At 40.0% G+C, this 520782-nt stretch overlaps 1 protein-coding gene across 3 annotated transcripts; it reads left to right on the forward strand.

The window, feature by feature from the left end:
- Nucleotides 1-86060: 86060 nt before the first annotated feature.
- On the forward strand, nt 86061-382278 carry RIPK1 (receptor interacting serine/threonine kinase 1). 3 transcript variants are annotated; one of them, XM_053714666.1, is made up of 12 exons: nt 86061-86164; nt 104096-104270; nt 136265-136418; nt 149203-149340; nt 178214-178454; nt 226988-227137; nt 228060-228136; nt 275173-275263; nt 298798-299421; nt 334877-334942; nt 351472-351609; nt 381886-382278. In XM_053714666.1, exons 2-12 carry the CDS (start codon nt 104119-104121, stop codon nt 382170-382172), a joined length of 2118 nt encoding a protein of 705 aa, XP_053570641.1. In that variant the 5' UTR covers nt 86061-86164; nt 104096-104118; the 3' UTR covers nt 382173-382278. The 3 variants fall into 3 exon arrangements, with proteins under 3 accessions (XP_053570641.1, XP_053570643.1, XP_053570642.1); XM_053714667.1 differs by having other exon boundaries at nt 86081-86164; nt 104074-104270; XM_053714668.1 differs by lacking the exon at nt 334877-334942.
- The last annotated feature ends 138504 nt before the right edge of the window (nt 382279-520782 follow it).

A 520782-nucleotide genomic window follows, 5' to 3' on the forward strand; every position in this document is an offset into this window, starting at 1 on the left:
CATTGAGGACACCTGGGATACTGGTACTCATGTTGGGCCAGTGAGCTGGGATACTGCAAACTTCCAGTCTGCCTTACTTAGCACAATTAGGTGCTGCTCCTTTTGTGAGTATTCATTTTATCTCATTATACCTTGATTTGTATCTACTATATCACACCAGGAGGCACTCTTGTCTTGTGATTGTTTTTCACAGCAAAAGTTGGTCTGGATCAAGTTTCATGACAAGGTGCTGACTCCCACTGGGTGTGGTCCATTTGGAAATCTCCATCTGTCCGATTTGAAAACCAAGATAAAACTCCTAAGGACTGACCATCTTGCGGATCCATCTATGAACTGACGATACTATCAGCTAAGATATAGAGGACTTTTGGTCCATTGTTTACTTTGGTCTATTTGTTATTAGACTCAATTGAGTATTTTTTTAAGTATTTATTTGTTGATATAGAATTTTGCACTTCAGAATATTTTTATATGTACATCTGTTCTTCTTGCGCTCCAACTGAATAGGAGTAATTTTTTCCCCTCACTGTAGTATAATTCCCCTCAACCTCCTTTAACAATGACAGTATGTGGTTATTAACCTGATAAGTAACAACTGATAGTTACAATTGATATCTGTTACAGTGTCAAGTGATGCAGTGTTTCTAACACAAGTAGGGCAGCAGACACCTCTTTTGCTGTCTTTTTAATGTGAATATAGCAATAAAAGTTACAATAGTTTATTTAATACTAAGGACTATTTTCTCATTGTGCATAGGTCTGGTATTTGGAATATGTAGAAATATGTATTTATGAATTTATGAATAAATAGAACATTTTCTTCTATGAGAAGAACATTGGAATGTGAAATATTAATATTTTTATGTCGGGTTAGTGCACTTGAGAAAATATGATTGGGTTTGCGCACAAGTAAGGGTGTTCTTGTTTTTCTCCATTTTTCACGCTCCTTTAACTTCTATGGGGAAGTAATTAAATGCGGTTGTGATATTGTAAATTTAGCTCATTGCATGTGTTGCGTTACTCTTAACTTGTAATATGCGCGCTGCCCAACGCACGCAGAAAATACTTCTAGCGGAGTTAGTGGGCAAGCGGGATAAATAGGGCTCCAATCGTAATCGAGCCCAAAAGGAGTTAACAGTTTTAGTCCCCCCAAATGTCTGTAATCTCAACTGTGGGCTGCAGAAAGTTTTCCTGGGGTCTAAAGAATCAATTGTCTACACAGAATATCAGAGCCATTATGTGCAGTAGATGAAAGTTGCTTATTATTGGCATTTCCTGGAACCAGAAATGGTGGAAATTATTATCATAATAATAACTAAGAAAATAGATATGAGGAACATAGATTCAGACGCCAATATAATCAAAATAGAAGATTCCCATATGAGAGAAGAGAAAGATACTATGAGAGACATAATTCCTACAGGGAATCGTATGTAAATAATACACATAGGGAGCCTTTTAGACCTAGAGTATATAGTTGGCGGAATAGTGGAAATAATACTCACAACTATGGAAGAGATTATACCAACCCTACAGAATGTACAGGAGGATAGACATAATCTAACAGAGGAAGAGAGGTCTTTTTTTAGAGGTGAGTCCCCTAAGGGAGGGCACTTCAAGAGAACTATTAAAGCAAGAAACGGAAGAAGCATTAGAAAAAAGATTAAGAACAAGAAAAAGAAGCTTAGAGGAAGAAAAAGGAGTAAGATCAGAAAAAGAAGCAAAACGCCAAAAGTGAATAAAACTAACTTAGGGGTGTTTAACATTGGTAAAACTATGTTAACAAAGGAAGAGGAGAAAGTTCTAGGATTAGGCATGTCTTTTGCCCCTACAAGGAGAATGAATAAGTTTGAGATCCACATTAATGTTAAACAATATGTCCGTAACTTAACCCTTAAGAGATTTTTTGTAAAGCACCCACTTGAAAGAAATGGTCCGCCAGTTCAGCAAGAATTTATACATACAAATTTAAAGAAAAAATCACATTTTTACCCAGTACATGCAAAATGAAGGAGATTGTAATAAAACCAGCTGATAAGGGTGGTGGTGTAGTCATTATGGATAATGATAACTACCTGCAGGAAGCTAAAATAATTTTGAATGATGAAAAAACATACAAGAGATTGCAGTTGGATCCTACAAATAAATGTACTAATGAGATGCTGTTTATTTTGGGGAGTGGTAGAGACATGGGAATTCTAAATGACAAAGAATACAATTTCCTGTGCCCTAGTTTCCCTAGAGTCCCAGTCTTCTATTTTCTCCCCAAGATTCATAAGGATCCAAGGAACCCACCTGGGAGACTGATCATCTCTGGTATAGGTTCCTTAACATCTAATCTTTCAAGATATGTTGATCAATTTCTGCAAAAATATGTGAAGAGTCTGGAATCTTATCTTTAAGACTCAACACATGTATTACAGGTCCTAAAGTCTAGAACCTGGGAAGAGAATATGATATTAGTAGCATGCGATGTCCCTTCCTTATGCGGAATCTGTTGGCGCTTTACAAATAACCGATAATAATAATAATAATAATACTGTGATAGATCATGCCTTGGGAGTAAAAGCTATTGAGAATTAAAAAAAAAAAAAATGATAAAGAATTAAAAGCAGAACAGAGGAAGTTTATACTTGAAAGCATACTATTTATTCTTGAACATATCTATTTCTTTCATGTAATTAGCAAGAGTCCATGAGCTAGTGACGTATGGGATATACATTCCTACCAGGAGGGGCAAAGTTTCCCAAACCTTAAAATGCCTATAAATACACCCCTCACCACACCCACAATTCAGTTTTTACAAACTTTGCCTCCGATGGAGGTGGTGAAGTAAGTTTGTGCTAGATTCTACGTTGATATGCGCTCCGCAGCAAGTTGGAGCCCGGTTTTCCTCTCAGCGTGCAGTGAATGTCAGAGGGATGTGAGGAGAGTATTGCCTATTTGAATGCAGTGATCTCCTTCTACGGGGTCTATTTCATAGGTTCTCTGTTATCGGTCGTAGAGATTCATCTCTTACCTCCCTTTTCAGATTGACGATATACTCTTATATATACCATTACCTCTGCTGATTCTCGTTTCAGTACTGGTTTGGCTTTCTACAAACATGTAGATGAGTGTCCTGGGGTAAGTAAATCTTATTTTCTGTGACACTCTAAGCTATGGTTGGGCACTTTGTTTATAAAGTTCTAAATATATGTATTCAAACATTTATTTGCCTTGACTCGGAATGTTCAACTTTCCTTATTTTTCAGACAGTCAGTTTCATATTTGGGATAATGCATTTGAATTTATCATTTTTTCTTACCTTCAAAAATTTGACTCTTTTTTTCCTGTGGGCTGTTAGGCTCGCGGGGGCTGAAAATGCTTCATTTTATTGCGTCATTCTTGGCGCGGACTTTTTTGGCGCAAAAATTCTTTTCCGTTTCCGGCGTCATACGTGTCGCCGGAAGTTGCGTCATTTTTTGACGTTATTTTGCGCCAAAAATGTCGGCGTTCCGGATGTGGCGTCATTTTTGGCGCCAAAAGCATTTAGGCGCCAAATAATGTGGGCGTCTTATTTGGCGCTAAAAAATAAGGGCGTCGCTTTTGTCTCCACATTATTTAAGTCTTATTTTTTCAGTGCTTCTGGTTGCTAGAAGCTTGTTCTTTGGCATTTTTTCCCATTCCTGAAACTGTCATTTAAGGAATTTGATCAATTTTGCTTTATATGTTGTTTTTTCTCTTACATATTGCAAGATGTCTCACGTTGCATCTGAGTCAGAAGATACTACAGGAAAATCGCTGTCTACTGCTGGAGCTACCAAGCTAAGTGTATCTGCTATAATTTTTGGTATCTGTTTCTCCAGCTGTTGTTTGTATTGCATGTCATGACAAACTTATTAATGCAGATAAAATTTCCTTTAGTACTGTTACATTACCTGTTGCTGTTCCGTCAACATCTAATTTTCAGAGTGTTCCTGATAAACATAAGAGATTTTATTTTTTAAATCCATTAAGAAGGCTATGTCTGTTATTTCTCCTTCTAGTTTACATAAAAGTCTTTTAAAACTTCTCTTTTTTCAGATGAATTTTTAAATGAACATCATCATTCTGATACTGATAATGGTTCTTCTGGTTCAGAGGTTTCTGTCTCAGAGGTTGATGCTGATAAATCTTTGTATTTGTTCAAGATGGAATTTATTCGTTCTTTATTTAAAGAAGTATTAATTGCATTAGAAATAGAGGATTCTGGTCCTCTTGATTCTAAATCTAAACGTTTAAATAAGGTTTTTAAATCTCCTGTAGTTATTCCAGAAGTGTTTAATCTCCCTGATGCTATTTCTGAAGTAATTTCCAGGGAATGGAATAATTTGGGTAATTCTTTTACTCCTTCTAAACGTTTAAGCAATTATATCCTGTGCCATCTGACAGATTAGAGTTTTTTTTTTGGGACAAAATCCCTAAGGTTATGGGGCTGTCTCTACTCCTGCTAAATGTGCTACTATTCCTACGGCAGATAGTAATTCATTTAAGGATCCTTTAGATAGGAAAATTGAATCCTTTCTAAGAAAAGCTTACTTATGTTCAGGTAATCTTCTTAGACTTGCTATATTTTTAGCGGATGTTGCTGCAGCTTCAACTTTTTGGTTAGAAGCTTTGGCGCAACAAGTAACAGATCATAATTTTATAGCATTATTATTATTCTATAACATGCTAATAATTTTATTGGTGATACCATCTTTTGATATCATTAGAGTTGATGTCAGGTATATGTCTCTAGCTATTTTAGCTAGAAAAGCTTTATGGATTAAACTTGGAATACTGATATATCTTCTAAGTCAACTTTGCTTTCCCTTTCTTTCCAGGGTAATAAATTATTATTTCAACTGTTTCTGGAAGGAAGGGAACTTTTTTTCCAAAGGATAAAAAATCTAAGGTAAATTTAGGTCTAATAATCATTTCGTTCCTTTCCTCACAATAAGGAACAAAAGCCTGATCCTTCATTCTCAGGAGCGGTATCAGTTTGGAAACTATTTCCAGTTTGGAATATATCCAAGCCTTTTAGAAAACCTATAGCCAGCTCCTAAGTACCCATGAAGGTGCGGACCTTATTCCAGCTCAGCTGGTATGGGGCAGATTACGTTTTCTTCAAAGAAATTTTGATCAATTCCGTTCTCAATTTCTGGTTTCAGAACATTGTTTCAGAAAGGTACAGAATTGGCTTCAGTTAAGGCCTCCTGCTAAGAGATTTTTTTTTTTTTTTCTTTCCCGTGTCCCAGTTAACACAGCAAAGGCTCAGCATTTCTGAAATGTGTTTCAGATCTAGAGTTGGCTGGAGTAATTATGTCAGTTCCAGTTCTGGAACAGGGGCTGGGGTTTTATTTTATCTCTTCATTGTACCAAAGAAGGTCAATTCCTTCAGACCAGTTCCGGATCTATCAATATTGAATCGTTATGTAAGGATACCAACATTCAAGATGGTTACTGTAGGACTGTCCTGCCTTTTGTTTAGCAAGGGCATTATATGTCTACAATAGATTTACAGGATGTGTATCTACATATTCCGATTCATCCAGATCACTTTTAGTGTCTGAGATTCTCTTTTTAGACAAGCATTACCAGTTTTGTGGCTCTACCGTTTGGCCTAGCCTCAGTTCCAAGAATTTTTTTCAAAGGTTCTCGGTGCCCTTCTTTCTGTAATCAGAGAACAGGGTTTTGGTATTTCCTTATTGGACAATATCTGGGTACTTGCTCAGTCTTCTCATTTTCGAAGAATCTCATACGAATCGACTTGTGTTGTTTCTTCAAGTTCATGGTTGGAGGATCAATTTACCAATCAGTTCATTGATTCCTCAGACAAGTGTAACCTTTTTAGGTTTCTAGAATAGATTCAGTGTCTATGACTCTGTCCTTGTCAGACAAGAGAAGTTTAACATTGATATCAGCTTGTCAAAACCTTCAGTCACAATCATTCCCTTTGGTAGCCTTATGCATGGAAATTTTAGGTCTTAGGACTGCCGCATCAGATGCGATCTCCTTTGCTCGTTTTCACATGCGACCTCTTCAGCTCTGTATGCTGAACCAATGGTGCAGGGATTACTCAAAGATATCTTAATTAATATCTTTAAACCGATTATACGACACACTCTGACATGGTGGGCAGATCACCATCGTTTAGTTCAGGGGGCTTCTTTGTTCTTCCGACCTGGACTATAATCTCAACAGATGCAAGTCTTACAGGTTGGGGAGCTGTGTGGGGGTATCTGACGGCACAAGGGGTTTGGGAATCTCAGGAGGTGAGATTTCCGATCAATATTTTGGAACTCCGTGCAATTTCAGAGCTCTTCAGTCTTGGCCTCTTCTGAAGAGAGAGTTGTTCATTTGTTTTCAGATAGACAATGTCACAACTGTGGCATACATCAATCATCAAGGAGGGACTCACAGTCCTCTGGCTATGAAAGAAGTATCTCGAATTTTGGTTTGGGCGGAATCCAGCTCCTGTCTAATCTCTGCGGTTCATATCCCAGGTATGGACAATTGGAAAGCGGATTATCTCAGTCGCCAAACGTTGCACCTGGGCGAATGGTCTTCACCCAGAGGTATTTCCTCAGATTGTTCAAATGTGGGAACTCTCAGAAATAGATCTGATGGCTTCTCATCTAAACAAGAAACTTCCCTGGTATCTGTCCGGATCCAGGGATCCTCGGGCGGAGGCAGTGGATGCATTATCTCTTCCTTACAAGTGTCATCCTGCCTATATCTTTCCGCCTCTAGTTCTTCTTCCAAGGGTATTTTCTAATATTCTAAAGGAATGCTCGTTTGTCCTGCTGGTAGCTCCAGCATGGCCTCACAGGTTTTGGTATGCGGATCTTGTCCGGATCGCCTCTTGCCAGCTGTGGACTCTTCCGTTAAGACCAGTCTTTCTGTCTCAAGGTTCTTTTTTCCATCAGGATCTCAAAACCTTAATTTTAAGGTGTGGAGTTTGAACGCTTGATTCTTGGTCAAAGAGGTTTCTCTGACTCTGTGATTGATACTATGTGACAGGCTCGTAAATCTGTATCTAGAGAGATATATTATAGAGTCTGGAAGACTTATATTTCTTCAGGATGGTTTAGATAAAGGTTTGTCCGCAAGTTTCTTGAAAGACAAATCTCTGCTCTTTCTGTTCTTTTTCACAGAAGGATTGCTAATCTTCCTGATATTCATTGTTTTGTACAAGCTTTGGTTCGTATAAAACCTGTCATTAAGTCAATTTCTCCTCTTTGGAGTTTGAATTTGGTTCTGGGGGCTCTTCAAGCTTCACCTTTTGAACCAATGCATTCTTTGGTCGTTATATTACTTTCTTGGAAAGTTTTGTTTCTTTTGGCCATCTCTTCTGCCAGAAGAGTCTCTGAATTATCTACTCTTTTTTGTGAGTCTCCTTTTCTGATTTTGCATCAGGATAAGGTGGTGCTGCGAACTTCTTTTGAATTTTTTACCTAAGGTTGTGAATTCTAACAACATTAGTAGAGAAATTGTGGTTCCTTCATTATGTCCTAATCCTATGAATTCTAAGGAGAAATCATTGCATTCTTTGGATGCTGTTAGAGCTTTGTAATATTATGTTGAAGCTACTAAGTCTTTCCGAAAGACTTCTAGTCTATTTGTCATCTTTTCCGGTTCTAGAAAAGACCAGAAAGCTTCTGCCATTTCTTTGGCATCTTGGTTGAAATCTTTATTTCATCATGCCTATGTTGAGTCGGGTAACACTCCGCCTCAAAGGATTACAGCTCATTCTACTAGGTCAGTTTCTACTTCCTGGGCGTTTAAGAATGAAGCTTCAGTTGATCAGATTTGCAAAACAGCAACTTGGTCCTCTTTGCATACTTTTTCTAAATTCTACCATTTTGATGTGTTTTCTTCTTCTGAAGCAGTTTTTGGTAGAAACGTACTTCAGGCAGTGGTTTCAGTTTGAATCTTCTGCTTATGTTTTTTCATTAAAATTTTATTCTGGGTGTGGATTATTTTCAGCAGGAATTGGCTGTCTTTATTTTATCCCTCCCTCTCTAGTGACTCTTGTGTGGAAAGATCCACATCTTGGGTAATCATTATCCCATACGTCACTAGCTCATGGACTCTTGCTAATTACATGAAAGAAAACATAATTTATGTAAGAACTTACCTGATAAATTCATTTCTTTCATATTAGCAAGAGTCCATGAGGCCCGCCCTTTTTTGTGGTGGTTTTGATTTTTTTGTATAAAGCACAATTATTCCAATTCCTTATTTTATATGCTTTCGCACTTTTTTCTTATCACCCCACTTCTTGGCTATTCGTTAAACTGAATTGTGGGTGTGGTGAGGGGTGTATTTATAGGCATTTTAAGGTTTGGGAAACTTTGCCCCTACTGGTAGAAATGTATATCCCATACGTCACTAGCTCATGGACTCTTGCTAATATGAAAGAAATGAATTTATCAGGTAAGTTCTTACATAAATTATGTTTTTTCTTTTGCTGGAGGTTATTACTTACAGAAGGAGGGTACAGCGATGGGCACGGGATTCGCACCAAGCTATGCCAATTTATTTATGGGGGATTGGGAACAAGATTTTTTATCCCAATCAGAGCTTGGTGCGAATCTCGTGCTCTTTAGAAGATACATCGATGATATCCTCATTGTCTGGAGGGGCACTGAGAGCAGCCTAGATGAGTTTTTTTCCTCTATGAATAGAAATAACAGGAATCTGAAATTCACATGTACATAGTAGGACTAAAATAACTTTCCTGGATTTGGAGATATAATTGACACTTGAGAATTTTAACTCTAAGACCTTCTTTAAACCTGTCAATTCAAATAATTATATCCATATGTCTAGTTGCCATCATAGAAAATGGAAGAACAACATTCCAATAAGACAGTGTCTTAGAGTTAAGAAGACCTGCTCCAAACTGGAGGATTATGAATCACAGGTAACTTTATTAGAACAGAGATTCTAAAGAGGATATGATAAAGAAGTAGTAACAGCTGCAATGGAGAGAGCAAGAGTAACAGATAAGGATTCATTACTACAATATAAAAGTAAGCCCTGTTCAAGGTTTGATGAATTTGCTGTCCCTTTTCTAACCGATTATAATGAGGAGTATAAAACTATCCAGAAAATTCTAAACAAACACTGGCACCTGGTCAAAAATGACCCCCTAATAGGAGATCTGGTACCTCCTTGCCCTAGGTGTGTTTTCAGGAAAACAAGAAATTTGTGATTGATGCTAGCCCCCAGTGAGTATAAAAGAAACAATAAAACCCTAAAAGATAGAGATCTTAGGGGTGAGGCTTTGAAGGTTTTTTTCCTGTGCATTTCATGTAAAGTCTGTAGACATAGTACGAAGGAGAAATCAATTATTATCCCCAATTCTGGTGAGGAGTTCACAATTAAAGACACTATCAGATGTTCACAAAAAGGGGTTGTATATATGGTACAGTGCACTTGCAATTTTGTTTATTTGGGGGAAACAACTAGATGACTAAAGGAACGCATCAGGGAACACTTATGGTGCATTGAAAAGGGAGATCAGGACACACACCTATACAAACATTTTAGAGAGACTCATGGGAATAATACTAAGGATTTTAAATATTGGGGTCTATGTATAGTCAGACCCGATTGGAGAGGTGGGGATCTAGAGAAAAAATTATTAAGAAATGAGGCCGAACTCATTTATAAATTTGACTCCATATATCCGGGGGGACTTAATTCAGAATTGGATTTATCACCATTTATTGATAAATGATACTCGGGATATTTTAAGAGCAATCAATGTTTAGGACTATAGAATTCTTATGTTTAAATACTTATATTATACATTCATCAATTGTATGTTTAACGCCCAATGGGCTGCTAGATAATTATTCTCTATGTGCCATTTTTTTTTTAAACAAATTTTTATATACCAGTAGTATGCCTATACCAGTTTGCCGCAAATGAACACACTACTAATATAATGAACATTCATAAAGAATACAAATCTGTTCTGAGATATTGAGGCAGAGAAATATCAGACAAACTGAAGGATACAATGTTAACCAATGAAAAGAGGCCTTTGCCTTTAAAAGCCAGAGGATCCGGTGAAACGCGTAGATGGACACTATCCTGTGTGGATTTTAATTGATTTTACTACATGTGAACATGTTTTGACTTTCAAACTAAGCCTATCTCTAATGTTGAAGGCTTACTTACTAAGGAATCCATTTGTATCCTTTCATTGGTTTACAATTTGCCTGATAATTGTCGGAAATAGACATCTGTAGCAATCAAGCTACATTGTATCAGTCTCCTTCTCTGTGTGCTGGTTGCACTAAGTGCTGATATACGAGATGTGAGGCAGGAGGACCCGGTGAGGAACATCTACATACTACTGATTTAGGAAGGGCTCGCCCTCCAGGGCTCCTACCCGTGCACTAAGGTTAGTATATTGAGGCTATATATTTTCTGGGAACCAGAGCACTAAGTAAATATTTGTTTCAAAGTATACTCCAGCTTACAGATGTGTCGAACATGCTAGCTAACAGATGTGGTAAATATACGGCTATATGCCAATGCTATAAAACATAACACTATCACTGACGGATTCACTTAGAATAAAAGGTTCTGATCCAGTGGCAAGGAACATTCACAATAATATATAAAAGCTGGAAGAAGTTTACGATTACAGCCACACTGTCATAAGACATTTTTTATAACACTCCTCTTTTTTAAGCGTGCTACTAGTATTTTTTGACTATTTGGGAGATGCCCCGTACTACACTAGAGACTCTTCTAGGTAATATCTCTGAGATAGCTGATTGTAGACAGGTTTTAAATATTGTGATGATTTATTGTGTTTTTTACTGTGGTGATTAACTGTGTTTTTTTATTCCCCTGAATACATATTCTTCTTTTTAAACATCTGAGTCGGTATGTTTATAGGATATATTGTTTTATTATCAACCTATAACACTTTTAAGCGAGATATAGCGCCCACTTCACTTCATTCATTATACTCTTATTTTCTGGAACCAACAAGGTCAATTATATCCCAAAGGCCAGACTGTATATACAGCTCTGTAAAAAATGAAGAGACAACTGCAAAATGATTAGTTTCTCTGGTTTTAATATTTATAGGCATGAGTTTATAGAAGAAAACAAATTTTTTAAATTTTACTCAAACTCCCAAATTCCAAATAAAATAATCAGGTAGATTACGAGTTGTGCGTTCGTGTTTTAACGCTGAAAAAATGGTAATTTCAGCGTTAAAACAGCAACACAGCCATTACATAGCTGTACCGCAAGCCTTTTAGCCTGTAACGCAACGTCAGTCCCGCACTTGAAAAGATTACGTTTCCCATAGCGCTGCCATTACGAGTTTTGCGGTGAGGCTAAAAAGCTTGCGTTACACCCTATAACGACAAGATCCGTACCGCCATCTGAGAGCAGTAGTTATGAGTTTTAATCAACAAAACTGTTACATAAAACTCATAACTAAAGTGTTACAAAGTACACTAACACCCATAAACTACCTATTAACCCCTAAACCGAGGCCCTCCCACTTCGCAAACACTATTTAAATATTAACCCCTAATCTGCCGTCCGCCCACATCTCCCCCACTATACTAAAGTTATTAATCCCTATTCCGCCGCTCCCGGACACCGCTGCCACTATAATAAACCTATAAACCCCTAAACCGAAAGCCCCCACATCGCAATAAACTAATTTAAACTAGTAACCCCTAAGCCTAACGCCCCCCTAACTTTATATTAAAATTACAATTTCCCTATCTTAAATTAAATTAAAACTTACCTGTCAAATTAAAAAAGCTAAGTTTAAACTAACAAATAAACTAATATAACTATTAAACTAAAATTAAACTAACTACCAATTAAAGAAAACTAAAATACACATTAAAAAAATCCTAACACTACTATAAAAATTACACAGTATCTAATTACAAAAAATAAAAAATACTAACTTACAAAAAATAACAAACACTAAATTACGAAAAATAACAAACGAAATTATCAAAAATAAAAAAGAATTACACCTAATCTAAAAGCCCTATAAAAATAAAAAGCCCACCCAAAATAAAAAAAAAACCCTAGCCTACAATAAACTACCAATAGCCATCAAAAGGGCCTTTTGTAGGGCATTGCCCTAAGTTAAAGAGCTCTTTTACCTGTAAAAAAAATACAAAGACCCCCCCAACAGTAAAACCTACCACCCAACCAACCCCCCAAAATAAAAAAACCTAACTCTAACAAAAACCTATGCTACCCATTGCCCTGAAAAGGGCATTTGTATGGGCATTTCCCTTAAAAGGGCATTTAGCTCTTTTGCATTGCACTGAAAAGGGCATTTAGCTCTTTATAGAAAAGCCCAAACCATAAACTAAAAAAAAAACACCCACAAAAGTTTCAAAAATCCTAACACTAACCCCCGAAGATTCACTTACAGTTTCTGAAGTCCGGACATCCAGGCGGAGAGAAGTCTTCATCCAGGCGGCAATGTCTTCATCCATCCAGGCTGCGTCTTCTATCCTCATCCATCCAGGCATTTCTTAAAAGAGCTAAATGCCCTTTTAAGGGCAAGAAAAATAGCTAAATGCCCTTTTAAGGGCAATACCTATACAAGTGCCCTTTTCAGGGCAATGGGTAGATTAGGTGTTTTTTAGATAGTTTTTTTTTTATTTTGAGGTGTGTTTTTTTTAAAAAAAAAATGGGTATTAGAATAGGAATAATTGTTATTATTTTGGATAATTCGTTTGTTATTTTGTGTAATGTTTTTTTTTCCGTTTTGGGGTGGGTTTTTCTTTTTAGAATAGCCATTTTTTATTTTTAATGGGCAGCAAAAGAGCTGAATGCCCTTTTAAGGGCAATGCCCAAAAATATGCCCTTTTCAGGGCAATGGGTAGATTAGGTTTTACTTTATTTTAATTTTCTGGGTTTGGGGGGGTGGGGGTTTGTATACTGTTAGGGGGTGTTTGTTTTTCTTTTGTAGAAAAAGAGTTGATTTCTTTAGGGCAATGCTCTACAAAAGGCCCTTTTAAGGGCCCTTGGTAGTTTATTATAGATTAGGGTTTTTTATTTTGGGATGTTTTTTTTTTTTAAAGGGTATTAAAATAGGAATAATTTTTATTGTTTTTGGATCATTTCTTTTGGGGGTTTTTGTAATGGTAGTTTTTTTATTTTTTTTATTTTAGTGTTTTTTTTTTTTTAGTTTTTTCTTTTATAATAATTTTTTTATTGAGGTTGTGCAAATAAAACATCATTTGAATAATACATAAGAAAACAGAAATTGCAGTGTTACAGTAGACATTGATAATCATGAAATCTACAAGGTGAATTGCGAAAAATATATATCTGGAACCTCCATGTTAAAAGATTTATTTGTATGTTTCCTCACTGGTCATAAAAGGCAACTCTTGTACCCATTGACACTTATAAGATATAGAGGAGGAAAGTTGGCATTTGTAATGGTCACTTTTGGACCTAGCATTTTAGTTAAACACAGTACTAGCTACTAATACATTAAATGTTACAATAATACATGAGGTGAGTATATAATACAATGATGAACTTAAAGTATAGTGACTAGCATATGATAACCACATGTGCTAACTATATAAAATTATTTGCAGAAACAAAGAAATTATGTGGCTATAACAATGAAACATTTTAGAACAAGCTAACAGCTAAGACTAGTATTCATACATTTCCTAACTTAGTAATGGGTCTCTCATGGACCCCAATGCATATAGATGTGTAATTATTTTTAGGAATGTGTAGAGGAGAGGCCTAGTTTTGCATCTATAAATGGTGCAGCATATAGATATTAACGGACCTAGATATCTGTAATATAACCAATAACAAAATAGATCTAACAGTGTTAAGATCAGACCCTTTTATTTTGGATCAGATGCAGTATAAGGCTATACAGTCAGTAATGAGATGAGTTAGGGAGTTAGGGATTCGCTGAGGAGGGGAGATAAACGTGACTATATCACAACTGTATATGAACTAAATAATTTCTACTTTAATACAAGTGTAAGTAACCATGCTTAACTTATGTGAGCAGTAATATATATGAGGAGGCAGCTATCAAGAGCCCAAGTGTCAGAATACAGTGAAATTATGTGTTTAGAAAATAAATGTCATCTGACACCAGTTTCAGGTCTATGCAGTGACTGTAGTCGGTAAAGTCAATTTATGCGCTTGCCAATCGAGATATCAGAGGAGTGATAGGAAAATACTTGGCAAAGTTGTATGTTGTGGCGCTCCTAAGGGACTCTTCCAGTTATGATCTATATTAAGGTGCCATTTTATATCCACAGGAACATGGTTTATCAAATACACCCAATGAAACAAGTTGGGAGCTACATTGTCTATGCGGGAGTAAGCTATATAGTATTAAGAAACATAGAACTCCTACATGAAAGCTGTGTACAGGCTGAAAGCTCATTATATAAAAAAAAACACTCAACCCTCCATTATGGAGATAAGTTAGTCAAGGAGAAAAAAAACACATATATAGTAGAAAATAAGTAAATATGGTATTCAATATAATGTAGTATCATCGCATAAATCAGACTGTGTAGTTTTCATCCGATACTCAGTTTCGGTGATGCCAGTCTAGCAAGTTAGTGATTATGCAGACAGTACTATGTAAAATAGCTCTAGGACTCTTAATATCCTGTTGTACACACTAAGGCCCCTAGTTATCAAGCCGTCAACCTCAAATATGCAGGAATTCCGCAGCGTATTTGTGGCGAGGCTGATTCGCCTTAGTTATCAAGCCCTAGACACCGGCAAAAGTAGAATTTTGTGACGTAAGCTTTGATCCGCCGGACTCAGTCCGACACAGATCGATTCTTACGTCACTCCAGATGTTCCGCACACAAGTTCGGCACTATCTGACTACTTTTGCTAGTTATGAAAAAACTAGCAGGTACGCTCGGCACTTTTCCGGCCCAGCGTACCTGGTTTTCCAGGATGATCTTCAGGGGGGTAGTGTTAGGTTTATTTAAAGGGGGTTTGGGTTAGATTAGGGGTATGTGGGTGGTGGATTTTAACGTTGGGGGGGGTTGTATTTTTCTTTTACAGGCAAAAGAGCTGTTTTCTTTGGGGCATGCCCCGCAAAAGGCCCTTTTAAGGGCTGGTAAGGTAAAAGAGCTTTGAACTTTTGTAATTTAGAATAGGGTAGGGCATTTTTTTATTTTGGGGGGCTTTGTTATTTTATTAGGGGGCTTAGATTAGGTGTAATTAGCTTAAAATTGTTGTAATATTTTTGAAATGTTTGTAACATATTTTTTATTTTTTGTAACTTAGCTTTTTTATTTTTTGTACTTTAGTTAGTTTATGTAATTGTATTTAATTGTAGTTATTTGTAGCTAATTTATTTAATTAATTTAATGATAGTGTAGTGTTAGGTTTAATTGTAACTTAGGTTAGGATTTATTTTACAGGTAATTTTGTATTTCTTTTAGCTAGGTAGTTATTAAATAGTTAATAACTATTTAATAACTATTCTAACTAGCTAAAATAAATACAAAGTTACCTGTAAAATAAACATAAATCCTAAAATAGCTACAATGTAATTATTAATTATATTGTAGCTATCTTAGGGTTTATTTTACAGGTAAGTATTTAGTTTTAAATAGAAATAATTTATTAAAATATAGTGTAGTGTAAGGTGTAATTGTAACTTAGGTTAGGATTTATTTTACAGGTAAATTTCTCTTTATTTTAGCTAGGTAAGCTATTAAATAGTTAATAACTATTTAATAGCTATTGTACCTAGTTAAAATAAATTGAAAGATGCCTGTAAAATAAAAATAAATCCTAAGATAGCTACAATATAATTATTATTTATATTGTAGCTATATTAGGGTTTATTTTATAGGTAAGTATTTAGTTTTAAATATGATTCATTTATTTAATAAGAGAAATATTATTTAGATTTATTTAATTAATATTTAAGTTAGAGGGGTGTTAGGTTTAGTGTTAGACTTAGGTTTAGGGGTTAATAAATTTATTACAGTGGCGGCGGTGTAGGGGGGGCAGGATAGGGGTTAATAAATTTATTATAGGTGGCGACGGTGTAGGGGGGGCAGGATAGGGGTTAGTAGGTATAATGTAGGTGGCGGCGGTGTCCGGGAGCGGCGGTTTAGGGGTTAATACATTTATAAGAGTTGCGGTGGGGTCTAGGAGTGGCGGTTTAGGGGTTACTAACTTTATTTAGTTGCGGGGGGCTCCGGGGGCGCCGGTATAGGGGGTTAACATATTTATTATAGTGGCGGCAGGTCCGGGAGCGGCGGTTTAGGGGTTAATCAGTTTATTATAGTTGCGGTGGGCTCCGGGAGCGGCGGTTTAGGGGGAAAACACTTTATTTAGTTGCGGCGGTGTAGGGGGGGACAGATTAGGGGTGTTTAGACTCGGGATACATGTTAGGGTGTTAAGTGAAGACAGCTCCCATAGGAATGAATGGGATGTCTGGCAGCAGCGAACATGAACTTTCGCTATGGTCAGACTCCCATTGATTCCTATGGGATCCGCCGCCTCCTAATTACACCTAATCTAAGCCCCCTAATAAAATAACAAAGCCCCCCAAAATAAAAAAATGCCCTACCCTATTCTAAATTACAAAAGTTCAAAGCTCTTTTACCTTACCAGCCCTTAAAAGGGCCTTTTGCGGGGCATGCCCCAAAGAAAACAGCTCTTTTGCCTGTAAAAGAAAAATACAACCCCCCCAACGTTAAAACCCACCACCCACATACCCCTAATCTAACCCAAACCCCCCTTAAATAAACCTAACACTACCCCCCTGAAGATCATCCTGGAAAACCAGGTATGCTGGGCCGGAAAAGTGCAGAGCGTACCTGCTAGTTTTTTGATAACTAGCAAAAGTAGTCAGATTGTGCCGAACTTGTGTGCGGAACATCTGGAGTGACGTAAGAATCGATCTGTGTCGGACTGAGTCCGGCGGATCGAAGCTTACGTCACAAAATTCTACTTTTGCCGGTGTCTAGGGCTTGATAACTAAGGCGAATCAGCCTCGCCACAAATACGCTGCGGAATTCCAGCGTATTTGAGGCTGACGGCTTGATAACTACCCCCCATAGTGTCCAGCAGAGGATAATTAACCACTCTGAATAAATCGTGGTGAAGTTAATCCAAAAAATATGTGTCCAAAAAGTGATTCCAAATAAAGCAAGTGTGTAGATAAATCAAATGAGTAGTGAGGGTAATTGTAGAAATATAAAAAACTCTGAAAAAAATCCAACTGGTGAAATGGTGTCCAAAAAATAAAAATATGAAAACATATAAAAAATGTATAAAAAATGTGTAGAACAAGAAAAAATCTGTGAAATGTCAATCACTGAGTGTCTGCACAAAAAACTGACGTGATGTGTAGAAAAACAAAGAGCGTTATTATTCCAATCAAACGTGTCTAAGTGTTAGAAGATAATGAGACATTTGTCTCCTTGGTGCAAAGGGTTCATTCACAAAACGGGGAAAAAAAAACAAAATGGGAATGTTCTTGTGGAAAGAAAAAATAGATCCAATGTGTAGCAAGTTCACAAATGTTAGATTCAATGAAATAAAGCTTACCAGTACAGGTCATTTCATTAGGGGGTTTAGATTAGGTGTAAGTAGCTTAAAATTGTTGTAATATTTTTTAAATGTTTGTAACTTATTTTTTTTATTTTTTGTAACTTAGCTTTTTTATTTTTTGTACTTTAGTTAGTTTATTTAATTGAATTTAATTGTAGTTATTTGTAGCTAATTTATTTAACTAATTTAATGATAGTGTAGTGTTAGGTTTAATTGTAACTTAGGTTAGGATTTATTTTACAGGTAATTTTGTATTTCTTTTAGCTAGGTAGTTATTAAATATTTAATAACTATTTAATAACTATTCTAACTAGCTAAAATAAATACATAGTTACCTGTAAAATAAATATAAATCCTAAAATAGCTACAATGTAATTATTAATTACATTGTAGCTATCTTAGGGTTTATTTTACAGGTAAGTATTTAGTTTTAAATAGGAATAATTAATTTAATGATAGGGTAGTGTTAGGTGTAATTGTAACTTAGGTTAGTTTTTATTTTACAGGTAAATTTCTCTTTATTTTAACTAGGTAGCTATTAAATAGTTATTAACTATTTAATAGCTATTGTACCTAGTTAAAATAAACTGAAATTTGCCTGTAAAATAAAAATAAATCCTAAGATAGCTACAATATAATTATTATTTATATTGTAGCTATATTAGGGTTTATTTTAAAGGTAAGTATTTAGTTTTAAATAGGATTAATTTAGTAATAAGAGAAATAATATTTAGATTTATTTAATTAATATTTAAGTTAGGGGGGTGTTAGGGTTAGTGTTAGACTTAGGTTTAGTGGTTAATAATTTTATTACAGTGGCAGCGGTGTGGGGGGGCAGGATAGGGGTTCATAAATTTATTATAGGTGGCGACGGTGTAGGGGGGCAGATTAGGGGTTAATAAGTTTAATATAGGTTGTGGCGGGGTCCGGGAGCGGCGGTTTAGGGGTTAAACTATTTATTTAGTTGCGGCGAGGTCCGGGATCCGCAGGATAGGGGTTAATAACTTTATTATAGGTGGTGGCGGTATAGGGGGGGCAGGATAGGGGTTACTAGGTATAATGTAGGTGGCGGCGGTGTCCGGGAACGGCGGTTTAGGGGTCAATACATTTTTAAGAGTTGTGGCGGGGTCTAGGAGCGGCAGTTTAGGGGTTAATAACTTTATTTAGTTGCAGGGGGCTCCGGGGGCGCCGGTATAGGGGGTAGAACAGTGTAGTTAGTGTGGGTGCTTAGTGACAGCTTATCAATAAAGCTGTCAAAAAGCCGAAGAGCAGCGAGATCGGATGAGTGATAACTCTCACAGTCCGCTGCTCATCGCCCCGTACTTGGTGCGCGGCTTTTTGACAGATTTTTTGATAACTTAGGCGAAATTTTTCAGGTCCGCGGCGGCGATGGTAGGCGAGCTTAGGCGGGCGTATTGGACCGGCGAAGGCAGGTAAAGTAGACACGTTGATAACTAGAGGCCAGAGTGTGAAATCTAAAAAAAATGTAATCCTATCATCCCATTTACTTACTTCTCTCTCACCTAGATAAGAATTTTGTGCTACAGCTGTAGCGCAGCTATTGCGAGTCATGTCGGTATAGCTATACCACAAGCATTTTAGCCTGTAACGCAACGTCCATTCCGCACTCAAAAAATTACGTTTTTGCGTGGGATTTTCATAGCGCCGGTATTACAGGTTGTGCGGTGAAGCTAAAAAGCTTGCGTTACATCCTATACAGACACGATCCGTACCGCCATCTGAGAGCAGTAGTTATGAGTTTTGCGCCACAAAAATGTTTCACAAAACTCATAACTAAACTGTTACAAAGTACACTAACACCCATAAACTACCTATTAACCTCTAAACCGCCACTCTCCACCATCGCAAATACTATATTAAACTTAATAACCCCTAATCTGCCACCCACCCACATTGCGACTATTAAATACATTTATTAACCCCTAATCTGCCGCTCCCGACATCGCTGCCACTATAATAAAGTTATTAACCCCTATTCCGCCGCTCTCTGACATCGCCGACACTATAATAAAGTTATTAACCCCTAAACCTCCTGCCTCCCACATCTCCGCAACTAAATAAACCTATTAACCCCTAAACCTCTGACCTCCCTCACCTCCGCCATTAAATAAACCTATTAACCCCTAAACCGTCATAGTGTTAGTTTTTTTAAATTTGTAATTTAGATTTTTTAATTGGTAGTATTTTTTATTTTATTAGAATAGTAAGGTTAGGTTAATTTATAGTTTAATGTTAGGTTTATTTTATTTCACAGGTAAGTTTTTATTTATTTAAATATAGTTATATTGAAATTTATTATTTAAAGTTAGAGGGGTGTTAGGTTTAGGGATCAATAGTTTAATTTAGTGTTTTGCGATGTGGGGGGCCGGTGGTTTAGGGGTTAATAGGTTTATTATAGTGTCCGCGATCTCGGGGAGCGGCGCAATAGGGGCTAATAGCTTTATTATAGTGGCGGGGATGTCGGGGAGCAGCGGAATAGGGGTTAATAACTTTTATTAGTGTCTGCGATTTAAGTGTCGGCGATGTCGGGGCAGCAGATTAGGGGTGTTTAGACTTAGGGTTTATGTTAGGGTGTTAGGTTTAAACTTAACTTTTTTCCCCCATAGACATCAATGGGATTGCATAAGTTACGAAGAATTTTCATTCTGCGATCACAGGTGTTTTTTTCTTACACTCTCTCCCCATTGATGTTTGTGATGAATCAAACCTTCTCAGCGTCACAATAGAGGGGTGTGGGCATGAAGGGGCTAATGGCACACAGCTCTGGTTCCCTTACCCTTGCAACTCTGCAAAAGGACCTTAAAAGGGATACCACATTAGACCCCAAATCTTGTCCACACTGCTCTAATTAACAATTTCCCTGCTGCCACCACCAAAACTTTTAAATTAAAGGGGAGTTTTGGGGAACCCCTAAAAACTCACACTATTTAACAATAGTAACTAGGTAACATGCCTTTAACCTTGTCTCAACAGGAGTGTGAATTTGGATATTAGAGCCCAAAAGACAGAATGAGATTTTCTATGTGTTTAATAACAAAAATATCAATACAGGTTACACAGTGCAAAATTATAAAGACATTCAAAATAACATACAATTGCAAAGCTACAATTCTTTAAAAAGAAAATGGGACATGAAAAGAATTACACACAATATCTAACTTATTACCAAGTTCCTTTAGATATGTGGAGAACTGCTGCTCATGATGTTGATGGCTTTGGTCCCCAGGGCAGTTCTGACCAAAAAGTCTTTCTGTTACATATCTAAACCAAACTTTTCTTTGTCTTGTCAAAGACAATGCCCGGGTTATAATTTACAACAAGGGCAACCAATGCAAACAAGTCTTAGCTCCCACTATTAGTCTCCAAGGGAGGAGCGTTCTGCATTCCTACACACAGTTACACTACTAAGGAGGGGGAGGGGAAGGAGGGGGGTCTCAGCTTACAGCTTTTCGCAAAGCAGTTTTCACACACAGGAAAAGACCATTCACATTAACCTTTTCCAGGCTGAGAACACAATACCACCTCTGCGGGGTAGCCAATCCAGGTATCAACTACTCCACATGATGGTATCATGACAGATGTCTTTGGGGCAAAGCATGCACAAGCACGTCAAAGCAGCCCTTGGCTTTTGTGCGGTATGGAGCTTAACGTCACCATATTGCACGCACAAGGAGGCTTTTCAGCCTTTTTGGCAGCGCTATGGAGGGTGAAATAACTCAACTTTTTGGCGTTAGTTTTGCACCCTGTTTAGCGCAAAACTCGTAATCTAGGTGTTAGTATTTTATTTTGCGAAAAGCAGGTAGGTGGGTTCAGGAGTGTGCACATGTCTGCAGCACTATATGGCAGCAGTCCAGGGTCGGCTCCAAGGGGGGGGCATTGGGGAGCAATGCCCACTCAAATGGAATGTTGTGCCCCCTCAAAAAATATTGATATGATCATACGCTTTAAAAAAGAATAAAAAAATAATGAATTGTTATGTAATGCTGCATGCTGCGGGCGGAGTTAGCTGCCGAACTGTGAGGTCGCATCACGCATCTGCAAGGAGCTCCGTGTCTTAACCTCTTATTTGGAATTGGAAGTTAATTAGAGACTTTTTGGACTTGTCTTCCCTAACCCTATTCATTTTACAAAACTATTTTGAGTTACTCATTTTCTTAAACAATAGACCATGATAAGAATATGATTGTATCATATAAATATAAGTCTATAAATGGCTACCGGCTTCTATCGATGACTCAAAAGTGCACTGTGATCTTAGACCGGGCCTAAGATCACAGTGCACTTTTGAGGCGTCGATAGAAGCCGGTAGCCATTTATAGACTTATATTTATATGATACAATCATATTCTTATAGGTTCACAGTACATAGGTTGTATTAAGTAGCCTGATGTCCGTTAGTTATTGCGAAACAGGTATAGCTAAATCTAATCTACAAAATTACTAGTACCTGAAAACCTAGTACCCTCACTGCTATTGCAAACAAAGGGGTTAATTGCATTGGGGGGTTTGGGGTGCATGGCTGTTTAGGGGACATTATTGAGATTTGAGAATGAGGGGTGAAATTTTTTTAAGGAGCTATTGCACTGGGGGTCTCAAGTTTAATGGCTCTGTTTTACTGCACTGAAAAGGATTTAGACTTCATTTTTTTTTGGAACGGTGTAAAAGCTATAACGGAACAGAACAGGCCTTTTATAAAGGAAATTGATTGAAAATACAATGGGATGTGTTAGAGACTCTTGAGAACAGTTTTATGAACAATAATCCTTGTGATGTAATATTTAATTAACCCTTTAAATACCAAAATAGTGTCTGGAAATAAACATAACAGTCCGGAACAGCACCTTCCCAGAAAACCAGATACACCAAATTCACAAGTCACACATGACTAAATGTAATAAGTGCAATCAGCCACAAACCATCCACAGAAACCACGTTCCAATGCCTGAGATACACTTTTTCATGAAAAGTGACGGAACACACCTTCCTAGCAATATATACAGACCAAATTCACCAGACACACATAACTAGATGTGATAAATGTAATCAACCACAAACCATCCACAGAAACCATGTTCCATTACCTGTTGCAGCCTGTAATACACTTTTTCATGAAAAGCGATGGAACAGCACTTTCCCAGCAAACCAGATATATCAAATTTACCAGTCACACATGACTAAATGTAATGAATGTAATCAGCCACAAACCATCCACAGAAACCACATTATTATATCTGTTCCGGCCTTTATTACGCCTTTTCATGAAAAGTGACGGAACCTTCCCAGCAAAATATACAGACGAAATTTACCAGCCACACATAACTAGATGTGATAAGTGTAATCAACCACAAACCACCCACAGAAACCACGTTCCAATACACATTGCGGCCGGTAATATGCTTTGTCATGAAAAGTTCCAATACCCGTTCCGGTCTGTAATACGCTTTTTCATGAAAAGTGACGGAACGGCACCTTCCAGCAAACCAGATACATCAAATTCACCAGTCAAGCATGACTAAATGTAATGAGTGTAATCAGCCACAAACCATCCACAGAAACCACATTATGATATCTGTTCCGGCCTGTAATACGCTTTTTTATGAAAAGTGACGGAACAGCACCTTCCCAGCAACATATACAGTTAAATTTACCAGCCATACATAAATAGATGTAAAAAGTGTAACCAGCCACAAACCATCCACAGAAGCCACATTATGAGATCTGTTCCAGCCTTTAATATGCTTTTTTCGTAAAAAGTGACGGAACGGCACCTTCCCAGCAACATATACAGACGAAATTTACCAGCCACACATAACTAGATGTGATAAGTGTAATCAACCACAAACCATCCACAGAAACCCCGTTCCAATACACATTGCGGCCGGTAATATGCTTTGTCATGAAAAGTGACGGAATGGCACCTTCCCAGTAAACCAGATACATCAAATTCACCAGTCAAGCATGACTAAATGTAATGAGTGTAATCAGCCACAAACCATCCACAGAAACCAAATTATGATATCTGTTCCGGTCTGTAATACACTTTTTCATAAAAAGTGACGGAACGGCACCTTCCCAGCAACATATACAGACAAAATTCACCAGTTATACATACCTAAATGTGATAAGTGTAATCAATCACAAACCATCCTCAGAAACCACGTTCCAATACCCGTTCTGGTCTGTAATACGCTTTTTCATGAAAAGTGACGGAACGGCACCTTCCAGCAAACCAGATACATCAAATTCACCAGTCAAGCATGACTAAATGTAATGTGTGTAATCAGCCACCACAGAAACCACATTATGATATCTGTTCCGGCCTGTAACGCAGTGATGTGCGGTGACTTCAGAGGCTGGTGAGGCAGTGTCTAGGAATCGGATACGCCTTCATTCTTTAGATATCCTTTGTTGAAGAAATAGCAATTGCACATGGGCGAGCCAATATCTATATGCAGCCACCATTCAGTATCTACTGAGCATATTTAGATATGATTTTCAACAAAGGATATCTGATTTTCTTCATTCTTTTGATATCCTTTGTTGAAAAGCATATCTAAATATTCTTAGAAGCTATTGAGCATATTTAGATATGAATTTCAACAAAGGATATCTGATTTTCTTCATTCTTTTGATATCCTTTGTTGAAAAGCATATCTAAATATGCTCAGTAGCTACTGAGCATATTTAGATATGATTTTCAACAAAGGATATCTTATTTTCTTCATTCTTTTGATATCCTTTGTTGAAAAGCATATCTATATATGCTTAGTAGCTACTGAGCATATTTAGATATGAATTACAACAAAGGATATCAAAAGAATGAAGAAAACCAGATATCCTTTGTTGAAATTCATATCTAAATAAGCTCAGTAGCTTCTAAGCATATTTAGATATGCTTTTCATCAAAGGATATCAAAAGAATGAAAAAAAATCAGATATTAGATGTAAATTTGAAAGTTATTTAAAATTGCATGCTCTTTCTAAATCATGAAAGAAAACATATGGGTTTCATCTCCCTTTCAATGGTGTCTTTGAAAACTGGTCAACTTAGTAAACATCTGTTTTTAGTCTAAAGGATTGTAACAGAAACTCTTGCCAGATAACAAAATGCTTGCTCTGATTATGAGATCTAGAAATCCAGGCCCATTAAAATATGTTTCAAACATACTTTTTTACTTCAATGCTGCAAATTATGCTTATAGATTCCTTCATTATTCAGTAAATATAAAAATGTTGTGAACCAGTGGCAGCTGGTGAACAGGTATAGGCACAGACAAAGGCTGTGGTGGACATTTTACAAAGTAAAGACCGTAGTGAAGGACAACAAGGTCACTATTTATACAAATGAAAAAATAAGAGTGCATGGTCTTACCTTCTCAGAGACAGCAATTTCTCCACTTTCTATGATGATAATGAAATTTTTCTGCAAGTCCCTTTGAAATTAAAATGTAAAATTAGGCATTTCAACTAAAGCATTGTTTCTCAACTGAAGTCCTCAAGTACCCCAAAAGACCAGGCTTTCATTATAGCCGAACCAGTGCTGCATTGGTGAAATAATCAGCTGATGGTTGATAGCAGGTTAGAAAACAATCCATCCATGGTATTACTGCTGCTAAGCTGAGCACTTCAATTGTGCACTGGTTCATCTATAATGAAAACCTGGTCTGTTGAGGCTACTTGAGGGTCACGGTTAAGAAACGTTGCACTAAAGCACCAGTTCAACTGCAATCTGTTGACCTTGAGAATAAAGCATTTTTTTAAAGTTTGATCATATATTGCAATACCAGAATATGGTATTGCAAATTAACTTTAAAGAAAAGAAAAAAACATTTTGTTATGTTTAAAATAGGTCTTTAATAACTTATATTATAAAACATCTAACAAATATTAACATATTAACAATCAAAACTTTTTTACTGTGACTGGTCTTGTTCATTTCCCTCATTTGTAGACAAGGTCAATCCTTCTATCTTTTTTAACAAAGTTTTCAATCACTTTATTAAGAAAATCTTCACAGTTCTTTTCATGCAACTGTACCAGTCTTTCTCTCTCAATAGCTTAAACAGCCAAAGAGGAAAGTCGTCCTTGACTGGTCCGATTCCTGATATGAGTTTTTATGCGCTTTAAAGCAGAGAAGGACCTCTCAACAGAGGCCGTTGTAGCTGGTATTGTGAGAACCAGCTTCAGTAATTTCACTGCCTCTGGAACAGTCTTCATGAGATCGTTGTTGGCCAAAAAGTTTAGTAGATCTGTAGGTGATTTGCAATCATTTCTCACCATTTCTGAACTATAACATCCAATTAGATCAGATTTTAATCGAACTAAGTCAAAGTATTTGCCATATCTTGCTAGGCTCTGCAGTTTTTGGTCATCAATATGTTTGGACATCTCAAGCAATTTAGTGCAATCGACCAAACAAAGGAATTCTAGCTCAGCAAAATGGTCAAACCGAGCTTTCATTTGAACGTTTACATTGTCCATAATGTTGTAAAACAACCTTCTCCTCACATCTTTTATTGGCTGTTTACTCCTTACATTGTCTGTCAGCCCCATTCTGATGCAATCCTCCTCAAATGTACCATACAAATTGTCAAACTCTTGTCTGTGATTTTCAAGAAATTTCATGGTATCAGCAATTCTCCGACAGCAGAATCCAACATCCATCACTTTACTCTGCAGCAATCGAAAGAGTGCGTCAGTTTGTATGAAAATGGCCTCATATGTCATAAGCAAGAAGCAGGTTGATGCTTTATTCAGAAATAAGTAATATCCTTCAGACATCATCAAGGTCTCATGATCCCAACCATCTGGATTTTCTCTGAGAAACAGGAACATAGCACGTATATCACTTTGATACATGTTGACCGTCTGCACTAGTCTGGAATTTGAACTCCATCTGGTGGGTGCTGCTCTCGGTAAACGTCTCTTCACCATATCGTCCAGTAGGTGGGTGCGCTTTGTCGATTTACTGAAAAACGTGGCCATTCCCTCAAGTGTAGAAAAAAATACTTTACACTCTTCTATAGATTTTGCTGAATTAGAGAGCACCAGGTTTAACTTGTGTGCATAACAATGAATAAAAGTTGCTTCAGGTACTTTTTCTTTAATCTTTGCTTGCACCCCATTAATAGCTGATGCCATCACAGAGGCTCCGTCGTAAGTCTGAGCTACCAGCTTTTCAAGACAATTATATTTCTCCAACACTCCCAATACATAGTCTGCAATAGCTGGTGCTCGTCTGTCAACCACTTCATCAAATCCTAAGAACGCCTCCTTCACAATTATCTCACTGTTCAGCTCACTTTTAGCCACATAACGCAAAATTACAGAGATTTGTGTTATGTTTGTAACATCGGTTGTCTCGTCTACTTCCACAGCAACAAAGGGGGCTGCATTAATCTCCTTTCTTATATCATCTCTCACTATATCAGCTACTGCTTCGATTAAGTCATTCTGGATTCTATTTGAACATCCAGAAAACACAGTGGATGTTTGCAAATGTCTTGCAAAAGTTGCATCTTTCCATGCAAACATATGCAATAGCTCCACATAGTTGCCACGATTAGAGGACTTTGCACCCTCCTCGTTACCACGGAATGCTATTTCCTGTTTGCCTAGATAGAAGGTTGCTTGAATAAGGTTTTTTAAAATCTCACGGTTTTCAGTCACTTTTGCATTGTGGTTGATGATATCTAATCTCCGCTGTTCATTTAAAGCAGTATCTATCCTTCTCGCTAATCCAAAGGTTTTCCAAGCAAATTGGTTTTGAATGTGACTGGTCGATTTCTCATGTTTGTTAGTGCCCCTTGATAGATTTTTTAAATCTCCAAATCCAGCATTTGTCCAAACATTATCTGTAGTGGAGAATAAAATACACGGAAAGCAGTATAGGCGATTCTTTGTAGCACAGCCACACAGCCATTCTTTCCTTTGATACCATTCAATTTGGAATGTACGTGTCATCGTTTTGTCTTTTTGAAGTAAGTCCTTCAGCTCAGGCATTGGTCTTCCTTTATTTATTACTTCTTTTTTTGCGGGAAAGTCCAATCTTGAGAAATTTCTAAGGTTGGATATAGTGTTTTCCATTTTCCAAAAATTAGAATACTGAACACCTGGAAACAAAGAAAAAAATGAGAGAAATCAGAAGGAGAGAACTAGAGTTAATCAAAGTAAATCTAAAAATAAACATATTGTGTAAAAAACAACAAACAACTTACTTGCTTTCTTGCATAATGAACATCTAGATATGCTCTGTGTAGTGTAGCCCTGTCCTTATTGCGATATGGGAGCTGATATCTTTTAAACTGCAGTCAGATTCTGAATAACTATCTACGCATGCGCAACAACTGGAACATCAAAACGAGGGCAAGGTCAAAAGGAATTTGAATAAACTACATTAAAAAAACACTAAAATGGATAAACATATGTAGACTGTCACATACGATAGCAGATGACATTGGTTAGTGGGAACTTACAGGTTTCAGTAGATACATTTTCACTAACGTCAAAACCACCCCCAAAATTTTTTTTTCCTTTACACATATCTCTGTCAGAATTACTAATTAAATTTTTTTTAAAATAACCTCATTATGGGGTAAAGAAAAGCACACAAACCTAGCTTTCAACCCTCAAAACTTTATTAATACCAAAGAAGATATCTGCCATTAAAGGTACAGTAAACAACTTGTTATTACAAGACATTTCTGTTTTGTTGCTAAAGAATAACATATTAGTTTAGTCTTAAAAAGACACAAAACACAGTCATCATGTATGCTCATGATTCAGACTAATCGAACAGAAATGCACTACTAGGAGCTAGCTGAACACATCAGGTGAGCAGTTTTGATTATGTGTTTAACCTCTCTGCAGGGTTTAATAGCAAATCCACAAAATAAATAAAATGTTTGAAGAGATTTGTCTGGTATTAAGTTTAAAGGGACATTTCATCCCAAAATTTTCTCCAATTTACATTGTTCCTAAGAATCCATTTTTCGACTATAGTGTATTAAACTGTTTAAAAGTAGCTCACTATTTTGCCCTTTGAAATAGCTGATTTCGCTTGTGGCTTACCAAACTATACTGACATATTTTATACTGGAGTCTCAGTTATTGAATAGCCAAAGCAAGCACAGCCAGCAGAAGAAATTAAACTCCCAGTGGGGTGCACTGCAGGTTAGTTCATTAATAAAAAGATTATAATTGTAACACCAGCCATGGTATTTTATGATAAGTGTTTTTAAAGAAAGTTAAGTTTGATAAACAATGTCTATAAAATACTTGAGAATTAGAGCATGGTTGTAGTTTATTCAAACTGTGTATTTTTTTGCGTTCATTGATAATGTAGCATAAAAAGAAAAAATAGCTTGTACTCTAATGAGAATGTTCACAGTTATAAAAAAATCAAAAGCTTATTAACACCAGGGAGTACAAAAATAAATTAATATGCAGGAGTCGGAGGAAATCATGTGTTGAATTTCTACTAATGATTCACATAATATTCATTTTATCCAGCTCTTTAGCCTTCACTTACTGCAATAAAAAGACACACACAATCAGACACAGTTACTCATTAGGCACTAATTTGATCCAGCTTCCAAAGTTTGGATTTCTATTAATAACTTTATGACAACATTGAGCCTGTAGACAGCTCTGTTTAAACACAGCATCAAAGCAGCCACCTACAACATCAATAAATTGATTTGGGGATTGCTAAAATAATATTTATAAGGAGTGCACTGAGCACTCATACATCCTCACCTGTCCTTTAACATAGTCTTGGGCACTCAGCTCACGACCTCAGTATAATATAATATTATGTGCCAGTGTGCTACTTATAAATTAGATGCGCCAGAATAAAATGTAGACTGCAATCTAAATGTGGCACAGTGCAGAGACACTCAGCTCGCCTCACCTCAGTTACTTGTTAATCAGTATAATATAATATTATGTGCTCACTGCTAAATACCCAAACAAAACATGAGGCCATCAGATAAAAAAAAATGCATAGTCTAAGATCCGGATGTGGCCATAAACAACTCAACCGCCTATAACACACAGAGTGGCACAGTGCGGACTCCAGAGAGACACTCAGCTCACGACCTCACCTCAGTACACTCTATTATTGCTGAAGCTGATGTTACTGTCCCTATGCATAAGATATACCAATTAACCAGTGGATAACTACATTGTATTATTCCAATCATTTTCTGAACATTATACATAATAATAAGTACAATATTATTCTGGGTTATTGATTTTGTCTCCCTGACGTTCAGCATAATATAGTGCTAATATTGCCTCTTGCTTTGCTCAGGCAGGTGTAGATTAATGTTACATAATAGTTGCAATAGATATAAAATCTAATTTGAATTAAACATTCTATTAGTTTTAAAGTAATTTTTTATTCTTTGATATTCTCAAGCAGCAGAATATAGGCAACCTGGCAATGTAATGTACAATACTAATAAAAAATTATCAAATTTTCTTCTCTCTTGCTATATTTTTTTGAAAAATAAGGCATCTAAGGAGACAGCCATTGTTTGGTTCAGCACCCTGGATAGCGCTTGCTTATTGGTGGGTGCATTTAGCCACAAATCAGCAAGTACAACCCAGGTATTGAACCAAAAATGTGCCGGCTACTAAACTTACATTCTTGCTTTTCAAATAAAGATAGAAAGAGAATGAAGAAAAAGTGATAATAGGAGACAATTAGAAAGTTATCTAAAATTGCATGCTCTATCTGAATCAAGAAAGAAACTAATGGGTACAGCGTCCCTTTAAGACCTTATATAAAATAAATATCAGTGGTATGAAATATGTAGGTAGAATGGTCAAAATTTAAATTACTTAATGGTGGATTACAACCCTGATAACTTTACTGAGATTTTGTATTCTCCATCTAGATTAATACATTTGAATGAAAAATAGTGAGGAGAAAATAGTCACAAAATTCTCTTTACATCTGACCAAAGACTAATACTTGACAATCCACAGTCAATAACACATTACAAAGTAATGTACTATATATAATATTTAAGTACTTATTTTTATTCAGTGTAATATGTTAAAGGGACAGTCTAGTATAAACTAAACTTTTATTATTCAGATAGGACTTTTAATTTTCATCAAATTTCCAATTTACTTTTATCATCAAATTTGCTTTTTTTTTATTGGTATTCTTAGTTTAAACTAAACATAGGTAGGCTCATATGCTAATTTCTAAGCCTTTGAGGGCTGCCTTTTATCACATGCTTTTTAAATCTGTTTTCAACACAAAGACAGAAAGTAAACGTAGGCCATATAGATAAAACTGTGTTCAGGCACAGGGGGTTATTTAAGATTTAGCACAAAACAATGCTAAATTTAAGACAATAGATAATAAACAGTCACAGTCATGTGATCAGGGGGAGGTAAAAAGTATATTAATATAACTGTATTGGTTATGCAAAACTGGGGAATGGGTAATAAAGGGATTATCTATCTTTTGAAACAATAACAATTCTATGGTAGACTGTCCCTTTAAATCAAAATCAGTGTAACAAAAACAATGACAGAGGGCTATTCTGTTCTGCTCTACCTTTGATGTGGACGTTTTTATTGTTTGTTAAGGTTTGACACCTGTGCACTGCAAAAGTGTGCCCTGACTTGTGTCACTGTCCAGTATCACAGGATTGTAAATTTTTGGTCAACAAATTTGGTATATTATTGCTGTCCCTGGGCTCTATTAACCTTAACCACAGTGGCAATTCTAAATCCTAAATCAATTACCTGTTTCATGATGCTAACACAAAAATGCTCATCCAGAGACAGAGTATATATTTATTGTTATATTATTAAATCTATATTATTCACAATGCCCAACCCATGATTCTTCTATGAGATATCAGACATGGATCTACTTTTTTGTGTGTGACTGTTGCAATGTAATTTGAAGCATGTGTGAGAAATATCAGGGAATATAAATAGGATTAGGCAGTAGGCACCAAAGTATGTTTTTTTCTTTTATTGAATTACTTTCATGCAAAAATAATTTTTAATTGAATTGACACAGTCAATTGGTGCCTAATGTCTAATCCTATTTATATTCCCTGATATTTCTCACACATGCTTCAAATTACATTGCAACAGTCACACACAAAAATGTAGATCCATGTCTGATATCTCATAGAAGAATCATGGGTTGGGCATTGTGAATATAGATTTAATAATAATAACAACCATTCACTCACTGTCTCACTCCTGTCCTGAGGCCACACACAAAAAATCAAGTGAACAGTCAAGTGTTTATGTTTTTAAAATTTCAAGCAGCCTTAATATTTTCATTTTAGTTTACTAATACGCAGCCAACCTCGCAACAAGCCAAGCCTGAGCTGACTAGTAAGCCTCCCTGGCCTGTAGCCATAAAGCCACCCGGTCCCACCCCACGTGGGTGATTGAACGTTACTCAGTCTCTCTCTTAATAATTTTAGTTACTGTTTTGACTCCGTCCTGAGTCCACTTTCCCTATTCCCTGAGGCCACTCAAAAAAATCAACCAAGTGAAGGTGACAGTCCAGTGACACAGTCCATAATAGCAAGCAAGGAAGCCACCTGGTCCCACGTTCAGATTCAGAACGTTTTACTATTACTATTTTTTTAGTAACTGTTTTTGTCAGTGCTATAAATTGGTGTGAAAAACACACATTATAGCACTAAGCACTGACAAAAACAGTTACTACAAAAATAGTAAGAGTAAAAGGTTTTGAGAATTATATCAATAGTAGTAACTTTAACTTACACAGAATGTCAAATTATCAATAAAGCCCTAATGTGGAATGTGGATTTTGTTCCCCAATATATCAGAATAATCAGACCTTCAAACGTTGTCAAGTATAATTCAACAGAACACAACACAGCATATAATTATACTCATTTGCATTGTCAGATGTGATTGTGCATTACATCACACATACATCACACAGCTTGCTAAGCCTTGGAAAGTACAATAGTTATACAGGAACACAACGCAGAATAAAGCTGCATGTTTAACCATTTGACTGCCTGAAATCTGCTGTGCAATACAAATAAAATGTGATTTATTATTCTGAAATTATGAAATATTCCTCTCCCCTTGATTAACCTTTTCACCCCCAAACTGACACAGTGACCCTATAGAAATTATCACATGATATGCTTGTCATTGCTGGCATTACTCACCGGAAAAACTTTAGTAAAGTTTGTCACAAAGCTGAGAGCTGCCTAGGGGCACCTTCAATTACAGGTACTTCTTGTCCTATTATATCGTTTACATATTGTCTCACATTTTGTGTGCAAAAAATATTATATATATATCAAAACAAAACTGCCAAGTGGAATTAATCATCATTACGTTTAAAGAAAGCTTTACAGGTGGCCCTCGTTTTACAACGGTTCAATTTACACCATTTCAGAATAACAACCTTTTTTTCCAGTCATGTGACTGCTATTGAAAAGCATTGAGAAGCAGTGCATTTATTAAAATAGCCATTAGGTGGGGCTGTCCGCTTGTGTTGCAGCAAAGCCAAGCAAGCTGAAATTAATCAGTTTAACTAGACCTGAGCTATCGAGCAGATTTCAAAGGAACAAGATCTTCCTGTCTATAACTCACTCCAGATTGGAATGCATAGAAAGAACTGTTTGCAGGAAAATGCAAGTGAAGTCTGTGTTGTGTGATTATTTTATTAGGTTTATAATGCTGTTTAGCAAATGTTTTTGTTCATTTAACTTAGTTTAATTATATATTTAGTGTTGTGTGATTATTTTATTAGGTTTATAATGCTGTCTAGCATTTAAAGTCTTCATTTCAAAGCTTTAAAAATAATGTATTAGGTATTACTTATGACAATTTTGAGAGGGGCCTGGAACCTATCTCCCTCACTTCCCATTGACTTACATTATAAACTGAATATAATGGGCCCAGAGCGGAGGCTACTGTTAAGCGATGCTACCCCCCTCGGTTTCTCCGAGGTACTGTGCCTTAGCCAGCCACACCGGCACATCTGCACAAACTTTACAAGTAAAACTATTAGGATAAGGGGGACCCCAAGGAAAAGAGGAGGTCAACAACCATGAAAGGGCAAGTAACATATTAAAATCAAAATGGCCACCAATGAAAGTGCAGGAGCGCAAAGCACTTTTAACATACAATGGCAAAAACTGGAAAAACTATTTCAGCGCCTCATTGACTCAGTACCGTCTGATCATTTGCTGAGATTATGTCTTGATACAAACACGGCAGTGACAAACTCTGATGAAGCTCCAGAAATCAATCCTCCCCCCATTACCTATCACCACAAGGTAATTCAGTACTCGGAGAGCAGCTTTACCACAGAGCACAACTCTACTCTAGGCGCAACTTTATCAGAATCTTCTCGGTGCCCCCCCCCCCCTTGGTGGGGGGGGCCACCGAGAAGACACACAAAAATCACAGATGAGCCTCCCGCCTGTAGGCATGAATCGGAAGAATGTGATCCAGATTGAGCACCGGCCTGCAACTTTTGAAAGCCCGGGTGGCAATACATCATCTGTAGATACTCAGAGAAGGTCACTAATAGGATCCGATACAGCAACACCGCTAACCCTGAAATGCCCTGGTAAATCTTTAAAACGGGGACACAATATAACCACTAAGACTTACTCGACTTCAAAAATAGAACCCGGTGGCTAGAGAGACATCCCTCAAAGGACATTAATGCTACCTGTATTTGAGCTGGTAAAGTTTGTTGACGGCTGGGTATTTTGCAATAGGTTCACACTGTAAATTATATCCCAGCACATATAACTTGGTACCTAGAATACCTAGGTTTAATATACCTCTCCTCATGTTATATATTTAAATATACATTCCAATGTATAGCCTTTTATACTATTCAACTGCCACATTGTTTGAACTAGGTAGCTTTCTTAATGCACTGTCTATAATAGTAATGTACGGGGACTTATGCAATAACGCTACCATTACCTCTGTATTTGGGTTTCGTGAGGGGGTTTATGGGGGGCCTCCAAAGAGATTTAACCACAAGGAATAAAGCGTAATTATGGCCTAACCACTATCACTTTCCCTGAGTACATTACTACTGTCTATACTCCAGTGAAGCTAGCAAAGATTGATGGAAAACTAGTTATTTTGTAATAAGTTTATGTGGTCAACTTTAACTCAGCAGAAATAACTTGCTAAATAGAACACCTAGGTTTATCTTACCTCTTTTCACATTATATATTTAATTATAGCACTGGTATATAGCCTTTTGTACTAATCATTTGCCATACTGCCTGAACTAAGCAGCTTTCTTGACACACTGCCTATAATAAAAAATAATGTTATATGAGGATTCACAGCAAAAGCATTTCATCTTTATTTGGGTTTCATGAGGGGGTTTGTGGGGAGCCCCCAAGGAGACAACCACAAGAACAATGAATTAAGTGCCATTATAGTTTAGTTTACTACCACTTTACCTGAGCATTTAGCTTATAGACTGAAGTCGCGTGGGAGATAAAAACAAAAATAAAAAAAATAAAAAAGAAGAAAGCCTCGCTTATTGCAGAGCAACTTCAACATTATAGGTAACCATGAAGGTAGCAAATTGATATTTTATTATATATAGTTTATATGAATATAATCTTTACATGGAAAGCGCAATTAAGTTTATATTAACATACCATTGAGGTTTACATTCATCAGGCCTTAAAAAACCTAAGGGGTAGTCTTTTTACCCTCTAATTATAATACACAGGTTTCCCCATGATGGCAACCGGAAGGTTAGGCTAAGGCCTCTAGTTAGTTTAACTAAAAGTGTTTGTTTTTGTGTACTTGTCTTGTTGTATAATCCCTACCCTTACCTAAGGTTCAACCACTAAGGGTCCAAGAGTGATCCATCCCACATTTAAAAGGGATTAAAAAGAGGACATTCTACTAATATACACATATATGTCTCTTGAATACTGATTCTATTAGCATCAAATGTATATTTTTGTGTATCCTCAAAAAAAAAAAATACTCTTTTGAATGGGACATAAAGTTTCAATAAGAAAAACCCTCAAAAGGGTCAAAAATATAGTTCAAGAATTCCAGATCCATTAACACCCATTATAAGCATTTGAAGTCAAAACCCAGGTGAGGATCAGTCTACACCTTAGTTGTCTTAAAGTCTTACCTTAGATTAAGCTGCAAATAGCCTCCTGCACCTTTACTATATCATGCAGCAGGAACGGTAAAAAAGTTATTTTAAGATTAATATTGTTTCTGGCCACTTTGAAATGGCTGCTAAGCTCCGACCACTGGGCTGCATATGGCGTCCAATCACAAAAGGCTCATTAGTTGGATTTAACAGAGCTTGGCAGCCATTTCAAAGTGGCCAGAAACAATATTCATTTTCAAGTTACTTTTTTTTTACTGTTCCTGCTGCATGGTATAAAAAAGGGCGCATGAGGTTATTTAGCAGCTTACTCTAAGGTAAGACTTTAAGATGACTAAGGTGTAGCCTGTCCCTTCAACTATGATAAGTTGAAGCTTAATTGGATCAAAAATTGGGTAGTGGATGAGTGGGAAATGGATTCTCATCCAATTTGATAAATATATTGGAAAACTTGAATTTTGGCCAGTGAATGAGAAAAAACAGACTGCTACTTCAAACAACATAAAACTGTTAAATCAACTTGAAGTTGTTAATTATTTGCTCATATATTTTATAGACTGTCTCTAAATGGCTTTTTTTAGCTTAGTATATTCAATCTGTGATTAGTTCAATTGTGAAATTCAAATGGACATTAAACTCAAAACATGTTTCCCCTTAAAATGTTCAATTATGCAAACTAAAGGAAAATCTTTACAATGCACTTTCGTTAATATTCATTATTTCAACTGCTTTTTCTGTCATTTGAAAAGGACCATTGTCCTCCTAAATAATGCACAGTGGTTTTGTGATATGTAGGAGCTCTTTTTATATATGTTGTGTATTGGCCACATTGAAGTAAGATAAACAATACTCAAAAGGCTGTTTAAGAAGTTTGTAACTGAATTGTAAAACAACAGTTCAAAATATGTTTAAAACATTTATTTTGCATGAAGATCTTTTGCAACTCAGAGATTAATTTCTGATTCACATTCAGCAAAAATATAACCTCCACGTCCCTTTAACAATTCTTTTGCATCTATATTTTTATTTAGCTCTACCTTTTTTTACTCAGTATTTTTTAACATTAAACTTCATAATGTATGAGGTGTATTGCCATAAAATATACTAAATGTGGGGTGTGTTATTGAAACTATTCCACAGTGGAATAGTTTCAATAACACACCCCACATTTAGTATATTTTATGGCAATACACCTCATACATTATGAAGTTTAATGTTAAAAAATACTGAGTAAAAAAAGGTAGAGCTAAATAAAAATATAGAATTACCTTGTGGTGATAGGTAATGGGGGGAGGATTGATTTCTGGAGCTTCATCAGAGTTTGTCACTGCCGTGTTTGTATCAAGACATAATCTCAGCAAATGATCAGACGGTACTGAGTCAATGAGGCGCTGAAATAGTTTTTCCAGTTTTTGCCATTGTATGTTAAAAGTGCTTTGCGCTCCTGCACTTTCATTGGTGGCCATTTTGATTTTAATATGTTACTTGCCCTTTCATGGTTGTTGACCTCCTCTTTTCCTTGGGGTCCCCCTTATCCTAATAGTTTTACTTGTAAAGTTTGTGCAGATGTGCCGGTGTGGCTGGCTAAGGCACAGTACCTCGGAGAAACCGAGGGGGGTAGCATCGCTTAACAGACACTTGCGGGCAATACTGAGATCGGATTGGCTGAGACGGCCAACTTGCTCCCGAGGCGAGCCTCCGGTGTGGGAGCATGGGCCGCATTGAGAGCACTGCTGCATTAGCAATGATTATCCTCTTGATGGCAGCAGCAGTCTCTCAGCGGCCCATAGTTCCCAATACATTTCATATTGCGCAATATAAGGATAGCTAGCCTCCAGTTTATTATTGCGCAATATGAATGTATGTATTTAATACATGTATTATAAAGTTTTTTTTGCACAATGCACATAACAAATTAAATAAATTTGGTGGAGGGGTGGGGGGGTAGGGGGGGGTCACCTGTTTATTAAAAAAATATATATTGAAAAAAAAAAAAAGGATTTTTTTTTTAATTTGTACAAAAAGGGTGTAATACATAGATTGGCCAGGGGAGGCACTGCCTCACCTGCCTCTTATGAGTGCACGTCACTGCTGTAACGCGCTTTTTTATGAAAAGTGACGGAACAGCACCTTCCCAGCAACATATACAGACAAAATTTACCAGCCACACATAAATAGATGTGATAAGTGTAATCAACCACAAACCATCCACAGAAACCAAGTTCCAATACCCGTTCCGGTCTGTAATACGCTTTTTCATGAAAAGTGATGGAACGGCACCTTCCAGCAAACCAGATACATCAAATTCACCAGTCAAGCATGACTAAATGTAATGAGGGTAATCAGCCACAAACCATCCACAGAAACCACAGTATGATATCTGTTCCGGCCTGTAATACGCTTTTTTATGAAAAGTGACGGAACAGCACCTTCCCAGCAACATATACAGATTAAATTCACCAGCCATACATAAATAGATGTAAAAAGTGTAATCAGCCACAAACCATCCACAGAAACCACATTATAAGATCTGTTCCAGCCTTTAATATGCTTTTTTCGTAAAAAGTGACGGAACGGCACCTTCCTAGCAACATATACAGATCAAATTCTCCAGCCACACATAACTAGATGTAATAGGTGTAATCAACCACAAACCATCCACAGAAACCATGTTCCAATACCTGTTCCGGACGGTAATATGATTTTTCATGAAAAGTGATGGAAAGGCACCTTCCCAGCAAACCAGATACATCAAATTCACCAGTCATGCATGACTAAACGTAATGAGTGTAATCAGCCACAAACCATCCACAGAAACCACATTATGATATCTGTTCCAGCCTGTAGTACGCTTTTTCATGAAAAGTGATGGAACGGCACCTTCCCAGCAAACCAGATACATCAAATTCACCAGTCACGCATGACTAAATGTGATTAGTGTAATCAATCACAAACCATCCACAGAAACCACATTATGATATCTGTTACGGCCTGTAATGTTTTTTTTTATTAAAAGTGGCGGAACAGCACCTTACTAGATGTGATAAGTGTAATCAACCACAAATGATCCACCGAAATCATGTGCCAATACCCGTTCCAGCCTGTAATATGCTTTTTCATGCAAAGTGATGGAACCTCAACTTCCCAGAAACCAAGATACACCAAATTCACCAGTCACACATGACTAAATGTAATAAGTGTTATCAACCATGAACCATACACAGAAACCATGTTACAATACCCATTCCGGCCAGTAATACGCTTTTTCATTCAAAGTGACCTTCCCAGCAAACCCGATACACCAGTGTGGTTGATTAGACTTATACCTAGCTATGTGTGGCTGGTGAATTTGGTCTGTATATGTTGCTGGGAAGGGGCTGTTCCATCACTTTTCATAATAAAGCGTATTAAAGGCCCGGAGCAGAAGGACTTCCTGTTGGAGGAGGGGCATGCAGGTAGCTGCAGGTAGCTGCAGGTGTCTTGGAAGCTCCGCGCCTCAATGTGAGGCCTAATCCACCACCAACATATGCTTTTCTTCCCTTGGCCGTTCATAGGCTTGGGTACTAGGATCTCGATCCTGCATGGGAAGTCTGGACTTCAGCCTAAGGGTGCACGTTGGCTGGTGCACACCATTTCTGCACGAGCTCACAGGTGTTGTAACAAGTAGCCCTTGGATAAGCGCTTAAAGTTTCCTGGGACTTAGTTATTTGCCAAGGTCCAGCGTATTGAGGGCCGCCAGATTGTCACGGCTATTTACCTGATACCTAACCATGACTGACTAGAGGTACCTGGACTTACCTATATTAGAGGGGTGATCAGCAGAAGCGGTACCATCGCTGTTCCTCGGACGAGTCAGCTGTATTGCGGAGCTTATTGAACAGAGTTTCGACTCATCGCTTACCTGGCTGGGTGTATTACACAAATAAGCGGCAGTCCCTCTGTTCCCTGGAGGAGTTGAAGGCAACGCTGTGCACGCTGAAAGAGGCGCGGCTCTCTAGCCCACCTGGATGGGCCAGCATCACAAGCGGTAGTGTCCCTCTCCCTGGATGAGAGGGAAACACCGCTGAGTACTCTGGAAGGAATCAGGGCCCTCTGGATGGGCGAATAACATAAGTGTATCCACCTTTTTCAGCGGGAGAAGCCGCAGGTATTACTGTGCACGCCGGACCTGGTCACCACATAGCTAAAGCTTCCCACTTCAAGCTTATACGCGATTGGATGAAATGCTCCTGGGACGACTAATCTGATCGCAGTACACATCGGCTCCGGCGGCTGGCGGACTGCCACGCCGTGGAGTGGTTTCTTTCCTGTTCAACAAAGCGGCAGATGAGGTTTCCGGTAACGGCGTCTGATCACGCTGTGACGTAGGTGCGCATGGAAGAGCAGAGGCGGCAGTGTACGACTGAGCACGCCAGCTACATGCGGAGAGGAGAGTGGTAAAAGCCCTTAGCAGCAATTTTAGAACTGCCGATTGCCACTACGCCTCGGGCTCTCACGGCCAGCATATATAGCAAACTCGGAGGCAAGAAGCAAGCAGCCTGGGACTGGCTGAAGCACGCACACCTACTCTCATCCACGGCCTCAAGATCTCTTGACAGGGGCAACCAGTCTGAGGTACAGCCGGAGTAATTCGGAAGGGAGGCCGCACAAGCTAGCTAACATCATAGCTTGGACCGGTAAAACTTAACATAGGCCTAATAATGTCTATTGGCCACAGACAGATCAGTTACTATATGCAACGCACTTAAGGAGTATAAGTGAACTTTCTGTTTTTTTGGATTAAGCAGTCTGGCATAGTTCCCCGGTATATGTATTCATAGCTATAGGTATATTAAGTCTGGCTGACCTGGGAGGGTGAAGACAGTCCAATGGGGCATAAGTAGCAAAGAAGTAAAGCGCTATAGTCCGACGGAGGCTAATAAGCTGCTAGATATGCCATCAATTCACAGAGTAAGTCCCTCTTAGAAGCTGCCAGTGAAGCTACCTGTCTTTGCCGGCTTTGTGTCAATTATCCTTCTCATATTGGTTACACACTGTGGAGAAGCAGGGCCAGTCGTCAGTCTGGAGGTATAGGGGGGGGGTGAAGAGAAGCAAACTTAAAGGGGGATATATGGAAAAGAGTATGCTGCACGCAATACCTCCCCTTTGGTGATATATCTTAGGTCGCAGTCCCTCACCCTATCCCCAGTGAAGCAGCCCTGGGTAAAATGGTAATCCACCTGGCATAGATCTGCATAGATCTGCGGTAGTTGAAGCTAAGAGAAGTGTCCTGGTCTGTTGGGAGGGTGAAGAAAACTCATTATCTGGCTCCTAGCATTAAAAATCTCTGGTCGTTTGTTGAAGGACAAAGTAAAATCAAGGGAACTGTGTTTTGGCCTGTATATTCCTGGCACAACGTTATATTATAAAATCTGAGTCTGGTGGACCTTGTGTGGTTGTATCTGAAAATCCTGAAGTCCCTCACAGACCTTTTACCTCACTGTTGTTTATAGTGAATGGACTTTTGTTCATAAGTACTTGAATGCTGATATATATATATGGTTATATTAAATATAAGGCAGATCTGTCTAGCTAGTTGATAATATAACAGTTCATTGTTTGTATGGCAAGCTGTTGTGGTGATTGAGGATAAGGGCTCCTCATCTAATATACACAAAATTGGTTCAGATTTCTTGTTTCTGGCACATGCACTAATTGCACTAACTGCATATAAGATAGAGTGAATCTCACCCATATATAACTTTTGCATTTTTTTTTCTTTTTTTTCTTTCTTTTTCTTCTTTTCTCGTCTTATCTTTCTTTTTCCTTTCCTATTGTAATATATTTTGTATGGTTTTTTGAATTGCACAAAGTCAAAAATCATTTTGGCTATTCTTATATATTTATCTTAGGTCATTTAGATCTTAGGGGAATATAGCTTATCCTAGGACACAAAAATCTCAGGGGTATATTATGGTATGTTGCACAGTTTAGAATATAGGAACTGGTGCAAAGAAAAAAGAGAGAAATGTGTGTATGCGCTAAACAGCTATGGGGATAGAAAATAAAATACAGATAATATATTATAAAAACACTTGATGTGGCATACAAATATTGTATAGGTGTATTATCTTAGCACCTGGGATAAATAAATAAATATCAAAGCAACTGAAATGAATAAAATATCAAAGCGATAAGGAAAAATTTATTTATCACATATAAAATAACACAAAAATAATATGACCGGTCATATATAGTATCAAAACACTACGCTAAAATTATGCTAAAAGTGGCTAAAAGAAGCTGAATATAGGTTGAGACCTCTAGGTCTGAAAAGATATTGGGATGGTTGCCCTATATAAAAGTGTAAATCCACCTGTGAAATACTGGCTCGTGTGAGATTATGTCACAGTGAAAGTTCCGTTTGGAGTAAGGTAGGTATGAAAAGTTCTGCCTAGAGTTGAAATAAATGTTAAGGCTCCGTAATAGGAATAAATTGGTGTAAAAACACCGTATGGAGATATTTGTAGTTCCGTTAGATGTTTCAAATCAAACAGGGGTTATTAGCAGTTTCTATAATGATCAATAAACCGTGTCTCCTTTGCGGAGTATAAGAATACCCTCTGACTACCACGCTGTTGGGCCGCTACACCTCTTTAGTGCCTACCTGCTCCTTCTCGAGCTGAATCCTCCGTTAAGGTCCGGCACAGGTGTCCAGCGCGGCTCACAACAGCTGGTGACGTCAGGAACGCTGGATGCGTGTCGAATGTAGGTCCGGTCAGGAAGAGAAACTCTGCGCAGAGTAATATTAGAACTGAGTAAAGTAGTCCCAACGAATCCTTTGCAATCCTTGCAGAAAGTAATGTATTATCACTTTGTGATTAATCATCTAGGTCCATCAACGCGTTTCACCACATAACATGGCTTTATCAAGATGGTTTAAGATGGTTCTGAGATCCTTTATAAACGTATAGTTCATCTGTGATTGGTCATGGTTTAATTGTTGAATTGATGATTCCTTAAGGGCATACCTTACTTAAGGTGGATTTACTTAAAGGTGGATTTACTTAAGGTGGATTACCTAAGTTATCATTTTGTATTATATAGAGCTATTTCCTTCTAACATTTGATACATTTTATCTGGAAAAACCATTGTATATAGACAACTTCTTATAGTAAAAAAGTATTTCGAAGAATTCATTCTTTTTACTCAATTAGTATATGTACAATCTATATGTATATATAATTAATAAAACAGCTAAATGTTTAGATGGGATTAATGTAATGTAAACCTAATGGTAATTTGTATGTGTACAATTTATAATAAAATCCTAAAAAAATCTTAAAAAATGTACAAAATTTAAAAAAATTTTATATTATCAATGCATGCATAATATAGGCTCGTCATTTATGCATATGTTATATAAAGCATATGAAATTGGGACTAATGTAATAAGAGCTTACATCCATATTTATTAGAACTTGTATTATTTCTTTTTTTCTATCAGTATTAACGTAAAGCTTGTGAGAGTTAAAAATTATACAACGTTATTGTTGTTAAACCGTTATTAACCCTAGATGTCAGTACTTGATAGTAGGTCCAATGATATCAAAGGTCCCATGAATATCTTTAAATTCCGGATCATGCGTGACCTATTAGTTAATAATATGTAATACTCGTGAATCTCATTTAAGTTTACTAAAATGCCATATATGTTAAGAGAACTGTGACAGTAAAACTAAGGTAATCAATGAGGGATCATAAAAAGTCATAAATTAAATAGTAGAATATATCTGGGAGGGTTTTTGATGTTTTTATGTACGAAGTGTAGTTCTATTAAGGGTATTGTTTGGCTTATGTACATGTGTATACAATATAGAATGTTGGATAGGTGGGGAGTTACAAGATTAACAGTCTAGAATAAATGGATTTAAATCTAGCTCCGAATTTAGTCCTTGTGGGAATAGTGTTTTTAATTCAAAAATAAGTTCTGCTTCTTTTCTAAGGAGTAGTTGATCAAAATTCCCTCCTCTCCATGGTTTTGCAATCTTGCAAATGCCCCAATATTTAAGATCTTTGGTGTTGTTATGGTGTACTGTCCTGAAGTGTTCATAAAGCCTGGTGTCTTGATCACCTTTTTTTATAAGATTGAGGTGTTCCCTAATTCAAGTTCGTAGAACTCTGGAGGTCTCTCCCAAATATTGTTTGCCACACGGACCTTAACGGAGGATTCAGCTCGAGAAGGAGCAGGTAGGCACTAAAGAGGTGTAGCGGCCCAACAGCGTGGTAGTCAAAGGGTATTCTTATACTCCGCAAAGGAGACACGGTTTATTGATCATTATAGAAACTGCTAATAACCCCTGTTTGATTTGAAACATCTAACGGAACTACAAATATCTCCATACAGTGTTTTTACACCAATTTATTCCTATTACGGAGCCTTAACATTTATTTCAACTCTAGGCAGAACTTTTCATACCTACCTTACTCCAAACTGAACTTTTACTGTGACATAATCTCACACGAGCCAGTATTTCACAGGTGGATTTACACTTTTATATAGGGCAACCATCCCAATATCTTTTCAGACCTAGAGGTCTCAACCTATATTCAGCTTCTTTTAGCCACTTTTAGCATAATTTTAGCGTAGTGTTTTGATACTATATATGACCGGTCATATTATTTTTGTGTTATTTTATATGTGATAAATAAATTTTACCTTATCGCTTTGATATTTTATTCATTTCAGTTGCTTTGATATTTATTTATTTATCCCAGGTGCTAAGATAATACACCTATACAATATTTGTATGCCACATCAAGTGTTTTTATAATATATTATCTGTATTTTATTTTCTATCCCCATAGCTGTTTAGCGCATACACACATTTCTCTCTTTTTTCTTTGCACCAGTTCCTTTATTATCTGCTTTATGGGAGCAGATTAGTGTGTATTGCAAGGGGCAGATTTGCGCACCATATACCCACCTCTTCTCATAGTACAGTTTAGAATATAGTCACGTTTTTTCATTTTTCGTAGTCAAAGTAGTCACACTTTAATGGTACACATATGGAGAAATTTGTACACACAGTGAAAGCTAAATCGCCAGTAATGGCTCCTAAAAAAGACAAAAAAAGCAAAGCCAGTGTTTTGCAGGATAGTATATTGGAAGAGGGCAGCAGTGCTAAAATGGACACAGATTCACAGGCATTGATAAAAGCTATATGCGTGGCATTGTCCCCACAATTTGACCAACTGCGCCAAGATGTACTTACACTTACAAATGAAATACATGAATTCAATAGCAGAATAGAAGCTGCTGAACTGCGCATCTCAGATATTGAGGACAGGTTGAATATAGTTGAACAAGACACAAGTCAGCACAAAACATCACTAGAAAAACTGCAGGACAAGGTCGATGACCTTGAGGATAGAGCCAGAAGGAATAACCTGAGACTGGTTGGGGTTCCAGAAACATCAGAATACAGTGACTTAAAAAAATTTATCGTAGAGAAATTACCCCTCCTGCTAGATTTACCAGACCCCACACGACAGATAGTGATCGAGAGAGTGCACAGAATAGGGCAGTTAAGAACTAAAGCTGATGGTGCGCAGGTACCAAGACAAGTGATAATGAAACTGTTAAATTTCCAAGATAAAGTAGATCTGTTGAATGCCTATCGCAAAAAGAAGGAAGTGTTTTTAGAAGGTGCTAAACTATTAATGTTTCAGGACTATTCGGTTGAAACAACAAATAGGCGGAAGGTCATGGCCCCTCTATGCACACGCATTATTAAAAAAGGTTTTGATGCATTTTTATTATATCCAGCCCGGATAAAGGTCCGTAAAAATAACACCTGGCTTATGTTAAATACATATCAAGAAGTTAACATGTTTTTAGAGGAGAATGCTTAAGAATTTGTGTTGGCTCTTTAAGAAGATGAAAGTACCAATTCTTATAACAGTGATGATGCATATAATTGATGATGTTTTTAAGTTTAAGTGTTGGGGGGGGTTCTTTTTGCTCCCTAGCCCCCCCCCCCCCCCATTTTTCTTTTCTTTTTGCTCCTTTATCTCCCCCCCATTTTTCTCTCTCCCTTTTTTTTTTTTTTTTTTTTTTTTCTTTCTCTTTTTTCTCCTTTCCCCCTTCTACCTCCACTCCTATCTCTTTCTTCCTTTTGCCTCCCTCTCATGCTTTTCCCCTGCCCCCCCCCCTCCTCCAATAGTGAAGTCGCAAGAGGTTTACGGGACATTTATTATATTATGGAGCATAAAGCTAAAAGAGACTTAAAGTTTTTAAATCATTAGAATGACAGAGATGGTAAACATTAATCTGGTATCCTGGAATATCAGAGGCATAACAAACCCAATCAAAAGAAAAAACAGAATTTATGTTTACCTGATAAATTACTTTCTCCAACGGTGTGTCCGGTCCACGGCGTCATCCTTACTTGTGGGATATTCTCCTCCCCAACAGGAAATGGCAAAGAGCCCAGCAAAGCTGGTCACATGATCCCTCCTAGGCTCCGCCTACCCCAGTCATTCGACCGACGTTAAGGAGGAATATTTGCATAGGAGAAACCATATGATACCGTGGTGACTGTAGTTAAAGAAAATAAATTATCAGACCTGATTAAAAAAAAAAAAAAAACCAGGGCGGGCCGTGGACCGGACACACCGTTGGAGAAAGTAATTTATCAGGTAAACATAAATTCTGTTTTCTCCAACATAGGTGTGTCCGGTCCACGGCGTCATCCTTACTTGTGGGAACCAATACCAAAGCTTTAGGACACGGATGAAGGGAGGGAGCAAATCAGGTCACCTAAATGGAAGGCACCACGGCTTGCAAAACCTTTCTCCCAAAAATAGCCTCAGAAGAAGCAAAAGTATCAAACTTGTAAAATTTGGTAAAAGTGTGCAGTGAAGACCAAGTCGCTGCCCTACATATCTGATCAACAGAAGCCTCGTTCTTGAAGGCCCATGTGGAAGCCACAGCCCTAGTGGAATGAGCTGTGATTCTTTCGGGAGGCTGCCGTCCGGCAGTCTCGTAAGCCAATCTGAAGATGCTTTTAATCCAAAAAGAGAGAGAGGTAGAAGTTGCTTTTTGACCTCTCCTTTTACCAGAATAAACAACAAACAAGGAAGATGTTTGTCTAAAATCCTTTGTAGCATCTAAATAGAATTTTAGAGCGCGAACAACATCCAAATTGTGCAACAAACGTTCCTTCTTTGAAACTGGTTTCGGACACAGAGAAGGAACGATAATCTCCTGGTTAATGTTTTTGTTAGAAACAACTTTTGGAAGAAAACCAGGTTTAGTACGTAAAACCACCTTATCTGCATGGAACACCAGATAAGGAGGAGAACACTGCAGAGCAGATAATTCTGAAACTCTTCTAGCAGAAGAAATTGCAACTAAAAACAAAACTTTCCAAGATAATAACTTAATATCAACGGAATGTAAGGGTTCAAACGGAACCCCCTGAAGAACTGAAAGAACTAAATTGAGACTCCAAGGAGGAGTCAAAGGTTTGTAAACAGGCTTAATTCTAACCAGAGCCTGAACAAAGGCTTGAACATCTGGCACAGCTGCCAGCTTTTTGTGAAGTAACACAGACAAGGCAGAAATCTGTCCCTTCAGGGAACTTGCAGATAATCCTTTTTCCAATCCTTCTTGAAGGAAGGATAGAATCTTAGGAATCTTAACCTTGTCCCAAGGGAATCCTTTAGATTCACACCAACAGATATATTTTTTCCAAATTTTGTGGTAAATCTTTCTAGTTACAGGCTTTCTGGCCTGAACAAGAGTATCGATAACAGAATCTGAGAACCCTCGCTTCGATAAGATCAAGCGTTCAATCTCCAAGCAGTCAGCTGGAGTAAAACCAGGTTCGGATGTTCGAACGGACCCTGAACAAGAAGGTCTCGTCTCAAAGGTAGCTTCCAAGGTGGAGCCGATGACATATTCACCAGATCTGCATACCAAGTCCTGCGTGGCCACGCAGGAGCTATCAAGATCACCGACGCCCTCTCCTGATTGATCCTGGCTACCAGCCTGGGGATGAGAGGGAACGGCGGGAACACATAAGCTAGTTTGAAGGTCCAAGGTGCTACTAGTGCATCCACTAGAGCCGCCTTGGGATCCCTGGATCTGGACCCGTAGCAAGGAACTTTGAAGTTCTGACGAGAGGCCATCAGATCCATGTCTGGAATGCCCCACAGCTGAGTGACTTGGGCAAAGATTTCCGGATGGAGTTCCCACTCCCCCGGATGCAATGTCTGACGACTCAGAAAATCCGCTTCCCAATTTTCCACTCCTGGGATGTGGATAGCGGACAGGTGGCAGGAGTGAGACTCCGCCCATAGAATGATTTTGGTCACTTCTTCCATCGCTAGGGAACTCCTTGTTCCCCCCTGATGGTTGATGTACGCAACAGTTGTCATGTTGTCTGATTGAAACCGTATGAACTTGGCCCTCGCTAGCTGAGGCCAAGCCTTGAGAGCATTGAATATCGCTCTCAGTTCCAGAATATTTATCGGTAGAAGAGATTCTTCCCGAGACCAAAGACCCTGAGCTTTCAGGGATCCCCAGACCGCGCCCCAGCCCATCAGACTGGCGTCGGTCGTGACAATGACCCACTCCGGTCTGCGGAATGTCATCCCTTGTGACAGGTTGTCCAGGGACAGCCACCAACGGAGTGAGTCTCTGGTCCTCTGATTTAATTGTATCTTCGGAGACAAGTCTGTATAATCCCCATTCCACTGACTGAGCATGCACAGCTGTAATGGTCTTAGATGAATGCGCGCAAAAGGAACTATGTCCATAGCCGCTACCATCAACCCGATCACTTCCATGCACTGAGCTATGGAAGGAAGAGGAACGGAATGAAGTATCCGACAAGAGTCTAGAAGCTTTGTTTTTCTGGCCTCTGTCAGAAATATCCTCATTTCTAAGGAGTCTATTATTGTTCCCAAGAAGGGAACCCTTGTTGACGGAGATAGAGAACTCTTTTCCACGTTCACTTTCCATCCGTGAGATCTGAGAAAGGCCAGGACGATGTCCGTGTAAGCCTTTGCTTGAGGAAGGGACGACGCTTGAATCAGAATGTTGTCCAAGTAAGGTACTACAGCAATGCCCCTTGGTCTTAGCACAGCTAGAAGGGACCCTAGTACCTTTGTGAAAATCCTTGGAGCAGTGGCTAATCCGAAAGGAAGCGCCACGAACTGGTAATGCTTGTCCAGGAATGCGAACCTTAGGAACCGATGATGTTCCTTGTGGATAGGAATATGTAGATACGCATCCTTTAAATCCACCGTGGTCATGAATTGACCTTCCTGGATGGAAGGAAGAATAGTTCGAATGGTTTCCATCTTGAACGATGGAACCTTGAGAAACTTGTTTAAGATCTTGAGATCTAAGATTGGTCTGAACGTTCCCTCTTTTTTGGGAACTATGAACAGATTGGAGTAGAACCCCATCCCTTGTTCTCTTAATGGAACAGGATGAATCACTCCCCTTTTTAACAGGTCTTCTACACAATGTAAGAATGCCTGTCTTTTTATGTGGTCTGAAGACAACTGAGACCTGTGGAACCTCCCCCTTGGGGGAAGTCCCTTGAATTCCAGAAGATAACCTTGGGAGACTATTTCTAGCGCCCAAGGATCCAGAACATCTCTTGCCCAAGCCTGAGCGAAGAGAGAGAGTCTGCCCCCCACCAGATCCGGTCCCGGATCGGGGGCCAACATTTCATGCTGTCTTGGTAGCAGTGGCAGGTTTCTTGGCCTGCTTTCCCTTGTTCCAGCCTTGCATTGGTCTCCAAGCTGGCTTGGCTTGAGAAGTATTACCCTCTTGCTTAGAGGACGTAGCACCTCGGGCTGGTCCGTTTCTACGAAAGGGACGAAAATTAGGTTTATTTTTTGCCTTGAAAGGCCGATCCTGAGGAAGGGCGTGGCCCTTACCCCCAGTGATATCAGAGATAATCTCTTTCAAGTCAGGGCCAAACAGCGTTTTCCCCTTGAAAGGAATGTTAAGTAGCTTGTTCTTGGAAGACGCATCAGCCGACCAAGATTTCAACCAAAGCGCTCTGCGCGCCACAATAGCAAACCCAGAATTCTTAGCCGCTAACCTAGCCAATTGCAAAGTGGCGTCTAGGGTGAAAGAATTAGCCAATTTGAGAGCATTGATTCTGTCCATAATCTCCTCATAAGGAGGAGAATCACTATCGACCGCCTTTATCAGCTCATCGAACCAGAAACATGCGGCTGTAGCGACAGGGACAATGCATGCAATTGGTTGTAGAAGGTAACCCTGCTGAACAAACATCTTTTTAAGCAAACCTTCTAATTTTTTATCCATAGGATCTTTGAAAGCACAACTATCCTCTATGGGTATAGTGGTGCGTTTGTTTAAAGTGGAAACCGCTCCCTCGACCTTGGGGACTGTCTGCCATAAGTCCTTTCTGGGGTCGACCAAAGGAAACAATTTTTTAAATATGGGGGGAGGGACGAAAGGAATACCGGGCCTTTCCCATTCTTTATTAACAATGTCCGCCACCCGCTTGGGTATAGGAAAAGCTTCTGGGAGCCCCGGCACCTCTAGGAACTTGTCCATTTTACATAGTTTCTCTGGGATGACCAACTTGTCACAATCATCCAGAGTGGATAATACCTCCTTAAGCAGAATGCGGAGATGTTCCAACTTAAATTTAAATGCAATCACATCAGGTTCAGCCTGTTGAGAAATGTTCCCTGAATCAGTAATTTCTCCCTCAGACAAAACCTCCCTGGCCCCATCAGACTGGGTTAGGGGCCCTTCAGAGATATTAGTATCAGCGTTGCCATGCTCTTCAGTATCTAAAACAGAGCAGCCGCGCTTACGCTGACAAGTGTTCATTTGGGCTAAAATGTTTTTGACAGAATTATCCATTACAGCCGTTAATTGTTGCATAGTAAGGAGTATTGGCGCGCTAGATGTACTAGGGGCCTCCTGAGTGGGCAAGACTCGTGTAGACGAAGGAGGGAATGATGCAGTACCATGCTTACTCCCCTCACTTGAGGAATCATCTTGGGCATCATTGTCATTATCACATAAATCACATTTATTTAAATGAATAGGAATTCTGGCTTCCCCACATTCAGAACACAGTCTATCTGGTAGTTCAGACATGTTAAACAGGCATAAACTTGATAACAAAGTACAAAAAACGTTTTAAAATAAAACCGTTACTGTCACTTTAAATTTTAAACTGAACACACTTTATTACTGCAATTGCGAAAAAACATGAAGGAATTGTGCAAAATTCACCAAATTTTCACCACAGTGTCTTAAAGCCTTAAAAGTATTGCACACCAAATTTGGAAGCTTTAACCCTTAAAATAACGGAACCGGAGCCGTTTTAAACTTTAACCCCTTTACAGTCCCTGGTATCTGCTTTGCTGAGACCCAACCAAGCCCAAAGGGGAATACGATACCAAATGACGCCTTCAGAAAGTCTTTTCTAAGTATCAGAGCTCCTCACACATGCGACTGCATGCCATGCCTCTCAAAAACAAGTGCGCCACACCGGCGCGAAAATGAGGCTCTGCTTATGCTTTGGGAAAGCCCCTAAGGAATAAGGTGTCTAATACAGTGCCTGCCGATATTCTTAAATCAAAATACCCAGATAAAATGATTCCTCAAGGCTAAATATGTGTTAATAATGAATCGATTTAGCCCAGAAAAGTCTACAGTCTTAATAAGCCCTTGTGAAGCCCTTATTTACGATCGTAATAAACATGGCTTACCGGATCCCATAGGGAAAATGACAGCTTCCAGCATTACATCGTCTTGTTAGAATGTGTCATACCTCAAGCAGCAAGAGACTGCATACTGTTCCCCCAACTGAAGTTAATTGCTCTCAACAGTCCTGTGTGGAACAGCCATGGATTTTAGTTACGGTTGCTAAAATCATTTTCCTCATACAAACAGAAATCTTCATCTCTTTTCTGTTTCAGAGTAAATAGTACATACCAGCACTATTTCAAAATAACAAACTCTTGATTGAATAATAAAAACTACAGTTAAACACTAAAAAACTCTAAGCCATCTCCGTGGAGATGTTGCCTGTACAACGGCAAAGAGAATGACTGGGGTAGGCGGAGCCTAGGAGGGATCATGTGACCAGCTTTGCTGGGCTCTTTGCCATTTCCTGTTGGGGAGGAGAATATCCCACAAGTAAGGATGACGCCGTGGACCGGACACACCTATGTTGGAGAAATGGTTATAAAAAATCTCAAAAAATTTAAATGCAATATAGCATTTTTACAGGAAACGTATGTAACCCAAAAGGAAGTAAATAAACTGAAAACAGATTGGGTGGGCGAAGTTATTGCTTCAGTCGGAACTACCAGAAAATGTGGGGTGGCTATTTTGCTACATAAAAACCTAAACTATAAGATTGCCCAGTTAGAAATAGATGCAGAGGGACGGTTCATTATTATGCAGATAAAGATAAAGGATCAAGTGTATATATTGTGCAATATTTATGGACCTAACAATCAAAGCCCAGATTTTTGGGAAAAAATAAAAACTAAATTGACACCATATATAGAAAGTAATCTGATAGTGGCAGGAGATTTCAACCTAGTCTCTCAACTTCCATTAGACAGATGGCCGATCAAAGTGAGAGATCTAGGTCGGGAGAAATGTAATATCACTCGTTTTCGAAAATTTAGAAACACGTTAAATCTGAAGGATGTGTGGAGGATTCAGAATCCAGAGTCAAAAGCGTATACATGCAAATCTAACACATATAAATCATTATCACGGATAGATTATATACTAATAAATGAAAGGCTTGTTGGGATTGCTGAGGCAGACATAAGTTCAATCATTATATCAGACCATGCCCCAATTTCTCTATCTTTATCGATAGGTTCTGCGAGTAGAAATAGCCCCACATACCTTTTCCCAAAATATTTATACTCTAATCTCAAATTTCAGAATTGGTTAATAGAGGCCTGGAAAAAGTATGAATGCTTGAATAAGAATTCAGTTAAAAGCCCTGAGACATACTGGGAAGCCTCAAAGGCAGTACTACGCGGTGAAATAAAGGCATATTTACATAAGTTATGGAAAAAACCCCAGCTCCGAGAGGGACAATTAACAAATCAGTTATCAAATGCATATAACACATATTTACATACAGCTTCACCATCTAATTGGCAGAACTATGCTAAAGCAAAAAAAGAAAGAGACATATTCCTCCAACAAAAAGCTGCCTACACGGTGGTTAGGTCTAATGCAAGGTTATATAAGTTTGGAGGAAAGATTGGTAAAAATTTAGCTAACTTAGTTAAACAAAATCGGGGTTCTAATTCCATATCTGCAATATCAGTTAATGGCAGTCGCTTAACACAGTCTAAGGACATAAGCAAAAACTTTTTAGAATATTATACCCAAATCTTTTTATCTAAGGAAATCAATGTGGATAATAAAAAAGCTTTTTGGGATACATGTAGGCTCCCGACATTGGATGAGGAAGCAAGCAAATCACTGTGCGAACCAATTAATAAAGATGAAGTCACTCAGGCAATTAAAAGTAGCAAGTTAAATAAGGCCTCAGGCCCGGACACTTTTCCGGCAGAATTTTACAAAATACTCACACAGCAAATAACGGAACCTTTATGTGATCTTTATAATGCATATTACCTGCAAGGACATCCTATCTCGGGTAATTTCAGTGCCTCCCTAATAGTGTTAATTTTAAAGAAGGGCAAGGATGCAGAAAAACTAGATTCATATCGCCCTATATCCCTGCTCAATGCCGATTATAAACTATTAACAAGTATCTTGGCAGCTAGATTACAAAAAATTCTGGATAAACTCATTCACCCAGACCAAACTGGTTTCTTAAAGGGCAGATCCCTATTTTCAAATCTAAGGAAACTATTATTAACAACAGAATATTATAACATTAGGAAGAAATCATATGAGGCTGATAGGGAAGACAAGGTTATCATTGCTCTCGATGCCGAAAAGGCTTTTGATTCCATTGGTTGGGATCACTTATTTACCACAGTGGAACAGTTTGGTATGAGAGGTGCCTTCCTGTCTTTTATACAAGCACTATATCAGAATCCAAAATCTGCCCTAATTGTGAATGGCAAGACTACAGAATGGTTTCAACTGGCGCGAGGCACTCGACAAGGGTGTCCGCTCTCTCCACTACTTTTCAATCTTTGCATTGAACCACTGGCTATAGTATTACGCAATACCATCAGGGGGATTAGACTTGGGGAGACAGACATTCAAATCTCCCTTTACGCAGATGATTTGCTTGTATTCCTCTCCAATACTAAGGAGAATATTCCTATATTACTGAGTTTATTGATGCGATATGGTTCATTCTCAGGTTATACAATAAATGATAATAAATCAGAGGTTTTGTGGCTAAATAAGACCAGAGACTCTCTGGGGGCTTTGCCCTTTAAGGAGGTTAAAATGATTAAATATCTAGGAATTAATGTCACAAACTGCCCGGAAGAGTGGTATCGAGCTAATATCGATGGCGTCATTAAAAAAATCCTAGAGGATATCTCCAGATGGACATCATTTACATTAACACTAGCCGCCAAAATAAATCTCATAAAAATGATCGCACTCCCCAAACTTCTGTATATAATGCAGAATATCCCACTGTTCCTACGTAAAGGAGATATAAACATGTTAAATTCGGCTTTTAGGAGATTTTTATGGGGAAAAACAAAGCATAAAATGTCTTTAAAAAGACTATCTCAACCCAAAGAAAACGCAGGCTTTGCCCTACCCTCAATATATAATTATAATTTGGCCTGCTTGATGAAGATAGTACCAGATTGGTTATTAGATATGGGTCAGCTAACGCCTCTGGATGTAGAAGCCGGCCTTCTTAAACCGTATAGCTTAAAAGCCCTAATACATATGAGGCAAAAAGATTGGCCTCCTTTACTTAAAGTGATGTACACTCTTAGAAATCCTATTATAGCCTGGCAAAAATTATGCATGGCGGTAGGTGTCAATTTCCAGTGTTCTAGATATCTACCAATTCAGAATAACCCACTCTTCCCCGCAGGTTCTGACACCGAAATTTTCAAGAGATGGAAGGTAGGGGGCTTAGTCTATTTTGCACAATGTATCGATGAAGATAGACAAGTTATTCATTCATTCGGCTCCTTAAAAGAAAAATATAACCTCCCTAACCGCGATATGTTCGGTTATTTTCAAATTAGGCATTTTCTCAATAATATAGCACTTGCAGATTTTTACATAAATTGGGAAATTCTAACTAAAGCTTTGTCACGCCGTCAGCTTGGCAGAGCTTCTATATCTCATTGGTATAATCTATTATTGAGTAAAGAAGGTGTCTATGCCATGGAACGGCTTCATGAGAGATGGTCATTAGACATCCCGCAATTGGAGCTTAAGACAATTCAAGAAAGTATTGATAGAGCTTGGTCAGCGACGCCTCTGTTATCTTGGCGTGAATCTCATCTTAGATTAATCAATAGGACATATATCACCCCAGAGAAGTTAGGGAAGTGGAATATTACGCAAAGATATGAATGTACACGCTGTCACTACCTGAACGCCAACCTGATCCACTGCATCTGGGCATGCCCCAAAGTTAAACAGTTTTGGGCAAAAGTCTCATTTTGGCTCTCAAAAATTCTAAAGATTAAAATTTCTCTGAAGATGGAGGAAATCATCTTTTTAAGGCATTACGATGAAAGGGCGGGAAACATAAAATTTGTTAATTTTACAATCTTAACCGCTAGAAATATTATTTTTTCCTCCTGGAAATCTAATAGAAGCCCTATGCTCACCTCCTTTCTGAACATGTTAGACTCCAAATTAATTTATGAACAATACGAGACGCAGATATCTTCTGAAAAAGAAATTGCCAAATTTTTCAGGAAATGGGGAGAATATATTCTCTCCAATACGCTGGAAGTTCAAAGAAGTCTCATCGCTCCCTTCAAACACTCTGAATGGATTCAGAATGCCGTATTGAGAGGGGAAATCAGTAGTGATGTAATCACTTAACTTTTGATGGTCCCGGCCTCCTGGAGAGGGGGGGGAGGGGGAATCCAAACTAATTTTCCTTCTAAAAAAAAAAAAATCCTTTTTTTTTTTTTTTTTTTTTTCTCTTCTTCTCCTTTCTCTTCTTTTTTCCTTTTCCCAGTCCTTGCTCTTCTTAGCTCTTTCTCTGTATTATTCCTTTTTCTATACAATATACCTGCTTTGGGTTATTGTTTGTACAAAAAGAAGAAAATGTTTTGAGGCACAGGTCTCTCAATCTCTACTCCAAGAAGTATTATTGGATTAGGTTGTAGAACTCTGTAAAAGCATCTTGTACTCTTTATTATTTATAAGTAGCTGTATATAATACTAATCACGAAATATGTTCGCCTTTCATTGTATTACCTGATCGACTTATGTCTGTAACCTGACCCTCTTTGCAATCTATAAATAAAAATTTTAAAAAAACAAAGCGGCAGATTTCCGCCTCAACAGTTAGTCCATAGCTTGGGAAAGTTAAGTGAGCAGAGTCGCTGCCGAGGCTTACGACTCCTGTGGCGAGGTATTGTATCTATATATGACTGTTTGCTCTCCGCTGGGTGCAGAAGAATATTTAAAACCACTATAACTGTGTGGCTTGCCTTGGTGGGTTATCTATTGCTGTGTGAGGAGCACAAGACTTTCTTGGAATTAATATACAAGCAGCTGTTTTTTTACTGACAGAGCAGGCTGCCGCGGTTGCGGTGAAGAAGTTTTACTGCCATCTGTTCTGATCAGTTTATTAAAGCGGCCGTTTGTGCTAGAATCTTAGCTTCCATTTATTGTTACATTCTGGCCTCCTAGCAGTCTGCCTGTACATAAGTTTTTCTCTATGCTGGTTTATGTTAGAAGGGTCCTGTACTCTTGCATGTTGAGACTGTTGGGAACAATATACAGGTATACCCCGCTCATACAGCGGGTTAGGGACCGGAGCCCCGCTGTAAAGTGAAAACCGACTTAAAGTGAGTCAATGCATTTTTTTACTTGTTTTTCACTTGCCAGTGTGTTTACAAGCTTAAAAACATGTTTGAAATAACATATATAGGTATGCAATAGTGCTAAGTTTAGTTTAATGACAACAAAAGACAGTACACTACTGTATTCAGTTATGCAGACAGTAGAAAGGGATACATATACTGTATACAGGTACTGTACAGTACAACATTGGCCAAAAAATACTGCTTATGAAGAACTAGACTTGTGTGTACGGTACAATTACTGTATGGATTTAACAAATAATCCTGTACAGTACTGTACCTTTAATTGTACAAAAAATACTGTAATGCTTATGAAGACCGGTATACTGTACTGGACTTACCAAATTACAGTATCTGGTACAGTACAATACTGTACTGCACAGTTTTAGCAACCCTAAAGTCTTTCCAACGTACTCTGTAAAACCGCATGCAATTTTTCTCCTTACTCCTTGTCTAAGTCCTAAGCTGTGCCGCGCTGAGAAACTACTTCCAGGTTTGCGGCGGCGACGTATTAGCGAAACGACGTAAAGCGAATCGACGTAAAGCGGGGTATACCTGTATATCTAAGGAATCCATCACTGATAATCCCCATGTGCTATACCCCAGCAGGTTGCTTTCATATAAGTTCCTACTTTGTATTATGCACTTGAAGAGCTCACTAATGATGATATTTATATGCTATATCTAATTTGTTATACACTGCCATCTTATTTTGCCTGTTTTGCTAAGTTTAAAACAACAATTTTTCTTGTGATTGTTTTTTCGAGTTGCTGGGTTGTATTTAACGCTGCTAAGTTTTATCTTAACTGAATTTAGTCACATATTACTATATGTTTTACATGAAATTCTCTCTATGAACCCTTCTGAAGTTTTCCCTGGGTCAATGTGAATATAGGCCATGGAGTTCTGTTAGGACATGTATGGCGTCTATTAGTGAATTTATAAAAATCAAGAATTATGCTAACATATTTCCCGAAATGCTCTTTGTTACAAAGTTCTTAATTACATGCAGGATTATACTTTAGATATGGTTTAGAACTAGGGAATATTGCTGAGAAAGGGTTACACTTTAGATAAAGTCAAGAATTAGGGAATACATTTAAATTAAAACAGTCACTTGGAATAGAAGTATAAGCACTTCATCACTTTGGAGCACATTCTGTTATATTCCCTTTTGAGTTAAAATAATATAACAGAAGCATAAGAACTTTAAGAGATATTTGTCCTAGGTTCGTTTCTTCTGTGGAGTTTGCTTTGATGCGGAACTATTATATATAATAGAGGTAAAAGTATCAAGGAAACACTACCACATAATCTTTTTCTTTTTTAGACTAGATAATAGTTAAAATAACACTAACTATAGATCCATTTGCACGATAGATAACACTTTGAGATAGTCTTGCTAGAGCAACACAAACATGAATTGCTGACACACAGATATCACAGGAAATACCTTCCTGTGTTGTTAGACGATTAATATTTATATAAATTTTATATTCCCACATCTAATAGAAACACATGGTTAGAGACTATTAAAGTAATTAGCAAGGCCTTGCACTTATTGCGGGGCTGTGGTGGGGGTCTTTCCCTCTTTTTTTTTTTCCCTTGACATATTGCAGTCTATCAAGGAATACGCCTGGTCCATGGACAGGTATTTGCATCAAAGGGGCTCTCCTTCCAATATGCCTCCTAAGTCGAAAGAAAAAAAAGGGAGTAGCAGGAATATGGATTCTAGCATAGTCTCCCCTCAAGATAAGGGGCTTTTTAACCCCCCTTCTAATAACATGGCAGAATTTGCAGCCGAAGTAGCTAAAATTTTGACGCCCCAATTTGACCTAATCAAAAAGGAGATCAGAAATGAGATATCTAATCTCACCATAGAAGTTAGGCAATTCTCATCTAGAATAGATGAAATCGAGAATAGAATCTTGGACCTGGAAGACAGGTTTAATGTATTAGATCCATCTATAGATACTTATGGTAAAACTATCACGTCTCTGCAAGCTAAGATCGAGGACCTGGAGGACCGCTCAAGGCGTAATAACTTAAAAGTGATTGGGCTTCCCGAAACTCCTGAGTTTCAAGATCTAATGACCTTTGTCTCTTCTACATTACCTCAGGCCTTGCAGATTCCAGCTCCTGCTACTCCCTTCCAGATTGAAAGAGTTCATAGGATAGGTCAGCGTCGTGAGCATAGTGAGACCCAGAGACCTAGACCTGTGATCTTTAAATTTGTGAACTTTCAGGATAAAATGCTGTATCTCCGACATTACAGGAAATGTAATCCTTTCTCTTTAGGCCAACATAAGCTGTTGATGTTTCAGGACTTTTCTTCTGAAACCATGGCGAAGAGAAGGGATATGTCTTTCTTTTATGGTAGACTCCAGAGGGAAAATTACAATATCAAGCTCCTGTATCCTGCAAAATTAGTGGTACTGAAGGAAGGCACTACACACACACTGAATAATGTTATGGAGGCTGAAGCTTTCTGTAGAGAATCTGGGGTACCCTAGTATGCATTATTTACTATTAGACAGGGGTTCCATGATTCTAAAGTCTGTGTATTGCTGTTTAGGTATTATAGAGGTGCCAGTTCTGAGAAATAAGAGTCAATATGTTTTTTTTATATTTTCTGAAGAGTATTGGAATTTGAGACAGAAATGGTATAAATGGGGTGTGTGTTTGTTTGCCTTTTTTTTTTTTTTTTCCCTTCTCTCTCGCCGTCTCTCCGGTCCCCTTTCCTCTCTCCACACCTAAGGGTTTGTCGCCCTCTCTTTTGGGCTCGCCTCCCCGACTGCCGAGATTGTATATATAATGAGTTTATTTGGGTATATATTTATGGACTTAAAGACAAATAGATTCTCTGGTTAGTAAATTCAACCTACTGTCTTGGAATATTGGTGGTATTAACTCCCCAATTAAAAGGAAAGCTATAATAAAATATCTGGGTAAATTTAACCCTGATATAGTTTTCTTACAGGAATTACATCTCAACGCTCTTGAAATCCCTAAATTGAAATCTAAATGGGTGGGTGAAGTTCTGGCGGCCCCTTTTACATCTAGGAAGAGGGGGGTGGCCATTTTAGTGAATCGGAAGTTGGAATATCAGATAATCAACACCGTAGCCGATCCTGAGGGCAGATTCTTAATCGTGGAATTGGAAATTAAACATATGAAATACATATTGTGTAATATATACGGTCCCAATCAAATTGATCGCAAATTTTGGTCTGTACTCTCAGTTAAACTACATAACTATATTGGGTCAAATTTAATTATCGGGGGAGATCTAAATTTGATGGCAGATCCCCTGCTAGATAGTTCAAATAAAAAGTCCTTAAAAAATAGGGATCGGAAATCCCGGACCTTTCAGAAATTATGCGCCCATCTGGGACTGGTTGACATATGGCGGGTTCAGAACCCGGATGCTCGAGACTATACTTGTGTATCTCAAGTCCAGCAGTCCTTTTCCAGGATCGATTATTTTTTAATTTCTGAATCCCTGCTTAACTGTAACTGGGTGTCCAGAATTGAGGATATTGTCATTTCCGATCACGCTGTGATCGGGTTGAGGTGTGATATGAACTGTGGATATCGAGGTAAGAATCATATATATTTTCCTAAGCATCTGAGCAACAATATCAAGTTTCAGAACCAATTACGTTTAAAATGGGATGAATACTATAATAATAATTACAGTTATATAGATAAGATCGAAGTGTTCTGGGAGGCTTCTAAGGCCGTTTTACGAGGGGAAATTAAATCCTACTCCCTACACTTGAAAAAAAATTGGAGCCTAGCAACTAGACAACTTGCTAATCGGGTTAAGAATGCATATAGAGCTTATATTATAAATCACACTAAAGTTTGTTGGGATGCATATGTGACCGCAAAAACTCTCCGTGACACGCATATTAAACAAAGTAGTGTTCAGGAAGAAATGAGAATGAGAGCAATATACGGAGGCTTTACAGGTAGATCGGCGAAATTCCTGGCCAGAATAACTAAATCTTCTCCCAGACATCCAATATCTGCTATTAAACAGGGAGATACGAGATATACCAAACATACTGACATTGAAAAAGTATTCTTTGACTTTTTTCAAGATCTATACAAAAGAGATTCTATTAACCCCGATAAGAAATTGGTATTTTGGGAAAAGATTAAGATCCCAAGGTTATCCTCTGAGGCCAGAGATGTGATCAACGCTTCTATCACTGAGGAGGAAATCACATTGGCAATTAAGAATGCGAAAACTAATAAAGCGGCGGGACCTGATGCCCTCCCCATTGAGTACTATAGGATTTTACAGACACAGGTGACTCCAATATTGAATAAACTATTTAATTTTTACTTTTCAAAGAACACCAATTGTTCCCCCTCTTTTACAACTGCGAATATCTCATTAATCCTAAAAAAGGGTAAAGACCCGGAATTGCCTAGCTCCTACAGACCGATCTCAGTCCTCAACACCGACTATAAGCTGCTCGCAGCTATAATAGCCTCTCGATTGAAACCATACATGGGTGATTTAATCCATGAGAATCAATCTGGTTTTATGTCGGGCCGGAATCCCGTAAGAAATACAAGGAAATTATTAATCCTGATCGAATCTTTTTGGATTAGATATAAGTCCTTTAGGGCACTTGAAACGGAAGATAAGGCTATTTTAACGATCGACGCGGAGAAAGCATTCGATCGCGTTGACTGGGACCACTTGTTCTCCGCGCTAGATCGGTTCGGATTCCCTGAATATTTTATTAATTATATTCGGCTAATCTATAGTATTCCTTCCTCGGCGGTCATCATAAATAATGCATCTACCCAACGCTTTGAGCTATTTAGAGGGACTAGACAAGGATGTCCTCTTTCCCCTTTCTTATTCAATCTGAGTGTAGAACCCCTTGCCATTCGATTAAGACAAGAACTGGATTTAAGATAAACATCTCAAAATCAGAATTAATGTGGCTATATAGAAATCCCCCTTATTATTGTAATCATCCCTTCCTTGAGGTCTCCCCGATTACTTATCTTGGTCTTTGTCTATCTAGAAATCCAGAAGAGTGGTACAAGATAAATTATAGGCCAAGCCTGGACTATTGTAGAAGGAAACTAGAGGAGTGGACCTCGTTGCCCATATCATTAACGGCTCGCGTGACTTTAATTAAATCAGTCCTCTTTCCAAAACTTCTTTATATTATGCAGAATATCCCGTGCTTTTTACATAAAAAAGATATTAACATATATAATAGGGCATGTTCCCAATTTTTATGGAATGGAAAGAGACCACGCATTGTGCCCCATAGACTTATGAATTCTAAGCTTTCAGCAGGCCTTGCTCTCCCTAATATTCAAACATATAATCTGGTCATTATAGCCAGATTTGCTTTAGACTGGTTGACCGGGAAAGACCAAATTTCCTCGGTTATCTGGGAAAATCAAATTGTGGCCCCGTTTAGCTTGAAGGCACTCTTACACTGCCCTCTCACTTCTCTGCCCTCTAATATATTTTATATGACCACCTTTAAGAACGTCATTGTGGCCTGGCAGAGGCTCTGTGCGGAAAACGATTGCTCCCCCTACATATCGCAATATTTAACTATATGTGGTAATCCCGAGTTTGGGTCCGGCCTTACCAATCAGATATTCAAAGTTTGGGCGTTAAAGGGTCTTCAAAATATGAGCCAACTACAGGACGCAGATGGACATCCGCTACTGTTTGAAGATATTGCAACACAATTTGACCTACATTCACGCGAATTCTACGCTTATCTCCAAGTTAGACACTATCTTCAAGAGCTGTGCTCAAAATACGGGAATAATTGGTCCCGGGGCGAGTTACAGGCCAAGATCTCCCTGTATGCGGCAGGAATCTATATAATTTCCCCACTATATCTTCTCATAAATCAGAAAGCGTCAAAAACGCAGGTGAATGATATGGTGGCAATGTGGGACACATACTTCCCAGATATAAACGAACAGACTATTACTGGGAGTTTCCAAATAATTCAACAAAGTTGGGTACCGACCTCTTGGAGAGAGTCACAGATAAAAATTGGCCTTAAAAGATATCTTACTCCTGCTGCTCTCTCCAAATGGTATAAATCAAGAGTTCTTTGTTCTAGATGTTCTTCATTAAGTGCAGATCTATTTCACTGTCTGTGGAGTTGCCCTAAAATCCACCAATATTGGAAGAAAATATCCTATTGGATGACGGTAACTCTGAAATTGGATCATAAATTATCTCCAATGGATGTTTTCTTTCTGGTGAAATTTCAGGGAATAACCAAGAATTACAATTTGATAAACACTATAATCCTAACGGCTCGTAATCTTATTTTTAAACTGTGGAAAGCTTCTTCCGCGCCCACAATGACACAATTTAAAAGTGCTATGATCAATCATTTTACAACTGAGCAATTCAACATTCCCTATCCACAAGATAAATATCTGCCTACATTCTTCAAAAAATGGGAAACATTTGTGAGATCTCTTCCCCTTGTACTTCAGAAAAAACTGATTAAACCTTTCAGAGACACGGAGTATGTTATGGTAAACATTCTAGTTGGCCACTTCCCTGGAGAGTGGATGACAGATGCTGGGTGAGGTGATCGGGTGGGGCGGGGAGATGAGAGAGTTGGATATTTTAGTAATTTTTTTTTTATTTTTTTTTATTTATTTTTTTTTTATTTTTTTTTGTGTTGTTTGTATGTCTGGGAGAGATATTAACTGTTAAAATAAGTAAAGGTGAAGAACGACCACAAATACGTCACAAGTGTAGTATGTTTTCTAGAATTGACATATATATGATAAATCTTGGCTGGTTTTCTAATTTCTGTATTATCTTTATTATGTCATTTACTAATGTAAGGGGGATTTTTGACCCTTACCTTGACACTGATTGTTATTGTTTAAATTTTATATGGAATAATTTATTCGTTGTGATGCACTATTTTATATTTGATTATTGTAATATATTTTCTTTACTATAAATAAAAGTTTAAAAAAAAAAAAAAAGGCCCGGAGCAGATATCATAATGTGGTTTCTGTGGATGGTTTGTGGCCGATTACACTTATTACATTTAGTCATGTGTGACTGGTGAATTTGATGTATCTGGTTTACTGGGAAGCTGCTGTTCCATCACTTTTCCTGAAAAAGCATATTACCAGTGTTGGAGCGAGAGGACTTCCTTTGGGGGAGGAGCGGTGCAGATTACCTGCACGGCGGCGTAGTGAGAGGACGCCGATCCATTATCTCCCCACTCGTAGCCGCTTACCCCGGGATCTCTGAAGGGATTACAATAGTGTGTGGCTCTCAGTAGGGCAGGTCCCGCTGGAGTTTGGAGCCCTTTAGAAGCCACTTTAGGCTAGCAAGTCCATCACTGTTTTCTTTTAACTTTCCCCAAGGTGATCCCCTGCAAATCGCTCATAGAGCGTTAAAAGTTGTTTCACACTTGCAGGAATTAAGAAGCATGACCTGCGGGGTGGAGGAAATTGCTTATCCGCAGTGGTGGACGGACAGGAGTCCGATAAAAGCAAGTACATTTTCAGTTACGTCTGTCTCAATATTAGGCATAATCCCCGGTTGTCCCTTAAGTAGGGCACGGTGGTTGTTATCTGGTGTGCTGTTATTGGTCCCATTGCTCTTTTGCAATCCAGGTGTATGACAGATTTTCCCTATATATATAAAAGTATTATAAGGACATTTTAAGTCTAAACAAGTTGGCTTGAAAGTGTGCTTTCCTGCACAAAATAAGTGATCCTGATTCTCTTTCTGGATGATATTTTGTGCCCTATCTGGATACATAATTTCAGAACTCTATGTCAATTGCTAATAACTTTAATTGTTACAATAAGAGCTACAATAATTATTTTTGCTGTTTGAGCTTTCAATCAAATCAAATGGAATGTATTGCTGCTATGTTTAGAGATTTTCTGGCTGAGTAGCATAATATATATCTGATTTTCGTATATATAGGCCTAAATTACCTGTTGGATTAACCCCTAGATAGATCTGCTAATTTTTAGAGGTGAAAAGATCTACATTCTGCTTTTTTCTATATTGGTGTGTTGCTGCTGAAGTCTAGATAAAACTGTGTATATTATTTATCTGTCTCCCAGATTGTTAGGGGACCATTCATTTAGGTGCAAGCATAAAGGGGTTATAATAAAGGGATTTGTCTCATATCAAAGGAATAAACGCTATAGACTAAAAGATATATATGGTTGCAGCTACCGGGGGGGGGGGGGGGTGTACACTTCAGAGACCATTTTTATATAATATTGGGCATATACTAGTATTCTTTACATAGGCCTAAATTACTTGTGATCAACCTACAGGTAGATCACTCGATTTTCCCTCTCGATTGGGAAGAGGTTCCACTATTGTTTCCACTTTATTTATTTGCACATTAAGAAGGGAAGGAAGTAGTTGAGATTAGCACTTATTTTTGCTAGAGTATCTGGGAGTGCTGGAGTGTGTATATGGATATATATGTGCATTTATCTATATATATTCTTGTTTCCATATGGGTCCATATATATTCATACTCATACTCCCCTAAATAAAAAATAAGGTGGGTTTTTTTATACGTGAGTTGTTTGGTTATTCACTTTTCACTCCATTTTTATGGATAAATTTATTACACAGGGTAAATCCTCATCACCTAGAATGCCTACTAAAGCTAAAGATAAAAAAGCTAAACTGCCCGATCCTAGCCTAGATATCACCGGTGATACGATGGCTAATGTAGTTGACACCCAGTTCCTGATTGTACAATTATCTGAATTATTCTCTCCCCAATTTGATATGATCAAAAAGGAGTTGGACACAATCTCCTCAGGAATTTCTGTTCTGTCGGCAGATGTTAGGCAGTTTTCAAATAGAATGCAAGAGGCGGAGAACAGAATCTCTGAATTAGAAGATCAAGTTAGTACCCAAGGAAATATTATTGCCAAACAAGATTCCAAAATTAATAATTTACAATTGCGTCTTGACGATCTTGAGGACCGTTCAAGACGCAATAACATCAGAATTGTTGGTCTCCCTGAATCTGCGGAATTTGATGATCTATTAAAGTTTACCTCCGTATTATTACCGCAGAGGCTGGGTTTCCCACAGTCAGTGTTACCAATCTCTATTGAAAGAGCACACAGAATTGGCCCTAAGAAATTTCTCTCTGAAGGCCCGGGTAGGAATAGAATGTGCATTTGTAAAGTACTCAATTTCCAGGACAAAATTGAAATAATGAAATTGTTTAAAAAGCAAACGGATTCACTTATACTTGGTAATAGTAAAATCTTGCTTTTTCAGGATTTCTCAGCTGAAACCGCACTGAGAAGGAGGACAATGGCACCCTACTGTACCCAAATTATAAATAAAGGAATAAACGCTCAGATGGTCTATCCAGCCAAAATAATAGTTGAGCACAGTGGGTCTCGATTGGTCTTCTCAAAGGTGGGAGAGGTGAAAGAATTTCTTAAGGATAAATGAGATATTTGTTGTTTTTTTTATGCTCGAGAAAGCATTCAGACAAAATGCAGTACAAAGTGATATATTTGGTCCCCCAGTGGGTTTTAAATTGCTTATTATTAAAGTTATCTCGGTTGTTTCTTAAGTTGCAATATGTGGCAAAGAATTTTTCTTGCTTACGTTATGAGATAGGGGTGTATCCCTCCTTCCCCTTTTTTCTTTTTTTTCCCATTGTCCCTGCTGTGACTTCAACCTCCCCCCACCCCCTTTTTTTTTTTTTTTTTTTTCCTTCCTTCCAGGATCCGTGGGTCGATTAGGTACGTTTTAGCTTATGGAGTTTAAAATAACATCTTGGAATGTAGGAGGGGATCTCCTCGCCCTCGAAACGCAAAATGATTTTAAAATTACTCGCCAAAGCTAAATCCGATATCTCTTTTCTTCAGGAGACCCATCTTAAAGAACAGAAAGCCAGTAAACTCAAGATCAAATGGGTGGGCAAGGTAATCGCATCCCCAACCAGAAGCAGGAAATGCGGTGTAGCTATACTGATAAATAAATCGCTAGATTATAAGATCTTACAGGTGGAGATGGATGCAGATGCTAGATTTATGATATTACATATCCTTATAAATAACACCAAATTTATTCTTTGTAATATTTATGGGCCAAATAAATTTAACTTGGAATTCTAGGAGAATATTAAGATCAAATTGTTTCCTTATATAAAAGAGAATTTGATAATCGGGGGTGATTTTAATATGACGCTATGCCCGGAATTGGATAGATTTTCCTGCAAAAATATTCCAGAGAATAAGAGAAGTTCAAAATACTTCACTAGGCTCTGTCATAAACTCCAGGTCAATGATATCTGGCGTAGGTTAAACCCTGATACGCAAAGTTTTACGTGCGAATCTAAAGCCCACAGAACATTCTCACGGATAGATCTATTTTTAATCTCTGAGTCACTTTAAATCTGTAAAATGGAGGTAGGAATTGGGGAGATCTTGATCTCGGACCATTCGATTATTTCTTTAGCTTTTTTTCTTCAGTATATTTTTAAACCAAAAGTACCTGGATTTTTTTATCCTCGATTTTTACATAATAATCCTAGATTTATGTTTTGGATAAGACAAAAATGGAAGGATTAATGTATGTTAAAACTGCATATCTTCATAAAATATAAATTTTCTGGGAGGTGGCTAAAGCAGTTCTCCGGGGGGATATTAAGGCTTATCTTGATGTCCGAAATAAGAAAAAACGGGCCCAGGACTTACAATTGACGAATCAGGTCCAAAATGCCTTTAAAAAATATCGTAGTGACCTTTCAATCCTTAATTGGAATAAATATATGAACCATAGGAAGAGATGCTTTCTTATTGCAAAAACATCAAGAAGAGGAGACGAAAATAAATTTATATTTCAGGAGCTTCCACTGTAGTTCTGCCAAAAATCTTGCCAGATTGGTTAAAGTTAGGAAAGAGAAGAATTTTATACTGGTAATACAATCTAGGGGTAATCGTTATACTGAGACGGATGAGATTTGTGGAATTTTTTTTTAAATATTATCAGCAATTATATGCTGAATGTGAGTTCAATCGAGGTAACCAGGCGAAGTTTTGGTCACAGATTATTCTACCTAAGATCCAGAAAGAGGAGCTAGATGTTCTTAATGCTCCTATTACAGTAGAGGAAATTGGTAAAGCCATAGAGCTGTCTAAACTTAACAAAGCAGCGGGTCTGGATGGGTTACCATCTGAATTTTATAAAAGTCTGGCCGAAGAAGTAATTCCAGTACTAGAAAGACTGTACAATAATTATTATGTATCGGTTAATTTAATTTCGACAATGTTTACAGCGGCTAATATTTCTTTGATTTTAAAAAAAGGTAAGAATCCGGAGGATCCAGCCTCTTATAGGCCTATTTCAGTTCTCAATGCTGACTATAAAATCTTAGCCTCTATTATAGCCCATAGACTAGTTTTTTGCTTAGATAGACTTATCCATCCTGATCAGGTGGGTTTCATGACAACGCGGAGCTCCTCCTGTTAGGAATTATTGTTAGCGTAAGTAGCGCCATCTTGTTCTTGGGCGCCATTTTGTCTTTGGCATCCATCTTGTCTGAATAATCTTTATTATAAGTAGTTTATTCTCTAGTGAGAAATATATTTTTGTTATTATTCTCTGCAAAGCTAGTTAACCTTGTAGATGTTCCTGGCAAGACGCCCGGAAGTCTGTTATCTAGGTAAGAGGCCCAAATGACCTTGCTGTAAGCTGAAATAGACGCACAGATGTACTTTCGCTGCTGTTATAAGAAATACTCCTCTTTCTCTCATATATTTTAATAATCTTCTTTTGTTCATGAAATATGGTATGATATGACGTGGTCATAACGTGTCATCAAGTTAACCCTGTATGCTGTACTTGCTGTCTATAAGACATGTTGTGTGTCTTTCAATAAACAGAACAGGTTTAGATCATTGCTGCGTGGTCTGAATTACTGTTCTCTGGACGTCCTTATCAAATAATCCTCATTTTCAGGTGGTACGATGGGCCCAATGCCTGACTGACACTCCCCCTCTGAAATCAACACCTTACTGTTTCTGGTGTCAGCTCGTGGGATTTACACGGGGTAAGTGGATGAGTGTTTTTTACTCTACTTTCCCTCTGTGAATCTGAACCTAAATTTAGTTGGTTTTATTTTTTGTAATAGGTGTTGGTAATATATGATAAAGGGTTAAAAGGGATTCCTGCAGTAAAGAAAGAAGCAGGGTTTGTGCGAAGGTTTGAGTCATTTCGGCACTTGTGATAAATCCCTCTAGACAGGTTAATAGTCCTGTGCTAGTTTAAGACAGGTATTGCAGTCCTGTGAAGCGCGCAAGATAAAAGTTGGCATGCACTTGACATGAGGGTCTTATATCCCCGTGCAAGGTGGCATCGCTTTGTGACAGTGAGTTTGAGTCTCACGTGTGTTGAAGTTGTCCATATCCATTCCTATAATAGAGTTTTGTTACCAACCTGGATCTGATATTTGATATTTGATGCTTTGCTTGCATGCTTTTAATTGCTGTGCTGTGCTGTTGTGACTTTGCATTTTAGCATTGCTGCTCTTATTTGCATGTGCAAACAGATGCGCACACACAGATCACATAGTCAGAGAACAAAAAAACTGTTACAGCAGCTCCGTTTGTAAAAACTCTTTCTCTCTTTGTTTGCAGTAATGAAAAGGAATTTTGTATATTTTTATGCGTCATATGTGATGTGTCATGTGTGTTATTACGTGTAAAAGAGTTGCTTAGATCAAAAAATAAAAAAATTAAAAAAAGAACGGAGGATGTTTTTATCCTGTTTGAAATGTGTTTTTCTCAATATGTGGGGAAATGGCCATTCTCTGCAAATTCGGACACTTTCAAATACATTTTAAATTTGGTGGAAAGTTAATCTTATTGTATTTATATATGTCTTTGGGAAAGGAAGGAAAAAGGGAGTGAATTTCTGGTATGCGGGATGAGATGAGCTTGTGTGTGTGTATCGCTGTACAAATGACCTTGCTGCATTTTTCTTTCTGTTTCTTAGCTAAGAAATCAGACGTTGTAAGGAGGTATTTTGTAGTGTTATTTTTATAACTGTATTTTAAAGTCAACAGCATGTTTTAAGTATGTGTGTTATTAATAGCAGTTTTAGTTTTAAGTGATAATTGTTGTATGCAAATAAAAAAAAAACTGTCCACCTGTTGCGGCATATAAATATATTGTTTTTGCAAGGGAACTAATTAAGGGATTTGTGAATGTGCGGATGATTGAGGACCTTTGGTCATGTTCGAGTAAATGAAAAAGATTAACATTGTATTTGCAAGATCTGTGCACAGCGTTAGTGGAAAAGATAAAATATGGTTATAGGCTGTATATCATTAAATTTATCTAAAAGTATTTGGGTCCTTTCTGTTGCGAGTAAATTAATATGCAGGTCATGATACAGTAAAGCAGTAGAATTTGTGTGGTAAATAATACAAGCAGTCTAAATCATGGTTAGGGTATACGTATGTAATTTACGTGATAAATGGTTAGTCCTTAAAGGGACAGTACACTGTAACATAGTTTTGATATTAATGTATTGTCAATGGCTTGTTATACAAGCTGAATAGTTTAAATGTAGGAGAAGTTGCATTTGCAAGTTTGTGCATATATGAAGTAAATTGCAATGGGTTGAATTTCGGATAATAAGTATATTTTATTGTGTTCCTTATCTTATGACCAGTTCACTCATGTGAAAGGAGTTCATGAGTAGCAATAGCACTGTATTAGCAGTTGGCAAAATATATTTTTGAGACCTTTCCTTGTATTATTCTTTTTAAATCTGCAGTTTAGATAGCAGATATTTACGCAGTGTAACTTAATTCTCTCTGTAATGCAAGCTGAACTGATAAGTTGTCTACAATCTTGGTGTTGCGATCTGTGAGACTAGTGGAGAAGAAAAAAAAAGAGGAGAGAAAATATTTAAAGGGATACAGGCAAACTGATATAAAATCTGAGATTTTAAGGAAATATTTACAAAGAAGACAATGAGGTTTACTGTAAGCCTAACACTAGTATATTTAACTGTGTCAGCAGTTTCAATTAAAGATCATTTTTAATTTGGGTAAAATGTCCCTTTAACTAGCCTGCACCCCACTGTGAGTGTGTTTTTATGCTGGTTATGCTTGCTTAGGCTATTTAATGAACATCAGTATACATTTTTATTATAAGTAAGGCCAATGGATCATTGGGAACAATTTAAAGGGAAAATTGTATTATTATTCTTTAGTAGAAAGCTTATTTTTTGTTATATACAATTGTTATATTTGGCTAGAGAGCTGCAGAATGGTGAATATCAAATTATAAACAAAGTTAAATCAAAAAATTGTGTTGTTATTAAAATTTTGGTTATGTAAAAGTATAGACTGGATTCTAGAGCTTTTCACAAATTATTTGTGCCACACCTGATTTATTTAACAGTGGATTTGCATGGTGCATGCGAGCAGGAGCTGAATAGAACAGTGGCTGTACCATTGTTATCTAATCTTTCCCAAAATAGGATACTTAGGTGTTTGTGTGTTCCTTTGTAAATTTATGGTTCAGGATTTTATTTGTAAATATGCAACTGGAGTTTATTCAGCATCTGCAGTGATTGCATCATTACTATGATCTTATAGTATTGTGCATAGTAGAATTTGCAAACAGGGTATAGATGGTTCTTTTAGGATTTTAATTATTTGTAGTGTTTTGCAAGTGCTGTGTTTCAGTGAATGTCAGTATATGTGTTGAATTTCAGGTTAATTGTGGTTGTTTAAAGTTTGTGTCGGCTGGTAATGTTTTGTTTTGTGGAATGGACAAGTGGTTTTAACTGTTTTCTAAGAGATTGTTATGTTTTTCTCTTTTGTGACTGCGTGTGGAAGCGTGCTGTATGAATGGCATATTGAGTAGTAAGGTGTATTTGATTTTGCTTGCTATTGAGAATAGTATTCTGCATGCATGAGTGGAGTGCATGATTTGTCTTTTAGTTTATTGTTATATTGTGTTATATTGCTATTGATGAGTATCTTTATGTGATTTGGGTGCTTATTATTTTTAGTAAGAAAGTGAACCTAAAATGTTTTTATTTTTCTATTTTGTTCTTAACCCAATATTTGTATTTACAGGCTGAGATCATGCAGCTGTATCCAGAGATTAAAGACGCTAACTGAATTATTTTTGAGTTTTCCATATTTAGGTAAAATCTGTACAGATAAAATTCCATAAGTGCACTTTTCAAAAGATTGAAGATTGAATGCAAGTAAACCTTTTAAAGAGAGACAAAAATGAAGATAAAAGACCTTTTGTCAAGCTTGTTTTAACCACCATACTGCAGTAAAAGGTGCTGAACTATCTTTGGATCCATTCTTTGCTTTGCATGCTGGTACCAGCCCCAGAACTGGACTCTGGGTAATCCATGACTGTTTCCTCTGATGTGTGTCATCAGAACATAAAGACTATCCTTCTCTGGACTGTGCCTTGCCGGTTGATATTGAGGACCTGTTATGCTGTTACAGAGTCAACCAATTAAATTTGGGGAGTATTGTTTTAACTTTTTTACTTATATTTCTTGTTTTGTATGCTCTTGTATTGGCGTTATTTTCTGTTGATCATATTAGTTATAAGAAGTCATATAGTTTTGTCTACAGAAAAGCATGCCTTTTTGGTATTAGTGCACATTGTAGTTTATGTACTTAAACAAAGTAACCCTTTAGATAAGCGTCACTCTAAACCTTGCAGTATTGTAACCTATTGAATGTCCCACTGAGTATAAAAAATATGTTTGCACCTTTATAGTTTAAAGAAAATGCTGCAATATATCAGAATATTTTAGACCCTTCACCCTATGGAACATAGTGAGGACACGTCTCAGATAGAAATTTATATTAATCATACAAAGAAATATTTGTTTAGGGGGTAGCATAATTATAGTTTAAGAAAGCAAATGTATTTTTTCCTTTTATTAATTGGTATGGTATCTGCAATTTGAATTTGGTAATTCCAGATGTTATCTTACCATAAAGATGTGTTTACCTTTAAGAGATTTTGTAGTTTTAAATAATGTTATGATTGTATTCTTTCCTCATACAGGAATGTGAGAGAATTTAGGTTGCATAAAATAATTAGTAAACTAGTAGTGTTTATATCAGATGAGATTGTTGACTATTAGGATCATAGTTGGAGAATTATAAACATTATAGATAGTAGCTGTGCAGAATAAAGCAACACTAGGTTCTTTTATTTTTAGTAGTTCAAAGTGACAGTGTAAAGAGGTTCATTTTTTTAAGAAAATATTTTTATTGACTGTTTTATTTTTTCATTTTTGCTACAGGGCAGGCCTTACCATAAGTTTTAGCATAGCCATTCAGCCTCTTGATTAGTATTCATGAAGTATCATTTAAATTGTATAGAGAAGCTGTAAATTATTCTCTGTAAAAGTATTAATGAATTTAGTTTATATTATATATCAACATTTTTTTTTTTTTAAATGACATAGGATGAGTTAAGCTAAAGGAATTGTGATGCTTACAAAAAAAGATGAAAGAAGTTTTATTTGGACATAATTGTGATTGTATTGGGGTGTGTACTCATCTTGTGCTGTTTTTGTTTCCTTCTCAGACTCCTTCTGAGACTCGAGTGTCTGCTTGCTATGGGGATCCACTGGCTACCTTGTCTACCCCATGAACAAACCATCAGATTTCCAGCATCTCCCTGCGGAAGAACACTGGATAAGCACCCCTACTGCAAATGAACTGTATTAAAGCAAAGTGTCTGAGGAAGGTGGAGCGCTCTAAGAGGACAAAGACTGTTCTTAAAGTGATCAGAGGCCACCTAGAGACATTTGTGCTGTTCCCATGTCATGCTTCATTGTGGAGAGTGTACAGAACAAAGAACTGTTGGACATATTATGGGGGTGCTAGCTATGCAGGTGGAGAAATAAAAGATGCAGCTTTGTTTGGGGGTAGATGGGGGGCTGGTTGGGTCTTTGTGCAGATAGACCGGTAGTTTTGGGGATGCTGGAAGGTAAACGGAGAGTATTGTAGAGGCCGCACCTATGTGCAGTGACAAATTGTGCCCTATTATCCTATAAAATTATACCACGACATGTGAATATTTTGCTCTATAGTATTCTCACATAGAGTCCTGTTACCGTAGTATTAAGCTTATACTGTTGTTAAAGGCTTTACTAATTTTCTGCGCCTGTCTATTTTTATGTTATTCTGTTAGAATAAAAGAGTGGTATGTTAGGAATTATTGTTAGCATAAGTAGCGCCATCTTGTTCTTGGGCGCCATTTTGTCTTTGGCATCCATCTTGTCTGAATAATCTTTATTATAAGTAGTTTATTCTCTAGTGAGAAATATATTTTTGTTATTATTCTCTGCAAAGCTAGTTAACCTTGTAGAAGTTCCTGGCAAGACGCCCGGAAGTCCGTTATCTAGGTAAGAGGCCCAAATGACCTTGCTGTAAGAGGCCCAAATGACCTTGCTGTAAGCTGAAATAGACGCACAGATGTACTTTCGCTGCTGTTATAAGAAATACTCCTCTTTCTCTCATATATTTTAATAAGCTTCTTTTGTTCATGAAATATGGTATGATATGACGTGGTCATAACGTGTCATCAAGTTAACCCTGTATGCTGTACTTGCTGTCTATAAGACATGTTGTGTGTCTTTCAATAAACAGAACAGGTTTAGATCACTGCTGCGTGGTCTGAATTACTGTTCTCTGGACGTCCTTATCAAATAATCCTCATTTTCAGGTGGTACGATGGGCCCAATGCCTGACTGACACTCCCCCTCTGAAACCAACACCTTACACCTCCAAAAATATACGAAAATTAATTACATTAGTTGATTATATCTGGAATTGTGACCAAGAAAGGAGTGACCTTAAAGATATAGCTGTTCTTACTTTAGATGCGGTCAAAGCTTTTGACAGCATTTCCTGGACACATCTTTTTTCAACATTGACTGAATTTGGTTTTGCAGATAATTTTTTCCATTTTATTCAAAAAATCTATCAGAATCCGGTCTCATTTCTCCTCATTAATGGCACGGTGACTTCTAAGATAACTCTTCAGAGAGGAACAAGACAGGGTTGCCCCCTCTCCCCACTTTTGTTTAACATCGTCCTTGAACCACTGGCAACTAAGTTGAGGGAGGTTCTTCCAGGGATTCCACTTGGTAGTTAAAGTCTAAAAATATTGCTTTATGCAGATGACATTTTATTATTTTGAATAAAACTGCAGATACAATCCCTAAGGTAACATACGTGCTATATTAATTTAGCTCTTTTGCAAGTTATAAAATCAATATGGAGAAGAGCAAACTTATGTGGCTAGGGAAACGATTCACAGAACAACCTAATACTATGTTTCGCATAGTCAATGCTATCAAATATCTTGGTCTAGAAATCCATAAAAACCCGAAACATTGGTATCAGGCAAATTTTGGATCGCTTTTTCAGAAGATCCAAGAGGATCTTGAGTTATGGGCTGCCTTCCCCTTATCCATTACAGCCTCTATCAATTTGATCAAAACATATTTTTCCCTAGAGTTCTATATCCTCTCCAAAACCTGCCGCTTATTATATTAAATAAAGATTTGAAGAATTTGGCATCATGGTTTTCCAAATTTATTTGGAAATCCAAAATACCCCGTATATCTCTCAATAGACTGTCTTAAAAATATACTGATGCTGGGTTAGCTTTTCCCAACATCAGATTATATAATTGGGCCTCGTTGATTAAACTTGCTATTGATTGGATTGCCCAGACTAACTTGGTCAATTCTTTTGATGTTGAATCATTTATGATTACCCCTGGGTCGCTGAAGGCCCTTTTACATTGTCCCCTGCATATCTTGCCTTTGAAAGTATCTACCCTTCAATCATTCAGGAATAAAATTTTGGTATGGCATAAGTTTTGTAAATTACTTAGAATTGATTTTTCCTTCTCCAAATTTCTGCCTATCAGGGGGAATCCTCTATTTTCACCCGGAATAGACCAAAAATGCTTTCAAGAATGGCAGCTTAAAGGTCTCCAATATGTCCATCAATTACTAAATAATGAATTTCAGGTACTTCCATGGGAAATCATTCTTGAATAGTTTTCTCTGCCAAGGACAAATCGGTTTTGCGTATTTTCAAATACGACACTTTATCGGTTCTCAAAAATGGCTGATGTCTAGTAGGTCCGATTGGTCCGAGGTAAAGATCTTTATCCAAAAATATATAGCTGGGGATGCATCGATTTCTTTAATTAATGATATTATGCTCCCCAAACAAGGTATATTAGAGGAGGATAAATTGATTAATTTCTGGCTACCGTATATTCCGACAATGGATCGAGAGAAGATATCTAATAGTCTCTCTGTAGTGGCCAGATACCCTGTTGCGGTCAACTGGAAAGAATCTCATCTCAAATTAATAAATAACTACTATATATCGCCAGCTAAACTGTTTAAATTTTATCCAAATTAAGTCTTTATGTGTAAACATTGTTCTTATATCAGGGCGGATCTTCCGCATATGTTATGGTCCTGTCCTAAAATACGTCAATTATGGCAGAAGGTCCAATTTTGGTTTAATAGAGTCTATGAAAGTACTATCTCTTTTTCTCTGGAAGATATAGTTTTACTATTCCCTTACCCCAGGGATTGTGCATGAATACGGATTTTAAATACTATTATATTAATAGTGAGATACAATATCTTCAAAAAATGGATAACGAAGAGCTCACCTAGTTTGACACAAGTCTTTAGGGATATTCAAGCTCAGATTATTTATGAATATTTCCATCTCCATCAGGTGTCTGAGAAAAGAATTAAAAAGTTATTGGTAGGATGGGCTCCTATTATTAAGACATATCCTTGCTGTCTACAAGGGCAGATTCTGTCTCCATTTGTAGCTTCTATGAGCTTTGCTGAAATGGTTTTACATCAGGTATTTTCATACACCTGGATAAGAAACAGTAGGGAAATTGAATAATCCAGGCTAAGACCCTTCTGTAAGGGTCAGGGTCTCTGTGGGGACTTTTCCAGCTTTCTTTTCCCTCCCCCCCCTTTTTTTTTTCCTCCCATGTTGTGTTGATATTATTTTTATGTATATAGGATGAAAATTAGCCAAGATTTTACAGCACTTATCAGGCAAATTAATAAAGGCTTGCAAGACAGGAACCTATATAAGGTGTTTTTTACCTGATTTATATGTTCTAAATATATGACTGTCCTGCGTGACATCAATTATTTTGATTTATGATTTCTTTGTGTTATGCTTGGCTATGCTTAATAAAGATATTTGAAAAAAAAAGAAAGAAAAAGCATATTACCGGCCAGAACGGGTATTGGAACGTGGTTGCTGTGGATAGTTTGTGATTGATTACCCTTATCACATCTAGTTATGTGGGGCTGGTGAATTTTGTTTGTCTATGTTGCTTGAAAGGTGATGTGCTGTCACTTTTCATGGAAAAGCATATTACAGGCCGCAACAGATATCATAATGTGGTTTCTGTGGATGGTTTGTGGCTGATTACACGTTTTATATTTAGACATGTGTGACTGGTGAATTTGGTTTGCTGGGTAGGTGCCATTCTGTCACTTTTCATGAAAAAGCGGGTATTGGAACATTGTTTCTGTGGATGGTTTGTGGTTTATTACACTTATCACATCTATTTATGTGTGGCTGGTAAATTTGGTCTGTATATGTTGCTGGTTTGTGGCTCATTACACTTTTTAAATTTAGTCATGCTTGACTGGTGAAGGTGCCGTTCCATCACTTTTCATGAAAAATTGTATTACAGACCGGAACGGGTTTTGGAACGTGGTTTCTGTGGATGGCTTGTGATTGATTACACTTATTACATCTAGTTATGTATGACTGGTGAATTTTGTCTGTATATGTTGCTGATAAGGTGCCATTCCGTCACTTTTCATGAAAAAGTGTATTACAGGCTGGAACAGATATCATTATGTGGTTTCTGTGGATGTTTTTTGGCTGATTACACTCATTGCATTTAGTCACGCGTGACTGGTGAATTTGATGTATCTGGTTTGCTGGGAAGGTGCTGTTTCATCACTTTTCATGAAAAAGCATATTACCGGCCGGACTGGGTATTGGAACGGGGTTTCTGTGGAAGGTCTGTGGTTGATTACACTTATTACATCTAGTTATGTGTGGCTGGTGAATTTGATCTGTATATGTTGCTGGGAAGGTGCCGTTCCATCACTTTTCATGAAAAAGCGTATTACCGTCCGGAACGGGTATTGGAACGTGGTTTCTGTGGATGGTTTGGGGTTGATAACACTTATTACATCTAGTTATATGTGGCTGGGGAATTTGATCTATATATGTTGCTAGGAAGGTGCCGTTCCGTCACTTTTCATGAAAAAGCGTATTACAGGCCGGAGCAGATATCATAATGTGGTTTCTGTGGATGGTTTGTGGCCGATTACATTTATTACATTTAGTCATGTGTGACTGGTGAATTTGGTGTATTTGGTTTGCTGGTAAGGTGCTGTTCCATCACTTTTCATGAAAAAGCATATTAAGGTGGTTTCTGTGGATAGTTTGTGATTGATTACCCTTATCACATCTAGTTATGTGGGGCTGGTGAATTTTGTTGAAAAGTGCTGGGCTGTCACTTTTCATGGAAAAGCATATTACAGGCCATAACAGATATCATAATGTGGTTTCTGTGGATGGTTTGTGGCTGATTACACGTTTTATATTTAGACATGTGTGACTGGTGAATTTGATGTATCTGTTTTGCTGGGAAGGTGCCGTTCCGTCACTTTCATGAAAAAGCGTTTTGCCGGAACGGGTATTGGAACATTGTTTCTGTGGATGGTTTGTGGTTTATTACACTTATCACATCTATTTATGTGCGGCTGGTAAATTTGGTCTGTATATGTTGCTGGTTTTTGGCTGATTACACTTTTTACATTTAGTCATGCTTGACTGGTGAATTTGATGTATCTGGTTTGCTGGTAAGGTGCTGTTCCGTCACTTTTATTGAAGAATTGTATTACAGACCGGAATCGGTTTTGGAACGTGGTTTCTGTGGATGGTTTGTGATTGATTACACTTATCACATCTAGTTATGTATGACTGGTGAATTTTGTCTGTATATGTTGCTGATAAGGTGCCATTCCGTCACTTTTCATGAAAAAGTGTATTACAGGCTGGAACAGATATCATTATGTGGTTTCTGTGGATGTTTTTTTGGCTGATAACACTCATTGCATTTAGTCATGTGTGACTGGTGAATTTGATGTATCTGGTTTGCTGGGAAGGTGCTGTTTCATCACTTTTCATGAAAAAGCGTATTACCGGCCAGAACGGGTATTGGAACGTGGTTTCTGTGGATGGTTTGTGGTTGATTACACTTATTACATCTAGTTATGTGTGGCTGGTGAATTTGATCTGTATATGTTGCTGGGAAGGTGCCGTTCCGTCAATTTTCACAAAAAAGCGTATTAAAGGCCAGAACAGATATTATAATGTGGTTTCTGTGGATGGTTGTGGCTGATTACACTCAGTACATTTAGTCATGTGTGACTGGTGAATTTGATGTATCTGGTTTACTGGGAAGGTGCCGTTCCATCACTTTTCATGCTAAAGCATATGACCGTCCGGAATGTGTATTGGAACGTGGTTTCTGTGGATGGTTTGTAGTTGATTACACTTATCAGATCTAGTTATGTGTGGCTGGTGAATTTGGTCTGTATATGTTGCTGGGAAGGTGCCGTTCCGTCACTTTTCATGAAAAGGCGTAATAAAGGCCGGAACAGATATAATAATGTGGTTTCTGTGGATGGTTTGTGGCTGATTACACTCATTACATTTAGTCATGTGTGACTGGTAAATTTCATATATCTGGTTTGCTCGGAAAGTGCTGTTCCATCACTTTTCATGAAAAAGTGTATTACAGGCTGCAACAGGTAATGGAACATGGTTTCTGTGGATGGTTTGTGGTTGATTACATTTATCACATCTAGTTATGTGTGTCTGGTGAATTTGGTCTGTATATATTGCTAGGAAGGTGTGTTCCGTCACTTTTCTCAGGCATTGGAATGTGGTTTCTGTGGATGGTTTGTGGCTGATTACACTCATTACATTTAGTCATGTGTGACTGGTGAATTTGATGTATCTGGTTTACTGGGAAGGTGCCGTTCCGTCACTTTTCATGCTAAAGCATATGACCGACCGGAATGTGTATTGGAACGTGGTTTCTGTGGATGGTTTGTGGTTGATTACACTTATTCAATCTAGTTATGTGTGGCTGGGGAATTTGATCTATATATGTTGCTAGGAAGGTGCCGTTCCGTCACTTTTCATGAAAAAGCGTATTACAGGCCGGAACAGATATCATGATTTGGTTTCTGTGGATGGTTTGTGGCTGATTACACTCATTGCATTTAGGCAGGCGTGACTGGTGAATTTGATGTATCTGGTTTGCTGGGAAGGTGCCGTTCCATCACTTTTCATGAAAAAGCGTATTACCAGCCGGAACGGGTATTGGAACGTGGTTTCTGTGGATGGTTTGTGGTTGATTACACTTATTACATCTAATTATGTGTGGCTGGTGAATTTGATCTGTATATGTTGCTGGGAAGGTGCCGTTCCGTCAATTTTTACAAAAAAAGCGTATTAAAGGCCGGAACAGATATTTTAATGTCGTTCTGTGGATGGTTCGTTGCTGATTACACTTATTACATTTAGTCACCTGTGACTTGTGAACTTGGTGTATCTGGTTTTCTGGGAAGGTGCTGTTCCGGGCTGTTATGTTTGGTTCCAGACACTATTTTTGTAGTTAAAGGGTTAATTAAATATTACATCACAAAGATTATTGTTCCTAAAACTGTTCTCAAGAGTCTCTAACACATCCCATGGTATTTTCAATCAATTTCCTTTATAAAAGGCCTGTTCCGTTCCGGCTTTTACACGGTTCCTCATTTGTTTACATGCGGCTAGATTTAGAGTTTTGTCGGTAAAGACCCATGTAGCTAACGCCGCTTTTTTCCCAACGCACCCTTAAGACAACGCTTGTATTTAGAGTTGTCTGAGGGGCTGCGTTAGGCTCCAAAAAGGGTGCATTGTGCCTAATGTACCGCCACTTCAACCCTCAATACCAGTGCTGCTTACGGTAGCGGTAAGCAGCTAAAACGTGCTTGTGCACGATTCCCCCATAGGAAACAATGGGGCAGTTTGGGCTGAAAAAAAACCTAACACCTGCAAAAAAGCAGCGTTCAGCTCCTAACGCAGCCCCATTGTTTCCTATGGGGAAACACTTTCTAAGCCTGCACCTAAGACCCTAACATGAACCCCGAGTCTAAACACCCCTAACCTTACACTTATTAACCCCTAATCTGACGCCCCCGCTATCGCTGACAACTGCATTATATTATTAACCCCTAATCTGCCGCTCCGTACACCGTCGCAACCTACATTATACCTATGTACCCCTAATCTGCTGCCCCTAACATCGCCGACCCCTATATTATATTTATTAACCCCCCCCCAGCGTCGCCGCTACCTTACCTACACTTATTAACCCCAAATCTGCCGACCGGACCTCGCCGCTATTCTAATAAAGTTATGAACCCCTAAACCGCCACACTCCCGCCTCGCAAACCCTATAATAAATAGTATTAACCCCTAATCTGCCCTCCCTAACATCGCCGCCACCTAACTTCAAGTATTAACCCCTAATCTGCCGACCGGACCTCGCCGCTACTATAATAAATGTATTAACCCCTAAAGCTAAGCCTAACCCTAACACCCCCTAAATTAAATATAATTTTAATCTAACGAAATAAATTAAATATTATTAACTAAAGTATTCCTATTTAAATCTAAATACTTACCTGTAAAATAAACCCTAATATAGCTACAATATAACGAATAATTATAATGTAGCTATTTTAGGATTTATATTTATTTTACAGGCAACTTTGTATTTATTTTAACTAGGTACAATAGCTATTAAATAGTTATTTACTATTTAATAGCTACCTAGTTAAAATAATTACAAAATTACCTGTAAGATAAATCCTAACCTAAGTTACAATTAAACCTAACACTACACTATCAATAAATAAATTAAATCAATTAACTACAAGTACCTACAATTACCTACAATTAAATAAACTAAACTAAATTACAAAAACAAACAAACACTAAATTACAAAAAATAAAAAAAGATTACAAGAATTTTAAGATAATTACACCTATTCTAAGCCCTCTAATAAAATAACAAAGCCCCCCAAAATAATAAAGGTCCCTACCCTATTCTAAATTAAAAAGTAACCAGCTCTTTTACCAGCCCTTAAAAGGGCTTTTTGCGGGGCATGCCCCAAAGTAAACAGCTCTTTTGCCTGTAAAAAAAAACACAATACCACCCCCCAACATTACAACCCACCACCCACATACCCCTACTCTAACCCAAACCCCCCTTAAATAAACCTAACACTACCCCCCTGAAGATCTCCCTACCTTGAGTCGTGTTCACCCAGCCGGGCACCGATGGACCAAAAGATGACATCCGGAGCGGCAGAAGTCTTCATTCTATCCGGGCAGAAGAGGACATCCGGACCGGCAGACATCTTCATCCAAGTGGCATCTTCTATCTTCATCAATCAGACGAGGAGCGGCTCCATCTTCAAGACCTCCGGCGCGGAACATCCTCTTCCTTCCGACGACTACCGACGAATGAAGGTTCCTTTAAGTGACGTCATCCAAGATGGCGTCCCTCGAATTCCGATTGGCTGATAGGATTCTATCAGCCAATCGGAATTAAGGTAGGAAAAAATCTGATTGGCTGATTGAATCAGCCAATCAGATTAAAGTTCAATCGGATTGGCTGATCCAATCAGCCAATCAGATTGAGCTCGCATTCTATTGGCTGATCGGAACAGCCAATAGAATGCAAGCTCAATCTGATTGGCTGATTGGATCAGCCAATCCGATTGAACTTGAATCTGATTGGCTGATTCAATCAGCCAATCAGATTTTTCCTACCTTAATTCCGATTGGCTGATAGAATCCTATCAGCCAATTGGAATTCGAGGGACGCCATCTTGGATGACGTCACTTAAAGGAACCTTCATTCATCGGTAGTCGTCGGAAGGAAGAGGATGTTCCGCGCCGGAGGTCTTGAAGATGAAGCCGCTCCTCGTCGGATGGATGAAGATAGAAGATGCCGCTTGGATGAAGATGTCTGCCGTTCCGGATGTCCTCTTCTGCCCGGATAGGATGAAGACTTCTGCCGCTCTGGATGTCCTCTTCTGCCCCATTGAATGAAGACTTCGGCCCGGTTGGGTGAAGACGACTCAAGGTAGGGAGATCTTCAGGGGGGTAGTGTTAGGTTTATTTAAGGGGGGTTTGGGTTAGAGTAGGGGTATGTGGGTGGTGGGTTGTAATGTTGGGGGGTGGTATTGTGGGGTTTTTTACAGGCAAAAGAGCTGTTTACTTTGGGGCATGCCCCGCAAAAAGCCCTTTTAAGGGCTGGTAAAAGAGCTGGTTACTTTTTAATTTAGAATAGGGTAGGGACCTTTATTATTTTGGGGGGCTTTGTTATTTTATTAGGGGGCTTATAGTAGGTGTAATTAGCTTAAAATTCTTGTAATCTTTTTTTATCTTTTGTAATTTAGTGGGGTTTTTTTTTGTAATTTAGTTTAGTTTATTTAATTGTAGGTAATTGTAGGTACTTGTAGTTAATTGATTTAATTTATTTATTGATAGTGTAGTGTTAGGTTTAATTGTAACTTAGGTTAGGATTTATTTTACAGGTAATTTTGTAATTATTTTAACTAGGTAGCTATTAAATAGTAAATAACTATTTAATAGCTATTGTACCTAGTTAAAATAAATACAAAGTTGCCTGTAAAATAAATATAAATCCTAAAATAGCTACAATATAATTATTTGTTATATTGTAGCTATATTAGGGTTTATTTTACAGGTAAGTATTTAGATTTAAATATGAATACTTTAGTTAATAATATTTAATTTATTTTGTTAGATTAAAATTATATTTAATCTAGGGGGGTGTTCGGGTTAGGGTTAGACTTAGCTTTAGGGGTTAATACATTTATTATAGTAGCGGCGAGGTCCAGTCGGCAGATTAGGGGTTAATACTTGAAATTAGGTGGCGGCGATGTTAGGGAGGGCAGATTAGGGGTTAATACTATTTATTATAGGGTTTGCGAGGCGGGAGTGCTGCGGTTTAGTGGTTAATAACTTTATTAGAGTAGCGGCGAGGTCCGGTCGGCAGATTTGGGGTTAATAAGTGTAGGTAAGGTAGCGGCGACGTGGGGGGGGGGCAGATTAGGGGTTAATAAATATAATATAGGGGTCGGCGATGTTAGGGGCAGCAGATTAGGGGTTCATAGGGATAATGTAGGTCGGCAGATTAGGGGTTAAAAATATTTACTATAGTGGCGGCGATGTGGGGGGATATCGGTTTAGGGGTACATAGGTAGTTTATGGGTGTTAGTGTACTTTAGAGCACAGTAGTTAAGAGCTTTATAAACCGGCATTAGCCCAGAAAGCTCTTAAAGGGACATGAAAGCCAATTTTTTTCTTTCGTGATTTAGAAAGAGCATGTCATTTTAAAAAACTTTCTAATTTGCTTATATTATCTAATTTGCTTCATTCTCTTGATATCACTTGCTTAAAAGCATATCTAGATATGCTCAGTAGCTGCTGATTGGTTGCTGCACCTAGAGGCCTTGTGTGATTGACTCACACATGTGCATTGCTATTTCTTCAACAAAGGATATCTAAAGAATTTAGCAAATTAGATAATAGAAGTAAATTGGAAAATTGTTTAAAACTACATGCTCTATCTGAATCACAAAAGAAAAAAATTGGGTTCAGTGTCCCTTTAGCTACCAACTTTTTTCTGCGGCTGGAGTCTTGTCGGTAGAGGGTCTACCGCTCACTTCAGCCAAGACTCTAAATACCAGCGTTAGGAAGATCTCATTGAAAAGATAGGATACACAATTGACGTAAGGGGATCTGCGGTATGGAAAAGTCGTGGCTGGAAAGTGAGCGTTAGACCCTTACCTACACCAGTGTTTTTCAACCAGTGTGCCGTGGCACACTAGTGTGCCGTGAGAGATCCTCAGGTGTGCCACGGCAGACTGACAACAGTGTGACATATTTTTTAAACTTTGCTTGTTTTTTACTCCCAGTGCAGGGGTAGTTTGTAGGAGGCATGGCATAACAACACAATACATACAGTATGTGTGTGTTTGTGTGTATGTGTATATATATATGCTGTATTAGGCTACAATGTGTGATTTTTTTTTAAATTTTGGGATGGTGGTGTGCCACAGGATTTTTTAATGTAAAAAAGTGTGCCACGGCAAAAAAAAGGTTAAAAATCACTGACCTACACGACTCCAAAACCAGCGTTAGGACCCCTTAACGCTGTTTTTGACGGCTAACGCAGAACTCTAAATCTAGCCGATGGTGATTTAGCACATATTCTCCAAATGTTAATAGTGGGGATAAGCCAGCCAGAAGCTACAGTTTGCTGCAGAATATGTAGGTCTGCTCTTATTTTGACTCTCATATGCAAACCTACCTACTAGATAAGTACCGTGAGAACAACTTCAGTTAGAAACTTTTTTACAAAAATGTATCTTTTTATCTGATGAAAGAATAAAAAATGTGTTTCATGCCGTCGTGATGTGTTGTTATAAAACTTTTATGTGCTTAATATCGGATATGACAAACGATCTGAAATACAAATACAGTAGTATTTCATGTAAAAGACCTGTATCTCTGCCCAAGTAGCACATTTTTCTTTACACTTCCTGCTATTCAGATGCAACATACGTTTTTCCATCCACTTTCAGTTCCGTATTAATGTGACAAACTCCAATCCCGCCCATGCCCTCAATGCATTTCAACAGCTGCTTAAGGTGGACTTATTGATGACTGGGCCCACTGAGTAGCTGCTATGTAGAAAGTAAATAAGCGACAGCGGGGAAGCCTGAGAGCAGAGGGCGTGCACTGCATATAGTTACAATGTATGACTCGCTATTACAGAGACAGAGAACCTCGTTATTACGCCACATACTGCAAATACGTGTATTTTGAGTCATTGCTGTTATTTATTCAGTTAAATTATAAAAATGAATTTGCATATGACCCACAAACATTTGATAACTGAAGGGCGGTGCGTGTACTTTATACCTCCTTTAGCAGGAACTAGGAGTATCTGTACTTCCAGACTGCTCCGGTCTCTCTCTTGGCAAATAAGGTTCCTATGTAGCGCAATGTAGGAGTAAACCCCTTGCTTTCCGGAGAGACCCCCATACACAGGTATGCTACAATTATGTAATACATATGCAACTATGTTACAAACTCTGACCAGATTCACTGGGATCTTTTGTGTTGTCTTAGGGAACTGATCTCGTAAGATTTAAATATTTATCGCCAGAATAATGAGCAAATGCGATTTATATAAATTTAGATTCAATAAAAAGCCATAAAAGTAATTATACAAACCAAATCTGAAAGTATTCTTTTTTTAAGGTAAACTTATTATAGTGATAAATCCCTTCAAATCTTAAAGATTTTTCTTGATAGATGTCATTGGAAACTTTTGGTGAATCTAAGTCAGTCCTGAAATTCATAAGGCAATACCTTAGAACAACAGACGGAAGTGAACTTTCTTCCTATTAGGCACTGAAGTGTTGGTTTTGTACTTTTCTCATCATATTTGAGGTTTGTGATATTAATAAAAGATATTGTTGTTCATACATTACCAGGAGAGAAACTAATAAAGTGAAACTGAAACTTGTTGAACGTTGTCTGTGGATGAGTAATGGTGAAAACATGAATCCACTCTGATGTGTTTGTAAGACATTCCATAAATAAAACAGTATTAATAAACAAACACATCAATTTGCATTGGTTTCAGATATACAGTATTAATATGCTTCATGATAAATTCTCTCTAATACGAGCTGCTAACTACTGTTATTGTATGTTACACTCAGCAGGTCATGGGTTTGCTGAAACTGGACCCTTCAATTTTTAATTCTTAGTGTTAGATTATAAAGTAGTCAGTTTCCTGTGTTTTTGAAAGTGAGCTGCAAAAGTTTACATTAGTATGTAAGCATTCTGTTCATAATATATTTTATTGTACACACAAGTAATTGTGCAATAATAAAATGTTCTAACATAGAGTGATTTTATTTGGTAGTTTTATCCTTATTTAAAGTGATTGTAAAGTTTAAAGAATTAAAGCCCAGTATCTAAAAATAATCTTAAAAACAGGGGCACTTTAATTCATTAAACTTTACAAAGACACTTTTAAAAAAAAAATAATTATAATTTCGGTAGGGTAAACATACAGTTGTTCCTCCGCCCGCATCTCCTTCTGTATTGAGCATATTGATGACAAATCCGGCTTCTTTCAATTGTTGCGTGCCCCCTTTGGTGCCCAGCTTGTGTGGCACGCAGTGATTGGAGGAAGCCGGATTTGTCATCGATATGTTTAATACAGAAGGAGATGTGGGAGGAGGAACAACTGTATGTTTACCGTAGTGAAATGGCAAGAAGCGTCTTTGTAAAGTTTAGTGAATTAAAGTGCTCCTGTTTTTAAGATTATTTTTATATTACAGGCTTTAAATCATTAAACTTTACCACTTTAAAGGGTTATTATAGTGAAAAAAATAAAACAAAAAACATGCTCTCATTTGTTAGAGCATGTCATTTTATCTCTATCAACCCTCCAATTGGTTTAAAGCACTGGTTTTAAAACCTTTTCTCAAGCCTTCACAACGGGGCAGATTTTCAGGATTACCTTGGATGAGAACAGCTAAAATAACCATGTTTACAGTTACTCATCAGCTGATTATTTCACCTGTGCTCCTGTTCAGATATCCTCAAAATTTGGCCTGTGAGGGAGGCCTGGGGACAGGTTTGAATACCAGGTGGTGTAAAGACATAGTTAAAGTACCACTTAGGATCAGACAGCTGATGGTCTCGAGCAGAAACTTCTGTTGAGCCAATCTATGCGCTGTGCAACTAGTGCTGCTGATTGGTTCAGCAGTAGACCATTAGTTCTCTGTGTCTACAGTGTGGTATTTTAACTATGTGTTTAACCCCGTTGTGGGGGTTGCCACTTAGCATTGCAGGGTCATTTGTGATAAAATTACATGCGCTTAAAGAATGAGAGCATGCATTTTTTCACTATAATGGCCTTTTAAAGGGATCTAAAAGAGCAGAATTAAACTACTGGGACCTAGCTTAAAACATCTGGTGAGTCAATGACAAGAGGCATATGTATGTAGCCACCAAATGCTAGCTGGCTCCCAATAGTGCATTGCTGCTTCTGAGGCCACTTAAAGGGACAGTATACGTAAAACATTTTAAATAAGAATTGCTCACAATTAAAGGGATAAGAAACCCCTTTTCTTTCATGATTCAGATAGAACATGCAATTGTAAACAACTTTGCAATTTACTTTTATTATCAAATTTGTTCTATTCGCTTGGTATTTTTTGCTGAAGGAGCAGCATTACTCTACTGGGAGTTTGTTGAGCTCATCTGGTGAGCCAATAACAAGAGGCTTATATGTGCAGCCACCAATCAGCAGTACATTGCTGCTCCTGAGCCTACCTAGGTATGTTTTTCAACAAAGAATACCTAGAGAGCAAAGCAAATTAGATGATAAAAGTAGACTGAAAAATTGTTTAAAATTGCATGCAATCGTGAACGTTTCGTTTTTCCTGTACCTTTAGTTTTGATTTAACTGTCCCTTTAACTAATACAATAAACCTCTAAAAAAAGTCTTTCTCTGTTCTCCTTGAATAAAAATGTCCGTTTATAAATGAAAAAAACCTCTGTGCCAGCCAGCATGGGTTTTTCTTTATAAACGGATGCGGGGGGATCTACCATTGGTGCAGCAGGTGCAGTGGCACCAGGGCTTAAGGGTTGGAGGGGGCCCATAACAGCCAGTTTATACCTAGGTGTATGCAGAATGTGTACAATCCTAATGCAGGGAAGCCTTTTATTAGTGCAAATAGCAGGTCCGTCTATCTATCCTCAAAATCATTATACAGAGCAGAATGTATTTTAATACTTTTGCTTTTTACTAAGTTACCTTTGGGGGGCCCAAAAAATATCTTACACCAGGGCCCTCTGTTGGGTTTGTTCGCTACTGAACGGAGGACATTTTGATTCCATAAAATAGAGAGAGCTTTATTTTTTATAAAGGAAAAAAGCTTATTTTATTAGTAACTTTTTCACAATGATGATTAAAAAAAATTGTTGGGGGCGGAGCCAGCGCTCTGCGAAGATGGCTGCACTCTTGTGAGCTCCGTGCTCCCTTCAGGGCTAAAAAATTATTAAGCACCTAACCAACGCAGGAAACTTTGCAAAAAATGCCTGCAACCTTGCAGACAACAACCAAAGACAATTTCTCCAGTTCCTGGTGACTATCATAAGCACGGCATTAACGTGTGAGTGTTCAAAGCTGCGGAGCGGGCCACGTGGGTCCCGACCTGCAGAATACCCATCGACAGATCTTTACCTACCCAATGCATGAAACGCATAGGTGCCGGAATATTGCGGATCGAAGCGGGGCCAATTCTACCCCTGAGAAGGAGACAGATATCGGTAGACAGCCGATCACCACCCGCTAAGGTATGACACTCACAGCTGCCATAGACGAACCACATCGTCATCCCACGCACTCTACAATGGCAGCAGATAATACACATTAATCTGCTGGTCAATCCTGGGACACTGCCCAAGCCGAGCTGTAGGTGAATGCTTAGAACAGGCCCGGACTGGCCATAGGGCATACCGGGCAAAATCCCGGTGGGCCGCTGAGCCTGTGGGCCGCTGGTTGAGTCTGTAACTAAGTGAAGTGACTGAGCTCAGGGGCGGACTGTGCCTTTCTGTTTCTTACATTACACTGCACTCTGCAGCACCTGCATTTCCTTATACAGCGCGGCCGTGAGCAGCAGGACATAGATACAGTGGTGGCCGGGAGACTGAGCAGCATCCTTAACTTACTCAGTTACTCACAGTCGGTCGCTCAGCTGTATAGGAATTAGGAAAGACAGGTGCTGCTATGTGTTTGAAATTTGAATCAGTGATCCGGCCGGGGGTGGGAACTAACAGGGGCCTCACATGACCGGCATGAACTCTCCCTCCCCGCTGACCTTCATCACTTCCTCCCAGTTAGTCCAGTGGCGCGCGCGGGAAGAGTGCGAGGGAAGCAGCGAGCTGAGCGAGGAAGGCAGCAGCAAGGCTGGGCTGGTAAGTCACAGTCCCAAAAAAGTGTCTGGTGAGGAATTGCTGATGTATGCCCTGTGCCGCCTGCGCCAAGACCAAGTAAGTCGTCCAGGGTGTTTGTTTAATACAATAATACAGATGTGTGGCGAGAGTACAAATATGGGTATATGGCGGTAGTCCACCTCCACCCCATTCACAGCTTGTGACGGTGAGCTCATAGCCCGGGGGATGGATGTCTAGGTGGATGGGAAGCTGGACAGCCTCTTAAGGATACAGCAGCCTTGCTGTGTGCAACTAGGAAGAAGGCTGCATAACCGCTGCATAACCAGTGTGTTATATTAAGCACTGCAGTCTATATATTGCATTTGCATGTCATTCATAGTTAGATATGGGCTATTGGGCTATATAAGTGACAAATGTTATAGTTGAACTTGTAAGAGAGAGTTTACATTCATAGGTAGTTAGAAACCTTCATATCACATGTTCAACAGATTCAACACACACTACTGCAGCGCCAGGTCTCTGTGCTTGAATTCTAGTAAGAGTTATGTGCACTAATTGGTTAGTTTATTGTCTTGTGTTTACTTTTTTTTCCCCATACCAACCTATATATTATACTTGTAATATTTGATATACGGCTAAATAGAGAATGGGGGGGGGGGGGGGAGTGGGCTGCTTTGCCTTAAAATGCCCGGGCCTATTTTTGGTCCCAGTCCGGCCCTGGCTTAGAACAGACTATATTAAACAAATTTTTCAACCGCATTTCCCCTACGCCATGGCTACATAACCACCCTCCTGCCTAATACCTTGGGTGAGTTTACCAATCAGCTCTGCGTATAGTGGCCATGTTTGAGTTTGAGGCCTGATCTTATCTGATAATAGGGATGGTGGTATAGGAGACTGGATATTAACACTATAGTACAACTGAGGGAGATTTATAGTTACCACCCTTCTTCCCTCCATATATAGATTGCCTCACTCTTTCATGAACATTTTTGCTCTGCTCAACATCCAAGAGAGAGAATAAATTTCTTTCAGCCCCACGCCCTATTCTGTTGCACATTCAAGCAGCGATCATGTCACCTAAGAAGGGAAGCAAGCTTGAAAAAGCCGCTAAGAAACAGGGCCAAACACCCTCTGTGAATAATTTTTTTAAATCTTTGGAAACCACTACCCCTGCCACTCCCAAAATTACAGCGTCTCACCCCAGGTCTCCCTCATCCTCCTCGGATTCTGAGCTGGAAAATCCGGAATCTGCTATCACAATCCCTAAAGCACTACTTGACTCACTTCCATCCAAAAAAGACTTTTCCTCCCTGGTTGGCCAAGTAAGACAGTGTATCAGAGAGGAGATTGCAGACATTAAAAAGGAAATATCTGAAGTCGGCCAGAGGGTGGAGAAACTAGAGAGTCATTCTGATCTAACTACTTCAAACATCGCTTTCCTAAGGGCTAAGATAGCACAGCAAGACACCAGCATGGCTCAAATGGAAAACAAGATAGATGACCTGGAGAACAGGAGTCGCAGGGGCAATGTAAGAATCCGGGGTATTCCTGAAACCGTTGCCCCCGCAGATCTTGAAGACTTCATCCAGGGCCTTTTCTCCTATCTACTGGATACAGGAGACGACTCCACAATAGCTCTAGATCGCTTCCATAGAGCTCTGCGAGGAAAGCCTTTGGGGGACCAGCCCCCTAGAGACGTTATCGTCAAAATTACCACATACTCCATCAAGGAGGAAATTATGAAGAGGGCAAGACAGAAACATCCTTTGAGGTTCAGATCAGTATCAATTCAGGTTTTTGAAGACCTGACGCACAGGACTTTATTAAAAAGGAGAGAACTCAGGCCCTTAACAACAAAGCTGCGGCAACTCAACGTTCCATATCGATGGGGCCACCCATTTCATCTGCAAATTTCATGGAAAGGCAAGAGGCTACTGTACAACTCACAGGACGACTTGGAACAGATCTGCAAATCCCTGGAAATTAATCTAACATCCCTGCGGGAGGATTTCAACCTTCCCGTGGCAACAACAGATCTGCTCCCTCCTCCGCTTCCACAAAGGGAGGAATGGCAGGAGGCCTCCTCCAGAAAACCCAGCAGAACCAGACCTGGTCCTTCGACAGCTGACTCGATGGGCTGATAGCCCCAGGATGGTAACTACTAGGAAAGTTGCTTCAGCCCTCAAGGGGGCTTTACTGTAGAACTCTCTGAGTTATAATTGCATTTCAACTGCTTTATATATGTGGACTTACTTTACATGTCTGATATGTCTTCAGATGGCAGGAGTGTCATTGCATGTTGGTGTAATATGGGGGCATGCTGAGTCTTGACTATAAATAATGTGTTAATAATGTTTTTTCGGTGCTCTCTCATACTGTGCCGTATCCCAAAGAGAAAGGGTCTTTTGTTTAATATTCTTTGGAGTGCGCTGTGTTCGGTAAAGCGCAGTTCTATCCCAGACCCTACTATAACATACAAAAGCATGCATTGCTGTTCATTTTATGTCATACTATTGGTGTTATATACCTTTAATTAACATGTTTAAGCCCATAAGGGGATTATCTCCTAATTTAGAAGATTTCCATCCTCTGCCACTTGTTCTACACCTGTTGTGTAATTTTTTTATACTTCTATACTATACTGTTACAGTTTGTTATTGATTTTTTTCTTATTGTATGTCCAGGGAAATTCAGTGTTTTCTAGTATTATTTACATGTCATGTGGAAGTTAACGTGCTTATTAGCTTATTCTATAGGATTGCATGGCTAGATCGTCTTTAGCATCACAACCTATCCAAATTATCACACAGAATGCAAGGGGTTTTAATAGCCCAAATAAGAGAGCTATGGCCATTCGGGATTTATGTAAGAGGGGTGGGCACATATTGCTATTGCAGGAAACTCATTTCAAAGCAAATACAATTCCCAAATATTTTTCCCCCCATTTCCCCCAACATTACCATAGTACTTGTCCCACTAAAAAGGTGAACGGAGTAAGCATTCTGATACATAGATCTATCCCATTTAAACTCCTCCAAGTAGATAAAGATAAAGAGGGCAGGTATTTAGGGATCACAGGTCTGATGTTCGGTAAGCCGATCACCATTGTAAACCTCTATGCTCCTAACGTTGGTCAAGATAAATTTTTCTCCCACATCTCCACTAAAATATCCGATCTTCAGAAGGGCCCGCTAGTAGTTACTGGAGATCTAAACACCCCCTTAGACCCCAAACTAGACTGCTCCAATCCCAACACTAAACCCAACCGGAAATTTTTACATTCAATTTGGCAGAACATTAAATCTCTAACTCTACACTACGCATGGAGGTATGCTTAGCCACAAATGAGGGATTACACCTTCTTCTCCCACCCACAAAAAAGCTACTCCAGAATCGACTACGTCCTGGTAGACCACATTGCCCTTTCCCTAGTCAAAGACATTAAAATAAAACATACATCCTGGTCCGACCATTCACTGGTAGAGTGTAAACTAGTATGGCCATCTATCCCGATAAAGCCTTTCTCCTGGAAATTAGATAATTCTTTACTTTCTGACCCACAGACAGTGGAAAAAATTAACAAACAGTTAGATCTCTACTTTTCTATCAATAACCTTCCTGACTCTAACACAGCTATGGTCTGGGAAGCCCATAAGGCTTTCATTAGGGGCGATTTTATCAAGATTAAGGCAACTAAGAAAAAGCAATCCTTAGAATCCTACACCAGGCTAGCACAGGAAGTCTCCGAAGCTGACTATCTTTTAAAACTACACCCAACAGACCAAACCCTACTTACCACCCTAATGGATAAGCGAAATAATCTTAATCAATTCTTGCAAATAGAGTCCCAAAAACAACAATTACATATAAAACAAAAATACTATGGGGAAGGGAATAAATCCGGGAAACTCTTGGCCAGGGCATTAAAGAAACAATCACTTCAATCATACATCCACTCTCTTACTTCACAGCACGGCTGGGTAATTGAGGATACTAAGACCATAGCCGACACTTTTAAGTCCTTTTATCATAAGCTTTACAATCTATTTCCGAATAAACCCTTGGAATCGCACAAGATCCTATGCGATGAATATCTCAAAGACATCCCACTCCCCGAACTAAGCACTACAGAGAGGGACTCACTGGTCGCACCAATCTCCAGTAAAGAGATCCTGGATGCTATAACAGACCTGAAGCCGGAGAAAGCCCCTGGCCCAGATGGTTTCTCTAATAGATACTACAAAACCTTTAAAGCCCAACTGACCCCACATCTCCTTACCCTGTTTAACAACATCCCCAACGACAATACGTTCCCGGACACTATGCTACAGGCTCACATTACCGTCCTCCCTAAACCAGGCAAACCCCCCACCTCCCCGGCAAACTTCAGACCCATCTCCTTGCTCAATGTCGACCTAAAATTGTATGCTAAAATACTAGCGAATAGGATAAACAATTTCTTACCAAATTTGATCCACCATGATCAAGTGGGGTTTGTGCCGTCTCGGGAGGCCAGGGACAACACGTGCAAGGTAGTACACCTCTTGGAATACACAAAAGTTAATATCCCTTCTGCATTTCTATCAACTGACGCTGAGAAAGCTTTTGATAGGCTGGACTGGACCTTTCTTCAGTCCACCCTGCAAAAGTTCGGCTTCCCCACTATTTTTATCAACAAAATTTTTGCCCTATATACATACCCCTCAGCCCAAGTCAGAGTTAATGGGACTCTATCTGATTATTTTGAAATTTGCAATGGAACCCGTCAAGGCTGCCCTCTTTCCCCTTTGCTGTTCGTGTTGTCCCTGGAGCCCCTGGCGGAGCGTATCCACAACAACCCGAATGTACTCGGCATTACATTACAAGGAGAGACCTACAAATTGGCAATGTTTGCCGATGATATCCTTATGACCTTGTCTTCTCCACGACAATCCCTGGCAGCGGTCCAAGATGAATTGGAAACATTCGATAGGGTCTCAAATTTCTCAATTAACCTGAATAAATCAGAACTCCTTCCTTTAAATATGCTGGAAGAAGAGCTTTCATTAATTAAACACCACTTCCCCTTCAAAATTCAAAACCATGCTTTAAAATATCTAGGGATTTTTCTTACACCCAAGTTAGATGACTTACGTAAATTAAATTATGGCAAACTCTTGGAAGAGTTCTCCCAATTGACCTCCTACTGGCTTCCAAAGAATATTTCCTGGTTGGGCAGAATTGCCGCAACGAAAATGACCCTTTTACCAAAGGCCCTTTATGTCCTTCAGGCCCTGCCCATCCCTGGCACCAACACTTACATCCGGAAACTGCAGGCAATAATAGATACATATATATGGCATCGAAGACCCCCAAGAATAGCAAAAAGCACCATGTATACCCATAGGGAATATGGGGGACTGGGAGTCCCTAACATCTACCTGTATAAACTTGCGACTTCACTGAGCAGAATAATTGATTGGTGTAGGCAAGGAGATAATTCCTACAAGAGCTGTGTCCAGCTGGAACAACAAATCTTAGGTGTCCCATGTTTGGGTGGCATCTGCTGGGCCCCCCAAAAACCCTGTACAAACACTATAGCCGCATATCCAATTCTCAAGGAGACTTGGTCAGACTGGACGCTGATAAGAAATAAATTTCACCTCATCTCCTCTCACTACTCTCCACTTTTAATATTACACCCGAATAGAGAATTATCAGTAGACGCTCCTAGAATCCCTACCATCAGTCCAAACCCAACTTCTCTGAGAAGCCACATGCCTATACATCTCTTAGTGACTAAAGGCCAGCTGTCCTCTAGAGAAATATTGCTGGAGAGAGACTTTACTCAATTACACTCCTGGTTGTATTACAATCAGGTAAGACATTTCCTTGTATCCCATAAGTCACAGAAAGACTTCTTTAGACCTCTCACAGTTTTTGAATCCCTTTGCTCATCACCAACCCCCCCTAAAAAAACAATTTCCCTAATGTATCGATGCCTTCTTAAGTCCTTTTATTCCACAAAACCGACCTACACGCTTAGCTGGGAGAAGGAACTTAACAAACGCTTCTCAGTTAAACAATGGTCATCCTGGTTTAAAGCCACGGCCAAGTCAGCCCATGGAGACTAATTTAAAGGTCACCACTAGATGGTACTTAACCCCGAGCAAACTGAAATATATGTTTACAAAAGCCAGTGATAGATGCTGGAGAGGCTGCGGACAAGTAGGCACTATGTGTCATATTTGGTGGGACTGCGCTGCGATAAAATCTTTCTGGGTTCAGATTCACGAAACAGCTTGCACCATAACTGGCATCCAAACAGAGCTTTCCCCAGAGGTGATTCTTTTTAATGCCACCTTCCCATCCCCTTGTAAAATCAGAAAACATCTCTACCAAATTTTAATAAATGCTGCCAAACGTCTCATTCCCTTACTCTGGAAAAAAACCCAAGTCCCAAACCTGAATCAATGGATCGAACAAGTAAAGAACACATTAATCTTGGAAAGATTCCATTATTTCAAGACAGGCCAGTTAGATTTCTTCCATGACATGAAATTCCTTTGGGAACAATATACTTTTGCAAACACGTAATATATCCCTCACTAGACTAGATGACAAGAGGGTATGATAGCTGGGAGGTAGAAGATAGAATTGCCCCTAGCTTGAAACCCCTATTGCATACATTTCCCTGATATGTTTTTGTTTATGTTTGAATTTTTGAATGCTAAATTATGCTGTTACTTCAGTGTTCAATTGCTTCTGCATCTCCCAGTATGTAATACCACCACCAATGCTTGTGGGAAACGATCTACTTCATCCCTCTTCACAGTTGGACTTTTACTTCCTGAACAGATCCTGGCTACTGAATGGTGGTTATTGGACATTTTTGCTATATATTATGTTTCTATATGTGAGATGCCACTATTGGGCGTGTTGTAACTTGCATTCCTGTTTTGTTTGACAAATCAAATTTGAAATAAAGAGAAATAAATATAAAAAAAAATGTTTACTGCCCCTTAAGTATGCTTATCAACAATAGATGCAAAACAATGAAGTGCATTTGATAACAGTTGTAAAATAAAAAGTCTTTTTAAAATTTACATGCTCTATGTGAACCATGATAGTTCATTTCGACTTTCATATCCCTTCAATACAATTTAAATTAAATAGTATTACAAAGTCATCATGTCCAGTTTATTTAAAGGGACACTAAACACTAAATACATTTCATGCATCTCCTTCTAGTAATGGGTGCTGCAATTTTGGAACCTAGGTTACACTGCAGGTATCTGAAGGAGAGTTGTTGCACATGTGTGAAAAGATCAGCACTGGCACATTGTGAGACTTCTGGTGGTTGATGTCACGTTGAGGAGCACGTGACGAGGAGCGCTTGCCAGCGCAAACACACCACCGCCTGAACAATTCCTAGGCCTAGCTTCTTACTGGCCTGGAAAAGACACACACTCTAAGGGGACACGCTAAGATCGTGCCGGAGTCTCTCAAGAAAAGAGCCGCAGGTTGAATCCTTCAGCAGTCCGTCACACGCTGACCTGAATATACGGGCACTACAAGGCCAGAGGTACAGGTCCTACGATCAGGAGAAGAGACTGCTCCAGGTTATACCGCAGTCCATGTTGAGATAGCCCCGTTCTTCTTGCGGAGGAGTCGGCAGTAAGAGGGTCAGTCTCTGGGGTAGGAGCGGCAGTACTGAGTAACCAGAGTTACTGGAGCATAGGAAGTCGGAGGGAAGTATCCTGACCCAGGTAGGACGGTACCTTTTTGAGAACGCAATGTGTATGCTGGATTAAACGTCTCACTGAGAGGGCAGGAAAATACAGGCATACTTAAAGCTCAAGTCAGTGCTCTTATAAATAACTGTAAGGTTGGCCGATCAGAGCAGAGTTTTTTGAGCTGACATATCAAGAAGCATTATAGTGGCTTTACAAGTACTTTCAGTCAAACAGTGGGGAAAAAGGAGTTTTAGAAAGAAGAAAGCAGGATGTGTTATTGAACTTCATTAGGGCCGTTGTGAATATGTCAAATAGACATGCACAACATGTTTCTTGCACGAAACGGATGGGATTGCTTTATGAAAAAAAGATAAACTGAAATCCACAGTTTTCAGGATACAAAGCTAAAAGTCATTTGATCTCATTTGGAGCCAGCCAAAGGGAAATCACACCTATAACCTAATTCCCTTTTTCTTGAAGAGACGGTATTATCAGGTAGCATTATTAAGTTGATGCAAGGATATCAAGTCTGCACAAGGCCTGAATAAAAGGAGGTTCCTGGGGAAAGGAAATATACTGCCATGCAAATATCTAAATCCATGGGAAGGACTGAAATTAATCTTTTGTCTCCTCTCTTCCTGGCAGGTGATTACAATATGGTATTCAATAATCTAGATAGATTACGAACTGTTAATGCGGATAGAGGGAATAAGATAATTAATAAGCCACTTAAGAAACTTTGTAGTGATTTAAAAGTTACTGATATTTGGCGACTATATAATCCTAATACAAGAGCATTAACTTGTGAATCCAAGAAATATAACTCATTTTCTAGACTAGACTTTTTCTTAATCTCAGATGCAGTCCTTGGGTTAAGTTCGGAAGCGGAGATAGGAGATTTTACTATATCAGACCATGCTATAATCTCACTTAAAGTGTATTGGGGGAAGGGACAAATGACATAACAAGAAGTTACAACTTCCCTAGATTCCTCTTGTCTAATCTTAAATTCAAGAATTGGCTCACTCACAAATGGCATATATATAAGAAAGATAATAAGTCATATATAAACAAAGAGGAAATCTTTTGGGACGCTGCTAAAGCGGTGTTAAGGGCAGATATCAGAATGTATTTCTTGAACTGGAGGAAAGAGGCCAATAGGAAAGAAGTTGAATGCTCAAGGTATTTAAAAAATAGATATAACGCATATATAAGTGTACCCAACAGAGAAAACTGGGATAGATATATGAAAGCAAGAGCAGGATGGGAAGTATTAGCAGAGCAGAAAAATATAATAAAAGAACTCAGATACAGAGCAAGATTCCATAGGTTTGGGGACAAAATTGGTAAACTCTTAGCGAATTGTGTCAGGATAAAGGAGAGACAAAATCTTATCAAAAAGAGTGTGATAAAAATATAATAGAACCTACAAGAATAAGGGAAGATTTTTTCAAATTTTTTAAAAATCTATACTCATCCACGGGGATAAATACGACAAATAAATCTTTATTCTGGCAGGGTACTTCTTTTCCTCATCTAAGTGCAGAAAGCTTACAATACCTAAATATTCCAATTTCTCTTACGGAGGTACTGCAAGCCATAGATAATATAAAGCAGCAGGTCCTGATCTACTACCGGGAGAATTTTATAAAATACTGAAAGAACAGATTGCTCCTATTTTGACGGCTCTTTTTCATAGCTACTTTACCAAAGGGAAAGTTCCATCAAGATACTTTGCTGAATCATTAGTAACATTGATCCATAAGAAAGGGAAAAACCTATAGACCCATATCACTACTTAATGCCGATTATAAAATATTAACAGGTATCTTAGCTAAGAGACTTAAAAAAGTTATTGATTCTTTAATAAGCATTGATCAAACAGGATTTATGCCCAATCGTAATCCATCAGCTAATCTACGAAAAGTTTTTCTGATTTTAGATGCATGCTGGAATATAACTAAAGATGAGAGAGAGAAATCGCTATTACAAAACTCTGCTATATTATCAATTGATGCACAAAAAGCATTCAATTCTATAATCTGGGATCATCTCTTTTTCACATTAGAAAGCTTCGGGATTAGGAATCAATTTCCAGAATGTATTAAATCTATATATAGTAAGGCTTCATCGGCCCTGTTATTAAATGGTATGAGTACAAAAAGCTTTGAACTAACAAAAGGGACACGTCAAGGTTGCCCAATCTCGCCTCTTCTCTTCAATTTAGCAATAGAGCCTCTAGCAATTAAACTTAGAAAGATATTGGAAGGAATATGCATAGGGAAACAGAAATTTAAATTACTATTATATGCAGATGATCTGCTATTACTTATTAAATATGCCAAATTAGAAATTTCAAGGGTATTCGATATAGTGCAAATATTTAGCTCTATTTCCGGTTATCAGATTAATGCGTTAAAGTCTGAATTATTTTGGATCTTTCAAGATTTCAAACGGGATATACAAACTCCATTTAAAGAAATACATACCCAATTTAAGTATTTAGGGATAAATATATGTAGTGACCCGAAACTCTGGTACAAAATCAATTATTATATTCCTATTATTAGTAAAGTAAAATATGATTTAGACAGCTGGTCAAGACTTCCGCTATCCCTTACTGCCAAAATCAATTTAATTAAAATGATAGTAATACCCAAATTTCTATATCGTATGCATAACATACCGGTTTTGATGGCAAAAAAAGATATTGAGGAGGTCCATAAAATGTTTAGATGTTTTATTTGGGGAAAAGGGCGTAGGAAAATTGCTCTGAATAAATTAATACAGGCGGAGTATATGGGAGGGCTCTCTTTCCCCTCCTTAGAGATATATTATAACATCTGCCTTGGAAAAGTGGCATTAGATTGCTTTACCCAGGGTAATTATATTGCATCTATAGTTGCTGAGAAATATATAGTGTCTCCATATTTTCTACAAGCACTCTTACATTGTCACCCAAGGGATCTACCAGCTAAAGTCAAAAAACATATGACTATATATATCATTATTAAAGCTTGGCATACCATATGTAGATTGTTAAAAATAGATCATTCGGTTTCAAAATGGCTACCAATTGTCGGGAACACCTTCTTTGTTGAAGGAGTCAATAATATAACTTTCAAAATCTGGGCTAATAAACGCTTAAAATACATCTATCAATTAAAAGACCCAGAAGGTTCTAATATTCTTTAATTTGAAGAGGTAAAACAACAATTTGATTTAACTAATTTGGATTTCTACGTGTAATTACAAACCAGACATTGGTATAATTCAATAATTAAGAGACCAAACTGTATATAGATACATGCTGGTATACAATCTGCAGGTAATATGAATAGACCGGTCCGGTCGCCAATGGCGACCTAAATTTCTTGAGGGCAAGTAAAATTTTTAAGTTACCAGCCCGAGCGGCGACCTGACATTTTAATTAGGATAAAAGAAGCAATAATAAAAAATGTCAAATTGCCTTTCACATATGCGCACACACGGGAAAGGAGGATAGAAAGGGGAGGTTCTTTCTGTTAAATGCATTCAAAGAACTCCCCTTATCTCCATGGCTCTTGGTATCTTCCTTGTCAGTTGATACTTCCCACCCCTAAAGTTGTCTGCGCGGGAAGACATCCTGCTAGAGCGGTGAGTGTTTCTTCTCTGTGTATGAATGTAGTATGGCTTAAAGTAACTATATAGTTATGGTAGGTAGCTTGCTCACGTACATTATGCTGACGTACTCCAGGGTCCTCTGCAGTACTTCAGCACAATGTACACGAGCAAGCTGCTTACCATAACAATATAGAGCAGTGCATAATATTTCTGTATGCTATTGATGCTCCAAAAACTGACTTTAACCAATTCGTAGAGAACATGCCATCTCCATGCACCCAGTTAAATCTGCTAGCGCGGCACTGGCAGTGCTAGTAGTTGAAAGGCAGCTGGGCAGAAAGGTGGAAAAGGTATTTTTAAAATGCTTGTTATGTCACTGTTCATTGTCCAGCTAAATCCAATACCGCTCACATATGCTGAAGTAAAAAAAAAAAAAGCGCAATTATATCTTTTTTTCCTTAGGGGGAAAAAAGTCAAGATGTACATACAGTATTACAAAGATAATATCCCTGTTTTTTTCTACCTAGTGATAGAAAAATATTTTCTAAAGATAAAGCCTTTTTATCAAGTCCCAAATATTAAGCAGCTTGCAGGGCATTCAAATTGGGACCTCTGTCTGCAATGCTTTGTGGGATTACAATAACACTATTTATATTGCCTTTTTACATAAGCTATATACACACTACATGCAGATACGCACGGGCGACTAAAGTTTCTTGCGGGCTGGTAAGTTTTGTCATTTACTTGCCCGGTGGGCGAGGGGAGTTTTTGGGTATTCATAGGCCCTGCAATCTGGTATACTTCTATATTCTGCTGGTATCCATTCAATAAAATATTGGCTTAAACTGATTCTAGAGCAGTCAGGAGAGGAGAATTTACAAAGGTTAGCCTTAAAATGGTTATCAGAGATACCAGATTTAGATAAAAAAGATATCACTAGAAGTATTCAGAAAGTGGAAAAAGCCACATTAGCATCAAGTTGGTGAGAAAGTCACTTTAAATTATTGAATGGGATATATGTAACACCTGCCACGTTAAATAAATGGTTACCCAATATGAGTCATGTTTGTTACCGATGTGCAAATATTAATGCTGATATAATTCATATGCTTTGGGCTTGTCCCAAAATACATCAATTCTGGGCGAGGACAAGCTATTGGCTAAGTAAAATATTACAGATTTAATTTAAGCTGGAAAAGAAACATATTTTTTTCTTGGTCGACTTTGATAGTCGCAGACAATGGAACGTAAGTTTAATTAATTGTACAATCTTAGTTGGACGCTACTTGATCTTTAAAAACTGGAAAAATAAAAAAAAAACGTCAATACATAACTTAATAAATTTAATGATGAAACAAGCGGTAATGGAACAATTTGACTGCTCTGTCGAATCTGAACAGCGCATTAAGAAATACTATAATAAATATAATAAAGGGTATAACTTCATAAAGACATATGATAAAACTACGCAAGTGCAGTTCTTAACCCCTTTTCTCACTTGTAAATATGTGGATCATCTACTCCAGAGGACTTAATATCTTTAATATACTAATATCTGCGAGGGGGAGAGGGAGGAGAGGGGGAGGGTGGAGAGAGAGGAAGTTAAAAAGATAAAATCTTTCCCTTTTTTTTTTATTTTTCGCTTTTTTCTTTTTTTCTTTTGTTGTCTACTTCTTCGATCTGATCTGTTCTGTTCAGGTTTTGATACTATTACCACGCCAAATTAAAAATTACAGTATTGTATAAATTACAGCAATGTGTGAGGTCTTTTTTTTAGGAATTAGGAAGATATGTCCTAGTTAATTATAGCTCGACTTTAAAGAGAGAAATAGATTATAGACAAAGATAAATTGTGGTCAAAGTTTATGTATACTTTCGAGTTATGCCATTCTAATTTTTTTGTTTAATTTACATATATGAAAATTTTATGTATAATCTATTTTTGTGATTTAGCCTTGATATAGCTCCAGAAGAGTCATTATTTAGAACTAGAATAAGACGAGAAAAAGTGTAGCAGGAGACTTGTACATAATTCTGAATCAAATGAGGTCATATCTCTGGTCAGGAACATGATAAATAAAAGTGAACTGGAATAAAGATCGACTCAAAATATTAGCTGATGTTAAAATGATTGGCTCATATTTGGAATGTTCTATATATGCTTTTTATTTTTTGTGCTTAATCTATAAATCTCAATAAAGGAAAAAAAAAAACACTGGCAGATTGCATCCCCAGAAGATCATTTTGGCCTTCTGTAGGCCTGGTCAGTAAGGTGCAGCCATATCCACAGAAGGCGGAAATGATCTTCTGGGGTTCTGCCTTTTTCCGTGTTCAGAGGAGGATTCCCTAGTGTTTCAGGGCTGGATCATTCTTTATGGGCAGGATCAGACTGATATACTTCAGGAAAGGTCTCCTCTGTGAAAGACACAATTGGGCTAAAATAGGCTGCTGCTCCCAGGTGGTGGCCTGCAAAAGAACAAGCTGCTGAGCCACCGTTTATTCCTGGTTGAGAGCTTCTCTCTCTATGAGATACAATTTAGTTATCAGCCCGGCATAGGTAGAAACAACAAGATTTGTCAAAAATCCACCTTAGAATTATCGTAAGAAGTATATAATAACTATGGGGCTTAATTAATTAAACCACTTTCATTTCAGGATTCTATTTCTCTTTTGCAAGGCAACACTGTTGTGAGTGAGAACATGTCTCTGGACGACATCCGTATGCACTCTGAAGATCTAATAGACAAAGAGCAGCTTGATTGCGGAGGATTCGGCACAGTGTCATTATGCTTTCATCGAAACCATGGTTTAGTTGTGCTGAAAACAGTATATACCGGACTGAAACATGAAATGTAAGTTTTATATATCATATGCGGGATAGAGTCACAATTTATTTTACACACCAGTAAGATATATTATTGGACTCAATTGTCTTTTCATCCGCTATAGTATTCTACAGATGATACTGCCATACAACGGCTTTTAGTTGCATATAACTTAATGCAAAGAAAGCCACCACACAAAAAGTATCTGCTACTCCAGCCTTCCAAGTCTCTAACTGATCATGACCCCCCACTACAGTTTAACTTTCAGGGACCATCAGGATCCTCACAGCAGTTAAAAGGACAGTGTATCGTATTGTTTTCTCCCATTTGAAAGTTTTTTTATTTCATGATTGCTACAGAACATATAAGTTTTAAACAACTTTCTAATTGACTTCTTTTATCAAATTTTCTTCATTCTTTTATTATCTTTTGTTGAATAGCAGTAATACTATCCATTTGGGAGACCACTTGATGGCAGCGCTATTTTCTGCCATTGAGTGCTCCAGACACCTACCTATACTTAAGCATCTCTTCAACAACAAAAATATCATGGGAACAAAGCAAATTTGATAATAACTTGTATGCTATGTCTGAAACACAAAAGAAAATTTGTGGGTTTCATATCTCTTTAATGTTTCCCAAATATCAATTTTTACTGCTCGAGTATATAACATTTTGTATAAACAGCTCTTTTACCTCAATTTTCTCATTTGAAATAGCTATCTTTGCTGTATGTATTTAAGTACTGGATACAAAAAAAACTATTTAAAGTAGGAGGTTTAGATAAAAAAAAATGCTCCTAGTGGGGGGCTGCGACAGAGAGGTACTGACATTTTAATTTTCCATTGTTCTCTATGTATTATTTCATATACACAAATAAACAATTTCAGGGTTTGAAACATTTCTTCAAAACCTAGGAGTCAAAAATATAGGGGCAGCCACAAGTGTATATATATATATATATATATATATATATGCTGTATGTATGTATATACAGTAACTCACGTAAGTGTGTACACTCCATCACATTTTTGTAAATATTTGATTATATATTTTCATGTGACAACACAAGAAATTACACTTTGCTGTAAAGTAGTGAGTGTACAGCCTGTATAACAGTGTAAATTTGCTGTCCCCTCAAAATAACTCAACACACATCCATTAATGTCTAAACCGTTGGCAACAAAAGTGAGTACACCCCTAAGTGGAAATGTCCACATTTCCCTCCCTGGTGTCATGTGACTTGTTAGTGTTACAAGTTCTCAGGTGTGAATGGGAAGCAGGTGTGTTAAATTTGGTGTTATCGCTCTCACACTCTCTCATACTGGTCACTGGAAGTTCAGCATGGCACCTCATGGCAAAGAACTCTCTGAGGATCTGAAAAAAAGAATTGTTACTCTACATATAGATGATCTAGACTATAAGAAGATTGCCAAGACCCTGAAACTGAGCTGCAACACGGTGGGCAAGACCATACAGCGGTTTAACAGGATAGGTTCCACTCAGAACAGAACTCGCCATGGTCGACCAAAGAAGTTTTCACATCCAGATGTTGTCATTGGGAAATAAACGTGTGAATTCTGCTAGCATTGCTCCAGAGGTTGAAGGGGTGGAGGGTCAGCCTGTCAATGCTCAGACCATACGCTACACACTGCATCAAATTGGTCTGCATGGCTGTCGTCCCAGAAGGAAGCCTCTGCTAAAGATGATGCACAAGAAAGCCCACAAACAGTTTGCTGAAGATAAGCAGACTAAGGACATGGATTACTGGAACCATGTCCTGTGGTTCGATGAGACCAAGATAAACTTATTTGGTTCAGATGGTGTCAAGCGTGTGTGGCGGCAACCAGGTGAGGAGTACAAAGACAAGTGTGTCTTGCCTACAGTCAAGCATGGTGGTGGGAGTGTCATGGTTTGGGCCTGCATGAGCGCTGTCGGCACTGGGGAGCTACAGTTCATTGAGGGAACCATGAATGCCAACATGTACTGTGAAATACTGAAGCAGAGCATGATCCCCTCCCTTCAGAGACTGGGCCGCAGGGCAGTATTCCAACATGATAACAACTCCAAACACACCACCAAGACGACCACTGGCTTCCTAAAGAAGCTGAGGGTAAAGGTGATGGACTGGCCAAGCATGTCTCCTGAACTAAACCCTATTGAGCATCTGTGGGGCATCCTCAAACAGAAGGTGGGGGAGGGCAAGGTCTCTAACATCCACCAGCTCAGTGATGCTGTCATGGAGGAGTGGAAGAGGAATCCAGTGGCAACCTGTGGTGAACTCCATGCCCAAGAGGGTTAAGGCAGTGCTGGAAAATAATGGTGGCCACAAAAAATATTGACACTTTGGGCCCAATTTGGACATTTCCACTTAGGGGTGTACTCACTTTTGTTGCCAACGATTTAGACATTAATGGCTGTATGTTGAGTTATTTTGAGGGGACAGCAAATTTACACTGTTATACAGGCTGTACACTCACTACTTTTACATGGTAGCAAAGTGTCATTTCTTCAGTGTTGTCACATGAAAAGATATAATAAAATATTTACAAAAATGTGAGGGGTGTACTCTTTTTTTTTTTTGTGAGATAATGTGTGTGTATATATGTGTGTGTATAAATATATATATATATTCTGTATACAGTATTAGGATATCCTGATCCCCTATTACAGGATATATATACAGTATCTCACAAAAGTGAGTACACCCCTCAAATGTTTGTAAATATTTGATTATATCTTAGAGAAATTACACTTTGCTACAATGTTAAGTAGTGAGTGTACAGCCTGTATAACAGTGTGAATTTGCTGTCCCCTCAAAATAACTTAACACAGAGCCATTAATGTCTAAACCGTTAGCAACAAAAGTGAGTACACACCTAAGTGGAAATGTCCAAATTGGGCCCAATTAGCCATTTTCCCTCCCCTTTGTCATGTGACTCGTTAGTGTTACAAGGTCTCAGGTGTGAATGGAGAGCAGGTGTGTTAAATTTGGTGTTATCGCTCTCACACTCTCTCATACTGGTCACTGGAAGTTCAACATGGCACTTCATGGCAAAGAACTCTAAGGATCTGAAAAAAAGAATTGTTGCTCTACATAAATATTGCCTAGGCTTTAAGAAGATTGCAAAGACCCTGAAACTAAGCTGCAGCACAGTGGGCAAGACCATACAGCGGTTTCACAGGATAGGTTCCACTCAGAACATGCCTCGCCATGGTCGACCAAAGCAGTTGAGTGCACGTGCTCAGCGTCATATCCAGAGGTTGTCTTTGGGAAATAGACGTATGAGTGCTGCCAGCATTGCTGCAGAGGTTGAAGGTGTGGGGGATCAGCCTGTCAGTGCTCAGACCATATGCCGCACACTGCATCAAATTGGTCTGGATGGCTGTCGTCCCCCGAAGGAAGTCTCTTCTAAAGATGATGCACAAGAAAGCATGCAGTTTGCTGAAGACAAGCAGACTAAGGACATGGATTACTGGAACCATGTCCTGTGGTTCGATGAGACCAAGATAAACTTATTTGGTTCAGATGAGAAGTACAAAGACAAGTGTGTCTTGCCTACAGTCAAGCATGGTGGAGGGAGTGTCATGGTCTGGGGCTGCATGTGTGCTGCCGGCACTGGGGAGCTACAGTTCATTGAGGGAACCATGAATGTGACATACTGAAGCAGAGCATGATCCCCTCCATTTGGAGACTGGGCCGCAGGGCAGTATTCCAATATGATAACGACCCCAAACACACCTCCAAGACGACCACTGCCTTGCTAAAGAAGCTGAGGGTAAATGTGATGGACTGGCCACGCATGTCAGCAGACCTAAACCCTATTGAGCATCTGTGGGGCATACTCAAACGGAAGGTGGGAGAACGTAAGGTCTCTAACATCCACCAGCTCTGTGATGTACACTCACTGCTTTACATTGTAGCAAAGTGTAATTTCTTCAGTGTTGTCACATGAAAAGATATAATAAAATATTTACAAAAATGTGAGGGGTGTACTCACTTTTGTGAGATACTGTGTGTGTATGTGTACTGTATGTATGTGTGTGTATGTATGTGTGTATATATATGTGTGTGTAAAGGGTATATACTGTATACTAGGATATCCTGATCCCCTGTTACTGGTACTGTAATTGCAGGGATATGGGGCACTATATATATATATATATATATATATATATAAATTAGGGCTGCACGATTATTCACGGATGCGGTTTTAAACTGCGATTAATCACCGCGGTTTTAAAACCGCGAGATTATGCGGTTTTTAGCACCGCCCCCTTTGATGTCACCTATGACGTACAGGAAGGCCGCTGAATTGCTGTGCCCGCCTTGCGACATTGAGCAGACTTACCGGAGAGCGCTGTGGCTGATGCGGGTTACAGGGAGGGGGGTGCGCTGGGACTTATGTGGGTTGGGGGCTGATTTATGGTTACAGGCGGTGTGGTTCTTATGATGTTAAAGTGGGTGCTTATTGGGGGGTTACAGTCGGAGCTGATGGGACTTATGTAGGTTACACAGGGTGTGCTATTGGGGGTTACAGTGGGAGCTGATGGGACTTATGTAGGTTACACAGGGGGTGCTATTGGTGGTGACAGTGGGAGGTGGTGGCTCTGTGGCTGATGCGAGTTACAGGGAGGGTGGTGCGCGCGCTGTGGCTGATGCGGGTTACAGGGAGGGGGGTACGCTGGGACTTATGTGGTATGTAGGTTACAGAGGGGGCTTATGGGGGTTACAGGGGGTGTGGGGTTACAGTGGGGGCTGTTGGGGCTTATTTAGGTTACAGAGGGGGGTTTATGGGGGTTACAGGGGGTGCTGACGTGAAAATAGCGATTTGCGATTCCCCCCCCCCCATATCGCCCAGTCCTAATATATATATATATATATATATATATATATATATATATATATATATATATATATATATATATATATATATATTTATTTATATATGTATATAAAGGGTATATACTGCATATTAGGATATTCTGATCCCCTGTTACAGGTTTTTCCAGGGATATGGGACACCTTGCAATCCCACAACACAGCAGCAGGTACTCACTGACACATAGCACATGAGTATTATGTATGCAGTTCCCCTAACAACCTGGATCTCACAGAGCCAGTGCAGAAGAAGGATTGAGGAGCGAGGTAACACACGCTATGATATTATGGAGGAGGAGCCTATCCTGACACTGGAAGGAAATCACGGGTCTCAAAGTCTCAATAACCGGTCTGTACACTGCTCTGTGTAATGTTGAAAGCCAGAGGGGATGGAAGAGAGATGAGTGGTTGGTGACAGAGCGTGTTAGGGTGGAGGAGGAGCTTATACCAGTTATTAGTACTGAGTTAATTTGAGGCACCTTAGAGGGAACAGTGTTGCTGCCCCCCCCCCCAAGTGGCGGATCTCCAGGGCCCGGTGGTCGCAAAGGATTATGCAACCTTTGGGACCCTGGACGTTCTGCCACAGTCCCCACTGATAAAATGTAAAAAATAAATAAAAATGTTGCTGCTCTAATTTTGCTCCCCCCTGCTGGGGCGTCCTAAGGCAGTTGCCTAGTTGGCCTTATGCAAGCGCTGGGCCTGACTGCGCACCTGGACAGCACATGAATAGTGACCCTGGAAAGCACTATTCATGTTCCTCCCTGCACACCCTGCGGCATGTATAACTCATAAGTGTGCATGAAAACATGGCTGAGGTGGCAACCCTAGTTGCAACTAAAGTATGTTTATAAAAGGTTCATTCGGTTGTTATATATTTTGAATTTCATCAATAAAGAATTGTGGAAATGTATTTTCACTCCTGTTCTCGAAATACCTACATAATATCCTTGATTTGCCTCTTGGCTCCCAAAGCATTAAAATATTTACTCTCTGGCCTTTACAGAAAACGGTCTCTGACCCCTGTGTGGAGCACATTTTTGTTTAGCTCTGTAGGTATGAACTGAGACCAATCAGGGCCCACGGTCAAAAATAGGGAAGAACCATGTTACGGTTGCCTCCAGGCTGGCTGGAAGTTGGACCGTAGAAAAGGATGCTCCTAGCGCTCACCAAAGGAGCAGCAGCACCGTGGACACTCTAACTGCTGCGTAGCCACCATAAGTAACGCAGACTCCACGAACCACCGCTGCTGGGCTGGTATCTCGCCGTCTGCTCTGCGCCCTGGACCTACGACCAGGCTCCAGTAGGTGAACCTCTTCCTTCTGTAGCAATCCCTGTAGCTAAGGGAGTATGAAAAACATAGCAATCCCTGTAGTGATGATAGCTGTACCCTACAAACATGAGTCAAAGCTGCAAGTTAGAGGGTCAGAAATAGGTCTCATGTGCTGGAGCACACAGCCTGCTTTTATTCAGGTTACATGCAAACAGGACACTCTCAGGGGGAGGCATAAAATCCCCCATCACACATTTGATATTAGATAGAGAGACACTCCCTTTGACAGGCCACAACATTACTTCAGCAGATAACATTTTACACACATTAAAACAATGCAGTCCACCTTATCACTACTAGAAGTCTGATTAGACAATGGGAAAGTTTATCACTAAACTTAATTAGAGCTGATCCCAGTAAACTTGTATTTAGAATGCTTCTTGAAGCTGAACAAAGTTATCTCTGTAGTTCTGACCGAAGGGTCTGTCACATAGCACTTAATGGCACACAATGAAACTGAACCAAGTGGGAGAAAGCCAGGGACAAGTCATTTCACAGGTCTGGGGACATAGTCTTAAAGGGGCATTGTTCACCAAAGTCACAATATGTCCCCAGACGGTTCTTAAAGGGCCATACACACCCAATAAAAGTTAATAGGTTTTCAGGGGCACAATCTTCCAGGGGCCATAGTCATGTGGAAGGTGGCTGGCAAATAGGCTTCTCCAAAATCCAGGGAAGCAGGGCGATTTTCCATTTAAAGGGCCAGTTACAAACAGCAGTTTGTAACATATCTCCCCTTTTGGAGGGAGACTAACCAGGCACCTGACCTTCTGCCGGTCAGTGCCCAAGTTAGTCTCGCAACCCACCCACAAATAATCGCTAGCAGCAAAGTAGCCCCCCCACAATACGTAGTACTGGCCTGTAAGTTCCAGGTTGCAGGATGAAAGTGCAGCATCCTCGGCCTTCCTGGCGCAGCTGGGCAAATAGCTGATGGTACTTGGGGGGCAGAGGCCAGCGGCACTCTGCCCTGGTGCCAGCGCTTCTGCTGGGGTGAGGGGTTTGCAGGCCAGTTCTGTAACAAGGACAAGGTCTGTAGGGCAGAGGCCAGCAGCGCTCTGTCCTGATGCCAGCTCTTCTGCTGGGGGAATTGGGGCATAGTCCTGCCCGGTGGCAAAGGGAACATGGGGGTCAGTGGGGGCCAACATCTCCACTGTTAACCCTGGGCCCAAGTTAGGAGTTAGCTGGGGAGGGGGATATTGGCTTACCTCCTCCTCCTGATACTCCGGCGGCCGTTGGGAAGGGAGGTCGATGCTCTCCGCTTCCTGTGGAACATTCTGCGGCTGGGGAGAGAGACCGGTTGTCTCCTCTCCCTGGAAGGCACACTCCGGCTGGGGAGGGAGGTCGATGCTCTCCCCTCCCTGTAGCTGGGTCTGTCGCTGGGGATCTGGGCCGCCTGCCCTGCATCCCTGTAGGGCCGGTAGAGAGACTGCGGTCCCATCTCCACCTGCCTGCTGGGGGTCCTCCCAGGACCAGTCTATGAGGCCTGCTGCCTCTGGTATCTCTGGTTGGGGTTGGGGAAGGAGACCGGTTGTCTCTTCCCTCTGCACAGTATACTGCCGCTGGGGAGGGAGGTCGCTGCTCTCCTCTCCCTGTGGAACATGCTGCGGCTGGGGAGAGAGACCAGGTGTCCATACCCTCAAACTCCACAGTTGGCGCTCAAAGGCTCGTGCCGCTTCGTTCTCAGTAGCCAATTCCCGGATGAGGCGACTGACTACCTCCTGTGCAGGGTCTGGACCATATTGGACTAGCCGCCTCTTTACCTCTGGAACGAAATCAGCGCCCTCATAGCGACGGATCAGGTTGAGGTGCTCTTCACAGGGTTCTGACCAGTGTCTTGTCAGCTCCATGCTGCTGTAGGTAGGGACGCTGCGCAGTGGCTAGCGTTGCCCTCAATTACTCTCCTATGATACCAGTGCTGTTGTGGTGCTGCTCCTTGCGCTAGGACGCGATCCCACCGCTGCCGCCAAATGTTACGGTTGCCTCCAGGCTGGCTGGAAGTTGGACCGTAGAAAAGGATGCTCCTAGCGCTCACCAAAGGAGCAGCAGCACCGTGGACACTCTAACTGCTGCGTAGCCACCATAAGTAACGCAGACTCCACGAACCACCGCTGCTGGGCTGGTATCTCGCCGTCTGCTCTGCGCCCTGGACCTACGACCAGGCTCCAGTAGGTGAACCTCTTCCTTCTGTAGCAATCCCTGTAGCTAAGGGAGTATGAAAAACATAGCAATCCCTGTAGTGATGATAGCTGTACCCTACAAACATGAGTCAAAGCTGCAAGTTAGAGGGTCAGAAATAGGTCTCATGTGCTGGAGCACACAGCCTGCTTTTATTCAGGTTACATGCAAACAGGACACTCTCAGGGGGAGGCATAAAATCCCCCATCACACATTTGATATTAGATAGAGAGACACTCCCTTTGACAGGCCACAACATTACTTCAGCAGATAACATTTTACACACAATAAAACAATGCAGTCCACCTTATCACTACTAGAAGTCTGATTAGACAATGGGAAAGTTTATCACTAAACTTAATTAGAGCTGATCCCAGCAAACTTGTATTTAGAATGCTTCTTGAAGATGAACAAAGTTATCTCTGTAGTTCTGACCGAAGGGTCTGTCACATAGCACTTAATGGCACACAATGAAACTGAACCAAGTGGGAGAAAGCCAGGGACAAGTCATTTCACAGGTCTGGGGACATAGTCTTAAAGGGGCATTGTTCACCAAAGTCACAATATGTCCCCAGACGGTTCTTAAAGGGCCATACACACCCAATAAAAGTTAATAGGTTTTCAGGGGCACAATCTTCCAGGGGCCATAGTCATGTGGAAGGAGGCTGGCAAATAGGCTTCTCCAAAATCCAGGGAAGCAGGGCAATTTTCCATTTAAAGGGCCAGTTACAAACAGCAGTTTGTAACAAACCAAAATGTATGCAAATGAACATGGTAGTTTTCCTGCCCTGCCACCACCAGTCCCCCCCCCCAATCTTCAGGGTCAGAAATCCTAACATCAAGGGCCAGAGACAGGGCCCCCAACCTTCAGTGCCAGACCCCACACTCTAGGGCCCCCCAAACAACAATCCCATATCTAGGCACAAGGTCCTCACTCTGGTGCCAGGGCCCCCACTAAACCAACACTAACCACTTAGTTACTGATATGGCAACTGTCAGCCCCAGCTTAAGCAGCACATCAGGGGCAATGAAGATGCCCTTTGTGGGACCCCCTAAATTCTGGGCCCTTGGTCCAGGTCCTATTTGCACGGCTGCTCAGTCCACCCCTGTAGCTCTGTAAAGACTTTGTAATTTCATTCTTGTGCATTTTGGATTAGACTGCATTTTATGATTGCATAAATATAAACATGGAAAGACACGCTGATATATAAATCTTGTCAATTATCAGTAGTCTAGAATATTTTTGATTATACATTTTCTTCCTTTTTCTGTTGAATTAAACCAAATCAGTAAATGTTTTTGACAGTGTGACTATTTTTTGTTGTTGGATATACCAAACTATTCATTCAATGAATTACTTTGCAAAATAAAACATTTTTTAAACTATACACATATCCCTAGTGATGATTCATTAAAAAAATCTGTTGTTGCAACATCATGAGCAAATGAGGTTAGCTTCTGCATTATTGAGAAAAGGATAATGTATCTCAAAGCATTGTCAGTTCTAACCACTTAAAATGTATTTCCTGTGTATTTTTGTGATACCATGATGCTGTAAAATACTTTATATTTGCAGACAGATGTAACCATTGTTGTGTATACAAATATGTTTATGTTGTATACTTAAGTTTCTAACTGTCTACGGATTACTTGCTTGGCTTTTTTCATACTGCCGCCAAATCTAATTACACACGTAAGGTGTAAGGTGTGGTTCATATGTGTAGGTTTCTTGTAATTGATTGTGGTTTAGATAGGTTCATGACAGAATGTTTGATTATAATATTCAGTAGAGCAATAGCATTATGTTAACAAGCTTCATTTTAGTATATGATGGTAGATAAGTCAAATGCTATCTTGCCCTTAAATAGCCATCTATGTAAAGGTTTGATAAATTCTTGGAGATAGAGTTATGGGGTGAGAACACATATGTGGAGTAAGTTCACCTTGCACATCTTGTGAATCACAAAAACCGCACCAGCAGATGATATACTGCCGTAAATTGAACAAACTGGCGAGGTTCAGAAATGTACGCAAATAGAGATTTCTGGCGTCGCCGCCAGTGACTTACGCCAGTATATCATATTGCGGCTCGTAAGTTTAAAAAAAATTGAAATCACACGTAAATATCTAAATCGGCTAACAAAAATTAATCCAACACGTCAAAACGCCATTCAAAACCCCTAATCCGCCATTACTCCACATCGCAACTACTATTAAAAGTTATTAACCCCTAATCCGCCCCCCCACCGCAAATACTATTAAGTTATTAACCCCTAATCCGCCATCCTCCAACAACGCAACTACTATGAAAAGTTATGAACCCCTAATTCGCAACCCCTACACATCGTAACTACTATTAAAAGTTATTAACCCCTAATCCACCATCCGCCCACATCGCAACTACAGTACTATTAACCCCTATTCTATTTTTTTAATTAGGGCTTTTTTTAATTTATTTTTGTGGGCTGTAAAAGAGCTGAATGCCCTTTTAAGAGCAATGCCCATACAAATGTCCTTTTCAGTGGAATGGGTAGATTAGGGTTTTTTATTTTTATTTTGTAGGGGTGGGTGGTTGTAATGTTAGGGGGTACTAACCCTACAAAAGGCCCTTTTAAGGGCTAATGGTAGTTTATTGTAAGATTAGGGGGGTTATTTTGGGGTGGCTTTTTTGTTTTAACGGGGGTATTTAAAATAAGAATAGCTTTTTTTATTTTTTGTAATCTTAGCTTTTTTATGGAATGTTAAGGTTCTTTAATTTTGGGTAATGTTAGGTTTCTTTTTAGTAATTTAGGGTTTTTTTTGTAATTTTTTTGTTGTAATTTTTAATGTAGTTATCTTTTTATTTTAATTGTGGTTAAGTTAGGGAGTGTTAGGTTAGGGGGCTTAGTTATTAGGTTAATACTTTGCGTTGTGGGGGGTTGGCAGTTTAGGGGTTAATAGTGAAATTAGATACTTTGTGTTGTGGGGGTTGGCAATGTAGGGGTTAATAGTGTAATTAAATACTTTGCGTTGTGGGGGATGGCGGTTGAGGTGTTAATAGGTTAGATAATTTGCGTTGTGGGGGGTTGGCAATTTAGGGGTGGGGGATGGCGGTTGAGGTGTTAATAGGTTAATTAGATACTTTGCATTGTGGGGGGATGGTGGTTTAGGGGTTAATATGTTTATTAGGTATTTTGCTATGTGGGGGGTGGGCGGATTGGGGGTTAATACTTTTATTAGTTATTGAGATGTGGGGGGATGGCCCCGTAACTTGTCTGCTGCACTGTATATGTGATCACTCGATTGGACTACAAATTGTCGATGCTGTGTTTTGCGCCCATCGCCACATATGTTATCTTGCTCATGATTTCTAATATTATTTTATGGCAGTCCTGTCTCTTACCTGTGTGCCTGTAATCTGATTGTGTTGTACTGCATGACTGTCACTTATCTGTGTGCCTGTGATCAGATTGTGTTACACTGCAGGACTGTCACTTACCTGTGTGCCTGTGATCTGATTGTGTTATACTGCAAGACTGTCACTTACTTGTGTGCCTATAATCTGATTGTGTTATACTGCAGGACTGTCACTTATCTGTGTGCCTGTGATCGGATTGTGTTACACTGCAGGACTCACTTACCTTTGTGCCTGTGATCTGATTGTGCTATACTGCAGGGCTGTCACTTATCTGTGTGCCTATAATCTGATTGTGTTGTACTGCAGGACTGTCACTTACTTGTGTGCCTGTGATCGGATTGTGTTACACTGCAGGACTGTCACTTACCTGTGTGCCTGTGATCTGATTGTGCTATACTGCAGGCATGTCACTTATCTGTGTGCCTGTGATCTGATTGTGAGTATTATACTGCAGGCCTGTCACTTACCTGTGTGCATGTGATCTGATTGTGCTATACTGCAGGCCTGCCTCTTATCTGTGTGAATTATTAGCCCCATGTCTTTATAATAATAATAATTTCTCCAACATAGGTGTGTCCGGTCCACGGCGTCATCCTTACTTGTGGGATATTCTCTTCCCCAACAGGAAATGGCAAAGAGCCCAGCAAAGCTGGTCACATGATCCCTCCTAGGCTCCGCCTACCCCAGTCATTCTCTTTGCCGTTGTACAGGCAACATCTCCACGGAGATGGCTTAGAGTTTTTTAGTGTTTAACTGTAGTTTTTATTATTCAATCAAGAGTTTGTTATTTTAAAATAGTGCTGGTATGTACTATTTACTCAGAAACAGAAAAGAGATGAAGATTTCTGTTTGTATGAGGAAAATGATTTTAGCACCGTAACTAAAATCCATGGCTGTTCCACACAGGACTGTTGAGAGCAATTAACTTCAGTTGGGGGAACAGTGTGCAGTCTCTTACTGCTTGAGGTATGACACATTCTAACAAGACGATGTAATGCTGGAAGCTGTCATTTTCCCTATGGGATCCGGTAAGCCATGTTTATTAAGATAGTAAATAAGGGCTTCACAAGGGCTTATTAAGACTGTAGACTTTTTCTGGGCTAAATCGATTCATTATTAACACATATTTAGCCTTGAGGAATCATTTATTCTGGGTATTTTGATATGATTATATCGGCAGGCACTGTTTTAGACACCTTATTCTTTAGGGGCTTTCCCTAATCATAGTCAGAGCCTCATTTTCGCGCCGGTATGGCGCACTTGTTTTTGAGGACAGCATGGCATGCAGCTGCATGTGTGTGGAGCTCTGATACATAGAAAAGTCTTTCTGAAGGCATCATTTGGTATCGTATTCCCCTTTGGGCTTGGTTGGGTCTCAGCAAAGCAGATTCCAGGGACTGTAAAGGGGTTAAATATAAAAACGGCTCCGGTTCCGTTATTTTAAGGGTTAAAGCTTCCAAATTTGGTGTGCAATACTTTTAAGGCTTTAAGACACTGTGGTGAAATTTTGGTGAATTTTGAACAATTCCTTCATACTTTTTCGCAATTGCAGTAATAAAGTGTGTTTAGTTTAAAATTTAAAGTGACAGTAACGGTTTTATTTTAAAACGTTTTTTGTGCTTTGTTATCAAGTTTATGCCTGTTTAACATGTCTGAACTACCAGATAGATTGTGTTCTGACTGTGGGGAAACCAAGGTTCCTTCTCATTTAACTATATGTATTTTATGTCATAAAAAATTTTAGTAAAAATGATGCCCAAGATGATTCCTCAAGTGAGGGGAGTAAGCATGGTACTGCATCATCCCCTCCTTCGTCTACACCAGTCTTGCCCATACAGGAGGCCCCTAGTACATCTAGTGCGCCAATACTCCTTACTATGCAACATTTAACGGCTGTAATGGATAATTCTATCAAAAACATTTTAGCCAATATGCCCACTTATCAGCGAAAGCGCGACTGCTCTGTTTTAGAAAATTCTGTAGAGCATGAGAACGCTGATGATATGGTTTCTGAAGGGCCCCTACACCAGTCTGAGGGGGCCAGGGAGGTTTTGTCTGAGGGAGAAATTTCAGATTCAGGAAACATTTCTCAACAAGCTGAACCTGATGTGATTACTTTTAAATTTAAGTTGGAACATCTCCGCGCTCTGCTTAAGGAGGTGTTATCCAATTTGGATGATTGTGATTATCTGGTCATTCCAGAACCACTATGTAAAATGGAAAAGTTCTTAGAGGCCCCGGGGCCCCCCGAAGCTTTTCCTATATCCAAGCGGGTGGCGTACATTGTTAGTAAAGAATGGGACAGGCCCGGTATACCTTTAGTACCTCCCCCCATATTTATAAAATTGTTTTCCTATAGTCGACCCCAGAAAGGACTGATGGCAGACAGTCCCCAAGGTCGAGGGGGCGGTTTCTACTCTACACAAGCGCGCCACTATACCCATAGAAGATAGTTGTGCTTTCCAAGATCCTATGGATAAAAAATTAGAAGGTCTGCTAAAGATGTTTGTTCAACAAGGTTCCCTTCTACAACCAATTGCATGCATTGTCCCTGTCACTGCAGCCGCGTGTTTCTAGTTTGATGAGCTAGGAAAGGCGATTATTAGTAATTCTTCTTCTTATGAGGAGATTATGGACAGAATTCGTGCTCTTAAATTGGCTAATTCTTTCACCCTAGACGCCACCTTGCAATTGGCTAGGTTAGCGGCGAAAAAATTCTGGGTTTGCTATTGTGACGCAGAGCGCTTTGGTTAAAATCTTGGGCAGCGGATGCGTCTTCCAAGAACAAATTGCTTGACATTCCTTTCAAGGGGAAAACACTCTTTGGCCCTGACTTGAAAGAGATTATCTCTGATATCACTGGGGGCAAGGGCCACGCCCTTCCTCAGGATAGGTCTTTTCAAGACCAAAAATAAACCTAAGTTTCGTCCCTTTCGCAGAAACGGATCAGCCCCAAGGGCTACGTCCTCTAAGCAGGAAGGTAATACTTCTCAAGCCAATCCAGCCTGGAGACCTATGCAAGGCTGGAACAAAGGAAAGCAGGCCAGGAAACCTGCCACTGCTACCAAGACAGCATGAAATGCGGGCCCCCGATCCGGGACCGGATCTGGTGGGGGGCAGACTCTCTCTCTTCGCTCAGGCTTGGGCAAGAGATGTTCTGGATCCTTGGGCGCTAGAAATAGTCTCCCAAGGTTATTCTCTGGAGTTCAAGGGGCTTCCTCCAAGGGGGAGGTTCCACAGGTCTCAGTTGTCTTCAGACCACATAAGAAGACAGGCATTCTTACATTGGGTAGAAGACCTGCTAAAAATGGGAGTGATTCATCCTGTTCCATTAGGAGAACAAGGGATGGGGTTCTACTCCAATCTGTTCATAGTTCCCAAAAAAGAGGGAACGTTCAGACCAATCTTAGATCTCAAGATCTTGAACAAGTTTCTCAAGGTTCCATCGTTCAAGATGGAAACCATTCGAACACTTCTTCCTTCCATCCAGGAAGGTCAATTCATGACCAAGGTGGATTTCAAGGATGCGTATCTACATATTCCTATCCACAAGGAACATCATCGGTTCCTAAGGTTTGCATTCCTGGACAAGCATTTCCAGTTCGTGGCGTTTTCTTTCGGATTAGCCACTGCTCCTAGGATTTTCTCATAGGTACTAGGGTCCCTTCTGGCGGTGCTAAGACCAAGGGGCATTGCTGTAGTACCTTACTTGGACGACATTCTGATTCGAGCGTCGTCCCTTCCTCAAGTAAAGGCTCACACGGACATTGTCCTGGCCTTTCTCAGATCTCACGGATGGAAAGTGAACGTGGAAAAGAGTTCTCTATCTCCGTCAACGAGGGTTCCCTTCTTGGGAACTATAATAGACTCCTTTGAAATGAGGATTTTTCTGACAGAAGCCAGAAAAACAAAACTTCTAGACTCTTGTCGGATACTTCATTCCGTTCCTCTTCCTTCCATAGCGCAGTGCATGGAAGTGATAGGTTTGATGGTAGCGGCAATGGACATAGTTCCTTTTGTGCGCATTCATCTAAGACCATTACAACTGTTCATGCTCAGTCAGTGGAATGGGGACTATTCAGACTTGTCTCCGAAGATACAAGTAAATCAGAGGACCAGAGACTCATTCCGTTGGTGGCTGTCCCTGGACAACCTGTCACAAGGGATGACCTTCCGCAGACCAGAGTGGGTCATTGTCACGACCGACGCCAGTCTGATGGGCTGGGGCGCGGTCTGGGGATCCCTGAAAGCTCAGGGTCTTTGGTCTCGGGTAGAATCTCTTCTACCGATAAATATTCTGGAACTGAGAGCGATATTCAATGCTCTCAAAGCTTGGCCTCAGCTAGCGAGGGCCAAGTTCATACATCAACCATCAGGGGGGAACAAGGAGTTCCCTAGCGATGGAAGAAGTGACCAAAATCATTCTATGGGCGGAGTCTCACTCCTGCCACCTGTCTGCTATCCACATCCCAGGAGTGGAAAATTGGGAAGCGGATTTTCTGAGTCGTCAGACATTGCATCCGGGGGAGTGGGAACTCCATCCGGAAATCTTTGCCCAAGTCACTCAACCGTGGGGCATTCCAGACATGGATCTGATGGCCTCTCGTCAGAACTTCAGAGTTCCTTACTACGGGTACAGATCCAGGGATCCCAAGGCGGCTCTAGTGGATGCACTAGTAGCACCTTGGACCTTCAAACTAGCTTATGTGTTCCCGCCGTTTCCTCTCATCCCCAGGCTGGTAGCCAGGATCAATCAGGAGAGGGCGTCGGTGATTTTGATAGCTCCTGCGTGGCCACGCAGGACTTGGTATGCAGATCTGGTGAATATGTCATCGGCTCCACCATGGAAGCTACCTTTGAGAGACCTTCTTGTTCTAGGTCCGTTCGACCCACTCCAGCTGACTGCTTGGAGATTGAACGCTTGATCTTATCAAAGCGAGGGTTCTCAGATTCTGTTATTAATACTCTTGTTCAGGCCTGAAAGCCTGTAACCAGAAAAATTACCACATAATTTGGTATATCTGTTGGTGTGAATCTGCAGGATTCCCTTGGGACAAGGTTAAGATTCCTAAGAGTCTATCCTTCCTTCGAGAAGGATTGGAAAAAGGATTATCTGCAAGTTCCTTGATGGGACAGATTTCTGCCTTGTCTGTGTTACTTCACAAAAAGCTGGCAGCTGTGCCAGATGTTCTAGCCTTTGTTCAGGCTCTGGTTAGAATCAAGCCTGTTTACAAAATTTTGACTCCTCCTTGGAGTCTCAACCTAGTTCTTTCAGTTCTTCAGGGGGTTCCGTTTGAACCCTTACATTCCGTTGATATTAAGTTATTATCTTGGAAAGTTTTGTTTTTGGTTGCAATTTCTTCTGCTAGAAGAGTTTCAGAATTATCTGCTCTGCAGTGTTCTTCTCCTTATCTGGTGTTCCATGCAGATAAGGTGGTTTTGCGTACTAAACCTGGTTTTCTTCCAAAAGTTGTTTCTAACAAAAACATTAACCAGGAGATAGTTGTGCCTTCTTTGTGTCCTAATCCAGTTTCAAAGAAGGAACGTTTGTTGCACAACTTGGATGTAGTTCGTGCTCTCAAATTTTACTTAGCAGCTACTAAGGATTTCAGACAAACTTTGTCTTTGTTTGTTGTTTATTCTGGTAAACGGAGAGGTCAAAAAGCAACTTCTACCTCTCTCTCCTTCTGGATTAAAAGCATTATCCGATTGGCTTATGAGACTGCCGGACGGCAGCCTCCTGAAAGAATCACAGCTCACTCCACTAGGGCTGTGGCTTCCTCATGGGCCTTCAAGAACGAGGCTTCTGTTGATCAGATATGTAAGGCAGCGACTTGGTCTTCACTGCACACTTTTTCTAAATTTTACAAATTTGATACTTTTGCTTCTTCTGAGGCTATTTTTGGGAGAAAGGTTTTGCAAGCCGTGGTGCCTTCCATTTAGGTGACCTGATTTGCTCCCTCCCTTCATCCGTGTCCTAAAGCTTTGGTATTGGTTCCCACAAGTAAGGATGACGCCGTGGACCGGACACACCTATGTTGGAGAAAACAGAATTTATGTTTACCTGATAAATTACTTTCTCCAACGGTGTGTCCGGTCCACGGCCCGCCCTGGTTTTTTTAATCAGGTCTGATAATTTATTTTCTTTAACTACAGTCACCACGGTAACATATGGTTTCTCCTATGCAAATATTCCTCCTTAACGTCGGTCGAATGACTGGGGTAGGCGGAGCCTAGGAGGGATCATGTGACCAGCTTTGCTGGGCTCTTTGCCATTTCCTGTTGGGGAAGAGAATATCCCACAAGTAAGGATGACGCCGTGGACCGGACACACCGTTGGAGAAAGTAATTTATCAGGTAAACATAAATTCTGTTTTTATTATTTAATGTTATTTTGTGTAAATCGCGATTGCGCTCAAGTGATCACGTTTAAGTTCAACTTTTAAAACCAGCGGTAAGCCCGACAAGCGCAAACACCCGCAATAAACCCCTTATCGCTCGTGCGCAAATGTTTGCGCTCCACTCCTAATCTGGCACTATGTGTCCCAACTTACTTTAAAAAATAAAGCTTATTTCCAAAAATATTCACAATTTTGTTTGCCGCAGTAAGAGCTCTGTAGACAGCCCTCTAGTAAACACATGCCTATCACAATGTGTAAAATATGCATATTAATTACACAGTGTGCGCTATGTGAAATGTTGGTTAGCGCATAACGAATAAACCTAGAAGCTCGTTTATCTAGGGGCATTAAAGTAGAAACGCTTATCTACTGCTATTATTTCAAATCTGCAGCTGTTTACTAAGACGGTGCTACCGCTGTTGCTACTAGTCCTGTAACTAACGCGTGACTTCCTGCAGAGTGGCCGATATATCTCAGTGGCGGTCATGGGACTGTTTTTTTAATATATAGTTACTGTTCCTTTAAAGGCACATAAAACCCAAAATGTTTATTTTATGATTCATATAGAGCATACAATTTTAAACAGCTTACTTCATACTTCTATTATGAAATGTGCTTCATTCTATTGGTATCCTTTGTTGAAGGAGCAACAATGCACTACATGGAACTAGCTGAACACATTGAGCAAGACAATAACTAGAGGCATATTTGTGCAGCCACCAATCAGCAGCTAGCTCCCAGTAGTGCATTACCCCTCCTGAGCCTACTGAGGTATGATTTTCAAGAAAGAGAATGAAGCAAATTAGATAGTAGACATAAATTTGAAAGTTGTTAAAAAGTTCAGTTTTAACTTTACTGTTACAGCACAGGCACAGTGTTAAGTACCTGTCATCAACCATGTCATTCAAGGAATGGGCACAATTAAGTGGACGTACCATGCACCAATCAGCAACTAAGCTGCCCTTTGAATGCAAATGCACAATTCAGCTGTATCCTTTGCAAGAGAAGCTTCTTACACGTCTACAGCCCATAGTACACTACAATTTCCATACAGTGAGCTGTGTGAGTGCTGTGTTTAAGGCTTAGAAGACCAGCCACAGGACAGGAAGGAATGTAGGGGGAGTGGGCCTTTGACCCCTGGGAGGAGTTAGGCCCATATTTGGTAAAGTGGGGTGGGTCCCAGGAGAAGGCTATATAAGGCAAGTGTGGGGCAGCCATTTTCAGAAAATAACTTCATAGGCAGCAAAAAGTTTTTGTCTGAGTCTGTCATAACTGTCAATAAATTGTTTACAAGTATTTCCATTATCCTTATAGCGGCATATGTAATGGGCTATTTAGCCTGTGGTATCCCCACCCATCCTTAAAGTTTTTGGCATCAAGGCCAAGCTGTGTTAACATAGCTAGTAGAGGAAATTACACTCCCAGTGGGGTATTGAAGGGATAAGGTAATAAAATGTTAATTTTCCATTGCTCTCTCCAAGTATTGGTGATTGGTTTAGGGACCGATATAAGATAAAGAAGCATGTATATTTACACAATGTGATAAAGTAATGAGATCTGATTATACCTACAAGCTCAACTCATTTTGTTAGGTTGTGACTTTAATACACAGAATCAGCTGGTTCGTATAAGCAAATAAGCCCTAAAAGAGAAAATCTCATACTTTTATACTGTACGGCTTTCCGTTTGTCTGGCCTGCCAATACCCTTGCCTGTTTACACATCAGGGATAATTTTATAGAATGGCTGAGGATTGTGGGGTACCTAGCATTTGATAAGTCAGAAGGCCTGTCGTCAGTGCTTATTTTCTTCTGATTACTTTTGAGTCTGTTAGAATGGAGTGCAGAATACTGGGATCAAAGGTGGACTTACAGAAGGAGATAAGGTCCTTCCGGGAGTCGGCAAAGGTCATGCTCGAGATTTTGCAATTTTGCTGGGGAAACTCAATTTTGCCTGCCACATTACCCTTGGTGGAATTTTTTTTGCAGACGTTTGGCATTGGCTGCGGCCGGCGTGAAGCAGCCTCATCATTTTATTAGTCTTTCCAAGGTGCTAAACGGTGACCTAATTTGGGAGTCAGCAATGATTCAGGCACCCAGATTTCTTGTGAGGACTTGGGACTGGCCACTGGTGCGGCTGGAAGTATAGGTGTTGTTGCGGTTTTTGGGAAGGATGGTGCGCGGCAGAATGGCCAGCTGAATGGAAGGAGGTAGGATTGGTAAAAACTTAGTTTTCTTCATAAATGGAAAAAGTCCTCAGCTGCATTAATTACTTTTGTGAATTAAGAACCTGGCCACCAGGAGAAGGCAAAGACACCCCAGCCAAAGGCTTAAATACTCATTCCCCAGTCATTCTTTGCCTTTCGTCCCAGGAGGTTGGCAGAGAAGTGTCAGAAGTTTGTTTTCGTCTCTTATGGAGGGTAGTACTCTTCGACAAGGGACTGGAGTTTTAAGTAATCATGTCAGTCTCTTAGTGAGGGCTTGGATGAAAGTTAGAGTCCGGAGATGCAGGAAGAGTCTTTCTGCAAAACCATCCAGACTCATTTTAACAGCTCCACAAGCAATCAGTGTTGCCGAACTTTGCTTCGCTGCCTGCTTTCTTCTCTCAAGTTCATGGCGGAGGCGAGGCTACTATCCATCACACTTGAAGGGCCATGTTCCTGTTCCACGGCGTAGATTCCGGTAAGATCGTTCCATTTACTTCTTCATAATTGTACTGTAACTCATTTGTTCCTACGAACTCACATGAAAATACAGGGTCTCAGTGGGACTCCTTTAGTATCTTGGAATCAAGGGTTAATATCTCCTGAGGGGGATTATTGAACAGGGTTTTTTTTAATCATGTTTGTTATGTTATTCAATCTGCTTATGTGTAGTGTTAACTAGGCCCGTGGCATTTTTGGAACATAACAGCCTTTCGAAGTGACGCGACGTTACGATCGGGCACGCTTTTTTTGGACTGTACGGTTCACCTTGTGACCGGGTGCGTTTACGTTCTGGTCTCCAATTTCTGCATTCCTGACTGTGTGGCGACGGAGAATTCTAGTCCGCTGGTGTCTGGTACATAAGAGGTGGTGAGTGCTCCAGCCATTGTGGGTGTCAGGTGCCGTTTAAATTGTTTTATATTTAGTCCATTTTGTGGTATCCTTTATCCAGTTATGGAGGATACTGATGTTGAGATTGTTCAACTTTCTGATTCAGATTCTTCATCCTGTGACGAATGCGAATTGGCCCCATTGACTCAGGTCAGTCAGTTATGTTCTTTAGGCCGTTTCTAGAGCACCTTGTTCCTCGGGCTCGGGGATTCAAGGGACTGCTGAGCCATCTGCCTCGGAGGGCCCTGTCCTCCGGGAGGCGAGTTCCCTACCGCTCCCTACTACTACACATGCGGGTAATCCAAGTTATGTTTTTTTGAGGGTGGATTGTTCCCCCGGAGTTTGTGGCACGTTTTTCGCTTTTACATACTTTTAGCGCTTGCGCGTCTACAAAGTCCAGATGTTTATTTGTGATTGTGTTTGTACCCAATTGCCCCTGGTCTCTCAGCCACAGGAGGGTATGTGCAGTTCCCTGTGACATGTTTTTGAGCTGTTTGGGGACCCTATCCTTCTCAGTTATGGGACTCATCAGTCTCCTCCTTCGAATGGCTCACCTCGTTAGACATGGGGGGATGAAGTAATCTCCTTTAAGTCTTGTTATCATATGTCACTCATATGGTTCAGGTATTGCCATCCAGGTGGCATCCAAATCCATGTTTTACTGTCCTCTGACTTCGAATCTGAGGTGATGTGGAGGCTTGATGTTGCTCTGTTTGGGTGACCTGTCCTCACTATTCCCCTTGTGTCTGGAGCTAGTGGCTAGCTGGATAGCTAGCTCAGCATACTAATGCTCTGTGGCTACTCTGTACTGTAGCAAACCGAGGGTTGCTAGTTCCATCCCTGGCGAGGTCTACTCAGCCTTTCTTCCTTTTAGAGGTTGATAAAATGAGCAGCGCCTTGTGTCCCTTAGGGGGATTAGCCGCACTTTCAAGCGCAATCATGTTAATGATGCTTGGATGTCTGTTAGCTCTAGTGTCCTTTTATGGCCCTGGCTCTTTGGAGTGTTGGGCTCCTGCAAGGGGTGGTCTCTTCCCTTTGGGTTGGGACTTGCAAGGGCTTCTTGCTCTTGTTATCCAGGTTATCTGGATTTTTCCCTGGGAGGTCTATTTTTTTTATATCAGACGAGGGACTTATGTGCCTGGAAGATTGTTTAATCTAAATATCTATGGGGCCCGGGCTCCTTGTCCTGATCTTCTGGTTGTCGAGGGTTTTACTCAGCGTTTTCTTTTTTGTGGATACCCACCGTGGGATGTTACCGTACCTTATGATCCTAGGACTGGCTTGGGGGTTCCAGTTTCCGGGGTACTTGGGCTTTGCAGTTGTTCTGGCTGTTCTGTTTTACAACTTGGCCAGATTTATTGAGAGCCGAGGCTCCTTGGGCCTTGTCTTGTGCCGGACGATATGGTTCCCTTGGGACAGCCAACTAACATGACCTGAAGGTGGGCTTTCCTGCCTAACAAATGGAAGATTTGCTGTTGCTCAGCTGTCACTTTTGTGCCTGTTATGTGTGCTAGCACGATGGTGTGGCCTTGTGTCCTCTCGGTTCATTCTACGACCTCCTGTCCTATGGGCAGGTGTTTATCGATGCTCTCCTCTTCAGGGAGCTCGTTATCCTCCTTGTGGGTCCCTTTTTAGGGGCCTCTCCTGTGTTCGGGAGGTTGGAACAGATGTTTATCTGGTTCGGGGATTGGTCTGCTCTTTGAGTTGTTCCTTTCCATTTGGGGAGCTGCTGGCTCTGCATTGAGACTTAGTTGGGTGGTCTAACGCTTGCTGATTTGTCTTTAGGTTGAAGTGGCTGTGTCCATTCTTCTGCCCTTTTGGGGGCCGGTCTTGGGGTTGGTTTCGGTTCCCTTGCTTTCCGATCTGCCATTACTGGGACTAGTCCGGCTAGGTGTAGGATCTGAGATCTGTTGTTCATCTTCAGGTCTTGGGGGTGATAGTGGACCTTCTTTTTCAAAGGTTCTGTGCCTCTCCCCCTTTGAGATCTGTGAGTATGCTTGGCGGCCTGGATTGCCTGGAGAGTGTACTCTGTCTTGGAGTTTGGGCAATTTCTGTCTTGGGCCGCTTCTTCCTTATGGATAGTGTTTTATCTGTGTCTTCCCACGGATGGCAGTGTGTTACTGGACTCAGATGTTTATTTTCTGAGTTTGCTGCTTGTTATTTTCTGTTTGCTCAGTCTCTGACGTTTTGAGGACTTTGTCTTCAGCTGTCTTTTTCGGTGCTGTTGCACGATGTTGGGAGATGTTTCTTCTCCTTGATGATGCCCGGTTGCTCCTTGTGGGTTGGGCGTCGTCTCCCCTTGTTCTCAGGTTCCATTCGGGTCTCTGTGGACCTGGCCTTCTTTTGAAGGGGGCTTTTCCTTTATTGCATCTTGCTGTACCTTTTGGGGTATCCCTTTGGTTCACCCTTGTCCTCTCCCTTTTGGGGATTTTGGTACTGTACTAGTAAGGGTTGTGTGGGGACCGACTGCTGTGCGACAGTTCTCCTGGAGGAGTGTTGGCTCAGTGAGTCTGCTTTGCGGTCTCTATTTAGGCTTTCGGACTATCTGCGGGTCAGTGTCCTTGGGGCCTTTTCCTTCTAGGTTTTTTGCCCGGCTCCGACGAAGCAGGGTTTGGTTGGGTTGTGATTTTTTCAGGCCTGGTGCCCTCAGAATGGGCCGTCTATTGTAACCTACCATTTTTGCATTCAGTGTCCTCTATAGCTTGGGTATTGTTTTCCCAAAAGTAATGAATGCAGCTGTGGACTCTTTCCATTTATGAAGAAAAACTTAAATTATGCTTACCTGATAATTTTCTTTTCTTCAGATGGAAAGAGTTCACAGCTCCCCACCCGTATTTTTCTGTGCAGTGCCTCTTATTTTTTATTCTTCTGGCACCTTTTCACCCTGGTATTTCTTCTACTGTTCCTTGTTCCTCGGCAGAATGACTGGGGGATGAGGGAAGTGGGAGAAGTATTTAAGCCTTTGGCTGGGGTGTCTTTGCCTCCTCCTGGTTCCCAAAAGTAATGAATGCAGCCTTGGACTCTTTCAATCTGAAGAAAAGAAAATTATCAGGTAAGCATAATTTTAAATTTTTCTTGAGTTATTCCAGTGCTGGTGGCCATGTTTGTGTGGGCAGAATCGTTTGAGAATGGATCAGTGTTGTCCGCACTGACAACAGGGGGGTGGTGTCAGCAGTTAACACATTATCTGCCTCCCCCCCAATCCCACGGTCATTAAATTGTTGAGGGCATTTGGGTTGCAATGCCTGTGTTTCCATGCGTTGGTGGGAGCTAAACACATTTCTGGGGTTAATAACTTGCTGGCCGATGCCCTTTCTTGTTTTCATGGGCATCGCTCCTGGGAGTTCTCGCCATGGGCGAACAGAGTGGGGAGAGCATTTCCTGGTGTGGGTGGCTTTGTACGGAGGACTAGCACACTTTGTGAGGTCTTCCTTAGCGCAGAGAACGTGGTGTGCCTATGCGGAAGTTTGGGTGGAATGGAAAGTATTGCTTTCAGTTAGAGGCATCAAAGAGGGTGTCAAGGCATGTGTTGGGGTTTTTTGCTTCAAGGGTTGTGGAGGATGGAGTACCTGCGGGTTGTCCCTGTCCTTGGTGGACAAAAAAATTATCATCCATGGTTTTTTCGTTTTAAGTTGTTGAATGTCGCTGATTTGATAAAGTTATTTTGTGTATGTCAAATTATCAAGGGTGTTAAGAAAGGGGCCGGGTGTTCTAGGGATGGACGGCGCCCGGTTTTCCTTTTCCTTTATGGTTAGGTTGCTTGAGGTTTTTGCCGGCGGTGTGTATGTTTGGGTTCAAAGTTGTCCTGTGCAAGGCCACTTTTGCTTTAGCAATTTTGGGGCATTTCGGATATCTGAGTTGATCAGCCATAATAAATGGCCCCATGGTGGGCTGGGTTATGGGGATGTGGTTGCCATGGGCTCGCAAGTGTCCATTTACCTAAAAAAATCTAAACTGACCAACTAGGAAAAGGGGTGGTCTGACATTGTTCCCTACCTGGGCTTAGGCCTTTGGTTGAAGGTTCACTATTTATACATAAAGATGGTGGGGCGCTGTCACTATTTCAATTTGGGGCAGTTTTTTGCGAAGGCATTAGTGAGTTGGGTTTGATCCCTGTGAGATTTTGGTTCGCACTCCTTTAGGATTGGGGCAGCCACTGAAATTGGGTTTGATGGCAGAGGTTATTAAAGGTGTGGGTAGGTGGAAGTTCTTCTAGTCTTCTTTGTTAGGGGCGTCCAAAATTTGAGTGTTTAATTTGTTTATGATTGTTCTCTTCATATCGTTGTAGGTCTGGTACACATGTGGGTGGTGGGCCACTCTTTCATTTATTGGTCCAGACGTGCTGCTGCGGTTGGGAAGGTGGGCCTCCAGCCGGGGTTTTTTAAAAGCAAAGATGCTATTGGATGGTTTGGAGTATGGGGCCTCAGATTGGATTGCGTGTTGCCGCTGGTGAAGGATTACGCTGAACTGTTCCTATCTCCGGGGCTACTAGTGGTCCAGGCCGAGGTAATGATTTAGGTTTCTTGCCTCAGAGAATCCTGGTGAGTAAGATTAAGGAGGATTTGGAGAGGTTACGTGAGCTTTTCCAGGGTTTAACTGTCGTATGGTCAGCCATGGTTACGAGATTGTTTGGAGGGCGGCATGGCTCCATTATAGACTTAACAGGAGGAAGAAGGTGAACAAGCTGGTTGCAGCCTTATGGGTAGAGTGAAAGGGGTGGTTGTGCATCACAGTGATTCGGAGGATGTGGGTAATGGTGAATTTTTATTTGCAGGATGGTGTGCACCTTAATGTTTTCGGTTTAAGGTTGTTTCCCTTGGGGCTCCAAGAGGTTTTGGTATCCTTGGCGTGAGGGGTGGCGGTCTGGTCTGCCTGTCAGTTAGTCCAGTCTTTGGCGGGTGCTAGTTCCCTCACGTCTGCAATTGGACTATGGCCATAAGTGAGTGGGTTAACCTCCCCACGGGGTGGGAGAGCAGGTTAAGTAGCTTCTTGGACATGGGGTTCCTTGGAGCTTGGGGTTTTAAAGAAATAACAGACTTTTTTAAGTCCAGGTGAATTTATATAAGGCCTGGTCAACAAGAGGTTATTAAAGGTGTGGGTAGGTGGAAGTTCTTCTAGTCTTCTTTGTTAGGGGCGTCCAAAATTTGAGTGTTTAATTTGTTTATGATTGTTCTCTTCATATCGTTGTAGGTCTGGTACACATGTGGGTGGTGGGCCACTCTTTCATTTATTGGTCCAGACGTGCTGCTGCGGTTGGGAAGGTGGGCCTCCAGCCGGGGTTTTTTAAAAGCAAAGATGCTATTGGATGGTTTGGAGTACGGGGCCTCAGATTGGATTGCGTGTTGCCGCTGGTGAAGGATTACGCTGAACTGTTCCTATCTCCGGGGCTACTAGTGGTCCAGGCCGAGGTAATGATTTAGGTTTCTTGCCTCAGAGAATCCTGGTGAGTAAGATTAAGGAGGATTTGGAGAGGTTACGTGAGCTTTTCCAGGGTTTAACTGTCGTATGGTCAGCCATGGTTACGAGATTGTTTGGAGGGCGGCATGGCTCCATTATAGACTTAACAGGAGGAAGAAGGTGAACAAGCTGGTTGCAGCCTTATGGGTAGAGTGAAAGGGGTGGTTGTGCATCACAGTGATTCGGAGGATGTGGGTAATGGTGAATTTTTATTTGCAGGATGGTGTGCACCTTAATGTTTTCGGTTTAAGGTTGTTTCCCTTGGGGCTCCAAGAGGTTTTGGTATCCTTGGCGTGAGGGGTGGTGGTCTGGTCTGCCTGTCAGTTAGTCCAGTCTTTGGCGGGTGCTAGTTCCCTCACGTCTGCAATTGGACTATGGCCATAAGTGAGTGGGTTAACCTCCCCACGGGGTGGGAGAGCAGGTTAAGTAGCTTCTTGGACATGGGGTTCCTTGGAGCTTGGGGTTTTAAAGAAATAACAGACTTTTTTAAGTCCAGGTGAATTTATATAAGGCCTGGTCAACAAGAAAAGGGAGATTAGTGAATTAAGTTTGGGAGCTAGCATCTTCAGAGTTAATTGAGTTTATATGGTTCAAAGAGTTATTTATTTTGAATAGAATGGCCACAGATAGCTATACAATGTGCACATGGGCGCATGTTCCAAAGACTCAATAGAAGATGCAATTGGACATCCGAAACCAGAAAAACCCACACATTTCTAGGGCATTTTAAATGCTGATAAAATGGACAATTTTTTCCAGCAAAGGATAAGAAGAGAAGGAAGCAAATTAAATAATAGACGTAAAAAGGAAAGTTGTTTAAAATGGTATGCTCTGTCTGAATCATAATGACTAATTATGACTTTACTGTCCCTTTAAAGTGACTGTTGTGGAGACTGGAAAATGAGTTAATATAACAACATAGGTATTTAGTATTGCCTGCATAAAAAGATTTGTGAGATCGCTTGAGGATTTTGTGCATGTTCTGTTTTTAGCTTGTAGATATTGTGTAATATCCCACTGGGACAACCATTGAGGAATTGTGGTATTAACTTTTTTTCTTTTACAGGTACTCTGTTATCACAGAGCATAGATCCTCAATGGAGTACTATGGTGGCAGATTCCTGTTTTAGATGGTTTTCTCTTAAAGGGTCCGCCTCTAGTATACGTGTTGCTCAGTTGCCCCTTTTTGTTGTATGTTTGCATGTCTCTACATTGTAAGGCTAGCAGGTTTTGCTTTAAAGATGTAGCCTGTCAAAAAGGTAATTTGGAAGTTTATCCTGAACAGTGTGGAAATGTTTTCTATACTTACTTTTAATTAGGTTGTTGTAAAAATAAAATTATTTATATATACATGCAATATAGTTAGTTTACTAATTGGTGGGTCGAACACAATCTACAGGGAGTGCAGAATTATTAGGCAAGTTGTATTTTTGAGGATTAATTTTATTATTGAACAACAACCATGTTCTCAATGAACCCAAAAAACTAATTAATATCAAAGCTGAATATTTTTGGAAGTAGTTTTTAGTTTGTTTTTAGTTTTAGCTATTTTAGGGGGATATCTGTGTGTGCAGGTGACTATTACTGTGCATAATAATTAGGCAACTTAACAAAAAACAAATATATACCCATTTCAATTATTTATTTTTACCAGTGAAACCAATATAACATCTCAACATTCACAAATATACATTTCTGACATTCAAAAACAAAACAAATCAGTGACCAATATAGCCACCTTTCTTTGCAAGGACACTCAAAAGCCTGCCATCCATGGATTCTGTCAGTGTTTTGATCTGTTCACCATCAACATTGCGTGCAGCAGCAACCACAGCCTCCCAGACACTGTTCAGAGAGGTGTACTGTTTTCCCTCCTTGTAAATCTCACATTTGATGATGGACCACAGGTTCTCAATGGGGTTCAGATCAGGTGAACAAGGAGGCCATGTCATTAGATTTTCTTCTTTTATACCCTTTCTTGCCAGCCACGCTGTGGAGTACTTGGACGCGTGTGATGGAGCATTGTCCTGCATGATAATCATGTTTTTCTTGAAGGATGCAGACTTCTTCCTGTACCACTGCTTGAAGAAGGTGTCTTCCAGAAACTGGCAGTAGGACTGGGAGTTGAGCTTGACTCCATCCTCAACCTGAAAAGGCCCCACAAGCTCATCTTTGATGATACCAGCCCAAACCAGTACTCCACCTCCACCTTGCTGGCGTCTGAGTCGGACTGGAGCTCTCTGCCCTTTACCAATCCAGCCACGGGCCCATCCATCTGGCCCATCAAGACTCACTCTCATTTCATCAGTCCATAAAACCTTAGAAAAATCAGTCTTGAGATATTTCTTGGCCCAGTCTTGACGTTTCAGCTTGTGTGTCTTGTTCAGTGGTGGTCGTCTTTCAGCCTTTCTTACCTTGGCCATGTCTCTGAGTATTGCACACCTTGTGCTTTTGGGCACTCCAGTGATGTTGCAGCTCTGAAATATGGCCGAACTGGTGGCAAGTGGCATCTTGGCAGCTGCACGCTTGACTTTTCTCAGTTCATGGGCAGTTATTTTGCGCCTTGGTTTTTCCACACGCTTCTTGCAACCCTGTTGACTATTTTGAATGAAACGCTTGATTGTTCGATGATCACGCTTCAGAAGCTTTGCAATTTTAAGAGTGCTGCATCCCTCTGCAAGATATCTAACTATTTTTGACTTTTCTGAGCCTGTCAAGTCCTTCTTTTGACCCATTTTGCCAAAGGAAAGGAAGTTGCCTAATAATTACGCACACCTGATATAGGGTGTTGATGTCATTAGACCACACCCCTTCTCATTACAGAGATGCACATCACCTAATATGCTTAATTGGTAGTAGGCTTTCGAGCCTATACAGCTTGGAGTAAGACAACATGCATAAAGAGGATGATGTGGTCAAAATACTCATTTGCCTAATAATTCTGCACTCCCTGTATTGGCTCTCTGAAAATAGCTAAAACCCTTGGCCGCGACAGGACTTTTCATGTGTTAAGTGCGTGTTTTCAAAATCTAAACTGGGAGGTCTTCCGAAACTGATACATACAATAGCCAATTTATACCTCTTAAAGGGACATTAAGCACTAAATAAATGCTAGAAAGTATGATGCATTCAAAGAAAAGATTGGTCTGGGAATAACATGTAAATATATTTTTTAAAGTTTCATTAGTTATTCAAATATTGACAAAATAAGTATAAAACAATGGGAGCTGCCATGTTGTAACTTAAGTTACTTTCTCTGCTTTGTCCAATTAGGGACAGTTATAAATGGGTCACTAGAGTGTGCAGCCAATAGCTGTGTGAAATATAACAGTGTTCTGCTCTTCCATTTCTAACAGAAATGCTCACAATTTCAGAATGGAATTACAAGAAAAGGAGAAAAAATAAATAATGGAATTATATTGTTGAGTTTTATATATATATATATATATATATATATATATATATATATATATATATATATATATATATATATACTATTTATCATTTTATATTACCATTTCAAAGTATTTAATGTCCCTTCAAGGTTACAGCTGAGCTCTATTCATGTAACCCCTTTGTTCACTCTCTTGGGAGACAAAACTTATTTATATGTGCAGGGCCAAACTTAGCATTTGCAGGGTTCTGGGCAAGATACATTTGTGGGGCCCCTCAGCCCAGTGCCCTTATTCTCCTCTCCTGTATACCCTTCCCATTTTATGGCCCACCCCTGTGTCGACATTCAGTGATACCTATATAAAGAATAATACAGAATATTAGATCTCCTTATACCATAAACACTTCTCATAAACTAAATACAACATATACATTGCATTATCTCATAACCTCACTGCTGACATTGCGGGGCTCCCAAAGAGCGGGGCCCTGGGCGGTTGCCCCTCTCGCCCTGCCCAAAGGGCAGGCCTGTATATGTGTGACATTCACCTATTGTAATCACAAGACATCCTCAACACTCAGTATCCAGATAAATGCCTTTGTTATATGTATCTTGGCAGGATGGGCTTAGGCACTTCAGGACAACTAAATCCACAAATGTATATTTCATATTTTATATATGATTGTATTTCACACTGGCAGGATTGTTACAAACAGTATAAGCATTAGAAAAATGTAGTGTTTAAAGAAGATTGCATAATCGCAGCTTTTAGAGTTAACTATAGCAATCCGTTTCCATCTGCACCACTACTAACCCATCTAAATGCATTGTTTATATTATTTGAATGGGCAGATTGTGCACTGTGTTTCTGTTGATATATGGGCGTTTGACAACTTTCACAAGGACTGTTTTAAACTATTTATTTCAAGTTTTTGTTAAAGGCACGGCTCCATTTTGGTGTGAACTGTAAACAATACAAGTTTCTATGCAAATCACTTATAATAACTTATAATAAGAGACCCTTAAAAAAGATTGCGCAATTGTAAATGTTTTTTTTAAGGGGAAAGTCTCCATGCACGCTAAGTTCAAACCTGTTCACAACAGTGCATATACTGTTGAATTCACGGTCACAAATGCTCGTTACAGGTTACAAGTTCGAATGCTCATATATTGATAGAAAAAAAATCACAATTTGGCCATCTAAACAACCTAAAAGATGCATTTACATGAGTTAGCAGTGGTGCTGATGAATTTCAATAGTTAACTGTGAGTGCCATGATTATGCAATCTCCTTTAAAAATACATTTTTCATAATGCCTATACTGTTAGTGGCAATCATACCAGAGCAAGTGAAAAATAATCCAAATATAAAATATAAATTTGCGCCATTTATAGATGGTGTCCTAAAGTGAGTTTTCCTTCAGATGCAAATAGCTGTACATTATATCACATAGTCTTCATATTTACATATCAATATGTCTTTTATATATGTAAATGTGTAACTTGTTGACAGTATACAGCCTCTCCAATAGGGTTGAATGGAGGTTTAATGAATCAATTCCATGTATGTTAACAAAACTCTAGAATGTCTCCAGTGGCCCTTTCAGTGTGCTTTCAGTGGATTTCACATTGGTGCAATGTGAAACACTGTTTGGAAATAGCAGTGACAACCCCACTTGCTAGAATCAGCCAAAATCGCTTTATTGTGATCACGCAAAATCTAAAAGAAGCTTTTTTTTGGGCCAAACAATAACAGCCAACAGCTGAAAACGTGTCTCCCAATTTGTAATTAAGGCCTGTGTTTCTTCTGTTCTTTTTTAATGTTCTATTTTTTAGCATAATTATGGTATTTGTCATATATTTTATTTATTTTTTTCTCTTATTTTTTTAAGGTACAATGAAGCTCTTCTTGAAGAGGGAAAAATCATGCATAGGCTTAACCACGACAGGGTGGTGAAGTTGCTTGGTCTTATATTAGAAAATGGCAATTATTCTCTGGTGATGGAATACATGACGAAAGGAAATTTATGTAATGTTTTACAACAGGTAATAGACATTGGTGTTATGATTCTCTTAGTATGCACTGTTGTATATTCCTAATAAAAGCCTCAAAATTAAACAGTCAATGAGGGACCAATACCTAAACAGTTTTATGCAACATTTTAATGCTGTATCATCCAATAGCCCTGAAAATGATTGCACTATTATTTGCACATATCGCCAACTAGTTGTTAGTCTATTTTATATTTATATTCGCTATATTTTCTTTCATAAGAATGTGTCCACAAGCCATCACATGTGGGATTAAAGTCCAGTCCTATAGGAGGAGGCAAAACACCCCACATAACACATAACTTTAATCCCTCCCACTTTCCCATTATTCCTTAGTAAATCTTTTGCTCCCAGCAAGGATTTATGGTGAAGTGCTGATCTACATGTTGAAAGGGGTTCTCTAACCAATCTGAGACCCATTATCCTCCACAGAGCACCTACAAACAGGGCAGAGGAGTGGATAGGAGTTATAAGCCAAGCAGTGAAAATCTCCCAGTGCGGAGATGCCACCAGTCTCCCAAGTGAAATACGGGCATGCCGGCAAATCCCCTGGTCTACAGTGTGTGCTTTTTTACAGATCCTTGGCACCATGCTTGCACTGCTTCAGATGCACCTGTCTAAGGTTCTCTGTGCCATTCTATCTGTAATCAGAGAGCAAAGTATTGCAGTGTTTCCTTATTTGGACGATATCTTGGTACTAGCTCAGTATTTTCATTTAGCAGAATCTCACACGAAACAACTAGTGTGGTTTCTTCAACGGCATGGTTGGAGGATCAATTTACAAAAGAGTTTCTTGATTCCTCAGACAAGGGTCACCTTTTTAGGTTTCCAGATAGATTCAGTGTTCATGGCCTCTAGTTATTAAGGTCTGGTGGACCTGATCCGACACTGCGCCTGACCTCGCTGAATACGGCGAGCAATACGCTCGCCGTATTCAGCATTGCACCAGCAGCTCACAAGAGCTGCTGGTGCAACGCCGCCCCCTGCAGACTCGCGGCCAATAGGCCACCAGCAGGGGGGTGTCAATCAACCCGATGTTTCTTTGTGACCGCTGCTTCATAACTGCTGTTTCACACAGGGCATCAAGCTCCATACAGAGCTTGATACATATGCCCCCATGACTCTGTCTTTAACAGACAAGAGGCAAATGAAATTGGTTTTAGCTTGTCTAAACCTTCAGTCTCGATCATTCCCTTCAGTGGCTATGTGCATGGAAGTTTTAGGTCTTATGACTGCAGCATCGGGCGCGATCCCCTTTGCTCGTTTTCATATGAGACCTCTGCAGCTTTGCATGCTGAATCAATGGTGCAGGGATTATACTCGGATATCACAACTGATATACTTAAATCCCAACATTCAACTCTCTCTGTCTTGGTGGTTAAACCATCACCGTATTGTTCAAGGGGCCTTTTTTGTTCGTCCTTCCTGGACTGTGATCTCAACGGATACAAGTATTACAGGTTGGGGAGATGTCTGGGGGTCTCTGACAGCACAAGGGGTTTGGAAACCTCAAGAGGCGAGGTTACCAATCAATATTTTAGAACTCCGTGCTATCTTCAGAGCCCTTCAGGCTTGGCCTCTATTAAAGAGAGAACCTTTCATTCGTTTTCAGACAGACAATGTCACAACAGTGGCATATGTCAATCATCAGGGAGGGACTCGCAGCTCTTTAGCAATGAATGAGGTATCTCGGATACTTTTTTGGGTCGGAGTCCAACTTTTGTCAAATTTCTGCGATTCATATCCCAGGTGTAGACAATTGGGAAGCAGATTATCTCAGTAGTCAGACTTTGCATCCGGGGGAGTAGTCTCTCCATCCAGATGTGTTTCATAAGATTGTGCAGATGTGGGGTCTTCCAGAAATAGATCTGATGACCTCCCGTTTGAACAAGAAACTTCCCAGTTACCTTTCCAGGTCCAAGGATCCTCAGGCGGAGATGGTAGATGCTCCAGCAGTTCCTTGGTTTTACGAACCTGCTTACATTTTTCCGCCTCTAGTTCTTCTTCCAAGGGTGATCTCCAAGGCTCGTAAGTATGTTTCAAGGAAGATTTACTATCGGGTTTGGAAAACCTATATTTCATGGTGCTCCTCTCATAAATTTTCTTGGCATTGTTTTAGAATTCCTAGGATTTTACGGTTTCTTCAGGATGGTTTGGATAAGGGTTTGTCTGCAAATACTTTGAAGGGACAAATCTCTGCTCTTTCTGTCTTATTTCATAGAAAGATTGCTAAACTTCCTGCTATTCACTGTTTTGTTCAGGCTTTGGTTCGTATCAAACCTGTTATTAAGTCTATTTCTCCTCCTTGGAGTCTCAATTTGGTTTTAAGGAGGTTCCTCCTTTTGAGCGTATTCATTCTTTGGATATTAAACTACTTTCTTTGAAAGTGTTATTTCTTTTGACTATCTCTTCTGCTAGAAGAGTTTCTGAGTTGTCGGCTCTCTCTTGTGAGTCTCCTTAACTGATTTTCCATCAAGATAAAGCTGTTTTGCGGACTTCAGTTAAATTTGTGCCTTAAGTTGTGAATTCTAACAACATTAGTAGGGAAATTGTTGTTCCTTCCTTGTGTCCTAATCCTAAGAATTCTCTTGAGAGATCTCTATACTATGTTGAGGCTACTAAGGATTTTAGAAAGACTTCTAGTCTATTTGTTATTTTCTCTGGTTCCAGGAAAGGTAAGAAAGCCTCTGCCATTTCTTTGACATCTTGGTTGAAACTTTTGCTTCACAAAGCTTATTTGGAGGCGGGGCAACCTCCGTCTCAGAGAATTACAGCTCATTCTACTAGATCAGTTGCCACTTCTTGGTTTTTTAAGAATGAAGCTTCAGTTGATCAGATTTGCAAAACAGCAACTTGGTCTTCTTTGCATACATTTACTAAATTTTACCATTTTGATGTATTTGCTTCTTCTGAAGCAGTCTTTGGTAGAAAAGTTCTTCAGGCAGCTGTTTCAGTTTGATTATTCTGCCCATGATTTGAGGTTTTTTGTAATTTTTAAAAAAAACGTAATTATTATTTGGGTTTAATTTTTCAGCGGAAATAGCTGTTTTTATTTTATCCCTCCCTCTCTAGTGACTGTGGTTTTCCACATTTTGGGTTTTATATCCCATACGTCACTAGCTCATGGACTCTTGCGACTTACATGAAAGAAAACATAATTTATGTAAGAACTTAGCTGATAAATTCATTTCTTTCATAGTGGCAAGAGTCCATGAGACCCACCCTTTTTTTTGGTGGTTATAATTTTTTTGTATAAAAGCACATTATTTTTTCCAGTTCCTCTTTTTGTATGCTTTTTTTTACTCCTTTTTACACCTCACTACTTGGCTATATGTTAAACTAAGGTATGAGTGTGGTGGGAGGTGTATTTATAGGCATTTTGAGGTTTGGGAAACTTTGCCCACTCCTGGTAGGAATGTATATCCCATACGTCACTAGCTCATAGACTCTTAACACTATGAACGAAAATAGGTAAGTTCTTACATAAATTATGTTATTTTACAAAAAATCTATTATATATATAGAGACTTAGAGGCCTATCTTGGATCTCAATTCTGAAAGTTTTGACTTTCAAAATGGAGACTATTCGCACTATATCACCTTTAAAGAAGGAGGGTCAATTTATGTCTACCATAGACCTGAAACGTGTCTGTTTGCATATCCCTATTCACAGGAATAGGGATTTACATAGTCTGATTTACATATTTCCTCCTTTTGTGTTGCTATTCAGGATAATAGCCAGGATAAAATAGGCCTCAAAAAGGATCTCAGTGGTTTTTTGAATGCTCCAGATGGCCATGCAGGACTTGGAATACAGATCTGGTAAAAATGTCCTGCAGTCCTTGGTGTTTTTTTCAGGAAGGACCTTCTCTTTCAAAGCCCCTTTTCTTTCCAATGGCATGGTGAGTGCACAATTCCATTCAATTACTGTTGGGAATTCAGCCCCTGGCCACCAGGAGGAGGCAAAGACACCCAAGCAAAGCTTAAATATCCCTTCCCATAATCCTCCAGTCATTCTTTGCCTTTGTAACCTGGAAGAGGTGAAGACGGGTGCTCTGAAGAAAATTAAGTCCTTTAATAGGTAGTTTCCCTTTCAAGCAGGACTGGAGTTAATGCTGTGTCCATGTAATCCTCTTGAGTAAAATTATTGGTAGCTGTTAGCAGCTAGAGGTCTCGGGGTATGCCCTGTTATCCCTCCAGCAATTTGTTCTAACACCCCCACCAGGCAACCAGTTTTACGCTTACACTGCTTTCCGTTCTACCCAGGTCCCTGTCGGATAAAGCTGGCTAAACCTGGAGGTGCTGTGTCTGCTCCACAGCAGAAGACCCTGGAGGGTAAGTCCTTGCCTTTTATTTATTAGAGGGCTCATCAAGGGACTATTCAGAAGAGAGATGACCGGGTGGCATCTTATTCCCTCAGAGGGGATCTGGGAATTTTAGTTATATCCCTCTTAAGGGATATCATATAATATGGATCAGGAAGATTATTAGGATTTCTCTCTAATTTTCAGAATCTCTCTGGCATCAGATCTCCAATTTACTCTGTGGGGATTCTGAGGAGGGATCTTTTATTTCTCCAATCTTATCTTTGAAGGAATCAGTCCCTTTACTTTGTCAGCCGTTTTATAGTGCCTAGAGCCTCTGCTGGGAATCCCTACTAATTAGTTTCCCCCTTTTAGTAAGGGGCTTTCTTTTGAAAGGGTGCTGCCTTACATGGGTATGATACACTAACATCGACATTCCAGTTCTTAAGGGGCTGACACCTTTTAATTGTGGAACCGGAGCGGGCAGTTCCCTTCTCTCTCTGAGGTAATCGCGGCTTTTTAGCACCCCAGAATCTTATGCTGTCTCATGGCCTCAGTCACGGCAGACAGCATGTCATCAGAGTGATTCCTGTTTTTACAGCCAGGGCGAAAGTGTTAGTCTCTAAGCTATTAACAATAATATTAGAAATATAGCTTTACCCTTGTACTGTATCGCCTCAGAGCCATTCTTATAGCGGTCCGTTTTGTCGCCATTATGTGTTTTTGAATTACAGGGGTCTGATGGGACTATAATATGCCTCCATTAGTACCAGCAAGAAAATATGTCTCTTTAGACTTTTTTACTAGAACGGTTGGAGGGAACGGATCTCCTAAGTGTTTATGGCGCGATCAGTGAGTTTGCGTGCTTGGGAGAAGGATACGCAGCTGCTTAATTTCTTCCCTTCCCACTAGAGCCTCGTAACGTTGAATATCGGTTTTAAAATTTGTCATGCTTTGTCTTATATATGCTTTGTCCATGGAAGGAAGTTTATCGATTCTGTATTAGTTAATTGTACTAGTCAACCATACATGACTCTTGAGACCATCATGGGATGGTGGTTTTGATTCCAGCCACTTAGGCTGGGATCTTTCAGGGTTCCTTTAAAAACTCTGGTTTTCTTTCCACGGTATTTATGGAATTGAACTGAGATGGTTCTGTACGACTGTACTAACCCAAGCTAAGCTTAAGCTGTGTATACAGCAATGCTATGGCGTAAAGGGATGTCTGCCTAAAAGCGGCTGAAGGAAAAAGGTGAGTCATTGTGAATATTGTTTGCTATCTTTCCCAGGATCCATTGCTGCATTGGAATCAATGTATTCAGAGTTTTTCTGTGGAAAAAGGCAAGCTTTCTAGCTTATCTAGATTTGTTGAAGCCCTTTTTCCTAAAGTGGGCTCAGATTTATCCCTCAGGTGGGGGTGCTGAAGATTGTCCACATGGATTTCTCTTCTCTATGTTAGAAAAAGTCTGATATACAGCAGTTAAGACTTTTGTCAGTATAGTGTAGAAAGTTTCAGGGCTGATTTAATATATAATGCAATGTTTAGAAAAAAAGATCTTTCTTGGAATGCTGACAGTGTGGATTATTGTTAACTCGTGTATTATATGTGTCGTAGTGAACACGTAGCATTTTTTGTCGTGCAGCACTTACCCTCTGGAACACTCTCCCCCGTGCTGTCAGGCTTTGCCCTAATCTGTCTTCCTTTAAATGTTCCCTGAAGACTTTTCTGTTCAGGGAAGCCTACCACCCCACTCAATAATAAATCAATTTCACTTACCTAACATTTCCCTCATCTAACTCTGAATTAACATCTTTCCCAATCTTGCAGTACTCACCTCCTGTTTCTCAACCTCCTACCCTTCTAGATTGTAAATTCCCACGGGAATAGGGCCCTCAATCCCTCCTGTATGTGTTTGTAAATTTTGTCCTGTCTCTTACAAGTCTTGTATTGTTTTATTTAAGTGAATTGTATGGACAGCACTGCAGAATATGTTGGCGCTTCATAAATAAAGTATAATAATAATAATAATAATAATAATGCATATAAGTCCTCACCTGGGATGGCGAAAATAATCAGCATGTTTTGTGCCGTTACGGCACTTCGTCAAGGATGTCTGCCTAAAAGCGGGCTGAAGCAAAAAGGTGAGTCATTATGAACATAGTTTGCGATCTTTCCCAGAATCCATTGCAGCATTGGAAACAATGTATTCAGAGTTTTTCTGTGGATAATGGCAAGCTTTCTGGCTTATCTAGATTTGTTAGAGCCCTTCTTCCTGAAGTGGGCTCTGATTTATCCCTCAGGAGGGGGTGCTGAAGATTGTCCTCATGGATTCTCTTCTCTATGCCAGGGTCATTGCTCGCATCAAGCAGGAGCGGACATGGGTGATTCTATGTTCTCTGGTTTGGCAGTCCAAGACTTGGTCTGCAGCTCCGGTTTGGGAATGGACCTTATTCTCGAGGTCTTTTTCCTTCATCAATTTCTAGTTCTCCAAGGTGGGCTGTGTGGAGATTGCTGATTAGTCCTCTTTATGGGATTTTGTCTTTTTAGCCCTAGGCAAATTTTTCTAGGTTGCGCCAGAGTATATCTAGGTCTGCCGCTCTTGTCTTTCTATTTAAGTCAATAGGTTTTCCTTGGAGCAAGGACTTTTCCCTAGAGGGTTAGGAAGGGGGGGATTTGTCCGATAGTTCTTTATACAGACAGATCTTTTCCTTTTTAGTGTGCAAGATGTGGCGTAGTGGTTGGGTCCACTGATCCTGATTGTGGGTTTGAACCCACGTGACGCTTACATTATTCCCATCGGGGGTGTGCTTATGGTGCTGGCTAGCATCCTACGCAGATGGTAAGGTTCAGTCTTTGTTCAGGTCCTGGTTAAGTATCAGGCCTGTGTTTCAATCTCATAATCCTTTGGAACCTTAATTTGGTTCTTTGTTTTTGAACCTAACATTCTGTTGTCATAGAATGTTTTGTTTTGGTTAGCTTTTCCTTTCTCGTTGACTTTTAGATTTGTCAGCTTTTTCATGTGACCTTCTTTATCTTTGTTTGTTCAGCAAGGAGTCATTCTCAGTCCTAATTAGACCTCCTTCCTAAGGTGGTTTGGATCGTACTGTTTGTCAGTGGATTGTAGTTCTTTTCTTCTGTTCATCCTTCCTTTCAGAAGGAATGGTTGTTTCTCTCCTTGGATAAGGTTCGTATCTAGAGTTCGTTTCCAGTTTTTCTAAGTAGTTTAGACTTTCTGTGGCTCTCTTTCTTTTTGTCCGAGTGCTGTCTTTCTTTTGCTTTTGGACAATTGAATAGCAGCCTCCTTCTTCAGATGTTTCGTAGTCCTGTTCCTTTAGGGAAAAAGCTCCCTGGGTACAGATTGGTAGAATCAACTTTTTGTTTTTCTTGCTTGCCATTTATCTTTTTTATATCCTTGATTTTTTTTTTTACCTCAGAGGTTTTTCTTTTGGGAGAAAGGTGCTAAAGTGGTGGTGCCTTCAGTTTTGGTCTGCCTTCCTTTATTTCTCCCTCCCTGTCCATTCTGTGTCCTCTCTGGCTTGGGTATTAGTTTCCCAACAGCAATTTAATGGAATCGTGGACTCTCCATGCCATTGGAAAGAAAACAAAATGTATGCTTACCTGATAAATTATTTTCTTTCCTGGCATGGAGAGTCCACAACCCGTCCTTTTATAGTTTGTAAGGGGCATTATTTTTCTATATTCTTCAGGCACCTCTATAACCCTTGTATTTCTCTTTCTTTTTCCCTCGGCCAAATGACTGGGGAATTTTGGGAAGGGGGACTGATATTTAAGCTTTGCTGGGGTGTCTTTACCTCCTACTGGTGGCCAGGAGCTGAATTCCCAGCAGTACTTGAATGGAAACGTGGACTCTCCATGCCAGGAAAGAAAAGAATTTATCAGGTAAGTATAAATTTTGTTTTTCTATCAAGACCTCAAATATTTCAATATGATGCCATGGCGATTGAACGCCTTATTTTGTCTCAGCTAGGTTTCCCATATAAAGTGAAAGCCTGTTACAAGACACATTTATCACAAAGTCTGGACATTTTCCTTTCCTGGTGTGAATCAAAGAATAACCATTGAAACTCTTTTAAGAATTTTTTTAAAATTCTTTAATTTTGCAGGATAGTCTGGATAAGGGCTTAAAGACCAAATTTCTGCTCTTTCAGTCTTGTAGCACAAGAAGATTTTGAGACTTCCTGACATTCACAATTTTGGTCAAGCTTTGGTCAGGATAAGACCAGTTATCAGGTCTGCTTCCCCTCCATGGAACCTTAACTTGGTTTTGAGGGTTCTTCATATTTTCTTGCCCATTTCCTTAGCCAGAAAGGCGTCTGAACTTTCTGCTCTCTCTTGTAATTCTCCTTAACGGATTTTTTTCATCAGGATAAAGTAGTTTTAAGAGAAAACTACTTGTTCCTTCATAAGGCTGTTTCTTTTGAAAACATCAATCAGGTCACTATTGTCCCATCTTTCTTTTCTTAGCCAAAAAATGCTTATTAGAGATTATTCATAACTTGGAAATAGTAAGGACCTTGAAACTTTATTTTTAAGCCACTAAAGAATACAGAAATTCTTCTTTCGTGTTCATCCATTACTCAGGTCCCCGCATGGGACAGAAAGCTACTGCAATTACCTTGGCAGCTTGGCTTAAAGCTTTGATTCACAAAGCATAGCAAGTAGCGGATAAGTCTCCCCCAGAACGTATTACTGCTCTTTCTACCAGAGCAGTTGCCACCTCTTGGGCTTTTAGAATTTAAGTTTTTATTCAACAGATTTGCAAGGCTGATACTTAGCCATCTTTACATATTTTTACCAAATTCTACCATTTTTACATGTTTGCCTCTTTTGAGGCTGCTTTTGATAGGAACGTTATGCAGGTTGTAGTACCTGTGTATTACCTCTACCTGCTACAACTGTTTTTTTTCTATCATTTTATGGTGGTCTTTTGGACTTCACAGCTATAGGATCCCACATGTACCAGGTAAGCATACATTTTGTTTTTTTTATAATTTTATAAATCTTATCAGTTGTAAGTAAATAATAATCTCAACACCTCTTTCAGAACTTGCATATCTCAAAATAGCCTTAAAGGGACACTGAACCCAAATTTTTTCTTTCGTGATTCAGATAGAGCATGAAATTTTAAGCAACTTTACTCCTATTATCAAATGTTTTAATTCTCTTGGTATCTTTATTTGAAATGCAAGAATGTATGTTTAGATGCCGGCCCATTTTTGGTGAACAACCTGGGTTGTTCTTGCTGATTGGTGGATAAATTCATCCACCAATAAAAAAGTGCAGTCCAGATTTCTGAACCCCAAAAAAAGCTTAGATGCCTTCTTTTTCAAATAAAGATAGCAAAAGAACGAAGAAAAATTAATAATAGGAGTAAATTAGTTGCTTAAAAATGCATGCTCTATCTGAATCACAAAAGAAAAAATTTGGGTTCAGTGTCCCTTTAATCAAAATCACTTCTCATTGGCCGATGCGTGAAATGTTGCAGAAAAATATAAATGCTTGCAATATTTCACACTTTTGGCAGACATATTTGGTTCGAATGCCATTCAAAAAGCAATTGAGGTACAAACAAACATGCATTCTAGCTCTTTGCCATCTGCTTGCTTTTGGGTGTGATTGTAAGCAACGGAATAGAGCCAGACCGCAGTGTGAAAAAGTACTTGTGTATGAATCATTTTTATTTTTGATCCAATTAAAGGATTCATGTTTATATCTATCTAGTAATGTGAAGGTACACTTAAGCTAATTAAAAAATACAAAAAAAACCTTTTACATAGTTTTGGTCTCAGGTTTAAGCATAACTTGCTCTCTGAATCAGTGAACTGCTCATCTAGATGTGGGCCAGTTCTAAACAATTTGTATTCCACACATAAAATTAACTGTATATCCTGTCCAAGAGTAGTGGACCCCTCCCTCCCCACACACACACACTGTAAACGTCCATTTCACAAAGCCACCCACAGATAAACCATATAACCCCCTTCCTAAAACCAAATTGTCCCAATACTACAAAAAAAAAACTGATTGGGATCCATCACTGGGTCGCAACACCATGTTTACTGGGTCACAACTTTTGTGTGTGTTGTAGGAGAGTATGTGCGTGTGTGTTATATGATTGTGTCTGTTGTATGAGAGTGTGAGTGGTGTGTGTGTTGTAGGATGGTGTTTGAGTGGTGTGTGTGTGTTGTATGAGAGTGTGAGTGGTGTGTGTGTTGTAGGATGGTGTGTGTGTTGTATGAGAGTGTGAGTGGTGTGTGTTGTATGAGAGTGTGAGTGGTGTGTGTGTGTTGTTAACTTTTACAACACTCTGACTACAATCAGGAATAAAGTACACACACATTTTAGTCACTTTGCTAATATCTTGTTTATTACTTAAGAAATTTTCAGACCTAGCAGAAAATAGGGTTGCAAAAGGTATGTGGTATCAACTGGGTCTTGGGGAAAAAAAGTTTGAAGAACCCTGGTCTAGATAAATAATATTTATACTTACTTTTGAGCCTCTTCCAGCCATCAGCAATATTTTATTTTCCGCTTAATACTTACTTACCATGTTCTAGTTGTTTTCTTCCTCTTTAAAAAATAAATAAATAAATAATTCAATCATGATGGATTAATCAGGATTACATATGGAGGCGGATTGTCCGCTGCACGTCGATAAATGCCAACAGCATACGCTGTCAGCATTTATCATTGCACAAGCATTTCTAGTGAAATGTTTGTGCAATGCCGCCCCCTGCACATTCGCGGCCAATCGGCCGCTAACAGGGGGTGTTAATCATTCCAATCATATCCGATCGGGCAGATTGCTGTACGCCGCCTCAGAGGTGGCAGACGAGTTAAGGAGCAGCGGTCTTAAGAACGCTTCTTCTTAATTCCTGTTTCCCGCGAGCCTGAAGGCCTCATGGGCTTTTTTACTGTCATAATTGAATGACCATACATGTATGATTGATTGATATAATTAATGGACATGTGCATAGACAAATGAGATTCAGATGAATTGTTCATCAAGAAAAAAAAAAAAAAAATCCAGTTAATCCAATATTTTTTACCTGCTATTTGTTATGGGGGTTGTCTTCAGGGCAGCAGATGAGCATTTGGGCCGCACCTTAAAATTAAATAAAGTTAAAGGGACAGTCTACTCCTAAATAGTTATTGTTTAAAAAGATATATAGCATCATTACTACTCCAGCTTTGCACAACCAACATTGTTATATTAATATAATGTTTAAACCTACAAATGTCTGCTTGATTCTAAGGGGCATATTTATCAAGCTCCGCTGGAGCTGCTCCATAACTTGTCCACCTGCTCTGAGGCCGCGGGCAGAAATCAACCCGATCGGGTTGATTGACACCCGTGGCCGCGAATCTGCAGGGGGCGGCATTGGTGCAATGATAAATGCCGACAGCGTATGCTGTCTGCATTTATCGATGTGCGGCGGACATGATACGCTACTTTGTATCATGTCCGCTCGCACATTGATAAATATGCCCCTAAGCCACTACAGTCAGCCTCTTTTATCACATGCTTTTTTATTTGCTTTTCACAAGAGACTGCTAATTCATGTGTGCCATATAAATAACATTGTGCTCTCTCCTGTGGGAACCCAGCACCAATTGGCTAAAATACTAGTCGGTAAATAGCCCTAAGATAAAGGGACTGTTTGTAGAGGCTTAGATACAAGGTATTCACAGCGGTAAAAAGTATATTAAAGGGATAGTCTAGTCAAAATTAAACTTTTATGTTTCAGATAGAGCATGCAATTTTAAGCAACTTTCTAATTTACTCCTATTAATTTTTCTTCGTTCTCTTGGTATCTTTATTTGAATATTATAAGATTAGGAACATGCCCATTTTTGGTTCAGCACCTGGGTACCACTTGCTGATTGGTGGCTACATTTAGACACCTATCAGAAAGTGCTACCCAGGTTCTGAACCAAAAATGGTCTGGCTCCTATGCTTACATTCCAGCTTTTTTAAAATAAAGATACCAAGAGAATGAAGAAAAATTGATAATAGGAGTACATTAGAAATTTGCTTAAAATTGCATGATCTATATTAATCATGAAAGTTTATTTTTGACTAAACTATTCCTTTAATATAACTGTGTTGGTTATGAAAAACTGGGGAATGGGTAATAAAATGGATTATCTATCTTTTATCTATCTATCTTTTTAAACAAATATTTTGGAGTAGACTATCCCTTTAAAGTAGTTAATAGAACTTTTTTTTTTCAATAGGGTCAGGGTTTTCAAAAATCAAAAGTGAAGTTTTCATACCTATTTGCTGACACATGAATGAAAAGGGTAAATATGAACTTTTTTATATGGGAAAAAATATATTAATAAATGAAAACTCCAATATTCCTTTCCACTAATAATTTTGTGTGATTTACCTCCATTACAGAATTGTAAGTTTAATGGAACTTATTTTATTTTTATTTTGTATTTGTAGGTTACTGTTCCACTTTCTGTTAAAGGACGTTTTATTCTTGAAATTATAGAAGGAATGACTTATTTACATGACCAAAATATAGTTCACAAGGACCTGAAGCCAGAAAATGTTTTGGTAGATAATGATTTTCACATTAAGGTAAATATTTATTCAATGTTCTTTCTGAGACCGTTCTAATAATAAATAAAGAATTTGATTAAAATGTTCCTATTATTTGGAATAAAACTGGAATAGAATATAAATTTAATAGAATATTTGCAGTGTGTTTACAGTTTTCAACAACACAGCTTTATTCCTTACTGTTGGGAAAATACTAAACCTGGCCACCAGAGGAGGCAAACACACCCCAGCCAAAGGCTTAAATACCTCTGCCACTTCCCCCATCCCCCAGTCATTCTTTGCCTTTTGTCACAGGAGGATGGCAGAGAAGTGTCAGAAGATTTCAGAGTAGTTCCTCAAGAGGGGTATCTGCCCTTTGATATGGGACTGGAGTTTTAAGTAGTCTTGTCAGCCTCTCAGTGAGAGCATTGACGAAAGTTAGTCTGGAGATCCAGGGAGAGTCTTTCTGCAAACCCATCCAGACTGCCTGCTAACAGCTCCTTAAGCAATCAGTGTTGACGAGTTTCATTGCCTGCTCGTTTTCTTCACTCAAGTCCATGTCAGGAGTGATGCTACAAGACTGTCACACTTGAGAGGCTGTGTTTCTGTTCCACAGCATGAATTCTGTTAAGATTGTATTAATTTTTACATATGTTGAAAACGCTAGAAGATAGGGTCACAGTGTGATTTTTATCTTAATAGAATCATGGGTTAATAATATCTCCTCAGGGAGGTTATTGAACAGTGGGGATTAATCAAATGTGATTCTTTGATTTTATGCTGCTTTATGTGTGAGATTTCATTGGGCTGATAGACTTATGTGGTTGGAACACACAGGTTTTTACTTTCACTTTGAATGCTGCGCAGCTTTTAGCTTGCCACTTTTTTCTTATAGCAGGGGCGGTCCTGCCTTGCGCACCACGTGACCAGGAGTGTTCAAACTTTAATTTCCTCTTTCCTGACCGAGCTAGCTGTCGGAGAAGACGTTTTTTCTCTGTTTTGTCTGTGTCTAGGAGGTGGTGAGTGCCCCAGCCATTGGGAGTATAAAGGTGCCGTTTTTGTGAGAAATAAAAACATTGTTTTATTCTGTGTCCTACTGTCATTAGAGTAAGCTATGGAGGATTCTGATATTCTTGAGGGTACTCCCTCTATTCAAAATTGTAATACCTGTTTATATTGTGAGGAGGCCATGGTATGCCCGTCCTCTCAAGTATGTTCCGCATGCATCAACAAATTTATTAGATCTAAGAAGTTTAACCCCTTTAGTACCACTGAGCCGTGCACCTCTGAGGACTCCCCATCCCGTGAGGTGCATACCCATCAGTCATCTCCCTCATCATATGCAGCTTCCCGTAGCATGCCTGATCCTCTATCTGGAGGGAGCCTTTTACCATCAGACACACTATGTGTTTTCAGAGGGTGAACTTTCTGGATCGGGGTCTGCCACCTCTAGGCCTCCTGCTGCGGAGGAAGCAGCTTTTAGATTTAAGATTGAACACTTACATTTTCTTCTAAAGGAGGTTCTGTCTACATTAGAGGTTCCAAAGGTCAAGCTGCCTGATGAACTTTTGATTCCTAAATTAGACTGAGTTTACGAGGACAGGGTAGTGCCGTTAACTTTTCTGTACCTGTAAAAATGGCGAACATTATTAAGAATGAGTGGGATAGAATTGGATCTTCCTTTTCCCGTTTGTCTTCCTTTAAAAAATTATTCCTGGTCCCGGATTCTCAACTGAAGTTGTGGGGTTCCGTCCCTAAGGTGGATGGTGCCATCTCCACACTGGCCAAGCATACTACTATCCCACTTGAGGATAGCTCGTCGTTCAGAGAGCTGATAGATAAGAAGATGGAAACTTTTCTCAGAAAAATTTTTCAGCATTCGGGATACTTGTTTCAACCGGCAGCGGCTGTTGCTTTGGTTGCTGGAGCTGTGGCCTACTGGTGCGACTATTTATCGGAATTGATCAAGATAGAGGGTCCCCTCAACGTTATCTAATAAAGAATTAAGGCCTTGAGAATTGCTAATTCTTTTATCTGTGATGCAAACATGCAGATCATTCACCTACATGGTAAGATTTCAGTTTTCTCCAACATAGGTGTGTCCGGTCCACGGCGTCATCCTTACTTGTGGGATATTCTCCTCCCCAACAGGAAATGGCAAAGAGCCCAGCAAAGCTGGTCACATGATCCCTCCTAGGCTCCGCCTTCCCCAGTCATTCTCTTTGCCGTTGTACAGGCAACATCTCCACGGAGATGGCTTAGAGTTTTTTAGTGTTTAACTGTAGTTTTTATTATTCAATCAAGAGTTTGTTATTTTAAAATAGTGCTGGTATGTACTATTTACTCTGAAACAGAAAAGAGATGAAGATTTCTGTTTGTAAGAGGAAAATGATTTTAGCAACCGTTACTAAAATCGATGGCTGTTCCACACAGGACTGTTGAGAGGAATTAACTTCAGTTGGGGGAACAGTGAGCAGACTTTTGCTGCTTGAGGTATGACACATTCTAACAAGACGATGTAATGCTGGAAGCTGTCATTTTCCCTATGGGATCCGGTAAGCCATTTTTAATACAGACAGTAAAAAAGGGCTTCACAAGGGCTTTTTAAGACTGTAGACATTTTCTGGGCTAAATCGATTTATATATAAACATATTTATACTCCATAGCCTTGAGGAATTATTTTAATCTTGGGAATTTTGTAAAATAACCGGCAGGCACTGTATTGGACACCTTATTCTCTAGGGGCTTTCCCTAATCATAGGCAGAGTCTCATTTTCGCGCCTGTATTGCGCACTTGTTTTTGAGAAGCATGACATGCAGCTGCATGTGTGAGGAGCTCTGATACATAGAAAAGACTTTCTGAAGGCGTCATTTGGTATCGTATTCCCCTTTGGGCTTGGTTGGGTCTCAGCAAAGCAGATACCAGGGACTGTAAAGGGGTTAAATATAAAAACGGCTCCGGTTCCGTTATTTTAAGGGTTAAAGCTTCCAAATTTGGTGTGCAATACTTTTAAGGCTTTAAGACACTGTGGTGAAATTTTGGTGAATTTTGAACAATTCCTTCATACTTTTTCGCAATTGCAGTAATAAAGTGTGTTCAGTTTAAAATTTAAAGTGACAGTAACGGTTTTATTTTAAAACGTTTTTTGTACTTTGTTATCAAGTTTATGCCTGTTTAACATGTCTGAACTACCAGATAGACTGTGTTCTGAATGTGGGGAAGCCAAGGTTCCTTCTCATTTAAATAGATGTGATTTATGTGACACAAAATTTAGAGAAAATGATGCCCAAGATGATTCCTCAAGTGAGGGGAGTAAGCATGGTACTGCATCATCCCCCCCTTCGTCTACACCAGTCTTGCCCACACAGGAGGCCCCTAGTACATCTAGCGCGCCAATACTCCTTACTATGCAACAATTAACGGCTGTAATGGATAATTCTATCAAAAACATTTTAGCCAAAATGCCCACTTATCAGCGAAAGCGCGACTGCTCTGTTTTAGAAAATACTGAAGAGCATGAGGACGCTGATGATATTGTTTCTGAAGGGCCCCTACACCAGTCTGAGGGGGCCAGGGAGGTTTTGTCTGAGTGAGAAATTTCAGATTCAGGGAAAATTTCTCAACAAGCTGAACCTGATGTGGTTACATTTAAATTTAAGTTGGAACATCTCCGCGCTCTGCTTAAGGAGGTGTTATCCACTCTGGATGATTGTGAGAATTTGGTCATCCCAGAGAAACTATGTAAAATGGACAAGTTCCTAGAGGTCCCGGGGCCCCCCGAAGCTTTTCCTATACCCAAGCGGGTGGCGGACATTGTAAATAAAGAATGGGAAAGGCCCGGTATACCTTTCGTCCCTCCCCCCATATTTAAAAAATTGTTTCCTATGGTCGACCCCAGAAAGGACTTATGGCAGACAGTCCCCAAGGTCGAGGGGGCGGTTTCTACTCTAAACAAACGCACCACTATACCCATAGAAGATAGTTGTGCTTTCAAAGATCCTATGGATAAAAAATTAGAAGGTTTGCTTAAAAAGATGTTTGTTCAGCAAGGTTACCTTCTACAACCAATTTCATGCATTGTCCCTGTCACTACAGCCGCGTGTTTCTGGTTCGATGAGCTAGAAAAGGCGATCACTAATAATTCTTCTTCTTATGAGGAGATTATGGACAGAATTCGTGCTCTCAAATTGGCTAATTCTTTCACCCTAGACGCCACTTTGCAATTGGCTAGGTTAGCGGCGAAAAATTCTGGGTTTGCTATTGTGGCGCGCAGAGCGCTTTGGTTAAAATCTTGGTCAGCGGATGCGTCTTCCAAGAACAAATTGCTTAACATTCCTTTCAAGGGGAAAACGCTGTTTGGCCCTGACTTGAAAGAGATTATCTCTGATATCACTGGGGGCAAGGGCCACGCCCTTCCTCAGGATAGGTCTTTCAAGGCCAAAAATAAACCTAATTTTCGTCCCTTTCGCAGAAACGGACCAGCCCCAGGTGCTACGTCCTCTAAGCAGGAGGGTAATACTTCTCAAGCCAAACCAGCCTGGAGACCAATGCAAGGCTGGAACAAAGGAAAGCAGGCCAAGAAACCTGCCACTGCTACCAAGACAGCATGAGATGTTGGCCCCCGATCCGGGACCGGATCTGGTGGGGGGCAGACTCTCTCTCTTCGCTCAGGCTTGGGCAAGAGATGTTCTGGATCCTTGGGCGCTAGAGATAGTCTCCCAAGGTTATCTTCTGGAATTCAAGGGGCTTCCCCCAAGGGGGAGGTTCCACAGGTCTCAATTGTCTTCAGACCACATAAAAAAACAGGCATTCTTGCATTGTGTAGAAGACCTGTTAAAAATGGGAGTGATTCATCCTGTTCCATTAGCAGAACAAGGGATGGGGTTCTACTCCAATCTGTTCGTAGTTCCCAAAAAAGAGGGAACGTTCAGACCAATCTTAGATCTCAAGATCCTAAACAAGTTTCTCAAGGTTCCATCGTTCAAAATGGAAACCATTCGAACAATTCTTCCTTCCATCCAGGAAGGTCAATTCATGACAACGGTGGATTTAAAGGATGCGTATCTACATATTCCTATCCACAAGGAACATCATCGGTTCCTAAGGTTCGCATTCCTGGACAAGCATTTCCAGTTTGTGGCACTTCCGTTCGGATTAGCCACTGCTCCAAGGATTTTCACAAAGGTACTAGGGTCCCTTCTAGCGGTGCTAAGACCAAAGGGCATTGCAGTAGTACCTTACTTGGACGACATTCTGATTCAAGCGTCGTCCCTTCCTCAAGCAAAGGCTCACACGGACATTGTCCTGGCCTTTCTCAGATCTCACGGATGGAAAGTGAACGTAGAAAAGAGTTCTCTATCTCCGTCAACAAGGGTTCCCTTCTTGGGAACAATAATAGACTCCTTAGAAATGAGGATTTTTCTGACAGAGGCCAGAAAGACAAAACTTCTGAACTCTTGTCAAATGCTTCATTCTGTTCCTCTTCCTTCCATAGCGCAGTGCATGGAAGTAATAGGTTTGATGGTAGCGGCAATGGACATAGTTCCTTTTGCGCGCATTCATCTAAGACCATTACAACTGTGCATGCTCAGTCAGTGGAATGGGGACTATACAGACTTGTCTCCGACGATACAAGTAAATCAGAGGACCAGAGATTCACTCCGTTGGTGGCTGTCCCTGGACAACCTGTCACAGGGGATGAGCTTCCGCAGACCAGAGTGGGTCATTGTCACGACCGACGCCAGTCTGGTGGGCTGGGGCGCGGTCTGGGGACCCCTGAAAGCTCAGGGTCTTTGGTCTCGGGAAGAATCTCTTCTACCGATAAATATTCTGGAACTGAGAGCGATATTCAATGCTCTCAAGGCTTGGCCTCAGCTAGCAAAGGCCAAGTTCATACGGTTTCAATCAGACAACATGACAACTGTTGCATACATCAACCATCAGGGGGGAACAAGGAGTTCCCTGGCGATGGAAGAAGTGACCAAAATCATTCAATGGGCGGAGACTCACTCCTGCCACCTGTCTGCAATCCACATCCCAGGAGTGGAAAATTGGGAAGCGGATTTTCTGAGTCGTCAGACATTTCATCAGGGGGAGTGGGAACTCCATCCGGAAATCTTTGCCCAAATTACTCAACTGTGGGGCATTCCAGACATGGATCTGATGGCCTCTCGTCAGAACTTCAAGGTTCCGTGCTACGGGTCCAGATCCAGGGATCCCAAGGCGACTCTAGTAGATGCACTAGTAGCACCTTGGACATTCAAACTAGCTTATGTATTCCCGCCGTTTCCTCTCATCCCCAGGCTGGTAGCCAGGATCAATCAGGAGAGGGCATCGGTGATCTTGATAGCTCCTGCGTGGCCACGCAGGACTTGGTATGCAGACCTGGTGAATATGTCATCGGCTCCACCATGGAAGCTACCTTTGAGACGAGACCTTCTTGTTCAAGGTCCGTTCAAACATCCGAATCTGATCTCACTCCAACTGACTGCTTGGAGATTGAACGCTTGATCTTATCAAAGCGAGGATTCTCAGATTCTGTCATTGATACTCTTGTTCAGGCCAGAAAGCCTGTAACTAGAAAAATTTACCACAAAATATGGAAAAAATATATCTGTTGGTGTGAATCTAAAGGATTCCCTTGGGACAAGGTAAAAATTCCTAAGATTCTATCCTTTCTTCAAGAAGGTTTGGAGAAAGGATTATCTGCAAGTTCCTTGAAGGGACAGATTTCTGCCTTGTCTGTGCTACTTCACAAAAAGCTAGCAGCTGTGCCAGATGTTCAAGCCTTTGTTCAGGCTCTGGTTAGAATCAAGCCTGTTTACAAACCTTTGACTCCTCCTTGGAGTCTCAATTTAGTTCTTTCAGTTCTTCAGGGGGTTCCGTTTGAACCCTTACATTCCGTTGATATTAAGTTATTATCTTGGAAAGTTTTGTTTTTGGTTGCAATTTCTTCTGCTAGAAGAGTTTCAGAATTATCTGCTCTGCAGTGTTCTCCTCCTTATCTGGTGTTCCATGCAGATAAGGTGGTTTTACGTACTAAACCTGGTTTTCTTCCGAAAGTTGTTTCTAACAAAAACATTAACCAGGAGATAGTCGTACCTTCTTTGTGTCCGAATCCAGTTTCAAAGAAGGAACGTTTGTTGCACAATTTGGATGTTGTTCGTGCTCTAAAATTCTACTTAGATGCTACAAAGGATTTTAGACAAACATCTTCCTTGTTTGTTGTTTATTCTGGTAAAAGGAGAGGTCAAAAAGCAACTTCTACCTCTCTCTCTTTTTGGATTAAAAGCATCATCAGATTGGCTTACGAGACTGCCGGACGGCAGCCTCCTGACAGAATCACAGCTCACTCCACTAGGGCTGTGGCTTCCACATGGGCCTTCAAGAACGAGGCTTCTGTTGATCAGATATGTAAGGCAGCGACTTGGTCTTCACTGCACACTTTTACTAAATTTTACAAGTTTGATACTTTTGCTTCTTCTGAGGCTATTTTTGGGAGAAAGGTTTTGCAAGCCGTGGTGCCTTCCATCTAGGTGACCTGATTTGCTCCCTCCCTTCATCCGTGTCCTAAAGCTTTGGTATTGGTTCCCACAAGTAAGGATGACGCCGTGGACCGGACACACCTATGTTGGAGAAAACAGAATTTATGTTTACCTGATAAATTACTTTCTCCAACGGTGTGTCCGGTCCACGGCCCGCCCTGGTTTTTTAATCAGGTCTGATAATTTATTTTCTTTAACTACAGTCACCACGGTATCATATGGTTTCTCCTATGCAAATATTCCTCCTTTACGTCGGTCGAATGACTGGGGAAGGCGGAGCCTAGGAGGGATCATGTGACCAGCTTTGCTGGGCTCTTTGCCATTTCCTGTTGGGGAGGAGAATATCCCACAAGTAAGGATGACGCCGTGGACCGGACACACCGTTGGAGAAAGTAATTTATCAGGTAAACATAAATTCTGTTTTTTCAGTGCAGACCCGTCGGGCACTCTGGCTGAAATCCTGGTCTGCGGATATAACTTCTAAGTCTAGACTCCTTTCCCTTCCTTTTAAGGGAAAGATTTTATTTGGTCCAGACTGGGACTCCATTATCTCCACGGTTACTGGGGGCAAGGGTGCAAGGGACCTGAAATGCTTAAACAAGTTTCTAAATGTCCCCTCGTTTAAGATGGAGACAATATGGTCCATCCTTCTTCTAGTTCAGGAAGGACAGTTCATGACCACTATAGATCTGAAGGATGCTTACCTTCACGTTCCAATCCACAAGGATCACTTCCAGTTCCTAAGGTTTGCGTTCCTGGACCAGCACTTCCAGTTTATTGCACTTCCGTTTGGTCTAGCTACTGCTCCAAGAATTTTTACAAAGGTTCTAGGGGTTCTTCTGGCAGTTGCCAGAACCCGGGGTATAGCAGTAGCTCCCTACTTGGACGATATTCTGGTACAAGCACCATCTTTTCGTCTGGCAGGGGAACCATTTGGTATCTCTTCTCTCTCTTCTTAGATCTCATGGATGGAAGATAAACTTAAAAAAATGGTTCTCTTATTCCAAGCCCCAGGGTAGAATTCCTGGGTACTATAATAGACTCCATATCCATGAGGATATTTCTAACAGACCAGAGATGTTACAAGCTAGCTTCGGCTTATCTTGCCCGCCGGACCTCCTTAAGGCCATCTGTGGCTCAGTGTATTGAGGTAATTGGTCACATGGTGTCCAGCATGGACATAATTCCCTTTGCCAGGTTCCGTTACAACTGTGCATGCTGAATCAGTGGAACAGCAATCATTTGGATCTGTCTCAACAGATTTCCCTGGACAATTGGTCGAGAGAATCGCTCTCTTGGTGGCTCTGTCCATATCATCTGTCCCGAGGGACATCCTTTCTAAGATCATCCTGGGAGATTGCGACTACGGACGCAAGTCTATCAGGATGGGGAGCTGTTTGGGGTGCCAGGAGGGCACAGGGCCTGTGGTCTCAGGAGGAATGCTCCCTCCCGATCAACATTCTAGAACTTTGAGCAATCTTCAATGCTCTGAAGGCTTGGCCTCTTCTGGGTTTGTCCCGGTTTATCAGATTCCAATCAGACAATATATCCTTGCTGGCTTACATCAACCATCGTGGTGGAACGAGAAGCTCCCTAGCAATGAGGGAAGTATCTCGGATTCTGGAGTGGGCAGAAGCCCACAGCTGTTCGCTGTCATTGATCCACATTCCGGGTGTGGACAACTGGGAAGCGGCTTTTCTCAGCATACAATCCTTTCATCCAGGGAATTGTCTCTCTCTAAGCAGGAATCGGTGATACTGATTGCTCCTTCTTGGCCCCGAAGGACGGGGTTCGGACATCTGGTGGGGATGTCATCTTCTTCTCCATGGAAGTTACCTTGCCGCAGGGACCTGCTGGAACAAGGTCCTTTTGTTCATCAAAATCTAGATTCTCTGAGGCTGACTGCGTGGAGATTGAACACTTAGTCCTAGCCAAGAGAGGTTTTTCTGAGAGAGTTATTGATACTCTCATTCAAGCTCGTAAGCCGGTTACTCGTCTCATCTATCATAAGTTGTGGAGAACCTATTTATTCTGGTGTGAAGAGCGTGGATTCCCCTGGCATAAAGTTAAGGTTACCTGGATCCTATCATTTCTCCAGGATGGACTGGAGAAGGGTCTTTCTGCCAGTTCCCTGAGGGGACAGATTTCAGCCCTGTCTGTGGTACTGCACAAGAGGCTCTTGGAGCTTCCAGATGTACAGTCTTTTGTTAAGACTCTGATTAGGATAAGAACCGTGTTCATATCTAAGGCTCCTCCTTGGAGTCTGAATCTTGTTATTAAAGTTTTGCAGCGGGCTCCGTTTGAGCCTATGTATGTAATTGACATTAAGTTGTTATCCTGGAACATTCTTTTTCTACTGGCTATTGCTTCTGTGCCCAGAGTATCTGAGATTGCCGCCTTGCAATGTGAGCTTCCTTATCTGGTGTTCCATTCTGATAAGGCTGTCCTATGTACTAAGATAGGGTTTCTCCCTAAGGTCGTGTCAGACGGCAACATCAACCAAGAGATTGTGTTTTTTTTCCTTGTGTCCTTCTTTGAAGGAACATTTGCTTCATAATTTGGACGTGGTTCGAGGCTTGAAGTTCTTTCTTCGGGCTACTAAGGATTTTAGACAAACTCCTTCCTTGTTTGTTGCCTATTCTGGGAAGCGTAAGGGACAGAAGGTCTCTGCGACTTCCTTGTCTTTTTTGGTTAAGGAGTGTTATCCGCTTAGTTTATGAGACAGCGGGACATAAGCCTCCTAAGAGAATTACGGCTCATTCTACTAGAGCAGTGGCTTCTTCTTGGGCCTTTAAGAACGAGGCCTCTATGGATCAGATTTGTAAGGCGGCTACCTGGTCCTCCTTACATACTTTTTCTAAATTTTACAAGTTTGATGTTTTTGCTTCTGCTGAAGCAGCCTTCGGGAGAAAGGTTTTCCAGGCTGTGGTTCCCCTTTAGATTAGGGTCGGCCTCTCTTTTTGTCCCCCCTTATCATTCAAGGTCCTCTAGAGCTTGAGTATAAGTTTCCCAATAGTAAGGAAACTCTGATAAAGGGGGCAATGTTGTTGTTCTCAATAAGTCAGATTATATGATCGAGGCAAACAGACAGCTTTCTGATAAAAATACTTATACGATACTTGGGTCTAATCCCACACTTATTTTTTCTAATCAACTTTCTAAACTTCTTGAGGAGGCTGTCTCTTTGGGGATTTTCACAGCAGACCAATCTAAACGTCTCCTACCGACACATCCAATAATACCCATCTTCCACTACCTTCCAAAAACACATAAGAGTCTTCTATCTCCACCTGGCCGCCCAATCATTTCAGGCATAGGCTCCCTTTTGGAGCCTATGTCTGAATGGATTGACAGTATATTACAACCTTTGGTAACTAATCTTTACAGTTATACCAGGGACTCGGGTCACTTACTAGATATTTTGAACAATTTTGTTTGTCAGGCAGGATATAAGTGGGTTACTGTTGATGCCACATCTTTGTACTCTTCCATACCTCATGTACATGGATGCCGGGCCTTGGAGTTTTTCCTAGAGAAAAAAACACATCCTATCAGGTTGAGGTCAAACAATACATTGTTGAAATCGTGGAGTTCCTACTTACTCACAACTATTTTGTTTTTGATTCTGTGTATTATTTGCAATGTCAAGGAATAGCTATGGGGGCAAAATTTGCCCCCTCATATGCAAATTTATTTGTGGGTAGGTGGGAGCTCCAACATATTTATGATATAAAGGAACCCTTCAGGTCCGGCATCCTTCTGTACATGAGGTATATAGATGATCTCATTTTTATTGTAAAAGAGGACTTTCCCTTCAATTACTTTTTGACAGTCCTGAACACTAATGATGTGAATCTAAAATTCACAGGAGAGTTACATTATGATCATGTAAATTTTTTAGATCTCCACTTGTATGGTGACATCATAACCCACAAGATTATGTCCACTACATATAGAAAAGAAACGGCTGGCAATACCATTCTTCATGCCACCTCATGCCATCCTCCACATTTAGTCAAATCAAATCCTAGAAGCCAATTTATTAGGCTCAGACGTAATGCCAGTACTCTGGATAACTATATCCAAGGTGGTAATGATCTCATTACCAGATTAAAAGCCAGAGGGTACAATGGTAGAGAGTTACTAAAAATATTCGAAGAAATAAAAGATTGGAAACCACACTCCAAGGGTCAATCACCAAAAGTAGATAACATTAACACTAGTGGCTTAGTAGTCCATAGGATGCCACCAAACAAAGAGAACATCAATATAAATAGAAGTAAGAATAATTATATAGATATACGAAGTGTTGTTTTCTCAACTCAGTTCTCTCCCCAATACAATTCAATATGTGGAATTATCAGAAAACATCTATATATATTGAAGGGTGACGAGATCTTACAGCCATATATAAAAGAATGCAGATTTGTTGCAAAGAAGCCACCTAGATTAGCCTCTAAGCTTTTGCCTAGTTTGGTTAAATCTAATACTCAGTCAAGTGACAACTGGCTTAGAGGTGTAGGCAATTTTAGGGCACATCTTTGCAACTGTCTCACTTGTGAGACTATGGATTTTACCAGAAGGTTCTGCAGCAAAGTAACTGGCGATTCCTTTGAGATTGATTTTTATGCCACATGTCTTATGAATTATATAGTATATCTACTAGGTTGCCAACTTTGTGGAGCCCAATATGTGGGTCAGTCAACTAGAACTCTCAGAGATCGGGTGAGAGAGCACCTTAGAGATATTAAAAATTTCAATAGAGATTCAGCAGTAGCCAAAAAATGTATCTCTTCCACTTCACAAATGTACCCAGGTTGAAAATTAAGGTTATAGACCTAGCCAGAACCCCTTATAGAGGAGGTGACATATGTAAGGTCCTTGATAGAAAAGAATTGTTCTGGATCTATAAGTTGAAAACTAGGTCACCCTTGGGTATGAATTTAGAATGGGACATTAGATACTTTGTGGATTAGAATAAATAGTATTTTTAATATATGGATAGTTATACATATATGTTCATATTAGTATAAACTTTAACATATATTTTCTGTTACATTTCTCTATGATAGTTTTCTCTTATCTTATGAAAACCCTATATCAGAGTTTCACAACGATAATATCCTAACATGTCACTCACATCATTGATATCTTATGAATCACTGTTTAATTATGAAGTTTAACCTTTTGTTTATTCAGTATAAGAACTCTGTGTTATCATTTTTTTTCACCTCACCATTTATGCTTTCATTAACTTATATTAATAAGAATTTTTTCATACTATGACATTTAATGATTTGAATGGCTCTTTAATGATTTGAACAGCACCTTGTTTCTTTAAATGCATAGTTGTTGCTGTCTCTTTTCATATCTGACATTGAATTGTATAATCCTGTTGTTGTATTCATCTTTATAAGATTTAAATAATCATTTATTTGCTTATTTAATATCAGTTACCAATATTAGACATGTATGTTTACACATATATATATTGTTACATTTTTATGTCATGTCATATAGGTACTCTTATTTAAACTAACTGCCAGATTTTGCCTTTACTTCACAAGTATATCAACTATGTTTTTATTCTGATCTGTAGTATTCACTGCGGAAACACATTTAAAATTTCATTAAATCTCTGTGTGACACGTGTATTATGTCAGTTTTCAGACTGAGCTTTTCCATTGGTGTGCTGTCCCTTTAAATACTACAGCTGATCTTACTTGTACCCAGCATCTATGATTAAGCGCAAGTGTGCGCGAAACATGTAAGACTTCTGTCTCCCTCTTTTTGGCTTGTTGTGTCTTATCTTGCTCTTGTCCATAATATATTTTTTATTGGAATAAACCCTTTTTTGCAGCTGTCCTCCGCTTGTTGGGCTGGCTCCACACACCCCTTCTTTGAGTGGGTCCGCTCCACCACCTTTCCCCTTACCCGGCGGACGCCTTCTGTAGCAGCACTTCCCTTCGCTACACGTCAATGAAGCCGTGGACTCTCCTTATATTAAGAAGGAAAACATAAATTATGCTTACCAGATAATTTAATTTCCTTCTGTATAAGGAGAGTCCACGGTCCCCGTCTGTGTTCTCCGATGGGCGGCCCCCTAAATTATATTTCTCCAACATAGGTGTGTCCGGTCCACGGCGTCATCCTTACTTGTGGGATATTCTTTGCCATTTCCCCAACAGGAAATGGCAAAGAGCCCAGCAAAGCTGGTCACATGATCCCTCCTAGGCTCCGCCTACCCCAGTCATTCTCTTTGCCGTTGCACAGGCAACATCTCCACGGAGATGGCTAAGAGTTTTTTTGGTGTTTAAATGTAGTTTTTATTCTTCAATCAAGTGTTTGTTATTTTAAAATAGTGCTGGTATGTACTATTTACTCTGAAACAGAAAAGAGAAGAAGATTTCTGTTTGTAAGAGGAAGATGATTTTAGCAAACGTTACTAAAATCGATTGCTGTTTCCACACAGGACTGTTGAGATGAAGTAACTTCAGTTGGGGGAAGCAGTTGGCAGACTTTTCTGCCTGAGGTATGACTGGCCACATTTCTAACAAGACTTTGTAATGCTGGAAGGCTGTCATTTTCCCTATGGGGACCGGTAAGCCATTTTCTTAGATTAAGTAAAAGAATAAAGGGCTTTATAAGGGCTTAAAAAACTGGTAGACATTTTTCTGGGCTAAAACGATTACTTGGCTAAGCATATTTGGCAGATTATAACTCTTTATAGTTATTATAATCTTGGGGATTGTTGTTAAAAAACGGCAGGCACTGTATGGACACCTTTCTTCTGTTATGTGTGATCAGTCCACGGGTCATCATTACTTCTGGGATATTATCTGCTCCCCTACAGGAAGTGCAAGAGGATTCACCCAGCAGAGTTGCTATATAGCTCCTCCCCTCTACGTCACCTCCAGTCATTCTCTTGCACCCAAAGACTAGATAGGAGGTGTGAGAGGACTATGGTGATTATACTTAGTTTTTATAACTTCAATCAAAAGTTTGTTATTTTACAATAGCACCGGAGCGTGTTATTACTTCTCTGGCAGAGTTTGAAGAAGAATCTACCAGAGTTTTTCTTATGATTTTAACCGGAGTAGTTAAGATCATATTGCTGTTTCTCGGCCATCTGAGGGAGGTAAAAACTTCAGATCAGGGGACAGCGGGCAGTTGAATCTGCATTGAGGTATGTAGCAGTTTTTATTTTCTGAATGGAATTGATGAGAAAATCCTGCTATACCGTTATAATGACATGTATGTATACTCTACACTTCAGTGTTCTGGGGATGGTATTTCACCGGAATTACTCTGTTAAAATACATTACACCTTTTAATAGGTATTTAATTCATGTTAAACGTTTTTGCTGGAATGTAGAATCGTTTGCATTTCTGAGGTACTGAGTGAATAAATATTTGGGCATTATTTTTCCACTTGGCAGTTTGCTTTTTGATTATGACAGTTTCGTTTCTCTCTCACTGCTGTGTGTGAGGGGGAGGGGCCGTTTTTGGCGCTCTTTGCTACGCATCAAAAATTTCCAGTCAGTTACACTTATATTTTCTGCATGATCCGGTTCATCTCTAACAGAACTCAGGGGTCTTCAAACTTCTTTGAAGGGAAGTAGATTCTCTCAGCAGAGCTGTGAGATTTATATAGTGACTGTGTTTTAAAACGTTGCTCTGTGATTTTTATGTTTAAAATTTAATTAGTATTGCTTTACTAATGGGAACAAACCTTTGCTAACAAGTTATGTTGTTTTTAAAGAGTGATGCTATAACTGTTTTTCAGTTCATTATTTCAACTGTCATTTAATCGTTTAGTGCTTCTTTGAGGCACAGTACGTTTTTGTTAAATAAGATTGTAACCAAGTTGCATGTTTATTGCTAGTGTGTTAAACATGTCTGATTCAGAGGAAGATACCTGTGTCATTTGTTCCAATGCCAAGGTGGAGCCCAATAGAAATTTATGTACTAACTGTATTGATGCTACTTTAAATAAAAGCCAATCTGTACAAATTGAACAAATTTCACCAAACAGCGAGGGGAGAGTTATGCCGTCTAACTCGCCTCACGTGTCAGTACCTGCGTCTCCCGCCCGGGAGGTGCGTGATATTATGGCGCCTAGTACATCTGGGCAGCCATTACAGATAACATTACAAGATATGGCTACTGTTATGACTGAAGTTTTGGCTAAGTTACCAGAACTAAGAGGCAAGCGTGATCACTCTGGGGTGAGAACAGAGTGCGCTGATAATTCTAGGGCCATGTCTGATACTGCGTCACAGCTTGCAGAGCATGAGGACGGAGAGCTTCATTCTGTAGGTGACGGTTCTGATCCAAGCAGATTGGATTCAGATATTTCAAATTTTAAATTTAAATTGGAAAACCTCCGTGTATTACTAGGGGAGGTCTTAGCGGCTCTTAACGATTGTAACACTGTTGCAATACCAGAGAAAATGTGTAGGTTGGATAAATACTTTGCGGTACCGGCGAGTACTGACGTTTTTCCTATACCTAAGAGATTAACTGAAATTGTTACTAAGGAGTGGGATAGACCCGGTGTGCCGTTCTCACCCCCTCCAATATTTAGAAAGATGTTTCCAATAGACGCCACCACACGGGACTTATGGCAAACGGTCCCTAAGGTGGAGGGAGCAGTTTCTACTTTAGCTAAGCGCACCACTATCCCGGTGGAGGATAGCTGTGCTTTTTCAGATCCTATGGATAAAAAATTAGAGGGTTACCTTAAGAAAATGTTTGTTCAACAAGGTTTGATATTGCAACCCCTTGCATGCATCGCGCCGATTACGGCTGCGGCAGCATTTTGGATTGAGTCTCTGGAAGAGAACCTTAGTTCCGCTACGCTGGACGACATTACGGACAGGCTTAGAGTCCTTAAACTAGCTAATTCATTCGTTTCGGAGGCCGTAGTACATTTAACCAAACTTACGGCTAAGAATTCAGGATTCGCCATTCAGGCACGTAGGGCGCTGTGGCTAAAATCCTGGTCGGCTGATGTAACTTCTAAGTCCAAATTACTTAATATACCTTTCAAGGGGCAAACTTTATTTGGGCCCGGTTTGAAAGAAATTATCGCTGACATTACAGGAGGTAAGGGCCACGCTCTACCTCAAGACAAGGCCAAAGCTAAGGCTAGACAGTCTAATTTTCGTCCCTTTCGGAATTTCAAAGCAGGTGCAGCATCAACTTCCACTGCACCAAAACAGGATGGAGCTGTTGCTCGTTACAGACAAGGCTGGAAACCTAACCAGTCCTGGAATAAGGGCAAGCAGGCCAGAAAACCTGCTGCTGCCCCTAAGACAGCATGAACCGAGGGCCCCCGATCCGGGACCGGATCTAGTGGGGGGCAGACTCTCTCTCTTCGCCCAGGCTTGGGCAAGAGATGTCCAGGATCCCTGGGCGCTAGAGATCATATCTCAGGGATACCTTCTAGACTTCAAATTATCTCCCCCACGAGGGAGATTTCATCTGTCAAGGTTGTCAACAAACCAAATAAAGAAAGACGCGTTTCTACGCTGTGTACAAGATCTATTATTAATGGGAGTGATCCATCCGGTTCCGCGGTCGGAACAAGGACAAGGGTTTTACTCAAACCTGTTTGTGGTTCCCAAAAAAGAGGGAACTTTCAGGCCAATCTTGGATTTAAAGATCCTAAACAAATTCCTAAGAGTTCCATCGTTCAAAATGGAAACTATTCGGACAATCTTGCCCATGATCCAAAAGGGTCAGTACATGACCACAGTGGATTTAAAGGATGCTTACCTTCACATACCGATTCACAAAGATCATTACCGGTATCTAAGGTTTGCCTTCTTAGACAGGCATTACCAGTTTGTAGCTCTTCCATTCGGATTGGCTACGGCTCCAAGAATCTTCACAAAGGTTCTGGGTGCCCTTCTGGCGGTTCTGAGACCGCGAGGAATTTCGGTGGCTCCGTACCTAGACGACATTCTGATACAAGCTTCAAGCTTTCAAACTGCCAAGTCTCATACAGAGTTAGTTCTGGCATTTCTAAGGTCGCATGGATGGAAAGTGAACGAAAAGAAGAGTTCTCTCTTGCCTCTCACAAGGGTTCCATTTTTGGGGACTCTTATAGATTCCGTAGAAATGAAGATTTATCTGACAGAGGACAGATTAACAAAGCTTCTAAATGCATGCCGTGTCCTTCATTCCATTCAACTCCCGTCAGTAGCTCAATGCATGGAGGTGATCGGCTTAATGGTAGCAGCAATGGACATAGTTCCCTTTGCACGCCTACATCTCAGACCGCTGCAATTGTGCATGCTGAGTCAGTGGAATGGGGATTACTCAGATTTGTCCCCTACTCTGAATCTGGATCAAGAGACCAGAAACTCTCTTCTATGGTGGCTTTCTCGGCCACATCTGTCCAGGGGGATGCCTTTCAGCAGGCCGGACTGGACAATTGTAACAACAGACGCCAGCCTTCTAGGTTGGGGCGCTGTCTGGAATTCTCTGAAGGCTCAGGGACAATGGAGTCAGGAGGAAAGTCTCCTGCCAATAAACATTCTGGAATTGAGAGCAGTTCTCAATGCCCTTCTAGCTTGGCCCCAGTTAAAGACTCGGGGGTTCATCAGGTTTCAGTCGGACAACATCACGACTGTAGCTTACATCAACCATCAGGGAGGGACAAGAAGCTCCCTAGCAATGATAGAAGTATCAAAGATAATTCGTTGGGCAGAGTATCACTCTTGCCACCTGTCAGCAATCCACATCCCGGGAGTGGAGAACTGGGAGGCGGATTTTTTGAGTCGCCAGACTCTTCATCCGGGGGAGTGGGAACTTCATCCGGAGGTCTTTGCCCAAATACTTCGACGTTGGGGCAAACCAGAGATAGATCTCATGGCGTCTCGCCAGAACGCCAAACTTCCTCGCTACGGATCCAGATCCAGGGATCCGGGAGCGGTTCTGATAGATGCTTTGACAGCACCTTGGAACTTCAGGATGGCTTATGTGTTTCCACCCTTCCCGCTGCTTCCTCGATTGATTGCCAAAATCAAACAGGAGAGAGCATCAGTGATTCTAATAGCGCCTGCATGGCCGCGCAGGACTTGGTATGCAGATCTAGTGGACATGTCATCCTGTCCGCCGTGGTCTCTACCTCTAAGACAGGACCTTCTGATTCAGGGTCCATTCAAACATCAAAGTCTAACTTCTCTGAAGCTGACTGCTTGGAAATTGAACGCTTGATTTTATCAAAACGTGGGTTTTCTGAGTCGGTTATTGATACCCTGATACAGGCTAGGAAGCCTGTTACCAGAAAGATTTACCATAAAATATGGCGTAAATACCTATACTGGTGTGAATCCAAAGATTACTCCTGGAGTAAGGTTAGGATTCCTAGGATATTGTCTTTTCTACAAGAAGGTTTAGAAAAGGGTTTATCGGCTAGCTCATTAAAGGGACAGATCTCAGCTCTGTCCATCTTGTTACACAGGCGTCTGTCAGAAAATTCAGACATCCAGGCCTTTTGTCAGGCTTTAGCTAGGATCAAGCCTGTGTTTAAAACTGTTGCTCCGCCATGGAGTTTAAACTTAGTTCTTAACGTTTTACAGGGTGTTCCGTTTGAACCCCTTCATTCCATTGATATAAGATTGTTATCTTGGAAAGTTCTATTTTTAATGGCTATTTCCTCGGCTCGAAGAGTCTCTGAGTTATCAGCCCTTCATTGTGATTCTCCTTATCTGATCTTTCACTCAGACAAGGTAGTTCTGCGTACTAAACCTGGGTTCTTACCTAAGGTTGTCTCTAACAAGAATATCAATCAAGAGATTGTTGTTCCCTCCTTGTGTCCAAATCCTTCTTCAAAGAAGGAACGTCTTCTACACAATCTGGATGTAGTTCGTGCCCTCAAGTTCTACTTGCAGGCAACTAAAGATTTTCGCCAAACTTCTTCCCTGTTTGTCGTTTATTCTGGACAGAGGAGAGGTCAAAAAGCTTCTGCTACCTCTCTCTCTTTTTGGCTTCGTAGCATAATACGTTTAGCCTATGAGACTGCTGGACAGCAGCCTCCTGAAAGAATTACAGCTCACTCCACTAGAGCTGTGGCTTCCACTTGGGCCTTTAAGAATGAGGCCTCTGTTGAACAGATTTGCAAGGCTGCAACTTGGTCTTCGCTTCATACTTTTTCCAAATTTTACAAATTTGACACTTTTGCTTCTTCGGAGGCTATTTTTGGGAGAAAGGTTCTTCAGGCAGTGGTTCCTTCTGTTTAATGAGCCTGCCTATCCCTCCCGTCATCCGTGTACTTTTGCTTTGGTATTGGTATCCCAGAAGTAATGATGACCCGTGGACTGATCACACATAACAGAAGAAAACATAATTTATGCTTACCTGATAAATTCCTTTCTTCTGTTGTGTGATCAGTCCACGGCCCGCCCTGTTTTTTAAGGCAGGTACATATTTTTTAAATTATAATTCAGTCACCACTACACCCTTGGCTTCTCCTTTCTCGTTGGTCTTTGGTCGAATGACTGGAGGTGACGTAGAGGGGAGGAGCTATATAGCAACTCTGCTGGGTGAATCCTCTTGCACTTCCTGTAGGGGAGCAGATAATATCCCAGAAGTAATGATGACCCGTGGACTGATCACACAACAGAAGAAAGGAATTTATCAGGTAAGCATAAATTATGTTTTTTCAGATGGGGGCCTTCTCTAGTCATAGGCAGAGCCTCATTTTTGCGCCACTAATGCGCAGTTGTTTTTGGAAAGCAAGGCATGCAGATGCATGTGTGAGGAGCTAAGAACCACTGAAAAAGCTTATAGAAGGCGTCATTTGGTATCGTATTCCCCTCTGGGCTTGGTTGGGTCTCAGCAAAGCAGATACCTGGGACTGTATAGGGGTTAAATGTAAAAACGGCTCCGGTTCCGTTATTTTAAGGGTTAAAGCTTTCAAATTTGGTGTGCAATACTTTTAAGGCTTTAAGTCACTGTGGTGAAATTTTGGTGAATTTTGAACAATTGCTTCATGCTTTTTCGCATATTCAGTAATAAAGTGTGTTCTGTTTAAAATTTAAAGTGACAGTAAAGGTTTTATTTTAAAACGTTTTTTGTGCTTTGTTGACAAGTTTAAGCCTGTTTAACATGTCTGAACCATCAGATAAGCGATGTTCTATATGTATGAAAGCCAATGTGTCTCCCCATTTAAATATATGTGATAATTGTGACATAGTGTCCAAACAAAGTAGGGACAATGATGCCACAGATAATAATATTGCCCAAGATGATTCTTCAGATGAGGAGAGTAAGCATGGTACTGCATCATCCCCTTCTGTGTCTACACCAGTTTTGCCCACACAAGAGGCCCCTAGTACATCTAGTGCGCCAATACTTATTACCATGCAACAATTAACGGCTGTTATGGATAATTCTATTGCAAATATTTTATCTAAAATGCCTACTTATCAGAGAAAGCGCGATTGCTCTGTTTTAAACACTGAAGAGCAAGAGGACGCTGATGATAACGTTTCTGACATACCCTCACACCAATCAGAAGGGGCCAGGAGGGAGGTTTTGTCTGAGGGAGAAATTTCAGATTCAGGAAAAATTTCTCAACAAGCTGAACCTGATGTTGTAACATTTAAATTTAAATTAGAACATCTCCGCGCACTGCTTAAGGAGGTATTATCTACTCTGGATGATTGTGACAATTTGGTCATTCCAGAGAAATTATGTAAGATGGACAAGTTCCTAGAGGTTCCGGTGCCCCCCGATGCTTTTCCTATACCCAAGCGGGTGGCGGACATAGTAAATAAGGAATGGGAAAGGCCCGGCATACCTTTTGTTCCTCCCCCTATATTTAAGAAATTATTTCCTATAGTCGACCCCAGAAAGGACTTATGGCAGACAGTCCCTAAGGTCGAGGGGGCGGTCTCTACTCTAAACAAACGCACTACTATTCCCATAGAAGATAGTTGTGCTTTCAAAGATCCTATGGATAAAAAATTAGAGGGTTTGCTTAAAAAGATGTTTGTTCAGCAAGGTTACCTTCTACAACCAATTTCATGCATTGTTCCTGTCACTACGGCAGCGTGTTTCTGGTTCGAAGAACTAGAAAAGTCGCTCAATAAAGAATCTTCGTATGAGGAGGTTATGGACAGAGTTCAAGCACTTAAATTGGCTAACTCTTTTATTCTAGATGCCGCTTTGCAATTAGCTAGATTAGCGGCGAAAAATTCAGGGTTTGCTATCGTGGCGCGCAGAGCGCTTTGGCTAAAGTCTTGGTCAGCGGATGTGTCTTCCAAGACAAAATTGCTTAACATCCCTTTCAAGGGTAAAACACTGTTTGGTCCTGATTTGAAAGAGATTATTTCAGACATCACCGGGGGAAAGGGCCACGCCCTTCCTCAGGATAGGTCTTTTAAGGCTAGAAATAAGCCTAATTTTCGTCCCTTTCGCAGAAACGGACCAGCCTCTACTTCTACATCCTCTAAGCAAGAGGGTAATACTTCTCAACCCAAACCAGCCTGGAGACCGATGCAAGGCTGGAACAAGGGTAAGCAGGCCAAGAAGCCTGCCACTGCTACCAAAACAGCATGAAGGGATGGCCCCCGATCTGGGACCGGATCTGGTGGGGGGCAGACTTTCTCTCTTTGCTCAGGCCTGGGCAAGAGATGTTCAGGATCCTTGGGCACTAGAAATAGTTTCTCAAGGTTATCTCCTGGAATTCAAGGAACTACCCCCAAGGGGAAGGTTCCACAGGTCTCAATTATCTTCAAACCAAATAAAAAGACAGGCATTCTTACATTGTGTAGAAGACCTGTTAAAGATGGGAGTAATTCATCCAGTTCCAATAGGAGAACAAGGGATGGGGTTTTACTCCAACCTGTTCATAGTTCCCAAAAAAGAGGGAACATTCAGACCAATTTTAGATCTCAAGATCCAAAACAAATTTCTCAGGGTTCCATCGTTCAAAATGGAAACCATTCGAACGATCCTTCCTACCATCCAGGAAGGTCAATTTATGACCACGGTGGATTTAAAGGATGCGTACCTACATATTCCTATCCACAAGGAACATCATCAGTTCCTAAGGTTCGCTTTTCTGGACAAGCATTACCAGTTTGTGGCACTTCCATTCGGATTAGCCACTGCTCCGAGAATTTTCACAAAGGTACTAGGGTCCCTTCTAGCGGTTCTAAGACCAAGGGGCATTGCAGTAGTACCGTACTTGGACGACATCCTGATTCAAGCGTCGTCTCTGTCAAAAGCAAAGGCTCATACGGACATCGTCCTAGCCTTTCTCAGATCTCACGGATGGAAAGTGAACATAGAAAAAAGTTCTCTTTCCCCGTCAACAAGAGTTCCCTTCTTGGGAACAATAATAGACTCCTTAGAAATGAGGATTTTTCTGACAGAGGTCAGAAAATCAAACCTTCTAAGCTCTTGTCAAGTACTTCATTCTGTTCTTCGTCCTTCCATAGCGCAGTGCATGGAAGTAATAGGATTGATGGTTGCAGCAATGGACATAGTTCCTTTTGCACGAATTCATCTAAGACCATTACAACTGTACATGCTCAGACAGTGGAATGGGGATTATACAGACTTGTCTCCGACGATTCAAGTAGATCAAAGGACCAGAGATTCACTCCGTTGGTGGCTGATCCTGGACAACCTGTCACAGGGAATGAGCTTCCGCAGACCAGAGTGGATCATTGTCATGACCGACGCCAGTCTGGTGGGCTGGGGCGCGGTCTGGGAACCCCTGAAAGCTCAGAGTCTATGGTCTCGGGAAGAATCTCTTCTCCCGATAAACATTCTGGAACTGAGAGCGATATTCAATGCTCTCAAAGCTTGGCCTCATCTAGCAAAGGCCAAATTCATAAGGTTTCAATCAGACAACATGACGACAGTTGCATATATCAACCATCAGGGGGGAACAAGGAGTTCCCTGGCGATGGAGGAAGTGACCAAGATAATTCAATGGGCGGAGGATCACTCCTGCCACTTGTCTGCAATCCACATCCCAGGAATGGAAAATTGGGAAGCGGATTTTCTGAGTCGTCAGACATTCCATCCGGGGGAGTGGGAACTCAATCCGGAAATCTTTGCCCAAATAACTCGATTATGGGGCATTCCAGACATGGATCTGATGGCCTCTCGTCAGAACTTCAAGGTTCCTTGTTACGGGTCCAGATCCAGGGATCCCAAGGTGACTCTAGTAGATGCACTAGTAGCACCTTGGACCTTCAACCTAGCTTATGTATTCCCACCGTTTCCTCTCATTCCCAGGCTGGTAGCCAGGATCAATCAGGAGAGGGCTTTGGTGATCTTGATAGCTCCTGCGTGGCCACGCAGGACTTGGTATGCAGACCTGGTGAATATGTCATCGGCTCCACCATGGAAGCTACCTTTGAGACAGGACCTTCTTGTTCAAGGTCCATTCGAACATCCGAATCTGGTTTCCCTCCAACTGACTGCTTGGAGATTGAACGCTTGATTTTATCAAAGCGTGGGTTTTCAGATTCTGTAATAGATACTCTGATTCAGGCTAGAAAGCCTGTAACTAGAAAAATTTACCATAAGATATGGAAAAAATATATCTGTTGGTGTGAATCTAAAGGATTCCCATGGAACAAGATAAAAATTCCTAAGATTCTATCCTTTCTACAAGAAGGTTTGGAGAAAGGATTATCTGCAAGTTCTCTGAAGGGACAGATCTCTGCGTTATCTGTTTTACTTCACAAAAGGCTGGCAGCTGTGCCAGACGTTCAAGCGTTTGTTCAGGCTCTGGTTAGAATCAAGCCTGTTTACAGACCTTTGACTCCTCCCTGGAGTCTTAATCTAGTTCTTTCAGTTCTTCAAGGGGTTCCGTTTGAACCCTTACATTCCGTAGATATTAAGTTATTATCTTGGAAAGTTTTGTTTTTGGTTGCAATTTCTTCTGCTAGAAGAGTTTCTGAGTTATCTGCTCTGCAGTGTTCTCCGCCCTATCTGGTGTTCCATGCAGATAAGGTGGTTTTGCGTACTAAGCCTGGTTTTCTTCCGAAAGTTGTTTCCAACAAGAATATTAACCAGGAGATAGTTGTACCTTCTTTGTGTCCGAATCCAGTTTCAAAGAAGGAACGTTTGTTACACAATTTGGACGTAGTCCGTGCTCTAAAATTCTATTTAGAGGCCACTAAAGATTTCAGACAAACATCTTCTTTGTTTGTTGTTTATTCTGGTAAAAGGAGAGGTCAAAAGGCAACTTCTACCTCTCTTTCTTTTTGGCTTAAAAGCATTATCCGATTGGCTTATGAGACTGCCGGATGGCAGCTTCCTGAAAGAATCACAGCTCATTCCACTAGGGCTGTGGCTTCCACATGGGCCTTCAAGAACGAGGCTTCTGTTGACCAGATATGTAAGGCAGCGACTTGGTCTTCACTGCACACTTTTGCCAAATTTTACAAATTTGATACTTTTGCTTCTTCAGAGGCTATTTTTGGGAGAAAGGTTTTGCAAGCCGTGGTGCCTTCCATTTAGGTGACCTGATTTGCTCCCTCCCTTCATCCGTGTCCTAAAGCTTTGGTATTGGTTCCCACAAGTAAGGATGACGCCGTGGACCGGACACACCTATGTTGGAGAAAACAGAATTTATGCTTACCTGATAAATTACTTTCTCCAACGGTGTGTCCGGTCCACGGCCCGCCCTGGTTTTTTTAATCAGGTCTGATGAATTATTTTCTCTAACTACAGTCACCACGGTATCATATGGTTTCTCCTATGCATATTTCCTCCTGTACGTTGGTCGAATGACTGGGGTAGGCGGAGCCTAGGAGGGATCATGTGACCAGCTTTGCTGGGCTCTTTGCCATTTCCTGTTGGGGAAGAGAATATCCCACAAGTAAGGATGACGCCGTGGACCGGACACACCGTTGGAGAAAGTAATTTATCAGGTAAGCATAAATTCTGTTTTTTCTTCTGGCACCTTTTTATACCATGATATTCCTCTTCCTTGTTCCCTCGGCAGAATGACTTGGGGATGGGGGACGTGGGAGATGTATTTAAGCTTTTGGCTGGGGTGTCTTTGCCTCCTCCTGGTTGCCAGGTTCAGTATTTCCCAACAGTAAGGAATTAACCTGTGGACTCTCCTTATAACAGAAGGAAATGAAACTATCTGGTAAGCATACTTCATGTTTGTATGATTCAGATAGGACATGTAATTTTAAACAACTTTCCAATTTGCTTTTACCATCAAATTTGCTTTGTTGTTTTGGTATTATTTGTTGAAAGATAAACCTAGGTAGGCACATATGCTAATTCTAAGCCCTTGAAGACTGCCTCTTATCTCTATGCATTTGTCAGTTTTTCACAGCTAGAGGGTGTTAGTTCATGTGTGCCAAACATAGCATTGTGCTCACGCCCGTGGAATTACTTATGGAAGGTCACTGATTGGCCAAAAATGCAAGTCTGTCAAAAGAACTAAATAAGGGGACAGTCTGCAGAGGCTTAGATACAAGGTAATCACATAGGTAAAGAGTAGATTAATATAACCGTGTTGGTTATGCAAAACTGGAAGGGATAATAAAGGGATTATCTATCTTTTTAAACAATACAAATTCTGAAGTAGACTGTCCCTTTAATTACTTTATTTTAATGAAACTCAAATACTAACAAAATCCCTTTGGTTGTTGTTATGATTATCAGATGGTGGAATTACCTTTAAATTTTGTAGTTAAAGGGACACAAACCCCCAAAATTTTCTTTCAAGATTCAGATAGAGCATTCAATTAGAAACAATTTCCGAAATTACTTTTATTATCAAATGTTCTTCATTCTCTTGGAATCCTTTGTTAAAGGATCAGCAATATACTACTGGGAGCTGTCTGAAAACATCTGGTAAGCCAATCATAAGAGAGAAATGTGTGTAGCTACCAATCAGCCACATCATTGCTGCTGAGCTTATGTGCCTATGCTTTTCAACAAAGGATACAAAAAGAACAAAACAAATGTAATAATAAATTGTAAAGTTGCACATTCTATCTGACTAGCGAAAGTTTCATTTTTACTTTACTGTCCCTTTTATGATTATTTGTGTAACTAAACACAGAGATATTAGAGGAACTTTAACACCTTTTAAGTACAGTATATTTGTTGTTGCTGCTATCTTAACATATACTTTATGGCTTAAATTATATGGACACCACTACTAATTACTGGAGGTCAGGTGTTTCAGCCACACATTGCTAGCAGGTGCATACAATCCAGCACATAGCTATGAAATCTCCATAGACAAAGATTCACAAAACTAGAAAAAGTCCCACACCTCTGATAAAGAAGCACGCAGGCTTTAAGGGTCGCTCAACTCCAAATGCAAGGAAAATTCAACGCTGATATCCAAAATCTTCTATTTATTTCATATCGTGGAGTAATAGAGCATAGTTGCAAAGACTGTTTCAAGCTGTTAAGACCTTTATCATATCATAGGCGATACAAATTAATCTTACACCTTTATACTAACCAGAAGCAAAAACACACATCTTATTAAAGAGGAATATTTTTGTATCCTAGAATGGGTCATGAATTTAATCTTCAAGATCACCACACTTGTAATACTTCCTATGTAGTTTATGTTACATTACATTAATTAAATGTCCCTTCCCAAAGAGTCAGATATAAGATTATACAGCATAGATCTAGTATTAAGAGAAATTATTTGAATGCCCTTGTAGCTCATCCATTTCCATTTCTCAGCTGAAATTCCAAATTTTACTCTGGGGAATGGGTAATAAAGGGATTATCTATCTTTTTAAACAATACAAAGTCAGCTATATATACAAATCCTCTATGAGCATATATATATATAAGTTCATAGAGGATTTGCACTCTCACCAAAAATGTAATATGCCAGGGTGTCAGGAACAAAGTAGGTCAATATACAAGTTTAAGAACCGCACTCACTGGACTTTCAACCAACAATAATTTATTGTCACATGTCACAATAAATTATTGTTGGTTTAAAGTCCAATGAGTGCGGTTCTTCAACTTGTGTGTGTGTATGTATATATATATATATATATATATATATATATATATGTGTGTGTGTGTGTGTATATATATATATATATATATATATATATATATATATATATATATATATATATATATGTGTGTGTGTGTACATACAAAACATGAAAGGGGACCACACTCTGACTGGACTGGGTACACATCCAATGACCCTGCAACATGCACAGCCTTGGGTGCTCATTAGCACTCTCAGGCAGCTGCACTGTCCCCAGAGTCCCAGGCAGTTAACCCCAGACAAGTCTGGGTGCAAGGTCCACAGGGAAAATTACAAAACAAATACAGCACACAGAGGAAGTATGTCACTCACTTGCAAGCTCTCAGCTAAGATTAAAAGCAAAAGTTAGTTAGTTACTGCATCTGGCCAAATGGGACAAGCCCAGGTACCACGTCAAGGTCTCTCACAAAACCTGGGTCCCTAAACCAGCAAGCTCTCAATGCAAGCTCTCAATAAAACAAACTAGGAACAAGTCAAGGGTGCACAGGCTTATGTAATCACCCTAGACATATAACAAAACACGGAAGGGGACTTCACTCTCATATTGGACTGGGTACACATCCTATGACCCAGCAACATGCACAGCCCCAGGTGCTCAATAGTACCCTCATGCAGCTGCACTGTCCCCAGAGTCCCAGTCAGTTAACCCCAGACAAGTCTGGGGCAAGGCCCATGGGGAAAATTAAAAAACAAATACAGCACACAGAGGAAGTCTAGCACTCACCTGTAAGCTCTCAGCTAAGATTAAAAGCAAAACTGGAAGAGTTAGTTAACGTATCTGGCCAAATGGGACAAGATCAGGTACCACGTCAAGGTCTCTCCCAAAACTTGGGTCCCTAAACAGCCAAACAATGCCTTGACCTAGTACATGGGCTTTATTTTTTAAATAAACTATTTATATGTTTCTTTACTTTTTCTTCTTGTCTAAGGCTTCATGTCCTCTTAACAATAAACTTTTGTGGTTATCTTTATACCTTTGCTATTTTGTCTTTTTAAAAAAAGATTTGGAGAGAATCACAAGTCAGTGTAAGTGAATAAATTGTAAAACCATGTTCAATTTTAACAAACTTTATTTTACTGTTATTTGTGAACATTTTTCAACCCTTGTCATAGGTTTCCTGTATTCATTGTATTTGGTAAACTACAGTAAGGTAAATAACTAAATCTACAGAAGCTCTATTTTTTATTGTAACTACTCTTTGGTAATTTCAGAACTGTAGTAATCTAGCATTAATCAGTTTATATTTGAAGAATGAATCTTTAGGGTCCCACAATCTATATAGCAAATATATTTTACCATTTAAAAAATAATAGGTATGTTTTTGTAGATTGCTGACCTAGGTGTAGCTACCTTCAAAACCTGGAGCAAGTTGACTAAAGAGGAGACCTATCGCAAACAGAAAAGTCAGAGCATAAACGGCCACCAGGCTAAGAACAATGCTGGGACCTTGAGCTATATGGCCCCAGAGCATCTGAAGTCTTTAAGTACCAAGCCCACAGAGAAGTCTGATGTGTACAGCTTTGGAATTGTGATCTGGGCTATATTAACTGGCAAGGAGCCTTATGAAAGTAAGACAGCAGCTTCTTTATATTTATTTTTAAATTGCATTTTTTAATGTCATTAAATGTATTCTTAGGTGGTGTTAGAATATTTAACCATAGTGTTGCCATTTTGTATCTCAGAAGCCATGATGAACTAATTATGAACTGTTGTACTGATATTGAACTGTCAGTTTTTTTCTGTATTTTGTTATGACATTTGTTCTTCGGGGAGTAAAATCCTTATCTTGTTACTAACATAACCATGCAGCTAAGAGCATTTTTACATTTCTATGTTATCTCGTTGTTCAAGGATGAATGTCTCCAGTCTTATACAAAGGACTTTATGTCTGTTAAGTTGTATTACCTAACTTGTAATAGGGGGCGTGTATGAAGAACCTCTGTGTCGTTTAATGTATGTGATTTGTAATATATAATCCAGCCCTGCTAATAATAAATTAGAGCAGACTTAGATTCCATTGTGTGTGCATGTCTGATTCTTGCTCTCCAAGGCCTTGAATGTGAAATACTCAATTCCAGTGATAAGTGTAACATACTGATTATTATTATGAAGAGTATGAAGTGATACCCCCCCAGCGATCTCAGACCTAACAGTTCTGGTGTCAGAAGATGGAATTCACACTGGGTAAGTAAGAAGAAGTGTTTAAATCTCTTGCTTCCCTCTGTGAATTTGGACCCAAGGTCTGGCCTGCGTTACAGGGAAATAATAAGGGGTTAAACTCCCCTGGACAGGTTTGGGTTTGAGTCCTAGCACAATTTATAGAGCAAGTTTGAGTCTTGCACTGACCACAGGCAAGTTTGAGTCTTGCACTGACCACAGGCAAGTTTGAGTCTTGCACTGACCACAGGCAAGTTTGAGTCTTGCACTTACCACAGGCAAGTTTGAGTCCTGCACTGTATTTAAAGGGTTAATAGTCCCTCTGCCAGTTTGAGTCTGGCACTGTAATAGTTAATTTGCAAGTTTAAGTCTTGTATGGTATTTAAAGGGTTAATAGTCCCTCTGCCAGTCTGAGTCTGGCACTGTAATAGTTCCTCTGCAAGTTTGAGTCTTGCATCATATTATATATATATAGATAATCATGGATGTCACTGGAGCTGAGTACTCACTGATTTATGTTTATTTGTGTGTATTGTATTGTACTGTCTTGTGTATACAAGTATGAAGTGAATATGGGATTTGCTCAAGGTAAAACGTTTAGTCTGTTGTTCCTTGAATGTGAAGGAATGTGATGAGATTTTTTTTTTTTCTTTCAAGAGCTCTTGGCAATAGTCTCATGAAACGCTGCACAGAAACTGACTCACAGACCTTAGTTTGCTGACGGAAAATCATTTTTGACTGATTCTTTAACTTAACTCTTATGGAAAAAAATCCTGATCCATGGTGATGGGAATTTATAATATTCCTCTTTGGAAGCCTTTGCTAAAAATCCCTGCCTTTTTATTGTTACCTTCAGCTGGCAGCAGATCATGTCTTCTTGCTTTCTTTCTCTACTTTGCAATTATGTATAATTGAGAATTATAGGGAAGTGCTGGGAGATGGGGTGGAACAAATGGAACAAAGGTCTGAAATGTAGGGTTGTTTTGTCTCCTTCTGGTAGACAGGAAATATATCCCACATGTGTTGATTTGTGGACTCTCACCATCATGAAAGTAAGAAAAAAATTAGATAAGCATAAATTATTATATGAACAAAGAAGAAAAATAAATCACAATATAAATACAAATATAAATACAAACAATAAATGTGATTGTCAGGGTGCCAGGAATCAGACTGAGACGAGAAGTGCAAAAATAATCACACCTTTATTAATAGCAAAAAATAATAAAAAGTCCATAAGTCAAATAACAAGTCAGGAGCCAAGCGAGTAGTCAGACGAGCCGAATCCGGAGCCAAAGCGAGTAGTCAGACGAGCCGGAATCAGGAACAAGTAGAACAGCAGAGTCAGGAACAAGCCAGGGATCAGGAACCAGGAGGGACGTCAGAAAGCCAGGTAATACACTGGAACTCACAAACAGGTCTGAGACAACGCAAGGGCAAAGCATACTGAACAGAGGCCCTTTAAATAATAAGTGATGACATCACAATTCTGAGACTGCAACCTGTCTCACATGGATGATGTACACCAGTCTGGTCATAAAAGGCCATGCAGGAAATGAGCAGCATCACACACTTTACACCAGAGTCAGCAAGAGAGGTGAGTAAAATGACTGCCAGCTGCAAATGGCAAACAAAGCAGGTAAAAAACTCTGACAGTACCCACCCCTCAACAACCCCTCCCCCGCGGGAGGACAAAAGGCTTATTGGGGAAACTGCCATGGAAGGCACGGAGGAGGGCGGGAGCATGAACATCAGAGGAGGGAACCCATGAACGCTCCTCCGGACCGTAGCCCCTCCAGTGAACCAAATACTGTACGCGGCCCCTGGACATACGAGAGTCAATAATGCTTCTGACCTAATATTCTTCATGGTTGTGAACAAAGATAGGACCGGGACGAGGCAACACAATGGTAAACCGATTACAAACCAATGGTTTCAAGAGGAAGACATGAACAACATTGGAGATGCGCATTGCAGGAGGAAGGTCAAGAGCGTAGGTCACAGGATTGACCCGTCGGAGTATTCGAAAAGGACCAACATAACAGGGATCCAGTTTATTGGAAGGCACATGAAGGTTCAAGTTGCGGGAGGACAGCCAAACCCTCTCACCAACCTGGTAGGAAGGCGCGGGCAGACGCCTACGAAGATTCTTAGGAACAAAACACTTACCACTAGGTTTCTCAGGAGGTGCATTGGTTTGTGCAGCCAGGATCTCCTCCCCCAAGGGAGAAGTCAAATTAGTATGTATGGTAGCCAAAATATGGTCAGGAGGTATTACTGGAGTAGGTACAGACTCCTCCTTGGACAGAGGCGAAAATTGTCAAGAGAGGGCATCAGCCCTAACATTCTTACTACCAGGCAGGTAAGAGACCACAAATGTTTTGCTTCACATAGATACAAAAGCACTGTCAATGAAATAGCCCGCAGGTAAGAGACCACAAACGTTTTGCTTCACATAGATACAAAAGCACTGTCAATGAAATAACCCGCAGCACCGGAGTCAACAAGAGCCTGGGTGACTATGGAGGAGTCCACCCAGGAAAGGACAACCGTGACCAAAGGTTTCTCCTTTAATGGTTCAGAGGACGAGGATAAATCAACCAAGGTCTGCCCCCGACAGGACCTTAGGTGTGAGCATTTTTCCGGCCGTGTAGGACAAGACTTCAAAAGGTGTCCCTGTAACCCACAATAGAGGCAGAGCCCCTCCCTCCTCCTAATGGCCCTCTCCGCCGCATAGAGACACGTGAATCCTAACTGCATCGGCTCAGCACTACCTGGTGACTCGGGACCAGGAGGCATGGGAGGAGAGGGAGGCATGGGTGGGAACGAACACATAGGAGACAACGGAACAGGAGGCTTCCGCAAGTGCTCCTTGAAAGAGGGCCTCTCTCTGAGCCTGATGTCAAATTCAATTAGGATAAAAAAAGACACCAATGCCTCAAGATCCTCTGGTAAATCTCTGGCAGCAACTTCGTCTTTAATCGCATCAGGGAGCCCATGAAAGAAGGCGGCAACAAGGGCTTCATTGTTCCAACCTACCTCTGCGGCAAGCGTACGGAACTCAATGGCATACAGAGCAACAGATCTTGTACCTTGCTGAATGGACATGAGTCGTTTAGCAGCAGAGGAGGAGCGAGCCAGAACATCAAATACCCTTCGAAAGGAGGCCACAAATTCTGGGTAATTTGAAATCACAGGTTTATTAGTCTCCCACAAGGGATTAGCCCAGGCAAGAGCTGTGTCAGAGAGTAACGAGATGAGAAATCCCACCTTAGCTCTGTCAGAGGGAAACGCCTGAGGTAACATCTCAAAGTAAATGCCCACCTGGTTCAAAAACCCTCTGCACTGAATAGGATAACCTCCATATCGCAGAGGTAGAGGTGCAAAACCGGACATGCTCCTGGTAGGACTAGGTGCAGCAGCGGAAACAGAAGCAGCCATAACTTGCGGGACACTTTGGTCGAAATGTGCAGTGCGAGTCAGCAGGGTTTGCAGGGCTAGTGCAAATTGATCCAAGCAGTGATCCTGTTCATCCATCCTAGAAATGATGGTAGGCAAAGGTTGATTATTAGCAGCATCAGGATTCATGGCCCTTGCATAATGTCAGGGTGCCAGGAATCAGACTGAGACGAGAAGTGCAAAAATAATCACACCTTTAATAATAGCAAAAAATAATAAAAAGTCCACAAGTCAAGTAACAAGCCAGGAGTCAAAACCAGAGCTGGTAGTCAGACGAGCCGAATCTGGAACCAAAGTGAGTAGTCAGACAAGCCGGAATCGGGAACAAGGAGAACAGTAGAGTCAGGAACAAGCCAGGAATCAGGAACCAGGAGGGACGTCAGACAGCCAGGTAATACACAGGAACTCTCACAAACAGGTCTGAGACAACGCAAGGGCAAAGCATACTGAACAGAGGCCCTTTAAATAATAAGTGGCCATAAAAGTGCGTGCAGGAAATGAGCAGCATTACACACTATGCACCAGAGTCAGCAAGAGAGGTGAGTAAAATGGCTGCCAGCTGCACATGGCAAACAAAGCAGGGAATAAACCCTGACAGTGATAAAGGGCACCTATAAAGTATATACAAAATATGTGTCAGAATATATGTGAAACAGTCCCAAATCACTGAAAAATTGATTGGAGAATTCCAGTAACCTCCAAGAGACTAAGAGACGGCAATATTAAAGTCCTGTAACAGAACTTCCAAAAAGGGTGGAGCCATTATCACATAATACAGAGCTTATAACCAAGCTCTGAGTTTAAAACCCATGAGAATCCCAAAGTGGGACAAAGAAGTTGAACCTTGGTGTCTTGTGAAAACTTTTATTGCAGGTATGTGTACAAACACCAAGGTATACAAAGGGATTAACTAAAGTAAAAACCTCTGCATACACAAACAGTTACAAAGAACAATGTGCTTAAATTGCATACAAAGGGATTAACCAAAGATCCTTCACAAAGCCAAGCGCCTATTGGCAAAACTTATGTGGGATGCGAAGGACAGTGATGTCACGGAGAGAGCAGGGACTTACCTTCTGAACTGTTGTACTGCAGTCTAAGGACATTGTTCTTTATAACGGTCAGTGTATGTATGCCAAGGTTCCACTTCTTTGTCTCCACTTTGGGAGTCTCAAGGACTTTTAAACTCAGAGCTTAGTTATAAGCTCTGTATTATGTGAGTATGGCTTCATCCTGTAATTATATCCTCTATAGGTGCACTTAATCATAATCACCTAGATTATGAGTTTTGCGTTCTGGTTTTAATGCTTAAAAAATGGCAATTTCAGCATAAAAACCGGAACGCAACCATTACAAGTCTTGTCAGTATAGCTATACCGCAAGCATTTTAGCCTGTAACACAACGTCAGTCCCGCACTCAAAAAAAATTACGTTTCTCCAACATAGGTGTGTCCGGTCCACGGCGTCATCCTTACTTGTGGGATATTCTCTTCCCCAACAGGAAATGGCAAAGAGCCCAGCAAAGCTGGTCACATGATCCCTCCTAGGCTCCGCCTACCCCAGTCATTCTCTTTGCCGTTGTACAGGCAACATCTCCACGGAGATGGCTTAGAGTTTTTTAGTGTTTAACTGTAGTTTTTATTATTCAATCAAGAGTTTGTTATTTTGAAATAGTGCTGGTATGTACTATTTACTCAGAAACAGAAAAGAGATGAAGATTTCTGTTTGTATGAGGAAAATGATTTTAGCAACCGTCACTAAAATCCATGGCTGTTCCACACAGGACTGTTGAGAGCAATTAACTTCAGTTGGGGGAACAGTGAGCAGTCTCTTGCTGCTTGAGGTATGACACATTCTAACAAGACGATGTAATGCTGGAAGCTGTCATTTTCCCTATGGGATCCGGTAAGCCATGTTTATTACGATCGTAAATAAGGGCTTCAAAAAGGGCTTATTAAGACTGTAGACTTTTTCTGGGCTAAATCGATTCATTATTAACACATATTTAGCCTTGAGGAATCATTTTATCTGGGTATTTTGATATAATCATATCGGCAGGCACTGTTTTAGACACCTTATTCTTTAGGGGCTTTCCCAAAGCATAGGCAGAGCCTCATTTTCGCGCCGGTGTTGCGCACTTGTTTTTGAGAGGCATGGCATGCAGTCGCATGTGAGAGGAGCTCTGATACTTAGAAAAGACTTTCTGAAGGCGTCATTTGGTATCGTATTCCCCTTGGGGCTTGGTTGGGTCTCAGCAAAGCAGATACCAGGGACTGTAAAGGGGTTAAAGTTCAAAACGGCTCCGGTTCCGTTATTTTAAGGGTTAAAGCTTCCAAATTTGGTGTGCAATACTTTTAAGGCTTTAAGACACTGTGGTGAAAATTTGGTGAATTTTGAACAATTCCTTCATGTTTTTTCGCAATTGCAGTAATAAAGTGTGTTCAGTTTAAAATTTAAAGTGACAGTAACGGTTTTATTTTAAAACGTTTTTTGTACTTTGTTATCAAGTTTATGCCTGTTTAACATGTCTGAACTACCAGATAGACTGTGTTCTGAATGTGGGGAAGCCAGAATTCCTATTCATTTAAATAAATGTGATTTATGTGACAATGACAATGATGCCCAAGATGATTCCTCAAGTGAGGGGAGTAAGCATGGTACTGCATCATTCCCTCCTTCGTCTACACGAGTCTTGCCCACTCAGGAGGCCCCTAGTACATCTAGCGCGCCAATACTCCTTACTATGCAACAATTAACGGCTGTAATGGATAATTCTGTCAAAAACATTTTAGCCAAAATGAACACTTATCAGCGTAAGCGCGACTGCTCTGTTTTAGATACTGAAGAGCATGACGACGCTGATAATAATATTTCTGAAGGGCCCCTAACCCAGTCTGATGGGGCCAGGGAGGTTTTGTCTGAGGGAGAAATTACTGATTCAGGGAACATTTCTCAACAAGCTGAACCTGATGTGATTGCATTTAAATTTAAGTTGGAACATCTCCGCATTCTGCTTAAGGAGGTATTATCCACTCTGGATGATTGTGACAAGTTGGTCATCCCAGAGAAACTATGTAAAATGGACAAGTTCCTAGAGGTGCCGGGGCTCCCAGAAGCTTTTCCTATACCCAAGCGGGTGGCGGACATTGTTAATAAAGAATGGGAAAGGCCCGGTATTCCTTTCGTCCCTCCCCCCATATTTAAAAAATTGTTTCCTATGGTCGACCCCAGAAAGGACTTATGGCAGACAGTCCCCAAGGTCGAGGGAGCGGTTTCCACTTTAAACAAACGCACCACTATACCCATAGAGGATAGTTGTGCTTTCAAAGATCCTATGGATAAAAAATTAGAAGGTTTGCTTAAAAAGATGTTTGTTCAGCAGGGTTACCTTCTACAACCAATTTCATGCATTGTCCCTGTCGCTACAGCCGCATGTTTCTGGTTCGATGAGCTGATAAAGGCGGTCGATAGTGATTCTCCTCCTTATGAGGAGATTATGGACAGAATCAATGCTCTCAAATTGGCTAATTCTTTCACCCTAGACGCCACTTTGCAATTGGCTAGGTTAGCGGCTAAGAATTCTGGGTTTGCTATTGTGGCGCGCAGAGCGCTTTGGTTGAAATCTTGGTCGGCTGATGCGTCTTCCAAGAACAAGCTACTTAACATTCCTTTCAAGGGGAAAACGCTGTTTGGCCCTGACTTGAAAGAGATTATCTCTGATATCACTGGGGGTAAGGGCCACGCCCTTCCTCAGGATCGGCCTTTCAAGGCAAAAAATAAACCTAATTTTCGTCCCTTTCGTAGAAACGGACCAGCCCAAAGTGCTACGTCCTCTAAGCAAGAGGGTAATACTTCTCAAGCCAAGCCAGCTTGGAGACCAATGCAAGGCTGGAACAAGGGAAAGCAGGCCAAGAAACCTGCCACTGCTACCAAGACAGCATGAAATGTTGGCCCCCGATCCGGGACCGGATCTGGTGGGGGGCAGACTCTCTCTCTTCGCTCAGGCTTGGGCAAGAGATGTTCTGGATCCTTGGGCGCTAGAAATAGTCTCCCAAGGTTATCTTCTGGAATTCAAGGGACTTCCCCCAAGGGGGAGGTTCCACAGGTCTCAGTTGTCTTCAGACCACATAAAAAGACAGGCATTCTTACATTGTGTAGAAGACCTGTTAAAAATGGGAGTGATTCATCCTGTTCCATTAAGAGAACAAGGGATGGGGTTCTACTCCAATCTGTTTATAGTTCCCAAAAAAGAGGGAACGTTCAGACCAATCTTAGATCTCAAGATTTTAAACAAGTTTCTCAAGGTTCCATCGTTCAAGATGGAAACCATTCGAACTATTCTTCCTTCCATCCAGGACGGTCAATTCATGACCACGGTGGATTTAAAGGATGCGTATCTACATATTCCTATCCACAAGGAACATCATCGGTTCCTGAGGTTCGCATTCCTGGACAAACATTACCAGTTCGTGGCGCTTCCTTTCGGATTAGCCACTGCTCCAAGGATTTTCACAAAGGTACTAGGGTCCCTTCTAGCTGTGCTAAGACCAAGGGGCATTGCTGTAGTACCTTACTTGGACGACATTCTGATTCAAGCGTCGTCCCTTCCTCAAGCAAAGGCTCACACGGACATTGTCCTGGCCTTTCTCAGATCTCACGGATGGAAAGTGAACGTGGAAAAGAGTTCTCTATCTCCGTCAACAAGGGTTCCCTTCTTGGGAACAATAATAGACTCCTTAGAAATGAGGATTTTTCTGACAGAGGCCAGAAAAACAAAACTTCTAGACTCTTGTCGGATACTTCATTCCGTTCCTCTTCCTTCCATAGCTCAGTGCATGGAAGTGATCGGGTTGATGGTAGCGGCAATGGACATAGTTCCTTTTGCACGCATTCATCTAAGACCATTACAACTGTGCATGCTCAGTCAGTGGAATGGGGACTATACAGACTTGTCTCCGAAGATACAAGTAAATCAGAGGACCAGAGACTCACTCCGTTGGTGGCTGTCCCTGGACAACCTGTCACGAGGGATGACATTCCGCAGACCAGAGTGGGTCATTGTCACGACCGACGCCAGTCTGATGGGCTGGGGCGCGGTCTGGGGATCCCTGAAAGCTCAGGGTCTTTGGTCTCGGGAAGAATCTCTTCTACCGATAAATATTCTGGAACTGAGAGCGATATTCAATGCTCTCAAGGCTTGGCCTCAGCTAGCGAGGGCCAAGTTCATACGGTTTCAATCAGACAACATGACAACTGTTGCGTACATCAACCATCAGGGGGGAACAAGGAGTTCCCTGGCGATGGAAGAAGTGACCAAAATCATTCAATGGGCGGAGTCTCACTCCTGCCACCTGTCTGCTATCCACATCCCAGGAGTGGAAAATTGGGAAGCGGATTTTCTGAGTCGTCAGACATTGCATCCGGGGGAGTGGGAACTCCATCCGGAAATCTTTGCCCAAGTCACTCAGCTGTGGGGCATTCCAGACATGGATCTGATGGCCTCTCGTCAGAACTTCAAAGTTCCTTGCTACGGGTCCAGATCCAGGGATCCCAAGGCGGCTCTAGTGGATGCACTAGTAGCACCTTGGACCTTCAAACTAGCTTATGTGTTCCCGCCGTTTCCTCTCATCCCCAGGCTGGTAGCCAGGATCAATCAGGAGAGGGCGTCGGTGATCTTGATAGCTCCTGCGTGGCCACGCAGGACTTGGTATGCAGATCTGGTGAATATGTCATCGGCTCCACCTTGGAAGCTACCTTTGAGACGAGACCTTCTTGTTCAGGGTCCGTTCGAACATCCGAATCTGGTTTCACTCCAGCTGACTGCTTGGAGATTGAACGCTTGATCTTATCGAAGCGAGGGTTCTCAGATTCTGTTATCGATACTCTTGTTCAGGCCAGAAAGCCTGTAACTAGAAAGATTTACCACAAAATTTGGAAAAAATATATCTGTTGGTGTGAATCTAAAGGATTCCCTTGGGACAAGGTTAAGATTCCTAGGATTCTATCCTTCCTTCAAGAAGGATTGGAAAAAGGATTATCTGCAAGTTCCCTGAAGGGACAGATTTCTGCCTTGTCTGTGTTACTTCACAAAAAGCTGGCCGCTGTGCCAGATGTTCAAGCCTTTGTTCAGGCTCTGGTTAGAATTAAGCCTGTTTACAAACCTTTGACTCCTCCTTGGAGTCTCAATTTAGTTCTTTCAGTTTTTCAGGGGGTTCCGTTTGAACCCTTGCATTCCGTTGATATTAAGTTATTATCTTGGAAAGTTTTGTTTTTAGTTGCAATTTCTTCTGCTAGAAGAGTTTCAGAATTATCTGCTCTGCAGTGTTCTCCTCCTTATCTGGTGTTCCATGCAGATAAGGTGGTTTTACGTACTAAACCTGGTTTTCTTCCAAAAGTTGTTTCTAACAAAAACATTAACCAGGAGATTATCGTACCTTCTCTGTGTCCGAAACCAGTTTCAAAGAAGGAACGTTTGTTGCACAATTTGGATGTTGTTCGCGCTCTAAAATTCTATTTAGATGCTACAAAGGATTTTAGACAAACATCTTCCTTGTTTGTTGTTTATTCCGGTAAAAGGAGAGGTCAAAAAGCAACTTCTACCTCTCTCTCTTTTTGGATTAAAAGCATCATCAGATTGGCTTACGAGACTGCCGGACGGCAGCCTCCCGAAAGAATCACAGCTCATTCCACTAGGGCTGTGGCTTCCACATGGGCCTTCAAGAACGAGGCTTCTGTTGATCAGATATGTAGGGCAGCGACTTGGTCTTCACTGCACACTTTTACCAAATTTTACAAGTTTGATACTTTTGCTTCTTCTGAGGCTATTTTTGGGAGAAAGGTTTTGCAAGCCGTGGTGCCTTCCATTTAGGTGACCTGATTTGCTCCCTCCCTTCATCCGTGTCCTAAAGCTTTGGTATTGGTTCCCACAAGTAAGGATGACGCCGTGGACCGGACACACCTATGTTGGAGAAAACAGAATTTATGTTTACCTGATAAATTACTTTCTCCAACGGTGTGTCCGGTCCACGGCCCGCCCTGGTTTTTTTAATCAGGTCTGATGATTTATTTTCTTTAACTACAGTCACCACGGTACCATATGGTTTCTCCTATGCAAATATTCCTCCTTAACGTCGGTCGAATGACTGGGGTAGGCGGAGCCTAGGAGGGATCATGTGACCAGCTTTGCTGGGCTCTTTGCCATTTCCTGTTGGGGAAGAGAATATCCCACAAGTAAGGATGACGCCGTGGACCGGACACACCGTTGGAGAAAGTAATTTATCAGGTAAACATAAATTCTGTTTTTTGTGTTGGATTTCCATAGCGCTGCCATTACAAGTTGTGCGGTGAGGCTTAAATTATTTTATTACAGCCTATACCGACATGATCCGTTCCGCAATCTGAGACCAGTAGTTATGAGTTTTGCGCAACAAAACTGTTACACAAAACTCATAACTAAAGTGTTACAAAGTACACTAACACCCATAAACGACCTATTAACCCCTAAACCGAGGACCTCCCGCAACGCAAACACTAAATTAAATTTATTAACCCCTAATCTGCTGCTCCCGACATCGCCGCCACTAATAAAATTTATTAACCCTATTCCACCGCTCCCCAACATCGCTGCCACTATAATAAAGTTATTAACCCCTATTCCCCCGCACCCAAAGACCTCGCCCACACTATAATAAAGATATTAACCCCTATTCCTCCGCTACCCCGTACAATTACACCTAATCTAAAACAATTACACCTAATTTTAAAACCCTATAAAAATAAAAAAAAGCCCCCCCAAAATAAAAACCCTAGCCTACAATAAACTACCAATAGCCTTTAAAAGGGCCTTTTGTAGGGCATTGCCCTAAAGAAATCAGCTCTTTTCCCTGAAAAAAAATACAAAGACCCCCCCAACAGTAAAACCCACTACCCAACCAACCCTCCAAAATAAAAAAAACTCTAACAAAAATTTAAGCTACCCATTGCCCTGAAAAGGGCATTTGTATGGGCATTGCCCTTAAAAGGGCATTCAGCTATTTTTCATTGCCAGGAAAAGGGCATTTAGCTCTTTTAAGAACGCCCAAACCCTAATCTTAAAAAAAAAAAAAAACCCCAAGAAAGTTAAAAAAAAAACTAACACTAACCCTGACGATCCACTTACAGTTTCTGAAGTCCGGACATCCAGGTGGCGAGAAATCTTCATCCATCCAGACGGCATCTTCTATCTTCATCCCGGCGGCACGGAGTGGGTCCATCCTTCAAGACATCTAGCGGGGAGCGTCCTCTTCATACAGTCGCCGCCGTACATTGAATCTTCAATGCAAGGGAGCCTTTTCAAAATGGGGTAGCTCTCATCCTATTGGCTGATTTGAATTTAAAAAATCAAATGTAAGGGACGCCATTTTGAAAAGGCTCCCTTGCATTGAAGATTCAGTGTACGGCGGCGACCGTATGAAGAGGATGCTCTGCGCCGGATGTATTGAAGGATGGCCCCGCTCCTTGCCGCCGGGATGAAGATAGAAGACGCCGCCTGGATGAAAATAGAAGACCTCGCCGCCTGGATGAAGAGTTCTCGTCGCCTGGATGTCTGGACTTCAGAAACTGTAAGTAGATCGTCGGAGGTTAGTGTTAGTTGTTTTTTTTTTTACTGTTTTTGGGTGTATTTTTTTTTTTTTAGATTAGGATTTGGGCATTCTCAGGGCAATGAAAAAGAGCTGAATGCCCTATTAAGGGCAATGCCCATACAATGGCAATGGGTAGCTTAGTTTTAATTTGTAGCTATTTTAACTTTAGTATAATAGTAAGTTTAGTTTAATATATAGTTTAAAATAGTTTTTCTTTTTATTTCACAGATAAGGTTTTATTTATTTTAAGATAGGAATATTGTAATTTAAATAGGGGTTAATAACTTTATTTAGGTGGCGGCGATGTCGGGAGCGGCATATTAGGGGTTAATAAACATATGTAAGTGTCATTGATGTTGTGGGCAGCAGATTAGGGGTGTTTAGACTTTTTTTTCCCCCCATAGACATCAATGGGGTTACGGTACGGCGATCGCCATTCTGCGCTTCAGGTGTTAGGTTTTTTTCTAACACTCTCTCCCCATTGATGTCTATGGGGAAAGCGTGCACAAGCACATATTCTCAGCCGTTGGATTTTGTGCAGTATGGAGCTCATTGCAACCATATTGCACGCACAAGGCGGCTTTTGGGGGGGAAATGGGGGGCTATGGGGGGGAAATAAAACAACTTTTGTTGCGTTCGTTTTGCACCCTCAATAGCGCAAAACTTGTAATCTAGGTGATTGTTTTTATTTATAAATTATTATATAGCCGAAAGTCACAAAAATAGCACTTACAGTGAACTCTCCCTCCCAGGAATTTAAGGCATATCATGGTGGCTTAAAGTGCAGAGATTGTTTGGCAGAAACAATTGTGAGATTAAATATGTTGATTTAAAAATTACCACCTTTGAAAATTAAATATGATTGGTAGATATCCTAATTAAGAACAAAAGTAGTATGCCTTAAATTCCCGGGAGGGGAGAGTTCACTGCAGCACAGCAACGCCATGATAAAGACGCACTGAGACTGCATTGGGGGGTGAAACACTTATAGCATTTCTTTAAACCTTCAGCTCGGTATGGCCAGCCGAGTTTAAGCTGTCAAACAGTGTCCACTACAAGTTGAATAAGATGAGATTTCAAGCTGCTTAACCTAGGACGAGCAGCGGAAGTGTACCAGAGGAGTACCGGAGGTGTACTGGAGTAATACACAGCAGACTGAGCCAGACTTATATGGTGTAGCAGTGGGTGAAATCGTATATTATCCTCAATGAAGCCCCCAAGATAGAGCACTGTGCTCTTATGGTCATTCTATGCGAGGACTTGATATACTGGCTTGAATAACATACTGCTTTGCTTATATACAGTATATATATATATATATATATATATATATACTTGCAGCTGAATGACTAACTCCTTCTAATTGGCATAATATTGCTGAAAGTGGAAATTATTACTAATTGCTATTTGCTATGTCAACTAACTGCTGCATTGTCTATCATGCTTGATACATGTGATATGACACGTATGACACTTTGAGGACATTGCAACTGTTTTGTATGATTACATCTGTTCTATTGGCATATGTCTTATGATTCATTTATACATATACAGGTGGCCCTCGGTTTACAACGGTTCAATTTACACCGTTTCAGAATAACAACCTTTTCTCCAACATTGGTGTGTCCGGTCCACGGCGTCATCCATTACTTGTGGGACATTCTCCTCCCCCACAGGGAAAGGCAAGGAGAGCACACAGCAAGAGCTGTCCATATAGTCCCTCCCAGACTCCGCCCCCCCAGTCATTCTCCTTGCCGCTCTGAACAAGTAGCATCTCCTCGGGGATGGTGAGGAGTTTGTGGTGTTTAGTTGTAGTTTTTTATTCTTCTATCAAGAGTTTGTTATTTTAAAATAGTGCTGGTATGTACTATTTACTCTGAAACAGAAAGAGATGAAGAGTTCTGTTTAAAAGAGGTGTATGATTTTAGCAGCAGTAACTAAAATCAATTGCTGTTCCCACACAGGACTGTTGAGATGAGAGAACTTCAGTTGGGGGGAACAGTTTGCAGTCAAGGTATGACTAGCCATTTTTCTAACAAGACTGTGTAATGCTGGAAGGCTGTCATTTTTCCCTCATGGGGATCGGTAAGCCATTTTCTTAGTCAAAAATCAAACAGAATAAAGGGCTTATTATGGGCTATAAACTGGTAGACACTTTTAGGGGCTAAATCGATTGCTTTATTTAAGTATTATATGCAGTTTGAAGTTGAATTTCACACTTTTATAACATTGGGGAACGTTTTTAGCACCAGGCACTTGTTAAGACACCTTCCCAGTCAGGAAGGGCCTTTCTCTGTAGTAGGCAGAGCCTCATTTTCGCGCCATTATTGCGCAGTTACTTTTGAGTACAGTACATGCAGCTGCATGTGTGAGGGTCTGGAATCCACTAAAAACATTCCTAGAAGGCTTCATTTGGTATCTTATACCCCCCTGGGATTGGTGAAGTCGCAGCAAAGGCTGTAGCTGGGACTGTAAGGGGGTTAAAATTGTAAACGGCTCCGGTTTCAACATTTTAAGGGTTAACAGCTTGAAAATTGGGGTGCAATACTTTGAATGTATTAAGACACTGTGGTGAAAATTTGGTAAATTCCTTCATAGTTTTTCACATATTCAGTAATAAAGTGTGCCCTGTTTAACATTTAAAGAGACAGTAACGGTTTTGTTTTAAAACGTTTTTTGTGCTTTATTAACCAGTTTAAGCCTGTTTAACATGTCTGTACCTTCAGATAGATCATGTTCTGTATGTATGGTAGCCAATGTGGTTCCCCCTTCAAATATGTGTGATAATTGTGCCATAGCGTCCAAACAAAGTAAGGACAGTACTGTCACAAATTGTAAAGTTGCCCATGATGATTCCTCAGATGAAGGAAGTAGACATAGTTCTACATCATCTCCTTCTGTGTCTATACCAGTTATGCCCGCGCAGGTGACCCCTAGTACTTCTAGCGCGCCAATGCTTGTTACTATGCAGCGATTGACGGCAGTAATGGATAACTCCATAGCTAATATTTTATCCAAAATGCCAGCATTTCAGAGAAAGCGCGATTGCTCTATTTTAAACACTGTAGAGCAGGAGGGCGCTGATGATAATTTTTCTGTCATACCCTCACACCAATCTGAAGTGGCAGTGAGGGAGGGTTTGTCAGATGGGGAAATTTCTGATAGGAAGAATTTCTCAGCAGGCAGAACCTGATGTTGTGACATTTAAATTTAAATTAGAGCATCTCCGCGCATTACTTAAGGAGGTGCTATCTACTCTGGATGATTGTGACAATCTGGTCATCCCAGAAAAATTGTGCAAGATGGACAAGTTCCTTGAGGTCCCGGTGCACCCTGATGTTTTTCCGATACCTAAACGGGTGGCGGACATAGTGTATAAGGAGTGGGAGAAGCCAGGCATACCTTTTGTCCCTCCTCCTATATTTAAGAAATTGTTCCCTATGGTCGACCCCAGGAAGGACACATGGCAAACAGTCCCTAAGGTCGAAGGGGCGGTTTCTACTCTAGCCAAGCGCACAACCATTCCTATTGAGGACAATTGTGCTTTCAAAGATCCTATGGATAAAAAATTGGAGGGTTTGCTTAAAAAGATTTTTGTACAGCAAGGTTAACTCCTTCAACCTATTTCGTGCATTATTCCTGTCACTACAGCGGCGTGGTTCTGGTTCGAGGAACTGGAAAAGTCGCTCAGTAGGGAGACTCCGTATGAGGAAGTCATGGACAGAATTCACGCACTTAAGTTAGCTAATTCCTTTATTTGGACGCCGTTTTGCAGTTAGCGAGGTTAGCGGCTAAAAATTAAGGGTTTACTATTGTGGCGCGCAGAGCGCTCTGGCTAAAGTCTTGGTCGGCGGATGTATCTTCCAAGACAAAATTGCTTAATATACCCTTTCAAGGGTAAGACCCTTTTTGGGCCAGAATTGAAAGAGATTATTTCAGACATCTCTGGGGGAAAGGGCCATGCCCTCCCACAAGATAAACCTCTCAAGGGTACGAATAAGTCCAATTTTCGTTCCTTTCGCAATTTCAGGAACGGACCGGCTTCCAACTCGGCAGCCTCTAGACAAGAGGGTAACGCTTCCCAGACTAAACCAGCTTGGAAATCAATGCAAGGCTGGAACAAGGGTAAACAGGCCAAGAAGCCTGCTGCTGCTACCAAAACAGCATGAAGGGGTAGCCCCCGATCCGGGACCGGATCTTGTAGGGGGCAGACTCTCTCTCTTTGCTCAGGCTTGGGCAAGAGATGTTTAGATCCCTGGGCACTAGAAATAGTCTCTCAGGGTTTTCTTCTGGAATTCAAGGAACTACCCTCAAGGGGAAGGTTCCACATGTCTCACTTATCTTCAAACCAAATAAAGAGACAGGCATTCTTACATTGTGTAGAAGACCTGTTAAAGATGGAAGTGATACACCCAGTTCCAACTGTGGAAGGTCAGGGGTTTTACTCAAATCTGTTTGTAGTTCCCAAAAAAGAGGGAACTTTCAGACCAATTCTGGATTTCAAAATTCTAAACAAATTTCTCCAGTTCCATCGTTCAAAATGGAAACCATTCGAACAATTTTACCTACAATCCAGGAGGGTCAATTTATGACTACCGTGGATTTAAAGAATGCGTATCTACATATTCCTATCCACAAAGATCATCCAAGGATTTTCACAAAGGTGCTAGGGTCCCTTCTAGCGGTTCTAAGACCAAGGGGTATTGCAGTGGCACCTTATCTGGACGACATTCTAATCCAAACGTCGTCTCCTTCCAAAGCAAAGGCTCATACAGACATTGTTCTAGCCTTTCTCAGATCTCACGGGTGGAAGGTGAACGTAGAAAAGAGTTCCCTGTCTCCGTCGACAAGAGTTCCCTTCTTGGGAACGATAATAGATTCTTTAAAAATGAAGATCTTCCTGACAAAAGTCAGAAAGTCAAAGCTTCTAAACGCTTGTCAAGTTCTTCACTCTATTCTGCAGCCTTCCATAGCTCAGTGCATGGAAGTAGTAGGGTTGATGGTTGCAGCAATGGACATAGTTCCTTTTGCTCGAATTCATCTAAGACCATTACAACTGTGCATGCTCAAACAGTGGAATGGGGACTATACAGACTTGTCTCCAAAGATTCAAGTAGACCAGATGACCAGAGACTCACTCCGTTGGTGGTTGTTCCAGGATCACCTGTCTCAGGGACTGAGTTTCCGCAGATCAGAGTGGGTTATTGTCACGACCGACGCCAGTCTATTAGGCTGGGGCGCGGTCTGGGATTCCCTGAAAGCTCAGGGTCTATGGTCTCGGGAAGAGTCTCTTCTCCCGATAAACTTCCTGGAACTGAGAGCGATATTCAATGCTCTCCGGGCTTGGCCTCAACTAGCGAAGGCCGGATTCATAAGATTCCAGTCAGACAACATGACGACTGTAGCTTACATCAACCATCAGGGAGGAACAAAGAGTTCCTTGGCGATGAGAGAGGTATCCAAGATCATCAAATGGGCAGAGGATCACTCCTGCCATCTATCTGCAATTCACATCCCAGGAGTAGACAACTGGGAGGCGGATTATCTGAGTTGTCAGACTTTCCATCCGGGGGAGTGGGAACTCCACCCGGAGGTTTTTGCCCAGTTGACTCAATTATGGGGCATTCCAGACATGGATCTGATGGCGTCTCGTCAGAACTTCAAGGTTCCTTGCTAAAGGTCCAGATCCAGGGATCCCAAGGCGACTCTAGTGGATGCATTAGTGACGCCTTGGTCGTTCAACCTAGCTTATGCGTTTCCACCGTTCCCTCTCCTTCCCAGGCTTGTAGCCAGGATCAAACAGGAGAAGGCCTCGGTGATTCTGATAGCTCCTGCGTGGCCACGCAGGACTTGGTATTCAGACCTGGTGAATATGTCATCGGCTCCACCAGGGAAGCTACCTTTGAGACAGGATCTTCTAGTACAAGGTCTATTCGAACATCCAAATCTAGTTTCTCTCCAGCTGACTGCTTGGAAATTGAACGCTTGATTTTATCCAAGCGCAGGTTTTCAGATTCAGTGATAGATACTCTGGTTCAAGCCAGAAAACCTGTGACTAGAAGGATTTACCATAAAATATGGAAAAGATATATCTGTTGGTGTGAATCCAAGGGATTCTCATGGATTAAAGTTCCCGGGATCCTCTCCTTTCTCCAAGAAGGTTTGGATAAGGAATTGTCAGCGAGTTCTCTAAAGGGACAGATTTCTGCTTTATCTGTCTTGTTACACAAACGACTGGCAGCTGTGCCAGATGTACAAGCTTTTGTACAGGCTTTGGTCAGAATCAAGCCTGTTTACAGACCTTTGACTCCTCCCTGGAGTCTAAATTTAGTTTTTTCAGTTCTTCAAGGGGTTCCATTTGAATCCTTACATTCCATAGATATCAAGTTACTATCTTGGAAAGTTCTGTTTTTGGTTGCTATTTCTTCTGCTAGAAGAGTTTCTGAATTATCTGCTTTGCAGTGTGATCCAACCTATCTGGTGCTCCATTCAGATAAGGTTGTTTTGCGTACCAAGCCTGTTTTTTTTCCAAAAGTTGTTTCCAACAAGAATATTAACCAGGAAATAGTTGTCCCTTCTTTGTGTCCGAACCCAGTTTCAAAGAAGGAACATTTGTTACACAATTTAGATGTAGTCCGTGCTTTAAAGTTCTATTTAGAAGTAACAAAGGATTTCAGACAAACTTCTTCTTTGTTTGTCGTTTATTCTGGTAAGAGGACAAAAAGCTACTGCTACCTCTCTTTCTTTCTTTCTGGCTGAAAAGCATTATCCGATTGGCTTATGAGACTGAACGAATCACAGCTCACTCTACTAGGGCTGTGGCTTCCACATGGGCCTTCAAGAACGAGGCTTCTGTTGATCAGATATGTAAGGCAGCGACTTGGTCGTCTCTGCACACTTTTGCCAAATTCTACAAATTTGATACTCTTGCTTCTTTGGAGGCTATTTTTGGGAGAAAGGTTTTGCAAGCCGTGGTGCCTTCTGTTTAGGTAACCTGATTTGCTCCCTCCCTTCATCCGTGTCCTAAAGCTTTGGTATTGGTTCCCACAAGTAAAAAGGATGACGCCGTGGACCGGACACACCAATGTTGGAGAAAACAGAATTTATGCTTACCTGATAAATTACTTTCTCCAACGGTGAGTCCGGTCCACGGCCCGCCCTGGTTTTTTAATCAGGTTTGAAAAATTTCTTTCTCTATACACTACAGTCACCACGGCACCCTATAGTTTCTCCTTTTTTCTCCTAACCGTCGGTCGAATGACTGGGGGGGCGGAGCCTAGGAGGGACTATATGGACAGCTCTTGCTGTGTGCTCTCCTTGCCTTTCCCTGTGGGGGAGGAGACTGTCCCACAAGTAATGGATGACGCCGTGGACCGGACACACCGTTGGAGAAAGTAATATATCAGGTAAGCATAAATTCTGTTTTTTTTCCAGTCATGTGACTGCTATTGAAAAGTATTAAGAAGCAGTGCATTGATTAAAATAGCAAGTAGGTGGAGCTGTCCGCTTGTGTTGCAGCAAAGCCAAGCAAGCTGAAATTAATCAGTTTAACCAGACCTGAGATATCGAGCAGATTTCAAAGGAACAAGATCTTCCTGTCTATAAATCATTCCAGATTGGAATGCATAGAAAGAACTGTTTGCAGAAAAATGCAAGTGAAGTCTGTGTTGTGTGATTATTTCATTAGGTTTATAATGCTGTTTAGCAAATGTTTTTGTTCATTTAACTTAGTTTAATTATATATTCTGTGTTTTGTGATTATTTTATTAGGTTTATAATGCTGTTTAGCATTTAAAGTCTTCATTTCAAAGCTTTAAAAATAATGTATTAGGTGTTACTTATGACAATTTTGATAGGGGCCTGGAACCTAACTCCCTCACTTCCCATTGACTTACATTATAAGCTGGGTTTCAATTTACAACGGTTTCGATTTACAACCATTCCTTCTGGACCTAACCCCGGCGTAAACTGAGGGCTACCTGTGTGTGTATATATATATATATATATATATATATTTATATATATTTATATATATATATATATTTCCATATATATTATACCTAAGAATATTAGCATTTATTTGACATGTATTTTTAAGGTGAAATTACTATTAATTTGGTATGTTGAATAAAATGGTTTTTGCATTTGGGTTGCAATGTGTATCCTTTTAACCCTATATCTGATGTAACCTTTGAAATTTGAAGTCATTGCTAAAGGGAAGAGGCTGGCTAGGGAACTCTTTATTTAACTATTTTCTTCACTGTATTAATTTTCTTGTCTTTTTTCTTTTCTTTTTTAGTTAAATTAATTTAATTTAGTGCTTCCTGTGCACCCCTGGATACAAAATATATTTTTGTTATGTATCAAGGGTATTCCCATGGAATTCTATGTAGTGTGAGCTGGCGTCTCAATTATTTTATTTATATATTTACATATATATATATCAGAAAAGAGAGAACAGCACCCCTGAGATGGAACAAAAGCTAGAATAACTTCCATGCCTGTTCATTTCAATTGCAACTCAGGGTGCACATTCTTTTAGCACACGTTGATGCCTTTCCACAGAGAAAAAATATCCTGTAGCATATCAGTCTGATCCTGCCCAATGACAGTCCAGCGCCAAAATACCAGGCAATTCTTCTCTGAACAAGAGAAACAACAACCCCAGACGATCGTTTCGGCCTTCTGTGGGCCTCGTTAGTGAGGTGCAGTTGTATCTCTCTAAGGGCGTGTGTGCAAGGAGTCCACGTCTGGTTTCCGATCGTCTGGGGTTGTTGCTTCCCTTGTTCAGAGAAGAATTGTCTGGTATTTCGGCGCTGGACTGTCATTGGGCAGGATCAGACTGATATGCTACATGATATTTTTTCTCTGTGAAGGGGCATAGTGTGCTAAAAGAACCTGCACCCTGAGTTGTAAATATAAATGAACAGGCATGGAAGTTATTCTAGCTTTTGTTCTATCTCAGGAGTGCTGTTCTCTTTCTCTTTTCACATTTATGTAAATTACTCTTGGGTCTCCCTAAGAGTAATGGGTAAGCCAGACGTGGAGCCCGTGCACACATGCCCTTAGAGAGATACAACTGCACCTCACTGACGAGGCCCACAGAAGGCCGAAACGATCGTCTGGGGTTGTTGCTTCCCTTGTTCAGAGAAGAATTGCCTGGTATTTTGGCGCTGGACTGTCATTGGGCAGGATCAGACTGATATGCTACAGGATATTTTTTCTCTGTGAAGGGGCATAGTGTGCTTAAAGAACCTGCACCCTGAGTTGTAAATATAAATGAACAGGCATGGAAGTTATTCTAGGTTTTGTTCTATCTCAGGAGTGCTGTTCTCTTTCTCTTTTCACACACACACATATATATATATATATATATATATATATATATATATATATATATATATATATATATATATATATATATATATATATATATATATATATATATATATATGTATGTGTGTGTGTGTGTGTGTATGTGTGTGGACAGGTCACTCCATTCTTAACCTCAGGATTAAAATTCTTAAAGAGAATTTCAAAGACTCTCATGAACGAAAGATGTTTGAGATGAAAATGATCACACATTTCAATACCAGAAATGAAGGACTTAATGTAGACTCTGGCTTTCTCACACACTACCATAACTTTCTATAATCTCTCATCTTATTGTCCTATATTGGTTTCTTTTTCCTTTTGTTTTTCCTCTAATCTGGCCTATTTACTCTCCTCTGTTTATTTATCCTTTCTGGTTATTCTCAGCTATTTTCTCCTTCAGACAGACACATTCTCTGCTTTTATGACCCCCCTCTCACCCCCCTCCCTCCCTTCCATTTGTTGTATGTGATGTGTATCTATATCAGAATGATCAGTATTGCTTTAGACCTGAGGAAGAGAGGAAAACTCTCGAAAGCTTGTCTTTTAAATATTATGTTAGTCCAATAAAAAAGGTATCACTGTATACTGCAATACTTTGTTTTTTGAGCATATATCTACTGGACTAACACGGCTACTCCAATCTTCACTATATATATATATATATATATATATATATATATATATATATATATATATATATATATATATATATATATATGTGTATGTATATATATATATATATATATATATATATATATATATATATATATATATATTATGTGACAGAAAGCAAGGCCTGGTTATAAATGGAAGATATTTAAGACCAAGCATTGTACATGCTATTTCTCCTTTCAGTTAAAACCCCAGGGAGAAAGAGTGTGTATTTGATTATCCCAGACAGCTGTGATGCTGTCCAGCAACTAATCACAGGTGTGCCCAATTAGAAGTTGTGAGGGTTTAAATAGCAGCCTCACTTAGGCCTTGGGAGGAAGTTACACAGCTACAGAAGCTGGTGTGTGTGTTTGTTACACTGTGTAAAAGACTTTTGTTCCTGTGAACTGTAAAAGGACATTATTTTTACAAAGCACTTGTGGAATGCTGTGAAGTGCTGGGACACATTTAAAAGTACTTAACTTTGCTGCAGAGGAAGGATTTCCCTCTTTTGAAAATGAACTGCCTGTTTGTTATTGCTGTGAAAAATAAAGCCTTTTAAACTACAGTGGATTGTCCTGTGCTGCATTTGTGCCCTAGAAGACCGTGGTTAAAAGTGGTCCCTGTTACACTTGGTGGAGAATACGGGCAACTACGTTGTATGTCTGTGGGCATAATAATCTGCAAGCAACATGGAGGAAGTCATTAAAGCTTTGATCCATTCTAATGCTATACAGCAGGAGACTAACAGAAAAGCTGCTGAAAATAGTGCAGCACTGCAACAGTTGGTCTTGGCCCAGTCAGAGAGTGCTATGCTGCTGGCTAAATCACAGAAGGAGAACACTGAATTGTTGATACAACAGATGGCTGCTGTGCAAGCTGAGACATTCAGGAAGACCCGGGAGGAGCAGTAAAGTGCTACACAGACTCTGCAACGAGAGGTTCAAGCCATATCAGAAAAACTGAACTCTGAATATGTTGGTGGCAGCCAAGGTTCCAGAGTAATAAGGGCTAGTCATTATCTTCAAAAAATGACAGCAGCTGATGATGTTGAGGCGTATCTTTTGGCATTTGAACGCACAGCAGAAAGAGAAAAATGGCCGACAGTTGAGTGGGCGAGTATACTTGCGCCATTTCTAAGTGGTGAACCTCAGAAGGCCTACTTTGATTTAGAGCCAGCACAAGCCAGTGACTATGAGAAATTGAAAGCAGAAATCCTTGCACGCCTGGGGGTGACTTCAGGCAGTCCGTGCACAAAGATTCCATTCCTGGATGTTTTCATCTCATAATGCTGCAAGATCCCAGATGTTCGACCTTATACACCTTGCCAGGAAGTGGCTGCAACCAGAGGTTAATTCGGCTACCAAAATAGTGGAACTACTGGTGATGGACCGGTTTCAGCGTGGATTACCTGCTTCCCTGCGGCGGTGGGTTAATCAAGGTGATCCTCAAACAGCGGATCAGTTGATTGTATTGGTCGAAAGATTTATAGCTTCAGGAGAAGTTTTGCAACAATCTTCAATGGATCAGCCCCACAATCCCAAGTCCCAGAGCTCTACAAGAACTGGTAAGACTGTTCAGGGGATAAAGGGGATAAGAGAGCAGCAGGTGTATAGGCAAAACACCAGAGACATTTCCCCAGGAATTAAGGAAACATTTAAATATAACCAACCTGTAAGATGTTTTAAATGTAATGAGGTTGGGCATATTGCTAGAGACTGTGATAAAGATGAATTTATGGACTGTAATGTTGCACATTCACTATTGTCTAATAGCAACAGCTCTGTTAATAATGATTCCCATTGGTGTACTGTGACGGTTAATGGTAAAGTGTCTAGGGCTTTGCTTGATTCAGGAAGTATGGTCACACTAGTGGCTAAATCTTTAGTACCAGATGCAGTATTAGATTATGGGGAAAAAATGGGAATTATCTGTGTTCATGGAGATAAACTGGAATATCCTACAACTGAGGTGGAGATTGAGACTCAGTGTGGTAAATTAAAATATTGTGTTGGTGTAGTACCAAATTTAGCCCATGAGGTGGTGATAGGGAGAGATTTTCCAAAATTTCTGGAGTTATGGGAATCTCCAGAAATATGTCAAACTTCTGAAATTTATGTATTTCCTTTCTCTGAAACTGATTTTGAAGAGGGTTCCATTGAAAAGGAGAAAAATAAGATTTATTGCCCTATGCCTGTATTAGTAGGTGATCAACCTTCTCAGAGTAATGAAGTACCAAGTACTAGCTCGGAAAATATTGATGATTTGATAGATCTGGTTGGTGGCCCTGGTAATTTTAAAAAAGCCCAATGGGAGGATCCAACATTGGTAGAGGCAAGAAATAATATCAGGGTTATAAATGATGTTGTGACACAGCCAGGAAATGTATTACCCTATCCTTATTTTGAAGCAGTTAATGATTTGGTATATCGTGTAGAGAAGAAAGGAACAGACATTGTTAAACAACTTTTGGTGCCCCAGACTTTTAGGAACACTGTATTAAATCTTGCACATAACCATATTCTAGGGGGGCATTTGGGAGTTGAGAAAACCAAAGAGAGAGTTCTTAGAAGGTTTTATTGGACAGGGATATTTGTAGCCATCAAGGATTATTGTGCTTCATACCCTAAGTGTCAACTTACAGCTCCTGCTAAAGATTTTCGTAACCCTTTAGTGCCCTTGCCTATAATTGATGTGCCTTTTGAAAGAATTGCTATGGACTTGGTGGGTCCGCTGGTTAAATCTGCTAGAGGACATCAGTATATACTGGTAATCCTTGATTATGCTACACGCTATCCTGAGGCAGTTCCCCTTCGTAACAGCTCTGCAAAGTCCATAGCAAAAGAACTCATGCTAATGTTTAGCAGGGTCGGGATACCTAAGGAAATTTTGACAGACCAAGGAACTCCATTTATGTCCAGGGTTACAAAAGAATTGTGTAAGTTGTTTGGTATAAAACAACTAAGGACCTCAGTATATCACCCTCAGACTGATGGTTTAGTAGAAAGGTTTAACAAAACTCTCAAAAGTATGCTAAGAAAGGTAATTGACACAGATGGGAGAAATTGGGACCTTCTGTTACCCTATTTAATGTTCTCTATCAGGGAGGTTCCCCAGGCTTCTACAGGTTTTTCCCCATTTGAACTGTTATATGGGCGGCATCCCAGGGGCTTACTAGATATAGTTAAAGAGACTTGGGAGCAAGAGACAACACCTTATCGAAGTATTATTGAACATATTTCCCAAATGCAGGATCGTATGGAAGCTGTCATGCCCATTGTAAGGGAACATATGGGAAAAGCACAGGAAGCACAAAAGTACAGCTACAACCATAATGCTAGAGCCAGGGTGTTTCAACCTAGGGATAGGGTGTTAGTTCTGGTCCCTACAGTTGAAAATAAATTCTTGGCTACTTGGCAGGGCCCATATGAGATAATTGAGAAAGTGGGTGATGTTAATTACAAAGTAAGTCAGCCAGGGAGAAGGAAACCTGAGCAAATATATCATATAAATCTGTTAAAACCTTGGAAAGATAGGGAAGTTTTAGTTGCCTTAAAACCTACAGAACTCCCTGTCACTGAACCAGAGGTAAATATATCGGAAACCCTATCTGTACATCAGAAGCGAGAGGTCAAGGATTTTATTAGAATAAACAAAGAGGTATTTTCTGTGGTACCGGGAAAAACTAATGTTATTAAGCATGACATAATAACAGAACCAGGGAAGGAGGTCTGCCTTAAACCCTATAGGGTCCCTGAGGCTCGTAGAAAGGCTATTAAGCTGGAGGTAGAAAAAATGTTAAAGCTTGGGGTAATTGAGGAATCACAAAGTGAGTGGAACAGTCCAATCGTGCTTGTTCCAAAGCCGGATGGTTCATTAAGGTTCTGTAATGACTTTCGTAAGCTTAATTGTGTTTCTAAATTTGACACCTACCCAATGCCTAGAGTAGATGAGTTAATAGAAAGGCTAGGGAAAGCACGTTATCTCACTACAATTGTTTTAACGAAAGGGTATTGGCAGGTGCCTCTCACTAGTCAAGCAAAGGAAAAGACAGCTTTTTCAACCCCAGAGGGCTTATTTCAGTATACGGTGTTGCCATTTGGTTTACATGGGGCCCCGGCAACATTCCAGAGGATGATGGATAGAATTCTGAAACCCCATGTTCGTTATGCGGCAGCATATTTAGATGATGTTATAATTTATAGTACAGATTGGGAATCCCATCTTCCAAAAGTTCAAGCAGTACTTGATGCAATACGGTCCGCTGGGTTAACTGCCAATCCTGCAAAATGTACTGTTGGTTTACAGGAAGCTAAGTACTTGGGTTATACTATTGGTAGAGGATTAGTTAAACCTCAGACAACAAAAGTAGAGGCCATACAGAACTGGCCACAGCCTCTAACTAAAAAACAAGTAAGAGCATTTATTGGGATAACTAGTTATTATAGAAGGTTTATCCCGAATTTCGCTACAATTGCGGCACCCTTGACAGATCTCACAAAAGCAAGGGCCCCAATTATGATAAAATGGTCCCCAGAAGCAGAACAAGCTTTTAAGCATTTGAAAGATGTCCTTTGTGCCCATCCAGTTTTGGTAACCCCCAATTTGACTAAAGATTTTATTGTACAGACAGATGCCTCTGATGTTGGTTTAGGAGCAGTTCTCTCGCAGGAGTGTCAGGGAGAAGAGCATCCTGTCCTTTTCCTAAGCAGAAAACTTATTTCACAGGAAAAGAACTATTCTATAGTGGAGAAAGAATGCCTTGCCATTAAGTGGGCTTTAGAGACCCTTAGGTACTATCTGTTGGGAAGAAAATTTAAATTAATAACAGATCATGCTCCTCTCACATGGATGAGTCAGAATAAGGAAACAAATTCAAGGGTTACTAGGTGGTTTCTTAGCTTGCAACCCTTCAATTTTACTGTTGAGCACAGGGCTGGTCTTTTGCAGGGCAATGCTGATGGTTTGTCTCGGGTACATTCATTGATGTCCATGGTCGCTCAACCCACTGGGTGTGAGCTGGGCGGGAGGATATGTGACAGAAAGCAAGGCCTGGTTATAAATGGAAGATATTTAAGACCAAGCATTGTACATGCTATTTCTCCTTTCAGTTAAAACCCCAGGGAGAAAGAGTGTGTATTTGATTATCCCAGACAGCTGTGAAGCTGTCCAGCAGCTAATCACAGGTGTGCCCAATTAGAAGTTGTGAGGGTTTAAATAGCAGCCTCACTTAGGCCTTGGGAGGAAGTTACACAGCTACAGAAGCTGGTGTGTGTGTTTGTTACACTGTGTAAAAGACTTTTGTTCCTGTGAACTGTAAAAGGACATTATTTTTACAAAGCACTTGTGGAATGCTGTGAAGTGCTGGGACACATTTAAAAGTACTTAACTTTGCTGCAGAGGAAGGATTTCCCTCTTTTGAAAATGAACTGCCTGTTTGTTATTGCTGTGAAAAATAAAGCCTTTTAAACTACAGTGGATTGTCCTGTGCTGCATTTGTGCCCTAGAAGACCGTGGTTAAAAGTGGTCCCTGTTACAATATATATATATATATATATATATATATATATATATATATATATATATATATATATATATATATGTATGTAAGTAATCCAAACCATGTAGTTTATCTGCAGCATTATGAACCATTTTCTGTCCGTATGCTTTTCGACCAGGTTCCACCGATAACAAAGGGTTGGGATAGACACAAGAAGCTTCTCCGGGTTGAAATGAGGTGGATTTACCTTTTAGACACAGTAGCCCCCAAAGGGCTAAATATGCAACTGGATTACAATGTGTTTTTATAACCCTGGACTACTGGATAACTGCATTGCTATGTTATAACTTACGCCCATCAGCCGGACAGAGCTAGTTGCCCTGTATTTTTGCTTTCTCATCAGCACTTTTTCTGATGTTATATTGACAGATTTCCTAAACACTTCATTCAGCATTGCTGCCATATTTTAGAGTGTGTGATGAACTTCTCTTACAGAATGGTGGTGCTGTAAGACAACCACTGACTACTTGTGCCAAAAGAATTACAGCCTACACACACAAGGCTTGCTCATAATACACTAGTGGAGGTGGCAACTGGAAACATGGGTAGTGGATGATGCTGCTCTACAACTGGAGATGATGGTGGTGATGGAGAGATTCAATGCAGATGAAGACTCCCTAAAACCAGGGAGTAGCCTGCACTGCTGCCACAATGCACAGCCTCTGTAGTGGAACCTCCTCCTTCACTATCTCTTCAGGCTCATAATCAAGTTCCTCCTGGTCCAGAGTAAAGGGCATCCATAGCAGACATGCTAGGAGTCAGAATAATATATTCTGATTGGCCAAACCAGAGACTAGGGAAACCCGCTCATCCTGCTGCTGCTGGGAGACAACTTTCAGAGCAGCAGACAATGGCCTTGAAAATTATATTTCACTCTGTGAAGCAGAGGCAAAAGTGCTGTTCCCACTTATGCTCATTAGACAAGTAGAAGCAGACACAAACTCTGCACTGGTAGTTATGGTGCTGGCAGTTGTGGTAGGGCAGCAGGAAACATAGTACCCTCTTACTGACTAACAATTTTATTACAGTATAATAGCTATTAGTTCTTTGTTGTTGGGCTCTCTGACACATAAAAAGTGGATTTATGGGATTTGTGCACTGGTGTGAACTTTGAAATATTGGCACAAATGCCTACCTAAGAGAAAGGCAAGACAGGAGCCCATTCAGTATTAGTAGTAATTATAATGCACTACAATAAATAAATTACTTGAATTATAGCAGTGGTACTATATCTTAGCTATATGCAAGCACTGTGTGCAATAGCCAGCCTCTAGGAAATTATTATTATGTTATGTTTGAGACCCAAATGAAAAGGTACACTACTATGGTGCAGAGCCTATAGAGCAAACGTTTATGATATTTTAAGCAGTTTTACACTATGGAAGTTTCTTTCTGTTGTATTTGAGGTTACATTGAAGATTTTAGGGCCATTCATCAATTTACAAGAATACACAGTGCACAGGGTTGTATTATTTCTGTATATATGTGTGTGTGTATATATATATATATATATATATATATATATATAAAGTCCAGGATAGGTGCACTCTCACAAACAAGAAATATATCCCCCCAAGGTGCTGAAGGGGTATCAACAAAGTAAATGAAAAACAAAATTTATGCTTACCTGATAAATTTATTTCTCTGGTGGTGTATCCAGTCCACGGATTCATCCATTACTTGTGGGATATTCTCCTTCCCAACAGGAAGCTGCAAGAGGATCACCCACAGCAGAGCTGTCTATATAGCTCCTCCCCTAACTGCCACTACCAGTCATTCGACAGAAGACAAGCAAGAGAAAGGAGAAACTATAGGGCGCAGTTGTGACTGTAGTTTAAAAATAAAAAACACCTGCCTTAAAATGACAGGGCGGGCCGTGGACTGGATACACCACAAGAGAAATAAATTTATCAGGTAAGCATAAATTTAGTTTTCTCTTGTAAGGTGTATCCAGTCCACGGATTCATCCATTACTTGTGGGATACCAATACCAAAGCTATAGGACACGGATGAAGGGAGGGACAAGGCAGGCGCTTAAACGGAAGGCACCACTGCCTGTAAGACCTTTCTCCCAAAAATAGCCTCTGAAGAAGCAAAAGTATCAAATTTGTAGAATTTAGAAAAAGTATGAAGCGAAGACCAAGTCGCCGCCTTACAAATCTGTTCAACAGAAGCCTAATTTTTAAAGGCCCATGTGGAAGCCACCGCTCTAGTGGAATGAGCTGTAATTCTTTCAGGAGGCTACTGGCCAGCAGTCTCATAAGCTAAGCGAATTATACTTCTTAACCAAAAAGAAAGAGAAGTTGCTGAAGCCTTTTGGCCTTTCCTCTGTCCAGAGTAGATAACAAACAATGCAGATGTTTGACGAAAATCTTTAGTAGCTTGTAAATAAAACTTTAAAGCACGAACCACGTCCAGATTGTGTAATAGACGTTCCTTCTTTGAAGAAGGATTAGGACACAGTGACGGAACAACAATCTCCTGATTGATATTTTTATTAGATACCACCTTAGGAAGAAAACCAGGTTTGGTACGCAAAACTACCTTATCTGCATGGAAGATCAGATAAGGGGAATCACACTGTAAGGCATATAACTCTGAAACTCTTCGAGCCGAAGAGATAGCTACCAAAAACAGAACTTTCCAAGATAAAAGCTTGATATCTATGGAATGCAGAGGTTCAAACGGAACCCCTTGAAGAACTTTAAGAACTAAATTTAAACTCCATGGCGGAGCAACAGGTTTAAACACAGGCTTGATTCAAACTAAAGCCTGACAAAACGCCTGAACGTCTGGAACATCCGCCAGGCGCTTGTGAAAAAGAATAGACAGAGCAGAAATCTGTCCCTTTAAGGAACTAGCTGACAATCCCTTCTCCAATCCTTCTTGGAGAAAAGATAATATCCTGGGAATCCTGACTTTACTCCATGAGTAACCCTTGGATTCACACCAATGAAGATATTTACATCATATCTTATGATAGATTTTCCTGGTGACAGGCTTTCGAACCTGAATTAAGGTATCAATGACCGATTCGGAGAAACCACGTTTTGATAAAATCAAGCATTCAATCTCCAAGCAGTCAGACACAGAGAAATTAGATTTGGATGGTTGAAAGGACCCTGAAGTAGAAGGTCCTGCCTCAGCGGTAGAGTCCATGGTGGAAGGGATGACATGTCCACCAGATCTGCATACCAAGTCCTGCGTGGCCACGCAGGTGCTATCAAAATCACCGAAGCTCTCTCCTGCTTGATCTTGGCAATCAGACGAGGGAGCAGAGGAAACGGTGGAAACACATAAGCCAGATTGAAAGACCAAGGTGCTGCTAGAACATCTATCAGCGCTGCCTTGGGATCCCTGGACCTGGATCCGTAACAAGGAAGCTTGGCGTTCTGACGAGACGCCATGAGATCCAGTTCTGGTTTGCCCCAAAGTTGAATCAACTGTGCAAACACCTCCGGATGGAGTTCCCACTCCCCCGGATGAAAAGTCTGTTGACTTAGAAAATCCGCCTCCCAGTTCTCTACTCCTGGGATATGGATAGCTGATAGATGGCAAGAGTGATCCTCTGCCCATAGAATTATTTTTGAAACCTCCAACATTGCTAGGGAACTCCTTGTTCCCCCTTGATGGTTGATGTAGGCTACAGTCGTGATGTTGTCCGACTGAAATCTGATGAACCTGACCGCAGCTAGCTGAGGCCAAGCCTGAAGAGCATTGAATATCGCTCTTAGTTCCAGAATGTTTATCGGAAGGAGTGTCTCCTCCTGAGTCCACAAGCTCTGAGCCTTCAGGGAGTTCCAGACTGCACCCCAGCCCAGAAGGCTGGCATCTGTCGTTACTATTGTCCAATCTGGCCTGCGGAAGGTCATACCCTTGGACAGATGGACCCGAGATAACCACCAGAGAAGGGAATCCCTGGTCTCTTGATCCAGATTTAGTAGAGGGGACAAATCTGTGCAATCCCCATTCAACTGACTGAGCATGCAGAGTTGCAGCGGTCTGAGATGTAGGCGGGCAAACGGCACTATGTCCATTGCCGCTACCATTAAGCCGATTACTTCCATACACTGAGCCACTGAAGGACGAGAAGTAGAATAAAGAACACGGCAGGAATTTAGAAGTTTTGACAACCTGGCCTCTGTCAGGTAAATCTTTATTTCTACAGAATCTATCAGAGTTCCTAGGAAGGAAACTCTTGTGAGAGGGGATAGAGAACTTTTTTCTTCATTCACTTTCCACCCATGCGACCTCAGAAATGCCAGAACAATGTCTGTATGGGACCTGGCGATTTGAAAATTCGACGCCTGTATTAGAATGTCGTCTAGGTAAGGGGCTACTGCTATAACCCGCGGCCTTAGGACCGCTAGGAGTGACCCCAGAACCTTCGTAAAGATTCTTGGTGCTGTAGCTAACCCAAAGGGAAGAGCCACAAACTGGTAATGCCTGTCTAGGAAGGCGAACCTGAGAAACCGATGATGATCTCTGTGTATCGGAATGTGCAGATAAGCATCCTTTAAGTCTACGGTAGTCATATATTGACCCTCCTGGATCATAGGTAGGATGGTTCGAATAGTCTCCATCTTGAAGGATGGGACCCTGAGAAATTTGTTTAGGATCTTGAGATCTAAGATTGGTCTGAAGGTTCCCTCTTTCTTGGGAACCACAAAGAGATTTGAATAGAAGCCTTGCCCCTGTTCCTCCTTTGGAACTGGGTGGATCACTCCCATAACTAGGAGGTCTTGAACACAATGTAAGAATGCCTCTCTCTTTATCTGGTTTGCAGATAATTGTGAGAGATGAAATCTTCCTTTTGGGGAAGAAGCTTTGACGTCCAGAAGATATCCCTGGGACACAATTTCCAACGCCCAGGGATCCTGGACATCTCTTGCCCAAGCCTGGGCGAAGAGAGAAAGTCTGCCTCCTACTAGATCCGTTACAGGATCGGGGGCTGATCTTTCATGCTGTCTTAGAGGCAGCAGCAGGTTTTTTTTTTTTTTTGGCCTGCTTTCCTTTGTTCCAAGCCTGGTTAGGTCTCCAGACCGGCTTGGACTGGGCAAAATTTCCCACTTGTTTTGTATTAGAGGAAGTTGAAGCTGCGCCACTCTTGAAGTTTCGAAAGGCACGAAAATTAGGCTGTTTGGTCCTTAATTTGTTGGACATATCCTGAGGAAGGGCGTGACCTTTTCCTCCAGTAATATCAGAAATGATCTCCTTCAGTCCAGGCCCGAATAGGGTCTGCCCCTTGAAGGGAATGTTGAGAAGCTTAGACTTTGAAGTAACGTCAGCTGACCAGGATTTAAGCCATAGCGCCCTACGCGCCTGAATAGCAAAACCTGAGTTCTTAGCCGTTAGTTTGGTTAAATGAACAACAGCGTCAGAAACAAATGAATTGGCTAGCTTAAGACCTTTAAGCTTGTCAAGGATATCATCCAATGGGGTTTCTACCTGTAGAGCCTCTTCTAAAGACTCAAACCAGAAGGCCGCAGCAGCAGTGACAGGGGCAATGAATGCAAGGGGCTGGAGAATAAAACCTTGTTGAATAAAATTTTTCTTAAGGTAACCCTCTAATTTTTTGTCCATTGGGTCTAGAAAAGCACAACTGTCCTCGACAGGGATAGTTGTACGCTTCGCTAGAGTAGAGACTGCTCCCTCCACCTTAGGGACCATTTGCCACAAGTTCAGTGTAGCGGCATCTATGGGAAACATCTTTTTAAAAACAGGAGGGGGAGAGAACGGAACACCTGGTCTATCCCATTCCTTAGTAATAATTTCTGAAAACCTCTTAGGAATTGGAAAAACATCAGTGTAAACAGGCACTGCGTAGTATTTATCCAATTTACACAATTTCTCTGGGACTACAATGGCGTCACAGTCATCCAGAGTTGCTAAAACCTCCCTGAGCAATATGCGGAGGTGTTCAAGCTTAAATTTAAATGTAGACATATCAGAATCAGGTTGAAGTGTCTTCCCTGAGTCAGAAAAATCACCCACAGATAGAAGCTCTCCTTCTTCGGCTTCTGCACATTGTGAGGGTATATCGGACATAGCTACTAAAGCGTCAGAGAGCTCTGTATTTTTTCTAGTCCCAGAGCTGTCTCGCTTTCCTTGTAACCCTGGCAGTTTAGACAATACTTCTGTAAGAGTATGATTCATAACTGCCGCCATGTCTTGTAAAGTATACGCAATGGGCGCGCTAGATGTACTTGGCGCCTCTTGAGCAGGAGTTATAGGCTCTGACACGTGGGGAGAGTTAGTCGGCATAACTTCCCCCTTGTCAATTTCCTTTGGTGATAAATCTTTTAAAGCCAGAATATGGTCTTTATAACTTATAGTAAGATCAGTGCATTTGGTACACATTCTAAGAGGGGGTTCCACAATGGCTTCTAAACATAATGAACAAGGAGTTTCCTCTATGTCAGACATGTTTAACAGACTAGTAATGAGACCAGCAAGCTTTGAAAACACTTTAATTAATGTGAAAAAGCAGAATATAAAAATGGTACTGTGCCTTTAAGGGAAAAAAACAAACACAAAAACTGCAAAACAGTGAAAAAAGCAGTTAACTCTATGAAATTTTTACAGTGTATATAATAGACTAAAATAGCATTGCACCCATTTGCAAATGGATGATTAACCCCTCAGGTTCACAGCTCTATTATGGCTCCTACCTTCCCATTAAACGACTTTTTTAGGCACAAAAACCCCTTACAGAGGTCCAATATGTCAGGGGACTCCTTCAGGGAAGCTGGATATCTCAAATGTAAGAAACAACTGCGCAATTAGAGCGCGAAAATAGGCCCCTCCCACCATGCGCTCAAAGTCAGAGGGCCTTAAAAAACTATTCCTAGGAGTAAAATAACAGCCATGTGGAAAACTAGGCCCCAAGTAAAGATTTATCACCTCAGTAAAAAAACGTTCCTTAAAAATATATAACGTTTTACATACTAAGCCATAATAGAAAGTAATATGAAAATTACCCTTTACTGCAAGCATGATGCCAGTCGTTATTAAATCACTGCAATCAGGCTTACCTTAACTATATCAGGCACTGTCAGCATTTTCTAGTTCTTATCATCCTCTAGAAAGAAATATACTGAACATACCTCAGGGCAGTTAATTCTGCAGGCCGTTCTCCCAGCTGAAGTTTCTCCCATACTCTTCAGTTATGTGTGAGAACAGCAGTGGACCTTAGTTACAACCTGCTAAGATCATCAAAAACCTCAGGCAAATTCTTCTTCTAATTGCTGCCTGAGGTAAAAAAACAGTACAACGCCGGCACCGTTTAAAAATAACAAACTTTTGATTGAAGATAAACTACACTAATTCACCACATCTCTCTAGCTACTTCCCTTGTCGAGAGCTGCAAGTGAATGACTGGTAGTGGCAATTAGGGGAGGAGCTATATAGACAGCTCTGCTGTGGGTGATCCTCTTGCAGCTTCCTGTTGGGAAGGAGAATATCCCACAAGTAATGGATGAATCCGTGGACTGGATACACCTTACAAGAGAAATCAGCACACTCTGGACTTGATGCAAAGGGAATCAATCCTTTAATTACATACCAGTGACGTTTCGGGGTGTTGACCCCTCAGCAGACCCAGAAATTTCACTTTTTTGCTATAGGACAGTTAAAAACTCCTCAATTAAGCTCCTTGGTTTCCTCTTATAAATAAGCAAGGTTAAGTGCGATCAAGACCAAGAGATTAATGGAAGATCACAGAATATTGGCTTAACAACTATTTATGACAACAGATCTCTTTTGCTTTTCTCCTTGTCTCTGCCCATAAATTAAGTTGTCGTTTTATATGAGTTCACATGCAAATCTAACAAAGTTGAATGAATGGTATTAACGCAATAAATTTTTTAAAGAGAGTGAGTGGAGAATTAACCAGCAGGCCAATTGAGCTATTATGTGCAACCTTTAAAAACCCTTTAGAGGAAATATGCTACTGGGACTATGCATATTCAACAACCTATACCTTCCATAACCGGTTTAAATCAATCTGATTAAGGGGAAAGAATCAATCTTTTGAGAGGGCAAGCTGAAAAATAAATAGAGGCAGTATTGAAACTTGGATGGAAATGCTCACTATTTAATCTCTTCCTGTACAATAATAATCAGAAAATCAAAAGGTTTTAAAAGAATATGGAAAAAAAGTAAAAACTCGAATAAGAGGGGCTCCAAAATTGGTAAATACATCACCTGGCAAGGCTCATTTAGATTAAACCATCACGAAGAGGTTCTGTTGATCGAGGGCAGTCAGCGGAGATCCTAGAGTAGAGAACCCTAAACAGAGCAAGAATTTTGAAAGTAGTGAGTGCTGCCATTCTTTTTTGCATTTCAATAATTATGAGAGGTACTAATTTTTATACTATATATTTAATAATATAATATATAAAACATATCTACTTACTATAGTATAGTAGGCAATAGGCATGCACTGTGTGCAACAGCCAGCTGCTAATCATTTCTATACATTTAGCATGGCATTATACAGAGAAGTGTTTGGTCCTGCAGCATGTTTTGAGAGGTTTAGGGAGCTGTGATAGATAGAGGCAATGCCTTTACTTTATTTTGTATGTGTAAGTTTTTTTTATATCAGAGGCACCCACAACATCATGATTACTTTTAGATTTTTGTGACAAAAAAGCATCAAAAGTCAGACTTATCTACCAAACTGTTTACTTCTCAATTAGCTTTATGAAATAGGCTATAGTGTATGTATGTATATGAATGTATGCTTCCCTACTGTATTTATAACTAATTTTAAAACTGAGAATACATTTTTGTCTATCTGTAAAATTGTGTAATATAAATTTAAATTAATCTAGCACACTATAGTGTCCCCTTACTGACTTTTTTATTCAGAACTCAACATATTCAAGTATGGGAATATTAGCTGACCTTGATAAAGTGATCAGTGAAAGATTTCTACTACTTTGCATCTTTAACACCCAGAGGTGTAATGTTATTAAAATGTCATGTGATGTGTTTGTCAATTTGCATACAGACTGTTGATTGGCTGTTGGTGTTTCTACCATATATGGTAACATATATGGTAACAAATTTAGTTAGGATAATAAACAGTTAGTGACTAGATGCAGATCTGTGTTCTCTGAGTTATTCCTTGGTAAGACACTAATTTGAGTGACTACACAAGAACAATACATAGTGTCAGAAGCTGGTTTCTTTCTGCAAAATGGATTTATCAGGTGTGCCTATGCCACAGATGGATTGGGACTCAAAAAATTTACCAGATGCATGGAGGAGGTTTCGCCAGCATGTACAGCTCATATTCTCTGGCCCTCTCTGTGGCAAGCCTGAGGAAACCTTGTGCAGCTACTTGCTTCTCTGGGTAGGTGAAAAAGGGAGAGATGTTTATAATACTTGGACATTAACATTTGAGGTGTCTAAAAAGTTGAAGTCTTATTATGACAGATTTGAGGAATATGTTATGCACAAAGCTAATCCAATCTTTGCAAGATACAAATTTCATGAAAAAATGCAGGGGGAACATGAGACATTTGAACATTTTGTAACAGAACCTAAATTGCTTGCAAAAGACTGTGGATATGTTAACAGTGCTGAGATGGTACGAGACCACATTGTTTTTGCCACTAATTCTCCAAAAGAGAGAAATTACTTAATCAGGATGCTGATCTGACACTTGAAAAGGCCATTGATATAGCGCAGTCGCACAAAATTGCACAAGAGCAGCTTAAGACAATAAACTCACATGCAATGGCAACCCAGAGCCAGTCAGCTCACGCAGTGTTTAGTAAAAAAACAGCATCAGCCCAGCAAAAGCATTGGACAACTGTGAAAGGAAGTGACAGGAGCCTCACTAAAGACAGGCTATGCAGTCGTTGTGCTCTTCAACACAGCCAGGAAGACACATGCCCTGCAAAAGGATGTCAGTGCAAAATATGCAATAAATTTAACCACTTTGCAAAGGCATGTCAGTCAAGGCCACCAGATACATGTAAAACTGTACATACAGTTCAAAACACAAATATTGAAGAGCTGGATAAACTGTTTATTGATGTAGCTAACAAAGAGCACAAAGACAAAGAATGTGAACAGGCTTTCGCAGAAATGGAGTTAGGTGCACAAGCAGATAAAGTCAAATTTAAATAAGATACTGGTGCTCAGGTAAATATAATTCCTACCAACAGATTTAAAAAGCTCTTCAGTACTGTAGCACTGAAGCCCACAGCACGCTGTCTTACAAGCTATGGTGGTGAGCCGCTTGATGTTAAAGGGACCTGTCAGTTAAAATGTAAATACAAAGACACTAAAACTGTGCTTGAATTCTACATTATCAACACACATGCCCCACCTATACTTGGTTTGAGAGCATGTCTAGACATGGGGTTAATTAAGCTTGTCTTCTCAGTGTGCGCAGATGTACATAAACCCTGTGCTATAATACAGGAATTTTCTGATGTTTTCTTCTGTTAAGTGTGATCAGTCCACGGGTCATCATTACTTCTGGGATATTACTCCTCCCCAACAGGAAGTGCAAGAGGATTCACCCAGCAGAGCTGCATATAGCTCCTCCCCTCTACGTCACTCCCAGTCATTCTCTTGCACCCAACGACTAGATAGGATGTGTGAGAGGACTATGGTGATTATACTTAGTTTTATATCTTCAATCAAAAGTTTGTTATTTTAAAATAGCACCGGAGTGTGTTATTATCTCTCTGGCAGAGTTTGAAGAAGAATCTACCAGAGTTTTTGCTATGATTTTAGCCGGAGTAGTTAAGATCATATTGCTGTTTCTCGGCCATCTGAGGAGAGGTAAACTTCAGATCAGGGGACAGCGGGCAGATGAATCTGCATAGAGGTATGTAGCAGCTTTTATTTTCTGACAATGGAATTGATGAGAAAATCCTGCCATACCGATATAATGTCATGTATGTATACTTTACACTTCAGTATTCTGGGGAATGGTACTTCACTAGAATTACACTGTAAGAAGTACATAAAGCTGTTTAATAACTAGAAATTATGTTTAACGTTTTTGCTGGAATGTAAAATCGTTTTCATTTGCTGAGGTACTGAGTGAATAAATATTTGGGCACTATTTTTCCACTTGGCAGTTGCTTAATCTTTTTTCTGACAGTTTCTGTTCTCTCTCACTACTGTGTGTGAGGGGGAGGGGCCGTTTTTTGGCGCTTTTGCTACGCATCAGATATTTCAGTCAGCAACTCATTGTATTTCCTGCATGATCCGGTTCATCTCTACAGAGCTCAGGGGTCTTCAAAACTTATTTTGAGGGAGGTAATTTCTCTCAGCAGAGCTGTGAGAATTATAGTTGACTGATATAAAAAAACGTTTATTCTGTAATTTGTTTCCTGCTTTCAGAATTTGTTATCTTTGCTAATGGGATTAAACCTTTGCTAAAGTTGTGTTGTTTACAAGGATTGAGGCTATAACTGTTTCAATTTATTAATTTTCAACTGTCATAGATCTTCTGTGCTTCTTAAAGGCACAGTACGTTTTTAATATTATTCTAATTGAATTGTATTTCCAAGTTGCAAGTTTATTTGCTAGTGTGTTAAACATGTCTGATTCAGAGGATGATACCTGTGTCATTTGTTGCAATGCCAAAGTGGAGCCCAATAGAAATTTATGTACTAACTGTATTGATGCTACTTTAAATAAAAGTCAATCTGTACAAATTGAACAAATTTCACCAAACAACGAGGGGAGAGTTATGCCGACTAACTCGCCTCACGTGTCAGTACCTGCATCTCCCGCTCAGAGGGAGGTGCGTGATATTGTAGCGCCGAGTACATCTGGGCGGCCATTACAAATCACATTACAGGATATGGCTACTGTTATGACTGAAGTTTTGGCTAAATTACCAGAACTAAGAGGTAAGCGTGATCACTCTGGGGTGAGAACAGAGTGCGCTGATAATATTAGGGCCATGTCAGACACTGTGTCACAGGTGGCAGAACATGAGGACGGAGAACTTCATTCTGTGGGTGACGGTTCTGATCCAAACAGACTGGATTCAGATATTTCAAATTTTAAATTTAAACTGGAAAACCTCCGTGTATTACTAGGGGAGGTGTTAGCGGCTCTGAATGATTGTAACACAGTTGCAATACCAGAGAAAATGTGTAGGTTGGATAAATATTTTGCGGTACCGACGAGTACTGAGGTTTTTCCTATACCTAAGAGACTTACTGAAATTGTTACTAAGGAGTGGGATAGACCCGGTGTGCCGTTCTCACCCCCTCCGATATTTAGAAAAATGTTTACAATAGACGCCACCACAAGGGACTTATGGCAAACGGTCCCTAAGGTGGAGGGAGCAGTTTCTACTTTAGCTAAGCGTACCACTATCCCGGTGGAGGATAGCTGTGCTTTTTCAGATCCAATGGATAAAAAGTTAGAGGGTTACCTTAAGAAAATGTTTGTTCAACAAGGTTTTATATTGCAACCCCTTGCATGCATTGCGCCGATCACGGCTGCAGCGGCATTCTGGATTGAGTCTCTGGAAGAGAACATTAGTTCAGTTACTCTGGACGACATTACGGACAGGCTTAGAGTCCTTAAACTAGCTAATTCATTCATTTCGGAGGCCGTAGTACATCTTACTAAACTTACGGCGAAGAATTCAGGATTCGCCATTCAGGCACGCAGGGCGCTGTGGCTAAAATCCTGGTCAGCTGATGTTACTTCTAAGTCTAAATTGCTTAATATACCTTTCAAAGGGCAGACCTTATTCGGGCCCGGGTTGAAAGAGATTATCGCTGACATTACAGGAGATAAAGGCCATGCCCTGCCTCAGGACAAAGCCAAAGCTAAGGCTAGACAGTCTAATTTTCGTTCCTTTCGTAATTTCAAAGCAGGAGCAGCATCAACTTCCTCTGCACCAAAACAGGAAGGAGCTGTTGCTCGCTACAGGCAAGGCTGGAAACCTAACCAGTCCTGGAACAAGGGCAAGCAGACCAGGAAACCTGCTGCTGCCCCTAAAACAGCATGAATTGAGGGCCCCCGATCCGGGATCGGATCTAGTGGGGGGCAGACTTTCTCTCTTCGCCCAGGCTTGGGCAAGAGATGTCCAGGATCCCTGGGCGCTAGAGATAATATCTCAGGGATACCTTCTGGACTTCAAATACTCTCCTCCAAGAGAGAGATTTCATCTGTCAAGGTTGTCAACAATCCAGACAAAGAAAGAGGCGTTTCTACGCTGCGTACAAGAGCTCTTGTTAATGGGAGTAATCCATCCAGTTCCACGATCGGAACAGGGACAGGGGTTTTACTCAAATCTGTTTGTGGTTCCCAAAAAAGAGGGAACTTTCAGACCAATCCTGGACTTAAAGATCCTAAACAAATTCCTAAGAGTTCCATCGTTCAAGATGGAGACTATTCGGACAATTTTACCTATGATCCAAGAGGGTCAGTACATGACCACTGTAGATTTAAAAGATGCTAACCTTCACATACCGATTCACAAAGATCATTACCGGTACCTAAGGTTTGCCTTCCTAGACAGGCATTACCAGTTTGTGGCTCTTCCATTCGGATTGGCTACAGCTCCAAGAATCTTCACAAAGGTTCTGGGTGCTCTTCTGGCGGTACTAAGACCGCGGGGAATCTCGGTAGCTCCATACCTAGACGATATTCTGATACAAGCTTCAAGCTTTCAAACTGCCAAGTCTCATACAGAGTTAGTACTGGCATTTCTAAGGTCACATGGATGGAAGGTGAACGAAAAGAAAAGTTCACTCGTTCCACTCACAAGAGTTCCCTTCCTGGGGACTCTTATAGATTCTGTACAAATGAAGATTTACCTGACAGAGGACAGGCTAACAAGACTTCAAAGTGCTTGCCGCACCCTTCATTCCATTCAACACCCGTCAGTGGCTCAATGCATGGAGGTAATCGGCTTAATGGTAGCGGCAATGGACATAGTACCCTTTGCACGCTTACACCTCAGACCACTGCAACTGTGCATGCTAAGTCAGTGGAATGGGGATTACTCAGACTTATCCCCTTCTCTGAATCTGGATCAAGAGACCAGAAATTCTCTTCTATGGTGGCTTTCTCGGCCACATCTGTCCAGGGGGATGCCATTCAGCAGACCAGACTGGACAATTGTAACAACAGACGCCAGCCTTCTAGGTTGGGGTGCCGTCTGGAATTCTCTGAAGGCTCAGGGACAATGGAGTCAGGAGGAGAGTCTCCTGCCAATAAACATTCTGGAATTGAGAGCAGTTCTCAATGCCCTCCTGGCTTGGCCCCAGTTGACAACTCGGGGGTTCATCAGGTTTCAGTCGGACAACATCACAACTGTAGCTTACATCAACCATCAGGGAGGGACAAGAAGCTCCCTAGCTATGATGGAAGTATCAAAGATAATTCGCTGGGCAGAGTCTCACTCTTGCCACCTGTCAGCAATCCACATCCCAGGCGTGGAGAACTGGGAGGCGGATTTCTTAAGTCGTCAGACTTTTCATCCGGGGGAGTGGGAACTCCATCCGGAGGTCTTTGCCCAAATACTTCGACGTTGGGGCAAACCAGAGATAGATCTCATGGCGTCTCGACAGAACGCCAAGCTTCCTCGTTACGGGTCCAGATCCAGGGATCCAGGAGCAGTCCTGATAGATGCCCTGACAGCACCTTGGGACTTCAGGATGGCTTACGTGTTTCCACCCTTCCCGATGCTTCCTCGATTGATTGCCAGAATCAAACAAGAGAGAGCATCAGTGATTCTAATAGCACCTGCGTGGCCACGCAGGACTTGGTATGCAGACCTGGTGGACATGTCATCCTGTCCACCTTGGTCTCTACCTCTGAAACAGGACCTTCTGATACAGGGTCCCTTCAAACATCAAAATCTAACTTCTCTGAAGCTGACTGCTTGGAAATTGAACGCTTGATTTTATCAAGACGTGGGTTTTCTGAGTCAGTTATTGATACCTTAATACAGGCTAGGAAGCCTGTTACCAGAAAGATTTACCATAAGATATGGCGTAAATACCTATATTGGTGTGAATCCAAAGGTTACTCTTGGAGTAAGGTTAGGATTCCTAGGATATTGTCTTTTCTACAAGAAGGTTTAGAAAAGGGTTTGTCTGCTAGTTCATTAAAGGGACAGATCTCAGCTCTGTCCATTCTGTTACACAAACGTTTGTCAGAAGTTCCTGACGTCCAGGCTTTTTGTCAGGCTTTGGCCAGGATTAAGCCTGTGTTTAAAACTGTTGCTCCACCTTGGAGTTTAAACCTTGTTCTTAATGTTTTACAGGGCGTTCCGTTTGAACCCCTTCATTCCATTGATATAAAGTTGTTATCTTGGAAAGTTCTATTTTTAATGGCTATTTCCTCAGCTCGAAGAGTCTCTGAATTATCAGCCTTACATTGTGATTCTCCTTATTTGATTTTTCATTCGGATAAGGTAGTTCTGCGTACTAAACCTGGGTTCTTACCTAAGGTAGTGACTAACAGGAATATCAATCAAGAGATTGTTGTTCCTTCTTTGTGCCCAAATCCTTCTTCGAAGAAGGAACGTCTACTGCACAACCTGGATGTAGTCCGTGCTCTAAAATTTTACTTACAGGCAACTAAGGAATTTAGACAAACGTCTTCTCTGTTTGTCGTTTACTCTGGGCAGAGGAGAGGTCAAAAAGCTTCTGCTACCTTTCTTTCTTTTTGGCTTCGTAGCATAATTCGTTTAGCTTATGAGACTGCTGGACAGCAGCCTCCTGAAAGAATTACAGCTCATTCTACTAGAGCTGTGGCTTCCACTTGGGCCTTTAAGAATGAGGCCTCTGTTGAGCAGATTTGCAAGGCTGCAACTTGGTCTTCGCTTCATACTTTTTCCAAATTTTCCAAATTTGACACTTATGCTTCATCGGAGGCTATTTTTGGGAGAAAGGTTCTTCAGGCAGTGGTTCCTTCTGTATAAAGAGCCTGCCTATCCCTCCCGTCATCCGTGTACTTTTGCTTTGGTATTGGTATCCCAGAAGTAATGATGACCCGTGGACTGATCACACTTAACAGAAGAAAACATAATTTATGCTTACCTGATAAATTCCTTTCTTCTGTAGTGTGATCAGTCCACGGTCCGCCCTGTTTTTAAGGCAGGTAAATATTTTTTAATTTATACTCCAGTCACCACTTCACCCTTGGCTTTTCCTTTCTCGTCGGTCCTTGGTCGAATGACTGGGAGTGACGTAGAGGGGAGGAGCTATATGCAGCTCTGCTGGGTGAATCCTCTTGCACTTCCTGTTGGGGAGGAGTAATATCCCAGAAGTAATGATGACCCGTGGACTGATCACACTACAGAAGAAAGGAATTTATCAGGTAAGCATAAATTATGTTTTTCAAGGCATTGGACAGTTTCCAGGTGAATGCACTATACACCTACACCCCACAGCCGTCCCTGTTGTATACCCACCCAGGAGAATTCCATTCATGCTGCGTAGCTGCCTCAAGGAGGATCTAGAAAATATGGAAAAATCAGGGATTATTGTTAAAGTGCTTGAGCCCACTGACGGGGTCAATGCCCTGGTAGTTGTGGAAAAACCCACACTGGAAAACTCAGGGTTTGTTTAGATCCCAGAGACTTGAATAAAGCAATAAAGAGGCCACATAACCCTCTTCCAACTCTGGATGACATCACCCCAAAACTTGCTGGAGCACAATTCTTCAGTGTACTGGATGCAAAATCTGGATACTGGGCGATCAAACTTTCAAAAGAATCATCCTAGCTAACAACATTTAATACAGTGGCCGGAAGATACAGATTTCTCAGTTTACCCTTTGGACTGATTTCAGCTCAAGACAAATTTCAGAGAAAGATTGATGAGACTTATTAAGGGATTGAGGGGGTGACAGCCATTGTTGACGACATACTCGTGTTTGGAAAAACAAAAGAGTAACATGATGCAAACTTGCACGCCGTACTGAAGAGAAAAAAGGAGTACGCCTTAACCCAGAGAAAAGTGTGATATGTGTCTCAGAGGTCAGTTATTTTGGGCACAAGCTAACACGTGAAGGCATCAAACCTGATCCAGAGAAGATCAATGCCATAAAAGATATGCGCCCTCCTAAGTCAGAGCTGGAGACCATCCTAGGTATGGTTAATTATCTGTCCAAGTTCACACCAAACTTATCTGAGATTAATGCGCCATTGAGGCAGCTTCTGAGACAGACAAATGAGTTTGTATGGGACGAAACTCATGAAAAAGCATTTGATAAAATGAAAGAGCTGATTACAAAGGGACCTGGTCCCATTCTATGTTACTACGATCCTAGCAAAGAGCTCTGCCTGCAGGTTGATGCGTCAAAGAGTGGCCTAGGTGCTGTATTGCTCCAAGAAGGTAAGCCAATTGCCTATGCTTCTAAATTTCTCACACCAACAGAAGAAAACTATGCTCAAATTGAGAAGGAGTTATATGCTGTGGTGTTTGGATGCAAACGTTTTCACACGTATGTCTATGGCAGAAAGATTGATGTTGAATCTGACACAAACCTTTATTACCCATAATGAAGAAACCCCTTGCAGCTGCACCGCTACGCCTTCAGGGAATGATCTTGCAGCTACAGAGGTATGACATTGAAATAGTACATTGTTCAGGACAAAATATTCCAATAGCCGACACCCTGTCCAGAAAATCAATACCATACAGACTCGAATCACTGAATGAAGTAATGGATGCACAGATTCACACAGTCATAACCAATCTCCCTATTAGTGACAGGAAACTGACTGACATTCAAACAGCTACAGAACAGGATCCTCAACTCATTGTGCTGAAAAACATAATCAAATCTGGGTTGCCTAACGTAAGGAAAAGATGTCCTTCCAGCCTTGTTGAATACTGGAATCACAGAGATGAAATTTCAGAGATTGAAGGGATCCTAATCAAAGGCGAGAAAATCATTGTCCCAGGTGTGCTGAGGCCAAACATGCTAGAGCTTATACACACTGGGCATATGGGAATTGAGAGGAGTAAGCAAAGGGCCAAAGACATATTATTTTGGCCAGGAATGAACAAACAAATTGAGGATATGGTCGGAAAATGCCCTACCTGCCTAGAACGCCGAAAGTCTAACACTAAAAAGCCCATGATCTCTCATCAGATTCCAGAGCGTCCATGGCAAATCATTGCAACAGATCTTTTTATGTGGAATGGTCAGGACTACTTAATCGCTGTTGATTACTACATCAGATTTTTTTAATTGGAAAGACTCCACTCAACCACATCAGCGACCATAATCCGCAAGCTATAGGCTATATTTGCAAGACATGGTATACCTGAAAAGGTAATTTCAGATTATGGTCCGCAATATAAATCAGGTGACTTTGAAAACTTTGCAGTTCATTAGGACTTTGCACATGTAACATCCAGTCCCCACCATCCACAAAGCAATGGTCTTGCAGAAAAGACAGTGCAAACAGCAAAGACCATACTAAACAAAGCAAAAGCTGAAGGAGAGGACACATACCTCAGCCTGCTGGAACACAGGAATACCCCTGTTGACAGATTCAAGTCTCCCTCACAATTGCTCATGAGTAGACGTCTACGTTTTATCCTGCCTACAACTAGTGGAACAACTGCAGCCTCAGGTAGTTGATCAAAAATGTGTGCGTGCCAAAAGAGAACATAAACAAGCTAAACAAAGACATTACTATAATCGCACTGCACAGCCTTTGTCCACATTGACACAAGAAAATACTATTTGTTTTCAGCAAGACAGTGATCAATGAGTGCCTGCCACTATTCTGCAGCCTGTAGACACACAAAGATCATACCTCATCAGCACCAGCGATGATCAAGTTCTCCGTCGCAACCAACGACACCTGATGGAAACTAAAGAACCGCAACTAGAAGCACATGAGCCAACCCTTGAGAACCCCAGCACAACCACAAATACACCTGCAATCCCAGAACAACTGAAAGAAGACACTGACAATGCTGAAACATGCACAGCAGGTTTTCAATTCACACGTTCTGGTCGTATGGTAAAACCTAGAAACATTCTGGACCTATAAAATAAAATATAAATGTGATATTCTAAAATTTAATAAAAATGGAGATGTAATGTTAACATGTGATGTGTTTGTCAATTTGCATACAGACTGTTGATTGGCTGTTGGTGTTTCTACCATATATGGTAACAAGTTCAGTTAGGATAATAAACAGTTAGTGACTAGATGCAGATCTGTGTTCTCTGAGTTATTCATTGGTAAGACACTAATTTGAGTGACTACACAAGAACAATGTAAGCGGCACAAAGTGCAATTATTAGTTGTGGTGTCAACCAGCACCCTTTATTAATGAAAAACTAAAATGTAACATGGTTTATAGACATAAGGCAAAAGTGATTTAAACCCCCCCCCCCCCCCCCCACAGAAGATGTGTTTTGTCCATAGCTTTGGACTTCATAACTGCTAATGTGGGAAATCATTAACCCTGTGTACTATTTATGTGAAAGAATGCCCTGATTTTAATTTCAGTGACAAATTCTACTAAAGTCCGGGCACCCCTGCTATAGAGCAAAGGCTGGGCTCAGACAGGAGCTCTACCAGTCCTGCAATGCCCTAATGCAATCTTATATAAATATAATGCTACAACTCTATCACTAAAACATTATAGAAAAATAAATTCCTGCTCCACAGAGTAAAAAAATAAAATAATGCACTACTGTTCAGTTGCACTGTGCTGCTTCCCTAACAACAACAAAAACAGCACACACAATGAGAAATAGCTGACAGAGGCACACACAACTTCACTGTCCAAAAGCTGATGAAAGTAATTAACCATGGCAGAGCTTTGCCTAGTCGCCCTATACTAGGTTAAGTTAGGATTGGACAAATATGTATGACAATTGATGCATGACTTGTTGTCCCTCACATCAATCATGTAGTAATACTCTGTCTGTATGGGACAGGGAAAGTAGTAGACATTCATGGTCAGACCCCCTGTACATTACTGGAAATGAATGAGCTGATTAATCAAACGATCTCAGCTCTTTCCTCTAAAACGAATGCAACTAACAAACATGTAAAATGTTGTTACTTGGCCATTTTGGCCCCTAGTCCATTTGTCTAGCCAGGATTCTGATGAAAATTTGGAGGATCCATATGCGTTCATATAGATTACACGATTACTGTATACTGTGTGCAGTTTGTCATAAAGTTATTAGTTACAATAAATGATAAACTTTTACACTTAGCCAGATGATAAAACTTTATCTTTCCTGAATTTCACACCTAAGTGACCCTCGTTATGCTGTTTATTTTTCCTAGATGCATTCAACATTGAGCAATTACGTGTTTGTGTAATCGGTGGGGATAGGCCAAGTTTAGAAGAACTTCCTGAAAATTCTCCACCAGAGGCACTAGACATGATGCAACTTTGTTGGAAAGACAAACCAGAAGAGCGGCCTACTTTTAGAGGTAAATCTCTAAATACTCAAATAATTCTTAGAGAAGTGGATGGACCGAAATAAGTAAACATCCAAAAGACCAGGTATCAGCACTCAGACCTTTTAGAAATATTCATACGGACAGAATAGGTAAATGCAAAAAAGTTCTTTATGTAGTCATAAATATATAAAAACAGACAAACATAAATACAATAACATATAGACAAACAGACAAACAAAACACATGGGCCCCTCACTAAAGAGCATAACTGGCCGGCTTAGAGAGTTTCATATGGTGCACCATAACAATAAATGTTCAGCATAGATAAACATAAGCTGAAAACTTGTAGCATGTTGCACCCTCAACAAGCAGTGTCCACATGAGTCAGGCAGACCGCCGTTAGCACACAGCCGACTTCACCAATCAGACCGTCGCCAGCACACAGCCAACTCCACTGGTCAGAAATTAAATACCTACCCCTTTAGCGTGATCCTGGTGTCCCAAGGTGAATGGCTCACTCCAATTTAAAAAGGTCACAGAGATACAGCATCTGTTCTGTGGGATCCCCAACACCCTCCGGACTGTATCTCTGTGACCTTTTTGAATAGTCTGAGTGCTGATACCTGGTCTTTTGGATGCTCCTTATTTTGGTCCATCCACTTTTCTATAAGAATTATTTAAGCAATTGTTTCCAGGTAGCACCTGACTAGTGTACTAAATTGTTTTCATTTATTTCAATAATTAATAGATGATCAAACTGTTTCCCTTGTTTTTCTGTATATAAATCTCTAAATAGTTTTACCCACAAAAAAACAAAACAAAAGTGATTTTAATGCATTAAGGGACCTTTACCAATCATTAGTAATGTAAATAGACCTCTGAATAAGAGACCTGGAGCAACTTATACTAAGAAATTGTGCACTTTTTAATATGTTTGGTAACTCTTTTCCAGAGTGTGATGAGAAATTAAGAACATTTTACACCAACAAGCTTCAGAAGAAAATTGAAAGTGATGTGGCTAAAATGAGTGTACGTAAAATCTTTTTTTTATAATATGCTTAATTTAGTCGACGTTTGTAAATAAAAAATGTGTAGTTTACTCAGTAGCAAAGATAAAATCGAAAGCTTGTGTTTTCCAACTTTGTTAAAATTTGTGGTTGTGTCAGTTTTGACATTGATTTGTAATACTGTCCTAAAGTAACTATACTAACAACATTTTAGTCACAATAAAGGTAATTATATACTAAAACAATATTTTAGTCACAAAAAATCACAATATTTAGGGCTAGATTACAGGGGGAGAACTTATTTAACGTGCGCCTGTAAATGTGAAAATGTCCCGTTTACAGACGCACGTTAAATAGCCAGCCATTACGAGTGGCTGGTTAATGCTACTGCAAGCTCGCGGTAGCACTTTGTGCTCCAAAAATTAGCCAGATGTCAGACCACTGTTTAATTTAAAAAATGTCCCACAAAAGTGTGTAGTGCATTTATTAATATACTAAATATTAGCATCTTTATTTTTTCAAATAATAACTGCACACAGCAGATTTAAGGGGTTAAAGTGAGGGGATGTGGGATGTTAGAAAAAAATGGAACTAAAAGGTGCCTTTACATTGCGGTCTATGGGGACTGTAATATTCCTATAAATATATCTGTAATTGGTTATATACATATATATTTGTGTGTTAATATGTGTATTTTAAATTTGCTGCCTATCACTGCCCGACTTACCCCCTTTGCTGCACTAGGTTCTCTGCCCCGAGAACGAGGCTCCTATTGGAGCCTATGGAAGCGCACTATTGGGAGGGCAACGCTTCCCTGCAATGCGAACGCACACATTGCGTGCACTGTTATAATGAGTGGAGCGCACTCCTGAGCCTATTTACCTTCTTTTAAACAAAGGATAGCAAGAGGACAAAGTAAATTAGATAATAGAAGTAAATTAAATTACCCTGTATGTTGTGTACAACAAATAAGTACATAGACAAAGTCCCAGCACCAAAGGTAACTTCAAAAACTTTTTTCTTGATTCAAATACCTGTGGTTCAGGGCAACCCCTTAGCACTTGCAGGTGAATAAATCTCCAGTATTGAAAAAGGTGCTATCACATCACAAAAGTGAAATAGACTGTCACAATATTTCCATATAAGCTGTTAGTTATTTGATGAGGTAAGTCTTACCCGCTCTATCTGGAACGGTCTCTGTATTCTGAGTCCCACTTGTGTGTCGGTCCACAGGAGCCTTTCTTTGGATTCCGATTTATGTATCTCCGTTAGCAAATGGGCTTCCGTTAGCCCGGCTCCCTCCTCGATCACTCCAATAGTGAATTGGACTGCTACAGCTTTACCTCCTTCTACGATCAATCGACTGCTGCTTATATCTCTGTGCTTTCAGGGGTATCCCGCTCTTACCCAGGGTCCGACGGTTGGTTTGGTGTTACCTGTGCTCACTCGAGAATCCCCAATTGGTTCAAATACAGGTGTGGTGATCAAATGATCAGAAATGAGGAGCACCAGGCAGGTTTCAATAAAATAAAACGTAACTTTTATTGAACTTCTTTAGCTTGCATTTAAAATCTTTTACAGACTAGAACAACATATAGATAGATAGTGCAGCATTCTCTTGCTTACGCGTTTCGGCTGTTGCCGTAATCATAGCTATGATTACGGCAACAGCCGAAACGCGTAAGCAAGAGAATGCTGCGCTATCTATCTATATGTTGTTCTAGTCTGTAAAAGATTTTAAATGCAAGCTGAAGAAGTTCAATAAAAGTTACGTTTTATTTTATTGAAACCTGCCTGGTGCTCCTCATTTCTGATCGTTTGATCACCACACCTGTATTTGAACCTGTATGTTGTGTGTCACAAGGGGGTTTTCAGCCCTGTAATAGCATGCATAAATAGCACAGTCTCACCACTGTTAGCAAGAGCGTGCTATTTAACCCCTAAATGCAAAAACAGCAGCCAGTATACAGAGTATGTTGGCTGCGGTTAAGGGGCTAAAAGTGAATTCTATTCACAGTATACACACACACACATATATTAAAGGGACACAAAACCCAAATTTGTTCTTTCATGATTCAGATAGAGCATGCACTTTTAAACAGCTTTCTAATTTTCTTCTATTATCAAATTTTCTTTATTTTGTTGGTTTCTTTTGTTGAAAAGCAGGAACATAAGCTCAGGTTTGCAAGAATGCTATCCATTTGCAAGAGCACTAGATGGCAGCGCTATTTCCTGCCTTCTACCTTGTAGTGCTTCAGACACCTACCTAGGTATCTCTTATGTAAATAATACCTTGAGAATTAAGTACATTTGATAATAGAAGTAAATTGGAAATGTTATTCAAATTGTACACTCTGTCTGAATCACTAAAAACTTTTTCTTATTACTAATATAGTAAGCGAACATTTTCTATCATGTATATGAAATAGCAGCATTTAAACATGTGAAAGTCGTGATTTTTCTTTATTGATTACTTTTATTTATTTATTTTCAATTTGCTTCTATTATCACATCTACTTTATCATGGTATCCTTTGTTGAGATGTAGGTATGTAGGATCAGGAGCAATGTAGGTATGTAGGATCAGGAGCAATGTAGGTATGTAGGATCAGGAGCAATGTAGGATCAGGAGCAATGTAGGATCAGGAGCAATGTAGGTATGTAGGATCAGGAGCAATGTAGGTATGTAGGATCAGGAACAATGTAGGTATGTAGGATCAGGAGCAATGTAGGTATGTAGTATCAGGAACCATGTAGGTATGTAAGGATCAGGAGCAATGTGGGATCAGGAGCAATGTAGGTATGCAGGATCAGGAGCAATGTAGGATCAGGAGCAATGTAGGTATGTAAGATCAGGAGCAATGTAGGATCAGGAGCAATGTAGGTATGTAGGATCAGGAGCAATGTAGGATCAGGAGCAATGTAGGTATGTAGGATCAGGAGCAATGTAGGTATGTAGGATCAGGAACAATGTAGGTATGTAGGATCAGGAGCATTGTAGGTATGTAGGATCAGGAGCAATGTAGGATCAGGAGCAATGTAGGTATGTAGGATCAGGAACCATGTAGGTATGTAAGGATCAGGAGCAATGTGGGATCAGGAGCAATGTAGGTATGTAGGATCAGGAGCAATGTAGGATCAGGAACAATGTAGGTAAGTAGGATCAGGAGCAATGTAGGATCAGGAGCAATGTAGGTATGTAGGATCAGGAGCAATGTAGGATCAGGAGCAATGTAGGTATGTAGGATCAGGAGCAAAGTAGGTATGTAGGATCAGGAGCATACAAGTGTCTGTAGCACTAAGAGCAACATGTATCAAGCAATTTCTCCTATTTTTGCTTCTAAAAATGCGCACACAATCTCATCCTCATATTTATCAACCTTAAATGTGCCAAACAATGTTGTAGATGGACAGTTTATTCATAAATGGCACATCACGTTCGACTAGGCGCATCGGTACACCTTCATCTATGCGCAAGAAAGTTCTCCATAGATACTGTGGAGAGCAGCAGTTGAAATAATGTATCTATCAGCTTGTGTTGTGCGCACATCATGGAATACTGTCTGATTTTGGCTGACCTATTTGTTAGCAGCAAGTGAATAAATCATTTTATCTACCCTCACCTCTGCAATCTAACTCAGCAATCCACTTATAAAATAAAAAAGTGTGAATTTTTATATCATAATTAAGGTGCAAATTCTAATTTGATTGGGGAAATGTATCTGTATGCTTCCTGTATGTTTCTTTAATAATTTGAGCCCACATGTGCGCTTCAACGTAGGCAAGCTCAGGCAAAACGAAAAGAGAATGACAAGACGCATTCAATAACACTTTAAAAAATCGAGCTCTATATATCAGGAGTTTTGCAAAAATGCTTTTAGCAATGTAGTGCGCAAAGCATTCTTAAAAAAACTGCTGATATATAGTGCTACAGACACTTGAAAGCTCCTGAGTTTACCTCCCTGCTCTTTAACAAAATAGTATGCTCTGTCTGAACCATGAAAGAAACATTGTGGGTTTCATTTTCATTTAACATGTTTAAATGCTGCTTTCTTTTCTATGGCATGGAGAGTCCACGATTTAATTCCAATTACTAGTGAGATAGTCAACTCCTGGCCAGCAGGAGGAGGCAAAGAGCACCCCAGCAGAGCTGTTAAGTGTCACTTCCCTTACCCATAACCCCCAGTCATTCTTTGCCTCTATCATCGGGAAGAAGTTGGTGTCTGAAGATTTTAAACCTTTAATGGGTACTTTTCCTTGCAAGCAAGGATTGGGGTCAAGCTGTGTCCATGTCAATCTCTTTAGTAAGATTAATGGTGGCTATTAGCAGTTAGAAGACGGCGAGGAATGGGAAAAGCCAGGGATTCCTTTTTCCCCGTCTCCTGTCTTTAAAAACATAAATTATGCTTACCTGATAATTTCATTTCCTTCTGTATGAGGAGAGACCACGGTATCATTCCTTATTGTTTGGAAATACTAAACCTGGCCATCAGGAGGAGGCAAAGACACCCCAGCCAAAGGCTTAAATACTCCCCCTACTTCCCTCATATCCCAGTCATTCTGCCAAGGGAACAAGGAACAGTAGGAGAAATATCAGGGTATAAATGGTGCCGGGAGAGAAAAACAAATATTTGTCCACACATCGGAGTTTATGGGCGGGGGCCATGGACTCTCCTCATACAGAAGGAAATGAAATTATCAGGTAAGCATAAATTATGTTTCTCTTGTAAGGTGTATCCAGTCCACGGATCATCCATTACTTGTGGGATATTCTCATTCCCAACAGGAAGTTGCAAGAGGAAACCCACAGCAGAGCTGCAATATAGCTCCTCCCCTAACTGTCATAGCCAGTCATTCTCTTGCAACTCTCAACAAGCAAGGAGGTCGTAAGAGAGAGTGGTTAAATATAGCTAGTTTATTTTGTTCAATCAAAAGTTTATTTTTAAATAGTACCGGAGTTGTGCTATTTTATCTCAGGCAGTAAATAGAAGAAGAATCTGCCTGAGGTTTCTATGATCTTAGCAGGTTGTAACTAAGATCAATTGCTGTTCTCACATATGTCTGAGGGGATTACACAGATGAGGTAAAACTTCAGCGAGAGAATGGCGTGCAGTTTATTCTGCTATCAGGTATCTGCAGTTATAATTTTTTCTAGAGATGGAAAACACTAGAAAATGCTGCTGATACCGGATTAATGTAAGTTAAGCCTGAATACAGTGATTTAATAACGACTGGTATCATGCTTACTCCCAGGGGTAATACCCTTATGATATTTACAATATAAAACGTTTGCTGGCATGTTTAATCGTTTTTCTCCAACATTGGTGTGTCCGGTCCACGGCGTCATCCATAACTTGTGGGAATATCTCTTCCCCAACAGGAAATGGCAAAGAGTACAGCAAAAGCTGTCCATATAGTCCCTCCTAGGCTCCGCCCACCCCAGTCATTCTCTTTGCCGTTGCACAGGCAACATCTCCACGGAGATGGTGAAGAGTATGTGGTGTTTAGTTGTAGTTTTTTATTCTACTATCAAGAGTTTGTTATTTTAAAATAGTGCTGGTATGTACTATTTACTCTGAAACAGAAAAAGATGAAGAGTTCTGTTTGTGAGAGGAATATGATTTTAGCAGCAGTAACTAAAATCGTTTGCTGTTTCCACATAGGACTGTTGAGATGAAATAACTTCAGTTGGGGGAAACAGTTAGCAGACTTTTCTGCTTAAGGTATGACTAGCCATTTTTCTAACAAGACTGTGTAATGCTGGAAGGCTGTCATTTCCCCTCATGGGGACCGGTAAGCCATTTTCTTAGTCTCAAACAGAATAAAGGGCTTAATATGGGCTATAAAACTGGTAGACACTTTTATGGGCAAGATCGATTGCTTTATTTGGGCATTTTATAAAGCTTGATGTTGATATTCACACTTATAAACTTTGGGGAACATTTTTTTAACATCAGGCACTGGTTTAGACACCTTTTCAGTCAGGAAGGGCCTTCCCTGTAGTAGGCTGAGCCTCATTTTCGCGCCATTACTGCGCAGTTACTTTTGAGAGCAGGACATGCAGCTGCATGTTTGTGGGTCTGAAAGTAGTTGAAAAGGTTTCTAGAAGGCTTCATTTGGTATCGTATACCCCCTGGGTTTGGTAGAGTCGCAGCAAAGGCTGTAGCTGGGACTGTAGAGGGGTTAAAACTGTAACCGGCTCCGGTTTCTTCATTTTAAGGTTTAAAGGTCTCAAATTTGGGGTGCAATGCTTTGAATGCTTTAAGACACTGTGGTGAAAATTTGGTTAAATTTGAACAATTCCTTCATAGTTTTTCACATATTCAGTAATAAAGTGTGCACTGTTTAAAATTTAAAGAAAAGACAGTAACGGTTTTGTTTAAAAACGGTTTTTGTACTTTATTGACAAGTTTTAGCCTGTTTAACATGTCTGTGCCTTCAGATAAACTATGTTCTGTATGTATGGAAGCCAATGTGTCTCCCCCTTCAAAATTGTGTGATAATTGTGCCATAGCGTCCAAACAAAGTAAGGACAGTACTGCCACAGATAGTAAAGTTGCCCAAGATGATTCATCAGATGAAGGGAGTAGACATAGTTCTACATCATCTCCTTCTGTGTCTACACCAGTTTTGCCCACGCAGGAGACCCCTAGTACTTCTAGCGCGCCAATGCTTATTACTATGCAACAATTGACGGCAGTAATGGATAACTCCATAGCAAATATTTTATCCAAAATGCCTGCATATCAGAGAAAGCGCGATTGCTCTGTTTTAAACACTGTAGAGCAGGAGGGCGCTGATGATAATTGCTCTGTCATACCCTCACACCAATCTGAAGGGGCCATGAGGGAGGTTTTGTCAGATGGGGAAATTTCAGATTCAGGTAGAATTTCTCAACAGGCTGGCTTAAATTTTGCCTAGAAACAGTTTCCTGAGACTTTCCACTGTGTTACTATGAGTGGGAGGGGCCTATTTTAACGTTTTTTTGTGCAGTTAAAATTACAAACTATGACATCCAGATTCCCTCAAAGGCCCTCTGAATGCTTTAGGACATCTCTAAAGGGCCCAAAGGCTTTCCAAAGTCGTTTATTGGGGAAGGTAGGGCTACAGCTTGCTGTGGCAGTTGGTTGTGACTGTTAAAAAACGTCTATTTTGTTTTTTTTTATCCGTTTTTTGAAGGGGTTAATCATCCATTTGCAAGTGGGTGCAATGCTCTGCTATTCTATTACATACACTGTAAAAATTTCGTTTGATTTACTTCATTTTTTCACTGTTTTTCACTGTTTTTCAAATTCTGACAAAATTTGTTTCTCTTAAAGGCACAGTACCATTTTTTATATTTGCTTGTTAACTTGATTTAAAGTGTTTTCCAAGCTTGCTAGTCTCATTGCTAGTCTGTATAAACATGTCTGACATAGAAGAAACTCCTTGTTCATTATGTTTAAAAGCCATGGTGGAACCCCCTCTTAGAATGTGTACCAAATGTACTGATTTCATTTTAGGCAATAAAGATAATTTTCTGTCTTTTAAAATTTTTTATCTCCAGAGGAATCTGACGAGGGGGAAGTTATGCCGACTAACTTTCCCCACGTGTCAGACCCTTTGACTCCCGCTTAAGGGACTCACGCTCAAATGGCGCCAAGTACATCTAGGGCGCCCATAGCGTTTACTTTACAAGACATGGCGGCAGTCATGGATAATACACTGTCAGCGGTATTAGCCAGACTACCTGAACTTAGAGGTAAGCGAGATAGCTCTGGGGTGAGACAAAATGCAGAGCATACTGACGCTTTAAGAACCATGTCTGATACTGCCTCACAATTTGCAGAAGCTGAGGAAAGAGAGCTTCAGTCAGTGGGTGATGTTAATGACTCAGGAAGATACCTGATTCTAATATTTCTACATTTAAATTTAAGCTTGAGAACCTCCGCGTGTTGCTTAGGGAGGTTTTAGCTGCTCTGAATGACTGTTTCCATTGCAGTGCCAGAGAATTTGTGTAGACTGGATAAATACTTGCAGTGCCGGTGTGTACTGATGTTTTTCCAATACCTAAAAGGTTTACAAAAATTATTAATAAGGAATGGGATAGACCAGGTGTGCCGTTCTCTTCCCCTCCTATTTTTAGAAAAATGTTTCCAATAGACGCCACCACACGGGACTTATGGCAGACAGTCCCTAAGGTAGAGGGAGCAGTTTCTACTCTAGCAAAGCGTACTACTATTCCTGTCGAGGACAGTTGTGCTTTTTTAGATCCAATGGATAAAAAATTAGAAGTTTACCTTAAGAAAATATTTATTCAACAAGGTTTTATCCTACAGCCCCTTGCATGCATTGCCCCTGTCACTGCTGCTGCGGCGTACTGGTTTGAGTCTCTGGAAGAGGCTTTACAGGTAGCGACTCCATTGGATGACATACTTGGCAAACATAGAGCACTTAAGCTAGCCAATTCTTTTATTTCTGATGCCATTGTTCATTTGACTAAACTAACGGCTAAGAATTCTGGTTTTGCTATACAGGCGCGCAGAGCGCTATGGCTTAAATCATGGTCAGCTGACTTCAAAATCTAAGCTACTTAACACTCCCTTCAAGGGGCAGACCCTATTCGGGCCTGGTTTGAAGGAGATTATTGCTGATATCACTGGAGGAAAAGGTCATGCCCTTCCTCAGGACAGGTCCAAATCTAGGGCCAAACAGTCTAATTTTCGTGCCTTTCAAAACTTCAAGGCAGGTGCGGCATCAACTTCCTCTAATAATAAACAAGAGGGAACTTTTGCTCAATCTAAGACGGTCTGGAGACCAAACCAGACCTGGAAAAAAGGTAAGCAGGTCAAAAAAGCCTGCTGCTGCCTCTAAGACAGCATGAAGGAACGGCCCCCTATCCGGTAACGGATCTAGTAGGGGGCTGACTTTCACTCTTCGCCCAGGCGTGGGCAAGAGATGTTCAGGATCCCTGGGCGTTGGAAATTATATCCCAGGGATATCTTCTGGACTTCAAAGCTTCCCCCCCAAAAGGGAGATTTCACCTTTCACAATTATCTGCACACCAGATAAAGAGAGAGGCATTCTTACACTGTGTACGAGACCTCCTAGTTATGGGAGTGAACAGGAACAGAATCTGTTTGTGGTTCTCAAAAAAGAGGGAACCTTCAGACCAATTTTGGATCTAAAGATCTTAAACAAATTACTCAAAGTTCCGTCGTTCAAGATGGAGACTATTTGTACCATCCTACCACTGATCCAGGAGGGTCAATATATGACTACAATGGATCTAAAGGATGCTTATCTTCACATTCCAATACACAAAGATCATCATCGGTTTCTCAGGTTTGCCTTTCAAGACAGGCATTACCAGTTGTAGCTCTTCCCTTTGGATTAGCTACAGCCCCAAGAATCTTTACAAAGGTTCTAGGGTCGCTTATGGCGGTCCTAAGGCCGCGGGGCATAGCAGTAGCCCCTTATTTAGACGACATCCTGATACAGGCGTCAAACTTCCAAATTGCCAAGTCTCATACGGACGTAGTACTGGCATTTCTGAGGTCGCATGGGTGGAAAGTGAACGAGGAAAAGAGTTCTCTATCCCCACTCACAAGAGTTTCCTTTCTAGGGACTCTGATAGATTCTATAGAAATGAAAATTCACCTGACAGAGTCCAGGTTATCAAAGCTTCTAAATTCCTGCCGGGTTCTTCATTCCATTCCGCGCCCTTTGGTGGCTCAGTGTATGGAAGTAATCGGCTTAATGGTAGCGGCAATGGACATAGTGCCGTTTGCACGCTTATATCTCAGACTGCTGCAACTATGCATGCTCAGTCAGTGGAGCGGGGATTACACAGATTTGTCCCCTCAACTGAATCTGGACCAAGAGACCAGGGATTCTTTTCCCTGGTAGCTATCTCGGGTCCATCTGTCCAAAGGTATAACTTTTCACAGGCCAGATTGGACAAGCCTTCTAGGTTGGGGTGCAGTCTGGAACTCCCTGAAGGCTCAGGGATCATGGACTCAGGAGGAGTCTCTCCTTCCAATAAATATTCTGGAACTTAGAGCGATATTCAAGGCTCTTCAGGCTTGGCCTCAGTTAGCAACTCTGAGGTACATCAGTTTTCAGTCGGACAACATCACGACTGTAGCTTACATCAACCATCAAGGGGGAACAAGAAGTTCCCTAGAGATGTTAGAAGCACTGGGAGGCTGATTTTCTAAGTCGTCAGACTTTTCATCCGGGAGAGTGGGAACTCCATCCGGAGGTGTTTGCACAACTGATTCATCGTTGGGGCAAACCAGAACTGGATCTCATGGCGTCTTGCCAGAACGCCAAGCTTCCGTGTTACGGATCCAGGTCCAGGGATCCCAAGGCGACACTGATAGATGCTCTTGCAGCGCCCTGGTCTTTCAACCTGGCTTATGTGTTTCCACCGTTTCCTCTGCTCCCTCGACTGATTGCCAAGATCAAGCAGGAGAGAGCATCAGTGATTCTGATAGCACCTGCGTGGCCACGCAGGACCTGGTATGCAGATCTAGTGGACATGTCATCCTTTCCACCATGGTCTCTGCCTCTGAGACAGGACCTTCTACTTCAGGGTCCTTCCAACCATCCAAATCTAATTTCTCTGCGGCTGACTGCCTAGAGATTGAACGCTTGATTTTATCAAAGCGTGGCTTCTCTGAGTCAGTTATTGATACCTTAATACGGGCACGAAAGCCTGTCACCAGGAAAATTTACCATAAGGTATGGCGTAGATATTTTTATTGGTGTGAATTCAAGGGTTACTCATGGAGTAAGGTCAGGATTCCTAGGATATTATCTTTTCTCCAAGAAGGTTTGGAAAAAGGATTGTCAGCTAGTTAAGCGTCTGGCAGATGTTCCAGACGTTCAGGCATTTTGTCAGGCTTTAGTTAGAATCAAGCCTGTGTTTAAACAGGTTGCTCCACCATGGAGCTTAAACTTGGTTCTTAAGGTTCTTCAAGAAGTTCCGTTTGAACCTCTTCATTCCATAGATATCAAACTTTTATCTTGGAAAGTTCTTTTTTTGGTAGCTATTTCCTCGGCTTGTAGAGTCTCCGAGTTATCTGCCTTACAATGTGATTCTCCTTTTCTGATTTTTCATACGGATAAGGTAGTCCTGCGTACCAAATCTGGGTTTTTACCTAAGGTGGTATCTAACAAGAATATCAATCAAGAGATTGTTGTTCCATCCTTGTGTTTCACAATCTGGACGTGGTCCATGCTTTAAAGTTTTTACTTACAAGCTACTAAAGATTTTCGTCAAACATCTGCTTGGTTTGTTGTCTTCTCTGGACAGAGGAGAGATCAAAAGGCTTCAGCAACCTCTCCTCCTTTTTGGCTAAGAAGCTTAATCCGCTTAGCCTATGAGACTGCTGGACAGCAGCCTCCTGAAAGGATTACAGCTCATTCCACTAGAGCTGTGGCTTCCACTTGGGCCTTTAAAAATGAGGCTTCTTTTGAACAGATTTGCAAGGCGGCGACTTGGTCTTAGCTTCATACTTTTTCAAAATTTTGCAAATTTTATACTTTTGCTTCTTCGGAGGCTATATTTGGGAGAAAGGTTTTACAGGCAGTGTTTCCTTCCATTTAAGTTCCTGCCTTGTCCCTCCCTTCATCCGTGTACTTTAGCTTTGGTATTGGTATCCCACAAGTAATGGATGATCCGTGGACTGGATACACCTTACAAGAGAAAACACAATTTATGCTTACCTGATAAATTTATTTCTCTTGTGGTGTATCCAGTCCACGGCCCGCCCTGTCATTTTAAGGCAGGTAATTTTTAAATTTAAACTACAGTAACCACTGCACCCTATGGTTCCTCCTTTTTCGGCTTGTTTTCGGTCGAATGACTGGCTATGACAGTTAGGGGAGGAGCTATATTGCAGCTCTGCTGTGGGTTTCCTCTTGCAACTTCCTGTTGGGAATGAGAATATCCCACAAGTAATGGATGATCCGTGGACTGGATACACCACAAGAGAAATAAATTTATCAGGTAAGCATAAATTGTGTTTTTTCCTTCTTAATATGAGGAGAGTCCACAGCATATTTCCTTACTTTTGGAAAACTATACCCAAGCTCTAGAGGACACTGAATGATAACGCGAGGGTTAAAGGAAAGGCGGACCCTAATCTGAAGGCACCTCAGCCTGTAAAACCTTTCTCCCAAAAGCTGCTTCAGCCGAAGCAAAAACTTTAAATTTGTAGAATTTTGAAAAAGTATGTAAGAAGGACCAGGTAGCCGCCTTACAAATCTGATCCATAAAGGCCTCGTTCTTAAAGGCCCAAGAGGAAGTCACCGCTCCAGTGGAATGAGCTGTAATCCTTTGAAGAGGTCTAAGTCCCGCTGACTCGTAAGCTAAGCGTATAACACTCCTCAACCAAAAAGATAAGGAAGTCGAAGAGGCCTTCAGACCCTTACGCTTCCCAGAACAGATAGCAAACAAGAAAGAAGTTTGTCTAAAATCCTTAGTAACTTGAATATAAAACTTCAAAGCTCGACCCACATCCAGATTATGAAGTAAACGTTCCTTCAAAGAAGAAGTATTAGGACATAAGAAAGGAACCACAATCTTCTGATTGATTTTATGATCAGACACCACCTTAGGTAGAAAACCCAAGTGGGTACGTAGGACAGCCTTATCAGTGTGGAACACCAGATAAGGAGGCTCACATTCCAATGCAGCCATTTCAGAAACTCTGTGCCGACGCAATAACCAATAGAAAAATAACCTTCTAAGACAACAATTAAATGTCAACCGAATGCATAGGCTCACACGGAGCCCGTTGTAAAAACTTAAGAACAAGATTCAATCTCCAAGGTGGAGCGTTAGATCTAAACACAGGTCTGATCCTGATCAGAGCCTTAACGAAAGATCGTACGTCAGGGAGCTCAGCGAGCCTCTTTTGCAGCAAAACAGAAAGGGCCAAAATCTGTCCCCTCCGAGAACTGGCAGAAAGGCCCTTCTCCAAACCCTCCTGGAGAAAGGAAAAATTCCTGGTAGCCTTAACCTTATGCCAGGCTAAACCCCGCTCTTCACACCAGAATAAGTAAGCTCTCCAGACCTTATGATTGATGCGACGAGTAACAGGCTTACAAGCCTGAATGAGAGTGTCAATAACCCTCTCAGAGAAACCTCTTTTGGCTAAGACTAAGCGTTCAATCTCCACACAGTCAGCCTCAGAGATCTAGATTTTGATGAACAAAAGGACCCTGTTCCAGCAGATCCCTGCGACAAGGTAACTTCCACGGAGGAGATGAGAACATCCCCACCCGGTCCGCGAACCACATCCTTTGCGGCCACAATGGAGCAATCAGTATCACTGATGCCTGCACCTGCTTGACACGGGCCACCACATGAGGGAGAAGTGGTAACGGCGGAAAAATGTAAATTAGATTGAACCTCCAAGGCACTGCTAATGCATCTATTATCTTCGCATGAGGATCCCTGGACCGCGACCCATATCTGGGTAGCTTGGAATTGAGCCAGGACGCCATGAGATCTATCTCCGGCGTCCCCCATCTGTTGCAAATCTCCGCAAACACCTCAGGATGGAGAGACCATTCCCCCAGTTGTACACACCTGGAATGTGGATTGCTGACAGCGAGCAGTTGTGGGCCTCGGCCCACTCCAAAATCCGAGATACTTCCCTCATTGCTAGGGAGCTCCTCGTTCCCCCCCTGTTGGTTGATGCAAGCCATCGAGGTTATGTTGTCTGATTGAAATCTGATAAACTGAGATGAACCCAGAAGAGGCCAAACCTTCAGAGCATTAAAGTTCCAAAATGTTGATCGGGAAGAGGGATTCCTCTTGAGTCCACAGGCCCTGTGCCTTCCTGGCACCCCAAACAGTTCCCCATCCTGATAGACGTGCGTCCGTAGTCACAATCTCCCAGGATCGTCTCAAGAAGGACAGGTGATCTGGACAGAGCCACCAGGAGAGCAATTCTCTCGACCGGTTGTCCAGAGAGATATGTTGAGACAGATCCTAATGATCGCCATTGCACTGTCTCAGCATGCACAGCTGAAGTGGTCTGAGATGGAATCTAGCAAAAGGAATGATGTTTATGCTGGAGACCATGAGACCAATCACCTCCATACACCGAGTCACAGAGGGCCTTAAGGAGGTCTGGAGGGCAAGACAAGCAGAAGTTAGCTTGTAGCGCCTCTGGTCTGTAAGGAATATCCTCATGGATATGGAGTCTATTATCGTACCCAGGAATTCCACCCTGGTACTGGTACTGGGAATAAGAGAACTTTATCTTACACCCATGAGATTGAAGAAGAAACAGAAGAAATTTCCAAATGGACTTCCGCCAGACAACAGGATGGTGTTTGAACCAGAATATCGTCCAAGTATGGCGCTACTGCTATACCTCTGGTTCTGGCCACTGCAAGCAGAGCCCCTAGAATCTTAGCAAAAAATCTTGGAGCAGTAGCTAGACCAAACGGAAGTGCAATAAACTTTAAGTGCTGGTCCAGGAACGCAAACCTTAGGAACTTGAAGTGTTCCCTGTGTATTGGAACGTGAAGGTATGGTCATGAACTATCCTTCCTGAACTAAGGGAAGGATGGACCTTATTGACTCCATCTTGAACTCCATCTTGAACGAGGGGACAGATAGGAATTTGTTTAAGCACTTTAGGTCCAGAATCGGGCAGAAAGTTCCCCCTTCTTTGGGACCACAAAGAGGTTTGAATAGTACCCCAGACCTCTTTCTGCAAGAGGCACCGGGACAATGACTCCTAGGGAGGAGAGATCCTTCACACCCCAGAAAGGCTTCTCTCTTTTCTGGCCTTGAAGACTGGTTTGATAGGAGGAATCTGCCCTTGGTGGATGAGACTTGAAACCTATTTTGTATCCCTGAGCGATGACCTCCAGGACCCACGGGTCTTGCACAACCCCCAACCAAGCTACTGAAAAGAGTGACAGTCTGCCCCCTACAAGATCCAGAGCCGGATCGGGGGCCGCCCCTTCATGCCGACTTTGTCTTGGCGGGCTTCTTGCTCTACTTAGATTTATTCCAGGACTGAGCCGGTTTCCAAGTCCCCTTGGATTGCTCGGGCTTTGTGGAGGGCTGCTGATGTTGTGATTTATCTGAACAAAAGGAACGATAATAAGGACCTTGTCCCTTAGGCTTGTTCTTCTTATCCGGCTGTAAAAAGGCACCTTTGCCTCCAGTAACCATGGAGATAATTGAGTCCAGGCCTGGACCAAATAGGATTTTTTCCTTAAATGGGAGGGAAAGAAGTCTTGACTTAGAAGTCATGTCCGCAGACCCAGGACTTCAGTCAGAGTGCCCTACGGGCTTGAACAGAAAAACCTGAAGCTTTGGCATTCAGGCGAATAATTTGCATATTTGCATCACAAATAAAAAAAATAGCTACCCTTAAGGGGCCTTAATTCTTTCCAGAATCATGTCAAGGGGACCCTCCACCTCGATCAACTCAGATAAGGAGTCGCACCAGTAGGTAGCTGCTCCAGCAACCGCAGCTACAGCCGCTGCTGGTTTAAATAAATATCCTGTATGTTGAAACCTCTTTCTTAACAGAGTTTCTATCTTCTTATCCATGGGCTCTTTAAAAGACAAATTATCTTCAAGCGGTATAGTAGTGCGCATAGCAAGCGTGGAGATAGCACCATCAACCTTGGGGATGGAACCCCGCAACTCCAATTGAGAGTCCGGGAACAATTTTTTAAAAGAAGAAGGCCAAAATTAAGAACCAAATCTTTCTCACCTATTCTTAATAATGTATGCCATCTTCACGGGAACAGGGAAGGTCTGTGGTACAACCCTGTCCTTGTAGACCTTATCTAATTTAGGAATCAAAGGTTCCTCAGGCAATTTGGGCTCTGGAACCTCTAATGTAGCCAAAACTTCCTTCAGCAGAAAGCGTAAATGCTCAATCCTAAATCTAAAGTCCGCTTTCTCCGCAGCTGGAGGTTTAGAGGCAGCAGATTATGACCCAGAAAGAGCACCCTCTGAAGTATCAGAGGCGCCTTCATCATTGGATAATCTTGTATCAGATAAATCCAATAAGCTAGTAGATAACCCCTGGGAAGGATAGCAATATTTGACCTTTCACTTGCACTTAGCAGGGCAAGGTAAAGCACTAAAGGCCGCAGACACAGCCGTTTGTAACTGCTCAGCAAAGTCTGGCGGTAAAAGGGCCCCTCCAGATGGAGGATTAGGAGTGCTACGGGAAGCTGGATGTATATTAGGAGATGACTGTAGGGTGCGCACCTCAAGGGACGGAAACTCCTCAGAGGTGGATGGCTCAGTGGTATCAAACATATTAACTCTCTTTGACATGATTACTTTATCAAGGCATGTGGAACATAATTGAGCAGGCGGGTATACTGTGGCCTCCTGACAATATAGACAGGTATTAGACTTAGGTAAAGAGGGAGTAACCTCTAACGCATCAGAATCCTCCATAGCTTGAGCTAACAAACCAGACTATTGAATACTAAGAAAAAACTGCACCTTTATACCCCCAATAGCTGGGGCACTCACCACCTCCTATGACCCAGGCCAAACAGAAAAAACGCTTCTTCTCCGGTAAACCGCACAGTCAGGAAAGAGGAAATAAATGTGACCACACCCGGTCACGTGGTGCGCAATGCAGGACCACCCCTGCTATACTAGTAAAAAAGCGTGCCAAGCCGCTCCCAAAACGAAAGTGAAAACCCTGTACGTTCCAACATCTGCCTCAGCTTCATCTCACACATGTCGCAGCATAATCAAATAAACTTATGTGATAAATCCCCACTATTCAATAATCCCCCTCAGGAGATATAAACCCTTGATTCCATACAGATAAAAGGAGCCACACTGTGACGCTGTCTTCTTGCGTTATCATATGTATAAAAAATGAAACAATCTTACCGGAATCTAGACCATTGAACAGAAACACAGCCTCTCAAGTTTGACAGTCTTGTAGCATCGCTCCTGACATGGACTTGAGTGATAGAAGCAGGCAGTGAAACTTGTCAACACTGATTGCTTAGGAGCTGTTAATACGAGTCTGGATGCATTCGCAGAAAGACTCTCCCTGCATCTCCAGACTCTAACATTTGTCAATGCTCTCACTGAGAGGCTGACAAGACTACTTAAAACTCCAGTCCCATTTCGAAGGGCAGATACCCTCAATAAGGATCTACTCCAAATCTTCTGACACTTCTCTGCCAACCTCCTGTGACGAAAGGCAAAGAATGACTGTGATATGAGGGAAGTAGGGGGAGTATTTAAGCCTTTGGCTGGGGTGTTTTTGCCTCCTCCTGGTTGCCAGGTTCAGTATTTCCCAACAGTAAGGAATGATGCCGTGGACTCTCCTCATATTAAGAAGGAGAAGATGTTTCATGTTGCTGACTCTATACATGACTTGCCAAAGGTAGAGGGTGCTATCTCTATTCTAGCCAAGAGGACTACTATTCCTATTGAGGATAGTTGCTCATTTAAGGATCCCATAGATAAGAAACTTGAGGCTTACTTAAGAAAGTTGTACATTCATCAGGGATTTCAGTGGCAACCAGTTGCAAGTATTGCTACGGTTGCAGGGGCTGCATCTTATTGGTGTGATGCCTTATCTGACCTGATTTCTGAAGAAACCACTATAGAGGAGATCCAGGATAGGATCAAGGCAATTAAGTTGGCCAATACTTTTATCTGTGATGCCAACATGCAAGTGGTTAGACTGGCTGTCAAGATTTCTAGCCTTGCTGTTCTAGCTCGCAGAGCCCTGTGGCTAAAATCTTGGTCTGCTGGTGTGACTTCCAAGTCCAAACTTCTGTCTTTACCTTATAAAGGTAAGACTCTATTTGGTCCTGGTCTGGCTGAGATAATTTCTGAAATAACAGGCGGAAAGAGATCTTACCTCAGGACAAGAAGAATAGACCTAAGGGTCACCAGAATTCTAATTTTCGTACCTTTTGTAACTTTCCTCAAGGTTCCGCCCTTCAAAATGGAAACTATTTGTTCCATTCTTCCTTTGGTCCAAGTGGGTCTAATTCATGACGACCATAGATCTGAAGGACCCCTTTCTTCATGTTCCTATTCACAGGGAACATCACCAGTTTCTGAGATTTGCATTTCTGGACAATAATTTCCAGTTTGTTGTCCTTCCTTTTGGCCTTGCTACGGCTCCTCGAAACTTTACAAACATTCTAGGCTCTTTTGGCGGTTGTCAGATCCCAAGAAATAGCGGTGGCGCCTTACCTGGGCGACATCTTGGTTCAAGCGTCATCTTTTCATCTAGCAAAATCTCATACAGAGATGTTGTTGTCTATTCTACCTTCCCATGGGTGGAAAGTGAATCTGATACCAGATACCAGGGTGTGTTTCTTGGGAACAATTATAGACTCCCTATCTATGAAAAAATTTCTGACAGATGTCAGAAAATCCAAACTTCTAGCTTCTTGCCTTTCACTTCAGTCTTACATTTGTCCATCAGTGGCTCAATGCATGGAGGTGATTGGTCTGATGGTAGCTTCCATGGACATCATTCCTTTTGCGCGGTTCCATCTGAGACCTCTACAGCTGTGCATGCTCAGTCAATGGACCGGAGACCACTCGGATCTGACAGGGTTTTTTCCCTGTTTTGTTTGCTATTTGCTGCTGGCAGCCATTTTACTCACTTCTCTTGATGACTATGGTGCATTGTGGGGGATGCTACTCATTTCCTGCACTTCCTTTTATGGCCAGACTGGTGTGCATCATCTATATAAGTGTCAGGGTTTTTTCCCTGTTGTATTTGCCATGTGCTGCTGGCAGCCATTTTACTCACCTCTCTTCCAGACTATGGTGAATTGTGGGGGATGCTGCTCATTTCCTGCACTTCCTTTTATGGCCAGAATGGTGTGCATCATTCATGTGAGACAGGATGCAGTCTCAGAATTGTGATGTCATCACTTATTATTTTTTAGTTGAAATATATTTTTATTAACCACACTCCTCCAACAACAGAAAAATAAAGGAAAAAAAAAAAATACAGACTTTCAATCATTAAATACCATCATTGCATGGGGAACAGTAAAACATATTTCAAAGCAAGTGTCTTTCAATGTCATTTCTGGTTTCAAAAGAAAGTCTCTCCTGTATTTGAAAGTACATCCATGTTGCTATATTAATCCACTGCCAAAGACAGTAGATGGTTTTCCACTCTGTTAGTTTGATCAGAACATTCCCCTTTGTTTTATGAAGTCTGCTGTACCTTTTCAGCCAGAAGTGTGTTGTTTAAACATAAACCCACGATCCCCCAAACATTTTCTTAACAGTTCCCATCATACTTTATCCGTTTGGGGAGCACGTGATATGTATGAGGCATAACTATCAAGGGTTTTCAAGCCCTATAACCAAAACCTTAGTACTAAAAAACTGTGTAAACATAAAAACAAAAGCCATCAATGCACGAATAAAACTCAAATCTTAATACTTCAGCGTTGTGTTTTATCTTTTTAACACTCTAAGGAGTTATTTGCTCATCCTGTTTTGCTCCTAATCTAACCAGCTGGTTCTAATCCCCGCCACCCCTTCTCTCCTCTTGATCAATGCCTCCCACTCCTTCCCGTTCCACCTCCCTCTCAGCTACTGCCGATGTACGGCCATTGTTCCCAGATAATATCCAATAAAACCATACTTTCTGAAATTGGACCTCTGTGTCCTGAATTTGTGCTGCTGACTCATACATTGAGTATACCAATTTGATTCTGGCTATTACCTCTAACCACGACGGTACCTCTGTTTTCCAATATTTGGCTATCACTATCCTGGTCGTAGTGCACAGTATTCTAATAAACATATTAATGTGTTTGTTCAACTCAGGGATGTGTTCATGTAAGAGAGCCTGGGCGGGAGTGAGACTGATCCTCTCGTCTAACACCCTCCCAAGTAGTGAGGACAAGTTCTGCCAAACCTGATACACTTTCGGACATTCCCACCACATGTGGAGGTATGAACCTACCTCTCTGCATCCTCTGTAGCAAAATTTAGAACTTTCTTTTCCCATATGGGCTGTTTTAATTGGGGTCAGGTACCATCTGAAAGATGTCTTGAGAGCATTTTCCCTCAGGTCAGCACTAATGAGGCCCTTACAGGTTTGGTGCAATGTTTCTTGCCATCTGTCTCGCTCTAATTCTTTATCTAGGTCTGCCTCCCAATTTGCCATTAATGTTGTCTTAGAATCACATCTAATTTCCTGAATTGAAATGTATAGCCTAGATATAGCCCTTTTGGGTCATCACTTATTATTTTAAGGGCCTCTGTTCAGTATGCTTTGCCTTTGCGTTGTCTCAGACCTGTTTGTGAGAGTTCCTGTGTATTACCTGGCTGCCTGACGTCCTTCCTGGTTCCTGATCCCTGGCTTGTTCCTGACTCTGCTGTTTTCCTTGTTCCTGATTCCGGCTCGTCTGACTATTCGCTTTGGCTCCTGACTCGGCTCGTCTGACTACCAGCTCTGGTTTTGACTCCTGGCTTGTTATTTGACTTGTGGACTTTTTATTATTTTTTGCTATTAATAAAGGTGTGATTATTTTTGCACTTCTCGCCTCAGTCTGATTCCTTGCACCCTGACAGTGAGACAGGATGCAGTCTCAGAATTGTGATGTCATCACTTATTATTTAAAGGGCCTCTGTTCAGTATGCTTTACCTTTGCGTTGTCTCAGACCTGTTTGTGAGAGTTCCTGTGTATTACCTGGCTGTCTGACGTCCTTCCTGGTTCCTGATTCCTGGCTTGTTCCTGACTCTGCTGTTTTCCTTGTTCCTGATTCCGGCTCGTCTGACTATTCGCTTTGGCTCCTGACTCGGCTCGTCTGACTACCAGCTCTGGTTTTGACTCCTGGCTTGTTATTTGACTTGTGGACTTTTTATTATTTTTTTGTTATTAATAAAGGTGTGATTATTTTTGCACTTCTCGTCTCAGTCTGATTCCTGGCACCCTGACATTACACAAAGGCTATGAATCCTGATGGTGCTAATAATCCACCCTTACCTGCCATCATTTCCAGGATGGATGAACAGGATCACCGCTTGGATCAATTTGCACTAGCCCTGCAAACCCTGCTGACTCACACTGCACATTTGGACCAAAGTGTCCCACAAGTTATGGCTGCTCCTGTTTCCGCTGCGGCACCTAGTCCTACCAGGAGCATGTCTGGTTCTGCACCTCTACCTCAGCGATATGGAGGTGATCCTATTCAGTGCAGAGGGTTTTTGAACCAGGTGGGCATTTACTTTGAGATGTTACCTCAGGCGTTTCCCTCTGACAGAGCTAAGGTGGGATTTCTCATCTCGTTACTCTCTGACACAGCTCTTGCCTGGGCTAATCCCTTGTGTATGACTAATAAACCTGTGATTTCAAGTTACCATGAATTTGTGGCCTTTCGAAGGGTATTTGATGTTCCGGCTCGCTCCTCCTCTGCTGCTAAACGACTCATGTCCATTTAGCAAGGTACAAGATCTGTTGCTCAGTATGCTATTGAGTTCCGTATGCTTGCCGCAGAGGTTGGTTGGAACAATGAAGCCCTTGTTGCCGCCTTCTTTCATGGGCTTTCTGATGCGATTAAAGATGAGTTGCTGCCAGAGATTTACCAGAGGATCTCGAGGCATTGGTGTCTTTTTTTTATCCTAATTGACATCAGACTCCATTGTCTCCTACGCGTTCGTTCCAACCCATGCCTCCCTCTCCTCCCATGCCTCCTGGTCCCAAGTCACCAGGTACTGCTGAGCCGATGCAGTTGGGATTCACGCGTCTCTCCGCGGCAGAGAGGGCCTTTAGGAGGAGGGAGGGGCTCTGCCTCTATTGTGGGTTACAGGGCCACCTTTTGAAGTCTTGTCCTACACGGCCGGGAAACGCTCACACCTAAGGTCCTGTCAGGGGCAGACCTTGGGTGGTTTATCCTCGTCCCCGGAACCACTTAAGGAGAAACCTTTGGTCACGGTTGTCCTTTCCTTGGTGGACTTCTCCATAGTCACCCAGGCTCTTGTTGACTCCAGTGCTGCGGGCTATTTCATTGACAGTGCTTTTGTATCAAAGCACTCCATTCCTGTTTTGCCTCGGTCTGTTCCGCTTGCTATTGAAGCCATTGATGGCAGGCCCCTTCAGCCCGCACTCGTTACTCACGAAACTGCTCCATTATCGATGGCTGTTGGGGCTCTCCATTTTGAAACCCTCCAGTTCCAGGTGATAAACTCTCTGCATTTTCCGGTTGTTCTGGGTTATCCCTGGCTCGAAAATTTCGCACAATCCCAGTCTCGCCTGGCGCAGGTCCGAAATTTTGTCGTGGTCCCCGCAATGTATTTCCACTTGTCTTCGGAAACCAGTTAAAGTCTTCTGCACTTCTTCGGTATCTCAATTGCCAGAGGAGTACCGAGAGTTCCTAGACGTTTTTGACAAGGTGTGACCTTACCGGTCTTACGATTGTGCCATAGACCTGCAACCCGGAGCAATTCCTCCTCGGGGCTGGGTTTACCCTCTGTCTGTTGCAGAGAATTGTGCTATGGAGGAGTATGTTGCCGATGCTCTGTCGCGGGGGATCATCCGCAAATCCTGCTCTCCTGCAGGGGCTGGCTTCTTCTTTGTGAAGAAAAAGGGTGGCGATTTAAGACCATGCATCGATTATAGGGGTCTTAATCGTCTTACCATTAAGAAGGCTTACCCTATTCCGCTCATTACGGAACTCTTTGACCGCCTCAAGGGAGCTACGGTATTTACTAAACTTGATTTGAGAGGAGCGTACAATCTCGTTAGGATCAAGGAGGGCCACGAATGGAAAACAGCGTTTAACACCAGGAGCGGGCATTATGAGTATCTTGTAATGCCCTTTGGCCTATGTAATGCTCCTGCTGTTTTCCAGGAATTTATTAATGATGTCCTACGAGATATGTTGCAACAGTGTGTTGTGGTGTACTTAGATGACATCCTTATACACTCACCCACACTTGGGGCTCATCGTTCTGATGTTACACAGGTTCTTCAGAGACTACGTGAGAACGGCCTGTTTTGTAAACTCGAGAAATGTGAGTTCCATCAGACTCAAGTAACCTTCCTAGGTTATGTTATCTCCGTTGCAAGGTTCTCCATGGATCCAAAAATAACAAAGTCCGGAGCTGCATATAAAATTTCCATTTCTTTATTCAATCTTTTAAAAGCGGTTATATGCACAGGTACATAGCATGCCCTTAGTGTACAAAGCTTACGCGTTTCGGCTGGAACGCCGTACTCATAGCTCTCATTCTCGGAGCCCTAGAGTGTGAGGCAGTCGCCTGTACTGCGCACAGCAGCTGGTAGCTTGTGGGAGCGGTGCGGCTCCAAGCAAAGAGACGGCGGACCACTTTGAGCCTAGGAGAGAGGTCTCCCGAACGGCTCTACATACACCGGGTGTCTGCAAGAGGGCCATGAAGAGAGGGTAAGTCCTTTTTGGATAAGGAGGAGCAGTGGGGCCTTTTGTATAAAAGCACTCCATTACATGGGTTACCTAAGGAGATAGTGTCGGACCGGGGTAGCCAGTTTGTCTCCAGATTTTGGCGTTCCTTTTGTGCTCAAATGGGGATCCAGCTTTCCTTCTCCTCTGCATATCACCCTCAATCCAATGGGTCTGCGGAACGGTCTAATCAAGATCTGGAACAGCTCCTCCGTTGCTATGTCTCAGATCACCACAATAATTGGTCTGAACTGTTACCTTGGGCAGAGTTTGCTCGTAATAGTGCTAATAATGCTTCCTCCAAGTTATCCCCGTTCATGGCGAATTATGGGTTTCAACCATCCTTGTTGCCCGATTCATTCATGTCTCAGGGTATTCCGGCTTTGGAGGAGCATCTCTGGCAACTTCGTTCTACGTGGGTGTAAATTCAGGATTGCCTTCATCGTTATATGCAGCGCCAAAAGTTCCAGGCTGATCGTAGGCGTCTGCCCGCGCCTTCCTACCAGGTTGGTGAGAGAGTTTGGCTGTCCTCCCGCAACTTGAACCTTCGTTTGCCTTCCAATAAACTGGGGCTCCCCGTTATGTTGGTCCTTTTCGAATACTCCGACGGGTCAATCCTTTGGCCTACTCTTGACTTTCCTCCTGCAATGCGCATCTCCAATGTTTTTCATGTCTCCCTCTTGAAACCATTGGTTTGTAATCGGTTTACCACTGTGTTGCCTCGCCCCCGTCCTATCTTTGTTGACAACAATGAGGAGTATGAGGTCAGCAGCATTATTGACTCTCTTATGTCCAGGGTCCGTGTACAGTATTTGGTTCACTAAAGGGGCTACGGTCCGGAGGAGCGTTCTTGGGTTCCCTCCTCTGATGTTCATGCTCCCGCCCTCCTCCGTGCCTTCCATGCCCGTTTCCCCAATAAGCCTTTTGTCCTCCGCGGGGGAGGGGTCGTTGAGGGGAGGGTACTGTCAGGGTTTTTTCCCTGTTTTGTTTGCCATGTGCTGCTGGCAGCCATTTTACTCACCTCTCTTGCTGACTATGGTGCATTGTGGGGGATGCTACTCATTTCCTGCACTTCCTTTTATGGCCAGACTGGTGTGCATCATCTGTGTGTGACAGGATGCAGTCTCAGAATTGTGTGATGTCATCACTTATTATTTAAAGGGCCTCTGTTCAGTATGCTTTGCCTTTTCGTTGTCTCAGACCTGTTTGTGAGAGTTCCTGTGTATTACCTGGCTGTCTGACGTCCTTCCTGGTTCCTGATCCTTGTTCCTGATTTCAGCTCGTCTGACTATTCGCTTTGGCTCCTGACTCGGCTCGTCTGACTACCAGCTCTGGTTTTGACTCCTGGCTTGTTATTTGACTTGTGGACTTTTTATTATTTTTTTGTTATTAATAAAGGTGTAATTATTTTTGCACTTCTCGTCTCAGTCTGATTCCTGGCACCCTGACAGGATCTCTCGCAGAGGATAGCTCTGTATCCTCTAACAAGAGACTCTCTCACGTGGTAGATTTCACAGAACCATCTGTCTCTGGGTACATGCTTCCTGAGACCTTCCTGGGTGATTGTGACCACAGACGCCAGCCTGTTAGGCTGGGGGCAGTTTGGGGCTCCTTAAAAGCTCAGGGCCTTTGGACTTGAGAAGAGCCTTCTCTTCCCATAAACATCTTAGAGTTGAGAGCAACTAGCTTTGGTCCGGTTTATCATATTCCAGTCAGACAACATCACCTCAGTGGCATACATCAACCACCAAGGAGGGAGTTTGTTAGCAATGAAGGAGGGAACCCGCATCCTACAGTGGGCGGAATCTCACGATTGTCTCCTATCTGTCATCCACATTCCAGGTGGACAACTGGGTAGCGGATTTTCTGAGCAGGCAGACCTTTCATTCCGGGGAGTGGGCTTTCCATCCTGAGGTATTCTCAATAATATCCCTCAGGTGGGGGGTTTCGGAGGTGGACTTGATGGCGTCGCGTCAAAACGCCAAACTTCCAAAGTACGGTTCAAGATCAAGAGACCCACAAGCTGTTCTAATAGATGCTCTGGGGGTTCCTTGGAACTTTGGTCTAGCATACCTGTTTCCTCCGTTTGCTCGTATCAAGCATCGTCATTGCTCATATCAAGCAGGAGAGAGCATCTGTGATTCTGATAGCTCCTGCATGGCCTCGCAGGATCTGGTTTGCGGATCTGGTAAAGATGTCATCTCAACCTCCTTGGAGGATCCCTTTGAGGAAGGACCTTCTACTTCAGGGTCCTTTCCTCCACCCACATCTAGATTCTCTGAAACTGACTGCTTGGAGATTGAACGCCTAGTTTTGGCGTGGCTTCTCTGAGAAGGTCATTGAAACTATGCTTCAGGCTCGTAAGCCTTTTACTCGCAGGACCATAAAGTATGGCGTGAATACCTTTATTGGTGTGAATCGAAAGGTTTCTCTTAGAGCAGGGTAAGGATACCCAGAATGTTGTCTTTTCATTAGGAAGGCCTGGAAAAGGGTTTGTCAGTCAGTACTCTGAAGGGTCAGATTTCTGCACGGTCTATTCTTCTGCACAAATGTCTGGCAGATCTACCAGATGTCCAATCTTTTGTTCAGGCCCTGGTCAGAATCAGGCCTGTGTTTAAACCTGTTGCTCCTCCTTGGAGCCTTAATCTTGTTCTTAAAGTTTTGCAGCAGGCTCCGTTTGAGCCAATACATTCTGTTATCTTGGAAGGTTTTGTTTCTTCTTCCTATTTCTTCTGCTCGCAGAGTTTCCGAGCTTTTGGCTCTGCAGTGTGATTCCCCTTACCTTATTTTCTTCATAAATGGAAAGAGTCCACAGCTGCATTCATTACTTTTGGGAATTCAGAACCTGGCCACCAGGAGGCAAAGACACCCCAGCCAAAGGCTAAAATACTCCTCCCACTTCCCTCATCCCCCAGTCATTCTTTGCCTTTCGCCCCAGGAGGTTGGCAGAGAAGTGTCAGAAGTTTTCGATAGTCTCTTATGGAGAGTAGTATTCTTTGGCATGGGACTGGAGTTTTAATAACAATTGGTTTTTATCCAATAGAACATTGTATATTCTATAATCTAATATCATTGCACTTCCATTAGCAGCTTTCATTAGCGCATCCTATTTTTTGGGGGATTTTTTTATTTATTTTATTTTATAATTTTTACTGAAAGTTTCAATTTTACGACAATAAACCATGCATCAAACAATTATACAGAGTATTTGCCTAAATAACAATTGACAAATAAAGGCATTGACAGGTGACCAGTAGGACACCCATTATGGTCAAGCAAAAAGATCTTCATTTCCATTACATAGGAGGAGAAAAAAAAAAAAAAGTTAAGACATATAGTCCAAAGAGCGGTAATGGCTGCCTAAATCTATATAACAGTCAATACGTTTAAAAACAACAGTTTAACCAAAAAGTTATTGCATGGATTAACAAAATAACAAGCTTCCTTAGATTATTTTGAAAAGTAAAAGGTAAAGAAGAAAAGCTAGATAAAAGGATAGAAGGGGTAGAGGGGGGAAAGAGAATAAAGGTGCCAGAAAAAAAAAGGGGGGGGGGAAGAAGGGGGAGAGGGGGGGAAGAGGGAAGAATTAAGGGAGGAGGGGTAGCCTAAGCTATTAGAAGATAATATACAAGGGCCTAAGTACAAGATGGGCAGACCTAACCTCGTATGTTTTGTTTCGGGAACTGCCTGTGGTCTAATCCCCAAGACCTTTCGCGTCTCTAATATGATCTGTTACATCATGGCCTGTTGTGTCAGCGATACCCAAGGATCTGTATCGCTCCCATGCTTCCAACATGAGGCAGTGCACGTCCAGCCCATCTGTTTTCATATAGTGGTATTTCTCCAGAGAGAGGAGTTCCTCCATCTGGATGTGCCAGTCAGATATTGTAGGAGGAGCTATTGACCTCCAGCGCATCGGGATGAGTTTCTTGGCTCCGTTTATCATCATTAATAGGAGAGCTTTTGAAGATTTATTTTGTAGTTTTGGGATGTGCAGAAATAACAACGTGCACATTCGCGGAGCTAATACCATACCTATTATTTTTGACATTGCTGCGAAAACACCCTCCCAGTAAGCAATTATGACTGGGCAGGTCCACCAAATGTGGTGCATTGTCCCTTCCTGTCCGCACCCTCTCCAACATGTTTTGGGGATAAGTGGGTTAAACTTGTATAACCGAGCTGGGGTAAGATACCACCTGCTAAGTAGTTTAAAATGCATTTCCTGGATTACGGCAGATGATGATGCCTTAGCTGCCATTTGAAATGCTCTCTTCCACTCGGAAATGGGTGTGTCCATACCTATCTCCCTATCCCACGCCTTAGTGTAGGATGGGAGTGTCTCCTCATCAACCACCAGCAGCAATTTGTAGAGAAGTGATATTGTATGTCGGGGAGGTATCTGCTGCACGCACAGGTGCTCAAAAGGAGTCAAGTCTCTGTTCATGTCACCTTTGTGTTTATGAGTTGTGATGAAGTGTTTAATTTGCGAACGTGAGAACCACGTTGAAAAAAGAACCCCATCCCACCTCTGAAGAGATGTCAATGGTGCTATATCGCCCTCTTCCAGCACAAAGCAGAGAACCGCCTCTCTCAGGCAATATGGGCGTCTGCCGGCTATACTGGCGTGGGCCAGCGGGATCGTGGGATGTTCCCTAATAGGGATAAGTGGTGAGTGCAACGGGTGGTTATACTCACCCTGTCCCATACTCGCAATGTTTCATGAGCAATGGGGTAATGTTTCAATATGACTGGTCTGTAGCTGTGTTTCCTTTGGTAAATATTTGATTATCTAGGTGGACCCAAGCCTTCTGCACAGAGTTGTGACTCCAATCTATAATATGTTGCAGTAATATCGCTCTACGGTATAATTGGAGATGTGGAAGACCCAGTCCGCCCTGATGTTTTGGTAAGTGTAAAGTCTGTTTGTTTATTCTACTCCTCCTCCCCCTCCAAATGTAACTATCTATAGTTTTTCATCTTAATTATACTCAATCTCCCCAACCAAGATATAGGTTTGTTGTTCCATGACTGGAGGTCTCGCGTTATTTCTGTTCTAAGCGTCTGGTAGTTGAATTGATAGAGCTCATTGTCATTACTTGTAAGATTAATCCCCAAGTATTTCATTTTCTTTCTTGCTACGCTAATGTGAAGTGTATTCTCCAGGTGGGAGATAACTGGGGCAGGGGCTGTTATGTTAAGAAGTTCCGACTTCGTGACATTGACGCGGAAGTTTGAAACCTTTCCGTATTCGGATAATTCAGTTAGAATGTCTGGAAGCATGGTCTCTATCTTAGTCATGACAAACAGAATGTCATCAGCATACATTATCATCTTATGCTCTCTGTCTCCTATCATGATACCAGATATAGAGTGTTGAGCCCAGATTTTTACCACTAGTGCCTCCATAGAGAGCACAAAAAGTAGTGGGGATAAGAAGCATCCCTGACGTGTGCCGTTTGTAATGGTAAATGAGTCTGAAAGGGTACTATTAACTCTGGCCTAGATTTGGAGTTTGGCGGTAGCCGTTAAAACCAGCGTTAGAGGCTCCTAACGCTGGTTTTAGGCTACCTCCGGTATTTGGAGTCATTAAAAAAAAGGGTCTAACGCTCACTTTTCAGCCGCGACTTTTCCATACCGCAGATCCCCTTACGTAAATTGCGTATCCTATCTTTTCAATGGGATTTTTCTAACTCCGGTATTTAGAGTCGTGTCTGAAGTGAGCGTTAGAATTCTAACGACAAAACTCCAGCCGCAGAAAAAAGTCAGTAGTTAAGAGCTTTCTGGGCTAACGCCGGTTCATAAAGCTCTTAACTACTGTACTCTAAAGTACACTAACACCCATAAACTACCTATGTACCCCTAAACCGAGGTCCCCCCACATCGCCGCAACTCGATTAAATTTGTTTAACCCCTAATCTGCCGACCGCCACCTACGTTATACTTATGTACCCCTAATCTGCTGCCCCTAACACCGCCGACCCCTATATAATATTTATTAACCCCTAATCTGCCCCCCACAACGTCGCCGCCAGCTACCTACACTTATTAACCCCTAATCTGCCGTCCGCACGCCGCCGCCAGCTACATTATAGCTATGTACCCCTAATCTGCTGCCCTAACATCGCCGACCCCTATATTATATTTATTAACCCCTAACCTGCCCCCCTCAACGTCGCCGCCACCTACCTACAATAATTAACCCCTAATCTGCTGACCGCAAAGAGCCGCCAGCTACATTATATCTATGTACCCCTAATCTGCTGCCCCTAACACCGCCGACCCCTATATTATATTTATTAACCCCTAACCTGCCCTCCCTAACATCGCCGACACCTAACTTCAATTATTAACCCCTAATCTGCCGACCGAATCTCGCCGCTATTCTAATAAATGTATTAACCCCTAAAGCTAAGTCTAACCCTAACACTAACACCCCCCTAAGTTAAATATAATTTTAATCTAACGAAATTAATTAACTCTTATTAAATAAATTATTCCTATTTAAAGCTAAATACTTACCTGTAAAATAAATCCTAATATAGCTACAACATAAATTATAATTATATTATAGCTATTTTAGGATTAATATTTATTTTACAGGTAACTTTGTATTTATTTTAACCAGGTACAATAGCTATTAAATAGTTAAGAACTATTTAATAGCTAAAATAGTTAAAATAATTACAAATTTACCTGTAAAATAAATCCTAACCTAAGTTACAATTAAACCTAACACTACACTATCAATAAATAAATTAAATACAATACCTACAAATAACTACAATGAAATAAACTAACTAAAGTACAAAAAATAAAAAAATATTTACAAACATAAGAAAAATATTACAACAATTTTAAACTAATTACACCTACTCTAAGCCCCCTAATAAAATAACAAAGCCCCCCAAAATAAAAAAATGCCCTACCCTATTCTAAATTACTAAAGTTCAAAGCTCTTTTACCTTACCAGCCCTGAACAGGGCCCTTTGCGGGGCATGCCCCAAGACGTTCAGCTCTTTTGCCTGTAAAAAAAAACATACAATACCCCCCCCCAACATTACAACCCACCACCCACATACCCCTAATCTAACCCAAACCCCCCTTAAATAAACCTAACACTAAGCCCCTGAAGATCATCCTACCTTGTCTTCACCATACCAGGTTCACCGATCAGTCCTGGCTCCAAAATCTTCATCCAACCCAAGCAGGGGCTGGCGATCCATCATCCGGCGGCTGAAGAGGTCCAGAAGAGGCTCCAAAGTCTTCATCCTATCCGGGAAGAAGAGTAGATCCGGACCGGCAACCATCATCTTCCAAGCGGCATCTTCTATCTTCATCTGATGAGGACCGGCTCCATCCTGAAGACCTCCACCGCGGACCCATCTTCATCCGGCGACGTCCAACTGAAGAATGACGATTCCTTTAAGGGACGTCATCCAAGATGGCGTCCCTCGAATTCCGATTGGCTGATAGGATTCTATCAGCCAATCGGAATTAAGGTAGGAATATTCTGATTGGCTGATGGAATCAGCCAATCAGAATCAAGATCAATCCGATTGGCTGATCCAATCAGCCAATCAGATTGAGCTCGCATTCTATTGGCTGATCGGAACAGCCAATAGAATGCGAGCTCAATCTGATTGGCTGATTGGATCAGCCAATCGGATTGAACTTGATTCTGATTGGCTGATTCCATCAGCCAATCAGAATATTCCTACCTTAATTCCGATTGGCTGATAGAATCCTATCAGCCAATCGGAATTCGAGGGACGCCATCTTGGATGACGTCCCTTAAAGGAACCGTCATTCTTCAGTTGGACGTCGCCGGATGAAGATGGGTCCGCGGTGGAGGTCTTCAGGATGGAGCCGGTCCTCATCGGATGAAGATAGAAGATGCCGCTTGGAAGATGATGGTTGCCGGTCCGGATCTACTCTTCTTCCCGGATAGGATGAAGACTTTGGAGCCTCTTCTGGACCTCTTCAGCCGCCGGATGATGGATCGCCAGCCCCCGCTTGGGTTGGATGAAGATTTTGGAGCCAGGACGGATCGGTGAACCTGGTATGGTGAAGACAAGGTAGGATGATCTTCAGGGGCTTAGTGTTAGGTTTATTTAAGGGGGGTTTGGGTTAGATTAGGGGTATGTGGGTGGTGGGTTGTAATGTTGGGGGGGGTATTGTATGTTTTTTTTTACAGGCAAAAGAGATGAACTTCTTGGGGCATGCCCCGCAAAGGGCCCTGTTCAGGGCTGGTAAGGTAAAAGAGCTTTGAACTTTAGTAATTTAGAATAGGGTAGGGCATTTTTTTATTTTGGGGGGCTTTGTTATTTTATTAGGGGGCTTAGAGTAGGTGTAATTAGTTTAAAATTGTTGTAATATTTTTCTTATGTTTGTAAATATTTTTTTATTTTTTGTAACTTAGTTCTTTTTTATTTGTTGTACTTTAGTTAGTTTATTTCATTGTAGTTATTTGTAGGTATTGTATTTAATTTATTTATTGATAGTGTAGTGTTAGGTTTAATTGTAGGTAATTGTAGGTATTTTATTTAATTAATTTATTGATAGTGTAGTGTTAGGTTTAATTGTAACTTAGTTTAGGATTTATTTTACAGGTAAATTTGTAATTATTTTAACTATTTTAGCTATTAAATAGTTATTAACTATTTAATAGCTATTGTACCTGGTTAAAATAATTACAAAGTTACCTGTAAAATAAATATTAATCCTAAAATAGCTATAATATAATTATAATTTATATTGTAGCTATATTAGGGTTTATTTTACAGGTAAGTATTTAGCTTTAAATAGGAATAATTTATTTAATAAGAGATAATTAATTTCGTTAGATGTAAATTATATTTAACTTAGGGGGGTGTTAGTGTTAGGGTTAGACTTAGCTTTAGGGGTTAATACATTTATTAGAATAGCGGTGAGCTCCAGTCGGCAGATTAGGGGTTAATAATTGAAGTTAGGTGTCGGCGATGTTAGGGAGGGCAGATTAGGGGTTAATACTATTTATTATAGGGTTAGTGAGGCGGATTAGGGGTTAATAACTTTATTATAGTAGCGCTCAGGTCCGGTCGGCAGATTAGGGGTTAATAAGTGTAGGCAGGTGGAGGCGATGTTGTGGGGGGCAGATTAGGGGTTAATAAATATAATATAGGTGTCGGCGGTGTTAGGGGCAGCAGATTATGGGGTACATAGGGATAATGTAAGTAGCGGCGGTTTACGGAGCGGCAGATTAGGGGTTAATAATAATATGCAGGGGTCAGCGATAGCGGGGGCGGCAGAATAGGGGTTAATAAGTGTAAGGTTAGGGGTGTTTAGACTCGGGGTACATGTTAGAGTGTTAGGTGCAGACTTAGGAAGTGTTTCCCCATAGCAAACAATGGGGCTGCGTTAGGAGCTGAACACGGCTTTTTTGCAGGTGTTAGGTTTTTTTTCAGCTCAAATAGCCCCATTGTTTCCTATGGGGGAATCGTGCACGAGCACGTTTTTGAGGCTGGCCTCGTCCGTAAGCAACTCTGGTATCGAGAGTTGCAGTTGCGTTAAATATGCTCTACGCTCTTTTTTTGGAGCCTAACGCAGCCTTTATGTGGACTCTCAATACCAGAGTTATTTTTATGGTGCGGCCAGAAAAAAGCCAGCGTTAGGTACGCGGGGCCTTACCGACAAAACTCTAAATCTAGCCGTCTGACTTTTGCGTTTGGGTGAGAGTAAAGGGAGAAAACCAAATTTAGGAATGGAGGGCCAAAATTCATCTTTTCCATGACTTTCCTAAGAAAATGCCAATTTACCCTGTCGAACGCCTTTTCGGCGTCCGACGAAAATAGTGCTAATGGTATTGATCTATGTTTGGCGTGACTGATAATTTGGTGCACTGTCAGAGTAATATCTCTGGCCTCACAGCTCGGCACAAAACCGGCCTGGTCCGTGGAGATCAGGTCTGGGAGGAATTTGTTCAGTCTGGACGCTAATATTTTTGCCAATATTTTCACGTCCGTATTTAGGAGAGAAATGGGCCTAAAGTTGCATGGATTATCCGGTGTTTTGCCCGGTTTGGGCAGAACAGTGACATGCGCTTCTAACATTGAAGACGGAAGTGATTTAGTGATAAATAAGTCATTGAATAAGGCCTGTATATGAGGGACCAGAGTGAAAGACTTTATAGTACTTAGGAGTTAAGCCGTCTGGGCCAGGACTTTTTCCAGAAGGAAGGTCCTTTATTGCTTTGGTAATTTCCTCTGAGGAAACGGAGGAATTCAAAGACTCAGAGTCCTCAGTCGAAAGTTGTGCCAATTTAAGGTTTTCTAGATAGGAGGTAGTAAGTGCTGCTTTTATGTTTGCATGCTCCTGGGTGTATGGTGTTGATGTAGATTCATCTAGATTGTATAGATTACAGTAGTATTGCCGAAGTATTTTCGCTATTCCTTTACTATCTCTTGCCGTCTCTCCGTTAGTATCTGTGAGGGTGTGAATTAATGATTTAAGTCTTTTGCGTTTTGTCGCCCTCGCTAGTAACTTTCCCAGTTTATTTCCCTGGTCGTAATACATTTGTCTTAGATTAAAGGCCTGTCTTTGTGACTCTATGTCTAGAATAGTCCTCAAGTCGCTCTTAGCCCGCTGCAAGTCATGAGTGGTTTTAGAATTTGAAGGGTCTTGTTTGTGTAAGCTTTCTAACTCACATATTAATGAGTGGGCCTGTTCATATTTAGCCAGTTTTTCCTTCATTATTTTTGCTTTGATTTTTATTATCTCACCCCTGACAACACACTTGTGTGCCTCCCAGGTTATTGGAAGAGAAGTGTCGGTGTATGAGTTAAGAGAAAAGTATTCTGTCAATGTAGTGTTGATGGATGACACTGTTGTTGGGTCAAGCAGTAAACAGTCATCGAGCCTCCACATTAAGTCTGTCAAGGGGGCCTCAGGCCAAACAATATCGCAAACAACTGGGGCGTGATCTGTCCATGATATCGTGCTTATCCTGCAGGAGTGCACTATTGGAAGACTAATAGAGTCTGTATACCAATAGTCAATACGGGAGTATTTGTGGAACACGTTAGATAAGTATGTATAATCCCTACCTGAAGGGTGTAATGTTCTCCACACATCATGAAGATTCAGCTCTGCAAGAGTAGTTTTTATGGTTTTCAGTGTGGTTTTGGGAACGCTAGACCCAGAGTTAGAAGTATCTAAGGAGGGGCACATTGGGACGTTGAAGTCACCTCCCAACATTACTGGTCCTTTTGCATGGTCTAACAGCAATCTCGCTATCTTTTTGAAAAATTTGTGCTGTTGGGTGTTGGGTGCGTAGATATTGAGTAGTGTAATTGGTCTCCCAAATAGAAGACCTGTTAGGAGTATATATCTGCCGTCTCAATCTTTCTGTTGCAATGTTAGTTGGTAAGCTATAGAGCTGTGCATCATAATGCCCACTCCATTTTTTTTGTGAGGAACTGATGCAAAGAAAGTGGTTGGGTACCTTGCAGGTGTCCACCTTGGCTCCCTCCCTTTTTGAAAGTGCGTCTCCTGCAAGAAGACTATGGAACTATGTAGTTTAGACATTTCTCTTAGTGCAATGGATCTCTTATTTGGACTGTTAAGGCCATGTACATTAATTGTCGTCAATGATATACTATGGTCTGGTTTGTGAGGGTACTTTCTGCCCATCCTGTAGTTGTGTGAGAGGGGAGAAAAAAAAAGGGGGGAAAGGGGGGGTGGAAGAAGAGGGAAAGGAGTATTAGGAGGGGGAAAGAAACAGAGAAGCAGGAAGAAAGTAAATGAGAAAGAAGAGAAGATTAATTATAGTATCTGTAAGAAACTATACAGATAACAGTTTTAGACCTATAAATCAGGTCAAGGTGCAAATGTATTAAGTGTAGAGTGACACAAATGAAGGTAAAAGTATCTCTCTACTAAAATGTACTTGTTAAGTTTAGTATACTAATGGGGATGTGTCCCGGTGGCAAAGATGGGCCGGAACTTGAGTTTCAATATCTGCAAGGGTGAGTAGGCAGTTACAGTAGTATCCATATAATTTTGTGCGAATAGGCTGCATGTGTCAGGAGAATCATTCAGTGGTACATTAGTGTGTGATAAGTGTATTATCAGTTGAGTATTGCTCGTCACTGATGCACCCATGTATGCTATTTATGCGAGGGCCGCTATGAGCAATGAGAGTTGCCTAAATTCTAGGGTTGTATGGTAAATAAGAACGGAGATGGGTCTCCGTTATCTGTATAGAAGTAGTCATATTGTTTAACAAGGGACAGTGCATTAACTAAGTGATAACCTGTCAACCCAGAATAACCAAAATATGAAAACATCTCAATCATACATTTTTAGTTAACCAAAATGCATAGATATACTACCAAGTTCTCAGATATCCCTTTATATATACCATAATTGAGAATAAGTCTGTATATATACATGAACTAATTTACATGACTATCTAACTGAATGATCTTCGAGAGGCCCAGGGCCCAACAGGGGCACAGCTCAACATACCAATTTAATCTAAAAAAATTTAACTGAAGGTTCCTATATTACAAACATTAATGTGAGAACAAAACCATTTATAACTGTATTATTAACATTTGTCTAAAATTTATACTTTTCACATGGAGCTGGACTCCCCTAGGAAGTAACTGATGTGTTGTTTAAGCAAGTACGGAGGTTACTCCATTTATATGCAATAGATATCTCATATTCTAATTAGCTGTCTAGAATATAAGTCAGTACATGGAAAACCATCAAAAGATACTTGCGTGCCCCATGTGGAGTGGTATTTCCACCATATTCAGTCTCTAAAGTTCTTAAGATGTTATATGTCACCCCTTATCATTATTCTCCAACGTCCCTGGAGCTGCTAGTTTTCTGTAAATCCAAATTGGAACATTCCCTCTCGGCTGCTTGTGTTCGAAGTGGTATATCTCCACTAGGTCGAGTAGGAGTAGGAGCTTCTATGGAACGCTGGGAGCAGAAATGCTGGAGATCTTCCTCAGATCTGTAAATCACATTCTTGTTGTCCCTAGTAGCAATAATAGACACTGGGAATCCCCATCTATAGGGAATCTTATGAGTCTGTAGCACAGAGGTGAGAAAAGAAAGAGATCTGCGCTTTTGCAGTGTGGTAGGGCTAATGTCACTGAATATTTGAATATTAATCCCAGTGTGCCGGATTGGTTGTTTTGCTCTGGAGTTTCTCAGGATTTCCTCTTTATCAGGAAAGTGAAGCAGCTTCACAACAATGTCTCTAGGAGGGGCCTTAGGCGGAGGCTTAGCCCTTAATGCCCTGTGTGCTCTCTCAATAGGGATTTCAGGCGCAGAGGGTATCCCTTTAATAGTTCTAAATAGATCCTGCAGGTATCCTGCAATAGCCGTTGGGTTCACCGATTCTGGGACTCCCCGGACCCTCAAGTTTTTCCGGCGACTTCGGTTTTCAAGATCTTCTATTTTTTCATTTAGGGCTTCTATTGAAGACTCTTGAGAAGATACCGTTGCAGAAATTTGTTTCAACTCAGAAGTACGTGATATACTCTGTTCTTCCACTGTGTCAAGTCGCCCCTTGATAGAAGTCACATCTTTATGCAAATCTTTATATAAGGCCCTCACCACATGCATAGCCACCTTAATGTCTTCTTTTGATGAAAGCAAACTAAGATCTGCTTTGGTAACATAATCCGTAGGCAGATGATCGGCACTATGCTGTGGTGTATCTGTTATTGTTTGTCTTTCTTCTATCGTGTCTCTGCTCAACCAGTCTTAAATATTGACCCATAGTTTTATTTACTATGCCCTTCTCCATCTTTTGGTTTTTCTTTTGTGGCATAACTGGTGTGAATGTACTCTCCTGCCCCTTGCTATGTTTCTGGAGTTGTGAGCAAATGTCCAGTCAATTATATTTGGGACAAACAAAGGGGTAATGTTGCATATAATAAATTTCAGTTGTGCAGTTGTTTGATCTCTCTCCACCTCAAGGCTTCTCCTCTAAAATGTGTTTAATTAGGCTCAAGGACTCTAAGGGTTCTGCTGTAGGGGTCTGCCGCCAAAAAAATTCCAGCGTACTGTAGTCACCTGTATTATCTACTACAGCCCCGTGTGTAGATGAGCTCAGAGGAAGGGTCTAGATTATGGCCCTTCAAAATGTACAGGCCCCGGTATGGCTCCGTCTCCCAAAAGGAACGCTAAGTCTCATGCCAGCTACTCACTGTGTTCAGGTGCGGGTGTCCACCGGATCCATCATTCCGATGTATTTCACTGCTGTCTAGCTGCTAGGGCTCTTTTCCTTATTGCGGCTCCTGCAAACTCCCCGCTACAGACCACGTGGGTGAACTTTATGATCTATGGCCACCGCTTATATAGTACGGCTCCTCTCACCGCGGCTCACTTGAAACGCTTCTCCGGTGCCGATTCTGAGTCCTCACATGTTCTTGTTCACTTGCTGCCACTTGATATAGGAATTTACTGCCCTTGCTTGCTATATAAAGCCCATCTATGTCACCGGGCCTAAGAGCTCTGAATTCACACTGCCATTCGGCTCCGTGGCTAGGCTCCGCCCCGGGACTGGAGTTTTAAGTAGTCCTGTCAGCCTTTCAGTGAGAGCATGGGTGAAAGTTAGAGTCCGGAGATGCAGGGAGAGTCTTTCTGCGAAACCATCCCGACTCATATTAACAGCTCCACAAGCAATCAGCGTTGAGTTTCGCTGCCTGCTTTTTTCTCTCAAGTCCATGGCAGAAGCGATGCTACTATCTGTCACACTTGAAGGGCCGTGTTCCTGTTCCATGGCGTAGATTCCGGTAAGATTGTTTCATTTTACTTTCATCATGGATGTATTGTAATTACAACTGTTTCTCCGAGAGGGGCTACAACCTTTCGAGGATAACTAACATAGGGTCTCAGTGAGGCTCCTTTTTGTATCTAGGCATTAAGGGATAATATCTCCTGAGGGGGGTTATTAAACAGGGGGGTTTATAATCAAGTTTGTTATGTGATTCTGTCTGCTACTGTGTAGTGTTGCTTCGGCTCATGGCTATTTTGGAACGTAACGGCCTATGTTTAGTGACGTGGCCTTTACGGTCGGGCGCGCTGTTGCATGGACTGCACGGTTTACCTTGTGACTCCATTTCCGGATTCCTGACCGTGTGGCGTAAGGTGCCGTTTAGATTTTTCTTATTAGTCCATTTTTTATTCAGTGTCCCAGTTATGGAGGATTCAGATTTTTTGGAGACAGATATCTGATTCAGACTTTACTTCTTGCAAAGAATACGATTTGGCCCGGGTGATGCATGCCATCATTTATGTTCCGAATGCCGTTTTAGAGTGCTCTGTTCCTCAGGATCGGGGAATCAGGTGCCGACTGAGCCATCCGCCTCTGGGGATTCTATTTCCCACAAAGCGAGTTCCCTACCACCAACTCTTACTATGCATGCAGGTAACCCAAATGCTACTTATCCTTCTGCGGGGTGTGGCCTGTTTCCACCAAAGGTTACGACATGGTTCCGCATGGCCATATCTTTGAAGCTGGCGCATCTGCACCTCCCGGGAGTGTGCTTACAATATTGTCCGTGTTCCGTTATCCGGGGCTCGCCAGGCGGGGGATCGCCTGGTCCAGTTCAGCCCTCCGGGAAGCGACTGCCCCTGAGGCCTCAGGGGGTCAACCTTCGGGGCCGGTGTTTTCTTTTGTCCCGGCGGAGGTATGTTGCACCTTTCGTTATAGACTGGCGCACCTTCGTGTTCTATTAAGGCATGTTTTTGGCATTGCTGGAGGATCCCACTCTTAATGGGTCTGGGGATTGTCAGTCTTAATCTTCGACTGGCTTGCATGTATAGACAGAAGGGGATGAAGTAATCTCCTTATCGTCTTTGTTATTTGTGTATCCTTTTCCAGTTCTGAGCTTGGAAGTCTCGGACCCCTGTTGGGCTGGTCCTGCGGGTCTGTCCGTTCTTCCTGGGAGATGACCTACGGGTTGCCTTATCTTTTATTTTCATCCAGTGAGGATGATTTTTATTTGGTCTAAAGCTCATGTTGTGGTGTGATGTTTCCTTCGGGAACTTTCTTCTCTGGAATTGATACTCGCGACTTTGTGGTCCCACTGTTTACAAAAGTCTGTCTGACTGTTCCTTATCCCTCCATCTCAGGGGAGACTCTATGTGGCCTTGACAGTGCTACCCGTTTCAGGCTGGTCCTTACTTGGTACAAATCCTTCTGTCTTTGAGGCCTAGTTCAGACACGTGGCGCCTTTTTATGTCTGGTTGGTCCGGTGAGGGAGCCTAGTAATCACAATGGGATTTGTGTTGTTTTCTTGTTTTATTTTACAAGCTTCAACTAGCATCCTGAGAGGACTTGAGGGTCTGTGGTTGCTTAGGGGCATGGGGGATTGGTTCAGTCCTCATTCGCCTTTCAATCTAGTGGGCCAGGACTCTGTGGAGATCCGTGGCGACATGCTCAGTCATTTCCGATTTTTCTGGGAACTAGAGTGTTCCTTCCCGTTGTGGGTTGGAGGCTTGGAGGATTTAGGTCCTTCATACTGGCGTTTATACGGTTTTGCCTTTCATGGTCTCTTTGGAAGTGTCCTTTTAGGACTTGTTCCTTTTAGAGGTTCTCTTCCTTTGGGTCGAGACTTTCTGGATTTCGTCCGGTTTTTCTGGCGGTTTTGGCTGCTTAATTAGAAAGTGAAGGCCGTGAGGCTCTGTCTTCCTTCGGGAGTTAGTCGTCTCCATATCAGGGGCGATAGGAGGTGTTGTCTCTTTTTCCAAGCTTTTTGCTTAGGGGATGATTTTTCGGATGGAGTGTGCTCCTTTTCATGGGGAGTTTTTTCTCTGTTGGGTCAACAGTGGTGTCTGGATGATTTTTTTATTAGGGCCGTGTTTTGATCATACTATGGCTTCATGTCTTGTGACATGTATGCTGTTTTTATCTGTGCCCTTCCCTTTTGAGGGGATAGTGTGTCTTCCTTATGAGCTGGGGTTTCCTCTCTCTGAAGGGTCATTGTCCTGCCCTGTGGGTAGGAGGTTGGATCAGGTGACTTATTTCTGTAAGGGGCAACATCTGCTGCTCTGTGGGCTCCGTTCCACCTGTTGGAAATTGATCTCTCTACGTAGAGACTGTATAAGAGAGTTGTGACAGGTCTTCCTACCGATCTATTGCACTTTTCTCTGTACCAGGTCCTAGGGGGTTCTCCTTGGGAGTGCCTTATTTTGGAGGAGCAGAATGGGTTGGCACCCGAGCTCTGTTGGGGAGGGTGAGTCCCCCTTTTTCTTTCCATTCCCTGAGGGCTTGTGGTTGGGATATTTCTGTTGACTCTGTCTATTGGACATGTCTGTCGCTTGGGCTGGTCCGGTGTGGAGCAGGATATGAGACCTGGGTTCGGGATGCTTTGCATTCTTCTATCTTGGGTATGGTCCTCTGGAACGTTAATCTGAAAGGATTATGGAGACTAGCCTTTCTTTCTACTCTCTTTTGGGTGACTCTGTTCTCGTTCTCATTTCCCTTAGTGCTGCCCTTGGGGCCTTTGGGCTCTAGAGGAATTGCCTGACTTTGTCGCGGCCTAGCACCTTGTAACCTCCGGTTAAGGGTGTTCTCTTCCCTTTGGGATGGGAATTACGAGTGAGTCCTGTACCGGTTCTCCGGGTTTCCCGGTTCTCATCCCCTCTGAGGTCTGATTGCTTCATATGGGGTTTCTTGTGTTCCCTGAGGGTGTCATTTGTTCTAGGATGATTCTGGGTCCAGGGTTCTTGTCTTGGATCCTTCTTGGATGTCTGGTGACTTATGATCCTGTGGACTGGTTCGGGACGACCCATTTTTTTCAGGGACCCTATGTTGCGACATAGAGGCTAGCTCATTGGGCTTGCAAGCAAGAAGGCCAGAGTTCACATCCACCTTCGGGAACTGGTTATAAACTTTAAGGCCTGACTTGTCCTTCGGTCGGAGTGTGCTCCTTTTCATGGGAGTTTTTTCTCTGTTGGGTCAACAGTGGTGTCTGGATGATTTTTTTATTCGGTCCATGTTTTGATCATATTATGGCTTTATGTCTTGTGACATGTACGCTGTTCTTATCTGTGCCCTTCCCTTTTGAGGGGATAGTGTGTCTTCCTTATGAGCTGGGGTTTCCTCTCTCTGGAGGGTCATTGTCCTGCCCTGTGGGTAGGAGGTTGAATCAGGTGGCTTATTTCTGTAAGGGGCAACATCTGCTGCTCTGTGGGCTCCGTTCCACCTGTTGGAAATTGATCTCTCTACATAGAGACTGTATAAGAGAGTTGTGACAGGTCTTCCTACGGATCTATTACACTTTTCTCTGTTCCAGGTCCTAGGGGGTTCTCCTTGGGAGTGCCTTATTTTGGAGGAGCGGAATGGATTGGCACCCAAGCTCTGTTGGGGAGGGTGATTCCCCCTTTTTCTTTCCATTCCCTGAGGGCTTGTGGTTGGGGTCTTTCTGTCCCCGCTGTCTATTGGACATGTCTGTCGCTTGGGCTGGTCTGGGGTGGAGCAGGATATGAGATCTGTTGCTCTGCTATTTTGTCCTCGGAGCATTCAAGGTACGGTAAGCCTCTTGAGGTTTCTCCTTTCACGAGGTTTCGTTTCTGAATATTTCGGTATTCTGAGCTACCTTTTTGCGATTTAGGGACCTTTGTCTTCAGTTGCTTTCTAGAGTGCGGTTGCACTGTGTTAGGGGAAGATCCTCTCTCTGTTTCAGACTCCCGGCCTTATCCCGTGGTTTCTGTATTTCTGGGGTCTGGGCGTTGCCTCCCCTTGTTTCTATGAGACTGGTTGGGTCTCTGTTAGCCTGACCCGGTTTCTCAGGTTTTTTTGCTCTGTGTTTGTGCCCTTTTTAGGATTTTTTTCTGGAGTTCCTTATGCTAGCTGGACAGCTAGCTCGGCATACTAATGCACTGTGGCTACTCTGCACTGTAGCAAACCATGGGTTGTAAGTTCGATCCCGGTGAGGTCTACTCAGCCTTTCTTCCTTTTGAGGTTGATAAAATGAGCAGCACCTTGAGTCCCTAAAGGGGGATTAGCCGCGCTTTACAAGTACAATCTTGTTTTCTCCGTGTCTTTTCTTCTTTGTGGAAGAATACAGTAGTTTGTTCCCTTTCTTTAGTAAGCGGTGTGTTGTTTGGAGACTAACTTAGCGACGGTGTCTCTTGGAAGCTGTTGACTCCGTCGAGTCTAGTTCCTGCGGTCTCTAGCAAGGCTTGTGGACTATCTGCGGGTCAGTGTCCTGGGCCTTTTCCTTTGTTTCAAAGTTGTTCTTGGCTTCGGATTTTGTTGGGTAGGGGTTTTCAGGCCTGGTGCCCTCAGAATGGGCCACCTCTTGTACCCTCCCGTTTTTTGCATTCAGTGTCCTCTATAGCTTGGGTATTGTTTTCCCAAAAGGAATGAATGCAGCTGTGGACTCTTTCCATTTATGAAGAAAAACTTAAATTATGCTTACCTGATAATTTTCTTTTCTTCAGATGGAAAGAGTCCACAGCTCCCCGCCCGTGTTTTTATGTGTGGCGGCCGTAATTTTTGTTCTTCTGGCACCTTTTCACCTTGATATTTCTTCTACTATTCCTTGTTCCTCGGCAGAATGACTGGGGGATGAGGGAATTGGGATGAGTATTTAAGCCTTTGGCTGGGGTGTCTTTGCCTCCTCCTGGTGGCCAGGTTCTGAATTCCCAAAAGTAATGAATGCAGCTGTGGACTCTTTCCATCTGAAGAAAAGAAAATTATCAGGTAAGCATAATTTAAGTTTTTCATGCGGATAATGCGGTCCTTTGTTCTAAGCTCGGATTTCTTCCTAAGGAAGTGTCTCATCGCAATATTAATCAGGAAATTGTTCTTTCTTTTTGTCTCAATCCTTTTTCCCAGAAGGAACGTCTTTTGCATAACCTGGATGTTGTGCATGTTCTAAAATTTTACCTTCAAGCAACTTAAGATTTTAGGCAATCTTCTGCCTTGTTCGTTGTTTTTTCTGGAGGCGTAAAGATCAGAAGGCCACTTCTGCTACTCTTTCTATCTGGTTGTGAAGTGTTATCAAGTTAGCTTACGAGACAGCTGGTCAACAGCCTCCTGAGAGAATTACGTCTCAATCCACTAGGGCTGTCTCCTCTTCCTGGGATTTCAAAAATGAAGCCTCTGTGGAAAAAATTTGCAAGGCGGCCACATGGTCCTCTTTGCATACCTTCTTCAAGCGGTGGTGCCTTCTGTTTAGGTCCACCTTGTTCTCCCTCCCTTTCATGTCCTCTAGCTTTGGTATTGGTTCCCACTACTAATTGGAATGAAATTGTGGACTCTCCATGCCATAGGAAAGAAAACTAAATTTATGCTTACTTGACAAATGTATTTATTTCGAGAGAGTCCATGACCCGCCCTTATTTAAATTTAAGACGGCAGTTTTTTTGTTCAAACTTTAGGCACCTTGTGTTACCTTCTTTATCCATTTCTCTTCGGCCGAATGACTGGAGGTTATGGGTAAGGGAAGTGACACTTAATAGCTCTGCTGGGGTGCTCTTTGCCTCCTCCTACTGGCCAGGAGTTGAATATCCCACTAGTAATTGGAATGAAATTGTGGTCTGTCCATGTCTGGAAATAAATACATTTATCAGGTAAGCATACATTTTTTTTCATGTACTTGAAAGAAAATGTTTGATTACTCTATTAAAGTGTGTGTGTATATATGCATTTATATATATATATATATATACAGTTGTATGCAAAAGTTTAGGCACCCATGACCATTTCCATGATTTTCATTTATAAATAATTGGGTGTTTGGATCAGCAATTTCATTTTGATCTATCAAATAACTGAAGGTCACAATAATATTTCAGTAGTGAATTGAGGTTTATTGGTTTAACAGAAAATGTGCAATATGCATCAAAATGAAATTAGACAGATGCATAAATTTAGGCACCCCAACAGAAATATTGCAATAATATTTAGTAGAGCCTCCTTTAGCAGAAATAACAGCCTCTAGACACTTCCTATAACCTGTAATGAGTGTCTGGATGAAGGTATTTTGGACCATTCCTCCTTGCAAAACATCTCCAGTTCAGTTAGGTTTGATGGTTGCCGAGCATGGACAGCCCGCTTCAAATCACCCCACAGATTTTCAATGATATTCAGGTCTGGGGACTGGGATGGCCATTCCAGAACATTGTACTTGTTCCTCTGCATAAATACCAGAGTAGATTTTGAGCAGAGTTTTGGGTCGTTGTCTTGTTGAAATATCCAGCTCCGGCGTAACTTTAACTTTGTGACTGATTCCTCAACATTATTCTCAAGTATCTGCTGATATTGAGTGGAATCCATGCGACCCTTAACTTTAACAAGATTCCCAGTACCGGCACTGGCCCCACAGCCCCACAGCATGATGGAACATCCACCAAATTTTACTGTGGCTAGCAAGTGTTTGTCTTGGAAGGCTGTGTTCTTTTGCCACCATGCATAACGCCTCTTGTTATGACCAAATAACTCAATCTTTGTTTCATCAGTCCACAGCACCTTCTTCCAAAATGAAGCTGGCTTGTCCAAATGTGCGTTTGCATACCTCAAGCGATTCTGTTTGTGGCGTGTGTGTAGAAAAGGCTTCTTCTGCATCGCTCTCCCATACACTGAATTGTTGAATGATGCACAGTGACACCATCTGCAGCAATATGATGTTGTAGATCTTTGGAGGTGGTCTGTGGGCTGTTTTTGACCGTTCTCACCATCCTTTGCCTCTCCAATATTTTACTTCTGACCTTAACAAGAACTGTGCCTGTGGTCTTCCATTTCCTCACTATGTTCCTCACAGTGGACACTGACAGCTTAAATATCTGCAATAGCTTTTTGTAGCCTTCCCCTAAACCATAATGTTGAACAATCTTTGTTTTCAGGTCATTTGAGAGTTGTTTTGAGGCCCCCATGTTGCCACTCTTCAGAGGAGAGTCAAAGAGAACAACAACTTGCAATTGACCACCTTAAATACCTTTTCTCATGATTGGATGCACCTGTCTATGAAGTTCAAGGCTTAATGGACTCACCAAACCAATTGTTTGTTCCAATTAATCAGTGCTAGGTAGTTACAGGTATTCAAATCAACAAAATGACAAGGGTGCCCAAATTTATGCACCTGTCTAATTACGTTTTGATGCATATTGCACATTTTCTGTTAATCCAATAAACCTCATTTCACTACTGAAATATTACTGCTGTGTCCTTCAGTTATTTGATAGATCAAATTGAAATTGCTCATCCAAACACCCAATTATTTATAAATGAAAATCATGGAAATTGTCAGGGGTGCCTAAACTTTTGCATACGACTATATATATATATATATATATATATATGTGTGTGTGTGTGTGTGTATATATATATATATATATATATTTATTTATATATATATACTGTGTTTATATGTATATATATATGTATATATATATATATATATATATATATATATATATATATATATATATATATACCTGTATATATGTGCATGTAAATATATGTGTGTGTGTATGTATATATGAATGTATATGTGTATAAATATATATATATACTGTGTGTATTATGTTATTTTTTATGTAACCACAAAATTCATCCTTCTTTGAATGCAACATGATTTGTTTTTCAGCTCCAGCTTTTGATTTGCATAGCTGTATGGCTGTTGTATACAATATTGCAATATCTTTCTTGCTTGTGCTAGATACTGTGCACAAGCTGCAAACACTGACTAGCATCCGAAACATGAAACGATTGAGAAATTCAAGAGAGTGATACAGATTATTGTTGGTTCATTTTCACATTAATTTTTCATGGTTACTGTTGTGTGAGCATTAAAGGAATAAGAAAGTCAAAATGAAACTTGCATGATTCGGATAGATCATGTAATTTTAAGACACTTTTAAATTCACTTCTATTTTTAAATGTGCTTTGTTCTCTTAGTATCTCTTGTTGAAAATGAATATGCACATATCCTACACCAGTGGGAGCTGCTGCTTATTGGTGCCTGCACACATTTGTCTCTTGTGATTGGCTAACTAGATGTGTTCAGCTAGCTGTCAGTAGTGCAATGCTGTTCTTTCAGTAATGGATAACAAGATAATGAAGCAAATTTCACAATAGAAGTAAATGGAAAAGTTGTTTGAAACTGTATGTTCTATCTAAATCATGGAAGACAATTTTGGGGTTTCCTGTCCCTTTAAATTCCACTAAACCAAACAAACATATGTAGTACAGAAAGAAACTATTCCTTGATGCCCAACAATAGGCCTAGATTGGTGCAAACAGGCCAGGATATAATGTTTCTACTTTATGAATAAGCTAAATTAATTAACCTTTTTATACTGATGCTGAAATAGGAAAACCTTTTTTTGTTTTGTTTTGGTCACATTTGATGTTCTCTTACTACATATGTGCAATTTCACACACAAAAAATATATTTTAGTAACATATAAATTGCTTGAACTTTGATGCATGTTCAAAGTTGTGTGAATTCAATGGCATGATACTAACGGGTCGATATAATAGAAGACCCATTTAGCAAGGTCGAGCGGACATGATTCGCTACAGCAAATCATGTCCCCTCGACCATTAATAAATCTACCCCATATGTGGAATTTTATACTGTTTAGCCATTAAAGTACAATATATTTTTTGTAAATTGACAGATTGAATTTCCAAAGCCCCAGGGATTTATTGAACGTATGGCATCCTTGCAGCTCGACTGTGATGCAGAACCTCCAAGCATAGCGACAAAAGGTAACTGATGTCACTGCCTTCTCAGAATTTGATTGAAATATTGTTGGTCTAGTAGTTTGTTTCATATAAAGTACAATATTAAAATAGTGTCAAACAAGCATAAAAAAGATTTACGGCTAGATTACGAGTTGTGCGTTAGGGTAAAATAGCAGCGTTAAGAGGTCCTAACGCTGCTTTTTCCCTAACGCTGGTATTACGAGTCTTGAAGGTTTAGGGTAACCGCACACTTCTTTGGCCTTACCGCAAAACGACTTACGTAAACTTTGTAATGTCTTTTTTCTATGGGACTTCCATAGCGCTGATATTACAAGTCTGTCCTGGGAGGCCAAAAAGTGAGCGGTACACCCTACCCTGTCAAGAGTCCTAACGCATTTAAAAGTCAGTAGTTATGAGTTTTATGGTACAACGCCATAACATAAAACTTGTAACTAAAGTGCTAAGAAGTACACTAACACCCATAAACTACCTATTAACCCCTAAACCGAGGCCCTCCCGCATCGCAAACACTATAATAAAATTATTAACCCCTAATCTGCCGCTCCGGACACCGCCGCCACCTGCATTATATTTATGAACCCCTAATCTGCTGCCCCCAACATCGCCGACACCTACATTATATTTATTAACCCCTAATCTGCCACCCCCGACATCGCCGACACCGCCGACACCTACATTATATGTATTAATAAAAAAGTGCGTAGGTATGGCGCTAGTATATACACCTACAGCTCTCTCCAGGAAAGGTACCTAGTTAACCTTAGAAAAAAAAGAAGAATGGAGTATGGAGTGAGCGCCAAGGGCAGAGGTGATAAGAATAGTGAACTACTGGTATAAAATAAATTTAATGTATAATCTAACAAACAAATTAATGCACTTTAATACATAGTATTTACTTAAAAACATGGATCCATGTGTACACAAAATATAAAACAGTTCTAAAAGTACTTCAGTTCTAAAAAATACAATACTTTAAATTGAGGACTGGATGAATGACGAATGGTAGATTGATACAGCAAGTTTGATACAATAAGAACGAGGTTAATATAACAATGTCAATATAATAAAATACAATAAAATTCGATTATAGTAAGTGTCCAAATGTGAGATAATCCAGTGAATGTGTCCAAAAAAGAATATGTGATTGTCTATCCTGGGTGAATAAGTGTCCACAGTGCTGTAAAGACAATCCTGTTTGGTTACTTCCAAAATGAAAACACAAAAAATCCCAAAAAGTCCAAAACTGTGTATAATAAAAATTCAAACTTAATAAATGAAAAAATGTAAAACTGTGAAAAAGTGTCATATAATGCCCATTATAATGCAATATAATGCAATAAAAACCTGTGGGAAAAAAAGAAAAAACAATACTCAAAATAGTGTAAAATACTTTCTTAGAGTATCAGAATAAATCTCACCAGTTATGCGTATTAATCCCTAATCTGCCTCTCCGGACACCGCCACCACCTACATTATATGTATTAACCCCTAATCTGCTGCCCCCAACATCGCCGACACCTACATACTATTTATTAACCCCTAATCTGCCACCCCCAACGTCGCCGCCACTATATTAAAGTTATTAACCCCTAAACCTAAGTCTAACCCTAACACCCCCTAACTTAAATATAATTACAATAAATCTAAATAAATATTCCTATCATTAACTAAATTATTCCTATTTAAAACTAAATACTATACCTATAAAATAAACCCTAAGCTAGCTACAATATAACTAATAGTTACATTGTAGCTATCTTAGGGTTTATTTTTATTTTACAGGCAAGTTTGTATTTATTTTAACTAGATGGAATAGTTATTAAATAGTTATTAACTATTTAATAACTACCTAGCTACAATAAATACAAAAGTACCTGTAAAATAAAATCTAACCTAAGTTACAATAACACCTAACACTACACTACAATTAAATAAATTAACTAAATTAAATACAATTACCTAAATTAAATTAGCTAAAGTACAAAACCCCCCACTAAATTACAGAAAATAATAAACAAATTACAGATATTTAAACTAATTACACCTAATCTAATAGCCCTATTAAAATAAAAAAGCCCCCCCAAAATAAAAAAAAAACCCTAGCCTAAACTAAACTACCAATAGCCCTTAAAAGGGCTTTTTGCGGGGCATTGCCCCAAAGTAATCAGTTCTTTTACCTGTAAAAAAATATACAAACAACCCCCCAACATTAAAACCCCCCACCCACACAACCAACCCCCCAAATACAATACTATCTAAAAAAAAAAACTAAGATCCCTGAAAAGAGCATTTGGATGGGCATTGCCCTTAAAAGGGCTGTTAGCTCTTTTGCAGCCCAAAGTCCCTAACCTAAAAATAAAACCCACCCAATACACCCTTAAAAAAACCTAACACTAACCCCCTGAAGATCGACTTACCGGGAGAAGTCTTCATCCAAGCCGGGCCGAAGTCCTCTTATTCTTATTAGCCTCACGCATTATTCCCCTTTATTCTATTTTAAGTTGATATTTTTTACTTAAAATTATTCTGTCTTCGGTGAAATTGTTTATGTATATAATTTATAAAAATTTCAAGATAGAAATGGGGGTTGAGGGCTATTTGAACATCATTTTCTCTTGTTCATCCTCATTATATTCTACCAGCCTTTGTCTATGTATAATGTCACAAAGAGAATTATGATGGCTGAGTTTTCTTTGCTCATGATTATTTGATATGGTTTGTTGCAGTAATCATTTATGAAGCTGAACTATTATGTTTCAGGATTTTATATTTAAAATACTAAAGTTTCCCTGGTATCTGCCACCATCTAGTGGCAGTTCAATGCAAATGTTTTTAATGTGAACTTCCTAAGCTTGACAATGTATATGAGGACAGGGTAGTGCCTCAGTCTTTCCCGGTTCCTGTTAAGATGGCAAATATTATTAAGAATGAATGGGAGCGATTAGGGTCGTCCTTTTCCCCTTCTTCTTTTAAAAAACTGTTCCCCGTTCCGGACTCTCAGCTTGAGCTGTGGGGGACCATCCCTAAAGTGGATGGGGCCATTTCTACGCTCGTGAAGCAGATGACTATTACCCTCGAGGATAGTTCGTCGTTTAAGGAGCCCATGGATAAAAAGTTGGGAAACATGTTGAGAAAGATGTTTCAGCACACAGGGTTTGTTTTTCAGCCAGCAGCGGCCGTTGTGGCGGTCGTTGGAGCTGCAACATATTGGTGTGAATCCCTGTGTGAAATGGTTGAGGGGGATACATCCATTGACGAGATACAGGAGAAGATCTGAAGGTCGCCAATTCTTTCATCTAATGCCAATATGCAAATTATTCGTCTGAATGCTAAGGTGTCAGGTTTTTTTTTTCTGTTTTAGCACGCAGGGCTCTGTGGCTAAAATCTTGGTCTGCGGACATGACCGCTAAAGCGAGGCTGTTGTCCCTGCCTTTTCAAGGAAAGATCCTGTTCGGTCCAGGATTCGATTCGATTATATCCACGGTTACGGGAGGCAAGGGAGCTTTCATACCGCAGGATAAGAAGGCTAAGCCTAAGGGATCTACTTTTCGTCCCTTTTTTGCGGACAAGGCCCAGAAAGCGGACCAGTCCAAGGGATCTTGGAAGCCGGCTCAATCTTGGAATAAGTCCAAGCAGAGCAAGAAGCCAGCCGAGACAAAATCGTCATGAAGGGGCGGCCCCCGACCAGTCTCCGGATTACGTAGGGGGCAGATTATCTCTATTCTCAGACGTCATGGTTGCAGGACGTTCAGGAACCTTGGGTGCTAGAAGTTGCCTCCCAGGGTTACAGGATAGGGTACAGATCCCATCCTCCCGAAGGGCAGATTCCTCCTGTCAAACCTGTCTTCAAGACCAGAGAAGAGAGAGGCCTTTCTAGAGTGTGTGAGAGATCTCGCCTCTCTTGGGGTTATCGTACCAGTGGAACGGTGATCATTCAGATCTATCACAGCTGATATCCCTGGATGCTCGGACTCGGAACTCCCTCTCTTGGTGAATTCGTCCGGAGCAATTTTCCATAGGGACATCCTTCTTGAGACCGTCGTGGGAGATTGTGACCACGGACACGAGTCTGTCGGGATTGGGAGCTGTTTGGGGTGCCACAAGGAAAGTGGTCCAGGGAGGAGTCTCTCCGTCCGATCAACATCATAGAACTATGAGCAATCTTCAATGCTCTGAAGGCTTGGCCTTCTCTGGGGTTGGTCAGTTTCATCAGATTCCAGACCGACAACATTACCTCGGTGGCTTACATCAACCATCAGGGGGGTACGAGGAGCTCCCTCGCGATGAGGGAGGTGTTTCGGATTCTGGAGTGGGCGGAGTCCCATGACTGCTCACTCTCAGCGATTCACATTCCGGGTGTGGACAACTGGGAAACTGACTTTTTCAGCAGATAGTCCTTCCACCCGGGGGAATGGTGTCTTCACCCCGAAGTGTTTGTGGAGATTTGTCACAGATGGGGTACGTCGGAGATAGATCTCATGGCGTCCAGACTCAATTGAAAACTACCTTGATACAGGTCGATGTCCAGGGATCCCCAGGCAGAGCTGATAGATGCCTTAGTGGTTCCTTGGGGATTCAGCCTAGCTTACATTTTTCCTCCATTACCACTTCTACCTCGCATAGTAGTACGCATCAAACTGGAGCGGGCCTCGGCCATTCTGATTGCTCCTTTGTGGCCGAGGAGGACGTGGTTTGCAGATCTAGCGGGGATGTCACATGTGGAGGTTACCCTGTTGCAGGGATCTGCTGTCACAGGGCCCCTTTCAGCATCAAAATCTAGATTCTCTGAGGCTGACTGTGTGGAGATTGAACGCTTAGTCTTAGCCAAGAGAGGCTTTTCTAAAAATGTGTGATTGATACTCTAATTCAGGCAAGGAAGCCAGTCACTCGTCGCATCTACCATAAGGTGTGGAGGACTTACTTGTCCTAGTGTGAGAAGCATGGATATCCTTGGCATAAGGTGAAGGTATGGTTTGGAGAAGGGTCTTGCTGCTAGTTCCTTAAAGGGACAGATTTCGGCATTATCAGTCTTGTTGCATAGGTAGGAGACTCGCTGAGCTCCCTGACATCCATTTTGTTCAGGCTCTGTCTAAAATTAGACCTGTCTTTAGGCAGTCGGCTCCACCTTGGAGTTTAAACTTTGTCCTTAAAGTTTTGCAGAGGGTTCCGTTTGAACCTATACATTCCATAGACATTAAGATTCTGTCCTGGAAGGTTCTCTTCCTGTTGGCTATTGCATCGGCACGCAGAGTATCTGAGCTAGCTGCCTTGCAATGTGACCCTCCTTATCTGGTGTTTCATGCGGATAAGGCTGTACTGCGCACTAGGTTGGGGTTTCTACCCAAGGTGGTGTCTAACCGTAACATCAATCAGGAAATAATTGTTCCTTCTTTGTGATCTAACCCATCTTCTTCGAAGGTAAGGTTACTTCATAATCTGAATGTGGTTCGTGCCTTCAAGTTTTATCTTCAGGCTACCAAGGATTTTAGACAGTCTACATCTTTTTTTGTGGTGTATTCTGGGAAGCGCAAGGGGCAAAGGGCCTCTGTTACTTCTTTGTCTTTTTGGTTGAGGAGTATGATTCGCTTGGCTTATGAGACAGCGGGACATAAGCCTCCTCAGAGGATCACGGCTCATTCAACTAGAGCTGTGGCTTCGTCTTGGTCCTTCAAGAGCAAATTTGTAAGGCGACTACCTTGTCCTCCTTACACACTTTTACAAAGTTTTACAAGTTTGACGTTTTTGCTTCTGCGGAAGCTGTTTTTGGGAGAAAAGTTTTGCAGGCTGTGGTGCCCTCTGATTAGGGTCCGCATTTTTACCCTCCCAGTTTAATTCAGTGTCCTCTAGAGCTTGGGTATATGTTCCCAACTGTAATGAATAAAACCGTGGACTCTCCTCCCCTTTATTGGAAAACATAAATTATGCTTACCTGATAATTTAATTTCCCTCGAGGGAAGAAGAGTTCACAGCTCCCGCCCATATCTCCAATGGGCGGACCTAAATTTAATATAAGTAGTGGATATAGAGGCGCAGATCCTGTAATATTCTGATTCGATACTCCAATAAACCGTGGTTCCCAATTTAAATCCAAAATTATGAGAGTCCAACTTCCTCAACTTTAAAGGGCAAGTGATCAATAGAGAATGGAGCTTCTGTCTAGTCCCCCAGAAGTTTAGCGTAACTGCAGATGATAAAGCTTTCACTGAAATATGTTATATACACCAGTGTAAATAATGTGCAGTATACTCACTCTGAAATTTTCGGAATCCAGCTTCTCACACGATGGCTGTGATGATAGTGTTGCAATTCCAAAAGGCAGAAGAATTTAATATTCTTCTGGCACCATTTATACCCTGATATTTCTCCTACTGTTCCTGGTTCCCTCGGCAGAATGACTGGGGGATGAGGGAAGTGGGGGAGGTATTTTTTTTTTTTTTAATAAAGATTTGCGAAAAAAACCAATACAGCTTATGCAAAATAATATCGTACAGAACATGCAGAAATGGTACATTTCACATAAACTACTTCCATCTAAATAAATAGGATCTACAACATAGGCCATACTATAGAAGAGTCAGAAACCTCTTTTCTATAATGATATGATAAAGTAGATTAACAAGATATATTTCAAGCAACATCGACAAATGTCGTTTCTGGTTAAACCGTGTGGAATGATATATAAGTGTGGTAGAATATCTGTCTAAGGAGATATATGATAAAGTAAATTATTGTTATTAAGTATGCGGGTATGCTATGTATCAACATATACCTTAACAAATGGATTAAATAGGGTGGTAGAACTGATAAAGCTAGCATGGTAAAACAAGTAAATAGGAATAAGCAGGGTACGACATAAGCAAGATAAGTCACGTAGTTAAATCTCCTAAGGTGGTCCTATAGATACAGTAAATTAACAAGATATATTTCAAGCCATATCGACAAATGCCGTTTCTGGTTGAATAGTTTGGTATAATATGTAAGTATAATGGAGTAATTAGTGTGGTAGAACTGGTAAAACTAGTGTGGCAAAGTAGGTAACTAGGATAAACAGGGTACGACATAGGCAAGATGAGTCGTGTAGTTAGGTCTCCTAAATTAGGAGGTATATTTTTATGGGGTGGGGGGGGGAGGTGGGTAGTTAAGTATGGGAAATATGATAGAAAAAACTCTACGTTATTGAAGTGATAGAGAAGGACAAATAATAATAAAGATGTATGACTCCATTCATAATAAGACCCTAGGGACACTAACTATGGGCTGGGACGAACTGTGTTTCAAGGATGAGTAACAGAGTAAGGTAGGGGAGACTGTTCGTAATACAGGGTATAGCTAGCCCTTAGTGGGACAAGCTGAGCTTGATAATATGAATGAGAGGCGTCAATATTTGTCGGGATATCCAGTATGGAGAGGGTAGATGAGTCAGTCATATGAAGCAGCTCTGGTTATGTAACAATTAACGAATATTAATGGCAAAATGTGTTTAACCCCTTAATGACCGAGGACGTGCAGGGTACGTCCTCAGAAAAAAGGCAGTTAATGCCTGAGAACGTACCCTGCACGTCCTCGGTGTGGAAAGCAGCTGGAAGCGATCCTGCTCGCTTCCAGCTGCTTTCCGGTTATTGCAGTGATGCCTCGATATGGAGGCATCCTGCAATAACCTTAGATGGCCATCCGATGCAGAGAGAGCCACTCTGTGGCCCTCTCTGCACCGGACATCGATGGCCGGTATCGTTGGTGGGTGGGAGCCGGTGTGGGAGGTGGGTGGCGGCCATCGATGGCCCTTGTCATGTGGAGGGGGGCGGGATCGTGGGCGTGCAAGTCCGGGGGCGCGCGCACGTGCACGAGGGGGCGCGCGCGGGTGCGCGCCGGGGCAGGGACCGGGTGGGGACCGCTGCACTACAGAAAAAAATGTGTCCCAAAATAAAAGTGGGACGAGTAATTAAAAAAAAAACACTGTATTCGTTATTTAGGTGGTGGGGGTTGGCTCCAATCAGCAGCATGTGAGATGTCTATAGTAGAAAGTAAAGGAGCTCATTGATAACTTTGTTCATAAAAATGAAATAAATATTTGATTGTGCAAAATGGGTACTGGCAGACAGCTGCCAGTACCCAAGATGGCCCCCAATAAGGCAGAGGGGGAGGCTTAGAGAGCTGTTTTGGGGGGGATCAGGGAGGTTGGGGGCTAAGGGGGGATCCTAAACACAGCATATGTAAATATGCTTTTTTTTTTTTTTTTTTTTTTTTTTTTTTAAAAAAATCTTTTATTTTAGTACTGGCAGACTTTCTGCCAGTACTTAAGATGGCGGGGACAATAGTGGGGTGGGGGAGGGAAGGGAGCTGTTTGGGAGGGATCAGGGGGTGGGATGTGTCAGGTGGGAGGCTGAACTCTACACTAAAGCTAAAATTAACCCTGCAAGCTCCCTACACACTACCTAATTAACCCCTTCACTGCTAGCCATAATACACGTGTGATGCGCAGCAGCATTTAGCGACTTTCTAATTACCAAAAAGCAACGCCAAAGTCATATATGTCTGCTATTTCTGAACAAAGGGCATCCCAGAGAAGCATTTACAACCATTTGTGCCATAATTGCACAAGCTGTTTGTAAATAATTTCAGTGAGAAACCTAAAATTGTGAAAAAATTAACGTTTTTTTTAATTTGATCGCATTTGGCGGTGAAATGGTGGCATGAAATATACCAAAATGGGCCTATATCAATACTTGGGGTTGTCTACTACACTACACTAAAGCTAAAATTAACCCTAGAAGCTCCCTACATGCTCCCTAATTAACCCCTTCACTGCTGGGCATAATACGCGTATTTTGCGCAGGGGCATTTAGCAGCCTTCTAATTACCAAAAAGCAAAGCCAAAGCCATATATGTCTGCTATTTCTGAACAAAGGGGATCCCAGAGAAGCATTTACAACCATTTATGCTATAATTGCATAAGTTGTTTGTAAATAATTTCAGTGAGAAACCTAAAGTTTGTGAAAATATTTGTGAAAAAGTGAAAAAAAATTTTTATTTGATCGCATTTGGCGGTGAAATGGTGGCATGAAATATACCAAAATGGGCCTAGATCAATACTTTGGGATGTCTTCTAAAAAAAAATATATACATGTCAATGGATATTCAGGGATTCCTGAAAGATATTAGTGTTCCAATGTAACTAGCGCTAATTTTGAAAAAAAGTGGTTTGGAAATAGCAAAGTGCTACTTGTATTTATGGCCCTATAACTTGCAAAAAAAGCAAAGAACATGTAAACATTGGGTATTTCTAAACTCAGGACAAAATTTAGAAACTATTTAGCATGGGTGTTTTTTGGTGGTTGTAGATGTGTAACAGATTTTGGGGGTCAAAGTTAGAAAAAATGTGTTTTTTTCCATTTTTTCCTCATATTTTATAATGTTTTTTATAGTAAATTATAAGATATGATGAAAATTATGGTATCTTTTGAAAGTCAATTTAATGGCGAGAAAAACGGTATATAATATGTGTGGGTACAGTAAATGAGTAAGAGGAAAATTACAGCTAAACACAAACACCGCAAAAATGTAAAAATAGCCTTGGTCCCAAACGGACAGAAAATGGAAAAGTGCTGCGGTCATTAAGGGGTTAAAACTAAAATTCTTCTTTAAAGCCCCACATTTGCAATAAACAGGCTCCTGCTGCTACGGCCGCCAGCAGAGGAGTGTCTAGATCAAAGGCTGCACCATAGCACTAGGATTGCATCTGTTACAGTAGAGATCTCCCTAAAATTGAAGGATACATGTAAGGGCAAAGATCCAGCCTTAGCAAAACAAGCATGGGAGTGAAATGAAGATATCGCTATGTGGCAGTGCTATTTATCCTACAAAGTGTGTGACCAAAATGAGAGTAACTTGAGAGTACATATTAATAAACATACATACAACTACAGTGATCCTACAATATAAAATAAAAGCTTGCATTCATTGTCTATATAAAAATATGACCCGTGGTGATTGAGCCAAGAACACTACATACGTACGGTTAATATGACATCTGAAGTAAATATTAGTAAGAAGGTATTTAAGTAGAACTACTGAGACATGAAATGACCCACATGCAATATGGTGTGTGAACAATAAGACCGAACTTATCCTAACAAATAATTCTTTATACTAAGGGGAACATCCTCTACACATATAACAGGTTATAACTGGAGTTTAAGGCGGTTAAACATAGTAGCTGGGACCTCTATAAATCAAGGGCACAGTAGGCAGTTAGCTATCACCGTGGAATAAGTGACATCCTAGGTCATTAATATTTGAAGCAGAGATTTCACGCCTAGCCGGCTACAACTGTAGGAGCATAATCATGGGGAACAGCATTCAGCTTGATAGAAAAAGGAGAGCATTGTATAAGCATCAATTAGACACATAGCTAAGGACAGATTGCATAACCAAGGGCACTTTGGCAGTGAAAGATATGCCTAAGATAAACATGTTTGAACTGTAAGTGGGTATATCAACCAAGCTAATACAAAATAAAAAGTCACAGCATTAATTAAGACATCCACATGGTCTGCTGTCAGGCAGATACTGTGAAGAAGTTAAGTCCGATGAAAAGTTTGTTAATTAGATTCGGCTGATAGCTTTTCTGCTATTTAGAGAGATGTGGGACCAGACAAAATCAGCGTTTCAAATTGCGCCCAGCTTGCCCGGTAAGCTGCGACAGTCAATTCCACTGTGCAGAAAATAGTTAACCTATCCCTCCTCTGCTAGTACCCATCGCAGGAGGTGTACGAAAAGGAAGTGGGCCATGTAGAGTAAAAGGGAGAAACTCTTTGCAAGCTCGAAGGCGTTTGAGGAAAAGTTCTAAATTCCTTGCCCCTGTGTTTAAAGTTAGTAACTGACATTGGTGAACTTCTGGGGGGCAACTTGAGGGTTTGTTGCACTTAGTATTAGAGGTAAAATGCTACAAGCAACAGACTTCGTGGTCTACCATGTAAGGCTGCGTGTCCAGCTGAGCTTCTCCTAATGTAGCTGTATTGGAGTTGCAATTTCCCCTTATGTGCCGAGATCTAGTATACATACTCACATCCCACACGCTGTGCGGCTGACCGGGGTGTGTGGATCCGCTGGAGCTCATCCAGGGTACCGCATCCCCACTTACTTCTCTTTCACAATGAGGGTGTTGTGCTCTAGTTGTAGATGTCTTAGTCAGGTCCAATGACTGCACGATCACAAGCTCGCAGTCCTCCGCTATGTCTGCTGCACTATTCAAAGTGGGGAAGAGCTGTTTTTGATAGTGCTTTAAAAGTCTAGCGATCTCGGCTAATATAAGGTGAGCGTCGGCCGTCGCAAGTGTATTCCCACGAGGGCGATAAAATGGCCGCCGCCCTTGAAGTTCCAGAGTAGATATTTTTCTTTTGGTTCCAGCGCAGAACTAATACATAAGTAATCGAGGGCAGTGTCCTCCATGCATGAGATGAGGCTTTAGATGTTCAAGCATGAGATTTCTAAAGCTGTTTGTACGTTAAATCCCTGTATTAAGTCATTCTTAAATAAAGCTATGCCGGAGCTCTGAATCTTGCGACCTTTCCTGTGTGTTGCTGGCTCCGCCCTCCGTGGGGGGAGGTATTTAAACCTTTGGCTGGGGTGTCTTTGCCTCCTCCTGGTGGCTAGGTTCTTAATTCCCAACAGTAATAAATGAATAAAGCCAGGTAAGCATTTTTTACCTATCTAGGTCATTTATGAATGTCTGTGTATTCAGATTTTGACCGATGTTACATATATATATATATATATAAATTCCAGAAAGTGTGCACTCCTGAACGATAGGGACAACAGCCTTGGGTGCAGCCAAAAGATAAAAATAGCTCCAGATACAAAGCGCACTCCACAGGTCTTTAAGCAAGAAAAATAGTCACTTTATTGTGAACGTTTTCGGTTTTAACAAAACCGTCCTCAGACAAACAGTGAAACAGGACAAAACACTTACCCAACACCAGACTTATAACCACTCATGTGAATCAACAAGCCGACACTACGTTCTCCCCAGTAGCTCTGCCCCTTCCGTCGGAGTGAGCATCCGGGGCAGCGTATAGTCGGTGCTGAAATTTTAAGTGAACAAATAAATATAAAAACACAGTTTCAATAGCATCATACATATGGGAAACAGTAGTACATATTTATCCGAATAGTACCCAGGGGTATATCCCTAGGGGTTTAAGGATAAAAAATGTACCCACTATAGGCAGGAAAAATCCTGCTTTTTGTGAGCGCTGGGGTTGCATTGAAAACAAATGCTCACTAGATTTGATTCTCCTAGTTATTCAGGAGGTTGGACGGCTCCTCACACAAATAAGAGCAGAAATTGCGGCATATGAACAACCGAATTTACCAAAATTAAGAGCAGACACTAATGAAAATTGGATTCAGAAATTACAAGCACAAATTTCTAAATATGAGACTGATCTGATTGATTTTAAAAATAAAAAACGAGAGGCTGTCATTGGAGATTATAGGGACACACGTGTATACCTGTGGCAATTATCCCTACAAGAAAGACAACGACTACATCAAAATCGTAGAAGACGCACTAGGTATCAAAAACCTAAGGAGCTAACCACTGTGGAAAGTTCTGGTTCAGGATCAGGATCTGAAGGGGATCAACAAGAAAGGGGTACCAACCCTGCGATACAGGCTATTGGAGTAACAACTCGCTCAAAAATCTATGCAGGCAAAGAGCCAGGACAAGAAGAGGGGGACACAAAGAAAAAGCCACCACTGAACCCGCAAAAATGAAAAACGAAAATATTGTAGTGAATTTGAGCAACTATGTTTTGAACGATCTGGAATTACAAATATTAAATAAGGGACTTACTTTTGTACCAACCTGTAAAACTGACCCCTTCGAACTGTTCATTGATACCAAGAAATTACCAAGAAATTCCAAAGGCAATTGTAACTTAAAGAGAAATTTAAGGATAACACAATGGAACCTAAACATAGCAAATCAACTTATACTCCACAATCCTTCAATGCAAGTATTAATACCTTCACGAGGTTAACCCTCGAGGAAATGAGTCAGTCAACTATACTACACACCACGGATGGTTTTAACAACTTTACATCTAAAGAATGGTCTGCCCTAAAGAATTTGAGTAAGAACACTGACATTGTTTTCCGTGAAGCGGATAAAGGTGGGGCTTTAGTCCTGATGAACTATGTGGACTATAAAAATGAGATCATGTCTCAACTCTTGGATACGAATACATACAGGTTGTTACATGCGAATCCTACAATAATCTTCAAGCGTCAAATTGATGGTAAAATTCAAATGTATTATGTTGAAGGATTTCTTGATGAGGATGCTCTTTCTTTCTTGACAGTCAAATATACTCGTATACCTGTATTTTACGCACTACCTAAAATACACAAGAGCCTTCAACATCCTCCAGGACGGCCGATAGTGGCAGCAATTGGCTCATTACAGCAACCTATAGCCACCTATGTTGATGCTTTTTTACAACCATTTGTAAAAAATATGTCTTCTTATTTAAGAGACTCTGCAACCCTACTTGAGCTTCTAACGGGTTTGAGGGAGATTGGTGAAGAGGTCATACTCGTCACGTTGGACATGATGAGTTTATACACCGTAATTTCCCATCAGGAGGGTTTACAGGCTGTTGCCTTTTACCTTAATAGATATCCATATGTGGGAACTCCGGCTGAAGTACTCCTACAATTGTTGGAAATTTGCCTCACTACAAATTATTTCAAATTTGGGCAGTAATTTTTTCTACAACTTACTGGGACAGTGATGGGGTCCAATGTGGCCCCATCCTATGCCAATTTATTTATGTCTTTCTTCGAGGAATTCGGTACTGAACTGTTCAAGGTGGATAACATCACTTTTTTTAAAAGGTACATTGATGACCTGTTTCTATTATCGACAGGAACCACAGAGGAACTGGAACTCTGGTTCACTGAACTGAATGCAATCCATCCTGCATTAAAATTTAAGATGCATTCCAACCATCAACAGATTGATTTTCTGGATGTTAGGCTATATAAAAATATGGGTGGCCTGCAATCTACTCTGTACTGCAAGGATACTGACCGTAATGCACACCTACACTTCTCAAGTTGCCATCCACCAACGCTCAAAAAAGCGTTACCCAAGTCTCAATTTCTTAGAGTGTTGAGGAACAATACGGAAGAGGGCAACAGAGAGGAACAGTTGAATGAAATGAAAGAACGTTTTCATACTCGCAGTTATCCTAATAAACTTCTGAACAGACAGTGTGCCGAATTGCTGGGGGACAATAAAAAACCTATGAGAGTCCCTGATACTAATAGAATGACATTTGTGACTACGTACTCTAATGACAAGAAGGCATTACCGGACATTATTAATAGGCATTGGCAGATTATCAATACAGACAAAACACTACCGTTGTTACAGACGCCACCTCCATGTATGGGGTATAGGAGGGCCCGATCTCTGAGAGACTTCCTCGTAAAAACTGATCCTGTACAGTGTTATACCAAAAGTACGTGGCTGAATACTAATAAACCAGGAGTCTACCGTTGCTTGGGGTGTGTAACATGTGGGGGTCTTATTACAGGGACTTCTTTCACGCACCCCCACAAGGGAAAAATCTATAAGCATAGGTATCGTCTTACCTGCACTACCACACACATTATTTATCTTCTACACTGCATCTGTGGATTATATTACATTGGAAAGACCTCTGATGACCTCAGGACACGGATGGTGAACCATCGGTCAGCCATCCGAACAGCCCTCAAGAATGGGTCCTCTGAACAGCCCGTGGCGCGGCACTTTGTGGATCTCTAGCATAAAGTCACTGACTTGAAATACACTATTATTGACCACGTCCCCCCAATGTGCCGGGGAGGTAACCGCAATAGGATTCTGTTACAGAGGGAAGCAAAGTGGACTTTTTTTTTGGACACACTAATCCCTAAGGGTTTGAATACCCATCTGGATTGGCAGGTTTTTATTTGAGTACCTCCAACTATTTGATGAGACCCATCTATTCTATTAATTTTTTTAAATACAGTATATACTTTTTGATATATATATATAATTACCTTTTAACATATGTAGTTTTATTACATATATTTTTTCTCCAGTGTCCTATGCTTATTTTTTCTATTTTTTCTGTTATGTTTTCTCTGCCATTTTATTATTTTTAATTTTTTCTTTATTTTTTCTTTATTTTTCTTTATTTTTATTATTATTTATATTTATTTTTATTTTTCATGCTTCTGCTTTATTCCTCTTTTTCATGCCTATGCTTTATTTTTCATGTCTCTGCTTTTTTATGTCCTTGTTATTATTTATTATTTATTATTCTTTATGACTTTGTTGTATTTTTTATGCCTCTGCTGTATTGTGGTTCGTATGAGGGCTCTATTCCATCCCCTCTCCTGTATCCTGTATCTTGTATTGATGCTCACACCATCTTCACTCTTTTGTCTCTGCCTTCGGCATTTGTTGTATATGTTACCATGGTAACCTGTGAAACTTAGTGTTGATGCTGTGAGACATCGAGTTCCTTATGTTTTTGCTGAATAGTATGGGCGTTAATGTTATAGGCTTTGTTTGTAATGACATACTGTTTCCCATATGTATGATGCTATTGAAACTGTGTTTTTATATTTATTTGTTCACTTAAAATTTCAGCACCGGCAATACGCTGCCCCGGATGCTCACTCTGACGGAAGGGGCGGAGCTACTGGGGAGAACGTAGTGTCGGCTTGTTGATTTACACGAGTGGTTATAAGTCTGGTGTTGGGTAAGTGTTTTGTCCTGTTTCACTGTTTGTCTGAGGACGGTTTTGTTAAAACCGAAAACGTTCATAATAAAGTGACTATTTTTCTTGCTTAAAGACCTGTGGAGTGCGCTTTGTATCCGGATATATATATATATATATATATATAATGCGTGTGTGTATATATTTAAAAAAAAGAGGCCTCTAAGATGATTATTTAATTTTCTCTGGTTGAGAAGATTTGATATGTCCGTGACATTTGGTGTGGTCCTTGATCATATGTTCTTGGTGATCTTAGGACTCTTGAGACTGATGGTTAGCTTAGCTGCCTAGCAATGGGTGGTTAGCAGTTTTAAGCAGTTTAAGCTTCTTGCAATTTAATTGTGTGTCACATTATTTTTCTTCTTATCTTTCTTTAGATAGGATTCAAGGTTGTTTCTCTTACGAGAAGATGTTATGCCTAAGACTGTTACATCTTGGCATATTTCTTCTTTTTTATTCAGTAGCTTGCATTTCTCTTCTGAGAATTGTTCCTGCAAGTATTCTTGTTAGTTATCCCTCTATGCGATATCTTGGTTTAGGCGCCATCTTTTCATTTAGAAATATCCCTTCCGGATTCTCTGCTGTTGATTCTCTGCTCTCTCAGGTAGGCGGTGAATCTGGAAAAGAGCTCTTTGGTGCCATATATCAGGTTATGTTTTTTGAGGACGATCATAGACTACGGTCTCCATCAAGATATTCTTGACAAGAGGTAAGAGGATCTAAACTCCTTACTGCCTGTCTTTCTCTTCAGTCATCTATCCGTTCCTCAGTGGCTCTAGGTAGGGAAGTCATTGGTCTAATGGTGACTTCCATGGACATTATTCCTTTTGCTCTTTTTCATCTGAGACATCTACAGTTATGCATGCTCAGACAATGGAACGGAGACCATCGGACCTCTCTGAGGATAGTTCTAGACACCCAGATGAGAGACTCTCTGTCCTAGTGGATCTCCCAGGACCTTCTGTACCAGGGCACTTGCTTCCTGAGACCATCTTAGGAGATTGTGACCACGGATGCCAGCCTTTCAGGCTGGGGAGCAGTTTGGGGTTCCTTAAATAGCTCAGGGACTTTGGTCTCAGGAGTAGTCTGTCCTCAGTATAAATTTCCTAGTGTTGAGAGCCATCTACAATGTCTGATAGCTTGGCCTCAATTAAGTTTAGTCCGATTCATCAGATTTCAATCAGACAATATCACTTCAGTGGAGTATATCAACCACCAGGGACTCGGAGCTCATTAGCTATGAAGGAGGTGTCTCTCATTCTTCAGTGGGTGGAGTCTCACAACTGTCACTTTTCTGCCATCTACATCCCAGGGGTGGACAACTGGGAAACAGATTATCTGAGCAGACAGACTTTTCACCCAGGGGAGTAGGCCCTCCTTCTGGAAGTATTCTCAATGATAACTCTCAGGTAGGAAGTTCCGGAGTTGGATCTGATTGCGTATTGTCTAAATGCCAAGCTTCGAAAGGACGGTTCAAGATCAAGGGACCCTCAAGCAGCTCTGGTCAACGCCCTGGCGGTGCCACGGGACTTTGGTCTATTATCTATTTCCCCCGTTTGCCATTCTTCCTCGGGTAATAGCCCTATCAACAGGAGCAGGCTTCGGTGATTCTAATTGCTCCAGCGGGGCTTCGCAGAAATTGGGGACCTTGTTAAGATGTCGTCCTTTCCCCCCATTGAAATTGCTTCTGAGGAAGGACCTTGTACTTCAGGGTCCTTTCCTTCATTCAAACATAGATTCTCTGAAGCTTACTTCTTGGAGATTAAACGCTCTGGCCTATATTTAGAGTTGGGCGGTAGCTGTGAAAACCAGCGTTAGAGGCTCCTAACGCTGGTTTTGGGCTACCGCCGGTATTTAGAGTCAGTCAGGAAAGGGTCTAACGCTCACTTTCCAGCCGCGACTTTTCCATACCGCAGATCCCCTTACGTCAATTGCGTATCCTATCTTTTCAATGGGATCTTTCTAACGCCGGTATTTAGAGTCGTGGCTAAAGTGAGCGTTAGAAATCTAACGACAAAACTCCAGCCGCAGAAAAAAGTCAGTAGTTAAGAGCTTTCTGGGCTAACGCCGGTTTATAAAGCTCTTAACTACTGTGCTCTAAAGTACACTAACACCCATAAACTACCTATGTACCCCTAAACCGAGGTCCCCCCACATCGCCGCCACTCGATTAAATTTTTTTAACCCCTAATCTGCCGACCGCCACCTACGTTATACTTGGTACCCCTAATCTGCTGCCCCTAACACCGCCAACCCCTATATTATATTTATTAACCCCTAACCTGCCCCCCACAACGTCGCCGCCAGCTACCTACAATAATTAACTCCTAATCTGCCGACCGCAAAGCGCCGCCACCTACGTTATCCTTATGTACCCCTAATCTGCTGCCCATAACACCGCCGACCCCTATATTATATTTATTAACCCCTAATCTGCCCCCCTCAACGTCGCCTCCACCTGCCTACACTTATTAACCCCTAATCTGCAGAGCGGACCGCATCGCTACTATAATAAAGTTATTAACCCCTAATCCGCCTCACTCCCGCCTCAATAACCCTATAATAAATAGTATTAACCCCTAATCTGCCCTCCCTAACATCGCCGACACCTAACTTCAATTATTAACCCCTAATCTGCCGACCGAATCTCGCCGCTACTGTAATAAATGGATTAACCCCTAAGCTAAGTCTAACCCTAACACTAACACCCCCCTAAGTTAAATATAATTTAAATCTAACGAAATAAATTAACTCTTATTAAATAAATTATTCCTATTTAAAGCTAAATACTTACCTGTAAAATAAACCCTAATATAGCTACATTATAAATTATAATTATATTGTAGCTATTTTAGGATTTATATTTATTTTACAGGTAACTTTGTATTTATTTTAACCAGGTACAATAGCTATTAAATAGTTAAGAACTATTTAATAGCTAAAATAGTTAAAATAATTACAAAATTAACTGTAAAATAAATCCTAACCTAAGTTACAATTAAACCTAACACTACACGATCAATAAATTAATTAAATAAAATCCCTACAATTATCTACAATTAAACCTAACACTACACTATCAATAAATTAATTAAATAAAATTCCTACAAATAAATACAATTAAATAAACTAACTAAAGTACAAAAAATAAAAAAGAACTAAGTTTCAAAAAATAAAAAAATATTTACAAACATAAGAAAAATATTACAACAATTTTAAACTAATTACACCTACTCTAAGCCCCCTAATAAAATAACAAAGACCCCCAAAATAAAAAAATGCCCTACCCTATTCTAAATTACAAAAGTTCAAAGCTCTTTTACCTTACCAGCCCTTAAAAGGGCCCTTTGCGGGGCATGCCCCAAAGAATTCAGCTCTTTTGCCTGTAAAAAAAAACATACAATACCCCCCCCAACATTACAACCCACCACCCACATACCCCTAATCTAACCCAAACCCCCCTTAAATAAACCTAACACTAAGCCCCTTAAGATCTTCCTACCTTGTCTTCACCATGCCAGGTATCACCGATCGTTCCAGGCTCCAAAATCTTCATCCAAGCCCAAGCGGGGGCTGGCGATCCATAATCCGGCGGCTGAAGAGGTAAAGAAGAGGCTCCGAAGTCTTCATCCTATCCGGGAAGAAGAGGCGATCCGGACCGGCAACCATCTTGATCCAAGCGGCATCTTCTATCTTCATCCGATGACGACCGGCTCCATCTTGAAGACCTCCACCGCGGACCCATCTTCTTCTTCCGACGACTTCCCGACGAATGATGGTTCCTTTAAGGGACTACATCCAAGATGGCGTCCCTCGAATTCCGATTGGCTGATAGGATTCTATCAGCCAATCGGAATTAAGGTAGGAAAATTCTGATTGGCTGATGGAATCAGCCAATCAGAATAAAGTTCAATCCGATTGGCTGATCCGATCAGCCAATCAGATTGAGCTCGCATTCTATTGGCTGATCGGAACAGCCAATAGAATGCGAGCTCAATCTGATTGGCTGATTGGATCAGCCAATCGGATTGAACTTGAATTCGAGGGACGCCATCTTGGATGACGTCATTTAAAGGAACCGTCATTCGGCGAGTAGGCGTTGGTTAAAGAGGTTGGATCCGCGTCGGTTGGAAAGAAGATGGCTCCGCTCCGCTCCAGAAGAAAGAAGATTGAAGATGCGGCTTGATAGAAGACTTCATCCCGATGATGGACTTCCGACTTCAGCCCGATGATGGAGTTCTTCAGCCGCCGCTTGGATCCAGACTTCAGCCCGAGGATGGACGTCACTCTTCAGCCCCCCGCTTGGGCTTGGATCAACACTTCCGAGGCTTGGATCAAGACTTCCGAGGACGGATCGGTGAACCTGGTATGGTGAAGATAAGGTAGGAAGATCTTCAGGGGCTTAGTGTTAGGTTTATTTAAGGGGGGTTTGGGTTAGATTAGGGGTATGTGGGTGGTGGGTTGTAATGTTGGGGGGGGGTATTGTATGTGTTTTTTTTACAGGCAAAAGAGCTGAATTCTTTGGGGCATGCCCCGCAAAGGGCCCTGTTCAGGGCCGGTAAGGTAAAAGAGCTTTGAACTTTTTAAATTTAGAATAGGGTAGGGCATTTTTTTTATTTTGGGGGGTTTTGTTATTTTATTAGGGGGCTTAGAGTAGGTGTAATTAGTTTAAAATTGTTGTAATATTTTTCTAATGTTTGTAAATATTTTTTTATTTTTTGTAACTTAGTTCTTTTTTATTTTTTGTACTTTAGTTAGTTTATTTCATTGTATTTATTTGTAGATATTGTATTTAATTAATTTATTGATAGTGTAGTGTTAGGTTTAATTGTAGATAATTGTAGGTATTTTATTTATTTAATTTATTGATCGTGTAGTGTTAGGTTTAATTGTAACTTAGGTTAGGATTTATTTTACAGGTAATTTTGTAATTATTTTAACTATTTTAGCTATTAAATAGTTCTTAACTATTTAATAGCTATTGTACCTGGTTAAAATAAATACAAAGTTACCTGTAAAATAAATATAAACCCTAAAATAGCTATAATATAATTATAATTTATATTGTAGCTATATTAGGGTTTATTTTACAGGTAAGTATTTAGCTTTAAATAGGAATAATTTATTTAATAAGAGTTAATTTATTTCGTTAGATTTAAATTATATTTAACTTAGGGGGGTGTTAGTGTTAGGGTTAGACTTAGCTTTAGGGGTTAATCCATTTATTACAGTAGCGGCGAGATTCGGTCGGCAGATTAGGGGTTAATAATTGAAGTTAGGTGTCGGCGATGTTAGGGAGGGCAGATTAGGGGTTAATACTATTTATTATAGGGTTATTGAGGCGGGAGTGAGGCGGATTAGGGGTTAATAACTTTATTATAGTAGCGGTGCGGTCCGCTCGGCAGATTAGGGGTTAATAAGTGTAGGCAGGTGGAGGCGACGTTGAGGGGGGCAGATTAGGGGTTAATAAATATAATATAGGGGTCGGCGGTGTTAGGGGCAGCAGATTAGGGGTACATAAGGATAACGTAGGTGGCGGCGCTTTGTGGTCGGCAGATTAGGGGTTAATTATTGTAGGTAGCTGGCGGCGACGTTGTGTTGGGCAGATTAGGGGTTAATTAATATAATATAGGGGTCGGCGGTGTTAGGGGCAGCAGATTAGGGGTACATAGGGATAATGTAAGTAGCGGCGGTTTACGGAGCGGCAGATTTGGGGTTAAAAAAAATATGCAGGTGTCAGCGATAGCGGGGGCGGCAGATTAGAGGTTAATAAGTGTAAGGTTAGGGGTGTGTAGACTCGGGGTACATGTTAGGGTGTTAGGTGCAGACGTAGGAAGTGTTTCCCCATGGAAAACAATGGGGCTGCGTTAGGAGCTGAACGCGGCTTTTTTGCAGGTGTTAGGTTTTTTTTCAGCTCAAACAGCCCTATTGTTTTCTATGGGGGAATCGTGCACGAGCACGTTTTTTAAGCTGGCCGCGTCCGTAAGCACCGCTGGTATCGAGAGTTGCAGTGGCGTTAAATTATGCTCTACGCTCCCTTTTTGGAGCCTAACGCACTGAAAACCCAGCCATTCTGTGAACTCTAAATACCAGCGGTATGAAAAAAAGCATGCGTAGCTAACGCACCCCTTTGGCCGCAGAACTCTAAATCTAGGCGTCTGTGTTGTCTAGGCGTTTTTTTTTTTTTTTTCAGAAAAAGGTTATTGATACCATGCTTCAAGCTTTTAAGCCGGTATATCGCAAGATTTACCATAAGGTGTGGTGTAAATACCTTTTATTAGTGCAAATCTAGGGGCATCTCTTGGAGTTGTATGAGGGTTCCCCGTATTCTGTCCTTTTCTTCAGGAGGGCCTGGAGAAGGGCTTGTCAGTCAGTTCTCTGAAGGGTCAGATCTCTGCTCTGTCGATTCTTTTGCATAGACGTCTGACAGACTTACCAGATGTTCAACTCTTTGTTCAGGCCTTGGTTAGATTCAGGCCAGTGTTTAAACCTGTTGCTCCTCAATGGAGCCTTAATTTTTTTCTTAGAGTTTTGCAGCAGGCTACGTTTGAGCCTATGCACTCTGTTGGTAATAAATTGTTATCTTGGAAAGTTTTGTTTCTCCTCGCTACTTCTGCTTGCAGAGTTTCCGAGCTTTCAGCTCTGCAGTGTGATACCCCTTACCTTACTTTTCATGCAGATAAGGCGGTCCTTCATACTAAGTTGGGATTTCTTCTTAGGTACTGTGGGACCACAATATCAATCAGGAAATTGTTGTTCCTTCGTTCTGTCCTAATCCTTCTTTTCAGAAGGAATGTCTGTTGCATAACCTGGATGTTGTGCATGCACTGAAATTCTATTTGCAGGCAACTAGAGATTTTTGGCAATCTACTGCCCTTTCCGTTGTTTTCTTTGGTAAGCATAGGGCCTGAAGGTCACTTCTTCTACTCTTTCTCGCTGAGAAGTGTTATTCGGTTGATTTATGAGACAGCTGGACAACAGCCTCCTGAGAGAATTACGGCTTATCTCACTAGGGCTGTCTCTTCTTCTGGGCGTTTAAACATGAGGCTTCTGTGGGACAAATATGCAAGGTGGCCTCTTGGTCCTTGTTGCATACTTTTTTTCAAATTTTTCAAATTCAATACGTTTGCCTTAGCTGAGGCTTCTTTTGGGAGGAAAGTTCTTCAAGTGGTGGTGGCTTTCTGTTTAAGTCGGCCTCTTGTTCTCCCTCCCTTCCATTCTGTGTCCTCTAGCTTGGGTATTGGTTCCCACTAGTAATTGAATGGATTCGTTGACTCTCCATGCCATTGGAAAGAAAACAAAATTTATGCTTACCTGATTATAAATTCTTTTATTTCCTGGCATGGAGAGTCCACAACTCTTTAATTTTAAGACGGCATTTGTTTATTTTCAAACCTCAGGCACCTCTATACCCTTCTGTCCTCTTCTCCATATTCCTTCGACTGAATGACTATGGGTTTATGGGAAGTGGGAGTGATACTTAACAGCTCTGCTGGGGTGTTCTTTGCCTCCTCCTGTTGGCCAGGAGTTGAATTCCCACTAGTAATTGAATTGATTTGTGGTCTCTCCATGCCAGGAAAGAAAAGAGTTTATCAGGTAAGCATACATTTTGCTTTAAGGTGAGTTGGCCAATATAAATGAGCTACTTATTTACCTACCGTGTGTCTCCATTTAAAATTCCCATGACTATGACTTTGACCCTTTTAATATATTATTTTTCAGATCAGCCCCAGTCACTGCACAGCTCGCAGGGTCTACTAACAGGAGACCTGGATGAATGTCTGTTCTCACCGGGTGAGCCAGTGGAGAGTGAATACCCCAAACAAGATGAAAACTTAGAAAGGAAATTGCAAGAAGAAGTAAGGTATCATCAAACTGGCAGTCGTTTTGATGACAGGCTGAGCATGCTTGACGTTCAACCAAGTTTTGCAGAGATTCAAAGTATGAGAGAGTCTAGTGAATCTTACTCAAAGTACCCAACAAATCTATCCACTCACATGTCAAACGTTAGACCTTTCATAAGTGACTCTGAAAAGCCCGTAGACCATTCCATGTCTTTCGACCAAAGGAACATCATGCCAAATGCTGAAAGCTGTGGGCCAGATGTCACACCAGGATACCACTCACAAACTGCGCAGCAGGTTAATATTCCTAATTCAGCATTTGAAGGGCACAACATCTATTCTGGAACACCTGGACCTGCATCACATAGCTTTGGCTTTGATACAAATTTGATGCCCACTTTACCATTTCACACCGCCCTTTATGTACCAATACCTGAATCTGGAATGTCAGATCCTTATCAACAACCACCGAAACCAGTGTCAGAGGCTAGATATGGAGGAGGTAAGTGTCAATATTGTAAGTTTGAAGGGACACTGTACTGCAGCATCTAAAATATTGTATATTTGGATGACAGGTACTTACTGCTAATGGTTATTGATAGATGGGTACTTCTTGATAATGGTTACTGAGCATTAGCAGGGAAGTGCATAACTGATACTAGTATGTTACTTTAAATTTTAAAGGGACAGTCAAGTCCCAAAAAAACTTTCATTTTTCAAATAGGGCATGTAATTTTAAACAACTTTCCAATTTACTTTTATCAACAATTTTGCTTTGTTCTCTTGGTATTCTAGCTGAAAGCAAACCTAGGAAGGCACATATGATCATTTCTAAGCCCTTGAAGGCTGCCTCTATTTTATTTACTTTTCACAGCAGGGGAGAGCAAGCTCATGTAGGCCATATAGATAACATTGTGATCACGCTCGTGGCTAGTGGCAGACACTGCACTAATTGACTAAAATGCAAGTCAATAGATAATAACTAAAAGTCATGTGATTGGGGCGGTCAGAAGATGCTTAGATACAAGTTAGTCACAGAAATAAAAAGTGTATTAATATAACAGTGTTGGTTTTGCAAAACTGGGGAATGGGTAATAAAGGGATTATCTATCTTTTTAAACAACAAAAATTCTGGTGTTGACTGTCCCTTTAAGTTAAACAGCTTTTACTTCATATTTATCCAGGGAATGCAGTGAAAAATATATAAATGCTTTCACACTTCTGAATGACAAGAATGTTTCAAATTTGAATTTTTATAGAACCCATCTGTCACAACATTCATTCTATCTCCTTTTTATAAGACAGCCAAATAGTTATTGTTGGTTGAACCATGTGGCTTCTTCACAGAAATACTGTATTTCCAATGTGTATAACTTTGGATAAGACTTTTTCAAATTGAAGCCACGCATTGTAAGTTACCACAACTGCAGCCAGACTTTTGCATTATAGGGTAGTAAGAATGAATAACAACTCATAACTCTCTGACCTTATTGACACTTGCGGCTCTCTCCTTTCCTCCTCTGCTACTATTATTTTTGTTGAAATTGTTTCTTTCATGATTTAGAAAGAGCATGTCATTTTAAACAACTTTCTAATTTACTTCTATTATCTAATTTGCTTAATTCTCTTGATATCACTTGCTGAAAAGTATATCTAGATATGCTCAGAAGCTGCTGGTTGGTTGCTGCACATAGAGGCCTTGTGTGATTGGCTCACAGATGTGCTTTGCTATTTCTTCAACAAAGGATATCTAAAGAATTAAGCAAATTAGATAATAGAAGTAAATTGGAAAATTGTTTAAAATTGCATGCCCTATCTGAATCATGAAAGTTTAATTTTGACTAGACTGTTCCTTTAAGAGATATATGGCATACATAACAAGCAAAGAAGACATTTATAACAGTTTGAAATAATGCTGGAAAATATGATGTTCCTTGATAAATAGTCCATATGTAGGCTTACCAGAAGTCCCACTTTTACTGGGATTGTCCCTGTTTGGAGGCGTTGTCCCAGTGTCCCACCCGGTTGTTCATTCTGTCCCAGTAGGGTTGCAACCTCCGGGTTTCAAATCACGTGTCCGGGATTCAGACTGCCTGAAACCCAGACACATTATTCAAAATGACTGGACTGTGGCCCTCCAGCATAGCTAGATGCTGGTACTTTGTTACATACAGCCCTGCTTAGCTTAACATTTGTTTCCTTCAAAGTTTACATTTAGTAATACAGGCTGAGTGAGCAGCATAGGGTTTTTTAATTTTGTAGTACTACTTGGTTTATTTTTCTAGTAATTTAACACCCCCCTGACCCCTAGTGACATCACCGGTGATACACTTTTAGGGGAATCATGTGGGTATGACCAGGAAGTGCAGACAGGCAGGATTTTTGTCGTGGATCTTGCTTTACTTCATGCAGAATAGCATTTTGGCTGTAATCTTCCTACATTATGGTATAGAGTAGCATCTTAAACAGCTTTAGCATATTTGAGTTTCTTTTTTACTTATTTCAGTCAATGTTGTATTTATGTCTTATCAGTATTTGGCTCTGTTCCTTAATTAGACACATAAAACACATATTACACTGCAGATATTAAATTGTGTGATGTATACGCTTTTTACTATTTTATGAAATTGATAATTATGCTTGATGTTTGGCATTATTTAGAATCTGAGATTTAGATGAATTATTTATTTGCTCATGTTGTGTATTGGTTGCCATGACAACGTAATGGTGCCTTTTTCACTAGGGGTGGTGTTATGGTCTATTTAAACTGTGTGTTTCACTTGTTGTTTGACTGAGGAAGGGTAGAGTATCCACGAAACATTACGCACATAAAAGCTACTACTTTAAAAGGACTGGTAATCGCCATGCCCCCTTGACCACGCCCCTGACCACACCCCCACTGGCACTGCACCAGGTGGTCCCAGTTTCACCTCTAAAAAATTATGGTACACAAGCAACAGTTGCCCTAAATGTTCCCTACCTGACCCGGACATCCCGCACCTTTTCTGGGATTGTCCCAGGATATTCCAATACTGGGCTAAGATACAATTCTGGATGTCAAAAACATGTGGGAGCCGCATCACCTTAACAAAACGTGACGCCCTCTTTCTAAGAGGTCACACTCAGTTTACCCCCAGCACCACTTTCTAAACTCAATCATACTCCTAGCTAGGAAACTAATCCTCAAAAATTGGATCTCCCACAAACCTCCACACCTGACCCAACTTACACGATTAGCCCATACCCAACTCTTAAAAGAGCAAGCAGATGTTAAGGGAGACATGGAAAAAAGAATTAAGTCATTCATGACCAAATGGGAACCATACTTGCTACATCTTTCCCCCAAGACTAGACAGCAGATCTTAACCCCCTTTCTAAACAGTAACTTTCTAATGAGGGAACAATTAAAAGGCCATTGGTCTATGGACAGGAGAGATCACAGAAATAACTCTTGAAACTTCTAACATCCCACACACCCCCACTCCAACTTTATAATGTAACTGAGGCCATGACACGAAAACAGATGTCAGAGCAACTGGCTGGACTCGGAGGCTCTCCCCAGACACTAGACCCTCAGACACAAGCTTGGAGGGTAAGTTTAACACCTTCCCACGTGGAAGGTCAAATCATAAATAGATTAAAATCAGTTTATTACTGTTAGTTAACTTAACTATGGTATGTACAGTTTGTTATTAAACATGTTTTTTAGTTCCCCTGTTAGGTATCTTAACATGTTATAACTGCAAGCACCCCAGGCTCAGATTGCACTTGTCAAGCATTGGAAACTAACCTGGCTAGCATCAGTCTATTATGAACCACTCTTGGAAAACACGAGTATCTGGCATCTTAGGCAGGAAAAGACAAGCACAATTTCTGGGACAAACCTACCCCATCCCACTCACGCTTTCCCTTTCTCTTCCCACAAATTCCTCCCCTCCTAGTTCTCCCCTCCTCCCCCCCCCCCTTCCTCCCTCTTCCCCCTTCTCCCTCCCTCTCCCATTATCCTCTCCTCCTTCAGTTTAATTATAATTATAAAATGTTTAAAACTATTCAGGAAAGAGTTCTCTGCATATTGACTTTGCACTTGTCTATCCAACTTAACTTACCCAAGTGTATGTACATGTTATTGAAGCAAATCATATTTATTTTGTATCTCTGCCTGAACTTTGATAAATAAAAATTATGGTAAGCCTATCCATATGGGACTTAAGTCTGTAAAAAGTTGCTTGCAAGTTACCCATCAGTTAATATCAGCAAAACATAAAATAACTGATTAAAATGCTTTGACACAATACATGCTATTAACTCCTTGCAAATAAGCAAGAGATAAGAAAAAAACAGAATAAAATAAAAGGAAGAGAGCAAAAATTTTATTAACAAAAGTGCAATAAAAAAGTATTACCTATGACATTAAGGAATAACATAGTTCAAAAGGTAAATTGTAGTTGTACTGGACTGTTGTCTGGCTAATCAGGACACTATACTATATGATAATTACAAAAGTTGAGCTGTGGTGGCATACAGGAGGTAACGTACACAGCTTACCTGGGTTGGTCACTTCCTCTTCCCCTTTTCCCTTCCCTAGGGTCGTATCCTCTGCTCCTGGTCCGGGTGGGGGTCCTCTGGGATCTTTCCAGGAGAAGTACCCCGCCCTACTTCAAGGTATAAGAGTCATTCTGGTTGACCTGTGTCCAGGGGAGGCCTCGCTGGCCCTTGCTCCTCTGTGGTGACTCTCTCTGGCACACTTTAAGCAGGAGGATCTTTGGTCTTCAGTTGGACCGTCGCCATGGATGGGTAGGGGTGCGGGGAGACCTCTCAGTCCCACTTCATTTTTGTTAATGTATCTTATATAGTCACCTGAGATATATTAATTAATTTGGTGCCTTTATATTCCTAATTAACCTGTATTTCTGCCTAATTACCTGTTTACTCCTCTACCGCAAGTGATAATGCCTCATACTTCTAGATGTCAGCCTAAAACTCCTGGGCCGGTTAAAAAAACTGTACTAGACCACTTCACTCAACCGCAAAAAGAAACAGAAGAAGATTCAAATGATGGGTTTAGTGAATCAGAGTCCCTGGGAGAGAGATCCTTACCTGATGCTGCTCCGCCTTCTAGAGTGCAACACTTCATTACGGAAGATACCCTCAAGAAAATGTTCTCTCGTCAAACACGTTCCATCACCAAAGAAATTCAAAGAAGTCATGCTGAGCTCAAGAAAGACATCTCAGATATAGGAGACAGGGTGGATTCCCTGGAGAGAAGGCACGCCGACATTACTACAGACCAGTCAAACCTCTTGGCGTACTCTGAAGCTCTATCAGACCAGTTGAGTCAGCTTGAGTTTAAACTTGCAAATGTCGAAGACCGTGCCCAAAGGAATAACATCCGATTCCGGGGGATCCCAGAAGAAATCATACCCTCAGAGCTACTGAACTTCTTATTAAAGCTCTTTGGGGACCTGTTGGGCCCTTTTGAGGGCATGATCGCTACCATGGAAAGAGCCCATAGAGCTCTGCGCCCAAGAACGGTATCTCAGGAGAAGCCAAGGAACATCATAGCCTGCTTTCATACCTTCGTCTTTAAAGATAAACTCATGCAGGCTGCTTTTCGTAAGCCACAATTGGCGGAGAAATTTAAAGACATCCAGCTACTGCCCGACCTGTTGGCACACACTTTACAATACAGAAGGCAATACCAGCCAGTCACGTTGGCGCTCAGAAAAGCTGGCATTAAATATAGATGGGGTTACCCAACTAAACTGATAATCTCGAGGGACAACCAGACACATACAGTGTCCTCACTGGCCCAGGGAACTACCTTGCTCGCACAATGGGGACTCACAAATGACAGCTCACTAGATCATGCCCCTGCTAAGGCGAAACTGAGAGCTACGGCTCCTGAATGGCATACCAAAGATCAGCGGCCCAAGAGGCAGAAAACCCAGCATTTGCAGGACTCTCAAAGACCCCATGCACTCCCTCCCTGAATATGAATACCCACAATGTAAGGGGCCTTAACTCCCCTTTTAAGAGGAGCCTCCTGACCCGTGAACTCAAATTCCACAACCCAGATGTGGTATTCCTACAGGAGACTCACTGGCAGGCGGGCTCTCCCCAACATTTTCACTCCACCTACTTCAGGGTTCTGGCACACTCCCCCCCCCTTTCTCTAAGAAGGCCAGGGGCACAGATATATTACTACACAATAGAGTTGCTTATGAACAGATACAAACATTCACAGACTCACAGGCCAGATACACTATTTTGATTTGCAGACTGAACCATGTTCTCCATACACTGGTCTCTATATATTTGCCCAATTCCCGTCAACCTCCGTAAGATCCTCCAAACAATTGACAAATACAGACAGGTCTTAAATTGGACCGTAAGACTGCCAGTGTAGACAGAAGTAACCCTCAAGCGGCTCATATCTCCGCCCAATTTCAGACCATAATGGTCCACCATGGTTACTTTGATATCTGGAGGTCATTACACTCCAGAGAGAGAGACTTCACCCACTACTCGCACCCACATAAGACATATTCCCGGTTAGACCACATCTTCTGTCAAGTAGGGACTTTAGACTTGGCCTCCCGTTATGAGATATGTCTCAGCTCCTGGTCAGACCATGACTTAGTCAAAGTCAACCTATACCCTGCAGACAAACCATCATCCAGACCTTCCTGGTCCCTCCCAAGGCATATTCTAGCAGACATCCAATTTAGGGAAGAACTGAGACGTGACTTGACAGAGCTGCTTAGCCAAAATGACAACGGACAGACACCAGATGACATCCTTTGGGGCGCTATCAAAGCAATGGTCAGGGGCCTCATTATTCGTAAGCAGAGCCATCTGAGAAAGCTAGCTGATTTGACACTAGCGCAAGCGCACACTAATCGCACTTCTATCTTAGGGGATATTTCAGCGCAAATCTCCGCAGTTATGGACCACATCAATGCGTTGGAACTACGCCGGACACAGCAGCACCTCACTAAGCTAAAGCACATTTTTTATCAAAAGGGTAATAGGGCCGACACCATGCTAGCTAACAAACTGCGACACAAACATAGGACTTCCCGCATAACCCAAATTAGGCACAATGACAAATCATATAGGAAACCCTCCCTAATAGGGGAATGTTTTGCCGACTTCTATTCTAAACTATATAATATAGAAAAAGTGGAAAACCCAATGCCCACATCTCCACATGATATTAGACTATTCTTGTCTTCTGTGAACCTTCCTAAACTCACAGTAGAACAACAAGATTTACTCACAGCCCCACTCTCATCACTAGAGGTTAAACAAACAATAAAACGCCTGAAGCCTTTTAAGGCTCCCGGGCCAGATGGATTCCCTGCCCAATTCTATAAGATATATGCCCATGAACTTTCCCCTTACCTGCTCAGGTTCTTTGCCCTGGCGGGAAAAGAAGGCACTCTCAGGGAAGAATTCCTGGAAGCTGCCATTATCACGCTGCCCAAACCGGATAAGGACCCTTCACTTTGTTCTAGCTATAGGCAGATTTCCCTGATCAATGCTGATCTTAAAATCTACTCTAGGGGGGGCGGAGCTTGCCACGATACAGGGCGGCTGCACTTGAGGATAGCTCTGTGGCCACCGTATTCCGCCTGGATCCGGCGGCGGAGAGCTTCTTAAGTACCAGACTGAGGAGCCATTGACACTGAGTGAGCTGCTGGCCCAGATGGGACTCATTTACACCGACGGCGTATAAGCTGCAGTTCAACTCAGAGACTGCTCTGCACTACGTACCCCAGGGAGAGACGTCTGCAAACTTCCTGTTTTAATCTGGAGCTCTGCCTCACACACATAGGGAGCTCTAAGATAGCGGTAGCTGCAACATTAGTTGTGCTGAGGAGGGCCTAGCTGAAACTGCACGCAGGACAATGGAGGTAAGCGTGCATATCTCATACACAGCCTTTCCTACTTCAAGGTCCCCCTACAGGAAAGCCTTCTGTGACCCCCTGTCACTGATTGCAGTAAGACCACACACAAATACTCCCTAGGAGAGGAACTGGACTTATAACCATACCTCACGGCTGTACAGTTAATTGGGGCCTTCAGTTCATTGGCCCTAAAACTCCACTCTACTTCTCTCCCTGCCATCCCTGAGTATTTTAAGGTCTTTCACTGCCTCTTGCGCACACATAGCTCATCTGTGCTGCTACTGAAGCTCTAGACAGTTACACAGTAAGCTTAGCTGAACATAAGAGGACACTGAGTGGCCACTACACTGAGAGAAGCAAATAGTGTAATACAAACGTGTTTAGGAATCCCTCCTGCCATATACAGATTTACACTATCCTATACAACTCCCAGGCCCGGACGGCAGACTTTATGATTTATAGTGTGCGCCATATAAGCAGATAAAACTACAGAGACCTACGTAGTTCCTTTCTGTTCTCTCCCCCTCCTTTCCCGTCGGCCCTTTTTGCCTACGGGTCATATCCCTAGCTCCTTTTTACCCAATCCGTTCGGAATAGAGCAAATACCCCTGGGGAGAGACAGACCTACAACAACCCATATGGGTAATTAGCACCCTCCCAAAACATTGCTGAATACAACAGTTCTCTTTTTATGGAATCACTCACTTAAGTAATGGAGTTCTAAGCACACCATTTAGGGGGGTGCCGAATTTGATCTCTCCACCTTCCATCTACCATTGAGGTCCCTCTATCCGTCTCTTGCAAGGACACTGGTAGTACCTATATATACGGATCCCATCAAAATGGCTAACTCCCAAAGGAAGAAGAGACAATCTGACGTCCCGAAAAAGACGCTCTCAGATCATTTCTCTAATAAAGCCCACTACGAACAGGACATTTCAGACGACGACTCTAGGGAATAAATAAGCTCTGCCAAAGGAATCCACAGAGCCACGGCTCATCCCGGTGAGAGATCTACTAATACCTATGCCTCTATTCTAGACTCCATCAAGGAGTTGTCAGATAAAATGGACTCCCACCATGCGTCCCTTAGGCAGGATTTAAAGATGTCAGTATCAGAACTGAAACGAGATATCTCCTCTCTAGGTGACAGAACTGAAACAATAGAAAAAAAACAGGAAGACCTCCACTTAGACCACTCCAATTTACTAGCCTACACCCAAGCACTTGCGGAAACAATCTCAGACTTGGAGTCCAAAATGGCGGACTTGAAGGACAGGTCACGCCGTAACAATCTTCGGATACGTGGTATCCCGGAAGACATAGGAACTCCAGACCTCCCTAAATTTTTACTGGAGTTATTCAACAAACTCTTGGGCCCTGTACAAGCCCGGGAGGCTACTATGGATAGAGCCCACCGAGCCCTTCGCCCGAGAAACTCATCCTCAGGATCATCGAGAGATGTAATAGTTAGACTACACTATTACTCTTTTTAAAGAGAGGATCCTTAGAGCTTCGTTCCAGAATAAAAATCTGAAAGACCCTTTTCATACGATCCAGATCTTCCCGGACCTGTCAACACATACCTTGTCCAAGAGACGTACCTTCCAACAAGTTACTCAGTGTCTTCGCCAGAACAACATAAAATATTGCTGGGGGTTTCCTGTCAAACTCTTTTTTCAAATAGAGGATCGCTCCTACTCCATCTCTACACCAGATCAAGGGACCAAGCTCTTACAGTCCTTAAATCTACTGCATTCTTCAAACCAATCGAAAGACCCATATAATAATCCAGAGAAACTTAACGCCTCTGCTCCAGCCTGGCATCCCTTGCCGCAAACCTTCAGCTACCAAACCAAGAGGAAAGATATCCCACAGCCTATTGAAGATACCTGATCTTTGAAGCCATAGGTTCAATACAGCATAATGTGTTTTTTGGACTTTCCCCTTCTCTCCACCACTCCTTTTGGACACTACTTTATTCCTCTACATTAAAGGGGATATACCTGTGGGCTTGCCTCATCTGAGATACCCTAACAGAACTGTGGTCATTTGGTAACGTATGGTCTATAATGTAACTGATGATCTAAATCGTTATCTAGTTTTCAGTTCATGTTTTAATTGTATTTGTTTGCTATTTTACACTTTATCCCTACAGGTTCATATACACATTCAAATATCTCCTTTTATTCTCCCCTAGTCATCCCTCCACCTACACACACAAACATTTCAGATTGATTCTCATCACTGTACCTCTCACCCATCATAAAGATAGGGCCCTCACTGACATCAACATACTAGCCTAAGACAGCTGTTTAATCTGCACATCACTTACGTTCTTAACTGTCTCCCCATCTGTCCCACACTTACACCGCTAGATAGAGGTCCATATTCAATAGTTTAGCACAATGAAAGTATCCACCCATAAGTACACTCGTACCCAGACCAGACCCAGATTACAGGAAGAGATAGAAACAACTGAGGCTGCCTAAATTCACAGAAAATATGTGGTTAGTTCTCCAAGATGTTTGGAACAACCTACCTCCTGAGTTCCTTAAAAAACTGTGTGCAAGTGTACGTAGAAGAATTGATGCTGCTTTCAAAGCAAAGGGTGGTCACACCAAATATTGATTTGATTTAGATTTTTCATTGTTCAGTCACTTTGCATTTTGTTAACAGATAGAAGTAAACTATTGACATTTCTATTTTTGAAAGCATTCTTACTGTACAGTCTAACATTTTTGCCCAGTACTATATCTGTAAGGGTTAAACTTCTGCTCACCTAGTAACTTCACCTTTTTTACCTATATCAGTACCAGCACACCTGCAGACAAGTGCTTGGTAATTTGTTTTGTTCCTGAACTGCACGCTGTGCATATGGATTAACTTTGCCTTCTCTCCTAACTTGGATTATAAGTATAGGACGTCCTATTTCTCAAATTACTCTGAGCCTCAGATTCTAAGGAATCCTCTTCTATAATTCCCTTTGCAAAGAGAACTTTCATAATTACCCTCTGAACAGCTTCCAACTACGGATTCAGCTGTTCCACCTCTCCCTTGCATAAACTGAACTCTGCTACAATTCTGCTGTCAGCATATCCTGTGCTGACAGGCAGATTCACACAGTCTATTCAGAGGTAGGAGCTGCGCACACAGCCATCAGCATATCCTGTGCTGACAGGCAGATTCACACAGTCTACTCAGAGGTAGGAGCTGCGCACACAGCCATCACGCTACCTAGTGCTGACAGGCAGATACACACTGGGTATTCAGAGGTAGGAGCTGCGCTGTGTATCATCACTTTCTCCAGTAACCTCTACTGTGCTGGACTGGTACTAACTTGGCATTTACACTTCTACCTATTAATCCTCTGTACTTATCTGACATCCAATCTGCTCAGACCAAAGGTGAAGTCACCAACACTTTTAGCACAACCTCAGATCTCTATACCATCTGACAAATATCAGACCTGAGTATTTACCACCTACTAATTAAATTCACTTTATTACTTGAGCGCACCTGAACAATAGCTACGCTCCTAAAGAAGGTGAAACAACAACCACTTTTGTAAAACAATTCTGCAGCTGAGGTCTAGATCCCAGTTCTAATCTTACAATATCATTTTGTTGCATCAAATAAGAGAAAATAAATGACCAGATATTGAATATTAAATGCTATGCTGTCCTTGTTGTTTACTAACAAATTTAAGGTTTCGCTTAACCTTTTAACGTCGTTATGCCGTTCTATTCCGTCATAATTCCACTGGGCTTTAGAGCCGTTATGACGGAATAGAACGTCATAACGGTTTGTAGCTCCTGTGCCCCTCCGCTATTTTTTTCCTTCTGGATCCGGTTGGGGGATGTGCCTAGCACCTCAGGCATTTCCCCAGGATCCAATCAGCATGGAGGGGGTGTATCGATTGTCCCCTGTAACACTGTAGCAGCCAATGAGGGGAATCATTGGCTGTTACAAGTGTATCCGCTTCCTCTCTTCCCTCAGTGCGATCTGAGAGAGAGAGAGGAAGACAATTTAGCGTTGGTGTGTGCTGTAGAAAGCTAGAGAGGGAGAAAAAAAATATAGATAAAAACAAAATTTAGCCTGTTAGGGCTTTGATCAGTGTTGATCAAAAGCGTTGTGGGTTTATTTGTGGGGGTTACAAATATATATATATATATATTTTGCTGCTGATCACTGAACTGCTACTGTGATCAGCCTAATATCACAGTAATCAGCCTGTCAGGGCTTTGATCAGTGCCCAAAAGTTTATTTGTGGGGTTCTTTAGTTATTGCTAACCCCTTCCCTGCTGTTCCCAATCACTACCCTTCCCAGTGCTTTTTTTTTTTTTTTTTAGTTTATAAAAAAAAAATATATATATATATATATAAATCATAAAAAAAAAATTCTGAGGGAATAGGTGGGTGGTAATTGGGAGGTGGTAATGAGGGTGGTTTAGTGGGATTTTGGGGAAGGTGAAGTGGTAATTGGTGGTGGTGAAGTGGTAATTTGTATTGAAAAAAATCCCTTATGGCACACTATTCAGCAGAAGAGGCTTATGCCATTCTTGCCGATGATTCAGGGAGTGAAACCCCCTCTGCTCTGTCTGACAGCGCAACCCTTACGCATCAGATATAGAGCCCCTAAGTGATACATCTAATGCTGGTGCTCCCTGCCCGCCACCTAAAAGGAGGCGTCGCACAAATGAACAAAATTGGCTACCCCAAAATTTTACTGCCCCAGAAATGCCAGAATTTACTGCGACTCCTGGCATCACAACTGATGTTCCAGTATGTGAGCCAATAAACTATATGTCCCTGATTCTGACAGATACCATGTTTGAGCATATAGTTGCTCAAACAAATTTATATGCCAGCCAGTATCTGTCAAAAATTCCCCAATCTCTGTATGTCAGAAAAAATACCTGGCACCCCACTGACATACCGGAGATTAAAAAGTTTTGGGCCCTGACATTAATAATGGGGATTGAGAAGAAACCCAGCATACGTTCATACTGGAGCCAGAACCCCATCCTGGCTACCCCTCTTTTTCCAGGGGTTATGAAGAGGGACAGATATGAACAGTTGCTGCGGTTTCTCCATTTTAATGATAATACCCAGTGCTCCCCCAGAAATGACCCCCTGCATGACAGGTTATATAAACTAAGGCCCCTGATAAGCCACCTGTCCCAAAAATGTAAAGACGTTTACATCCCTGAGCAGGACATTTGCATTTATGAGTCCCTCATGAAATTTAAGGGGAGATTGCTTTTCAAGCAATATATACCATCCAAGCGTTCCCGCTATGGGGTAAAATTTTATAAACTCTGTGAATGCAGTACTGGGTATACCTGGGCATTTCACATCTACCAGGGAAAAGATAGCCACTTGGCTGCCCAGATTCAGTTGGCACAAGTGGGAAAATTGTGCGGGATCTCCTACTACCCCTGCTAAATAAAGGGTACCATTTGTGGCTCGATAATTTTTACACCAGTAGCTTTTTATATTATGCAGATCGCAGTATATAATGCATATGTGCTCTACAAAAAATCAGGTACAGGGAAACCTTATACTTTTTTGGAATTTGTGTTAAATGTAACATCTGATATTTTGCTTAAACAGACCCCTAATCCTCCCACTGTTCAATCTGAAAATGTTGAGCGACTCTGCAGGAAGCATTTTCCCACTAGGAGTCCCCATACTGCCTGCAAATTAACACCCCAGAAAAGATGCAGAGTCTGCTATAAAAAAGGAGGGATTCTAGTTACCATTGCCCTGACTGCCACTCTCAACCTGGCCTCTGTATCACTAATTGCTTCGACTATATCACACAGAGTTAAACTTTTAATTTGAAAGCAACCTGTATGTGTTCCTAATTTATTTTATTTTATTATTCTGTATTGCTAACTTCATAAATCCCCTGACCTTGTCCTGTCCCTTTATATGTTAAGCCCATCCACTCTACGGCCATGATAAGTTATACAAAACAACTAAAATACTCCTTTTAGAATATCCTGAGTTATCCATTTTTGTAAATGGTATGTCATGAGGCGGGTAATACTATATATGTTGCCATACTGTCTCAAAGGCAACATAGGTCCAGAAAATCAATGTGCCAAATTTCCATGTAAATGGGCAGACCCAATATTGGGCCCAGTAACTTCCTGAAACCCCATAAAACCTGTGCATGGGGGGTATTGTTGTACTCATGGGACATCACTGAGCACAAGTATGGGTGTATTATAGCAGTAAAACATAGAAGGATGATATAAACAGCAAAAAGGCAGTGTTTTTGTGATAAACTAAAAATAAAATATGAACATTACATTTGGTCAGATGTTGTGACTAAGTGAGTACAAAAAAACACTAAACATTGTCCTTTTCGAATACCCTGGGGTGCCTACTTTTGCAAATGGTATGCCATGATGGGGTAATTTTCATCCCTGGGCTGCTATAATGTCTCAAAGAGGACATAGCCCCAGAAAATCAATGTGCCAAATTTCCATGTAAATGGACAGACCCTATATTGGGCCCTGTAACTTCCTGAAACCCCATAAAACCTGTGCATGGGGGGTATTGTACTCATGGGACATCACTAAACACAAATATGGGTGTATTACAGCAGTAAAACATAGAAGGATGATATTAATATTTGGCCCTGTAACTTCTGTAAACCCCATAAAACCTGTACATGGGGGGTACTGTTGTACAAATATGTGTGTTTTATAGCAGCAAAAAACAGCCAAAGTGCAGTGTTAGTGCAAAAAACGCATACAAAAAATATGAGCACTACATTTGGCCAGATGTTATGCCTAATGGGCTTCACAAAAAGATGTGGCATGGCCCTTTTGGAATACCCTGGGGTGTCTTCTTTTGCAAATGGTATGCCATGATGGGGTAATTTTCATTCCTGGGCTGCTATAATGTCTCAAAGAGGACATAGGCCCAGAAAATCAAGGTGCCAAATTTTCACGCATAAAGACTGAAATGGGCAGACCCCAAATTTGGCCCTGTATCTTCTGTAAACCCAATAAAACCTGTACATGGGGGGTACTGTTGTACTCATAGGACATTGACAGACACAAATATGTGTGTTTTATAGCAGCAAAACATAAAAAGTTGATGACAGAAACAGCCAAAGTGCAGCGTTTGTGCACAAAACGCATACAAAAAATATGAGCACTACATTTGGCCAGATGTTATGCCTAAGGGGCTTCACAAAAAGATGTGACATGGCCCTTTTGGAATACCCTGGGTATTCTTCTTTTGAAAATGGTATGCCATGATGGGGTAATTTTTTTTTTTTTTTGAAAATATTTTTTATTGAGGATTAAGCATTACAACAGATGTCACAGCGTAGGTGACTAACAAATTCACATATATGTAGACATTATGTTGTTGTAATAATACAGTAAATATAGCTATTGATGGGAATGCAGAGCATATAAATCAAGCATATCAAGTATGAAATAAAATATCTACCACATATTTTTGATTAATATGAATAAAAATATCAACTATGGAAACCTCATTTTTAAATAATATGAACAGACTTTAAACACAAGGGCAAAGTAATACTTCAGTCCTATATATTAACTCAGCTTTCTAGGGACTTCATAAAGTCAGCTTAGGAATATCTGTCCGTACACTTCATCGAGTGATCTCAGTGCGCATCTCCAGGCGGGGGAGGCCCTTTATGGGGAGAAGGAAGGGAAGGGAGGAGAAACATAAGCTAGGGGGAATGGCAAGAGAGAAGGGGGCGATCAGTTTTTGGTAGGGAATTTAGGGAAGCAGGTGTTATCAACCAATTAGCACATCTCTAACTGGGTATGAAAGTTTAATTATGATAATGGGAGTGGTCGGGAACTTTAGTGTGACTATATATTCAGCTGTGATCTCCCTGATAGTTAAACCAGGGCTCCCAAATCTGCCAATATAGCTCTTCCTTATCCATGCTATAATAGAAACTTTGTTCCATTTTGGCGTATACCTGCATTATAGATGTAATAGCTGTAACATCTGGGGGTTGGGTTTGCTTCCAGGCACTTGCTATCGCCAGTTTCGTGGCCGCTAGGACAAAGATGACCAATTTAGAAACGTGAGTTGGGACACTCTTCGGGAAGATGTGCAGGAGGGCAATTGCAGGAGCGAGTGGAATAGAGAGCCCAAGGTTAGCACAGAGGGTTTTTACCTGATTCCAGAGAGGTGTCAGTTTTGGGCAATCCCACCAAATATGTATATCTGAGCCTCTTTGCATACAATCTCTCCAGCATAAAGGAGACGTTGTAGGGAACATCTGCGACAGCCTCGTGGGAGTATAGTACCATTTTAGGAATAATTTCATGTAGGCCTCCAAGGTATTTGCACAGTGTACCGTCTTTTTAGTTAGCGTCATAGCTGTACATAGGTCTTTATCTGAAATAGGTCTGGATAGATCTCCCTCCCATGCCCTCAACTGCCAGGGTCTGTCTCTCTTAGTGGACAACTGTAAGAGATCATAGTGGAACGATATGAGCCTAGGAGTCTTAATAGGAAGCTGCCATAACTTTTCCCAGTTAGTCAAGGGTCTATTTAGAGCCTTGGTGAATCCCCATGATGTCATAAAAGCATAAAGTCTCGAGTATTCAAAAGAGGCCCACGGGGGGGGGGCTCTGGGATAATTGTTCTTATGTTATGGGGGGTGAGTAGAGTGCCTGAGGGGTATAGACGGGAGACCACTTTCAGGTCCCATGCACTCCACTGTTGTATGTGTGTGTCGGGGAGAGCCGCCAGTAAGGCTGGTATGGAATGAATGGGAGACGGGTGTGGGGCAATGTCTCGCAGATTTCTAAGGCTATACCAAACCTTCAGATTATCTCTGATAATGACATTTTTTAGTCTCAAGGTGTCAACGCTGTGGCTAGGGATCCAGGGTAAGTCTGCCAACTTTAAGCCCAAAGGAAGGGCTAATGCTTCTATGCTTTTCCAACCCTGTAGTTCCCCTTTGTCTGCCCACGCTGTGATGTGAGAAAGCCTAGCTGCCTCATAGTATCCGCGTATGCTAGGCATTGCAACTCCTCCATGTTCGTATCTTTTTTGGAGTATTTTCGCTGCAATCCGGGGCCTAGACTTATTCCAAATATAATGTTGTCCAATAGATTGGAGCTTATCTATTAAAGCGTTGGGGACATTGACAGGGATACAGCGAAAATAGTACAGAATTTTAGGCAAGATCGTCATTTTGAAAGATGCGATGCGGCCTAGCCATGAAATCTCTTTAAGACTCCAAGAGGAGGTAAGCTCAGTAACCTCTCTAATAAGGTTTGTATAGTTAATGGTAATAACTATTTTCGGGTCTGGACCAAGTTGTACCCCCAGATGTCGAATGGTGGTTCGCGACCATTGGAAAGAGTACGATGCTTGCAATATATCTAATTCAAATGCTGGGATGCATACTGGTAGAGCCTCCGTTTTGGTGACATTTACCTTGTAGTAACTATGAGCTCCAAACTCAGTAACAATATCAAAGAGTGCTGGCAAGGAGCCTATTGGGTTTGTTAAAAAGAGCGTAACATCGTCCGCATATAGTGCAATCTTCGCAGTCGTGCCGCCAAGCTGGACGCCTCGTACTATGTGTGATTGCCTGATAGCCTGGGCCAAGGGTTCAATGGCCATGGAAAAAATTAGAGGTGACAGGGGGCAACCTTGTCTGGTGCCGTTGGTAATACATATTTCCGGAGAGGCGAAACCTAGACCTTTAACTACTGCAGAGGGGCAGGAATATAGGGCTCGAATTGCCGTAATCACGTCCTCTGGTATGCCAAATTGGGCAAGCGTGTGCCATAAGTATTCCCATCTGACCCTGTCAAACGCTTTTTCTGCGTCCAACGACAGGGCCAGCATGGGGAGCCTCAAACGGGAGGCTTCTGTAAGTATGTTTAGCATTTTTCGGGAATTGTCCGGGCCCTCTCTGCCAAACGTGAAACCGACCTGGTCTGTATTTATCACTTTCGGGAGCAGGCTATTAAGGCGATTAGCCCATAGCTTGGCATATAGCTTTACATCACCATTTATCAAGGAAATTGGTCTGTAGCTTGTACATTGTGAGGGATCTTTGTTTGGCTTAGGGATGGGCAGAATTACTGCTTGTAAAAATTCTTTGTGGAATGAGCCTGCCTCTCGAGCTTCAGCAAAGACCTTAAGGAGGATCCTGTTTAATTCTGTTTTAAACAGTTTATAGAAGGCTGTCGGGTAGCCATCAGGACCCGGAGCCTTGTTATTATGGGTATGTTTAATGGCTTGACTAAGCTCATTTGAGGAGAATGGGGCTTTAAGTGCTTCTCTATCTTCGTCTGGGAGGATTGGTAAGCCTAGCGTCTGTAAAAAGTCTACTACTTCACGTGAAGAAGACTCTTTGGTAGCCATCGAGGGCTTAAGATGGTACAGGTCAGAGTAATAGGCCGCGAACGTCTCTCCAATTTCCTTGGGTGAGGAGACCGAGATGTTGCCTCTTTGGAGAGATAAGATTCTAGCTGCCGCTGTCCTGCTCCTTAGTTTATGGGCAAGGAGGGTTGAGGCCTTATTGCCTTGACAGTACATCAGCTTCCTGAATCTGGCATAAGAGTCTTTAACTCTTTGCAGTTCTCTATCCGCCAGTTGTGTTCTGATCTCTAGGTCTTGAAAAAGTCCTGATAGGCGGGACGAAACGCGTAGACGGAGGAGCAGCCCGTCATTGGTCATCACTATTTCCTACAGCCGCATTGGAATTCAGAACAAGCCGAGACAAGCCGGGAGAAACAGCCCGCCAATAACGAACTCTTGATATCGAGTGTGAGCAGTGTATCCGGCTGATAAGTACTGCAGAAAATTCATTGAGCTAACGAGTTGGAGTGTTTGTTTAAGGCGTCATTTTTTAATACTTCTTGTAAGTGCAATATATTAATTGCTTGGAATAAATTGTTTTTTGATTCACCTTGAGTCGTGGATGCGCTCTGTTGCTTTTTTCGTTCTTGTGTTCTTAGTACCTTAATTTTATCGGCTAGGCTTGTAGTTGGAGAGTCTTTATTCTCCTGTTCCACAGAGCGTAGCTCTGCAATGAGAAGGCCTAGGGGCAGACCTGCTTGATGTCGTAACATTGCCTTTCTCCGAATGCATATCCCTCTTATGTATGTTTTCAAAGCGGCCCATATTGTTTGGGAGGACACATCTGGGGTGTCATTTATTCTCAAAAACTCTACAATAGAGGCTTGGAGGGAAGTTCTGAAAGCTTTATCTTGGAGCATTTGTTTTGGGAATTTCCAGCTAGGTCTAGACTCTGTGGTTAGGTCAGTAGAGAGAGTGAACATCAGAATATCATGATCCGACCAAGGGCAGACCCTAATATGTGACGTTAGAACTCTATTGAGTGTCCATGAGTCAGTGAAGAAGTGGTCGAGTCTCGAGTAGGAATTATGAGGTCTAGAGAAATATGTATAGTCTCTGTCATTGTGGTGTAGTGCCCTCCAGATATCATACAAATTGTGTTGGATAATGTATTGTCGGAACTTATTGGCAGTAGTTATAGAGTATGCGTCTATTGTTTTCCCACTCTGAACCTTCTTGTCTAGTAGGGGGTCCCATATCATATTAAAGTCACCTCCTAGAATTATCGTCCCAGTTTTGTGTTTCTCGATTTTGGACAGTGCACCTTTCAGGAATTTAGATTGCAATTGGTTTGGGGCATAAATGTTAACTAGGGTGAATAGTATACCATTTAGTTTACAGTTGAGCAATAGGAATCGCCCTTGGCTATCTTTCTCTGCGTGGATATGTTCGAAATGTAGAGATTTGTGTATGGCAATCGCTACTCCTCTAGATTTCTCAGTATGAGAAGCTAGAACCACTACAGGGTATTCTAGGGTCCTGTATGGAGTCTGGGTTGACGCTAACCAATGTGTCTCTTGTAAAAACATGACTTGTATTTTCAGAGACTTCATGGTATTGGTAAGCATACTTCTCTTTTCCTGTGAGTTAAGTCCCTTGACATTTAATGTTGCAAAGGAAATATTATTAGAGGTTGTCGCCATCTTGAGTTTTGGGGGGGGGGGTGAACAGGGAAAGGAAAGCTAGAGGGAAGGGTTCAGGTGGTAGACTCACCCCGTCCGGAAATGCGCACCTGAGCGTGGCCCTCGTCAGGCACAAAGCCTGTTATTCGTATAAGCGGTTAAAAAGAGCCACTAGGGATCACTTCCTATAAGGATTTTGATTTTCACCTAGAGGATGATGAGAAGAGAAAATATTGAACAGATGAACAGAGAAAAAGCAAAATAAAACACAAAAAAACAACTATTCAGTTCAGTCAATATAATGGGTGTTTTATAGGTTTGAACCAAGTGTATCAGTGTTAGTCAGGTGAGGTTTTAAATATTTTATCAGATATGGTGAACCGCAGGATCACCAAAAGGAGAAGTGTATCTAGATACGAAACTGACTTCTCCAGTCCCCGTAGGAGGGGATAACACAAATAGAATTTGCGTGTATGGGGGGGGGGGAGGTAGTACAAGTATTTAACTTGTATGTAGAGATTGACTGTCATTGGGGGAGTATGAATAAAAAGAATATACCAGTGTCTTTCCATTAAGCTAAATAATACATCAGATTTCTGCAAGCATAGTAACATGTAAAGTTAATGATATAAAATATGCTGTAGACTCTATTATCTCTTGAAACAGTTTAGGGCAGCAACATTTAGGTGCCTGATGGAAATTAAGCAACCTGTAGGACAGAAAGGAATGGGGAGACTCCGTGAGTCCCAACGAAAACAGATGATTACATAGGGAATAGAGCAGGTACTGCTGGGCAAGCGCCCGTTCTCCCATGAGAGGTCATGGATCTCCCCACTTCCCTCGTGTAATAAGCACCTAACACACGGTAAATACATCAAACAATATATACATGTTTACTAGCTATGGACCAGAGCTATTTAAGTATCATTTGGGGGACTATAAACCAGTGTACTTCCCTTAAACTAAATAATACGTCCACATTTCTACAAGCATATTAGTATGTAACGTTAGTGGTATAAAATACGTTGTAAACTCTATTAACTCTTAAAACAATGTAGTTCAACAACATGTAGGTGCCTGAGAGGGATCAAGCAACCTAGAGAACTGAAAGGAAAGGGGGGGTCCCATGAGTCCCAGCATAAAAGGATGGTTAATTAGGGAATAGAGCGGGTACCGCTGGGCAAGTGCCCATTCTTCCATGGGAGGTCCTAGGTCTCCCCATTTCCTCTATGTAAAAAGTAACTAACATATGGTAAATACATCTAACAATATATACATGTTTACTAGCTTCAGACCAGAACTCTTTGTTTATCATTTGGTGGGCTTTTGTAGCCTGGGGGTAAAATCTGGGGCGCCAGCCCGGATTTCGGTGGGTCATGATTGGGTCATGTCCTTAATATCTGACCGATCTCTAGAGGGCAAAGAATCTGTATCCTTCCGAGGTTTAGTTGAAGCTAAACCCCAATCTTGTAGCAGGTCAAATCCTTCTTTAGGGGTAAAGATTGTGTGAGTCTCACCATTCTTAGAAACTATAAGCCTTGTCGGGTATCCCCATCTGTATCTAATATTTTCCGTTCTGAGAATCTGGGTGATGGTCCTGAAGGATCTCCTCTTTTGTAAAGTGTAGCTGGAAATGTCCGGAAACACCGTGATTTGCTGAAACTTATCAGGAAGTTGGGGTTTGTTGACCAGCTCTCTCATTATCTTCTCTTTGTGGGTAAAGAAGTGGATCCTAGCTAGGACATCTCTAGGCTTTTCTTGGGAGACAGATCTAGGTCGTGCTACTCTGTGGACTCTGTCAAGTAAGAGACCGGGCGTCTCCGAAGAGGACAATAAGATATTACAAAACTCCAGAACATAAGACTCCAGTTCTTGGGGGCCCACCTCTTCAGGTATTCCGCGGAATCTTAGATTATTCCGACGGGAGCGATCTTCCATGTCGGCTAATTTTAGTTCTAAGTCAGATATCTGGATTGCTAGATTTTGGGAATAGGCTTGTAAGTGGGCATGGTCTACAGCTAGATCTTCTTACTTACGCTCCAAAGTTTCGGTGCATTCTCCTAATGCACCAATTTCTCTGCGGAGCTCAGCTGTGGAACCTTTAATTTCCTTTGTCAGTGTTTCTTGAAGGAGGTTCATTCGCCTGGTTAGAACATCCACAATGTTTGCAGATAGGGTATCTGGTATAGGAGATTGGGAATCCATGCTGCCTTCAGATTCACTGCCCTCCAGTGCAGATGTGGATTCCCTATACATTTGGGATTTTCCAGTATGGTGGTTTTTAAAATGGTCTGCGACTGTTTTTCCGGGCGGGTGAGACGGTTTAGACTTTCTTTTGGTAGTATGGGACATGGTTTCAGGTTTGTTCCTGCGGCCAAATCAATGTGTGTAAACACTTGCTCTGTAGTGCAGAATGTATTGAATAAAACACAGGTGAGGAGGGTGATACTAAAGTCCCCCTGACGTCAATCTTGGTTTAGGCAGCCATATTCGGCAGTGTTCTGGTAACCAAAGTGAAATTCGACAGCCCTACCCTGGGTAGTATCAAATCTTGGTCAGTCTTCTCTGAGGGTGGGTAAAGTGAGATTCTCAATAGACACCCTCTCCAGGGGAGTTGCCCTCACTTGGCCAGGACGGGAAAAGGAAAGAGGATATGACCTGCTGTATCTTCGGACAGCAGGAAATGAATGGAGAGAGTGTCAGAGATTATCAGAGGAATTAGGTTCTGATCTGTAGTATCTGCTGGGTGACAACGTATCCAGGAGTATGTGCCACTGTGATATCCTAAAAATTGGGTAGCTCAATTGCACTTTTAATTTAAGTATAGACAGACCCTTATACTAAAATACCTGCAGAGGAAAGGTCAAGATTAGTTTACACAGTGAACCCAATAGTATTCGTCTGCACAACAATTACAAGTTTGGAAAGAGCTTAGGGTAAAGTGCTGGAGGGAGAGAAATGGATATTAGTGAGCACAAATTATACAAGAATATTACTTCACTTTGAATCTAGTACATAAGTTCAGATAAGTGCAGCCTTTTAGGTGCCCAACCTGCAGATTATAGATAGTGAAATTGTTATAGTAGGTAGGACCTGTAGGTAAAGATAAATGTTAGGCAGATATTGTAATTAAATTACACTCCACTTTGGGCTGAGAGCCCAAAGACACACAGGCTGACGCAGCAGCTATAACTTCACACAGTAGTAATGTAGGTTATTGTGACAGTATAAGTTCCACAGTCTCACTGAGGCTATGCTGCAGGTACGTATCCACTTAAAGAGGGCAGCACCTCAGGGTGTAGTGATACAAGCCAAAGTGACAGGTGATGTCCCTGAGAGCTATCAATAGGGGAATATATGGATATAGAGAACCCCTCGCCTAGATGGTAAACTGGGGAGCCTCTCACCACCCTTACTGTCAGGTATTGCTCTCAGGACCACAGGCAGTATCAAGGTAGGGAGGGTGAAAATGTCCCAAAAAGGGGTCTAAGGTGACCACATTATCGCTGATACAATAATGAACAGGGGAGTGTTCCTGGCCCTCTGCAGGTGTTGATCTAAGTGGGATAGTAAAAGCAGGTCTGCCTGTGCTTGTTTGAGGGTGTATGTTCGTAGGTTCAAGTGGCCTGAAGCAACAAATAAGATTCTGTAAGTTAAAATTGGGTGCCAGTCAGCAGATTCCCATCACTCACACAACCCCCACAGAGAACTCAGTCTTTAATTGGCAGGAAGTCTCCTATTATCCGCAAAGGCAGGAGCAATAAGAGTCAGTGACCGGGTTAAAGTAGGACTTTCTAACACGGAGCTATAGATCAGGGCAGCCGGTAACAGATCAACTAGTGTGCAAGGCTAGTTTGTCCCAGGGGATAGTGCGAATATATGTGTGGAGGCCAGGAGGTGTTGGAGCAACGTTAGGACCAAGAGGTAAAATGCACAGGTTCCTGTCTACTTATATATCTGCTTATCTTACCCACTCCAGGTGTAGGCCAATTTTTTGTAAGCGGTGCAGAGAAGTCAGCAGGGGCAAGAGACCCAGCCGCAAGATGGCGGGTGTTCGCGCCGAAAAGGCTGTGGCGCAGCTCACACTCCTCCCGTCACTCACAGGCTTTTGCCAGCTCCCGGTCAGGGCCGGGTCGTGATCTCTAATAAAGGAGCCAACAGGGGGTAAGTCCGGCCGGCGGTTTTGTCTTCTAGAGGTTGTCCGGAACTTCAAACCTCCCAATCCGATTGCCAGGTAGGAAGCTGCTGTACCGGAGCGGAGCCCCGACCCTCCGGTCAGCAGTGTAGTACAAGTAGCGTTACTGTGGACCTCCGTTCAGGGTCAGTAATGATAGGGGAGAGATCTAAGCTGTAGCAGGGTCCGCTTTGTGATGCGGCTGGGTATCGCCACAGGGCCTCTCAGATGAGCCTGGCTTTTAGTAATGCTACGTGCCGCAAAAGTCTTCAGTATACCCACAATCGTCCAAACTTCTCAAGGGCAGGTTACAGGGTCTGTGAAGCGTGCTAAAATCACTTTTTCTTGCACTTTTTGCCTATTATAGTAAAAAACTAGCAGAGAGCACTCTCCAAGCACGTCTCTCCTGTTAGATGGCTAGCTCCGCCCCCCCGATGGGGTAATTTTTATCCCTGGGCTGCTATAATGTCTCAAAGAAGAGATAGGCCCAGTAAATCAAGGTGCCAAATTTCCACGCATAAAGACTGAAATGGGTAGACCCCATATTTGGCCCTGTAACTTCTGTAAACCCAATAAAACCTGTACACGGGGGGTACTGTTGTACTCGTAGGACATTGACAAACACAAATATGTGTGTTTTATAGCAGCAAAACATAAAAGGTTGATGACAGAAACAGCCGAAGGCAGTGTTTGTGTAAAAAACGCATACAACAAAAATGACCACTACATTTGGCCAGGTGTTGTGACTAAGGGGCTTCACAAAAAGATGTGACATGGCCCTTTTGGAATACCCTGGGGTGTCTACTCTTGCAAATGGCATGCCATGATGGGGTAATTTTCATTCCTGGGCTGCTATAATGTCTCAAAGAGGACATAGGCCCAGAAAATGAATGTGCCAAATTTCCATGTAAATGGGAAGACCCTATATTTGGCCCTGTAACGTCTGTAAACCCCATTAAACCTGTACACGGGGGGTACTGTTGTACTCGTAGGACATTGACAAACACAAATATGTGTGTTTTATAGCAGCAAAACATAAAAGGTTGATGACAGAAACAGCCAAAGGCAGTGTTTGTGTAAAAAACGCAAACAACAAAAATGACCACTACATTTGGCCAGGTGTTGTGACTAAGGGGCTTCACAAAAAGATGTGACATGGCCCTTTTGGAATACCCTGGGGTGTCTACTCTTGCAAATGGCATGCCATGATGGGGTAATTTTCATTCCTGGGCTGCTATAATGTCTCAAAGAGGAGATAGGTCCAGAAAATCAAGGTGCCAAATTTCCACGCATAAAGACTGAAATGGGTAGACCCCATATTTGGCCCTGTAACTTCTGTAAACCCAATACAACCTGTACATGTGGGGTACTGTTGTACTTGTAGGACATTGACAAACACAAATATGTGTGTTTTATAGCAGCAAAACACAAAAGGTTGATGACAGAAACAGCCAAATTGCAGTGTTTGTGTAAAAAATGCATACAACAAGAATGGCCACTACATTTGGCCAGGTTTTGTGACTAAGGGGCTTCACAAAAAGACGTGACATGGCCCTTTTGGAATACCCTGTGTTGTCTACTGTTGTAAATGGTATGCCATGATGGGGTCATTTTCATTCCTGGGCTGCTATAATGTATGAAAGGCAACTTAAGCCCAGACAATGAATGTGCCAGATTTCTATGTAAATGGGTAGGCCCTATGTTGGGCCTTGTAAATTCCAGAAATCTCAGAAAACCTGTACATGGGGGGTATCCATATACTCATGGGACATAGCTGAAAACAAGTATGGGTGTTTTATTGCAGTAATATATATCAGGGTGATGATATTCACAATAAAATCGTTTGGAAAACTTAAAATTTCTTCATTTCTCACACTTACTTAGATTTTTTTCATATAAAATTATAGTTTAGAAATAAATATTAGATGCCAAACGAAAGCCCTATCTGTCCTCTAAAAAAACAATATATAATTAGTGTGGGTGCACTTAATGTGAAAGGGGTAAATTATGGTTGAAAAGACATATAGCTGAAATTCAAGGTTTTGTTTACGTTCAGAACTTGGACAATTGCCTATGTCATGAAAGGGTTAAAACAATCTCCCATCTAATTTTTGAAGTTGTCTTCAATCTTCCAGCAAACATATTTTGATCATAACAGCTACAGCTTAAAGGGACATGAAACCCCAAATGTTTATTTTGTGATTCAGACCAGATAGGGCATGCAATTTTAAATAACTTTAGAAATTACTTGCATTATCAAATTGTATTTGTTCACTTGGTATCCTTTGTTGAAAAGCAGGAGCATTCATGTGTCTGGAGCACTATATAGCAGTTTTACAAGAATTTTATCCATTTGCAATAGCACTAGTTCCTGCCATGTAATGCTTCAGGCACCTACCTAGGTATCACTTCAACAAATAATATCATGGGACTGAAGCAAATTTGATAATAGAAAATCTTTTAAAAAATTGTATGCTCTGTGTGAATCACAAAAGGAAACTTTTGGGGTTTATATCCCTTTAATCTTTTGAATCCTCATTTTGTTTTTAAAATAATTATTTCACTGCCATATAGTGCTCATAAATTGTGACTACAGAATCTACTGAATTAAATGTGTGTGACAATACAAAGCATGTACAACAGGTGTCTTGTTAATAAAAATCACTAATTAGAGTCCGCAGAGATTATCAGATAAGAACTGCAAAATAATGCCTGTTTGCTAACATAAAGACTGTCGCTACCTTTGTCTACTTCAGCAAGAATTCCACATTGGTTCCTCCAAATAAGACACATGGTAGGTTTAGTTTGGCTATTGATAAACAATTGCAGTTAAAAAAAAATGTGGTTTTGTTTGTTTTTAAACTGTTGAGACTTGGCTGATATGGTATTCTATATAAAACCAGCAGAAATACCTTGCTTGTAATTACAAGGTGTTTAGTGTCCCTTTAATGTAAATAGTAAGTTTAGTGATACTGATTATTAGTATATGAGGGTCTAAAAAAGGAAATAGTGATTTAAAGGGACAGTCAACACTACAATTATTATTGTTTAAAAAGATAGACAACGCCTTTACTACCCATTTCCCAGCTTTGCACAAAAAACATGGTTATATTAATATACTTTATAACCTTTAAGCCTCTAAATTTCTGTCTGTTTCTAATTCACTAAAGACAGCCCCTTGATCACATGTTTTGTATTAGCTTTTCATAACAGGGGCTGCTAGTTCATGTGAGCCATATAGATAACATTGATCTCACGCCCGTGGATTCTAACAACACAGCACTAATTGGCTTAAATGCAAGTCAATAGATAAAGTCATGTGATCAGAGGGCTGTCAGAAGATGCTTGGAAACAAGGTAATCACAGAGATAAAAGTGTATTAATATAACCATGTTTTCTGTGCAAAACTGGGGAATGGGTAATAAAGGGATAATCTATCTTTTTAAACAATATTACAATTTGTGTTGACTGTTCCTTTAAAGGGACACTCAATCAAAATTAAACTTTCACTATTCAGATAGAGCATGCCATTTTAACAACTTTACAATTTACTTCCATTAACTAAATGTGCACAGTCTTTTTATATTTAAACTTTTTCAGTCACCAGCTCCTACTGAGCATGTGCAAGAATAAGTGTGTATGCATTTGTGAATGGCTGATGGCTGTCACATGGTACTTGTATACATTTGTGATTGGCTGATGGCTGTCACATGGTACAGGGGGAGTGGAAAAAGACATAACTTTTAAAATTGTCAGAAAAAAAATCTACTACTCATATGAAGTTCAGACTAAGTGCTATTACATTGTCTTATTATCATGCATTTCATTTGTTGATTATGCAAATCAACTGTGTTGACTGGTCCTTTAAGTGTCAATCATGAAAGGCTAAAAACCTGTATCAGCCAGGGTCCATCTATGTGAGTAGAAGAAACATTCTGTTGCTAAAGGCCATAGGAAGCATGCTGTATGGTGGAGGAGATTTGTTTGTATTAGAGTCAACTGGGATATTAAAATAACCAAAAATAAAAGCAGGATTGTTTAATAAGATGAGAAAATTGAAGCTAGACAATGTGCAAGGTGAGCAAACATTCTGTGAATTTTGTGTTGACCCTGGAGTGGCTGAGTTATAATTGCAGCTTATAGAGTGTGTGGAAAGAATAAATATTTTAAAGGAAGAGAGTGTGAGAGACGTAACCAGGGTATGTGAAGAAAACTGCAGTGGGCTTAGAAGTGTAGTTCTGTTAAACACCACCAGTAGGTGAGGCTGTGTCTGAGTGAGAGAGCCAGGTTTAAAGGGACACTGAACCCAATTTTTTTCTTTTGTGATTCAGATAGAGCATACAATTTTAAGCAACTTGCTAATTTACTCCTATTATTGATTGTTCTTTGTTCTCTTGCTATCTTTATTTGAAAAATAAGGCATCTAAGCTTTTTTTTTAATTCAGGACTCTGGATAGAACTTTTTTATTGGTGGATGAATTTATCCACCAATCACCAAGGACAACCCAGGTTGTTCACCAAAAATGGGCCGGCATCTAAACTTACATTCTTGCATTTCAAATAAAGATACCAAGCAAATTAAGAAAATTTGATAATAGGAGTAAATTAGAAAGTTGCTTAAAATTTCATGCTCTATCTGAATCACGAAAGAAAAAATTTGGGTTCAGTGTCCCTTTAACTGAAGTTCAAAGGAGTGGTAGATTATTATTATCATTTATTCGTGGAGCACCATTCAGGATGAGTAAGTAGGTAGACAGGTGCAGAGAGGTAGATTTGGTTGCTGTCGGCCTACAGATGCTAATGAAAACCATGGGACTTTATTAAGGATCTACAACTTAAGATAGTTTCTGGATAGAAGTGAGCTTGTAGACAATAGTAGTGCATAATGAGTATTAGCTTTGTATAAACATGGAATAAATATAAAGTTTTCTCTTGTTAAGAGCATTGTAAGTGTACAACTAATATTAAACATGGAGCCTCATAGTAGATGGGGTACTAAAGGTGCATACATTAAAGATATATTGTTAACAATTGATGATTTTAATAATGTAAATGCCTTTTCTTTCATGTAATTGGCAAGAGTCCATGAGCTAGTGACGTATGGGATATACAATCCTACCAGGAGGGGCAAAGTTTCCCAAACCTCAAAATGCCTATAAATACACCCCTCACCACACCCACAATCCAGTTTTACAAACTTTGCTTCCTATGGAGGTGGTGAAGTAAGTTTGTGCTAAGATTTCTAGGTTGATATGCACTTCTTAGCATTTTGAAGCCTGATTCCTCTCAGAGTACAGTGAATGTCAGAGGGATGTGAAGGGAGTATCACCTATTGAATGCAATGGTTTTCCTCATGGGAGATCTATTTCATAGGTTCTCTGTTATCGGTCATAGAGATTCATCTATTACCTCCCTTTTCAGATCGACGATATACTCTCATATTCCATTACCTCTACTGATAACCATTTCAGTACTGGCTTGGCTATCTGCTATATGTGGATGGGTGTCTTTTGGTAAGTATGTTTTTTTATTACTTAAGACACTCTCAGCTATGGTTTGGCACTTTATTTATTTATATAAAGTTCTGAATATATGTATTGTACTTATATTTGTCATGAGTCAGGTTTATGTATATTTCCTTTTGCAGACTGTCAGTTTCATATCTGGGAAATGCATTTTTTAGGGGGAAAAAATTCTTACCTGGGGTATAGTCTTTTTTCAATTGACTGTTCTTTTTAATTCGCAAGCAAAATTAGGCTTGCAAGGGCGCAAAATGCCAAAGTATATTGCGTCATTTTTGGCACAAGATTTTTTTTTTTGCGCGAAGTTACCTTCGATGACGCAAATTCATCATTCCAGCGTCTTAGTCGACGCTGAGTCCTTTCACAAGGTTGCATCTTTGATGACGCGAGTGTGTTATTTCCGGATGTTGTTAGTGCCAAAAATGTTTCTGTTTTTGTTGTGCGTCATACTTGGCGCCAAATGTTTTCATTATTTAAAACCCCATTCCTATATGCCTCTTGCCTTTTTTTTCAGAGGGCTATGCTGTTTTTTTCCCATTCCTGAAACTACCATATAAGGAAATTGATAATATTGCTTTATATGTTGTTTTTTTTCTCTTACATTTGCAAGATGTCTCAATCTGAGCCTGTCTCAGAAATCACTGTTGGAACCCTGCTGCCTGATAACAGTTCTTCCAAAGCTAAGTGTATTTTTTGTAAACTTGTGGAGATTATTTCTCCAGCTGTGGTTTGTAATAGTTGTCATGATAAGCTTTTACATGCAGAGAATGTGTCCATCAGTAATAGTGCATTGCCTGTTGTTGTTCCTTCAATATCTAATGTACATGATATACCTGTGAATTTAATTTTTTTATTGCTGAATCTATTCAGATGGCTTTGTCTGCCATTCCGCCCTCTAATAAACGTAAAAGGTCTTTTAAAACTTCTCATAAAGTTGATGAAATTTCAAATGACCGACAACATACTGAATTATCCTCCTCTGATGAGGATCTATCTGATTCAGAAGATCCTTCCTCATATATTTACACTGACAAATCTACTTATTTATTTAAAATTGAGTATATTCGTTCTTTGTTAAAAGAAGTGTTGATTACATTGGATATTGAGGAAACTAGTCCTCTTGTTATTAAGACTAGTAAACTTTTAAATTCTGTTTATAAACCTCCTGTGGTTACTCCAGAGGTTTTTCCAGTTCCTGTTGCTATTTCTGATATGATTTCTAAGGAATGGAATAGGCCTGGTACTTCTTTTATTCCTTCTTCAAGGTTTAAAAAATTGTATCCTTTGCCAGCAGTTACATTGGAGTTTTGGGAAAAGATCCCCAACGTTGATGGGACTATCTCTACTCTTGCTAAACATACTACTATTCCTATGGAAGATAGTACTTCTTTTAAAGATCCTTTAGATAGGAAACTTGAATCTTATCTAAGGAAAGCCTATTTATATTCTGGTCATCTTCTCAGGCCTGCAATTTCTTTGGCTGATGTTGCAGCTGCATCAACTTTTTGGTTGGAAAATTTAGCGTAACAAGAAATGGATTCTGATCGCTTGCTTCAACATGCTAATCATTTTATTTGTGATGCCATTTCTGATATCATCAAAATTGATGTTAAATCTATGTCTTTAGCTATTTTAGCTAGAAGAGCTTTGTGGCTTAAATCTTGGAATGCTGACATGACTTCTAAGTCTAGATTGTTATCTCTTTCTTTCCAAGGTAATAAGTTATTTGGTTCTCAGTTGGATTTGATTATTTCAACTGTCACTGGGGGGAAGGGAGTTTTTTTTGCCTCAGGATAAAAGACCTAAGGGTAAATCTAAAGCTTCTAATAGTTATCGTTCCTTTCGACAAATTAAGGAACAGAAACCTAATCCTTCCCCCACGGAATCTGTTTCCAATTGGAAACCTTCTTCAAATTGGAATAAATCCAAGCCGTTTAAGAAACCAAAGCCAGCCCCCAAGTCCGCATGAAGGTGCGGCCCTCATTCCTGCTCAGCTGGTAGGGGGCAGATTAAGATTTTTCAAGGATGTTTGGACAAATTCTGTCCAAAATCAATGGATTCTGAGTATTGTCTCTCAGGGGTATCGAATAGGATTCAGAGTAAGATATTTTCTCTCACACATCCCAGCAAATCCAGTAAAGGCTCAGGCTTTCCTGAAGTGTGTTTCAGACCTGGAGCTTTCAGAGGTAATCATGCCAGTTCCGTTTCGGGAACAAGGTCTGGGGTTTCATTCAAATCTATTCATTGTCCCAAAGAAAGAAAATTCATTCAGACCAGTTCTGGATCTAAAAATTTTGAATCGCTATCTAAGAGTACCAACTTTCAAAATGGTGACTATAAGGACTATTCTGCCTTTTGTTCAGCAAGGGCATTATATGTCCACAATAGACTTGCAGGATGCATATCTTCATATTCCGATTCATCCAGATCATTATCAGTTTCTGAGATTCTCTTTTCTAGACAAGCATTACCAATTTGTCGCTCTTCCATTTGGCCTAGCGACAGCTCCAAGAATCTTTTCAAAGGTTTTCGGTGCCCTGCTCTCTGTAATCAGAGAACGGGGTATTGCGGTGTTTCCTTATTTGGACGATATCTTGGTAATAGCTCAGTCTTTACATTCTGCAGAATCTCACACAAATCAACTAGTGTTGTTTCTTCAAAGACATGGTTGGAGGATCAATTTACCAAAAAGGTTCCTTGATTCCTCAGACAAGGGTCACCTTTTTAGGTTTCCAGATAGATTCAGTGTCCATGACTCTGTCTAACAGCTTGTCGGAACCTTCAGTCTCAATCATTCCCTTCAGTAGCTATGTGCATGCATGGACGTTTTAGTTCTCATGACTGCAGCATCGGACGCGATCCCCTTTGCTCGTTTTCATATGAGACCTCTCCAGCTTTGTATGCTGAATCAATGGTGCATGGATTATACAAGGATATCACAATTAATATCCTTAAATCCCAATGTTCGACTATCTCTGACTTGGTGGTTAGATCACCATCGTATAGTTCTAGGGGCCTCTTTTATTTGTCCATCCTGGACTGTGATCACAACAGATGCGAGTCTTTCAGGTTGGGGAGCTGTTTGGGGATCTCTGACAGCACAAGGGGTTTGGAAATCTCAAGAAGCGAGATTACCAATCAATATTTTGGAACTCCGTGCAATTTTCAGGGCTCTTCAGATTTGGCCTCTATTGAAGAGAGAACCGTTCATTTGTTTTCAGACAGACAATATCACAACTGTGGCATATGTCAATCATCAGGGTGGGACTCACAGTCCCCTAGCTATGAAAGAAGTATCTTGGATACTTTCTTGGGCTTAATCCAGCTCTTGTCTAATTTCTGCGGTACATATCCCAGGTGTAGACAATTGGGAAGCAGATTATCTCAGCTCCCGGGGGAGTGGTCCCTCCATCCAGATGTGTTTTCTCAGATTGTTCAGATGTGGGGTCTTCCAGAAATAGATGGCTTCTCATCTAAACAAGAAACTTCTCAGGTACCTGTCCAGGTCCAGGGATCTTCAGGCGGAAGCAGTGGATGCGTTGACACTTCCTTGGTGTTATCAACCTGCTTATATTTTCCCGCCTCTAGTTCTTCTTCTAAGAGTGATCTCCAAAATCATCTTGGAACAATAGTTTGTGGTGCTGGTAGCTCCAGCATGGCCTCACAGGTTTTGGTATGCGGATCTTGTTCGGATGTCCAGTTGCCAACCTTGGCCACTTCCATTAAGGCCGGATCTTCTGTTTCAAGGTCCGTTTTTCCATCAGGATCTCAAATTGTTTAATTTGAAGGTATGGAAATTGAACGACTAGTGCTTAGTCATAGAGGTTTTTCTGACTCAGTGATTAATACTATGTTACAGGCTCGTAAATCTGTTTCTAGAAAGATTTATTATCGAGTTTGGAAGACTTATATTTTATGGTGTTTTTTTCATAAATTCTCCTGGCATTCTTTTAGAATTCCTAGAATTTTACAGTTTCTTTAGGATGGTTTGGTTAAGGGTTTGTCTGCAAGTTCCTTGAAGGGACAAATCTCTGCTCTTTCTGTCTTATTTCACAGAAAGATTGCTAAGCTTCCTGATATTCACTGTTTTATACAGGCTCTGGTTCGTATCAAGCCTGTCATTAAATCAATCTCTCCTCCTTGGATTCTTAATTTGGTTTTGAAGGCTTTACAGGCTCCTCTATTTGAGCCTATGCATTCTTTGGACATTAAACTACTTTCTTGGAAAGTGTTGTTCCTTTTGGCCATCTCTTCTGCTAGAAGAGTTTCTGAGTTATCTGCTCTTTCTTGTGAATCTCCTTTTCTGATTTTTCATCAGGATAAGGCGGTTTTGCGGACTTCATTTAAATTCTTACCTAAGGTTGTGAATTCTAACAACATTAATAGAGAAATTGTTGTCCCTTCCTTGTGTCCTAATCCTAAGAGTTCTTTGGAGAGATCCTTACATTCTTTGGATGTGGTAAGAGCTTTGAAATATTATGTTGAAGCTACTAAAGATTTCAGGAAGACTTCTAGTCTATTTGTTATTGTAAAGCTTGTTAACAATTACAGCTATTTTGGATTGGTTCTGTAATGTTCAGAGGATGATCTCAGCTACAGACTTAAGAGAGTACTGCACCTTTAAGTAGTTTGTATCACTGTCAATCTACAACCTCCTATAAGTTGAGGAAATTGTGCAGCAAGACAGTGAATTTGATAGTCACTTGAAGATAGTGTACAATTAGATAGGAACACTGTTCAGCATTTAACTATACTACAACTTGTTCTAGACATTGCTACAATGTTGCAATACACTGTATATACACAGGAGAGCAGGAAATGAATGACTGATGATGTCAGAGGGGGCGTGGTCAAGTTGTCATTTGAAATCGATGTATTAGGCAAAGATCACTTTAAACAAGAAGCTGGTATCGATTATACAGTAGAGTGTCACAGTACCTTACTCCCCAGCTGGTAAGAGCATAGGATGGTGGTTTGAAGGCTCAGGGCAATCCAGAGCTGAAGATCCGAAACCGGAAGTGAGTGCCTGTCAGCTCTGTGAAGCACAGTGAGAGGGGAGAGCTGCTGAACAAGTGGAAACAAACGAAAAATCCTTTAGTAGATATCGCAAACATAGGCAGGATAGAATAGGACTGTAGAACTTGGCATGTGAAGGTTAAGCAATCCAGAAGATTTGCAGGAAATAATCACTTTGAAGTAGCTTAGGATTCACACTGTAGAGAGCACACAAAATACTAAGCACCAGGTAAAAGGTGCACAGGTGTTAAGTAGACGAATTGGGAGGAGTTTGGAGAGGCAGGAAACAGAGCCAATTTACTGACATGCCAGAATTCCTGACAGTTTTCTTTTCTGGTTCTAGGAAAGGTCAGAAGGCTTTTGCCGTTTCTTTGGCATCGTGGCTAAAGCTTTTGATTCATCAAGCTTATTTGGAGTCGGGTCAAGCCCCGCCTCAGAGAATTACAGCTCATTCTATTAGATCAGTCTCCACTTTGTGGGCTTTTAAGAATTAAGCTTCAGTTGATCAGATTTGCAAAGCAGCAACTTGGTCTTCTTTGCATACATTTACTAAATTCTACTGTTTTGATGTATTCGCTTCTTCGGAAGCAGTTTTTGGTAGAAAAGTTCTTCAGGCAGCTGTTTCAGTTTGATTCTTCTGATTATATTTTATTTATAAATAAGTTTTTCCTTTCATTCATGAGAATAAACTTATATTTTGGGTTGTGGATTAATTGTTTTCGGCGAAAAATGGCTGTTTTTATTTTTATCCCTCCCTCTCTAGTGACTCTTGCGTGGAGTTCCACATCTTGGGTATTGCTATCCCATACGTCACTAGCTCATGGGCTCTTGCCAATTACATGAAAGAAAACATAATTTATATAATTTATGTAATAACTTACCTGATAAATTCATTTCTTTCATATTGGCAAGAGTCCATGAGGCCCACCCTTTTTATGGTGGTTATGATTTTTTTGTATAAGGCACAATTATTTCCAAATTCCTTTGTTGATGCTTTTTACTCCTTTCTTTATCACCCCACTACTTGGCTATTCGTTAAACTGAATTGTGGGTGTGGTGAGGGGTGTATTTATAGGCATTTTGAGATTTGGGAAACTTTGCCCCTCCTGGTAGGATTGTATATCCCATACGTCACTAGCTCATGGACTCTTGCCAATATGAAAGAAATGAATTTATCAGGTAAGTTCTTACATAAATTATGGGGGTTTTTTGCACTTTACTATAACCATCTCCAGCTGATTGTCCAGTAGTTTTTGTTTGTTTGTTTTTATTGATTCACTTGTGAATGACAACAGTGTTTTTGTTTATTGTATTCAAGGAGCCCCCAACCACATTGCTTTTCCAAAGGGAAACTTTGGATACAGTCCACCCAACAGCATTCCAGGTGGGTAGTTAAAAGGCTTAAAAAATCTAATACAAATACATTGGGCTAGATTACAAGTGGAGCGCAAAAAAAAATTCAACTCTGCGTTGGTTGGTAGTTTTTCTCCAACATAGGTGTGTCCGGTCCACGGCGTCATCCTTACTTGTGGGATATTCTCTTCCCCAACAGGAAATGGCAAAGAGCCCAGCAAAGCTGGTCACATGATCCCTCCTAGGCTCCGCCTACCCCAGTCATTCTCTTTGCCGTTGTACAGGCAACATCTCCACGGAGATGGCTTAGAGTTTTTTAGTGTTTAACTGTAGTTTTTCATTATTCAATCAAGAGTTTGTTATTTTCAAATAGTGCTGGTACGTACTATTTACTCAGAAACAGAAAAGAGATGAAGAATTCTGTTTGTATGAGGAAAATGATTTTAGCAACCGTAACTAAAATCCATGGCTGTTCCACACAGGACTGTTGAGAGCAATTAACTTCAGTTGGGGGAACAGTTTGCAGTCCTTTGCTGCTTGAGGTATGACACATTCTAACAAGACGATGTAATGCTGGAAGCTGTCATTTTCCCTATGGGATCCGGTAAGCCATGTTTATTACGATTGTAAATAAGGGCTTCACAAGGGCTTATTTAGACTGTAGACCTTTTTTGGGCTAAATCGATTGATATTAACACTTATTTAGCCTTGAGGAATCATTTATTCTGGGTATTTTGATATAATAATATCGGCAGGCACTGTTTTAGACACCTTATTCTTTAGGGGCTTTCCCAAAGCATAGGCAGAGTCTCATTTTCGCGCCGGTGTTGCGCACTTGTTTTTGAGAGGCATGGCATGCAGTCGCATGTGAGAGGAGCTCTGATACTTATAAAAGACTTCTGAAGGCGTCATTTGGTATCGTATTCCCCTTTGGGTTTGGTTGGGTCTCAGCAAAGCAGATACCAGGGACTGTAAAGGGGTTAAAGCTTAAAACGGCTCCGGTTCCGTTATTTTAAGGGTTAAAGCTTCCAAAATTGGTGTGCAATATTTTCAAGGCTTTAAGACACTGTGGTGAAAGTTTGGTGAATTTTGAACAATTCCTTCATGTTTTTTCGCAATTGCAGTAATAAAGTGTGTTCAGTTTAAAATTTAAAGTGACAGTAACGGTTTTATTTCAAAACGTTTTTTGTACTTTCTTATCAAGTTTATGCCTGTTTAACATGTCTGAACTACCAGATAGACTGTGTTCTGAATGTGGGGAAGCCAGAATTCCTATTCATTTAAATAAATGTGATTTATGTGATAATGACAATGATGCCCAAGATGATTCCTCAAGTGAGGGGAGTAAGCATGGTACTGCATCATTCCCTCCTTCGTCTACACGAGTCTTGCCCACTCAGGAGGCCCCTAGTACATCTAGCGCGCCAATACTCCTTACTATGCAACAATTAACGGCTGTAATGGATAATTCTGTCAAAAACATTTTAGCCAAAATGAACCCTTGTCAGCGTAAGCGTGGATGCTCTGTTTTAGTTACTGAAGAGCATGACGACGCTGATATTAATATCTCTGAAGGGCCCCTAACCCAATCTGAGGGGGCCAGGGAGGTTTTGTCTGAGGGAGAAATTACTGATTTAGGGAACATTTCTCAGCAGGCTGAATCTGATGTGATTACATTTAAATTTAAATTGGAACATCTCCGCATTTTGCTTAAGGAGGTATTATCCACTCTGGATGATTGTGAAAATTTGGTCATCCCAGAGAAACTATGTAAAATGGACAAGTTCCTAGAGGTGCCGGGGCTCCCAGAAGCTTTTCCTATACCCAAGCGGGTGGCGGACATTGTTAATAAAGAATGGGAAAGGCCCGGTATTCCTTTCGTCCCTCCCCCCATATTTAAAAAATTGTTTCCTATGGTCGACCCCAGAAAGGACTTATGGCAGTCAGTCCCCAAGGTCGAGGGAGCGGTTTCTACTTTAAACAAACGCACCACTATTCCCATAGAGGATAGTTGTGCTTTCAAAGATCCTATGGATAAAAAATTAGAAGGTTTGCTTAAAAAGATGTTTGTTCAGCAGGGTTACCTTCTACAACCCATTTCATGCATTGTCCCTGTCACTACAGCCGCATATTTCTGGTTTGATGAACTGATTAAGGTGCTCGATAGTGACTCTCCTCCTTATGAGGAGATTATGGACAGAGTCAATGCTCTCAAATTGGCTAATTCTTTCACTCTAGACGCCTCTTTGCAATTGGCTAAGTTAGCGGCTAAGAATTCTGGGTTTGCTATTGTGGCGCGCAGAGCGCTTTGGTTGAAATCTTGGTCGGCTGATGCGTCTTCCAAGAACAAGCTACTAAACATTCCTTTCAAGGGGAAAACGCTGTTTGGTCCTGACTTGAAAGAGATTATCTCTGATATCACTGGGGGTAAGGGCCATGCCCTTCCTCAGGATCGGCCTTTCAAGGCAAAAAATAGACCTAATTTTCGTCCCTTTCGTAAAAACGGACCAGCCCAAGGTGCTACGTCCTCTAAGCAAGAGGGTAATACTTCTCAGGCCAAGCCAGCTTGGAGACCAATGCAAGGCTGGAACAAGGGAAAGCAGGCCAAGAAACCTGCCACTGCTACCAAGACAGCATGAAATATTGGCCCCCGATCCGGGACCGGATCTGGTGGGGGGCAGACTCTCTCTCTTCGCTCAGGCTTGGGCAAGAGATGTTCTGGATCCTTGGGCGCTAGAAATAGTCTCCCAGGGTTATCTTCTGGAATTCAAGGGACTTCCCCCAAGGGGGAGGTTCCACAGGTCTCAGTTGTCTTCAGACCACATAAAAAGACAGGCGTTCTTACATTGTGTAGAAGACCTGTTAAAAATGGGAGTGATTCATCCTGTTCCATTGAGAGAACAAGGGATGGGGTTCTACTCCAATCTGTTCATAGTTCCCAAAAAAGAGGGAACGTTCAGACCAATCCTAGATCTCAAGATCTTAAACAAATTTCTCAAGGTCCCATCGTTCAAGATGGAAACCATTCGAACTATCCTTCCTTCCATCCAGGAAGGTCAATTCATGACCACGATGGATTTAAAGGATGCGTATCTACATATTCCTATCCACAAGGAACATCATCGGTTCCTAAGGTTTGCATTCCTGGACAAACATTACCAGTTCGTGGCGCTTCCTTTCGGATTAGCCACTGCTCCAAGGATTTTCACAAAGGTACTAGGGTCCCTTCTAGCGGTGCTAAGACCAAGGGGCATTGCAGTAGTACCTTACCTGGACGACATTCTGATTCAAGCGTCGTCCCTCACTCGAGCAAAGGCTCACACGGACATTGTCCTGGCCTTTCTCAGATCTCACGGCTGGAAAGTGAACGTGGAAAAGAGTTCTCTATCCCCGTCAACAAGGGTTCCCTTCTTGGGAACAATTATAGACTCCTCAGAAATGAGGATTTTTCTAACAGAGGCCAGAAAGACAAAACTTCTGGACTCTTGTCGAATTCTTCATTCCGTTCCTCTTCCTTCCGTAGCTCAGTGCATGGAAGTGATCGGGTTGATGGTAGCGGCAATGGACATAGTTCCTTTTGCGCGCATTCATCTAAGACCATTACAACTGTGCATGCTCAGTCAGTGGAATGGGGACTATACAGACTTGTCTCCAAAGATACAAGTAAATCAGAGGACCAGAGACTCACTCCGTTGGTGGCTGTCCCTGGACAACCTGTCACGAGGGATGACATTCCGCAGACCAGAGTGGGTCATTGTCACGACCGACGCCAGTCTGATGGGCTGGGGCGCGGTCTGGGGATCCCTGAAAGCTCAGGGTCTTTGGTCTCGGGAAGAATCTCTTCTACCGATAAATATTCTGGAACTGAGAGCGATATTCAATGCTCTCAAGGCTTGGCCTCAGCTAGCGAGGACCAAGTTCATACGGTTTCAATCAGACAACATGACGACTGTTGCGTACATCAACCATCAGGGGGGAACAAGGAGTTCCCTAGCGATGGAAGAAGTGACCAAGATTATTCTATGGGCGGAGTCTCACTCCTGCCACCTGTCTGCTATCCACATCCCGGGAGTGGAAAATTGGGAAGCGGATTTTCTGAGTCGTCAGACATTGCATCCGGGGGAGTGGGAACTCCATCCGGAAATCTTTGCCCAAGTCACTCAACTATGGGGCATTCCAGACATGGATCTGATGGCCTCTCGTCAGAACTTCAAAGTTCCTTGCTACGGGTCCAGATCCAGGGATCCCAAGGCGGCTCTAGTGGATGCACTAGTAGCACCTTGGACCTTCAAACTAGCTTATGTGTTCCCGCCGTTTTCCTCTCATCCCCAGGCTGGTAGCCAGGATCAATCAGGAGAGGGCGTCGGTGATCTTGATAGCTCCTGCGTGGCCACGCAGGACTTGGTATGCAGATCTGGTGAATATGTCATCGGCTCCACCTTGGAAGCTACCTTTGAGACGAGACCTTCTTGTTCAGGGTCCGTTCGAACATCCGAATCTGGTTTCACTCCAGCTGACTGCTTGGAGATTGAACGCTTGATTTTATCGAAGCGAGGTTTCTCAGATTCTGTTATCGATACTCTTGTTCAGGCCAGAAAGCCTGTAACTAGAAAGATTTACCACAAAATTTGGAAAAAATATATCTGTTGGTGTGAATCTAAAGGATTCCCTTGGGACAAGGTTAAGATTCCTAGGATTCTATCCTTCCTTCAAGAAGGATTGGAAAAAGGATTATCGGCAAGTTCCCTGAAGGGACAGATTTCTGCCTTGTCGGTGTTACTTCACAAAAAACTGGCAGCTGTGCCAGATGTTCAAGCCTTTGTTCAGGCTCTGGTTAGAATCAAGCCTGTTTACAAACCTTTGACTCCTCCTTGGAGTCTCAATTTAGTTCTTTCAGTTCTTCAGGGGGTTCCGTTTGAACCCTTACATTCCGTTGATATTAAGTTATTATCTTGGAAAGTTTTGTTTTTAGTTGCAATTTCTTCTGCTAGAAGAGTTTCAGAATTATCTGCTCTGCAGTGTTCTCCTCCTTATCTGGTGTTCCATGCAGATAAGGTGGTTTTACGTACTAAACCTGGTTTTCTTCCAAAAGTTGTTTCTAACAAAAACATTAACCAGGAGATTATCGTACCTTCTCTGTGTCCGAAACCAGTTTCAAAGAAGGAACGCTTGTTGCACAATTTGGATGTTGTTCGCGCTCTAAAATTCTATTTAGATGCTACAAAGGATTTTAGACAAACATCTTCCTTGTTTGTTGTTTATTCAGGTAAAAGGAGAGGTCAAAAAGCAACTTCTACCTCTCTCTCTTTTTGGATTAAAAGCATCATCAGATTGGCTTACGAGACTGCCGGACGGCAGCCTCCCGAAAGAATCACAGCTCATTCCACTAGGGCTGTGGCTTCCACATGGGCCTTCAAGAACGAGGCTTCTGTTGATCAGATATGTAGGGCAGCGACTTGGTCTTCACTGCACACTTTTACCAAATTTTACAAGTTTGATACTTTTGCTTCTTCTGAGGCTATTTTTGGGAGAAAGGTTTTGCAAGCCGTGGTGCCTTCCATTTAGGTGACCTGATTTGCTCCCTCCCTTCATCCGTGTCCTAAAGCTTTGGTATTGGTTCCCACAAGTAAGGATGACGCCGTGGACCGGACACACCTATGTTGGAGAAAACAGAATTTATGTTTACCTGATAAATTTCTTTCTCCAACGGTGTGTCCGGGCCACGGCCCGCCCTGGGTTTTTAATCAGGTCTGATAATTTATTTTCTTTAACTACAGTCACCACGGTACCATATGGTTTCTCCTATGCTATTATTCCTCCTTAACGTCGGTCGAATGACTGGGGTAGGCGGAGCCTAGGAGGGATCATGTGACCAGCTTTGCTGGGCTCTTTGCCATTTCCTGTTGGGGAAGAGAATATCCCACAAGTAAGGATGACGCCGTGGACCGGACACACCGTTGGAGAAAGAAATTTATCAGGTAAACATAAATTCTGTTTTTATATATTTTAATCAAATCCATATTCATTAGCATCTATTTTAGTGATATTTTTAGTAAGATGATAACATCACTTTGTATAATATAATCTATCACATTTTGTAATAACACTTTATTTGGTTGGGCGTTCTGCATTACCAGGAGTACACACATTGCAGCCTTTGTATTGTACTTTAAAGGGACAGTCTACACCAGAATATTTATTGTTTTAAAAGATAGATAATCCCTTTATTACCCTTTCCCTAGTTTTGCATAACCAACACAGTTATATTAATACACTTTTTACCTCTGTGATTATCTTGTATCTAAGCCTCTGCAGACTGCCCCTTATTTCATTTTTTTTGACAGACTTGCATTTTAGCCAATCAGTGTTGGCTCCTAGGAACTCCACGTGCATGAGCACAGTGTTATCTATATGAAATACATGAAATAACACCCTCTAGTGATGAAAAACTGTCAAAATGCCCTGAGATGAGAGGCGGCCTTCAATATCTTATAAATTAGCATATGAACCTCCTAGGTTTAGCTTTCAACTAAGAATGCCAAGAGAACAAAGAAAAATTGGTGATAAATGTAAATTTGAAAATTGTTTAAAATTACATGCCCTATATGAATAATGAAAGTTTGTTTTGGACTAGACTGTCCCTTTAAACTACTAATTGGCTACTTACAAATCAGACACTATATCAACAGTCATTAAATTATTAACTCCAATCCATGGATATTGGAGGATATGGATGGCATTATTGGCATTTATCGTTCAGGAAATCATTCTATAACGATGCTGTATAAACTCCTACTAACATATGACGCTAAAGATAAAATAGAGCTCTTTCAGAAATAGCGAGTGGATTTTTACGATCTTAATCTTGATTTTTATCAAACAGAGTCTTGGTCGTGTAGCCATAAATACGTCGGCTATCTCATTTAGGGAATCATATACAAGATTAATAAATAGATCATATATTACTCCCAGTAAAATGGCCAAATGGTGCACACAGAGTAACTTTGTTTGTTCCAGATGTAATTTTCCTAGAGCAGATTTACTACATGCCTTCTATTATTGTCAGCAAAAGATGAGGCAGCAGTCGGTTCCTTGTGTGCATAAAAACCAATTCTTTATTCTTCTTGTATAAAACAATACTTCACATCACAGCAAACAGGTAAAAGGAATGCAGGTGGTTGACTAGTTTCGGCAATGCCGTAATCATAAACCTGCAATCACTTAAGAGGTGTACATATTTAAAGGGATTGCTTAACACAGTGATTGGTCAATGTTAATGGGAGGTTACAACCCCTCCCTTACATATTAACCTCTTACTAGTAAATTACTTGTTGCGTCTAAATGCAGCATTTAGCATGAAAATATTCCAACTATGGCTATAGAACTTCAATTCAGTCGCTTGTTTAATACAAAATACAATTTATAAATTTATACAATGCAATGATCTAGTAATCTTGAAAACTGATCTGCAGGTTAGAGCTCTATGCAATGAGCAGAGAAAACCTTTACTAATAGATAGTAGAGCCTTTTATTTTATTTTATTTTAATTAAGAGCTAAGGTTTAATCATGTTAGAAATAGTAATGGTTAATTATTCAACACTCAATAGGCTGTTAATGAATATATTTCCAACAATATACAAAAGTATATATATATATATATATATATATATGGTTACTAAATTCGTAAGGGCCATCTTAAATTTTAAATTTTTAAATTTTTAAAATTTTTAAATTTTGCGCATGGTTTAGAAAACGTAAATGCCATCAATAATAATGGGACCATTCTCATGATAAACAAATATTGCTTTAAACCTTAAAATATTTGGACAGATGTGTGGTGATCAATAACACCAACAAATTCATTTGCCATAAGAGCTATTATTAAGGAAAAAACATGGGAAAACTATTTGATAATGATAGCCATAAAATATTTTCAAACACATGTATGTTACTATTGAGTATGTTTAAACACATTCAAAGTGCCCATAGTAATATGTATTATACATATAGCCAGTCCGTGAATTTGAATCTATAGAGCAGAAACCAGCTTGTCAATCACAATATTGCAACAATATATATGTGTGTTTTGTTTTCAAAAGAAACTATTGCCAGTTCAGTCACGGTGGAAGATTGGCAGTATTACAAATATTACAACTATTATGATTGTTACAAATATGGTCTAGTGGGCACCAGTCCAAATCAATGGGATAAATATGTAAAGGGTAACAGTGTAGGTAATAATGGAACTCTCAGCAGACCTCTGAAAAGACCCTTAATATATAAGCTCAAAAATAAGCTCAAAAATAAATGTCAGATAAAGTCAGAATGGAATATATTCATTAATGCCAATGATTGATGAGATCAAACTCAGAATTGAAGCCCTCCGGCACCTGTGTACGGAGTTTGAAAATCCAGAAGGCTTCCTGTCTGGCTAGAATCTCATCTTTATTACCCCCTCTTGAGGGTTGCTTAATCTGTTCAATTGCCCTCCAATTAAATGTACTGACATCTCCGTCGTGTACCTCAATGAAATGCTTTGCCAAAGCCGAGCAAGTTTTTTCATTTTTGATATATCCTAGATGTTCTCGTATCCTCGTACGGACATCTCTCGTAGTCATGCCTACATATTGCCGGCGATGTTGAGTGCATTCAATGAGGTACACGACGAATTGGGTTGAGCACCTGATGCATCCTTTTGTATCAAATGCATCATTGGTTACATAAGAGTAAAATCTCTTTCCCTCTGTTATAAAGTCACACGCCTTACATCTGGCACTGCTACATTTGTATGTACCATTCACAGCTAGCCATGTGGCTGATGTCTCCTTTTGGGGTAAAAGGGATGGAGATAGAATGTTACCTAGAGTTGGACCCCTAGAGTAAACACAATTGAAACCCTTTTCCACTGTCTTTTTTAAGGCCTTATCCCCATATAACAATGGGAAATATTTTCTTATGATATTACAAATGTCATTATATTCAGAAGAGTATTGAGTAACAAAAAGGATTTTATTATCACCCTTTTTGTTTGGTCTACTTCTGAAGGTATCACGTCTATCCACTTTCCTCACCTCCTTAGCCACATTTTCCACCATATTGGGCTGGTACCCTCTCTCTATCAATCGATTTACCATGTGTGTACTCTCTTCCTCATAGTCTGTCTCAGTATTACAGATCCGTCTTGTCCGCAATAGCTGACCTTTGGCTATCCCTCGGAAAACATGCCTCGGGTGAGCACTTCTGCTATGCAGGAGTGTGTTACCCGAAATAGGCTTTCTATAGAGGCGGGTGATGACCTTTCCTGTGTCAGCAACCCCTCTAAGGGTGACATCCAGATAGTTAATGGTTGATTTATTCCACTCGAAAGTGAAATTCACACCATTTTCACTTTCATTAAGGTAGCGCACAAAGTCACTTGCCTCTGCCTCACTCGATTTCCATATCAGAAGCAAATCGTCAATGAAGCGCCTATACAGGCTGATATGTCTCCTATAGGGATTACTATCTGCATAGACAAAGCACCTTTCCAGCCAACCCATGAAGATGTTGGCATAGGAGGGGGCAAATTTTGCCCCCATTGCCGTGCCCTGTCTCTGCAGATAGTAGGTGCCCTCAAAAAGGAAGTAGTTGTGCTGCAGCAAAAAGGTAGTCACCCTAAGTATGTAATCCATTAGGTATTCCTCCATGTTGTAGTGCAGCTCCAGAAAATATTTAATGGCTTTTACTCCCAAATCTTGTGGAATACTGGAGTATAAAGATACCACATCCACTGCCAACCAACTATGGTCTGTGGTCCATATGAAATCGTCTAGGAGCTGCAATACATGTGTCGTGTCCCTGATATAACTATGTAGGTCAAGGACAATTGGTTGGAGGATGGCGTCCAACCATTCAGACAATGGCTCCAAAAGGGAGCCAATGCCTGAAACAATTGGGCGCCCCTTTACATCGGAGAGACATTTATGGACTTTGGGCAGGTGGTGAAACACTGGAATGATAGGATTAATCACATATAGATATTTCAGTGTTTCCCCATCCAAAATGCCATACTGCATGCCATCATCCAATAAACTGTAGAGTTCTTTTTGAAACCTATTAGTTGGGTTACTAGTTAGAGTGACATATGTAGTAGTATCTTCTAACTGTCTTTTAGCTTCTGAAATATATGCTGTTTTGTCCATAACAACAACACTTCCTCCCTTATCGGCTTTTTTTATGACGATAGATTCATTACTTTTAAGGCTGTTTAGTGCCAATTTTTCATTTACTGTTAAATTATGACTTCTGACTTTGTTTGACTGGTGTAGACTAGTGAGATCATCAACTACACATTTATGGAACAATTCAAGTGCTTTTCCTCGGCTATGTATGGGATAAAAGGTTGTCTGTTTTTTAAATCTTGGAAAATTAATCAAATTTGGACTTTCACCATTATCAGTATCTTGTAAAAGACTTTCCAAAGTGATAATATCACATGTCTCTGAAAAATCCCTGTGCTCTCTAGTGCTACTTGTTACATTATATACTTCATCTATTAGTTCTGTCATGATTTCATTTGTGTCGGCACTTGTAGAAAAATGTTTGTCTAGGGTCAACTTTCTAATAAATTTGTTTAGATCAATAATAGTGTTAAACAAATTGAAATTATTGTTGGGACAGAATCCCAATCCATAATTCAAAACACTATATTCTGCTTTTGTAAGCTCGTGTGTTGATAGATTAACCACACTACCTATTTTATTTTGTTGCCGTTCTTGTTTTCCCTGAGGGTATACCTGTGCTGTATCTGGGTGTGGGTGTGGCCTCTCCCTCCTCCTCTCGGTTGCTTTAGTGCCGACCGAAAAACCTGAGTATTATCTTTTGGGGTTGCCCCCATATTTACATTACTCTTAGTTTTAACAGCATCAGTCAGAGCTGCATGTGTATGTGATTTATGCCCCTTTTGACTATTGATCTTAGATTTGGCCCCCTTTGCTCCTATTCCTATGGGGTTTTCATTCACATTCATCATACTGACCTGTGCTAGAACCTCAGGAGTGGGCAACCCTAATGCTCCTTCACTGTCTGACCCTGAATTGTCTTCACCTGAAGTGGAAGCTGCAAAGGAAGATTGTTCATCGTCTGTGGTGTCAGTGGTTACAAAAGTTACCTTCTTTTTATGTTTGTAGTTTCTGCGCTTACCCGAGGGACCACCTTTCACTTCTTCATTGTCTGACTCCGAAGTGTTTATAATATTTTTAGCTTTATTTTTATTAGGTCTATTTCTAGGCCTTCTGTTTTTATGCCAAATATAAACTTTGTTCTCATGGTAATCCCTCTGGTCTCGCAGAAACTTACTATGTTTAGTGTTAATCAGTTCTTTTCTAGAAGTCTCCACTACTTCAACCAACATCTTATCAAACTCGCAATACTCGCTAGCTTCTTTAAATTTTTCAAGCTCTACTTGTAATACTGTGATTTCATTTCTGACTGCCTGCAGCTGTTCACTTTTCAACCTTACAAGTACCCCCATTAATCTTAATGAACAATCAGATAAAATACTGTTCCATTCACAAATCAAATCATCATTGTTTCCCACTTCAAAGTTAGGAAACTTTCTTACTCTCAAACCCCTAGGGATCATATTCAAGTCCAGATATTTGTTAATAAGCCATGTATCAAGTTTCAAGCGTATTTCTTTTAACCTTAGAATCTCCAGGGAATAAAACAAATCTCCCAGCTTAATGTCTTGTGATTCTTTACGAAAAAAGTCCTCCAGTTCCAAGCCTTCATAGTCTGAATCATTGGGTGGTAAGAGGGAATAAAACTGTGTATCACCTGATGCTTCCATATTATGAAAAGATGTGTAACTGGAATTTAGGCAAACAGTCCTCAGATCCTGAGTATCTATGGAACCCTGGGCATCAAGGAAACCAATAACAACAAATAGAAAATTATCCCAGGCGAAACAAACACACTCTAGTGGATATCTGAACTTCGGTTTAAAATGTCACTTTAAGGCAATGTTCCGTGAAAAACAGGCATATAGGCTTAACATACACACCCCCCAAGGAAGCTTCAACAACCTCAATCCTCCAAGGCATCCACTGATGCGGAATAGGGTGAAAGTAAAAGACTCACCCTTCTGCCATAGGAGGTTTCTTATCGGCCCAAAAGAAACTTAGTGGCGAACTCCTCAGAGGTGTAATCCTAAATGGGGACAATCTGCGGCTAAAGCCGCCGGTTCACCTATAGGAATTAACTCCTCTCCGTACCGCTTCTAGTTTCAAATGTCGGACCTCCGCAGCTTGGCGTGTGACGTCATCGGGGTTGTGCGTAGTTGGGGGTGTGCCGCCTTCAGCCTATCACCATCCAGGAAACACGATACTTGCACTGTATTGACTTCACAGTGAAAACCGAAGTTTGAGGATCTTCGAAGGGACAAACTGCCAAAAAACAGGGACTCCTTGTCATCCCAAAGTAAATAGTTAGCAAAAGATGAGGCAGCAGTCGGTTCCTTGTGTGCATAAAAACCAATTCTTTATTCTTCTTGTATAAAACAATACTTCACATCACAGCAAACAGGTAAAAGGAATGCAGGTGGTTGACTAGTTTCGGCAATGCCGTAATCATAAACCTGCAATCACTTAAGAGGTGTACATATTTAAAGGGATTGCTTAACACAGTGATTGGTCAATGTTAATGGGAGGTTACAACCCCTCCCTTACATATTAACCTCTTACTAGTAAATTACTTGTTGCGTCTAAATGCAGCATTTAGCATGAAAATATTCCAACTATGGCTATAGAACTTCAATTCAGTCGCTTGTTTAATACAAAATACAATTTATAAATTTATACAATGCAATGATCTAGTAATCTTGAAAACTGATCTGCAGGTTAGAGCTCTATGCAATGAGCAGAGAAAACCTTTACTAATAGATAGTAGAGCCTTTTATTTTATTTTATTTTAATTAAGAGCTAAGGTTTAATCATGTTAGAAATAGTAATGGTTAATTATTCAACACTCAATAGGCTGTTAATGAATATATTTCCAACAATATACAAAAGTATATATATATATATATATATGGTTACTAAATTCGTAAGGGCCATCTTAAATTTTAAATTTTTAAATTTTTAAAATTTTTAAATTTTGCGCATGGTTTAGAAAACGTAAATGCCATCAATAATAATGGGACCATTCTCATGATAAACAAATATTGCTTTAAACCTTAAAATATTTGGACAGATGTGTGGTGATCAATAACACCAACAAATTCATTTGCCATAAGAGCTATTATTAAGGAAAAAACATGGGAAAACTATTTGATAATGATAGCCATAAAATATTTTCAAACACATGTATGTTACTATTGAGTATGTTTAAACACATTCAAAGTGCCCATAGTAATATGTATTATACATATAGCCAGTCCGTGAATTTGAATCTATAGAGCAGAAACCAGCTTGTCAATCACAATATTGCAACAATATATATGTGTGTTTTGTTTTCAAAAGAAACTATTGCCAGTTCAGTCACGGTGGAAGATTGGCAGTATTACAAATATTACAACTGTTATGATTGTTACAAATATGGTCTAGTGGGCACCAGTCCAAATCAATGGGATAAATATGTAAAGGGTAACAGTGTAGGTAATAATGGAACTCTCAGCAGACCTCTGAAAAGACCCTTAATATATAAGCTCAAAAATAAGCTCAAAAATAAATGTCAGATAAAGTCAGAGTGGAATATATTCATTAATGCCAATGATTGATGAGATCAAACTCAGAATTGAAGCCCTCCGGCACCTGTGTACGGAGTTTGAAAATCCAGAAGGCTTCCTGTCTGGCTAGAATCTCATCTTTATTACCCCCTCTTGAGGGTTGCTTAATCTGTTCAATTGCCCTCCAATTAAATGTACTGACATCTCCGTCGTGTACCTCAATGAAATGCTTTGCCAAAGCCGAGCAAGTTTTTTCATTTTTGATATATCCTAGATGTTCTCGTATCCTCGTACGGACATCTCTCGTAGTCATGCCTACATATTGCCGGCGATGTTGAGTGCATTCAATGAGGTACACGACGAATTGGGTTGAGCACCTGATGCATCCTTTTGTATCAAATGCATCATTGGTTACATAAGAGTAAAATCTCTTTCCCTCTGTTATAAAGTCACACGCCTTACATCTGGCACTGCTACATTTGTATGTACCATTCACAGCTAGCCATGTGGCTGATGTCTCCTTTTGGGGTAAAAGGGATGGAGATAGAATGTTACCTAGAGTTGGACCCCTAGAGTAAACACAATTGAAACCCTTTTCCACTGTCTTTTTTAAGGCCTTATCCCCATATAACAATGGGAAATATTTTCTTATGATATTACAAATGTCATTATATTCAGAAGAGTATTGAGTAACAAAAAGGATTTTATTATCACCCTTTTTGTTTGGTCTACTTCTGAAGGTATCACGTCTATCCACTTTCCTCACCTCCTTAGCCACATTTTCCACCATATTGGGCTGGTACCCTCTCTCTATCAATCGATTTACCATGTGTGTTCTCTCTTCCTCAAAGTCTGTCTCAGTATTACAGATCCGTCTTGTCCGCAATAGCTGACCTTTGGCTATCCCTCGGAAAACATGCCTCGGGTGAGCACTTCTGCTTTTACCTGTTTGCTGTGATGTGAAGTATTGTTTTATACAAGAAGAATAAAGAATTGGTTTTTATGCACACAAGGAACCGACTGCTGCCTCATCTTTTGCTAACTATTTACTTTGGGATGACAAGGAGTCCCTGTTCTATTATTGTCCTAAGATTAAAAAAAAATTCTGGGCACAAATTGCCTATTGGTTAAATAGATTTATTCCTGTTAAGATACATTTTGATACAAAAACAGTAATATTTTTAATTACTCAGAATCACATTCAAAATAAACATTTAATTAACACTGGTATTCTGACTGCTAGACAAATGATTTTAAGAACTTGGAAAGATAGAAGTGCACCAACCATAGCAGCATTTATTAAGAATATGTTATTTCAGTTAGCAGTAAATCAACAAGACCCACTGATTCTCACTGATAGACCGCTGCTTCATAACTGCTGTTTCTGGCAAGCCTGCGGGCTCGCCAGAAACACGGGCCCTCAAGCTCCATCCGGCGCTTGATAGATAGGCCCCTCAGTCTCTCCTCCCTTTCCCTTCTTTTTTTTTCATTCTTCTCTGTTTGTTTCTTTTTTCCTACCTTTTATTTTTTTTATTTTTTTTTAGTTATGTATTCTTGAACTTCTCAAATTCATGAGAAAGGTTTAGCTGGTTCAATTTGAACCTGATAAAAGAGGTAAATTAAATCCCAGCAAAAAGTTAAGGTTTATCTTTGCTGTTGTTTATTTAACTATAATCTTGTGCTCAAGCTTATCTTGATATAATTGATAAGGTGTCCTGTATATCTTTTTTATGAAGAGTTTCAGTTTTTCATGGTATTGCAGGTTTAGTTTGGTTTAAAGTGAAGGTAAAGTTACGCTATTTGCTATCAACTATTATACTCAATGAATGAAATAAATATAAGTTTAATTCATCATTTTTTCCCCCGATATCTAAACAAAGTTATAAGCTTTATAAACTACATTTTTAATCGTCATATATGCAGCCAGTTTTTTGGGGGTTTTTTTACACAGCAGTCACGTTTTTATTTCAACCAGTTGAAAATTAGGCCGTTAGGCTGCCGTCACTCTATGTCATACGCCCACTAAATAAACTGAGCATGCGTGATTTTCTTATTCATCTGCTTGAACATCATGCACGCTCCCGTAACCTCTTATTTACGTCTTTGATTCACAACAGTAGACTCTGAATCTTGTGACGTTGTTTCGCGCATGCGCTAAATTCATTACAAGTGACGTTGGCATTTGTTCGTGCATGGGCAAAGCTGGTCTTACGGGAGCGAGCCTTGAGTTGTGATGTAGGGAGCGGGTGGGACCACTCTCTAGTCTAAGGCGATATCGAAGCAGGAAGTGGGAGATGGGAGGAGCAAAGAACAGTAAGAGATATTTTTTAATACATTGCGATCTCTTACTAACAGTTATATTGAAGGTTTAAAAAGTTAGCGACTAAGCTAAACATCGGATAGGCTTCATAGAAAGTGCAAGATATTATCTAAAATTTGCCATCACTTTAAGTATGGAGTTTAAGTGTAATATTCATGAATTTGGTTGTTCTTGTTGACTTCATTATTTCCTTTGTTATGTGCTTGACAATGTGCTTATGTATTTTTCTTTTCTATGTAATGCCATATTTTGTTATGATGTTATTCCTGGTGCTTTCTATTTTTGCTGTATCATGAATTGGAATATAAATATATATATATATATATATATATATATATATATATATATATATATATATATATATATATATATATATATATATATATATATATATATATATATAAATACTGATTGGAAATATTCAGTATGAGAGATTTACTTTTCTTTTTTTATGTCATCATTTCGATTTATGTTAAAAAGTTTCACAGAATAAAAATCTATTTTGCTATATTTTTTTTTTTTATCTTTCTCCAGAAACATCGATGAGTCTCCATATAGTAAACAGCAAATCTGTCCAGATTGGAAATAATAATGTAATGAACATCCAAAAACCACCCCCTATGAAGAAGAGTCCAATAAGAACCCAGTGCCTTATAGACCCAGCTATATTAGGTAATGTATAGATAGATAAGAAAAAAATAAAAATGTGTGTAAAATACTTTAAAAGGATGTTAAACAGTCTGTTTCATTGTTGTAATAAAGAAGGGCTAAGCAATGTCTTACAATATGTATTGTTCATCTATTTAAATGGATTTTATTTCTGTTTTTTGCACTACATTTGTGTAGTGCCCATTACTTCCTGTCAATGCCCTACAAGGAGGAGGAGACCTCTGCAGGAAGGTTTATCTTAGCCTAATGTCATAAAACCTCTAGCCTACGTTTACTATAAAGTGAATAGACTAGATAACAGGGAGTTAGATTTCCTCATGCTCAGAATTGACAGAATAAAAAAATCTCCACTCTTATCAAACTGGGGGCAGGGGCTACACTGAGAATTTATATTTGCTCATTTTGCAACAAAACAATTGTTTGTTGTTTTTTTACAGTTTGTTTCTTTCTATGTTTACTTTGATTTAACATATTTGTTTTTACTAAACATGAAAATTGTATCATAGAATGATTTTTTAAAATTACCCTTCTAGTTTTAATTGAGAATTATGTAAAATAAAAATTGTGCTTTGCTTATGCTATCAGACAAACACGTCATTAAATCTACTGAGATAAAGCACTCTAAAACAGTGAACTATTGTTCACAACTTGTATTGTTTCTTAAAGGAACATGAAAGTAATGTTTTTATATGCATTATAAAAATACCATTGCATAGCACAAAATGTTTAAAGCTTTATTCATATATATATATATATATATATATATATATATATATATATATATATATATATATATATATATATATATATATATATATATATACAACTTCAATAGGTAAGTCCAGCACCTTTCTTGATGCTATTATTTCAGCATTTTTTCAGCATATTTCAGCATACTTATCATTGTTAGAGTAGTGCACGTACGCTAAATGGGGTCTGCCAGCCCACATATATAGATATAGTGTAACAAATAGCGTCAGCACTTATTGATAAAAAATATCCATTCTTTATTGAGGTAACAAACAAAGTTAAAAACAGCGACATTTCGAGTCAACACAGACCCTTAGTCTATATAAAAAATATAAAAAAGCTGTGATTTAAATACAAAGATTACTGCTGAACATTCTGACCTGTTAGGGGTCAAAAATCCAAAATGGAAACTAGAATGTGTTCAGACAAATCAAGCTAATCAATACACAGGTGCTATATAAGAAGGTGATTTCCCATAATCCATAGCATGACTAAGGGTCTGTGTTGACTCGAAACGTCGCTGTTTTTAACTTTGTTTGTTACCTCAATAAAGAATGGATATTTTTTATCAATAACTGCTGACACTATTTGTTTCACTATATATATATATATATATATATATATATATATATATATATATATATATATATATATATATATATATATATATATATATATATATATATATATATATACCTGGTTAATTTACCATAAGTGTCCACTCTCAGGTGATCTCTACAGATGTCTGGATGACAGGTCCTCTACCCAGTACCCTACCACTGATAATCCTTATCATAATCTGCCTCCCATGCCATTACTATTACCTGTTAATAAACCAATGGACTCACATACATTATGCTCCTCATGCCATCCCCCATTACAGCCCCCCTACATGCCCCTAATGTCATTTTGTAAAGACCCTGACACATGTTTTTTTTTAATAAAGTTGCACTATGGTCCCCACCTTATGTAAACCCTCCTCTAAATGGATACATTCATAATAAATTCCTTCAAATCTAAAAACTCCTTTCCACAGTTCCAACCATCTAAAACCTAAATACACAGCTAAAGCCTAAAACCCTGAAAAAGGACCTAAGTTAAAACACACAACATAACCCCTAAATATTCTTCAGGCCAGCAGCAACAAATGCTTTTTTAGTTGTCCTCTTCTTTGATGGTCACTGTCAAAACTAACCGTCCCCTCTTTTCTTCTTAATCAACTCTCCTGGTTAATTAATCTAGCATTACAATTGGAGTATATCTTTCTAATAACCCACCTTTCTGGGAGCGGAATCCTTGGCCCCCTTTATAGTTTTGTAAGGGTCTTCTAACATCCAGAGCCCACCCTGCACTATCATTAGTTTGACTCCACAGCTGGGAGTACAGTATGATTCTGGAGCCTCACTTATCCAAGCTAGAACTAGGCGAGGTGTGTATCCTGACTTCATGGGCACTTCATATGCACATGTAGACATGACTAAGGACCGGATACAGGTCTGAAACCTGGTTGCTGTACTTTGGACCATGGAGCAATAAAGGTCTGCTTTTACTGATCTAATCGAGGCTGGAGTAACTATTTTTATATTTTTATATTTGCTTAGGCACTTCGCTCAGTAGTTTGTTTAATGGTCAGATGATCCAGCTTGTCACCTCTAGTTCTTCTCCCCCTCACTGCCAAAAATAAATCTTTATTTGATGGCAGAGCTCTCAAATATCATCCAATTGAAAAATAAAAAATAGCTGTCACTGCAGAGTGAGGGGACAGCACTGCAAACACAATGACACAAATACAGCACTAGGATGTAACGCTACGGAATCTACAAATAACCGATAATAATAATAAACACTTTTCTTACATCCATAAATATGCACAGCAGCAAATGATTTGGTACTGTACGTACTGTATATATTTAATATGATGGATTTAATTGTTCTCAGTGTATTTGGCTGTATTAAAGGTACTTTGAATAATGTGAAATATCTTATTTATAATTTATAAATCTAGAATAACTGAGGGCCCAGTTATCAAAAAATCATAATGAGAAATCACAGAAAAACTTTGGGTTCTTTTTTGAACTTTATATTGTAATGTATGTGTCTCCCTTTCACATCAAGCACTTGCAAAGCAAGAATAAACAGCATTCAAGCTAAAATCTTCTTCCTACATTTCTTTGAGGGACCTCACGGTACTGACAAGCCCTCTTAGATAATCTCACCAGAGCTTTAGAGAGTCAGGACCTAAGTTACAACATGGCATTACCCATTACTTTATAGAAATGAAAGTCAATTAAAATAAAGGAAAATGGGCCAACATAAATAATTAAAGTATATTGCAATACCCAGCAGTGTATTTATGATGCACTCCCTCCTGCAAAACTCCCTCCTTTCTCCTCCCTCCTCCAAAACTCCCTCCTCCATCCTTTAAAACTCCAAGCTCCCTCCTGCAAAACTCCCTCCTTTCTCCTCCCTCCTGTAAAACTGCCTCCTCCACCCTCTAAAACTCTATGCTCCCTCCCTGAAAACTCCATTGTACCTCAGTTATCAGACATCAGATGTCAGACATCAGGTGTCAGGCCTCAGGTGTCACACATCAGGTATCAGGACTTAGGTGTCAGACATCAGGGTGAAAAAATATCTGATCATAATGTATTTGCATTGTTTTCATCAGGCAATCACATAATCCATCAACTATCAATGCCATCCTATTATATTTTTTCCAAAATATTAGCTATCCACAGTCAGAAGCTTATATAGAGCAATCATAACTTTTTTCATGTTATATTTGTTACTGTAAAGATTTACGGGGAAAAAAATATATATATTTGTTAGATGTAAAAAAATATAAATTTTAGCTTGCAGTATATAAACTCCTGAACAGATATATATTGCAAAATTTAAAAAATATACAAGGATGGCTTTGATATTTCATGGATTGTGTTGTGATATTGTGCGATGCCTGAGCTATGATGTCTGATGCATGAGAACGGATGGAGTTTTTTGGGAGGTAGGAGGAAGTATGGGTTGTTAATTGACAGAAATTCAGAGGAGAATGGACACCGTAGGGAGGAGTTTTCTCCACCTTTCTGTCAATCTCCCTCAGTCATACAATGAATCACTGCGCTTCCTCCTCATAAACTCCTCCCTACCTCCGTTATTACACATCAGAAGATATTTCTGTTTTGTGCCTTTTCCACACTTTTAATCTTTTCTTTTATAGCAGATTAAGATCATAAATTTTAAAGCTTTTCTGGAGAAGAAAAATACAATTACAGCAGTTGCATGTAAGAAATGTGATTATAATTTTATTTGCATTTTTGTTTTGTAAAGTGGAAAGGAAAAAAACCTTTTGTCTGTACCATAAGCAAATTAGATTATATATTTATTTTGTTTAAGTGAATGTAAATTTTGATGCTAAAGTGCCCGGTTTTTAAAAATTTGATTAAAAACAGGGGCACTTTAATTAATCAAAATTTCTCCAACATAGGTGTGTCCGGTCCACGGCGTCATCCTTACTTGTGGGATATTCTCTTCCCCAACAGGAAATGGCAAAGAGCCCAGCAAAGCTGGTCACATGATCCCTCCTAGGCTCCGCCTACCCCAGTCATTCTCTTTGCCGTTGTACAGGCAACATCTCCACGGAGATGGCTTAGAGTTTTTTAGTGTTTAACTGTAGTTTTTATTATTCAATCAAGAGTTTGTTATTTTGAAATAGTGCTGGTATGTACTATTTACTCAGAAACAGAAAAGAGATGAAGATTTCTGTTTGTATGAGGAAAATGATTTTAGCAACCGTCACTAAAATCCATGGCTGTTCCACACAGGACTGTTGAGAGCAATTAACTTCAGTTGGGGGAACAGTGAGCAGTCTCTTGCTGCTTGAGGTATGACACATTCTAACAAGACGATGTAATGCTGGAAGCTGTCATTTTCCCTCTGGGATCCGGTAAGCCATGTTTATTACGATTGTAAATAAGGGCTTCAAAAAGGGCTTATTAAGACTGTAGACTTTTTTTTGGGCTAAATCGATTGATTATTAACACATATTTAGCCTTGAGGAATCATTTTATCTGGGTATTTTGATATAATAATATCGGCAGGCACTGTTTTAGACACCTTATTCTTTAGGGGCTTTCCCAAAGCATAGGCAGAGCCTCATTTTCGCGCCGGTGGTGCGCACTTGTTTTTGAGAGGCATGGCATGCAGTCGCATGTGAGAGGAGCTCTGATACTTAGAAAAGACTTTCTGAAGGCGTCATTTGGTATCGTATTCCCCTTGGGGCTTGGTTGGGTCTCAGCAAAGCAGATACCAGGGACTGTAAAGGGGTTAAAGTTCAAAACGGCTCCGGTTCCGTTATTTTAAGGGTTAAAGCTTCCAAATTTGGTGTGCAATACTTTTAAGGCTTTAAGACACTGTGGTGAAAATTTGGTGAATTTTGAACAATTCCTTCATGTTTTTTCGCATTTGCAGTAATAAAGTGTGTTCAGTTTAAAATTTAAAGTGACAGTAACGGTTTTATTTTAAAACGTTTTTTGTACTTGTTATCAAGTTTATGCCTGTTTAACATGTCTGAACTACCAGATAGACTGTGTTCTGAATGTGGGGAAGCCAGAATTCCTATTCATTTAAATAAATGTGATTTATGTGACAATGACAATGATGCCCAAGATGATTCCTCAAGTGAGGGGAGTAAGCATGGTACTGCATCATTCCCTCCTTCGTCTACACGAGTCTTGCCCACTCAGGAGGCCCCTAGTACATCTAGCGCGCCAATACTCCTTACTATGCAACAATTAACGGCTGTAATGGATAATTCTGTCAAAAACATTTTAGCCAAAATGAACACTTATCAGCGTAAGCGCGACTGCTCTGTTTTAGATACTGAAGAGCATGACGACGCTGATATTAATATTTCTGAAGGGCCCCTAACTCAGTCTGATGGGGCCAGGGAGGTTTTGTCTGAGGGAGAAATTACTGATTCAGGGAACATTTCTCAACAAGCTGAACCTGATGTGATTGCATTTAAATTTAAGTTGGAACATCTCCGCATTCTGCTTAAGGAGGTATTATCCACTCTGGATGATTGTGACAAGTTGGTCATCCCAGAGAAACTATGTAAAATGGACAAGTTCCTAGAGGTGCCGGGGCTCCCAGAAGCTTTTCCTATACCCAAGCGGGTGGCGGACATTGTTAATAAAGAATGGGAAAGGCCCGGTATTCCTTTCGTCCCTCCCCCCATATTTAAAAAATTGTTTCCTATGGTCGACCCCAGAAAGGACTTATGGCAGACAGTCCCCAAGGTCGAGGGAGCGGTTTCCACTTTAAACAAACGCACCACTATACCCATAGAGGATAGTTGTGCTTTCAAAGATCCTATGGATAAAAAATTAGAAGGTTTGCTTAAAAAGATGTTTGTTCAGCAGGGTTACCTTCTACAACCAATTTCATGCATTGTCCCTGTCGCTACAGCCGCATGTTTCTGGTTCGATGAGCTGATAAAGGCGGTCGACAGTGATTCTCCTCCTTATGAGGAGATTATGGACAGAATCAATGCTCTCAAATTGGCTAATTCTTTCACCCTAGACGCCACTTTGCAATTGGCTAGGTTAGCGGCTAAGAATTCTGGGTTTGCTATTGTGGCGCGCAGAGCGCTTTGGTTGAAATCTTGGTCGGCTGATGCGTCTTCCAAGAACAAGCTACTTAACATTCCTTTCAAGGGGAAAACGCTGTTTGGCCCTGACTTGAAAGAGATTATCTCGGATATCACTGGGGGTAAGGGCCACGCCCTTCCTCAGGATCGGCCTTTCAAGGCAAAAAATAAACCTAATTTTCGTCCCTTTCGTAGAAACGGACCAGCCCAAAGTGCTACGTCCTCTAAGCAAGAGGGTAATACTTCTCAAGCCAAGCCAGCTTGGAGACCAATGCAAGGCTGGAACAAGGGAAAGCAGGCCAAGAAACCTGCCACTGCTACCAAGACAGCATGAAATGTTGGCCCCCGATCCGGGACCGGATCTGGTGGGGGGCAGACTCTCTCTCTTCGCTCAGGCTTGGGCAAGAGATGTTCTGGATCCTTGGGCGCTAGAAATAGTCTCCCAAGGTTATCTTCTGGAATTCAAGGGACTTCCCCCAAGGGGGAGGTTCCACAGGTCTCAGTTGTCTTCAGACCACATAAAAAGACAGGCATTCTTACATTGTGTAGAAGACCTGTTAAAAATGGGAGTGATTCATCCCGTTCCATTAAGAGAACAAGGGATGGGGTTCTACTCCAATCTGTTTATAGTTCCCAAAAAAGAGGGAACGTTCAGACCAATCTTAGATCTCAAGATCTTAAACAAGTTTCTCAAGGTTCCATCGTTCAAGATGGAAACCATTCGAACTATTCTTCCTTCCATCCAGGAAGGTCAATTCATGACCACGGTGGATTTAAAGGATGCGTATCTACATATTCCTATCCACAAGGAACATCATCGGTTCCTGAGGTTCGCATTCCTGGACAAACATTACCAGTTCGTGGCGCTTCCTTTCGGATTAGCCACTGCTCCAAGGATTTTCACAAAGGTACTAGGGTCCCTTCTAGCTGTGCTAAGACCAAGGGGCATTGCTGTAGTACCTTACTTGGACGACATTCTGATTCAAGCGTCGTCCCTTCCTCAAGCAAAGGCTCACACGGACATTGTCCTGGCCTTTCTCAGATCTCACGGATGGAAAGTGAACGTGGAAAAGAGTTCTCTATCTCCGTCAACAAGGGTTCCTTTCTTGGGAACAATAATAGACTCCTTAGAAATGAGGATTTTTCTGACAGAGGCCAGAAAATACAAAACTTCTAGACTCTTGTCGGATACTTCATTCCGTTCCTCTTCCTTCCATAGCTCAGTGCATGGAAGTGATCGGGTTGATGGTAGCGGCAATGGACATTGTTCCTTTTGCACGCATTCATCTAAGACCATTACAACTGTGCATGCTCAGTCAGTGGAATGGGGACTATACAGACTTGTCTCCGAAGATACAAGTAAATCAGAGGACCAGAGACTCACTCCGTTGGTGGCTGTCCCTGGACAACCTGTCACGAGGGATGACATTCCGCAGACCAGAGTGGGTCATTGTCACGACCGACGCCAGTCTGATGGGCTGGGGCGCGGTCTGGGGATCCCTGAAAGCTCAGGGTCTTTGGTCTCGGGAAGAATCTCTTCTACCGATAAATATTCTGGAACTGAGAGCGATATTCAATGCTCTCAAGGCTTGGCCTCAGCTAGCGAGGGCCAAGTTCATACGGTTTCAATCAGACAACATGACAACTGTTGCGTACATCAACCATCAGGGGGGAACAAGGAGTTCCCTGGCGATGGAAGAAGTGACCAAAATCATTCTATGGGCGGAGTCTCACTCCTGCCACCTGTCTGCTATCCACATCCCAGGAGTGGAAAATTGGGAAGCGGATTTTCTGAGTCGTCAGACATTGCATCCGGGGGAGTGGGAACTCCATCCGGAAATCTTTGCCCAAGTCACTCAGCTGTGGGGCATTCCAGACATGGATCTGATGGCCTCTCGTCAGAACTTCAAAGTTCCTTGCTACGGGTCCAGATCCAGGGATCCCAAGGCGGCTCTAGTGGATGCACTAGTAGCACCTTGGACCTTCAAACTAGCTTATGTGTTCCCGCCGTTTCCTCTCATCCCCAGGCTGGTAGCCAGGATCAATCAGGAGAGGGCGTCGGTGATCTTGATAGCTCCTGCGTGGCCACGCAGGACTTGGTACGCAGATCTGGTGAATATGTCATCGGCTCCTCCTTGGAAGCTACCTTTGAGACGAGACCTTCTTGTTCAGGGTCCGTTCGAACATCCGAATCTGGTTTCACTCCAGCTGACTGCTTGGAGATTGAACGCTTGATCTTATCGAAGCGAGGATTCTCAGATTCTGTTATCGATACTCTTGTTCAGGCCAGAAAGCCTGTAACTAGAAAGATTTACCACAAAATTTGGAAAAAATATATCTGTTGGTGTGAATCTAAAGGATTCCCTTGGGACAAGGTTAAGATTCCTAGGATTCTATCCTTCCTTCAAGAAGGATTGGAAAAAGGATTATCTGCAAGTTCCCTGAAGGGACAGATTTCTGCCTTGTCTGTGTTACTTCACAAAAAGCTGGCCGCTGTGCCAGATGTTCAAGCCTTTGTTCAGGCTCTGGTTAGAATTAAGCCTGTTTACAAACCTTTGACTCCTCCTTGGAGTCTCAATTTAGTTCTTTCAGTTCTTCAGGGGGTTCCGTTTGAACCCTTGCATTCCGTTGATATTAAGTTATTATCTTGGAAAGTTTTGTTTTTAGTTGCAATTTCTTCTGCTAGAAGAGTTTCAGAATTATCTGCTCTGCAGTGTTCTCCTCCTTATCTGGTGTTCCATGCAGATAAGGTGGTTTTACGTACTAAACCTGGTTTTCTTCCAAAAGTTGTTTCTAACAAAAACATTAACCAGGAGATTATCGTACCTTCTCTGTGTCCGAAACCAGTTTCAAAGAAGGAACGTTTGTTGCACAATTTGGATGTTGTTCGCGCTCTAAAATTCTATTTAGATGCTACAAAGGATTTTAGACAAACATCTTCCTTGTTTGTTGTTTATTCCGGTAAAAGGAGAGGTCAAAAAGCAACTTCTACCTCTCTCTCTTTTTGGATTAAAAGCATCATCAGATTGGCTTACGAGACTGCCGGACGGCAGCCTCCCGAAAGAATCACAGCTCATTCCACTAGGGCTGTGGCTTCCACATGGGCCTTCAAGAACGAGGCTTCTGTTGATCAGATATGTAGGGCAGCGACTTGGTCTTCACTGCACACTTTTACCAAATTTTACAAGTTTGATACTTTTGCTTCTTCTGAGGCTATTTTTGGGAGAAAGGTTTTGCAAGCCGTGGTGCCTTCCATTTAGGTGACCTGATTTGCTCCCTCCCTTCATCCGTGTCCTAAAGCTTTGGTATTGGTTCCCACAAGTAAGGATGACGCCGTGGACCGGACACACCTATGTTGGAGAAAACAGAATTTATGTTTACCTGATAAATTACTTTCTCCAACGGTGTGTCCGGTCCACGGCCCGCCCTGGTTTTTTTTTTTTAATCAGGTCTGATAATTTATTTTCTTTAACTACAGTCACCACGGTACCATATGGTTTCTCCTATGCAAATATTCCTCCTTAACGTCGGTCGAATGACTGGGGTAGGCGGAGCCTAGGAGGGATCATGTGACCAGCTTTGCTGGGCTCTTTGCCATTTCCTGTTGGGGAAGAGAATATCCCACAAGTAAGGATGACGCCGTGGACCGGACACACCGTTGGAGAAAGTAATTTATCAGGTAAACATAAATTCTGTTTTACATTTCACTTGTGTTGTGTACAAAATACTTACCTTTTAAACTTGACAGTCGCTCCAGCTTCATCCGCCCGTCGCAAAGCCTCTACCTAGGTCTAAAATGAGGAATCCGGCTTCCTCCGATCACGGCTTTGAAACAGACACTGACTCCCCTGGGGGGAGCCGTGATTGGAGGATGACCGATCCATCATTTCTGACGTCATAAATGGCTTTGCGACGACCGGGGGAAGCTGGAGCGGCTGTCAAGTTTAAAAGGTAAGTATTTTTTCACAACAAGTGAAATGTAAATTTTGATGAATTAAAGTGCCCCTGTTTTTAATCAAATTTTTAAAAACCGGGCACTTTAGCATAAAAATTTACTTTCACTTTAAACATACAGTGTTGATAAATTTGTACATTCCAGTGCCTTTATTTTATCAAGCCTTTTAGTGGTGCAATATTATGTGGTTTTACAGTAATTTTCTTTACACAAGGAAAGAGAAAAAAACGTAGAGAGGCCTATTTATCAAATGTCTGTCAGACCTGATCCGACAGTGCGGATCAGGTCCGACAGACATCGCTGAATGCGGAGAGCAATACGCTCTCTGTATTCAGCATTGCACCAACAGCTCTTGTGAGCTGCTGGTGCAACGCCGCCCCCTGCAAATTCGCGGCCAATCGCCAGCAGGGGGGTGTCAATCAACCCGATCGTACATGATCAGGTTGAATTGTGGCGATGTCTGTCCGCCTGCTCAGAGCAGGCTGGTGAGTCTGAAGACTCGCCAGAAACACGGAGCTTGATAAATGGGCCTCTTAGTCTATACCATACAGCAAATCAGATTATATATTTATTTTGTTAAACAGTTTTGATAAATTTGCACGTCAGTACCTTTATTTTATCAAGCCTTTTAGTGGTGCAATATTATGTGGTTTTACAGTTATTTGCTTTACACAAGCAACGTATTACACCCTGGACCGCCACTAGAAATTTTGGGGCCCCTTACTTAACCATTGATCAGGACCCCCCCCCCTTTGATATGTGCAATTTTTGACCAAGTGACTAAAACTTATATGCACTTTATTCTTAAGTGTAGCCAAACTTTGTAATGTTGTAAAGGTAGTAACACACAAACACACAGACACACATAAGGATTCACATATAGACACTCTAGCAGACATGCAAAGAAATACACAAACAATCACACCCACACAGACACTCAGCACATGTTTACATTGACCTGACAAGTAATGAGGTAGACTACAGTTTTGTCAAAAAAGGAGATTTACAAGACAAAATATGGAATTCTGATTATCTTTTTGTCAATGAAGATGACAACAGCATGCAGTGGCTGAAAGGAAGGGCCCTGAACTTAAAGGAATTTAAAGGTTAAGTGGTGGATTAGGTGACTTCCAGAAAGGACTCATTAGTCTCAAAGTCTGTAGAAAGATGTGAATAATCAGTAGTAAGGTCAACATGGAACAGACAATAGACACACACACACACAAACTCAAACACAAACTTGCACATACACCCAAGGAAACACCCACAGAGACAGCCTCAGAAAACACACAGACACCCACAGAAAATGAACAAAGACATACACACAGAAACGCCCACAGAAAACACACAAAGACATACATACCCACATACCCTCACAGAGACATCAACAGAAAATGCACAAAGACAGACACACAAACCCTCACAGAGAGATCCACAGAAACAAATACATACACACTCATAGAGACACCAACAAAAGCACAAAGACATAAACACAGACCCCGACAGAAACACTCACAGGAGGTACATTTTCTGCACATTGCCATCCCCTAAATCAACAGTGTGTGACATGCATAATAAAAAAAATAGCAGAAATTAAGAGATCACTTTTTAAAGAATCATATTTGTAAATGTGCAAACAAAAATACTTTTGTGAATTCAAAATTGTACATTATTGATCTGTCAGAATGGGTAGATGAAGAAAAGTACTTTTGAAATGTTGACATATGTTTTTTGTTTTTTGCCCCCCAGTTTCCCCAACCAAGAGCACCACTTCATATCTGGTGTACAAATGTTCCCATCTGTCAGTTGTACTTATGGATTTTGAAAATGCTGTACTCTATATGGTCTTGGTGGAACCATAAGCTGTGGCACTAGGTCTCATACCATTAAATTTGGTTAAATGCAGGATTTAGGCTTGTTTGTATGTATTTCAAAATTAAGTCAGCTGTGGTGTAAACTGAACAGTGTCAAGTTAACCTGTCTCATTTCAAACACTGAGCAATCATAGCCTGAGAGTATAACATTTTATGTAGATGTAAAAATCTTAGATAAAATGCCTCCTGGCATCTGGAATGTCCTTGTATAAAGGGGCAGTAAACTGGAATGTAATATATATATATATATATATATAGATTCCACAGCGCTGCCCTTGGGTACAAGGATAACAGTACAATGGAGAAACAATACGATAAAAGACTATATATATATATATATATATATATATATATATATATATATATATACACAGGTAGCCCTCAGTTTACGCCGGGTTTAGGTTCCAGAAGGAATGGTTGTAAATCGAAACCGTTGTAAATTGAAACCCAGTTTATAATGTAAGTCAATGGGAAGTGAGGTAGTTAGGTTCCAGGCCCCTCTCAAAATTGTCATAAGTAACACCTAATACATTATTTTTAAAGCTTTGAAATGAAGACTTTAAATGCTAAACAGCATTATAAACCTAATAAGATAATCACACAACACAGAATATACAATTAAACTAATTTAAATGAACAAAAACATTTGCTAAACAGCATTATAAACCTAATAAAATAATCACACAACACAGACTTTACTTGCATTTTTATGCAAACAGTTCTTTCTATGCATTTCAATCTGGACTGATTTATAGACAGGAAGATCTTGTTCCTTTGAAAACTGCTCGATAGATCAGGTCTAGTTACACAAATTAATTTCAACTTACTTGGCTTGCATATCTTTGCTGCAACACAAGCGGACAGCTCCACCTACTGGCTATTTTAATCAATGCACTGCTTCTCAATGCTTTTCAATAGCAGTCACATGACTGGAAAAAAAGGTTGTTATTCTGAAACGGTGCAAATTGAACCGTTGTAAACCGAGGGCCACCTGTATATATATATATATATATATATATATATACATATATATATATATATATATAAATAATAAAAAATCATATCTGCCACAAGGGCACCTACCATTTGTGTATTGAGGAGGAAACATTTCTGCATGGTTTTAAATATAGAATTTCTACAGCATTGTCAAATAATCATAAATACACTGCTGCGTATTGCTAAAAAAAAAAAAGTGTTTTTATGGACCCCTGGCCCCACCACACAACTATGGATTTCGATGGGGTATAGCGCCAAGTACGAGCACCTATAGCTCTGAACAGTGGGCTAACTAGCTAGCTTGGAAAATGTACTAAGAAAATAAATGTGTTCAGAGCGCCTCAAATGGGCTAGGTGTTGTACAATGTGCAGAGTGTGTATTTAGAAATATTTTAATTGTAAATCTAGTACTTTACACAAGAATATAACATGCCACGGTGGGTACAGTGGTAATAAATGACAATAAAAACAATAAGATGTGGATCCACTCTTGTACAAATTGAATATTGAATATATCTATATAAAAACACTGAATAATAAAATGATGCAGAGGCAATAATAATAGTAGCCCCAATAAAAATATGAGAAAGTAAAAATTCCGAACAAGGTCTGAAAGAAATCAATCCAATGTGTGGATTAAAAAATACAGTAAATCAAATGTATGGATTACTGATATCGACTAGGAGGAGGATACCGTAAGAGATATTGTGTACCAGTGTTGGTGGTGATAATGTGTATAAAAAAGAGAGTGAAAATTATCCTTAGTGATTGCAAATATAAAGAAAACAGACAGTGTCAACTTGCTTATTCAAAAGTGAAAAAAATTATGTGAAAAATTGAAAAAATTACAAAGGAAAAAATGAAAAAAATGCTGCTCAAAAAAATGAAAAAAGAGTACAAAGTCAGTGATCCAAAAAAAAGGAAAAAAGAGAACAAAGTCAGTGATTGTAATCCAACAAACAAGAACCCTAAAAAAGGCTAAATGTGAAGATCCAAATAAAAGTCAAAAGTTAATAATGTGTGGAAAAGGAAACCTTATTTTCCTAGTGGTGAGAGTCCGTCTGAGGTTCCTGATGGTGAGAATAAAGTCAACGGTCTTTTAAGTCAAACCCAATTAGTGGGCTAGTGTTCCTGTTCCTGATGGTGAGAACCTTTGGTGGTTGGGAGAAACTCCAATCCAAAAAAAAATAATTTTAAATCATAAATTAAACCTAAAGGCAAATAAAAACAACAATAGTGTAGATGGTACTAAAAACTTATATAAAATCAGAATAGTGCTTACCAGCTGTGGTCAATGTGTTTCGGCCTCCTCTAGGCCTTTCTTAAGACTGCCAGCTGGTTGTCAAAAGTGTCCCTTTTGTAGTGAAAAGTTTTGCGCCAAAAAGTGTGTTTGGGGGCGTGGCTAAAAAACGGAAGTGATGTAGGGTATGTAATAGAGTTGTTGTTTTTTTTTTTTATACTGAATAGCTTGTCACGTTAATGTAGGTTTTTCATCATGTGTAAATTGAGCATATAATATTTAAATGATAGTGAGATTGAGTGACCTTTCAAATGTTTTTTGCGCAAGCTGGAAAAAACATATGTTATTCTTTTATGTTCACTATAATATGACATTTATCAGATGTAAAAAAAAAATTTGGGGTAAAGTATTTTCAAACTGTGATGTAGTATACCTTATCAGGATTCCTTTGCTGATAGGTCTAGAAGTGTTTAAATCGACATTAATAAACTACGGTGGCTTGTCTACTAACTACAGACAATTTATTGAACCTAACATAATGTTTGTATATATAATGTTGGATGGTAATGAAATCAAACAACTTGTCACGAGTTTATCATGCAAACTGGGGAATATTCTCCTCTAGTGCTGTGTTCGCTAGATTTTGAAGTTTATCAGGTGCAAGTTTTTCTGACTGATAGCATAATGTACCTTATCATTAGTCTATTGCTGGTTGATCTAGAATATTTGAGAAAATGTTTTTTTAAAAACAAAGATACTTAGATAAGTTATTTTGGCTTTTGCGATATATCCCAATTTAATTTCTTATATAAGAAAAGCATGAATCATTATCAATTCATAACGGTATTTTAAGGAGCACTCACCATATTCGTATCCATAGTTGTATATTGAATGTATTGATGCAAAAACCTGATATTGTAATCGGTAAAAGGTGGCGGGTGGCAAATAGCGTGAGATTACTATATATACTTATTGAGATCAATGTGTATATTGTGGCACTGTCACAATGAGTTGTTATGTAGGTCAATTGAGTACAGATATTATTATTGAAATATTCCATACTAATGGGTGGTTTAGTTCTGTTAACGAATTTCATTATATTGGAATCGTTACATACGTTATGGTTCTGTCATGATAAGTTGGTATTATACAAAACGTTATGACAAAGGAGGTAACGGTTTAATTCGGCACAATCATTGCTATTAAAGTATTATATACTCTAGAAGATGACTTAACTTATTATATACAGTTGAAGTGAGTAGATTGGATTAGGGTGAACAGAATATATAATTAGACCTAGCTTATTAGTGGAATCTGAGTTATAAAAATTGTGTATTAATTTGTCCAGATAGGAGATTAGGATTGTAGAATCATCATAATTTATTTATGATTACATTGATTTAAACTTAGCTGGAAGAACATTGTCCTAGCATTATATGTTATATACGGTGTCCTGTCCAGGGGTACTTCGAGATTCTCCAAGGTTCTGTTAGGTCCCTGTCTTCTTCTTTTGTGGTTTCGTCATTAGAGAAAGGGGGATTTTATTTCAGAGTTTTTTCTTATTGATAGTATGCCCTTTTTATGTATGGCTAGTTACTAGTAGGGTAAAACATGTAGATAGTCCATATTTAAGGTCTTTTTCTTGTTGTCTTTTACTTTAAATTTTGTAGAGGTGGGTCAGCCTTCTGTTATTGGAAGGGTTTTTGGAGCGGGTGATGTTATCGAAAATTTAATAGATGTGTAAGGTCTTCTTTATTATTCAGACCTTTAGAGAAGAGACAATCTAATTGGAAAATCCACCTTGACTCAGATGTTAAAAACTTCCTCTCAAAATCTCCTCCCCTCCAATTTTGCTTTGTTTTACCTATTTAAATAGCATGGATTGTAATACATTGCTTGTGTAAAGCAAATAACTGTAAAACGACATAATATAGCACCACTAAAAGGCTTGATAAAATAAAGGTACTGAGATGTGCAAATTTAACAACACTGTATGTTTAAAAAAATAAATATATAATCTGATTTGCTGTATGGTACAGACTAAACGTTTTTTTTTTTCGTTTTGCTTGTGTAAGGCAAATTACTGTAAAACCACATAATATATTGCACCACTAAAAGGCTTGATAAAATAAAGGCACTGAAATGTGCAAATTTATCAACACTGTTTGTTTAACAAAATAAATATATATAAATCTGATTTGCTCAGGGTATAGACTAAAGGCTGTGACACACTGCAAGCGGAGCGGCGCACAGCGTGTAGATGCGGATGTGTGCGCTCAGTGTGTCCTGTCTTTTCGTCTCTGAGCACTCTGCTTCATCAGGTCGTGTAGCTGAGCGCTCAGAGATGAAATATCTGAACTTCAGAAGCGATGCAACGCGAAGCCTTTAACGTTTTTTTCCTTTACACTTTACCAAAAAAATGCTAATAAAATTATAATCACATTTCATACCTGCAATTGCTGTAATTTTATTTTTCTTCTCCAGAAAAATTTAAAATGTATGATCTGAAATTAATCTTAATCTGCTATCAAACAAAAGATTAAAGTCTCTGAGAAAGAAAGGGGTGTTACACTAAAACATAACCCCACCCCTAAAGGTGTGGAAACGGCACAAAACAGAAATATCTTCTGATGTGTGATAACGGAGGTAGGGAGGAGTGATATTCTGTCAATTAACAACCCACACTCCCTCCTAAAAAACTCCATCCGTTCACATGCATCAGACATCATAGCTCAGGCATCGCACAATATCACAACACAATCCATGACATATCAAAGCCATCCTTGTATATTTTTTAAATTTTGCAATATATATCTGTTCAGGAGTTTATATACTGCAAGCTAAAATGTATATTTTTTAAATCTAATATATATATATATATATATATATATATATTCCCTGTACATCTTTACAGTAACAAATATAACATATAAAAAAAAGTTATGATTGTGCTATATAAGCATCTGACTGTGGATAGCTAATATTTTGGAAAAAATATAATAGGATGGCATTGATAGTTGATGGATTATGTGATTGCCTGATGAAAACAATGCAAATACATTATGATCAGATATTTTTTCACCCTGATGTCTGACTCCCGATGTCTGACTCCTGATGTCTGGCACCTGATGTCTGATAACTGGTGTCTAAGTCCTGACTCCTGATACCTGACTACTAATACCCGATTCCTGATACCTGACACCTTATGTCTGATAACTGAGGTACAATGGAGTTGGAGGACGGAGGAGGGAGTTTTACAGGAGGGGGGAGAAAGGAGGGAGTTTTGCAGGAGGGAGAATACATTTTTAAAGGATGTAGGAGGGAGCAAGGATGTCCTAAAATGGACACCGTAAGTAACACATAAAAAATACATTACAAAGTACACACAAAAAATATTGCACAAAAAAGTTATAAGGGCTCAAAGATACAAAGTCTCAGGTGTTAGAAAATAAGGCAGACAAAGTGCTTTACCATTGAGATATATACATATACATGTCTAAATATGTATATGTATGTATAGATATGGTTATATGTGTATACGTATATATTCATGTATTTATATGTGTTTATATGTATTTACAGACCTATATACACACACATATATATATATATATATATATATATATATATATATATATATATATATATATATGTGTGTGTGTGTGTGCATTTGAACCCTTTGCAGTTAGAGGGATAGGAAACTCAAAATTAAACTTGCATGATTCAAATAGAGCATGTCATTTTAAGACACTTTTTTTAACTTCACTTCTGTTTTCAAATGTACTTCGTTCTCTTGGTATTCCTTGTAGGATAAGAATACGCACATATCCTACACTAGTAATTTGTGATTGGCTAACTAGATGTGTTTACCTAGCTGTCAGTAGTGCAAAGCTGTTCCTCAGCAAAGGATAACAAGAGAATGAAGCAGATTTGATAATAGAAGTAAATCGGAAAGTTGTTTCAAATTGTATGTTCAATTCAAATCATGAAAGAAAATGTTGGGGATTTCTGTCCCTTTAAGTAGTTGAAAACATGTAAAAGCATATTATAGCAATATTCATATTTAATAAAGTGTTATACTGTGTATTTACTGTAAATATTTCACATTCTAATTCGAAATAACTCGTCCTCAGACAAGCAAACAGTGTACAGTTGCACTTACCATCACCCAAGCTTTAAACATTTCATAACATGACGTCACACTCTACACAGTAGACACGCCCCAAAGTGGGCGTCATCATCCGTGTCAACGTAGGTCTAAACAAAACACCCATAATGTGAACTTAATGATCCTAAGGAAAATACTAAAAACAACAATGCGGTAAGTAACGACAGATGCCGTCCTATCTAAGGGAATCAGCTACCCTGTTAGATCAACTGACAGATATGGGACCAATAGGTGAGGATGTGCTCCTTGTCACCTTGGACGTAACGAGCTTATATATGGTGATTCCCCATGCCAAGGGCCTATGGGCGATTGCTTTTCACCTTTCCAGATTTCCATATATAGGTCCACCTCCAGATGTTCTCCTCTATTTCCTAGAGATCTGTCTCACCACTAACTACTTTTTGAATAGCTATTTTACCTCCAACTCACAGGGACGGCGATGGGGTCAAATGTTGCCCCATCGTACGCCAATTTATACATGTCCTGGTTTGAAGAGTTTGAAACTGGATTACTGCAAGTGGAGGAAATTACCTTCTTCAAAAGGTATATAGACAATCTGTTTCTGCTATGGACAGGTTCCTCAGAAGAATTGGAAAGATGGTTTATGAATCTCAACCTTGTGAATCATACATTAAAAATTCATGATGCAATATGATATGAGACAAATAGACTTCCTAGATGTTCGTCTTTACAAGCATCAGGGTAAACTACATTCTACTTTGTTCCGCAAAAATACAGACAGGAATTCACTACTACACTTTACCAGCTGTCACCCTCCGGCGCTGAAAAAAGCATTGTTGAAATCGCAATTATTAAGGGTAGTGAGGAATAACACTGAGGATAGTAATAGAGAAACACAACTGCGTGAGATGATCCAAAGATTTTGGATGCAGGACTACCCTAATAAATTATTGGAAACCTAGAGCTCTAAACTACTTGAGGGGCTAGGAGAAAGAGTAAATGCTGAAGAGAAACGTATGACATTCGTTACTACCTACACTGGTGACAAGAAAGCCCTCCCGGATGTAATCAATAAGCATTGGAAAATTATTACAACGGACAAGTCCCTTCCACTCACTCGGATGACATCCCCATGGATCGGTTATCATTGAGCTAGATCTTTGAGAGATTTCTTGATCAAAACTGATCCTATTCAATGTTACAAACAGTCTACTTGGCTGGACACTAAGAAACTGGGTGTCTTTCGATGCCTGGGTTGTGTTACCTGTGGGGGGCTCATTACTGGACCATCTTTTACCCACCCTCATAGACGTAAAGTCTATAAACATAGGTACCACCTCACATGTACTATGACCTACATTGTGTATTTATTACACTGCATTTGCGGTCTATAATATGTGGGCAAGACCTCAGATGATCTCCGGATTAGAATGGCGAATCATCGCTCGGCCTTCCGTACAGCCCTGAAGAAGGGTTGCTCGGAACAACTGGTGACCAGGCACTTCCTGGAATGCCAACATAAAGTTACGGATTTGAAGTACACTATCATCGATCACAACCCCCTCTGACCAGGGGAGGTGATCGTAATAGACTTTTGCTCCAGAGAGAGGCCAGGTGGACTTTTCAACTTGAAACCATCATGCCAAAGGGCCTAAATGTTCACCTGGATTGGCAAGCCTTTCTTTAAAGGATTAAAAACTCTTTGTCTCAAAAATTAATTGAGAGCCATTATCTATTTGTCTATTGCTTTTTGAGAGATTTATATCTCTATATTCCATGTGCTGTCCCTTAGCTTTACCTTTCTTAATGTCTCTTTATTTTGGTTATGTTTGTGCACACTGAACATATTATATAAATTCTTTTACCCATTGTGAGGGCCTATTTGTTGGTTCCCCATTGGTAACCCTGTATTATTTATGGTATCCTCATTGTGACTATGGCTCAATAGTGTGTTTGTAAAGTGAGATTGGTTTAAACACGTATCAATATTATGTGATTGGTATTTACCTCTTCTACCTGATGTTTCACATGAGCTAGATATATTACCCAGGCATGTGAGCCGTGGTGTTATGCTTATATGTCCCATTAATTTGGCACTCTTTACATCTACGGATTTCCTTTGGTCCATAATCTCCTTTTTTGGTCTCTGTTCTGTGTTTATCTTCCATTTCCATCTATTATTACTTTTGTTTCACTAACTCTTCCTGTTCGTCTGTGTTCTTGATATTGAGAGCGCCCAATGTTCGCCTGTGTTTACAATATCATCTGCTCTTGGCGGCTTATGCTGTTGACAGTTTCCTAGGCAACCGTGTTGTTACCGGGTTTACATGGATTGATTACACAGGTCGACGCAGACTTTCCCATTTATCATCTGTTATTTGACATTTCATTAGGTTCCTCCTATGTCGTTACTTACTGCATTGTTGTTTTTAGTATTTTCCTTAGGATCATTAAGTTAACATTATGAGTGTTTTGTTTAGACCTACGTTGACACGGATTATGACGCCCACTTTGGGACGTGTCTACTGTGTAGAGCGTGACGTCATGTTTTTAAATGTTTAAAGCTTGGGTGGTGGTAAGTACAACTGTACACTGTTTGCTTGTCTGAGGACGAGTCATTTCGACTCGAAAACGTTCACATTAAAGTGATATTTTGCCAAGACCTTTGGAGTGCGCTTTCTACTGGAGTTGTGATTGCTTTTTGCTGCACCCAAGGCTGTTGAGTGAGGATCCGGGAGTGCACATTGTCTTTGATATAGATATATATATATATATATATATATATATATAAATATATGTGGCAAGAAAAGGGGGAAGAGAAAGCGCTGTTCAAAGGGGATCCCAGGGAAGCAATGTATATATATATATATATAAAATAATAATGATAAGACAAAAAACTCCTGCCTTGGTGTATGGCAGTTTAAAACAAGGAGCAAATGTATGTATGTGCCCCTAGAGTATATGTAGAAGTATATGTGTTAAATAATGTCTCACTAATAAACAAAATAGATACACATACAATTGCGATATGTGGCTTAAAATGAATTAAAAAAATGCTTATTAGTCCAGTATATATATATATATATATATATATATATATATGTAATCACACCATGGATATCCGGTAGGTATAGCACTTACTAGAACAAACCTCAATCATATGAGGTAAGTTGCCGCATCTACAAGTGGGAAACGTCCGGAGATGTCAGGTGGAAATGACTGGAGCCAAGATGTGTGTATTCTTCTCCCCTTGGAGTATGGCGTGTAGAACCAGGCGGAGGCTTATTAGAGTTCTCTCCGGGTATCCAGTGGATTATGCAGAGTGAGAGACAAAGAAAGAGCACATAGTGTAATACAGTTTATTTATAGTATTAAAAGTATAAAAACAAACAAATGGCCACTCACATTAAAAATCCTCAAACATATGAGGCATGCATAAAACACTCAGAAATTATCTGTACACCACGATCTGTCAATGGAAATCTGTAAGTACTCCTATGAAAACTAAGTACCAGTCCAAAGAGAACCGTTCCTCCAAAACACAGGTTGGTGATAGAAATCACACGAGTAATTTTAAAAGTCTGCAACTGGAATATTACTCAAATGACAGTTCATAAAACCAGTACAACAGGGACATTTCTCCAACATTGGTGTGTCCGGTCCACGGCGTCATCCATTACTTGTGGGATATTCTCCTCCCCTACAGGGAAAGGCAAGGAGAGCACACAGCAAGAGCTGTCCATATAGCTCCCCCTCTGGCTCCACCCCCCAGTCATTCTCCTTGCCCCTCTGAACAAGTAGCATCTCCACGGGGATGGTGAGGAGTTTGTGGTGTTAGTTGTAGTTTTTTATTTCTTCTATCAAGAGTTTGTTATTTTAAAATAGTGCTGGTATGTACTATTTACTCTGAAACAGAAAGAGATGAAGAGTTCTGTTTAAAAGAGGAGTATGATTTTAGCAGCAGTAACTAAAATCGATTGCTGTTCCCACACAGGACTGTTGAGATGAGAGAACTTCAGTTGGGGGGAACAGTTTGCAGACTTTTCTGCTCAAGGTATGACTAGCCATTTTCTAACAAGACTGTGTAATGCTGGAAGGCTGTCATTTTTCCCTCATGGGGATCGGTAAGCCATTTTCTTAGACTTAGAAAGAATAAAGGGCTTATTATGGGCTATTAACTGGTGGACACTCTTAAGGGCTAAATCGATTGTTTATTTAAGTTATATTTGGAAAGTTTGAATTAATTTTCACACTTTTATTGTTTGGGGAACGTTTTTATTGCCAGGCACTAGTTTAGACACCTTCGCAGTCAGGAAGGGCCTTTCACTGTATTAGGCACAGCCTCATTTTCGCGCCATTTTTGCACAGTTTCTTTTAAGTACAGTGCATGCAGATGCATGTGAGAGGGTCTGGTGTCCACTGAAAAAGTTCCTAGAAGGCTTGAAATACCCCCCTGGGATAGTTGAAGTCACAACAAAGGCTGTGGCTGGGACTGTAGTGGGGTTAAAATTGCAAACGGCTCCGGTTTCCACATTTTAAGGGTTAACAGAAAATTGGGGTGCAATACTTTGAATGCATTAAGACACTGTGGTGAAAATTTGGTAAAGATTGGATAATTCCTTCATAGTTTTTCACATATTCAGTAATAAAGTGTGCCCTGTTTAACATTTAAAGAGACAGTAACGGTTTTGTTTTAAAACGGTTTTTGTACTTTATTAACCAGTTTAAGCCTGTTTAACATGTCTGTACCTTCTGATAGATCATGTTCTGTATGTATGGAAGCCAATGTGGTTCCCCCTTCAAATATATGTGATAATTGTGCCATAGCGTCCAAACACAGTAAGGACAGTATTGTCACAAATAGTAAGGTTGCCCAGGATGATTCCTCAGATGAAGGAAGTAGACATAATTCTACATCTTCTCCTTCTGTGTCTATACCAGTTATGCCCGCGCAGGCGACCCCTAGTACTTCTAGCGCGCCAATGCTTGTTACTATGCAACAATTGATATAATGGATAACTCCATAGCTAATATTTTATCCAAAATGCCAGCATTTCAGAGAAAGCGCGATTGCTCTGTTTTAAACACTGTAGAGCAGGAGGGCGCAGATGATCATTTTTCTGTCATACCCTCACACCAGTCTGAAGTGGCAGTGAGGGAGGGTTTCTCAGATGGAGAAATTTCTGATACAGGAAGAATTTCTCAGCAGGCAGAACCTGATGTTGTGACATTTAAATTTACATCAGAGCATCTCCGCGCATTACTTAAGGAGGTGCTATGTACTCTGGATGATTGTGACAATCTGGTCATCCCAGAAAACTTGTGCAAGATGGACAAGTTCCTAGAGGTCCCGGTGCACCCTGATGCCTTTCCGATACCTAAACGGGTGGCGGACATAGTGAATAAGGAGTGGGAGAAGCCAGGCATACCTTTTGTCCCTCCTCCTATATTTAAGAAATTGTTCCCTATGGTCGACCCCAGGAAGGACATATGGCAAACAGTCCCTAAGGTCAAGGGGGCGGTTTCTACACTAGCCAAGCGCACGACCATTCCCATTGAGGACAATTGTGCTTTCAAAGATCCTATGGATAAAAAATTGGAGGGTTTGCTTAAAAAGATTTTTGTACAGCAAGGTTACCTCCTTCAACCTATTTCGTGCATTATTCCTGTCACTACAGCGGCGTGGTTCTGGTTCGAGGAACTGGAAAAGTCGCTCAGTAGGGAGACTCCGTATGAGGAAGTCATGGACAGAATTCACGCACTTAAGTTAGCTAATTCCTTTATTTTAGACGCCGCTTTGCAGTTGGTGAGATTAGCGGCGAAAAATTCAGGGTTTGCAATTGTGGCGCGCAGAGCGCTCTGGCTAAAGTCTTGGTCGGCGGATGTATCTTCCAAGACAAAATTGCTTAATATCCCTTTCAAAGGTAAGACCCTTTTTGGGCCAGAATTGAAAGAAATTATTTCAGACATCACTGGGGGAAAGGGCCATGCCCTCCCACAGGATAGGCCTTTCAAGGCTAAGAATAAGTCCAATTTTCGTTCCTTTCGCAATTTCAGTAACGGACCGGCTTCTAACTCGGCAGCCTCTAGACAAGAGGGTAACGCTTCCCAGACTAAACCAGCTTGGAAACCAATGCAAGGCGGGAATAAGGGTAAACAGGCCAAGAAGCCTGCTGCTGCTACCAAGACAGCATGAAGGGGTAGCCCCCGATCCGGGACCGTATCTAGTAGGGGACAGACTCTCTCTCTTTGCTCAGGCTTGGGCAAGAGATGTTCAGGATCCCTGGACACTAGAAATAGTCTCTCAGGGTTATCTTCTAGAATTCAAGGAACTACCCCCAAGGGGAAGGTTCCACATTTCTCACTTATCTTCAAACCAAATAAGTAGACAGGCATTCTTACAGTGTGTAGAAGACCTGTTAAAGATGGGAGTGATACACCCAGTTCCAACTGTGGAACAAGGTCAGGGGTTTTTACTCAAATCTGTTTGTAGTTCCCAAAGAAGAGGGAACTTTCATACCAATTCTGGATTTAAAAATTCTAAACAAATTTCTCAGAGTTCCATCGTTCAAAATGGAAACCATTCGAACAATTTTACCTACAATCCAGGAGGGTCAATATATGACTACCGTGGATTTAAAGGATGCGTATCTACATATTCCTATCCACAAAGATCATCATCAGTTCCTAAGGTTCGCCTTTCTCGACAAACATTATCAGTTCGTGGCTCTCCCATTCGGACTAGCCACTGTTCCCAGAATTTTCACAAAGGTGCTCGGGTCCCTTCTAGCGGTTCTAAGACCAAGGGGCATTGCAGTGGCACCTTATCTGGACGACATTCTAATTCAAACGTTGTCTCTTTCCAAGGCAAAGGCTCATACAGACATTGTTCTAGCCTTTCTCAGATCTCACGGGTGGAAGGTGAACGTAGAAAAGAGTTCCCTGTCTCCGTCGACAAGAGTTCCCTTTTTGGGAACAATAATAGATTCTTTTGAAATAAAGATCTTCCTGACAGAAGTCAGAAAGTCAAAGCTTCTAAATGCTTGTCAAGTTCTTCTCTCTATTCTGCAGCCTTCCATAGCTCAGTGCATGGAAGTAGTAGGGTTGATGGTTGCAGCAATGGACATAGTTCCTTTTGCTCAAATTCATCTAAGACCATTAGAACTGTGCATGCTCCAGTAGACAGGATCACCTGTCTCAGGGAATGAGTTTCTGCAGACCAAAGTGGGTCATTGTCACGACCGACGCCAGTCTATCAGGCTGGGGCGCGGTCTGGGATTCCCTGAAAACTCAGGGTTTATGGTCTCGGGAAGAGTCTCTTCTCCCGATCAACATCCTGGAACTGAGAGCGATATTCAATGCTCTCCGGGCTTGGCCTCATCTAGCGAAGGCCGGATACATAAGATTCCAGTCAGATAACATGACGACTGTAGCTTACATCAACCATCAGGGAGGAACAAGGAGTTCCTTGGCGATGAGAGAGGTATCCAAGATCATCAAATGGGCGGAGGATCACTCCTGCCACCTATCTGCAATCCACATCCCAGGAGTAGACAACTGGGAGGTGGATTATCTGAGTCGTCAGATTTTCTATCCGGGGGAGTGGGAACTCCACCCGGAGGTGTTTGCCCAGTTGACTCAATTATGGGGCATTCCAGACATGGATCTGATGACGTCTCGTCAGAACTTCAAGGTTCCTTGCTACGGGTCCAGATCCAGGGATCCCAAGGCCACTCTAGTGGATGCATTAGTGGCGCCTTGGTCGTTCAACCTAGCTTATGCGTTTCCACCGTTCCCTCTCCTTCCCAGGCTTGTAGCCAGGATCAAACAGGAGAAGGCCTCGGTGATTCTGATAGCTCCTGCGTGGCCGCGCAGGACTTGGTATGCAGACCTGGTGAATATGTCATCGGCTCCACCATGGAAGCTACCTTTGAGACAGGATCTTCTAGTACAAGGTCCATTCGAACATCCAAATCTAATTTCTCTGCAGCTGACTGCTTGGAAATTGAACGTTTGATTTTATCCAAGCGTGGGTTTTCAGATTCAGTGATAGATACTCTGGTCCAAGCCAGAAAACCTGTGTCTAGAAAGATTTACCATAAAATATGGAAAAGATATATCTGTTGGTGTGAATCCAAGGGATTCTCCTGGAGTAAGATTAAAATTCCTAAGATCCTCTCCTTTCTCCAAGAAGGTTTGGATAAGGGATTGTCAGCGAGTTCTCTAAAAGGACAGATTTCTGCTTTATCTGTCTTGTTTTACAAACGATTGGCAGCTGTGCCAGAGGTACAAGCTTTTGTACAGGCTTTGGTCAGAATCAAACCTGTTTACAGACTCTTGACTCCTCCTTGGAGTCTAAATTTAGTTCTTTCAGTTCTTCAGGGGGTTCCGTTTGAACCCTTACATTCCATAGATATCAAGTTGCTATCTTGGAAAGTTCTGTTTTTGGTTGCTATTTCTTCTGCTAGAAAAGTTTCTGAATTATCTGCTTTGCAGTGTGATCCACCCTATCTGGTGTTCCATTCAGATAAGGTTATTTTGCGTACCAAGCCTGGTTTTCTTCCAAAAGTTGTTTCCAACAAGAATATTAACCAGGAAATAGTTGTTCCTTCTCTGTGCCCGAATCCAGTTTCAAAGAAGGAACGTTTGTTACACAATTTAGATGTAGTCCGTGCTTTAAAGTTCTATTTAGAAGCAACAAAGAATTTTAGACAAACCTCATCCTTGTTTGTCGTTTACTCTGGTAAGAGGAGAGGACAAAAAGCTATTGCTACCTCTCTTTCTTTCTGGCTGAAAAGCATTATCCGATTGGCTTATGAGACTGCCGGACGGCAGCCTCCTGAACGAATCACAGCTCACTCCACTAGGGCTGTGGCTTCCACATGGGCCTTCAAGAACGAGGCTTCTGTTAATCAGATATGTAAGGCAGCAACTTGGTCTTCTCTGCACACTTTTGCCAAATTTTACAAATTTTATATTTTTGCTTCTTCGGAGGCTGTTTTTGGGAGAAAGGTTTTGCAAGCCGTGGTGCCTTCTGTTTAGGTAACCTGATTTGCTCCCTCCCTTCATCCGTGTCCTAAAGCTTTGGTATTGGTTCCCACAAGTAATGGATGACGCCGTGGACCGGACACACCAATGTTGGAGAAAACAGAATTTATGCTTACCTGATAAATTACTTTCTCCAACGGTGTGTCCGGTCCACGGCCCTCCCTGGTTTTTTAATCAGGTTTGAAAAAATTTTCTTTTTCTTTATACACTACAGTCACCACGGCACCCTATAGTTTCTCCTTTTTCTCCTAACCGTCGGTCGAATGACTGGGGGGCGGAGCCAGAGGGGGAGCTATATGGACAGCTCTTGCTGTGTGCTCTCCTTGCCTTTCCCTGTAGGGGAGGAGAATATCCCACAAGTAATTGATGACGCCATGGACCGGACACACCGTTGGAGAAAGTAATTTATCAGGTAAGCATAAATTCTGTTTTCTTTGAGAATATACAAAGCTGTACTGGTTTTATGAACTGTCATTTGAGTGGTATTCCAGTTGCAGACTTTTAAAATTACTCGTGTGATTTCTATTACCTTCAGCTAAAGATCATGACCCATTTTTCTTGAATTTTTCTTTATAGAAATATATAGTATATATCTATACCTGTATGTTATATATATATATATATATATATATATATATATATATATATATATATATATATATATATATATATATATATAGACCTCAAAGTAGTGCACTCTCACTTGCCAACCCAGACACAGACCAGGGTGCTTAACGGAATAAACAATCTGAATAAGAATAAGCACTCTCTGGATTTTAAACAGCAAATATTTATTCGGCAGTGACGTTTCGGGGCATTCACCCCTTCCTCAGACAACCCAAAATGTGAAACAAGCAGTGTTAAATAATGACTCACTCACCTCCCCCATCAAATTTCAGCCAATCAAAATACATCCAAAGCAACCAATAAGGGATGCATGTTAAACCAAAGAAAATTACATTTCTGTATAATGTCAACAAAAGTGTATAATGTTAAAAAACATTTGTGTAGTATATCGATATATCATATCATGTACTAGTGTATCAGTGACAATGTGGTAAATGGCTATGGAATATCATCAGAATATAGAACATAAAGTAAATCTGCCTGTTTATATTATACACTGTAATCGAAACATGAGGTATTCACTAGGCTTATTATTACAATGAGCACTGGCTCGATTATATCTCATATGTTGTACACGAAAAACTATTGATAACATAACTGCAACTCAACTTACTGCTTATATGTTTGGTGGGTTGCCATGGTGACCTACAGCAGACACATGCATTTTGGCCTCTTTCTGGCATGTCTCGTGACGTTGTGGTGGTCCAAGTAGCTTACCCGGATGATGACACGCCCCCTCAATACACGCGGTGGTTAGCGTGTTAGCTAATGGCGAAATGCCCATACACATTGGTGATTTTCTAGAGTAAATACTTCTCACGAACAGTAAGTTGAGTTGCAGTTATGTTATCAATAGTTTTTCGTGTACAACATATGAGATATAATCGAGCCAGTGCTCATTGTAATAATAAGCCTAGTGAATACCTCATGTTTCGATTACAGTGTATAATATAAACAGGCAGATTTACTTTATGTTCTATATTCTGATGATATTCCATAGCCATTTACCACATTGTCACTGATACACTAGTACATGATATGATATATCGATATACTACACAAATGTTTTTTAACATTATACACTTTTGTTGACATTATACAGAAATGTAATTTTCTTTGGTTTAACATGCATCCCTTATTGGTTGCTTTGGATGTATTTTGATTGGCTGAAATTTGATGGGGGAGGTGAGTGAGTCATTATTTAACACTGCTTGTTTCACATTTTGGGTTGTCTGAGGAAGGGGTGAATGCCCCGAAACGTCACTGCCGAATAAATATTTGCTGTTTAAAATCCAGAGAGTGCTTATTCTTATTCAGATTATATATATATATATATATATATATATATATATATATATATATTTGTGCAACCAATTAGATACATATAGAAATATGCATTTAAGAATAAATAGAACATATTCTGCTATGTGAAGAACATTGGAATGTGAAATATTTATATTTTCATGTTGGGTTAACGTTTTTCCACTTTTTATGCTCTTTTGACTTCTATAGGGGAATATGTTTATCGTGCACAATATTCTAAGTTCGTTTTTTTACGTGCGACGGGTAAGCGCGCAAGTGAAAACAGTTCACTTTCAACTTGTAATACAAGCGCTACCCGACGTGCACAAAAAAACTTACTACTATTAATGCTCGAGTGGGAGAGTTAAATACCTCTCCACTTGTAACCTGGCCAAAGTGTTTAATGGTCCTTTAAGTTTACTTACAGGGTTGGACGTATGTTAAGACAAACTACTTTGCTGCAATAGGTCACTTTTATTCAAAAGGACACGTTTGGCTTGAGATGCACATTTTTCAGTCCCAATGCCGGCCAATACAAAGAAGCAGACCCTGCTCTGTTAGACATATTATTATGTTGTTATGAGTTTTTATTTAGTTTTTTTAGTTTTTTTTTTAAATGCTACCCTTTTGAACTTTCAGTTTGAATTATTACTATGGTTATTATTTATTTATTCACACATTTATTAGTACTGTTTTTTTTGTTTTTTTCAGAAAGCAATGCTGTAGTTAATGAAAAACATCTGCAACTACTAAGAGACAACCTCTCAATAAAGTGGAAAACATTTGTTCGCTTACTGGGCTTTCGAGATCCAGAGATTGAAGAAATTGACCATGACTTTGAAAGAGATGGACTAAGAGAAAAAGTTTACCAAGCTCTGCATAAGTGGATAATGAAAGAGGGTTCCAAAAATGCAACAGTAGGAAAAGTGGCCTATGTACTCCACAGTATGTCAGAAATTGAGCTCCTCAATGAGTTTATTAATATAGAACAGAATTAAAATGAATTGCATAAGAAGATTAATTTCAAGGCTGATTTGCTCAGGCACCTGGGATAGTCATTAAAGTGAGAGGCTGGATCATATTAAATAGCACAAATACATCAAACTCTTACTGTATCTCATTTCAAGTGATACAGTCCTCAGAGAAATGTGACCTGGTGATACAATATAACTGTTTATTGCAACAATTTAAAGAATCACGGAGTTGAAAAAATATTTTTATGAAGATTTCATCTACTACTTGCTATGGAAGTTGACCCATAATGAGTTATCTTTTTCTTGGTCTTTTTTACAGCTTTTTTTAAGATGTTCTAACCACTAGAAAGATGCATTTAAATGTTATACTATGCATCAAGAACATAAATCTGAATTTGTCAACACCAATATTGGACAAATATATATTCAGTGGTACCCAAACTTTTTTGCTTTGGGGTGCACTTAGTGTACCTTCTAAATTCATATGAGAAACTTGATTTACATTTCAGATATAGGCCTTGATCACAATCTGGGCTAGATTACAAGTGGTGAACTATTTAGCTCAAGCGTAAACACTGCTATAAGTCATTTTTTTGCACACGCGGGTTAGCGTGCAAATTACAAGTTGAAAGTAAAACCAAATATGCGTTAACTTCAGGACCTCAGATATTATGACCGCGTTAACGTTTTCTCCCCCTAGACTTTAATGAAAAGCACATATGAAAAAAACTAACACGTATCGCCCATGCGCTAATCCACATTCCAAAAACACTGTGGGGGACTTAAAAAATGCCTGGAAGAAGCATAAAGCTATCCTACGAACTAGATATGTTAATACTTTTAGGTAATATCGGGCAGACTTGCTGGGCCTATGGCTCTTATCTGCCGTTAATTACTATGTTTCTATGTATATATCTATTCCTATATGTTTTACATTAACATTATCATATATATATATATATATATATATATATATATATATATATATATATATATACCGGTATATATATAATATATTTAATAGTAAAAATTACATATTATTAGGTCTTACATGGTATCGGGTTAGCGCACATGAAAAATGAGTTATCTTAAGGCGCGCTATTGAAATATTAACTATAAAATACTACAAAAAAATAATAATTATTACACTATATATATATATATATATACACACACACATATTGTATGGATTATTTAGAATATTTAAGTACATCTATAATAATTATTAATAATTATGTTTTAATATTTCAATAACACACCTTAAGATAACTAATTTTTCATGTACGCTAAGCCGACACTGCGATAGACCTACAAAGCAAAACCTGAAATGTGTTACATATTTTACATTCCAATGTTCTTCATATAGAATTTTTTTTATTGTTAAACACACATATATATATATATATATATATATATATATATATATATATATATATATGATAATATATATCTATACCTTTATATCTATAGGAATAGATATGTAGGTATAGTTATATACATGTATTTAACATAACAATAACATTTTCCTGTATGTGAAGAATGTTAAATATTTACAGTAAATACACAGTAAAACACATTTTCTTTCATGTAAGTGGCAAGAGTCCATGAGCTAGTGACGTATGGGATATACATTCCTACCAGGAGGGGGCAAAGTTTCCCAAACCTCAAAATGCCTATAAATACACCTCCCACCTCACTCATACCTCAGTTTTACAAACTTTGGCCTCTATTTATGAAAGGTCTTGCGGACCTGATCTGACAGTGCGGACAGTGCGCAAGACCTCGCTGAATGCGGAGAGCAATACGCTCTCCGTATTCAACATTGCACCAGCAGCTCACAAGAGCTGCTGGTGCAACGCCGCCCCCTGCTGACTCGTGGCCAATCCGCCGCCAGCGGGTTGAATTGCGGTGCAGGCGGACAGGGTTATGGAGCAGCGATCTTTTGACCGCTGCTTCATAACTGCTGTTTCTGGCGAGTCTTCAGACTCGCCAGAAACACGGGCCATCAAGCTCCATTCGAAGCTTGATAGATAGGCCCCTTTGCCTGCTTTGGAGGTGGTGAAGCAAGATGTGCTTGATTTCTTCTGTGAAAGGCGCTTCAAAGCATTTTGAAGCCCAATTCCTCTCAAAGTATAGTGTTTGTCTGAGGGATGTGAAGAAAGTATTGCCTGATGATACCATGTTTTCGCCTATGGGAAATCTATTCTAGGGCTCTCTGTAAATCGGTCACAGGGATTCATCTGCTGCCTCCCTTTACAGATCGAAATTATACTACTCTACCATTACCTCTGCTGATATGCTTCAGTACTGGTTTGGCTGTGTGCTATATGTGGATGGGGGTCTTCTGGTAAGTATATATATTTTTTTAAGACACTCTCAGCTATGTTTGGCACTTTATATTATAACGTTTTTAATATATATTGCATACATTTCCCATGAGTCAGGTCTGTGTATATTTCCCTTTGCAGTCTAACAGTTTCAGCATGGAAATTATGTTTATGGCAGAATTTAGTTTTTTTTTTCTTACCTGGGGTTCCAGTTAGTTGTAACTTGGAGTCTGTTATTCAAATTTTTCATGGGCTAACTAGGCTCGCGATGACGCAAAATGCTACTTTTTTTTTTCTTCTCTGCATTTGCGTCATCTTTGTTTGCATCATTCTTGGCGCCAAAATTTGTTATATTAAGTCTCTCCCTCTTTTGCGCGCTGCTCTCATTTGTTTATAGAGGGCTATGATGTTTGCTTTTGATTTTACTTTTGTATAAGAATTTTATCATACGCATTTTTTCCCATTCCTGAAACTGCTATTTTGAGGAAATTGGATATTTTATTTAAATGTTATTTTTTCTTTTTTGTTACATTTTGCAAGCTGTCTCAAACTGATCCTGCCTCTGATGTTACTGTAGGAACTAAGCTGCCTAAACACAATTCTACCAAAGCTAAGTGTGTTTGTTGTAAATTAGCTGATCTTACTTCTTCAGCTCAAATATGTGGCACTTGTTATAACAAATTAGTACATGCTGATAATGTTTCTATAAGTACAAATACATCTACTGTTATGCCTTCACAGTCTAATGTACATCGTTTTCCTGCAGATATAAAACATTATATTGCTGCAGCCATAGAGAAGGCTATGGCCTCTAGTTATCAAGCCGTCAACCGCAAATATGCTGGAATTCCGCAGCGTATTTGTGGCGAGGCTGATACACTGTAGTTATCAAGCACTACAGCCTGGCAAAAGTAGAATTTAGTGACGTAACCTAGGATCCGCCGGACTCAGTCCGACACAGATCGATGGTTACGTCACTACAGATGTTCCGAATGCAGGTTCGGCACAATCTGACTACTTTTGGTAGTTATCAAATACCTACCAGGTATGCTCGCCACTATTCCGGATGTGGCGGATCCCATAGGAATCAATGGGAGTCTGACAGCAGCGAGAGCTCATGTTCGCTGCTGCCCGATATCCCATTGATTCCTATGGGAAGTGTCTGCACCTAACACCCTAACATGTACCCCGAGTCTAAACACCCCTAATCTGCACCCCCTACACCGCCGCCGCCTACATTATACTTATTAACCCCTAAACCGCCGCTCCCGGACCCCGCCGCAACTATAATAAATATATTAACCAATAATCTGCCGCCACCTATATTAAATTTATTAACCCCTATCCTGCCCCCCTATACCGCCGCCACTATATTAAACTTATTAACTCCTAAACCTAAGTCTAACCCTAACACCCCCCTAACTTAAATATTATTTAAATAAATCTAAATAAAAATTACTATTATTAACTAAATTATTCCTATTTAAAACTAAAATAAACCCTAAGATAGCTACAATATAACTAATAATTATATTGTAGCTATTTTAGGGTTTATATTTATTTTACAGGCAACTTTGTATTTATTTTAACCAGGTACAATAGTTATTAAATAGTTATTAACTATTTAATAACTACCTAGTTAAAATACTTACAAAATTACCTGTAAAATAAATCCTAACACTACACTATCATTAAATTAATTAAATAAATTAATTAAATAAATTAACTACAATTACCTAAAATTAAATTCAATTAAATAAACTAAACTATAGTACAAAACCCCCCCACTAAATTACAGGAAAAAAAATACAAGACGTTTAAACTAATTACACCTAATCTAAGCCCCCTAATAAAATAATAAAGCCCCCCAAAATAAAAAAATGCCCTACCCTATTCTAAATTACAAAGTAATCAGCTCTTTTACCAGCCCTTAAAAGGGCTTTTTGCGGGGCATTGCCCCAAAGTAATCAGCTCTTTTACCTGTAAAAAAAAATACAACCCCCCCAACATTAAAACCCACCACCCACATACCCCTACTCTAACCCACCCAAACCCCCCTTAAAAAAAACAGTAAACCCTGAAGATCTCCCTACCTTGAGTCGTCTTCACTCAGCCGAGCCGAATTCTTCATCCAAGCGGGGCAAGAAGAGGTCCTCCATCCAGCCGAAGTCTTCATCCAAGCGGGGCAGAAGAGGTCCTCCTTCCGGTAGAAGTCTTCATCCAAGCGGTGTCTTCTATCTTCATCCAACCACGGCTCCATCTTCCAGACCTCCGACGCGGAACATCCTGCTGGCCCGACGGACTAACGACGAATGAAAATTCCTTTAAGGGACGTCATCCAAGATGGCGTCCCTCGAATTCCGATTGGCTGATTCTATCAGCCAATCGGAATTAAGGTAGGAAAAATCCGATTGGCTGATTCAATCAGCCAATCGGATCAAAGCTCAATCTGATTGGCTGATCCAATCAGCCAATCCGATTGACCTCGCATTCTATTGGCTGTTCCGATCAGCCAATAGAATGCAAGGTCAATCCGATTGGCTGATTTGATCAGCCAATCGGATTGAGCTTCAATCCGATTGGCTGATTGAATCAGCCAATCGGATTTTTCCTACCTTAATTCCGATTGGCTGATAGAATCCTATCAGCCAATCGGAATTCGAGGGACGCCATCTTGGATGACGTCCCTTAAAGGAACCTTCGTTCGTTGTTAGTCCGTCGGGCCAGCAGGATGTTCCGCGTCGGAGGTTTGGAAGATGGAGCCGCGGTTGGATGAAGATAGAAGACACCGCTTGGATGAAGACTTCTACCGGATGGAGGACATCTTCTGCCCCGCTTGGATGAAGACTTCGGCCGGATGGAGGACCTCTTCTTGCCCCGCTTGGATGAAGAATTCGGCTCGGCTGAGTGAAGACGACTCAAGGTAGGGAGATCTTCAGGGGGTTAGTGTTAGGTTTTTTTAAGGGGGGTTTGGGTGGGTTAGAGTAGGGGTATATGGTTAATGATAGTGTAGTGTTAGGTTTAATTGTAACTTAGGTTAGGATTTATTTTACAGGTAATTTTGTAAGTATTTTAGCTAGGTAGTTATTAAATAGTTAATAACTATTTAATAACTATTGTACCTGGTTAAAATAAATACAAACTTGCCTGTAAAATAAAAATAAATCCTAAAATAGCTACAATATAATTATTAATTATATTGTAGCTATCTTAGGGTTTATTTTACAGGTAAGTATTTTTAAATAGGAATAATTTAGTTAATAATAGTAAGTTTTATTTAGATTTATTAAAATAATATTAAAGTTAGGGGGGTGTTAGTGTTAGTGTTAGACTTAGGTTTAGGGGTTAATAAGTTTAATATAGGTGGCGACAGTATAGGGGGCAGGATAGGGGTTAATAAGTTTAATATAGGTGGCGACTGGGTCTGGGAGCGGCAGTTTAGGGGTTAAACATTTAATTTAGTTGCGGCGGGGTCCGGGAGCGGTGGTTTAGGGGTTAATGAGTTTAATGTAGGTGGCGGCGGTGTAGTGGGGGGCAGGATAGGGGTTAATAAATGTAATGTAGGTGGCGGTGGGCTCCGGGTGTGGCGGTTTAGGGGTTAAACAATTTATTTAGTTGCGGTGGGATCCGGGATCCGCAGGATAGGGATTAATAAGTTTAATATAGGTGGTGGCGGTATAGGGGGTGGCAGATTAGGGGTTAATAGGTATAATGTAGGTGACGACGGGGTCCGGGAGCGGCGGTTTAGGGGTTAATACATTTATTAGAGTTGCGGCGGGGTCCAGGAGCGGCGGTTTAGGGGGTAATAACTTTATTTAGTTGCGGGAGGCTCCGGGAGCGGCGGTTTTGGGGGTAAAACTGTATAGTATAGTGTGGGTGCTTGGTGACAGGCTAGCGAGAAAGCTGCGAAGAAGCCGATGAGCAGCGAGATTGATGACTGTCAGTTAACAACAGTCCGCTGCTCATCGCTTCGTACTTGGTGCGCGGCTTCTTGACAGCTTTCTTGATAACTTTGGCGAACGTATTCAGGTCCGCGGCAGTGATGGTAGGCGAGCTTAGGCGAGCGTATTGGGCCGGCAAATGCAGAAAAGTAAACGGCTTCATAACTAGAGGCCAATGACTGCTATTCCGCCTTCAAATAAACTTAAAAGGTCTTTTCAAACCTCTCATAAATCTGATGAAATTTGTATTGACCGGCAGCATACTGAAGTATCCTCTGCTGATGAGGATCTCTCTGGCTCAGAGGATTCTGCATCAGAGACTGAAATTGATAAATCTTCTTTTCTTTTTAAGATTGAATATATTCGTTCTTTGTTAAAGGAAGTATTGTTTACTTTGGGTATTGAGGAGTCTAGTCCTCTTGATAACAAAACTAGTAATCGTTTGAATTCTGTTTTTAAAACTTCTGCGGTTACTCCTGAAGTTTTTTCTATTCCAGATGCTATCTCTAATATGATTACTAAAGAATGGTCTAAGCCTGGTGCTTCTTTTAACCCTTCTTCTAGGTTTAAGAAGCTGTATCCTTTACCTGTGGCCAATTTATTGTTTTGGGGAAAAGTCCCTAAGTTTGATGGGGCTATTTCCACTCTTGCCAAACGTACTACTATTCCTATGGAAGATAGTACTTCCTTTAAGGATCCTTTAGATAGGAAGATTGAATCTTATCTTAGAAGAGCATATTTACATACTGGCTATATTCTTAGACCTGCTATTTCTATGGCTGCAGTTGCTGCTGCTTCAACTTTTTGGTTGGACAGTTTAGCACAGCAGTTATCAGATCCTGAACTGTCTAGCATTGTTCTTTTACTTCAACATGCTAATCATTTCATTTGTGATGCTATATTTGATGTAATTAAAATTGATATTAAATGTATGTCTTTAGCTATTTTTACTAGAAAAGCTTTATGGTTTAAATCTTGGAATGCTGACATGATGTCTAAATCTAGATTACCATCTCTATCGTTTCAGTGTAATAATTTATTTGGTTCTCAATTGGATTCTATTATCTCCACTATCACTGGGGGGAAAGGGAGTTTTTTTGCCCCAAGATAAGAAATCTAAGGGTAAGTTTAAAGCTCCCAATCATTTTCGTTCCTTTCGTCAGAATAGAGAACATCAAAACTCTCCTTCCCCTAAGGCCCCTGGCTCTAATTGGAGACCATCTCTGAATTGGAATAAATCCAAGCCTTATAATAAACCAAATCCTGCCCCTAAGACTGCATGAAGGTGCGGCCCTCAAACCAGTTCAACTGGTGGGGGGCAGATTGAAATTATTTCAAAACATTTGGACAGATTCTGTTCAAAATCAGTGGATTCAGGATATTGTTTCTCAAGGGTATTGAATAGGTTTCAGAATAAGACCTCCCATGGGAAGATTCTTTCTTTCTCATGTTCCAACAAACCCTGTGAAGGCTCAGGCTTTTCGGAAGTGTGATTCAGACCTAGAGCTTTCAGGGGTGATTGTCCCAGTTCCTCAGCAGAAACAGGGTTTGGGTTTTTATTCAAATCTGTTCATTGTCCCAAAAGAAAGAAGATTCGTTCAGACCAATCCTGGATCGGAAAATTTTAAATCGTTTTGTAAGAGTCCCAACTTTCAAGATGGTGACTATAAGGACTATTCTGCCTTTTGTTCAGCAAGGTCATTTTTATGTCCACAATAGACTTACAGGACGCTTAATTTCACATTCCGATTCATCCAGACCACTATTGTTTTCTGAGATTCTCTTTTCTAGACAAGCATTACCAATTCCTCAGTCTTCCGTTTGGCCTAGCGACAGCTCCAAGAATCTTCTTGAAGGTTCTCGGTGCCCTTCTATCTGTAATCAGAGAGCAGGGTATTGCGGTGTTTCCTTATTTGGACGATATCTTGGTACTAGCTCAACCTTTTCATTTAGCAGAATCTCATATGAAACAACTAGAGTGGTTTCTTCAAAGACATGGTTGGAGGATCAATTTACAAAAGAGTTTCTTGATTCCTCAGACAAGGGTCACCTTTTTCGGTTTCCAGATAGATTCAGTGTCCATGACTCTTTCTCTACCAGACAAGAGATGAATGAAGTTGGTTTTAGCTTGTCTAAACCTTCAGTCTCTATCATTCCTTTTAGTGGCTATGTGAATGAAAGTTTTAGGTCTCATGACTGCAGCATTGGACACTATCCCCTTTGCTCGTTTTCATATGAGGCCTCTTCAGCTTTGCATGTTACACCAATGGTGCAGGGATTATACTCAGATATCACAGTTGATACACTTAAATCCCAGCACTCAACTCTCTCTGACTTGATGGTTAAACCATCACCTTATTGTTCAAGGTGCCTCCTTTGTTCGTTTTTTCTGGACTGTGATCTCAACAGATGCAAGTCTTACAGGTTGGGAAGCTGTCTGGGGGTCTCTGACAGCAGAAGGGGTTTGGAATTCTCAAGAACCGAGGTTACCAATCAATATTTTAGAACTCCATGCTATTTTCAGAGCTCTTCAGGCTTGGTCTCTATTGAAGAGAGAACTTTACATTGATTTTCAGACAGACAATATCACAACAGTGGCATATGTCAATCATCAAGGAGAGACTCGCAGTCCTTCAGCAATGAAAGAAGTATCTCAGATACTTTCTTGGGGGGAATCCAACTCTTGTCAAATTTCTGTGATTCATATCCCAGGTGTAGATAATTGGGAAGCGGATTATCTCAGCCGTCAGACTTTACATCCGGGGGAGTGGTCTCTCCATCCAGATGTGTTTTTTCATCTTGTACAGATGTGTGGGGTCTTCCAGAAATAGATCTGATGGCCTCTCATCTAAACAAGAAGCTTCCCAGATACATTTCCAGGTCCAAAGATCCTCAGGCGGAGATGGTGGATGCTTTAGCAGTTCCTTGGTTTTACCAAACTGCTTACATTTTTCCGCCTCTGGTTCTTCTTCCAAGAGTGATCTCCAAGATTATAATGGAATAACCGTATGTGTTTCTGATAGCACCAGCATGGCCTCACAGGTTTTGGTATGCAGATCTTGTCTGGATGTCCAGTTGCCATCCTTGGCTACTTCCTTTAAGACCAGACCTTCTGTCTCAATGGCCGTTTTTCCATCAGAATCTCAAATCTCTAAATTTGAAGGCATGGAAATTGAACGCTTAGTGCTTAGTCATAGAGGTTTCACTGACTCAGTGATTAGCACTATGATACAGGCTCGTAAGTCTGTTTCAAGGAAGATTTATCATTGGGTTTGAAAAACCTATATTTCATTGTGTTCCACTCATGATTATTCTTGGCATTCTTTCAGAATTCCTAGGATTTTACAGTTTCTTCAGGATGTTTTGGATAAAGGGGTGTCTGCAAATACTTTGAAAGGCCAAATCTCTGCTCTGTCTGTCTTATTTCATAGAAAGATTGCTAAGCTTCCTGATATTCACTGCTTTGTTCAGGCTTTGACTCGTATCAAACCTGTTATTAAATCTATTTCTCCTTCTTGGAGTATCAATTTGGTATTGAAGATTTTACAAGCTTCTCCTTATGAGCCTATGCATTCTCTAGATAAGTGTTATTTCGTTTGGCTATCTCTTCTGCTAGAAGAGTTTCTGAATTGTCTCCTTTCTCTTGAGAGTCTCCTTATCTCATTTTCCATCAGGATAAAGCTGGTGTGCGGACTTCGTTTACATTTTTGCCTAAAGTTGTGAATTCTAACAACATTAATAGGGAAATTGTTGTTCCTTCCTTGTGTCCTAATCCTAAGAATACTCTTGAAAGGTCTTTACATTCTTTGGATGTGGTAAGAGCTTTGAAATATTATGTTGAGGCTACTAAAGATTTCAGAAAGACTACTAGTCTATTTGTTATTTTTTCTGGTTCCAGGAAAGGTCAGAAAGCCTCTGCCATTTCTCTGGCATCTTGGTTGAAACTTTTGATTCACAAAGCTTATTTGGAGGCGGGCCAGTCTCCACCTCAGAGAATTACAGCTCATTCTACTACATCAGTTGCCACTTCTTGGGCTTTCAAGAATGAAGCTTCAGTTGATCAAATTTGCAAAGCAGCAACTTGGTCTTCTTTGCATACATTTACAAAATGTTACCATTTTGATGTGTTTCCTTCTTCGGAAGCAGCCTTTCGTAGAAAGGTTCTTCAGGCAGCTGTCTCAGTTTGATTCTAGTGCCTTTGATTTGAGTTTTTGGAAATTTTTAAGAAATCGTAATTATTTTTTTGGATTTAATTTCTCAGCGGATATAGATTTTTATTTTATCCCTCCCTCTCAAATGACTCGTGGACTTCCACATCTTGGGTATTATATCCCATACGTCACTAGCTCAAGGACTCTTGCCACTTACATGAAAGAAAACATAATTTATGTAAGAACTTTCCTGATAAATTAATTTATTTCATAGTGGCAAGAGTCCATGAGACCCACCCTATTTTTTGTGGTAATGATTTTTTGTATAAATCACATCATTTTTCTATTTCCTCTTTTTGTATGCTTTTTACTCCTTTTTTTACACCTCACTACTTGGCTATACGTTAAACTGAGGTATATGAGTGAGGTGGGAGGTGTATTTATAGGCATTTTGAGGTTTGGGAAACTTTGCCCCCTCCTGGTAGGAATGTATATTCCATATGTCACTAGCTCATGGACTCTTGCCACTATGAAATAAATACATTTATCAGGTAAGTTCTTACATAAATTATGTTATTAAATATTATTATAGAATTATTATTTAGACACACATATGTATATATATATATATATATATATATGTCTAAATAATATTAATAAAATTCTATAAAAAATAAAATGACATATACATTTATATGGGTTAGCAGTGTTGCAGATAGAAACAGATCAGAACTCTGAAAATCGCGACTAAGCATTCCCCTGTAAAAACACAATTTTAATAACGCCAGTACTGTTGGTGACAATCACGGCAGTGCGAGAGAGAAATACAATCAAATATGTCCATCCTACTAAGATACATATGGCATTCATATGTATACTGAGTGTTCAGAATATACTTTGATGACAACAGGTGAATCTCACACATGCAAATGATTATTTTCCTTGCAGAGTAAAAAAAAATATGGGTTACATGAATAGGGCTTTCCTGTAATATTAAGAGGTGTGAATGGGCTGATGTATATGTAACTTTTGTGAGACCTCCCAGTTTCTATTTCGAAAAGAGGTAGTTAACATACGAAAAATCCTGTTTGGGAGCTTTTCTGTTTAAAACGCATTTGCAACAGTGAGTTTTTAACAACCAATATGATAATAGCATTGTGATCACTCAAAAAACTCGGCTCCCAATTCAGTCAGAAGGCAAAAACTGTTTTCTGGAGGCGAAAGATTGTGATCGGCCCCATAATCTTAAATCTAGTTTTCTTACACGTAGATGGGGTAAGCTTACAAAAACCTATAAGAAAAAGGCTTTCTTTCTTAAGAGCCCACAATCCATCACTTCAGCAGGAGGAGGCAAAACACCTCCCCACCCAGCATACCTTCTCACTCATCCTCAGCTAAAGTTTTGCCTAGATTTAATAAAACCCATTCATGAAACCAATATCTTTTGGAAAAATCTCACCTCAGCATTGCAGTTTAAAAACTGCACATTTCATAGAGATTTGTAACCTCCCCACATCACCTCTGCAAGTTGCAAAAGACTTCATTAAAATCACTGGAGCAGGATCAATGTTGAAATTGTTCACCTTTCTGTCCACTGTCATGAATACGGGGATCAGAAAAACGTGTTTGAAGCATTAAAGAACAAAGGCATTTTAATGGGAAAAAAAAGAACAATATTGATAAAACAGTCCTCTCTAACATATTCACAAAAAGAAACTTTATAAACTTGTCAGCTTCGAAGTAGACATGACCACGAGATAAGATACTTCAGAAGAGCAATAGAATTAATTAATTATGCATGCTTGGTGAAAAAGCTTGACCACGCCCACAGTTAGTTACTCATTCTTGTCAGTGCAGTCTCTGTGGTTCTCTCCAGTGAGACTAATTTTCTATTACAGAACGGATGTGAATATTTTATACGTTTGCTATGATACAATCGTGTGTCAGAAGTTGTGGTTGTATTTGTTTTAACCACATAGCATTGGGTTCTTATTTCATGTGCAAATATTCATGTATTGGGTATTTAATGCAACTATTAAGGTTAATGACAAGAAGGCCTACTATCAACTCTTTTGAAAATATAGATGAAGTGATGCTCAGTGAATTTTGAGCATGCTCTCGCCTTCAGCAACCTCAATGAATCTAGCCAAATATTTTGGTAAAAAAAACAACTACTGTCCACATATGTGCCAAATTTATGTTTAAAATTTCAGATCTTACTTCAGTGTGGACCCTTACACAATTTTCACCCATATTCATATAGGGCTAGATTACAAGTGGAGCAGTATTTAGAGTTCCCGCTCGAGCATAAACATTGCTAGAAGTAATTTTTTTTTCTGCTGGTATGCAAGAGTAATATAAGTTGAAAATAAAACTTTTGCATATATATATTTATATCTATTCCTATAGATATAAAGAGATGTTTGTGTGTATATATATATATATATTTATTTTACAATAACATTGTCAGGCATATATATATATATAGAAATATATATATTTAATAATAAACATTAAAAACATTTCTGGGTGAAGAACATTAGAATGTAAAATATGTGTAACACGCTTCAGGGGTTTTACGCTTGAGGTCTAACGCTGTGTTGGGTTAGCGCACATGAAGAATTATTTATCTTAAGACGCGTTAAAGATATATGTATTTATGTGTTTATATGTGTATATATGTCTGTAAATACATATAAATACATATGTACACACCTATAAATATATATATATATATATATACTGTACATACATACATACATACATACATATACATTTGTATGTATGTATCTCTGTTAAAGGCCTTTGCAGTCATTTTGTTTCTAACACCTGAGACCTCATATGTTTGAGCTCTTATAACTTTTTTATGCAATATTTTTTTAAATAATTTTTATTAGAAAGTGTTATTATCAATTTAACTGTACAATGTATTTTTTATGTGTTTTATGCAACTTTTTAGTCAAACGTAACAGTTAACCACAGCTCTGAAGTCACACTATCCCGACACGTGTTAAATTCAATTGCGCTTAAGCAAACATGTTTACTTTCAAATTGTAATACATATGGCTACTTCCGAAGCACGCAAAGAGCCGCAATATAACTCTTATCGCATGCACACAACAGTTGGTGTGCCACTCATAATCTAGCCCAAAGTGGGTACATTTAACAGTTGAACAGAGTTAGTAAAAGAAAATGATAGAACACTTTTTACACCTATACCAGGTTTCAGATTGTGAAAAGTATATATTTGTAAGCAATCTTATCTACCAACATTTGTGTATAAAAAGAAAATTATACTTTTTTTTTAATCAAATGTTTTTCATTTTGTTTTTTTTTTTTATAATATTGTGCATGTGTGTGTGTATATATATATATATATATACACACACACGCACATACATATGGGGATTATCTCTAGTTTACGCGAGAGAGAGATAGAGAGAGAGGGGGAGGAAAAAACTTAGTAGCCTCACCTCTACTGTGACATTACATTTTATCTTTTTATATAAATGTCAATTTCAGCATGTTTTCTGTGATACATTTGTGGGATATTTGTTTTTTCCTGACAGAACCTCAATTTTAAGAAGTTATCTTTACTTGTTTTCAATTTCTTGTTAAATATCAAATAACCAATACCAAAAATAAAGAAAATGTATTTTATTGTATTTTTTTAATGTTTGTAAACAATATATTTCACATTACAAATATACTTTTGGTAAATACATTCTAAGAGTATATTTAGCTTTGTTTAAAGATATTAGATAGATAGATAGATAGATAGATAGATAGATAGATAGATAGATAGATAGATAGATAGACATACAAGGTTAAAACCAAATGCAAAAATGGTAAATACATTCTAAGAGTATATTTGTTAACTATGTTTAAAGATATTAGATAGATAGATAGATAGATAGATAGATAGATAGATAGATAGATAGATAGATAGATAGACAAGGTTAAAACCAAATACAAAAATGGAAGGAAATTCCTGCCTTAATCTCTCTAACAATGGAATTTTGGGGTAAACGCTCTACTGTAGAGAGAGTCTACTTGAAAATTTGTATTGTTTAAACAGATAGATAATCCCTTTATTACTGATTCCCAAGTTTTTCCTAAAGAACACTTCTGCAGACTGCCCTCTTATCTCAACGCTTTTTTTTAAAAAAACAAACTTGCATTTTAGCCAATCAGTGCTGGTTCCTGCATGACTCCAAGGGAGTGAGCACAATGTTATCTATATGGCACAAATGAACTAGCACCGTCTAGCTGTGACAAGCTAAACAAAAATGCACTGAGATAAGAGGCGGCCTGCAAGGGCTTAAAAACAGGCAGCGGTTTAGAGGTTATAAAGTATATTAAAGGGACATAATACTTATATGCTAAATCACTTGAACGTGATGCAGCATAACTGTAAAAAGCTGACTGGAAAATATCACCTGAGAATCTCTATGTAAAAAAGAAAGATATTTTACCTCAAAATTTCCTCAGCTCACCAGAGTAAGTCCTGTGTAAAAAGTTATACTTTAGCTGCTGTCCATCTGCAGGTAAGATAAAATATGAAGAAATGAACAGCAGCCAATCAGCATCAACAGTGCTGAGGTCATGAACTCTTTTACTGTGATCTCATGAGATTTGTGTGCATGAAGCTCGCTCCGTTGCCTGTCCCGGGACAGGCATACTGATTTGCTGCTTAAAGTCCTTTACAATGGGGTGTGAATACTTAGGACATTTTGAGGTAAAATATCTTTATTTTTTACATAGAGATGTTCAGGTGATATTTTCTAAGCAGCTTTTTACAGCTATGCTGCATCACTTTCAAGTGTTTCAATATTTGGGTATCATGGCCCTTAAGTTAACCTAAACATTTTCTTTAATGTGTTCCCAATTATCTATTTACCCGCTGGAGTGTATTCAATTGTTTACAAATAGTTTTTTTACCCTTTTCTTTCTTAAGAGACGGTGAGTCCACGGATCAGCAATTACTGTTGGGAATATCACTCCTGGCCATCAGGAGGAGGCAAAGAGCACCACAGCAAAGCTCACACTTGCTTCACCTTAAATAATGTTTGTGTGATTTAAGTTAGTATACGGACATTAGGACCGCTATTGATATTACTGAATGTCTTAATGTTACTGTCCTAATGTCCGTATACTAACTTAAATCACACAAACATTATTTAAGGTGAAGCAAGTGTGAGATTATATAACAACCTTAATATACAGGTGATCACAAAATATTTAGGGGCTATACACCTGTAACCTAAACACAGTACAAACATATAATGTATCTCAGTTTGCTACCTTAATTACCTATAAACTGAGTCTTAACTTAGCCCACTGATACTATAACCTTTGAGAAATGTTGCTAATAATCGGTTTCTATTACATGAAACGGCTTACAGTACCATAAGAGCATTGTTCTCAGATTAACTATATATTAGTAAGGATATGATAGGTATAATCCTTTGTGATTGACCACGTTATCATCTAGATACGTCTGACACGGTCATACCTATACTCACACAGAAAAAAGTGATTATATATATTTGCCATTTCTATTGTGATTCTATTCTAGTGGGATATATTAACCTAGAAATACAGCGGCTCACAAGAAGTAACTATAGTTAACCAAGTCCAGCTGGTCACACATCCTTAAAAATATTAACCCAGAAATATGGCGGCCAACTAGAGCGCTTATAGTTATCTAATACAGCCGGTTACACATTCTAGGGGTGAGAGGCTACACAAGGTCACTTTCCCAACATCAATAGAGGTCCCAATATCTGTACACCTATAATAACCACAAACATCTTTATGATCAAACAGGTGTGAGATTGTACAATTGTCAGGATAGGTTAAGTCCAGAGTTAGACCCAAATGCTAGAATGAGGTTTGTAAACACCCTAGCACAGTGAGTATATACCAGGACCTGACCCTGCGACAGCTATAGTAAAATACTCACTGAAATAAACTGGAAGTTGGTACAGCAGGGTCAGGAGGAGAAGCTTCATGTAGATAGGGTTAACTGAAAAGAGTAATCAAACAAGCAATATCCAGCAACGTGTAATCAGGCAGGTAGGGGTTAACTAGTAGAGTAATTAAGCAAGCAATGTCCAGCAACATGTAATCAGGCAGGTAGGGGTTAACCAGTAGACTAATCAAGCAAGCAATGTCCAGCAACGTGTAATCAGGCAGGTAGGGGTTAACCAGTAGAGTAATCAAGCAAGCAATGTCCAGCAACGTGAAAACAGGCAGATAAGGATTAACCAATAGAATTGTCAAACAAGCAAAGTTCCAGCAACGTGTAATCAGGCAGTTTGGGGTTAACCAGTAGAATTGTCAAACAAGCAGTGTCCAGCAATGAGTAATCAGGCAGTTTGGGGTTAATCAGTAGAATTGTCAAACAAGCAGTGTCCAGCAACCAGTAATCAGGCAGTTTGGGGTTAATCAGAAGGATTATCAAACAAGCAAAGTCCAGTTAACAGGTATCAGGCAGATAGGGGTTAAGCAAGTTGAAGTTAAACAAGCCAAGAAGTTCAAAAAGTACTCACAAGCCGGACAAGTAGAACAAACAGGCACCGAGGAGAGGAGACGCCGGAATAAGAAGACCTTCTGACGTCAGCAGAAGGGGCCGGTGCGACACAGGGTTGCCAGGCAACCAGGGAAGCGCTACCGCGCCGGCACAAACAGAAGGAAGGAAGCGATGAGCAGCTGAGCGATCGTGACAGTGCCCCCTCCTCAAGGACCCCTCCGGGGGACACGAACAGGCTTTGAAGGATTCTGGGCATGGAACCGTTTGATCAAAGCAGAGGCACGGACATGAGAAGCAGGTTCCCAGGAACGTTCAGTGATGGGATATCCCTTCCAATGGACCAAATAATATAGACGGTTACCCCGTAATCTGGAATCAAGAATTTGACTGATCTCAAATTCTGAAGTACCATCCACAAGGAACGGAGAGGGAACTTTACATTTGGTGGAAAACCGGTTGGTGACTGCTGGTTTAAGAAGAGATACATGAAAGACAGGGTGAATCTTCAAGTTGTCTGGTAAAGCCACCCTGTAGGCAGTAGAACATACCTTGGAAACAATCCTGAATGGTCCAATGTATTTAGGACCCAATTTAGCACAAGGTTGTTTGAGTCGAATGAATCTGGTGGAAATCCAAACCTTGTCTCCAGTCCGAAATGAGGGTGCCTTACGACGTTTGCGATCAGCAAATCGTTTATACTTTTGAGAAGAGAGAAGAAGAATGTCCCGAATCTTCCTCCAGTGTTTACAAAGATTTCTCACTGTACGATCTGCTCCAGGAACTCCAGAACCTCCCGAAGACATAGGAAAAGTTCTAGGTACAAATCCATAGGCTGCCTTAAAAGGAGAAGTCTGTAAGGAAGAATTGAAACGGGAATTGTAAGCAAGTTCAGCTAAGGGAAGAAGTTGAGACCAATTGGAGTGCTGATGATTAACATAGTGTCTGAGATAGGATTCAAGAGATTGATTTACCCGCTCTGTTTGACCGTTGGACTGAGGGTGATGGGCAGTAGAAAGAGATACGGTAACTCCAAACTGTTTGCACAGAGATTTCCAAAATCTGGAGACAAATTGAACTCCTCGATCAGAAACTATGTCCAAAGGAAAACCATGTAATCTGGTGATATGGAGTATAAACAATTCAGCGAGTTTCTGGGCCGATGGTAATCCAGGTAATGGAACAAAATGAGCAGCTTTGGAAAATTGTCTACCACAACCCATATGGTCTTGTTTCCGGCAGAATTAGGAAGATCTGTAATAAAGTCCATGGAAACATGAGACCAGGGATAATACGGAACAGGCAGAGGTTGTAAGAGTCCAAGAGGTAAAGATGAAGACTGTTTATTAGAGGTACAGGAATGACAAGCTGCAACATAATCCTTGACATCTTTGCCCATGGAAGGCCACCAGACATGTTGTTTGAGTCTCCACAAAGTATTACGCACTCCTGGATGTCCAGACAGAACATTATCATGAGCCCAACGAAGAAGTTTGAGGCGGAATTCTGTAGGTACAAACAAGATCCCAGGAGGTATGTTAAAGGATGATGGAACAGAGGTTTGAGCAGACTGTAATGCTTGGAAAGGAAAAGTAGATAACTGAGCTAGAACTTTAGCAGGGCGGAGAATGGGTTCAGAATCCAAAACTGTAGAATCAGAGGCCAGAAATTGTCTAGATAAAGCGTCTGCTTTCGTATTCTTAGAACCAGGAATATAAGAGAGGACAAAATTAAATCTGGAAAAGAACAGAGCCCATCGGGCTTGACGTGAGTTGAGGCGTTTGGCAGTATGAAGATACAGAAGATTTTTATGATCCGTGAGAATAAGAAATGGTTGAATCGTGCCTTCAAGCAGATGTCTCCATTCTTCCAAAGCCATCTTAATAGCTAACAGTTCCTTGTTACCGACGTCATAATTCAGTTCAGAAGTATTGAACTTCTTGGAGAAAAATCCCACAGGAAGGATCTTGCTAGTAACAGGATTTCGCTGAGATAGAACAGCCCCAGCAGCGATCAGAGAAGCATCTACTTCAAGGATGAATTGGAGACTCGGAACAGGATGGCAAAGAATGGGAGCCGAGGTAAATGCAGACTTCAGAGATTCAAATGCCTGTAAGGCTTTATCAGACCAATGCTTGCAATCCTGACCCTTCTTAGTAAGAGCTGTAAGGGGTGCCGAGATGTTAGCAAAGTCTTTTATGAATTTACGATAGTAATTGGCAAACCCCAGGAACCTTTGAAGAGATTTTAAGGAGGTTGGTCTAGGCCAATCTACAATAGCCGACAGTTTGTCAGAATCCATCTTGAATCCAGACGGTGAAATAATGTAACCCAGGAAATGAATAGATTCTTGATGAAAAGAGCACTTTTCAAGCTTGGCAAAGAGAGAATTTTCACGTAATCTCTGGAGTACTAGTGTAACATGATGAACGTGATCCTGTAAAGTCCGGGAGTAAATCAAAATATCATCAAGATAGATAATAACGAATTGATTAAGATAGTCTCTGAATATTTCATTAACAAAATGTTGAAAAACTGCAGGGGCATTGCATAACCCAAAAGGCATAACTAAATATTCATAGTGCCCAAATCTAGTGTTGAAGGCAGTTTTCCACTCGTCCCCTTTACGAATTCTGATTAAATTATATGCCCCACGAAGATCCAATTTGGTAAAGATGGAAGCACCCAGGAGACGATCAAATAATTCGGGAATGAGAGGAAGTGGATAACAATTCTTGATTGTAATTTGATTAAGAGCACGATAGTCAATGCAAGGACGAAGACCTACATCTTTCTTTTCCACAAAGAAAAAACCTGCTCCTACTGGAGAAGAAGAAGGTCGGATAAAACCTTTGGCCAAATTATCCTTGATATATTCCTCAAGTGAAACATTTCCTTGACGAGAAAGTGGATAAGTTTTACCCTTAGGTAGAGGTGCTCCAGGTAATAGATCAATGGGACAATCAAAGGTCCGGTGTGGAGGTAATACTTCAGCATCCTTTTTAGAAAAGACATCACAAAAAGAATGATAGTGTTCAGGCAAGGAATCAGGAATGTCCAAAACTGCCACAACTGTACTAGAAGTTTTGGGAGTATTCTGAAGACACTGTTTGAAACAAGAAGGTCCCCAAGCAACAAGTTCTCCTTTAGACCAGGAAAAAACTGGATCATGTAGTTGAAGCCAAGGGAGTCCCAAAATGAGAGGAAACTGTGGAGAAGAAATGATGTCAAAACAAATGGTTTCGGAATGAAGTACTCCTACTGACATGAGAAGTGGTATCGTAGAATATTGAATGAAACCAGAACCTAAGGGTTGACCACTGACAGTAGTGACCTTAATAACTTGGCTCTTCGAAAGCAAAGGAATACGAAAGGCATTGACAAAGTCTGAATCCATAAACATTCCTGCAGCTCCAGAATCGATGAGTGCTTGAGCCCGGAATTTGGTGTTGCCAAAGCGGACAGTGACTGGAACAAACAGCTTGGGATTGAGGGTAGAAAAAGATCTTTGGCTTAACTCAGTCCCTCTTTCTGGAGTTAAGCCCTGGCTTTTACTGGACGAGTTGGACAATCTTTTAACATATGCCCCTTAATACCACAGTAAAGACAAAGTCCCAGATTACGTCTTCTGAGACGTTCAGCTTCGGATAATTTGATTGCACCCACCTCCATGGGTTCACTAGACTCAGAGATAGACGTATTAGGAGTAGGAAGATTTGGTGAACGAGGCATAGGACGGAAAGCAGATCTGATAAAGGATCTTCTGTTACGGTCACGTTCATGGAGACGCTCAGAGTAACGAGCATCTAGCTTGATACATAAGTTGATAAGTTCTTCTAGAGAATCAGGAAGATCCCTATAAACCAGTTCGTCTTTCAAACGATCACAAAGACCTTTACGAAATGCTGCACGCAGGGCCCCATGATTCCACATAGTTTCAGCAGCTAAAGTCCGGAATTCTATAGCGTATTGTGCTACAGAAAGAGATCCCTGTCTTAAATCTAAAAGTCCTGCTTCTGCAGCCGCTGATCTACCAGGTTTATCAAACACAGAAGAAAATATGGATACAAAGGTGTCAATATCATGAAGCAAAGGATCATCCTTTTCCAACAGTGGAGAAACCCAAGCCAAGGCTTTACCCTTCATAAGAGAAATTAAAAAAGTGATCTTGGAGGAAGAGGAAACAAACATCTGAGGATTATTTCTGAAGTGAAGACGGCACTGATTAAGAAATCCACGACAGTCTTCAGGATTGCCGTCATATTTATCCGGTAGCGGAATTCTGGGAATAAACTGTTCTGCAGGTTGTGGCGGATTAAATGCAGGGTTAGAACTGGCCGCAGGAACAACAGGTGTTGCAGAGACTTGTGAAGGTGGAGAGAGATTATGCAAAAGAGCAGTAATTTGATCCAATTTAGAATCCAGGGATTGCAGGTGTGCAGAGTGGGTTCCAAGAAGCTATCCCTGTAGAGCCACAGCTCTGGATAACTCACCGGGGTCCATTATATGGCCTGTTTGTAATGTCAGGATAGGTTAAGTCCAGAGTTAGACCCAAATGCTAGAATGAGGTTTGTAAACACCCTAGCACAGTGAGTATATACCAGGACCTGACCCTGCGACAGCTATAGTAAAATACTCACTGAAATAAACTGGAAGTTGGTACAGCAGGGTCAGGAGGAGAAACTTCGTGTAGATAGGGTTAACCGAAAAGAGTAATCAAACAAGCAATATCCAGCAACGTGTAATTAGGCAGGTAGGGGTTAACCAGTAGAGTAATTAAGCAAGCAATGTCCAGCAACATGTAATCAGGCAGGTAGGGGTTAACCAGTAGAGTAATCAAGCAAGCAATGTCCAGCAACGTTTAATCAGGCAGGTAGGGGTTAACCAGTAGAGTAATCAAGCAAGCAATGTCCAGCAACGTTAAAACAGGCAGATAAGGATTAACCAATAGAATTGTCAAACAAGCACAGTTCCAGCAACGTGTAATCAGGCAGTTTGGGGTTAACCAGTAGAATTGTCAAACAAGCAGTGTCCAGCAATGAGTAATCAGGCAGTTTGGGGTTAATCAGTAGAATTGTCAAACAAGCAGTGTCCAGCAACAAGTAATCAGGCAGTTTGGGGTTAATCAGTAGAATTGTCAAACAAGCAGTGTCCAGCAACAAGTAATCAGGCAGTTTGGGGTTAATCAGAAGGATTATCAAACAAGCAAAGTCCAGTTAACAGGTATCAGGCAGATAGGGGTTAATCAAGTTGAAGTTAAACAAGCCAAGAAGTTCAAAAAGTACTCACAAGCCGGACAAGTAGAACAAACAGGCACCGAGGAGAGGAGACGCCGGAATAAGAAGACCTTCTGACGTCAGCAGAAGGGGCCGGTGCGACACAGGGTTGCCAGGCAACCAGGGAAGCGCTACCGCGCCGGCACAAACAGAAGGAAGGAAGCGATCAGCAGCTGAGCAGCTGAGCGATCGTGACAACAATAACCTAGATACACTGGTGATCACAAAACATCTAAAGTAGATATACCAGTCACCTCTACATAGTACTAACATATAACACATCATATAAGGTACCTTAATTATTCATAACCTGAGTTTTAACTCAACCCACTGATACTATAACCATTGAGTAATTTTGCTACATAATCTGTACCTATTAAACGATTAGCAGTACCTTATGAGCATTGCTCTCAGATTAACGGTATACTGATACAGATGAGACAGTCATAACTTTGGTGACTGACGCTATTATTATCCAGACACGTTTGATACAGATATACCTGTATTCACACAGAATCAAACGATTATATCAAGTTGTTATTTCCATTGTGACCCTCAGTATGTAATAACTGGTGAATACACTGCTATTGGGCACTTACACAACTATACAACAGCTTTCCAAAGACTACCATTTTAGCATAGGAGATATATTATTGCAAGTTGCTATAATCCTAGTGACACATAGAGATAATATAATCTAGGCATTCATATAATATTTGTGGTCACTAAAAATAACTTAAACAGAACTTACTTTGAGAATTTTAAATTTGTGTGTTATGTGTTTTGTGTGTACAGTTTTTAAATAAATTGAATAAAAGTTATATTTTAATATTCCTCATAAAAAGCAACACCCCATAGTCTGGGCTAGAGTGCTGGAGATGCATACTGTCCCGTGGTAGTGTCTATACTACCACAATTCGAGTTTGAATTCCAATTTAGGCATAGCACCAACCCACCCACAATATTTTCATACAGAAGTGTATAAAATTCTAAATACACTTAGGATATAGATTATAGTGGGGAAAGCCTTAATAGTGCCATTGTTCAACCTGTTTCTTATATTATTTTTATCATTGGTGGCTCAGTCAGAAACTCGCAGTTTTAGGTTTTTTTTCTGAGGTGTGTGTTTAACGGAGTATTCTCCGCTTTCTTTTCCTGTCACTGGGGATGGACCGCGATCCTGTAGTGACGTCAAAGGAGGCGGGCTTCTTTTCAGTCGCATCGCGCAATTTCCGTTTGCTCTCTTTTCTCCGGTAAGTGGGAATGCCATCTTGAAGAGAGAGACGCTGTGTCTGCCACTGGTTTGGCCCCTGCTTATCCGATACTCCTTGCAGCGTAAAAGGAGGTCGGGTAAGCACCGCAGCATAGCGCTGTGGTGTAGGGGTGCTTAAGAGGTTTAATTGGGAAATTTAACAATAAATTTTGCTTACCAAGGGTTAGTCCCTCAGTAAAGGGTGTATTTTCTTATTTGCGACTACTCTTTTTGTTAATATTAACAGGCTCTTAAAGAGACAGCTCTGTTTTTTTGAAATTTTAAAATATATATTTTTTTAATTTGTGTGTATTCATTTAGTGTAAAATGGACTTGGTGCCTATGTCTGTTGAGGCTTGCAAACTTTGTCTGGATGCCAAAGTGGAACCACCCTTGCCTTTTTGTAGTTCTTGTGTAGAAATAACTTTGTTACACAAAGATAGACTATTTGATTCTGAGCCACCATTCTCTCAAGTGGATGATATTCAGGCTATGCCACAGCCTTCTCCACAAATGTCCCAAACTGTGCCATCTTCTCATGCAGTGCCCTGCGCTTACTCTATATCTCTGGATATCAGACATTGTTCGGACCGGCATTGACAGAAATGATCTCCGATATCACAGGGGGTAAAGGATCCTTTCTGCCTCAAGATAAGAAGAACAAAAAAGGGACGCCAGACTAATTTTCGTTCCTTTAGTAACTTCAAGGGAAAGTCTTCTCCTGCCTCTACCAAGCAGGAACAATCCAAGCCCTCTTGGAGGCCTGGTCAGTCCTGGAACAAGGGGAAGCAGTCCAAGAAACCCGCAGCTGACTCCAAGTCAGCATGAAGGGTTTGCCCCGATCCAGGATCGAATCAAGTGGGGGGCAGACTCTCTCAGTTTGCACTAGCTTGGGAAAGAGATGTCCCAGATCTGTGGGCAGTGGACAGGGGTACAAGTTGGAGTTCAAAACCTTTCCTCCCAGGGGCAGGTTCCACCTCTCAAAATTATCTGTAGACCAGATCAAAAAAGAGGCATTCTTGAAATGTGTTCAGGACCAAGTCAGGAACAGGGTCTCGGGTTTTACTCAAACCTGTTTGTGGTTCCCAAAAAAGAAGGGGCCTTCAGGCCCATGCTAGATCTAAAGCTTCTAAACAAATTCCTCAGAGTTCCATCCTTCAAAATGGAGACTATCCGCTCCATCCTGCCTCTGATTCAAGAGGGTCAATTCATGTCAACCATAGACCTGAAGGATGCGTACCTGCATGTGCCCATTCACAGGGACCATCACAAATACCTGAGGTTTGCCTATCTAGACAAACACTTTCAATTTGTAGCGCTTCCATTTGGCCTCACCACACTTCCCAGAGTATTCTCAAAGGTTCTGGGAGCTCTGTTGGCGGTAATTCGGGACCGAGGAGTTGCAGTGGCACCTTACCTGGACGACATTCTGGTTCAGGCGCCATCCTTGCAACTGGCAGAATCTCATACAAAGATGGTGTTGGCGTTTCTTCGTTCCCACGGTTGGAAGGTCAATTTGGAGAAAAGCTCTCTTGCTCCAGCTACAAGAGTGACCTTCTTAGGAACCATTATAGATTCTCTATCAAGAAAAAAAATTCTGACAGAGGCCAGAAGAGCCAAGATTCTTTCTGCTTGCCTATCCCTACAGTCGGCGGCACGACCATCAGTGGCCCAATGCCTGGAGGTAATCGGGTTGATGGTGGCTTCCATGGACATAGTTCCGTTTGCTCGGTTCCAATTGAGACCTCTGCAGCTATGCATGTTCGCATGTCGCAAGAACATCTGTCCCAGGGGACTTGTTTCCAGAGACCCTCTTGGGTAATTGTGGCCACGGATGCCAGCCTGCTAGGTTGGGGAGCAGTCTGGGACTCATTGAAGGCGCACAGACTTTGGTCTCAGGAGGAATCTGCTCTCCCCATAAACATTCTGGAGTTGAGAGCGATCTTCAATGCCTTGATGGCTTGGCCTCAGCTCGCCCTAGACCGGTCTATCAGGTTCCAGATGGACAACATAACCTCAGTGGCTTACATCAACCACCAAGGAGGAACCCAGAGTTCCTTAGCCATGAAGGAGGTGGCACAAATCATCCAGTGGGCAGAGGCTCACAATTGTTGTCTATCTACAATCCACATTCCAGGAGTGACCTTCTTAGGAACCATTAAAGATTCTCTATCAAGAAAAAAAATTCTGACAGAGGCCAGAAGAGCCAAGATTCTGTCTGCTTGCCTATCCCTACAGACGGCGGCACGACCATCAGTGGCCCAATGCCTGGAGGTAATCGGGTTGATGGTGGCTTCCATGGACATAGTTCCATTTGCTCGGTTCCAATTGAGACCTCTGCAGCTATGCATGTTCGCTCAGTGGAACCGGGATATTACAGATCTATCTCAAGAGAGTAGTTCTGGATCAATTAACAAGGGACTCTACCATGGTGGCTGTCACAAGAATATCTGTCCCAGGGGACTTGTTTCCAGAGACCCTCTTGGGTAATTGTGGCCACGGATGCCAGCCTGCTAGGTTGGGGAGCAGTCTGGGACTCATTGAAGGCGCACAGACTTTGGTCTCAGGAGGAATCTGCTCTCCCCATAAACATTCTGGAGTTGAGAGCGATCTTCAATGCCTTGATGGCTTGGCCTCAGCTCGCCCTAGACCGGTCTATCAGGTTCCAGATGGACAACATAACCTCAGTGGCTTACATCAACCACCAAGGAGGAACCCAGAGTTCCTTAGCCATGAAGGAGGTGGCACAAATCATCCAGTGGGCAGAGGCTCACAATTGTTGTCTATCTGCAATCCACATTCCAGGAGTGGACAATTGGGAAGCGGACTTCCTGAGCAGACAGACTTTTCATCCCGGGGAGTGGGAACTCCATCCGGAAGTGTTCTTCAGGTTAACAAGCAAATGGGGATTACCGGAGTTGGATCTGATGGCGTCTCGTCAGAACACCAAGCTCCCAAAGTACGGCTCGAGGTCGAGAGATCCTCAAGCTTTTCTAATAGATTCTCTGGCAGTTCCTTGGAACTTCAGGTTGGCATATCTATTTCCTCAGTTTGCTCTCCTTCCGCGCGTCATCGCTCGAATCAAGCAGGAGAGAGCATCGGGGATTCTTATAGCTCCTGCGTGGCCTCACAGGATCTGGTATGCGTATCTAGTAGAAATGTCATCTCTACCTCCGTGGAGACTTCCGCTGAGGGAGGACCTTCTTCTTCAGGGTCCTTTCTGTCATCCAAACTTAGTTTCTCTGAAGCTGACTGCTTGGAGATTGAACGCTTGATTTTAGCTAAGCGTGGATTCATTGATGGTCATTGAGACCATGATTCAGGCTCGTAAGCCTGTCACTAGAAAGATTTACCATAAGATATGGCGTAAATATCTTTATTGGTGTGAGTCTAAAGGATATTCTTTGAGTAAGGTTAGAATCCCAAGGATCTTGTTTTTTCTCCAGGAAGGCCTTGAGAAGGGGTTATCTGTCAGTATCCTTAAATGTCAGATTTCTGCTTTATCTATTCTGGCGGACGTGCTGGATGTCCAATCCTTTTGTCAGGCTCTGGTCAGAATCAGACCTGTGTTTAAATCAGCTGCTCCACCTTGGAGCCTTAATTTGGTTCTTAAACTTTTACAACAGTCTCTGTTTGAGCCTATGCATTCCGTAGATATTAAAGGGACACTGAACCCAAATTTTTTGTTTCGTGATTCAGATAGAGCATGAAATTGTAAGCAACTTTCTAAATTACTCCTATTATCAATTTTTCTTTATTTTCTTGGTATTTTTATTTGAAATGCGAGAATGTAAGTTTAGATGCCGGCCCATTTTTGGTGAACAACCTGGGTTGTCCTTGCTGATTGGTGGATAAATGTATCCACCAATTAAAAAGTGCTGTCCAGAGTCCTGAACCAAAAGAAAAAGGTTAAATGTCTTCTTTTTCAAATAAAAATAGCAAGAGAATTAAGAAAATTTGACAATAGGAGTAAATTAGAAAGTTGCTTAAAATTGCTGCTCTATCTGAATCACAAAAGAAAAAAATTGAGTTTAAGATAAAAACTTTGTTATTATCTTGGAAAGTTTTGTTTCTTGTTGCTATTTCTTCTGCTCAAAGGGTTTCTGAACTCTCCATTTTGCAGTGTGATTCTCCTTATCTCATTTTTCATGCAGATAAGGCAGTTCTCCATACCAAGTTTGGTTTTATTCCAAAGGTGGTTTTGGACAGAAATATTAATCAGGAAATTGTTGTTCCTTCTCTCTGTCCTAATCCTTCTTCTCATAAAGAGCGGTTGTAGATGTTGTGCGGGCTCTTAAATTCTATCTGCAGGCTACGAAGGACTTTCGTCAGTCTTCTGCATTGTTTGTTTGTTTTTCTGGTTAACGTAAGGGTCAGAAAGCTACTGCCACTTCTCTTTCTCTCTGGTTGAGAAGTATTATTCGTTTGGCATATGAGACTGCTGGACAGCAGCCTCCTGAGAGAATTACAGCTCATTCCACCAAGGCGGTGTCTTCCTCTTGGGCCTTCAAGAATGCGGCCTCTGTAGAACAGATCTGTAAGATGCTTAGATCTAATTTTAATCCCCCAGTAACCAGTCCATACATTACATTATTTCAGAATCTCGTTTTGGAGGATTTTGGCATTCTTGACAGTAAGGTCAGTAGGCCAAATCTTAATAGATACGAATTGAAAGCCCTATCAAGGTTGGCCAAAAATGAAGATTTAGTGGTCAGGCAGGCTGATAAAGGAGGAGGGATAGTATTACAAGATATGTCTGATTATTTTAAGGAAGCTGACAGGATTCTTTTAGATCCCATTTATTACAAAAAACTTACCTTCAATCCCACCAATAATTATCTAGCCAGCCTAACTAAATTGATAGATGAGGGTTACACAGAAGGTATTCTGACCAAGAAAGAAAGAGATTATTTAGTACCCAATTCTCCAAATTTAGCATATTACTATCATCTTCCTAAAGTCCACAAATGTACTGTTAATCCACCCAGAAGACCTATCATTTCGGGTATAGGAAATCTGACTAGCAATTTGTCTGAATACGTGGATTATTTTTTAAAGAAACCGGTAATGGGCTTACCTTCGTATATAAAAGATATACCCGATTTAATTGCTAAAATATCAAAGATTGAGAAAGCAGGACGGAATTTACTCTGGTTGACATGTGATGTCTCTTCACTTTATTCAAGCATAGCGCATGATTTGGGTTTGAATGAAATCGATAGCTTCCTGAGAAGAGACCAATTTTTACCTATGAAACAAAGGCTTTCTATGCTTGAGGCCATCTCATTTGTGTTAAAACACAATTATTTTGTATATCAAGAACAATTTTTTTTACAGATCAAGGGAACGGCCGTGGGCACCAGATTTGCCCCTAGCTTCGCTAATTTATTTATGGGGTTATTTGAAGAAGAGTATATATACAATTCACCCCTGGGGGCAAGTCTGGTGTTCTATGGTCGTTTCATTGATGATCTTTTGTTCATTTGGGATGGCTCTGAAGCATCAGCCCTAAATTTTATACAATCACTTAACGACAACAATATGGGGCTTACTTTTACATTTAAAATAGGTATAGATAGTATTGATTTTTTGGATTTGGTATTATATTGAGACACGGAAGGTTGTGTATCAACGAAAACATACTTTAAGACAGTAGATACCAACAGCTATCTCAACTTTAAAAGTAATCATTATAAAGCCTGGAATAATAATATACCATTCAACCAATTTTCTAGAATACGTAGAAATTGTACTAAATTAGATTTATTTGTCGAACAAGCCCAAGTTTTAAGATCTAGATTTCTTGAGAAAGAATACCCTATGCAATTGATTGAAGAAGGTTACTTGAAAGCTAGAAATAAGGATAGGTCGGAATTTTTTAATAAAGACAAACAAGTTGATGTCCTCCAACAGGACTTAGAGGTCAGTAGGAGTCAGACTAACAGCCTTAGGTTTATAACGAAATTTACTGCTAACTATGATAATTTAAAAAAAATACTTCACAGACATTGGTATATACTTCAAAATGATCCCATTTTGAAGAATTTTATAGATGAATACCCAATTTGTACATTTAAAAGAGCTCCTTCCATAAAAAATAAATTAGCCCCAAGTAAGGTTGTAATGAATAAATATAGAAAGAATAGACCTTCAAAAGTGAGTAATTGGTTATCAGGTAAAAAAGGATTCTATAAATGCAATCGACCCAATTGTGGTCTTTGTGCATATACCACAGGAGATAGGTTTAAATTTAAGTCTTTTTCTACAAAGGAGGAGTTCGAGATTACTGCTCGGTTTTCTTGTAATTCCTCCTTTGTAGTATATCTATTGGAATGTAAATGTGGTATACAGTATATAGGGAGAATATCTAGACCCCTGAAAAAAAGATGGGGTGAGCATAACAGAAATATAAAAAAATTATTTGATGAATCACAATGTACCTAGACATGGGGTAGTTTGCCATGGAGGCCAGACTGAAATGTTTAGTATTTTTCCAATAGAACATGTTATTCCAAAATGGGGAAGGAATAGATTAATTCATCTTAGACAAAGAGAAACTTTTTGTATATGGAAAATTAAGACTTTAAATCCACATGGTTTAAACGAGAATATCGACATGGCAGCATTTAATTAACAATATCACTTTTCATACATTTTTATTTATTATGTATTTTAAGTTGATTATATACAATAACAATAGATCCTTTGGGGAATTATATGAACTGTAGGGTATAATTATAGGGAAGTTTTAGGTTAGTATCTTTAGCAAGTATTACATGTATACTATAAAGAGGGAAATGTAGTCAGTTGGACCATTTATGGGTCATGAGTGACTATGTATATATGTACTATTGCAAACTTTTAATATGAATTTAGAGTTGATTGATGACCATATATGGGTCATGATAGTTTTTATATATAGATGTTTTTGTTAATCATCACAGACCATATGGACTTTATAGTACAAAAATCATTATTTGATATAATAATGTCTTCGGGGAAGTCCTCATTTAGAAAGATATACATTGGTACAATAGGAAGATTTGCGTTGTTGCTTTAAATATAATCGATGTGTGGGTTGGACAAGTGATTATATATATATATATATATATATATATATATATATAAGTTTCTACATTTCACATGTTTATGGATATGTTATTATCAATCGATACACTTATATGTCAAATGCATGTGATAATTCTGGCCAATTATAGGTGAGTGTCAAGTAATCCGCTAGTGTGCACAAGAATGGATTGGTTCGCATGGGTATTGTCACTTGATGCCGAGGAGATATCGCAATGTAAATTATTATATTTTTTATAACATTGAGGCGTTTTTATAGATATAAAAGTTTGAAATGATTTTATCTCAGCATAAAACAGCTTTTTAGATAGCTCTGCGAGATGCAGCTATTTAGTGACAAGTTTACTTTTTCACCCTATAACTGCCCAGCTGATTATATTTACATCCAGGGATAGACGTAATAATTTGATGGATTGTGTAGTAAGGATCATCACCCCCTTACTATAAATGCCTTTTTGAGATGCTTTTGTTGTTTTTTTGTATCGTTATTTCAATAGGGGCGTTATATTTAACATAGATATCACCGTAGGATCAAGTATTTAGATGACAAGCCCATTTTTTTATCCAATCATAGCTAAGCCGGTATTTTTCATTCACTTTATTGGCTAGACGTATTGTTACACGCATGCGCCCTAAGCAGTACTAGACGCTGACTGGGGCTTTTTAAAGCTGTGAAGTTTCAATGTGTTTATATGCACCTGATGAAGCGGTCTGTGTGACCGGGAAACGCGTTGAGTATGTTATATGTTGATTTGTTTTAAATAAAATCTACTTTTTAACATTGAATTTCACGGCTTTTACGAACTTTTCATTGTATATCTTTTTGGAAGATAACCTGTAGAGCTGCCTCTACTCCTGTTTGCACTCCAGTTTGCAGTCGTGCAGCTGACACCTAACATACAAGCACTGCTAACTCCTTGGAGGGGTTAAAAGAAAAGCGAGCACGGGAATCCTTGCTGTATTCTACCAGTGGGAGAGTTGCTGCTTTGCGGGAGTCGTGCAGCTGACACCTAATATACAAGCACCGCTAACTCCTTGGAGGGGTTAAAAGACAAATGAGCACGGGAATCCTTGCTGTATTCTACCAGGGGGAGAGTTGCTGCTTTGTGGGAGGACAGCTATCTGGACAGCTGCTAAAGGTCCAGGAGGCTTTTGTGGCACTTATCAAGTGCTGTTCATCTTGTAAGTACGATTCTTATTTGCGTGTGCAGTTCCATTGTTACACTGATATACACTATTGTGGCGCCTTCTTCTTTTTTACTTTATTTTTAGATTTGCTATTCTTGAACTGCCGTCAAGTTTTCAGAAGAAGTTTTGCAGCCGTGGGATTGACCCATCAGAGACATTGATTTATGGACTCAAGGTTCTATATTAACCATGTATTATATTTATAGGTTGATACTATTCATTGGTCTAGCCCGGTATTTTATGTATGGGTGAATGATCCAACTAGCCATTTATACTGCACCGATTTATCACTATTGTATTTTTCACTATTGTATTAATATATTTGACACTGGCATTGTTGTCACCACGAAAAATATTTATACACATTTATATTTTTTTGTAAATTTGAGCAGACCATATTGTGACAAGATTGGTTTGCTATTACCACTTTTTGACTATTAGAGTATATTTGGGTATATGACATACATATTATTTAGGCGCATCTGACTTAATATACACTCAAGTCTGCGACTTGGTCTTCTTTGCACACTTTTTCTAAATTCTATAAATTTGACACATTTGCCTTGGCTGAGGCTTCTTTTGGGAGAAAGGTTCTGTGAGCTGTGGTGCCTTCTGTTTAGGTTACCTGTCTTGTCCCTCCCTTATCATCTGTGTCCTCTAGCTTGGGTATTGATTCCCAACAGTAATTGCTGACCGGTGGACTTACCATGTCTTAAGAAAGAAAAAAAAATGTATGCTTACCTGATTAATGTATTTCTTTCTTGACACGGTGAGTCCACGGCCCTCCCTGTTTTTTCAGACAGTTTTGTTTATATAAACCTCTGGCACCTCTGCACCTTGTGTTACTTCCTTTCTCTCCTTTTCCTTTGGTCAAATGACTGGGGGTTGTGGGAAGGGAAGGGATACTTAACAGCTTTGCTGTGGTGCTCTTTGCCTCCTCCTGCTGGCCAGCAGTGATAATCCAACAGTAATTGCTGATCCGTGGACTCACTGTGTCAAGAAATAAATAAATTTATCAGGTAAGCATAAATTTTGTTATTTTGGCATTTCAAATAGCTGATTTAACTTGTGTTATCCCCACCTATACTGAATGTTTCTGGTCTTAAAGGGACACTGGACCCATTTTTTTTTCTTTTGTGATTCAGATAGAGAATGCAATTTTAAGCAACTTTCTAATTTACTCCTATTATCAATTTTTCTTCATTCTCTTGATATCTTTATTTGAAAAAGAAGACATCTAAGCTTTTATTTGGATCAGAGCTATGGACAGCACTTTTTTATTGGTGGATGAATTTATCCACCAATCAGCAAGGTTGTTCACCAAAAATGGGCCGGCATCTAAACTTACATTCTTGCATTTCAAATAAAGATACCAAGAGAATAAAGAAAATGTGATAATAGGAGTAAATTAGAAAGGTGCTTAAAATTGCCTGCTCTATTTAAATCATGAAAGAAAAAAAATTGGGTTCAGTGTCCCTTTAAGTACAGGCTATTGACAAGCAATGTAAACACAGCCAGCAGAAGAAATTACACTCCCAGTGTAGAAGAGGTAACTAACAAAATTATACTTTTCCATTGGGGTTGTGGTTTCAAAACACAAAATCAGCAATTTAATATACACAAATTAACCTAAAAATGCAATTTTCCATACATTCTATACTCTGCAACTGGTATAAGTCATTGGGAATACATTAAGAGAAACACACTTTTACAGTATACTGTCCCTTTAATATAACAATGTTGGTTGTGCAAAGCTGGGATGGGTAGTAAAGGCGTTATCATTTTAAACAATAAAAAAATATCAAGTAGACTGTCCCTTTTAAAATGAGCAATTTTTCTAATTTTTATTATTAGATAACTAACATACAGCCAGATTACGAGTTTTGCGTTATGAGCGGCTCGGTAATAATTTGCAAGTTATTTCCACCGCTCACCTCCCTATAGCGCTGCTATTACAGGTTTGCAAAAACCCGGCATTAGTAGGCAATATGGTTGCGTTGAGCTCCATACCGTACACAAATACCAGCGCTTCTTTGAGCTGGTTTTACATGCTTGTGCACGATTTCCCCATAAACATCAATGGGGAGAGCCGGCTGAAAAAAGTCTAACGCCTGCAATAAAGGAGCGTAAAGCTCCGTAACGCAGCCCCATTGATTCCTATGGGGAAAGAAAATTTATGTTTACATCTAACACCCTAACATAAACCCTGAGTCTAAACACCCCTAAACTGCCGCCCCCACATCGCCGACACCTACATTACACTTATTAACCCCTAATCTGCCGCCCCCAACGTCACCGCCACTATACTAAAAATATTAACCCCTAAACCTAACCCTAAGTGTAACCCTAACACCCACTAACTTTAATATAATTAAAATAAATCTAAATAAAAATTACTATCATTATCTAAGTAATTAAAACTAAATACTTACCTATAAAATAAACCCTAAGCTTGCTACAATATAACTAATAGTTACATTGTATCTAGCTTAGGTTTTATTTTTATTTCACAGGCAAGTTTGTATTTATTTTAACTAGGTAGACTAGTTAGTAAATAGTTATTAACTATTTACTAGCTACCTATTTAAAATAAATACTAATTTACCTGTAAAATAAAACCTAACCTGTCTTACACTAACACCTAATATTACACTACAATTAAATGAATTACATTAAAGTGATGGTAAATTCGTATGTATTGCAAAACATATTCTAGATGCTCTTACTTTAACTAGCAGATCGATGTGCTTATATTTAAAAAATAAACTTTTTTTACTTTGTTATTCTGTTTTTATTAGGGTAACCGTACAGTCTAATAATCTGCCTCTCTCTATATTTTTCACAGGGGCAGCTGTGATTGACATCAGTTTTAGCCAATCATCAGCTCACCATGCGCCCCATGTTAAATCGGACCTGCACGCTCCCGTGCTCTCAACTCACTCATTGCTATGGACTGCGCATGCGCAATTCTTACGCTAATTGCGCATCTCTAAATGATAATACTAATAATAATAATAATGAGTATTATCATTTAGAGATGCGCAATTAGCGTAAGAATTGCGCATGCGCAGTCCATAGCAATGAGTGAGTTGAGAGCACAGGAGCGTGCAGGTCCAATTTCACATGGGGCGCATTGGTGAGCTGATGATTGGCTAAAACCAATGTCAATCACAGCTGCCCCTGTGAAAAATATAGAGAGAGGCAGATTATTAGACTGTACGGTTACCCTAATAAAAACGGAATAACAAAGTAAAAAAAGTTTATTTTTTAAATATAAGCACATCGATCTGCTAGTTAAAGTAAGAGCATCTAGAATATGTTTTGCAATACATACGAATTTACCATCACTTTAATTAAATACAATTAACTAAATTACAACAACAAAAATAAACACTAAATTACACAAAATATAAAAGAAATTATCAAATATTTAAACTAATTACACCTAATCTAATAGCCCTATCAAAATAAAAAAGCCCCCCCCCCTCAAATAAAAAAAACCCTAGCCTAAACTAAACTGCCAATAGCACTTAAAAGGGCCTTTTGCGGGGCATTGCCCCAAAGAAATCAGCTTTTACCTGTAAAAAAAAAATACAAACAACCCCCCAACAGTAAAACCCACCACCCACACAACCAAACCCCCCAAATAAAATCCTATCTAAAAAACCTAAGCTCCCCATTGCCCTGAAAAGGGCATTTGGATAAGCATTGCCCTTAAAAGGACATTTAGCTCTTTTCCATTGCCCAAACCCTAAGCTAAAAATAAAACCCACCTAATAAACCCTTAAAAAACCTAACACTAACCCCCGAAGATCCACTTACAGTTTTTGAAGACATCAAGCCAGGAGAAGTCTTCATCCAAGCGGCAATAAGTGGTCCTCCAGACGGGCAGAAGTCTTCATCCAGACAGCATCTTCTATCTTCGTCCCTTCAAGACATCCGGCGCGGAGCATCCTCTTCTGTCGATGGCTACTGAAGAATGAAGGTTCCTTTAAGGAACGTCATCCAAGATGGCGTCCCTTGAATTCTGATTGGCTGATAGAATTCTATCAGCCAATCGGAATTAAAGTTGAAAAAATCAGCCAATAGGATTGAGCTCGCATTCTATTGGCTGATTGGATTTCTTACCCTTTAATTCCGATTGGCTGATAGAATTCTATCAGCCAATCGGAATTCAAGGGACACCATCTTGGATGACATCCCTTAAAGGAACCTTCATTCTTCAGTAGCTGTCGACAGAAGAGGATGCTCCACGCCGGATGTCTTGAAGATGGAGCCGCTCCACGGCGGAAGGATGAAGATAGAAGATGCCGTCTGGATAAAGACTTCTGCCCGCCTGGAGGACCACTTCTTGCCGCTTAGATGAAGACTTCTCCCAGCTTGATGAGGATGGATGTCCGGTCTTCAAAAACTGTAAGTGGATCTTCGGGGGTTAGTGTTAGGTTTTTTAAGGGTTTATTGGGTGGGTTTTATTTTTATATTAGGGTTTTGGGCAATGGGGAGCTTAGGTTTTTTAGATATGATTTTATTTGGGGGTTTTGGTTGTGTGGGTGGTGGGTTTTACTGTTGGGGGGTTGTTTGTATTTTTTTTTACAGGTAAAAGAGCTGATTTCTTTGGGGCAATGCCCCACAAAAGGCCCTTTTAAGGGCCATTGGCAGTTTAGTTTAGGCTAGGGTTTTTTTATTTTGGGGGGCTTTTTTATTTTGATAGGGCTATTAGATTAGGTGTAATTAGTTTAAATATTTTATAATTTCGTTTTATTTTGAGTAATTTAGTGTTTGTTTTTTTAATTTAGTTAATTGTATTTAATTAATGTAATTGATTTAATTGTAGTGTAATGTTAGGTGTTAGTGTAAGAAAGGTTAGGTTTTATTTTACAGGTAAATTTGTATTTATTTTAACTAGGTAGTTAGTAAATAGTTAATAACTATTTACTAACTAGTCTACCTAGTTAAAATAAATACAAACTTACCTGTGAAATAAAAATAATACATAAGCTAAATACAATATAATTATTAGTTATATTGTAGCTAGCATGGGTTTTATTTTACAGGTAAGTATTTATTTAGTTTTAAATAGGAATAATTTAGGTATTAATTGTAATTTTTATTTGGAATAATTAAAATTATGTTAAAGTTAGTGGCTGTTAGGGTTACGTTAGGGTTAGGGTTAGACTTAGGGTTAGGTTTAGGGGTTAATAACTTTAGTATAGTGGCGGCGATTTTGGGGGCAGCAGATTAGGGGTTAATAACAGTAATCTAGGTTGTGGCGATGTTGGGGACAGTAGATTAGGGGTTAATAAGTATATGTAGGTGGTGACGACATTGTAGGCAGCAGATTAGGGGTTAATAACAGTTATGTAGGTTGCAGCGATGTTAGGGACAGCAGAATAGGGGTTAATAATATTTAACTAGTGTTTGCGATGCGGGAGTACGGCGGTTTAGGGGGTTAATAATTTTATTTTAGTGTTTGCGATGCGGGAGAGCCTCGGTTTAGGGGTTAATAGGTAGTTTATGGGTGTTAGTGTACTTTTTAGCACTTTAGTTATGAGTTTTATGTTACGGCTTTGTAACATAAAAGCCATAACTACTGACTTTCAATTTACAATACGGATCTTGTAGTTATGGGCTGTACCGCTCACTTTTTGGCCAGACAGGCGAACTCGTAATATGGGAGTCCCATTGAAAAAGGACTTTTTTTGCGCTACGGACCAAAAAGTGTGAGGTACAGATATACCTGCAAGACTCGTAATACCAGCGGTAGTGAAAAAGCATTGTTATGAAGATTTTTCACTCATAACGCAAAACTCGTAATCTACCTGATATATTTTTGCGATAGCACAGCCATAGTTTAAGTTCAGTCATTGGGCACAATGATCTAAAGCTCTACGCTCTGGTGAGATTATCTAAGAAGTCGCATCAATACTGTGAGGTACCTCAAAGGATTTCAGAAAGGCAAATTTTAGCTTGAGAGCCGTTTAATTCGCTTTGAAGGGATGCATGTGGAGATACACTTGCATTTCAAAATGATGCTCAAAAAAGTTTTAAAAAATTGAGAGATTTCTCTCCAGGCTGGTGAGTTTTTGATCATTTAAGGAGTAATTGCCACTCACTACAAAAGTAGATACTGTCAAGGAAATATATATTTTAGGTGAAAATGGTACTTTTTCCCCAATAGGTTTTCTGTACAAAAAATGATTAGCTGTTAGGGCTAGAGCACTGGCTAAAGGGATTTTTATAACATGTAAATATTGGTCTTTTGGTTTCTTTTTTATTTGATTGATCCATTGATCTAGATATATTTTTGTTGATAATATCATAGATTTATTTTTGGAGTATGAGTGTGTCCAAATGATTCTATATATGCAATAAATGCATGTGCATATCAAAATCATTCCTATTTACAGGAACTTCAGGGCTATAGCTATGCCAGATTGCAACAAAAGGAGCTGCTTGCCAGATATTTCTGAGTAGATTGACATATTTTTATATATTCAGTATCTGCTAATGACACTGAAACCAGCTGATTTGTTTGCACTGTTAATCTTGTGCTATGCTGATTATTGATGATAAGGGTAACTCTGGTATTCTCTATTTCTTGATGGATGTGTCTGCCTTCCACTATACCCCTCATCGTGGACACCAGTATTAAACAGACAGTAGTTAGATTTATCTTTTATATAACAAGAGAGTGTTAGTTACAATTGCAGTGAGCAGTCTTTTTTCCCATTTTTCCATATCAATTGTGTTAAGATGCTATCCAATCTCTCGAGCATTGTGGATATTTTAGGTGAGATTTTGGAACAGGGTGTATGTCAAATTGAGTCTCAGTTGAAGAAGATAATGGGGAATGGGAACAGGGGTCCACATTGTTTAATCATATCATTGCAGCTTGAGGGAATGCAGATGAATGCAGATGAAGGAGCAAGGTCAATTGTTTGCAATAAAGTATGTAGAAATTCCATCAGTGTGCACTAAATACATACTTACCTGTGAAATAAAACCTAAGATAGCTACAATATAACTAATAGTTATATTGTAGCTAGCTTAGGTTTTATTTTTATTTCACAGGTAAAAACCCACAAAATAAAAATAAAGTAAAACCTAATCTACCCATTGCCCTGAAAAGGGCATTTGTATTGGCATTGCCCTTAAAAGGGCATTCAGCTCTTTTGCTGCCCATTAAAAATAAAAAATGGCTATTCTAACAAACTAACGGGTAGATTACGAGTTTTGCGTTAAGCTGAAAAAGCAGCGTTAACAGGTCCTAACGCTGCTTTTTCACTACCGCTGCTATTACGAGTCTTGCAGGTTTAGGGGCACCGCACACTTTTTTGGCCTTACCGCAAACTGACTTACATAAACTTCATAAAGTCTTTTTTCTATAGGACTTCCATAGCGCCGGTATTACGAGTCTGTCCTGGGAGGCCAAAAAGTGAGCAGTACACCCTACCCCCTCAAGATTCGTATCACATTTTAAAGTCAGTAGTTATGAGTTTTACACTACAACACTGTAGCTTAAAACTCATAACTAAAGTGCTAAAAAGTACACTAACACCCATAAACTACCTGTTAACCCCTAAACCGAGGCCCTGCCGCATCGCAAACACTAAAATAAAATTATTAACCCCTAATCTGCCGCTCCGGACATCGCCACCACTAGAATAAACATATTAACCCCTAAACCGCCGCACTCACGCCTCGCAAACACTAGTTAAATATTATTAACCCCTAATCTGCTGCCCCTAACATCGCCGCCACCTACATTATACTTATTAACCCCTAATCTGTCGCTCCGGACATCGCCGCAACCTACATTATATTTATTAAACCCTAATCTGCTGCCCCCAACATCACCAACACCTACCTACATTTATTAACCCCTAATCTGTCGCCCCCAATGTCGCTGCCACTATATTAAATGTATTAACCCCTAAATCTAAGTCTAACCCTAACACCCCCTAACTTAAATATAATTTAAATAAATCTAAATAAAATTACTATCATTAACTAAATTATTCCTATTTAAAACTAAATACTTACCTATAAAATAAACCCTAAGCTAGCTACAATATAACTAATAGTTGCATTGTATCTAGCTTAGGGTTTATTTTTATTTTACAGGCAAGTTTGTATTTATTTTAGCTAGGTAGAATAGTTACTAAATAGTTATTAACTATTTACTAGCTACCTATTTAAAATAAATACTAATTTACCTGTAAAATAAAACCTAACCTGTCTTACACTAACACCTAATATTACACTACAATTAAATGAATTACATTAATTAAATACAATTAACTAAATTACAACAAAAAAATAAACACTAAATTACACAAAATATAAAAGAAATGATCAAATATTTAAACTAATTACACCTAATCTAATAGCCCTATCAAAATACCCCCCCCCCCTCAAATAAAAAAAAAACCCTAGCCTAAACTAAACTGCCAATAGCACTTAAAAGGGCCTTTTACGGGGAGTGAGAAACCTAAAATTGTGAAAAATTTTACGTTTTTTTTAATTTGATCGCATTTGGCAGTGAAATGGTGGCATGAAATATACCAAAATGGGCCTAGATCAATACTTGGGGTTCTCTACTACACTACACTAAAGCTAAAATCAACCCTAGAAGCTCCCTACATGCTCCCTAATTAACCCCTTCAATGCTGGGCATAATACACGTGTGGTGCGCAGTTGCATTTAGCAGCCTTCTAATTACCAAAAAGCAAAGCCAAAGCCATATATGTCTGCTATTTCTGAACAAAGGGGATCCCAGAGAAGCATTTACAACCATGTATGCCATAATTGCATAAGTTGTTTGTAAATAATTTCAGTGAGAAACCTAAAGTTTGTGAAAAAATTTGTGAAAAAGTGACCAATTTTTTTTATTTGATCGCATTTGGCGGTGAAATGGTGGCATGCAATATACCAAAATGGGCCTAGATCAATACTTTGGGATGTCTTCTAAAAAAAATATATACATGTCAATGGATATTCAGGGATTCCTGAAAGATATTAGTGTTCCAATGTAACTAGCGCTAATTTGGAAAAAAAGTGGTTTGGAAATAGCAATGTGCTACTTGTATTTATGGCCCTATAACTTGCAAAAAAAAGCAAAGAAAAAGAAGTAAGAAAAAGTGTTTTTTTCGAATTTTTCCTCATATTTTATAAAAAAAAATTATAGTAAATTATAAGATATGATGAAAATAATGGTATCTTTATAAAGTCCATTTAATGACAAGAAAAACTGTATATAATATGTGTGGGTACAGTAAAAGAGGAAAATTAAAGCTAAACACAAACACCGCAAAAATGTAAAAATAGCCTTTGTCCCAAATGGACAGAAAATGGAAAAGTGCTATGGTCATTAAGGGGTTAAACTAATTACACCTAATCTAAGAGACCTATCAAAATAAAAAGCCCCCCAAAATAAAAAAAACCTAGCCTAAAATAAACTATCGATAGCCTTTAAAAGGGCCTTTTGCAGGACATTGCCCCAAAGAAATCAGCTCTTTTACCTGTAAAAAAATACAAACAACCCCCCCCAACAGTAAAACCCACCACCCACACCCACCACCCAACCACCCTCCCAACGGGCAGAAGTGGTCCTCCAGACGGGCAGAAGTCTTCATCCAGACGGCATCTTCTATCTTCATCCTTCCGACGTGGAGCGGCTCCATCTTCAAGACATCCGGCACGGAGCATCCTCTTCAAACGACATCTTCTTCGGAATGAATATCACTTTAAGTGATGTCATCCAAGATGGCGTCCCTTAGATTCTGATTTGCTGATAGAATTCTATCAGCCAATCAGAATTAAGGTAGAAAAAATCCTATTGGTTGATGCAATCAGCCAATAGGAATGAGCTGGCATTCTATTGGCTGTTCCAATCAGCCAATAGAATGCGAGCTCAATCCTATTGGCTGATTGGATCAGCCAACAGGATTGAAGTTCAATCCTATTGGCTGATTGCATCAGCCAATAGGATTTTTTCTACCTTAATTCTGATTGACTGATAGAATTCTATCAGCCAATCGGAATCTAAGGGACGACATCTTGGATGACGTCACTTAAAGTGATATCCATTCCAAAGAAGACACCGTTTGAAGAGGATGCTCCGCGTCGGATGTCTTGAAGATGGACCCGCTCCGCGCCGGAAGGATGAAGATAGAAGATGCCGTCTGGATAAAGACTTCTGCCCGCCTGGAGGACCACTTCTTGCCGCTTGGATGAAGACTTCTCCCGGCTTTGTTGAGGACTTCTGCCCGCTTGGATAAAGATTTCTCCCGGCTTGATGAGGATGGATGTCCAGTCTTCAAAAACTGTAAGTGGATCTTCGGGGGTTAGTGTTAGGTTTTTTTAAGGGTTTATTGGGTGGGTTTTATTTTTATATTAGGGTTTTGGGCAATGGGAAGCTTAGGTTTTTTAGCTAGGATTTTATTTGGGGGGTTTGGTTGTGTGGGTGGTGGGTTTTACTGTTGGGGGATGTTTGTATTTTTTTTACAGGTAAAAGAGCTGATTTCTGTGGGGCAATGCCCCGCAAAAGGCCCTTTTAAGGGCCATTGGCAGTTTAGTTTAGTTTAGGCTAGGGTTTTTTTATTTTGGTTTTTTTTTTTATTTTAATAGGGCTATTAGATTAGGTGTAATTAGTTTAAATATTTGATCATTTCTTTTTTATTTTGAGTAATTTAGTGTTTGTTTTTTTAATTTAGTTAATTGTATTTAATTAATGTAATTGATTTAATTGTAATGTTAGGTGTTAATAGGTAGTTTATGGGTGTTACACAATCAAAGAGAAGCCAGTTGTCACAAATGAAATGAGGTCACTTCAAAGAAACTTTTGATCACTGGCTGAATAAGTTGCTAATAAAATTACCAACATAATGAATCCCTGCAATGAGAAGGACGAAATTCTGCTGACTATCAGAAATCTCAGGAGGGTAATCGATTTAACACAGACAAATGATGGGGCAAAGAAGTCCTTTCAAGTCTCAATACACATTCTTGTCTAGAAGAAACGTAGGCCAAAATTCACTTACAGGCATGTGATAATATTGTGACCCTAAAGTTCATTTTAAAGTATAAATCGTCTATAATTTGCAGAAATATTTAATATACCAAGACTTTATGAAAGAATACCAACATATGAGATTACCTTTAGGAATATACCACATTGAATAAATGTCTGCTATATTAAATAAATCACTGTATTGGAGATATTTAAATGATTGACAAATGATATTTAGGATGCATAAGAGGTTCTATATTCTGAAATGGACAATGCCTGTGTAGTTTGTGCTATGAATTATATGATATAGTTTTATGCACTCAATATTAAAGGAATATCCACAGATAGGAAATGTATTCCTATTAGATGGAGTAAAATCAAATATATATACAGTATATCTATAATGATATTAATTACTACAGAATCACATCAGACTGCTACTCACAGGGTATGCATATGATATAAGATGATAACTGGAAAAGGTGGCGAAATTATATCAGAATATGAACTAAAATATTAATTAATATCATACTGAAAGTATTACATTATAAAAATCATTTTAAGTACCCTAATAGAAATATGTTTTTTATTTTAAGTACATCTCTTAAAATATTATAAGTAGAATTGTATGGAAGCATACATCAGGTAGGTATATTATATAGATTTAATGTTATGCACAGGCCTAATATTTAGTATTAATAAGAATACATACTAAATCAATATACTCATGTCTGGTATTGAAATACACATATTCAGTTAAACTAAAAAGCCCATATATGTTGACCAGATCATTTATTAATACTAGGAAATAATAAGTATATTAAATATACGTTTTAAAAATATATAAGAAAATATTGCCTAGATTACGAGTCTTGCGTTAGGCTTAAAAAGCAGCGTTGAGAGGTCCCAATGCTGCTTTTTAACGCCCGCTGGTATTACGAGCCTTGCAGGTACAGGTGTACCGCTCACTATTTCGGCCAGACTCGAAAATACCGCAAATCCACTTACGTCAATTGCGTATCCTCTTTTTTCAATGGGATTTGCCCAACGCCGGTATTACAAGTCTTCCAAAAAGTGAGCGGTACACCCTCTCCTGTCAAGCATGGTACCGCATTTTAAAGTCAGTAGTTAAAAGTTTTATGGTCTAACGCCATAGCATAAAACTCTTAACTAAAGTGCTAAAAAGTACACTAACACCCATAAACTACCTATTAACCCCTAAACCGAGGCCCCCCCCACATCGCAAACACTAAAATAAAATTTTTAACCCCTAATCTGCCGAACCGGACATCGCCGCCACTATAATAAATATATTAACCCCTAAGGGAAGTTTTCATCCAGACGGCATCTTCTATCTTCATCCATCCCGCGTGGAGCAGCTCCATCTTCAAGACATCCGATGCGGAGCATCCTCTTCTTTCTTCATCCGACGACTGAATGAAGGTTCCTTTCAGCCAATAGGATTGAGCTTGCATTCTATTGGCTGTTCCTATCAGCCAATAGAATGCAAGCTCAATCCTATTGGCTGTTCCAATCAGCCAATAGGATTGAAGTTTATGTTTCTAATTTATAGAAATATTGTGTCCATACATGGGATAATAGACAATATCTATTGAATAGTAATTAATATAAATATCTCTATAGTTTGCTTTATATTTTAATATTGTATTGATAAATTGATAGATATAACTGGTCATAGGTGATATTCAGCTACTACATAAATATAATCAAGGTGTATATAAAGGTTAACTAATTAGAATTTAGGAATATTGTATATTGAGATTAAATATTAATTTTTAATAATATTGTCAAATTTATAGATATCTCAAGTGTGATATTTTGGGGTACACTACAGAGATTTAACATCTTACTGGGGTGTATTGACAAAATTCTGCTTTATTAATTGTAGATATCGCTGACAATAATTTTATACTGCTATTCATTATTAATATTCATAATTACAATATGTAACACGTTGGTGGCAACTGCTGCTGATAAATACACCAACATTACTGGAGGACACTCCTGAGATGTATCAACAGCAACCAGCACATCTATAGCAGCCAGGTTTCACTTGTTGGAGCCAAGTGGCAGTCTTATAGCTTTTTACTGGATCCACCTTTACCTTAATGTCCCTAATAGAAGGGAATCTTCTGTAACCCACTTTAGAGTGTTGCATCTTCTTGAATGGCAAGTTCTGATCAGTCTCTTCAATATGCCAGTCCTGTTTCACTAGCTGTAGAAGTTCTCGTTTATCTGCTGTATAGGCTGTTGTGAGAATCATTCTTTCTTCCTGTTGCTCTCGTTCTGATGTCATCATGGCAGTTTCCTGATCCATATTCAAAAAAAAGTATTGAGATGTTGTTGGATATGCTTTTCACTGTAAACTATTTGCAAAAATCTGTTTCTCATTTCTCTCAACTGGGCCTGGGCTTGGGACTTCTAACTATTATTGTGCACCACCCTTTTAAACTGTAAGATTGGCAATGCCTTCTTTAGGAATGGAGGGTGACGGCTGGTTGCATTTAATAGGGAGTTTCTATCCGTCTCTTTTCTGAAGAGTGTTGTGCACAGTTGGCCTTCCTTAATAAACACTCTCAGATGCAGAAAGTCAATGGTCTTGTCCCTGAATGTCATCTTGAATTGGAGAGACAGAATAGCTTCATTGAGTGCTATGAACCAATTTTGTAATTCCACCTCAGTGCCATTCCATAATAGGAACAAATAGTCAATGTACCTCTTGAAATACTTTATCTGATGATGTTTAAATAAATCAGTATCCCATTCTTCAAATTGGGCCATATACAGGTTAGCGTACGATGGGGGCATATTTGACCCCATCGCCGTTCCCATGAGCTGTAAATAAAAAGACTTTTCGAATTTGAAATAATTTCTGGTTAGGCACATCTCAAGTAGCTCCAAAATGAGCTCCACTGGAGGTCCCACAAAGGGATATCGATTTAATTGCTTCCGAATGGCCATCAGCCCTTGAGCATGGGGTATCACAGTGTACAAGCTCACCACATCAAGTGTCACCAGTAATAGTGGATTTTCAATTTTTGGAAAGAGTTTCATCTCCTTAATCAGACACATTGAGTCCAATAAGAAAGACGGCATATTGTGCACCGGTGGTTGGAGAATTTTGTCAAGATATGTGGCGATTGGTTGTAAGAGTGAACCAATAGATGACACTATTGGCCTACTAGGAGGACAGGTGGGGTGTTTATGCACCTTCGGCAAGGTGTAAAAAGCTGGAATGCAAGTATATTGTACTGTCATGAAGCTCACCTCTTTCTTGTTCAAACAACCTTCCTGTAACACCTGATTCAACACCCGGTCAATCTGAGATTTAAATATCCTCATGGGATCATGTGGAAGTCGTTTATAAGTGTTGGCATCTTCCAACTGGGATCTTGCTTCTTGCTGATAGTAGGTGTTATCCAATATCACCAACGCGCCACCTTTGTCGGCTTCTCTAAAGATGAGTTCCTTCCTCTTACTCAATGCATCAGTGCCATAACCATTTGTCTAAAGAGGAAAGGATGGCGTTGGATGCATTGAGTAAGAGGAAGGAACTCATCTTTAGAGAAGGTGTGGTGCATTGGTGATATTGGATTACACCTACTATCAGCAAGAAGCAAGATCCCAGTTGGAAGATGCCAGCACTTATAAACGACTTCCACATGATCCCACGAGGATATTTAAATCTTTGCTGAAGGTGCATAAACACCCCACCTGTCCTCCTGATAGGCCAATAGTGTCATCTATTGGTGCACTCTTTCAACCAATCGCCATATATCTTGACAAGATTCTCCAACCACTGGTGTGCAATATGCCATCTTTCCTATTGGACTCAATGTGTCTGATTAAGGAGATGAAACAATTTACAAAAATTGAAGAACCACTATTACTGGTGACACTTGATGTTGTGAGATTGTACACTGTGATTCCCTATGCTCAGGGGCTTATGGCCATTCAGAAGCAATTAAATCGATATCCCTTTGTGGGACCTACAGTGGAGCTCATTTTGGAGCCTAAATGATGAGCCTAACCTGGAGTTATTTCAAATTGGTTTATAGCACTCAATGAAGCTATTTCGTCTCTCCAATTCAAGATGACATTCAGCGACAAGACCGTTGACTTTCTGGATCTGAGAGTGTATATGAAGAATTGCCAACTTTGCACAACACTCTTCAGAAAAGAGACGGATAAAAACTCCCTATTAAATGCAACCAGCTGTCACCCTCCAATCCTAAAGAAGGCATTGCCAATCACACAGTTTAAATGGGTGATGCGCAATAATAGTGAGAAGTCCCAAGCCTAGGACCAATTGGGAGAAATGAAAAACAGATTTTTGCAAAGAGGTTACAGAGAAAAGCATATCCAACAACATCTCAATACTTTTTTGAATATGGATCAGGAAACTGCCCTGATGACATCAGAATGACAGCAACAGGAAGAAAGAATTATTATCACGACAGCCTATACAACAGATAAACGAGAACTTCCACAGCTAGTGAAACAGGAGTGGCATATTGTAGAGTCTGATCAGAATTTGCCATTCAAGAAGATGCAACACCCTAAAGTGGGTTACAGAAGATCCCCTTCTATTAGGGACATTCTGATAAAGGTGGATCCAGTACACAGCTATAACACTGCCACTTGGCTCCAACAAGTGAAACCTGGCTGCTATAGATGTGCTGGTTGCACTACCTGCAATGGACTGTTAACCACCAAATTTTTCACCCATCCAGGAACTAATCGGAAATTTAAAATCCAACTACAACTTTTATCATGTATCTGTTACACTGTCTGTGTGGGTTATTCTATGTTGGAAAAATGGTGGACGACCTCCGGACACGTATGGCCAATCATCGCACTTCAATTAGAGCAGCCATAAAAAATTGAGAGTCCGAACAACCTGTGGCTCAACATTTTGCTCTGAGTGGCCATACAGTCTCTGATTTGAGGAATGTGATTATAGATCACATCCCCCCTCGAGTTAGAGGGGGGGATAGAGGCAGGATGCTTTTGCAGTGTGAGTCAAGGTGGATATTTAATCTGGGTACCTTGGTACCCAGGGGTTTGAATACACACCTTGACTGGCACTGCTTTCTGGAAGTGTATTACCCCTTATTGAATTATAATATAGGGTAGCTTATTAGACTACTATATATGGAGTTATGTTTGAGTTAGGATTTTAGGATATTTGCATTAAATTGTTATTTAGAAGTTTTATCTAACCATTTGTGCTCTCTAATGCCTTCCCTAGCTTGTCCTGTGTTTAGGATTGCTGTTGTGCTGAATTTATGAGTTCCAGATATTTTTAATTTAGTGGGCGGTCTACTGTGTACCTACAGTATATATGTGATGTAGACTATTGAGTTCATTTGCCCTCCTACTATAAATAGAGGGCTTGATTTTAAGGCTTTTAGTAATAATCATGTTGCTGGAAGAAGAATATGCTCTGCTATAATAGTCTTGCCTTACTGTGCAGTATGTTGATATAATGCTAATAAGTAGACCAGAGCTTTCCAAACTTCTCATGTTGGTGACACACTTTTTAGACCTACATCATTTCGCGACACAGTAATTCAGTTGTACTAGCAAAAAGGAGGTTAAACTAACTTGTTTTAAGAGATATAGACATGTAAATACATTTAGTTATTATATCATTTATGTATAAGTAACAGTATGTAAGTATGTGCAAGAATTTAAAAAAGTTTAATAACTCCAATAACTACTTACTATTTTAATGGGATATATGAGGTTGATGGGATGAACACAATTTCTAAATATTTGGTGGAATATTAGATAAAGACACTCGCATTTCATCATCAAGCATTTTTAAGCTTCCACTTCCTATCCATAAATCAAAAGCAGGAGCAGCAATGCACTACTGGGAGCTAGCTGCAAAAAAAAACCCCACTGACTTCTGTCTTCAGCTCAGCATTTAAGCTGCCGCCCTCAGAGCTCGGTGAGTCCGATTGACTACTGCCCACACTGCAAGCACACTGCTGTCCCACTCACTGACTACACATGCAGTCATGAGCCATTTAAGGAGACTACACGTGCAGTCACGAGCCGATGGAGGAGACTACACGTGCAGTCAGGAGCCAATGTGCTGCCAAAGACGCCAATGGCAATAGTTTCAGTTCCCACTGAGCTGCGCCAATAGGTTAAGATGATCTGTGACCCCCTAGGTATCAATCACGTGTCAACCATGTGATATGAGTAGCAGGCAGGCGGAAAGTCAGAAACCAAAAAAAAATATTAAAAAAATTTGTGCTGAAGCAGGGACACACCTACACACTGCTGCCGACACACTAGTGTGTCCCGACACACAGTTTGGAAAGCACTGAAGTAGACATTAATAATATGCATAAGATGTATGATGAAGCACTTTATGGTGCACTATGATGTATAATATTATCCGGTATCCCTTTCTATTTTTTAAGACATGCTGCTTCCGGTTGCCATGGCGACGGGCTGCGTCTAGGACCACGGAGCACTTCCAGTTTCATGGTAGAGGTGTTTTGGTGATGGTATAAAGGAGTAAGGTATGTGCTTTGTTATTTTATATGGTCGGAAGACGGGGAAAATATCCCTGAAACATCACTGCTATGATTTAATAAATTGAATGTTTATGTATTTGTGAAGACCCGGTGAGTGCTTTCTACTTTTGTACGATATATATATATATATATATATATATATATACAAAACACGGAAGGGAACTGCACTCTCATACTGGACCGGGTACACATCCCATGACCCTGCAACATGCTCAGCCCTGGGTGCCACTGGCACTCACAGGAAGCTGTGCTGCTCCCAGAGTCACAGGCAGTTAACCCCAGTCAGGTCTGGGTGCAAGAACCATAGGGAAAATTACAAAACAAATTACTACAACACACAGAGAAAACCCAGCACTCACTTACAAGCTCTCAGCTAAGATTTAAAAGGAAAAATGGAAAGGTTAGTTACCGCATCTGGCCAAATGGGACAAGCCCAGGTACCTCATCAAGGTCCTTTCCAATACCTGGGACCCTAAAACAGCCACACAATGCAAGCTTTCAAATCCAAACAAACTGGTAACAAGGGAAGGGTGCACAGGAATATGTAATCACCCTAGACATATACAAAACACGGAAGGGAACTGCACTCTCATACTGGTACCTCGTCAAGGTCCTGTGGCTGTTTTAGGGTCCCAGGTATTGGAAAGGACCTTGACGAGGTACCTGGGCTTGTCCCATTTGGCCAGATGCGGTAACTAACCTTTCCATTTTTGCTTTTAAATCTTAGCTGAGAGCTTGTAAGTGAGTGCTGGGTTTTCTCTGTGTGTTGTATTAATTTGTTTTGTCATTTTCCCTATGGTTCTTGCACCCAGACCTGACTGGGGTTAACTGCCTGTGACTCTGGGAGCAGCACAGCTTCCTGTGAGTGCCAGTGGCACCCAGGGCTGAGCATGTTGCAGGGTCATGGGATGTGTACCCGGTCCAGTATGTGAGTGCAGTTCCCTTCCGTGTTTTGTATATGTCTAGGGTGATTACATATTCCTGTGCACCCTTACCTTGTTCCCAGTTTGTTTGGATTTGAATGCTTGCATTGTGTGGCTGTTTTAGGGTCCCAGGTATTGGAAAAGGACCTTGACGAGGTACCTGGGCTTGTCCCATTTGGCCAGATGCGGTAACTAACCTTTCCATTTTTGCTTTTAAATCTTAGCTGAGAGCTTGTGAGTGCTGGGTTTTCTCTGTGTGTTGTATTAATTTGTTTTGTCATTTTCCCTATGGTTCTTGCACCCAGACCTGACTGGGGTTAACTGCCTGTGACTCTGGGAGCAGCACAGCTTCCTGTGAGTGCCACTGGCACTCACAGCTGAACATGTTGCAGGGTCATGGGATGTGTACCCGGTCCAGTATGAGAGTGCAGTTCCCTTCCGTGTTTTGTATATGTCTAGGGTGATTACATATTCCTGTGTACCCTTCCCTTGTTCCCAGTTTGATTAGATTTGAAAGCTTGCATTGTGTGGCTGTTTTAGGGTCCCAGGTATTGGAAAGGACCTTGACGAGGTACCTGGGCTTGTCCCATTTGGCCAGATGCGGTAACTAATCCTTTCCATTTTTGCTTTTAAATCTTAGCTGCCAGCTTGTAAGTGAGTGCTGGGTTTTCTCTGTGTGTTGTATTAATTTGTTTTGTAATTTCCCTATGGTTCTTGCACCCAGACCTGACTGGGGGTTAACTGCCTGTGACTCTGGGAGCAGCACAGCTTCCTGTGAGTGCCAGTGGCACCTAGGGCTGAGCATGTTGCAGGGTCATGGAATGTGTACCCAGTCCGGTATGAGAGTGCAGTTCCCTTCCGTGTTTTGTATATGTCTAGGGTGATTACATATTCCTGTGCACCCTTCCCTTGTTCCCAGTTTGTTTGGATTTGAAAGCGTGCATTGTGTGGCTGTTTTAGGGTCCCAGGTATTGGAAAGGGACCTTGACGAGGTACCTGGGCATGTCCCATTTGGCCAGATACGGTAACTAACCTTTCCATTTTTTTCTTTTAAATCTTAGCTGAGAGCTTGTAAGTGAGTGCTGGGTTTTTCTCTGTGGGTTGTATATATATATATATATATATATATAGTATATATAATATATATAAAATGTAACCCCTTTCCCTGCCACTAATCACTGCATAAGTATTGATCTTGCACAGGTGCACACAGCAGCACTTTTTTGGCTGTCTGTGCATTTTTTTAGGGGTTAATTTAAAAAAAGTTTTATTGTGAGACCCAAGGGCTCTTCTAAAAGCCATTAACCCCTTCTGTGCAGTAGATCACTGCTTTAGGCATTGATTTATATTTATTTAATTTTAGATCATTGCTTTAGGCATTGATATCCCTGCTTAGGCATTGATATAAATGTATTAACATTTTTGTGAGACACAAAGGCTCTTCTAAGAGCCATTAACCCCTTCTGTGCCGTAGATCACTGCTTTAGGCATTGATTTATATATATTTAATTTTATTGTAAGACCCAAAGTCTCTTCTAAGAGCCATTAACCCCTTTTGTGCCGTAGATTACTGCTTTAGGTATTGATTTATATTTATTTGATTTTATTGTAAGACCCAAAGTCTCTTCTAAGAGCCATTAACCCCTTTTGTGCCGTAGATTACTGCTTTAGGTATTGATTTATATTTATTTGATTTTATTGTAAGACCCAAAGTCTCTTCTAAGAGCCATTAACTCCTTTTGTGTCGTAGATCACTGCTTTAGGCATTGATATGTATTTATAATGGCACAGAGTTTTTATACTGTTGACGAGGCTTATGCCATCCGTGTTTCAGATTCTGAGACCTCTGACGCAGGCTCTGATTTTGACCCTGGTCAGTGCTCAGATACATCATCTAGTGAAATAAGTGTATTTATAATGTATCTAGCGCTAGTAATGTATCTGTGGCTGCAGGGCCCCCTGCCAGAAGGAGATGTGTTGCTCCAGCTGCTGAGGAGTGGATAGTGCTTCATCTCAGAGGCCAGATATCCCTCCTTTCACAGCAAGTCCTGGCATCAATCTGGATGTCACAGGATTTACCCCCTTCAATTTATGCAGCTTTTTCTGGGGGATGATGTTTTGGGAAACATTGTCTCCCAAACTAATGTATATGCCCAGCAATTCCGTGCTGCTAAGCCTCAGTCTTTTTGGGCAAAGCAGCAATGTGCCCCCATTGACGTGCCAGAATTTAAAAAAAATTGGGCACTCACAATGCTGATGGGCATAATCAAGAAGCCCTCCATCCGCTCCTACTGGAGCACTAGCCCCATCTGTTTGTACCGCCATTTACTGCCAATTTATGCCTAGGCAAAGGTATGAAATGATACTTCATTTCATGCACTTTGATGACAACAGCCTTTGCCCCCCTAGGGGCAACCCCAGTTTTACAGGCTGTACAAGAGCTGCCCCCTGATTACCCACTTCACTGCCAGGTTTACAGAGGCTTATACACCTGGAAAGAGTATCTGCATGGATGAATCCCTGATGAAGTATACGGGAAGGCTGAGATTCAAGCAGTGTATTTCTTCCAAGCACTCCAGGTATGGAGTGAAAGTGTATAAGCTCTGTGAGAGCGAGAGTGGGTATACTCAGGCCTTCCGGGTGTATGAGGGAAAGGATACCCACCTTGACCCTCCAGGTTGCCCAAAACATATGGGAACCAGTGGCAAGATTGTCTGGGGACCTAATTCAACCCCCTAATTATGCGGAAGACAAGGGCCTACCCACTCTGTTATAAGAGGGGGCAGAGAAAGGATACTATATTCTACTGTCCTGATTGCCCTGGACAACCTGGACTCTGCATTGGTGACTACTTTAAACGCTACCATACATTGGTCCGGTTTTAATTTTTTTTACATTTACTGTTCCGTTTTCTTTCTTTTTTTTTGCATTTACTGTTCCTGAGTTATTATTTTTTTACTTTTACTGCTCCAGGCTTTTACATTTTACTGCTCCATTTTTATAAGCAAGTTCTAAAATTGGTGCAGTATTTTACCGAACCTATGCATGGGGGGCATGGGTGTACTCAGAAGGCCTTTCAGAAAACAACCTGTGGTGTTTTCTTGCAGTAACCTACAACAGTCTTTCCAAAATCACAGTAAAAAAGTAATGTGTGTGTAAAAATGAAAATGTAAAAATTACCACCACACACTTTCTCCAATTTTGTTGGTTAAAATGGTTGCATCAAAACACTCCATATACAATACTTTGGGGTATAAACATTTCAAATATATACACTTTCATGGCAATTAAATAAAACTGGGGTATGCAATAGGCCCCAAACTAAAGATAGGCCTATCAGAATAAATACTCTCAATTTCAACTCAAATTACAAGCCATACGATTGTAACTGAACCTTCACAAAATCTTGGCAAACGTATGCATGGGGGGCATTGGTGTACTCAGGAGGTCTTGCAGAAAAAACCTGGTGTTTTTTCTTGCCAATGACTTACAACAGGCTCTCCTAAATCATAATCAAAAAGCAATGTGTGTGTAAAAATGGAAATTGAAAACTTACCACCATACAATTTCTCCAATTTTGTTTGGCTAAAAACGGTTGGATCAAAGGCATCAAAACACTCCATATACAATACTTTGGGGTGTCAACATTTCAAATATATACACTTTCATGGCAATAAATAAAACTGGGGTATGCAATAGGCCCCAAACTAAAGATAGCCTATAGGCCTATCAGAAGAAATACTCTCAATTTAAAATCAAATTACAAGTCATACAATAGTAATTGAACCTTCCCAAATCCTTGCAAACCTATGCATGGGGGGCATGGGTGTACTCAGGAGGTCTTGCAGAAAACAAGCTAGAGTGTTTTCTTGCAATAACTTAAAACAGGCTCTCCTAAATCACAGTAAAACATCAATGTGTGTGTAAAAATAAAAAATTACCACCACACACTTTCTCTCCAATTTGTTTGGCTAAAACAGTTGCATCAAAGGCATCAAACAATCCATATACAATACATTGGGGTGTCAACTCATTAAATATAGGCATGTTCATGGCAAGCAAATACATTGGGGTATGTAAAAAGGCCCCTAAAAAGAAGATAGGCAAAGAAGATATGTTATATGAGAATAAAATCACAAACACATGTCAGAAGTTTGGCATTGCACCCCCCAAACAACTCAACAAACCTATGCAAACCTAGGTGGTATCACTGTACTCAGGAGATGTTGCTAAACACATATTGGGGTGTTCTTTGGCAGTAACACATAATACAGACTGAGGCCTCTAGTTATTAAGGTCTGGCGGACCTGATCCGACACTCGCTGATCAGGTCCGCCATACCTCGGTGAATACAGCGAGCAATACGCTCGCCGTATTCAGCATTGCACCAGCAGCTCACAAGAGCTGCTGGTGCAACGCCACCCCTGCAGACTCGCGGCCAATAGGCCGCCAGCAGAGGGGTGTCAATCAACCCGATCGTACTCGATAGGGTTGATTTCCGGCGATGACTGGTCCGCCTGCTCAGAGCAAAGCGGACAGGTTACAGAGCAGCGGTCTTTGTGATCGGCTGCTTCATAACTGCTGTTTTCTGGCGAGTCCGAAGACTCACCAGAAACAGAGGCTGTCAAGCTCCTTACGGAGCTTGATAACTAGAGGCCTGAGAATCCATGCCTAAAATACAATGTGTGTGAAAAATAACACAAAAAAAAATGACTACCCAAAAGTTTGACAAAGACTGGTGGTTGGATTAGTGCATGAAAAGTGTTAAAATACCAGCTTATCAAATAGCCTAGGGTATCTTCTTCTCAGAAATATATGGTTTAATGGGGGTAAATTACATTGGCTGGCTTCAAAAATGTCCCAAATAGGACATGGGTGCATGATCATAGATGTGAAAATTCCAAGTTGGAAAACTGGAATGCATCCCCTAAATATAAGGCCTTTTAGCCCCCAGAGAACCCTACACACCTATACATGGGTGGTATCACTGTACTCAGGAGATGTTGCTGAACACATATTGGGGTGTTCTTTGGCAGTAACACATATCAGGAACTGATAATCCATGCCTAAAATACAATGTCTGTGAAAAATAACACAAAAAAATGACTACCCAAATGTTTGACAAAGACTGATGGTTTAAACTAGTGCATGGAAAGTGTTAAAATACCAGCATTTAAAATACCCTAGGGTGTCTACTTTTCAAAAAGATATGGTTTAATAGGGGTAAATTATATTGGCTGGCCTTAAAAAATGTCCAAAATAGGACATGGGTGCATGATGACCTGATGTGAAAATTCTAAGTTAGAAAACTGGAATGCACCCTCTAAAAATAAGGCCTTTTAGCCCCAGAGAACCCGACACACCTATACATGGGTGGTATCACTGTACTCAGGAGATGTTGCTGAACACATACTGGGGTGTTCTTTGCAGTCAACACATAACAGGTACTGATAATCCATGCCTAGAGTCAATAGTGTGTGAAAAATAACACAAAAACAATGACTAACCAAGAGTTTGACAAAGACTGGTTGTTGAAATAGTGCATGGAAAGTGTTTAAAATACCAGCATTTCAAATACCCTTGAGTGTATACTTTTCAAATAAATATGGTTTGATGGGGTAAATTACATTGGTCGGCTTCAAAATGTCCCAAATAGGACATGGGTGCATGATGACCTGATGTGAAAATTCCAAGTTGGAAAACTGGAATGCACCCCCCTAAAAAATAAGGCCTTTTAGCCCCGAGTGAACCAGACACACCTATACATGGGAGGTATCACTGTACTCAGGAGGTGTTCGTTGGCAGTAACACATAACAGGAACTGATAATCCATGCCTAAAGTAAAATGTGTGTGAAAAATAAAACAAAAAAATGACTACCCAAATGTTTGACAAAGACTGGTGGTTGGAATTAGTGCATGGAAAGTGTTAAAATACCAGTATTTAAGATACCCTAGGGTGTCTACCTTTCAAAAAGATATGGTTTGATGGGGGTAAATTACATTGGCTGGCTTCAAAAATTTCCCAAATAGGACATAGGTGCATGATGGCCTGATTGTGAAAATGTTAAGTTGGAAAACTGGAATGCACCCCCTAAAAATAAGGCCTTTTAGCCCCCAGAGAACCCGACACACCTATACATGGGGGGTATCACTGGACTCAGGAGATGTTGCTGAACACATACTGGGGTGTTCTTTGGCAGTAACATATAAACAGGTACTGATAATCCATGCCTAGATTACAATGTGTGTGAAAATGACTAACCAAGAGTTTGACAAAGACTGGTGGTTGAAATAGTGCATGGAAAGTGTTAAAATACCAGCATTTTCTAATACCCTAGGGTGTCTACTTTTCAAAAGATCTGGTTTAAATGGGGGTAAATTACATTGGCCGGTTTCAAAAATTTACCAAATAGGATATGGGTGCATGATGACCTGATGTGAATATTTTAAGTTGGGAAAACTGGAATGCACCCCCTAAAAATAAGGCCTTTTAGCCCAGAGAGTACCAGACACACCTATACATGGGTGGTATCATTGTACTCAGGAGATGCTGCTGAACACATATTGGGGTGTTTTTGGCAGTAACCCTTAAAATTCCCAGTACATGTATTCTAAATTGCTATTTGTGAAAATAAAATCACCACTTTTTATCTCTCTCAAACTTTGGCATAGATTGGTGGAAAAATGGTTGCATGAAAAGAGTCAGAATACCCCAAGTTTAATACCTTAGGTTGTCTCCTTTTAAAAAATATATACATGTGAAGGGTTATTCAGGGATTCCTGACAGATATCCAATGTTACAATGTAACTTTCGCTAATTTTGAAAAAAAAATACGCCTAGATTTAGAGTTTGGCGTTAGCTGTCAAAAGCAGCGTTAAGGGGTCCTAACGCTGCTTTTTACCGCCCGCTGGTATTTAGAGTCAGGCAGGGAAAGGGTCTACCGCTCACTTTTCTTTCCGCGACTCGAGGCTACCGCAGATCCCCTTACGTCAATTGCGTATCCTATCTTTTCAATGGGATTTGCCTAACGCGGGTATTTCGAGTCTTGGAAGAAGTGAGCGGTAGACCCTCTACTGACAAGACTCCTATCGTCAAAAAAAAGTCAGTAGTTAAGAGCTTTATGGGCTAACGTGGGGAGACATAAAGCTCGTATCATACTGTGCTACAAAGTACAACTAACACCCTCATAAGCTACCTATTAACCCCTAAACCGAGGCCCCCTACATCGCAAACCCTATAATAAATTTCTTTAACCCCCTAATCTGCCGCTCCGGACACCTCCGCTACCTACATTATAGCTATGAACCCTAATCTGCTGTCCCAAACATCTCCGACACCTATATTATATTTATTACCCCCTAATCTGCACCCCACAACCGTCGCCAGCCACCTAGTTACACTTATTAACCCCTAATCTGCCGACTCGCCGGCCTCGCCGCCACTATAATAAATGTATTAACCCCTAAACCGCCGCACTCCCGCCTCGCAAACACTATAATAAATTGTATTAACCCCTAATTGCCCTCCCTACATACGGCCGGCCACCTTACCTACAAATATAACCCCTAATCTCCCGCCCCCAACGTATGCCGCTACTATAATAAAGATATTAACCCCTAAACCTAAGTCTAACCCTAACACCCCCCCTAAATTAAATATAATTTAAATTAATCTAAATAAATTTACTATAATTAAATAAATTATTCCTATTTAAAACTAAATACTTACCTATAAAATAAACCCTTATTAAGCTACAATATAACTAATAGTTACATTGTAGCTCATTTAAAGGATTTATATTTATTTTAACAGGCAACTTTGTATTTATTTTAACTAGGTACACTAGCTATTAAATAGTTAATAACTATTTAATAGCTACCTGTTAAAATAATTACAAAATTACCGTGTAAAATAAATCCTAACCTAAGTTACAATACACCTAACACTACACTATCATAAAATTAAATTAAATAAATTACCTACAATTAGCAAACTAAAATACAATATAAATAAACTAATCTATAATACAAAAAAAAAAAAAACACTAAATTACAGAAATATAATTTTTTTTACAAGAAGTTTAAACTAATTACACCTAATCTAAGCCCCCTAATAAAATAAAAAAAGCCCCCAAAAATAATAAAATCAGCTCTTTTACAGCCTTAAATGGGCTTATTGCGGGGCATTGCCCCAAAGTAATCAGGCTCTTTTACCTGTTTATTTTCTGGTAATTTAGTGTTTGTTTTTCTTTGTATTATAGATTAGTTTATTTAATTGTAATTTTAGTTTAGCTAATTCGTAGGTAACTTTATTTAATTAATTTATTGATAGTGTAGTGTTAGGTGTATTTGTAACTTAGGTTAGGATTTATTTTACAGGTAATTTTGTAATTATTATAACTATTTAATAGCTACCTAGTTAAAATAATTACAAAATTACCTGTAAAATAAATCCTAACCTAAGTTACAAATACACCTAACACTACACTATCAATAAATTAATTAAATAAATTACCTACAATTATCTAAACTAAAATACAATTAAATAAACTAATCTATAATACAAAAAAAACAAACACTAAATTACAGAAAATAAACAGGTAAAAGAGCTGATTACTTTGGGCAATGCCCCAAAAAGCCCTTTTAAGGGCTGGTAAAAGAGCTGATTTTATTATTTTTGGGGGCTTTTTTATTTTATTAGGGGGCTTAGATTAGGTGTAATTAGTTTAAAACTTCTTGTAAAAAAATTATTTTCTGTAATTTAGTGTTTTTTTTTTTTTTGTATTATAGATTAGTTTATTTAATTGTATTTTAGTTTAGCTAATTGTAGGTAATTTATTTAATTAATTTATTGATAGTGTAGTGTTAGGTGTATTTGTAACTTAGGTTAGGATTTATTTTACAGGTAATTTTGTAATTATTTTAACTAGGTAGCTATTAAATAGTTATTAACTATTTAATAGCTAGTGTACCTAGTTAAAATAAATACAAAGTTGCCTGTAAAATAAATATAAATCCTTAAATAGCTACAATGTAACTATTAGTTATATTGTAGCTTAATAAGGGTTTATTTTATAGGTAAGTATTTAGTTTTAAATAGGAATAATTTATTTAATTATAGTAAATTTATTTAGATTAATTTAAATTATATTTAATTTAGGGGGGTGTTAGGGTTAGACTTAGGTTTAGGGGTTAATAACTTTATTATAGTAGCGGCAACGTTGGGGGCGGGAGATTAGGGGTTAATATTTGTAGGTAGGTGGCGGCGATGTTAGGGAGGGCAGATTAGGGGTTAATACAATTTATTATAGTGTTTGCGAGGCGGGTGCGGCGGTTTAGGGTTAATACATTTATTATAGTGGCGGCGAGGTCCGGTCGGCAGATTAGGGGTTAATAAGTGTAACTAGGTGGCGGCGACGGTTGTGGGGTGCAGATTAGGGGGTAATAAATATAATATAGGTGTCGGAGATGTTAGGGACAGCAGATTAGGGGTTCATAGCTATAATGTAGGTAGCGGAGGTGTCCGGAGCGGCAGATTAGGGGTTAAAGAAATTTATTATAGGGTTTGCGATGTGGGGGGCCTCGGTTTAGGGGTTCATAGGTAGCTTATGGGTGTTAGTGTACTTTGTAGCACAGTAGTTAAGAGCTTTATGTTCCCACGTTAGCCCATAAAGCTCTTAACTACTGACTTTTTTTGACGATAGGAGTCTTGTCAGTAGAGGGTCTACCGCTCACTTCTTCCAAGACTCGAAATACCAGCGTTAGGCAAATCCCATTGAAAAGATAGGATACGCAATTGACGTAAGGGGATCTGCGGTAGCCTCGAGTCGCGGAAAGAAAGTGAGCGGTAGACCCTTTCCTGCCTGACTCTAAATACCAGCGGGCGGTAAAAAGCAGCGTTAAGGGGTCCTAACGCTGCTTTTGACAGCTAACGCCAAACTCTAAATCTAGGCGTATTTTTTTTTCAAAATTAGCGAAAGTTACATTGTAACATTGATATCTGTCAGGAATCCCTGAATAACCCTTCACATGTATATATTTTTTAAAAGGAGACAACCTAAGGTATTAAACTTGGGGTATTCTGACTCTTTTCATGCAACCATTTTTCCACCAATCTATGCCAAAGTTTGAGAGAGATAAAAAGTGGTGATTTTATTTTCACAAATAGCAATTTAAGAATACATGTACTGGGAATTTTAAGGGTTACTGCCAAAAACACCCCAATATGTGTTCAGCAGCATCTCCTGAGTACAATGATACCACCCATGTATAGGTGTGTCTGGTACTCTCTGGGCTAAAAGGCCTTATTTTTAGGGGGTGCATTCCAGTTTTCCAACTTAAAATATTCACATCAGGTCATCATGCACCCATATCCTATTTGGTAAATTTTTGAAACCGGCCAATGTAATTTACCCCCATTAAACCAGATCTTTTGAAAAGTAGACACCCTAGGGTATTAGAAATGCTGGTATTTTAACACTTTCCATGCACTATTTCAACCACCAGTCTTTGTCAAACTCTTGGTTAGTCATTTTCACACACATTGTAATCTAGGCATGGATTATCAGTACCTGTTATATGTTACTGCCAAAGAACACCCCAGTATGTGTTCAGCAACATCTCCTGAGTCCAGTGATACCCCCCATGTATAGGTGTGTCGGGTTCTCTGGGGGCTAAAAGGCCTTATTTTTAGGGGGTGCATTCCAGTTTTCCAACTTAACATTTTCACATCAGGCCATCATGCACCTATGTCCTATTTGGGAAATTTTTGAAGCCAGCCAATGTAATTTACCCCCATCAAACCATATCTTTTTGAAAAGTAGACACCCTAGGGTATCTTAAATACTGGTATTTTAACACTTTCCATGCACTAATTCAACCACCAGTCTTTGTCAAACATTTGGGTAGTCATTTTTTTGTTTTATTTTTCACACACATTTTACTTTAGGCATGGATTATCAGTTCCTGTTATGTGTTACTGCCAACGAACACCTCCTGAGTACAGTGATACCTCCCATGTATAGGTGTGTCTGGTTCACTCGGGGCTAAAAGGCCTTATTTTTTAGGGGGTGCATTCCAGTTTTCCAACTTGGAATTTTCACATCAGGTCATCATGCACCCATGTCCTATTTGGGACATTTTTGAAGCCGACCAATGTAATTTACCCCATCAAACCATATTTATTTGAAAAGTATACACTCAAGGGTATTTGAAATGCTGGTATTTTAACACTTTCCATGCACTATTTCAACAACCAGTCTTTGTCAAACTCTTGGTTAGTCATTGTTTTGTGTTATTTTTCACACACATTGTACTCTAGGCATGGATTATCAGTACCTGTTATGTTTACTGCCAAAGAACACCCCAGTATGTGTTCAGCAACATCTCCTGAGTACAGTGATACCACCCATGTATAGGTGTGTCGGGTTCTCTGGGGGCTAAAAGGCCTTATTTTTAGAGGGTGCATTCCAGTTTTCTAACTTAGAATTTTCACATCAGGTCATCATGCACCCATGTCCTATTTTGGACATTTTTTAAGGCCAGCCAATATAATTTACCCCTATTAAACCATATCTTTTTGAAAAGTAGACACCCTAGGGTATTTTAAATGCTGGTATTTTAACACTTTCCATGCACTAGTTTAACCATCAGTCTTTGTCAAACATTTGGGTAGTCATTTTTTTGTGTTATTTTTCACAGACATTGTATTTTAGGCATGGATTATCAGTTCCTGATATGTGTTACTGCCAAAGAACACCCCAATATGTGTTCAGCAACATCTCCTGAGTACAGTGATACCACCCATGTATAGGTGTGTAGGTTCTCTGGGGCTAAAAGGCCTTATATTTAGGGGATGCATTCCAGTTTTCCAACTTGGAATTTTCACATCTATGATCATGCACCCATGTCCTATTTGGGACATTTTTGAAGCCAGCCAATGTAATTTACCCCCATTAAACCATATATTTCTGAGAAGAAGATACCCTAGGCTATTTGATAAGCTGGTATTTTAACACTTTTCATGCACTAATCCAACCACCAGTCTTTGTCAAACTTTGGGTAGTCATTTTTTTTGTGTTATTTTTCACACACATTGTATTTTAGGCATGGATTCTCAGGCCTCTAGTTATCAAGCTCCGTAAGGAGCTTGACAGCCTCTGTTTCTGGTGAGTCTTCGGACTCGCCAGAAACAGCAGTTATGAAGCAGCGATCACAAAGACCGCTGCTCTGTAACCTGTCCGCTTGCTCTGAGCAGGCGGACAGTCATCGCCGGAAATCAACCCTATCGAGTACGATCGGGTTGATTGACACCCCTCTGCTGGCGGCCTATTGGCCGCGAGTCTGCAGGGGTGGCGTTGCACCAGCAGCTCTTGTGAGCTGCTGGTGCAATGCTGAATACGGCGAGCGTATTGCTCGCTGTATTCACCGAGGTATGGCGGACCTGATCAGCAGTGTCGGATCAGGTCCGCCAGACCTTAATAACTAGAGGCCTCAGTCTGTATTATGTGTTACTGCCAAAGAACACCCCAATATGTGTTTAGCAACATCTCCTGAGTACAGTGATACCACCTAGGTTTGCATAGGTTTGTTGAGTTGTTTGGGGGGTGCAATGCCAAACTTCTGACATGTGTTTGTGATTTTATTCTCATATAACATATCTTCTTTGCCTATCTTCTTTTTAGGGGCCTTTTTACATACCCCAATGTATTTGCTTGCCATGAACATGCCTATATTTAATGAGTTGACACCCCAATGTATTGTATATGGATTGTTTTGATGCCTTTGATGCAACTGTTTTAGCCAAACAAATTGGAGAAAGTGTGTGGTGGTAATTTTTTATTTTTACACACACATTGATGTTTACTGTGATTTAGGAGAGCCTGTTTTAAGTTATTGCAAGAAAACACTCTAGCTTGTTTTCTGCAAGACCTCCTGAGTACACCCATGCCCCCCATGCATAGGTTTGCAAGGATTTGGGGAAGGTTCAATTACTATTGTATGACTTGTAATTTGATTTTAAATTGAGAGTATTTCTTCTGATAGGCCTATAGGCTATCTTTAGTTTGGGGCCTATTGCATACCCCAGTTTTATTTATTGCCATGAAAGTGTATATATTTGAAATGTTGACACCCCAAAGTATTGTATATGGAGTGTTTTGATGCCTTTGATCCAACCGTTTTAGCCAAACAAAATTGGAGAAATTGTATGGTGGTAAGTTTTCAATTTCCATTTTTACACACACATTGCTTTTTGATTATGATTTAGGAGAGCCTGTTGTAAGTCATTGCAAGAAAAAACACCAGGTTTTTTCTGCAAGACCTCCTGAGTACACCAATGCCCCCCATGCATACGTTTGCCAAGATTTTGTGAAGGTTCAGTTACAATCGTATGGCTTGTAATTTGAGTTGAAATTGAGAGTATTTATTCTGATAGGCCTATCTTTAGTTTGGGGCCTATTGCATACCCCAGTTTTATTTATTGCCATGAAAGTGTATATTTGAAATGTTTATACCCCAAAGTATTGTATATGGAGTGTTTTGATGCAACCATTTTAACCAACAAAATTGGAGAAAGTGTGTGGTGGTAATTTTTACATTTTCATTTTTACACACACATTACTTTTTTACTGTGATTTTGGAAAGACTGTTGTAGGTTACTGCAAGAAAACACCACAGGTTGTTTTCTGAAAGGCCTTCTGAGTACACCCATGCCCCCCATGCATAGGTTCGGTAAAATACTGCACCAATTTTAGAACTTGCTTATAAAAATGGAGCAGTAAAATGTAAAAGCCTGGAGCAGTAAAAGTAAAAAAATAATAACTCAGGAACAGTAAATGCAAAAAAAAAGAAAGAAAACGGAACAGTAAATGTAAAAAAAATTAAAACCGGACCAATGTATGGTAGCGTTTAAAGTAGTCACCAATGCAGAGTCCAGGTTGTCCAGGGCAATCAGGACAGTAGAATATAGTATCCTTTCTCTGCCCCCTCTTATAACAGAGTGGGTAGGCCCTTGTCTTCCGCATAATTAGGGGTTGAATTAGGTCCCAGACAATCTTGCCACTGGTTCCCATATGTTTTGGGCAACCTGGAGGGTCAAGGTGGGTATCCTTTCCCTCATACACCCGGAAGGCCTGAGTATACCCACTCTCGCTCTCACAGAGCTTATACACTTTCACTCCATACCTGGAGTGCTTGGAAGAAATACACTGCTTGAATCTCAGCCTTCCCGTATACTTCATCAGGGATTCATCCATGCAGATACTCTTTCCAGGTGTATAAGCCTCTGTAAACCTGGCAGTGAAGTGGGTAATCAGGGGGCAGCTCTTGTACAGCCTGTAAAACTGGGGTTGCCCCTAGGGGGGCAAAGGCTGTTGTCATCAAAGTGCATGAAATGAAGTATCATTTCATACCTTTGCCTAGGCATAAATTGGCAGTAAATGGCGGTACAAACAGATGGGGCTAGTGCTCCAGTAGGAGCGGATGGAGGGCTTCTTGATTATGCCCATCAGCATTGTGAGTGCCCAATTTTTTTTAAATTCTGGCACGTCAATGGGGGCACATTGCTGCTTTGCCCAAAAAGACTGAGGCTTAGCAGCACGGAATTGCTGGGCATATACATTAGTTTGGGAGACAATGTTTCCCAAAACATCATCCCCAGAAAAAGCTGCATAAATTGAAGGGGGTAAATCCTGTGACATCCAGATTGATGCCAGGACTTGCTGTGAAAGGAGGGATATCTGGCCTCTGGAGATGAAGCACTATCCACTCCTCAGCAGCTGGAGCAACACATCTCCTTCTGGCAGGGGCCCTGCAGCCACAGATACATTACTAGCGCTAGATACATTTATAAATACACTTATTTCACTAGATGATGTATCTGAGCACTGACCAGGGTCAAAATCAGAGCCTGCGTCAGAGGTCTCAGAATCTGAAACACGGATGGCATAAGCCTCGTCAACAGTATAAAAACTCTGTGCCATTATAAATACATATCAATGCCTAAAGCAGTGATCTACGACACAAAAGGAGTTAATGGCTCTTAGAAGAGACTTTGGGTCTTACAATAAAATCAAATAAATATAAATCAATACCTAAAGCAGTAATCTACGGCACAAAAGGGGTTAATGGCTCTTAGAAGAGACTTTGGGTCTTACAATAAAATCAAATAAATATAAATCAATACCTAAAGCAGTAATCTACGGCACAAAAGGGTTAATGGCTCTTAGAAGAGACTTTGGGTCTTACAATAAAATTAAATATATATAAATCAATGCCTAAAGCAGTGATCTACGGCACAGAAGGGGTTAATGGCTCTTAGAAGAGCCTTTGTGTCTCACAAAAATGTTAATACATTTATATCAATGCCTAAGCAGGGATATCAATGCCTAAAGCAATGATCTAAAATTAAATAAATTAAATCAATGCCTAAAGCAGTGATCTACTGCACAGAAGGGGTTAATGGCTTTTAGAAGAGCCCTTGGTCTCACAATAAAACTTTTTTTAAATTAACCCCTAAAAAATGCACAGACAGCCAAAAAAGTGCTGCTGTGTGCACCTGTGCAAGATCAATACTTATGCAGTGATTAGTGGCAGGGAAGGGGTTACATTTTATATATATATATATATATATATATATATATATATATATACAACCCACAGAGAAAACCCAGCACTCACTTACAAGCTCTCAGCTAAGATTTAAAAGAAAAAATGGAAAGGTTAGTTACCGTATCTGGCCAAATGGGACATGCCCAGGTACCCGTCAAGGTCCTTTCCAATACCTGGGACCCTAAAACAGCCACACAATGCACGCTTTCAAATCCAAACAAACTGGGAACAAGGGAAGGGTGCACAGGAATATGTAATCACCCTAGACATATACAAAACACGGAAGGGAACTGCACTCTCATACCGGACTGGGTACACATTCCATGACCCTGCAACATGCTCAGCCCTAGGTGCCACTGGCACTCACAGGAAGCTGTGCTGCTCCCAGAGTCACAGGCAGTTAACCCCAGTCAGGTCTGGGTGCAAGAACCATAGGGAAATTACAAAACAAATTAATACAACACACAGAGAAAACCCAGCACTCACTTACAAGCTGGCAGCTAAGATTTAAAAGCAAAAATGGAAAGGATTAGTTACCGCATCTGGCCAAATGGGACAAGCCCAGGTACCTCGTCAAGGTCCTTTCCAATACCTGGGACCCTAAAACAGCCACACAATGCAAGCTTTCAAATCTAATCAAACTGGGAACAAGGGAAGGGTACACAGGAATATGTAATCACCCTAGACATATACAAAACACGGAAGGGAACTGCACTCTCATACTGGACCGGGTACACATCCCATGACCCTGCAACATGTTCAGCTCTGGGTGCCACTGGCACTCACAGGAAGCTGTGCTGCTCCCAGAGTCACAGGCAGTTAACCCCAGTCAGGTCTGGGTGCAAGAACCATAGGGAAAATGACAAAACAAATTAATACAACACACAGAGAAAACCCAGCACTCACAAGCTCTCAGCTAAGATTTAAAAGCAAAAAATGGAAAGGTTAGTTACCGCATCTGGCCAAATGGGACAAGCCCAGGTACCTCGTCAAGGTCCTTTCCAATACCTGGGACCCTAAAAACAGCCACACAATGCAAGCATTCAAATCCAAACAAACTGGGAACAAGGTAAGGTGCACAGGAATATGTAATCACCCTAGACATATACAAAACACGGAAGGGAACTGCACTCACATACTGGACCGGGTACACATCCCATGACCCTGCAACATGCTCAGCCCTGGGTGCCACTGGCACTCACAGGAAGCTGTGCTGCTCCCAGAGTCACAGGCAGTTTAACCCCAGTCAGGTCTGGGTGCAAGAACCATAGGGAAAATGACAAAACAAATTAATACAACACACAGAGAAAACCCAGCACTCACTTACAAGCTCTCAGCTAAGATTTAAAAGCAAAAATGGAAAGGTTAGTTACCGCATCTGCCAAATGGGACAAGCCCAGTACCTCGTCAAGGTCCTTTCCAATACCTGGGACCCTAAAACAGCCACAGGACCTTGACGAGGTACCTGGGCTATGAGAGTGCAGTTCCCTTCCGTGTTTTGTATATGTCTAGGGTGATTACATATTCCTGTGCACCCTTCCCTTGTTACCAGTTTGTTTGGATTTGAAAGCTTGCATTGTGTGGCTGTTTTAGGGTCCCAGGTATTGGAAAGGACCTTGATGAGGTACCTGGGCTTGTCCCATTTGGCCAGATGCGGTAACTAACCTTTCCATTTTTCCTTTTAAATCTTAGCTGAGAGCTTGTAAGTGAGTGCTGGGTTTTCTCTGTGTGTTGTAGTAATTTGTTTTGTAATTTCCCTATGGTTCTTGCACCCAGACCTGACTGGGGTTAACTGCCTGTGACTCTGGGAGCAGCACAGCTTCCTGTGAGTGCCAGTGGCACCCAGGGCTGAGCATGTTGCAGGGTCATGGGATGTGTACCCGGTCCAGTATGAGAGTGCAGTTCCCTTCCGTGTTTTGTATATATATATATATATATATATATATATCGTACAAAAGTAGAAAGCACTCACCGGGTCTTCACAAATACATAAACATTCAATTTATTAAATCATAGCAGTGATGTTTCAGGATATTTTCCCCGTCTTCCGACCATATAAAATAACAAAGCACATACCTTACTCCTTTATACCATCACCAAAACACCTCTACCATGAAACTGGAAGTGCTCCGTGGTCCTAGACGCAGCCGTCGCCATGGCAACCGGAAGCAGCATGTCTTAAAAAATAGAAAGGGATACCGGATAATATTATACATCATAGTGCACCATAAAGTGCTTCATCATACATCTTATGCATATTATTAATGTCTACTTCAGTGCTTTCCAAACTGTGTGTCGGGACACACTAGTGTGTCGGCAGCAGTGTGTAGGTGTGTCCCTGCTTCAGCACAAATTTTTTTAATATTTTTTTTTGGTTTCTGACTTTCCGCCTGCCTGCTACTCATATCACATGGTTGACACGTGATTGATACCTAGGGGGTCACAGATCATCTTAACCTATTGGCGCAGCTCAGTGGGAACTGAAACTATTGCCATTGGCGTCTTTGGCAGCACATTGGCTCCTGACTGCACGTGTAGTCTCCTCCATCGGCTCGTGACTGCACGTGTAGTCTCCTTAAATGGCTCATGACTGCATGTGTAGTCAGTGAGTGGACAGCAGTGTGCTTGCAGTGTGGGCAGTAGTCAATCGGACTCACCGAGCTCTGAGGGCGGCAGCTTAAATGCTGAGCTGAAGACAGAAGTCAGTGGGGGTTTTTTTTGCAGCTAGCTCCCAGTAGTGCATTGCTGCTCCTGCTTTTGATTTATGGATAGGAAGTGGAAGCTTAAAATGCTTGATGATGAAATGCGAGTGTCTTTATCTAATATTCCACCAAATATTTAGAAATGTGTTCATCCCATCAACCTCATATATCCCATTAAAATAGTAAGTAGTTATTGGAGTTATTAAACTTTTTTAAATTCTTGCACATACTTACATACTGTTACTTATACATAAATGATATAATAACTAAATGTATTTACATGTCTATATCTCTTAAAACAAGTTAGTTTAACCTCCTTTTTGCTAGTACAACTGAATTACTGTGTCGCGAAATGATGTAGGTCTAAAAAGTGTGTCACCAACATGAGAAGTTTGGAAAGCTCTGGTCTACTTATTAGCATTATATCAACATACTGCACAGTAAGGCAAGACTATTATAGCAGAGCATATTCTTCTTCCAGCAACATGATTATTACTAAAAGCCTTAAAATCAAGCCCTCTATTTATAGTAGGAGGGCAAATGAACTCAATAGTCTACATCACATATATACTGTAGGTACACAGTAGACCGCCCACTAAATTAAAATATCTGGAACTCATAAATTCAGCACAACAGCAATCCTAAACACAGGACAAGCTAGGGAAGGCATTAGAGAGCACAAATGGTTAGATAAAACTTCTAAATAACAATTTAATGCAAATAATCCTAAAATCCTAACTCAAACATAACTCCATATATAGTAGTCTAATAAGCTACCCTATATTATAATTCAATAAGGGTAATACACTTCCAGAAAGCAGTGCCAGTCAAGTGTGTATTCAAACCCCTGGGTACCAAGGTACCCAGATTAAATATCCACCTTGACTCACACTGCAAAAGCATCCTGCCTCTATCCCCCCCTCTAACTCGAGGGGGGATGTGATCTATAATCACATTCCTCAAATCAGAGACTGTATGGCCACTCAGAGCAAAATGTTGAGCCACAGGTTGTTCGGACTCTCAATTTTTTATGGCTGCTCTAATTGAAGTGCGATGATTGGCCATACGTGTCCGGAGGTCGTCCACCATTTTTCCAACATAGAATAACCCCACAGACAGTGTAACAGATACATGATAAAAGTTGTAGTTGGATTTTAAATTTCCGATTAGTTCCTGGATGGGTGAAAATTTGGTGGTTAACAGTCCATTGCAGGTAGTGCAACCAGCACATCTATAGCAGCCAGGTTTCACTTGTTGGAGCCAAGTGGCAGTGTTATAGCTGTGTACTGGATCCACCTTTATCAGAATGTCCCTAATAGAAGGGGATCTTCTGTAACCCACTTTAGGGTGTTGCATCTTCTTGAATGGCAAATTCTGATCAGACTCTACAATATGCCACTCCTGTTTCACTAGCTGTGGAAGTTCTCGTTTATCTGTTGTATAGGCTGTCGTGATAATAATTCTTTCTTCCTGTTGCTGTCATTCTGATGTCATCAGGGCAGTTTCCTGATCCATATTCAAAAAAGTATTGAGATGTTGTTGGATATGCTTTTCTCTGTAACCTCTTTGCAAAAATCTGTTTTTCATTTCTCCCAATTGGTCCTAGGCTTGGGACTTCTCACTATTATTGCGCATCACCCATTTAAACTGTGTGATTGGCAATGCCTTCTTTAGGATTGGAGGGACAGCTGGTTGCATTTAATAGGGAGTTTTTATCCGTCTCTTTTCTGAAGAGTGTTGTGCAAAGTTGGCAATTCTTCATATACACTCTCAGATCCAGAAAGTCAACGGTCTTGTCGCTGAATGTCATCTTGAATTGGAGAGACGAAATAGCTTCATTGAGTGCTATAAACCAATTTGAAATAACTCCAGGTTAGGCTCATCATTTAGGCTCCAAAATGAGCTCCACTGTAGGTCCCACAAAGGGATATCGATTTAATTGCTTCTGAATGGCCATAAGCCCTGAGCATAGGGAATCACAGTGTACAATCTCACAACATCAAGTGTCACCAGTAATAGTGGTTCTTCAATTTTTGTAAATTGTTTCATCTCCTTAATCAGACACATTGAGTCCAATAGGAAAGATGGCATATTGCACACCAGTGGTTGGAGAATCTTGTCAAGATATATGGCGATTGGTTGAAAGAGTGCACCAATAGATGACACTATTGGCCTATCAGGAGGACAGGTGGGGTGTTTATGCACCTTCAGCAAAGATTTAAATATCCTCGTGGGATCATGTGGAAGTCGTTTATAAGTGCTGGCATCTTCCAACTGGGATCTTGCTTCTTGCTGATAGTAGGTGTAATCCAATATCACCAATGCACCACACCTTCTCTAAAGATGAGTTCCTTCCTCTTACTCAATGCATCCAACGCCATCCTTTCCTCTTTAGACAAATGGTTATGGCACTGATGCATTGAGTAAGAGGAAGGAACTCATCTTTAGAGAAGCCGACAAAGGTGGCGCGTTGGTGATATTGGATAACACCTACTATCAGCAAGAAGCAAGATCCCAGTTGGAAGATGCCAGCACTTATAAACGACTTCCACATGATCCCATGAGGATATTTAAATCTCAGATTGACCGGGTGTTGAATCAGGTGTTACAGGAAGGTTGTTTGAACAAGAAAGAGGTGAGCTTCATGACAGTACAATTACTTGCATTCCAGCTTTTTACACCTTGCCGAAGGTGCATAAACACCCCACCTGTCCTCCTAGTAGGCCAATAGTGTCATCTATTGGTTCACTCTTACAACCAATCGCCACATATCTTGACAAAATTCTCCAACCACCGGTGCACAATATGCCGTCTTTCTTATTGGACTCAATGTGTCTGATTAAGGAGATGAAACTCTTTCCAAAAATTGAAAATCCACTATTACTGGTGACACTTGATGTGGTGAGCTTGTACACTGTGATACCCCATGCTCAAGGGCTGATGGCCATTCGGAAGCAATTAAATCGATATCCCTTTGTGGGACCTCCAGTGGAGCTCATTTTGGAGCTACTTGAGATGTGCCTAACCAGAAATTATTTCAAATTCGAAAAGTCTTTTTATTTACAGCTCATGGGAACGGCGATGGGGTCAAATATGCCCCCATCGTACGCTAACCTGTATATGGCCCAATTTGAAGAATGGGATACTGATTTATTTAAACATCATCAGATAAAGTATTTCAAGAGGTACATTGACTATTTGTTCCTATTATGGAATGGCACTGAGGTGGAATTACAAAATTGGTTCATAGCACTCAATGAAGCTATTCTGTCTCTCCAATTCAAGATGACATTCAGGGACAAGACCATTGACTTTCTGCATCTGAGAGTGTTTATTAAGGAAGGCCAACTGTGCACAACACTCTTCAGAAAAGAGACGGATAGAAACTCCCTATTAAATGCAACCAGCCGTCACCCTCCATTCCTAAAGAAGGCATTGCCAATCTTACAGTTTAAAAGGGTGGTGCACAATAATAGTTAGAAGTCCCAAGCCCAGGCCCAGTTGAGAGAAATGAGAAACAGATTTTGCAAATAGTTTACAGTGAAAAGCATATCCAACAACATCTCAATACTTTTTTTTGAATATGGATCAGGAAACTGCCATGATGACATCAGAACGAGAGCAACAGGAAGAAAGAATGATTCTCACAACAGCCTATACAGCAGATAAACGAGAACTTCTACAGCTAGTGAAACAGGACTGGCATATTGAAGAGACTGATCAGAACTTGCCATTCAAGAAGATGCAACACTCTAAAGTGGGTTACAGAAGATTCCCTTCTATTAGGGACATTAAGGTAAAGGTGGATCCAGTAAAAAGCTATAAGACTGCCACTTGGCTCCAACAAGTGAAACCTGGCTGCTATAGATGTGCTGGTTGCTGTTGATACATCTCAGGAGTGTCCTCCAGTAATGTTGGTGTATTTATCAGCAGCAGTTGCCACCACGTGTTACATATTGTAATTATGAATATTAATAATGAATAGCAGTATAAAATTATTGTCAGCGATATCTACAATTAATAAAGCAGAATTTTGTCAATACACCCCAGTAAGATGTTAAATCTCTGTAGTGTACCCCAAAATATCACACTTGAGATATCTATAAATTTGACAATATTATTAAAAATTAATATTTAATCTCAATATACAATATTCCTAAATTCTAATTAGTTAACCTTTATATACACCTTGATTATATTTATGTAGTAGCTGAATATCACCATGACCAGTTATATCTATCAATTTATCAATACAATATTAAAATATAAAGCAAACTATAGAGATATTTATATTAATTACTATTCAATAGATATTGTCTATTATCCCATGTATGGACACAATATTTCTATAAATTAGAAACATAAACTTCAATCCTATTGGCTGATTGGAACAGCCAATAGGATTGAGCTTGCATTCTATTGGCTGATAGGAACAGCCAATAGAATGCAAGCTCAATCCTATTGGCTGAAAGGAACCTTCATTCAGTCGTCGGATGAAGAAAGAAGAGGATGCTCCGCATCGGATGTCTTGAAGATGGAGCTGCTCCACGCGGGATGGATGAAGATAGAAGATGCCGTCTGGATGAAAACTTCCCTTAGGGGTTAATATATTTATTATAGTGGCGGCGATGTCCGGTTCGGCAGATTAGGGGTTAAAAATTTATTTTAGTGTTTGCGATGTGGGGGGCCTCGGTTTAGGGGTTAATAGGTAGTTTATGGGTGTTAGTGTACTTTTTAGCACTTTAGTTAAGAGTTTTATGCTATGGCGTTAGACCATAAAACTTTTAACTACTGACTTTAAAATGCGGTACCATGCTTGACAGGAGAGGGTACCGCTCACTTTTTGGAAGACTTGTAATACCGGCGTTGGGCAAATCCCATTGAAAAAAGAGGACGCAATTGACGTAAGTGGATTTGCGGTATTTTCGAGTCTGGCCGAAATAGTGAGCGGTACACCTGTACCTGCAAGGCTCGTAATACCAGCGGGCGTTAAAAAGCAGCATTGGGACCTCTCAACGCTGCTTTTTAAGCCTAACGCAAGACTCGTAATCTAGGCAATATTTTCTTATATATTTTTAAAACGTATATTTAATATACTTATTATTTCCTAGTATTAATAAATGATCTGGTCAACATATATGGGCTTTTTAGTTTAACTGAATATGTGTATTTCAATACCAGACATGAGTATATTGATTTAGTATGTATTCTTATTAATACTAAATATTAGGCCTGCATAACATTAAATCTATATAATATACCTCCTGATGTATGCTTCCATACAATTCTACTTATAATATTTTAAGAGATGTACTTAAAATAAAAAACATATTTCTATTAGGGTACTTAAAATGATTTTTATAATGTAATACTTTCAGTATGATATTAATTAATATTTTAGTTCATATTCTGATATAATTTCGCCACCTTTTCCAGTTATCATCTTATATCATATGCATACCCTGTGAGTAGCAGTCTGATGTGATTCTGTAGTAATTAATATCATTATAGATATACTGTATATATATTTGATTTTACTCCATCTTAATAGGAATACATTTCCTATCTGTGGATATTCCTTTAATATTGAGTGCATAAAACTATATCATATAATTCATAGCACAAACTACACAGGCATTGTCCATTTCAGAATATAGAACCTCTTATGCATCCTAAATATCATTTGTCAATCATTTAAATATCTCCAATACAGTGATTTATTTAATATAGCAGACATTTATTCAATGTGGTATATTCCTAAAGGTAATCTCATATGTTGGTATTCTTTCATAAAGTCTTGGTATATTAAATATTTTCTGCAAATTATAGACGATTTATACTTTAAAATGAACTTTAGGGTCACAATATTATCACATGCCTGTAAGTGAATTTTGGCCTACGTTTCTTCTAGACAAGAATGTGTATTGATTGAGACTTGAAAGGACTTATTTGCTTATCACATGCCTGTAGTGAATTTTGGCCTACGTTTCTTCTAGACAAGAATGTGTATTGAGACTTGAAAGGACTTCTTTGCCCCATCATTTGTCGTGTTAAATCGATTACCCTCTGAGATTTCTGATAGTCAGCAGAATTTCGTCCTTCTCATTGCAGGGATTCATTATGTTGGTAATTTTATTAGCAACTTATTCAGCCAGTGATCAAAAGTTTCTTTGAAGTGACCTCATTTCATTTGTGACAACTGGCTTCTCTTTGATTGTGTAACACCCATAAACTACCTATTAACACCTAACATTACAATTAAATCAATTACATTAATTAAATACAATTAACTAAATTAAAAAAACAAACACTAAATTACTCAAAATAAAAAAGAAATGATCAAATATTTAAACTAATTACACCTAATCTAATAGCCCTATTAAAATAAAAAAAAAAACCAAAATAAAAAAACCCTAGCCTAAACTAAACTAAACTGCCAATGGCCCTTAAAAGGGCCTTTTGCGGGCATTGCCCCACAGAAATCAGCTCTTTTACCTGTAAAAAAAAACAAACATCCCCCAACAGTAAAACCCACCACCCACACAACCAAACCCCCCAAATAAAATCCTAGCTAAAAAACCTAAGCTTCCCATTGCCCAAAACCCTAATATAAAAATAAAACCCACCCAATAAACCCTTAAAAAAACCTAACACTAACCCCCGAAGATCCACTTACAGTTTTTGAAGACTGGACATCCATCCTCATCAAGCCGGGAGAAATCTTTATCCAAGCGGGCAGAAGTCCTCAACAAAGCCGGGAGAAGTCTTCATCCAAGCGGCAAGAAGTGGTCCTCCAGGCGGGCAGAAGTCTTTATCCAGACGGCATCTTCTATCTTCATCCTTCCGGCGCGGAGCGGGTCCATCTTCAAGACATCCGACGCGGAGCATCCTCTTCAAACGGTGTCTTCTTTGGAATGGATATCACTTTAAGTGACGTCATCCAAGATGTCGTCCCTTAGATTCCGATTGGCTGATAGAATTCTATCAGTCAATCAGAATTAAGGTAGAAAAAATCCTATTGGCTGATGCAATCAGCCAATAGGATTGAACTTCAATCCTGTTGGCTGATCCAATCAGCCAATAGGATTGAGCTCGCATTCTATTGGCTGATTGGAACAGCCAATAGAATGCCAGCTCATTCCTATTGGCTGATTGCATCAACCAATAGGATTTTTTCTACCTTAATTCTGATTGGCTGATAGAATTCTATCAGCAAATCAGAATCTAAGGGACGCCATCTTGGATGACATCACTTAAAGTGATATTCATTCCGAAGAAGATGTCGTTTGAAGAGGATGCTCCGTGCCGGATGTCTTGAAGATGGAGCCGCTCCACGTCGGAAGGATGAAGATAGAAGATGCCGTCTGGATGAAGACTTCTGCCCGTCTGGAGGACCACTTCTGCCCGTTGGGAGGGTGGTTGGGTGGTGGGTGTGGGTGGTGGGTTTTACTGTTGGGGGGGGTTGTTTGTATTTTTTTACAGGTAAAAGAGCTGATTTCTTTGGGGCAATGTCCTGCAAAAGGCCCTTTTAAAGGCTATCGATAGTTTATTTTAGGCTAGGTTTTTTTTATTTTGGGGGCTTTTTATTTTGATAGGTCTCTTAGATTAGGTGTAATTAGTTTAACCCCTTAATGACCATAGCACTTTTCCATTTTCTGTCCATTTGGGACAAAGGCTATTTTTACATTTTTGCGGTGTTTGTGTTTAGCTTTAATTTTCCTCTTTTACTGTACCCACACATATTATATACAGTTTTTCTTGTCATTAAATGGACTTTATAAAGATACCATTATTTTCATCATATCTTATAATTTACTATAATTTTTTTTTATAAAATATGAGGAAAAATTCGAAAAAAACACTTTTTCTTACTTCTTTTTCTTTGCTTTTTTTTGCAAGTTATAGGGCCATAAATACAAGTAGCACATTGCTATTTCCAAACCACTTTTTTTCCAAATTAGCGCTAGTTACATTGGAACACTAATATCTTTCAGGAATCCCTGAATATCCATTGACATGTATATATTTTTTTTAGAAGACATCCCAAAGTATTGATCTAGGCCCATTTTGGTATATTGCATGCCACCATTTCACCGCCAAATGCGATCAAATAAAAAAAAATTGGTCACTTTTTCACAAATTTTTTCACAAACTTTAGGTTTCTCACTGAAATTATTTACAAACAACTTATGCAATTATGGCATACATGGTTGTAAATGCTTCTCTGGGATCCCCTTTGTTCAGAAATAGCAGACATATATGGCTTTGGCTTTGCTTTTTGGTAATTAGAAGGCTGCTAAATGCAACTGCGCACCACACGTGTATTATGCCCAGCATTGAAGGGGTTAATTAGGGAGCATGTAGGGAGCTTCTAGGGTTGATTTTAGCTTTAGTGTAGTGTAGTAGAGAACCCCAAGTATTGATCTAGGCCCATTTTGGTATATTTCATGCCACCATTTCACTGCCAAATGCGATCAAATTTAAAAAAAACGTAAAATTTTTCACAATTTTAGGTTTCTCACTCCCCGTAAAAGGCCCTTTTAAGTGCTATTGGCAGTTTAGTTTAGGCTAGGGTTTTTTTTTTATTTGAGGGGGGGGGTATTTTGATAGGGCTATTAGATTAGGTGTAATTAGTTTAAATATTTGATCATTTCTTTTATATTTTGTGTAATTTAGTGTTTATTTTTTTGTTGTAATTTAGTTAATTGTATTTAATTAATGTAATTCATTTAATTGTAGTGTAATATTAGGTGTTAGTGTAAGACAGGTTAGGTTTTATTTTACAGGTAAATTAGTATTTATTTTAAATAGGTAGCTAGTAAATAGTTAATAACTATTTAGTAACTATTCTACCTAGCTAAAATAAATACAAACTTGCCTGTAAAATAAAAATAAACCCTAAGCTAGATACAATGCAACTATTAGTTATATTGTAGCTAGCTTAGGGTTTATTTTATAGGTAAGTATTTAGTTTTAAATAGGAATAATTTAGTTAATGATAGTAATTTTATTTAGATTTATTTAAATTATATTTAAGTTAGGGGGTGTTAGGGTTAGACTTAGATTTAGGGGTTAATACATTTAATATAGTGGCAGCGACATTGGGGGCGACAGATTAGGGGTTAATAAATGTAGGTAGGTGTTGGTGATGTTGGGGGCAGCAGATTAGGGTTTAATAAATATAATGTAGGTTGCGGCGATGTCCGGAGCGACAGATTAGGGGTTAATAAGTATAATGTAGGTGGCGGCGATGTTAGGGGCAGCAGATTAGGGGTTAATAATATTTAACTAGTGTTTGCGAGGCGTGAGTGCGGCGGTTTAGGGGTTAATATGTTTATTCTAGTGGTGGCGATGTCCGGAGCGGCAGATTAGGGGTTAATAATTTTATTTTAGTGTTTGCGATGCGGCAGGGCCTCGGTTTAGGGGTTAACAGGTAGTTTATGGGTGTTAGTGTACTTTTTAGCACTTTAGTTATGAGTTTTAAGCTACAGTGTTGTAGTGTAAAACTCATAACTACTGACTTTAAAATGTGATACGAATCTTGAGGGGGTAGGGTGTACTGCTCACTTTTTGGCCTCCCAGGACAGACTCGTAATACCGGCGCTATGGAAGTCCTATAGAAAAAAGACTTTATGAAGTTTATGTAAGTCAGTTTGCGGTAAGGCCAAAAAAGTGTGCGGTGCCCCTAAACCTGCAAGACTCGTAATAGCAGCGGTAGTGAAAAAGCAGCGTTAGGACCTGTTAACGCTGCTTTTTCAGCTTAACGCAAAACTCGTAATCTACCCGTTAGTTTGTTAGAATAGCCATTTTTTATTTTTAATGGGCAGCAAAAGAGCTGAATGCCCTTTTAAGGGCAATGCCAATACAAATGCCCTTTTCAGGGCAATGGGTAGATTAGGTTTTACTTTATTTTTATTTTGTGGGTTTTTACCTGTGAAATAAAAATAAAACCTAAGCTAGCTACAATATAACTATTAGTTATATTGTAGCTATCTTAGGTTTTATTTCACAGGTAAGTATGTATTTAGTGCACACTGATGGAATTTCTACATACTTTATTGCAAACAATTGACCTTGCTCCTTCATCTGCATTCATCTGCATTCCCTCAAGCTGCAATGATATGATTAAACAATGTGGACCCCTGTTCCCATTCCCCATTATCTTCTTCAACTGAGACTCAATTTGACATACACCCTGTTCCAAAATCTCACCTAAAATATCCACAATGCTCGAGAGATTGGATAGCATCTTAACACAATTGATATGGAAAAATGGGAAAAAAGACTGCTCACTGCAATTGTAACTAACACTCTCTTGTTATATAAAAGATAAATCTAACTACTGTCTGTTTAATACTGGTGTCCACGATGAGGGGTATAGTGGAAGGCAGACACATCCATCAAGAAATAGAGAATACCAGAGTTACCCTTATCATCAATAATCAGCATAGCACAAGATTAACAGTGCAAACAAATCAGCTGGTTTCAGTGTCATTAGCAGATACTGAATATATAAAAATATGTCAATCTACTCAGAAATATCTGGCAAGCAGCTCCTTTTGTTGCAATCTGGCATAGCTATAGCCCTGAAGTTCCTGTAAATAGGAATGATTTTGATATGCACATGCATTTATTGCATATATAGAATCATTTGGACACACTCATACTCCAAAAATAAATCTATGATATTATCAACAAAAATATATCTAGATCAATGGATCAATCAAATAAAAAAGAAACCAAAAGACCAATATTTACATGTTATAAAAATCCCTTTAGCCAGTGCTCTAGCCCTAACAGCTAATCATTTTTTGTACAGAAAACCTATTGGGGAAAAAGTACCATTTTCACCTAAAATATATATTTCCTTGACAGTATCTACTTTTGTAGTGAGTGGCAATTACTCCTTAAATGATCAAAAACTCACCAGCCTGGAGAGAAATCTCTCAATTTTTTAAAACTTTTTTGAGCATCATTTTGAAATGCAAGTGTATCTCCACATGCATCCCTTCAAAGCGAATTAAACGGCTCTCAAGCTAAAATTTGCCTTTCTGAAATCCTTTGAGGTACCTCACAGTATTGATGCGACTTCTTAGATAATCTCACCAGAGCGTAGAGCTTTAGATCATTGTGCCCAATGACTGAACTTAAACTATGGCTGTGCTATCGCAAAAATATATCAGGTAGATTACGAGTTTTGCGTTATGAGTGAAAAATCTTCATAACAATGCTTTTTCACTACCGCTGGTATTACGAGTCTTGCAGGTATATCTGTACCTCACACTTTTTGGTCCGTAGCGCAAAAAAAGTCCTTTTTCAATGGGACTCCCATATTACGAGTTCGCCTGTCTGGCCAAAAAGTGAGCGGTACAGCCCATAACTACAAGATCCGTATTGTAAATTGAAAGTCAGTAGTTATGGCTTTTATGTTACAAAGCCGTAACATAAAACTCATAACTAAAGTGCTAAAAAGTACACTAACACCCATAAACTACCTATTAACCCCTAAACCGAGGCTCTCCCGCATCGCAAACACTAAAATAAAATTATTAACCCCCTAAACCGCCGTACTCCCGCATCGCAAACACTAGTTAAATATTATTAACCCCTATTCTGCTGTCCCTAACATCGCTGCAACCTACATAACTGTTATTAACCCCTAATCTGCTGCCTACAATGTCGTCACCACCTACATATACTTATTAACCCCTAATCTACTGTCCCCAACATCGCCACAACCTAGATTACTGTTATTAACCCCTAATCTGCTGCCCCCAAAATCGCCGCCACTATACTAAAGTTATTAACCCCTAAACCTAACCCTAAGTCTAACCCTAACCCTAACGTAACCCTAACAGCCACTAACTTTAACATAATTTTAATTATTCCAAATAACAAAAATTAACAATTAATACCTAAATTATTCCTATTTAAAACTAAATAAAATACTTACCTGTAAAATAAAAAACCCATGCTAGCTACAATATAACTAATAATTATATTGTATCTAGCTTATGTATTATTTTTATTTCCACAGGTAAGTTTGTATTTATTTTAACCTAGGTAGACTAGTTAGTAAATAGTTATTAACTATTTACTAACTACCTAGTAAAATAAATACAAATTTACCCTGTAAAATAAAACCTAACCTTTCTTACACTAACACCTAACATTACACTACAATTAAATCAATTACATTAATTAAATACAATTAACTAAATTAAAAAAACAAACACTAAATTACTCAAAATAAAACGAAATTATAAAATATTTAAACTAATTACACCTAATCTAATAGCCCTATCAAAATAAAAAAGCCCCCCAAAATAAAAAAACCCTAGCCTAAACTAAACTGCCAATGGCCCTTAAAAGGGCCTTTTGTGGGGCATTGCCCCAAAGAAATCAGCTCTTTTACCTGTAAAAAAAAATACAAACAACCCCCCAACAGTAAAACCCACCACCCACACAACCAAAACCCCCAAATAAAATCATATCTAAAAAACCTAAGCTCCCCTTTGCCCAAAACCCTAATATAAAAATAAAACCCACCCAATAAACCCTTAAAAAACCTAACACTAACCCCCGAAGATCCACTTACAGTTTTTGAAGACCGGACATCCATCCTCATCAAGCTGGGAGAAGTCTTCATCTAAGCGGCAAGAAGTGGTCCTCCAGGCGGGCAGAAGTCTTTATCCAGACGGCATCTTCTATCTTCATCCTTCCGCCGTGGAGCGGCTCCATCTTCAAGACATCCGGCGTGGAGCATCCTCTTCTGTCGACAGCTACTGAAGAATGAAGGTTCCTTTAAGGGATGTCATCCAAGATGGTGTCCCTTGAATTCCGATTGGCTGATAGAATTCTATCAGCCAATCGGAATTAAAGGGTAAGAAATCCAATCAGCCAATAGAATGCGAGCTCAATCCTATTGGCTGATTTTTTCAACTTTAATTCCGATTGGCTGATAGAATTCTATCAGCCAATCAGAATTCAAGGGACGCCATCTTGGATGACGTTCCTTAAAGGAACCTTCATTCTTCAGTAGCCATCGACAGAAGAGGATGCTCCGCGCCGGATGTCTTGAAGGGACGAAGATAGAAGATGCTGTCTGGATGAAGACTTCTGCCCGTCTGGAGGACCACTTATTGCCGCTTGGATGAAGACTTCTCCTGGCTTGATGTCTTCAAAAACTGTAAGTGGATCTTCGGGGGTTAGTGTTAGGTTTTTTAAGGGTTTATTAGGTGGGTTTTATTTTTAGCTTAGGGTTTGGGCAATGGAAAAGAGCTAAATGTCCTTTTAAGGGCAATGCTTATCCAAATGCCCTTTTCAGGGCAATGGGGAGCTTAGGTTTTTTAGATAGGATTTTATTTGGGGGGTTTGGTTGTGTGGGTGGTGGGTTTTACTGTTGGGGGGTTGTTGTATTTTTTTTTTACAGGTAAAAGCTGATTTCTTTGGGGCAATGCCCCGCAAAAGGCCCTTTTAAGTGCTATTGGCAGTTTAGTTTAGGCTAGGGTTTTTTTTATTTGAGGGGGGGGGGCTTTTTTATTTTGATAGGGCTATTAGATTAGGTGTAATTAGTTTAAATATTTGATAATTTCTTTTATATTTTGTGTAATTTAGTGTTTATTTTTGTTGTTGTAATTTAGTTAATTGTATTTAATTAAAGTGATGGTAAATTCGTATGTATTGCAAAACATATTCTAGATGCTCTTACTTTAACTAGCAGATCGATGTGCTTATATTTAAAAAATAAACTTTTTTTACTTTGTTATTCCGTTTTTATTAGGGTAACCGTACAGTCTAATAATCTGCCTCTCTCTATATTTTTCACAGGGGCAGCTGTGATTGACATTGGTTTTAGCCAATCATCAGCTCACCAATGCGCCCCTGTGAAATTGGACCTGCACGCTCCTGTGCTCTCAACTCACTCATTGCTATGGACTGCGCATGCGCAATTCTTACGCTAATTGCGCATCTCTAAATGATAATACTCATTATTATTATTATTAGTATTATCATTTAGAGATGCGCAATTAGCGTAAGAATTGCGCATGCGCAGTCCATAGCAATGAGTGAGTTGAGAGCACGGGAGCGTGCAGGTCCGATTTAACATGGGGCGCATGGTGAGCTGATGATTGGCTAAAACTGATGTCAATCACAGCTGCCCCTGTGAAAAATATAGAGAGAGGCAGATTATTAGACTGTACGGTTACCCTAATAAAAACAGAATAACAAAGTAAAAAAAGTTTATTTTTTAAATATAAGCACATCGATCTGCTAGTTAAAGTAAGAGCATCTAGAATATGTTTTGCAATACATACGAATTTACCATCACTTTAATGTAATTCATTTAATTGTAGTGTAATATTAGGTGTTAGTGTAAGACAGGTTAGGTTTTATTTTACAGGTAAATTAGTATTTATTTTAAATAGGTAGCTAGTAAATAGTTAATAACTATTTACTAACTAGTCTACCTAGTTAAAATAAATACAAACTTGCCTGTGAAATAAAAATAAAACCTAAGCTAGATACAATGTAACTATTAGTTATATTGTAGCAAGCTTAGGGTTTATTTTATAGGTAAGTATTTAGTTTTAATTACTTAGATAATGATAGTAATTTTTATTTAGATTTATTTTAATTATATTAAAGTTAGTGGGTGTTAGGGTTACACTTAGGGTTAGGTTTAGGGGTTAATATTTTTAGTATAGTGGCGGTGACGTTGGGGGCGGCAGATTAGGGGTTAATAAGTGTAATGTAGGTGTCGGCGATGTGGGGGCGGCAGTTTAGGGGTGTTTAGACTCAGGGTTTATGTTAGGGTGTTAGATGTAAACATAAATTTTCTTTCCCCATAGGAATCAATGGGGCTGCGTTACGGAGCTTTACGCTCCTTTATTGCAGGCGTTAGACTTTTTTCAGCCGGCTCTCCCCATTGATGTTTATGGGGAAATCGTGCACAAGCATGTAAAACCAGCTCAAAGAAGCGCTGGTATTTGTGTACGGTATGGAGCTCAACGCAACCATATTGCCTACTAATGCCGGGTTTTTGCAAACCTGTAATAGCAGCGCTATAGGGAGGTGAGCGGTGGAAATAACTTGCAAATTATTACCGAGCCGCTCATAACGCAAAACTCGTAATCTGGCTGTATGTTAGTTATCTAATAATAAAAATTAGAAAAATTGCTCATTTTAAAAGGGACAGTCTACTTGATATTTTTTATTGTTTAAAATGATAACGCCTTTACTACCCATCCCAGCTTTGCACAACCAACATTGTTATATTAAAGGGACAGTATACTGTAAAAGTGTGTTTCTCTTAATGTATTCCCAATGACTTATACCAGTTGCAGAGTATAGAATGTATGGAAAATTGCATTTTTAGGTTAATTTGTGTATATTAAATTGCTGATTTTGTGTTTTGAAACCACAACCCCAATGGAAAAGTATAATTTTGTTAGTTACCTCTTCTACACTGGGAGTGTAATTTCTTCTGCTGGCTGTGTTTACATCGCTTGTCAATAGCCTGTACTTAAAGGGACACTGAACCCAATTTTTTTTCTTTCATGATTTAAATAGAGCAGGCAATTTTAAGCACCTTTCTAATTTACTCCTATTATCACATTTTCTTTATTCTCTTGGTATCTTTATTTGAAATGCAAGAATGTAAGTTTAGATGCCGGCCCATTTTTGGTGAACAACCTTGCTGATTGGTGGATAAATTCATCCACCAATAAAAAAGTGCTGTCCATAGCTCTGATCCAAATAAAAGCTTAGATGTCTTCTTTTTCAAATAAAGATATCAAGAGAATGAAGAAAAATTGATAATAGGAGTAAATTAGAAAGTTGCTTAAAATTGCATTCTCTATCTGAATCACAAAAGAAAAAAAAATGGGTCCAGTGTCCCTTTAAGACCAGAAACATTCAGTATAGGTGGGGATAACACAAGTTAAATCAGCTATTTGAAATGCCAAAATAACAAAATTTATGCTTACCTGATAAATTTATTTATTTCTTGACACAGTGAGTCCACGGATCAGCAATTACTGTTGGATTATCACTGCTGGCCAGCAGGAGGAGGCAAAGAGCACCACAGCAAAGCTGTTAAGTATCCCTTCCCTTCCCACAACCCCCAGTCATTTGACCAAAGGAAAAGGAGAGAAAGGAAGTAACACAAGGTGCAGAGGTGCCAGAGGTTTATATAAACAAAACTGTCTGAAAAAACAGGGAGGGCCGTGGACTCACCGTGTCAAGAAAGAAATACATTAATCAGGTAAGCATACATTTTTTTTTCTTTCTTAAGACATGGTAAGTCCACCGGTCAGCAATTACTGTTGGGAATCAATACCCAAGCTAGAGGACACAGATGATAAGGGAGGGACAAGACAGGTAACCTAAACAGAAGGCACCACAGCTCACAGAACCTTTCTCCCAAAAGAAGCCTCAGCCAAGGCAAATGTGTCAAATTTATAGAATTTAGAAAAAGTGTGCAAAGAAGACCAAGTCGCAGACTTGAGTGTATATTAAGTCAGATGCGCCTAAATAATATGTATGTCATATACCCAAATATACTCTAATAGTCAAAAAGTGGTAATAGCAAACCAATCTTGTCACAATATGGTCTGCTCAAATTTACAAAAAAATATAAATGTGTATAAATATTTTTCGTGTGACAACAATGCCAGTGTCAAATATATTAATACAATAGTGAAAAATACAATAGTGATAAATCGGTGCAGTATAAATGGCTAGTTGGATCATTCACCCATACATAAAATACCGGGCTAGACCAATGAATAGTATCAACCTATAAATATAATACATGGTTAATATAGAACCTTGAGTCCATAAATCAATGTCTCTGATGGGTCAATCCCACGGCTGCAAAACTTCTTCTGAAAACTTGACGGCAGTTCAAGAATAGCAAATCTAAAAATAAAGTAAAAAAGAAGAAGGCGCCACAATAGTGTATATCAGTGTAACAATGGAACTGCACACGCAAATAAGAATCGTACTTACAAGATGAACAGCACTTGATAAGTGCCACAAAAGCCTCCTGGACCTTTAGCAGCTGTCCAGATAGCTGTCCTCCCACAAAGCAGCAACTCTCCCCCTGGTAGAATACAGCAAGGATTCCCGTGCTCATTTGTCTTTTAACCCCTCCAAGGAGTTAGCGGTGCTTGTATATTAGGTGTCAGCTGCACGACTCCCGCAAAGCAGCAACTCTCCCACTGGTAGAATACAGCAAGGATTCCCGTGCTCGCTTTTCTTTTAACCCCTCCAAGGAGTTAGCAGTGCTTGTATGTTAGGTGTCAGCTGCACGACTGCAAACTGGAGTGCAAACAGGAGTAGGCAGCTCTACAGGTTATCTTCCAAAAAGATATACAATGAAAAGTTCGTAAAAGCCGTGAAATTCAATGTTAAAAAGTAGATTTTATTTAAAACAAATCAACATATAACATACTCAACGCGTTTCCCGGTCACACAGACCGCTTCATCAGGTGCATATAAACACATTGAAACTTCACAGCTTTAAAAAGCCCCAGTCAGCGTCTAGTACTGCTTAGGGCGCATGCGTGTAACAATACGTCTAGCCAATAAAGTGAATGAAAAATACCGGCTTAGCTATGATTGGAAAAAAAATGGGCTTGTCATCTAAATACTTGATCCTACGGTGATATCTATGTTAAATATAACGCCCCTATTGAAAAACGATACAAAAAAACAACAAAAGCATCTCAAAAAGGCATTTATAGTAAGGGGGTGATGATCCTTACTACACAATCCATCAAATTATTACGTCTATCCCTGGATGTAAATATAATCAGCTGGGCAGTTATAGGGTGAAAAAGTAAACTTGTCACTAAATAGCTGCATCTCGCAGAGCTATCTAAAAAGCTGTTTTATGCTGAGATAAAATCATTTCAAACTTTTATATCTATAAAAACGCCTCAATGTTATAAAAAATATAATAATTTACATTGCGATATCTCCTCGGCATCAAGTGACAATACCCATGCGAACCAATCCATTCTTGTGCACACTAGCGGATTACTTGACACTCACCTATAATTGGCCAGAATTATCACATGCATTTGACATATAAGTGTATCGATTGATAATAACATATCCATAAACATGTGAAATGTAGAAACTTATATATATATATATATATATATATATATATATATAATCACTTGTCCAACCCACACATCGATTATATTTAAAGCAACAACGCAAATCTTCCTATTGTACCAATGTATATCTTTCTAAATGAGGACTTCCCGAAGACATTATTATATCAAATAATGATTTTTGTACTATAAAGTCCATATGGTCTGTGATGATTAACAAAAACATCTATATAAAAAACTATCATGACCCATATATGGTCATCAATCAACTCTAAATTCATATTAAAAGTTTGCAATAGTACATATATACATAGTCACTCATGACCCATAAATGGTCCAACTGACTACATTTCCCTCTTTATAGTATACATGTAATACTTGCTAAAGATACTAACCTAAAACTTCCCTATAATTATACCCTACAGTTCATATAATTCCCCAAAGGATCTATTGTTATTGTATATAATCAACTTAAAATACTAATAAAAAAAAATGTATGAAAAGTGATATTGTTAATTAAATGCTGCCATGTCGATATTCTCGTTTAAACCATGTGGATTTAAAGTCTTAATTTTCCATATACAAAAAGTTTCTCTTTGTCTAAGATGAATTAATCTATTCCTTCCCCATTTTGGAATAACATGTTCTATTGGAAAAATACTAAACATTTCAGTCTGGCCTCCATGGCAAACTACCCCATGTCTAGGTACATTGTGATTCATCAAATAATTTTTTTATATTTCTGTTATGCTCACCCCATCTTTTTTTCAGGGGTCTAGATATTCTCCCTATATACTGTATACCACATTTACATTCCAATAGATATACTACAAAGGAGGAATTACAAGAAAACCGAGCAGTAATCTCGAACTCCTCCTTTGTAGAAAAAGACTTAAATTTAAACCTATCTCCTGTGGTATATGCACAAAGACCACAATTGGGTCGATTGCATTTATAGAATCCTTTTTTACCTGATAACCAATTACTCACTTTTGAAGGTCTATTCTTTCTATATTTATTCATTACAACCTTACTTGGGGCTAATTTATTTTTTATGGAAGGAGCTCTTTTAAATGTACAAATTGGGTATTCATCTATAAAATTCTTCAAAATGGGATCATTTTGAAGTATATACCAATGTCTGTGAAGTATTTTTTTTAAATTATCATAGTTAGCAGTAAATTTCGTTATAAACCTAAGGCTGTTAGTCTGACTCCTACTGACCTCTAAGTCCTGTTGGAGGACATCAACTTGTTTGTCTTTATTAAAAAATTCCGACCTATCCTTATTTCTAGCTTTCAAGTAACCTTCTTCAATCAATTGCATAGGGTATTCTTTCTCAAGAAATCTAGATCTTAAAACTTGGGCTTGTTCGACAAATAAATCTAATTTAGTACAATTTCTACGTATTCTAGAAAATTGGTTGAATGGTATATTATTATTCCAGGCTTTATAATGATTACTTTTAAAGTTGAGATAGCTGTTGGTATCTACTGTCTTAAAGTATGTTTTCGTTGATACACAACCTTCCGTGTCTCAATATAATACCAAATCCAAAAAATCAATACTATCTATACCTATTTTAAATGTAAAAGTAAGCCCCATATTGTTGTCGTTAAGTGATTGTATAAAATTTAGGGCTGATGCTTCAGAGCCATCCCAAATGAACAAAAGATCATCAATGAAACGACCATAGAACACCAGACTTGCCCCCAGGGGTGAATTGTATATATACTCTTCTTCAAATAACCCCATAAATAAATTAGCGAAGCTAGGGGCAAATCTGGTGCCCACGGCCGTTCCCTTGATCTGTAAAAAAAATTGTTCTTGATATACAAAATAATTGTGTTTTAACACAAATGAGATGGCCTCAAGCATAGAAAGCCTTTGTTTCATAGGTAAAAATTGGTCTCTTCTCAGGAAGCTATCGATTTCATTCAAACCCAAATCATGCGCTATGCTTGAATAAAGTGAAGAGACATCACATGTCAACCAGAGTAAATTCCGTCCTGCTTTCTCAATCTTTGATATTTTAGCAATTAAATCGGGTATATCTTTTATATACGAAGGTAAGCCCATTACCGGTTTCTTTAAAAAATAATCCACGTATTCAGACAAATTGCTAGTCAGATTTCCTATACCCGAAATGATAGGTCTTCTGGGTGGATTAACAGTACATTTGTGGACTTTAGGAAGATGATAGTAATATGCTAAATTTGGAGAATTGGGTACTAAATAATCTCTTTCTTTCTTGGTCAGAATACCTTCTGTGTAACCCTCATCTATCAATTTAGTTAGGCTGGCTAGATAATTATTTGGTGGGATTGAAGGTAAGTTTTTTGTAATAAATGGGATCTAAAAGAATCCTGTCAGCTTCCTTAAAATAATCAGACATATCTTGTAATACTATCCCTCCTCCTTTATCAGCCTGCCTGACCACTAAATCTTCATTTTTGGCCAACCTTGATAGGGCTTTCAATTCGTATCTATTAAGATTTGGCCTACTGACCTTACTGTCAAGAATGCCAAAATCCTCCAAAACGAGATTCTGAAATAATGTAATGTATGGACTGGTTACTGGGGGATTAAAATTAGATCTAAGCATCTTACAGATCTGTTCTACAGAGGCCGCATTCTTGAAGGCCCAAGAGGAAGACACCGCCTTGGTGGAATGAGCTGTAATTCTCTCAGGAGGCTGCTGTCCAGCAGTCTCATATGCCAAACGAATAATACTTCTCAACCAGAGAGAAAGAGAAGTGGCAGTAGCTTTCTGACCCTTACGTTAACCAGAAAAACAAACAAACAATGCAGAAGACTGACGAAAGTCCTTCGTAGCCTGCAGATAGAATTTAAGAGCCCGCACAACATCTACAACCGCTCTTTATGAGAAGAAGGATTAGGACAGAGAGAAGGAACAACAATTTCCTGATTAATATTTCTGTCCAAAACCACCTTTGGAATAAAACCAAACTTGGTATGGAGAACTGCCTTATCTGCATGAAAAATGAGATAAGGAGAATCACACTGCAAAATGGAGAGTTCAGAAACCCTTTGAGCAGAAGAAATAGCAACAAGAAACAAAACTTTCCAAGATAATAACAAAGTTTTTATCTTAAACTCAATTTTTTTCTTTTGTGATTCAGATAGAGCAGCAATTTTAAGCAACTTTCTAATTTACTCCTATTGTCAAATTTTCTTAATTCTCTTGCTATTTTTATTTGAAAAAGAAGACATTTAACCTTTTTCTTTTGGTTCAGGACTCTGGACAGCACTTTTTAATTGGTGGATACATTTATCCACCAATCAGCAAGGACAACCCAGGTTGTTCACCAAAAATGGGCCGGCATCTAAACTTACATTCTCGCATTTCAAATAAAAATAGCAAGAGAATTAAGAAAATTGACAATAGGAGTAAATTAGAAAGTTGCTTAAAATTGCTGCTCTATCTGAATCACAAAAGAAAAAAATTGAGTTTAAGATAAAAACTTTGTTATTATCTTGGAAAGTTTTGTTTCTTGTTGCTATTTCTTCTGCTCAAAGGGTTTCTGAACTCTCCATTTTGCAGTGTGATTCTCCTTATCTCATTTTTCATGCAGATAAGGCAGTTCTCCATACCAAGTTTGGTTTTATTCCAAAGGTGGTTTTGGACAGAAATATTAATCAGGAAATTGTTGTTCCTTCTCTCTGTCCTAATCCTTCTTCTCATAAAGAGCGGTTGTAGATGTTGTGCGGGCTCTTAAATTCTATCTGCAGGCTACGAAGGGACTTTCGTCAGTCTTCTGCATTGTTTGTTTGTTTTTCTGGTTAACGTAAGGGTCAGAAAGCTACTGCCACTTCTCTTTCTCTCTGGTTGAGAAGTATTATTCGTTTGGCATATGAGACTGCTGGACAGCAGCCTCCTGAGAGAATTACAGCTCATTCCACCAAGGCGGTGTCTTCCTCTTGGGCCTTCAAGAATGCGGCCTCTGTAGAACAGATCTGTAAGATGCTTAGATCTAATTTTAATCCCCCAGTAACCAGTCCATACATTACATTATTTCAGAATCTCGTTTTGGAGGATTTTGGCATTCTTGACAGTAAGGTCAGTAGGCCAAATCTTAATAGATACGAATTGAAAGCCCTATCAAGGTTGGCCAAAAATGAAGATTTAGTGGTCAGGCAGGCTGATAAAGGAGGAGGGATAGTATTACAAGATATGTCTGATTATTTTAAGGAAGCTGACAGGATTCTTTTAGATCCCATTTATTACAAAAAACTTACCTTCAATCCCACCAATAATTATCTAGCCAGCCTAACTAAATTGATAGATGAGGGTTACACAGAAGGTATTCTGACCAAGAAAGAAAGAGATTATTTAGTACCCAATTCTCCAAATTTAGCATATTACTATCATCTTCCTAAAGTCCACAAATGTACTGTTAATCCACCCAGAAGACCTATCATTTCGGGTATAGGAAATCTGACTAGCAATTTGTCTGAATACGTGGATTATTTTTTAAAGAAACCGGTAATGGGCTTACCTTCGTATATAAAAGATATACCCGATTTAATTGCTAAAATATCAAAGATTGAGAAAGCAGGACGGAATTTACTCTGGTTGACATGTGATGTCTCTTCACTTTATTCAAGCATAGCGCATGATTTGGGTTTGAATGAAATCGATAGCTTCCTGAGAAGAGACCAATTTTTACCTATGAAACAAAGGCTTTCTATGCTTGAGGCCATCTCATTTGTGTTAAAACACAATTATTTTGTATATCAAGAACAATTTTTTTTACAGATCAAGGGAACGGCCGTGGGCACCAGATTTGCCCCTAGCTTCGCTAATTTATTTATGGGGTTATTTGAAGAAGAGTATATATACAATTCACCCCTGGGGGCAAGTCTGGTGTTCTATGGTCGTTTCATTGATGATCTTTTGTTCATTTGGGATGGCTCTGAAGCATCAGCCCTAAATTTTATACAATCACTTAACGACAACAATATGGGGCTTACTTTTACATTTAAAATAGGTATAGATAGTATTGATTTTTTGGATTTGGTATTATATTGAGACACGGAAGGTTGTGTATCAACGAAAACATACTTTAAGACAGTAGATACCAACAGCTATCTCAACTTTAAAAGTAATCATTATAAAGCCTGGAATAATAATATACCATTCAACCAATTTTCTAGAATACGTAGAAATTGTACTAAATTAGATTTATTTGTCGAACAAGCCCAAGTTTTAAGATCTAGATTTCTTGAGAAAGAATACCCTATGCAATTGATTGAAGAAGGTTACTTGAAAGCTAGAAATAAGGATAGGTCGGAATTTTTTAATAAAGACAAACAAGTTGATGTCCTCCAACAGGACTTAGAGGTCAGTAGGAGTCAGACTAACAGCCTTAGGTTTATAACGAAATTTACTGCTAACTATGATAATTTAAAAAAAATACTTCACAGACATTGGTATATACTTCAAAATGATCCCATTTTGAAGAATTTTATAGATGAATACCCAATTTGTACATTTAAAAGAGCTCCTTCCATAAAAAATAAATTAGCCCCAAGTAAGGTTGTAATGAATAAATATAGAAAGAATAGACCTTCAAAAGTGAGTAATTGGTTATCAGGTAAAAAAGGATTCTATAAATGCAATCGACCCAATTGTGGTCTTTGTGCATATACCACAGGAGATAGGTTTAAATTTAAGTCTTTTTCTACAAAGGAGGAGTTCGAGATTACTGCTCGGTTTTTCTTGTAATTCCTCCTTTGTAGTATATCTATTGGAATGTAAATGTGGTATACAGTATATAGGGAGAATATCTAGACCCCTGAAAAAAAGATGGGGTGAGCATAACAGAAATATAAAAAAATTATTTGATGAATCACAATGTACCTAGACATGGGGTAGTTTGCCATGGAGGCCAGACTGAAATGTTTAGTATTTTTCCAATAGAACATGTTATTCCAAAATGGGGAAGGAATAGATTAATTCATCTTAGACAAAGAGAAACTTTTTGTATATGGAAAATTAAGACTTTAAATCCACATGGTTTAAACGAGAATATCGACATGGCAGCATTTAATTAACAATATCACTTTTCATACATTTTTATTTATTATGTATTTTAAGTTGATTATATACAATAACAATAGATCCTTTGGGGAATTATATGAACTGTAGGGTATAATTATAGGGAAGTTTTAGGTTAGTATCTTTAGCAAGTATTACATGTATACTATAAAGAGGGAAATGTAGTCAGTTGGACCATTTATGGGTCATGAGTGACTATGTATATATGTACTATTGCAAACTTTTAATATGAATTTAGAGTTGATTGATGACCATATATGGGTCATGATAGTTTTTATATATAGATGTTTTTGTTAATCATCACAGACCATATGGACTTTATAGTACAAAAATCATTATTTGATATAATAATGTCTTCGGGGAAGTCCTCATTTAGAAAGATATACATTGGTACAATAGGAAGATTTGCGTTGTTGCTTTAAATATAATCGATGTGTGGGTTGGACAAGTGATTATATATATATATATATATATATATATATATATATATAAGTTTCTACATTTCACATGTTTATGGATATGTTATTATCAATCGATACACTTATATGTCAAATGCATGTGATAATTCTGGCCAATTATAGGTGAGTGTCAAGTAATCCGCTAGTGTGCACAAGAATGGATTGGTTCGCATGGGTATTGTCACTTGATGCCGAGGAGATATCGCAATGTAAATTATTATATTTTTTATAACATTGAGGCGTTTTTATAGATATAAAAGTTTGAAATGATTTTATCTCAGCATAAAACAGCTTTTTAGATAGCTCTGCGAGATGCAGCTATTTAGTGACAAGTTTACTTTTTCACCCTATAACTGCCCAGCTGATTATATTTACATCCAGGGATAGACGTAATAATTTGATGGATTGTGTAGTAAGGATCATCACCCCCTTACTATAAATGCCTTTTTGAGATGCTTTTGTTGTTTTTTTGTATCGTTATTTCAATAGGGGCGTTATATTTAACATAGATATCACCGTAGGATCAAGTATTTAGATGACAAGCCCATTTTTTTATCCAATCATAGCTAAGCCGGTATTTTTCATTCACTTTATTGGCTAGACGTATTGTTACACGCATGCGCCCTAAGCAGTACTAGACGCTGACTGGGGCTTTTTAAAGCTGTGAAGTTTCAATGTGTTTATATGCACCTGATGAAGCGGTCTGTGTGACCGGGAAACGCGTTGAGTATGTTATATGTTGATTTGTTTTAAATAAAATCTACTTTTTAACATTGAATTTCACGGCTTTTACGAACTTTTCATTGTATATCTTTTTGGAAGATAACCTGTAGAGCTGCCTCTACTCCTGTTTGCACTCCAGTTTGCAGTCGTGCAGCTGACACCTAACATACAAGCACTGCTAACTCCTTGGAGGGGTTAAAAGAAAAGCGAGCACGGGAATCCTTGCTGTATTCTACCAGTGGGAGAGTTGCTGCTTTGCGGGAGTCGTGCAGCTGACACCTAATATACAAGCACCGCTAACTCCTTGGAGGGGTTAAAAGACAAATGAGCACGGGAATCCTTGCTGTATTCTACCAGGGGGAGAGTTGCTGCTTTGTGGGAGGACAGCTATCTGGACAGCTGCTAAAGGTCCAGGAGGCTTTTGTGGCACTTATCAAGTGCTGTTCATCTTGTAAGTACGATTCTTATTTGCGTGTGCAGTTCCATTGTTACACTGATATACACTATTGTGGCGCCTTCTTCTTTTTTACTTTATTTTTAGATTTGCTATTCTTGAACTGCCGTCAAGTTTTCAGAAGAAGTTTTGCAGCCGTGGGATTGACCCATCAGAGACATTGATTTATGGACTCAAGGTTCTATATTAACCATGTATTATATTTATAGGTTGATACTATTCATTGGTCTAGCCCGGTATTTTATGTATGGGTGAATGATCCAACTAGCCATTTATACTGCACCGATTTATCACTATTGTATTTTTCACTATTGTATTAATATATTTGACACTGGCATTGTTGTCACCACGAAAAATATTTATACACATTTATATTTTTTTGTAAATTTGAGCAGACCATATTGTGACAAGATTGGTTTGCTATTACCACTTTTTGACTATTAGAGTATATTTGGGTATATGACATACATATTATTTAGGCGCATCTGACTTAATATACACTCAAGTCTGCGACTTGGTCTTCTTTGCACACTTTTTCTAAATTCTATAAATTTGACACATTTGCCTTGGCTGAGGCTTCTTTTGGGAGAAAGGTTCTGTGAGCTGTGGTGCCTTCTGTTTAGGTTACCTGTCTTGTCCCTCCCTTATCATCTGTGTCCTCTAGCTTGGGTATTGATTCCCAACAGTAATTGCTGACCGGTGGACTTACCATGTCTTAAGAAAGAAAAAAAAATGTATGCTTACCTGATTAATGTATTTCTTTCTTGACACGGTGAGTCCACGGCCCTCCCTGTTTTTTCAGACAGTTTTGTTTATATAAACCTCTGGCACCTCTGCACCTTGTGTTACTTCCTTTCTCTCCTTTTCCTTTGGTCAAATGACTGGGGGTTGTGGGAAGGGAAGGGATACTTAACAGCTTTGCTGTGGTGCTCTTTGCCTCCTCCTGCTGGCCAGCAGTGATAATCCAACAGTAATTGCTGATCCGTGGACTCACTGTGTCAAGAAATAAATAAATTTATCAGGTAAGCATAAATTTTGTTATTTTGGCATTTCAAATAGCTGATTTAACTTGTGTTATCCCCACCTATACTGAATGTTTCTGGTCTTAAAGGGACACTGGACCCATTTTTTTTTCTTTTGTGATTCAGATAGAGAATGCAATTTTAAGCAACTTTCTAATTTACTCCTATTATCAATTTTTCTTCATTCTCTTGATATCTTTATTTGAAAAAGAAGACATCTAAGCTTTTATTTGGATCAGAGCTATGGACAGCACTTTTTTATTGGTGGATGAATTTATCCACCAATCAGCAAGGTTGTTCACCAAAAATGGGCCGGCATCTAAACTTACATTCTTGCATTTCAAATAAAGATACCAAGAGAATAAAGAAAATGTGATAATAGGAGTAAATTAGAAAGGTGCTTAAAATTGCCTGCTCTATTTAAATCATGAAAGAAAAAAAATTGGGTTCAGTGTCCCTTTAAGTACAGGCTATTGACAAGCAATGTAAACACAGCCAGCAGAAGAAATTACACTCCCAGTGTAGAAGAGGTAACTAACAAAATTATACTTTTCCATTGGGGTTGTGGTTTCAAAACACAAAATCAGCAATTTAATATACACAAATTAACCTAAAAATGCAATTTTCCATACATTCTATACTCTGCAACTGGTATAAGTCATTGGGAATACATTAAGAGAAACACACTTTTACAGTATACTGTCCCTTTAATATAACAATGTTGGTTGTGCAAAGCTGGGATGGGTAGTAAAGGCGTTATCATTTTAAACAATAAAAAAATATCAAGTAGACTGTCCCTTTTAAAATGAGCAATTTTTCTAATTTTTATTATTAGATAACTAACATACAGCCAGATTACGAGTTTTGCGTTATGAGCGGCTCGGTAATAATTTGCAAGTTATTTCCACCGCTCACCTCCCTATAGCGCTGCTATTACAGGTTTGCAAAAACCCGGCATTAGTAGGCAATATGGTTGCGTTGAGCTCCATACCGTACACAAATACCAGCGCTTCTTTGAGCTGGTTTTACATGCTTGTGCACGATTTCCCCATAAACATCAATGGGGAGAGCCGGCTGAAAAAAGTCTAACGCCTGCAATAAAGGAGCGTAAAGCTCCGTAACGCAGCCCCATTGATTCCTATGGGGAAAGAAAATTTATGTTTACATCTAACACCCTAACATAAACCCTGAGTCTAAACACCCCTAAACTGCCGCCCCCACATCGCCGACACCTACATTACACTTATTAACCCCTAATCTGCCGCCCCCAACGTCACCGCCACTATACTAAAAATATTAACCCCTAAACCTAACCCTAAGTGTAACCCTAACACCCACTAACTTTAATATAATTAAAATAAATCTAAATAAAAATTACTATCATTATCTAAGTAATTAAAACTAAATACTTACCTATAAAATAAACCCTAAGCTTGCTACAATATAACTAATAGTTACATTGTATCTAGCTTAGGTTTTATTTTTATTTCACAGGCAAGTTTGTATTTATTTTAACTAGGTAGACTAGTTAGTAAATAGTTATTAACTATTTACTAGCTACCTATTTAAAATAAATACTAATTTACCTGTAAAATAAAACCTAACCTGTCTTACACTAACACCTAATATTACACTACAATTAAATGAATTACATTAAAGTGATGGTAAATTCGTATGTATTGCAAAACATATTCTAGATGCTCTTACTTTAACTAGCAGATCGATGTGCTTATATTTAAAAAATAAACTTTTTTTACTTTGTTATTCTGTTTTTATTAGGGTAACCGTACAGTCTAATAATCTGCCTCTCTCTATATTTTTCACAGGGGCAGCTGTGATTGACATCAGTTTTAGCCAATCATCAGCTCACCATGCGCCCCATGTTAAATCGGACCTGCACGCTCCCGTGCTCTCAACTCACTCATTGCTATGGACTGCGCATGCGCAATTCTTACGCTAATTGCGCATCTCTAAATGATAATACTAATAATAATAATAATGAGTATTATCATTTAGAGATGCGCAATTAGCGTAAGAATTGCGCATGCGCAGTCCATAGCAATGAGTGAGTTGAGAGCACAGGAGCGTGCAGGTCCAATTTCACATGGGGCGCATTGGTGAGCTGATGATTGGCTAAAACCAATGTCAATCACAGCTGCCCCTGTGAAAAATATAGAGAGAGGCAGATTATTAGACTGTACGGTTACCCTAATAAAAACGGAATAACAAAGTAAAAAAAGTTTATTTTTTAAATATAAGCACATCGATCTGCTAGTTAAAGTAAGAGCATCTAGAATATGTTTTGCAATACATACGAATTTACCATCACTTTAATTAAATACAATTAACTAAATTACAACAACAAAAATAAACACTAAATTACACAAAATATAAAAGAAATTATCAAATATTTAAACTAATTACACCTAATCTAATAGCCCTATCAAAATAAAAAAGCCCCCCCCCCTCAAATAAAAAAAACCCTAGCCTAAACTAAACTGCCAATAGCACTTAAAAGGGCCTTTTGCGGGGCATTGCCCCAAAGAAATCAGCTTTTACCTGTAAAAAAAAAATACAAACAACCCCCCAACAGTAAAACCCACCACCCACACAACCAAACCCCCCAAATAAAATCCTATCTAAAAAACCTAAGCTCCCCATTGCCCTGAAAAGGGCATTTGGATAAGCATTGCCCTTAAAAGGACATTTAGCTCTTTTCCATTGCCCAAACCCTAAGCTAAAAATAAAACCCACCTAATAAACCCTTAAAAAACCTAACACTAACCCCCGAAGATCCACTTACAGTTTTTGAAGACATCAAGCCAGGAGAAGTCTTCATCCAAGCGGCAATAAGTGGTCCTCCAGACGGGCAGAAGTCTTCATCCAGACAGCATCTTCTATCTTCGTCCCTTCAAGACATCCGGCGCGGAGCATCCTCTTCTGTCGATGGCTACTGAAGAATGAAGGTTCCTTTAAGGAACGTCATCCAAGATGGCGTCCCTTGAATTCTGATTGGCTGATAGAATTCTATCAGCCAATCGGAATTAAAGTTGAAAAAATCAGCCAATAGGATTGAGCTCGCATTCTATTGGCTGATTGGATTTCTTACCCTTTAATTCCGATTGGCTGATAGAATTCTATCAGCCAATCGGAATTCAAGGGACACCATCTTGGATGACATCCCTTAAAGGAACCTTCATTCTTCAGTAGCTGTCGACAGAAGAGGATGCTCCACGCCGGATGTCTTGAAGATGGAGCCGCTCCACGGCGGAAGGATGAAGATAGAAGATGCCGTCTGGATAAAGACTTCTGCCCGCCTGGAGGACCACTTCTTGCCGCTTAGATGAAGACTTCTCCCAGCTTGATGAGGATGGATGTCCGGTCTTCAAAAACTGTAAGTGGATCTTCGGGGGTTAGTGTTAGGTTTTTTAAGGGTTTATTGGGTGGGTTTTATTTTTATATTAGGGTTTTGGGCAATGGGGAGCTTAGGTTTTTTAGATATGATTTTATTTGGGGGTTTTGGTTGTGTGGGTGGTGGGTTTTACTGTTGGGGGGTTGTTTGTATTTTTTTTTACAGGTAAAAGAGCTGATTTCTTTGGGGCAATGCCCCACAAAAGGCCCTTTTAAGGGCCATTGGCAGTTTAGTTTAGGCTAGGGTTTTTTTATTTTGGGGGGCTTTTTTATTTTGATAGGGCTATTAGATTAGGTGTAATTAGTTTAAATATTTTATAATTTCGTTTTATTTTGAGTAATTTAGTGTTTGTTTTTTTAATTTAGTTAATTGTATTTAATTAATGTAATTGATTTAATTGTAGTGTAATGTTAGGTGTTAGTGTAAGAAAGGTTAGGTTTTATTTTACAGGTAAATTTGTATTTATTTTAACTAGGTAGTTAGTAAATAGTTAATAACTATTTACTAACTAGTCTACCTAGTTAAAATAAATACAAACTTACCTGTGAAATAAAAATAATACATAAGCTAAATACAATATAATTATTAGTTATATTGTAGCTAGCATGGGTTTTATTTTACAGGTAAGTATTTATTTAGTTTTAAATAGGAATAATTTAGGTATTAATTGTAATTTTTATTTGGAATAATTAAAATTATGTTAAAGTTAGTGGCTGTTAGGGTTACGTTAGGGTTAGGGTTAGACTTAGGGTTAGGTTTAGGGGTTAATAACTTTAGTATAGTGGCGGCGATTTTGGGGGCAGCAGATTAGGGGTTAATAACAGTAATCTAGGTTGTGGCGATGTTGGGGACAGTAGATTAGGGGTTAATAAGTATATGTAGGTGGTGACGACATTGTAGGCAGCAGATTAGGGGTTAATAACAGTTATGTAGGTTGCAGCGATGTTAGGGACAGCAGAATAGGGGTTAATAATATTTAACTAGTGTTTGCGATGCGGGAGTACGGCGGTTTAGGGGGTTAATAATTTTATTTTAGTGTTTGCGATGCGGGAGAGCCTCGGTTTAGGGGTTAATAGGTAGTTTATGGGTGTTAGTGTACTTTTTAGCACTTTAGTTATGAGTTTTATGTTACGGCTTTGTAACATAAAAGCCATAACTACTGACTTTCAATTTACAATACGGATCTTGTAGTTATGGGCTGTACCGCTCACTTTTTGGCCAGACAGGCGAACTCGTAATATGGGAGTCCCATTGAAAAAGGACTTTTTTTGCGCTACGGACCAAAAAGTGTGAGGTACAGATATACCTGCAAGACTCGTAATACCAGCGGTAGTGAAAAAGCATTGTTATGAAGATTTTTCACTCATAACGCAAAACTCGTAATCTACCTGATATATTTTTGCGATAGCACAGCCATAGTTTAAGTTCAGTCATTGGGCACAATGATCTAAAGCTCTACGCTCTGGTGAGATTATCTAAGAAGTCGCATCAATACTGTGAGGTACCTCAAAGGATTTCAGAAAGGCAAATTTTAGCTTGAGAGCCGTTTAATTCGCTTTGAAGGGATGCATGTGGAGATACACTTGCATTTCAAAATGATGCTCAAAAAAGTTTTAAAAAATTGAGAGATTTCTCTCCAGGCTGGTGAGTTTTTGATCATTTAAGGAGTAATTGCCACTCACTACAAAAGTAGATACTGTCAAGGAAATATATATTTTAGGTGAAAATGGTACTTTTTCCCCAATAGGTTTTCTGTACAAAAAATGATTAGCTGTTAGGGCTAGAGCACTGGCTAAAGGGATTTTTATAACATGTAAATATTGGTCTTTTGGTTTCTTTTTTATTTGATTGATCCATTGATCTAGATATATTTTTGTTGATAATATCATAGATTTATTTTTGGAGTATGAGTGTGTCCAAATGATTCTATATATGCAATAAATGCATGTGCATATCAAAATCATTCCTATTTACAGGAACTTCAGGGCTATAGCTATGCCAGATTGCAACAAAAGGAGCTGCTTGCCAGATATTTCTGAGTAGATTGACATATTTTTATATATTCAGTATCTGCTAATGACACTGAAACCAGCTGATTTGTTTGCACTGTTAATCTTGTGCTATGCTGATTATTGATGATAAGGGTAACTCTGGTATTCTCTATTTCTTGATGGATGTGTCTGCCTTCCACTATACCCCTCATCGTGGACACCAGTATTAAACAGACAGTAGTTAGATTTATCTTTTATATAACAAGAGAGTGTTAGTTACAATTGCAGTGAGCAGTCTTTTTTCCCATTTTTCCATATCAATTGTGTTAAGATGCTATCCAATCTCTCGAGCATTGTGGATATTTTAGGTGAGATTTTGGAACAGGGTGTATGTCAAATTGAGTCTCAGTTGAAGAAGATAATGGGGAATGGGAACAGGGGTCCACATTGTTTAATCATATCATTGCAGCTTGAGGGAATGCAGATGAATGCAGATGAAGGAGCAAGGTCAATTGTTTGCAATAAAGTATGTAGAAATTCCATCAGTGTGCACTAAATACATACTTACCTGTGAAATAAAACCTAAGATAGCTACAATATAACTAATAGTTATATTGTAGCTAGCTTAGGTTTTATTTTTATTTCACAGGTAAAAACCCACAAAATAAAAATAAAGTAAAACCTAATCTACCCATTGCCCTGAAAAGGGCATTTGTATTGGCATTGCCCTTAAAAGGGCATTCAGCTCTTTTGCTGCCCATTAAAAATAAAAAATGGCTATTCTAACAAACTAACGGGTAGATTACGAGTTTTGCGTTAAGCTGAAAAAGCAGCGTTAACAGGTCCTAACGCTGCTTTTTCACTACCGCTGCTATTACGAGTCTTGCAGGTTTAGGGGCACCGCACACTTTTTTGGCCTTACCGCAAACTGACTTACATAAACTTCATAAAGTCTTTTTTCTATAGGACTTCCATAGCGCCGGTATTACGAGTCTGTCCTGGGAGGCCAAAAAGTGAGCAGTACACCCTACCCCCTCAAGATTCGTATCACATTTTAAAGTCAGTAGTTATGAGTTTTACACTACAACACTGTAGCTTAAAACTCATAACTAAAGTGCTAAAAAGTACACTAACACCCATAAACTACCTGTTAACCCCTAAACCGAGGCCCTGCCGCATCGCAAACACTAAAATAAAATTATTAACCCCTAATCTGCCGCTCCGGACATCGCCACCACTAGAATAAACATATTAACCCCTAAACCGCCGCACTCACGCCTCGCAAACACTAGTTAAATATTATTAACCCCTAATCTGCTGCCCCTAACATCGCCGCCACCTACATTATACTTATTAACCCCTAATCTGTCGCTCCGGACATCGCCGCAACCTACATTATATTTATTAAACCCTAATCTGCTGCCCCCAACATCACCAACACCTACCTACATTTATTAACCCCTAATCTGTCGCCCCCAATGTCGCTGCCACTATATTAAATGTATTAACCCCTAAATCTAAGTCTAACCCTAACACCCCCTAACTTAAATATAATTTAAATAAATCTAAATAAAATTACTATCATTAACTAAATTATTCCTATTTAAAACTAAATACTTACCTATAAAATAAACCCTAAGCTAGCTACAATATAACTAATAGTTGCATTGTATCTAGCTTAGGGTTTATTTTTATTTTACAGGCAAGTTTGTATTTATTTTAGCTAGGTAGAATAGTTACTAAATAGTTATTAACTATTTACTAGCTACCTATTTAAAATAAATACTAATTTACCTGTAAAATAAAACCTAACCTGTCTTACACTAACACCTAATATTACACTACAATTAAATGAATTACATTAATTAAATACAATTAACTAAATTACAACAAAAAAATAAACACTAAATTACACAAAATATAAAAGAAATGATCAAATATTTAAACTAATTACACCTAATCTAATAGCCCTATCAAAATACCCCCCCCCCCTCAAATAAAAAAAAAAACCCTAGCCTAAACTAAACTGCCAATAGCACTTAAAAGGGCCTTTTACGGGGAGTGAGAAACCTAAAATTGTGAAAAATTTTACGTTTTTTTTAATTTGATCGCATTTGGCAGTGAAATGGTGGCATGAAATATACCAAAATGGGCCTAGATCAATACTTGGGGTTCTCTACTACACTACACTAAAGCTAAAATCAACCCTAGAAGCTCCCTACATGCTCCCTAATTAACCCCTTCAATGCTGGGCATAATACACGTGTGGTGCGCAGTTGCATTTAGCAGCCTTCTAATTACCAAAAAGCAAAGCCAAAGCCATATATGTCTGCTATTTCTGAACAAAGGGGATCCCAGAGAAGCATTTACAACCATGTATGCCATAATTGCATAAGTTGTTTGTAAATAATTTCAGTGAGAAACCTAAAGTTTGTGAAAAAATTTGTGAAAAAGTGACCAATTTTTTTTATTTGATCGCATTTGGCGGTGAAATGGTGGCATGCAATATACCAAAATGGGCCTAGATCAATACTTTGGGATGTCTTCTAAAAAAAATATATACATGTCAATGGATATTCAGGGATTCCTGAAAGATATTAGTGTTCCAATGTAACTAGCGCTAATTTGGAAAAAAAGTGGTTTGGAAATAGCAATGTGCTACTTGTATTTATGGCCCTATAACTTGCAAAAAAAAGCAAAGAAAAAGAAGTAAGAAAAAGTGTTTTTTTCGAATTTTTCCTCATATTTTATAAAAAAAAATTATAGTAAATTATAAGATATGATGAAAATAATGGTATCTTTATAAAGTCCATTTAATGACAAGAAAAACTGTATATAATATGTGTGGGTACAGTAAAAGAGGAAAATTAAAGCTAAACACAAACACCGCAAAAATGTAAAAATAGCCTTTGTCCCAAATGGACAGAAAATGGAAAAGTGCTATGGTCATTAAGGGGTTAAACTAATTACACCTAATCTAAGAGACCTATCAAAATAAAAAGCCCCCCAAAATAAAAAAAACCTAGCCTAAAATAAACTATCGATAGCCTTTAAAAGGGCCTTTTGCAGGACATTGCCCCAAAGAAATCAGCTCTTTTACCTGTAAAAAAATACAAACAACCCCCCCCAACAGTAAAACCCACCACCCACACCCACCACCCAACCACCCTCCCAACGGGCAGAAGTGGTCCTCCAGACGGGCAGAAGTCTTCATCCAGACGGCATCTTCTATCTTCATCCTTCCGACGTGGAGCGGCTCCATCTTCAAGACATCCGGCACGGAGCATCCTCTTCAAACGACATCTTCTTCGGAATGAATATCACTTTAAGTGATGTCATCCAAGATGGCGTCCCTTAGATTCTGATTTGCTGATAGAATTCTATCAGCCAATCAGAATTAAGGTAGAAAAAATCCTATTGGTTGATGCAATCAGCCAATAGGAATGAGCTGGCATTCTATTGGCTGTTCCAATCAGCCAATAGAATGCGAGCTCAATCCTATTGGCTGATTGGATCAGCCAACAGGATTGAAGTTCAATCCTATTGGCTGATTGCATCAGCCAATAGGATTTTTTCTACCTTAATTCTGATTGACTGATAGAATTCTATCAGCCAATCGGAATCTAAGGGACGACATCTTGGATGACGTCACTTAAAGTGATATCCATTCCAAAGAAGACACCGTTTGAAGAGGATGCTCCGCGTCGGATGTCTTGAAGATGGACCCGCTCCGCGCCGGAAGGATGAAGATAGAAGATGCCGTCTGGATAAAGACTTCTGCCCGCCTGGAGGACCACTTCTTGCCGCTTGGATGAAGACTTCTCCCGGCTTTGTTGAGGACTTCTGCCCGCTTGGATAAAGATTTCTCCCGGCTTGATGAGGATGGATGTCCAGTCTTCAAAAACTGTAAGTGGATCTTCGGGGGTTAGTGTTAGGTTTTTTTAAGGGTTTATTGGGTGGGTTTTATTTTTATATTAGGGTTTTGGGCAATGGGAAGCTTAGGTTTTTTAGCTAGGATTTTATTTGGGGGGTTTGGTTGTGTGGGTGGTGGGTTTTACTGTTGGGGGATGTTTGTATTTTTTTTACAGGTAAAAGAGCTGATTTCTGTGGGGCAATGCCCCGCAAAAGGCCCTTTTAAGGGCCATTGGCAGTTTAGTTTAGTTTAGGCTAGGGTTTTTTTATTTTGGTTTTTTTTTTTATTTTAATAGGGCTATTAGATTAGGTGTAATTAGTTTAAATATTTGATCATTTCTTTTTTATTTTGAGTAATTTAGTGTTTGTTTTTTTAATTTAGTTAATTGTATTTAATTAATGTAATTGATTTAATTGTAATGTTAGGTGTTAATAGGTAGTTTATGGGTGTTACACAATCAAAGAGAAGCCAGTTGTCACAAATGAAATGAGGTCACTTCAAAGAAACTTTTGATCACTGGCTGAATAAGTTGCTAATAAAATTACCAACATAATGAATCCCTGCAATGAGAAGGACGAAATTCTGCTGACTATCAGAAATCTCAGGAGGGTAATCGATTTAACACAGACAAATGATGGGGCAAAGAAGTCCTTTCAAGTCTCAATACACATTCTTGTCTAGAAGAAACGTAGGCCAAAATTCACTTACAGGCATGTGATAATATTGTGACCCTAAAGTTCATTTTAAAGTATAAATCGTCTATAATTTGCAGAAATATTTAATATACCAAGACTTTATGAAAGAATACCAACATATGAGATTACCTTTAGGAATATACCACATTGAATAAATGTCTGCTATATTAAATAAATCACTGTATTGGAGATATTTAAATGATTGACAAATGATATTTAGGATGCATAAGAGGTTCTATATTCTGAAATGGACAATGCCTGTGTAGTTTGTGCTATGAATTATATGATATAGTTTTATGCACTCAATATTAAAGGAATATCCACAGATAGGAAATGTATTCCTATTAGATGGAGTAAAATCAAATATATATACAGTATATCTATAATGATATTAATTACTACAGAATCACATCAGACTGCTACTCACAGGGTATGCATATGATATAAGATGATAACTGGAAAAGGTGGCGAAATTATATCAGAATATGAACTAAAATATTAATTAATATCATACTGAAAGTATTACATTATAAAAATCATTTTAAGTACCCTAATAGAAATATGTTTTTTATTTTAAGTACATCTCTTAAAATATTATAAGTAGAATTGTATGGAAGCATACATCAGGTAGGTATATTATATAGATTTAATGTTATGCACAGGCCTAATATTTAGTATTAATAAGAATACATACTAAATCAATATACTCATGTCTGGTATTGAAATACACATATTCAGTTAAACTAAAAAGCCCATATATGTTGACCAGATCATTTATTAATACTAGGAAATAATAAGTATATTAAATATACGTTTTAAAAATATATAAGAAAATATTGCCTAGATTACGAGTCTTGCGTTAGGCTTAAAAAGCAGCGTTGAGAGGTCCCAATGCTGCTTTTTAACGCCCGCTGGTATTACGAGCCTTGCAGGTACAGGTGTACCGCTCACTATTTCGGCCAGACTCGAAAATACCGCAAATCCACTTACGTCAATTGCGTATCCTCTTTTTTCAATGGGATTTGCCCAACGCCGGTATTACAAGTCTTCCAAAAAGTGAGCGGTACACCCTCTCCTGTCAAGCATGGTACCGCATTTTAAAGTCAGTAGTTAAAAGTTTTATGGTCTAACGCCATAGCATAAAACTCTTAACTAAAGTGCTAAAAAGTACACTAACACCCATAAACTACCTATTAACCCCTAAACCGAGGCCCCCCCACATCGCAAACACTAAAATAAAATTTTTAACCCCTAATCTGCCGAACCGGACATCGCCGCCACTATAATAAATATATTAACCCCTAAGGGAAGTTTTCATCCAGACGGCATCTTCTATCTTCATCCATCCCGCGTGGAGCAGCTCCATCTTCAAGACATCCGATGCGGAGCATCCTCTTCTTTCTTCATCCGACGACTGAATGAAGGTTCCTTTCAGCCAATAGGATTGAGCTTGCATTCTATTGGCTGTTCCTATCAGCCAATAGAATGCAAGCTCAATCCTATTGGCTGTTCCAATCAGCCAATAGGATTGAAGTTTATGTTTCTAATTTATAGAAATATTGTGTCCATACATGGGATAATAGACAATATCTATTGAATAGTAATTAATATAAATATCTCTATAGTTTGCTTTATATTTTAATATTGTATTGATAAATTGATAGATATAACTGGTCATAGGTGATATTCAGCTACTACATAAATATAATCAAGGTGTATATAAAGGTTAACTAATTAGAATTTAGGAATATTGTATATTGAGATTAAATATTAATTTTTAATAATATTGTCAAATTTATAGATATCTCAAGTGTGATATTTTGGGGTACACTACAGAGATTTAACATCTTACTGGGGTGTATTGACAAAATTCTGCTTTATTAATTGTAGATATCGCTGACAATAATTTTATACTGCTATTCATTATTAATATTCATAATTACAATATGTAACACGTTGGTGGCAACTGCTGCTGATAAATACACCAACATTACTGGAGGACACTCCTGAGATGTATCAACAGCAACCAGCACATCTATAGCAGCCAGGTTTCACTTGTTGGAGCCAAGTGGCAGTCTTATAGCTTTTTACTGGATCCACCTTTACCTTAATGTCCCTAATAGAAGGGAATCTTCTGTAACCCACTTTAGAGTGTTGCATCTTCTTGAATGGCAAGTTCTGATCAGTCTCTTCAATATGCCAGTCCTGTTTCACTAGCTGTAGAAGTTCTCGTTTATCTGCTGTATAGGCTGTTGTGAGAATCATTCTTTCTTCCTGTTGCTCTCGTTCTGATGTCATCATGGCAGTTTCCTGATCCATATTCAAAAAAAAGTATTGAGATGTTGTTGGATATGCTTTTCACTGTAAACTATTTGCAAAAATCTGTTTCTCATTTCTCTCAACTGGGCCTGGGCTTGGGACTTCTAACTATTATTGTGCACCACCCTTTTAAACTGTAAGATTGGCAATGCCTTCTTTAGGAATGGAGGGTGACGGCTGGTTGCATTTAATAGGGAGTTTCTATCCGTCTCTTTTCTGAAGAGTGTTGTGCACAGTTGGCCTTCCTTAATAAACACTCTCAGATGCAGAAAGTCAATGGTCTTGTCCCTGAATGTCATCTTGAATTGGAGAGACAGAATAGCTTCATTGAGTGCTATGAACCAATTTTGTAATTCCACCTCAGTGCCATTCCATAATAGGAACAAATAGTCAATGTACCTCTTGAAATACTTTATCTGATGATGTTTAAATAAATCAGTATCCCATTCTTCAAATTGGGCCATATACAGGTTAGCGTACGATGGGGGCATATTTGACCCCATCGCCGTTCCCATGAGCTGTAAATAAAAAGACTTTTCGAATTTGAAATAATTTCTGGTTAGGCACATCTCAAGTAGCTCCAAAATGAGCTCCACTGGAGGTCCCACAAAGGGATATCGATTTAATTGCTTCCGAATGGCCATCAGCCCTTGAGCATGGGGTATCACAGTGTACAAGCTCACCACATCAAGTGTCACCAGTAATAGTGGATTTTCAATTTTTGGAAAGAGTTTCATCTCCTTAATCAGACACATTGAGTCCAATAAGAAAGACGGCATATTGTGCACCGGTGGTTGGAGAATTTTGTCAAGATATGTGGCGATTGGTTGTAAGAGTGAACCAATAGATGACACTATTGGCCTACTAGGAGGACAGGTGGGGTGTTTATGCACCTTCGGCAAGGTGTAAAAAGCTGGAATGCAAGTATATTGTACTGTCATGAAGCTCACCTCTTTCTTGTTCAAACAACCTTCCTGTAACACCTGATTCAACACCCGGTCAATCTGAGATTTAAATATCCTCATGGGATCATGTGGAAGTCGTTTATAAGTGTTGGCATCTTCCAACTGGGATCTTGCTTCTTGCTGATAGTAGGTGTTATCCAATATCACCAACGCGCCACCTTTGTCGGCTTCTCTAAAGATGAGTTCCTTCCTCTTACTCAATGCATCAGTGCCATAACCATTTGTCTAAAGAGGAAAGGATGGCGTTGGATGCATTGAGTAAGAGGAAGGAACTCATCTTTAGAGAAGGTGTGGTGCATTGGTGATATTGGATTACACCTACTATCAGCAAGAAGCAAGATCCCAGTTGGAAGATGCCAGCACTTATAAACGACTTCCACATGATCCCACGAGGATATTTAAATCTTTGCTGAAGGTGCATAAACACCCCACCTGTCCTCCTGATAGGCCAATAGTGTCATCTATTGGTGCACTCTTTCAACCAATCGCCATATATCTTGACAAGATTCTCCAACCACTGGTGTGCAATATGCCATCTTTCCTATTGGACTCAATGTGTCTGATTAAGGAGATGAAACAATTTACAAAAATTGAAGAACCACTATTACTGGTGACACTTGATGTTGTGAGATTGTACACTGTGATTCCCTATGCTCAGGGGCTTATGGCCATTCAGAAGCAATTAAATCGATATCCCTTTGTGGGACCTACAGTGGAGCTCATTTTGGAGCCTAAATGATGAGCCTAACCTGGAGTTATTTCAAATTGGTTTATAGCACTCAATGAAGCTATTTCGTCTCTCCAATTCAAGATGACATTCAGCGACAAGACCGTTGACTTTCTGGATCTGAGAGTGTATATGAAGAATTGCCAACTTTGCACAACACTCTTCAGAAAAGAGACGGATAAAAACTCCCTATTAAATGCAACCAGCTGTCACCCTCCAATCCTAAAGAAGGCATTGCCAATCACACAGTTTAAATGGGTGATGCGCAATAATAGTGAGAAGTCCCAAGCCTAGGACCAATTGGGAGAAATGAAAAACAGATTTTTGCAAAGAGGTTACAGAGAAAAGCATATCCAACAACATCTCAATACTTTTTTGAATATGGATCAGGAAACTGCCCTGATGACATCAGAATGACAGCAACAGGAAGAAAGAATTATTATCACGACAGCCTATACAACAGATAAACGAGAACTTCCACAGCTAGTGAAACAGGAGTGGCATATTGTAGAGTCTGATCAGAATTTGCCATTCAAGAAGATGCAACACCCTAAAGTGGGTTACAGAAGATCCCCTTCTATTAGGGACATTCTGATAAAGGTGGATCCAGTACACAGCTATAACACTGCCACTTGGCTCCAACAAGTGAAACCTGGCTGCTATAGATGTGCTGGTTGCACTACCTGCAATGGACTGTTAACCACCAAATTTTTCACCCATCCAGGAACTAATCGGAAATTTAAAATCCAACTACAACTTTTATCATGTATCTGTTACACTGTCTGTGTGGGTTATTCTATGTTGGAAAAATGGTGGACGACCTCCGGACACGTATGGCCAATCATCGCACTTCAATTAGAGCAGCCATAAAAAATTGAGAGTCCGAACAACCTGTGGCTCAACATTTTGCTCTGAGTGGCCATACAGTCTCTGATTTGAGGAATGTGATTATAGATCACATCCCCCCTCGAGTTAGAGGGGGGGATAGAGGCAGGATGCTTTTGCAGTGTGAGTCAAGGTGGATATTTAATCTGGGTACCTTGGTACCCAGGGGTTTGAATACACACCTTGACTGGCACTGCTTTCTGGAAGTGTATTACCCCTTATTGAATTATAATATAGGGTAGCTTATTAGACTACTATATATGGAGTTATGTTTGAGTTAGGATTTTAGGATATTTGCATTAAATTGTTATTTAGAAGTTTTATCTAACCATTTGTGCTCTCTAATGCCTTCCCTAGCTTGTCCTGTGTTTAGGATTGCTGTTGTGCTGAATTTATGAGTTCCAGATATTTTTAATTTAGTGGGCGGTCTACTGTGTACCTACAGTATATATGTGATGTAGACTATTGAGTTCATTTGCCCTCCTACTATAAATAGAGGGCTTGATTTTAAGGCTTTTAGTAATAATCATGTTGCTGGAAGAAGAATATGCTCTGCTATAATAGTCTTGCCTTACTGTGCAGTATGTTGATATAATGCTAATAAGTAGACCAGAGCTTTCCAAACTTCTCATGTTGGTGACACACTTTTTAGACCTACATCATTTCGCGACACAGTAATTCAGTTGTACTAGCAAAAAGGAGGTTAAACTAACTTGTTTTAAGAGATATAGACATGTAAATACATTTAGTTATTATATCATTTATGTATAAGTAACAGTATGTAAGTATGTGCAAGAATTTAAAAAAGTTTAATAACTCCAATAACTACTTACTATTTTAATGGGATATATGAGGTTGATGGGATGAACACAATTTCTAAATATTTGGTGGAATATTAGATAAAGACACTCGCATTTCATCATCAAGCATTTTTAAGCTTCCACTTCCTATCCATAAATCAAAAGCAGGAGCAGCAATGCACTACTGGGAGCTAGCTGCAAAAAAAACCCCACTGACTTCTGTCTTCAGCTCAGCATTTAAGCTGCCGCCCTCAGAGCTCGGTGAGTCCGATTGACTACTGCCCACACTGCAAGCACACTGCTGTCCCACTCACTGACTACACATGCAGTCATGAGCCATTTAAGGAGACTACACGTGCAGTCACGAGCCGATGGAGGAGACTACACGTGCAGTCAGGAGCCAATGTGCTGCCAAAGACGCCAATGGCAATAGTTTCAGTTCCCACTGAGCTGCGCCAATAGGTTAAGATGATCTGTGACCCCCTAGGTATCAATCACGTGTCAACCATGTGATATGAGTAGCAGGCAGGCGGAAAGTCAGAAACCAAAAAAAAATATTAAAAAAATTTGTGCTGAAGCAGGGACACACCTACACACTGCTGCCGACACACTAGTGTGTCCCGACACACAGTTTGGAAAGCACTGAAGTAGACATTAATAATATGCATAAGATGTATGATGAAGCACTTTATGGTGCACTATGATGTATAATATTATCCGGTATCCCTTTCTATTTTTTAAGACATGCTGCTTCCGGTTGCCATGGCGACGGGCTGCGTCTAGGACCACGGAGCACTTCCAGTTTCATGGTAGAGGTGTTTTGGTGATGGTATAAAGGAGTAAGGTATGTGCTTTGTTATTTTATATGGTCGGAAGACGGGGAAAATATCCCTGAAACATCACTGCTATGATTTAATAAATTGAATGTTTATGTATTTGTGAAGACCCGGTGAGTGCTTTCTACTTTTGTACGATATATATATATATATATATATATATATATACAAAACACGGAAGGGAACTGCACTCTCATACTGGACCGGGTACACATCCCATGACCCTGCAACATGCTCAGCCCTGGGTGCCACTGGCACTCACAGGAAGCTGTGCTGCTCCCAGAGTCACAGGCAGTTAACCCCAGTCAGGTCTGGGTGCAAGAACCATAGGGAAAATTACAAAACAAATTACTACAACACACAGAGAAAACCCAGCACTCACTTACAAGCTCTCAGCTAAGATTTAAAAGGAAAAATGGAAAGGTTAGTTACCGCATCTGGCCAAATGGGACAAGCCCAGGTACCTCATCAAGGTCCTTTCCAATACCTGGGACCCTAAAACAGCCACACAATGCAAGCTTTCAAATCCAAACAAACTGGTAACAAGGGAAGGGTGCACAGGAATATGTAATCACCCTAGACATATACAAAACACGGAAGGGAACTGCACTCTCATACTGGTACCTCGTCAAGGTCCTGTGGCTGTTTTAGGGTCCCAGGTATTGGAAAGGACCTTGACGAGGTACCTGGGCTTGTCCCATTTGGCCAGATGCGGTAACTAACCTTTCCATTTTTGCTTTTAAATCTTAGCTGAGAGCTTGTAAGTGAGTGCTGGGTTTTCTCTGTGTGTTGTATTAATTTGTTTTGTCATTTTCCCTATGGTTCTTGCACCCAGACCTGACTGGGGTTAACTGCCTGTGACTCTGGGAGCAGCACAGCTTCCTGTGAGTGCCAGTGGCACCCAGGGCTGAGCATGTTGCAGGGTCATGGGATGTGTACCCGGTCCAGTATGTGAGTGCAGTTCCCTTCCGTGTTTTGTATATGTCTAGGGTGATTACATATTCCTGTGCACCCTTACCTTGTTCCCAGTTTGTTTGGATTTGAATGCTTGCATTGTGTGGCTGTTTTAGGGTCCCAGGTATTGGAAAGGACCTTGACGAGGTACCTGGGCTTGTCCCATTTGGCCAGATGCGGTAACTAACCTTTCCATTTTTGCTTTTAAATCTTAGCTGAGAGCTTGTGAGTGCTGGGTTTTCTCTGTGTGTTGTATTAATTTGTTTTGTCATTTTCCCTATGGTTCTTGCACCCAGACCTGACTGGGGTTAACTGCCTGTGACTCTGGGAGCAGCACAGCTTCCTGTGAGTGCCAGTGGCACCCAGAGCTGAACATGTTGCAGGGTCATGGGATGTGTACCCGGTCCAGTATGAGAGTGCAGTTCCCTTCCGTGTTTTGTATATGTCTAGGGTGATTACATATTCCTGTGTACCCTTCCCTTGTTCCCAGTTTGATTAGATTTGAAAGCTTGCATTGTGTGGCTGTTTTAGGGTCCCAGGTATTGGAAAGGACCTTGACGAGGTACCTGGGCTTGTCCCATTTGGCCAGATGCGGTAACTAATCCTTTCCATTTTTGCTTTTAAATCTTAGCTGCCAGCTTGTAAGTGAGTGCTGGGTTTTCTCTGTGTGTTGTATTAATTTGTTTTGTAATTTCCCTATGGTTCTTGCACCCAGACCTGACTGGGGTTAACTGCCTGTGACTCTGGGAGCAGCACAGCTTCCTGTGAGTGCCAGTGGCACCTAGGGCTGAGCATGTTGCAGGGTCATGGAATGTGTACCCAGTCCGGTATGAGAGTGCAGTTCCCTTCCGTGTTTTGTATATGTCTAGGGTGATTACATATTCCTGTGCACCCTTCCCTTGTTCCCAGTTTGTTTGGATTTGAAAGCGTGCATTGTGTGGCTGTTTTAGGGTCCCAGGTATTGGAAAGGACCTTGACGAGGTACCTGGGCATGTCCCATTTGGCCAGATACGGTAACTAACCTTTCCATTTTTTCTTTTAAATCTTAGCTGAGAGCTTGTAAGTGAGTGCTGGGTTTTCTCTGTGGGTTGTATATATATATATATATATATATATATATATATATATATATATAAAATGTAACCCCTTCCCTGCCACTAATCACTGCATAAGTATTGATCTTGCACAGGTGCACACAGCAGCACTTTTTTGGCTGTCTGTGCATTTTTTAGGGGTTAATTTAAAAAAAGTTTTATTGTGAGACCCAAGGGCTCTTCTAAAAGCCATTAACCCCTTCTGTGCAGTAGATCACTGCTTTAGGCATTGATTTATATTTATTTAATTTTAGATCATTGCTTTAGGCATTGATATCCCTGCTTAGGCATTGATATAAATGTATTAACATTTTTGTGAGACACAAAGGCTCTTCTAAGAGCCATTAACCCCTTCTGTGCCGTAGATCACTGCTTTAGGCATTGATTTATATATATTTAATTTTATTGTAAGACCCAAAGTCTCTTCTAAGAGCCATTAACCCCTTTTGTGCCGTAGATTACTGCTTTAGGTATTGATTTATATTTATTTGATTTTATTGTAAGACCCAAAGTCTCTTCTAAGAGCCATTAACCCCTTTTGTGCCGTAGATTACTGCTTTAGGTATTGATTTATATTTATTTGATTTTATTGTAAGACCCAAAGTCTCTTCTAAGAGCCATTAACTCCTTTTGTGTCGTAGATCACTGCTTTAGGCATTGATATGTATTTATAATGGCACAGAGTTTTTATACTGTTGACGAGGCTTATGCCATCCGTGTTTCAGATTCTGAGACCTCTGACGCAGGCTCTGATTTTGACCCTGGTCAGTGCTCAGATACATCATCTAGTGAAATAAGTGTATTTATAAATGTATCTAGCGCTAGTAATGTATCTGTGGCTGCAGGGCCCCCTGCCAGAAGGAGATGTGTTGCTCCAGCTGCTGAGGAGTGGATAGTGCTTCATCTCCAGAGGCCAGATATCCCTCCTTTCACAGCAAGTCCTGGCATCAATCTGGATGTCACAGGATTTACCCCCTTCAATTTATGCAGCTTTTTCTGGGGGATGATGTTTTGGGAAACATTGTCTCCCAAACTAATGTATATGCCCAGCAATTCCGTGCTGCTAAGCCTCAGTCTTTTTGGGCAAAGCAGCAATGTGCCCCCATTGACGTGCCAGAATTTAAAAAAAATTGGGCACTCACAATGCTGATGGGCATAATCAAGAAGCCCTCCATCCGCTCCTACTGGAGCACTAGCCCCATCTGTTGTACCGCCATTTACTGCCAATTTATGCCTAGGCAAAGGTATGAAATGATACTTCATTTCATGCACTTTGATGACAACAGCCTTTGCCCCCCTAGGGGCAACCCCAGTTTTACAGGCTGTACAAGAGCTGCCCCCTGATTACCCACTTCACTGCCAGGTTTACAGAGGCTTATACACCTGGAAAGAGTATCTGCATGGATGAATCCCTGATGAAGTATACGGGAAGGCTGAGATTCAAGCAGTGTATTTCTTCCAAGCACTCCAGGTATGGAGTGAAAGTGTATAAGCTCTGTGAGAGCGAGAGTGGGTATACTCAGGCCTTCCGGGTGTATGAGGGAAAGGATACCCACCTTGACCCTCCAGGTTGCCCAAAACATATGGGAACCAGTGGCAAGATTGTCTGGGACCTAATTCAACCCCCTAATTATGCGGAAGACAAGGGCCTACCCACTCTGTTATAAGAGGGGGCAGAGAAAGGATACTATATTCTACTGTCCTGATTGCCCTGGACAACCTGGACTCTGCATTGGTGACTACTTTAAACGCTACCATACATTGGTCCGGTTTTAATTTTTTTTACATTTACTGTTCCGTTTTCTTTCTTTTTTTTTGCATTTACTGTTCCTGAGTTATTATTTTTTTACTTTTACTGCTCCAGGCTTTTACATTTTACTGCTCCATTTTTATAAGCAAGTTCTAAAATTGGTGCAGTATTTTACCGAACCTATGCATGGGGGGCATGGGTGTACTCAGAAGGCCTTTCAGAAAACAACCTGTGGTGTTTTCTTGCAGTAACCTACAACAGTCTTTCCAAAATCACAGTAAAAAAGTAATGTGTGTGTAAAAATGAAAATGTAAAAATTACCACCACACACTTTCTCCAATTTTGTTGGTTAAAATGGTTGCATCAAAACACTCCATATACAATACTTTGGGGTATAAACATTTCAAATATATACACTTTCATGGCAATAAATAAAACTGGGGTATGCAATAGGCCCCAAACTAAAGATAGGCCTATCAGAATAAATACTCTCAATTTCAACTCAAATTACAAGCCATACGATTGTAACTGAACCTTCACAAAATCTTGGCAAACGTATGCATGGGGGGCATTGGTGTACTCAGGAGGTCTTGCAGAAAAAACCTGGTGTTTTTTCTTGCAATGACTTACAACAGGCTCTCCTAAATCATAATCAAAAAGCAATGTGTGTGTAAAAATGGAAATTGAAAACTTACCACCATACAATTTCTCCAATTTTGTTTGGCTAAAACGGTTGGATCAAAGGCATCAAAACACTCCATATACAATACTTTGGGGTGTCAACATTTCAAATATATACACTTTCATGGCAATAAATAAAACTGGGGTATGCAATAGGCCCCAAACTAAAGATAGCCTATAGGCCTATCAGAAGAAATACTCTCAATTTAAAATCAAATTACAAGTCATACAATAGTAATTGAACCTTCCCCAAATCCTTGCAAACCTATGCATGGGGGGCATGGGTGTACTCAGGAGGTCTTGCAGAAAACAAGCTAGAGTGTTTTCTTGCAATAACTTAAAACAGGCTCTCCTAAATCACAGTAAAACATCAATGTGTGTGTAAAAATAAAAAATTACCACCACACACTTTCTCCAATTTGTTTGGCTAAAACAGTTGCATCAAAGGCATCAAAACAATCCATATACAATACATTGGGGTGTCAACTCATTAAATATAGGCATGTTCATGGCAAGCAAATACATTGGGGTATGTAAAAAGGCCCCTAAAAAGAAGATAGGCAAAGAAGATATGTTATATGAGAATAAAATCACAAACACATGTCAGAAGTTTGGCATTGCACCCCCCAAACAACTCAACAAACCTATGCAAACCTAGGTGGTATCACTGTACTCAGGAGATGTTGCTAAACACATATTGGGGTGTTCTTTGGCAGTAACACATAATACAGACTGAGGCCTCTAGTTATTAAGGTCTGGCGGACCTGATCCGACACTGCTGATCAGGTCCGCCATACCTCGGTGAATACAGCGAGCAATACGCTCGCCGTATTCAGCATTGCACCAGCAGCTCACAAGAGCTGCTGGTGCAACGCCACCCCTGCAGACTCGCGGCCAATAGGCCGCCAGCAGAGGGGTGTCAATCAACCCGATCGTACTCGATAGGGTTGATTTCCGGCGATGACTGTCCGCCTGCTCAGAGCAAGCGGACAGGTTACAGAGCAGCGGTCTTTGTGATCGCTGCTTCATAACTGCTGTTTCTGGCGAGTCCGAAGACTCACCAGAAACAGAGGCTGTCAAGCTCCTTACGGAGCTTGATAACTAGAGGCCTGAGAATCCATGCCTAAAATACAATGTGTGTGAAAAATAACACAAAAAAAATGACTACCCAAAAGTTTGACAAAGACTGGTGGTTGGATTAGTGCATGAAAAGTGTTAAAATACCAGCTTATCAAATAGCCTAGGGTATCTTCTTCTCAGAAATATATGGTTTAATGGGGGTAAATTACATTGGCTGGCTTCAAAAATGTCCCAAATAGGACATGGGTGCATGATCATAGATGTGAAAATTCCAAGTTGGAAAACTGGAATGCATCCCCTAAATATAAGGCCTTTTAGCCCCCAGAGAACCCTACACACCTATACATGGGTGGTATCACTGTACTCAGGAGATGTTGCTGAACACATATTGGGGTGTTCTTTGGCAGTAACACATATCAGGAACTGATAATCCATGCCTAAAATACAATGTCTGTGAAAAATAACACAAAAAAATGACTACCCAAATGTTTGACAAAGACTGATGGTTAAACTAGTGCATGGAAAGTGTTAAAATACCAGCATTTAAAATACCCTAGGGTGTCTACTTTTCAAAAAGATATGGTTTAATAGGGGTAAATTATATTGGCTGGCCTTAAAAAATGTCCAAAATAGGACATGGGTGCATGATGACCTGATGTGAAAATTCTAAGTTAGAAAACTGGAATGCACCCTCTAAAAATAAGGCCTTTTAGCCCCCAGAGAACCCGACACACCTATACATGGGTGGTATCACTGTACTCAGGAGATGTTGCTGAACACATACTGGGGTGTTCTTTGGCAGTAACACATAACAGGTACTGATAATCCATGCCTAGAGTACAATGTGTGTGAAAAATAACACAAAACAATGACTAACCAAGAGTTTGACAAAGACTGGTTGTTGAAATAGTGCATGGAAAGTGTTAAAATACCAGCATTTCAAATACCCTTGAGTGTATACTTTTCAAATAAATATGGTTTGATGGGGTAAATTACATTGGTCGGCTTCAAAAATGTCCCAAATAGGACATGGGTGCATGATGACCTGATGTGAAAATTCCAAGTTGGAAAACTGGAATGCACCCCCTAAAAATAAGGCCTTTTAGCCCCGAGTGAACCAGACACACCTATACATGGGAGGTATCACTGTACTCAGGAGGTGTTCGTTGGCAGTAACACATAACAGGAACTGATAATCCATGCCTAAAGTAAAATGTGTGTGAAAAATAAAACAAAAAAATGACTACCCAAATGTTTGACAAAGACTGGTGGTTGAATTAGTGCATGGAAAGTGTTAAAATACCAGTATTTAAGATACCCTAGGGTGTCTACTTTTCAAAAAGATATGGTTTGATGGGGGTAAATTACATTGGCTGGCTTCAAAAATTTCCCAAATAGGACATAGGTGCATGATGGCCTGATGTGAAAATGTTAAGTTGGAAAACTGGAATGCACCCCCTAAAAATAAGGCCTTTTAGCCCCCAGAGAACCCGACACACCTATACATGGGGGGTATCACTGGACTCAGGAGATGTTGCTGAACACATACTGGGGTGTTCTTTGGCAGTAACATATAACAGGTACTGATAATCCATGCCTAGATTACAATGTGTGTGAAAATGACTAACCAAGAGTTTGACAAAGACTGGTGGTTGAAATAGTGCATGGAAAGTGTTAAAATACCAGCATTTCTAATACCCTAGGGTGTCTACTTTTCAAAAAGATCTGGTTTAATGGGGGTAAATTACATTGGCCGGTTTCAAAAATTTACCAAATAGGATATGGGTGCATGATGACCTGATGTGAATATTTTAAGTTGGAAAACTGGAATGCACCCCCTAAAAATAAGGCCTTTTAGCCCAGAGAGTACCAGACACACCTATACATGGGTGGTATCATTGTACTCAGGAGATGCTGCTGAACACATATTGGGGTGTTTTTGGCAGTAACCCTTAAAATTCCCAGTACATGTATTCTTAAATTGCTATTTGTGAAAATAAAATCACCACTTTTTATCTCTCTCAAACTTTGGCATAGATTGGTGGAAAAATGGTTGCATGAAAAGAGTCAGAATACCCCAAGTTTAATACCTTAGGTTGTCTCCTTTTAAAAAATATATACATGTGAAGGGTTATTCAGGGATTCCTGACAGATATCAATGTTACAATGTAACTTTCGCTAATTTTGAAAAAAAAATACGCCTAGATTTAGAGTTTGGCGTTAGCTGTCAAAAGCAGCGTTAAGGGGTCCTAACGCTGCTTTTTACCGCCCGCTGGTATTTAGAGTCAGGCAGGAAAGGGTCTACCGCTCACTTTCTTTCCGCGACTCGAGGCTACCGCAGATCCCCTTACGTCAATTGCGTATCCTATCTTTTCAATGGGATTTGCCTAACGCTGGTATTTCGAGTCTTGGAAGAAGTGAGCGGTAGACCCTCTACTGACAAGACTCCTATCGTCAAAAAAAGTCAGTAGTTAAGAGCTTTATGGGCTAACGTGGGAACATAAAGCTCTTAACTACTGTGCTACAAAGTACACTAACACCCATAAGCTACCTATGAACCCCTAAACCGAGGCCCCCCACATCGCAAACCCTATAATAAATTTCTTTAACCCCTAATCTGCCGCTCCGGACACCTCCGCTACCTACATTATAGCTATGAACCCCTAATCTGCTGTCCCTAACATCTCCGACACCTATATTATATTTATTACCCCCTAATCTGCACCCCACAACCGTCGCCGCCACCTAGTTACACTTATTAACCCCTAATCTGCCGACCGGACCTCGCCGCCACTATAATAAATGTATTAACCCCTAAACCGCCGCACTCCCGCCTCGCAAACACTATAATAAATTGTATTAACCCCTAATCTGCCCTCCCTAACATCGCCGCCACCTACCTACAAATATTAACCCCTAATCTCCCGCCCCCAACGTTGCCGCTACTATAATAAAGTTATTAACCCCTAAACCTAAGTCTAACCCTAACACCCCCCTAAATTAAATATAATTTAAATTAATCTAAATAAATTTACTATAATTAAATAAATTATTCCTATTTAAAACTAAATACTTACCTATAAAATAAACCCTTATTAAGCTACAATATAACTAATAGTTACATTGTAGCTATTTAAGGATTTATATTTATTTTACAGGCAACTTTGTATTTATTTTAACTAGGTACACTAGCTATTAAATAGTTAATAACTATTTAATAGCTACCTAGTTAAAATAATTACAAAATTACCTGTAAAATAAATCCTAACCTAAGTTACAAATACACCTAACACTACACTATCAATAAATTAATTAAATAAATTACCTACAATTAGCTAAACTAAAATACAATTAAATAAACTAATCTATAATACAAAAAAAAAAAAAACACTAAATTACAGAAAATAATTTTTTTTACAAGAAGTTTAAACTAATTACACCTAATCTAAGCCCCCTAATAAAATAAAAAAGCCCCCAAAAATAATAAAATCAGCTCTTTTACCAGCCCTTAAAAGGGCTTTTTGCGGGGCATTGCCCCAAAGTAATCAGCTCTTTTACCTGTTTATTTTCTGTAATTTAGTGTTTGTTTTTTTTGTATTATAGATTAGTTTATTTAATTGTATTTTAGTTTAGCTAATTGTAGGTAATTTATTTAATTAATTTATTGATAGTGTAGTGTTAGGTGTATTTGTAACTTAGGTTAGGATTTATTTTACAGGTAATTTTGTAATTATTTTAACTAGGTAGCTATTAAATAGTTATTAACTATTTAATAGCTATCGTATCTAGTTAAAATAAATACAAAGTTGCCTGTAAAATAAATATAAATCCTAAAATAGCTACAATGTAACTATTAGTTATATTGTAGCTATATTAGGGTTTATTTTATAGGTAAGTATTTAGTTTTAAATTGGAATTATTTATTTAATTATAGTAAATGTATTTAGATTAATTTAAATTATATTTAATTTAGGGGGGTGTTAGGGTTAGACTTAGGTTTAGGGGTTAATAACTTTATTATAGTAGCGGCGACGTTGGGGGCGGCAGATTAGGGGTTAATAATTGTAGGTAGGTGGTGGGGATGTTAGGGAGGGCAGATTAGGGGTTAATACAATTTATTATAGTGTTTGCGAGTCGGGAGTGCGGCGGTTTAGGGGTTAATACATTTATTATAGTGGCGGCGAGGTCCGGTCGGCAGATTAGGGGTTAATAAGTGTAGGTAGGTGGCGGCGATGTTGGGGGGGGCAGATTAGGGGTTAATAACTATAATGTAGGTGTCAGCGATGTTAGGGGCAGCAGATTAGGGGTTCATAGGTATAATGTAGGTTGCGGCGGTGTACAGAGCAGCAGATTAGGGGTTAATAATATAATGTAGGTGTCAGCGATAGCGGGGGCAGCAGATTAGAGGTTAATAAGTGTAAGGTTAGGGGTGTTTAGACTCAGGGTTCATGTTAGGGTGTTAGGTGTAGACTTAGAAAGTGTTTCCCCATAGGAAACAATGGGGCTGCGTTAGGAGCTGAACGCTGCTTTTTTGCAGGTGTTAGGGTTTTTTTCAGCCAGCTCAGCCCCATTGTTTCCTATGGGGATATCGTGCACAAGCACGTTTTTCCAGCTTACCGCTACCGTAGGCAACGCTGGTATTGAGGGTTGAAGTGGAGATAAATTATGCTCAACGCTCCCTTTTCTGAGGCTAACCCAGCCATTCAGACAACTCTAGATACCAGCGTTGTCTTAAGGGTGTGCTGGAAAAAAAGCAGTGTTAGCACCGCGGGTCTTTACCGACAAAACTCTAAATCTAGGCGATAGTTTGGAAATAGCAAAGTGCTACTTGTACTTATTGCCCTATAACTTGCACAGAACATGTAAACATTGGGTATTTCTGAAATCAGGACAAAATTTAGAAACTATTTAGCATGGGTGTTTTTTGGTGGTTGTAGATATGTAACAGATTTTGGGGGTCAAATTTTGAAGAAATACATTTTTTAATTTTTTCATCATATTTTGTGTGATGGACTTTTTCTGTGTGCTATGTTGTATGTTTGTAAATACATACACACATACATACATATGTACACACAAATAAACATAAATATATATGTATACATACCTATACATATTTAGAAATGTATATGTATGTATCTCTATGGTATAGCACTTTGCCTGCCTTTTTTTCTAACACCTGAGACTTCATATCTTTGAGCATTTATAACTTTTTTTTGTGCAATATTTTTTTTTTATAAGTTTATTATGAATGTAACTGTACTGTTAAATGTACGGTAGGGAGATCTAATCTATATCCCAACAAAAAAAGGGCTTTGGAAACCTTGAAATATGACCCCCTGTTAGTCATCAGACAAGCTGATAAGGGCGGTGGGATCGCCCTGCAGAACCTCGACGATTATCTTAAAGAGGCCAGGAGGATTCTGCAGGATGAATCTTACTATATATATATAAAAAATGACCCCACTGTACAATATTTGGCAACCCTTAAGGGGATCATTGATTTTGGATATGGAGAAGGCATGGTTTAAAAAAAAGAAAGGGAATATTTAGTTCCTAAAGAACTAAAACATGCCTTCTACTACCATCTCCCCAAGTTCCATAAGGACATCACTTGTCCTCCTGGTCGTCCAATCATAGCCGGCATATGAAGTTTGACAGATAATGTCTCTTCCTATGTCAACTTTTTTCTCCAGAAATATGTATTGGGTTTTGAATCATATTTCCGTGATTCCACGGATTTCATTAATAAAATAGAATAATTGGAAGTCACTCAGGAACATCTGTGGATCATCTGCGATGTTCAGGCCCTTTATTCAAATATCCCCCATAATTTGGGAATATTAGCAGTGTCTGGGTTTCTTAAAGTGGATTGGTATGTACCTGAAGCTCAAAAACAATTTATTTTACAATTGATTTATTTTATCCTGAGGCACAACTATTTTGTGTATCAGGACAAATTTTACCTCCAAATAAAGGGGACTGCCATGGGTACCAGGTTCGCCCCGAGTTATGCTATCCCTTTTCATGGGGGCTTTTGAACAGGCATATATTTATGATTCTATGTTCAGGGCAAACCTGGTATTCTATGGCAGATATATTGGCAATCTTATTTTCGTCTGGAGGGGTAATATGGAATCAGCTAATTTATTTGTTGACCACCTCAATAATAACATTAGAGGATTGAAATGTACTAGTTGTGTCCACCAAGATTTAATAGTCTTCCTTGACCTTAATATTGGCTTTAGTAATGATGGTAAAGTCACTAGCATTAACCATTTCAAAACTGTGGATTGTAATAGCTATTTAGACTTTACAAGTGCGAAGGAATTGTAGTACTCTTTAAGATTATGAAGCACAGAGTCTGATCTTGAAGAAAAGATTCCAGGAAAAAGGATACCCATCCAATATTATTTAAAATGGGTACAGAAGAGCAAAACTTTATAATAGAGAAGAATATTTCATAACCAAAAAAGATAAAAAGCTTAAAGGGACAGTCTACACCAGAATTTTTATTGTTTGAAAAGATAGATAATCCCTTTATTATCCATTCCCTAGTTTTGCATTACCAACAGTTATATAAATACACTTTTTACCTCTGTGATTACCTTGTATATAAGCCTCTGCAAACTGCCCCCTTATTTCAGTTCTTTTGACAGATATCCATTTTAGCCAATCAGAGCTTGCTCACTGGAACTCCACATGCGTGAGCACAGTGTTATCTATATGACAAACATAAACTAACACCCTCTAGTGGTGAAAAACTGTCAAAATTCCCTGAGAGAAGAGGCGGCCTTCAAGGGCTTAGAAATTAGCATATGAATTTCCTAGGTTTAGCTTTCAACTAAGAATACCAAGAGAACAAAGCAAAATTGGTGATAAAAGTAAATTGGAAAATTGTTTAAAACTACATTCTCTATCTGAATCATGAAAGTTTATTTTGGACTATTTCCACTAATAAAACTATGTTCATAACTCAGCATAACTGTAATCATGATGTGCTTAGACAAATAGTTAGTAAACATTGGAAGATTCTCTAAAAAATACCCCATTTTAGGAGATTTGATTGATGAGAAGCCTGTGTTGGTTTTTACAGAAGCACAGAGTTTGAAAAGAATATTAGCACCTAGTAAAGTAGTGAAACACAAGAAGACTACCATCACTAACACAAATAACCAATGTAGGGTTAAAAGGGGAGCCTTCAAATGTGGCATCAAAAGATGCAAAATGTGTGTTCATATAGAACATGGGAAATCTATATTTCGATCATCTGTCACCAAGAAGATTTATCCTATGGTTGGTAGCATATCTTGTGTGTCCAGCTATGTGATATATCTTTTATCCTGCATTTGTGGGATCCAGTATGTGGGTCGTACCTGTAGGCACCTCCGCCTTAGATGGTCCGAACACTATCGGAACATAAAAAATAATTATAAACTACATAGTATCCCCAGACATTGTCATTCAAAACATAAAGGTAATCCAGAGTGTTTTACTATTTTACCAATTGAATTTATACAGAAATCCCAATTACACAATAGATTTTTCAGGCTGAGACAGAGGGAGACCTACTGGATCCACAAATTGAGAACCCTACACCCTTTTGGTCTCAATATGAATGTGGATCTGGCGGCGTTCCACTGACCCAGCCTGTATATACTGTATCTATAACATTTCAGTTAGTCACACTCAGTTTGATTCACTTACATCACATTTTGTTTATTATTATTATTAATTTATCATCCATTAATTACTTTTTTTTTTAAACAAATTTTTATTGAGGTATTATATAAACATAATACAAAAAGAAAGAAAACAATGTTAATCCAGTTACAAGGGATCATAACAAAAGGTTATACGCAGATAACATGAGGCATATCACTAAGCAAAGTTTTGATCCTTGAATTGTGATGTTACAAGTCATTTTCTTGGTACTATTGTCAAAGAGAAAGAGATAACAAATATATCTACTGTTAGATGCCTTATGAACAAATATAATGGAAAAGTATACAGCAGGTAATATACATAGTAAAAAAAAACCAAAAAAAAAAACCTTAAGTACCATAACTGGAGTGTTAGCTAGATAAAGTGGATATATGAAGATGAAACCTCATTTTTTTTATTAATTGATAGAGAGTATGAAGGGTGTGTACTATTGAGAAACCACAGGTATACCGTCTATGTGGAGAGGAGGGACCATAGGTGTACTAAATAAACAGCGGTATATAAAGACTAGGGGGTGAGAGTTAAATGATTAAAGTACACACCCGTAATTATAATTTGATATTATTTATTTAGGGGGAGAGGGAATCAGCGGGCAAGAGCCGCTCAAAATTGGGAGTGTAGGGGGAAGGGAGAGATAAGTGAGATGATGCGGTTGCTTAAGCTTAAGGACACTACTAATAATATTTTGAACTAATGTTCGGACTTATATGTAATGAGACTCTGCCCTAGTGCTACAGTCTAATATCTTTCACAGTCCTATGGGTCGCCATATGTGCTAAACCTGACGTGGGGGTAAATTAATGATATAATCAAATTAGTAATACAGCTGTCAACTTGAGAGAGGTGAACGTGTGTGGGGATGTAGAGACAAATCCTATATACCAAGACCTTTTGAAGGGTGTAAAATAAAAAGTCCAATCGCCAGTGGTGTCTGACTGCCACCTATACACCCCGAGAAAGGATTCCTATCTAAATACTATACAGAGTTGTCGGTCTTTCCAGTTCTGCCCTTAAGATTTACTACGCTGCCTCGGCCGCTGGCAGCTTTAGTATTGAAGTCACTTAAATGAGTACGTAGGGCAGTAATACTAGCGAGGCTCATCTGTAGTTGAAGGTTTGATGGGTGTAAGGGTATCTGAGGGTATAGCTAGAGGACTCATAAGTAGGTTGGCATTAGATGGTATTAGACGGCTCTGCTATCTGGCAATAGCCATAAATCTCTGAACCATGAGTTGTGTGCCTCTTTCATGCAGGCTATAGGTTATATATTGAATAAACTTCCTGCAAAACTAATTCCGAAGTCAGATAGAGTGGCCCCTTCAGAGCTATCAACAAATGACCAGAGTCTACCCCATGGGAACAAGATAACTGTATGACATGACAGGTGGATGAGGGGTGGGGAGGACCTTGATAAGTTTAGTTCGTAAAAAAAGTTCAATTGGTGTTGAGAGATTACTTTATGGTAGGTGAGATCAATAAGGAAAAAAATAAAATAAAAATAAATAAATAAATAATAGATAAATAAGACAAAGGTGCGTCTAGCTAGGGAGTCGAGCGATCTCTATTAGGAGATTAATGTTAATATTCTACACTCTAGGTATCACTATTGGTTCAGGAGTTACTGCGAGCTCCCTAATCTAGGGGTATAAGTGTGTCTAAATAGAATTACTATACCTACAAATTCTCTGTAAAGTGTGCAAACAGGCCAAACAGAAGTCCTGAGAGCCTAAACCTCTGCATATATGATCATAGGAGAATAATGAAGGGGTTTTTTTGGCTGGATTTTTCAGATTTCAACAAATATTATATTTGTGAGCAGGAGCTGCAGAAAAACACGTCTCTTCCCTGTAGTGGCAAACTCCGCCCCCCATTAATTACTTTTAATATATACATTCACAACATTCTTAATATGATTCAGTCCCATTTACTTCCATCACACTTCATTAACATCACTTTTATTGACATTTGTGTCAATTGATAGATGTTATTTATTATAACACTAGAATTTATTATATTTGTATATACACTACACACCTTGATATTCCATTGCACTTTATATAACACCACTTACATGATTATAGGATTAAAGACTCTAGGGGATCATATACAGTATCTCACAAAAGTGAGTACACCCCTCACATTTTTGGAAATATTTTATTATAACTTTTCATGTGACAACACTATAGAAATGACACTTTGCTACAATGTAAAGTAGTGAGTGTACAGCCTGTATAACTGTGTACATTTGCTGTCCCCTCAAAATAACTCAACACACAGCCATTAATGTCTAAGCTGTTGGCAACAAAAGTGAGTACACCCCCTAAGTGGAAATGTCCAAATTGGGCCCAAAGTGTCAATATTTTGTGTGGCCACCATTATTTTAAAGCACTGCCTTAATCCTTTTCGGCATGGAGTTCACCAGAGCTTCACAGGTTGCCACTGGAGTCCTCTAACACTCCTCCATGACATCACGGAGCGCTCCCCCACCTTCCGTTTGAGGATTCCTCACAGATGCTCAATAGGGTTTAGGTCTGGAGACATGCTAAATACTATACAGAGTTGTCGGTCTTTCCAGTTCTGCCCTTAAGATTTACTACGCTGCCTCGGCCGCTGGCAGCTTTAGTATTGAAGTCACTTAAATGAGTACGTAGGGCAGTAATACTAGCGAGGCTCATCTGTAGTTGAAGGTTTGATGGGTGTAAGGTATCTGAGGGTATAGCTAGAGGACTCATAAGTAGGTTGGCATTAGATGGTATTAGACGGCTCTGCTATCTGGCAATAGCCATAAATCTCTAAACCATGAGTTGTGTGCCTCTTTCATGCAGGCTATAGGTTATATATTGAATAAACTTCCTGCAAAACTAATTCCACACAAAGTCAGATAGAGTGGCCCCTTCAGAGCTATCAACAAATGACCAGAGTCTACCCCATGGGAACAAGATAACTGTATGACATGACAGGTGGATGAGGGGTGGGGAGGACCTTGATAAGTTTAGTTCGTAAAAAAAGTTCAATTGGTGTTGAGAGATTACTTTATGGTAGGTGAGATCAATAAGGAAAAAAATAAAATAAAAATAAATAAATAAATAATAGATAAATAAGACAAAGGTGCGTCTAGCTAGGGAGTCGAGCGATCTCTATTAGGAGATTAATGTTAATATTCTACACTCTAGGTATCATTATTGGTTCAGGAGTTACTGCGAGCTCCCTAATCTAGGGGTATAAGTGTGTCTAAATAGAATTACTATACCTACAAATTCTCTGTAAAGTGTGCAAACAGGCCAAACAGAAGAGCAGAATTTAACCTAAGTATAGAAACAGTGGAGTGAATTACCATAACATTAGTATAGGGATACCATATATGAGGATCCGATGTTGAGAGTCAAAATCTAGCTCACACCTAACCTGTAAAGAGTTAGCACTTTAAAGGGAGTAATTTCCATCAGTCCTGTATTTGTCCATTTTCCACTAAGTTTAATCGTGAAGGGGTGGGCTACGGTTCTAGGATAGTATGTGGTCAAATTAAGCTTCTCCTCCATCTCTGCAAAGAAGTGTGTCAACGCCATCTCTCGTCATTTGTAGCGGGAAGGCAAGGTAGGGACCTCATGGCCATGTTGGAGATCTCGTGAGAATAAAAGCAAAGGGTCCTCTGACAGAGTGCTCCAGCGGCGTTCGGAAAAGATGATGCCTACATTAGGACTTGCATATCTGAGGTCAGTTCCCACTGAGGAGTCATGATAACCACTTGTATCCCAACCTCTTCTTGTCTGCCGAATTATAGGAGGGGACCCTTCTTGCTGCGTCTCACAGTTGTAGGGAGGAGAAGAGTTCTGTGGCAGCTGCTTTGCCAGTTCTAAGAGAACCAGCAAACTCTGCTTGAGATCCGCAAAGCAGTCATCTAAACATAACAGGGTGCTACATTCCTCTCCATTTAGCGATCCCATGTTGCTGCAATTTTCACACGGCCCAATAGGCTGTTCCCTGAGTGCTTGGCAGAAAAAAGAGAAACGGGTAGTCCCAATAACTTCCTGAGTGTCCGGTTAGAAGGTGGGGGTTCCGTGGCCCTGATCTGGGGATATATCTGTAAAAAGTAGCTGGTCCGGAGCGCTCTAATGAGTGGCTATAATGTATTATTAATTACTCAGAATCATTGTTCTGGAGCCACGCTGGGTTGATGTAAATAAAGAGCCGGTACCTCATATGATCAGGGCCTCTTCATGTAGGAGTATGGTGTTGCAGCTCCTGCTCTGCTAATATCTCGAAAATGAAAAGTCCTGAGAGCCTAAACCTCTGCATATATGATCATAGGAGAATAATGAAGGGGTTTTTTTGGCTGGATTTTTCAGATTTTAACAAATATTATATTTGTGAGCAGGAGCTGCAGAAAACACGTCTCTTCCCTGTAGTGGCAAACTCCGCCCCCCATTAATTACTTTTAATATATACATTCACAACATTCTTAATATGATTCAGTCCCATTTACTTCCATCACACTTCATTAACATCACTTTTATTGACATTTGTGTCAATTGATAGATGTTATTTATTATAACACTAGAATTTATTATATTTGTATATACACTACACACCTTGATATTCCATTGCACTTTATATAACACCACTTACATGATTATAGGATTAAAGACTCTAGGGGATCATATACAGTATCTCACAAAAGTGAGTACACCCCTCACATTTTTGGAAATATTTTATTAAAACTTTTCATGTGACAACACTATAGAAATGACACTTTGCTACAATGTAAAGTAGTGAGTGTACAGCCTGTATAACTGTGTACATTTGCTGTCCCCTCAAAATAACTCAACACACAGCCATTAATGTCTAAACTGTTGGCAACAAAAGTGAGTACACCCCCTAAGTGGAAATGTCCAAATTGGGCCCAAAGTGTCAATATTTTGTGTGGCCACCATTATTTTAAAGCACTGCCTTAATCCTTTTCGGCATGGAGTTCACCAGAGCTTCACAGGTTGCCACTGGAGTCCTCTAACACTCCTCCATGACATCACGGAGCGCTCCCCCACCTTCCGTTTGAGGATTCCTCACAGATGCTCAATAGGGTTTAGGTCTGGAGACATGCTTGGCCAGTCCATCACCTTTACCCTTAGCTTCTTTAGCAAGGCAGTGGTCGTCTTGGAGGTGTGTTTAGGGTCGTTATCATGTTGAAATACTGCCCTGTGGCCCAGTCTCCGAAGGGAGGGGATCATGCTCTGCTTCAGTATGTCACAGTACATGTTGACATTCATGGTTCCCTCAATGAACTGTAGCTCCCCAGTGCCGGCAGCACTCATGCAGGCCCAGATCATGACACCCCCACCAGCATGCTTGACTGTAGGCAAGACACACTTGTCTTTGTACTCCTCACCTGGTTGCCGCCACACACGCTTGACACCATCTGAACCAAATAAGTTTATCTTGGTCTCATCAGACCACAGAACATGGTTCCAGTAATCCATGTCATTAGTCTCCTTGTCTTCAGCAAACTGTTTGCGGGCTTTCTTGTGCATCATCTTTAGAAAAGGCTTCCTTCTGGGACGACAGCCATGCAGACCAATTTGATGCAGTGTGTGGCATACGGTCTGAGTGCTGACAGGCTGACCCCCCACACCTCCAACCTCTGCTGCAATACTGGCAGCACTCAAATGTCTCTTTCCCAAAGACAACCTCTGGATATGATGCTGAGCATATGCACTCAACTTCTTTGGTTGACCATGGCGAGGCATGTTCTGAGTGGAACCTGTCCTGTCAAACTGCTGTATGGTCTTGCCCACCGTGCTGCAGCTCAGTTTCAGGGTCTTGGCAATCTTCTTATAGCCTAGGCCATTTTTATGTAGAGCAAAAATTATTTTTTTCAGATCCCCAGAGAGTTCTTTGCCATGAGGTGCCAAGTTGAACTTCTAGTGACCAGTATGAGAGAGTGTGAGAGCGATAACACCAAATTTAACACTCCTGCTCCCCATTCACACCTGAGACCTTGTAACACTAACGAGTCACATGACATCTGGGAGGGAAAATTACTAAATGGGTCCAATTTGGACATTTCCACTTAGAGGTGTACTCACTTTTTTTTTTTTTATAATAAGCTTTTATTCGGTTTTTAAAATTGAAAGGTAACACTTGGGGACACGCAGGACCCCTGTTCAAACATACACAAACATAAGGATCGGACACGCAGGTCCGGTTGCAATATCTGTCAAAACATTGAAACATCATAAGCAAATTGCAGGGATTTGTGGTGAAAATAATTCACCAAGATTGAACCCTGGTGTGGGCTTTAAACATGGGGGGGGAGGAGGGGGGGGAGGTACTTATAAATTAAGTTAAATGCTCCAAAGAGCAAGTCAGAATGCGTTGTTGTAATATATATTAACGGATTTATCCATATAGATTGAGGAGCAGGTTTTGTCGACATCTTGAAGACAAGTGAGATGCACATTATACCCGGTACATACCATACTTAGCACCCACTGTACCTAGTACTCACTGTGCCTAGCACACAGTTAACCCAGCATTCCTAACACACATTGTATTTGGCACACATTGTACCTAGCACCCCTTTTACCTAGCACACATTGCACCTAGCACATATTGTACCTAGCACCTACTGTTCCTAGCTCACGCTATACCTAGCACACGCCGTGCACTCGCAGTACCCAGCACACGTTGAACCTAGCACATATGGTACTTAGGATACATGACACCTAGCACACATGACACCTAGCACACATGACACCTAGCACCCATGACACCTAGAACCCATGATACCTAGCACACGCCGTACCCAGCACCCACCTTGCCTAGCACACTCGGTACCTAGCACACATTGGACCTAGCACACGTTGTGCCTCGCACACGCTGTGCCTAACACACACTATACCTAGCGCCCATTGTGTACTCACTTTTGTTGCCAACAGTTTAGACATTAATGGCTGTGTGTTGAGTTATTTTGAAGGGACAGCAAATTTACACTGTTATACAGGCTGTACACTCAGTACTTTACATTGTAGCAAAGTGTCATTTCTTCAGTGTTGTCCCATGAAAAGATATAATAAAATATTTACAAAAATGTGAGGGGTGTACTCACTTTTGTGAGATACTGTATATATGGTCCAATATGCTCTCTGATTTGATTATGATTATTAGACAGATGATATGGATATATTAGCATATATCTTCCATTCACTTTTACTTTTAATACCCTATTTATATTTATATTTGCATCAGATTAATTTACATCTGAATGTCGATCACTAATTCATTCATATATAATATGTACACTCAATGGCAATTATGGTACACTGGTATTCGTGAACCAAGTTTTGAATGACATACACACTGGGCTTTAGTATGAGCGTAGTGTTGTGGGGAACTGACATTACAGTTATAAGGAACATTACATTATATTAGATCAATTGTGATCACTTGTCACAGTCCATTCGTGCCACTTGTAGAATGTAGTTAATGTTTATATCGCTTTGTTAATGTGGGATCTCTAAGAAGAGCTATGACACATCATTGTGTAGGCTCTCTTTAATGTTTGAGATCACTATTTATCGAAGCAATATATAATCACGGCTTTATGGTTATTCCATTCAAGAGAATTGATGAATGGGATATAAATTTTATTTGTTGTTATTTGTGAATATTATCTGATACCAATGCCGATCTCCATTTTTTTATTTGTATTCACTGTGTTTAGCTGATGAGTATGTATTGTATATTTGTAACATGTTACGATTTTGTATGTTGACCGTATTTTTATGAGCTTTAAGTATATATATCATGCTAGAGGCGGGGCATCTAGTCAAGCCAGTTTGTGATTGATTGAAGGGGTTTTTAAACAGAGCGTGGGATTCAATAATGTTAAAAGCCTGATGAAATGGCATATTAGCCGAGAAACACGTTGCAGTCTTTTAAACTGTTTTTAATAAAACTTTTATATATACCTGCTCTGTTCCAAGTATTTAATCGAGGTTATTCCCCGGATTTCACACTCCTTTCATCCTAGGCTGACTGATCGGCTGATTCCCCCGGATATGCTATCTGACACGGCTGGAGAGGTCCACTCGGATTGGCGGACGTACCATCATGTGACCAGCTGTCTGATTCCGGGAGTGAGTCTGACGGGCGACTTAGAGGTCTCGGTTTGCCGATGAGAGCACTGTGTGTGCCAACATCCTTGTGAGTTTTCAATTGTCTGTCCCCTGTATGTATCTAGGATTGACGATATTACAACATTAGGCGCCTCCATTTTGTCTTCCAGGACTTGCATCACGATCCTCCACTTGGGAGTGCGGCCTTACCTTTGGATCTGGAACTACGTATCCAGGACTTTTTGCTATTCATATTTGATTTGCTGTGTGAGCACACCTTATAAAGGGATACTGAACCCAATTTTTTTCTTTCATGGTTCAGATAGAGCATGCAGTTTTAAGCAGCTTTCTAATGTACTCTTATTATCAATCTTTCTTTGTTCTCTTGCTATCTTTATTTGAAAAAGCAGAAATGTAAGCTGTGGCACTAAATTAGAATTGTTGCCTAATTATAGACTGTTCTGGTATTCTCATTTGTGGTATTTTAATAAGCGATTCATTGTAAGTAAGGTTAATTTGTAGAGATATATTTTATGATCTGTTTTGTATAAAATTATAACAGAATAAGCGTGTATAATTGATTCATAATCTAGTTTTTACATAAAAAATAATTAAATGTGTCTATAAAGATAACTGATCAGAACAAAGGATTAAATATTAATTTTTAATAATAATATTGTTGTCAAATTTATAGATATCTCAGTAGTGATATTTTGGAGTATACTACAGAGATTTAATATCTTACTGAAGTGTATTGACAAAGTTCTGTAATAATAATTGTAGATATCGCTGACAATAGCTTTATACTGCTATTAATTATTAATATTCATAATTACAATACGTAACACATTGAAGGTTACTGCTGAGATAATAATAAATAATATTGTAACCTAGTATATACAACAATATAGCAATCCAATAATAAGGGAGACATTTTCTGTATGGGAGATAGCTATACGTACCAATCACTACCTTTAATCAAAACTGTCCCCAATGACCTCCCTAATTGAAAACGGGGAATTCACTTAAAGACCATAAATGATACACTCTACTTTTTCTACTATACACAAGGATTTTACAATCTACCTACTAACTAACATTATACTCACAGTCTGAATTAGTACACAAGGGATATGAATGTTTCCAAAATTGGTTTACATATCGACCAACACATAACTTTATATCCAGACACAAGGATCACGGAAACATGATCAGGCCACTAACTAAATTTGAAAATCTATGTGTTCAGACCCCACCACTCAGACATACCCTATCCATAAAATATAAAATACTAATATAGAACCCACCAGGTTCCATTCCACCATTCTTGGAAATCTGGGAGACTGATTTGGGAGTTAAAATTCTTCCTCAAACAGGATCATCCATCTTTTAGAAAACCCTAAAAACCAAAATTTCATAAAAAATGCTAGAGATAAACTTTAAACCTTAAGTTTACACAGATGATATCTCACACCTAAAAAGAATTACACTATATTTACCATACTAAGAAAAATCAGTGTTGGCGATGTGGCCATGTTAACAGTAGTATGGCCCACATATGGTGGTTGTCTAACTCACTACAAAACCTATGGAAAACAGAAATTGAATATGATCATTGAGGTACAACTCCCATTAGATATAATACTAATAAATTTGACCAGCGAAGACACCCACACAGACAATCAAAAAGGGGAGCTTCTTACAAAAAATGACTCCTCAAAGCATATAAAGTGTTAAAAAGTGTATAATGATTGCACAAACAATGCTAAAGGTGGAATATATAATAAAATAATAATAATAATCAATGTGACTAGTCAGTGGACTCAAAATAAGGTCACAAAAAATAATTATAAATATTGTGCTCAATAAAATGAGTCTAACTTATGTGTGCAATTAAATAAGTGTACAAAAAATAAATATGCAAAAAATATGCAATGACAGTGTGCAATAAGTGTGATAAAAACCAAGCTGAAATATAATGCAATTATCCGTTTTTTCAAAAAGTCATTAAATGTATCCTCCAGAAAGACATATAATATCCAAAATCTAATACATTTATTCGATATACAGAAATAATCATAAAAGTTGATACAATAATAAAAAGATACAAAATACAATGGCAGTCGCAGTTAAAATACAAATAAAATCGAATTAGACTAATTACACATAATATAAAAACACAAAGAGCCTAGCGACAAATATTTAGAAGAATGCCCGGTATACAAATCCTATCATTGAGGAAAGCAAAATGTCCCAAAAGAGATGTAGCCAAACTCGGAGCTCTTTATTCCAATATGTTCCCATAAAAACACAGCCACCGGGTTCTGTTGATGGGAAAGAGGAACTCCTTAATGCAGTGTCTACAGCAATATTGCTTAAGAGTATATCCGTACTCACATTTAGGTTTGTGTTATCCGGCGTAGACCCTCAAGTGAAGACACAGATTCAGATGTGCTTTCTTATCTATAACACATAGAGTGTAGTTAAAATAGTTTCTAGTGACTTCAAAAACATTGGATGGGAGACCCCACTCGCAATCTGATCATATATAACAAAACAGACTTGCGTTTTTAGGCCTCACCAAACAGTTTACTGCTCGTGGCAGATGTAATGATCACAGCAGGTGTGTGCTTCCAAACGGAGCAACGCGTTTCAAATTTCTTTCTCAAGCTCAGAGATTGTATGCTTGCACACGCCTTATAAGCAGTGTCAATTAAAGGTATACCAATTCTTACAAAAGGTAATTTCTTCATTAGATAATCATGTTTAAAATCAGCTTGTATACAAACATGTTCATTACGTTTGGTAATATATTAGAACCCGTTATACAAATGTTAAGTACTATATGAGTTGTTTGAGAAAATAACTGGCTCAACTGGATTTCACACAGATCTTAGTAATTATACACATATAAGACAACTAGTAAAGGAGTCAATATCAGAGGAGACATTTAAGGGATCAAACGGATAATCGCCTACACAACAATGGGCAAAAAAGCATTAAAAAAATTCTTGGCATTCAAAAGATAGCGCTCAAACAAATATTTTTTGGAGAATATGCTAAAGAGTGATAACTAGCATTAAGCAGCCAAATGTATGCATATCTATAACTTTAAAGTTGAGCAATCTTTATATCTTAGACAATACTCAACATATATTCATGCTGCTGTTTATATTTCTTAAAACTTACCTTTTATCTGTATGTTTTCCATGGATGAATTCAGTTAAAATAAAACGCTAACATCTTGCATCATTTATGAAAACATACAGATAACAGGTATATTTTAAAAAATATAAACAGCAGCATGATAGTAACAATATAATGGTGAAAGAATGAAATGGAGCAGCCGCTTGTCAAAGTTTCAACATATTTTTAACTTTCATAGGCATTTCCATATTAGTAGTATCCGTTCGGACTGCTAATAAATGTATGAAGGCATGGTAAGCTGTGGAGCAGCGGCGCTTCAGTGAAGGCTGCAAAATCAGACAGGCTCAGCTGTTCCGTCTGATTCTGTGACCCCTCACGGTGTAGTGTCGAAATTTGGAAGGAGGTGTCTGTAGCAGGTGATTGGTGGTCAACCAGTCACGTGTGCGGTCAGGAATGTGGTGACGTAACGGTCACAAATTCCGTCGGGTCGCAGATGTCAACAAGACACCGGCTCAAAGAAAAATACCCGGTCGAGTCAATAGCAGTTATGCAAGTAAGGAGAATAAGAAGTGACATAAGGGACACAAAAAGGACAAAAAGGGAACATATAATTCCCACAAATCAAAGAGATAGAGAAACGGCTGGAAAATATAGTAAAAGGGAATAAATAAAATAAAATAATAAGAGAAATAAACTTTGAATAAAAAAGAGAAACAAAAATATATGATAACATTTAATAAATAACATAAAATGACACTTTATTAGGGAGACAATGCCAGGTACTTTTCTTTTCAGAGCAGCAAAAAGAAAGAGGAGGTATTGGTGCGCTCTGGACTGTTTATGGACACTAAGAGTATGCTGATTGGGTGATATCATCTTCTACATCCATGGCTTTGTACTTATTGGTTCTTTTGTTTTCTCTATTGTTTCACTTGTTTTATGTTTACTAATGTTAACACTGTATACTTTAAAAAGCTGTCAGAGCAGTAAATTGAAAGTAATGCAAAATATGAGTCTCTGGTCTTGTAATAAAATTGAGGTCATTGGCAAGTATGTTTCCTGTCCCTCTCATTCACAGACCTTAACCTCTGCCTATCACACACATATAATGCAATTATTAAAACTTTTTAAATGATTTAACTTGACTTTTCCACTCATTCTCACAAGAGCATATGAAATATTAAAAGCATTATTCTACTTCATATAAAATACAGGATTTCAGAAACCGGCTATACTTACAGCAAATACAAATGAAAATATATTTATTTTTTAGGTTTTCTTTCAACTGGTCCGCTTATCTTATATGACAAGTATATTCTTTTATTGCAAACTTTTTCTAAGTGTTTCCTACCCACTCTCCTTGTATTCTCAGGTCCCTATCACCAGGGCACTAATCCAGATTCCAACATCTTTAAATGGACATTCTGGTCAAAATTTAAATGCACATAGCTGAATTACATCTTTAAATAGAAACATATTTGCAATATACATGTATTAGCAAAAATGCTTCTAGTAAAAGTTATCACTGCTTTCTCTGCATGTGAAGCATTGCTAGATATTCTCAGTGCACCAGAATTTTAAATACTACAGCTGATCAGTGCGTAAGTGGGGCTTGTATCAAGTGCAATTGACAAATTGAGTCACTACCAGATGGTGCAAGCACCTTATGCTCTCTGAGCAAGTGCTGGGTTTAAAATCCTGGTGCATATTTAAATACACTTTTGAAGCAGCTATAGCTTTTATTAGAAGAATTTTTGATAATACATTTATATTACTAGAATGCTTCTATTCAAAACTGAAATGCATCCACATAGATTCCAATTTTGGAGGGAATATCCCTTTAATATGAAATCACTGTAGGATAGGAACTAGACCTAAACATAATAAATCAGTTTAGTCCCTTCAGTGTAGAGGACACAAGGACATCTTCTGCACTATGCTTACATGCATGATGACATTAGTAATAAAAGACCCTGCATCAGCAAGGAATTCCTTGCTATTCAAGCTGAAGGTGCTTTGAAAGAACATATTTTTGCAACCAGATCACATGCAGGTTATTGCTAAAAAAAACATTCTGAGGGGAATGGGCTTTAATAGATGTTCAATTA

The sequence above is a fragment of the Bombina bombina genome, chromosome 5, assembly GCF_027579735.1.
Source record: "Bombina bombina isolate aBomBom1 chromosome 5, aBomBom1.pri, whole genome shotgun sequence".
NCBI classification, from domain to species: domain Eukaryota; kingdom Metazoa; phylum Chordata; class Amphibia; order Anura; family Bombinatoridae; genus Bombina; species Bombina bombina.

What these genes read in the sequence shown, in the direction of transcription:
- RIPK1 (XM_053714666.1), top strand. Translation starts at nt 104,119, where the DNA reads ATGTCTCTGGACGACATCCGTATGCACTCTGAAGATCTAATAGACAAA. An exon ending in GTGATGTGGCTAAAATGAGT is followed by an intron (nt 228,137 to 275,172) that starts GTACGTAAAATC and finishes GTAAATTGACAG; the next exon opens with ATTGAATTTCCAAAGCCCCA. An exon ending in TCCAAGCATAGCGACAAAAG is followed by an intron (nt 275,264 to 298,797) that starts GTAACTGATGTC and finishes ATTATTTTTCAG; the next exon opens with ATCAGCCCCAGTCACTGCAC.